Below are 535,983 nucleotides of genomic sequence, written 5' to 3' on the forward strand. Positions count from 1 at the left end.
TGTAGGCAGTCACCGAGGATACACATGGTGGTGGTCTGAAAAAGCAGTCTGGACATGGGCTTTTTAAAAAAACTGAAAAGTGGTTTCATAATGTGTCAGTCTGTAAAAGTGATTTTCACTTGCCAAAAAAAAAGAGCAGTAAGTGTGCATTCAAATTGGCAAAGAAATTTCGTTTTGTGAATAATGTGAAAACATGACTCTGTGTGCAAATAGGATTTACAGGCAGAGATTTATTGCGTTTTGCTCTGGTGATTTCACAGTTGCATTAGTAGGAAAAAGGGGGAGCGATTTTTTGGGGGAAGAAGCAGACTCTTAGCACACACCCAGCTCCTTTCCATGTATAATCATGCACAGTATTTACAAGCGAGTGGGGTTTTGAGGTTTCAGTCTGTAATGCAAATACATTCAGCATCACTAAGGCTGGTTGCCCTTGCTGGAGTGTAGGCAGTCACCGAGGATACACATGGTGGTGGTCTGAAAAAGCAGTCTGGACATGGGCTTTTTAAAAAAACTGAAAAGTGGTTTCATAATGTGTCAGTCTGTAAAAGTGATTTTCACTTGCCCAAAAAAAAGAGCAGTAAGTGTGCTTTCAAATTGGCAAAGAAATTTCGTTTTGGGACTAATGTGAAAACATGACTCTGTGTGGAAATAGGAATTACAGGCAGAGATTTATTGCGTTTTGCTCTGGTGATTTCACAGTTGCATTAGTAGGAAAAAGGGGGAGCGATTTTTTGGGGGAAGAAGCAGACTCTTAGCACACACCCAGCTCCTTTCCATGTATAATCATGCACAGTATTTAGAAGCGAGTGGGGTTTTGAGGTTTCAGTCTATAATGCAAATACATTCAGCATCACTAAGGCTGGTTGCCCTTGCTGGAGTGTAGGCAGTCACCGAGGATACACATGGTGGTGGTCTGAAAAAGCAGTCTGGACATGGGCTTTTTAAAAAAACTGAAAAGTGGTTTCATAATGTGTCAGTCTGTAAAAGTGATTTTAACTTGCCAAAAAAAAAGAGCAGTAAGTGTGCATTCAAATTGGCAAAGAAATTACGTTTTGTGACTATTGTGAAAAGAAATGTAGTAATATATTTAAATAAAATAAAGGAATTTTTTTTTAGTTTTTTTCAGGTATTGCTGAAGAGCAGTGGACAAAATTTAAGATGCCTACAAAATCCAGAGTTCAAAAAACGCACAAAAAAAACCTATATTTGAAGACAACTAGAGGACCAAAGTTAGTAGAAGATGCTCATGTTGGGAAAAAGAAAAAATCTTCTGGTAAGCAGAAAAAACAATTTCTAAAAAATATATTCAAAAGAATGAAAAATGTGCAAAATGTCTGTACTCGAAAGGATGTTTTGAAAAAAAAAGGAGAGGAAAAAATTGACAATTTAGTTAATGCAAATATACCTTCAGCAACTGAAAAGATTTATATAAATAGAAAAACAGCGTTTAAAGAGATACGTAGAAAAATGTTTCAGAGAAGAGTTATGTCCAATTTGATGAAGGATGTGAAGAAATATAAGAAAAAGACAAAGTTTTATAAAAGAAAAAAAGAAATAGAAGCCATTGCAGCAAAGGCATTAGAATTAAAAAGGAAACTATTCATTTTAATTTTGAATAGGATGCGTACATTAGACAAAATGGTTAATGTACTGAAATCACATAGCAAAAGGAAAAGAGTAGTGAACAGAACAAACTTTTGTAAAGTGTTTTTAGGAAAGTGGATGCATAGTTCAAGTAGTGAACCTTTTTTTAATGAAGAGAGCTATTTTCAAAGTAATAGTTTGCTGCATGCAGTTGACACCAGAGGTCGTTCTTACGAAGTAAAAAATGGTTGCATAATGGAGAAGGAGATAATGGTTCCAAGAGATGAGGTACAAGTGATGGCAGATGAGGCTATGGGGAGACGTCCTAAAGCCCCAGTGTACACTTGGAATTGTAGTAGTATTTGCACTGTGCGTCAGGAATCTATTGACAAATTTCGAGAGTTTCTAAGAGAATATAGTAAAAAAAGTATAAAACAGAAGATTAAGGTGCTTCAAAGTCTGGATCCATGCAGAGTGAGAGAGAATACTGGTTTGCAGGGTCATTCTCTGGCTTGTCTATCTAGAAAAGTGTGCAATAGTGTTTTCCATCATTTTAGGATGCTGGCTGTTCATCATACTGAAATGAGAAAGTTTGTGAGACGGTTGTATTTTGCCAAAAGTCCAGCAATAAAGTTAAATGAATTGAATAGGGCTCTGTTCCGAGGAACGGTATCAGATGTAGAGAAGGTTGTTGATGAAATTCAGTTTTGTTACTTTGGTCCTGAACAAAACAGTGCAGAGAAGGACACAGTAAATGAGGAAGAAGTGGAAGAGAATGTAGAACCCTCTGTAAGTAACACATTTAATGATCACATAACAAAATTTGCAATAGTCTCTAATGAAAGACCACATTTTACTTGTATTTGTTGCCGCAGAACTCATTATAGAAAACAAACTAGGAATGTTGATCTCTACACAAAGAGTGAAAATGAAGATAATTATAAGTGGAAGGATTTTGCCACATATATATTTCTAGAAAATTGTTTTGATTTGGGTGAAGATCAGCGTATTTGTAAATACTGTTACAACAAGTTAGAGGAAAATAGAATGCCGACCAGAGCTGTACATAATAATTTAGAATTGGATGCTATTCCTGCTGAACTTTCTGAATTAAATACATATGAGTCTATACTCATTCAATGTGTTCATCCGTTCCAGACCATAGTACGTATGGAGCCCAAAACTGGTAAATTACCTCCTTCTGATTTACTGAGAGGTTTAAAAGGAAGAGTGGTGTATTTGCCCTTGGATTTGAAAAAAAATATGGAAACTATTGATGCGGATACTTTGGAAACTGAACCATTAGTTATTCTGGTTAATGGTGTACCTACAAAGAATAAGAAGATTTGGCAGGAGCTGGTAGATGTGCGGAAAGTACAAAGAGCAAATTTGTATTTGAAAAGGAATAACAAATGGTATGAATCAATTTATATAGAAGAAGAAGAAGAAGAAGATTTACAAGAAGACACAGAAACACCAACTGGACAAATTGAAAAAGTGGACAAGTCAAAGGAAGAAGAAATTTATGAACATTTTAGCATACATCCTCTTCATTCAAAAGAAGTTATGGGAGACAATATTGATCTCTTTCAGATGAAGAAAGCAAAAGGAACTCCCGTGAGTGTATGGGAGGAGAGCTTGGAAGCTCGATGTTTTCCCCAGCTGTTTCCTAAAGGAAAAGGAGGACGATACGATGAACGTCCAGAACAGATTCCAGCTTCTGAGTATCGGACTACAAGACTATATGCTGAAGATCCCAGATTTCGACAAAGTATTCCTTATTTGTTCCATCTTTTATTTGAAAGCGACTTGTCTGCACTGTCTTATGCAGTAAATCACATTTTAAAAAGTGGAGTACATTTACAAAATGTGTCTGCTAAGGATTTTATGGAGAAAGTGCAGCACCGAGATGATCATTTGGAAACACAACTGATCAATCTGATGGCTTGTCAGCGTGGGACAAATGAATATTGGTACCGACGCCATGGTGAATTAAAATGCATGTTACGGAATTTAGGAACACCAACATGGTTCGTTACCCTAAGCTGTGCGGAGTACGCTTGGGATGATTTACTGGATTTTCTACGAGAGGCAAATTCAAACATTAAAAACATCGAATACAAGACAGCAGGAGAACTGTGCTCATTGGATCCGGTTAATGTTTGCAGATATTTCAATCATAGATTTGAGGATATGATGTCCTTCATCTGCAATAAAAAAAATCCACCTCTTGGAGAAGTAGTAGATTTCTTTTGGAGAAAAGAGTACCAGGCAAGAGGTGCTCCTCATATTCATATGCTGTTGTGGATCAAGGATGCCCCAAAGTTTGGAACAGATACTGATGAAGCAGTGTTATCTTTCATTGAAGAATATGCAACATGTGCTATACCAAAAAGCACAGAAGAGAAAAAGTTAAAGGAGCAAGTTTTACGTTTCCAAAGTCATCGGTGTGGAAAATACTGTCGACGGAAATACAAGAGCAAAGATAAATACTACACTAAATGTCGATTTGGATTTCCTAGACCTGTTCTTTCAAATGGAAGAGTCAACAGTTTTATGTCAGCTGTGAGACATACTATCACAAGAAAATCACCTAAGAATACCTACAACCTAAAAAGAAAAGAAGAATCAAAAAATATAAATGACTACAACCCAGTCATTTTATCCATGTGGAACGCTAACATGGATATACAGTATGTAGCTGACAATTCCATTGCTGTTGCTCGATATGTAACGTCTTACATTACGAAATCAGAAAAAACAGAATTGAAGGAAATGTGGGAAGAGATTTCTCACGAGAAGACTGTCAGTAAGAAGCTGTACAGTTTCAGTTTGAAGATGTTATCGCATCGAGAAATTGGATCCTACGAATGTTCAGATAGGTTATCTTCTGCAAGTCTCTACTCGAAGTCAAGAAGAATAATTTGGGCAAGTTTAGGCCTTGCAGCAGTGAGAAATCGGGTACTGAAATCTGTTGGAGAAATTGAATATTTGGCCGAGAATGACCCAGAAAGTACAGATATATTGAAATCAAATATGTTGGACACATATTATCCCAAGAGAAGTCAACATCTGGAGAACATGTGTCTCTATGAAGTGCTGCAGAACTACATTTATTCACGGAAAGCCGCAGAAGACATCAACAATGGAAAATATAAAGTCGTTGGTGAGGAAGGATGTTTGGTGAAGCAAACAAAAGGAAGTTTGATAAATCACAGGAAGCTGATTTGCGACACTACTGACAAGAAGGAATTTTACTACTTGGCTCTTTTACAGTTGTTTAAACCATGGCGTACAGAGGATGAACTACTGGGAGAATTTCAAAGCTATGAAGATTCTTTTAATGCTTGCAAAGACAGCATACAATGCAGTACATTCTCAAGTTATCTGCAAATGTTAAATGAAGAAATTGAACAGGAAACTACAATTGCAGCAGAAATAGCTAGAGACAGTTCTCAGGACAGCCAAAGTTCAGGAACACTCAGTCAAGATCCCCTAGGACAACCAATCGTTGAAAATGAAGCATCAATAGCCATGAATGAAGTGGAAACGGCTATGAATCAAGCTCAAGAAGAATTTATAGACTTAGAAAATTTGGAAAGACAACTGAATCAAGAGCAGCAACAAATTTATGAAGAGATCAGAAACAAAATTGATCACGGATTTCTACATGAAAAAAAAGAGTGCTTATGCACATCATTTCATCCAATCAGGATGTATGTAAGCGGACAAGCTGGAACTGGAAAAAGTTTCCTTAGAAAAGTCATCAGAAGCTACCTACAGCAAAAAACTGATTCTACTTTGTCTTGTGTGGTTACTGCTCCAACTGGGTTAGCAGCATATAACATAAAAGGAATCACTTTACATCGTTTGCTAATGTTACCAGTGGAGCATGAGAACAAAATACAATACAACAAGCTAACTGGAGAAGCATCCTTGGAAGTTTCAAGAGTATTGAAGAAGATGCAAGTTCTCATTATTGATGAGGTGAGCATGGTATCAAACTTAATGCTTGCCTTTGTGCATTTAAGAATGCAGCAAATTTTGAAGACAGACTATGACATGTTATTTGGTGGAAAACACGTCATAGTTTTTGGAGATCTTTTGCAACTTACTCCAGTTAAAGGACAACCAGTGTTTAATACTGTCACACATGAAGACACGAAGAAGTCATTGGGAAGCATCGGAAATACAAATATTTGGTCCTTCTTTGAGTACAAGGAACTTACTACTAATATGAGGCAAGCAAGCGATGAAGAATATGGAAGTATTCTGAAAGATATCAGAATTGGACTACTCACTGAAGCTGGCAAAAAAGCATTACAGAGTCGGCTGCTACATAATTTATTTCCAAAGGAAGAAATAGTTGCAGAGAAGATATACAAGAACATTGCAGAAAACAAAAGTGTCATCTGCTTAATGCCAACTCTACGTGAATGCTCAATATTCAATGAGGAGCTTTTGAAATTGGAAAAGGAAGAGATCAGGAAATTGGAAGCAGTTGACAAAATTGAGGATGGAAGAATTACTGTCACAGTAACAGGCACACTGAAAAATAAATTGAATTCACTAGAGAAGAACATTTCCAAAACAGCTGGATTAGAAAAAAATCTATATGTTTGCATGAACTGTAGAGTATTTTTAAGGAGAAATTTGGATGTTGAAAAAGGTTTAGTTAATGGAGCTATGGGAAGAGTTGTGGGTTTTATTAATTATCAGAAAAAAGATGGAATTGAATGTTTAAAAATAAAATTTGATCAGATAGAAGAAGTTAAAGATATTTGTCGTTGTTCAGTTCGTTTCATGCTTGTGAAAGACTTATATGTACGTAGGAAGCAGTTTCCGTTTTCTCTAGCATATGCTGTAACTATTCACAAGTCTCAAGGATTGACTGTAGATTGTGCATTTGTGAACATTGGTTCAACTGTGTTCAAAGAAGGTATGGCATATGTTGCTTTGTCACGAGTGAAAACATTATCAGGTTTATTCATGATAGACTTTGATGATTCAAAAGTTAGTGCTGATACAAACTGTGTAAAGGAGTATAATAGATTAAGAAGAAGCTATGCTCCTCATTTAGGTCAGTATCCTGTGTTGGAGAAACGTGTAGTTTCTCGTAAAAGGAGAAATGAGAATATCTGTAATGAAGATGTAGAGAGGAGGAAAAAAAGAGGAGTGATGTAATTGCAAGCAAAAAGAATAAGGAAAATGAAGAACAGGTTGTAGGATGTCATTTTGAAAATAGCTCTGGTGTCAACTGCTACGCAAATGTAGTGCTGAATGTTGCATTTTATCTGGAAAGTTTGCAAGAGCAGATAATAGTAAATCAGGGAAAAAGATTCTGTTCTGAGCTGAGTCTCCTTTTTCAAAAGCTGAGTAAAGATAAAACTCAAATAGAAAGTGCTACTGAAATTAGAAAACTTTTAGATGTATGTTCAGGACGAACACAGTTTTCTCAAAATGAACAGCAAGATGCACACGAATTTTTGATGTATTTTCTTCAAGTACTGGAAGAAGAAGAAGTTGCAATTGATATTTTATTTGGTCTCTCTTATAAATGGGAACATAGTTGTGAAAACTGTTATAATATATGTGGCTCTAATGTTGATAATGAAAGGTTTATTTATTTGACATTGCCAGAGAGTAAAACAGTCACTTTTGCAAAATTAGTTAAAGATGCTAATCATAGCATGAAATGCGGTGAGTGTCAATCTGACATGTTTTCAACATTAATTTTAAAGGAATACGGACAGTATGTAATTTTAATGATGCAACGATGTAGAGCTGATGGTTCAAAATTGGATACTTTAATAAAGAAGTTTACAGGACAGCAATTATCAATTTCAGGAAAAACTTTTGTAACTGTTGCAATAATTTTCCATGATGGACCTACTGTTACTTCTGGACATTACACAGTTTATCTTAAATGTGAAAAAGGCTGGACACTGTGTAATGATTCCCAATTGATTTTCAAACAACGTTTGCCTTTTGATTTAGCAAATTCCTATCTAATCTTCCTGAAACCTAAATTTTAGAGAGACTTGGCAAGATCTGGACAAAATAATTTTACCATTTTACTGGATTACCATTGGAATTTTCAAAAAAAAAGATTTTTTAAATTATCATTTGGCCTAATGGAAAGATAACCAATTGTAATGTGGACTTTTTTAATTTTTTATGAAACTTTCAAAAACCAATAATTTAGAGAAAATCGGTAACATCTGCACAATTTAAATTTTGGAATGTTATTGGAGTGCCATTGGAAATTTTTTCAAAAAAGATTTTTAAAATTACTATTTGGCCATGCGGAAAAGTAACCAATTCTATTGTGGACTTAATAAATTATTAAAAAAAATTTCGGGAACCAAAATGTTACAGAGAATCGGTGAGATCTGGACAAATTAAACTTTAGAATTTTATTGGATTACCATTGGAAATTTAATCCCAAAAAATGTTTTAAATTACTATTTGGCCTAAAGGAAATGGAATCAGATGTATTGTGGAGTTATTTGAGATATAATATTGTGATTATACTTCTGAAACAAAAATATCAGACGGTATTTTAAAGAAATAAGTATTGTTTTTTGATGATATTTTTTTAGAATATTATGCATTTCTGTAATGTTAAGTTTAAGTGAGAAGAGATTCTGGGCTTTTTTAATACAATCTTTGAGATTGTTATTTTTTTTTTGCCCGCTGTTAAATGATGAATGCAATTGCTTTCACAATTTATAGTGAAATGCAATATATTCTGAACACAGCAAAAATAAGGCAAAAATATTTTTGGGTAAATATGTAAATACGTGTACTGTATTTTAAAATGTTTAAAAAATATTAATACTTTTTTCTTTTTTTTCAGATTGATATAGAAAAATTTCGAAAACTAGAACCATTTTTAAAGCAATTTTTTTTTTAAAAATCAAATGAATAAATATTTTTTTGAGTGGGTATGGTAAGTCAATAATAATAATTGTAGTGTCTCAAAGACCTTGTAATGTGATAATTGATTTTTAGTGTTTTTTAAAAAAAAAAAAAAATTACGCGCACCGTACGCGTACGGTAAAAAAAAAAAAAAAACGTTTTTAAAAACATATATAAAAAAAAGATGAAAGATAAGGTTGGCTCTTAAAAGAGCCGTTGTGTTCATGCAGGGAGAGAGGAAAGAAAGAATGGGAAAATTAGTCTCTGTGACAAGTGTGCTGATCTATTTTGAGGTTCACTAGGGAAACACTGGTCTCCCTATGACAAATTAGATCATGACAAGAGGCACATCGAATATCAACCCTCAGAAATCGAGGGTTAATTTCCAGAGGGCCAGCAAAAGGAGATGCTCCCCCCACAGATGAAGGGCTCACCTGACCTGCAGAAGAAGGAGTCAGCCCTGCAGATGATGGTCCAGGCTGGGCTGCTGTGGATGTGCTTGGTTGACTTTCTGAAGGGTTACCTCCAAAAAGTCGAGCATGTGTCCTTTTGTGTACATCCTTGAGGTGCCTCATCATGGTATGATTCCCAAAGGAATACTTCCTGTCAGGATTACCTCTTGAAAGTACACGCTGACACAGCTTGCAAGTCACTAAGGGTGCATTTACCTTTAGCTGGCCTTCAGGAAAAGTAAAATAATCCCATACATAAGAGGTCTTTTGTTTCCTCGCTCTCTGCCTCAAGGTAGTGCTGCTAGTGCTAGCCTCACTCTCAGAAGGGCTCTGCTGTTCTGCCATCGTATCACAAAGACAACCCAGCTCCTTCTCCTAAGGGATCACAAGCAGAAATGAGGGGAATGGGTGTGGTGTAGGAGAGTTCTAGAACTGAAAGTAGTTTCATCCAATCAAAAGTTGTGTTTCATGATCACATGACCTACCGTACGCTTACGGTACGCTTACGGTGCGCTTACGGCAAAAGTACGCATGCGCGTAAAAAAGACACGCGCTTGCGCGCATGCGCATAACAGTCACTACCCGACACTTCCGCGTAACGTGCGCGTGTAGCGTACACGCGTACGCGTCCCACGCGGAGTACGCGCGGCTACGCAAATTGCGTAACTATACGCAAACAGCGTAGATAAATTACGGGCATTGCGTAAACCGTACGCTTACCGTAAGCTTACGGTACGCGTACTAAAAAAAAAGGAAAAAATGTACTGCAAAAAATTTTAACATGTTTATTTTATGAAATACATTTAAAAAAACATATTAAAGAATTTTAAAAATTTAACCATAGTCTTTATAAAAGGTTAGAACATTAAATTAAAAATATGTTTAAAAAAATAGAAGAAAAAAAAAAAATTAGCATTTAAAAAACCTTGCAAATTCACTGAAAAAACCATGGGTTTCACACACGTTATAGTTAGGAATTAGCATTTAAAAAACCTTGCAAATTCACTGAAAAAACCATGGGTTTCACACACGTTATAGTTAGGAATTAGCATTTAAAAAACCTTAGAAATTCAGTGAAAAAACCATAGGTTTCACACACGTTATAGTTAGGAATTAGCATTTAAAAAACCTTAGAAATTCAATGAAAAAACCAAAGGTTTCACACACGTTATAGTTAGCTGGACATTTTACTCATAAAAAACCATTGAAATTCCCCCGTTATAGTTAGTTAAGCTAACTATAACTCGCGCGCCCGCAATGCACTGCTGATGACGTCACATATTACATCACTCATGACATGGTCAGTGACATCACTCATGACATCACTGATGACATCTCAAATGACATCACTGATGACATCACTGATGACATCATCCAGTCAATGTGTGTTTTTCTGAAAATTAAATATGTTTTATATATGTATATCTCAAGGTCGATGGAAGAATAAATGGGTATATAAGTGTCTAAATGGATGATTTGTTTTTGAAAAATTGATTGTGTAACTGACTGATTAAGTGTATCATAGTGAATACATGGCTTAGTGAGTAATGTTTAAATATGTATATATCTGTATCAGTCTTTCACTTTGTGTATAAGTGGCTGTATGGGTTGGTGAGTACCTACATGAGTGTCTATATAGGTTATTAGTTGGTTTTTTGAGTATCAGTCTGAGTGTCTGCATGGTTCGGTGGGGGGTATTACGTAGTGCATAGGTGCATGAATGAGTGACTCACTGTTTGTATGTGTTGAAGATAGTATGTGTGCAGGACTGCATGGGTGGATGAGTGTGTGTATGGGTGTGTTAGTGAGTGAATGACTGTCTCAACAGTGTCTTTATGAGTAACTACATATGTTTTTAACTAGTATATGTGACTATTGGTGTATATAAGTGAGTATATGTGAGAGTGAGAGATTGAAAGAGTTCCTGTATGAATAAATATGTGTTTCTATAAGTGATTGTTTAAAAGACTAAGTATGAGTAAGTTTTTGTAGAAGTAAGTGTGGTGGTGTGTGTATAACTATATGCAAGTAAACGGATGTTTGATTCTTTATTAGCATGAGTGACTATGTGTGTGAGTAACTCTACGGATGAGTGACATTGTGTAACAGGATGTATAGGTGTATGAGTACATATGATGAGTGAGTACATGTATGAGTGACTGTATAGGACTGTTGGTGAATGAGTGGATGTGTATGTGGATCTTAGAATTACTGAATAGGTTGTTGTAACTGGTATTGGTATGTCCATTGTTTTGAAAAGTTTAGTCTCTATTTTTGAATGTGTGTATCAAAGGTTATATTAGGGTGAGAGGAGGTCTGCCACTCTATCACAAGGATGATGTCATCAGTGATGTCATTTGAGATGTCATCAGTGATGTCATGAGTGATGTCACTGACCATGTCATGAGTGATGTAATATGTGACGTCATCAGCAGTGCATTGCGGGCGCGCGAGTTATAGTTAGCTTAACTAACTATAACGGGGGAATTTCAATGGTTTTTTACGAGTAAAATGTCCAGCTAACTATAACGTGTGTGAAACCTTTGGTTTTTTCATTGAATTTCTAAGGTTTTTTAAATGCTAATTCCTAACTATAACGTGTGTGAAACCTATGGTTTTTTCACTGAATTTCTAAGGGTTTTTAAATGCTAATTCCTAACTATAACGTGTGTGAAACCCATGGTTTTTTCAGTGAATATATATATATAGATATATATATATATTCACTGAAAAAACCATGGGTTTCACACACGTTATAGTTAGGAATTAGCATTAGCATTAGCACTGTTGAGACAGTCATTCACTCACTAACACACCCATACACACACTCATCCACCCATGCAGTCCTGCACACATACTATCTTCAACACATACAAACAGTGAGTCACTCATTCATGCACCTATGCACTACGTAATACCCCCCACCGAACCATGCAGACACTCAGACTGATACTCAAAAAACCAACTAATAACGTATATAGACACTCATGTAGGTACTCACCAACCCATACAGCCACTTATACACAAAGTGAAAGACTGATACAGATATATACATATTTAAACATTACTCACTAAGCCATGTATTCACTATGATACACTTAATCAGTCAGTTACACAATCAATTTTTCAAAAACAAATCATCCATTTAGACACTTATATACCCATTTATTCTTCCATCGACCTTGAGATATACATATATAAAACATATTTAATTTTCAGAAAAACACACATTGACTGGATGATGTCATCAGTGATGTCATCAGTGATGTCATTTGAGATGTCATCAGTGATGTCATGAGTGATGTCACTGACCATGTCATGAGTGATGTAATATGTGACGTCATCAGCAGTGCATTGCGGGCGCGCGAGTTATAGTTAGCTTAACTAACTATAACGGGGGAATTTCAATGGTTTTTTACGAGTAAAATGTCCAGCTAACTATAACGTGTGTGAAACCTTTGGTTTTTTCATTGAATTTCTAAGGTTTTTTAAATGCTAATTCCTAACTATAACGTGTGTGAAACCTATGGTTTTTTCACTGAATTTCTAAGGTTTTTTAAATGCTAATTCCTAACTATAACGTGTGTGAAACCCATGGTTTTTTCAGTGAATTTGCAAGGTTTTTTAAATGCTAATTCCTAACTATAACGTGTGTGAAACCCATGGTTTTTTCAGTGAATTTGCAAGGTTTTTTAAATGCTAATTTTTTTTTTTTCTTCTATTTTTTTAAACATATTTTTAATTTAATGTTCTAACCTTTTATAAAGACTATGGTTAAATTTTTAAAATTCTTTAATATGTTTTTTTAAATGTATTTCATAAAATAAACATGTTAAAATTTTTTGCAGTACATTTTTTCCTTTTTTTTTAGTACGCGTACCGTAAGCTTACGGTAAGCGTACGGTTTACGCAATGCCCGTAATTTATCTACGCTGTTTGCGTATAGTTACGCAATTTGCGTAGCCGCGCGTACTCCGCGTGGGACGCGTACGCGTGTACGCTACACGCGCACGTTACGCGGAAGTGTCGGGTAGTGACTGTTATGCGCATGCGCGCAAGCGCGTGTCTTTTTTACGCGCATGCGTACTTTTGCCGTAAGCGCACCGTAAGCGTACCGTAAGCGTACGGTAGGTCATGTGATCATGAAACACAACTTTTGATTGGATGAAACTACTTTCAGTTCTAGAACTCTCCTACACCACACCCATTCCCCTCATTTCTGCTTGTGATCCCTTAGGAGAAGGAGCTGGGTTGTCTTTGTGATACGATGGCAGAACAGCAGAGCCCTTCTGAGAGTGAGGCTAGCACTAGCAGCACTACCTTGAGGCAGAGAGCGAGGAAACAAAAGACCTCTTATGTATGGGATTATTTTACTTTTCCTGAAGGCCAGCTAAAGGTAAATGCACCCTTAGTGACTTGCAAGCTGTGTCAGCGTGTACTTTCAAGAGGTAATCCTGACAGGAAGTATTCCTTTGGGAATCATACCATGATGAGGCACCTCAAGGATGTACACAAAAGGACACATGCTCGACTTTTTGGAGGTAACCCTTCAGAAAGTCAACCAAGCACATCCACAGCAGCCCAGCCTGGACCATCATCTGCAGGGCTGACTCCTTCTTCTGCAGGTCAGGTGAGCCCTTCATCTGTGGGGGGAGCATCTCCTTTTGCTGGCCCTCTGGAAATTAACCCTCGATTTCTGAGGGTTGATATTCGATGTGCCTCTTGTCATGATCTAATTTGTCATAGGGAGACCAGTGTTTCCCTAGTGAACCTCAAAATAGATCAGCACACTTGTCACAGAGACTAATTTTCCCATTCTTTCTTTCCTCTCTCCCTGCATGAACACAACGGCTCTTTTAAGAGCCAACCTTATCTTTCATCTTTTTTTTATATATGTTTTTAAAAACGTTTTTTTTTTTTTTTTACCGTACGCGTACGGTGCGCGTAATTTTTTTTTTTTTTTTTAAAAAACACTAAAAATCAATTATCACATTACAAGGTCTTTGAGACACTACAATTATTATTATTGACTTACCATACCCACTCAAAAAAATATTTATTCATTTGATTTTTTAAAAAAAATTGCTTTAAAAATGGTTCTAGTTTTCGAAATTTTTCTATATCAATCTGAAAAAAAAGAAAAAAGTATTAATATTTTTTAAACATTTTAAAATACAGTACACGTATTTACATATTTACCCAAAAATATTTTTGCCTTATTTTTGCTGTGTTCAGAATATATTGCATTTCACTATAAATTGTGAAAGCAATTGCATTCATCATTTAACAGCGGGCAAAAAAAAAATAACAATCTCAAAGATTGTATTAAAAAAGCCCAGAATCTCTTCTCACTTAAACTTAACATTACAGAAATGCATAATATTCTAAAAAAATATCATCAAAAAACAATACTTATTTCTTTAAAATACCGTCTGATATTTTTGTTTCAGAAGTATAATCACAATATTATATCTCAAATAACTCCACAATACATCTGATTCCATTTCCTTTAGGCCAAATAGTAATTTAAAACATTTTTTGGGATTAAATTTCCAATGGTAATCCAATAAAATTCTAAAGTTTAATTTGTCCAGATCTCACCGATTCTCTGTAACATTTTGGTTCCCGAAATTTTTTTTAATAATTTATTAAGTCCACAATAGAATTGGTTACTTTTCCGCATGGCCAAATAGTAATTTTAAAAATCTTTTTTGAAAAAATTTCCAATGGCACTCCAATAACATTCCAAAATTTAAATTGTGCAGATGTTACCGATTTTCTCTAAATTATTGGTTTTTGAAAGTTTCATAAAAAATTAAAAAAGTCCACATTACAATTGGTTATCTTTCCATTAGGCCAAATGATAATTTAAAAAATCTTTTTTTTTGAAAATTCCAATGGTAATCCAGTAAAATGGTAAAATTATTTTGTCCAGATCTTGCCAAGTCTCTCTAAAATTTAGGTTTCAGGAAGATTAGATAGGAATTTGCTAAATCAAAAGGCAAACGTTGTTTGAAAATCAATTGGGAATCATTACACAGTGTCCAGCCTTTTTCACATTTAAGATAAACTGTGTAATGTCCAGAAGTAACAGTAGGTCCATCATGGAAAATTATTGCAACAGTTACAAAAGTTTTTCCTGAAATTGATAATTGCTGTCCTGTAAACTTCTTTATTAAAGTATCCAATTTTGAACCATCAGCTCTACATCGTTGCATCATTAAAATTACATACTGTCCGTATTCCTTTAAAATTAATGTTGAAAACATGTCAGATTGACACTCACCGCATTTCATGCTATGATTAGCATCTTTAACTAATTTTGCAAAAGTGACTGTTTTACTCTCTGGCAATGTCAAATAAATAAACCTTTCATTATCAACATTAGAGCCACATATATTATAACAGTTTTCACAACTATGTTCCCATTTATAAGAGAGACCAAATAAAATATCAATTGCAACTTCTTCTTCTTCCAGTACTTGAAGAAAATACATCAAAAATTCGTGTGCATCTTGCTGTTCATTTTGAGAAAACTGTGTTCGTCCTGAACATACATCTAAAAGTTTTCTAATTTCAGTAGCACTTTCTATTTGAGTTTTATCTTTACTCAGCTTTTGAAAAAGGAGACTCAGCTCAGAACAGAATCTTTTTCCCTGATTTACTATTATCTGCTCTTGCAAACTTTCCAGATAAAATGCAACATTCAGCACTACATTTGCGTAGCAGTTGACACCAGAGCTATTTTCAAAATGACATCCTACAACCTGTTCTTCATTTTCCTTATTCTTTTTGCTTGCAATTACATCACTCCTCTTTTTTTCCTCCTCTCTACATCTTCATTACAGATATTCTCATTTCTCCTTTTACGAGAAACTACACGTTTCTCCAACACAGGATACTGACCTAAATGAGGAGCATAGCTTCTTCTTAATCTATTATACTCCTTTACACAGTTTGTATCAGCACTAACTTTTGAATCATCAAAGTCTATCATGAATAAACCTGATAATGTTTTCACTCGTGACAAAGCAACATATGCCATACCTTCTTTGAACACAGTTGAACCAATGTTCACAAATGCACAATCTACAGTCAATCCTTGAGACTTGTGAATAGTTACAGCATATGCTAGAGAAAACGGAAACTGCTTCCTACGTACATATAAGTCTTTCACAAGCATGAAACGAACTGAACAACGACAAATATCTTTAACTTCTTCTATCTGATCAAATTTTATTTTTAAACATTCAATTCCATCTTTTTTCTGATAATTAATAAAACCCACAACTCTTCCCATAGCTCCATTAACTAAACCTTTTTCAACATCCAAATTTCTCCTTAAAAATACTCTACAGTTCATGCAAACATATAGATTTTTTTCTAATCCAGCTGTTTTGGAAATGTTCTTCTCTAGTGAATTCAATTTATTTTTCAGTGTGCCTGTTACTGTGACAGTAATTCTTCCATCCTCAATTTTGTCAACTGCTTCCAATTTCCTGATCTCTTCCTTTTCCAATTTCAAAAGCTCCTCATTGAATATTGAGCATTCACGTAGAGTTGGCATTAAGCAGATGACACTTTTGTTTTCTGCAATGTTCTTGTATATCTTCTCTGCAACTATTTCTTCCTTTGGAAATAAATTATGTAGCAGCCGACTCTGTAATGCTTTTTTGCCAGCTTCAGTGAGTAGTCCAATTCTGATATCTTTCAGAATACTTCCATATTCTTCATCGCTTGCTTGCCTCATATTAGTAGTAAGTTCCTTGTACTCAAAGAAGGACCAAATATTTGTATTTCCGATGCTTCCCAATGACTTCTTCGTGTCTTCATGTGTGACAGTATTAAACACTGGTTGTCCTTTAACTGGAGTAAGTTGCAAAAGATCTCCAAAAACTATGACGTGTTTTCCACCAAATAACATGTCATAGTCTGTCTTCAAAATTTGCTGCATTCTTAAATGCACAAAGGCAAGCATTAAGTTTGATACCATGCTCACCTCATCAATAATGAGAACTTGCATCTTCTTCAATACTCTTGAAACTTCCAAGGATGCTTCTCCAGTTAGCTTGTTGTATTGTATTTTGTTCTCATGCTCCACTGGTAACATTAGCAAACGATGTAAAGTGATTCCTTTTATGTTATATGCTGCTAACCCAATTGGAGCAGTAACCACACAAGACAAAGTAGAATCAGTTTTTTGCTGTAGGTAGCTTCTGATGACTTTTCTAAGGAAACTTTTTCCAGTTCCAGCTTGTCCGCTTACATACATCCTGATTGGATGAAATGATGTGCATAAGCACTCTTTTTTTTCATGTAGAAATCCGTGATCAATTTTGTTTCTGATCTCTTCATAAATTTGTTGCTGCTCTTGATTCAGTTGTCTTTCCAAATTTTCTAAGTCTATAAATTCTTCTTGAGCTTGATTCATAGCCGTTTCCACTTCATTCATGGCTATTGATGCTTCATTTTCAACGATTGGTTGTCCTAGGGGATCTTGACTGAGTGTTCCTGAACTTTGGCTGTCCTGAGAACTGTCTCTAGCTATTTCTGCTGCAATTGTAGTTTCCTGTTCAATTTCTTCATTTAACATTTGCAGATAACTTGAGAATGTACTGCATTGTATGCTGTCTTTGCAAGCATTAAAAGAATCTTCATAGCTTTGAAATTCTCCCAGTAGTTCATCCTCTGTACGCCATGGTTTAAACAACTGTAAAAGAGCCAAGTAGTAAAATTCCTTCTTGTCAGTAGTGTCGCAACTCAGCTTCCTGTGATTTATCAAACTTCCTTTTGTTTGCTTCACCAAACATCCTTCCTCACCAACGACTTTATATTTTCCATTGTTGATGTCTTCTGCGGCTTTCCGTGAATAAATGTAGTTCTGCAGCACTTCATAGAGACACATGTTCTCCAGATGTTGACTTCTCTTGGGATAATATGTGTCCAACATATTTGATTTCAAAATATCTGTACTTTCTGGGTCATTCTCGGCCAAATATTCAATTTCTCCAACAGATTTCAGTACCCGATTTCTCACTGCTGCAAGGCCTAAACTTGCCCAAATTATTCTTCTTGACTTCGAGTAGAGACTTGCAGAAGATAACCTATCTGAACATTCGTAGGATCCAATTTCTCGATGCGATAACATCTTCAAACTGAAACTGTACAGCTTCTTACTGACAGTCTTCTCGTGAGAAATCTCTTCCCACATTTCCTTCAATTCTGTTTTTTCTGATTTCGTAATGTAAGACGTTACATATCGAGCAACAGCAATGGAATTGTCAGCTACATACTGTATATCCATGTTAGCGTTCCACATGGATAAAATGACTGGGTTGTAGTCATTTATATTTTTTGATTCTTCTTTTCTTTTTAGGTTGTAGGTATTCTTAGGTGATTTTCTTGTGATAGTATGTCTCACAGCTGACATAAAACTGTTGACTCTTCCATTTGAAAGAACAGGTCTAGGAAATCCAAATCGACATTTAGTGTAGTATTTATCTTTGCTCTTGTATTTCCGTCGACAGTATTTTCCACACCGATGACTTTGGAAACGTAAAACTTGCTCCTTTAACTTTTTCTCTTCTGTGCTTTTTGGTATAGCACATGTTGCATATTCTTCAATGAAAGATAACACTGCTTCATCAGTATCTGTTCCAAACTTTGGGGCATCCTTGATCCACAACAGCATATGAATATGAGGAGCACCTCTTGCCTGGTACTCTTTTCTCCAAAAGAAATCTACTACTTCTCCAAGAGGTGGATTTTTTTTATTGCAGATGAAGGACATCATAGCCTCAAATCTATGATTGAAATATCTGCAAACATTAACCGGATCCAATGAGCACAGTTCTCCTGCTGTCTTGTATTCGATGTTTTTAATGTTTGAATTTGCCTCTCGTAGAAAATCCAGTAAATCATCCCAAGCGTACTCCGCACAGCTTAGGGTAACGAACCATGTTGGTGTTCCTAAATTCCGTAACATGCATTTTAATTCACCATGGCGTCGGTACCAATATTCATTTGTCCCACGCTGACAAGCCATCAGATTGATCAGTTGTGTTTCCAAATGATCATCTCGGTGCTGCACTTTCTCCATAAAATCCTTAGCAGACACATTTTGTAAATGTACTCCACTTTTTAAAATGTGATTTACTGCATAAGACAGTGCAGACAAGTCGCTTTCAAATAAAAGATGGAACAAATAAGGAATACTTTGTCGAAATCTGGGATCTTCAGCATATAGTCTTGTAGTCCGATACTCAGAAGCTGGAATCTGTTCTGGACGTTCATCGTATCGTCCTCCTTTTCCTTTAGGAAACAGCTGGGGAAAACATCGAGCTTCCAAGCTCTCCTCCCATACACTCACGGGAGTTCCTTTTGCTTTCTTCATCTGAAAGAGATCAATATTGTCTCCCATAACTTCTTTTGAATGAAGAGGATGTATGCTAAAATGTTCATAAATTTCTTCTTCCTTTGACTTGTCCACTTTTTCAATTTGTCCAGTTGGTGTTTCTGTGTCTTCTTGTAAATCTTCTTCTTCTTCTTCTTCTATATAAATTGATTCATACCATTTGTTATTCCTTTTCAAATACAAATTTGCTCTTTGTACTTTCCGCACATCTACCAGCTCCTGCCAAATCTTCTTATTCTTTGTAGGTACACCATTAACCAGAATAACTAATGGTTCAGTTTCCAAAGTATCCGCATCAATAGTTTCCATATTTTTTTTCAAATCCAAGGGCAAATACACCACTCTTCCTTTTAAACCTCTCAGTAAATCAGAAGGAGGTAATTTACCAGTTTTGGGCTCCATACGTACTATGGTCTGGAACGGATGAACACATTGAATGAGTATAGACTCATATGTATTTAATTCAGAAAGTTCAGCAGGAATAGCATCCAATTCTAAATTATTATGTACAGCTCTGGTCGGCATTCTATTTTCCTCTAACTTGTTGTAACAGTATTTACAAATACGCTGATCTTCACCCAAATCAAAACAATTTTCTAGAAATATATATGTGGCAAAATCCTTCCACTTATAATTATCTTCATTTTCACTCTTTGTGTAGAGATCAACATTCCTAGTTTGTTTTCTATAATGAGTTCTGCGGCAACAAATACAAGTAAAATTTGGTCTTTCATTAGAGACTATTGCAAATTTTGTTATGTGATCATTAAATGTGTTACTTACAGAGGGTTCTACATTCTCTTCCACTTCTTCCTCATTTACTGTGTCCTTCTCTGCACTGTTTTGTTCAGGACCAAAGTAACAAAACTGAATTTCATCAACAACCTTCTCTACATCTGATACCGTTCCTCGGAACAGAGCCCTATTCAATTCATTTAACTTTATTGCTGGACTTTTGGCAAAATACAACCGTCTCACAAACTTTCTCATTTCAGTATGATGAACAGCCAGCATCCTAAAATGATGGAAAACACTATTGCACACTTTTCTAGATAGACAAGCCAGAGAATGACCCTGCAAACCAGTATTCTCTCTCACTCTGCATGGATCCAGACTTTGAAGCACCTTAATCTTCTGTTTTATACTTTTTTTACTATATTCTCTTAGAAACTCTCGAAATTTGTTAATAGATTCCTGACGCACAGTGCAAATACTACTACAATTCCAAGTGTACACTGGGGCTTTAGGACGTCTCCCCATAGCCTCATCTGCCATCACTTGTACCTCATCTCTTGGAACCATTATCTCCTTCTCCATTATGCAACCATTTTTTACTTCGTAAGAACGACCTCTGGTGTCAACTGCATGCAGCAAACTATTACTTTGAAAATAGCTCTCTTCATTAAAAAAAGGTTCACTACTTGAACTATGCATCCACTTTCCTAAAAACACTTTACAAAAGTTTGTTCTGTTCACTACTCTTTTCCTTTTGCTATGTGATTTCAGTACATTAACCATTTTGTCTAATGTACGCATCCTATTCAAAATTAAAATGAATAGTTTCCTTTTTAATTCTAATGCCTTTGCTGCAATGGCTTCTATTTCTTTTTTTCTTTTATAAAACTTTGTCTTTTTCTTATATTTCTTCACATCCTTCATCAAATTGGACATAACTCTTCTCTGAAACATTTTTCTACGTATCTCTTTAAACGCTGTTTTTCTATTTATATAAATCTTTTCAGTTGCTGAAGGTATATTTGCATTAACTAAATTGTCAATTTTTTCCTCTCCTTTTTTTTTCAAAACATCCTTTCGAGTACAGACATTTTGCACATTTTTCATTCTTTTGAATATATTTTTTAGAAATTGTTTTTTCTGCTTACCAGAAGATTTTTTCTTTTTCCCAACATGAGCATCTTCTACTAACTTTGGTCCTCTAGTTGTCTTCAAATATCGGTTTTTTTTGTGCGTTTTGTGAACTCTGGATTTTGTAGGCATCTTAAATTTTGTCCACTGCTCTTCAGCAATACCTGAAAAAAACTAAAAAAAAATTCCTTTATTTTATTTAAATATATTACTACATTTCTTTTCACAATAGTCACAAAACGTAATTTCTTTGCCAATTTGAATGCACACTTACTGCTCTTTTTTTTTGGCAAGTTAAAATCACTTTTACAGACTGACACATTATGAAACCACTTTTCAGTTTTTTTAAAAAGCCCATGTCCAGACTGCTTTTTCAGACCACCACCATGTGTATCCTCGGTGACTGCCTACACTCCAGCAAGGGCAACCAGCCTTAGTGATGCTGAATGTATTTGCATTATAGACTGAAACCTCAAAACCCCACTCGCTTCTAAATACTGTGCATGATTATACATGGAAAGGAGCTGGGTGTGTGCTAAGAGTCTGCTTCTTCCCCCAAAAAATCGCTCCCCCTTTTTCCTACTAATGCAACTGTGAAATCACCAGAGCAAAACGCAATAAATCTCTGCCTGTAATTCCTATTTCCACACAGAGTCATGTTTTCACATTAGTCCCAAAACGAAATTTCTTTGCCAATTTGAAAGCACACTTACTGCTCTTTTTTTTGGGCAAGTGAAAATCACTTTTACAGACTGACACATTATGAAACCACTTTTCAGTTTTTTTAAAAAGCCCATGTCCAGACTGCTTTTTCAGACCACCACCATGTGTATCCTCGGTGACTGCCTACACTCCAGCAAGGGCAACCAGCCTTAGTGATGCTGAATGTATTTGCATTACAGACTGAAACCTCAAAACCCCACTCGCTTGTAAATACTGTGCATGATTATACATGGAAAGGAGCTGGGTGTGTGCTAAGAGTCTGCTTCTTCCCCCAAAAAATCGCTCCCCCTTTTTCCTACTAATGCAACTGTGAAATCACCAGAGCAAAACGCAATAAATCTCTGCCTGTAAATCCTATTTGCACACAGAGTCATGTTTTCACATTATTCACAAAACGAAATTTCTTTGCCAATTTGAATGCACACTTACTGCTCTTTTTTTTTGGCAAGTGAAAATCACTTTTACAGACTGACACATTATGAAACCACTTTTCAGTTTTTTTAAAAAGCCCATGTCCAGACTGCTTTTTCAGACCACCACCATGTGTATCCTCGGTGACTGCCTACACTCCAGCAAGGGCAACCAGCCTTAGTGATGCTGAATGTATTTGCATTACAGACTGAAACCTCAAAACCCCACTCGCTTCTAAATACTGTGCATAATTATACATGGAAAGGAGCTGGGTGTGTGCTAAGAGTCTGCTTCTGCACCCAAAAAATCGCTCCCCCTTTTTCCTACTAATGCAACTGTGAAATCACCAGAGCAAAACGCAATAAATCTCTGCCTGTAATTCCTATTTGCACACAGAGTCATGTTTTCACATTAGTCCCAAAACGAAATTTCTTTGCCAATTTGAATGCATACTTACTGCTCTTTTTTTTTGGCAAGTGAAAATCACTTTTACAGACTGACACATTATGAAACCACTTTACAGTTTTTTTAAAAAGCCCATGTCCAGACTGCTTTTTCAGACCACCACCATGTGTATCCTCGGTGACTGCCGACACTCCAGCAAGGGCAACCAGCCTTAGTGATGCTGAATGTATTTGCATTACAGACTGAAACCTCAAAACCCCACTCGCTTCTAAATACTGTGCATGATTCCACATGGTAAGCAGCTGGGTGTGTGCTAAGAGTCTGCTTCTTCCCCCAAAAAATCGCTCCCCCTTTTTCCTACTAATGCAACTGTGAAATCACCAGAGCAAAACGCAATAAATCTCTGCCTGTAATTCCTATTTGCACACAGAGTCATGTTTTCACATTAGTCCCAAAACGAAATTTCTTTGCCAATTTGAATGCACACTTACTGCTCTTTTTTTTTGGCAAGTGAAAATCACTTTTACAGACTGACACATTATGAAACCACTTTTCAGATTTTTTAAAAAAAGCCCATGTCCAGACTGCTTTTTCAGACCACCACCATGTGTATCCTCGGTGACTGCCTACACTCCAGCAAGGGCAACCAGCCTTAGTGATGCTGAATGTATTTGCATTACAGACTGAAACCTCAAAACCCCACTCGCTTCTAAATACTGTGCATGATTATACATAGAAAGGAGCTGGGTGTGTGCTAAGAGTCTGCTTCTTCCCCCAAAAAATCGCTCCCCCTTTTTCCTACTAATGCAACTGTGAAATCACCAGAGCAAAACGCAATAAATCTCTGCCTGTAATTCCTATTTGCACACAGAGTCATGTTTTCACATTAGTCCCAAAACGAAATTTCTTTGCCAATTTGAATGCACACTTACTGCTCTTTTTTTTTGGCAAGTGAAAATCACTTTTACAGACTGACACATTATGAAACCACTTTTCAGATTTTTTTAAAAGCCCATGTCCAGACTGCTTTTTCAGACCACCACCATGTGTATCCTCGGTGACTGCCTACACTCCAGCAAGGGCAACCAGCCTTAGTGATGCTGAATGTATTTGCATTACAGACTGAAACCTCAAAACCCCACTCGCTTCTAAATACTGTGCATAATTATACATGGAAAGGAGCTGGGTGTGTGCTAAGAGTCTGCTTCTGCACCAAAAAAATCGCTCCCCCTTTTTCCTACTAATGCAACTGTGAAATCACCAGAGCAAAACGCAATAAATCTCTGCCTGTAATTCCTATTTGCACACAGAGTCATGTTTTCACATTAGTCCCAAAACGAAATTTCTTTGCCAATTTGAATGCATACTTACTGCTCTTTTTTTTTGGCAAGTGAAAATCACTTTTACAGACTGACACATTATGAAACCACTTTACAGTTTTTTTAAAAAGTCCATGTCCAGACTGCTTTTTCAGACCACCACCATGTGTATCCTCGGTGACTGCCGACACTCCAGCAAGGGCAACCAGCCTTAGTGATGCTGAATGTATTTGCATTACAGACTGAAACCTCAAAACCCCACTCGCTTCTAAATACTGTGCATGATTCCACATGGTAAGCAGCTGGGTGTGTGCTAAGAGTCTGCTTCTTCCCCCAAAAAATCGCTCCCCCTTTTTCCTACTAATGCAACTGTGAAATCACCAGAGCAAAACGCAATAAATCTCTGCCTGTAATTCCTATTTGCACACAGAGTCATGTTTTCACATTAGTCCCAAAACGAAATTTCTTTGCCAATTTGAATGCACACTTACTGCTCTTTTTTTTTGGCAAGTGAAAATCACTTTTACAGACTGACACATTATGAAACCACTTTTCAGATTTTTTAAAAAAAGCCCATGTCCAGACTGCTTTTTCAGACCACCACCATGTGTATCCTCGGTGACTGCCTACACTCCAGCAAGGGCAACCAGCCTTAGTGATGCTGAATGTATTTGCATTACAGACTGAAACCTCAAAACCCCACTCGCTTCTAAATACTGTGCATGATTATACATAGAAAGGAGCTGGGTGTGTGCTAAGAGTCTGCTTCTTCCCCCAAAAAATCGCTCCCCCTTTTTCCTACTAATGCAACTGTGAAATCACCAGAGCAAAACGCAATAAATCTCTGCCTGTAATTCCTATTTGCACACAGAGTCATGTTTTCACATTAGTCCCAAAACGAAATTTCTTTGCCAATTTAAATGCACACTTTCTGCTCTTTTTTTTTGGCAAGTGAAAATCACTTTTACAGACTGACACATTATGAATCCACTTTTTAGATTTTTTTAAATGCACATGTCCAAACTGCTTTTTCAGACCACCACCATGTGTATCCTCGGTGACTGCCTACACTCCAGCAAGGGCAACCAGCCTTAGTGATGCTGAATGTATTTGCATTACAGACTGAAACCTCAAAACCCCACTCGCTTCTAAATACTGTGCATGATTATACATGGAAAGGAGCTGGGTGTGTGCTAAGAGTCTGCTTCTTCCCCCAAAAAATCGCTCCCCCTTTTTCCTACTAATGCAACTGTGAAATCACCAGAGCAAAACGCAATAAATCTCTGCCTGTAATTCCTATTTGCACACAGAGTCATGTTTTCACATTAGTCCCAAAACGAAATTTCTTTGCCAATTTAAATGCACACTTACTGCTCTTTTTTTTTGGCAAGTGAAAATCACTTTTACAGACTGACACATTATGAATCCACTTTTTAGATTTTTTTAAATGCACATGTCCAAACTGCTTTTTCAGACCACCACCATGTGTATCCTCGGTGACTGCCTACACTCCAGCAAGGGCAACCAGCCTTAGTGATGCTGAATGTATTTGCATTACTGACTGCAACCTCAAACCCTTAAAGTATTCCTTATTTTTACCAGTACACCTTAATTTATCATGAAAAAATAGTCCATATTATTTTACATGTTCCTCACATTTAAATTTCTCCCAAAACAGAAAATAATAAACACAACTTCTACAAAAGGAATTCCAATTCTATTATTCATTTCTTAATTTACCATATACATCCCCTCTCAAACTCATAACTCACCTTTAAAATTAGTTAGTTGTGAAAGAAATGTGGCACTCAAACAGCAGATTATCAGAGCCAGGATCTCTGTTCTCTACACCTCTCTCCTCTCAGCAGAACCAGAAAATGGCAAAGTTTCCCTCTATTTTTCCACACATATACATGTAAGTTTCAAATCTGTGTGGAGTTAGGTCAGAAGTTCGCCAAACAATGTTTCAATTCCACAGAGCAAGAGTGCTTGACTTTTCAAACCTTACAGCAAATCCATAGTACTGTTCTTTGGTAACACATTTTTCTGTACCAATACAAAACATGCTTCTATAAATTTACACATACAGCCTAGTTTTTAGTGTAGAATGGTATGAAACAGCCAATCAGTTCTTTTTTTTTTATTTAAAAATATGTATGCCTCCATTGCCAAACTGTTTTTCATTTCTTTTTCCCATTCTACTGAATTACACCTCCTGAGTGCATCCAGATCTCCTTTGAAGATGTTCACAGTGTGGATTGTAGGGCACAGGTATGTCTTCTGGAGTGAAAAGTTTGCAGAGAAAACAGATATGGTGAGAGACCTTGCCTTACCAAATGTAGACATTAAATGGATTGGTCAGAGAGGGTTAAAGTGGCACCAATTGATGCCATTGGTGAAATCCTTCATGCAAAACCAACACCCTGACCTCATAATAGTGCACTGTGGTGGCAATGACCTAGGCACTTTGACTGGGGTAGGTCTGGAAATGCTTATGAAGGACACCTTTGCACAACTGTTTTCTCTTTTCCCTAAAACTGCCTTTGTGTTTTCCAACATATGCCAAAGGCAAAAATGGAACTGGTCCAATCATTTCTGTCCGCAAATTGACAAAGCAAGAAAGCACGTCAACAAATCTGTTTCTGCTTTCCTCCGTGACTATGGTATGGGTGCCATTTACCACAACAACTTGCGTTATGACATGCAAGACATTTATAGAGGAGATGGTGTGCACTTCAATGATGAAGGGAACAGAGTCTTACTCTTGAACCTTAGACTCTGCATCGGTACTTACTTGTAGGTACCAATAAAAAATCACTTCATAAACACAACGGCTCTTTTTAGAGCCCCCTAATATCTAAACACTTAAATCTGTATTTCATTTCTTTTTTTTTTTTTTTTTTACCGTACGCGTACAGTGAGCTTACCGTACGCGTACCCCGTGATTTTTTTAAAAATCAATAAATGTTTTCTTTGTACTTTTCTGTCCTTCTTTGACCCCCTCACAAATGTAAGGGGGTCTGTAACTCTCCTCCTTGCCCCCTTTTCTTGTTTTCACTCTTTTTTTTCTGAGTGAAACACACAAAATGGTGGCCGCCGCTTCCTGGTTTCGGCCGATTCGAATGTTTACTAAGATCTAAGAGCCAATCAGAATCGCGCTCGCGCACGCCACCGTACGCGTACGGTAAGCTTACGGTAAGCGTACCGTAAGCTGGCTCAGATATATATATTGATTTAAAGGCTATTTTCTCAGAATCTACTGAACAGATTTACACCAAACCTACAAAAGGCACTTCCTTGACCTAGGGACTACCTCTCTGCCAAATTTCTAGTACTTCTGTTCAGCCGTTCGGGCTGTAGCCCTGTCTAAAGGTCCTATGGAAAAATGCATGGGAAAAACGCGTTTTGGGACCCCCCTTTTATCTCAGTCCCCGCTTGACAAATCCCCCCGAGACTTTCAGGGTAGGAGCGGAGCATAGCGCCCCACCTATTTTGAGAAATTCGCGAGGATTGATCAACCGGCGCCAAAGTTATTCAAAATAGAATGTTGCGGATTTCCTATGGAAAAGGGGTCCTAACTATAACTACCTACTGGCGACCGCCAGTAGGTAATATATATTTATATATATATTACCTACTGGCAGTTGCCAGTAGGTAGTTATAGTTAGGACCTCGTTTCTATTCAAAAAGCGTTTTTGTTTTCCCAATAACTTTCGCGTCGTTTGACAAATCTTCGCGATATTTTCAAAACTAGTGGGGTGCTCCGGTCAGCCCCTGTCTCGAAAGTTTCTGGGTGATTCGTCAATGGGGGGCAAGAAAAAAGGGGGGTCCCAAAACGCGTTTTCCCCATGTAATTTTCCATAGGAAACTTTAGACAAAGCTACAGCCTGAACTGCTGAACGGAATTACACCAAATTTGGCAATAAGGTAGGTCTTGGTTCAGAAATAGCGCTTTTTGTTAAATGGTGTAAATCCTTTCAGTAGTTCTTGAGATATTAGAAAAAAGAAAAATATTGATATCCCGGGAACGAGCTTCACTCTGATTGGCTGCCAACATTCCAAACCAGGAAGTGTTGGCAGCCATCTTGTGACTCAGTAGAACCGAGTCACAAGAAAACTGAAACAGACGTTAAAAAACAAGAAAAGGGGACAGGGTAGAAACCCCCTGACCCCCTAGGCCTGCTCAGGGGGTCCCCCAGGGCCAAAAAAAGCATTTTTTTTTTTAAACGCCAGAATTCGCATTGGGGTCGCAAATCCTTCCATGAAAATTTTAGAAAAACGAAGCGCGGGCTCCCGCGCTTCATTTTAATGAGGCCCCCGGGTGGGCCAAATACCGGGACAATATCAAAAACAAATTGCAGGGGCCCACGGGGGCCCCCTCAGCCTCTGGGACCACCACCTCCCCAGGGCTATGGTAATTATGTGTGGGGGACACGCGGCTCCCCCGTAGCCCCGGGAACCGCCACCTGCCCGGGGCTTCTTTTTAAATGAATGCGTGTGGGGGTCCCAACCCCCCCACGTAGCCCCGGGGACCACCACCTCCACAGGGCTTCTTGAATTGGATGCGGGGTGCCACGCGGCCCCGCCCCACCACCCCCTGGTGCTCTGTTTAAAAAAATAGAGATGTGTGGGGGGGCAAGAGCCCCCCATATGTCCCAGGGCCCACCACTTCCCCGGGGCACTCTTTATTTAAATTCAGGGATCCGTTACAGACCCCCAGCCCCGGGGACCACCACCTCCCCGGTGCTTTCAAAACAAAGGGAGGGGGCTGCGCGGTGCCCCTCCATGAGCCCTTGATGGCCCTGGGGACCGCCACCCCCCAGGGCCGGCTCCTGCAATGTCCTGGGATGCTCACCCCTGGGACATTGCTGTTTGCTATGGCAGGGCGGGAGCACGGCTCCCGTCCTGTCATAGCAAACGCTGCTTTGCTTGATGGAAGCGAGAGCAGGAAAACCTGCTCTCGCTTCAATGAAGCAAAGCAGGATTGCTTTTGGGCAAGGGGAGCTGCATGTTAGCTCCCCATGCTTGAAAGCAATGCCGGCTCTCGCAGGAGGCGGGGAGGCGGCAGGACCGTGGGGGCATTGGGGCTCCCCTCATGGTCCCCAACGGGGAGGCCAGGTCCCAGGAGATGGGGTCCCTGGGGCCAGAAGTGGCCTAGGAGGGGGCCACGCAGGCTTCCTCCCCAATAATTGAGATATTTTTTTTTAAAAAACAAGGAAAGGCTGGCCCCAGGGGATGGGGTCCCCGGGCCAAAAGTGGCCCAGGGGAGGGGGACTCCCAAAAATACATTTTTTTAAAGAAAAACAAGGCTGACAGGCTCCGGTGCCACGCAGCCCCCTCCCATAAAATAAGAAGAAAAAAATGGCAACTCGCTGGAGGCCCCGCCCCCTCCCTGCAGCACTCTGCAAACACGCCCCCTGGGGCATTCTAAGTTGGGGAAGTTTATCCCCTTGAATACTGAGGGTCCCTTGGGGCCAACTAGCCCACCAGGTGTCTCCAATAAGTGTCACACAGCTGGATTGCAGAGAGGTGGTCCGAGGCCATGCCCCTTTTTACAACACTCTGCAAACACACCTCTTGGTGCACTGGTGGTAAGGCGATGAGGTCATCTTGTATCCTGAGGACCTCAGAACACAAGTGGACTTCATCCCCTGAGCAGCAGTGCACCAAGAGGTGCGTTTGCAGAGTGGTGTAAAAAGGGGCGTGGTCTGTGTCCACCTCTCTGCAATCCAGCTGAGTGGCGCTTACTGGAAGTACCTGGTGGGCTAGTTAGCCCCCAGGGACCCTCACTATTCACGGGGACTTAATCCCCCAACATAGAATGCGCCAGGCGGCACCTTTGCAGAGTGGTGGAGATAGGGGGCGTGGCCTGTGTCCACCTCTCTGCAATTATGCTCTGTGTCTCTTAGTGGAGGTACCTGGTGGACAAATTGGCCTCCAGGGACCCTCAGTATTCAAGGGGAATTAATCCCCTAACTCAGAACGCACTAGGGGGCGCGTTTGCAGAGTGGTGGAGAAAGGGGGAGTGGCCTGTGTCCACCTCTCTACAATCCAGCTCTGTGGCGCTTACTGGAGGTACCAGGCAGGCAAGTTGGCCCCCAGGGACCCTCAGTATTCAAGGGGAATTAATCCCCCAACTTAGAACGCGCTAGGGGGCGCGTTTGCAGAGTGGTGGAGAAAGGGGGCGTGGCCTAGTATGAGAAGTTAGCAATCCTGCTTTGTGAGCCTTACTGGAGTGAATAGAAGGGGTAGTTGGCACCCAAGGTTGACGTTGGTGGCTAACTACCCCTCCTGTTACCTCCAGTAAATCTCACACAGTGGGATTGCTAAGAGGTGTTCGGAGGCCACGCTCACCTTTCTCCACCACTCTGCAAACGGGACTGCTATGTTATAGTTAGTAATGAGCATTTAAAAAACCTTGAAAATTCACTGAAAAAACCAAAGGTTTCAGGGACGTTATAGATAGAAATTAGCATTTAAAAAACCTTAGAAATTCACTGAAAAAAACCACAGGTTTCAGGGACGTTATAGTTAGTTGGACATTTTACTCGTACAAAACCAGAGAAATCCGGCCGTTTTAGTTAGTAGAGATAACTAGAACTCGCACCCCCGCAGTGCACTGCTGATGACGTCACATATTACATCACTCATGACATGGTCAGTGACATCACTGATGACATCACTCATCACATCTCAAATGACATCACTGATGACATCCTCCATGTGATAATCTGATGCACCTCCTCACACCCTAATAAAACCTTTTATACACCCACTCTAAAATTCAGACTACCAATATCGAAACCATAGACAGACCAATAGCAGTTATTACATACCCGCTCAGTGATTCCTAGTTCCTAGGTCTACACACACACATCCACTCATTCACCCATACAGTAACTCATACATGCAGTCACTCATCAATACAGCACTATCATATGCACTCATACACCTATACATACACTCACACACCGCCACTCATCCATAGACTTACTCACACACCTACTCAGTCATGCAAAGAATCAATCACACCCATTTACTCACCTATACAGTTATACACAGACCACCTCACTTTTTATACAAATACTAATACATACTTACTCTCTTAAACAATCACTGATACAAGCACACTCTCATCCATTCAGCCACTCTAACAATCACTCACTCTCACGTATAGTAATTTATATACTCCAACACTAATAAATATATATAATGAAAACTGTGAGTCAAATACTATGTATAACCTTAACGCTACTACAAAATAAGTGCTCAATCGAGTCAGGCTGCTAGCGTATATATATCAGTGTGTATATATATATATATATGCATATAAAGAAAAGGATTCCCATCACCCACACAAGGTGGCTCGCTTCATCATCTGGGAACCCGGAACTTAACAGAGAACCGTCCTCTACTTGAATTATGTAGATATTGGTTCAATGTGTGTCCCAGATGCATATAACAATATGTTATTCTTGTAATGAAGGAGACAAACATAAGTAATGGTTCATGGTGATGTTTGCAGTGCAAGTGATAAGTGCTGTTTAAAATTGACTGACAAGGCACAAAAGTAGTTTATTAGAGCGCTGCCTTGATGCCAAAAGATAAAAAACAGTGCTTTAACAGTTTGAACAAATAACTGTAATGGAAAACTGGTCTACATGTTTCAGCCAGCGGATATTTCTATCCAGGCTTTCGTCAGGACCAAAAGGAAGCTACTGCAAAAATTAGTGTTATTGTGCAAATCTAACAAAGAAAAATCGGTAACTATACAACCTGAACCCTGCTGTTGGTCCAGGAAGATCTATAGAGAGTGGTTCTGGATGGTTTACCTAGAAAAATGGAGGAAGCAGAACAAACTCATAGGAAAAGCAGAGCCAATAGTGTAGCGTCATAATTAGGTCAAACCACGCATATAAATAAAATGTATCAATTATGCGAATACTTTGTATGTATCTTGACACCTCAAAGTCTGTCATATCAAATAGTATAAAGGTTTTGGGCACTTACCCGATTCGTTGTGGGTGTGCACCTCGCCTCACCTGGCAACTGCTCAGGTTAGGAGGCACCGCTCTAGAATATAGTACAAGTGTAAAACATTACACAACCTCGAAAAGGGTTCGTTCAATGTCAACCACTTGATTTATATAGCGCATATTAAAAACCACGGAAGGTAGATTCACAGGAGCCCTTGTAATGATGAATAATGCTATGCGAGCTATCTGTATGTTGATCTCACGATCTAATAGCGAGATCAATGAATGCCGCAATATCAGGAAAAAGTTAATAAAAGACCTATAGTAATTAAGGCCAAAATCGTGATAGTCATACCCCTGAACAAGCACAAGAGGAAAGTCTTAAAAAACGGTTACTAACAGCATAGATGCAAAAAGCATATATAAGGTACAGGGTATAAGCTTATAAGCATGGAAAATGCTGCCATGGGCGTTTTAGTTAGACCACCTCATCAATCGAGTGATTTAGCCTAAAATATGGAGCCACTCTCACCTCTCCGTCGGTACCCCTCTCTGATGCTGAGCTAGAAGGGGAGGTAACCGGCGTCGGTGGGAATCCGTAGTTAAGTAAACTCCAAAAGCGTTATGCTCACCGCGTCTTGTGAGCGGTTTGCGTCAATGGCGGGACGCATATAAATGACGTCATAGCGTTGTAACGTGAATAGACAGTTTTATCTGGGAATTGTAGTCTTTAACTGTGGCGCGCATGATCGATGCGAACAAATTGAGTCCAGGAACGTCCTGTAATCTAACAACTAGATTGTAAAAGAAGGCGCCATGAGTATAACTAGAGCCAGTTAGGCAATACCCTCGTATTTGTCTATATAATAAACTCACTCATCCACAATGTGTTCAAAGTTGGTCACGATCAAGGTCGCAAAACAATGCAAAATGCACCCGGAGAATGACACACTACGGATATGGTAGTCAGAGATAACTTCATTCTCTGTTCAATACTGCCCAGGTGAGACCGTACTGCAAAATCACCTTAACAACAACCCCGATCTAAATAGATGTTATAAGAGCAGGGTTTGCTCCGTGTTAATTAGTGGTACAGTTGCGCAATAGACTTCTGGAAACTGATTAGATGGTAAGTGACCTGATCTATCATAACAATGTCCATGGTATTTCATAATTCAACCCTTGGCAATCACTCTGAAGTTTGAATACCCATTTCTGTTCTTTTATGAATAGAAATTTGGTGATATCTGTGACATGCGATTGAATAAAGGGTTGTTCCAAAATAAGCCATCTGAGATCTTCTGGTTTGTGATTAGATGTCAGGAAATGGTTGGTTAATCTGGTGGCTTGTTTGTTTCGCCTAATGGTACTTTTGTGTTCACTGATACGGACTTTGATCTTGCGTGTTGTCATTCCTACGTATCTAAGTGAACAGGGACATGTAATAAGATAGATGACTTTCTCTGAGTTACAATTTGTGTGTTTCCGTAGAATCCACGGTTTCTCAGACCCAATGTCGACTGATTTTATTGGTTGCGTCTGAGGGCATACCGAACACGAGCCACATGGATAGTGGCCTTGTATGGGTGGTAAATCCCATAATGTCGATGTTCTCGTGCCTAGTTTGGCTTTGGGTCTCGTATGTACAAGATTATCCCGCAAGCTGGTGCCTCATTTAAAAGAAAAAAAAGGAAGTGGGATGTTCTCATTGCCCACATTGAGAATGCGCCAATGTTTGCGAACTGATTTTTGTACGCTATTAGATAGTGTACTAAAGGTGTTAACAAAGGTTAGTCTGGTAAGCGGTGTTCTAGATGTGGGAGGTTCAAGAAGGGCGTCCCTGTTGTTATTGGACGCCCTTTTACAGGCTTGTCTAACCAGATGTGTCGGATATCTCTTGGCTTTTAGTTGTTTTGAAAGTTCTCCAGCGTGAAAATCAAAACTCTCCTTGGTGGAACAGTTCCTGCGTATAAGTGTAGGGTAGATCAGGATGTCCAAAAAGGGTAATCTGGCTTTATCATGTGTTACTGTAAATCTCAGAAATCTATTTTGAGAATTAAGCCAAGAGTGGAAATCTAGCAGTGTAGCAACAGTCCCATGCCAGACCACAAAAATATCATCGATATATCTCTTCCAAATAGCAATTTTATCTTGAAAAGGGTTAGCATCATTTAACACACTATTTTGTTCAAAAAGATGAACATAGAGGTTGGCCAGACTGGGCGCAAAAATGCTGCCCATCGATGTTCCGGAGATTTGGAGATAAATAGTTTCCTCAAATTTGAAGAAATTCTCCATCATTGCCAGCCTGGCACATTCCATAATAAAATTTGTAGGTGTTATAGTGTCAAGATCTCTACTGTCCAAAAGACCCCTTATCGCTTCCAATGTCTCTTCTTGAGGAATACAGGTGTAGAGTGATTCCACATCAAAGCTGACCAGAAGGTCAGTCTCGGTATTGAAAGCAATCTCTGGTAATAATCTCAGGACATCTTTGGTGTCCTGGAGAAAAGTGGGCATTTCTTTAACCAAAGGTCGTAGGAAGAAGTCAACGAAAGTAGATAAAGGTTCCAAAAGAGAACCGATGCCTGATATGATAGGGCGACCAGGCGGCGGTCTTGTTACTTTATGTTTTTTTGGAAGAATATAGAAATATGGCATGACAGGATGTTTGGTAGTTAGAAACTCAGATTCTTGCAATGTGATCCAACCTGATTCTTTGGCTTCATTGACGAGATCATGGATCTCCATAGATAATCTCGCAGTAGGGTCTTCTGAAAGAACACAATATGATTTAGTGCCGTTCAGTTGTCTCAGACATTCCTCGCGATAGATCGCTGTGTCCATAATGACAATGGCTCCGCCTTTGTCGGCGGGCTTGATGGTAATGGTTTCGTCATTTGACAATGTTTTCAAGGCCTGTTTTTTAATTTCAGGTAAATTCTGGTAAACGCCAATACTCTTTGAATTGAGTAAAGTAACGTCATGAATTACAGCTCGTTCAAAAACTTTAACCTGGTCTGGTATTAAGTGAGCAGGGGGGTTGAAAGTAGAGGGTGGCTTCAAGCCTGTATTCAGGGAATACATAAGGTCAGATGAATTGGTGACCACTGCCTCTTTGTTTTTAAAAAAGAAATGCAATCATATCTTTCTAAAAAACAATCCAATTTCACATCTGAGCTGAAAAGGATCACCTACATTAGTCGGGACAAAGCCCAGACCTTTATTCAGGACATTAAGTTCATCTGTTGTGAGCGGTCTTTGACTTAAATTGACAACTGTCTGTGTTCAGCCCTGCTGATTGTTGACCCTTCATGTTGCGAGTGTTCTGTGGGAATTGGTTTGTTTGCCAATGTACCTGAGCTTGTGTTCCTCCTCTTCTCCTGCCTCTGCTGCGTCCTCGGCCCTGTCCTAAAAAAGGTGGCTGGCCAAAGAAAGGAGGGGGCTGACATGGAAAAGGAGGCATGGGTTGTGCAAATGGCGAAGGCTGATAGCCCCATGGAGCTGGAGGCCACCAGGAGCTATATTGTTCATAATGGTTTTGTGCACCATGTCTGCGACTGGAACGGGAACGCTGACTATTATTTCTATTGAGTGGTACTGATGTACTTGAATCATCTGAATCAGTCGAGTAAGTGTCTGACCTTTTTGTTAAACTCTGGAGGCTAAATCACTCGATTGATGAGGTGGTCTAACTAAAACGCCCATGGCAGCATTTTCCATGCTTATAAGTTTATACCCTGTACCTTATATATGCTCTTTGCATCTATGCTGTTAGCAACCGTTTTTTAAGACTTTCCTCTTGTGCTTGTTCAGGGGTATGACTATCACGATTTTGGCCTTAATTACTATAGGTCTTTTATTAAGTTTTTCCTGATATTGCGGCATTCATTGATCTCGCTATTAGATCGTGAGATCAACATACAGATAGCTCGCATAGCATTATTCATCATTACAAGGGCTCCTGTGAATCTACCTTCCGTGGTTTTTAATATGCCCTATATAAATCAAGTGGTTGACATTGAACGAACCATTTTCGAGGTTGTGTAATGTTTTACACTTGTATTATATTCTAGAGCGGTGCCTCCTAACCTGAGCAGTTGCCAGGTGAGGCGAGGTGCACACCCACAACGAATCGGGTAAGTGCCCAAAACCTTTATACTATTTGATATGACAGACTTTGAGGTGTCAAGATACATACAAAGTATTTGCATAATTGATACATTTTATTTATATGCGTGGTTTGACCTAATTATGACGCTACACTATCGGCTCTGCTTTTCCTATGAGTTTGTTCTGCTTCCATTTTTCTAGGTAAACCATCCAGAACCACTCTCTATAGATCTTCCTGGACCAACAGCAGGGTTCAGGTTGTATAGTTACCGATTTTTCTTTGTTAGATTTGCACAATAACACTAATTTTTGCAGTAGCTTCCTTTTGGTCCTGACAAAAGCCTGGATAGAAATATCCGCTGGCTGAAACATGTAGACAGGGATTTCCATTACAGTTATTTGTTCAAACTATTAAAGCACTGTTTTTTATCTTTTGGCATCAAGGCAGTGCTCTAATAAACTACCTTTGTGCCTTGTTAGTCAATTTTAAACAGCACTTATCACTTGCACTGCAAACATCACCATGAACCATTACTTATGTTTGTCTCCTTCATTACAAGAATAACATATTGTTATATGCATCTGGGACACACATTGAACCAATATCTACATAATTCAAGTAGAGGACGGTTCCCTGTTAAGTTCCGGGTTCCCAGATGATGAAGCGAGCCACCTTGTGTGGGTGATGGGAATCCTTTTCTTTATATGTGTATATATATATATATATATATATATATATATATATATATATATATATATATATATATATATATATATATATATATATATATATATATATATATATACACACTGATATATAAACGCTAGCAGCCTGACTCGATTGAGCACTTATTTTGTAGTAGTGTTAAGGTTATACATAGTATTTGACTCACAGTTTTCATTATATATATTATACGGTGATTTGGGGATTTTAAACTGTTTGAGTCCTTAGACTATATCCCTTAGACCCTCACTCTTTTTTGAGATATCTTATTACTGTATACTCCAACACTCACATATACTGCCTTTCACATATGTAGTTACTCACACATATACCACTGAGACATCCATTCACTCACCAACACACCCATACACACACTCACCCATCCATACAGACCTTCACAGATGCACTCTTGAACCCATACACCCAGTGAATCACACACTCACACATCTATGCACAGAGTCACCCACCCCCAACCCACTCACACAGACACTCGGGCACCCATAGAGATACTCAGACAACCAATCCATAACCCATATAGACAGTCATGTAGCTACTCACCAACCTATGCAGCCACTTATACATCAACTGACAGACTGATACAGACATTTACACAGTTTACTCACTAACCCATGCATTCTGTAAGATACGCTTAATCAGTCACTTATACAATCAGTCACGCACCTACTAAATCAGGCACTTATACACTCACTCATTCTTCAATACACCATGGCATATATATGTATAAAAACATATTTAAACTTTAAAGGAGAGGTGTGGCTCACTAGTTAGAGGCGGCTGACCTGTAAGCAGAGAATCGGCCAGGGACCAGGGTTCAATTCCCGACGCGGCAGGGTCGTGGACCAGGGTCAAAACGGACTCGATAATTCTCGCCTTGGTACCTACTCTAACCAGGAACACACTCGGCAACTCTGGGCATTAAGCTTGCCTCATCTCTACAACGGCCCCCCACAGACGCTGGGGATGCCTGGTTTCACCTTGGAGATACCCAGAAAGGGACCATCTCACAGGGATAGCCAGGACGGGTTCCCCAGCGGTCTACAGCGCCGGGACGCCCCGTTGCTGGGGTAGCTGTGCGCTTTACAAGTCTACAACATTACATTACATTACATTCACTGGATGATGTCATCAGTGATGTCATTTGAGATGTCATGAGTGATATCACCAGTGATGTCACTGATCATGTCATGAGTGATGTAATATGTGATGTCATCAGCAGTGCATTGCGGGGGTGCAAGTTATAGTTATCTCTACTAACTATAACGGCCGAATTTCTCTGGTTTTGTACGAGTGAAATGTCCAATTAACTATAACGTCTCTGAAACCTGTGGTTTTTTCAGTGAATATATATATATATATATATATATATTTTTCAACAACTCGCAATGGAAGCTCCCTGAAAGGGAATCACGGGCGCAGACCTCTTAGAGTGCCAAACAGTTTATTCAGTCATTAACCCCAGCAAAGATGTCAGGACGCGTTTCGGCCGTCACAGCGGCCTTGATCACCTGACCCGTGTCGCTTGCACGTGATATATATATATATATATATATATATCACATGCAAGCGACAAGCACATATGGAGTGCTCTCTTGGCAACCCCCCAATTTAGTTCAACCCCATAATCCACCTTTCACTGGCGATTTTTGGATGTAAAGTCGAAACGGCCAGTATTTTGCCTATTGACTACATCCATCTCTTTTAGATGTTGACTTCCTTGAGCAAATTAAGCAGCAAACAATTTTGTCTGCCAAACAATTTGTGAAGGAGCATGGAGGCACTCTCAGGCCTCATTCTAGGGCACACAAGTGGACTCCCACTTCATTGGAGAAGTTGAAATTATTTTTGGGCCTTACACTGAAAATGGGGTTAGTGCTGAAACCAACCTTGCAGTTCTACTGATCTACCCGCACGGTTTGGGTAACCCCCAACCGTACATGATCAGAGATCATTTTTTGCTTTTCCAGCACATGCTTCAGTTCAGTGACAATTCTGCTGCAGTGCCCAGGGACCATGCAAACCATGACCGGTTGTTCAAAATTTGTCTTGTCATGGAACATTTCTCTCACAGGTTTCAAGAGATGTATACTCCTGGAAAGAATATAGCCATTGATGAGTTCTTGATCCTGTACAAAGGGCAGCTGCTGTTCAGGCAATATATTGAGAGCAAAAGAGCTTGCTGTGGCATCAAGCTGCACATGCTGTGTGAGAGCTCCACCGGCTATGTGTGCAGCTTGAACGTGTATTCAGGGAAGGACTCCACTCCAAACCCTGTAGTCTGCCCTCCCATGCTACGAGTCAGAGAAAGGAATGTATGGCAGCTTGTCCAGCCACTCCTTCACAAAGGTTATAACCTTTATGTGAACAATTTCTATACAGGAGTAGAGTTGTTCAGTGAGCTATACAAAGCTGGCATTGTGGACTGCGATACAGTTTGTTTTGCCGCAAACGATTCCCACAGGATCTTGTTTGTAAGAAGCTCCAGAAATCCCAGATCACTGTGTTGCATTTCAACAAACTGCTCACAGTCAGGTTCTCGGATAGGCGTGATGTGTACATGCTCACTACAATTCATGATGGGAGCAATTCCCCCATCATGGTTTGGGGTCAGATGGTCAAACTTCACAAGCCCACCTGTATACTTGATTACAACAAGTACATGGGTGGAGTGGATAAGAACGACCAGGTTCTTTAGCCATACAATGCAAATTGTAAAACTTGCACTTGCTACAAGAAACTGTTGGCCCACCTGATTGAGATGGCAACACACAATGCGTGTGTCAATTGTTCCTGTCTTCCCTTCTCTTTCTGTTGCCCGACATTGAAAGTCTTACTGCTACAGAAGCAGCAGCCACCACTTCATATGTGTGGCAAAGCTGCAGGAACAACAACTTTGCTGATCGCAGTCCTTCAACAGCTAAAAAGACTCAAACATGTTGTGGTTGTAAAGTCTGCTTTAAGCATGGAAAGAGTCAGGAGAGTCATATTTACTGTCCCTGGTTCTCATCTCACCCAGCCCTGTGTTTTCCTGATTGCTTTATATTGTACAGTAAAACAGGTAAGTATTGGGCAATGACTGAGGTGGAGCTGTCGTTATGTAAACCTTTCAATGGCTGTGCATTGATATCTACCTTCCATAGGCCACTACTTCACTAGGCAAGCTGCTGTTGAATTGTTGTGTCTCTACTTAAGTAAATCGTGGACTTGCTTATGGTCCTCTCGACATCTTTATCCACCGTCAGAACGTAGATGGTGTTCTGTTTGCCGTTTGACAGGTGCATTATAGTCCCCATACTGAACATAATGGTGGATGGAACATAAGCCCCGTTGTCACAGAGTAAGGGAACTTATGTATACAACACAAGGACCACCCAGATTGCCCATGAGAACCAGAGTAAGTGTAGTAAGTATAACATGTCCCGTGGGGCTTTTTTACCACCACTTCTACTTGCTTTGAAAGTGTACAAACTCAATTAGTAACTTCTATCAAAACCAATGCTATTGAAAAAGGGTACAGAAGACAATATTGTGTATGATGATTTTTTTCACATCTTTAGTATTGGTTATGATACAAGTTAGTAATTGAGTTTCCACACTTTCAAAGCAAAAGTAGAAGTGGCATTTGTTTGGCTTATTATTTTAGGGAACTTAGGCAGTATTCCCCAGCAAGTTTGCCTTAGTTTCAACTGTAGATAAGCTCGCTCAGATTGAGGAATGAGCCCTCAGAAGGCATACACGGACACCCTCAACGTGCATCCACAAACTGGAAGGAGTTTGATTTAGCACAATAAGTGCGCTGAAGGTGCATGAAAAACATGTTTTCTTGAGCTTCAAGTAGCTAGGGATGGAAGGTATTAGTATAGGTTCACTTGGCAAGAATACTGGATAAGTCATGACTCTGATGAGGAAAGAGACATGAACGGGTAAGAAAAGCTTAGGCTAGGTGTGTTTTCTCACAGAGATATTGCATAGGTAGTTGGGAGATAGTAAAGGTAGTACAGATACACATGCCATCACTTCATCTTCACCTGCGGATTCAAACCCATTGGCACTGCACTCTCCCTGATACAGAATTACTCCCTCACTCAACTAAGCAGATCACTCCAAACTATATAGGCACCTAGGCAAACCTGCACAATTTTTAAAACTAAACAATCAGGAGAGTCCAGGGGTGCATGGCTTGTGTGGTTCTCACCAGGTACTATTAATTAGAAGCCCTTGCAAATGTCACATTTTTGTAAGAGAAACACATTTTCATCACATTTCTGTGACGGAAAGACATGAAATGTGCGTGGAGCCACAGATTTCCTACTATGCTGAGTTCACACACATCTCCCGATAAGAACAGACTCCCACTTGTGTGGGTGGCCCAAGAGAAAACAACACAAAAGACCCTAAATCGCTATGTTGACAGATAAGCAATAGTGAGGGGTAGGTGCGGTATTTTGGGCCATGCTGTGGCACCACCTATGCAAATCTACGAACCACAGACGTTTGTGAAAACTAGACAAACAAGGTAGTCCAGGTTGGTGTGCCTTGTGATGCAGCATAAGCGTGAAAACAAAATTATTTTATTAGCTTATTCTCATTTACTCCTTCAATCTACTGGGCCCTTTAGAATTAGTCAACTAAGTCAAGCTCATTTACCACAGAGGCAATGATCCTCTGATGAATCTTTCTCCGCTAATAGGAAGGGTGAAAATTAGGGTGACCAAACTCCATGTTAGCTGTTCGATGAAGACCATTAATTGACAGCCAACTCACAGGTTAGAAATCAGATTTAGGTTCACCACTCTTAAGTCAATACTATAGAAATAAAGAACAGGAAGTCTCAGTCTCCTAAAGAGGTTATGACGCGTAAGGATTATGCAGACCAATAGCTCTGCGATTTCCATGTAGATCAGAAAAAGTAACACATTTTGGCGGGAGATTTACTAAGATTTTGCGCTGTGTTTGCATCACAAAAGTGCCGGATTTCAGCGCAAAATCCTTTTTCCCAATTTACTTTCCAGCGCTAAACTTGTTCAGCGCTGGAAATAACGGAAAAGTAATGCGAAGCTGAGCATAGTGCTGCTTTGCATTACTTTGCGCCATGGGGGCGTACCAAGGGTGGTGCATGGGCATTCCCATACAACAACCCAAGATTTCTCATGCTAAATCCAATTTACTAAATAAAGTAGATTGGTTGTAGCGTGAGAAACCTGTGCCCTTTTCAAGTAGGTGCAAGGAAGGAGAAATGCTTGTTATTTCTCCTTCCTTTTCCGACTTGGACTGTGTGCTGCACTTTACAGCACACATAAAAAGCGGGAAAATGTTTTAAGTGAGTCTGTGCATAGTATTTTGTACTGGAAGGGTTCCTTCCAGTACATAACCTATGCTAGACTCATGGAGACACCCTTGAACCATGGCGTAAAGGTGTCTCCGTGGCGCACGGCAGCTGATTTGAGCGCCGGCGCTAGTGAGAGGGGAGGAGAGTCCCTTATTTTATTAAATAGGGCGCTCTCTTCCTCTCTCCTTTTCACGTAGCACAGCGCAGCATTTTTGGCTGCTGCAGTGCGCTACGTCAAAAAATAGTAAATCTGCCCCCAAGAGTTCTGTCAGAGCTTGCTGATTCTCCCTTCAACATATTTAAATCATCTATCGCAGTCACGTGGAAGAATCAACAGGACTCAATATTAGACTCAGACACTAAGTTGAATAATTTGGTTATTGTATTAGAGATGAAAAATTCATCATAACTAGCAATTGCTTAAGAATTTCAGTCAAAAATATAACAGTTTTTATAACAGTGCCAAGCATTTAAACAGTCTTCCAAATCAACAATAGCCACAAAAATTACAGAGTCCTACCACCATATGGGTGAGAGGGTAGCTCGTCGTCGAACAGCTCAGATTTCTAGGAGGATGGGAAGTGTTCAGTTTAGAGTCCAATAAGGCAGAGTCCATTTGCATAACCAGAAATAAAAGAAATGGGAAAATGGTTGGCAAAGAAGGCTCAATCCATCTGCTACTGACTGTAGCATAGAACCAGGCATTACAAAGTTAGTAAAGTTCAAAAATCAAACAGCATAACATCCGGGTCTCAAGTAGGGCAAATCAGAATAGTGGTCATCAAGAGACAAAAATCAATGGCGCTGCCCTTCCTTTGGAATTTCTTCTTGTACAAGTTCTTTGGTAAAGTGCAGTGGCGTGGCATCACACCACCACTGGAAGACCATAACATGGCTATGGTCTCATCATGTAACCTGAGATGGTCGAAACATGGAGATGGTTTCCCATGCTAGTAATGAAAAATGAAACTTTGCAAGTCCACACGACCTAACATTGGTAGAGAAGAAATACAAAGTCGCAAATTATGGCTATAGCTAAAATTCTATTCCCACAGGAATATTTCTCTGTGAACACTGAAAAAAGTATTGAAAATATGTCAGGGGGTACAAGTGTACAGGACAAACAAGTTACATTTCATTTGCAAAGAAACAATCCATTGTATTAAACCAGATGAAAGGTCGACACCAGACAAAAAGCATTTTTAAAAAGGCCTTTAAGCTAGCATCACGCATTTAAATGAACTAAGCTTTGACTTTACTTCAATTATAATGAAATGAAATCAATTCACATAAAGAATATATAAACTTTCACAAAATATTATGACAAGAAAATAACTAATGTTAGAAATACCCTACTTACACAAAATTTCACGTTATTCATATCAGTGCATGTTTTTCATAAAACATATTTCCAATATCGTTTGAGGATTTTCATAAACTATAATGTCTTTTGTATCATTCTATAGAATATCAAGCTTGTACTTCATTGCTTACATATTTTTGCACTGACTTTTCTATCTGGCACTCATTAGCAAAGAGCATCAAAACACTAAGCCACTTCACTTAATATAAAACCTTGGCTATATAAGTTAATAAGCAACATATCCATAAGTAAATCATTAGCGCAACTCCGTTTATGTGTATTAATATTACCTTATGTGTGTGTTTTCTTCATCTCACATTTTAAAGCACGCTTTTACGGTGCTTCTACTACACTTGTCTCTATTTCTTGTATTACTGTGTCTATTGTGTGCATGTACTTTCAACCTTTCGTTTTTTGTATGAATAAATGTATTGTATATTATGATTTTGTAAATCTCACTGGATCACTTGCGTGGATCACACAAGGTTTTCTTACCCACAATATCTACAAACCTCAAACTATGACTGAAATCACACATTTTCTTTCCATTTCTGTGATGGAAACTTCAGGAATCCACAAAATTCCTACAACTCTGCATTACCCTATCTGTGCCGATAAAAATGCTGCCCCACTTGTGGGACTGGGCCTAGTACCCACTACAGGAACGTCTCAAACCAAGGTCAACGGGAGCCCCCGCCGGGAGGCTCCCATTGACCTTGGTTTGATCCGTTTCTGTCATGGGCACTAGGCCTAGGTTTCCCTAGGTGTAGGCTGAGCTACTTCGCAAAACTTAGAGCTACCCACATTGGAAAAAAGTTTTAGGCTGTTTCCTGTCGCGAGCACTACGCCAACCCACAGAAGTGAGGTACCATTTTCTATCAGGAAACTTGTGGGAATGCCAGGTGGGTGGAAGTTTGTGACTCCTCGGAGATTCCAGAACTTTTCGTCACGGAAATGGGGGGGAAATGTATTTTGTAGTTAACATTTGAGGTTTTTCAAGAGATTCTGGGCCATAAACCCTGGTGAGATCCACACAAGCCAGCCCACCCTGGCTAGGTGTCTAGTTTTAAATAATGTACAGTTTGTCTAGGTTTCCCTAGGTGCTGGCTGAGCTACGGTCAAAAATCTAGCACTACCCAATTAGAAAAAAAGGGTCAGTTTTCGGTGGAAAAATGCAATGCGTCCATGTTGTATTCTGTCGCGGGCACGAGGCCTACCCTCACAAGTGAGGTACCATTTGTATTGGGGGACTTGGGGGAATGCTGGGTGGCAAGAAGTCTGTTGTTCTCCTCAGATTCCAGAACTTTCCATCACAGAAATGTGAGGAAAATGTGCTATTTTAGTCAAAGTTTGAGGCTTGAAAGTCACCCCACCCTGGATACCCCGAAGTATCTAGTTTTAAAAAATGTGCAGGATTGCTAGGTTTCCCTTGGTGCACGGAGCTAGGATCCAAAATCTACAGCTATCCACTTTGGAAAAAAGGGTCAGTTTTCAGGGAAAAAATGTGATGTGTTCATGTTGTGTTTTGGCCCATTTCCTGTCGCAGGCACCACGCTTACCCACACAAGTGAAATACCATTTTTATAGGAAGAGTTGTGGGAGCACAGAATAGTAGAACATTTGTTATTACCAATTGGATTTTGCTGCATTTGTGCCTTTCAAATGTAAGCCAGCCTATAAGAATGAAGAGATTTTGAAACATACACTCTGGATCATTCACTAGTAAAGAAACCCACAAATGCAGAGATGTACAAATAAACCACTGCTCCTAAACTCCATAGCTTGTGTCCATTTCAGAAATACATAGGTTTCCTTGAGACCCATTTTTCACTACACCTATTTCACTATATGAATTGGTCTATACTCGGTACTCAGTGTAAAACCATTGCACAATGCAGCTCAGATGTTGACTCTGGTTACCTTGGGTTCTTGGAGAACCAATAAACCCTATATATCCCCATAACCAGAAGGGTCTCTCGTGATGGTATATTGCTTTTGTAAATCACCCATTGTGACAAAAGTTACATGGGAAAATTTTGTAAAATGAACGTTTTATTTCAACTCTTTTTCAATATTTCTTTATTTCAACAATTATTTTCTTTGGGAAAACCTTGAAGGATCTACACATATGACCACTTGCTGAAATTGGAATTTTGTGTACTTTTCAGAAATTCATTGCTTTTCTGGATCACCTATAGGTTCACACTGGTTTCCACCACGAACTTGGAAGTAGGTTGAGAACACAAAAAATAGGACAAATGGCCTACTTCTTTGAAAAATGTATAACTGTGGTACAAAATTATGTTTTTGATTTAGCTCTGCATGTTCCTGAAAGCTGGGAAGATGGTGACTTTAGTACAGCAAACTGTTTGTTGATGCCATTTTTAGGGGGAAAAAACAGACACTTTTATCTGGAACACTTTTTCTCTATTTTCCTCAAAAAACTCAAAATGTTGCTATATTTTGCCAATTTTGTCAGTCCCATCCATTGGAATCCACAAACCCTGAGTAGCTTTAGAATACCTAGCATGTTGGAAAAAAGGGATGCAAGTGTGGCGTGGATACCTTATTTGGTAAAAAAAAGTTATGGAGCCCTAAGTGCGAACACCCCAAATAGCCAAAAAAGGGGTCAGCAGCTAAGGTGTTAAATGCTATAGGTAAACAATGCCAAATAACATTTTTATTTCATATCCCCTTACCCATGCGGTGATGAAGCACAGAGGAAAGCTCAAAAGCCTGGTCATTGGCTCAGGGTCTTTCCATATGCTGGTTTCCTTCTTTACATCATGTTGTGCTGCATGAACCAGGTAGGAAAGCACAACATAGCATCCTTAAAGGCAATTAACCTCTGCCTCTGCTGTGACATAACAAGAGTGGGCCAGTTGAAATGTGAGCTCTCACAAAAATTTAACCAAAGTACGCCCTCACCCACCATTCTCTCCAAAACCAGGACACATTTAATTTAGTGAAAAGGGTCAGTAGCATGTTGACATTAAATGTGCTAATACCCTCGTGGTTCCCTTTACAATGCAGTCATTACATCGCACTACCTTTACAGAGCAGTCATTACATCGCAACATCCTTTACATCGCATGTCATTACAATGAAGGCATTACATTGCATGTCATTACAACGCATGTCATTACAACGCATGTCACTACAACGCAGGCATTACATCGCAAGTCATTACAATGCATACCATTACAACGCATAATACCATTACACTATCCAACACTTACCCTACTGTTGCACTCACTGGAGTTAGAATAGTAATTTTTACCCCTACACTATCCAACACGTACCCTACTGTTGCACTCACTGGAGTTAGAATAGTAATTTTTACCCTTACACTATCCGACACTTACCCTACTGTTGCACTCACTGGAGTTAGATTAGTAATTATAACCCCTATACTATCCAATACTTACCTTAAACGCGATGTAATGGTATGCATTGTAATGGTATGCGTTGTAAAGGTATAATGCAATGTAGTTTCTGAAAATGTGATGTAATGGCATGCAAAGTAAAAGAATGCGTTGTAAACTTTAAACCGGTGAATTGGAAAATCGCTGCCCACCTGCCCACCTGCTGGTTTGGACTGCCGCGGAACTGCTCCCTCGTTGTTGGCGGCTCTGTCGCGCCCTGGGCTCTTGTGCTGCTGTGTGTCTCCTGCCTCCGCCATCGCTGCCCTTGCGGCTGGGGACTCCATTACCCACACTGCCTAGCGCCGCACACGCGCACGAGCGCGTATAAAGCTCCGGCGCTCACCTTGCAGAGCGGGAACTTTAAACCGGTGAATTGGAAAATCGCTGCCCACCTGCCCACCTGCTGGTTTGGACTGCCGCGGAACTGCTCCCTCGTTGTTGGCGGCTCTGTCGCGCCCTGGGCTCTTGTGCTGCTGTGTGTCTCCTGCCTCCGCCATCGCTGCCCTTGCGGCTGGGGACTCCATTACCCACACTGCCTAGCGCCGCACACGCGCACGAGCGCGTATAAAGCTCCGGCGCTCACCTTGCAGAGCGGGAACTTTAAACCGGTGAATTGGAAAATCGCTGCCCACCTGCCCACCTGCTGGTTTGGACTGCCGCGGAACTGCTCCCTCGTTGTTGGCGGCTCTGTCGCGCCCTGGGCTCTTGTGCTGCTGTGTGTCTCCTGCCTCCGCCATCGCTGCCCTTGCGGCTGGGGACTCCATTACCCACACTGCCTAGCGCCGCACACGCGCACGAGCGCGTATAAAGCTCCGGCGCTCACCTTGCAGAGCGGGAACTTTAAACCGGTGAATTGGAAAATCGCTGCCCACCTGCCCACCTGCTGGTTTGGACTGCCGCGGAACTGCTCCCTCGTTGTTGGCGGCTCTGTCGCGCCCTGGGCTCTTGTGCTGCTGTGTGTCTCCTGCCTCCGCCATCGCTGCCCTTGCGGCTGGGGACTCCATTACCCACACTGCCTAGCGCCGCACACGTGCACGAGCGCGTATAAAGCTCCGGCGCTCACCTTGCAGAGCGGGAACTTTAAACCGGTGAATTGGAAAATCGCTGCCCACCTGCCCACCTGCTGGTTTGGACTGCCGCGGAACTGCTCCCTCGTTGTTGGCGGCTCTGTCGCGCCCTGGGCTCTTGTGCTGCTGTGTGTCTCCTGCCTCCGCCATCGCTGCCCTTGCGGCTGGGGACTCCATTACCCACACTGCCTAGCGCCGCACATGCGCACGAGCGCGTATAAAGCTCCGGCGCTTCTCCCGCGTCGCAGGACGCGCGCGGGCGGCGCCGGGCAAAGCCCGGGCAAAGGGCGGGCCCTCTTAGGCCCTCAGAGGCCGATAGAGGGTGGGTTGGGGCTGCCCCTTGTAAAGTGACTGTTGGAGTGTTCCTTTTCCTGCAAACAATTCAGGTGATCACTAGTCGGTTTGTTCGTGCTTTGTGCAGCTCGGTGGAAGAATGTCGAAAGGGTCATCTAAGGCATGCTCAAGGGTTGCGGGTATGGGGACCTTGGATAGTTATTTAAAACAGGCAGAATCTGCCATTGTAAAAGAGATCGCCTCGGTCGAACGTAGACTATCACTGGACCCCATTAGATTACCTGTACCTTTATCACCCGCTGTAGTTTGTTTATCAAATAACACTCTTGAGGATGATGTGCATATACTTGAGAATAGGAATGGCTCTTGCATTAATGTTAGTCCTACAATTATGACACCTCCTTCTACCTTAGTGAGTCCTGCTCAAACCTCTCCTGTAGTTCGTACTAGACAATTAAGAGTCAGGTCTAATCTGACTGTTGGTGGGGGTAAAACTGTCACGGGGAAAAGGAAGGCGAAGGACAACCCACAGGGTAATAGAAAACCGGCAAAACTATCTAAGGCTAACAATCCCGCTCCCGGTTTGAATAAAACCACTACCGAGGTTCCTCCCTCGGTTAGTAAGAACCTGGGAGCGGCAGGGAATGATAGCACTAAATCAGCTTTGGGTAGTTTTGCCGATAGAAACAGCGAAAAATCTATGCTAGGGCTCATAAACATTCTCGATGAGCACCTTAAATCATTTACTGCCCCGTTACTGGTCACCCTAAGGCGCATTGAGGAGCGGCTGAATATAATTGAGTCACACTGTACTCCTAAGGTTTCTCTTCCTGGTCCTAGTACCGGAGCAATTAACTCTCTTAACTCTGTTACTGCCACGGTTAATAATCTGCTGGATACCATAATCACTGTACCCCAACAACCAGTACATCATGGTTCGTCCTTGGTTTCTGGCGCAAACCCACTACCTTTAGTTTTAAATCCTATGAGTACAACTCAAACGCTGGTCTCAGGCCCTCAGAATATTGAAAGGGGCTCCGGCTCTTTAGCTAACTATGACAAGAGGGACTCCCTGCATTTACCCGTTGAGGCCTGTCCATACACCATTATTTTAGCTAATGTCCCAAAACTGGAAGGGGATACAAGAGAACATTGGACTTCCCTTAAAAACAAGGCCATCCACTTCTTATCCAGAAAAACTGTTTTGGGACAACATCTTGCTAACAATTTTATGATGATCAGAAGGGTTCCTTGGGTGGGTAGAACAAATAAGAGTCTGACAGGCGATTGTATTGTTATAAGTTTCAGATCTCCGAAGCTGGTTGAGGATATACTGAAACAGGCGGGGTCAGTGAGAATCCAGACGGATTTTGTTAATGTTCTTCCTTTGGGCTTCTTTTATCCTCCTTCTCAAGCTGGACCGCCACTGTGTGACCCCTCTAGAGGTACAAGCTTAAACAACTATGCTGTCCCTATTTCTAATAGATTTGATGCTCTCTCAAATCTAAATGATAACGAATGACTAGGGACATTGGCTGAGTGTAATACCCTAGTTAGTGGGGCAACTGGCTGTGATGAAAATATATTGCAGCCAACAGATGATAGTCTTGACGTATCTACTTTTGGTTCATTGGGCAATTTATTTAGATTGGTCAGTTGGAACATAGCCGGGCTGAAAAATAAAATTGATGACCCAGCTTGGCGGGCACTTATAGGTTCAGGACATATCATTAGTCTACAAGAAACCTGGGATACAGAGAACACTTTGTTCGTTGATGGCTACAGGAGTTTTTTTGTTCCAGCTGTACCCTCAAATGCTGGGAGGGCAAAGGGTGGGCTGGTTACTCTAATCTCCGCTAGTATATCAGGTCAACAGATCCAAATAGACACAGGTTCACGGAACAGTTTGGCTGTAGAAATTTCCTTGTCTGAGGGAGGCGTTCTTTTAATCGTAAACTTTTATAATTCTTTTGAAAGAGTCACCACAACGGATCATCTCTTAGCTTTAACACGCTTTTTGGCGGCCTACAAAGACGCTAACCATAATGACTGTTTTATTATAATTTCGGGTGACTTTAATATCCACGGCTGTCCTGACACTTGTCAGACTTTTGATCCATTAGGCTCATCTGTACAAGGTGATGCTCATTTTGAGCACTCTGTTCAGGGAGAATGTCTTGAGTCATTGTTAGCAGACTTCGGCCTTATACTCCCTTCTTTGACGTCGGAGGAAATTCCCACTTTTAAAGGGATTGGTAAACACTCTGTCATCGATTACATTTTTATTAGCTTTGCACTTGGTAACATGATTCACGGTTACAAGGTGATGTGGTCACACTTCAGTGACCATAACCCTGTGGTCCTTAGCATCTCAGAAACTCTTATCATCCCCACTAAAACTTCGGGCAGGACGGATAAATTCAATATCCGCCCCTCTGACCAGAATCGCAGGATTAGATGGAACAAAATCATTCCGGAGGATTTCCATTCTAATTTAAAAAGGAAGGTGGGTTCCGAGATAAATACTTGTTTGAACCCGGATGCCGGCAATAATGAAGTATTAGAGGCTTACTCTGTAATTTGTTCACAAATCTCTGCTGATCTCAGCTGCCCAGCTAAGGGTAATGATAATATCGACCTGGGATGGTTTGATAGTAACTGCTCTCTGGCAAACAGAAGGCTGAAGGCTGCTTTACGTTGTAAACCTATCAACAGGCCGATCATTGCTATGCTGAGGAAAGATTATGATAAAGCCTTGAAAACTAGAAAGCGAGAGATTAGAGAGGAGGCTTGGGTGGAACTAGCTTCCGTGGATGTTCTTAGAAATAGTGCAAAGTTCTGGTCTGTGGTGAACAAACCCTATTTTAGCGACGCTTGCAACGGCCAATTAGATTGCGGCATAGGGGAAGATTTGTGGTGTACCCATTTTAAGTCAGTCTATGAAGGGGTTAGAAATGGGGCACAGTCCCCGTCCTCCTCCGTTGTAAATCAATATACTTTATCGGTTACTAAGACCGAGGTAGTCGAGGCCATTGAAAAGATGACAAGCAACAAAGCCCCGGGCCCGGATGGTGTTCCGGTTGATCTTTATAAAACTGACCTTGAGACTTGGTCTGTGGTTTTAATGAATGTTTTTAATAGGATTTGTGTTTCAGGCATCCCGGATACTTGGTCTGAATCCGTGATTATACCTATTTTTAAAAAAGGTTGCAGGGGGGATCCCAGTTGTTACCGCCCTATCTCCCTCATCGATTCTGCAGTCAAAGTCCTAGGGCGTGTAGTTTTGGGGAAACTAACTGCGTGGTTGGAGGATAATGAGACCCTATCTTGCCTACAATATGGGTTCAGAGCAGGCCGAGGTACTATAGATCAAAGTCTGAACCTATATTTACTAATAGGCAAATACACTATTGCCAAAAAAGGGAAATTATATCTTGCCTTCATGGACCTGTCCTCAGCCTTTGACCGAGTAAACCGGTCAAAGCTATGGGATCTGCTTCTTAAGTGTGGCATTGATGAAAACATTGTATTTTTCCTGGCTGATTTACATAGGGATCTCACCGCCACCGTTAGATATGACCGCCTGGGCAACTGTACTAGTAGGATTGGAATTTCGAATGGTGTTAGACAGGGCTGTATTTTAGCCCCCCTGCTTTTTACTTTATATATCAATGATCTAGGTGCTGTTTTGACCAAATCGTGCAAGGACATTCCTAGAGCTGGCAAATTTTCCATTCCGGCATTATTATATGCCGATGATGCCGCCTTGCTAGCACGTACTCCTGTGGGTCTGCAACGTTTGCTGGACTCATTTGCAAATTTTATGAAAGCACTTGATCTCAGCGTGAATTTTTCCAAATCTCATGTTATGATTATGGGGTGTAAAGTAAAAAAAGCTAAGAGCTTGTATTGCGAAGGGCATGTTTTATCCCGCGTTAGCAGATTTCCCTATTTGGGGGTTATCTTTGATGATAGTCTTAACTGGTCTCCGCAATTGGCAGCTAAGCGTAATATTTTTGTTAGGTCCACCTTAGCTGTATTGGACTTTGCCCGCAAATTGGGGGTGAAGCCCATGCAGGCCATTTTGAACATTTATGTTGCTAAATGTCTTTCTATAGCAACGTATGGGGCTGATTTATGGGGAATTAAAGATGTAAAAATTCTCCAAATAGTTGAGGACAAATTTTTAAAATCTATTTTATCTTTACCTCAGTCAACCCCTGCCTTTATTGTTCAACAGAAATGCGGGTTAGACCACCTCGTGGACCGTATTGCTCTAGCTCCCATGTTAAAATGGATTACAACCTGGCTAAACCCTGATTTGGAATTAAACCACGCGATTTTAAAGGATTGTTTATCTCTTGAGTATGGCACCTCCATCCCCTGGATAAACTATGTCAAGAATTTATCCAGAGAACTAGGTCGTCCAGATCTATTTGATGCACCTGGCAGTCTAACTAAGGGGGATTTAAAATGGGTGAAAGCTGAACATAAAAAACGGATAACTTTAGAAAGAGAAGATAAGGAGCTACTTAAACCTTCAGTCAGGGCTCATCAGTTATTAATCACCTCAAACAGTATTGAACCCTACCTGGTCATTGTTAACAACATGAATCATCGTTTTTTACTTACCAGGTTCAGACTGAACAAATTTCATCTTTTGCTCACCGATTCCCCAGGGTGGTCAAGGGAGAAGGACTTGGGAATCTGTTCTTGTGACGGTTTTTCCCTTAAAGATACAGTGCACTTTATCTTCTTTTGTAAACACTTGTCTCCCATTCGTAAAAAACATATTATCCCCCTTATTAAGGAGAAAGGTTTTAGGCAAGTTAAACCTGCCCTTTTATATTTACAATTGCTGGGATCAACGTGGGAGATCTTTAATATTGCCAAATTTTTAGCAATCTCAATGAGATTAAGGAAGAAAATTTCTTGGACATAATCATTATTTGGGTAATTCATGAATTGTAACCACTACCTTGTATGCCTTTTTAATTCATTTGTAGTGTTTAATGCTAAATGTTATTTATATTGTATATATTTATATGCTTTTATGGTTTTTGTTATGAAACCGAATAAAGTAATTTTGACTGACTGACTGCGTTGTAAAGGATGTTGCGATGTAAAAACTATGTTGTAAAGGCATGCATTGTAAATGTATGCGTTGTAACGTCATACATTCCGTGGTTCTGGGTGGACTCTGAACAGGAACTACATAATATACTAAGGGGTGTTAGGGTGTGGTTAATGTGAATTATTATGTAGTGTGTGAGTGTATGCTAAAGAATAAAGTAATGTTTGAACGCAGCTCCCGTGTGGCGTGATTCATCAGAACGGTACAGAAAAACACTTGTGCATACCACGTGTGCCCAGAATCAATGCAAAGCAGTCAGCGACAGGCACATGTGGAGTCAGAGCCCTGCTCCAGCCCATACACGGTCACTGAAGAAGTAGAAGGCCCTACAGAGGAGCGCATCCAAAACGCCCACCAAAACCCCGCTGATGAGATTGCCAGCATAGACGCTGCACTGCATCCGAACAATAGAGCAATTATTCAGAAGAAGCAAAAAGATAACGACAGCAATGAAAAGGTATGAGAAACAAAGAGCTTACTCACTGTAAAGGGTGATTGTAGAGTTCTGCCACCCAAGTTCAAGCACAAGGCTGGTGCTTGTAGAAATTGTTTGTGCCGCTCTGCACGGCGAACGCCGTCTGAACAGCATCTGCTCTCAATGGTGGCAGAAGGGAGTGCGAAGTACACTGACTACATTCCCTGAACCACCACCATCAGCTCGTCACAGCGAGGAATGAGAAAATTGGTACCAGGTGGCCTGCCTAGATTGAAACATTCAATGACTTCATAGTTAGGCTAGAAGAAGAAGATGACAAGTTCAATTCAATGTCGAATGTCAACTCTGAAAGTTATGACTTCAACCAAGCCTGGCAGCAGGTTGGTGAGTGTTAGAACTGGGGTCACCAATTCCGACGTGGTAGCTTGGCGCGAGGTAGGAAGGCACCCGAAGGCAATGTGTAAAGCGGTTGTGCAGCACTCACCCACATGGACACATCAATGCGCACACAATGAAGGACACCACACCAAGTTGTTTGGTAAAAACAAGATTCTTTATCTATTTCAAATCCAGGTGGGCCAATTCATTTCAGGAATAATGCAGGTAACTTCAAGGCCACAATAAATTCATTCAGGTCAATAGATCAGTGTATCTCAAGGTAACAATCAATTCATTCAGGGAAGTAGAGCAGTAAATCTCAGGGCAACTTGGAATTCATTTTTGCGCAAAACAGGCGTAAATTCATTTGAGCAGTTCAGCAGATAATCGCAGGCAACAATTGATTCATTCAAGTCAGAACCGGTGTGAATTCCTTCAAGGGTATAGCACCACTAATCTCAGGGTAATGGTTAATTTAAGCAGGTAACCAGTGCAGATAACTTTCAGGGCAACACCTAATGCATTCACGTAAATTGGGCATACCAAGAACTTCAATTCACTCTCCTGGCGGAGACACAACCAAGCATCTCTTCTCAGGGGGTATTCGCTCAGTTGTTAGCTTTGGGCCCCTAAGGTCAGAGTCTCCTGTGAGCGTGGCCCCACCCCTCTCTCTCAGTGCACCCGGGGCAGTCTTACGCTCACTCTAACCCCCATCGGCTTGGCAGTAATGCTTAACTGGGGGCCTTCCAGGTTTGGTTGTAGTTCCCGGAGGGGAGGGGCGAACGCGGGGCTGCCTCGCCGGACGAGGGAATCTTCTGGGCAGCCCCCGCGATTCCTGCAGTCACTCCACCCTCCCCCAGGGGGTTTTACCTCTCACCGGGAGCTCCAGTCCAGGCGGGAGCCCGTGCAGGCAAAGCGGGCTCCCCGTGGCTCTTGCTCATGGCAGGGGCGAGGCCGGGGGTTTCGGAGCCGGTCTAGACCCTGCGGCGTCTTCTTTGTCCCGGGATCACCCCGGGTGCAGGCCTCGACGGCCGCACCCGCAGCGGCCAATCCCTGCGCGGCTCGCTGGGGGAGCGGCAGCCTCACCCAATGGCTACGCTGCACTGGCGGGGGCGTGGCTGGTGACGCGGCCGGTGCCCCATCACGTGATACGGGCCACGCTGGCTTCACCGACCTGCTGCAGGCTTCCCCAATACTGCGGCGGCACTCTCCAGGCTTCGGGGGCCGCGGCGGTGAGGTCAACAGCATGCGATCGTGGTAGCGGCAGGCACCCGGGCCGCGGCACTGAGTTGGGGGCGTGTAGCGCTTAGATGGTACAGCGCTCAGCAGTTACCGCTTGGAAGGAGCACAGCGGTAGCTCCGCCGAATCCTGGGCTGTGGCGGTGACAGTTGGCTGCCCTTCGGAGCCTTAGCGCTTGGGAGCCACGGCAGTGGCGGGAGAGGCACGGCGGCAGTTCAGTGAAGTCAGGGCAAGTAGCGCTTAGAGGCCACACAGCGCTTGGGACCAGCAGGAGTGAACCATTCCTCGGGGGAGCACAGTTCTGGCAGGGCAGCGCTAGATGGGCATGGCGCTTTACCCGTAGTTCCTGTAGGGCTCACAACACAGTCCAAGTTTCCAGGGCAGCACTTATCTAAGTGGGGAAGGAAGATGGCAGGCCTCCGTGGCAGGCTTTTGAGGGGGAGAAGGGGGTTGAGTTGGCAGGCATCAGAGGCTGGGTGGGTCCCTGCAGCACACTGGAGATGGTCCCCTGGGTTTCCCCCTCACCAGGCAAGATCAGCAGGCAGGCAGAGTCCCTCATCTAACTTGGGTACAGCAGGGCCTAGACTCAGTCTGTCCCAGTAGTGTAGGTGTCTCCCCTAGGCCCAACCGCCTACGCTCCGGCAGAGGTTCCCCCAGGTCCAGTGGTGCCCCAACTGACTAGTTCAGTTTCCCTCCTTTCCTCTTGTACCCCTATTATTATTATTATATTTAAGTTTGTAAAGCGCTCAGCTACCCGTAGGTTTCCCGGCGCTAAAAACCAAATGAGAGGGGGAGAATCGGAAAGGAAGGCTGTTACATATTGAATAACCAATTTTTTACCTGTCTGCGAAACTTAAGGTAGCAGGGTTCAGTTCGCAACCGGAGAGGAAGGGAATTCCAGAGTGAGGGGGCCAGCCAGGTGAAGGAGCGGCCACCCATTCTGGGTCTTTTGATTCTAGGAACCGAGAACAAATGCTGATTAGATGATCGCAGAGTGCGGGGGGGACAGTAGTGCTGTACCAAGGAGTTAATATAGGGTGGGGCCAGGCCAGCATTTATTCTGTACATGAAGCAAAGGGCCTTAAATTTTGTACGGCTTTCAATGCGGAGCCAGTGCAGAGTGCGTAGAGAGTTGGAGGTAGGGGATGTATTGGGGAGTTTACAGAGCAGTCGCGCTGCCATATTCTGGACTGTCTGTAATTTACGAATCACCTCTTTGCAAGCTCCCAGGAGAAGAATGTTCCCGTAGTCCAGTCTAGAGGTGATTAAGGCCTGGACCACGGTTTTCTGAGTATCCTGGGGGAGCATCCAGATGATCTTACGCAACCACTTAATGATAGTGATGCAAGTGGAGGAAGTCTTAACCACGTGGTTTTTCATAGATAACTGGTTGTCAAAAATGACGCCGAGGTTGCGTGCTGTTTTAGATGGAATAGGTAGAGTGCCCATTTGAGAGGGCCAGTGTTGGGGTCCCCATAAGGTGGTATTATGGCCAAACAGAAGAAGCTCTGTTTTCCCCCCGTTCAGTTTCAGTTTGTTATCATACATCCAAGCTGCGATGTTACTGAGTCCTGTGCAGAGGGAAGAGGGGGAGGAGTGAGAACCCGTAGAAAGAGAGTAGATGACCTGGGTATCATCGGCGTACGAGTAAATAGAGAGCCCAGCTTGCTCAGCAATTGTAGCCAAAGGTCTGACATACAAATTAAAGAGCAAGGGGCTCAAGATGAAACCTTGCGGAACACCGTACGCCGATTTATAGGTTTGGGAAGCTGATGAGGAAGAGAAGACTTGGAAGGTACGGTCTGATAAAAAACTAACAAACCAGTTGAGGGCTGAGCCGGTAATGCCAGATGATCTAAGGGCATTGATAAGAATGGGGTGGGAAACCTTGTCAAATGCGGCACTCAAATCAAGCAAAATGAGTGCCACGGTTTCCCCCTTATCCACTCGGCATCGTATGTTTTCAGAGACCCCCAATAGAGTAGATTCCGTCGAGAAGCCTGACCTAAAACCGGATTGGGATGGATGTAAAATTCCCCTGGATTCAACATGGGAAGAGAGTTGAGAGTTGATGTGCTTTTCCATAATTTTTTAGAAAACTGGGAGAAGTGAAATAGGACGGAAGTTAGATGGAATGCTAGGGTCAGCATTGGCCTTTTTTAGCAGAAGCACTATCATCGCATGTTTCCATGCAGAGGGTACTGTAGCTTCTCTAAGGGAGGAGTTAAGAAGATCCATAATGAGTTCAAGGGACGAATTGTCCAGCATTTTTAATATTTGAGGGGGAAAAGGATCCAATGGGGAGCCGGATTTGATTTTACTGATAATATCAGAGAGAGTATTGATGTTAAGAGGATCCCATGTGTCGATCAACTGTGAAGCAGGAGGACAGGTATCCCGTGGGTCCCCTGTATCACAGGAGGTCGTAAGGTTAGATACTGTGGGGGGGGTCTGCTGTGCAGGGGTAAGGGACCTATCCTCTAAAGTCACTCGATCAGAAGATGTGATTGGGGCTGGTAGGTGAGACAGAGAAGGAGGAGGGGCAAGTTTTTCAAAATCAGAATAAATGGTATCAATTTTGACGATAAAAAAATGAGCCAGAGAGTTGCACTGTGCAGTATCTAGACAAGGTGGTTTGGGCTGACACAGTGCACCCGAGAGTTTTTGTACTACCTTAAAAAGTGCTTTAGGACGATTTTGTGCCTCAAGGATAGTTAGGTTGACATGTTCAACTTTTGCAGTTTTGCATAGAGAACGATATTTAGTTAAGGCAGCTTTGTAAATTTGCTTGGAACACAGATCATATTTTATGCGCCATTTGCGCTCGAGGTTTTTGCAGATGTTTTTTTCTTTTTTTAAAGCAGCTGTAAACCAGGGCGCAGGCGGGTGGTGAAGGTTGTGTTTTTGCATGCGCTGCGGTATGCAGACATCGGCAGCATGTGCAAGCCAGGCATTAACAGCATCAGCTGCGTCAATACTAGTGACTTCCGTGAAAGGTCTAGAATTCTCAAGACAGGAGTTGAGTTTCTTAAAGTCCAATTTGTTCCAATTTCTGGATAGTCTAGATTCTGTAGCATTAGAGAGGGTGTTCGGTGGACAGCCAATGGTAACAGAGAAAGTCACCATATAGTGGTCAGACCATACAATAGGTAAAGGAACCTCACATATATTCGTTTCTAAATTAGAAAGAATGGGGTCCAGCAGGTTCCCTGCTTTATGGGTAGGACCAGAATTATGTAAAATAATATTTAGCGCAGCCAAGTCCTGTAAAAGATTGCTGCTGGTGGAGCAGGAACGATCATTCAAGTGCATGTTCAGATCACCAATAATTGAAAAGTTTGTCGAATACTGAATTAAAAGTGCTACGTACTCAGGAAAGGTGGCGGCCCAGGAACTCGCTGGGCCAGGGGGGCGATAAATGAGCATCCCGGAGAGAGTAAAGTTGGGAGATAGCGAAAGTTTGAAAAGACCGGCTTCGCTGTTAGGTAGTTCAAAGTCTTCCCATTTGCAGGAGTACAGTCTATTATAAATTATGGCTATCCCTCCACCATCCTTCATTAATCTGTTTTTACCAACATAAGTGTAATTGTCAGGGAGAGCAGCAGCAATATCCGGGCCAGAGTAGTCTTTTAGCCATGTCTCAGTGAGGAATAAGGCTACGGGTTCCATCGAGACGAGTAGATCAAAGATCTCTCTCTTATTTTTGACTAATGATCTACAGTTTAAGCTGATCAGCGTCCGAGTCTGAGGCAGGTCTATAGATGTAGGTTTTGGGAGTGATGGCGGAAAATCAGATGAGGCTATGTTGGTTAGGGAGGGGAAGGATGTAAGGGGGAGAAAGCAAACCGGGCAGGTTAAAGGAACACAATAAGGATTCATAGTAGTACAGTGAGAACACTGTAATGGCCTTAGGCTAAGGAGAGCCTCCCTAGAGTAAGTATGAGGTAGACCAAAGAGTGTAATACCAGGGGTCGTAGCCCCTAGTCCCGGCCCGTCACGGACGGGCGCAGACGGGCTTGCCTTAGGCGCGCCCGCTGCGCTCGTCCGCTGCACTTCCTGAAGTTGCACATTTTTATATGTGACGGAGGACGGTAAGGGGGGGCGTGGCCTCGAAAGGGGCATGGCTAGCGGCCTCGCCGGTGATGGCGGCGGGGTGTTCTGTGTAAGCGCAAGGTCCCGTGTCAGCGCTAGATCCGCTGCACGGTGACAGTAGGAGCGTGTGACCCCAAGCGAGTCAAGATCCAATCAGGTAGGTTTCTTAAAATAAACACACACTAATTTTAAAAATGATTGCAAGCTCAGCCTACTCCCGGCTTTCCGCCTCAGGAGAAATGGTTTCTGATGGCGCTCGTATTCAGCGTCGATTAAATACCATGGGCGGAGGGCGTGGCCTCGAAATGGGCGTGGCCAGCGGCCTCGCCGGTGATGGCGGCGGGGTGTTCTGTGTAAGCGCAAGGTCCAGTGTCAGCGCTAGATCCGCTGCACGGTGACAGTAGGAGCGTGTGACCCCAAGCGAGTCAAGATCCAATCAGGTAGGTTTCTTAAAATAAACACACACTAATTTTAAAAATGATTGCAAGCTCAGCCTACTCCCGGCTTTCCGCCTCAGGTCAGGTAACCCTCCTGTAAAGGTGGCAAAGCAGAACCCCTCCCTGGGCTGGAAGGTTCCACATAACTGTCTATGAGACAAAAAGGCGGGATGGTAAAGATACTGTATCAAGATGTCCCAGCCTGGTCCTAACCACTAGTGCGTGTATGCAATGGCCACTCCGCAGTAGCAGTGGCCTGTGGCGGCCATGTTATTAGGAGAGAGCACCTGCACATCAGCACTGCTTGGCAGTGGTAAGGCGCCCAGAGACCCAGGGCCAACAAAAAGATGGTGGCAAAAATTAGGCGACAAGGGCAAAAAAATGGGGTAAGACCAGCCTAGGGCTGACAGGTCTAACAGTGAGACAATGGACAAGTTTGTTGAAAGACTTCATGCACTGATTAAGCATTTCAAGTTCCGTGATTTCACCAATGAGGAAGCCATGTGCCTCAGAGTTATCGAAGGCTGCCTTTCAGATTTGTTTAGAAGACGTGTGCTGAGAGAAACACACAGTCTATAGAAAATGCTGATGGCTGCGAGAGCAGAAGAACAAGCAGACCGGCAAGCTGCTGACATGGAAGTGGGAACAGCACACAATGAATCAGTGCTGGCCATGAAAAACAAGCACAATCACAAAACAAATGCACATAAGTAGACGTGTTCAAAGAAAACAAAGTTATGCTTCCAGTGTGTATTTTTGTATCCCCATGAAGGTAAATGTCCAGCCATAGGACAAAACAAAAAAGGAACCCTTTCATAACTGTGTGCTGAGCTAAAAAAAATCAAGTGTGTCACAACGGCAAGATGTAATGTAATGTAATGTAATTCGGTTTTGTATAGCGCTGGTTGCACTCCATGGAGCATCTTTGCGCTTCTGAGTACGAGACAGGATCTGATGAAAAGATTCTTATGATGTTTCGGAGATGAAGTGTTATATCAGATTTTTACATTTTGTGTCAGATAACGTATAGATCCAGGTTTTGAGGGTGCTTCTGAAAGAAATTTCTGTGGAAATTTGCCGAAGGGAGGACGGCAGAGAGTTCCAGGCTTTGGATCCCAAAACTGCCAGGGACTTGCCTCCTTTGGTTTTAAGTCTGAACTTAGGGATAGTGAGAAGATTCTCATTTTGAGATCTCAGACATCGTACAGGGGCATAGTGTTGGAACATGTTTTCAATGTATTTAGGTCCTGTTTTGTTAAATGCTCTATAGGTAATTAGCAGGATTTTAAACAACACCCTTTTGTGTATTGGCAGCCAATGCAGTATGTTCAGAGCTGTTGAAGCTGAGGTCCTTCTTTTCCAGCCCAACACTAATCTGGCCGCTGCATGTTGTACAATTTGCAGTTTATGGCATACTGTCCTATTTGTTCCCGCATATATACTATTACAGTAGTCAATGCGGGACGTGATAAGGGCAACCGCCACCGTCTTCCTTGCTGCAAAAGGGATCAGATCGAAAAATGTCCTAAGTCCCTTTATTATGCCGAAGCAGATCCCTGCCACGGCATTTGCTTGTTGTTTAAAGCTCAGAGAAGGGTCAAATTTTATTCCCAGATTACGGACTGCATTTGCTGTATTGGGAGGGACGGTGGCGTCTTCTGGCCACCATAGAGTTGGATTGAAGGAGTTGTTTTTTCCAACAGGTAGGATCTCAGTTTTCCCTGAATTGCATTTAAGATGATTTGTGCTCATCCAGTGGAAAGTAGCCTTCAAACAGTTCTGGAGTCTGGCTTCTGCTTGGCTGGATTCATCCTCCATCACTAGGATGAGTTGTGTATCATCTGCAGATAAGATGGACACCAGAAAATTCCAGAAACAATCTCTCCACGCAACATCAGCTACGACAAGTGGAAACCAGGCAAAATCGATCGTCATCAAGCTCATCGTACAAAGGTTCTTCAATGTCTCTATCGAGTACTAGCGAAGAAGATGGGGATGCACTGATGACATCTACCAAAGGACAGCATGCACATGTGGCATTGGCTGCCTGTAAAGAAGATCACAGTTCAAGAAAAACTCACCAAACAAAGTGGAAAACCTCATTTGGACACTGTTCCAAGATCACATTGAAAGTGGACGACCACCCAATACCTTTCATCATAGACAGTGGTGAATTGATTAATCTGATGCCAGTGGAAAAATTTAACAGCCTATCCCCTATGACCATCTCACTCCATCAGGCATGAATGTCTATAATTGGGCCACTTCTGAGCCATTGCAAAGCCAAGGGCCATTCACAGCAACAGAAAAAGATGTTGGTACAAGCTACCATTCATGTTCTACAGGGAACTACGTCCAGTGCCTGTCTGCTCAGTTTTGCCACCGCTGCTGACATGGGATTGATATCCCTAAACTACAACCTCTGGGCTCATTCTGAGATTATGAGCCAATTCCCATCATTGTTCCATGGCCTGGGAAAACTCAAAGAAATGTAAGTACAACTTCATATCAATGAAGACATTCACACTGTTGCTCAGCGGCACAGTAGAGTTGCTTTTCACCTACAAGAAGCTGTAGAGAAAGAATTGGAAGCACTTTTAAAACATGACGTCATTGAATGCTGTACAGGTCCCACGCCATGGGTTTTGCCCATAGTAGTAGTGCAGAAAAAGCACAGTAGCAGAGCAGTGCACATGTGCGTGGATATGAGCCAAGCAAACAAAGCAATTGAGAGGGAGAGACAGCATGGACCACACATAGTGGACATGATCATGCAAGTGAACAGAGCCAAAGTCTTTTCCCGTCTTGACCTGAATAAGGGATACAAGCAACTCAAGTTGGAGGAGAACTGTAGGTATATTCCCACCTTTTCAACTCATATTGGCTTATTTAGATATAAGAGACTGTGTTTTGGAGTATCTTTGGTTGTTGAGGTATTGCAGGATGTTATTTGCCGAGTAATACAACCTGTTACACATGATTTCAATTACAGTGATGACGTGCTGCTTTTTAGGAAAACGCAGAGAGAACACAACAAAGCCCTTCCCCAAGTGTGCCAATTACTTGCTGGTGCAGGTCTTATTCTGAACGTAGTAAAGTGTGAGTTTCACAAAACCAAAATCAAGTTTTTGGGCACATATTCTCTGACGGGGGAATGACTCCAGACCCAGACAAGGTGCAATCAATGTCATCCACTTGCCCCCACCAAGATGTTACCATGCTGCAGTCCTTTCTAGGCATGGCCAGGTACTGCTCAAGATACATTTGCAACTTTGCTACAGTGAGTGCTGCATTGAGAGACTTGACAAAGCAAAATGTACCATTTCAGTGGTCTTCTGAGTGTGACCAGCGTTTCAAAGGCATTAAACATGTGTTTGAAAATCAACTGAAATGGCCTACTTCGACCTCAAGTTACATACTGGAATAATGGTTGATGCGAGTCCGGAAGGACTAGGGACAATTCTTACTCAAAATAAAGGGTATATGAATACTCAGGGACAGATTGTGGACTATGCCAGTTGAAGCCTGTCTGAAACAGAACATGTCTATTCTCAGCCAGAGAAAGAGAGTCTGGCTGTAGTGTGGGCCTGCAAACGTTTTTATGTATTCCTTTACGGAAAACGATTCACTGTCATTACAGATCACCCAGCGTTGCTCACAATTTTTGGAAACCCAAAGGCTAAGATGCCACCTTGCATCTAGAGGTGGGGGCTAAAACTGCAAGAGTATGACTATGAGATTGTGCACAAACCGAGGAGGGATCAAAACCCAGCAGATTACTCTTCACGAGTGCCGCTACATAGTCACAATTCGACATCCAAGACAGCTGAAGTATATCTCAACTTTATCGTGTGATCCAGCACACCAGTGGCTCTGTTGGTGGAAATCATTGCTGTCACCAATACTGATAAAGACCTGATCATCACCAAAGAACCTATTGCTATGTATTCATGTAGAAGAAGAACCCAGCCCCTTGCCGATGAGGTTGAATTCCAAAAGTTTAAAAATGTACAGGATGAGCTATCAGTCACCCAAGAAGGAGTAATACTGAGAGCCTTGAGAATCATTGTACCTGAAAGCCCACGACAGCGTGTCATCGAGTTTGCCCATGAAGGGCACTGTGGTATTGTAGCCACCAAAAGAGCCTTGCGAGATCGAGTGGGGTTCCCTCAGCTAGATAAACGAGTCAAGAAGGAGCTGAAGGCGTGCCACACTTACAATTGTTTGTCCCCCAAGGTGATGCAGCACTCAGTGACAATGCCTGACCTTCTTGCCTATGTCTGAGAGAGAGTTGCAGTTGACTTCTTTGGGCCTTTAGGAAATTGTTAGTAATTGATGAATATTTGTGGTTTCCTTTGGTGGAAGACCTATCTTTGACAACCCATGATGACATCAATGCAACATGGGGTATCCCCAAAATCCTCAGATCTGAAAATGGCCTCCCTTCAATAGCAAAGAGTTCAAAGAATTTCTTATCCGACTCAATGCCAAATACAAAGAGTACACCCCTCTGGCCCCAAGTCAATGGTGTAGTTGAACGATTCATGGGCACCTCAAGAAGGTCATTCAGTGAGCATTCACAATGAGAATTGACCTGAACCAAGCCACGTGCCAGGCCCTTTGGGCCTATTGATCAACTCTTCACTCCACAACTGGCGAGAGTCCACCACCTTGCTGTTTTAGAAAGCCATCAGAACAACACTATCTCAATAAACCAGTAAATACTGACCAAATTCGAGACACCAAAGTGACTCGAAAAAGGAAAATGTACATCAGCGTCGCCATGCCCAGGAGACAGTCTATGACAAAGGAGACTGGATTCTTGTTAAACAGATGAAAACGGAAACGGAAACTCTTTTTGCCCTTGATCCTTTACCGGTTTTGGCATGTAAAGGACACATGGTGACAGAACATCGTCCTGGACAATCCATCACTCGGGGGACATCACATTTTAAACACCTACCGCTAGATTTGTCGAGTGCTGAAGCAGCGTGTGAGGAGACCCCCCCAGCAGGTGCAGCTCAAGCGCCTGAGCCTATGTCGCGGTTGCCTGATCAGGATGGACCTCAATCACCTCGGATCACCTGAGCCAGCAAACAAGTGCGAGTGCCTCGCCAACTAATCAAGTAAATGTGATTTTGGGATGTTTTCCACTTTCTATTTAACAAAGGGGGAGATGTAGCATATTGACGTTATATTGGCTAGGACCCTCTTCATTCATGGCAGACTCTGAACAGAAACTACAAAATATGTTGAGAAGTGTTATGGTGTGCTTAATGTGAAGTATGATGTAATGCACAGTGTGTGAGTGTATGCTCAAAAATAAAGCAATGCTTGAATGCAGCTCCCGAGTGGCGTGATTCATCTGCAAGCTCCAGGTCTGGGGATGACGCTACAGGGTTGAGATGGTGGGATAGGAAGTGGAAAACCTGGACCATCCCAATAAATCAGGAAAGCTTTCTCACACTAGGTACACCAGAAAAGATAAAGAAAGAGGAAGATGGATGGAAACAGGAAGAGAAACAGCAGGAAAGAGAGAAACCTAATGGAGTTCAATCAATTCAGAAATATAAGGATACGGTGAACTGATGCTATCCCAATCTGAACCCCTTCATTCACAGAATAACTATGTGGGCTATTTGGCGGTAAATTGGAGACACCTCCACCGGCCTTGCTGGTGCATGAATCCCAATCTATTCTTGTTTATCTATACATTCAAGAGGAAACTAGTTTGAAACACTCAGACTGATAGGGGTTGGGTAGAGTCAGTAGGGTGACATGTGACTGCCTCCACTACTGGCCTATCAGGGGCATCAACCTGTCATAGAATGTCCATAGTTAGGTCAGTCTGCTTTTGCCTCCTTCTCATGCGCCCTCCCAGTATGATCGAGTGGGTATGGCTCATGGTTTGGTCTTTGGAGCCAAGTCAGACCCCTTTCATTCAGCTCTGGGCACACTCTTCATATACATTCTCTGGCTTTCCCACCTCTAAGTACATCCTTCAGCAGTAGCAGTGAATTAGTATTAGATTAAAAATAGGTAGTAAAGATACACAACCAACAGAAAACATTGTGTGCACTTCACAAGTGATTCTCTTGTAATACTCTCACTTGGCCAACCGTCACTTCGGATAGACACTACCAAATTACTTTTGTTGACTGACTGTTGGCTGAAGAGATAGCAAAGTTTATTGCCAGCATACCAATCAAAGAGAGCTACCAGAAGAGTAAAACACAAATCTTACAACCCATAAATCCACTGACTCCAAGACACAGCACAAGATGGTGTAACTAAGATTGGACTGCAAAGATGAGAAGATCATCCACCATGTGGAACACAAACTTCTTGAGTCTACAGAGGACCAACAGACCAAATGATGACTCCAGCAGCAAACTGCAAGTTTAAACACAAGTCCCCTGAGAGTGTGTATAGCTAGTTAAACATTAAAACATCACCCTGCACACCTACTGTAGTGGACAACATTGTGCCCTCTCCTTTAGAACTTGAAGGTAGGTGAGACTGTGGGGGGGATAGGAGTTCCCTCATTGCCAAATGGTAAAATAGAAGCCAGCAATAGTTACCAGTAGATTTGTCTAACTCACCAAGGCACAACTCAACAGGCGAAGATGCGGCGGTAAGTGACGACAAAGAACATCAGTTTTCAACCCAATATTTATGTATAAGGTGAAAACATCACATGGATAGCATTGTGGCATGAAATCGTGTCAAGAATATTTCTTTTATTCGTAAGCCTGTTTTCGTTAATGCCCTGGAAACTGTCACACTCAAGATCTAAAACCATTCTATCTTTCAATTCCCTTAAACCCCTAGGAGTGTCCCCATCAGCGGCATAAGTGTTGTGTTTTGTTGTAAATATATCATGTATAAATCTTGTAAAGCCACGCTTTGTTGCCACATTTTCTTGGCTCTTCCAGTCTCTTGCACACAACATTTTATGTCTTGAAAATTCAGTATGATCGTTATAAAAAGAAAACATGAACCTTCAGTTGCATCAAATTCTACAACAGGGCTAAGAATGTGGGCCCAGATGTACGACCCTTCCATTTTGAGAGTCGCAAATTGCTTTGTACTATGGTTGCAATTTGCCAGCATTTTTTTTTTTACTGCACCCCGTTTTCCTTAATGGGAAATGGGATGCATTTGAATAAGAAAAATGAAGCGTTTCCATGGGACCACTGCCTGCTCTTAAAAAATATTTTCGCTGCAATTCACAAAGGGGAAGGGGTCCCATGGAGCCCCCTTCACGTTTGTGAGTGGCTGCCCACCTTTTTAAAATAGATGGTAAACTGCGATTGCGGTCGCAAAACAATCCCACATAGAAGTGTGACTCGATTTTAGGAAGGGACGCCCTTGGCATGCCCCTTCCTAATAGCAGGGGTGGATCCTCCATTAGGGCAGAGGAGCGCTGCCCCACTGCTTTCTCACAGTGTGAGAAGCAGAAAATAAAATGGTATTTTAAATACCATTTTATTTTCTGCTTCTCGCACTGCGAGAAAGCAGAAGGTAGGGGTATGCCTGGTTGTGGGCGGGCGGGAGGGTATGCTTGGTTGGGGGCGGGCTGGTTCGAGGAGGAGTGGCTTGCACCACTCTGAGTACCCTGACTGCTTTGGCCGGCCCTGGGGACGACCAAAGCAGTCAAGCACACTCTACATTTTCTCTATGTAGGCTGCATGCAGCTTACAAAGAGAAAATGTCCTCCCTACAGGAGCCCGGCTGGGCGCTGTCCGGGACGCCGTACCAATCACAACGCTGCCGTTGCAGCATTGTGATTGGCTTACAGGAGGGGAGGGAGCATGCCTGTTCCTGTTCCTGTTCAGGAGCCTGAGGCAGCGCGGGACCCGGCCCAGGACTCGAAAGAAGAGAACTTCACCTTCCACAGCAGTAATCCTGTGCGAGTCTCTCCTGTAATGACTCCAAAAAGAAAGACATTGGTGGCCCCTGGTCTGCCGTGTGTTTCTGGCAAATTGTTTGGTGTGAACAGAAGCGAGTTACTGACACCATAATGCCTGAAACAGTGGTGAGATTGGAGGAAGCTGGCAGGCCCAGCAGAAATTTTTCTGGGCCAGGCCGGCTTGGCAAGTGGTGAGCCAACCTGTGTTTGAGGAGCTGTGATGTTGGTGGGTGCAGCAGAGTGGCCTGAGGGTCCCGTTCACGCATCCCAGAGGTAGCCAGAGGTGAAGAGGAGGCCAACACATATGGGGAAATCAGAGCGGTGACGCTGCAGGGGCATGTAATCCCATAGGACTGGCGTGAGCTGGACTCCAGGAGTGATAGCCATTTGAGATAAGAGGAGGTCTGTGGAGGGGTGGGGCACTGAGACACCCATACCTGGCTGAGATTCTTGTTTGGGGCCTTGGTGGAGAATGAAAGAGACAAATACCACCTGTGGGGATCCGGCGCTTATGCGGTGGAGGTTGCGGGGAGACAGGTTGGACCCAGAAACTTTCGGCTCTGAGCCTGCCTGCTGCAGTGACTGAGCCTAGCTGGCTGCTCGACTGGGCCACCACTCAGGCCTGGAAGATGGCTGTGAGATTCCTGAGATGTCGATGGACTGCTCCTGGCCTACTCTGTGATGGACGCTGTGCTACCTGAGGACGCTGTGGAGCTGGGGGTGAAGAGGAGACTGGCTATGGAGGTTGTGCACCCCAAATGTTGATGTCTGCACCACTGAGACGGAGGACCTGTACTGACTGGCCTGAGGGAGTCTGTAGCAGATTGGAGGTGCACTGGAACTACGCGGATGGATGAGGCAAACCGCTGGACAGCAGGGCCTGTGATTAGATGTGGTGCTGGGGCTGGTGCTGGGGTGCGCCTCGGGGGTGGCTCCCTGACACCCAGAAACAACAGAATATATCACCAGAGGCGGCGCGACCCGGTCCGGTAAGCCTTATTTTTCTCTTGAACCCCCCGCGTGATAACTCCCAAGCGACACAAACCCCCCACCCCCCCCCGCGCGAGTATTGCGAGCCGCGACTGTCTAATAGCGAGTCGCAAACCCTATTTTGCGAGTTGGAAATAGGTCACTGAGTCGCAAAATAGGGATTGTACATTGTACAGAGCTATTTTGCTGTCGCAAACGGAAATTTCCCCATTTGCGACCACATAAACGGTTGTACATCTAGCCCATAATGCTCAGGCTCGCCCTGAAAAGAGATCCTCTTGTACTATTATTGCATCACCAGCTGTGTTACAAATCTAGTTGCTGTGTTTTTTGCGTGATAACTCTATTAGAAAATCCCTCCCTTGCGTTAGTAAACTTGCTTCTGGACACCGTCTCCTCTAAGCCTATGTTAGCATTTCTTATCATTTCTTATCATTTTATATCACCACTACTTTTCCCAAGCTCCCATTATCTTTGCTTGTGCCATCCGCTCACTATTGCTTTAATAAATTGTCTCACATTCTCTTCTTTTCAATCACCACCTCCTCCAAAGCTCATGTTCTTCAGTATGTAAGTCACAATTGTAGCTCTTGAATAGGGCTTGGTTTGGAAAGTAAAGCTGTTGAAAAGGGCACTGATTGCATTACATTGTGAACATTTATCCAAACTGCTCAATTTCAACAGCTCTGACTCTTTTCACCTTCTTTTGTATCTTCACTGTCCTATAATAAACGTGGAATGGATATCTGAGCTTCTTTTTCTACCATCTCAAGCCATTAAGGTTTTGTGATCCTGAAGAAGTCTCAGTGACTTCACCAGTGTGATATACAAGGTTCCCTCTAAAAATCTCCTAACATGTAGGGATTGTTACCAAGTATAACTGCAATCCTTAGCACGCACACGCATCAACAAAACATTACATTTAGTAATAGTTGCACAAAAAGGAATGATTCGCTATTTTCAGTTCTTTGTCTTTAATACTCTACGCCCAGCCAACACATGTTTTGTGGGAAGGGGATTACCCCGCAACTTCTTCAGGGCTAAAAGATCATGATAATACTAGTTTCAAAATCCAGTCATATATAGAACATTGTGTACTGCGTTTCACCACTGTGCAGTATCCTATTCGGATGTTGCATGCATACAGAGGAGAAATCACAACCTACTCCGTATGGTGGAAACCCATGCATCAAGTAATATGATGTATGACAATGTAAAATCTTATGCTAATATCTCCCATCAGTGCTGTGTTGGATATGCCACTGAGGACTAGTAACTCGTTCCATGGTGCCCAATACTTCAATCTTTTCAAATCCACCATGACTACTACCATGACTATCTAGAACCAATCTGAACATGTGACGTAAAATATGTCCCTACTCCTCGCTGTCAATTTCACAGTTCCTACCTGTCTGGCTCGCCAATTCAATCAATCTCTCTCACCTGTAACGGAGAGTGAAACATAACCAATTCTCTTGAAGTGTTTTGTAGATCACACCAATTCTTCAAGTGTTACAATCCTTCAGTTATATGCCCCCAAATGATACCTCACGCCCCTTACCTCTCCACCGGTTCTACTTCCGACCCAGCTGGTCATGTATTTTTATGTCTTCCTTCAAGTAAGATTCCCTGTTAATCACAATCCAAAGCTACTTGTTACTCCAATCCATAATTAGCCTCATTATGCTAATCCGTATTGTGCGAAATGATTTGCATTTTACCCAATATATGGATTATAATCCCAAGGACTTCCGTCCAGTCTGGTTTAAAACACTACGTATTTCCAGTTTTCCCTGTGATTTCATGCAAGTTAAAGTATCCAAAATGACAACGTTTTAGTATTAATGCAGTACTCAAAGCATACCCCTAGCTTCAATCAAGGCATAAAATCAGCTAATAGCACATACTTTGAAGCGAGTACGCTTCTGTGTTTGTTTTCTCCTGCGACCGCGTCGTCTTCTGTTCAGGGCCGGACTGGGAACCAAAACCGGCCCAGGCAAAGTGCTCGACTGCCCCCCCTCCCCCCACGGGGGGGTTGGGGGTGCCGCCGAGCTCTTTGCCAGGGCCGGTTTTCGGCCAATTTTGTTACAGGGACGATTTTGCAGCTATGCTGCAAAAACGGCCCTGTAACAAAAACGGCTCCCAGGGGCCCAAAACCGGCCCCCACCTGTGCGGCGCACCGGGGGATTGCCTGGTGCCCGCTACGTCCAGTCCGGCCCTGCTTCTGTTACCCGGAAGCAGGAGTGTGACCTTAAACCCCACTATTTAGCTTTTTTCTTTTTCATTGACTAGACTGCTCACCATCATAGCTGTGCATGACAGACTATATCGTAAAACCCTCTCTGAATCTCTTCTATGTCCATTTCTCCTACATACCCTTGTATCCAACACTAAATATATCTTAATTATTTATAGAGATAGTACGCTTACTCTGTGTTTCAGTGGCTACGTGTTACCCAGTCACGCGTTTCACTCCATATTAGATTGTCCACCCTACTAGTGACTTTATGTTTAGTGTAACTGCTGATTTGCAGTATTCTATTTGTGACACCCGTGAGACCAACAAAATAAACATGGAATTATTGTATATCATATTATTCCATATTACAACCAAAATATCTTAATTATTTATAGCGATAGTACGCTTAGTCCATCCTTCAGTGGCGACGTGTTACCCAGTCACGTGTTTCACTCCATATTGGTTTGTCCACCCCTACTAGTGAGTTTATGTTTAGTGTAACTGCTGATTTGCAGTATTCCATTTGTGACACCCGTGAGAACAACAAAATGCACATATATTTACTGTATACCAAATGATTCCACATTACATGACTATTATGGCAAGAAGCCCCCATTCCCGGCCATCAAGGTTTGTTTAAATGAGTACATTGGGATGCAGTATTAAGTCAATGCAGTCATTATGATACATTTCAGATTTGTTATAATGAGTGCATTGCGTGCAGTATTAAATCAATACATTTCAGACACATTATTTATCAGATTCATTTACAGTTTCATGCGCCTCCTGTCTGTTTCCCAAAACCAGTCCCCTAATCTCTCAGGAAAGCCTATCCCCTAGTCTCCTAGGAAATATTGCAGTTCGTGGTCCGTATCAAGACTCTGTTCTACAGATTTCAGACGCATTATCCACAGTGCCTCTCTGCGTCTTAACTTTAGTTCTCTATTGCCACCTCTAGGGTTTTGCACTAGTGTATCGATTCCATAGAGCAAATTGTTTATGTTGTCCCTGTGCCTCATACTCCATGGCATGTATTGCCATGAGATATCTTACATCCTGTTTTAAGGCTCTTTTGTGTGCATAGTAACTTATGGAACTCTATGTAATATTTAAGTAAATATACCCCCCTCTTAATCCTAGCTCTCAATTTGAGGGGCAAAAGTTCCATGTAACAAGGGTCTTCTCTCAGTAGATAAAGTTGTGAACGAACACGTAAATGACTGGTGAATTCTTAAACGATAGGACAAACATCATATATGTTCTGAGTTCAGGTGGCCTCCCCAAGATTAGAGGGTAAACCACAGATGGGAAAGGAACTTTAATAAACAGGCTGGTGTTCTTCAGAACATCGTCACCGGCACAAGGCAGATCCTGCTGAGGATCAGTAAGCAACAGATACGCTGATTCTGAACCAATTGACAGTCTTCCAAGTTAAAACTCCATAATCTGCGCATACTGGTAGTCCATATTGCTAATTTGAAGACAAGGCTACCATTTGGTTATAGAAGCCACTGTACCTTATTTTAATATAAAACTTGAACCAGGGACTTAATAGGGAGTTATTGATCACAGTAAGCTTGGGTGCGTATAAGCCACACATGACTGAGGAGGTTAAGCCTTTTGTTCATATAGATCAGTTGATACTAGACAATTGCTAAACAGCAACACTGTGTACACTATGATGCTTTCTTATTGACACCGTAATATAACCAAGGATCAAACCAGGAATTTACAGACCGACACAGATGCCACTCAGGGTGTAGAAGTGGACCTCAGCTAGGCCTACCAGTGCAAGGGGTTCGCCCTTCTCTGCACAAAGCGCTCAGACCAATAGGAAGAAGTTGGCACAGAAACTGGAATGGAAAATACAAAGTTTAATAAACCTCATGAGGTGGAACTACATTCAAACAGCACCCTTCGGTATTGAGTGAAGTAGCACACTGAACAGAAAGAGCATGGTCCTTTTATACCCACACAGGGGCTGAAAAAAGGCGGTACAAGTATACATGAGAAGAGTTATGCACATAGATGGTCATACAGAAATGCACAGTCAACAGTAAAGGAGGAGCTAGCAATTGCTGACTCTGGTAGAAACAACCTGACAGCTACAGACTAAAAACAGATGCATGGACAGTTAGACTCTTCTGCGCATGTGCAGAGTAGCAGAGTCTAAGTATAGCCAGTCCTTTAAACAGAGCACAAGGGAAAACAACAGTGAAGAAGGAAACAGCTCTTGGTGAGCACATGGCAGGCAAAATGGCTGCCAGAAATACAAATGGATTCCTCAAAATGGACAAGATAGCCTCTAAATACGAGATGGATTCCGCTAATGCTAATCAAATTGCAGCCAATTTACAACAGATGACCCTTTTAGCATTAGCTGAAGACATCTGTTCCTCTGGGGTAATCTAAATATTCATCCCGTACATCTATTAGCATTATTTCGGCCACTTCTTTATTCAACATTTGTTGGGCCTTTGTCTCTGCAATATTCCTTTTGACAGGTATACAGACAGAAATGCAAATAGAGCAAAGCATTGGACCACATTGGATACATACACAGCATGTAAAAAGTATCGAAATAATTATACACAGGATAGTTGGTAACTTCCAGCCCCAAGCAGAAACGAGAGTCCAAAACCATCCAGCCAGAGTCCAAGTACCAGTCTCTGGATGAATTTCTGCAGCAATCTTATGCAGCTTTGATATTGTGTCATATACTGAAGGCGAGTGATCCGTTATGAATACACAACAGCTGCTACCGATGATGCGACATGCACCACCTCGATCAGCCAGAACCACATCTAGGACCATTTGGTTCTGGAGAGCTACAATCCTTGCAATTTGCAGCTCCTCCGTAATGTTCCCGAGTGCCATAGCTGTCTGATTGGTAACAGCTTCCACAACTCTAGTTAATCGTCTGACTTTCCTACTGTTTAATGCAGCACCCACAAAGGAGAACAAACCTAAATTAAAATCGACATATTGTTGCAGAGTGGTATCAGTTTGGTCTACTTCGTCAACACTTATTGTCCTTTTGTATCTATTCCTAGAGATATCGTCGAACAATTTAAGGTCCCGGTGGTAGGATGCAGGTGCCAGAAACACAGGGGGCAATAGAAAGGACACATAGCACACGCCTGACCACCCAGCAGGTAGTTGATAATATCCGTGGCTACCACAGATAAAATAAGTATTGTGTGAGGCTATGAAAGTGCTATTGTTTATACCTTCAATAGACAGAATTACAGTACATTCACTTTTCCCCACTGGAATTCTTCCAATACTGCTTACACATAAATCTGCTTTAGCTCTAGTAACAGAAATCACAAATTGTTTATTACTGGTAAAAGTTCTCATATTTGTGAAGATATATGGCATTGAAATATTGTCCGGTTGATACTCTTCCCATTCCCATTTGGTCCCTTTGGCTTGAGGATAACCATCTTTATCTTGATAGCATACATTATTGAGGCAAAAAAGAAGCCCGCCTACTGTGCGTCTTCCAGATGCAAACAAAAGCGCATACCAAGCTTGACAAGAACCATTATGAGAAAAGGGAAGAGGAATAGAAGGTGTTCCTCCTTTCTTTTGATGTGCAGGTATCATCCCACACACCCAACAGTTGGTAGTATTTGTGGCATTATGAGTATGATGCAACATCTGGATAAAGGTATTATTTAAGTAGGATTGTCGATGCTTCTGCTCATGGTAGGGAAGCGTAAAGTAGTGGTGTTCAACTGATACTGGAGTAGTAGCGATAAAAAGTTCTCGAGCAGGAGCCACTTTCTCAACGAACCAGGTTATTACTGCTACAGCCACCATAGCAATAACAAACCCTATAGCACAAATGATCTTTCTCTTAGCAACAGTTGATCTCATTGTGGACATGATCAGCTTATTGTTGAAAACAATCGTTGGAGCTCTTATCCCTGGGCAGCCGTTGATTTCTTCACCGAGGGTCAAGACGGGTGTCGCTACACTATACAGAACTGATCCTCCCCCTTGCCACATCGGCATTCCGTTTCACTAACCCAGGGAGGTTGCTCAACCAGTCTATTTCAGCAATGCAGGCTCTTTCCGTTGTCTCAGTTGGTATCGGGATAGTCCAGGAATTGTGTGGTCCGGGAAGACTTCCTCAGGTTCGTCAGGTGATATGGCTTGGCCTTTCTCTGTATCCAGGATGTCCCGATGGTTGATCAAAGCAACAGGATCCAACAAGGTAGACGGCACTTTCTTGCAGTGGGTGGAGTGCACCCAGTTCCTCCTGTTCGTCACTCGAACCGCAGTTCTCGTTGAAAGGAGCACCTGCTCCGGGCCGCACCACCTCGGTTCCAAGCTGCTCGACCTCTGGAACGATCGGATCATCATCTGGTCTCCAGTCCGAAGTCCATGGCCTTCACCTGCAGACCTATCAGGAAGAGCTTCTCGAACCTGTTGATGAATAGAGACCAAACTGTCAGTCAATTGTGATAGGTAGTCACTCATGTATGGGACGTGGTTTAGGAATTCCCCAAATGTTCATAGGCCTCCCAAATACCACCTCATAAGGTGTAAGACCAGACCGCGAATGTGGCACTGATCTAATGGACAACAGTGCCAAAGGTAATGCGTCTGGCCAATTCAAGGATGTGGAGGCTAGTATTTTCGCCAGTTTTAATTTAAGTGTGGCGTTATACCTCTCCACTAACCCTGCTGATTGTGGCTGAAAAGCAGCGTGAAACTTCTGCTTTATCCCTAATCCCTTCAGGACATATTCGACAACTTGCCCAATAAAATGGGGTCCGTTATCACTCCATAAAAGTTTACAAACACCAAATCTAGGGAAAAATTCCTTCAAAAGCACCTTTGCTGTAGTGAGAGCTGTATTGTCCTTCGTAGGGTATGCCTCTATCCATTTACTAAAGGCACATACCATTACCAAAACATACTTTAAGTTATTACAGCGCTCAAGCTGGATGTAATCCATTTACAAAACTTCATAAGGTGCGGTTGGCGTAGCAAACCCTCCTGTAGGAGTTCGTGTCCCTTTACCAGGATTATGCTGAAGACAAATCAGACAAGACTGCACCATCTTTTTAGCTGTACCGGCAATTTCTCAACTACCATCTGAAGTGTTGTAATTGCATATGCAGCTGACGTTGTACCATCTGGTAACTTCAAACAGGACCCATCAACCCATAGTTCCCCATCAACACTTGAAAGGGGCGTGTCTTGCAAATCGACACGACCCTTTGTCTGTTCCTCAGTAAGGAATATACAATCATGAGACTCCTGTGACTGAGACTGAGTCGCCGGGTATGGCAACAAAGTGGCTGGGTTTAGTATCGCACATCTCTTTAGTGTGATGTGAGCGGCCAACAATGTCAATTTATATCCTGTCAGACGAGCACTAGTTAAATGCTGCGTCTTTGTCTGATTTAAAAGGGCATCAACCGCATGGGGTACTAGCACCAACAGCTTATGTGACAAAACTATCCCTTCACTCTGACGTATTGACACAGCTGTTGCTGCAACTGAACGGAAGCATCCAGGTAACGCACGAGCAACAGGATCAAGTACTGCTGAAAAATATGCTCAGGGACGCTGTTTGTCACCGTGTGTCTGTCCTAAAACTGACAATGCACATCCATCTTTCTCGTGTACATATAATGTAAAAGGCTTCGTATAATCTGGAGTACCTAACACTGGTGCTGAACAATGAGCTTGTCGCAACTGTCGGAAAGCAGTCTCACATTCACCTGTCCATGGGAGGGGCATTGGAGTATCTTTGGTCAAAAGTGCTAGCAAGGGTTTAACAATGTGTGAAAATCCTAATATCCATTGCCTACAAAAAGAAGTAAGACCAATGAATGCACGGACATCTTTCTGAGTACGGGGCACTGGTGTGTCTAAAATAGCTTGAATGCGATCTGCTGTGAGTGCACGGCCCTCCTTAGACAGAAGGTGACCTAAGTAGGTCACCTTAGGTCTACAATATTGCAATTTCTTTCGTGATACTTTGTGATGATGGGAAGCAAGAAAAGACAGCAAGGACAAAGTACATTTTTCACACTGCTCAGGGGTGTCGGCTGCCAACAAGATGTCATCGACATATTGTATGAGAGCCACTCCTTCAGGCAAAATGAAAGAATCAAGTTGTCTTTTTAATGCTTGACTGTAAATACTAGAACTCTCAGTATAGCCTTGAGGAACTCTACAGAATCTATACGATCGATTATTCAAAGTGAAACCGAACAAATATCAGCTATCAGAATGAATAGGGATCGAAAAGAAAGCATTCTTCAAGTCTATCACAGAAAATGTAGTCGCTGTCGGGGGAACCAAAGTAAGAAGTGTCGTTATGCCAGAAACCACAGGGTATTGTGGTACTACAATCTTATTAACTTCTCGCAAATCAATAATAAATCTGTAAACCCTAGTGTCAGTATCTTTTTTCAGAATAGGAAGAATCGGACTATTACAAACATTGTAAGGAACTTCCTCAACAACCCCCACTTCAATGAGATCATGGACAATACGTATGAGTGCTTCTTCACCTTCCTGTGAAATTTTATATTGAGGCAAACGTGGCAGCACAGCGCCCTCCTTGACACTAATGTGTACTGGTGGAATAACCATTTGCCCTACATCAGTGTCTGAAGTAGCCCACAAAGTACTAGGGAGTGAAGCTAATGCAATATCCTCTTTAACAAGACAAGCTCTCTCCATCACAGGATGGTTGTCTCAAGATAACACGTACACCTTCTGGAGAACATCGTATCGTAGCCCTGAAATACTTAAGCATATCAAGACCTACAATATTGTCTGGTGTATTTGGGGAAAGCAAAAATGGACATGGAGCAGTAAATTTATCCACATGGAATGCAAGTGGTTGTGACAATGGGCTAAGGGAAGGGGTTCCATCGAAGCCTATCGATGTAATGGTTAAGCCAGACAGGGGAGCCCTTGGAACCAATTGTTTAGACAAGGCGCTACGAGTAGCTCCTGTATCAACCAGAAACTGATCAGTGGAGCCCAAAACATTTGCTGTGACATAGGGACCCCTCTGATCTACTGGAACTTCAACTGATTCCTTACCCCATCCTAGGCAATCCTATGCATAAGTAGAATCTTGAGAATCAGATGGCACATAGTCAGACATTTGATATTGGTTCCTTCTATCAAAAGTGTTGAACCCATCCTGCCCACGTATATTAACATCAAACCTAGCACGATCACCTGTGCTTCCTCTAGGCCCTGAATATCCTGGACGATTTCTCATTTGTCCCCTACCACGTGTACACTGCTGAGCACGCCGTGCTGGACAATCGGAAACCCAGTGCCTGAATTTCTTACAGTACGCGCACTGGTCAGCAGACAAATTCGAACGAGTATAAGAAGGGAAAGACGAACCATAAGATCCACGTCCACCTCTATCACTACCTCTAAAAGGCGGACCATAAGCCTGATCCAACATAACCTTCGTTTTTAATTCTTTAGTCTGCTTATCCTCAATACCCTTTGCTTCTTATTCCTGGCGTTCATAAAACTGAGCCATAGTCAAGAGAGAAACCGGGGAAGAGGTAGTCCATGAACTCTCACTGGCCTTTAGGCGACTAGCTATTCCTGGCAACAGGTTTGCGACATATTTATCGACAAACATATGTCTGGCTGTGTCATCTGTCAATGACTGGCCACTAAAATCGTGGAATGCTTCTTCAAAGCGTGTAAAGAAATCCGAGACCGATTCATCTGCCTGTTGCTTACAAGATGCTAAAACAGTCCAATCTATCTTTTTAGGGGGAATAATCGTTTTTAACGTAACTAATATAGCTGCGGGAAGATGTAAAATTAACTGACATGGCTTCTGTGTGGGTTCCCTTTCTACATCCATTTGTTCTAAGTCTCTCCATAACGCCCCAAAAGCTGTACGATCATCAATTTTACGAACAGTTCTCCACATATCAGGTGGTAATATCAATCCGAAAAATAAATCAATATCAGGCAAAGTCATAGGACAAGAGCTAGTAGCACCCTCAACTTCCTCATAAAAAGCGGCTGGATTTTTCTGCGGATCAGGCAATGCAGTTTTAAGTGCCATAACATCCATCCTATTCCAAGGAGTGTAAACCCAATTATAAATAAAATAACCCTTCGCATCGATAGAGGCCTTATCATCACTTGTACCCTGTCCTTTAGGAGGAACATACAAAGGCGCGGCCTCCCGCATAGGTTTCGCATGAACTATCATAGTCTTATCTGTTCCGGAGGTAAAAGCTTGTGCCATGCCAGTCTGAGATGTCTGTGCAGCTACGTCTGCAGCCTTTTTTCTCCTCTCGCAAACGGACTGCATCAACACGCGGTTTAACCAAACGCCTGATTGTATCAGCCACCTGGGAGAAAACAAAAGACCATAACGCATTTGTTTATAATTATCTGCTATATCGTCAGGCTCTAACTCCTCAGAATATTTCCTAAACAGCTCAAGGACCTCTGCGGCAAACACCTCAGTAAAATACAGCTGTTCCCTTTCATACCACCCTCTCATACTATCTAGAAGTTCAGAGGCGGGGGCAGTGCTATGAACTGCTTTACGAGCAGCAGATCGGAGCTGGGACGAACACGCAGCAGTCAACATAGAACAAGTTTCTCGTGCCTTATCTTCCTCCGAACTAGAGTCCTCATCTGACTCATGAGGGGCAGACGGAACAGTATACGGAGGTGGAGGGCGATCTAATAATAAGGAATCATCTTGTGGTTTATTAAGTATAGGATAAAGGGGCCGCCGAACAACGTATTGGCCAGTTACCTGTAAATTGAGCTCCCTATCTTCTCTCTCTTTTAACTCTTTTATTTCTTTGTTCTTCAGCTCTAATGCTTTCACATAAATGTTCTTTTGCTGTTCTTTTTCAATCAAAGCTTGCTCAAGCTTCATTCGTTCACGCACTTCTTTCTCCCACATTCGTACACAATCAAACATATCTTGCCTAGTCTTTCGCTCACACAGACATTGTTCCACATACTCAATCTTTCGTAAATCAAATGACCCATACATAGGCCAACGCAACTCAGGATCCTTACGAGTGTATTTATTCCATAATGTGCTGTACATTATAGAAGAAAGACCATGCTTAATATACATATCCCTATTAGGCGTCCCCTCCGGGGGGGCCGGTTGTGCTGCATCGAGTCTCAAATTAGTACCACTACAAAAGCAACACATCCTACGAAGTGTGCTAAAAACAGGCATGCCAAAAATAGTGCAGAATATGCAGTATTATAATCAAAGTAGCACTTAAGGTACCTTTAGTACGATGTGCCGTTCAAATCAATTCAGATAGAGAAAATTCTCCTCATTACCTGCCTATATAGGTTGCAACTTATATATATATATATATATCATAACAAACCAAGTTGGCCAACACAAAATGCGCAATCCAAAAGCCACAGTAAGTGTTACTAAACTACCTTACCAATCCCAGGCGTCAAAACCAACAGCAAGCACCGCAAAAGGACACTTACCAAACACTTGGTGTCCAGGTTCCAACTGCCAAGTTCTAAAATCGACCAAATGGTCACTGCACGGCGGGTCAACAGAAGAGATCTCAGTCGAGGACCGGCACCACCTGGATGGTCAGATCAGAAAGAAAGGAAAAACGCCGTGGTTGCCAAGACTCGGGTCTCATCGGGCAGCGATCGCATCCAGAGCGAGATTCCAATCCTTCGTCGCGACCAATCCTTTGGGCATCCGAGTCGCCGATGAGCCCCACTGGTTGGGCGCCAATTTGTAGAAGTGGACCTCAGCTAGGCCTACCAGTGCAAGGGGTTCGCCCTTCTCTGCACAGAGTCCTCAGACCAATAGGAAGAAGTTGGCACAGAAACTGGAATAGAAAATACAAAGTTTAATAAACCTCATGAGGTGGAACTACATTCAAACAGCACCCTTCGGTATTGAGTGAAGTAGCACACTGAACAGAAAGAGCATGTTTCTTTTATACCCACACAGGGGCTGAAAAAATGTGGTACAAGTATACATGAGAAGAGTTATGCACATAGATGGTCATACAGAAATGCACAGTCAACAGTAAAGGAGGAGCTAGCAATTGCTGACTCTGGTAGAAACAACCTGACAGCTACAGACTAAAAACAGATGCATGGACAGTTAGACTCTTCTGCGCATGTGCAGAGTAGCAGAGTCTAAGTATAGCCAGTCCTTTAAACAGAGCACAAGGGAAAACAACAGTGAAGAAGGAAACAGCTCTTGGTGAGCACATGGCAGGCAAAATGGCTGCCAGAAATACAAATGGATTCCATAAAATGGACAAGATAGCCTCTAAATACGAGATGGATTCCGCTAATGCTAATCCAATTGCAGCCAATTTACAACAAGGGCTACCCACGATCAGGCCTGGCCACAAGCCTCCCAGCAGAGGAAGCCGCCAAGATCTGAGCAACCCTGTGGTAGAAGAAGAGCATAAGGACCCCCAACAGCAGCCTTCCCTCAAGTCAGCCCCAAACCGACGTCCAAGCTAATTTTCCAACAGTTTATTGAGCAACGTTGCATAATCCACAGAGATCAATTCAACACAATGCACAGTGAAAGCCATCATCGCCTGCCATGGTCACTCTAAGAAGAATATTCACAAAGATGCAAGCAAGACTGGAAGCAGTAAGTGTTGTGGATCCAGAGTGGCATCCAAGTGGAAAGTGGCCCTCTGTAGTCCTGTTCAAAGAGCCTCACTTTTCTTTCACCCACCTTGCTCGAGCCACTCACTAAAAATTCTCACGAGGATTCAGTTCATAACGCTCCAGTTGGGTCCCATATATTGTACTGGTCGCTATATGTCAGATTATCATTAGGCAACTTATTGTCTGACAGAAATATCGTATCCTAAATATCGTTTATAAAAATATTGCCCCATTCTGTGTAGATTTTCTATTATGAAATCTAACAGGGCGATGTTTTTGTAAACAATATTTAGGGCACAATATTTGTGTCAGATTATTTTTGGTTACAATAGTCTCGTACTATACCGCACTGATGGGCTTTGTCATGGAGTCTGCTGACAGTCTACACCATAATCATACAATCAAGCCTTACAGTAAAAAAAGTGGCAGTCTGCTTTCCAACCAAACCTGAGACACACCACCATTTCTCTCCAGTGCTGCGGGGGGAGGACAATCAACCTGGATTGCCACAAACAGAAGACATATGCTGGAGCGTCTTGAAAAAAATATTACACATACACTAACCCAATTTTTCTCAAGAGGAAGAGCCCTGTTAAGAAATGTGTGACTTTCTCCTTGATAGCAGCCTGCTCTTCACACATAGCTCACAACAGCACTGCTCTTTAACAGGAAGAACAGCTTTTGTGTGGGAAGATGAGAGAGAGGGAAGTGGTCAGTTTGGTAGCAGGGTTCAGAAACTGACCATAAAACAACAAACACTTGCTCTTTTTAACCTAAACCAGCTACCCGCATGCCTGTTGTAATTTATTTATTGTAGCTTACATGCTTTCAATTTTCTGAAAGTGGTTCCCTGCAATTTAAGTTTTTGTCTGCATTAAGCTTAAGGCAACAAATCAGTTCTTCATTAAGGGACCACAGCTCACTTTAAATCGACCAAAAATGTTTTTCAGTTAATGCGGCATCCAGCACTGGGGCAGTTCTCAGTACCTGTGCATGTAAGGTTTCTGCGAACCCTGATGTCTTTATGTGTGTGCTGTCGCATGGAGAACGTTCTATCATTGTGTTAAGGCAGAGATATAGGTATCAATGATGCAGCAGGTGTAGTGGCACTAGAGGTCTGAGGGGCCCATTAGACCCTGACTATTGCTGTATTTTACTACCCTTCCGGCAGTCTGAAAGCCAGTGTTCAGTGTCTGCGCTAGGGCCCATGGCTCCCTCACCACTCTGCAGTCTTAAGGGATAGACATAGTCTAGCTGCTTCGTTTGCACCATCAACAGTTTGAGCATGTTTTTCTAGTAGATTCCTGAGTAGATTACTATGCAATAGTAGGGCCACAATTGGAACAGTGCTTCCTTATTTAAAGAGGCGTTCAGCCAGCTTTTTTAATCCGTTGGTTTGTTATTGTGCCATCCACATGTTGCTCCTACTCTCTGCAGCATACAACATAGGGGAACGGGTCAATCTACTTCAACCACTGGCTAACTTTACTTTCAGTGACTGTGTTTTGCTCTTTCTTAAGGAGTACATTCAACACAACGTATATCCCTTCAGTGGTGTTTTTGTTTTACTTTATTATTACTTTAGAGTTCCTTTTGAGTTAAGAGCCTGATGTGATAGCAGGACTCTTTCTACCCGCTCTGTCTTTTGCTTTTGATGTGAGCACATGGCACAATCCAGCTTTATCAATTCCTGTCCTGCTTATGCTGTTGTAATTTCCTTTTAGAGTAGCCTTTGTTTATCTGACCTCTGGTATTTCACACAATATCCAATTGTGTCCATTTGAAACTGTACTTTTTAAAGTTATCCTCTTTTTAGTAGGCATGCATTAACGTGCATTTAAAACTGCACTCCTGTATGTATATACTGCCTGTATGGTTTTCTAGTTTGCTTTCAGTGCTTTTATATGTCATGCTTTTATAGAAATGTAACTATGATTTTACTCATTAAAGCTGTCTCATCTATCTATCTATCTATCTATCTATCTATCTATCTATCTATCTATCTATCTATCTATCTATCTATCTATCTTTGCAAGCCTCTCTATTTATCTATCTATTCAACCCTCTCTATCGATTTGTAAAATACATATATAAAAACAATGCAAAAATAAATTAGCAAAGGCAAGAGGCTAGCAGCCAATGTCAGACCAATTGACTTTTTTAGGTCTGCTTTTAGCCAAAACCTTTTGAATTTACTAAATGTATGTGTAAAACATAGTTACTTATAGGGTTTTTCACCCAGATTACATCCATTAGACTGTTGCTGTGCCATTCACATTTTTCTTCCACCGACTCCAGAGTGCATTATCGAGCAATGGTACAGCCCACTTCAGCTGACCCCACTGTGAGTTGTAGCATGCGCCCTTCCACAAAGAGCACATCGCCACACAAAGTATTTTGCTTCAGTGCCAGGAACAACTATAGTAATGTGAGGTTTTCTGAGACCAAAAAGAAGTTTGCCCTTAGCAAATGTGTTTTTTTCGGTTGATTAGGGCTCAGCAGCTTTCCCAACAATAAAACGTTGCAAAAACAATGAGAGAACACAATAATACTTCCCAAAAGCAAAAAGCTGGTGGCATACACCATCTATTGCCTTTGCCAATACTTGTTTATAACTCTTACAATCTGGTGTACAGAAGAATGAGCTTTATCAAGCCAGACCCCACGATTTTTGGCTGGGGTTGAAACCACTCCTAGTAAATTTGAATTGTAGGATGAACTCAGTACATGATAATATGGCAGGGGCAGTTCCTGCCTTATGGCGTTGGGGCAGTGCCCCACTCATATTTGCCCCACCTCCCCATTATGTGTGAATAAAATATCAATAAACTGCTTGAGTCAAATTTTATATTTAAATTTTGCCCGCGTGCATGCGGCAGTAAGATTTCAGCCGAGGGCGGTTTCTCTCGGCGGCGGCTTTGAAGGGGTGGAGGCGGGGCTTCAATTTGATATACATGGTGGCAGGCTGGCAGCAGCTCACGGCATCTAGGCCCACAAATTGCCAGTGTGCACGTCAGGTTGGAAGGCTACCTTTCTCCAGCAAGTTCAACATGTGCACTAGAGGCGTCTTTCCACCTGCACATTAGGATAGTAGGGGTTGATCAAAGCCGCAATCCCTGGTCTCCTAATGAGCAGTGAGTTTGCCTGCTCAAGCCAATCCTGGCGCTGCTCTCTTCCTGTGTAACAGCATGGGAGCAGCATCTGGATTGGCTGGGAGACCGTGATGCTGCTAGGCCAGTCACTGTGGTGTTTAATTTTTTACCACAGTTTTTGCATTGGCTAATTTGAACTACTTTAAACTTTAGCTTGTTATAAGGTAATGCTTCTGAAGCTGGATATTAGGCCAGTGTATTTTATCTTAAAACTTGCTATTAAGTAACCCAGTTACATGATCACCCAAAAGTCCAGAGCACTAATTTACAATTCGAATTTGCGTGCCTATGTGCATGGGACGGTACAAAAGGGGGTGGTGATGGACGGAGCATCAGAACCAATCAAACACTCACACCCAGTCAACAGATCTGGGTTTGATCCATCACCGTTCTTTAGCCCACTCTGCCACCCCAGTTCAGACATGGCCATATGCAAATCAGTCTGACCCTGTGCCTCATGGGAACAGTCCACCCCAAACTGCCAAGCCATGCCTTTCCTGGACCAGAAACAAGCTTCCTAGGACCGGTTTCTGGCATTTCAGCCGTCTTCAGCCAGGCTTGCTTGAATCCAGTGGCAAAGTGAGCAAGGGACTCACGTCTGAGCATACCCTGCCAACTTACGGCGAACAAAGCGGTACAAAAGGGGGTGGTGATGGACGGAGCATCAGAACCAATCAAACACTCACACCCAGTCAACAGATCTGGGTTTGATCCATCACCGTTCTTTAGCCCACTCTGCCACCCCAGTTCAGACATGGCCTAATGCAAATCAGTCTGACCCTGTGCCTCATGGGAACAGTCCAGCCCGAACTGCCAAGCCATGCCTTCCCTGGACCGGAAACAAGCTTCCTAGGACCGGTTTCTGGCATTTCAGACGTCTTCAGCCAGGCTTGCTTGAATCCAGTGGCAAAGTGAGCAAGGGACTCACATCTGAGCATACCCTGCCAACTTATGGCGAACAAAGCGGTACAAAAGGGGGTGGTGATGGACGGAGCATCAGAACCAATCAAACACTCACACCCAGTCAACAGATCTGGGTTTGATCCATCACCGTTCTTTAGCCCACTCTGCCACCCCAGTTCAGACATGGCCATATGCAAATCAGTCTGACCCTGTGCCTCATAGGAACAGTCCAGCCCGAACTGCCATGCCTTGGCAGTTCGTGCTGGACTGTTCCCATGAGGCACAGGGTCAGTCCGTCCATCACCACCCCCTTTTGTACCGCTTTGTTCGCCATAAGTTGGCAGGGTATGCTCAGACGTGAGTCCCTTGCTCACTTTGCCACTGGATTCAAGCAAGCCTGGCTGCAGACGGCTGAAATGGCAGAAACCGGTCCTAGGAAGCTTGTTTCCGGTCCAGGGAAGGCATGGCTTGGCAGTTCGGGCTGGACTGTTCCCATGAGGCACAGGGTCAGACTGATTTGCATATGGCCATGTCTGAACTGGGGTGGCAGAGTGGGCTAAAGAACGGTGATGGATCAAACCCAGATCTGTTGACTGGGAATGAACCCATCTTCCTAACACATCTTGTCAGTGTTTACAAACAGGAGGATGGTCCTTTCCTCATGGGTAACCACATCATCAAGTTTAGTCCTACACTACTTGAGAGAGATGGAGAACACACTGTTGTTAGAAGTTATGTAAGTCGATTTCCCTGCATAGTTCTTGTGCGCATGACTGGATTCTTTAACCCACTCAGAGCTCCTCCTAATGCCAAGCGACTGCTTAGGCAGTGAACGTTGCGCTTTAAAAAGACCGCAACTTAGAACATATTGTACAATAAGTTGCTTAGCACAAGCTATAGGTAAAGTGACTTAAAAGGACTAATAAAGAGATAAAGTGTCAAATACTTTACAAGCTATAGGCTTTAGGAGGGGTTCTCTAGCAAGACAACTGTACAGACATTAATTGCATATTATGTTGCCTTTTTATTACTTTTTACTTTTTACTTGTTAGGTAGCCGGTCTGCCACTTCTATTTCTTTTATTGTCCATGGTTCCCAGGCAATGACTAGTTGGCAAGACTTGAGCTTCTGTGGGGCTAGCCTGCTGTCTGGAATGTGAAGTTAGAAGCAGTATGGGGCAAATTTACAAGCCCCTTACGCCAGATTTGCGCCGCCATTGCGTCACTTTTGTGACGCAGCGGTGGCGCAAAGCCAGCGCCATGCTGCGGGCTATTTACAACGTGACGCATCTAGGGAGATGCGTCATGTTGTAAAGCCCTGCGCCACATGTTGGCGTTCCTACACGGGGGCGTTCCGGCGCAGGAACGCCTCCGAAAAGTGGCTGAGTGAAATCTACAAGATTATACTCAGTCATTATTACGGCCATGCTGCGTCAAAACCCTGCGCCTGCTTGAAGCAGGCGTAAGGATTGACGCAGCATGTTAGGGATAGGGGCACCCCGAGCCTTGCTGGAGCTGCGACGCGCTTGCGAAGAAACTCCAGCAATGCGCCGCCTTTCCACGGGGGGGGGGATGCGACACGCATCTGCCCATCTGTGCGCCACGGTGCGCCGCATTGTAAATGCGGTGCATCAGTGCTGGCGCACGGGTGGGCAGATGCGTCGCAACTCTTCTGGCGCATCCGTGCTGATTAGCAGAGATGCGCTAAATGTAGTAAATCTGCCCCTTTTTATTTCAGAATCGCAATTTCTACTGTTCAGAATAAATCCGTAGAACAATTTTCTAAATGGATCAAATGGGAACCACATTAAACAAAAAAAACTAAAAAAAAGGATTTCAAGTTGAGTGGTGCAAGAAGAGCTTCCATCTCCGTTGTCTTTTATGTAATTATTCCACATCATTCCTAGCGTCGAGTGTCATCTGTATTAAACATGTTTTCTTCAGATAAGAGTTTGAATGCAAAATACGCTTCTTAAAAGCAAATTACTTTTCCACAACTCATGTTCTTCTTAGACTGTTTACGAAAAAAGCAATGGTGGACTCTTTTACGCCTCACCACTGTAATATGGCGGTATATTCATTCAACATCACTTGCAAGGCTTTGATGAATGAGGCGGGACGGTGCAGAGCACGAGGTTAGGGGCACTATGGCGAGTGTTCACCGCAGTAATCAGCTGAGAGCGGTGGGGGCGGAGGGGGGCAGATGAAAAACATGCATCGACTCGGGCCCGAATTGTCAGCCTCTCTGCAACAGACCAGTCTTAATCTGGAGCCTCTCTGAGGGGCTCTCAAGAGCACGAAAACTAATTTACCATTATAATATAAAAGAAATATATATTTAAAAAGGTCATATGCAAATCTGACATTTCACTTTAAAACGGGCTGCTGCAGGATGGTATAAATACGTTTGTTTAATCACTTTGCACAGTGATGGATGTACACATCCATGTATTGACTTCATTTTGTTCCTGCTAGATTCAGCCTTTTCTTTTCTTATTGAGCTTGGAGAAACCAATTCATTTCAGGCTTCAGAATAATGAGGTGCTATTTCTTACCTCCCAAAAAATTAAGAGCAGACAAACATCTGGTGGAGCTGTACCAGTCCTCAAACTGTCTCTCAAGTTCATCCTTTCGCATTTAGCTTTTTTGCAAACAACTGCAGCAAGTCTTCTGCATGTCTGCTGCCTTCTTTTCTGGGAACTCAATCTGCAAAAGGTCCACGTATTAAGGTGCAACGCCTGATACAGGAAACCCAAAGTCACAAAAAGGCCCAGCAGACACTGTCCTCTTTTGTCTTCCCACCACCTATAGATTAAACAAATAAAGGGGCATATTATCAAGGACGACGGTAAAAATTATCGCCGGTTTAGCGGCAGAAAACGCTAAAGTGGCGATAATGGGCTTGATAATATGCCCTTGAGAATTCCAATAGAAGCCCATGTTATGGTGTGAACATGGGCTTCTATTGGAATTCTCAAGGGCATATTATCAAGCCCATTATCGCCACTTTAGCGACAGTTTTCTGCCGCTAAACCGGCGATAATTTTAACGCCGTCCTTGATAATATGCCTCGAAATTCTTATAGGGATCTTCCATGGGTTCAGAATTCATACCAACAGGACAATAATTAAGGGTCGGAGTCATAAAGTATTTTTCCAATCTGTACAGATGTATAGTGGGGGAAAAACACAAGCAACCTTGGGACTTTTCACGCCTTAAAATAGTACGATGAGGTGCCTAAAAGAAAGTTCTTGGAGCTCGGGATTCATCAAGAGCATCCATTCAATTTCAGAGCGTGACACCAGTAGGGTAGCCAGTGTGTCATTGTCAAAGAAGTGCAAGGAATGAAATGCCTTCAACAGGTTCCTCTGGCCCCGGTGCCACTGCTCCTGCTGCACTAGTGTAAGCTATGCCCTAGGTTGACACCTTGGCCGAACCACAGATCTGTAAGATGCTGGGGGGCAGATTTACAAGAAAGTGACGCATCTGTAGAGAAGCGTCACTTTCCCTGCGCCAACATGACAAATCCTTGCGTCACCATGGATGCGCCGTATTGACAGATAAGTCCGAAATTCTGACGCATCTGTTGACCCAAAAGTCACGCATTGCTGGAGTCGTGTCGCAAGCACGACACAACTCCAGCAATGCTCAGGACCGCCCTATGTCTAACATGCTACGTCAATTCTTACGCCTGCTTCAAGCAGGCGCAGGGTTTTGACGCAGCATGGACGTAAAAGTGACTCAGTGAAATCTTGTAGATTTCACTGCGTCACTTTTACGGGGCTTCCTGCGACGGAACGCCCACCCTGCATACATTAAACCTGGTGCAGGTTTAATGTGGCGCAGGGCTTCACAACGTCTTCTGCATGTCTGCTGCCTTCCTTTCTGGGATCTCAATCTGCAAAAGGTCCACGTATTAAGGTGTAACGCCTGATACAGGAAACCCAAAGTCACAAAAAGGCCCAGCAGACACTGTCCTCTTTTGTCTTCCCACTACCTATAGATTAAACAAATGAAGGGTCATATTATCAAGGATGGCGTTAAAAATTATCGCCGGTTTAGTTCTAGTGTGAACATGGGCTTCTATTGGAATTCTCCAGGGCATATTATCAAGCCCATTATCGCCGTTTTAGCTGCAGTTTTCTGCCGCTAAACCGGCGATAATTTTAACGCCGTCCTTGATAATCTGCCCCGAATTTCTTATAGGGATCTTACATGGGTACCAGAATGCATACCAACAGGACAATAATTAAGGGTCGGCGTCATAAAGTATTTTTCCAATCTGTACAGATGTATAGTGGGGGAAAAACACAAGCACCCTTGGGACTTTTCACGACTTAAAATAGTATGATGGGGTGCCTAAAAGAAAGTTCCTGGAGCTCGGGATTCATCAAGAGCATCCATTCAATTTCAGAGCGTGACACCAGTAGGGTAGACAGTGTGTCATTGTCAAAGAAGTGCAAGGAATGAAATGCCTTCAACAGGTTCCTCTGGCCCCTGCCACTGCTCCTGCTGCACTAGTGTAAGCTATGCCCTAGGTTGACACCTTGGCCGAACCATGGATCTGTAAGATGCTGGGGGGCAGATTTACAAAAAAGTGACGCATCTGTAGAGATACGTCACTTTCCCTGCGCCAACATGCCAAATCCTTGCGTCACCATGGATGCGCCGTATTTACAGATAAGTCAGAAATTCTGACGCATCTGTTGACCCAAAAGTCACGCATTGCTGGAGTCGTGTCGCAAGCACGACACAACTCCAGCAATGCTCAGGACCGCCCTATGTCTAACATGCTACGTCAATTCTTACGCCTGCTTCAAGCAGGCGCAGGGTTTTGACGCAGCATGGACGTAAAAGTGACTCAGTGAAATCTTGTAGATTTCACTGCGTCACTTTTACGGGTCTTCCTGCGACGGAACGCCCACCCTGCATATATTAAACATGACGCAGGTTTAATGTGGCGCAGGGCTTCACAACGTGACGCATCTCCCTAGATGCGTCACGTTGTAAATGGGCCGCAACTTTTACGCTGCCGCTGCGTTACAAAAGTGACACAAAGACCTTGCAAAAGTGACGCAAGGGGCTTGTAAATCTGCCCCTGGGTCTTTTACTTATAATGGCAAACGGGAAAGGGGCTGTGGAACCCTCATAGACGAAACTAAATTGGACCAGATGAAGTGCAAATGCTGTTAAATAGTTTTATGACAATAAACACGGGATGCGACAGCAAAACCACACACGATAACAAGTGTGCACCTTGTACGCGTTAAGTGTATTTTATTTCAATGATACAGAGTGAAGACAAGAATACAAGCACTGTAAAAGAGTGCTTTGAGCTGTAGCAAGAGAAATAGTTCTTATATTGTGTTTACCATGTCTAATAATCATGTTCATTGATGGCTAAACAACGTTGAAATGAAAATTCATATAATATGCACTGATTATATGCAAACTTATGTAAACTAAACTGGATAAGCCATATACATATACTTACATGAGTATTATGCAATGTGTATAACAAATGCAAAAGCCATCTTTATATGCTTCCAATGTAATGCACCATAGCGATCAAAAAGCTGGTGCAAAAGTGTCATAATACAGCTTACATGAATGAAAAGTTCAATGCAGCTGGTTTACACTTATAAGAACCTAGATTTATTGAAATGACAATGATTTTACGTTTTATAGAATTATGTTACATATAGGTACTTTGTGACGTAGTAATAGGCCATACTTAGGATTGAACATTTCTCTGCAAGCACTGATGATGACTTATAATACTTGCTTATTTAGATATAAATACTGAATTTAATTTATCTTGCTTAGATCTAATTGCACATTCATTTATTAATAAGAAATGCATTACTTTATCTGCATTAATGATTTTTCTTTTAGGTTTGCATTTTACTTCATGGACCGATGTGAAAGTACTCTGTCTGCCTATTCATGTATCTTTCTTCCTTTTTTATTTCACATTCCTAATGCTTGAAAGGATGCTTTTTCAACTCTTCAACATGGTTTTTCGTGTGAGAACCTGAACTCTTGACACCAGTACATAGAATGCAACATATTCAATTGTTCTTTGTGGACTGGCCTGTGTGCCTGGAACAAACAATCGATTCCCATGGATGGTATGGGAAATTTCTCTAAAGTACCTTATTTGCACCTTTTGAGTGGATGATAGTCACATCGATGACAGACCATTGTGGGGTGAAGATTGATGTCACCTCCGTGTGCAGCAAGTGATATATTATTGAAAGGGCCCTTGGCAGAGGGGGCATTCCATTTTGACAGATGCGAATTTTGGACACCAGCAGATGCTGCTCTCAGAGACATGCTGTCAGATTCTTGGACTGAGACATCCTTTCCTTGGAAGTCCTTATTTTCCTGATGCTGAGGTTGCTGATGCTGCCTTTCCCACTCCCTAGCTATCTTTGGAACTTATGTCAGTGAGACTTGCTGATATTATTGTCTTACTAAGTCTATTGCTACTTTCCCAATCCTAAACTTTGATCGAACTATATGCCTATGCTAAAGAACTGCCCTGAACCATCCGCCTGCCTTTATTGGTAGTAGGAATTTCCCTTTGCTTAGCAACTTTATGGACTCTGTGGTTCAATACTACATTTCAGACTTTCTTGTAAGATTTGCCTTGGATCTATCTATGCTAAATATGTGGTTTTCAAGTACAATTGCAATTGTTTATCTAGACTCATGACTTATTTCCTAAATGCTGATTATTGCTTTGAATTCTAAATGGTTTAATCCAATAACTAAATTCGACCCACGTTGTGTGAGTCTTCTTTAAACGTAACTTGAGATGTTCTTTCCACAGAGACTGTGCATACTATAACTCCGATTCTAATGCATAAGAAGTATAGCCATTAATTATTTTCAGAACACCAGATTCTATTGTTATTCTACACTGCTAAAGTAGAGTTATTGGTTTGTATGATTTTGGCCTGACTGACCTTCTTTAGGAGATTCAAAATTCCTATAGTCATCCTATATATCTATCCTGAGAGTAATATATTAGAATTTGATTTCCAATTTGTGAGTAGGATACCAATTAATTCATCCTCATTGGGTAGCCAACAGGAGACACCCTAGTTCCTCACCCCTAAATGCGATGAGCAAGGTCCATCGAAGGATCAAAGCCTTGTGGGTGTGAATAGAAATAATCGACAAGTTGTACACAAATTTTATGGCATGGGTCCAGTGGATAAAAATGAGTCAGCTTCTGCTGCACCAGACCTTTACAACCCCTGGGGTGAATGGTCAGGACATTGGAGCCGAATTGACAGAAGAGGCCCTTTCAAATCTCCAGGAACACAAGACTTAAGCTCCATCAACTTAACTTCTTAAATCAAACATTGCTTACACCCAAACGGCTGGCCGAAATATACCCAACTCTCACAGCGGAATGTCCCAGACGTAAGGATGTAAAGGTGGACTTCTATCACATGATGTGGATATGTCCCTCAATGATAAAATAATGGAGTCAAGTAGCAATACTACTGGAGGGGGCAGAAAATAAGACAGGGCTACTAGGTGACATGCCTGCAGGGCCTTATGCTTTGTCTGGCGAAAAAGAAATGCAGAAGTAGAATACCATACTTTAAAGGTATAGCCATGATGTAGAGACTGATCAACACCTCACTAATTGTCTAAAGGCTGCAAAGAGCTATATACTGGGCAGAGTTAGAGTGACCAGTTCTTAAGGCCAAACAGCATGCAATGGCACAGCTGTAGCCTATGAATATATCATACAATCCTTCATTAACACTACAAACGTTAAGGGAGTCCTGAACCACCTTCACCAGAACCATGAATACGAATGGCCCAGCCATCTGGCTAGGAAATACAAAACACAGCACATGCAACAGCTCTTGACTGACAATAACAGAGAATCATTAAGGACACCAATGCAAGTAGTATCCGCCCCCCCCCAAAAATATGCTCCACCATTTCTCATAAACAACATATGAACACAAGACTGCCGCACACTGCCTGTTTGATACAGAACAGACAGGACCTTAACCTAGTTGTTGATCAGTTATCAGTTCTTTAACAGTTATGTCTTAGGAACATTGAAAGCACAACAAGGGTGGTCACAACAAACAAAATAGTTGCTTTAGACAGGCACATTCTATCTGGTCCTAGCCAAGATAACATGGATAAATTAACATAATATCAAATAATGCTTTGATTGACTCTATAATGTTTTATATGGTATAAAGTACCTCTTGCTGTACATTAGAAGGATAATGTAAGTCACCAAGGAGTTCTGTGACCATATAGAGGAGTGAGGCCGAAGGCTGAGCCCCTGTATAAGGTCATCAAATTCCGAAGTGTATGACATGGGGTACTTTATGCATTATAATACATGGCTACACCTAAATTCTTTCCCAAAAACATTTAAATCCTTGAAGTGGTGCTCTTTCATATGAAAGAGATGGGATGTTTGAAAACATGTATGCACAATAGAAGCTACCCTGAAATAATGGTCACTTACATAATGTAACCATACCCCTACAAAGAACTAAATAGGTTGAGTGCTGGACATCTCAAAATATGTTAAGGACTGTCCTCACACACCAACACAACCTAGGATGTGGGGATTAGGGGATCTATTACCCCATCACCACTCTTGTCATCAACATGTTTCTTCCGTGGCTCGAATGAGTCCGCGGCATTCATCAGGACGGGATTCGGGCTCCTATCTTACTAGATTAGTTCCAGATATTGCAGCTATGTTAGGGTGACCTGTGTCATCCTCTAACTAAAACTGGTGTTCTCATATACCCCAATATAGGGTCCTAATTGCCCCATGGGAGGAGGGTAAAGGGACCCCTGTAGTCACACTTGCCTCAAGGTGCGTCCCTTGCCGTACACCTAAAGATATCCTCTCCTCTTCCCTGACGATTCTAGTTGTTAACACCAAGTAATACCCTACAATTAAATGCAATTTGGGGTAATACATTGGTTTTTAAGTCACTATTACACGGGCCCCCACTTATATTATTAGGAGTGCCTTCCTGTCTCCAGGTGTAGGCCCGCTCTCCATCAAACCCGGTTTTTAGAGAGCAAGGACTGCCTATGATGAAGCATGACACCTGATGGTGTGTGAGGACAATTGAAAGAGCCTAAACCTGTGCTTTCTTTACTAATGGAAACCCTGCCTTTGCTTCAGAAATAAAGAACTGCATTTGAAAGGTGACACGCACATTTCTGTGCCACAGAGTGAAAACATGAGCTCTTGAAATTCACAGACTTCAGCCAGACACTTTAATTTAGCAATTTATGTAACCCATGCGCAAATAATTCATAGTTTGATTTAAATGTGTTTAGCTAGATGTTGTTCTCATTATGAAAATGTGACTCTAACTTGTGAAAACTGTTAAATGTGCATTAGTAGAAAATAACTTGCATTTGAATTAGCACAACATTTTATAGTGTAGAATACAGAACCAGCACCTGATTCAGCTTGGTCTGTTAGTTTTTGTCAACCTTAAAGATAAGCAAAGGAATGTTTTTCTCTCCATGCAAAGAGAACAGTGGCATGATTTGCAGCTGTGACCTCGGTCTCAGCTTTATCTCTGTGTTGCTGGAAATGTTGAACAAAGCCTCATTTAATTCTTTGCTTTAGTGAGAACAGAAAATCAGGTATTTCAAAAGTGCATTACCAAGTTTAATGTTTCTTGCTTAGTTTAAAAAGGTTATTTTGCAGTTCATGTTATGTGTGTAATTAGAAATAAAATGTCTCTTTTAAAAGGAAGGTTAGGAGATGAAATTGTATTAAATAAGATGCAAAATGTACCATGGGAAGGATCTTTGCCTGTCTGAGAGATGATGTATGAAATTTGCAGATGGGTGGAGGCATCCTTTTGGAGAATGCTGGATTACAGTTGGAGGAAGAGAAAGTCACGCCACATGCTTTGTAACATTATTATTTGATAAACGCGTTCCTAGTTAGGAGTTTGAGACAGCAGAGGGGAGAGAGGAGAGAGAAGAAGAGGAGACAGGACACCTTCCAGAACACAGGCAGGAAGACTTTCAGAGCCCTTTGAGAGGGAGTGAGAGAGAGAGAGAGAGACAGAGATTTAGAGACGCAAAGCTGCAGAAGAGTTTCAGACTACGACGCAGAAATGAAGGAGAGGGCAGAAGTGATTTATAGATGCAGTGAAGCAGAGGGAAGACCTTTGATGGAGAGCAGAACGTAGGCAGATTAGATGTAGGTTTAGTTCCATTCTGATTTGTGCTTTGACTCATTGGCCAAGGTTTATTTGCTCTATTCTTTGTTTCCCTTCATGGGAGATTCTGCAATTATTAATTATTGATTGGCTTATGCTAACTCACTCTTGCTTCTGGAACTTTTCAGGAGTTCTGACTGACATCCTTTGAGCCCCATTGTCTTAGAATAGGGATTATTTCCGTTATGGAACGCGCTGTTTGCAAATTATGATGCTTTGTGCTAACCTAATCTTTCTGTTATCAATTCTGTAACCTGATTGCCACCTGGCTATTGAATGAAGAGTCAGAGATTCTTAAATTTTGATTGGAAAATAAATCCCTTTAAAACTGCTCATAACTCTCATTATTGGCTAAATGTTTATTTGCATTTTATGAATTGCTCATGCTTATGTAGAAGCTCCCTGGTCATAAACGGTGGCAAAGATCCGTTGACCTTTAGCGGCAATCAGGGTAACGGTAATCAGAAGTAATGGTGTCACATTTCCTAGATTTTCCAAAGTGAGATTACCATGGGAACACAGTCCTTAACATTTTTTTAGGTGCCCATCACTCAACCTATTTAGTGCTTTGTAGGGATACAGTTACATTATGTAAGTGACCATTATTTCAGGGTAGATTCTATTGAGTGTACATTTGATAGGTTTGGAGGCCAGCTCACCCTGAAAACCCCACAGTCCTAGTTCCCTCCCTCAGATAATTCCAAGGGTTTTGTGTTTAGGTAGGATGTTTGAAAACATGGCTAATAAAATTAGAATATTTAATGGAAAATTAAACACATTAAAAAGCAGTTAGATAAGGTATTAGAATCAGTTTACAAGTCAGATTTAAAAAACTGTAGGTCAAAATGCTTAGAAATATGCAGAGATTCTATCTTCTCTATAATTACCTAAAGGGTGGAAAAAATGAACATGTTGCCATGCCTATTACTGTTCATCTAGAAAAAAATAAGCAAAAGATGGAAAAGCCGTGTTTAATTTTCATTTGGTAAGTGTAGTTTTAATTATGTTTTTTGGTGTGCCTTTCACCCTGGCATTTTGATGTCAGAGCTCAACTGTAATAACTTCTTACAGTTGAGCGACTTTGTAATTTCTTTATTACAAGCAATTAGATACTTCACAAAGTGTCTGTATTAAAAGAGTTAGAGATAGACGTGTATACAAGGATTGCAGGCTCTGATGTATTATAAGTTTATTGAAATCTAATTTTAAAAAAATTTGAAAAAATGTATACTGAGGAAAATGCAGTTTGCACACATGCAAATTTACAATAGGAGTTTAAATATAAGCAAATTGAGGTTTTTTTTGCAAATTTAACTATGCACTTATATCTATCACATGCATAAAGTTTGTGTGTGGGTGTGTAAGTTGGTGGCAAAGCTGATCTGAGCTCATTTATCATTTATAGAACGAGGTGCAGCTGTTCAAGAGCTCCTTCCCCTGTGTGATACGAGTCTTGCTCAGGCCTTAAGCTGGGAAAAGCGCAATGAAGATAGTAGACAAATATGTGCCATGAATGCTTGCACATGAAAACTCATGCAAGGCATGATAGCTTGATAGCTGATGGTAGTATTTCTTTTCTACCTGTTGCTGCCCTTTTATGTCCAAATAAAGAAATGTGATCCCAGAACCATGTGGGTGGATCCAGCAGGTAGACCATTACCCATCCAAACACGTGGCTCATGGGAATCAATGTATGGTAAAGCAGTGGACATGCACGGAAAAGATTTTTTTAGCAGAAGTGAAGCACTTGGCTGCTGGTTTGGCTCTCATTGGGGTCGGACTTGCCTGTAGGGCAATCAGGCAGTGCCCGATGGGCTGATCTGACAGAACAGTTGTGGGCCAGTGTTTTACCAGTTTGTGGGCCTGTTTTTTGGCCAGGTGGGCCGGCTTTTACAGTAGAGTTCCCTGATATTACCACACGCATTCCCTGCAGGAATCACAAAAGCATGCAATCTCCCATGCCTTGAAAAATATCCATGCAGTATGTTTTTACAAGTTCAAAACTGGCCTGCCTGGTAAATGTGGCCACCTTTTTTTAGCGATCTGGTTCGCTAATAGGGGCCACTTTTAGTTCAGTGCTCAAGGTCTATTTTTTTGTCCCAGTCGAGCCTTGGCTCTCCTCTCCATGTGCATGTCCCATTCTGATTCGTACACACAAAATATAATTGGAGGAATGCTTGCAAATAGTTTAAACCACTGGTAACCGCTGCCGGTAGCTAGCGGCAGAACGCAGGCCTCTGCAGCTCCTGCAGCATGGAGGGGCCCAACCCTCCAGGGAATCCCCAATCCTTCAGTGGGGGGGGCTCTTTTAGCCCAAGACCAATCAATATCTGTGAGACAGGTGAGGCTCGGGCCCCTTACCCCATTCTGCAAGAGGGCCCCATCATTTTGCGTTACGCCACTGCCGGTACCATTCCAACCCATTGTTTTTCGTCCACTGTGCCACTCTGGACAGAGGTCAGCTTTAAGCAAATTAGCATTCAACCTGCTCCTCATTGAAATACCCCATTCCAAATTGCCACGTGAGGCCCACTTCTTTTTGAATCGGGACTAGCAATTAGAGAAAATACACTTGCACAGTAGTGACTCCATTTAGGAAGAGGGCCCATATGGACTAACTACCTGGAGCTACTGTTTACTTACAGAAATTGCCAACACAATATTCAAAACAGCTGAGGAGATGAACATTCTTCTGAGTCCCTTAAGTCAGTACTATACCTTACTGGGTAGTGTACCTTCAAATAATCACAGCATATATTCACAGGGATTAACATAGCTTCGTTTGTTAGCACATGCAACCATCAATGGGGTTTCTGACAGTTTCAATTCTGTTCATTCATCAGGAAAATCGGGCACGGCCCAATTCAACTTCTGACAAGCAGCTCCCAAACACAGACTGTACGTCTTCTAGGCGCTCCACTCGCCGGTTAGGGACACAAGTAGCAGAAGTTTTATTATAAGAATAATCATTCATACAAAAGACACACAATGTGTTTGTGTATGAATAAAGAACGTCCACACTTTCCCATTCCTATCAGAACTTGCAACTATTTTCACAAAGAAACTCCTACTAATATGTTCCTGTTTAATGTTGTTGTCAGTACATATTTTGGGGCACCAGATATAGAAAACCCTAAAATCTTACAAAAGTACTTGCACTCTGCTGAGTATCTTACCAGAAAAAAAAAACTATTCGATGCATGTCTTCCTGTCAAATTGCAAAATAGATTTTTTTTTGTACTAGTGTACGATGTCGAGGTGAAAATCTGGCCACAATTCATTTTGAAATAACTATTCGTGTAGAAATCAGCAGATAGTTCAAAGGGAAGAACAACATCTTAAAAACAACAGATGGTGATCTCTCGGTATTTCAAATGTTAGGAAACCGCTGAAAAAAACAGACCACTGGAAAATGAAAGTCATGGATGCAAATATGGTTTCCATGAGAACCAGGAGTATAATCCCTGTTTATTTATAGCAAAATAAATAAACAAAATCCCACAATTTCAGGAAATGAAAAAATCAGAAAGCAATTAAACAGGAAGCTCTTTTATGGCTTTATAAAATAAAATAAATAATTTACAGTTGGGAGTTCTGACTATGAAAAAATAAAAAATGTTAGCAAAGTATATTTCAGGTGCACGATATTTAAATAAAAAATCACTACCTTCCTATCACTGTGTAGATTCTTCTGTTTAGAAACCAACTAAAAATTTTTATTTTGTTAATATTTTGGTGTGTGGGCGATGCTGTTATATTAATAATGTCCCCATCCTTCATTGCATGTATTTTTAATGGTCTCGAATCTTGCACTGTGCACAACTACCCCACGGGTCTTGTTTGTGCTTGGTAAAAAGTATGACCAAACAGTAGATAAAAACAGTCTTTGGCAAATCCAATACAGGGACCATTAGTACACGCATGCAGACACAGCAATCATGTATGTACACGATCAAATAATGATTGTATATACATGCACATATGTAGACAGAACAACCCATTTGCAGAAATCCATGAATGCAAAGATCAACAGCTACAGAAGGATCAAACCAGCAGACACACAGGCACCTAAGCACTTAGATCAACAGACACCCATACACACAAACCTACTTGCAGGAACCCATGGAAATAGACGACAGACGTGCAGCCACCCTTTACATCTGCCTACAAACATAAAAGGTCCATTGAAAACTGACAAGCACACAGAGGCAACATAAGTAGTCAAACCTATACACTAATACAATACACACACAAGACAACTACAGTCACGTGTCACACTATATCAGACAGGTGCACATAAAAGGACAGGTTTAAAGGCAAGTGGATGCTGGAAGGGTGGAGAGAGACTTCTTGTTCACATAATCTTTTCCCCTCTACAGAGGAAATCCAATTAACGTGAGGGAAAGAGCGTCGTATGGTGCCCAATATACATTTAGCAATCTGACAAACCCAGTTTCAATACAATTTAATTCAGCTTTATTGTTGTCAGCTGAAAGCCATAACAAAACGCATTATAACATCATTCACTAAAAAGATGTAACCATAAAATGTTCAAAAATGGTTGTGGGCAGACCTTGTCCATTGTCAAGATGGCCGCTCTCTAATGGGGTCCCGAACCAGACTCCCATTTTCCAGCCCTTTTCACTGCTCCAGAGTCCAATGGGTCAACGGCTCTTGAGAATAGATCTAAAGCCATCTGCTGCCTACATTGGGCACGTGATTTAAGACACACTGCAATGAACAGGGCACTTTATAAGGCTAACCCTGCTTTCTCGGTGAGACCTACTGTGACACAGCAGCTGCACATACATCCATGAGACTGCGGTCAGATCCCATAGACAAGTCAGACCTCTGAGTGAAAGGGAGGGGATCGGTTCAGGGGGTGCCAGCGGCGGATTACTTAAGGCTCAGCTGTATGGAATGTCATTGGAGAAGTCGCAGTGGCACCACAGATGCAATATTGGAGTTCTGGATGAGGGAGAGGCGCAGACTGGCCTGGAGACAAGCCTCAGAGAGAACAATTTACCCAGCAGCAGGGTGTTCCATCACTAAGTTGGTCTGCAACACAGCTCATTGATGGACATTATAGCTTATTTCTGGCTGCCCTGTGCGGGTATAGACATGCGGTCCCTGCTGCTCCTTTGACCTACTGAGCAGTCATAAGAAGCTCTCTAGTCAAGCTCCCTTGCGAAAGTGGTGAGACTCTGTAAACACCTGACCCATTCCACTGGAGTCTCACCCATCACCAGAGATAGCGGGTAGAAGGTGGGCCTCAGGAGCCGAACCCCAATAATTTTCTGAACTCCTCCAATATCATATGCACCCCATTTTTACCTTAAGCAGTTCAGCTCTGAGAACTCTACCTGATCTAGCGGCAAGACACTACCATCCCCATCAATTACTACATTTATTAATCAGAGTAGATTTCAAACTAGAAACTGAAAAATTTGTAATAACTGAGTTGTAGATCAAAATAAAGTTTCAATTATTTATTACAGTATTGTTAAGATAATACAGAAAAAAAGCATTGCTTGCATAGAAGGCTCAGATACAGAACACAGAATCATGAAATCGTAATGAAAATCCCTATTTAGGCCATTTAAAGCTCTCCAGATTCTGTCAAACCCATAAGGAGCTCTGACTGCATCCAAAGGGAGAAAGAGAAAGTCTCACAATAATCGGACAGAGTCTCAGGATGAAAATTAGAAGTCACGCTCAAACCTTCAAAACCAGGGTTTTTTATACACAATGTATGCATAACAATTAGCAAACTTGCAGATTCAGCATGGTATGATCATGGTTAGGTCGCACTGGCAAATCAAAACCACCCTTGCAATATTTAAAACTTCTTAACACTAACCCATTTCTTAAGTTAAAAGAAATCTTCTGCTTGCTTCGTCAGCATCTATGCTCTGGAGATGTACAATATCATATGAAACATTTCTCAAAATTGAATTATGTGCTTCTGCATGCCTGCGTCCTAGCTTTCAGCAGAAATCCTTTAAAATGATACATCAGGTACACGATAAAAAGTTTAATTCACAGTACATGCTTTCTAATACAATCACCCTTTACGTCATGGCAAAGAATGCTCCTCAGAAACTGTCAAGAGAGAAGACTCGCAGCAAGTCTCTGATTGAGAGGGGAGAATGAACAGGAGCAAGATGAGCAGACCATCAGAAATGTCATCCATTCTATTAAAATGGAGACTTGCACAAAAATGTGGCTTAACTATATTACATTATTAATCACACGTCTAACCAACCTTATGAAATAGTTTCAAGTGCATCTGCATTATTTTATCTGTTACGGCCATATGCATCATTAAAATCCCTAATTTGTCACCCAAATTAGCGCATATAAAAACACTTTATTAGGGGCAGAGAGGAATTCTTTGAACCTCGAAGGGTGTCTATAAAAATGTTAGCGAGAAGGCATCCTCTAAGTCTGGGTGGAAAGGAGCTGTCACAGAGTGGGAAAACACTGCTAAACTCTGTAAATGTCCTACATAGGAATCTGAAAGAAGAAACATGCAGATTTTAATCAATCTTGACAGAGGTGGAAAAGAAATAGAAAGACCTGTTGAGCAGAGTCCTAGCACTGCAGCATAGGAAAACAAGTGCTAACACCAACCTGCAGCCACAAAAAAGAATTGGGCATGCGTCTAACTAAAGGCAAAACCTTTGAGGCTATTGCTTTGGACTACCTGGTCACCCTAAAGGAAAACATTGCGGTCTTAAATAACCTGAATTGGGCTCCCACATCAGCACCTTGGACGTTCCATCTGGGACTTGTGCACAGACTCTTGGAAACGAGCTCCAGAAGATATTTTCTGGAGCTACTTTGATGGCCATGGTCAAATCAATGAAGATTTTGGATCTGATTTTTTGAATGGCAAAATATGTGCCTCGAGGGTCTGAAAAATGTTTGTTATTTCCAAATTTAAGCCCACAGACTTTAGCTAGGAAAAAGCTGCTCATGGACACCAGACAGGAACTGACAAATAAGGAGCTGGGTGCAATTATGGGCTCTACTAGTGACCAGCAGGGAAAGAAATGTGAGTTTTCCCACATAGACTCTGCCAAGGCATTTTTGCTCTCCCTAGAGTGTACGCTAGGCTGAGTTCTTTGGAACACCCATTGGGAGATGGTTGAGATGTCTGTTTGCATATGGCTGGAGGTTGTTTTCGCTCTGAACTAGTTTAGGCTGTGGTGACATCTCCGAAACCCTACTCAAGCAGAAACCACAATCCCTGTCAGGGTGAAACACAAACAAACTACAAATTAGCCTACGCTTAACCCTCTGGCAGCTTGGCACATAAGCAGTCTGGCTTAACTTAGAGGCAATGTGTCAAGTATTTAGGCAGCACTTAAAACATTAAGAAAAGGAAAACACAGGTAAAACTCCATTCTCATTTAGAAAAATATAGTAAAATGTAATAACTTATTTTACACCAAAATGACAAAAATCCAACTAGTAGAAGCAGAGATATTCAATTTTAAGATTTGAGTGAAAATAGTGCCTAAAAGCAAAAAGCGCCAACTGTGGTTTCTGGTTGCCAAGGGCAAAGACCAAGTCACATGTTCAGCCTGACCCGGGCTGGATACAGGGACCAAGTTCAGCCCGCTGAATAAGAGTACCTTACATCCTGGTTGCAGAGCATTGAGTGCGTTGATGAAGCATTGCACAGTAGTGGTTACGAGGAGCTGCAAGACTGTGATGCGAGGTCCTGTACTGTTGTTGAGGAAGCTGTTGACGAGGGGCTTGTGATGCAAAGTCCTGCTCTGAAAACTGCATAGCGTGCCGGCGGTTCCACAGAAGCTGAGTCGCTGTGATGCAGAGCCCTGTGTCCTCTTGGAGGATGCTGTCCCCAAGGGGCTTGTGATGTGAAGGCCTGCGTCGAGGATGCATCGCACAGCGGCATTTCCGAGGAGACTGTGGGCTGTGATGCGAAATCCTGTGTCGGGGATGCATCGCCTAGCGGAAGTTCCAAAGCGAAGCTGCGAGGAAATGCGTTGCGCTGCATCAGTTCTGCCCACAGGACCACAGCTGGGCTATCAGAGCACCCTTCCAAGGGTCTAGGACTGGGGTGGTACCACTTTGAGGACACGACTCACAGCAGACTGAGTCCAGGTGCTGTGTTCAGGGTAGTTGGAGCCTGTTGTGTCCCTTAGGATTCTGATTAGGATGCCAGGCCACTGGCCATTGGAGCCACTTTGGTGGTCCTGGGAACAAGATGCAAATCCAGTCCTTCTTACTCAGGCAGCAGGGCAACAGAGCAACAGTCTTTCTGGCAGATCAGCACAGCAGTCATTCTGAGTATTCCACAGGTCCAGACGTGTACTGAAAAGTTAGGTCTGAGGGCCAAACATTTATACCTTGTGCTCATTTTGAAGTAGGAGAAGGGTTTGGAGGGTTCCGCCCCAGAGATGCTAGGAATTTCCAGCTTCCCTGCCCTGCCACACATGGTGTGGGGTCACAAGAGACTAGTGTCAAACCCTTTTTTGAGTGTGCTCAGGTAAAGCCTTTGTGATGTGAAAGTGTAGTAGGTGACAGCTCCTCCCCCTCATCAAGTCCGAGATGGCGCATCCTGCCAATACCTATGGCCTTTTGTTACACTGTCTGGGAAAAATACACAAAGACCAACCTAATGCTACATTAGGGGAGAGGTAGGCCTTGCAGGAGTGAAAAACAAATGTAAACGTTTTTCACTATCAGGGCATGTAACCTTTTAAATACACTGTGCCCTGCACTATGGGCTGTTTAGGGCCTACTGTAAGGGAGACTTATATGTATTAAATGGAAGGTTTTGGCCTGGCAAAAGATTTTTTTTGCCAGTTAAAAATGGCAGTTTTAACTGCACACACATTCTGCAATGGCAGGCCTGGGACATGTTTAAAAGGCTACTTAAGTGTGTGGCATAATAATTGCTGCAGGCCCACTAGTGTCTGGAAATACAAGAGCGACCCAAATGTCCATGTGAACATGGGTATCAAGTATAAACTTGGAACATGCATACACATGGAACACATTTTTAAAAAAACAGTATAATACAACAAGAATTTCCTATCTCGAATCAATCAAAATTGAAGAATTTTGTCAAGAATCAATGTACGCACAACACATGAAAGTCAACCAGTATGTCACTGTCATATTCAATTTGTCCGAATTTAATTTTATTCAGATAGACATAAAATTGTTCAAGAACAGAATTATGTGATCAGGCAAGTGGTGAGATAGATTTTCAAGAAGCCCACAGTTTAAGAAAACAAACAAAGAGGAAACACCATGGATGCAAGGATGGGACCCAGGTAGTAACCTGTATGGAGATACATGCGGTGTTTTAGATAATGTAAAAGGGCACTGATACCGCGTAGTTATATAAGTGTGGGTCAAAGGCTGCTTACCATGGGATGTAATAAGTAGTGGATGCATTTAAATGCCAAGGTCACCTATGTACAAGATGAAGAACATTTTTAATACTGATGGGCTCTACCTACAGAAGTGTGTAAAAGAAAAAAGAAATCAAAGACGGGAGGCTGGGATTCAAAACATAATGCTTGTCTCTTAATTGAAATATCAAGCATAGATTATAGCGGTTTCATTTGTATTAAGGCCTAGGACATTCCAGGTTCAACTTTCAACCACCCAGAAGAGAGAGACCGTCACAAAGCATACCATATGTCATATTAGAAAAAGTGAATTGGAAGTGAAATTGCGAAATGTTACAATTTATATTCCTTGTTTTAGATGTCAATGCTTTTGTAGTGTTGGTTGTGCCCAGAAGCCAAAACAGGCAGATTGAAGATATCCAGTGTCTGTTTCTCTCTCTTGCTCCATCCCATTTCCCTGGGTCGACTGCTGATCCTTTGCATAAGTGTCAGTGGGTTTAGGGATGTGAGGAGATTAGCATCACTCCTGTTGGATTCAGTTTGCCAGGTTAGTGCAAACATGACAATAGGTAATCTCATTACTCCGAATGGGCCTACCTCAACCCATCCCTCAGTTTTGAGTGGGCCCTTCGTAGAATACAGGTACATGACTGCTCCTAAACAAATTTGACTCCACTTCTACTCGGGTGAGTAGTCATGCAAGAAATCCAGGTTGCTAAACCTCAATGCAGTTAGGATTACTAAACTCCAATTCTGCCAAGGGGAGTCTTTCACATTTGATCCCCCGGAGGCCCTGTAATGTGGTATCTCAAACTGAGAGCCAAGTACCTTCGGAGCACATGATTCTCTGACTTTGACATACTTTCAATAGCAAATAGTCCAGAAAACCAAGACCTGGAAATGCCATGGGTGGACACACTCAGAGGACACACCAACAGATCAGCCCTGAGCAAGCTTCTGATGAACCTATGATAGACTCTCTAATTCTACACCCCAGGTGACTTGGGGTGCCATTATTTTCATAAATGTGGGCAAACTGTTGGGGGGTCTGCATCATCCTGTCAGCACCTTGATAGCAGTAGAATGTTGTGGTGCTCCTGCTTCTTCTTAGACACCACAGAAAATATTTAATTGGAGGCCAAGTGCACTGTGGTGCGCTGCTTTAGTCTCTGGGTTCCCTATCCATCATTTGATTATCCCACAGTTTCTGCTGCAACATTTTTACTCTTCTTCCCCTTATTTTTTTTTTTACACTTTTTGTTTTTGTGGGGTTTCTCGGCCTTTGAATTTTAGTTTGGAGATACTTTTCCACAGTCTTTAGGCACTGTTGATTCCTTGTTTTTGGCAGCAGCTGGACTGGAAGAGTCTGGACCTGCCCTCCTTTCCAGTCCTGATCATAGATGGGTCTTTCAACAGCACATCAAGGTCCTTACAGCAAACCATTATCCTTGTGTGCAATGCCCAAGCACCCAAGTCCTTCTGCCACTTGCGTGGTGCTTCTCTGCCCATCAGGGACTTGGGTCACCCACACCCGGAACCAGCCACAACATTCCATAGGAGAACCCCATTTGTAAAGTCCTCATCAAGGCCTGCAATGGAGATGGGGAGCAAGTGCACTAGCTCTGGATACAGAGTTCAACAAAAGTCCAATACCTATAAGGTAAGAGCCCTTCTACTCAAGACTGTGACGTGTCTACAGTGTGTTGGTCCATCCTTCTGTTGCTTCTCTTCTGCTCAAAGGTTCTTCCATGTCTAAGGGTTTAATAATGGAGACAGGATATTCTTACAGATCAGGAACTGCTTCCATGCAGACCATGAATGCCATACTCTCTCCAGTCATTTCCTATAACAAGTTCAAAGATGAATCACTACTATATCTGACAGTACAGGTTAAAAGAGAAGATACAATGATTTGGATAAGGTAGACTCAATCAGAGTAATGGGACTAGTGATAAGTAATCAACATATTACCACTTCCTGGTGTTTCCTTTGTCTCAGACTTCTTTCTTGAGGAGAGGATATATTGAACCTAATTAGTGAATACAAGGTCTTTTGTATGCAAAGAGACCTAATCAGACGTTAGTAGCAACTTCGCACATGCACGTTATTTGATCAGAATTAAATAATCCATAATGAAGACCACATATACCACCTATGCCCACATAACAAACTCTAGAGGCAACACAAAAGAGAATATCATACTTACTTTTTATTATGTATGTAGTGTGTTGGTATATCACTACAGAGCATGAACGGGGCCTCGAAACAATAAAATGACGTTTTTACAACATGAAGTTGTAAATGCAAATAAAGCCTTCTTCTCAGAATTTTTGATTGGAGTGTTGTACCTTAGTTACTTCAGATATTGAAGTAACTACCCCCTCCAAGTAATCAGAGCAGCGCCAGGTTTGAATACTACTCCAACATATGCAAATACACTTATGCATTATTATGAATAGAACATGATCCAGAAACTAGAAGAAGTGAATTAATTTGGTGAATAAGATATAAAGATGATGTGATCATACTATGGAAAAGTTAGAGCACAGTTTTAAAGAATGTCACCAATTTAGGTAAACCAAAACGTGAACTTTTTGGATGGATTAGAACAAACGAAAGGGTCAACATTAAATACAACAATATACAGCAAACAAACAAATAACAAACCACACCTTATAGGTATGTGTCCATCCCAGAAACTTGATTCCAAGATTACGCAAAGGATTCTTTCAGACACACAAATCTATGTGCATAAAGAAGAGCAATTTCTGGCTAAATGTAAGCCACGAAGATATAGGGAAGACACTTTACAACTGGCAAGAGATAGATTTGGAGTGAATCAGTACTCAGCAGTATCCAGAAATATAAAATGAATCGTCATGGGACATTGGGAAATGATCCAACTAGAGAGATAATTACAGAGTATTTTCCCACAAGACCCTTTGTTTGTATATAAAACGTTATACCACTTGAAGGGCATACCAATAAGAGCAGAAAGGGCATCTTAGAAAGAAAAGCAATAAGCCATCAGAACAAAACAAGCTGGACTACTACAGTGCTTAGCACGTTATAATTCAAGAGTGATGTTAAATAACACCCACACAAGGAAAAACAATGTAAGACAAATACGTGACATTTGTGATAGTACATACATGATATAGAGCGTTTTGATGAGATGAAACAAATAGTGTCACATATAAAAATTCAAATACTGGAACAAGCAGCTCCATATATAAGAGGAAGTGGAAGAAATCTGAAATTAAGCCTGTGTTAAACTTGTTGGACCAATTTGCAAGACACTCCTGTACCAATCGTATTACATGGGTATGAGAAGCAATCGTGTTATATCACACCAGTTACATCTCGCCTTTGGTAGAAATCCCATCCAAAGTGGCAGACGGATAATGACATGATAACGTATGAAGGTAAATAACAAGGTAACAACAATGGTGTTAGATAAGCGTGGCTTGGCGCATGGAGATAAAGTACTCAGCAGAGCATGAGTGTAAGCCGGAAATAAGGAGAAGATCTATTGCCCAGAGGTGTTAGGTATAATTATAGGGAGCTTTTGTTGAAGATCTCATACCCAAATAGTCTTGTTTATTAAATGTATTTGCATATTAACTGCCAGAGGACCCAATAAAAAGCTATGCTCATGTTAATGGGAGATACTAAAAGTAATTTCAAGCATGTACATTATGTAATGAGTTAAGTGAGTGGAAATTGACAGTTGTTATGTAATTTATGTCCTGTATTTTTTCTGTGAAAAGATATCATTCGAAGGTAACATGTATCTTACCTTTTAGCTTGTTAATGTCAGTTTCTTTCTTTGTGTGCCAACAGTTGCTGATCTGGAGAGCTACATCGGTTCTTTTTTGACCAGCTTTTTCTCGACTTTTGTCAAGCCATTTTTCAAACACTGTTCCAGTGACAAAGGACATGCCCCCCTCCAAAACCAATGGGTTTTAAACCATGCGGTGGTTGTCACAGGCAGATGTATGTGACTGATCCCCACTTGGTCTGGCTTTAGTGCTCGGGGTGGTCACTGCTTGAAATCCTGTCAGGATTGTCAGTTGATGCAGTCAAAGGCAATTTGGGAGAGGTCATTGAAGCTCATCGCGGTAGGGATGGTTTCTGCTCCACTGCTCCTCCGACTGCTTGTTTTCTAAAATGAAGCTGTTGTCGGGTAAGTCCAAGAAAAAGAAGTCAAGCCACTGTGCCCTTTTCACATGTGAGGAAGGTTACTGTATGGAAGACATCCTGTTGCTCTTAGGCTAATCAGTGAAAGGCTAGCCTCACTCTGACTGACCCTTCAATCAGCAACCCTCTGACTCTTCTACCGTAGGAGGTATCTGGTTACTCTGATGACCAAACAGGTATTGCTTGTTATTGGGGGCAACTTTCAGCCAGGAAATATTATCACTGGATGCATACCCAGGTCTCCCAAGATGGTCTCAGATTCCAATCTTTTCTCATTGCCACAACTAACATCGGGGGGAGAATGATGATCTTAGAATCAAGGAAGAGCACTTACCCTTTTTTCTTCACCCTGCACAACAGTAAGCATAGGCTGATTCACACTCTAACTGCACTAACAGCCCCCGCGTAATTATTGTGCAGGCTCCATTATGAGTTTGTGTTATATATGTGCCAAGATGTAGGAAAGTGCCTCTTTTGACATGGTTAATCCCCATTTTTTGCCTGGTGTATGATCTGATTTCGAATTGAAAGTGCACTGGGTCTCTGTCAACCAGGTTCCCAGTACCAGGTTTCTTTCATAAAACTGTACCACGATTGACACAACTTCAGCAACCCTTATCAGCCCCTTGTAAATGGAACCCCTGGTACGTAGGTCATTGTACTGAAGAGGGTCCTCTGGGGCTGCAACACCAATTGTGTCACCCCAGAGACCTCTCACCAAAACCATGCAAACTGCCATTGCAGGCTGTGTGTCTTGGTGCAGAGAAAACCGAAGAGGCGACATGGCCCACAGGGCCACATACACTGCACGAGGTATAGGCAAGTCAACCCTACTGCAGGCCTTATAGCCCTAATGCAGGGTGCCCTATATCCCAGGTGTGGACATATCTGCATGAGCAGATATGACCCTGCAATATCTGGACAATTCTTGGATATTGTAAGTGCATAGGGAAGCCATGGTGAGTGCATGGGCTGGATACTTGTTTCCTAGCTCCATGATGGCTTCACTGTTGCCTAAGATGTGCTTGGTACCAAACATCTCATCTTAATAAATTCCCACTGATGCCGGTGTTGGATTTATTAATAAAGACACACAGGAGACCGTTAGAGGGTCCCCTGAAAACCTACCAAGCGCTGGTGTTGTGTCTGACTAGTCATAACCAGCCTGCTACCACCAGACATGTTTCTGACCTAATGGGGTGACCGCCAGCGCTCTCATAAGCCAAGAACAAACCGTGCTCTGGGCAGAGGTGCTTCACACCTCCTCCAGGCCAGGATGGCCTTCCAGAGCCGGAAGCTTCAAAGGCGATGCCGCCTTTGAAATGCGACCCAGGCATCTCCAGCTAGTGGAGCATGCCAACCCCCGTTTCCTGCTCCACATTTGGTGGAAGGACAGGCGGGAAAATTAGTTAAATTAGGAGGTGGGTCCCCGTTCAGCCAGCACCACCCCTAAGGTGGGACAGCTGATGTGGAGCCCAATTTTCATTTCCCTCCATCTTGGTTTGAGAGGGAATTAGACATTTAGGGTCAGGGTAGTTCCCTTTCAAACAGGAAGTGGTCACTTAGAGGGTGAAAACACCCTAAAGGTCGGGATCCCATTGGCTACTACCTTTCACCCCCTTTAACGCCCCTAAATTTAGTATTTAGGTGGCATCCCTGGACCCTGAACATAGGGGCTCATTACGGTGGCGGGAGGACTTGGCCCGCCCGCCACCATAGCGGTGATTGGGTCCGAACGCCATGCGTGCGCCAGTCCCGCATATACAATTATGATGGGACCGCCACCGCTGCAGTCAGATTCTGCGCCTTTAACATTGCGGCGGTGGCTTCTGACTCCACACCGCCTCCATGTTAAAAAGGGCATATTGTGCATTTCACTGCACTACGTGGCAGGCACTACACTGTGCCTGCCACTTGGTGCAGTGAAATGTAGGGGGGTACCATGGGTACCCACCCCAAGTGCACCCACACCTCCCCCCAACACAAGGGGGGCCTGCAACTGGCCCCTGAAGACATTCTCCGCCAGCCTTTCAATGCCGGTTCAACCGCCACGTAAAGGCTGGCTTCTGCCGGCATCATAATTGTGAGCATGCTGACCGCTCTGCCAGGCAATCGTGACGATTGCTACCGGAGGAACAGCAGCGGGCGGACTTTCCGTCCACCGCGATACCCGCCGCCATCATAATGTGATGGGAGGGTAAATGTCATGATGATGGCGGAACGATCGCCACCGCCGGCCCGACGGTGGTTATTGTTCCGCCATCGTAATGAGCACCTTAGACTCGACAGACACAGGGAAGAAAAGGACAAAGAAGAGCTACTGAAGCCTTGCTGCAAAAAATTGGCGCCAATCCCTGCCTGCTGCCTTAAGGACTCGACAATTGTGGTGTGCTATCTGTGAGGCCTCCAAGAACCCCGGAGCCCCTCCAGCCTTCGACAAATTGCCAAAGAACTCCCATGGAGTGGAGGTACCGCTCCCCTGCACCCGCAGGCACTAAACCGCACAATCTGGTTTTACCGACTTGCTGCTCCCCGGCGACGCCGACGCAGTGCCCAAACCAAAAGTAGTACACCAGCTTAAGAGGATCAAATCTGTCTCCTCTCCAGGTATGGTGACACCAGCATCTTCCGGAGCTGTGCCGCACCAATACCCAGGGTACCGAACCCTTTGCAGCATTCACTGAGATGAAGAGTGACCCCAACAGCCCAAGAAGCAAGCACCTGTCGAGGTATGTCGAGACTCCTGAGACCTACTTCTCATCCCTATTACTTCATGAGTTTGGTGCTTGCCGTTCTCATCATTCATTCTCTGCATTGTCAATAAAGACTGTTCACATTACCAAGAGGCTTTTCCCCCTTGTTGTGTTTTCCTTTAATTGTAGCCCTCTTAACGAGACACATGTCATCTTTCACATGTACTATTTTGCTCAAGGTGGCACCATGGCTACTGGGAGGAGTAGCCCTAGCAAATCTAGAAGGGGACTGAGCAGACAGTCTGGGCGTCCAGTTCTTGAAAGTTTGATGTGATCATACACTATATTAAACACCTCCCAGACCCTACTGCTCCTCAGTCAGATTTACAAATATTTTTTTAATCAATGATTTTTATCTGTGATGGGTTACTTAAAAAGATTAATGATTGATTATAACAAATAGTTGCCACACACCTCAATTTCTATGCTAGTAGGATACTTTTTTATTTGAAATGGACAAGCGGATCTGTGGGCCCAGGCTAGTGAAATAAACGCTCTGAGAAAGAAACACAGCTTTAAAAAATATCGAAGTATTTGCGCAAATGTTTTATTAGAGTGACCAATTTTACGGCCTCCTTATTAGCATGTATACATTCAACAGCTATGCTTGTACCATCTATTGTGCAGCTGTAGTGTCCTTTACAAGCCACTTCGAAATGTTTCCTGTCACAAGATAAAAAGGCACCTATAGCATGGGAAAATATTGACTAGAAACAAGTATTGGCAGATCAATAGGTCTAGCTTTTTATTAGGGGGAAGTCTTTGATAACAGTTGGGTGACTTTTGTTTGTGTTACCCTAAATTAATTTGACAAAAGTAACGCATAAAGAAACTACAGAGGAGGCATTTGAATTAGTTTTAATTTTGAAGCAGCTTTTTGATTGCTCTTGTAGTGAAGGCGACAGCCGAGCAGTATTTCATTTGTAGGCGTCTGTCTGTAATTTGTTTTGCTCTGAGTAGTAATTAGTGGTCACTTATCTTGCAGGAAATTCCCCTGGCATTCAGTTCTACACACAAATCAAAGCCACTAGTCAAATGAGTCTTTCGGGGCAAATCTTCACAGGCAAAGAAAGGCAGACATCGATCGTGCAGAAGATAAAAACAGGGACCTTCCACGGGATTCAGTAATTATAAACCGTCAACGTGTGGTGTGGAGTAAATGCTACTAAATAAACAGTGTCTTATTTAATACACTATTCTTGGTAACCATCTTTGAAATAAGTAAATATATTTGCTATCAATCCAGAACTTGGACAAAGTCTTGGCGCTGTTTTCGTTTGCAGTAAATACACCTCTAATTCCTGTATTTTTACGCCTGTGAATTTTATAAAAACGGATGCATATTCTATTTCCCAGCGCGTGAAAAACCTGGGCCCGTGACGTCATTTTGCAGACGTTGATGCCGCATTCTTACGTTATTCACGAGGCTGCTTTACGACGGTGCTTTCTCGTAGAAATTGAAAGCTGCGTCATGAACACCTGAACGTGTACTTCATTCTTCACGTCGTGACTCACAGCTGCCTGCACGCTTCCATGCTACCCCTCGTCAATGCTCAGATGAATATGGAGCGCGACAACCTTTTTTGCAATCCTAAACAATGTCTATTGATGTGCATGCTTATTTATTGTTTGTTTATAACACACTCATGCAGCTGTCACATTGCTTCATAGTGCGGGGGAAACGAGGAGAAAAAGGTTGCGAGAAAGGAGGGGAAATACAAGAATGTAAGTGTTTAAAGCTGTTAATATTCTGAAGGAAATGGTTGGTGCTCAGACTTCGAGATTTGAAAATTTGCTTTGTAGATTTTGGTGAAAAATGCTTGTTTCTTCCTAGGTGTACACCACAAATAGGGCCAGATGTTCTAATACCCAGTTGCTTCTTGCAACCAGTATTTGTGCAACATTCAAGAATTTTACAAACTATGTTGCAATAGGTTGTTCATAAAATTTTGATTCCGAATCAGACATAATCCTACCTACCTTATGAATATTAAAGAGGTAGGTTGCATCACATGGATGGTGGCCAACTAGGGTCAGCAGACTACCATGTCTGTGATCGCCTTTCAATAAAGATTTATTTTTCTTTCAATTAAGCCTCTTTCCCTAAAAGGTAATGGGGTTGCATTAAAAAAAACGAACTTTGTTTAAGTTTGTTTGAGAGTTGGAATTGATCACCTGGACCTCTGACTGATCCCAAACAGTTTTTTAAGATTCTCAAAAGGGTTTTTGCGAACATGTTGCCACTCCAACTGGGGAGTCTGTAACTTTTCAATGTTTTGCGACCAAATTTTAATCTCAAACCATAGATACATTGCATACCGAATTAGTATTTGGAAGTGACACCTAAAACATGCCCTTTCAAAACAGTAATTCGTTATGGGGTCAGAATTCCAGTATATGAGTCAGTAAAGGTTTACCAACCCCAAAAATTGGATTCATAAGTTCTGAATAGTATTTTTGTGGTTGTAAACCCCAAATCAGAGTGTTTCCGACCATAAAATGCTTCATATAGCAGGCCCATAGGTCCAGAGGATGACAACTCACACAGTGAAACAGGCCACAAAACCTCTTTTCTGGAACAAGCATTGGTTTCAAATGCCTATATTTGGGTTGCCCAAGCAGTGACATCTTAAGAATTTGAGACACCCTGGGCAAGATATACTTTGGGGCCCCCTGTTTGGAGCAGCTTTGAATTTATTATCCATAATCAACTCATTCAAGTCTTTGTGATGCCAAACAACATTGAATTATAAGTTAAACTTCCAGAAATCCAGTAAGCAAAAAGAGCTTTAAACTCAACCTGGTGGTGTCCTCTAACCAAATAGTAACAAACACTGGTGAAACTGCTGGAGCAGGAATCAATTTAAATAAAGCAGTTTATCATCACTATCCAACTCAAACAGGGTGGATCCCTGCTCGGTGGGACATGCTCCCTTCTCTCTATGCCACAGACCTTTGCCGGCGTGTATGAGAAGATCAGGAGCTAAAAATCACGTGAATTGTAATCACGAAAATGATCTTAAGTTCAGTAAATAATGAGAGTTATGTGTGCGTTTTAGAGTTTTATTTTCTTTAAAAGTTTAGTAGAGTTTCTTTATTCAGTTAGTTCAATTATCACTGATAATTGATCAGTCAGTTAACAGAATTGATAATAAAAAATATGGTTATAACAAATCATATTCAACAATGGATCAAGCGCGTTTCATAAAGGAGAGAATCCCTATTCTAAGAATGGGGCGGAAATGGTCTTAGCGGGAACCCATAAAGAGTTCAAGATTTGAGGGGAAAGAATGAGCTAGAGCATGAAGCTCAAATTCCATCAATCAATATCTGCAGAACATCCCATTAATAGAGGTTCATCAAACGCAGAAGAGTCTCAAAGAATAAGGCAAAATAATCATGCAGTAGCAAACTGCAATCGGCAACACGGTCGGAAAGGATAGCAAATCAGCGTTCAGCCTTCAGCAGTAAGTCATTAGCATCCAGCGTAAGGGAAATGAGAAGTGTATGGAGCAAGGGTCTGGAAAAAAAGACATTAACCTACTCTAGGAACACGCACCAATATAAACAGTTGAAGGAAATGTTGCAGTGCCCATTGTATCTTCTTCTCCTCCTCTCTACCAATCAGCTTTCTCACTTTAGGTACAATGGGCTACAGAAAGTTATTATGAAATATGAATGAATGAATACATACTTATATAGCGCATGGCTACCCGAGGGCATCCCAGCACTTCCTGTGACCTCTTCTCACTAACTACTACTTATGGGAAGAGAAAAGTTCTCAGCTGTCTCCTAAAACCAAGATAGTCCTGCTCCAGACGAATATGGTGTGGGAGCTGGTTCCACAACATTGCAGCATGGAAAGGAAACCGGCGCCCCCCCATCCTTGCCCGTTTAATCAGAGGGACCACAAGACGTCGTTTGTTACTGGATCTAAGAGTTCTATCAGTCCAATATAGCTGTACCATGGGCTCAATCAAAGGGGGGCCGGCACCTCCAAGTGACTTGTGGACACTACACATGGCCTTGAACCTAATTCTCTCTAGAACTGGGAGCCAGTGCAACTGCCTAATGGCTAACCTAGCCGAGCTGCGTTTAGGGACATTCATTAGGAGGCGAGCTGCACAATTTTGAACGGTCTGAAGAATCTGTATAGTTTTTAAAGGCGCTCCCAGATAGATTGCATTTGCGTAGTCCAGCCGTGAAAGAACCAAAGCTTGGACCAGTAGCCGCCTCGCCTCGAACGGGAGAAGGGGAAGAATCTTCCTCACCGACCTAAGGAGGCCATAGCAAGTGTCCGCCACTTTCCGTGCCTGGGCTGTAAAATTTAGGTTGCAGTCAAACCATACACCCAGACTTTTGATCTGAATCTTGGGGGCCGGAGGGGGGCCAAGACAGATAGGCCACATCGCGTCCAAGTTGGCAGGAGGAGCATGGCCTAAGATCAGAATTTCCGTCTTGGTCCCATTCAGTTTAAGGAAGGATAACTCCATCCACTGAGAGGCCTTCTCCAGACAGGCAGTAAAAGTAGACTTACCTCTATCTTGATGACTGAGAGAGACGACCAACTGGGTGTCGTCGGCATACATAACCGTGTGGATTCCCCACGGGGCTACCACCTCCGCGAGGGGCCTCATGTAGATATTAAACAAGGTAGGGCTAAGAGAGGAGCCCTGGGGAACCCCACAGCGCAGAGGAATCTGACTGGAGAGAGCGTCCTCCTCAAAAACCACGAATGACCGATCAACCAAAAAGGACTGCAACCACTTAAGGGCAGTCCCCGCTACTCCTATCTCCCCAAGCCTCTGAATCATAATTTGACGATTCACCGTGTCGAAGGCTGCGCTGAGATCCAATAAAATGATCGCAGCACAGCCTCCATTGTCCAGGATCTTTCGAGACTCTTCGACCACCGCAAGCAAGGCCGTCTCCGTGCCCTGATGACGCCTAAAACCTGTCTGAGTGGGGTGGAGGCGATTATTCTCCTCCAGGAAACCTGCAAGTATTGAGTTGGCATATTTTTCAGCTATCTTACCGATCCCCGCAGCAAAGAAATGGGACGATAATTTGCCCAGTCTTCAGGATCTAAATGTGTTTTTTTAAGAAGGGCTTTAACTCTGGCCTGCTTCCAGAGCAACGGCACCTGCCCAGTTCTAAGCGAGGACATCTGGAATCCTTTCTTCAAGGAGTAGATATATTTCGCAGGAGTGCTTAGGTAGGGAGCGACAATTGAGAAGAAGCAAGGAGAGGAACTTGTCCTTGCACTCCTCAGTTCCCTCCAGGGTAGTGGGGTGCCAGACGCTAAACCTAAAGTCACAGAATGAGCAGGAGGTAATCCCCTCATCTACATGCACGGTATGCGCACACTTACTACTCAAATTGTGTCTGCATTCCAGCAGCTGCTCCCTAGTGTAGCGAAGATCCATAATACCATGAGGATCAGGGGTTACAGCCCCCAATCCCGTCTAGGCGCGGACGGGCGCAGACGGGCTTGCCTTGTGCGCGCCACGTCATCGGCCGATTATATGCGTGAGGAAGCGGAAGTGCGGAAATATGAAACATTATTATGAGAGTGTCTACGTATGGGACTTTTCGATGTACAAACCTCCTTTTCTCATGAGCATGTCTACATTCTTAACCTTCTAATAAAATTAATTGTATGTTAACCAGACAATAGACTATGTGAAATAGAAACATCAACGGCAATGAAATATTAATCAGCACCACATCTTTTCATTATAAAACGAGGAAAATATGTTCAAAAAAGGGTCAAAATTTCTGTTCATGCATTCGATTTTGTGTGAATTAGTTTATTCAATGATAAAGCTTTTTTGGCAAATATTTTCAAAACATTATTAATCAGAAACATTCTGCAATGTTATGTGAAGATTTCATTTTAAAGCATGCCATGGTAAGGTCAATCTTATAACATTTATGCATGTCTGAGCACATTTGGTTAAGTCACTAATAAAGTAAAGCTGCTTGGGGAGACGTGGCCTGACCGGCGACCCGTCTGAGTTCCCCTGGGTCCATAACGCATCTAAATGCCACTTCTGGGGCGGAGCCAAGATGGCGGAGTGTACAGACGTCCTGCTCGTAGGCTCACGCTTCGGATCCGCAAAGCACCGGCCGGCAGGCCGTCTAAAGCACCGACGACACCTCGGCGACAGCTGCCAGAGCCTCGGAGACGGGAGAGTCCGCGGTGGGGGCTGAAACGGCGGCCGAGGCCCTTTATCTGCACGCACGTGGGCTGATCGGAGAGAGGTGGCGCCTGGGCCGCACCGGAGTGTCCGGAGCCTGGGGTCGCGGAGCGGCCCGCCGGGCTGGGGTTTGGCCCTCTGTCCCCAGAAACCACGGTGGCTGCGGGAAGATGCTCTCGGGGGTAGCGGCGCCGACAGTACCAGCACGACGTGGCGGCGGAGCCCGAGGCGACGCTGGGGAAGGACCTAGCCCGCCATCTTGGTGAGTACGAGGAGCGCCGTCGGGGCTGCCTCGGAGGTGCCTGGAGCCCAGTGGAGTTCGCGAGGATCGCCAGGGGCCCGAGAGGAAGAGGTGTCGGGGTCGGACTTGCGGCAGGGCGGTGCGGTGACGGTGCATGGAGGTCTGAGGTGCGGAGGGGGAGCCCGGATTGGAGCTGCGACGGAGGGCGGCCTGCCGAGCCTGAGGAGTGGCGCACTGGCCGGGACGCACGCTCCTGCCTTGTTGGAAGCTGCTGGTGAGACTCGCCGCTGCCGAAGTGACTGCACAGTGGAGGAGGTGGTAGAGTCTGCCGTGTGGATGCACCTTGGTTGGCGGTGAGAGGTTGTGGAGCCTGGGGCCCAGATTACTTCCGGGCGAATGAGCGGGGAGGAGCGGGGTCGGAGGCTGGAATAGCCCGCTGTCTCTGCGGCCGGTGCGACGGCTGTGGGCTTGCGCACTCTCCTTCCCCCCCCACCGGTGGTTGGGCAACTGTTTGAAGACTGGGCGCCATTGGTTGTGGTCTCTGCTGCTGAGAGATCGGTGGTCCGCTGGGGGGGGGAGCGCTGTGGCCGCGCTCCGGCATTGCTGTGTCTGGAGGAGGCGTCCTGGTTGGCCTGGAGGTCGGTGGCAGCAATGATTGGCAGTGCACCCGCAACGACTTGCCTGGAATGACGAGGAGGCACCCTCCCGGATCTATGTCACTGGGGCTGTAGGAGGGCCACGGTTCTGCCCCTAGGAGAGTGGGTGGCCGATCCGAGCAGGGCGGCTGAGGTGCAGGAGTCTGGGGACACCGAGCCTCGAGTGCGAGCGGCCCGTCAGAGAGGCTTGCGGGGAGGCTAGAGAGCTGAAGTTTTGCGGCCCCGGCTAAGTGGCTCCTCGGGGACGTGCCGCCCGGCTGAGTGCTGGTGGGAGAGGACAGCAAGTTTGCGCGCACCTCCTCAGGCCCATTGAGAGGTACCATGTCCCACCACAAGAAGCGTCAAGATAAGACCCTCAAAGACCTGTTCTCTAAGACGGCAACGGGGCCGACGGCCTCTAATATGGAGACGGATGCCTCTGGAAAGGGCTCGCAAGGAGCTGGGGGTATGGAGCCCATCACCAAGGACTTCCTGGAGTCAATGTTCTCCGTGCTGCGAGATGACATCCACACGCTTCAGCAGGAGTTCACGTCGGAACTTAAGGAGATGCGTGGTGACATAGATGGTATCGGAGAGCGGGTTGCTGACCTGGAGGGTAAGAGTGATGGGAAGGACGCAGAGATAGCGACCCTCCAGCAGGAGATCATTAGACTACATGATCAACAGGTTGATCTCCATACGCACCTGGAAGACCTGGAAAATCGTTCCCGTCGCCATAACATCCGGATCAGGGGGGTTACTATGGACGTCACCTCGAAGGACCTTTTTACCTATACGAGGGAACTCTTCCATCATATCCTAGGGCGCCCCCCAGAGACAGACCTGTGCATAGATCGGGCGCATAGCGTGGGCCCTCCCAGGGCGCTGTCGGCTCCCCCGTCGGACATTCTGGTATGCGTGCAAGACTTCCGCACCAAGGAACTGATAATGCAAAAAGCTCGTCAAGTGCACCCCCTTCAGTTCCGTGATCAGCGACCGGTGCTGTACCAAGATCTGTCTGCTCTCACGCTGCAGAAGAGGCGCCTCTTCCGGCCTATCACTGCGCGCCTGCGGCAGCTCAGCATTCCATATAGCTGGGGACACCCCTTTCGCCTAGTATTCCGCAAGGATGATAAACTGTATCAGCTGCGTTCTCTGTCTGAAGCCAGCAAGTTATTAGGGGCTGAACTCCCGGAGGAGGAGGGGGACTCCAGGCCTGGACCGGAGGACACTGGGCCCCGCTGGCGGCAACAGGGTTGTAAGCGCCGCCTCAGGAAACCACAGATGGCGGAGATCGCAAAGGGCCGACAGGCGGCATTGGAGGCGGTGACCGCGGACCTCTCTGGCTCGCCTCATGGCTAACCTTGAACGCTGTGCTGTCGCGGGTGTTTTCGTCTCCGAGATTGAGTTCCTTAGCGGAGGCAGGGCTCCCTTTCACTATTGGTGAATTACCCCAATGACTTTTCACCGATCACCGACGAGTGATGGACTACATGTTCTTAATTCTTCTATTCGACAGTTCTATTGTTTGGGGATGTTTGGGGAGGGCTGGGGAGGGTTTGTAGTGCTCCACGTGCGCCTTCCTTTTGAGGTTTGTCCGTCCCCCGGCGACCTCGCTCATTTAGGCTGTTCACACACCAGACACTCCGAAACTGCGCCATCTGACCCGCCCCTACTGCAGGATTCCTCATCCACTACATGTCATGCCCCCTACCTCACTTAAGATTCTGACCCTGAATGTACGGGGTCTTAACAACCCAGTAAAGCGTAGGGAGATTCTTTCATGCTTGGAGAACTCGCAAGCAGATTTATGCCTCCTACAGGAAACTCACCTATTGGCACGCGACTGTCATCGGATGAGATCGCGCAAGTTCCCCACCCAGTTCTTCTCTTCTGGGCCCACGAAAACGGTGGGGGTGGCAATCCTAGTGGCTCAGAGGTTCCGGGGTGAAGTTTTGCACAAGGTGACGGAGATTAAGGGGCGGCTGCTGACATACCGCTTCGCAATGGGGGGAATGACGGTTACTATTAGTTCCCTGTATGCTCCTAACGAGGGTCCGGAACGATTCTTACATACCGCCATCACAGAAGCCACGGCTACACACGACCGCGATATCATCATAGGGGGCGACCTTAACCTAGTTTTTGATAACGTGCAGGATAGATCTGCTCAACGCACTCACCAGGCTGGGGCCTGGTCCACGGAGGGACGGGCGAGGTTGCGGGACCTGGGACTGTGCGATCTTTGGCGCAGCCTCCACCCCCAAGAACGGGAATACTCATTTTACTCCAACGCACACAAGACATATGCCCGATTAGATCACTTCCTGGTAACTGCTCCGATACGGGAGCTCACGACTGCGATTGACATCAGGGTGGCCTCCCTGTCAGACCATGCGCCGGTGCTGGCAACTTTTGCCCTCCCACCCACGGCACAACGGAATAGAGTGTGGCGTCTTAGAGAGGCCCTCCTATACCGAGAGGACGTGGTTAAACGCATTCAACACGTTATTCGCGATTATCTTGCCCATAATGTGAATTCAGACACCACGCTCGCCACACAGTGGGCTGCCTTAAAGGCGGTTATTCGGGGAGAGTTCATCTCAATTGCGGCGGCAGACAATAGGGAACGAGGGATCAAAAGGGAAGAGCTTACGCAGCAGGTCCGCGAGTTGGAACAGATGCACCGGCGGACGGGAGCCCCAAGAGTGTGGCAGCGACTTAAAGCCGCTCGTCAACAGATATTGGCGTTAGATCAAGATAGGGCAGAATATGCGGCATTGAGACTGCGGCATGCCTACTATGCGGGGGAAGACAGGTTTGGACGCCTCCTGGCACAGAGAGGTTCGCCAGCGTAACGGGGTCAAGGCGGTCGAGCGAGAGGACAGCACTAGCGCTACGGAGGATGGAGCTATATCAGAGACGTTCTGGGATTTTTATGCCGCTCTCTATGCAGGGGCCCCGTTGGAGCGCGCAGATGGAGCGGCTTTTTTGGACTCGGTCACCCTGCCGGTCCTGACCGGAGAACAGGCCGAGCGCCTTGATGGCGCTATCCAGTTAGATGAGGTTGTAACCGCCATTTCTCGTTCAAAGCTTGGGAAGGCCCCCGGCCAGGACGGCTTTCCCGCAACGTTTTATAAGAAGTTTTGCTCTCTGCTTGCCCCGCTCCTTGCCCGGTTGTTCAATTCCTTCGATGTCCAGGGGGCGCTTCCGAGCGACCTCCTGGAGGCCTCTGTAGCAGTCATCCCCAAACCCGGGAAAGATAGCACGCGCTGCGAAGCCTACCGTCCAATTTCCTTACTTAACATAGACTTTAAACTCTATACAGGTATACTGGCAGCTCGTCTCAGCCCCCACATGCCATGCCTCATTGACCCGGATCAGGCGGGTTTCATCCCTGACCTCCAAACGTCAGATAACACGAAACGGGTCCTACACCTTATTGAAAAGGCCACCCGGGTCCCCGGGGAATTTATGATGCTGGCCATTGATGCTGAAAAGGCGTTTGATCGAGTGCATCGGCCTTACCTGGAACATGTGCTCGAGAGAGCAGGGATGGGTGAGCGGTTCCGCACGTTCATCCTCAATTGCTATCAGTACCCTACGGCTACAGTCTTGGTGAATGGCCATACGTCCTCTCGCTTCCGTATTGAACGCGGCACGAGGCAGGGGTGTCCGCTATCCCCCCTCCTCTTTGCCCTCTATATGGAGCCTTTGGCTCAGAAGCTGCGACAGAACCCGGGAATCACAGGAATAAAATTTGGGGGCTTTGTCCACACGATCAGCCTCTACGCAGACGATGTGTTAATCGCATTGGCGGACCCGGCATCTGCTCTTCCGGCTTGCTGGGCGGATATGGAGGCCTTCGCTCGCACGGCCGGATTCAAAGTGAATGCAGGGAAATCCCTAGCGCTAGACCTCTCGTTGTCACGCCCCACCCGGGAATATTTGCAGAATCTGCTCCCCATTCGTTGGGCGACAGACACCGTACCGTATCTAGGGATTCAACTAGCCCCCTCTCTCCCCCAGGTGGTTCATACTAATTATTCATTGCTGCGCGACAGAGTCTGACGCGAGCTCGATCGGTGGCGGCACTATCCCCTCTCTTGGTTAGGTAGGGTGGCGGCAGTCAAGATGACCATTCTCCCGCAGATCCTCTATCTTTTCCGCACTATACCTCTCCGACCGCCTGTCGGATGGATCTCGAAAATGCAGGCTGATCTAGCCCGGTTTATATGGAACGGCCGGAAACCGCGGATGCGTCGAGCACTGGTGTCGTTGGTGCCGGAGGGTGGAGGTCTCGGGGTTCCTGATCTCAGACTCTACTTTCAGGCTGCTCAATTGCGCTACCTAGTAGAGTGGAGCAGATGGGAATCGGAGAAGCACTGGTTGTTTCAGGACCAAGCAGTGGCGGCGAGGCCCCTGCAAGAGATTCCCTTCCTGCGCAAACCTCATAGGCCCCCTAACCTGTACGCCTCTTATATTACACGAGTTCCCCTGGAAGTGTGGGATGCCACTAATCTTACCCATGACTTCAAGACTTTCCCGTCTCCGCTCACACCGTTGATTGGCAATCCTGACTTTACTCCGGGGATGGAGGACACCGCTTACGCGGGCTGGAAGATGGCCGGTTGTCGATCCCTGTTTCATGTTTATGGGGCAGAGGGGGTAAATTCCTTCACTCAGATGCAAAGAGACTTTGGGCTCCTGGAGACAGAGAGGTTACGGTATCTGCAAGTGAGGCACTGGGCGCTTCAGCCGCAAGTACGCTCTGGGGCTAATAGGCGACTCTCCACATTTGAACGGTGGCTCATCACCCGTACCTCAGACAAAAATCTAATTTCTGACCTCTATAAGCAGCTACAGCTCACACACAAGTACTCACACAATCCTAGCAGGGACAGGTGGGAACGGGAATTGGGCAGAACATTGAGCCATAAAGAGTGGGAGGGTATTTATTATAGGGCCAGACATTCTGCATATCATATGGGGCTCACGGAGACGCTTACTAAGATTGTCACATATTGGTATTACACTCCGGAGCGCCTGCATGCGATGGACAGTTCTCGTGAGGCGGAATGCTGGAAGGGTTGCGGCCAGGTGGGTAACCTGGTTCACCTGCTCTGGGAATGTCCGCGCATTCGGTCCTATTGGACCCAGGTGCTAGATGAAGTGGACAAGTGCTTTGAGACTGAAATACCACGCTTCCCAGCCTATGTACTACTGGGTCTTCCCAACCCCCTGTCGTATCCGCTACGGTCTCGTAGGGGCAGACTGATGGCCATTGCTATTGGGTCAGCGACGCAAAACATTCTTGCACATTGGCCCACGCCGCAGAGTCCCGCCTTCACCGGCTGGCTACACCGCTTGTGGTATGTTCTGGGTATGGAGAAACTGGCACTGACTATGGTCGGGGAGGGGGATAGGTATGGTGAATTGTGGCAGCTCTTCTTGACACTCTTGGCTACTGAGTTTACGGAGATCACGTGCCCTCGATATCTTCGGCTGCTGCGCATCATAGAGGTCCCGGGGGAGGGTAGCCGATAGGAACACAAGGGTTTCAACAAGACTTTGAGAAGGACGTGGAGCACAGGGAGGGGGAGGGATGAGGGTAAGGGAATGGCCCCCGTTTTGGGTTTTTTTTGGGTATGGGGGGTTTTGGTTTTCCCCTGATTTATTTACTTTCGACAGTTATCTCCCCTTTTTTGTTACGGTCATTCTTTGAATAAGCGCGCGCTGCTTGGATGGTGCTTTATGTAATTCCCCCATGGATATATCACGGCAGTGACTGATGATCTTTATGAGCATGTCCGTTTGTTAGAAATATGTGAATTAATATTAATAAAAACATTTAAACCATAAATGCCACTTCTGCAGGGCCGGTCAACACCTAGTGATGCCTACAGAGGCACAGAGTCAGGCTCGATGGTAAATGGCCATTTGGAAAGCCAAAGACACCGACGGAAGCTCACCTGCTCTTCAGTGCTGCCCACTCCAGAGGGGAGGCACCATTTTGTCCCCTTGCTGCAGCGCTGCTAACTGGACAGCCAGGTAGCAAGGCCTCTCTAGAGGCATCAGCGACCTTGAAGGCAGCCGCAAACAGGGCAGAGCAGCCCATATGAAGAACCACTAGCACCGGTTGGCCTTTGCAGGAGCCCCATTGGAGGGCAGCTCCTACCTTCTCCTGACCTGCAGGGGCCCGCCCGCTCCCACCATGTGCATTGCGGTCACTTCCTGACCCCCCCAGGCACCTGGTATCACCCCTGCGGCCACCCAAACCTGTGGGCATTTAACGATTACATACTGGCCCACATGGTGGGGGACTGAAGAGGCCTGCAGCACTGGTGGGCGGACGCAGCCTACTGCTCTACCTGAGAGGTTTGCCTGTGGCCCCGGCGCTGACCTACCCACTTGAGGGCCTCAAACTGGTGAGCACTGCAGTGCTCAACCCCTGCTGATTCCATTGCACCGGGCCCCCAAGTGCCCATATCTGCGCAGGAGAGCTGCCTAGCGAGGAGGATCCCAGCAGCATACACGGGCCCGTTGCCTTCTGGGCCTGTGGGGAGAAATTTGCAGAGCTGGCACAACAGCATGGCGAAGTGGTAAGCACCTGCCATTGTCTTTGAGGGGCCCAGGGAAAGTGCAGGGGCCTTGGTGACACACAGAGTGTCACAATGGTCCCCCTTGCTCCCAGAGACAGAAGGGCAAATGACTTGCCCGCCCCGATAGCCCACTTTCTGCGACTTGGTAGACACAGTCTTAAGATCCCTGCCACCTAATCTGCGGCAGAATGCCCCAATTTACTGGCCTCAGTCCAAAGTCCATCCCAGGCACGGTGGACTATCCTGCCTGCTCCACACTCACTTGTTACAGCAGCCATACACGGCAGTGAGCTCTGGTTGGACATTAAGACGCAAACCTGAAGTGGCTTTGCGCACAGCGCAGAGGGGGCCCACCTCCACTGCCCATACCTGGGAGCTGCTCCCCCTTGACTTTTGGGGCATATAGGGGTCCAGTGCGCCCCAGTGGCGCAATCCGCCGGAGAATATCTTGGACCTTCCCTGAATACAATGATTCTCAACACGAAGCCCTAGACTGACTTCTCCAAGCAAGATTCTCCTCTCTCTGGTGACTATATCCATACCGAACTTTGGCCCGCCCGCTGCAGAGACATCTCTGTTTCTCCCTGACCCGGATTAACCAAACTGATCATGGTAGACTGCCTCCCCACTCTGCCCCGGGGCAAAACCACCAAAGATAGCTTGATAATTTCTCTCTGGTCCAAACCCACTGCAACCATGAGCGAAAAACCAGAACCACCTCCGCAGGCTGCCTTACCATCACTCTGCCCTACTTTACTCAGGACTACATGGAGTGATTCCTAGGTGAAATCCGCCAAGAAAGTAGCTCACTGAAAACGGATTTCAAAAGCTGTCTCCACGACCTGCGTAGGAACATCATGGAGGTGGGTGACAGAGTGGATGATCTCGAACACACCATGAACTCCCGAGCAGAAGATCAGGAAACACTGTGGAGACATGTGAATGCTCTAGAGGAATAACACATAGACCTCCAGGTGAAACAGGAGGAGTTAGAAAATCGTGGACCCCCAATAACATTCATATAAGGGCACCCTGCACGGCGCAGAGGGTGAGGACATTTTGACATTTACTGGAGACCCCCTCACCGCCATCGGGGGGATGACGAAAGCCAACCTTTAATCCTAGACAAAGCACACAGGGTAGCACCTTCAGCCACCCCCCCCCAGACCCCCCCTGACATAGTGACCCAAGTTCACTTCTTTCAGGAAAAAGAGGCAATCCTCAAGGCTGCGAGGGGTAAGGCAGACCTAGTCTTCTGAGGACACACAATGCAAGTGTACCAGGACCTCTCCCCATTGACACTCAAAAAGCAACGAGATTTCAAATTAATTACTGAAAAACTGAGAGAACAAGACATCAAATATCAGTGGACTCATCCCTTTGGCCTACTCTTCCAGTGGAATGGCAGAAAACTGAAAAATTTCTCCTGACGAAGGCCTTCCTCCCTCTTAATCCATGACTCTGGCAATTGGAGGCCCACTTGGAAGTCTGTCCGGAGGAAATCCTCAAACCATGGCACTGCAGCAGCAGCTTCCCGCTCTACCAAAGAAGAACCCATCTCCACAACATGAAACAGGACCCTTCCAACCTGACTGAGAACTAATATATCCACTGCTTCCCATTAGAGACCCGGCACAGCTACGCTAACAAGCCATTTAACCTACATAAAGGACCCTCAACTTCACGGCTGGGTTCACGGACTGGAGCCAGACCCATTTAAGTCTTGAGTATTGTTTGCTCTCGCTAACCATTTTTTTTTCTTGCAGATTGTTTGTTGGTGGCAGATTGATCCGCTCACTCCCCTCCTTATTGGATCATTCACTTTTGCTTGTTACACCGCAGACGAGATAGGGTTGGCTTTTCCCACTCCTATCTGGATGGAGTGCTCCCCATGGTTGGGCCCTGGCAGCTCTTAGTTTTTCAGACAACTCTCCCCTCCCTAAAAAGTCTTCCTGTCCTAGGAGGCCACCCAATGTGGGGTTTAGATTAATTGGCTGGAGAACCAGAATTCCGGTGGACGTTCACCCTGAAACAGCATTGCTCTACCCCCAAATACACTCATGGACACCACACCGCCACTTAAACTTTTATCCTAAACGTTCTGGGGCTTAACTCTCCCAATAAACACTGCCAGGCATGGAGATACCTTTTACATCAGGATTCCAACGTAATCTATTTGAAGGAGGCTCATCTCCTCTGAGAAGACTGCCGCCATATGCTTCACCCTAAATACTCCTGGCAACACAGGGATTTCAAAAACACAAAGACATTGGGGGTTGCAATCCTCTTGAAACGGGGCTTCTACTTCAGGGTAGTGACACTCACCAGGGACCCAGGTGGGCGATACCTAGCATTAACAGTTGAGAAGATACACTGACATTCCTAAATATATACGCCCCTAACCAGGTGCAAGATACCTTCCTCTGACAAGTACTCAAGAGTCAGTTGAACCGTGTGGAAGGAAACCTCGTGGTGAGGGGCTACTTTAATCTGGTGTGTGATGCTGACCTCGATAGAAGCACAACACATTTCCCAGGCGCAGGGGTCATGCCATGATTGCTCAAGAGGGAATTATCGAAAGCAAGGCTTGTGGACGCTTGGCGCTATGTCCACCCAGACTTTGGAGACTACTTCTTTCACTTCCATATACACTTCTCTTTTTCCCACATCGACTATCTCTTCATTTCCTAGTCACTTCTAAAAGGCCTGGAGTCCACCCGAATAACTGACATCTCAGTATCAGACCACGCACAAGCTGAACTTACTTGGGTATGACACTCTGACAACCCCGTGCTCCCCCGCACTGGCACTTCCCTCCACATCTTCTTGGGGAATCCCATGAGGGCCTCTATTAAGGAGGCCATTGACAAATACTTCACACTCAACACACTCCCTGACATTCCTATTCACACCCTATGGTATGGCTTCAAAGACACCATTCGCGGAGTCATATTCTCCATCTCTATAGCCAGGGCTTGCGAATCCCCCATCTACTAGAGACTAACCTCACAAAGGAGATCATCTCTCTCAAACATACAGACAATCAACTCCCCACTAAATGCACTAAGCAGCAATTAGCCATCATGAGGGGTCAACTCTGGGTCCTATGCACCAACAGGGCCAAAAAGTCATTTCTGGCACTCAAAACAAATGTTTTACGAAGGGGGGGACAAGGTGGGCACTCTCTTAGCACACAAATTGCATTACAACAAGCCTGATTACACATCTCTAGGATTCGAGTGGCGAACTCGGGCTGGGCTGTGAAGGAATCTGACAAGCAGAAAGCCTTCCAAACATTCCATCAAAACTTATACACAGATGGGGGAAGATCAAACCGCCATTGACTCGTACTTGGCAGACTGCCCGTGGCCCCCTTTGCCTCCGCGGTCACTTGTGACTCAGAGAAACCCTTCTCATTGTACAAACTCAGGAGAGCTCCCAAAAGGGAAAACACAAGGCCCAGATGGCATAACCCCTGCTTTTTATGGAATCATTTCCCCCCAGCTGCGAGACTATCTTCTTAAGCTTTACAACTCTTTCTCCGAAACCACCGGTCTCATGGCTACAATGTCTGACGCTGAGATTGTTCTCACCCCAAAACCTGGTAGCGACCATACTCTTTTTTCCTCCTTACGTCCAATAGCCCTCCTCAACTCGGGTGCCAAAATCTACTCAAAAATGTTAGCCAACTTCCTCAAAACACTTCTACCCAGCCTGATGGACCAAGACCAGGAGGGCTTCATCAAACATAGACAGGGCCCAGATAACAAATGCCGGCTAGCACACTTAGTTGAGAAGGAACATAGACACAATATTTAAGCTCTCCTGTTGTCTCTATATGCAGAGAAGGCCTTTGACAGGGTGAGTTGGATGTTCCTCCGAGTTGTCCTGCATAACCTAGGACTAGGCTACACATTGATGAATAAGAAAATGGCCTCCTATACAACTGCAACAGCGACCATCAGGCTCAATGGCCAATTGACACAGCCCTTCCCTATTGCTTGAGGCACTCGGCAGGGTTTACCCCAGCCCCTTTACTTTTTGCCCTGGCCGTGGAGCCACTAGCCATCCACCTCTGTCAAAATGGCAATATAGCGGGCATCCCATTTTGCGTACAAGACCAAAAAGTCCTATTATTCACTGACAATTTACTCCTCACCTTGTCCAAGCCTGAATCCTCCCTCCCTGCAGTGGCACGGGCCCTACAGGCCTTTGAATCGATGTCGGGTTATAAAATCAACATGTCCAAATCCCAGACGCTCAATCCAGACCCTCGCTCCCTTCTAATGGGCCGCATACTCTATCCAATACCTAGGCCTTACTGTTACAAACACCTTTAACACGTGGATGAAGGGCAACTGGGCCCGCTGCCGCAGAGCAATCCTGGAAGAAATTCGACTGTGATGCCCTTTCTACATTTCCTGGTTAGGTCGCCTTAATGTGGTTATGATGAATATTCTTCCCCGGCTCTTATATTTATTTCAACCACTACCCACATCCATTCCAACAGATGATATTAAGACACTGCAAGGGGACTTGCACGCCTTTATTTGAAAGGGGAAGCAGTCTTGCATCTCAGGTACCCTTCTTATGCTCCCCAGACACCGGGGAGGCTTAGCATGCCCAAATCTCCAAAACTATTTCTGGGCTGCCCATCTCTGCTTTATTTCGGAATGGGTGGTGAGGGAGAGTGAAAAACATTGGGTACATATGGACAGATCAGCAGCGTGTAGACCACTATGGGACTTGGCCTGGCTCCCAAAACACTTGGCCCGTGGAGTGCGCACATCGTTACCCCAACACGAACGGTCTTACAGGTGTGGGATAGACTTGGGCTTCAAAGGAAAATCACCACTTTTCCCTCTCCAAATACCACAATCACTTGCAATCCAGATTTTACACCTGCGCTGAGACTCCTTTCCAACATGGCTTAAGGGTGAGTGCAGAATACTGCAAGACCTCTTCCAAGGCGAATTCATAAAATCTTTTGAGCAATGCAAGACCAAGTTCCAACTCCCAGATGCCGCTAGACATCAATACTTACAGCTACGCCACTGGGCCCTAAACCCTTCCAATGCTTTAGCCGCTACACACCCCCTCACCCCTTTCAAATCCCTTTTCGGCAACTTCGAGGGCACGCGGGGACTAGTGTCCAAGACCTATGCAGAATGCGTTTACGACATTACAGATAAACAGTGGGAAACCTTAGGGCGCGACATCCCAAAGGTTTATAGGAGTATTCCCCAGCAAGAAATGGCCTATAAGATCATGGTCCAGTGGTACTATACCCTGGCCCACTTACATTCTATCTACCCGAAGGCGTCGCCAATCTGCTCACGGTGTGGGGACCAAACGGGAGACTTTCAACACATATGGTGGACATGACCGCCCATTGCACTTTTCTGCAAGGAAATCCTAAGTCACATCAAAAACACTTTGGGCCATCCAATCCCGTCTGACTATTGCACTGTTATCTTAGTGCTGCATCCCTAGCACTTAAAGCAATGACCAACTCAGACTGATCCCCGACTCAACATATGATGGGAGCAGCCAACAACTGATTATGCTGGCCTGGAAGTCCTTTAGCGCTCCTCCAGTAGCCTGCTGGTGCACAAAGCTTTGGCACACCTTAGCATTGGACAGCTGACTCACAAACTAGCTAACTCTCACAAGAAATTTGACGCCTTTGGCAGCGCCTTATTGATTACATGTCTAGGCTTGAACATTTATGCTTCCAATCACCCGACTTCATGCTCTCCACTGTTTCATTCAGTGGATGAGCGGAAGGAGGCGATACTCTAGCCTTCCTCATAGGTTTCGGTGATGGGAGATGCCCATGCGTCTGGGGTAGACCACTCCTTTTGGTGCCCCCTTTCCTTCCCCACTGAGCTCCTTCCTCCAAATTCTCGTTCCATGACTTGGATCTGCAAATCATCTCCCTGCCCTTTGCTCCCCCTATAGATTTCAATGTTGGAATTGTTTCCCTCCCCCCCTCCCTCACCCCCTAAAAGTAGAAGCTCGTTATCCTCGCCCCCTTTCACCCCAGTGCCCTCTTCCCTCTTGGGTTTAATTGCTTTCCTCATAAGCCCGAGATAGCCTCAGAGACATCCTCATCCCTTTCCTTGAGAGGGGAATCCTCTTTTTTTTTTTATTGGTTTTGTTATGCTCCACCAACAAGTGTACAATTCAGCATCTGGCCTACATCCCCGTCAGGGCCGGCTATGCGACAATACGAATGTGTAGTTCACATAATGCAAAGGGTAAGGGGAATACACGGCATGCCGCCTAAAACCCCTTCGGGCCGGCCGCGTCGGGAGGAGCTTTAAACTATCATCATACAATTAGCGTTGTACACACGGAGCATTTAACAATTTCCAACTACGTCACAGCTCACATTCGGCTCCACTGATTCACCCCCCCACCAATGTATAAGGCGTCTGAGAGGATGTTATGACCTATTAAACGCGTATCCATGTATTGTTATGGGTAGTGTCATCCATTCGGCAGCGTGCATGGCCCCGCTAAGTGGCTGCGTCCTGAGAAATTACTCCTTTTCGAGGGGTGTCCGTGGTACTCTCAGTGTTATCAGCATGCTCTAGTAAGTATGTCTGCAGAGGGCTCCAAATATCTTTTGGGCGGGATGACGGGGGATGAAGATCTGCATTTAGGTGTGATTGCTCTTGACTGTAAGTGAGGTCCCAGATCCAGTCCTTAAATTTCGGCGCTCTTCCCCTTCCCCATTTGCACGCAATTCTTCTTTTGGCAAGCAGTAGGGCCAATGATGCATACTTGCGCATTTTGGGAGCTATGCATTCTGTGTACCCCACCAGGGCAGTAAGGGGATCTGCAGGTATGTGTAATCCTGTCATACTGTCCAAAGCCGGAAGTACTTCCGGCCAAAATCGCTGTATTAAAGAGCAGTCCCATGCCAAGTGTCGGAAGTCGACCTCTGCTCTGCCGCATCGGGCACAATGGTCATTGTCACGTATTTTGAGTCTGTACATCCGTGCCGGCGTACAATATAAACGATGGAGATATTTGTAATGCATAATACGAAGCCTGCTGCTGGCCGAAATCTCCCCTGTCTGTTTGCAACAGTATGCCCACTGTTTATCGGTAATAGCGTGGCCCAGTTCATTTTCCCATTTGGACCGGGCTAAGGGTAGAGCATAATCCCTGTTAGCTTGGACAGTGCGGTATAGGAGTGAGAGCATGTGTGCGGGGTGTCTTGGTGTAGCAGAGCATGCAACGCCGGCATTATAGGTGGTTCTTTAGGGAACTCGGGTGTGGCCGCTTTCACATTTTACCGGAGTCTAATGGGGTGGGATTCCCTATTATAGAATACGTCACTAGTACAGAATGTCCCATTAGCATATAATTGTCCCCAGGTGCGAAGGGAGAGCTTTCTCAAAAGACGACCGCATCCCCTCTCCTGTGTAACCGGGAGATCCTGACGCCCAGCAAGGGGCAGAAGAGGAGAATACAGTAAGGGCATTGGGTAATCTTAGCCAGATCTCCCCATGCGCTGACAGTGCATTGGACTGTGGTGTGTGCAAGGTGGCGAGGGACTCCAGGAACACTTAGATAAGCAGTGCTGGGCGTGGGACCCATGTAGTCGTCTTCTATCGCCAGGTGAGGCATGAAAGGGGGAGGTTTCGTCCAGTAGGCAGCGAATTGGGCCTGAGCGCAGCTATAATATAACTCAATATCCGGCACTGAGAACCCTCCCGCCCAAAAGGGTTGCATGAGTGTTTCCCATCGTAGTCTGGCCTGTTTTCCCCCCCAGATGAGTCGGATACATTGGGACTTAATAGCCGAAAAGAAGTGTCGGCTGGGGGCAAAGGGGATATTAACAAATAGGTAAAGGAGTTTAGGCAGAATGATCATCTTGACAATTGCTGCTCTTCCGGCCATGGATCGGGGCATTGCAACCCATCCCGTCACCTTATCCGTGATGTATTCCAACACCCGTCCATAGTTTGCTCTCATAAGCTCCTCCCGGTTGCGGGAGCCGGTGATTCCAAGATATTTGATCAAATCTGCACACCATGTAAGGGGATACTCTGGTACAAATCGCGTGATGGAGTCTGTGAGGGGAAAGATGTGCAACTTAGCCCAGTTGAGCTTGATCCCTGACAATTGACCAAACAGGAGAAAGAGGCGTAATATGGGATTCAGGCTACTGCTTGGGTGCCGCAAGTAGAGGGTCAGGTCATCAGCATATAATGAAACGAGTATCTGTCGCTCTGGATAGATAATAGCATGGGTGCGATAGTGCTGTCTGAGTTTCGCAGCAAGGGGCTCAACTGCCAAGGTGAATAGGAGAGGGGAAAGGGGACAGCCCTGTCGAGTACTGCACGCCAGGGGGAAGGAGGTAGAGCGTAGGCCATTAACCAGTACGGAGGCTCGGATCCCCGTATATAATAGGTTGATCCAGGCCAAGAAAGGGGGAGGGAACCCCATGCGCACCAAGAAAAAGGACAGGTAGTCCCATTCCAGGGAATCAAATGCCTTGGTGGCATCTAGGAAGATGGCTGCCGCATCCTCCGCCGGATCGATATCGTGCAGCAGTGCGAACAGAGTGCGCAGGTTATGGGCAGTACTTCTGTGTGGAACAAAGCCCGATTGATCGGGAAGTACCAGTACAGGCATAAGGGGGCTAATACGATTTGCAACAAGTTTGGCCAGGATTTTTGCGTCCTCATTTATAAGGGAAAGGGGCCGATACGCCTCAAGATGTGCGGGGTCTTTCCCAGGTTTGGGTAGGGAAATAATGAGCGCCGAGCGCATTGTGCGGGGTAGAATCCCGGTCTCTCGAGCCTCCTCAAACACATGCCTAAGCACGGGATGAGTAAGTGCCTATACATTTTATTGAATTCGGCTGGCAGACCATCTGGCCCCGGAGCTTTGCCTGAGCACAGCTGCATAATCGCAGAGATTATTTCCTCATCCTCGTGATGCGCAAGGAGGAACTCCCGTTGCCCATCTCCCAGCCAGGCTATAGCGGTGTCTTCGAAAAATGAGTCAAAGTCTACTGGGGCATGACGCTGAGTAGCATATAACTGCTTGTAGAACTTTTTAAACGCTGCAAGTATAGCCGGGGAATCCCTAAGCGTCTGCCCGTCTTCATCCTCTATTTCCAAGACAGTATTTGCATGTCGTGGGGGCCGTATAGAGGAGGCAAGGGCCCGCCCCGGCCTTTCACCCTCTCCATACCTCCGAGCTACATGGTACTTCACTCTGAATTTGCATTCCCGCTCAGCAGCATCCTGATATTCCGTGAGCAGCGTCCGCAGACGTGCCAATGCCACTGGGGATGGCGCGGTTTGCATATCAGCCTCGATTTGTTTAATAGCTAATTCAGTCTTGCTGAGCGTATTTCGAATATCTTTTAATACCCCTCCAGTCTTGGCCATGCAAATGCCGCGTATGGTAGCTTTAAAAGCGTCCCATATTGTGGAATATTGAGGGACAGACCCGATATTGTGCCGGAAGTATTCCGATATTTCCTGCTCCAACTCAATCTTCAACGCCTGGTCCAGCAACAAAAATGGATTGAGCCGCCATGATAAATAAGGGGATCCTCCCTGAGGTGGGGTAAGGGCCAGCAGCACAGGAGAATGATCCGAGTATGTGCGGGGTAGATAGGATATATGCGATGCCCACGCTGCCAGACCCCGGTCAAGCAGCCAATAATCAATGCGCGACCAGGAGGCATGCGCGGAGGAGTAGCATGATCTCTGACATGTCTGAGGGTAGCGTAGTCTCCACGGGTCTACTAGGTCACCCTCCGCCATTAAATTATTAAGGGCCAGTTGCGCTGTTGTATAATGGTGTGACTGCGGGTGCGACCTATCCAAGCCGGGATTGAGAACCTCATTGAAATCTCCTCCCCATAATAAATGTGTGGTGCCCACGTCTTGTATTTTCCCCCAAAGCACCCGGAAGAACTCCAGGTCGTCCGAGTTAGGCCCATAGCATGACACCATAGTAATGGATTACGCCGCGAGCCTACCCCACATTATATTGAACCGGCCCTGTGGATCTGCATAAGCCCCCATGGGGGTGTACGGGAACGTGCTTTTCAACAGGATGGAGGTGCCCCGTGCGTTTGTATAGTAGCACGAAAACCCTCTATGGTTGGCCCACCGGGAGGCAAACGTCGGGGGTGCACTAGGGGATAGGTGAGTTTCCTGCAGCATCGCACAGTGGACATTATGTCGATCTAGGTATGCCAGGAAATGTCGGCGCTTTTGGGGGTTGCCTAGCCTTCTCACGTTCCAAGTTAAAAAGTTAAACTGGTGTGTCTTATGGTCCGATTCTACCATTCGTAGTAAAGATTATTTGAGCCTAGGTCATCGTGAGCGTGTCGGTGTGGTAGGGTGTTCGCCAGTGGAGCCATGACATTAACCCCTTCAGTGCCCGCCCCTTTCCCCGCCCTGTGCCGGCCGTTTCATTAGCGGGTGGGGTTTATGACGAGCTGGTCTCGTCATGGGCACAGCGCCACCGCGGCCCATGACGAGACCAGCTCGTCATGGGCATTGAAGAGGTTAATATGCAAGTAAACATCAAAACACCCTTCCCCCCTTTCCCTCCCCCTCCCACAACAGCATCCCCAACCAGCTGTGCTATCTCCCTCCCCCTTCACTAACAATTCCCCATAGCCCTGTCCCATCCAGGGACACTAAACGGACAGTTCTACTTTGATATTTCAGATTCAAACAACAGGGATCACCTAATGAGCAGCGGCCAGGGGGCGACCAAGTGCTCCTCGCAGGTGCGAGGGTGCTCGGGCATAGTATCAAATAACCATTGTGGCATTGGAATTGACTCATTTCGGAGTTCTGGTCACTTCAGTTCAAAAGGTTTGGATCAGGGTGCAGTTGACAGCTGGGTCTTACAGGGCCATCCGCAGGGCGCTGACTAGCGTCTCTTGCCTATAGTTCCTATCACTCAATCTCTGAAGCGCCTCCCTCATTTCCTTTTTGTTGCACTGGAGACCGGCGGTGCTCAGGCAACTTAGGCAAAGTCTTGATGAAGTCTTGTGCATGTTGCGGATTGGTGAAGAAGTGCATCTTACCCTGTGATGCCACCCTCAGGCGCGCCGGGATAAGCATGGCGTACGGGATGTTAAGCTGCTGCAGCTTCTTCTTGACCTGCAGAAACTTGCGCCTCTGCTCTTGCACGGCCATTGTGAAGTCCGGATAAATGGAGATTTCAGCTCCCTCGTGCGTGAGACGGCCTTTTTCTCTGGACAGTCGGAGGACTATATCGCGATCCCGGTAATTCAACACTTTAGCTATTATGGGCCGTGGGGGTGCCCCGGGTGGAGGGCGCCCTGCCAACGACTGATGCGCTCTCTCCACCACGAATACCTCCGAAAATTTCTCTCTGCCAAACAAAGCGATGAGCAGGCGTTCCACATACTCCTCCATCTTCCCGGTAGCCGTGGACTCCGGCACACCCAAAATGCGGAGGTTATTCCTCCGGGAGCGCAATTCCAACTCCTCGTTTTTGGCAGCTACCACCTTCAACACATTGTCGATTTCGAGGGCGCGAGCGGAGGCGGCATTGGATGCATCTTCGAGGTCGGATATTCTCCTCTCTGCCTCAGTAAGGCGATCCTCGTGCTTATCCACCCTGCACTTCAGCCCCTCCATTCTGGCCGACATGGTGTCCATCTTGGAGGCAATCGCCGTCAAACTCTCTTGCATGACAAAAGCAAGTCTTTCAATTCCGCCGTGGACGGGGCGGGGGTCTCAACAGGCGCTTCATCCGGGCCTGGTTGAGAACGAGACATCTTGCGGGAATCAAAGGAAAGCTTCGCCTGCCTACCCTCCGATTTCCCCATTGTGGCCTTTCAGGAAGGTGGAAGAATGAGCAGAGCGTAGGAAGAAAGTAGCGGATGGACACAGCGGCGGGGGGGGCCCCCTATGTAGCTATTAATGCAGTCGATCACTCCCCTCCGAGGCAGCACAGGGTGATCAGCGTACTCTTCAGCCCCCACCACTCATCAACCCATCCTCACCCTCCTCGCGCTGAGTAGCCTCTCCTGGCCTGGGTCTCCTTAATGGGTATCTGGGCTGAGGATGGGCGCTATCTTATGCAGGCGGTCCCTACGAGGTCCGTATCCCAGGCATATGGCAGCGTTGCAGGCAACTCACCCCCGTGCTTCACTGGCCGCCCCCGTCACTCCGCACTGGATGCACAGCTTACTTTCAGGCCTATTAATTTTCCCCACTTGTTGGGGGCCAATCCAGTAATCTCAGCAGCTTCGGGGCCCCACCGGCAGTGCCTCCCTGCAGCCTAGATGCCAGTGCTTCTTCTTCAGTGCGGCGGGCGGCCACAGCTCCCTCCTCCCGCCGCCGCCTCGCTCGCGGCGCTCTCGCCGAGCTAGAGTGCCGCCTCAGCCTTCAGCGAGGAGCAGGCAGCACGGACAGGGCCTCGCGTCCCAGCCCACGCCGCCCGCCTCCTCCTGCTCACTCGACCCGAGCACGCCTCCGCCTGTACCCAGCGCTATTACCGCGGGATTCTCTTCACAGCACTCACAGGACAGCGCTCTGCAGCTCACGCGTCCCGCGGCCGCCAGCTCATCAGGTACTCTTCGCGGCGGGTCCAGGCCCAGTGGACGCCGCTCACGAGCCGCGGCAGGGGGGGAAAAGGAGACAGCCCCTCCGCTGTGCACCTTCAGAGGCTCCTCTCTTCCGCCAGCAGCTCAGCCCAGAAATGACTGCCTCTCCTGGCCGCCTCGGTTGGCTCACTCCGTCCGCCTAGCCGCCATGATGTTCCGTAGGGCCGCGCCTCCGCCTCCCAGAAAAGAACACTCCGGGGTGAGCAGTGCACATTTTCTGTACACCAGTCTGCTGCCTCGCGTCTCCTGCACTCATATGCCCACTTGTGCCATGGTATATTGCCAGGATGGCTAGGATTAACAGCGGATTAAGGTCAGAGCTACAAGAGCCGCACTCGCATGCGGCCATCTTGTTTGGCGCCCCCTAGCACCCCCGAGGGGAATCCTCTTTATAGGACAACATCTCAACATCCTCTTCTTAGTCTTTCAGGCAGTTGCACAATATGTTTTTTTTTTTGTTGCTTATACGACCACTACTGTTGCTTCAGTATAATGTTGTTGAATCTTATGCTGAATATTTCATTGTACAGCTATTCATGCTCTGGGTTTTCTATTCCACCTGCTTTGACTGCTATGTGAACCCTTGAAATTTCCTTTTCGTGTATATTGTAATATTTTATGGAAACTCAATAAAACAGATTTTTAGTAAAAAAATAAAGTTTCTTTAGGCATTTTGAGGCCTAGTACTAAGTATAGCTACATACTGCATTTTGCACATTTTAAATGTTGTGTCAGTTCAAAGTAAATTGCACGTTAGCATATCACATATGATTTTAACTATATTATTTTTGCATTTTAATAAAACTTTCTTTCAAGACTATTTCCTTATGAGTGTGGATCTAGATTCTTTTTACTTCCAACACATTTTTGTGAAATTCAGTGTTTAACCAGATTGTACTCACATTTTAGTACAAGCTAGTTAAGGGTGACTTGTTAGTGGTTTAGTCGCATTAAATGAACGGGAATAACAGAGTGCATTCTACAGAAATTCATATCCTTAACCCCTTGAGTGCTCATGACGAAGTGGTTCCGTTACGAGCCACTGTGGGCGTGTGCTCATGACGGAGTCGCTCAGTCATTGCACCCACCCATGGGGGAAGCTCTGGCGCTCCCCCCATGGGCAGCCCATCTAGCCCCTACAAAGGGGGGTGGCAGCGGAAGAGTTTCCGCTGCCACCCCCGACTCCACCCCCGCAATCCCATGATGTCAGCGCGCACAGCGAGCGCCAACATCATCGTGAGCAGCCAGACGCACTGGAAGCCATTTGCTTACAGTGCGTCTAAAGGAAACAGGTAAGTTTCCTTGCTCCGGTGGGGAGGGGGGGGGGAATAGAGATGCATTGAGACATCGGGGGAGAGGAAAGAGCACGAACGCGCATGGCGTCGCGTTCGTGTAGCAGGAATGCCCCCACTAGGCACCAGGGATTTCTTTTTAATGTAAAGGAAGCAGCCCCTTGGGCAAGGGTCGCTTCCTTAAGGGGCACATTTATTTTAAGACTTTTCTGCCACCCCTGGGGACAGATTGCCTGGATTTCTGTTGTTTCTGGCCCCAGGGGGGCAGAAAAGCCCACTAGAGCCAGGGATTTTTACAAATTCGAAAATGGGAGCGTCACCTTGGGCAAGGGTCGCTTCCAGGGGGCCAAATATTTTTGTTTGTGTATTCTGCCCCCCCTGGGGGCAGATCACCCTGTTTTTTGGCCTTTCTGTCTCCGGGGGCGGCAGAAAAACCCACTAGACACCAGGGATGTTTTTTTAAATTAAAATGGAAGTGACCCCTTGGGCAAGGGTCGCTTCCTCAAGGGGCACCATCTTTTTAAGACTTTTCTGCCCCTCCTGGGGACAGATCGGGGGGCAGAAAAGCCCACTAGAGCCAGGGTTTTTAAATAAATTAAAAATGGAAGCGACCCCTTGGGTCACTTCCAGGGGGCATATATTTTTTATATGTGTATTCTGCCCCCCTGGGGGCAGATTGGCCCTTTTTTCTGCCTTTCTGTCCCCGGGGGGGGGGGGAGCAGAAAACCCCACTAGACACCAGGGATGTTTTTTAAAATTAAAATGGAAGCGACCCCTTGGGCAAGATTTGTTTTGTATGTTTATTCTGCCCCCCCCCCCCAGATCGGCCCATTTTTTTCACCTTTCTGCCCCCAGGGGGTGGGCAGAAAACCCCACTAGACACCAGGGACTTTTTTTTAATTGTAATGGAAGCGACCCCTTGGGCAAAGGTTGCTTCCAGGGGGCAAATATTTTTTATATGTGTATTCTGCCCCCCCCCGGGGGCCGATCAGCCAGTTATTTTGGCCTTTCTGCCTTTCTGCCTTGGGGGGGGGAGGTGGCAGAAAACCCCACTAGGCACCAGGGATTTTGTTTTCGTGTGTAATGGAAGCGACTTGGTTGCGTCCAAAGGGGTCAAATTTGGTTAATGCTTTTTCTGCCCTCCTGGGGACGGTTCTGCCCCTTTTTTGGCCTTTCTGGCCTAGGCGGGAGGAGCGGGAGGCAGAAAGCCCTACTAGGCACCAGGGATTTATTTCTTTTGCAAGGGGGGCATATATCTGCCAGATCGGCCTGGCAGACAACCTTACCCAATACCTTGGGCAAGATCACACCCCATTTTTCTCAGCCTTATTTGAAGGCACATCTGGCAGATTGACCATTTGGGTAGTTACACAGCGTGTTATAATTCTAATTGTTTTATTTCTTGTGAATTGCAATTGTAGTGCTTTAGTTCTACCTTTTTGTTCTAGTTCAAGGCTTTTGCTCTTTAGACTATTCCAGGTTGCGGTTTCGTTACTGGTGGTTCTGCTGTTTGTGTATGTGTTTGGTAAGAGGCATTTTTCTGTACAATGTAAATGAGTTTCAGTTCCCTGCATGAATGTGTTTTTTGTAAATGGTGTAATAATAGCAGTATGTTTGGCTTCTGTTTTTTGAGTGTTAAAATCTTTTTGCATTTGTGCTTGATGTGTATTTTGTTGTCTTGCGAGTAATTGGTTTTGTTTTTTTCTTTCTCTGTGGGATTTTGTTGTTTGTATCTGTCTCAGCAGAGTAGGTGCTGGTGAGTGTAGCTGTCTCTTGCAAGTGAATCATATAGTTTTTGAGTATATAGATCTTTGTGATAAAGGCACACATTTTTTTTAACTTACTTATTTTGCACAGTGTTGGTTGTTGTTGACTTGTTTGTGCAGTCTCCTTTCTTAGTAAGGATAATGGCAAGCCGCAGGATTACTGCTCAGCAGGTTGTTAGTTTGCTTTTTGAGTCTTCCTCTGACCATGGTTCAGAGACTGACTCTGCATCTGAGGCAGAGGAGGGAGTGGAAGATTCAGGCAGTGAGTTTTCTCTCCACATGGGATCATCGGATGATGAAGCTACTCTCAGTGCGGATGAAGCTACTCTTAATGCGGATGAAGTACCTGTTTTAGAGGAAGACATTGATGTGCTGATAGTGCAGCAAGAGGCATCTGGGCTGCAGCCGGGGGCTGCAAGGCTTCCCGTTGGAAGTGATGACCTCTGGGTTGCCCCAGGCATGGTGCAGCCGGCATTGCCAGACTTTTCTGGTGTTCCAGGGTGTAGAGTGAATACTGAAAACATTTTGCTGATACATTTTTTCAGTTGTTTATGGACGATGTATTTTTGGCAGAGATTGTTGAGCAGACTAGTTTGTCTGCCGAACAGTTTTTGAGGGACAACAGTGCCAGCCTTAGGCCCCACTCTAGAGCTACCTGGTGGACTCCCACAAATCTGGAAGAGATGATAAAGTTCTTGGGTTTAACTTTTTTGATGGGCTTGCTAAGGAAGCCATCAATGTCTTCATATTGGTCTACTAGTCCCTTGATGGCAATGGCTATATTTCCGGCAGTCATGAGTCGTGATAGGTATTTGCTTCTGCTTCTGATGCTGCATTTTGTCGATAATGGTTTAGCGTTGCCACAAGATCACCCTAATGGTGACCGTCTTTTTAAGATTCGGCCTGTCATTGATCACTTTGTACATCGATTTTCTGAGATCTATGCTCCAGGGAAAGAAATAGCAGTGGATGAGTCTTTGGTCTTGTTCAAGGGCCGCTTGGTTTTTAGGCAATACATTCCTAGTAAGAGGGCACGCTATGGAATTAAGCTGTATATGCTGTGTGACAGTAGGACTGGATATGTCTCTAATTTCAGGGTGTACACCGTTAAGGAATCCAGGATTAACCCCCCTGGTTGTCCGTCCTCTTTTGGAGTGACTGAGAAAATTGTGTGGGAACTTGGTAGAGGACTTTTTCACAAAGGTCACCATTTATATGTAGATAACTTCTACACTGGTGTGCGGTTGTTCAGGGAATTGGCCAAAGTGGACAATGGTGCTTGTGGCACAATCCGCTCTAACCGTAAAGGTTTCCCAAAATAACTTGTTTGTCAAAAGCTTGTGCGGGTACAGTGCATTGTGTTGCGAGGAACTTCTAGCTGTGAAGTTTTCAGACAGGAGAGATGTCTACATGCTGACTACCATCCATGATAAAAGCACTTCACCTGTGACTGTTTGGGGTCAGGTTGCTGAAGCGCGCAAACCTGTGTGCATTTTAGATTATAATAGGCACATGGGTGGTGTTGATAGAGTAGATCAGAGGTTGGAACCTTACACTGCTCTTCGTAAGGCTTACATTTGGTATAAGAAGTTGGCTATCCATCTTTTCCACTTGACAACCTTTAATTCTTTTGTTGTATTTAAGGATTGTTGTCCTGAGTCAAAGATGACTTTTGCTAAGTTTCAGGAGTCTGTAATAGGCAGCCTTGTTGTAGTGGTACAGGCAAGTGTTCCTAGAGATGGAGTGGTGGAGGATGTGGCTAGATTGAAAGATCGCCACTTTCCTGATCACATTCCTCCCACACCCTCCAAAGACTTTCCCAGTAGGAGATGTAGAGTCTGTTGGCGAAGAGGTACGCGGAAGGAGACTCGTATGTACTGCCCCGAGTGTCCTTCTAACCCTGCGCTGTGTGTGCCTGCTTGTTTTAGAATGTACCACACGCAAAATAGTGTTGGGAGCATCCATGAGTGGTAAAGTGAACTGACTGGTCTCTATTGTTTTATATTTTTTGTTCAGTTTCAAGGTTGGCTTTTGTACAATGTATTTAGTTTCAGATTTTGTGTTAGTAGATTTGTATCTATTTGCAATTTGTTTGTGTTTTCTGTTTTGTATAAAAAAATCCTAAATGTGATGGCGGTGTGTGTAGGCTGACGCTTGGCTGGTGGTGTGCATGGACTGGCGCTTGGCTGGCAGTGTGCGTGGACTGGCGCTTGGTTGACAGTGTGCGTGGACTGGCGCTTGGCTGGCAGTGTGCGTGGACTGGCGCTTGGCTGGCAGTGTGCGTGAACTGACGCTTGGCTGGCAGTGTGCGTGGACTGGCGCTTGGCTGGCAGTGTGCGTGGACTGGCACTTGGCTGGCAGTGTGCGTGGACTGGCACTTGGCTGGCAGTGTGCGTGGACTAGGGCTTGGCTGGCAGTGTGCGTGGACTAGGGCTTGGCTGGTGGTGTGTGAGTAGTGACTTGCTGCTGGTCACTACACACACTGCTAGCCAAACACCACTCCACACAATCCATGAGCTGGTGTGGTTGCTGTGTCAGGAATGTGGGCGTGTGAAAGGGATGGGCCCTTGATTGGCGCTGTCTGCTGGTGTGAGTGTTGTAGTGTGCTGGGCCCGCGGCTGGCGGTGTGAATGGTTTTGTATGTGTCACACGAATGAAAGGGGTATGAATGGCCTGTAAAGAGGTTGGTGCCTTGTCGTGGCTTTACAGCTCACGAGCTGTGAGTCAATGGTTCAGTTTCTCGTCCTTTCAATTATTAACAGTGCATTTCATTTTTGTGAAATCTCTGGTTAGTACAACTGTATATACTGAACCATCACTTCCCCTCGTGCCAAATCCAACCAGTATGTATGTGTGCTTGAGGAATAGGTGGTTGTGCAGAAATATTTGTCTTTTCTGTCTTTCTCAAGCAGGGTGTACCTTGTCCCTTTTTGTGAATGTTGTAATGTGTTTGTTTCCTGCCTGGTGGTGTGAATGGTCTTATGTGTATCACGTATGAAAGGTGTGTGAATGGCTTGTAAAGCGGTTGGGGCCTTGATGTGGCTTTACAGCTCACGAGCTGCGAGTCACTGGTTTTGTTTTTTGTCCTTTCAATTATTGACATTGCATTTCATTTTTGTGAAATCTCTTGTTAATAACATTTTATATACTGAGCCATCACTCCCCCTTGTGCCAAATCCAACCAGTATGTGTGTGAGCTTGAGGAAGAGATGGCTGTGCAGTAATCTTTGTCTTTTTTGTTTCTCTGCCAAGGTGTACATTCCATCTAAGAAAAACCTACCATTTGCAGATATTGTCGTAAACTAAACACCCATGGGAGTACATGGTGATGTCTCTCTTGTGGATCCAAACAAGTAATCTTACCCAGAATGTCCTGCAAACCTCAAAACGTTACTGTCACATTTTCCTTGCATTATTGTGCCAAAACTTTCACGCTGCAGAAAGAAACAACAGATTTCCTCCCACCCACCATTTTTCCAAGTATCCCAATAGAAATGGTACCTCACTCGCGTTGGTGGGTCAAGGACCCACGACAGGCAAGGGCCCAAAACCTAGTGAGGCAACATCAACATTTCCTATCACACACTAACCTGGTTTTGCAAGGGGGGGTTTCATGACTTTTTGGCCCCGGGCTCGGCGGCCATCTAGGGAAACCTACCAACCTCACATTTCTGAAAACTAGACACCCGGGGGAGTCCAGCGAGGTATGGCTTGCATGGGTCTCCCAACATTCTCCTACCTAGAATCCCCTGCAAACCTCAAATTTAGTTGAAAAAAAACACTTTTTTCTCAAATTTACTGTGTGGGAAATTTCTGGAATCTGGGTGGATCCACAAATTTCCTCCCACCCAGCGTTCCCCAGGTCTCCGATAAAAATGGTACCTCACTTGTGTGGGTAGGCATAGTGGCTGCAACAGGAAATGGCCCAAATCGTACTGTGGAGACTTCAAAGTTACCTATATAAAACTAACTGGTTTTGGGGGGGGTCACCTGGGGTTTTGGCCCCGGGCTCGGAGGCAATCTTAGGAAACTACCAAACCCAAACATTTCTGAAAACTAGACACCCGGGGAAGCCCAATGAGGTATGGCTTGCGTGGATCCCCCAACGTTTTCCTACCCAGAATGCCCTGCAAACCTCAAATTTAGCTGAAAAAAGCACATTTTCCACATTTTGTGTGGAATCATCGTGCCGGCACAAATGCCGCCACAGCGTTCTCCTTAGTGTCCCGACTAAAATGATACCTCACTTGTGTGGGTGTCCAAGGCAGAATTGGCTAAAAACTTATTCTCTGTGCTATACCCTTAATCCCTATGTTTTGGGGTCTTCCCAGTCACAGGCCCTTTGCCCCACCCACACAAGTGGGTGGGGCAAGGTTTGCAGGGGATTCTGGGTAGGAGAATGTTGGGGGACCCACGCAAGCTATGCCTCGCTGGGCTCCCCCGGGTGTCTAGTTTTCAGAAATGTGTGGGTTTGGTGGGTTTCCCTAGATGGCCGCCGAGCCCAGGGCCAAAAACTCATGGGACCCCCCTTGCCAAACAGGTTGGTTTGCGATTGGTAATTTTGATGTTGCCTCAATAGGTTTTGGGTCCTTGCCTGTCGCAGGTCCTTGACCCACCCATGCGAGTGAGGTACCATTTTTATCGGGAGACCTGTGGGAACGCTGGGTGGGAGGAAATTTGTGGTTCCAGCAGATTCCAGAACTTTCCCACACAGAAATGTGAGAAAAAGTGATTTTTTTTCAGCAAAATTTGAGGTTTGCAGGGGATTCTGGGTAGGAGAATTTTGGGGGACCCACGCAAGCCATACCTCTCTGGACTTGGCAGGGTGTCTAGTTTTAAGAAATGTGTGGGTTTGGTAGGTTTCCCTAGATGGCCGCTGAGCCCCAGGCCAAAAACAAATGGGATCCCCCTTGCAAAACCAGGTTGGTTTGCGATAGGTAATTTTGATGTCGCCTCAATATGTTTTGGGCCCTTGCCTGTCACGGGTACTTGACCAACCCATGCAAGTGAGGTACCATTTTTCTTGGAAGACTTTGGGGAATGCGGGGTCGGTGGAATTTTGTGGATCCACGCAGATTCCAGAACTTTCCACCACAGAAAGGTGAGGAAAATGTGTTTTTTGACCAAACTTTAGGTTTGCAAGGGATTCTGGGTAACAGAACCTGGTGAGAGCCAGTCAAGTCACCCCATCCTGGATTCCCCTGGGTGTCTAGTTTTAAAAAATTGATAGGTTTGCTAGGTTTCCCTAAGTGCCGGCAGAGCTAGGGTACAAAAACTACAGCTAGGCACTTTGCAAAAAAGGGTCCGTTTTCACTGTGAAAATGTGGTGTGTCCACGTTGCGTTTTGTGTTTTTTCCTGCGTCGGGCATTAGGCCTACCCACACAAGTGAGGTACCATTTATCTCAAACGACTTTGGGGGACACGGGGTGGGTGAAAGTTTGTGGATCCACACAGATTCCAGAACTTTCCACCACAGAAATGTGAGGAAAATTTGTTTTTTTTTTTTACAAATGTTTAGGTTTGCAAGGGATTCTGGATAACAGACCCTGGTGAAAGCCAGTCAAGTCACCCCATCCTGGATTCCCCTGGGTGTCTTGTTTTAAAAAATGTATAGGTTTGCAAGGTTTCCCTAGGTGCCAGCAGAGCTAGGGTTACAAAACTACAGCTAGTCTCCGGGACCAGTGGCAGGCGGACATAGGGCCTCTAACCGAGGAAGACTGGCAGACGGCACTGATGTCCCCCAGAGAAACGGGGATAAACCATTGCTTTCGTCTCATTCAATTGAGAATCCTACATCGCTCTTACCTCTCAGGAATACTCCTCGCTAAAATAGGCTGTAGGACGGCACACTATGTCTCAGAGGCTGTGGTCAGGATGGTACTTTTTACCATGTTCTCTGGATGTGCCCCATGATACGCCCCATATGGGACAAGGCAACCCAAAAAATGAAAGACACGTTAGGAAAACAAATTAACCTGACACCAGGGTTGGGGATCCTAAACATCTGGGAGGCCACAGATGTGACTGTAATAGAACAACAATGGGCGGCATTGGGGTACTTATTGGTGAAAAGAGCTATTGCAATGTCCTGGGGCTCCGCAAAGCTACCTCTAATAGTTGGCTGGGTGGCAGAGTTAGATCACTGCATGATAGCAGAGAAAGAAGTCTATAAATTGCGGGGATGCCCTAAGAAATGGGTTCGGAAATGAAAACACTGGAATTCCTATAGGGGTGAGATTTGCACATCACCAACGGAAGATATGGCAATGCATAGAAGAACAGAACAATGAAGCCCTTATTGCATGTGATAAGTGACAATTACATGTTAATGTACTGTACCCTCGAGTTTATATGTACTTGATCTGCACTGATGACTCTGTGATTTGACTTAATAAAAAGTTTATATAAAAAAAACTACAACAAGTCAATTTGCAAAAAAAGGGTCCGTTTTCACCATGAAAATGTGGTGTGTCCACGTTGCGTTTTGGGCCGTTTCCTGTCGCGGGCACTAGGCCTACCCACACAAGTGAGGTACCATTTTTCTCAGAAGACTTTGGGGAATGTGGGATGGGTGGAATTTTGTAGATCCACGCAGATTCCAGAACTTTCCACCACAGAAATGTGAGGAAAATGTGTTTTTTTGGACAAATATTTAGGTTTGCAAGGGATTCTGGGTAACAGAACCTGGTGAGAGCCAGTCAAGTCACTCCATCCTGGATTCCCCTGGGTGTCTAGTTTTTACAAATGTGTAGGTTTGCTAGGTTTCCCTAGGTACGGGCAGAGCTAGGGTTCAAAAACTACAGCTAGTCACTTTGCAAAAAAAGGGTCAGTTTTCACTGTAAAAAATAAAGTGTGTCCACGTTGCATTCTGAGCCTTTTCCTGTTGTGGGCAGGGCCGACTCTAGGGTGGTGTGACCGTGCCACCGCACCGGGTTCTGGCTTCTTGGGGGTGCCCTGTTTGCAAGTTTATTATTTTTAAAGCTCCTGCTGCCACATTCCTTTCCTCCAGCAATTACCAGGCCTCACAAAAATGTCAAGTTAACTCCTGTGATTAATGTTCTTCCTGGAGAGAGATTGGAGTTTTGTATAGTTGATGTTTTGACTTATGTGAAGGTAGTGCAGAGGGTTAATATGCCTGCTGCAAAGAACGTGTACCATGTAGATTACAGAGTACATATAATGTAAATAGATCAGCAGGTTACTGCTATTCAATTCAATATTTATTAAAGATTTGGAACTCAAATGAGGTCCACATAAAAGGATACATACAACTTACTACAATAAACATACGGAAGCACATTAACCCTTTCGATGCGCATGACGGAACGGTTCCGTCATGCGCATCGGTTGCGCTGTGCGCATGACGGAACCGCTCCGTCATGGCCCCGCCCGCGCACAGAACCTTCAGCACAGTGCGGAAATACGCGCCGGGCGGAAGGGGTTAATGGCAGCAACTACATATACAAATTTTTCAACGCATAGCAGCTTCGATAAATAAAGTTTGGGATTAGCAGCAATAGGATTGAAGTAACAAAGCATACCCCTAATTGTGCAAAGAGCATTTAAGTAGCAGCCGGTTCATGTGCAAAATACGATTAAAAGTCCAGCTTCAGCAGAAAGTTGAGTTAAAAATTAGCAGCAAGAGAATAGGATTACCAAAGCATATCCTAACATGTATAAAAAAAAGCAGTTGAGTTACAGCAGATTCATATGCATAATATAGTTCAAAATCCAGCATCAGTAGAAAATCGGGTTTTAAAATTAGCAACAGGAAAGTGGACGAATAGCAAAACATATCCCAGTTGTGCAAAGAGCAATTAAGTAGTAGCCAAAGCATGTGCAAAATACAATCAGAAAAGGGAGAGAATATTAATACTCTATGATAGGGCGACAGGCACAGGGGTAACAGCCCAGTTAGAGAAATGGATAAAAGATTAAAATATATACATAAACTCCTTTAAAAAGTTGAATAATTTTACACAGACAGCTTCGTTTTTCGGACTAAAGAAAAAGTTGTGGCCTGAAGCTACATCTTTAACACCATTTTGTAAAAACATCGGCCAAAGCCAACGGCGATGACTCGAAACCAATGCTGGACAGACAAACAAGACATGATCCAGGTTCTGAATGCTCAACTCACAAAAATTACATATTTTTCCATTTTTCATGTTCTGGGACCAGCTTACTGTTAAATCGTTTAAAGGTAAAAGATTCATACGACATAGGGTGAGCCAACATCAAATTCCGTGTTCTAAATCCCAAGATAAATATTTCTGGGAGATTCTCGGGGAGCAGGTTATTGCTTTTAAAAGAGACATCCTTTTGTTACTTGCAATTTATAACTTAACGTTCTAATATAGAACAGTGAAGTATTAACTTTCATCATAGAGCTGCATACACATTGCAAAGTATACATTAGAGCATAGATCAATGTTGCAAAAAGGGTTAATTTGGGTAGAAATCGATTCTTATTATTAATGAAAACTCTCAACTATGCTGTTTCCTTTTCGAATCTGAGTTTGTGCTTCTCCACACCAAGCACTCCTAAAGTAGACGGCCTACCAGTATGGATGACATGCGACTCCTACACCTTTAGTCCTTTGGCTTATGCAACATTTCCTATAAGCAGATTTACACACGTATGTTTGATTGTCTCTGTGTAATGTGTGTGTGATGCAAAGTGCTCTGACATCCTTTACTGATATGAGTGGTGCTATATAACTAATTCAATGCATCTGAGAAAGAGTGTTTATGGAGACTTGGTGACTGTTAAAGGGTGCTAGTGAGAGAATCTGTGGTGGATGTGGTCATTGGGGGGGCGCCATCTAACATTGTCACACTGGGCGCCACCAGTAGGCACTAGGCCTACCCACACAAGTGAGATACCATTTTTATTGGCAGACTTAGGGTAACTGAATTGTAGAGCAACTGTTATTACCTATTGACTTTCGATGCATTTCTGCCTTCCAAATGAAAGACAATGTGTAAAAAAGAAGACATTTTGAAAAATGACCTATAATTCTCAGGCTAGTATGGGTACTCCCAATTTCAGAAATGTGAAAATATCTACTGTTCCTAAACTCTATATTTTGTTTCCATTTCAGAAATACATAGGTGTCTTACATACCAATTTTTCCATGTATTCATTTCCCCCAAATAATTGCTATATACCCGGTACATAATAAAAAACCATTACAAGATGCTGCTCAGTTATAGGCTCTGGGTTCGTCGGGTTCTTGGTGAACCTACAAGTCCCATGTAACCCCACAACCAGAAAGGTCCAGCAGATGTAACGGTATATTGCTTTCAAACAGCTGTCATAATTAGAAGAAGTTACAGGTGTAAACGTTGACACAAATGTCTGTTTTTTTCAACTAATTTTCAATTTGTCTATATTTAACTGTTAGTTTCTATAAAGAGACCTTGAAGGATGTACACAAATGACCCCTTGCTAAATTCTGAATTTTGTCTACTTTTCTAAAATGTATAGCTTTCCAGGATCCAATATTGCTTTCATATCCATTTCTACCATTAACTGGAAGGAGGTTGAAAGCACAAATAATAGCAAAGATAGGCTGTGTCCCGGAAAAATGCCAAAACTGTGTAAAATATTTTGGTTTTCTGACAAAAGTCTGCTTCTCCCTGAAAGCTGGGAAGATGGCGATTTCAGCACCACAACCCCTCTTTTGATACCATTTGCAGGGGAAAAAACAGACGCTTTCATCTGTAGCCCTTTTTTCACAAAAATAAAAAATAAATTGCTGTATTTTGGCTAATTCCTGGGTCCCCTCCAGGGGAATCCACAAACCCTGGGTACCTATAGAATCCCCATGATGTTGGAAAAAAGGTTGCAAATTTGGCATGGATACCTTATGTGGTCAAAAAGCTACAGGGGACTAAGTGTGAACTAACCCAAATAGCCAAAAAAAGGCTTAGCGCAGGGGGGGAGGGGGGAGGGGGGGAGGGGGGGAGGCCTAGCAGCAAAGGGGTTAAAAATCAGAATGAGTTGGCAATCTGTCTAGCCGATGATGTAGACAATGACACCTTGGTACCAGTTTTTGTGCAGACTCCTTACTGGGCTGGTCCGCAAAAAAAAGGTCCAACAGGTAAACAGGGTTGGTTTGATTATGCATGAACTCAGGCTTCCAAATCACTGAGATCTGCTTTATATCAGGTACCAAGAGCTCAATCTCTGATGAAACACCTCTGGAAACAGTATAACAAGACCATAATAGCCAGGAAAAGGGAAATGAGGGAAAAACATGGTTACATTTGCTCTATGCCTTGGAAAGCAATGATATTTCACTGTTTTGGAGCACTGTAAATACTCCTTTCCTGAAGGATGAGGCGAGCCAAGTGCTTACCTCCCTGATACCCTCAGAGGCCTGGGTGGACCATTTTGAGATTAATTTTTGATCCTGCTTTGAATAATGACTTAAGGCCCGCATCTTGAATGGTTTGCATAGTTGTGTAAGTGGGAAGGCCCCTGCATCCGACACGGTTTAAGTTGATGCATTTCTGGAGAAAGTAGAATTGTGGGCACAAATATTGACCCGTATCTTTAATTCAGCTGTACGGGTATCTTCGCTTCTTCTTGTGCCAAGTTTGTCATAGTTCCAATATATAAGAAAGGCGATAAAGCAGATCCTAAATGCTACAGTCCCATTTCCCTCCTGGAAAGGGTAGTTCTAAAGAAGACTGGAAGAATGGGCAATGGACAATTCTTTAAGAATTCAGGAAGGGACCTGGGATGGTGGATTAATGCTTAAACTTGGAACTTTTGATGAGGAAGTACACTAAAGCAAAGATGGCTCGCTACATATGTGCTTTGTGGACCTTACCAGCGCATTTGACTCAGTTGACCACGGGATTTTGTGGACCACTCTGCTTTCATACAGATCCCGAGGGAAGTTGTCGATCTCCTTGCATAGCTTTATGAAAATCCGTCAGCCACAGTAAGGTTCGGACCCAATAGTGAACTGTCGTCCTCATTTAGAATTAGGTGGGGTTTCCGCCAGGGTTGCGAATTGGCACCCTTCTTATTCTCCGTGTTCATAAATGAGGTTGATGTTATGTTGAGATCCCTGCAGACCGATGCACGAATTGTTGTTGGCCGCCTGGTGCTTGTCCTCTTCTATGCCGACGACACAGTACTTTTATCAAGGACCGTGGTTGGGGTTCAAAGACTGATGGAATCCACTGTAGACCTCATGTTTCAAAACAAATTATAGTCAAAAACCTTCATAATGACCTGTGGGAAAACCTATAGAAAATGATGTTCATTTTATTTAGCGGGTACCCAGATTGCAGGGGTCAAGTCCATTTGTTACCTAGGCATGTCATTCTCAGCAAACGGTTCGTTGGTTGAACATATTCATAGAACAAAGCTCAAGATGAAAAAAGTGTACGAGGGGTATTTACATTTTCTTCTAAATTAGGAAGTTGATCTATTAAAGGGATGGTCACCATTTGTAAACCCATGGGTCTATCGACTGCAACCTATGGTGGCGGTGTGTGGGGCCGCACAAATACCAACCCCTTACAGGTTGAGGAAAACAATATTTTAAGGAGTTTGCTGTGCATCCTTCCCCCTTGGTTCCAACTACCATTCTGCACAGGGAAGTAGGGCTGAACAATCTGGATGACATTTTTTTTTCTAAACCATTCATCTTACCATAGTCTATCTGGGCCAAACCTGAAACCGAACTAACTAAGGCTATTATATCAGACTGCCTAACTCTGGATTATGCTCTTAAAATACTATGGCTATCCTATATTAATAGTATCCTTCACAATGTGTTCAGCTTCTCTGTTTAAGGTGACTCGGTTAAGATTTCAAAATTACAGAAGTCCGCAGTAAAGGCTGCCACATTAGATATAAGGGCAATAAATAGGGCTTCTGCTGAAAGGGAGAAACACACAATAACAACATAGATGTCTTATAACTTTCCAATAGGACCATATTTACCTGGGTACTAAATCATCAGCATTGTTATGCCATGATCAGGCTACGCCTGAAAATGGTGGCCCCACCACCTAGTCTCCTTCCCCATAAACAAACAATGGGACTTGACATCTATTCCATGTCAATGTGATGCTAATGTTAAATAATGTACATTACATTTTATGCTTTTAAGTCGTTTTTAGGACAATTTAAGGAAGCAATTTATAAAACCCTAATTTATTGCGTGCAATATAATGGACTCTAAAGCTATGCGCTTTTTATGTGCGTTGGTATCCTCCGGGGGATTGATTATTTGGGCTAGACAGCAGGCAGGTTATCAGGTAGAAGAGCTAGCGATTGACAACCCTGATAGAGACCCTCTGGGGGATTGATTATTTGGGCTAGACAGCAGGCAGGTTATCAGGTAGAAGAGCGAACGATTGACAACCCTGATATCTTGTCTATTAAAATTCGTTCTGAATATGAGCCAGAGCTTATATTGATTAATGTTTATGCAAGAGGGATGGTGGGAGGGAAAGCCTCACCAACCATTTCTAGACTGGACTCCTTTATTAAATTTTAATGGAATTTTTATCCAACCCTAATCTCTATGATACTGTTCTTTTAAAACATTTTATGTCATTTTACTATATTGTATGTATTTTATATGTGTCTTTTATGATTGAAAATTATCGAATAAAGACTAATTTGACAATTTGGCTTTGGGATCCCCAACTATATGTTTTAGCGTAGCGTCATACATCTGCAATGCAATTCGCATTAGGAAGAGTTTGTGCCAAGACTGCTCTGGGGTGTGCTTCCAAATGTTAATTGCTATGTGACGTGTGTTGTTTACTGTTTATTCAATATTGGAGAGAACGCATATTTAATTGTATTGGGCGTGGGCTGATTGCATTTTTTAAACGCTGTTTTTTAATTGAATGTTTTTATATTTATTATATGCACTTTTATGGCCTATAACAATAGTGTCGACATAAAGTTTCTTTGACTTGACTAGTTGTTTAGTTGACTAGTGCATAATGTTAGAGTAAGACGTGCACATACTGCTTGAAATTGTAGCCTGGTTGCTGAATATATGTAATCACAAATATATCTCCCTTCACTGCTGACAGTCTTGCTGCAACATTGAAAATCAAAGCCTTGCCCCACCTCTCCTCATATGTGTTCACGTCTCTTGCTGACAGTTACCTGTGACCCTGCTGAGTAAGACCAAGCATTTGCAATGCAATAGGTCTCGCATTTACGCGAGTTTAAGCTATTGGCATTGTAAATGACAATGCCTTTTATTTATGTTTTAAAAACCAAAACCTTGTCTGGCTTGCTGTGGGCCTGCTTTACGGCCTGCTGGGCCTGTTTATGCTGTTGATATCCCCGTAATCACAAACATCTGCGGCAGCAAGCTCAAAATCATGACGTCTCCCCTACCTCGCAAACCACCTACACAGCGTCTTTTTACATGTTCAAAGCTGCTCAATTTAGCAAAAATAGTCCCTTTTTTTAACTATCCAATTCACAAATGGGGGCCACTTTCATTCTGGTGCCCGGGCCTACAGTCTGTCCCAGCCGGACCCTGTAAATAGGTAGGCATATGTTGGTGCCATTATTGAAGGCAAAAGAAATTTTAAAATCAAAAAAATGTTCCAGCTTCACCTACAAGAATTTCAACGACACAATGTACACATCAGCGATGCGCTGTAGAATGGATCTCATTAGTGCTGCCAAAAGACAGCCAGGCATTGGAAAAGCCAACATGTCTGAGTTACATTGCTCTGAATACACACAGCAGACACCATTACTTCATGCATGTGAAATTGTGTCCATTTCACCGACGACGTGATAAGCCAATAGGACTATGTATCCATCCAAAATATGTCACAGTCCAGTACATAGCTTATTACTGCTTGCACCCAACAGCTAAAGACACCTGTAGCCAGCCAAATGGAGAAGGAGAGGGGCCCACCATGGAACGCTCCACCATTGATGACTCAATGAGAGAGCGCCTCAAGTTAAATTATTCTCTGGAAGGGAATCAGTGCAAACTGGATAAGAGATTAGTGGCAATATTCTCTCCCTAACGACTTTTAAAAGTAAAGACATTCTTCACCTGAAAGAATTGTTACCAACTTGCTCCTTGAAAATTAAGACTGCATTCAAAAACACAAAAAAAAGTCTAAAAAATAGGATATAAAAGACATTTATTCCCAAAGGCCTCAAATAACAGATCAGTACTGCTCAAACATCACCTTCAGTGATCATCACCAACCATCCCTGGAGGTAATCATGGTATTTGTTGCTTCTGGTAGAGCAGAAGCCTACCAGAGAGGTGTTCAACGGGTCCCATAGTGTTTGTATTTTTTTCCCAAGTTTTGGCTGAACAGCACTAGGGCAAACTCTTCTACATCGATTGTATGATTGGGGCCAAGTTTAACAACGAGCTTTACTTTTTACTTAGGCCTTATAGGATGCACGCATGGGTAGGGCATGTCACTGTGAGGATGGTACACTGATCTAACTCCAGGAACGCTATTGCTGGGCTGAGTCTATTGGTTCTACAGAGTGCAGCCTTGGATGTGGTCAGTGTAGTTGATCCTCAGTGATGCTGGAACAGTTTTCAGGCTAGGGGTGCTGACATCAATATTATATCATTGAGCTCATAAGGAGTCTGAAAAATCCGAGCATCACAAAGAACATGCGTGGCAAATGAGCCACGCCCAATCAGCAAGAGTGGTAAGGGAGCATTTTGGAGCACATGTCACAAATCTATTACTAAATCATGTTGTGGTAATGCACTGCCATCAATTTCTTTGGATCCCATCATAATCTGTGTATCCATCACACTTCAGAATTATAAAGAAAGCGCTTCATGTGTGCTTTCCTAACTGCTTATTTTGAAATGTTTGTAGAGTTCGTTTATAGGTATTTAAATGTTGTTTTGGGTTACAAACAAAAACGGCATCCTGCAGTCTTTTTACACCAGCAAGATTGTCACAGTTCACTTCCCAAAATCCTCTTGCTTTGCAGTCAGAGAAAGAAAATTAAACACCAATCTCCATATAAAAAGAATCAGCAGTAATAAATAAGAAGACTGGGCTGACATTGGACCCCTGTCTCTAAATACACACAGCACATTTGACTAGACAAAAACAAAATGTAAAGTCATGTTTAATGCGCCTTCTCCTTCGGTACTCCAGCGTGGTTATTTTGGGGGTGCTACTGCACCCCAGCACCACTCCTTACAGCGCCTGTGTTAACCACCCTTGCCAAAATGCAAGGCACCTCAACGCACAGTCGCGCACGCCCTTCAATTCCTCCCCTAGCCCTTTGGCTCATAGGGGTGTTGGGGCAGCTTTTCCCAGGGGCCGTGAGGTGGCGCTGCAGAGACTTGGAACTCGAGTGGCTATTCAGCCAAGGCTGGCTGTAGTGTCTGCTAGTTCCTTCTTGCTCATTGGTACTTGTCTGAGCTCCTCTGAGGCGGTATAGTAGGCCTTCCTGTCAGCCTCCTGCTTTTGCACAGGTCAACTTGGCATGAACATAGCCTGCACATACAGAGTGGCGGCACGTGGCAGGCTGCGGGCTTTTACAGCTAAGAAGCTACTTGGAACTAGGGTGACCAACCGTCCGTAAATTACACGGACCGTCCATTAGTTGGAAATCACGTCCATTGTCCGTGACGATCCCTCTTGCGGACGCCTTTTGGCCGTAATTTGGGGGGTTACAGTGACCTACACTGCTCGCCTTTGGGAAGCCTCCCTGCTGGGGCCGCCTCGCACTCAATGCTCAAGAGCAGCCCCTCCCCAGCGTCTCACAGGCTGTGATAGCTCCATTGTCCTTCTGTCTGCCAGCTGATTGTGGTGAACAGAATGACAATGGGCCAGTCTGGGCATTTAAGGCATGTCGTGGGCCTGAAGGCAAGGAAAAAAAATGTAACATGTTAGGAGTAAGTAACATTGTCCAGTTACTTTTAAAAAACAAGCATACGTATTTGTACAAGTTAAAGCTTTTGGCGTTGAAAATAACAATGTTTACCTAATACCTAATATAAACTTATTTTGACTTGCACTTATGTTGGTTGTCTATTTACTTATATATTATTGTGCGTTCTCCTCTGATGTGTCTGTAAAACTAACCTTTTTCCCCAAAGTTCTGTCCTGAATTTTGACCTTTTGTCCTGAATTTTTACACTGACAGTCCTGAATTTGCACCCATGCCATGTGGTCACCCTACTCGCAAAAAACCGTGACAAGAGACCAAGCATTGGTGGCACGCGCCAAAGAGCTGCGCCTAGAATCTGACCCTACAGGGTTTTAAGGATAAATTACTGTATCCCACCTGGCCCTGAAATCAGCTTCCCGCCTCCACAACACAGCGGAAATGCCCATGTCACCGGCTGACCAGCCCAGCCATGGAGGGTCTGTGACGTGTTTTTAAACAGTCCACCCAGTGCATGATGTCACAAGAGATCTCAAAACCCTAGCAGGTATCAAACAAAGGAATATTCATGAAGGACTATTGGCAGTTATTAGCGACACCGGACTGGGTAAAGAGAAAGAACATGCTGTTCCTTGCAGAAGGGGTGACATGTTTCAGCAAAGTGGAAACACGAGTGGGAGCAGATTGGGCCACAACAGACAGACAGTGAATCATGCCACAATGTGACAGGGAGGTTTGCATGTTCTATGAGTGGACGACGTTCTTGAACTGTCTTCTCATAGTAACCTGGAACACAATAGCCATCCGTTTATAAGAGAATGCAACAATATAAATGTAGAATGTCAAGAAAGGAAGACTAGAGATTAATTTGCCACAATGATTTTGAGGTATTTCACAACCATTTTTTTAGGTTTTACTTGCACACTGCACTCAGGGGGTAAATGGTTAGAGCAGTCCAGACCTCTGACACCAGGGCACCATCTGCCCACACAAGATGCACATCAGTATACTCTGTGGAGCGCAATGGCATCACAACAAAACAGACTACAACTTCTAGAATACAAAGCCCTGTAAAAAGGACAGGCCAAGCCTAGTATTTTATGGCTTACGGTCCCTTTAACACCACAAGAACTGGGAAGACTGAACAGGTACGCTTTCCTGGCTTTCACTCAAAAAAATGCATTCCAAAGGGCTAGAGTACACTCGTTTGGGAAGGAAAGCTCAGGATGTGGTCCTAGGTGTCCAGTGACAACGAAGCATGCAGTAATCCTAATCCCTGAAATTTTGCATCATAATATATATGTAAATATATAAGTAAATGTCCCTGCAAGGGGTTGTGCTGCTTTGTATCACTTTTTACGACTTTGTCCTGGTGCAAACCAGTCGTAAATCTGGACCTTAGTTTCTGTTCAACATGCTCAACTGTCAAATTAGAAAACGAAAGTTTTTTCTGAGCAACATTGTTGTGGCAGGAATTTCAATGGTGCCAATCCCTTTGTCAGGGGCCCCTTGGAAGGTCGGGAATCTGGGCAGTTGCCTACTTTGCTCATGCCTTAAAAGTTTTCTGTGCCTAAGTACCACGTGACCACATGCCAAAAATATCGATCACTCAGAAAACATAATACTAGATCCTGCTTTCTCTCTGCTTAACGATAGCTTGTTTAGTTCCTTTGTTCCATTAGATACCTTAATAACACTTCCATACTCAAGGGAAGTTTCTGTGTTATGCTACCAGATCTTGCACTGCTTCTGGGTTTTTTCTTCTGTGCTTCACCCTGCTTCAGATCCCCACGCGCCCTTCGTCCTGGATTCATCATGGCACTTTCTACAAACTATTTCTATCCTGGACTCCACTTCAACAGTCATTACCTGCACCATTCAATTTTTCGCATTTTTCTGTACAGGCTACCTTGCCAGGCATTGAGGTATTCCAGCTCTTAGTGAGGAATATCTGGCAGCAGTAAGGGCCTGATGTACAAAACATTGGTAAAAAGAATGTGGTGAGTGGTGTGGAATTTTGGGAATTGACCTATATGCAAATAGGTGGGTTCACAAAATTCCAAATCATTGTGGGTCGCAATCTGACCTACCTCATCAATATTCATGAGGTAGGTTGCAAATTGCAACACACTATGATTGATGGTCATCAGCGGGGTGATGGCCTGATTGGGTAAGTAGAACACCTTGTCTGTGATTGCTATTTCAATAATTTTTTGTAATGCAATCCATTTTCCTTAGGGGAATGGGGCTGCCTTGAATAAAAAGTTTAAAAGATTTTAGACAGTGGTCCCCCGGATCACTGCCTCTTCCCCAGCAAATTTGTTTTCAATTTGTGTTCAAAGAGGATCCCTTCTCTTTCGCGAGTGGGTTACCACCTGTACTTGGGGGTCTGTAAATTCAGTGGTATATGACCACTACTTCGATCTTATACCAATGAATATGAATTGCTATTTGGAAGAGATACCTGCAACACGCCTCTTACAAATAGTGATTCCCTAGTCATTGTTAAGGCCATCTCAAGAGCCATAATAGAGTTCTGAATTCCTAAAATGGGTGTAGTATATTGCAATAAGCATTTTTGTAGTCTATACTTCGAATCAGAGTGTTTATGACCACAAAAATGCTTCTTACATCTGGCCCATAATCCTTTTGCATGCAATATGTTTACTCATACCGGCATACCCACAATCTGTTTTCGACCTTCAATTTTTATACTACTCGGCCTAAAGTAGCATTCCAGAGTCAGGTAGCCTCGAGTTGATCAGATAGAAGCTCTGAATGCACTTATGTAGACTACTGCACAGTCATGAGTACATCAACCAACTAAGCTGACAAACGAAGAATAGCAGGAGTGTCTGAGATCCCTGGTTGAGGGCATTTGTTAATGTGTGAAGTGAGACATAAGGGGTTCTTTCTAGGAATGGCCCTGTGAGTAACAAAGATTGTTTTGAACTTCACACGTCTTGACATTTATAGCCAAGGATACTTTAGAGACAGGAAATAATGCTTGTGAGGGCTTATGTTGATGATTAACCTGGCTGCCATTTTCTGGATAATTTTGCCCGCTAGGTTTGGGGATGCTCATGGATTGAGCCTTCCATCAGTAGTTGGACAGGTGCCATTAGTCAATCCACTGTGTTAGGGTTCCCTGTTAACTCCCCCTGAAGTCACGAGGGATCACAACATTAAAACATGTACCACTCTCTCATTGGTTCGGTAGACTAGAGTATGGCCTTTTGAGAGAATCCCTAGATCAGAAGGTACATACTTTAGAGACGCTCCCTAACTCCTTTAAACCGAAGGAGTTTCCACGAATCAGTGCTTGGCTTACTGATCCGTCGTGTGAATGGTGACCACGCCCCCAACTTTCCAGCTCCTCGCTGTGTATCGCTTCGCCGCCTGAATTTCCTCAACCTTCTCTGTTCCTGTGTTGCCTTTGGACTAGCTGAGTTCCCCGTTACGAGATTTCAGAGAGAAATACCCCCTCGCTCTTTCTCCCGAGTTGGTCACGCTACACCAACTCGCTGTGGCCAAAAAACTCAGCGTCTTACCCCATTGGGAGCGTCCGCCCTTGCGTCCGATTAGTCCCGGCCGGTGCCAGCCAGAGAGGTGCACCAGCTTCCCAGGTAAGCGCGTATGTCGGCTGCTCCGCTCGCAGTTTAGTTTTGAGCCGGTCAGCGCAGCGCGTCCACTGGGAAGCGAGGGAACCTCGGCTGCTCCGCTCCCGCCCAGACATTTGTGAGCAGGGTTTATGCTTGTGGTTGCTCCGCTCCTGAAGACTCTGGACAGGAGCCGGTCAACGCAGCATTTTATTAGACAGATCTCGGCTGCTCCGCTCTTCGGCTGACGGTATAGAGCCGGTCAGCAAGATTGTCTGTGCCTGTAAGAAAAAAGGGTAGCTGTAAGAGAGAACCCTAAATTCCTCCCCGCCTAGGACTCTCATGCTACTCACTTCCCTTCACCTATACCTGATATTCTAGCAACGATTCTTGAACATACTATCTCTATTTTTACCGTTACCCCTGTGTGTGTGGGAGTGTGTAAGTGTCCTCTTGTGGACTAACCCCTTCTAAGACCTACGTCATCCTAGAGAGAGATACTCAGTCCTACCTCAGCTCTCCGTGGATTCCAGAGACACTCCTGTTTTGGGGTATACTAAGAACTCACCATGAGTAAGTAGACCATATGAGAAGAGTGGACTTGTATTAATGCGATAATGTGCATAGTATCTTAAATTCTCCTTGTATCGTCCTTGATCAACTTCCCTCTTTACCTGGCACGCACACCCAAAACTCAGGGGAAGAGTGGTGGTCACTCATTGGTTGAGCGCAACACACTGTGGAGGTTGGAAGCCTGTACCATGTGGTTTTGGCCAGGCTACTGCATCTGCCCGCATTTTCCCAGCATCTGTTGAATCCCCAAAAGATACAAAGCTAGTGAGGTCAACTGACCGGAAGTGGTCACAAGTGTGGGATAGAAAGGCCATGGGGTTTATAGGGCCCGATTCACAGAACTAACTTAAGACAAAATCCTAAACTTACTACCATTTTGGTATTCACAGAAGGCACTTACTCATTTTGGTATTCACAGAAGGCACTTACTCATTTCGGTATTCACAGAAGTTAGGAGTCCTAACTTTAGGACTCCTAAATGCCTTCTGTGAATACCGAAAGTCTTAAAATTAGGATTTTTCTCAGTTTAGTAGTAGTATAGTTAGGACTCCTAACTTTAGGACTCCTAAATGCCTTCTGTGAATACCGAAAGTCTTAAAATTAGGATTTTTCTCAATTTAGTAGTCCTAAGTCTAAACTTAGGACTACTAAATTGAGAAAAATCCTAATTTTAAGACTTTCGGTATTCAGAGAAGGCATTTAGGAGTCCTAAAGTTAGGAGTCCTAACTATACTACTACTAAACTGAGAAAAATCCTAATTTTAAGGCTTTCGGTATTCACAGAAGGCATTTAGGAGTCCTAAAGTTAGGAGTCCTAAACTTAGGACTACTAAATTGAGAAAAATCCTAATTTTAAGACTTTCGGTATTCACAGAAGGCATTTAGGAGCCCTAAAGTTAGGAGTCCTAACTATACTACTACTAAACTGAGAAAAATCCTAATTTTAAGACTTTCGGTATTCACAGAAGGCATTTAGGAGTACTAAAGTTAGGACTCCTAACTTCTGTGAATACCGAAATGAGTAAGTGCCTTCTGTGAATACCAAAATGAGTAAGTGCCTTCTGTGAATACCAAAATGGTAGTAAGTTTAGGATTTTGTCTTAAGTTAGTTCTGTGAATCGGGCCCTCAAGGTTGGGTTGTCAAAAGGGAACTCTCTTTGTCCTTCAGAGTCTGGCGATGCACAGTGTAGGAAAATGCCCCATTTTGTGTGGTCAACCCCATTTTTTGCAGAATTTTATTGCTGTTTTTTAGAATCTGCACAGTGGGTCACTGAAGTCCAATGCCCAGCGTAGGTGCTCTGATACCTAAAACATAAAAAAGCACATCTCTGATTGAAATATTTAACTTTTCCTTCTGGCCAGTGTATATGATGTGGAAATACACCCATAGCATGAAAAGTTAAATGTCACCTGTGGACTGCAGTACTTACTGTGCCATCCATTAGTGTGACAAAGTAAAACACTTTAGACTTTAGGCCTACCATGTAGCTTGGCTGCTGCAGTGTAAAATCTGTAGTGCTATCTGTTAAAATTACCCTTTTTGACATGAAAAAACCTCCAGTTTAAATATTATTGTGTCAACCTTATGTAGGACACTTGCCCACAAGATTAGGTGAATGGAATTTAAAAGTGGGACATGTAGAAAATTAAAATTCATGTTACCATGTTTCAACAGTGACAGGTGCTTAAAACTATTTTTACTGTAGCAGGCCTAGCTATCCTGCATAGTACAGATTAAAACACTATTTCAGGAATGTGACTAGCTACAAAAATATGTAAACCACTTTTTATTAATACCTATTAAAAATGCAATTCAATGGTAAAGTCAGAATTTTTAAAATATTAAGGAAATGTAACTTTAAAAAGTAACCTGTACCCTGCCTGAGGTTCTTTGAGCTAATTTGCTCCAGCTTCTCCCAGCTGGTACATGGCCTCAATAAAGTGTGAATGAAGTGTGAAGTTCCCCACAGTCCTATTGCTCAAGGACACTGTTTTTGTCTCTCCAGACGTCTGTCTCCTGGTTTGTTGTCGGAAAAGGGCTGCCTCAAACTGGATTGTAGTGTTAGATGTGGAAGGACACTGTTGATTACCATAGTATATTACCTTTCACACCAAAATCTCTCTGAACCCACGTTAAGGGTGGCAAAGGCTTTCGCCACCTTGAAAATGGCACATGGCATTTTGGGCCTTTCTATAATACAGCAAACAGGAACTATGGAAAAATGGGTAGGGTTGTCCAAGGAACTCTTAGCTCATTGGTTAGGGAGTACCCAGGAGTCACCTCCAGCCACTAGCGAGTGCCAGGCACCCCAAGTCAACACCTGAGAACACTTTCTGAACCGTTGGAAGATTAGAGGAAGGACTGCACTTGCTGTTTGAGACCTTTAAGGAGACCTGCAGTACTAGGCCTGCTCCCACTTGTACCCAGGACACAGAAGTGGTCTCTAAGGACCAGTTGGCTACCCTCCTGTTTGAGTCACAGAAAGTTGCAACAAACCTTCTTCCTAAAGTGCCTAGCTGACCAGAAGCAACTGGACCTGGACTGTACCCTACTGTTTGCCTCTGCCTGATAACCTGTGAGTCCCTATCACCCTCCCTGAGGTTCTGTGGGCCTTAGAAGCACACTTGTATGGTTGTTTGGGCACAAATGTTGCTCACTCGCTCAGGATACTGCCTCGCAGTGGCTCCGTTGAATGGGAGTCGGTGTTTGGAACCCGGTTAAGTATGGTGAAACTTCCGCATTTACATGCGTAAAGTGTATGCCAGAAAAAGACTAGAGCGGTAACCTACCAAAAATGGTCACTTCTGCCGGGACTATTTTTGCCTCAAAAAAGATCCTCTTTCGTCCTAGTTCCACCCGTATATTCTTTTTAATACAAAAGGAAAGGTGCAGGGGTCAATGTTGTTTGCAACTAAATGTAACTCTCATTCTACTTTCGTACGGACAATAAGCCAAAAGAGATCACCCTCCATCCTGGCTCCACTCATATATATTTTACGAAAGGTACTGAGGTTGATGTGAATTATAACTAACTATGACTTTCATTCTACTTTCATACGGACGGTTAGCCTGTCAGTGTGGAGGGCTGTTCCGCAGGTCTCAGTGCTCGCGGTCCGCTCAGTGGGGTCTGAAGAATTATCGTACTTGGATTGGAAAAAGCTAAAGCCATCATTTATTCATCCTGCTGTAACCAGATGTAATTATCACCTTAAAGTCTAAAGTAACCACTGACTCAGCCCGTATTTCTATAGTACAACATAATAGGTAAACCATAACAAGGGGTTCTCTAGAGCGGCGGTTGTAATTCTAAAGCCATCATTCCACATCTTTCTACGCCCTGGTGTAGTTACTATGGAGTCCATTAAAGGTTTATTTACATAGGATGTTGTGGTCACGTGCATGGCCTACTGTACTAGATTATTCTTTAATCCAATCAGGTGGCAGGTGGCCTTAGGTGTGACTAACGTGGCCCGTGTGTGTTGATCGGGTGCACTCATACCACTCAGGCCAGGTATTGTCAGGTTTTTATGCAAATGTACAGGGATGAAGGGGTCTCATTTAAGTTGTCCCCAGGTTATGTCATCATTTAAACCTGTGGTGTGTGTTCCTAGAAGGAACACCCAGCGTTGCTCCTTTTCGAAAAGAAAAGCCTCTTTATTCACTTGTTCGATGACTGTCCAGTTTAAGTCCTCTGTGGTATGATTTAACTCAAGATAGTGGGAGGCCATTTTTGTGTTGCTTTTTTGCATCGCATGTTACTCTTCTGTTCAACTATGCGTGTTCTGACTTGGCGTATTGTCATCCCTATGTACTCCATTGCGCATGGACAAGTTATCATGTATACACCGTTCTTGCTGTTGCAATTAGTAAAACAGCGTTGTTCCCACCCTGTACGATTACTAAATTTGATGTTTTTGCTTTTCTTAGTTAGGTGACATATGCTGCAGTTGCCACAAGGGTAATGACCCTTGACGGGCAGTAACATGGTGTTAGTCAACTCAGTTTGTGGAGTATTGCGTGGTCTCGTATGAACAACCATGTCACGTAGACTCTTGCCTCTCTTGTGGGAAAACATTGGTTTGGTAGGACCAGTTGACCGCAGTTCAGTAGCCGCCAATATTTAGTTACAATTTTCGTGACTTGGTTGGAGCCCGTGTTGAAGGTGGTGACGCATATAGGTCTTTCCTCTTGTTGTTTCTGTGCTGTAGGTTCCAGCAATGTATCCCTATTGTTGTTTTTTGCCTGTTTAAAGGCTTTGGCCACTATCTGAGGTGGGTACTTCCTTGTCTTCAATTTTTTTTGTAAATCTGCCGCTTGTGATTTGAAGTCACTAATCTCTCTGCAATTCCTCCTCAGGCGGAGGAATTGTCCATATGGGAGGTTATCACACAGGTGACGCGAATGGAAGCTGTCCGAGTAAGAGGCAGTTTTAGGAAGTTGCTTTAAAGTGTGTCGTTGCTTTTAGTGTGCCGTCTTCTGGGTAGATATTCAAGTCTAAAAAGACCAGCTCCCTCTTCGAGATGGTACTCGTGAATTTCAGGTAGTCGTTTTGGCAATTCAGCCAGGTCATAAATCTTGTAGCAGTTGCTTCATCACCCTCTCATATGACCAGCACATAATCTATGTACTGTTTCCATTTCTTGATGTGTGTCAGGAAAGGGTTACTGATGTGTAAGATTTTTTGTGTTTCAAGGTGGTGGACATACAGACCAGCTATACTAGGGTCGAAACTACTCCCCATACTGGTCCCATGTTTCTGGAGGTACAATGTTTCTTTGTATGCGAAGAAGTTTCTTTTTAGTGCTAGGTTACAGCACTCCATGACGATGTTGTGAGGTGTTTAGTAACCCCAGTCTATACCGAAAAGGACGTCTTCTATGATGGTTATGGTCTCGTCATGGTGAAGGCTTGTGTAGAGGCTTTCCACATCTAATCCCATCAATAATTCTGTAGTTGGTTAAAATTCGACTTCGTGCAAAAGCCGTAGGATGTCTTTGGTGTCCTTGAGATATGTGTCGGTCTTCTGTACTAGTGGGCGAAGAAAAGCGTCCACAAATTTAGACAAGGGTTCTAGTATGGATCATATGCCCGATACTATCGGGTGACCTGTGGTTTTTCCAGATTCTTGTGAATCTTGGGGATGGTGTAAAAGTATGGAGTCTGTGAAGAATTGTTGGTGAGAAATTCTCCTTCCTTTTTCGAGATCCAGTCATGCATGAGGGCTTCCTCTACCATGTTGGCAATCTGGATTCTGAGTGATTCTGTTGAGTCCTGTTGTAATACCTCATAATTACTTTGGTCCTGTAGAAGGCGTCGACATTCTTGGTCGTATGCGTCTGTTGTCTGGATCACGATTACTCCTCCTTTATCTGCTGGTTTGATCTTTAAGTCGGTGTTGGCCGCCAGTTCTTTAATGGCCTGCTTCTCTTCCCTTATTGTGTTGTGAAAGACCCGGTTGGCGCCTGGATTGATATTCTCGATTTCCTTCATAACCGCTTTCTCGAAAGTGCATTGTTTGATAGGTAGCATGGTATCAGGTGGTGCGAAAGGTTGATTTAACCCTCATGTTTGTGTCTCCCTGGTGTCTGTCGGATTTTTTCTTTTTCTTTTTCACTGAAGAAAACTCTAAGTTTGAGTTTTCTCATGAACTCTTTCATTTCTTTGCAGAGTTTGAATTTGTCCAGGTTCTCTGTTGTTAAGAAACCTAAACCCTTCTCCAAGATGCTTGTTTGTGCTGATGTTAGTATGTGCTCCGTAAGATTCACCACTAGGTTGTCTTTTTGCTGGTTGATGGTGGGTTGTTCAGGGCGTCTGTCATGCTCCTGGTTGAGACTCCTGCTGTGTCGTCTTCTTTCGTTGACCAATGTACCTGGTTCCCTCTCCGGCTAGGGCGTGACCCTAAAAAAAGGGGTTGTTCATTGTAGGTGTAATCCGGTTGTGGGATATTCCAATGGTGATAGGGTCCTGGCATTGGCTGGGTTGGTGGTGGACCGTATGGGTATGGTGGGTATATCCGTGGTCCTTGGTAGTTACCCCATCCTCGTTGTCCTCTGTAATTTGCTCATCGGCCTTGGCCTCTTCTCCCTTGGTATCTTGGACCGCTGTTCCGGCTTGAGCCAGAGCTGTTGGACCCCGTGTCGGATGATTCTCCATCTGTATTCAAGTCCTGGCGAGTTGATGTAGACACGTAATCGTCATGTGTCTAAGGATATACTTTTTCGTTGCTGAATCGCCCTGTGTCTTTTTAAAGTTTATTTTATTTGCTTTGTTTTAACGTTGTCTCGAACTAGTTCATTGTCTGAGTCAATACCTCCAGGTGTTTTTTGAAAACACTGAGTGGTTTGTAGCTTTTGAAGCGCACCTCAATGGATTGGATCTCCGTGTTCAGTTCTTATGCAACACGGGTGGCAGTTTTTATTATTAGTATTAGCCAATCCCGGGTGCAGTGCCACGAAATTAGCGACCAATCTTTTTTGAAGGTCTTGTCCTGCTGGAAGATAAATAGCTCGTTTCTGACGATCAGACCTTGAGGGGCCGCATTTGCCCTTAAATATTCTGTCATAAGAAGGCCATGCAAGGCTGCCTTAATCTGTGTCATTCAGAGCATTGTCAGTTCGTCCCAGTCATTATTATCAGGGCCAGGTTCTAAGGTGTTGAGTCCCCCGAAAGGGTAAATGGTGGCTAGAATCCTCTCAACTTCTTCTTCAGAAAAAGTGAGGCCTGTTATTTCTGCCATGGTCAAGAGTGTGTGTTGATCTCACAGCTGTGAGATCTAGAGTGAATGTGACTGTCTAGGGACAAAACATACCCGATTTGGTGTCGGTTTTGCCCAAAAAGTATTTTTAGAGTAACTCCCACAGCTGCACTCTGTCTTACTATACTCTAAAACAAAGGATGGAGTGAAGAGGTAAAGAAAATTAGAGGTGGACTCGTCCTCCTCAATAAGCCATACAGAAACCAAAAGGAGTCCACCTCGGATAGAGCGAAATGAAGATATCCTTCCAAAGTGTTTTATCACTGTTTGTGAATTGTGTGTTCTTACTGACGTGAAGGGGAGCACAATGCTGTCTTAAAATAACCCTCACCTAGTAAAAGGACCCTTGGGGGCATGCTTCATCATCGGGTTCTTCCCGCCCCGCTGCGGGGCGGGCGTGCTTCGACCTACGAAGAAGTGGGAGCACTTAGTAGTGAATATACTATGCATAATGCAGGAGTGAGAGTGGAAGGGTCAAACGTGTAGATAGTGGAGTGGGTTAAAAAATACCTGGCTATGTGGAAAAATAAATTTTAATGTTCCTTCTAGCTGGTATTATTGAAAGTGGGGAGTGGAGGTACTGTGCTTCAATGAGCTACCACCTCCTTAGTCGACATGTTTCGAAGCCATCCCCATGGCTTCTCATCAGGACCCAAAAAAAAGATCCCTATACCACTCTTATGAGAGAACAACAATGTGATCTGCTACTCAATTAAGCAGAAATAATGCATATAAAAAATGACATGCACTTGATACTATACCCTGATAGGTATGGTTCCTTTAATAAGTCTGAAAGGATAAAAAAAAACATCATTATATCACAATAAATAAGAACAGTCTCTGGATCACACCACCCCTTTTGTGGAAATCTGTAAGAGAAGGGATATATTTTTCTTTATATGCACCGCAGTTATTATGTCAAGTGGGTGCTGTGCTGCCCATAAAGAACAAATAAAACAATACCAGACGTCACAACAAAAAACATAAAACACACACTCTATTGCGATCTAGCGTGATAATTGATCAGACTCCCTGAAAATAGGGAGATGTTGCCATGGCCATATGTATGTGGCGTGATGTATCATGATGCCTGCACGAATAATAAGTAACAGAATTTAACGAACATTTACAATACCAAGCTATTGCCCCATGAGCATTTTCACGGGAGGGGAGGAGCGCTTGTAGTCACCCACTGTTGAAAATAAGAGGTAGTTAATGTAATACCCGGGATACATACCATGCCTTTTGTTCCGTTCCCAGTGATGTCTGCTCAGCTCATCAGCGCAGGCATTTAGAGAGATGCTAGAGGTTTTGCTACCAGAAACAAGCTCTGCTGGTCCAGCCTCATCAAGAAATGTTGGGCCTCCTGCCACACAGTCCAGGTCACCACTCCACCCTGGTTGTTGCAATAACACATGACGGGCGGTCACCTGTAAAGATCTACACCAGCTTCCCCTTGATGGTTGTGCCAAAGGAGGCCAGGACCAGGTGGATCAGCAGAAGCACCATAAGGTTGATGTGGAGGTCACTAGTGGCCCCCTTTAGGTGACCGCCAATCCGGCAGTGATGCATCGATCACAACCATGAATTCCGGTTGAGGAAGTGAAAGTGGTTGGATGCAGGTCAGTTTGCCGCTTGTCAGTCATCTCAGAAGATCCTAAGCTGTGTCCTCTGAGACTGAGATCTGGATGGAGCCACTGCACAGCCCACATATGCAGCCTGGTGTTCAGGACAAGGACGATGTGCAAGGGTATGTGCCTAAGAAGACTCACTGAGACCAAGGACTGAGCTGAAAACATCAGGATCATATCTTGAATGTCCTAAACCCACTGCAGTAAGGCCTTCAATGCTACTGTGCAAGGGGCACAAGAGGGACTTGGGCTCCTTGATGAAGGACCCCAAAGTTGTTAAGAGTTCAGTCATCCTTTTGAGGTGATCCACAACTGACTGCGGTGAGCCCGCTTCGAGCAGCAGGTAATAAAGATATGGGAACACATGTATCCTTGTCCTCCAAAGGTGGGCAAGGACCACCGCTATTAAGTTTGTGAACAAATGAGGGGCCAAGGGAAGCACAGCAAACTGGAATTGTTCAGACTCCACTGTGAACTGCAGATAACACCTGTGAAAGTACACATCCTGCAAATCCAGGGACACCATGCACTCTACACAATCCAGATAAGAAGGAATTTGAGATGGGGGGCATCCTGAATTTGTCTTTCTGCAGAAAAGCATTCAAAGGATGAAGGTCCATTTTAAGCCAGAGGCCTCATTGTTTCTTTGGGATGTGAAATTACCATGAATGGCACCACTCGCCTCTCTACGATGCAGCAACCCACTCAGCGGCACACTTGACCAACAAAAGGTGGACTTCTCACAGAAGAGATCCACTGAAAACCTGGTTGATTGAATCAACGTGCACGTTATAAGCAATATGCTGGTGCCAATAGCTATTGCCACACAGTCTGTGATGTCCAAACCAGCACTTTTCCGTGTCCTGGCCATCATGTATAATTTTAGTCAGAGAGGCCCTGGGGTCTTCCAGATGCCCAGCAATATCTTGCTGACCCTGTCTCATAAATCATGGGTGTACCTGCCAAGAAGGCCCACGACGTTCAAAGATCTTACCCCTAAACTAGCAAATAGAATAATTTCTTTTTGAAGGCATCAAGACGTTTCGACTCTCTATAGAAGGGCTGGTCAGAAAGGCATTTGGAATCAGTGCACTTGTCGATAGCTGTACCACTAGGTTTTCTGGTGTAGGGTGTCTTGTCAGAAAGTCAAGAAGGCCTGGAGCCAGCCTATGTCACCTGCCAACAGTTCAATTGACCTGAGAGCATGAGCATGGTTGGGACCAAGTGGCCATAGGAAGAGCCTTGTTGAGTATCAAAAGTGTCTCACAAGAAGCTGGACCTGATGGAAGGGTCTCAGTTAGTATGTTTGCTTTGGTTCCAACAGTATGCAACTGTAAACCATGTATTTTAGCTGCCCTTCACATAGCTACTGCAAAGGAGGCAATTTCATTTATTGTTAGCCTAAGCGGTGATTCTAGCTCAGTCTCTAGGGATGTATCCAGCCCACTGGAATTATGTAAATCTAGGTATAGTAAATCATCAGGGTAGTGAGGCGGTCAGATTGTCTGCCTCCTTGTCAGTGTCAACTGTAACATCTTGCAAAATCTGAATTGCGACAGTCTGAGGCAAATAAGATTTTAGCCTCGGATAGTATTGCACCGAGACAAAATTCAAGGATTAGAGTCCAGCTTCATATTAGCCTTTGTGATTTGATAGCGCAACATAGGCCTGGAGCAAGCTAACAATTGTTTGAGATCAGAGATTGGCATATGAAGCCTCAAAATGGACCCAGGAAAGGATCCCATGGGGTCAGTTAGCATCAAAGGCACCAAAGGAGGTGTGCTAGCAGAAGTCCAACTGGAGCTCCTTGTGGGTTCATGGTACCCAAAAGTGCACCAGAGGGTACTTGAAGCATCTAAAAGAGCTGCAGCATGGCCTCTTTAAAGGCGGGCATTTGCTGTGCGGTAGTCAATGACCCAGAGAACACAGGTGTGCTGGGATCGATTGCAGGACTTGATCAGTGTCAGAAGACTCTTTTGGCGTACAATGCATTTGCACATTCTTGTCGAATTCAAGTGGCGGGATTGTGTCATGTCTTACTTGGCCTTCTTGTGCTTTCAGCACTTATTTAACTTATACCTACTGGAAGACTTTAAACAGAAATAGAACTTCACACAGGACAGACTCCTGAATGGGATTGTGAATCACTTTGAGGCTTTGAGCAGGAATGACATCCATGTTTTGACCATTACCTCTTTGTATGTTTCTCGACATAGAGCAGTGGTTCTTCACCTTTTGGCTTCTGTGGACCCCCACTTAATAATTACTGGAACCCAGGGACCCCCAATGAATTCTTACTAGAAGTCGGGAACTCTTGCCTAAGCGTTTTTGATGATTTGACCCACAAATAATACACAAAAAATACAGAAACAAGCATTCATCAAACAAGTAAAATATTTCATCTTTTGTGAAATTTACAAACAAATAGAACCAAATGTAAATGTCAATAGGAAGATTGGTGCTTTTCTCAATTTAATTGAGGCCATTTATATATTCTGTTCAATGTACTTGCACTGCTCCCACAAATCAGTCAGAGGAAACTAACTCTACGGCTCCAATTTCAAAATCCTTCACATTTGCAGAACGTTTTAAAATTTTCTGTTGTATGTGTATTGCTTCTTTATTTACAAACACTTTGTTTATCTGTTCATAATATTTTATTTTCTAAGCATTTGTGGACCTCCTGAGAAAGCTTCACAGACACCCAGGGGTCTCCAGAGCACAGGTTAAGAACCACTGATGTAAAGGTTCGCCCTACTCCCACATCATCTTCAATGAATGAAGGTGCTTTTATCGCAAGATTTCAAGATACAACTGGAGCCCAAGCACCAAAGGCCCAAGTCATGCAGGTCCATGACCACCATCTGCTTCCTGCAGTCTCAGCATGGCTTGAATCCTGTCTTTTTCAGGAGAGATATAATCGCTGTCACACTGTTTCACATAAGTTTGAAGTTGTCAGAAAACTGACAAAGTTGAAAGCGGAGTTCCAGATCCATGTCAAAAGGAGCAGAAAGAAAGGAACTGATGTCAGCGCGCAGGCTGGAGTCATTGTGAAGCCACATATCACCACATTTCGGCGCATAATATCATTGCTGAAAATGTTCTCTGAAACTAGTCTGGCGCCTGGGAATATTCTTAAGGTGAGGAATCTGCAGTTAGAAGTATACATCATATTATGGGTTTTTTCTAGGTAAAATACAAACTATTTCTTAGTGAAGAGTTTGCCAAAGAGTACCTAAGTAACAATCAGTAGCGACTGTCCAACATTATTGAGAGTTGTTTCCTTATAGTGTGGCACCCAGGCGAATGTGTTAAACCTCGATGGCCCCCCACCAGAAGGAGAATGGGAGCACACGCCAAGTTTCAAACAGATGTCTAAGATGCTGTAATTTATGAAGCTGTAGAAAGAAGCACAATGGGAGAGCATGGATTGGGTTTTTAAAAGAGTCCCTGAATACCTTATATTTCCAGGAAAGACCAGCAGTAAGAGAGCAAAAATCACACCAGGTCACTTCAGGTAGTTCTACCCAATAGTGCAGAATAGGTTCTGCTTATCTTAATCTATGGATGCCAGAGCCAAACCGTGAGAGTGAGTTAGTAGTATCACCCAGCCAGGGTAGGAGAAACAACCTTGCAGAATGTATTGCAGCTCCTCTTTGCGGAATGGCAACAATAACATCAATATGGGGCTGCTAGGTCAACAGATGGTAGTCATAGCCTTGACTCATCAGGGGTAGAGGGTCCATGGAAACTGTGAATGACCTTCAAAAGCTCAAGGCCAATCATCGTCAGCCATGCTGCCAGTATTTCAGGGTCTAATTATACCCACCAGTGGTATATCACACAATTTGGGGGATTCTAATCAGCTATAGCTCCAAGGCAACAAGAGATATTAAGTGGGTCCATGTAAACTGTGAATGACCTTCAAAAGCTCAAGGCCAAGCATCGTCAGCCATGCTGCCAGTATTTCAGGGTCTAATTATACCCACCAGTGGTATATCACACAATTTGGGGGATTCTAATCAGCTATAGCTCCAAGGCAACAAGAGATATTAAGTGGGTCCATGGAAACTGTGAATGACCTTCAAAAGCTCAAGGCCAAGCATCGTCAGCCATGCTGCCAGTATTTCAGGGTCTAATTATACCCACCAGTGGTATATCACACAATTTGGGGGATTCTAATCAGCTATAGCTCCAAGGCAACAAGAGATATTAAGTGGGTCTACTTCAGTTGTTAGGGGGCTTAGCCCAGGTTTGGTGGGCCACAGTGGCAGTGTTCATCAACCTTGTCAGGTCATGCGCATGTCTCATTCTTAACCTGAAACACTGGGCGTCAGGTCTCCCAACTATTCCTCAAAAAGTTCCCCATGTAACGGCACAATAGGGGTGGTTGTAGCAAATTCAATAGAGCAGTCTGAAGGCACAGGCATAACCAGTCTGGTAGTCACCTCACAAGCTGCATTAAAGGTTTCAACCCGGGGGATTCTCTCTTCTTCCATCGCTTAGTGTACACCTGCCCCAGCTATGATATTTAAAAGCAAAACTGAAATAGTGTGGCCTTTGGGTTGATTTGCCTGCCATGTACCAAAAGACATGATGGAAAAGACTGAGGAAGGGTACTTGTGATGTGTTTGATCTCATCACCGCAGGGGTGATGCCTGAGAAAGAAAATGTGAGGAAAGATTGAAAGTTGCAACCTAGGAATATCTGGGAAGACAGATCCTTCAAGAATCGGGTCATGAGCCTTACAATCTACACAGCAATCCTGACAGCACAATACCCCACCTGAGTTTATTTTGCTAATAGGTAGCACTACATTGCAGTTTTGACATACAGCTCGGATGCAATATGCCAAAATTCAGGCAGATGACGGCCCATAGACCAAAAATTGCCTAGGTTAAGAGGGAAATAAATGTCTGGCAAGTAGAGTTGGATGTGGCCCCTAATGTATCTAAATTCAACCATTTTAGTGTGGTCCAGTAAAACAGACGTAGAATAAGAGGTGTGCATGCTGTCAGCTCACAGGAAAGAATGCTTTAAAGGGACAACCTGTAAATTCAGGCTCAACTGCTCCTTCTGTGGCATCTAGAGACACCACAAAACTAAATGCTTTACGAAACACACAAATACATGAATTGAGTCAGATCTCAGTAGATTTCCTGGGTAAGAGGGTATTTCTTTGAGGGCAACAGTTCCTTTAGTCCATTGTCAAGATTCACTGGTGGACTAATGAGTAATTCAACAAAAAGGGCTAAGATCAATGTAGAGTCTAAAGGAACTAGGATCGCTCGTCTAAGCGTGCACACTTCAGCCGAATGGGGATACTTCCGACTGAATTCATTTATGTTTTCCAGTCTAGCCAACCGCAGGCATCCTTAGTCCTGATGAGACCCTATTATCCTTAAAGGGTAGAAACGCCATCGACACAATTACAGAGACAGACAATGTTTCCTCCTTTTGTTGATTCAATAATTGAATTTATGTTTCCATGAGTGTGTTTTACTGAAACTGATGCCTCTTATTTGTATCAACCAACTACTTCCTCTTGTTTATACTTAATTTCACTTTGTCTTATTATTTCTTTGGTTGTGGTTTGTTAACACACCTGGGGTCTCTTGCTACTTTATTCTCCACCTATACACTTCCAAAAATAATTGTGTGAATTCTGTGATTACTGTGAATAAAACTCGGTTCGGGTGAACCGTTTTATATACTGGCTTAATTATCATTGCTTCTTCCAATGTTTTTGACTTAACATTGGTATGTTTTGGATTTAGTCCGCACAGAAATTTCTGTGATATTTATAATTTGTTTTTTAATGGACTGTATCCACCATGCCCCAAATTTAGGAGGCCTAACAGTGTCAAACTTACTGTATGCGGACGACTTACTACTGATCAGTCGAACTCCAGTTGGCCTTCAACATCTTATAAGCACTACAAGCAGCTTTTCAGACAGAAACGGGCTAGAGATAAATTTGGAGAAGTCGAAAGTGAGGATTTTGAATCAAAAACAAACACGGCAATCTCGATGGGAACTTCGGGGCAAATTGCTGGAGGTGGTCGATGAGTACAAATATCTGGGTATTATTTTTGATAGAAAGGAATCTTTTGGACAACACAAAGAAACGATCAGAGCAAGAGGGACCGCACTGGCCATAGCACCAAAAAGTATTAAACAAAAAATAACAGGCCCAGATCTAATGCCTCTGTAAGAAATCCTTCGAGCAAAATTGCTTCATACCATCACTTACGGAAGTGAATGCATGAGAGGAAGGGACGAGACAGTTCTGGACAAAGTAGTGTTGAGATCAATTCAAGTAATTTTCAACCTCCCTCAGTATATTTCTCCAGCGCAGCTAAGGCTAGAATTTGGCCTCCAAAAACAGCAAGTAGCACGTAAGGGTGCTTACGTTAAGTGCTGGTATAAAATAAAGGGAGCAGAGAGTTGTTCTATGAATTCATTCTTATGGAAAGAACTGAACAAGAATAAAGGCAGTCCAGCTTCGGTCTATCTACAAGTGGCAATAAACTATCTAGCCCTACAAGATCTCTGTGAGGTCAATGGGCCGAAAAAAACTTTTAAACAATTAGTAAATAAAACAGTAAAGTCATTATCTTTGGAAGAAGATAAATCTGCCCTGACCAAGAGGGCACACGGGTGGTTTGTTATTCAGAGTTATATAAGGCCCGTGCCACAAGTCTATTTGGGAACAGGATTCTCAAAGATGGTGAAGGAATCATATTTGAAATTGAGGATGGGTGTTTTACCAGTAAACCAGCACCTCCCTCCTTGGCAAAGGTCAGAAACAACCATGAACTGCAGAATTTGTGGCGATTCCAAAGATGATATCCTCCACTTGTTGTTTAGCTGCAGAGGCCTAGACAAAGAGCGTAAACTACTATTGAAACCATACTGGAACCAGATTGGGATCCGAACTAGCAGGCAAACATTAAAAGCCTGTTTTGATGGAAGAGACATTCAGTTAGCATGCAGACTAGTTACATTTATAAACATTGCAAAAGCTATGTCAAGTTTAACTGTTATATAACAGACTAAATATAGAGGGCCATTTTCAAAAGGCAGAAGCTGCAAAATCGTTGTATTTGTTATATACTGCTTCTAATTTGATATCATAATTCGATATTACCCCCCCTATTGTTACACCTGAATAAAATGCAGAGCATCGCACACTGGATATATAGACTAAGATCATAACAGTTAAATCAGGAGCTTTCTTAGTTTTTTTGTCCCATTCAATTTTCCTAATAATATGACATTTTTAATCAAATGTTCTTAAAATAACGCCTATTGTATTGTACGTAGAGGTTTCTTTTATTTAATGTATTTGTAAATGCGGCCTCATTTAAATGCGTTTTTTTTGCAAAGATTTTAATTAATCATGCAATAAAGTTTTTAAAAATAGAATGGACATAAGGGTTGCTCTTGTTGTTCTGTTTATTATGCTTTTGAAAAGGCTAGGCGTATTTAAGAGGTGTGCTTCCTAGAGGGTTAGCAAGGAGGCCCTTTTTTGTCCTGGGAACAGTTTAACATTTCTTTGTAGACTTTGTGCAGTGGGCAAGTCCTTGGCATAGTAAATTGTCGGTTGTCAGCTATTATTGTTTTAGTAGGCCCAAAAGATGCTGTGGCCCTGGCAAAGGACTTGTGCATTAAGAAAGCCATCAGGGGGGTGTAAGCGCACCTGACCATCCATGTAGGACCACAATAGGCCAACTGACCTCACCATGTTGGCAGAATGTTAGAGGATTTACCAATGCAATGCTCATCCTCTTTTGAGGTCCTACTATCAAGTTTAGCCTTCTCGTTGTATTTTTTGGGTATTCAGGATTTCAGAGCAGGTGGCTGGCCTGACTTGAGGGCAGTATAAAGCGTGAGGATGCCGTGCCTGTTCTCCATTCCCGAAATATATGGGTTAAAAGGTCAAAATAGGACATGGACAGAAGGAAGGTGTAGATACACCTACCAGAGGCACCTAGGGAGTGCTATTACCCATCTCCCTCGCAAGCTCCTACCCTAGGATCAGACCATTAAGAGGGGTAGATTTACAATGGTTATATGTCAGCAGGCACGGGTGTGCCTAGGAGTTCCCCCCAGTGGATTTAAATCCTTTTCCTAGTATTAGACAGCCACCACTGCAGGAGCCATTGACATTCCAAGAAAAGCCATTACGGATGTTGAGAGGAGGGTATTCAACTATTTTGAGCATTACGTCAGATCACATGTAGCACATGAGCTTTCATGCTCCTACTGCACACTTCTTCTCCCTCTTTTTTGCTAGCAGTGTGTTCTTACAGTTGATTTCCTTTTTCAACAGTGGATTCACTGAGGAGCTGGTGCAGACACTCATTTATTGTTGCGGGGCAGCAGAGAGTTCCCATCCAGCAATACCAGAGGGCATATACTTGAAAAACTGCAGGTGCACCTCTCACCTGCACTTAAGGCAGTTGGAATTCTCATACAAGATATTTTCATAATTCATGATGGGGCCACAACATGGTTTGCTGGGGGTGAAAGGAGGGAGGTGGTTCCACAAGATGCTTAAATTGATGTTTGCTACAGTGTGACAATGAATGTCAGGTTAACTTATTCTGTAGTCAGAGGTCAGACCTTGCTTATTATAGCCCAACAATGCTTGCCACAGCCACTTGAATTAGACATTTGATCACTCTATACAGTGGCAACTGGTACAACTTACTACCCTTATGTTGGGCGCTGAAGCACTTGTCTACATGGGTAGCACTTGAACAACACAGGAGTCCGCGGGTCTGCAGCAGTCTACTTAAAACGCAAGAACAGCGCGCCAGCTACATTCAGATATGCAAAAGTCCTTTTAAAAGGGACCAAGTCCCATCACCCACCGAAGTGGCATGCTTCATCATCTGAGACCTCCCTTAACCGCATCTGGTGCGGTTAAAGAGCTACAACTCCTTTAATTACTGTAAAGAGGAGGAGCTCAAGGATGTTTTTGATTGATGGAACTTGGAGGATATAAATCTCCTAATGAAGAAAGCTACCAAAAGTGTAGTGAGACTAAGTGCAGTGTGTGAAAAGTGGTTTAAAATTGATTACCAATAGAAAAATATTTTTATTCGCTATCCAGTGGTATCAAAAATAAAAAGCAGAAATATTGGAGGAAAACGTGTGCACAAATAATGTAGGAACACGTCCTCTTAGGTCTACATGTTTCAGCCACCTAGTGTCTCAACAAAATGACAGTGGCTTTCTTCAGGACCATAACCTAACACTACTGCAATGTGAAAAACTGTGAAAAGTGAGTACGAAAGAAACGATACAACCTACACAAGTACCTGCTTATCTGGGGATATGCGGCACCGTAGGGAAGTACAATTGTCGCCTGTTGAAAACAAAGGGTAATTTTACCAGGGAAAGATTTTAAGAGGGAAAGACATGCATAATTGATCAGAGCTGGTCAAGATTACAAGTGTAGGTAGACTAATGCAGACATATCAAAAGTAAACGTATGCCATGAAGGGATCTGAAATGCCTTCTTACCCGTCAAGGATCGGGGAACGTCCTACACTCCTGGTAACAACTCAGGGCGTGAGGCAACGCTCTAAAAGACAAAAGGAGCAGACTAGTACTAAATCGGCATAGTATTGTCTATTCACTAAAGTCAACACAAACAAGATTAGCTATACACACAAAACATAACAGGGCGGTAGATTGGCTAACTAAAAAATGAATGTTACGGTGGACCCCACGCTGGGAATCCTGACATTCACCCAAGTATCAGCTGATAAAATACAAGGATTCTGAATAAAAAACACTGGAGCAGCGCAACAACAAGCGTGCTCCTCTCCAGTATGACCGGGTTAATTCCAAATGCTGAAAGTGCAAGGACATCAGCGGAGCACTGGATTAAGTGACGCTTCTCTGTGCCCTTATTACAGCCCACAAAAACGCCAAACAAACGGAGCGTCAAGGGGGGCGATGTCCCAGCGCTGTGACCAATTGAATCTAGTATCAAATAGTTGCAAAGGGTGAAAGCCCAGCGCTGGCCGAAAGGATCTAAATAACAATCATGAAGAGAAGTATCCGGAGTGTGGATACAACCTCAAGTATGTAGACTGCAACCTACAATCTGAGGTATGCTTACCTGTCCGTCGTTACCCCGGACCTTCTTCCTGGTTGTTCCGAGTGGTAACCTGAACAGTGTAAGCATACCGAACTTGAAACCTCACAGTGTCTCGTCCACATCGCTGAACCAATCCTGTGCGTGACCCTCGTCACATGGCTAGGGAGACCACGCATCGTACGCGATGTGGAGCATGCCGATAGGGGAGCATGCCGGGTAATGTAGTTTATCAGCAAACCCTTAATGTCATACGGGCGCGTCAGATTCATGGATCTTAAAGCACATAGGACCTATCAAGGGTGAGAGTATGCCATAAACTATCTTGTTAGCTCAATGTGCAAAACTAGCCATCGCTCATTCCGAGTAAAAACTGGAAGGGTGCTTAAAAGGAGCGTATTGTCTCAAACATCATGGGGTGTCTTTCCCTGTTAAAATCTTTCCCTGGTAAAATTACCCTTTGTTTTCAACAGGCGACAATTGTACTTCCCTACGGTGCCGCATATCCCCAGATAAGCAGGTACTTGTGTAGGTTGTATCGTTCCTTTCGTACTCACTTTTCACATTGCAGTAGTGTTATGTTATGGTCCTGAAGAAAGCCACTGTCATTTTGTTGAGACACTAGTTGGCTGAAACATGTAGACCTAAGAGGATGTGTTCCTACATTATTTGTGCACACGTTTTCCTCCAATATTTCTGCTTTTTTATTTTTGATACTACTGGATATCGAATAAAAATATTTTTCTATTGGTAATCAATTTTAAACCACTTTTCACACACTGCACTTAGTCTCACTACACTTTTGGTAGCTTTCTTCATTAGGAGATTTATATCCTCCAAGTTACATCAATCAAAAACATCCTTGAGCTCCTCCTCTTTACAGTAATTAAAGGAGTTGTAGCTCTTTAACCGCACCAGGTGCGGTTAAGGGAGGTCCCAGATGATGAAGCATGCCACTTCGGTGGGTGATGGGACTTGGCCCCTTTTAAAAGGACTTTTGCATATCTGAATGTAGCTGGCGCGCTGTTCTTGCGTTTTAAGTAGACTGCTGTAGACCCGCGGACTCCTGTGTTGTTCAAGTTTCAGTTATTTGTGGATTTGTCCGCGCAGGTCAACTCCCTTAGACCCTCTAACTAATTGTGTTTTTCGTTACATGGGTAGCACGCTATACCCTGTAGTTGGAAAGATGTTCTCTTTGTTTGATCCTGTGTAGGAAGGGTCTCCATGTCGTGCATGATGACCACAGAGGTGCGATTATTGTGTTATGGGACGCAGCGCTTAGTAGTGTGTGTATGAAGAAGTGTTCGAGAGAGGAGCACAGTATGTACTTTTCAGTATGCTGGCAGCTTTGAGCAGCTCCCAGCTCCCTTTTTGATATTTCTTACTTCATAGTCCACTTAGCTGGTTACTGCACTGGGTTGTCCATTCTGAGATATCTTGTTTAAGGAGCTGCCATAGGTTAGAGGAAGACATGGATCAGAGATCTGCTGGGATGGACTTTCTCACCATCATTCCAGATCTGTGAGATGTCAAAAGCGGTCATAGTATATCGCTAGTTGGGGACCTACAGTGGTGGACTAAATTAAAGTCCTCCATAGACTAGCAACATCACAGCAACATCAGCATTGATTACCTGGATGTGACAGTTAGGACTCTGGAGAACAAGCTGTACACCACTCTGTTTCGGAAGCCCACTAAGAGAAACACTTTACTACAATATTCCAGTTCACACCCACGAGCACTGAGAAACAGCCTTTTATATGGCCAGTTCTTGCACATCAGTTGCAACTGTAAATTTAAAGAAAACTTCTTCAAAGAGTCTGAGGTTCTTTCAAACAAACTCATAAAAAGAGGGTACCCAAGAAGACTAGCAAAACGTTCCCTCAAACAAACATGGTACACACATAGAGAAGTACTTCTAGAACCAAAAGACAGAACCCCATTCAATAAAATGTCATGACCTCTTTCTGTCCTATCACCAATAAACTAAAAAAAAGTATCAAAAAACATTAGAATGTCTTCTCTACGGCCAATTTGGCATTAGCCATACCTCTTTTTGCTCTCGAGAGAGGAAGCAATATTAAAGATCACTTAGTCAGGGCATACAAATCAACAAACAAAGACAATACCTACTAGGTCTCCTACCCATACGAGAACACTACAAATGCGGCAATTGCCTGGTCAGTAATCCAACGTTGAATGTAAAAACATTTGATTACAACAATGTTCATCAGAATTTTATTTTTTTCTCAAATTGTAACAATAATAATGTCATTTATTGCATAGAGTGCACCTGCAATCTGTTGTACATTGGAAAAAAGACCCTAAAAGATAAATCTAAGATCTTCCAACATAAAAGTAAGATTCCCTGCAAGGGATGATGGTGCATCTGGATGAGCATTTCGTCCAAAGGGGCTACACTAAAAATAGTTTCATGTGGCAAATCATTGACTTACTGAGACTCCAACCAAGAGGGGCAAACATCCAAGCGTGCTAAAGAGTCTTGAATACAAATGGATTTTTTAAGTGTGGCTCAATAACAAAAGGTCTCAACACACCGAAAAAAATCGGAACAATATTCTGTAACCAGATTGTTCCAATGTGTTATAATACTGCTGGTCCAAGCATCCCCACAAGCTTTGTAAGCTCCCTATTGTAATTGTTTAATATATTTTTTATGTGTAATGGTTCTCAACAAGGAATTTGTCTATTGGTATTATTCCAATCGTGAGTATCATGCCTAGATTCTGTCTTCCTTATCTTCTACAAATTTCTCTCTCCAATTTACGCTGCTCACGTTCAGCCGAAATTCCCCCCAGAATGTGACACTTTAGATACACTTTAGCCTCCATCATTCTGTTTTCTCTTCTCACTTTCTCCCATGTGCTGTGTACGTCACGCAGTACCTCACTTTCTGCCATGATACTCTAAACACGCTTCTGCCTTCAGCGGTCTAGTTTTTTCTGAGGATGAGCGATCCAGCCTTTGGGCAAGCCGACTAGGTATATCTTCCCCGGCCTCACTTGCTCCCATGGCTGTCTGGGCTCACACCAACTCCCATATGCAAGTCTGAGGATTTCTGCCTTGTTGCCGCGTCCCCATGGACAGGTCCAAAGGCTCCCCCAAGTCGAGGTGAGTGGTTGACCTCCCGACGCTGACCCATGAATCATTGGGGTTACATATAGGGTTAAGTATATCACGGAGCACTGTAAAACAATACAATGATAATAACAGAAGTTATATCTGTTATTATTCTTTTTGGGGGGGGCCAGGTTGGCAGGGCTGGGATTCCCGTGACATCTGGGAGGAGGAGAGCAAAGTGCGCAAGACTGCTTGACCGGCCCGACACCAGGCTGCATAACACAGCCTGGTGAGGAACAAGCAAAGCATCCATTCCCTGTCTGAGCACCGATCCACAGCACTCAAACTAATCACAACACAACAGTGCAGCGTTGTGATTGGCTTAGGTGAGAGAGCCTGTGTGCCTGTGTGATTCCTGGTTCCGGCGGAGAGACGACGAGGGAGGATGCAGGAGAGATGGCTTAGGACTCAAGACGTGGCCGGGAGGTGTTTTTTTTATTTTATTTTGGAATTCTGTCCCTCATCCGCGAACCCCACCTGCCCTCCACTCCCGTTCCCTACCAGCTGCTACTACAAGCTGGGCATACTCACAACTGTGGAAACCAGGACGTTTGCCGGCTCCCTACTGCTCGCTTGACCCTGTGGATGCGGTCCAAATCACTGGATCCCAGAGACATCTTAAGGATTTTGGGGTCCCCTGTCCTTGACAGCTTTGAATTTATGATTCAATGTCAGCTCTTTTATGGCCTCTTTGGCCAAGTCACTGGTAGTGCACAGGCACTCTCTCATGCGTGTTTTTAATATTGTAACTCAGCAGCCGCTTACTAATATTACTGTAAATAATTTCTGTAACACTCCTATTTCTCATTTGTGAGGTCCTGCTTTGATCTAAAAACAACTTTTTTATGGCTGCTGCATGAAACATAAACACACTTTCGCTGCAAAATGTCTGTAATAGACTCTAACACATCATCCACATTAAAAATAAATTAAAGTAAACCGGTATTTAAGACAGTCTATTTAGAGATTATTAAAGGTCATCAGGGCAAGACTGATCTGGCTCTATCAGGGGGCCCCATGAAAGGCTGGGGCCCTGGGCCAGAGCCCACTTAGCCCATGCCTTAAAACGTCTCTGCTGGATCCCACACCTGACATGAGCCAACTGATCATCTAGTGCCTGTTTAGGTTCTTTGAGTCTCAGAGCCTCCCCAATTAATTGGGTTCTTTAGTGACCCGTGGGGAGTCCGGTAATTCAGCATCATTGATTCTTCAGTGTTGATAACTTTTCATTGTTTTATCTGCATGATTCATAGCATATTATTATCAATTCCAGATTCTAATCAAGTGACCTGTGGGGAGACTTGTAATCTGAAATCATTGATATTTTAGTGTTAATAGCTATTGTTTTGGCTGCAGGATTGTTAGACCTGGCATCCTTGGCGTGGTTTTCTCTGTCTTTTGCCTCTGTCACCTGTATTTTTGGTGTGTGCTGGATTTTGTTTTTGCTGGTCTAGATGCTATGGGCAAGAGCTCCCTATGTAAATGATGTTTATGGATTGGTGTTTCCATGATTGGATTATTTGATTTACCTTTAAGTCCCCAGTACAGTGCACTCTGTGTCCCCAGAAACTGCTAGTGGGCCCGCAGCCCTGATTGTGCCACCCACACAAGCAGCCTTTTAAAAGGGGTCTCAGACCTGCCACTGTAGTCTCTTCTGCCATGTCGTCCTGGCATGTGCACCCACTTGCTAGGCCCTAACCTTCCCTTTTATTACATGTGAGTTACCCTAAAAGGTAGGCCTAAGGTATCCCTCTAGACAGGGTGCAGAGTATGTGAAGGGTCGGGCATGTACTAATGTGTTTGACATGTCCTGATAGTAAAATACAGTGAATTTAGTTTTTCACTATGGAAAGGCTATCTGTCCCCCAGGATAGAATTGGAGTTTATTTATAACATCTTATAGATATAACTTCCAATTGGGACAAGATAGAAAGATGGAGTTTAGTATGCCTGAACTCAGAATATAAAAATGCATCTTTTAGTAAAGATGATTTTTATACGGTGTGTTTGAAAATACCACTTTTAGAAAGTGGGTATTTTCTTGCTTAGCCATCCTGTGTGCCTCTGCTGGTTTGTGGATTGACTGTCTGGCTTTGGAGTGACAGGGGCTGGGGATGTGCATTCACTGTAGACTGCCACTGGGGGATGATGGGGGTCCTGCTTTCCCTGGATGAGTCAGGGCTGGGCTGAATAGACTTGGGTTGCATTTAGAGTAGTGGGAGATTTCCTACACCTGAATGGGCCTAGTCTGCCTTACACAATGCTATCTCCACCTCCTGTCAGGAAGCTGGACCAGGAACGACAGAACAAGAGAACAAAGAGAATATTTATATAAATATTGGGGCCCAGAACTTTAGAATACTTCTGGACTCAAGTGGAACCTCTGCCAAGGAGAAGAGCTGGGTAAGCTAAAGGAGAAGTACTGCCCCTTTGATGTGTGCTGTCTGGGGTTCGCCTGCAGGGGCTGTTTCTGCCAAGGAGAGGACAAAGATTTTGCTGTGTATCATGCTTGAAGAAGATCTCCAACTGGTTGAAGTAGAGCTTGCCTCCTGTTCTGAAGCCTCAGGGTCACAACAACTTCACCACCAGCTCCCCTGAACTCTCTTGCTGGGAGTTCTGACCTGCTGAAAGGTGCCTGTTCCTGTGTTGGGCCTCTGGAGGTTGTTCCTTCTGCCAGGATGCTTGTTTCTAGTCCAGGGAAGACCTGGCCTGGCTGTTTGGGCTGGACTGTTCCCATTGGGCACAGGGCCAAGACTGATTTGCATATGGCTAAGTTCAAACTGGAATGGCATGGGGAGCAAATAATGGATTTAGGCCCCGATCTTTGTACTGGGGTGAATGTATGACATTGTGCTGCATTCTGTCCATCAATTGTTGTTTTTGCATTTGTCACCCCCAGTGGGATGGGTATACCCAGACGTGGGTCCCATGCTCTCCATGCCACTGGAGTCAAGCTATCCTAGCTGATATGGGGTGAAACCCTGAAACCGGTCCTAGGATGCTTGTTTCCAGTCCAGGGAGGACCTGGCCTGGCAGTTCAGGCTGAACTGTTCCCATTAGGTGCAGGGTCAAGACTGATTTGTGTATGACTGGGTTCAAATTGCATGGGGAAACACAAAATGATGGGTTTAGGCCCAGATCTCTGTACTGGGGTGAATGTATGACATTGTTCTGCATTCTGTCGATCAATTGTTCTTTTTGCATTTGTAACCGCGAGTGGGACGGGTACGCCCAGGCGTGGGTCAAGCTATCATGGCTGATGAGAGGTGAAACCCCGAAACCTGTCCTAGGATGCTTGTTTGCAGTCCAGGGAGGACCTGGCCTGGCAGGTCGGGCTGGACTGTTCCATTGGGCGCAGGGTCAAGACTGATTTGCATATGGCTGGGTTCAAACTGGAATGGCCTGGGGAGCAAAAAAACAATGGATTTAGGCCCAGATCTCTGAATTGGGGTGAATGTATGACACTGTTCTGCAATTGTCCGTCAATTGTTCTTTTTGTATTTGAGCTGACCCATTGGCAGCAGAATGGGGGTCCCTCCAGGAAGGAATTCTGCTAGGAGCAGAAAGAATACCATTTTCTTGTTGGTTTGCGGTAGCAGGCTGCCAACCAGGCAGCAGGTTATAGGTTCGGATCACATTGGATTTATTGGGAGAATGGTCTCCTGTATAGCGAGCCTAAGGTTGATGAGCCTGGGTCAGCCTGTGTGCTGGTGGTACCCCAGCTTCTGAGCCTTCCTACTGGGTCTAGCTCATGATGTGCCTTTGGCAGGGCATTTGGGGCAGGACAAGACCTTTGAAAGGCTTGTCACCCACTTCTACTAGCCCCAAATGTGCAAGAACCCTGACACGCATTGTGGGTCTTGTAAGACTTGCCAGGCAAGTGGTAAGAGTGTGAGGAAGTGCAAGGTTCCTCTCCAACCTTTTTCTGTGGTCAACACCCCCTTTGAGAGGGTGAGTATTGACATAGTGGGGCCACTGGACCCCAAGACAGCCATGGGCAACATATTCATACTGGTCTTGGTATGGAGGCTATCCCTCTCCAGACCATGACGGCCCCCATGGTAGGCCAGGCATTGATAGGGATATTTTCCTGTGTGGTGTTCCTCAGAGAGGTGGTATCCAAACGGGATACAAACTTCATATTCAAGTATATGAAGTCTTGGTGGCAGGAGTGTGGAGTTACCTATAAGTTCACAACTCTTTACCACTCCAAGGTAATGGGCTGGTTGAGAGATTCAACCGGACCCTAAAAGGCATGATTTTGGGTCATGCAGAACCCATGAGGCATAAGTGGGATGTGCTCTTACCATGCCTGCTGTTTGCTTACAGAGAGGTACCACAGAAGTCCTTAGGGTTCAGTCCCTTTGAACTCCTGTATGGGCATCCTGTAAGAGGACCTCTGAGTCTCGTTAAAGAAGGCTGGGAGAAAGCTCCCAGTAAACCTCCCCAGGATGTATATAGCTACATGATGGCCTTCAGGAACCAGACTAAGCGTTTCAGGCAACTGGCTCCGGCAAATCTGGAAGCCAGCCAGGAGGAGATGAAACGCTGGTATGATCAGAATGCCACTCTGATCGAGTTTCAGCCTGGCCAAAAAGTGTGGGTCATGGCCCCAGTGGAGCCTTGTGCTCTCCAGGATAAGTGGACTGGGCCCTTTGAGGTGGTGGAGCGCAAGAGTAATGTTACCTATCTGGTGGACTTGCAGTCTCCCAGGAACCCTTTTGGGTCCTACACATGAACCGCCTCAAGCCTCACTTGGAGAGGTGCAAAGTGAGCATGCTACTAGCAACAGATTATGCAATGGAGGAGAAGACTGAGACTCTCCCTGACCTCGGTTAATGAGCATGACGGATCAGTGGACGGTGTAAACTTCTCCCCCGCCCTGACCCCTGAACTGCAGAGGGGCTGCCGCCAGCTGTTGGGGCATTTTTTGCACCTGGTGTCACTCAGTGGTGTGTCCATGATGTGGACACTGGGGACAGTCTTCCTGTTAAACACAAAATGTACAGGTTGACTGACAGGGTCAAAGCCAGCATCAAGGAGGAAGTCTCCAAGATGTTGGCGCTAGGGGTGATTGAGCCCTCAAACAGTCCTTGGGCCAGCCAGTGGTCTTGGTTCCACAGGCTGCTGCACCCAATGCCACGCCAGAACTCCGGTTCTGTGTGGACTACCGAGGGCACAATTCTGTCAACAGGACTGACACACACCCCATCCCCAGAGCTGATGAGCTCATAGATCGGCTGGGAGCTGCAAATCACTTCAGTACATTTGACTTAACGCCTGGGTACTGGCAGATTGCTCTAACTGATGGGGCCAAGGAGAGGTATGCATTTTCAACCCCAGAGGGGCACTAACAGTTCTGAGTGATGCCCTTTGGGTTGAAGAATGCCCCTGCCACCTTTCAGAGTTTGGTTAACGAGGTGTTGGCTGGACTGGAAGATTTCAGCGCTGCCCACCTGGTTGACATCACTGTGCTCAATGCCACTTGGGAGGAACATATGCAGCACCTCTAGAAAGTGTTAAAGGCCCTGCAGAAGACAGGCCTCACGATCAAGGCCAGCAAGTGGCAGATCGGGCAGGGATCAGTGTTGTTCTTAGGGCACCAGGTAGGATGTGGCCAGATGGCGCCCCGACAGCCTAAGATTGACACAGTTCTGGCTTGGGAATCCACCCAAGACCCAGATAGAGGGGAGAGCCTTCTTAGGCGTCGCAGGTTATTACAGGAGGATTGTCAAGGGGTATGGCACCATTGTTGCCCCTTGACTGAGCTGACTTCCAGGAAGCAGCACAGGAAAGTGAACTGGACTGACTCCTGTCAGAAAACTTTTGATGCCCTGAAATCTGCCATGTGCAGGGCTTACGTGCTCAAGGTGCCCAACTTCTTAAAGGAATTTGTGGTGCAGACAGATGCTTCAGAGCATGGTGTGGGGGGCGTTCTCTCACAACTAAATGATGAGGGCCTAGACCAACCCATAGACTTCATTAGTAGGAGGTTACTTCCCCAGTAATAGAGGTGGAATACGATTGAGCACTTGGCTTTTGCTGTGGTCTGGGAGCTGAAGAAGCTGACACCCTACTTGTCTGGGACTCACTTCCAGATTCAGACCAAACACAGGCCCCTCAGACGGTTGATGCAGATGAGGGATGAGAACCCAAAGCTGTTGAGGTGGTCCATTTCCCAACAGGGAATGTACTTTACCTTGGAACACTGCCCTGGTACAGAACACGCCAATGCTGATTGTCTGTCCAGATTTTTCCACCTTAGTAAAGAGAACTCCCAGGAGGGTGGGTAGTTCTCCCCACTTTTCAGCTGGAGGGAACACGTGTTAGACCTGGCATCCTTGGCGTGGTCTTCCCCTGTCATTGTTCCTCTGCCTCCATTGTTTTTGCTGTGTGCAGGATTTCGTTTTTACTTGTCTAGATGCTTTGGGCACCTTGCCACTGCTGATCAGTGCCAAAGTGCAAGTGCTCCCTATGTATTGGTGTTTCCATGATTTGGTTATTTGATTTACCTTTAGGTCCCTACTACAGCGCACTGTGAGTGCCCAGGGCCTGTAAATCAAATGTGGCTAGTGAGTCACCCCTAAGGTAGGCCCAAGGAACCCCTGTGGGCAGGGTCCAGTGTATGTGAAAGGTTGGACATGCACATTATTAGAAGAAGACGTAATGTGTGTGGCATGTGCTGATAATGAAATACAGTGAATTTTGTTTTTCACTTTGGAAAGGCTGTCTGTCCCATAGGATAGAATGGGAGTATATTTATGACATATTATAGATATCATTTCCCATTGGGACATCATAGAAAGATGGAGTTTAGTATGCCTGAACTCAGAATATAAAAATGCATCTTTTGGTAAAGATGATTTGTGTACTGTGTGTTTGAAAATACCGCTTTTAGTGGATATTTTCTTGCTTACCCATCCTGTGTTCCTCTGCTGGTTTGTGGATTGACTGTCTGGACAAATTTGAAATGATAGGGGCTGGGGATTTGCACTCACTGTAGACAGCCACTGGGGGTTGAGCTGTGTCCTGCTTTTCCTAGATGAGCCAGGGCTGGGCTGAATAGTGGGAGGAGATTTCCTTGCACCAGAATGGGCCTGGTCTGCCTTACCCAATACCTCTTCACTTCCTGCCGGGAAGCTGAACTAGGGAGGACAAAACAAAGAAATTGAGTATAAATATTGGGGCCCAGACTCCAGAACTTTAGAATACTTTTGCACTCAAGGGGAACCTCTGCCAAGGAGAAGAGCTGAGAAAGCTGAAGGAGAAATACTGCCCCTTTGCTGTATGCTGTCTGGGGTTCACCTGCAGTGGCTGTTTCTGCCAAGGAGAGGACAAAGACTTTGCTGTGTGCTGTGTATCCTGCTTGAAGATCTCCAAGGGCTAGAAGTAGAGCTTGCCTCCTGTTCTGAAATCTCAGGGACACAAGGACTTCACCACCAGCTCCCCTGAACTCTCTTGCTGGAAGTTCTGGCCTACTAAGAGGTGCCTGGTCCTTTCTTGGGACTCTGGAGGTTGTTCCTGCTGCTGGGAGCTTGGAAAAGAGAAGCAACTAAAGAAGCGTAACGCATCTGCAACCATTTCTGCGCAACACCGCCGTGCGGGAAGAATTCCCATGCATCGCCATCGTGCAGCTGAAGAAACCGGCACATTGAGAACCAACGCATCTCTGAATCCCCACACATCGCACCGGGGCACCAAGTCTACATCAACGCCGGTGCCACGGTAAGAAACCGATGCATCACCTCCCCGTACGTTAAGAAACCGACGCATCACCTCCTCCGATAGGAACCGACGCCCCACCTCCCGTGTGTGGCAGTAAGGCACCGACCCATCACCTCCCCTGGAGTAAGGAACAGACGCATCACCTTCCCTGGGCATAAGGAACCAATGCATCACCTTCCCTGCGGCTGTTTTTGTTTATGATTTTGACGCATCCAAGGTACTTTCAGTTGAAAGTGTTGCATCTATAGTTTGCTATGGACACAAGTCTTTTTACCTTATAAAAAACATCTTTTCATTATTATATGTTGGATTTTTGTCGTTTGATCTTGTTTGGTTTAGATGAAGAATACTTATTTTTCTAAACTGGTGTGGTGTCCATTCACAGCATTTTCACTGCTTTACTGTATGTGTGCACAAATGTTTTACACACTGCCCCTGAGATAAGCCTGTCTGCTCGTGCCAATCTACCAAAGGGGTGAGCAGGGGTTATTTTAGAAGTGTATCCCCCTTACCCTGACTATGATGAAGGGTCCCTACTTGGACAAAGGTGCAAATCATTGCCAACTAGAGACTCTCATTTCTAACAATGATTCACAGCATGTTATTTTCACTTCCAAATTTTAATCAGCCCCCTCTTCACAGGATCTCCAGTTCATCACCCAATTGAGGACTTGCTAGCGGCTGCTACAGTTCTATTCTGCTGACCGGCTGGCCATGCAGCACTATAATACTATAGCATAATTTGCTCTGTGTTCAAATAGGTGGAAACTACTGTGCATTCCAGAGATTTCCACAGGTGATTATTCCACCAGCCTTGTTATACAAAATCATTCACTACTTTTCTCTTTTCCACCCTTCATAACTATGTTTCTTTATGCTTATTGTCAGCCCTGAATGTGGTTCCAATTTATTGATGAACCCCCAGACTTGATTTAGTCATCACCTTATCAGGTAATCACAGTATTTTATCCATTTAATACAGGGCTATTGTTTGTAAGCTTTTCCTTATACAGACCCTCTTCTTTAAATTGTCAGATACTGGGTGCTCTAGCTCCAGTCCTGATGATGACGTCCCAGTCATGGAGGTCGAAATGCTGTCGACACCAGACTTCTACAGACTCCCTTGACAGTGGAATATTTGTATAGATAGCAGTCTAATGTCGTTTTAGTAGTAATACTCCTGGTTCTGTTTCGTCAAGCACTCTGCACCTCTTTTTCTATTCACAGCATGAGCACCAGATTTTTTTCTTAGATAAGAAATATAAGTTTTACATGATGCAATAAATAGATTTAATTGCAAAAGATTTTTTCACTGTTTCGGCCTGTTGTTTTAAGTATTTTGGTGACAAGATTATTTCTGTTGGTTGTCTTCATATGTTAAAAGACTTTGTTTAAAAATGTATTTAGCAGTTAACCATTGTTTCTTTTAAAGCCTCCATAGGATAGCAGCACATGGCAAATTTCTTTGGTTATTCCATAGCTGCTCAGTTGGTGATGGGTGATTTATTGCTGTGGACTGGCACAGTACTATGTGATTAATATGATCCATATCGGTTTTGTCTAATTTGAGCATGAGAGTGCCATGCAGTGTAAGGAAATTATTATGTCGGCTGCATGAACTACAGTCAATTGCCCGACCGCTGAGTGTTATGCAATTAGTATTAATATGAGGCAGAAAGGTTATATATTGTTTTTTATTGTAATTGCATTTATAGAGCACTTACTACCCTTGATGAGGTATTGTAGCAATTTTCACCAGGCATCAAGCTGCTCTGGAATACAGGGTTAGTCGTTTTATTTATATATGTATAAATATATATATATATATATATATTTTCGGAGGGGTTATTATTGGTTATTGCTATTACTCTTGCACTCTTAAGGAAACAATGCCATGCATTTACTGCAGTTTCTATCGGGTAGACTAAATTAATAGGAGGGAGGTGTGAACGTTAATGGGAGGGAGGATATGTGAATTCTTGCATTGGTTGAAGGTATTAATAGATGAACTATAGGAGATTAGGTATTGTTAGGTTGCAGGATATGACTTTTAAAGGAGAAGTTGTGATCATTGAAATGAGGGGCAGGTCTGGAAAATGTCCCTCTTATGCAGGGTCACCACCAAACTTTTTTCTTTCCGCTCCTCTTTTTGCTGAGCTCGCTTTTGTTGGCTTTAGGATTCTGGGCACTTTACCACTGCTGAACAGTGCTAAAGTGCATGTGTTCTCTACTTTAAACATGGTAACATTGTCTTCTCCATAATTGGCCTATTTAATTTACTTATAAGTCTCTAGTAAAGTGCACTAATTGTGCCATCCACTTAAGCAGCCCTCAACATGTCTCAGGCCTGCCATTGCAGAGCCTGTGTGTGTAGTTTTAAACTGCCATGCTGACCTGGCAAGTTAACCCTCTTTCCTGCCCCAAACCTTTCTTTTTCATACATAGACGTCACCCCTAAGGTAGGTCCTCGACAGCCCAAGGGCAGGGTGCAGTCTACTTAAAAAAAGTAGGACATGTACTTTTAAGTTTTACATGTCCTGGTAGTATAAAACTCTTCAATTTGTTTTTCACTAGTGCAAGGCCTATCTCTCCCATAGGAAAACATTGGGATTACCTAATTACGTTTATAAGTGTAATTTCCAACTGTTAAGAGATTGGACCCCTAAGTTTGGTGTCTCTGGAATCACAATTTAAAAGCTAAACTTATAGTGAAGTTGAATTTTAAATTGCAATTCTGAAAATGCCACTTTTAGAAAGTCTTAATTTAGCCATTTGATGCATTTTGCCTGTCTCTGATTACACGTCTGGGGTGGGTGACAGCTGGACTTTGTACATTCCCTCCAGACAGCCACATACAAAATGGAGCTTAGGTGTGACTGATGGGCCATCCACATCCTGATGGGCTATCCTGGGCAGGATGGGAGGGAGGAGCCGACAATTATACTTGAATGGGCTGGGGTCTGTCCCCACATAGAGGGCTGCATATCCCCCTGTAGTGAGTCTGGAGATTGGGCAGAAACTCTGTGCACTTAAAATGTCTCCCTTTGAAGTCTCCCCCACTTCAAAGGCACAGCTGGGTAGAAGTACTTGATCTCTGACGCCACCAGCTCTGTACACTTCTGGACCTGTGGACAATCTGCCAGGAAGAAGGACTGCTGTGCTGTTAAAAGGACTGCCACTCTGCTGGACTGCTACTCTGCTGAACTCCTGCTCTGCTGTGTTGACCTGCTGCCCTCTTGCCTGGGAGTGAGAAGGACTGGACCTGCATCTCTCCAACCCAGAACCAGAGTGACTCAAAGGGCTTGTCTGCTTGCCTCCTGTTGGAAGTCTCAGGGAAATCAAAGACTTAATTTCCACTCATCAACAGCACCTGGACTCTGCCAGCTGAGAGTCTTGCCCTACCAAGTGGTGCCAATCCAGTCCTGGGCACTTGGAAGGGGTTTAAGGTGCTACAACTTCAAAAACTCACACATTACCGTTGTTGTGCGGCTTGGAACCGGCACACCTCCTTTGACACTGACGTATCGCCGCTGCTACCAGGATCGAGGACATCGCATCGCCAGCTGCGCGGATTGCGAAGGATGCATCCCCTACATCAGATGGGTTCGACGGCGATGCATCCCAGATTTGCATGGCTCGGAACCAACGCATTGCCTACATCCCCAGTATCGACTCTCCTTTGCTCCTTGCATCTCATCCTCAAAGTCAACGCAACCCCGAATCAATGTACTGTTTCAGCGGGCCAAGGTTGGTCCTGTTTGCTTTTTTTCACAAAACGGAGAGTGAGAGAAAAAGCAGCACAGTTGCAATCTCCCAGAAGACTTTATTTTCACTACAGGCAACTGTTGTTTAACTGTTATCCCCTGTGGGTATACAGTTATACTAGGAAACCGGATATCATATCAGGAGACCCCTGGACTTATCATATATTGTTTTTGTCACTTAGTATGGTGGAATATCCAAGATATTGGAGAAGATGCCTCACTCACTAATAGTGACATGCTTCATCATAGGCGTTTTTTCCACACCCAGATAAGATAGTACTATCTGGGCGGACTCAACCAAAGATGTTTTGGGAGTTCTTATATAAGATAACAGCTGGTTAAGCAGGGAACCAGATACGTGATATATTAAAAGTACCTACAGGTATACCCAACTTAGATACTTTATTCTTAGGGTACCTGTGGTATAGTTAAAATCGTGTAGTGGGGTTCTTTTGAAAACAATTTTTTCAACTATACCCTCTTTATATTGCCAACATGTTTCGGCCCTCGGTGCTAGCCCTATCGGGTCTGGGGCCTTCGTCAGGGCTGTAATGTTCTATTCCTTACTTGAAGGTCCCTGCCTTATGTTAAGCATTTATTCCATGCACAACAATCATGAGGCCTATTGCACTCACCTAGATTTTCGAGATCAATAACCAGTAGATTTTCTACTAGTTGATGCTCTTGGGCATCATGCAGGTCTTGTGTGTCACGGTGGCGTCCTGTAGTCACACATTCATCAAGGATCAACCACCGCGTCTGTACCTAGTATTCACACCGCCTGGTCCTGTTTCCTACCCACGCCCGCGCTCAGCCTAAACTTTGGAATTTGTCCCGGTCTAGCGCAACCTGATGGCCACTGATGGCGCTTTATGCTTTTAAGCACTATATTTCAAGATATTCTTTAAAAATTCATAACTCCGGTTCTAGTTATTGTATTTTTGTAATTTTGGTCTAGTTTTATCCAATAAATTAAGATCAAGTTTTGCATCCAGCTGTGGTGTCTGTTTTTTGTGCGGTGTTTTCACTGTCTTACTGTATTAAATATTGCACAAATACTTTACACATTACCTCTTAAGTTAAGCCTGACTGTCTGTCCAAGCTACCAGAGGGTGAGCACAGTTTAATCTAGGGTGTGTATCTGACTTATCCTGATCAGGACTGTGGTTCCAGTTTGGACAGGGTGCATTCCTCTGACAAACAGAAACTCAATTTTTAACAGCTGGTAACTTGCAGAGAGACACTTATAGAGATTAAGGCAAACATTAATTTAAAATAGGCTGTACCCGGAGAGAAGAGGCCTGTAGAGGATGGAAAGGAAGGAGATAGTCAATCAATAGAAAAAGGGGATTTGAGAACTCAAAGTTTTAGGCTACAGCGAGTTTTCATGCAGGGATTTTATTAATTTTGTGATGGCTTTTGAGCATGCAAACCTGTAGAAAGAAATAACATTATTTGCATCTGTTGCAATAACATTGTGGGCCATGAGAATACCAGTGCGCACACACAACACCATCGCCTATGGGTAAATAGAATTAAAATAAATATGGTTTCAATTTCCCATAAAATCCAATGAAAGGAAAACATAAAACCTAAAACAGGAATTCTGTATTTTAAATGTCCGAGCTAGAGATGCACCTCCCTTTTCCCTCTGATGATCAGGGCAGGATAAAGGAGAACAGGGGATGCTTTAGTAAATTTGTGTAAAGTAATGCTTCTCAGGGCATGAAGACCCAGGGATGTATTTAATCTTGATCACTCAAAGGGAGGGCGAAGCTTGCCAGGCACCATGATGGCCGCAGCCTAAGCCATCTCCATGTACCGTCTGAATTATCCTCAAGGAATTCGCTTCATCCGAGGGCTTAGCCCCCTTTAAAATACTGCGAGTTGCGGAGTAGCCTATCCACTACATAAAGCTAGGTTTATTGCTGCCGGAGGAGCTTCCAGAGCGTGACAACTTACTTGTGACTGTCGCGGCCTGGTCGGCTGGTTCAATGCTGTAAAGCGCGACCTCGCTCTAGAAGGAAATCACCCGCAGCTGTGATCTACCAGACTCTGCTGTGGATCGGCTCGCACCAGAGGAGCAGCGGTCCCTTGCTGGCCAGGGCCAGTGAGGCACTCACAGGCTGATGGGCCACAGCGCTGTGCAGCCTTGTGCTGAGGGCCTAACCCCCTCTGGGGCTGCGGTGAGGGCCGGCTGTGCTTGTCTGCTGGGGTTGCCGATTTCTACGTGACTGGTGGGCGGTGGCCCACTCGAGCGAAGAGCTCCCCTCCAGGAGTCCAGCGGCTGCTTTGCTGTAAGCACCAGTGACAGCGGAGCGGGTGTGAGGCGGCTCCCCTTAACAACACGAGCACCTTGGAGGTCATCATCATTGCCGGTGAGTGCGAGGCGTGACGGTGAGGCTCCCTGTCACATTTGAGGAAGGAAATTACTTGATTGCGCTCCGGAGTGGGGCGTCTACACTAGCTCAATCCTCCTGACGTACTCTGGTGGCAGAGTACATGGCAATATCTCTCTCCTCTGCAGCAGTCCCTGCCTGCACTGCGATCGTCAGACATAGTTGAACACTGCTTGCTTGCATAAATATATGGAAAGGTGGTGGTGTGGCAAATCGACCTCTTGAGCCTCCGGCGGCGGCAGTGAGCAAGGTTTGTGCATTAACTACTTTCCTAACGCATTGCGAGAGCGGCCTGATCAATGATTAAGTTTGGTGCAGGCGGTGGACACGACTAAATTGTAACTTCGCCACAAGACGGGGATAAAGCGTTCCATTGCACCCTTGCGGGGAATTTTTGGGCCCCGCAAGGCTATTGTCACCGGAGGATCATGGGCGGACAGAGTCATGGGAAAACTGGACAAAAAGCAATCGAAACTGCAATTTGAGCAACGAAAAACACTGAGGAACAGGGAGGAGGGGGCGGAATCTGCCACTTCGGACCAGGGGACATGCCGGATGACACAGGGGAAGACAGCCGTCAAATTCTGTCGGCCATTCAGAAAAGCCTCTCCACGATAGACTGGAAAATCGATTCCTTGTCCTACTGCATGGATCGCATGTCTGAGCGTATTGACAAGCATGCGGAACGTCTTGACATGGCCGAACGAAGAGAGTCAGAAGTGGAAGACGCCCTATCAAAGACAGTTGCCTCTCAGAAACAAATGGGGAAGCTGCTAACAAAACTGCAAGACAAAGCTGAGGACTTGGAAGCGAGATCCAGGTGCAATAACACACTTATAATAGGGCTACCTGAATCCATGGCTACTGGTAACATGGAACTTTTCGCTAAACAGTTACTGGTGACTCTGTTGGGCCGACACACGTTCTCCCCTGAGTTCATGGTAGAATGGGCTCATTGATCATCAGCCCCTAAACCATCACTTGGCGCTCCTTCCCGCCCTGTGATAGCGCGGTTGTTAAATTACAGGGATTGAGATGCTGCACTGTGCAAGGCGAGGGAAGTACGCAAACTCAAATATGAAGGCACCATGCTGTCGCTTTTCCCCGACTTCACCCCCGTGGTGCAGGAAGCAAGACGGCAGTTTGCTCCCAAGAAACGCAAACTCCGGGAGCTCAATCTGGATTATGCGATGCTTTACCCAGCCAGACTCAAGGTCACGATGGATGGCAAGCCCAAGATCTATACAGACCCCAAGGTTCTGCAGAAAACCCTCAAGGGTTACGGCTCATCCGCTGCTAGACAGCGATGTTCAGACACTGAGGAGCAGGACAGTACCCCCCCCCGCGGATCACTTGATAAACAAGATTAACTCTCCCTTAATTTAAGAGACGCATACTCTACACGGAAGATACATTTTACGAAATGTTCTCCTATGCAAGATCACTCTGTGCGCTATGACCAACTTGCAATGGGGTGTGGGAGGGCATTGGTGGTGGCAGCGATCTGCATAGCACACACCAGAACATGTACTGGGCTAGAATGTTATCGCTTTGTATTGTTGTGGTTCCATTGGTGTGCCTGCCGCACAGGATGCACATACGTTTTTTTTTTGCTCATCTCACTTGTGAATTAACTATTGGGGCATAGTATCTAGATGGTAAATATGAGGGGTGGACGGTTGGGTATCACAGGAGGAAGGAAGGGGTATAGAAGGACTCGGTCTAGTAACATCCGCCCCTGTGTTTTACTCACTTTGTGACAAATAAGTAGAAAAGAGCTTTTTGTTGTTTGTTGTGTTGAATTTAATCGGGATAATGTGTTGTAGTGGGAGGTACGGTGATGTTTCGCCTGTGCCTAATTGGGGTTGGCATACCGTAGGTGGGGTGCATGATGCCTTGGGCGAAGGGAGGGGGGATTATTGTTTCTGTTTTGGTATTGCAGTACACACTCGCCAGGTAGAGACAGATGCAGATATGGCAACAACTAGAGGGATGGCAGGACACGGTTACATGAAGTACCAAATGGCATCTCGGGGATTAATTCATGACACACATAACAAAATTCGACTTGGAATGTTAGGGTTCTTAATGACCACAGGAAGGTGAGAAAGGTGGTTGCCTATCTAAAACTTAATGAAATCGATATTGCACTGATCCAAGAAACTCATCTGCCTTATAGTAGTAATATGCTTTCCTCCAGGCCACCTCAGGGTCAATTCACCTCAGCGGGCTTTACTACACATAATAGGGGTGTTCTCAATTTGGTGAATTTGAAGTCTGGCATCACATTAGAGGAAGCAATGGGGGACCCCAATGGCAGATATGTAATTGTCAGGTGTAAAGGGCAGGGCATTGATGTATACGTTGTAAATGTCTATGGTCCAAACTACGACGACCTGCATTTTTATCACTCATTATCCACTTGTATGCTGAAAAAATCCGACATTCTGCAACTTTGGGGTTGCAATCTCAACTGCAGTCTGGACCCTTCCCTAGATCGCTCCAAGGGATCCTCCAGAGGCCCTTCAACCGCAGCCAGAGCGATTAAAGATATAGCATTACAGTTGGGACTGCTAGATGTATGGCGCGCAAGATCCCCGGACATACGGAGCTTTACCCACTACTCACATGATACCCACAACAGAATTGATTACTGGTTAATCTCTAGAACACTGCTCACCCGCTTGCTAAATTGTACTCCACTCCCTCGCTCCTTTTCCGATCACTCCCCTGTACTGCTAGACATGGATTTTCCTCCAAAAAAGAGCTCTCCTTTCACATGGAGATTCCCTTCATATTCGCTGTTAGATACAGTCTTTAAAGCAGAGATGGCATTCTCAATCTCTGAATTTTTCAGCAATAATCTGGGATCAGTTGATTGCTTTACCGCGGTCTGGGAGGCGTTTAAAGTATTCATTAGAGGGGTGGCTATCTCTGAGAAATACGGGAGTGCTGCGATTATTGAGGAGCAGATTGTCTACGCTTGAGGGGCAGTTAGCTAGTCTGGAACGTTTCTTGCTGCATGGGGGAGAAGATGGCATTCTGGAGAAATTGGAAAAACGCTAGAGGAATACAATGAAGAGGCGGATAGGGAGGTAAAGCATTTGGGAAAATACGCCACTGCAAAAAGATATGGTGAGGGGGGGAATGCCCCAGCTCGGTTTTGGCATCACTGCAACAGCGTAAAAGAGAATCTGACAAGATTGAGGAGCTGCGGGACGAAAGGGGTGACCTAATATGTAATCCTTTAGAGCTAGCAGATAGATTCCGTAGATACTATATGGAACATATTCGAATCCTCTGGCTTACTAATGTGCACAGAGAATACCTGCATGTTTTAACTTTACTGCTCTTGTTCTTTTGGCCAATAATATATGCAGTTGTGTATTATTGTAAAAATGACTAAATAAAACAATTTAAAAAAAATCTTGATCACTCAACATAGGCACAATTAGGTGTGAGAATTTACATCTTGTTTTCATTCAGACTACCTGTAGCAGTAATCAGACATGATCAACTCCGTCGAATAATCAACCACTCCCTGGTGGCCAGGGCCTGAACACTGCACTTTCGACCCACATTTAAAGGTCATCTTCTGTTTCACTGTCAGTGAGATAGGCAGCACCAAGGAGGAGATGGGGTGCTCTTCTCAGTTACTACCAACCAAGCAAGGGAACAACAGCATTCAAACAAAAGAGCAAGTTCCAGCCTGGCCTTACTTACGTGTTAAAAAAGAGAAGAAAACACAATTGATTATCTGATTTACATTTGGCACACCTTTTAACAGGACAACTTTTGCTACTGTATGTGTTGTTCTTATTACCTGCAACAAAAGCAAAATTAATAGATCACTGATATAACTGCGCTATAATAGCTACAAAGAATGAAAATATTACGATTATGATTAAAGGGTTAGAGTACTAACTTTACCCAATAAATAACATCGCCACAATGAGGCCATCACACTTTTCAATCACTTTTGATATTTATATAAAAAATGTATTGTAAAAACAAAACGGTCAAATCAACAAAGTTAGGAATTTGGCTGATATGTCTTATTTAGTCATTACCAATGAAGAAAAATATCGTTCAGCATGTTCTTCGGGACTAAAATAACAATAAGAAGTTCAAATATTTGGCCTTTTACCGTGATGCTACTTACCAAACAACACTGATATTTGTGTCAAAGGGAGACACCCAACCATAAAATATTTTACAAAGAAATAATCCCTCCCATGCCCACGTTTTCTCCTGAGACATTTTGTTAGAAGGCCCAAGGTCCCAGGTAGAGAAGAAAAGAAAAAAAGACTCAGAGTGGGCCCCAGAACCAGTTCCAGATATCTACCATGAGTGTGAAGTAGCAGTACTGACAATTGGATTTGAAGGCGGGTTCCCTGCCCGATAAGGCTGGCTGCTGGGGATACGTTAACCAGAAACCTCTGAACCACCCTCTCCTTCTCGCCCAGGTCTCCAGTGGGTATCAGGGATTTCCACCTGACTGGTGGGTGGGCATTAGGGGTATAGTATTCTACTTAAAAATGTTTTTAATATCATTCAAATATATTGTAGGTCAATTTAAAAACGCAAAAGCATTTATCAAGGGCTTTTTAGATGAGTTTATACCTCTTCTTTAAAATGGCTGCCAAAAAAGGATCCACGTTCTCTCAGGAAGGCCTGACTGGTGGGTGGGCATAAGCGGTACAGTATTCTAGTTAAAAACATGTTTTTATTTCGTTCAAGTATGATGTATCTCAATTTTAAAAAAGCATTTACTAGGGCTTTTTGGTTGTGTATATACGGCTTGCACAAGATGGCTGCCAAAAGAGTAACTACACTGTCAACTGTGATCCACACAACTATTAAAGCATGTGCCACACAGGTCCACACGCATACACAATGCTTCAACCAAAGCAGAAGGAGCCATTACATTTCAGTATAAATGAAATGTTAGCCTGCATGACAGCCAATGAGAAAGACTCGTCAATGTCATGATCCCGCGCTAGCTGCCTGCAATTTATAAAACAGCAGCACATGAGTGACATGAATGTAGTGTGCAAGTGCATGTTCCATATTATGGACGTCTTTTACTGTCACAGCTAACTGCCTAGAGAATGTCCCACTTGACAGGTGGCTTATTAAAAACAGAAACAAAACATGAGTTTTCTTTAAAAAAAAAAAAAATACATCGAAAGTGTGGATGCCATTCAGAAAGCACAATGTACAGCTAAAGCTCACACCCCCAGAGCACCGTAGGAGAGGTGGTTTCTACATGGAGTTAAATTGCAATAGGTCAAATTCTATTTACATTACTTTCAAAGTGGCGCTTTGGTAATACAAAAACATTTCAGTGCTACAAAATATTTTAACTAGATCATGGTCAGCTTCCATCCTCCAGAGGACAAAAGTAATCGATGTGCTGGAATTTGAGAACCTCATTGCCCCAACTGGTCCAGCCGGCCTGCAGGTTGCGCGCAAACAGCTCCAAGCACTCTGCTCCCGGCTTGATGTAATCTGTCAGGACCTCTGCAAAACACAAGCAACGCAAAGATGACGAAGAGGAGGAAGGCGAGCACACACAAAAAATCAATCTCTTCTCAGCTGCTGGAAGATGAAAAAAAGGGATGTGTCATTAGAAAAAGAAGACAGCAAATTAATTTCAAGGATTTCATCAACAGGCCTTGCTATTTATAGGGAGAAAATCGTTCAAAATAAGCGCCCTTGAGACCGCGAACCACACCGACAGAACCTTCAATAGGTGTGATTTATCAGTTTTCATTTAGAGACGGGGACTCGGGATTTCACAGCTATGCGGGTGACTTTTCAATTTTTCAATATAGTCATCTTAGCACATGTCTCCTGGGTGCAGACTTAATGTTCCAAATGTTAGGCACGTCTAAGTGGAGGAGTGAACCCAACGAGGACAGGATCTGAGCATTTAACAAATGTTAGCCCTCTAAAGCCCTCCAACAAAAAACGTCACTTCGGGAAAAATGTAATATATGCTGCAGCTATGAGTTATGGTCAGGCACCCATTCTGTTGACTATTCCTTTTGTAATAATATATACATATTCTGCTCAACACATCTTATTCTGTATAATGTGGTTTGTTTATTTGTATACTTCTTTTGTGTCGTGCTTTTCCCAAAAAGTCGTATGCAAATTCATATCAGTAAAACTCAGGGACAAATTACATTGGTTCTGAACTGGAAACAAGCAGGAGAATTTCCAGCTACAAGTGAAAGGCACAGGACACATTAGGAAGGAATCACAGGGCATTTCTGAAATGGAGGTTTCTGTGAGGAAGGCTCTTGATGGGTAGAGTTAATCACTAAAGAATTGCCTGACACATTGCAATGGTCACTAAAAAGAACATCTCAAAAGGAAAGCGCTTCAGAGAAGCCTTGTCAGGTGGCAAAAATGGTAGCAAATACAAGCAGATAAAATGGGAAGGTCTATACTAGAGGCCAGAGAACCAAATCAGCACTATGGGGGTGATTACGATACCACCGACCACTAACGCGGCACTCAGGAGACTGCCCGACAAGCAGTCGGCGGTTCGACCGCGGAATTAGGATGCGACCACCGGGCTGGCGGTCGTAAAGTGCTCTTTTTCACAGCGGCTTATGCTGCGGCCTAGGGAAAGGGCCGCAGCACAAGTCGCAGTGGAAACGAACACTTCCTACACGTTCATGGACCATGTGCCAAGCACTATGTGGTGCATGGCACATAGTGCATGGAGATGAGTGGGGGAACTATATGTTCCCCCAGGGCCACTTTGCAGTGGCCCATGTTTGGGGACCACAATATCCCTTTCCGACAACCTATACATTGCGGTGTTCCTCCCATGAACACGCTGCTGGAAAGGGATATCCAAATTTCAATGGCAGAGCCTGGATTGGCACTACCGCCATTCTGGGCCGCGACTCCAACCCCCACCCCGTCAGGATCGGAGATCTTGTCGGAGGCAGTAGTCTGGACTCTGCCCGCTGTGGGCCTGATCACCAGTATTAAAATGCAATGATCGAACAAAAGGGCTGTCAGCAGTCGGACCCCACCGACTGCCTGTCGGTGTGCGGTCCGACCGACATCATAATCAGCCCCCATACTCTGGAAAATATAGCCAGCTTTCAACGACCCATAGGGATCTTGAGAATGCTAAATCTTTGAGGTCATTGGCTCACAGACTAATGATTAGCACCACTACATGAGCATTTAAATTAACAGCCGATTGCATTTAGGTGTTATTAAAAAGTCTGACTCATGGCTTGGATTCCAGAAACTTTGGGTTTGTTTTAGTCTTGTTAACTTTAACCTTCCTATTCTCTTGTTTGTAAATAACGTTTTATTCGTTCTTTAAAAAAGTAAGACTGACAAGATACAGATTTTTTCTGTTTGTGATTGCTGTGGCATACTGTATTTAGCCCCACACATTCCACCTGCTATAATAAACCTAGACTGTTTGACTAATAAAAAAAAAGAGTCTTGGCTCACAATTTGCAGATAACAGAATCCAATGACCCGAGTTTACAGTGACCACAAACTGCCACTTGACTTAGAATGCAATTCGTGATGGTTTGCAAGAACTCTGAGGAGTCAGATGTAGCTGCTGAGATATTGGTGTCTCTCAACAATTCACAAGGTGTATCAAGTAACTTTTCTTCTATATCTAGTTGTTTGGATTGAATTTCAATCTTGAAATATATTTCACACTTACTGTGTCTACTCTTTTACTCCAGAAAGTAGAAAAATGTGCTCAACACATCCTCTCCATTTTTATTGATTCATGTCTGGATAGGCGAGCTCACACAAAAGTGACTGAGTTATTTCAAGAGTTTTGGCCCTTGATAGAGTGAAGTAGCTCGTTTAGCTACTTATTTGAGTCTCACGAGGTACGAATATAGAATGCTGACATGCTGCTGTACTGTAGGTTGCATTATTGTAAAGAAGTAAGCGAACATAAGACAAGAAGTCTGTTGAAGCAGGTCGAAGGCTAAAGTTGCTGCAGCAGGGGTTGCACAGATTGATCACATAATCATATATATGAGATCAGGTGCTACAGTCAGTGGTAGCCTTATCTGTATAGCTGGCTTTTCTGGAGCGGTGAACCTGTTTAAAGATGCAGGTTTTTAGTAGACTAAAGAATGGGAGCAAAAATTAAATAAATAGTAATAAAAGAGAAACTGAGTAGGTTGGTGGTTCTGATGTGTGCACACAATGTGTTAGAAAGGCATAGGTTGTTGCTATACAGGAGCTACCACAGCAGAGAGCTTGCTTATCCTTTGGGATTTCTTAAGTAACATTATGGCCTGTGTTTGGTAAGTGGAGTGTGGAGCGAATTACATGGAATGCAGAAATGTAGAAGTTTGAAGCACGTCATGGCGAGCTAATGAAATATTTGTACTTCAGTTGTTTTATATCTTGATAGCCCAAGGTATCTTGCAACCATTTTTTAAATAAAATATAGTGGGATGATTCACAAAAAGTATGTGTGAATCGTGAAAGTGAGAAACAGTCTACAATTTCTGGAGATTTAGTGATACTAAGCTACCTATGAACCAAAAGAAAGAAGTAACTTTAGATATTTGGGAAAGTTACTACTTTTTGGAAATTGACAAATCCCCATAGGTAAGCCTGAACATTTATAAATTAGTAGCTTGCATTTCGTGGAATGATTATTTGATGAAGACGATTACAGTTGCAACATGACATTTCTTTTTTCATAGGGCGCATATTTTTTCTAACAGATCACAGGTAAATTTTGAGTGTGAAAAACCATTGAAAAGTTTTGTGAGCAGTGGCTGCTGCTTGGGATCCAAGTGCTGTACTAAGAAGGTAAAATCCACATACCTGCAAGCCGCCTCTTCTCTTCCGTCCGATGCAGGAAACGAGAAGCCCACAGGCTCCCAGACTCCCCTAGCCAATCACGACACTGCTGTCACCAGCATTTCAGCAGCATTGTGATTGGTCAGACAGGAATTGGGGGCCTGTGCATATTCTCCACCCAGGCTATGTAATACAGCCGAGTGGAGAACATGCTAAGGGCGCATTACTGTTTGGACGTCTCAAGACAGCCGGCCAAAATGTCATGCGTACTTAAGAAGGGCTCACATCTCCTCCCCCTGCTGTGTGCACAGCCTAGCCCTGCCTCGCACCTAAAGCCAGGACGGAAAAATAAAATGACAATAACATGGTGTTATTATCATTTTATTTTTCCTGTGGAGTGACGCTCCTCCACCTTAGCGGAGGAGCCGCCGCTGGCCCCATGATGTTTCCTCTGGTGTCTTCAATCTGAGCATGATCCAAAGTCAAGCAATAAATTCCCTGTGATACACCAGAAGGCCATCAGGCAGCATAAGGCACAGCTGTATGTCACAAAGCACAAGAAACGAGGCCAGTCGCGATCCAAGTCTCCGGCTTTGTAGTACCCATGCTGCATGTGATTGTGCCTATAAGTAGAAATAGTTTGTTCAGTATTGGACCCCTGGCACAGGACATTCTCCCTCCTCCATCAGCTTGCGCTCCAGTTGCGTCTCTCAGTTCCAGAGCTCTGCTCTACTGATCCCTAACCTTAAACATAACATTTTAAGCTCAAAGGCTTCAAACTGTGGGGTGAACTACCCTGGGGTTGCCATAACATTATCTGAAGGACGCGCATCCACATTAAATCACTCTCCTTACAGCGTGGACGCAAACTGCCTGTGGAACAAAGACAAATGAAAGCTTAACCCACACAATAATGGTGATATGTGCCGGAACATCATTGTGAGGGTTAGAGTTAATTTGAACTTCTTTTCACAGGCAGTTGTGTTCTGTGAAAACGTCGGTGTTAAGTGTTGAGAGATGGCCTGATGAGTCACTGGAGCCCAGAAAGAGGATGCACTGCAAGGAGGGGGCACTATAGTCACCTCCAGGTAGACTGAAGGGAGGGGGCTCTCCAGGAGCCAGTGGTGATGAGGTAATAATCAAAGTGAATTATTTTAATGATGGTAATTTTAGATTCTAGTGTGTTAACGAAATGTACATTCTATAAGCAGGTATCCTTGCTGCGGGTAGTTGTGTTGCCCCACTTCAGCACATTGTTCAAGCAATTGTAGCATCCCTTGCCCACCTCCACCTTGGGGACTCTCTCTATTGCACCTTTGGCCAGAAACGAATGAACCTCCTTAGCAAGGATGGTGACATGGACAGCAAAAGTCTGAAAAAAAACTGGGGGAACAAAAGGGGGAAGTAGATATGAAAGGGAGGGCATAACCACGCTGAACAACCTGTATGACCCATTGTTCCTAGTTGACTGCATGCCTGCCGGGGAGATAAAACATATTCTGCCCCTACAAGCCACACATCCCTCATTACTATTGTAGGGAGTATCAGAGAAACTTGGCAGTGGCCATGGCAGATGATGAGGAAGACGAGACTGACCTTGCTGGTGGCTGCTGCTTGTGCCCCCATTCTCTTGAGCTCCGAAAAGGCCTGGTGGGCTGTCTCTGGTGGTAAGCAAGGCCCCGGTTGTTGCCTTGAAACTTCAGATATTGTTGATGAAACTGGTAGGCCAGAGTTAGCCAAGTAGCGAGCCATAGCATGGCTATCTTTGAACCGTTTGATCCTTGTCACCAAGCATCTTGGACCCATCAAACAGCATGTATATTAAGGACATCTGCATGTTCCCGGAATAGCCCATAGTGCACATCTATGCAGGACGCCAAATCACCACACTGGTGCCTATAGCGCAGCCAACACAGTCTGTGGTGTCCAACTCAGCCCATAAAACATATTTTGCTGCATCTTGCTCATCGTGGACTGCCTTCAATCAATCAATCAGTATTTGTAGAGCACGCGAATCACCCGGAGGGGTATCCAGGCGTTGTGTCTGTGCCCAGAGGTAGTTCAAAGGGTCTTCGCCCAGTGGGGCTTGCCTTAGTTAGATCTGTTTGCTATGCCAAAATCACTCAATGTTGCGTCCTTCAACACGCTGGAATTTACATCTCAAGGCTCCTTGGAAGACGTGTTTCACCTTTAATGGCATTCCGGGCTCCTTTATGCATTTGCATCTCTACCTCTGCTATCACATGTTCTGAAGAAGGTCAGGAAAGACTGGGGATACCAAATGAACATCCCAGGCTGTCTCCAGAACTATAAGTACTACAAAGCTTTATCTGAGTGTAAATTTGACCTATGTCTGGGAAATTCTTAATTAAACAGGTAGGTATATAAGTTACACATCCTTAATGGATGCTAAGTGTGTAGGTAATGTGCACAAGTGAGGAAACATGGAGGAGAAGGAGGAACGTTCTAAGGGTATTTTATATGCGATATGTCATACTGTGATGGTAGTGTTTGACCTTAGCAGTGGTAAGGAACCATGAAGTGGTACATCCCAGACTATGAGGGCTGTCTCTGCCTTAAGAATTGTCCTTGTACATTGAATGGTGGCACCCCCTTCCACAGAGTAAGGTCAACACCATTCGGCTGAAACAATCCACACTGTACAATGCTCTGAACAATAACGCCCAGGACTTGGGACACGCCCCACGTTTCAAGTTTAAGTATTACCCTAATTAACATGCCTTAACAGTACAAGGGCTCCCACATTGTGATGGTAGAGTCCGTCCTGCAATATCCACCAGGATCTTTTTGTGAGATGTCCCACACTGATAGTAATGTGGGCCTCCAGTGTTTGTGCTACATATTCCACACTGGAAAGGCACTGCTTTTCTTAAGCCATGGCCACTGGGATTTTGTTTAAAGATGCTTATTCCACACTGTGAGACTCCGGTATTCCTTCAGTCATGGCCGCTTGGCGCTGGCCATGAGCATTCCATAGCATAAGGACACCGTATGCAACAAACAATGGTGCAAGACAGCCGATTCTACACCGCAAGGATAATGACTGCCCTGAAAAATGGATGCAGGCTTTGCTGCGAGACATTCCACGCTGTGAAGAGACTGTCTTCATCATTTGGTACCAGGCTTGGCTATGAAACATCCCAGGTCACAATGTGGCAATTTCTCACACATTGTAAGCGAAAACCTTAACCCAGGAAACAGCCCAGTCCTTCCACACACAAGGTGTTCCACACTTTGTGGGCAGCGTCTGCCTTGACCATAGCTGCTAGGCCTAGGCATAGGGCACTGCATCAGGGCAGTTTCTATCCCGAAAAATGGCTGCCGGGCTGCTGACCCTGGGCATAAGACACAGCATCAGGACAGTTTCTTACGCAAGCAATGGCTGCCGGCTATGTGGAGTGTCCTGACCGCCCTGGTTTTGGTACAGGTACTCTCTGATCTTACAGGATACTTGGTTACCTGTTTGTACAGGGGTGTCAAAGGCTGCAATTTTCTCTCATGTTTCCCTCTAATTTTTTATTTAATGCGGGATAAGCTGAGATTAGCAGGAAAATACCTGCCAGGACTTCAGTTGGAGCAGTCGCCTTTCTTTTCCTCCTCTCCCTAGCCCGGTCCTATTCCAGGCTTGTAGAGTCTCAGGTTTTCTCATGCTACCTTGAAGATCGCAATGCACCAAGTCTTTCTTTTGAAGAGGGAATGCTCCCTGACAGCCCACTGTGAAACATCCCGTGCTGATTCATTTGTTTCTAAAGTGCAGATCGCTGCACTCTCAGTAAGAGCAGCTATGACATTTTGCGTACAATAGCCCTCAATACAATAACTCCTATTCACTTACAAATTATTAAATGTGATGTATCTAAATAATTACAAGTAATGTACTTATGTTGAATAAATATTAATGTTACATGAATTTCTAAATTTAAAAAAGGTCAATAGTTGTTAAAAAGTACAATAATTCTGTGTTATTGTTGTAACATTATATATCTTTTTTTAATAGTTGAAATAATTTATTTAAGAATTATTTAAGAATTAGTTCCTATGGTTTTTTTAAAATCCCTACCCCTATTATTTTCTCTGGGAGGGTGTTGTAGTACTTGTGGATGGCCATCGGTGGTGCTGAACATACTCCACCTGGGAGCTGGATTATATTTTCGGCTGTTTTGTATCCTATGTGACTGTAGGAAGTATAAAAGTGCCATTTGTGAATAGGAAAGGCCTTTCTATTTTGTGGGTGGATGTATGCCCCTCCCTATACTCCTCTCTACTCCTCCCTTAACCGCTCCTTAATCTCTCCTAAACCCTTCCCCTTTAGTAGTATTATCCTTTTTCCAGCCACTCCCTCTTCCCTCCCACATTTACTACTAAAATGTAGGCATAAGTGTATGGAAATATCTGCAAATAAAAAATTGGAGAGGATAGATCTCAGCACGTAGGTTAGTGAATAGCATTTTGTAGTATATTAGTAGTACTACTGTAGTACTACTAAATGCAGTTTGCTAATAGACCCATTGATATTTGTATTGCATTTAATTATTGCACTTACTGAGCAGACTAACAGCTTCTCTAAAAGAATCAGAAGTGTTCAACAAATGTGGATCCACTGATGTTTATTGTAAAGAAATAACACAGGTCATGCTTTGATTTTTTCATGACCCAATAACTAGTGGCATCATTCTACACAGCTAGGGCTATTTTGGTAAAGGAGACAAGCCATAAAGAGGTTGGAAGCCGTGGGCGCCCGGCACATAGGTGTCTTGCTAAGGGCGACTGTTATTATATATCAAATGGTACTCTGTAAAAAAGTTTATCTAGGACACCCCAAGCACCATCACAACACTGGAAGCGGGGGTTCTGCTTCACTACCGCCATTCTGATGATTGGCCTTCTGCCAAGGTAGCATGAATGCTTGCCCACTGTCATTCTACTTATTATTCTTCTGTTGGCAGCATTTACAAACAAATGGCACAAAGTAGGAGATAGCATGTGAGGTCAGTGGTATCAGCACCACAATAGGATGCCCTCCAAAGGAAGGGGTGATCACCAAGATAGAGTAAGACCTCTGTTGGAATTGGCCCTTTTTGCAGGGTTAGCCCCAAACGTTATGCTTCTTCCTCCTACTTTTTTCCTGACCTGTGGTTGTTGGCATTAGGATTATGGGCACTTTACTACTGCTGATCAGTGCTAAAGTGCATATGCTCTATGTGTAAATTGTTATTGTGATTGGCTATCCATGATTGGCATATTTGTATTACCAGTAGGGCCCTAGTAAAGTGCACTGAGTGTGCCAGGGCTGGTAATTCAAATGTTGCTAGTGGGCTTGCAGCACTGATTGTGCCACCCACATGAGTAGCCTAAAATTATGTCTCCGGCCTGCCACCGCAGTGCCTGTGCGCAGTTTGTTAACTGCCATGTTGTCCTGGCCAGTGTACACACTTGGCAGGCCTTACCCATCCCTTTTCTCACACATTGGACACCCCTATGGTAGGCCCAAGGAACCCCCCTGGGCAGGGTGCAGTGTATGTGAAAGGTAGGACATGTACTAGTGTGGGTAGCATGTACTGATAGTGAAATGCTGCCAATTTCGTTTTTCACGATTGAAAGGCTATCTTGCCCATAGGACAGAATGGGGAATGCTGTGAAACATGTTTACCTGCTTATCTTCCCATAGGAGCAAGATAGAAATTTGGAATCTGGTATCCTTGAACTCAGAATTTAATAACACATCTTTTAGGAAGGATGGTTTTTAAAGTCAGTGTTTGAAAATAGCACTTTTAGAAAGTGCCTTTTTTCTTGCTCAACCTTTCTGTGTGCCTCTGCTTGTTTGTGGATTGACTGCCTGGTTTGAGAGTGACAGGGGCTGGGGTGGCTCCAGGAGGCTGGGTGAGTCAGCACTAGGCTGAATAGACCTATCTGCATTTGGAGTGGTGGAAGGAGTAGCACCTGGGCCTGAATAGGGCTGTGCCTGCCTTCCACAATGCTGGCTCCACCTCCTGCGTGTGTTTGATGACCCTGGCCCACACTAACAAAGGAAGAAGTTGTACACTGGCAGAGTGCACCCAGAACTGGTTTGGACTGGGTCCAGGACCCCGCACACATAGAGAACAAATAGTTTTGGGGTATAAATATGAGAGGTGAAACCCCTGAAAGTTAGACTACTTCATGATCATGAGGAATCCCTGCCAAAGAAGATTAGCTGAAGAGACTGAGGAGAAGTACTGCCCTTGCTGTGTGTCTGGGGTTGGCCTGCAGTTTGCTGTTTTTACTGAGGAGAGGACTAAAGGACTATGCTGTGTGCTGTGCCCCCTGCTTGAAGAAGGACTGTGCTGTGTGCTGTGTCCATCTGAAGAAAAGTCTCCAAGGGCCTGAGTAGAGCTGGCCTCCTGTTTCTGAAGTCCCAGGCACAAAAGTACTTCACCCAAGCTTCCTTGAACTTCCTTGCTGGGAGTTCTGACCTGCCAGGATGTGCCTGTAGCTGTGTGTGTGGCCCTGGAGGTTGCTACTGCTGTTGGGAGTTTAAAGAAACTAAAAAGAAGCAAGAAAATCTATCTCCGAAGCCATCCATGCAGCCGCTGCAATGCCGCAACCTGCATCGAGGCCCGGGGAACCGCTCGTGAAGTGACGACGCAGTGCCCGGCCTGTTCCGCAGCTCCGACCCCCTACGACACCCGCCGACAGTGATCAGCCGTGACCGACGCCAGCACCTCGCATCAACCCCGTGTCTTCGCCAAGTGCCAGTATCCCGTTATTGCGGCACCGATAACCGCCGAGGGTGGCGCAAGAAACTCGCCGACGTCGCATCGTCACCGACATCATTTTTCAAGTTACTGTTGTTCGGGGGTCTGTGTGACTCCGCACCCGACACTGCGATCCTCGCGGGCGGCGCCGTACTTTGGATTTTGCCCTGTCCTGATGTCGTGATAGCCCCAGTTGGTGCTATTTGATTTCTACAAGATTCTTTTTGCAACAACCTTTTAAAAGACATTTTATTGAGTAGCTGTATGTTGGATTTCTGTCGTTTTGGTCTTGTGTAGTTTAGATAAAGATATTTTATTTTTCTAAACTGGGGTGGTGTCCATTTGTGATGTTTTTACTGTGTTACTGTGAGTGTTGGTACAAATACTTTACACATTGCCTTTGGGGTAAGCCTGTCTGCTCGTGCCAAGCTACCAAGGGGGTGAGCCGGGGTTATCCAAAGTGTGTATCCCCCTAACCCTGACTAGAAGCAAGGGTCCCTATTTGGCCAACTAGAGACCCCCATTTCTAACAACCTCCTACAAGAACTCCTCACCTTGCTAGCCCCTCTCACACAGCCCTTAACATTTTCCCATTTCACCCGCAGATTTCGCCCTCTTATTTTTCTCTCCAACATACTTGATCTCCAGTGTATATTTTGTAGAAGAATAAGTGCTGGTGCCCTGGCCCTGCTCAGAAGCCCTCAGCGGGTACCGGTACACGAATACTAAGGCTATGTCGTCTGGAATCTACCTTGTGCCTCTTTAATCGACTACCAAGGACCCCTCGCCACTTTATCTCACTCTAGCAGGTTCCTGATTTCCATTTTTTCGAAGTTTTTTCTGGCTTGATCTATCTCCTTTTTTCTCCTTTGTGCGTTTTCCCTCTCTTGCTCTCAGGAAATGTCTGATAACAAAAAATAAGTGCTGGTCCTCAACACTGAGGGCCGATGGGCCCCACTGGCAACCACCGGCTCAAATTAAGTACTGCTGATCTCTCTCACTGCACCTCTTTCCTTTCAAACCTTACACCCCACTACCTCCACCATCCAAGAAATATCCAAGTTCACCTTTAAATCAGAAAGGAAGTAAAGACCTCCCAAAGAGATGTTGCAGGATCACACCGTCCAATAACGGGAACCAATCCTAAGACACAAGGAGAGTATGGACATTAATTGGCTCAGGCCCATACCCACCTAAGAACAAAAAGGTGTTGCCTCCGAAGGGATGGTAGGCAAGATCACATGCACAACTATGTATCACTCTATTTATTCTACTCCAGGCAAAAGCTTAGATAAACGATCGCAATTACCGGGGAAGTATTAACCACCCATCAAAATATTTATCACAGGGGACAAACTTACAACCCTTTTCAAACAGGCAGAACAACAGTTTTGAAATCAAATATTCCAACATTTATTTTTGACTCCACTACATGTTTTAATGCTGTGACATATGACAAGATAAAGAGCACCACTCTGGTTCCCCACACAACACCAAATCGGACAAAGGCTCCCACACTACTAGCCAGCAGCATCCTTCCAATCAAGCACAACCTATGGCATGGCTTGCTACCTCTTCACTAATGAATGATGCACCTCATTAGATATGAAGGGCTACACAAAAGCCAGCCACAGTACTATTAACAGTCTATATATGCTTTGCTTCTTGATTGAATCTGTTCCAGTCCTTCCGCAAATCTTTTCTCCTTCACATACTGTTTCCTGACTGCTTTTAGTTTTCCTTAACCATAGCAACAAAAAATCTCCGTGCTCCCATACGTCAGTCAAGTGCATTTGTGCCGTTTTTGCATGTTTGCTACTTTTTGTTAAGCGAGCAAGAACTATATATACTAATTAAATAAAGCAGGCACTGCCATGAAGATAATGCACTGAAATGGACACATCTGTGCCTATTGCTGCAGGATGTGTGTAGGAAAGAGTGGCAATGCATACCTACTAGCATGTATAACTAATTAATTTTGATGGTGATAAATGTTCTTAGGTAATATTATCATGAATGTGTAAATTTATGTTACCCTAGAAATTCATGCTGTATGTAAATGGGAAGATTTATGTATGGCAAAAAGCCATAAATCTCTTCTCTTTATAAACAGTATTGAGTTACGCATGCAGACATATAATTTGCGCACTGGTCTAACAGAAATGTTTGAATACCCAAACATTGCAAATTAGACACACACAACATTCTTGGTTTTTAACGTGTGGCTCTATTCTCTATGGGATTGGACAGACACATTTGAATAGCGCTTGCCTCCTGCACTGTAGCTGCCATATAATGAAGACCATGGAGGACGCCATGCTGTTTCACAGGTGCCCATTCATAAACCTCAGAGGACAAACTCCACTCTCCATCTCTCCTGTAGACACCTCCTGTAGGGAAGCTGTTCTTCCATCAACAGGTAACCCGCCTTGACAGGCATGCTACTATAAGACAACAATATGCACAGGAACTCTACTAAAATAATTGGGACTGGAAAACTGATATTGTTTTCCCATGACAATAAATTAGCAACTAGTCTGCAAGAGTGAAATAAATTAAAATAATGAGAAATATGAAAACAATCCTTCCTTGTTTCCTCAAGGATTTACTGATTTGCTAATTGGATTTACCCAAATGCACGGGTGTCACTTCCACACCCCTGAAATTACAACACTGGGGGGGGGGGTCCTCTTAAATCTGGAAATGCGAAATTAATTGAGGCTAGGGTTAAACCACGAGAATCCCTAGAAGAATGAGAAATTATATGTGGAATCGATAATTCCAGGACTGACTATAGTAGCCGAAATCTGAAGGAGAAATATGACGGATCCGCTGTAACTTTACAGACCTTACAATTCCCTATAGGGCCAGTATCAGAGTTCCCCGCACCTTTGGGAATGGCAGGCCTCACAATATCAGGGTCACAATGCGCGAAATTGTCAAAGTTCTGCGTGCTAATTCTCAATACACATTTCCAATTTGCTTATTTATAAGGCGATAATTGCTTTACACTTCTGTGTCGATTTTTGCTACTTAAATATGTCGGACTATCACTGTAAACAAAAATTCTATTTGTCTGCTGTTTAAGAAGACTGTCAGCCTGTTACTACAAGGGACGCCTTCTGAGAAAGTAATACCTCAAGAGGTTTTTAAAGCATTGTCTCTGCTTGGCACCGATGCCAGTGCCACACACTATTTATTTGCCTCTTTTCTGAAGCTGTTTGAAAGAAGAAATCCGATTTACAAGTCCAAATAGCGTTCTTTATAAGGGAAAAACCACTTCTTAAATTCAGAAAACTTGTTTTTGCACTCCTAAATGGATTTACTCATACCAGGGGTACCTTATGAAGTCATTACTTCTGTAGTTGAGGAGTAGGGCGCCCCAGGGTGAGAATGTCCCAGAGGTTTGTGCACAACCACATGTGGGTATTCACAAACCATTTTCAGTCATATTCCCATCCTCGAAATGGTCTGATATTTAATCCTCTCAATTACAACAGTAAAACCTTTCCAAAGTGGGAATGGAACACCAACGAAGTGTTTCCGGAAAGGGAAAAATATTTTCTCGATGGTGAAAAAACAGAAATACGTTTTTTTGCATCTGAAAATATAAATGTCTGTGTTCTTACATGTAAAAATGAATTAAAACATTGTTCCATGAGTATAGCTTAAATACTGATATTGGCACAAGTTTCCAGGTATAACCAAGAAACGTTTTACCATTGGTTGTACACTCACTTCAATGGCATATCCCGTTAGGATATTATACGTTTTGCTCAAGTGCATTTGATAATCTTTTTTCTACAAATGCAGATGTGTGGATTGCTCAGCAGGTCGTTGAAACTACAAGCAAAAATCGCAGTTTATATTTTTTCATCGGACCTATTTAATAAAGAAAGCTCGCAATTTGCGCCCCTTGTGTTACTTCTACTTTTTTAACAAATGTTCAACTGTCTTGGAATTCACAAAGAATTCTAGGAGTACTTCTGGGAAACTGAGCCTCTCGCAGAAATCCAGGAGGGTTGAGATATGTAGACATATGCACTTGCTAACATGTTTTCTATTTGGAAAAAGTACTTTCTATACACTTCCACTAATTTGGGAAGGGCGGATCTTGCAACTCCTTTTCCAACCCTAAAACAAGAATTACTCCTGCTCAAAGCAGGAGTAAATATGCAAGTATTTCAAGGTGATTATTGAAAAAGTTTTAAGAATATCCACACATTTTCAAACGTGTAGCTATCCACCACCAAAGTGGGACACCCACAAAGAATAGCTATGAACAGATATACCCACATCACACTGATGTCATTGTGCATGTCTGTTAATTAACTCAAAAAGTCCAAATTTACTGTTTGTGAATCACAAAGATTAATATACTGCACATGTAAGGGTCACACAGAAGCATAGATACATTTGTGAATCAGGGCAGAAGCATATTTCAAGTTTCTTTTTTTCTATTTCAAAGAAGTTTTCATTAGAGTTTTGTACGAACAGGATATTACAGAGAAAATGCAATCCATGGGATGGTACCAACATATCGTATGGAGGCAACAGTATATTATATGCTGAGAGAATCTCATATAACAACGGAGGGTAGGTGTAATTGTATATGTGTGGGATAATGAAGTGAAATGAACTGTTGTTTATATAGCGAGGGAGTGAAATTGTTTAGTGAGAGAAGAGTGTGTGGTACCCTGGTTAGTAGCGAGATGGGCGCAGAGAGAGAAAAATAAAGAGAAGAGAAAGAAGACACAGGAAGAGAAGAGATGGGCCAGATTTACAGTAGGGAAAGTGTGTGCAGAGGAGCAAATTGGGAGGGAGCCATGTTTGGTGAGATGGGGTGAGGTTAAAGGGGGAAAGGGAGAGTTGTAGTGACAACTCCTCCTACTTTAGGGACATAGTTGAGATAAAAACTCTCCGATTTGAGCCAGATTTTACTACTTTTCATTGATGGTGTCCTTAAGTATGTGTATACTGAGTTTATTCCACCTCTACTGGACTAAACCCATTCCCACCAGGTATGGGAGGAGAGTTTGGATATGTCCTTCCACTCAGAGAGGATGACTTTGAGGCCGACTGAGATCAGGATGTCCCATAAAAAGTGGTCTTCTTTGTTCAGGGCATATTTTAAGTTTGGGGAAGGATTCCTAATATAATGGAGACTAGATAAGGAGTTTAATTTATGTGAAGAATTTGTGAAATGGTATTACTAACATCTAACCAGAATTGCTTAGCGAAAGTACACTCCAGTAACATATGCCTTAAGTCACCTGTATCCCTCTCACAGCTCAAGCAGGTGTCAGAGGATAGAAGACAGAGTTCACCTAGTTTCGCCAGGGCCCAGTGGTCCATATAAGCAATTCAGCACTGAACTGCACTAGTGATGGCGTGGTTTAGAGGTAAGGCTCTCTCATATGGACAGTCAGTCTAGCATCTCCTCCTAGGAGCAGTTTGAGTCAGAGAGAAAGGATTCCCATTTATTCTGTACTGATTTGGTTAGAGTGGTTTTTGAAGGGAAGAGGAGAGAGAGCATAGTTTGGAAGCTAGATGTCCACCTTTGCCATGTGATTGTAGTGTTCCGCCATCCTAATGACCCCCTAGGTCATTGAAGTCGAAATTAGCTTTGAGTTGGGAGAAGGGCAAAGGCTTGAAGAGAGTGAGCACCGAGATCTCCTACCAATAGTATGCCTTTTTGTGCCCATTCCTCTATAAACAGTTTTTCCTTCCAATTTCAGACTTTTGTTGTGCCATAGGGAGGCTAAGTGTCAATATCGCTTTTTATTAGAGACTTTGTTATCGACTTTACACAGGTCTTGTACTGTGCTTGATAGGAGGTTTGCAGAGTCGTAAGTTGTTCTTTTCTTATTAGTTATAAGAGATATAAGCAAGAGTGGTTTAACAGGTTTTTTTCAATAGAGATCCAGGAAGGGGAAGAGTTGATAGAAGGTAGGAACCAGCTGCTTCCCTGTTTCGCTAGGAAAGCCTTAGTTTCTTCAGAGCAATTCTAGTTGTTTTGGAACACCATAAGGACTACCGAAGGATAGCATCTATTTTCCCAAAGATGTCTGAAAGGTGTATTGAGGACATACTGATTAAAAATGAATTTGATATTATTGTTTTGATCTGTATTCTTTTATCGTGATTTTATCTACCGAATAAAGATTTATATTGATTAATTGATATTGATAAAAAGTTAACAAGGGGTATGATCATCATTATGATGGATTCTATTCTTCCCCACCAAGTGCTGAATCTGGAGGACCACTTTTCTAAACTGTCTTTAATAATTTCTAGTGTAATTTCTTTCGTTGAGGTCAATGGAATCTTTGAGGTTTTGGTGAACCAGATTCCCAGATATTTTATCTTCTCAGGGGCCCATTTGAGGCAATGATCGCTAAAAAGAGAGCTGTTACAATGCACAATGACTGTGAGGACCTCTGTTTTATCTTTGTCAGTATCCTGATACTTTAGAGAACTCATTGATGGTGGATATAATGTGAGGGAGCGCGGATTCTGCATGGGTGGTGAAGAGGAGTATGTCATATAGGCAGCCAGTTTCTGCAGACCTGCATAAAAGGGAATGCTGGCTATAAGGGAATTTTCTCTAAATAATATAAGCAGTATTAGCATTAGGAAGAATCAAAGGGGAGAAAAAGGGCATCCTTGGCAGGTTCCTTGTTGGAGGTTAAATTAATTGGATAAGGCGCCTTTGACGATTAGTCTAGCTCGTGGTTCTTTATATAAAGTGAGAATCATCCCGGATAAGGAGAGGCCTAGGTTGAAGGAGGCGATAGTGGCGTGGAGGAAGGTTCACAAAACCTTATCGAAGACCTTCTCCGCGTCCAGTGCTATCGCACTGGCAGGGTGATCGAGTTGGTGGGCTTTTTCAATAGGATGACTGAATAATCTGATGTTATCCGCACTGAACCTTCCTTTGCATTTTTTTGAGGATAGGATCCAGTCTGAGTGCCAGTATTTTTGCATAGATTTTGCAATCAATATTTATTAGGGAGATGGGGCGGTAGTTTTTGGGGTTGGATGGGTCTTTCCCTTCTTTGGGTATAACTATTATAGTTGCCTCTGCGACAGTACCCTTGATTGCAACTGTGGAGAAGTGGGCAAATAGGTCTTTCAGGGGGTGATTAGAGACACTCCCTAAGTTTGGTAGAAGGAGACTGGGAGGCCATCCAGGCCCGGTGCCTTCCTGCATTTCATGTTTTTAATTGCTTTTATGATCTTATTGATAGATAGGGTTTTCTAATGAAATTTTGTAGTTTCATCTATTTTGCTGATTTTCATTTTCTTGAGGTATTCAAAGCAGGTTTCATATGGAGTAGTGTTGTTTTTGGAGTACAGGGTATGATAAAATTGTTCAAAGGTGGAGAGAATATCTTTCTCAGTCGTGGAGGGGCTGCTGTGTTGGTTAGTGATGGAGGTTATTCTCGTTTTCTGATGATTCTGTTTTAGATAAGGAGGCGAGAATTCTACTGTTTTTGTTTGTTAAGCAGACGTTGATGCCTTTATATTTTTGAACTAATAGGCTTTGTTACTCAAAATTTGATTGTATTCATATTTTAACTTGGTTACTGAGTCTAATGATGCTCTGTCTCTGCATTGTTTGGGGTCTTCTTCCAACTTTTTTATTCTGAGTTCTAGTTGGTTGACAGCTTTGTTATCTTGTTTATTTTTCCTTGCCGTAAGTTTAATAATATGTCCCTGGGTGGTGCTTTTTAGAGCGTCCCACACGATTTGGGGATTAGGGCCAGAGGATCTGTTGAATTCTATATATTGGTCAATTGCTTTCCTAAATATTTCTTTGAAAGTAGGGTCCTCAGTAAGGAGGTCGTTTATTCTCCATGTTTTGGTTTTTGATGTGGTAAAAGATATGTTGTATTGGAGGGAGATAAAGGTGTGATCTGAGACTAGGGTTAGTTCAATAGTAGGTGAAGATGTGGCTGGGACTTGGGATTTGTCAATTAGGATATAATGTATTCAGGAGAATGAATTATGAGGGTGGGAAAAGAACGAGTAATCCGTGACAGTGGGGCTGAAAAATCTCCAAATAGAGAACTGCACAAATTTAGGAATTTTTTATGTGACTTGTTGGGTCAGAAAAGGCAGGCAGAGTTCTATACAGGATGGCATCCCACGGAAGGTTAAACTTCTCCCCCAAGATGATTTTGCATTAAGGAGACAGGAGAGACAATTTTTGGTTGAGGTACACCCAAAAGGTCGGACTTTCGTTATTAGGGGTGTAAATGTTCACCGCTATAATTTCAGTGTTGTCTTATATTTCAAGATTCTATGGTCATTCCTGTATCTATTCCAGACAGGAGATATTTCCAAAATATTGCTTATAAGCTCGGGGATAAAATGCATTTCTTTTGACGGTCCTGTGCTTCCTTTCAACAAAATAATAAAGGTTAAGCATATTTTGCTAGCAGCACTATATTGAATACCTTTGGGTCGAATGTTGCCCGAGTTCTAGCCATATTGAGTTTATTTATACGAGGACTTTTCATATGAAATCATAAAGAATGTTACTAGAGTTTACAATATGTTACTCGGAAAGCAAATTTGAGTAGTGGTAAATATGGAATTTATGTACAATAGCTCTTAATAATGTCTGCATGTGACTGTCTACTGTTACTTAGCTTTAACAGGCAGGGAGAATCAAAGGGGGATAGAAAAACGCTGCGCCTGATTCTCAAAAAAGAGAAATTTCAAGAGATTTACTCCTGTTGGCTTACTCATACTAAGTGTCCAAATGTGGGAGTACTCTAGTATCCCTGGGAATCTTCGACAATCTTCGTTTCCAGGAAAAGTTCAGGAATAATTTTTTCCAATCCTGGAATATTCCTATTAAAAACCATTTCTGCTTATGTAAACGGAGCACATGTGCATGCAACCTTGCATAAGTGGACCGCTTGAGGACTATCGCTCTTGCTAACTATTTTAGCAAATGGAAGGAATTTGTCTCTGTGGAGAAACCAGTTCTCTTACTCTCCAATCAATTTTGAGGGTCGCTTCCACTCCCATTCCCACTTTGGATATGAATTGATTCCTACTCTGCAATTCGCAACCATAAAAGTCCAACCATATCCAGTGAGCCTGCCAAATGCTGAGAGTTTATTCACTCAGGCAGACAGCACCACTTAGAACACCTATAACACAACCCTGGGCCCAAATGAGGTCACACCTACTATTACCTCCTCAACCCACTTTTCTCTCACCACTACTTACTAAATTAGGTGTCTAACCTCTACTAAGGCACTACGTGACCTAGCTAGACCACTCATAATGAAAGACAAAGAACCACTCCTGCCCCTCTTACAAGCCCCTTCTACCAACATGTCAATAAAAGAGGGCCAGAATGCATAGACATCACAGTCCTATGGAGCCTGGGCAAGTTTCTCTAAGGCACGCACTCGGGGCAGGGCCTCTTGGAGTAAGGAAATTCCAGGCATCTCGTTTAAATTCTTGGTAAATAGGATGCTGAGCAGGACACTGTGCCAAGAGTTTAAGGGCCGATTCTGCTTGGGGTAGCTTTTTTATATATACTTTGGGCCTCATTTACAATGAATTGGTATAGTTCAGAACCGCAAACCTTCTTGGTGTGCTGCAATGCGCCAATTTAAAAGAGCAGGAATGTACCTAATTTACAAGATACAGTGCATTTCTTTCCTTTCTGCCTGTACCAGTGCACAATTTGGTGCCCAGCGCCAAATGCAGGCAACCTTTATTGTTTGCAAGATTGTTTTCATGCAGGAAGGTACACCTTCCTGCACAAAAACAATACACCAAGCCTTTTTTCTCTTTTTATGTGAGCTGCAGAAAGCAGCAGACATAGAAAGAGGAGATAACGAGGAGAAATACAAATATGTCTCCTCCTTATGCCTCCAATGGGGAGACAGTTTTGATGCATCTCCCAGGGTGACAGATCCTTGTAAATCTGGGAATGCGCCAAAAGCCATGGGTATTACGCGGGAAACGCCCATGGAACGCCTCCCCGATGCAGTCTAAGGCAACGCAGCGACATGTGCTGTGTTGCCTTACACCATATCTACGAGGCCATGAAAAGCCATGCAAAGTGGCTTTGCGTGGGCTCGCAGATATGGGTCTGTACTCTGCGCCGCCAAAGTGTCATAAAAAGTGACGCACCGTCAGAGCAAGGGGCTTGTAAATAAGCCACAATTTGTATATATTGCTTCCTTTTTGATGTTAGTTTTTTATGGAAGTTGGACTTCTATTAACTATTGCCAGTTGGTAACATATTCAGATGTCTGGCATGGGGAGAGCGTGATCAAAGTGTGTGCTGGGTCCTGATTTCATGTGTGTTCCTAACAGGCGCAGCCCGTGCAGGTAAGAGCGGTGAGGCCCAGTGGTGGAGATTTCGATGGACGATGACAAGGGAAAATTAATTCTTTATTTAATTTTCCCTCGTCATCGTCTGTCGAAATCCCCCACCCCACCGGTCCCCACCGCTCTTACCTGCACGGTCCGCGGCTGGTTCCTAACTTCATGTGGCATCTAACCTGTGCACTTTATTGGGGCCAGTCTCCCCAGACCATGGTGGTGCCACTGCCTATCTGTAGGATTAATCTGGGATTTTCCTGATTATGCGTTTGTTTTTCTGGCTAAGTGTCAGCCGACCTGTGATCTGTCAATCTGTTGCCTCAAGCCTAGATCGTAGGACCTGCCTGACCATGTATTTCTGACTCTGGGTTGATGGAGAGGTCATATTGGTTGATTTCGACAACAGTGACTTGATTACCTTTTTATGCACACATGTATCACTGCGTACATCAACATCAATTTTAACAGAAGCACAGCTATCAAAAATTGAGTGGCTGGAACATGTAGAAAAGCAAAACATTGACATCATATATATATGTGTGCATGACCAAACACTGTTGTTACGTGTTAAGTTACACGAAATAAGCCTCATTGTATGAGTAATGTCAAACATGATTGTACCCGAACTCCGAAGTGATGACTGTACTACCACTAGGAGTACATCCAATTCCCTATGCACCAAACAACTTTGTAAATCAGGACATCGTAAATAGAAACATTGTCTGAAAGAAATAAGGAGTCCTAAATATCATTGATAAAGTCATTGTCCCATTGGGTGTATATTTTCTCAGTAGCGCCCCACAATATTTTCAACAGGTGAAGCACTGTGGTTGAGTTTGCACAGCACCTTCTGCAAGCACATTCAAACTTTTTCGAAGCAGCTGGCACGTGTTCCTGCCTACAGCTTAGTTAATTATGCTGTGTGGCTGTGCTGCTCCAAATAACAGTGACCCTCTAGGTCATGGCTGTTTCTTAATACATGGGAAACCAATAAATCAACACATAACGCAGGTCTCCAAGTGACAGCAGCAGGAACTTGAAGATGCTGGCGTGAATATCACCCAAGTGAGAATTGTGTTAGATCATGCATATTTACGAACTCATCCACCTCTGCATTGCTCGTATTGAGTAAAGTACCTGCTCCAGTTATCTGTCTGTGACCTACATGTCACTCATGCCTTAACTGTACATGTTCTGTGAGCAATGAAAGTTTGCACTAGTCTGCCCTGCTGAATCTTCTATTGTGCCGTTAGGCAGGAGCGGCACTATGTGCGCAAACTATATTTAGCACACAATCAGGCACATGCATCAAAGGAAAAACCGGTCACAAACGGGCAGATTCTCAGAATCTGACCCTTTGCGACCGGTATTTTTGCATTTGGGATGCATCCTCCCAAATGCAAAAATCGCAATTTAAGGAATCTCTAAATTGCGATTACTTAAATTGCGATTGCATTTAAGGAATCCCAAATTGAGATTCCTTAAATGCAATGCATTAAAGTAAAAAAATTGCGATTTTGCTAATAGGGGGAGCAAATTACCATGAAGTTGAACTTCATGGTAATTTGCAAAAACTTTGAAAAATGCACTTTTGTGCATTTTTCAAAGTTTCATGTTGTGCACACACATGCCCTTAAGGCATTTGTGTGTGCAACATATGTGCACAGATCAATTTCAAGGCTGCAATAGGGTGTCATTTTGATACCCTTGCACCCTTGAAATTGCATGAGCAATTTGCGAGTACCTACTGGTACTCGCAAATTGCTCATGCAATCTCCAGTTCATTCCTATGGGCCTGGAGGCCCATAGGAATGAATGGGACGGCAATTCCTTAATTGCGACCCGCAATTTGCGAGTCGCAATTAAGGAATGTGTAGGAATCGCTATTTTTATAGCGATTCCTACATGCATAGGCTTTTGCAATTCCTTAATTGCGATTCCTTAATAATCGCAATTAAGGAATCGCAAAAGCCTACGTTGATGCATGTGCCAGAATATCTATGTCATACAATATTCTGACTATGATATTCTGGTGCCCCACCCCAAACAACAGCGGGCAGAAGAATCACCCTGCCAGGAGATATTCCAATGGTCCTGCAGCAGTCATCAGTCCACAGGAGGACTTATCGGGAAATCATCATATTGATTTAGACGAAGAATTAACAAAATTGGCACGCCCCAAACCAGGACTTTAAAATGCTCAATTCTTCTACGTGCATGCCCTGATTTTAATCTCTTCAGTCATGGGCTATAAAAGGTTCGAAGACAACTCCAGTACTGCTTGTGCCAGTAACCCAGGACACCAATGAAGACTCATTTGTGGTGGTGATGTTGCGCAGACGCTGTTACCACTCCGTAAGTGAGTCTGCATGCACTATGGCAGACTCCAGGCACACACCTACTGCACAGCCCTGTGCCAATTTAGAGATCCTGACCTACACAATGCTAATAGAGAACCCCGTGATAGCCAACTGGCCCAAGGATGCATGGACAGAGCTGCCCTGCAACAGCAGCACCTTTACTAGAGGCAGGCTATGAGAGAGCTTTACCTCTCAATGCAGCAGACTGCTGAGACTTTGATAGGGGTACTGCTGAGGGTTGTGGACAATATACAATTGAACACAGATGAACAAGAAACTGCATCTATGGAGCTATGCTCAAAGTTAAAGGCTTGCCACCTGGACCGCATACAATTGAAGTCACTATGCAGCTGGCTGGTATTATTACTGTGTCCTTTCAAGTTACTGCAACTAGGTAAAACACCCCATACACACTGTCTACACCTGCAGAATCACTCATAGCAGTGGTCCCAGTATGGCTACAACCCCAGACTCATCAGGCTTTGAGGGAGCTACTTCTGCAACATCACACATATGTGACACTACTTCATAGCACTGTGTAATATACCAAGCACATAAACACTAAAGTATTCAACACCCCTCAAAATGGAAACCACTATACAAGTACTCACCTCTGCACACAGGACACGCATTGCCCATGAGTCCCAGTGCACTCCACTCATCTCAAACTACCATCTCCAACAATCACTGCCGTTCACTTACCATGTAGTGCAAATAGATTTCATCTGGGGCAGTGTACCCTCTACGGGTGCAATCTATCATGCACACACACAACATGAATTTCAGAACTATTAATATATAAATGAGTACGATTCAACTACACAGATTCAGTTAAAAAAAGAGGACAAACAAAATGTAATGGAGAGGTATGATAAATGTAGGAATCAGCATAGACAGTAGATCTCAACATAGTATAAGGGGTAAGTGTTGGACCTGGCCCTCTTTGCAGGGCCATCCCCAAACTTTCTGCCTTCACCCTCCTATTCTCTGAAACCATTTTTGTTGGCTTCTTAGGACTCCGTGCACTTTACCACTGTTAACCAGTGTTAAAGTGCTTGTGCTCCTTCCTTTAAACATAGTAAAATTGGCTTACACCAATTAGTGCATTTAATTTACTTGTATGTCCCTAGTAAAGCGGTACTACATGTACCCAGAGCTTGTAAATTAAATGCTTTTGGTAGGGCTACAGCGCTTCTTGGGCCACCCACTTAAGTAGCCCTGTAAAACATGTCTCAGGCCTGCCATTGTAGCCTGTGTGTGCAGTTTAAACTGCCATTTCGACCTAGCAAAATAAACCTTTTGCCAGGCCTAATCTTTCCTTTTTAATACAAGTCACCCCTAGGGTAGGCTCTACACAGCCCAGAGGGCAGGATGCAGTGTATTTAAAAAGTTGGACATGTACTTTTAAATTTTACACGTCCTGGTAATAAAAAAACTCACATTTGTTTTTTCACTATTGCAAGGCCTACTTCTCCCATAGGATAACATCAGTTACTGTATTACATTTAATAAGTGATAACTTTCAAGTGGGAGCAAATAAAAATGTTGTGCTTGGTGTCTAAAGATTTGTGATTTTAAATCCTCTTTAATGGTAAAGGTGGATTTTTACAGAGAAATGCAAAGTTCCACTTGATCTGAATTGCTTCCTGAATGCCTATCAAGTGCTACATCATTCTGTACCCCCAAACAGAATTATACTCAATGTGTAAGTTCATTTATCAAACATAATTTATTCCTATATCTTATTTGTTCCTTAATTGATATTACCATCGAACATATGCAAAACTAATCCATAATTGATTTTGCATACTTTTGACAAATTTGTTCCATAAATTACTTTTTGTTAAAAGCGATTATAATCAAAATATTGGAAACATTACATGCATAAACTTAAAATAAAAGACTGCTTTGAAGATTGATCCCAGCTTACAACAGCCAAAAAATCAAAACTTTTTTTCGGTTGTATCTCATGCTGTGTATGTGTAGAGTGGCTGGATCTGGGTGTAGATGTAGAGTATGATAGGTGGTGATTCTGGATGTCTGTGTAGGAGTGAGAGGATTGATTTGTGGGGCCATCTTTTATTTTAATTGTATGCATGTAATGTGTCCGATATTTTGATTGCAATAGCTTGGGGGGATAGAACCATATATCACTTGATACGCATATAGGAAGCAATACAGATCAAGTTGGACTTTGTATTTTTCTGTTGGCGTTTTCTCCCGCCCCTGTCCTAGACCTAAAAGAACATTTATAGGGGGCACCTTTTTACTTTGCAGAAGGTGGATTTTAAGTCACAATTCTGGTTGGTGCCTTCCCTGGTGACTGCTTCCTTCTACAACAGGGGTTGTACTCCATTTACCCCTTTCTCATTGGCTGCTCCTGGCAGTACACCCAGTGGTCGACTTTTTGACTGTGGCCTAAGCCTGGCCCCTGCTGGTCTTCAAGAGAGTATTGCACCTGCTTCATGAACGCCGGACTGTGAGACTTTTTGTCCGTATAAACTGAGCCCCCTCCCTTCTTTCTTTTATGCCATAAGGTCACATGCTGGTGCACCCCAAATACGCCAGAGCTTCTTGGCTGAGAGCAGTGGGAGCAAGGGATGGTAGCTGTCGACACACCCTTGTCCTGGGGTTTGTTCAGTGGATCCATCACAATGCAAGGAATATGAAAGATTCTAGCATAAAAGATATGCTGACAAGAGCAGGATTCCATCATGCAGATCCACAACCACAATCACCAGGAGGTGGGCGTGAGAAGCCTCCAACAATGCTGGCAGAGCTGAGGCAGTGTTGCGGTCTGAACGTCGTGTGCCTGACGTATTGTGTTTCTTTTTGTTTGGGTGTCGCGGGCGGGAATTGCGGACGGGATCTCGGGGCAGGTTCATGAGGGCAGGACTTCGGTTCACGGAGCAGGATGGCGGGCGGATTTCCTCCTTTCCGTGTCCTGTGATTTTTCTTCTTTATTGCAGCCATGGGTGGGGGTGGGGCTTTGGGAGGTAATTAAAGGCCGTCTGCCCCTCTTTCCTTGCTTGGGTTCTCTTCCGTGTTTCATCCTGCAGTGCGTGCTACCTTTTCCAAGGGACATCAGAGGATGAGCATTGGATCTATTGTGGATTCCAGGAGTTAGGTGGTCCATTTAGGATTGTGTTTTTTCTTCACTTCAGTGCACTGGGAACACTTTTTTTGAAAGATTATATGGTACCATCCAGTTTCTAGTTTTCCCTTTTCCTAGTTTCCTATTTTGACCTAGACAAGCGGGTTTTTGTCACACGCTAAGTTGTGTTCTTTTTTCCCGCATATACCGGAGAACTTTGTGTTACGGGACATTCCAGGAAGCCTACAGCAGAATAATCCCTACGTTGTTTAGATCTGTTTCTGGAGATATTCTGGACTACGCAATAAGCTGCTGGGAGGCACTACATGCTTTCTGGGTATGTTTAAAAGATTGGACGGATCTCTTTTGGTATAGCTATCTCTATAGCGTTACTTTCTGTGGGTGTATCCTGTGCTTATTGTTTTTTGTTGTTTTTCCTATTTTACTGCAGCATGTTCCGGTTATGGAGAATTGGTATGTCTGCAGCCCAGAGGGTGACCGTATGAATGCCCGTACACTTTTCCATCTGTTACCTCTTCCGATTTCCCCCCTTGTGCGTTGCCTGCTCATGTGATTTTTGTTATCCTCGCTTGAGGGGCCAAGGCATTGGGAAAGGGGTGGATCGGGCTATGTTCACTGTGGTTCAGGTGAGTGGGGCTGGAACAGGCAGATTACATCACACCTGCGATCCAAAGGTGACAAACATTGCTGGGGCCACCGGTTCAGGCTCATTTTGCAATGGGAAGGACACCAGCACCAGATGCACTCCCCTACTGAGGTTAGGGAGATTCTTGGGCTGGCTCTGTGTTGGAGAACACAAGTCATCAAGGAACATGCCGCTTTTAGATAGTTGCCATTTTCTCACCTCAACCATTTGGTGTCTGCAGACTGTATCCTGGGACACATGACTGGGTGTTGCTGGCAGTTCGTCTTTGTGTATTACACTCAGACGGTGAGACAAAGGGGCATTGGATATTTACAGGATGGGCCATATCTGACTTGATGAGTGGGCAGAGCGGGCACCTACCACACTTGCACATCACAAAGGCTCTGCCTCAGCACACTCATAAAGATACTCGTCTTTTGCACCCCAGACAAGCTGTGGCCAGGGCAGGGAGGCAGGAAATTCCAGACACCTCTTGAGGTGGGGGATAGATTGGATAAATAGTCGACCCTCAGAACCACCTCTCCAGTACTCCTCTGGACCTGTGGAATATTCAGAAGGACTGCTGTGCTGCTTCACTGCAAAGAGGACTGCTACTCGGTTGCCCTGTACTCTGCTGTGTTGCCCTGCTGCCTGAGTGAAAATGACTGGACTTGCATCTTGATCTCAGGACCAACAGAGTGAAATCAAGGACTAGATGGCTGGCCTCTTGATCCGAGCCTCCGGATCAGAATAGCCTCCAACTACCTTGAATCCAGCACCTAGGCTCTGTCTGCTGTGAGTCTTGTTCTCAGATGTTTTTAGTCACTGTGCACCACTCAAAGTGTGGGAGGCTTTTGCTCTTTAGATTTCCTAGATATCAGTCTACGGACTGCTGGTCTTCAGAAAACAATTACATGATCAGCCCTGGACCAAGTAGCGTTAAAGACTGTGGGCAATCCTTTTTAGGTACTTTTTCATACAACTTAAAAAAAAATACCGATACATATACTTGATTAAACCCAGACTTGCTCGAATAAATGTTGCACTAAAGGAACATTTATAAACTTCAGATCCTAGGTCCCCGTCTTCACATCTTGGGCACTTTGGATCAGCTTCAAGGAGCTATTCAGGAATGAATGTTGGATTATAAATAAGTCTGAAAAGTTAAAAAAAAAGAGAGAACGTGGATTGTTAATTACTCAAAAAGAGTATGCATTTTCTGGAAAAATGGAAAAATTCTGATGTGGTTCATTCTATGCCAGCTTTAGTCAATTTCTCTTGAATATCTGAAAATAAGTTGTCCCCAGTATAGTTAAAAAATAAACTGGCATATCAGACTGAATAACTTGCTTGCAGAGACAGATCAAACGGGAGTGTGCCGTGTCAGGTTCAAAAGAATCCATAATAGATGAAAGCCAACAATAGAGTTGATGGTATTAACAAAAGACACCTCTATTGGGATACCGTATTTCACCTGAATATCAGAAAAGGGTTTGATTGAACCACCCTGCGCTGGATCACCAATAGGCTTAATTCCTTTTTTCCTGCCATATTATCATCAGATAGTGCTGAGGGAGTCATAATTTCCCCAGTGTGGTGTGAGTTCAAGAATTTGAGGGGTCTTAATATTAATTTGCGAATGGCACAGAATATATTATGGTAAGTAGTCAGGGTACAAAATGTGATTTATTTTTTAATTTGAGATGGTTAAATTTAAAACTATAACCTTTCATTCCTCTTTGATCTGACATGGACCACTTCAAACTGTGGTACAAATTAAATACTTTAACATAAATGATACATTTTGATGATTTTTTTTTTCTGAAACATATTTATTATCCATACATATTAGGGGTAAAACATTTATACCATGAGGAATTGTGGGGTCTTACTTTACAGGAACTGTGTGTAAATATGTATTTTTAAGTGTTGAGCATTCGCTCCTCTTTAAATGTTGTAGATATTTTGAAACCAATATTTCTTTACTTCAATGTTGACTGAAGAGGACAGTTGTCCAATGTTGGTTTTGAATGAAGTCTTTATTAATGTCCTAAAATATGGTTCTTATGATGGTACAGTAACCAAACAGCCGACACGTGTTTCGCCCTCTGGTCAGTGCGACCTGGGATTTCTCAAGGCTTTCTTAGTAGAGCTTAAACTCAATTGAAAATCTTGTGCATTACAGCATAGAATTCTTCAAAGCATTTAATAACAGATACATGTCGTTTTTTGGTCGGAAGAAAAATCCTGGGTTAAATTCCTCACAAAGTCATTTTCGAGTGTAAATATGTCACAGGTTATCCGTATTGTTTCTTGATTAGGTTGTTCATATGTACACTTTTACATACAGACCCAAAATGTGAAGGTTTTTCTATTAGTTATAAAAACAAATAAGAATTCAACCTAGTATGTTGTGCTCCACTTACATTTAGTTTTGCTGAGCCGCTGCCAGGGGGACAGCTACTTGAAGATGCATTCCCATGGCAACAGGGATACCTTGGTTCTGTTGAATGTGGCATGGGATGGGTTTGGATATTTAACCCTCAAAAGAACATGTAGAGTATTGTCTGCAATGGATCTGTCAGTGGACAGCATTCTAAATGAGGCGGACGGAGTAGAGCTTCTTTTGCTGGTCTATCCACAAGTTTTCTTCCAAACAAACATTGACAGAGGAGCAGGAGTGTGCGGAAAGAGGCGGACAAATACAGATGTTGCAACGAAAATGCTCCAGACGCTCAGTATGGTTGACTGTTCCTCTGCATCCACCAAACGCTAAGGCTGAAAGTCAGTAGCGGCCGCTATAAACAAAGGGTGGTGAGACTGGTGGGGTAAGTGGGACTGGTGGGGCGGGTGGCGTCGCACGGGAGGCGTCGCACCGGGCGAGGGAATGCAATACAAAAAAAATGTACTTACCTTTTGCAGCCGGCCGCCTCCAGTGTTGCGTCTTGTCGCGCCACCTCTCCACTTCATGCTTGTCCCAGCAGCCCCTGGGGCAGACTCCCTGTCCAATCCCCACGTGGGGATTTGTCTGAGCAGGCAGGAAAGACACCCTGCTCAAACCAAGGAGCCTGTGGGGTTTCTCCAGCCCGGCAGCTCAATGCATCTGAGCTGGAGAAAACCTAAGTGCGCATGTGTGTTTTGGCCGGCTTGAGACGGCCCGTCAAACACAAATGAGCCCTTAGGGAGTGGAGTGCACCTAGCACTCCTCCTCCCCCCTCCCATGCTTCAGGCCCTGCCCCTCCCAACACCGCTGGCTAAGAGCCGGCAAATGTAGAATAAAACGATGCAAGAACACTGTTTTATTTTACATATGCTGGCTCTGAGCCAGGCAGTGGGGCGAGGCTCTTCCGCCATTGCAGAGGAGCCACCACTGCGTAAAGTATTGTTGTAGATGGACCCATAGTACCTACCATCAGCAAAGAAGGTGGAGTAAACGACTGTGTTTCTAACACGAGAAGAGTGTAAACCAGTAAAGCCTTTAAAATTATAATGATGTCTTTAGTTCTGGAATGGTGAGGCAAAGGCCGTTCTGAGGCGTCCAACCGGCGATCACCTTTTTTATTTCCAACAATTGTTCCAAAGCATTCATTTTTACCAAATTAATGGTATTTCTTGATGTTTTCGTATCTGTTATTCCTCGGAAAACATGGGCTTTTGTATTACAATTTTTAGAAACGACATCAACATTCATAAAGTAAACAGCATACTCCCCATTTGTATCTTTGACGAGATCTAAGCTCGTCAATTCATTGATTTGTATGGTAAGCCTTTTTTCAGTATCAGATCCACGAAACGATATTTCAATTTTTAAAACGTTTATTTCATTTCTATGTTCTACATGTGATGGAGCAGGTAGTACAAAATGTTGTATACCCCCTATTCTGCATGTTTTTACTAATTAGAATAATCTATTAATTTTAATATTATTAATGTATTTGCATAAAGTTTAATCAACATTACTAATGTATGAAATACACGTGGGATTTGCATTTTGCATGGCTAAATAATTTGTAATTAACATATGTACGCATGTTAACACTAGAAAAATAGAATATCGCATGATATATGTTGCTTTTGTGACGTTTTCGTAATGTTGCACCAGATGATATCAATGGGTGAATATGAACGCTTTAAATGACGCTATACGCTAGATAATTACAAGCACATAGGGGAATTAGTGAGGGTTTAACATTTTATTCATTATTTCGATGTATTAATTACTCTTTTGTGTTTGTTTCGCTTAAGTTGTCCTTTGGGCCTTAAGTAAAGATGGCCGCCGACGTAGTCTGACGTGATGGCCACAATTCCATGAGGTTTCGGGCGAAGTGCGCCTGCGCTACAACACGTTTCTATGGCCTCAACATGACCCTACTCTTGTTGTACCCAAGCAAGGTCACGATGGGAAGCCCGCCAAGTACACTAACAATGGACAGACACAAGGAACAGGATGGATCATGTATAATGACATAACCTCCTGAACTGTGTGAAACCTCACCGGACGATCCCAACCGACCAATGGGATAAGCCCAAATATTGTAAAATGTATCATCTTGACATTACTTTTATTATAAAAATGACGGTAGAATAGAGAGGAAAAAACTTCTACTACTTCTCCTACTACTTTGCGTGCTTTTCCTTTTGCTGACGGAGACGACGGTGACGCTACGTGACGGCTGCGTTCCTGAATCTGACAGACTGAATTGCTGCCCATTTCTTTGATGAATTGAGGACTTCCTAAAATCTATGGGCACTGATAGATGCTTGCACGTCTCTGGTCCTTGTCTGTTTTTGGGACTGTAGCGTGCTGTATGAAGAACTTTCAAAATTCAACTGATTGATGACTAAATTTGATGACTTAGAGGACGACAAATAGCCAGATTAGGTAAATATGGTGTTTTGTGATTTGCGTACAGTCTAATAAATTTACTAGATGGAACTAAATTCTTGCGATAATTAGATAAACAAATATTGATTAACAAGAAAATGCGTTTTGTCATTTATTGAGGGAGGTAAAGATCAAGATATTAAAAGTGTTTTTAGCTGGTCTAAATCACCTTACTAATCCAACTAAATGATCCATTGATCACGTGGGAGGAGTATCTTGATGTTTAGGATTGAGATCGGTAGGAGTAAGGATATTAGTGTATAAATGTGTAAATAAATTTCTCTCTATAGGTTATAAGGTATTCCTCTCATGTCAGCGCTTGGAACATTCATCTCTCCTGTAATTGCAGGCCAGTGAGAAGTGAAGTGTGAATGTTGGTGTTATGGGCCCCACCAATGATTGCAGGAGTGAATGTGTTAATGTGATATTTGGTCTGTGACGAAGAGAGGATATTTGGTACAGGGTTTTGTTCTGATTCCGGTTACCCAGGTTCCGCGCTGCAACAGTTTTTCTGGTAGCAGGATGATGGTTTTTATTGTTTTGGTTTGGTGATTATTGCTTGTGAATAGCTTATTGATTATTGGAAAGTATTGGTTTATGTATTAACACTATGTTGAGTCGCGTCAGGTTCTATGTTGTTTGTACGGCTTCTGGAATGTAGGAAGTCAGAAGTTTGTAACGGTTCCGTAGTAGAGCAGAGGTAAGCGCTGCTCTCGGGAAAGACGGAATTGTTGTTGCCCTGTAGGTACACAGGGGAAACATGTAACGAGTGAAGTTGCACGACGCATTGTCTGGGTTCGATTCGGTAACATCATCTTGTGTTGCCATTAGAAATATCTCCTGTATGAAAGAAGTGTATGGTAGCGAAGGTCACCTGTGAAATTTTGGTCTTAGGTACCAGGAGCCCAGAAGGAGCTCTGATAACGCTTATCACTGGAAAGGTAATAGGTGTTCCCTAAGCTTGCTAGAAGGATAAAGTAGAGGGAAGTGCTACTTTGTTAACAAATGTCATAATTCTGGAATAGGACAGACTGTTCGCTGTTCTCGGGAAAGACAGAATTCTGTGTGAATGAACTACATTTTTCCGTGTGAAAGTGCGTGAATGAGAAGGCATTCGGGTTAATTTCTAAACTCTGGTTTTATTTCTCAGGAGCATTGGGTCTCCAACTAGGTGTCTTACTTCCGGAGAAACAGTTAGCTAATGCTTGTTAGAAGGGTAAGGTAGAGGTATGTGCTACTTTATCAACGGAAGTAACGATTCCGTAGAAGGGGAGAGGTAAGCGCTGCTCTCTGGAAAGACTGAATTCTTGTGAGAAAGGTCATTAACTATTCTTTGGTTAGCGAAGAAGACAATGGTGGCGTTTTTATGTTGTTACTAACAGATTTGTGAATTTGAAGAATGTAAAAAGCTTACCGAGGGAATTTTGTAAAGGAGGGGTCGGCAGGAGCAGGAGCTGCGACAGCGAGAAAAGCGGACGTCAGAAAAGCCGCGCTGGGATTGGCTAGCCAGTGAGAAACGTAGACGCCCCTGATTAATGTGCTAGTGTATGTCGCGCTAGGAGTGGAGAAGTACAGGGTGACGTAGACGCTGCTGATTGGTGTGCAAGTGTGAGACGCGCTGGGATTGGAGAATTGCAGAAGTGACGTAGACGCTCCGGATTGGTGCGTTAGTGTGAGTCGCACTACGATTGGTTAAAATAACAGAACAGTCGTAAGGAAAAGACTAGCGATACACAAAAGACAAAATTATGTATTACGATCCACCTGAAAAGGAGAAAAACTCTTGGTTTGGAAAAATCAAGAAGTGGTTTAAAAAGGACAAACCAATTGTGACTAGGGAAGGCCAATTGCTTTCCCCACCGAAAATCCTCGCGTCCATTATGGTTGTGAAATACGGATATCATACTTGTATTTGGTTAGACAATTGGGTAAAATACACCAAGAACGACGGAGTCTTAGCATTTCCAGAGCATGGTTCATTTAATTTAGCGGTTTTGAGAAATTTGAGAGAGAAAATGATGAATCTAGAACCAAGACCTAGACCGACACAGTTTGAAGCACTGACAGAATGGGAAGATGAGATGCATGACAGAGAAAGACACAGGAGTGGCGGAAGGTATAAGTACAAGTTTGGTAGATATGGGCATGACACTCACGATGAGAGAATGAGAAGGTGGCAGAATGCAAGTATGACTGAAGGTCTGTTTCCTGTGAGAACTGCTGAAGAAATTGGAGGTAAAAAATGTACGGAAAAGAGACATAATCTAGAATCAAGAGGGTATGGAGTGCATGAATCGGAGGATGATGTTCTTGATGACATGTTTTATAAAAATCCACCTCCATATCAACCAGAATCTGAAATGTTGACACCAAGTGCCCCAATGATAGAAACTTAGTGAATCATTAAGACTGAACCAGTATCCCAAGAATTAGCGAAAAATAATTCCATCAGAGAGATAGAGAGAAAATCAGATAATAAAATGAGTGGCGAAAATTCAGCAAAATTAGCAAAAACAACTTTGGAATTAACTGAAAAGATAAGAGAATTGACTAAAAATTTAGAAGCTGTGACTGTTCCAGTGACTGTAGGGCCTGTGATGCCTATTTTTGATAAACAGAAAGATAGTGAACATTGTTTAACAGTTCCTTATAATAGCAATAAACAGACTGAAAAGCCAAAGCAGAGCCTAAACGAAAATCCATGGAGACAGACAATGAGTATAATCGAGCCAAATGTTTTGAATAACCCATTTATAGGTCCAAATATAGCAGAATGATATACAATGACAATGGAATCAGTATTAGAGACTCAAAAAGACTTAGAACAAAGTAATGTAGAGAAACCAGTAGGCCCATCTTCAGAGGAATTGAGCGAATGGTTGAGAAGTTTGCAGAGAAAAGACAAAGAATCCCAATCAATAGATGTGGCCAAATTACGAATGGTACTAGAAGAATAAATAGTAGGAACTATCCCCACAGAGAAGTTAAAAACTTATCAGGACAAGGAATTACTGTTTCTGTGCAAAAGCGTAATATGGAGAGCAAAAAATCTGCATGAATGATTAGAAGAAGTAGCAAATGAAATGGGTATAGACATTGAAAAGGTGAAGGCTTTACAAAAACCATATTGAATAGATTTTACTGAAAAAGATATTGAAAATTTGAATACCACAGGATGAATAAGTCAGATTAAGGAGATAATTATTTTGTTGAGAAAATGGGGAGATGTGGATAAATGGAGAAGCAGGTGGTACCGAAAACGAGATGATGCCTCAGATGAAACATTTGCAGCGTTCCCTGTTAGAGAAAAGGAAAAGGTAATAACAGAATGCCCCATGAGAGAAATTCCAGGAGGAGGATATGTACATGTTCCATGGACTAGAAAAGATATTTTGTCATTTACAAATGATTTCCCTCGACTACGCGAAAAGCCCGTCGAGTGGTATAGGCAAGTCGACAGATTTGTGAAATTATCTAAAGTATTATGGATTGATCTGAATAGTTTATTTGACATAATAGTACCAGCAGATTTATGGACAGAGTGTAAATTGATGATACATTTGCCTACACAGGAATACCCTAGGGATCCAAAGACAGGAGCCCCTGACCCCGAGGTAATGAAGAAATATGAACTGTGAATTTGTTAGGTAGGGATTTGCTGTGCAAAATGAATTGCACTATTTTCTGTACCCCTCGTGGTATAGCATTTGAGACCCCTGATGAAGATGTGCTGTGTAAGATGACTATGGCAAACAGGGAAACTGAAGTTACTGAAGCCTATGCTGTATTTAACCCTGATGAGTTACCCAAAGAACTGAAACAGACTGTAAAGGCAGAAGTCTGGGATTTCACGGGAGAAGATGTGGGACTAATGAGAAATGTGGACCCAGTAAAAATAACAGTGAAGGAAGGAGTAAGCTATCCAAATGTCCCACAATATAAACTGACACCTGAGATAGTCGAAGGAGTTACTCCAATAATTGAGAAAATGATAAAACAAGGCATTGTGAGAGAAATAAGGAGTAGTCCATGTAATTCCCCGATTATGGGACTGAAAAAGCCTAATAGAATGTTCAGGATAGTGCAAGATTTGAGAAAGATGAACAAAATTGTTGTGTCGTGTTGTCCCATTGTACCAAATTGTTGGACCCGGCCTCGTAGCATGGCTCTACTTGTCCCCGCACCACCTAACCTGGTACCTGCAGCCCCGAGCCCACGGCCTAGCCGATCCTATTCACCAGAACACACGCACCCGACCCGGACATCCTCATCCATGGCCTCTCCCCCTTCGGCCACCCCGGGCCCGCGTGCCCACTCATGCACCAAGATGGCCGCCCGGCCCCAGCGCGACCCGGGCCTAGCGGCGCCACTCCGGCTGGAGGACACCCCGCTTGCCAGGGGATGAGAGAGGGAGGAGCAGTTCTATCGCACCTCTGAACTCCCCTGGGACGATGAGTTTCGATCGGCCCTCCGGCCTCCCTGAGAGCTGGCTCCACGCCTGCTGGGTGTCTGGGACTCCTCCCGACCCGGCCCTGAAAGGATCAAAAGACAATGGCAGGAAACCCCGACAAGCGACCCCCAGGTGACAAGACCCCTGCCTGCACAGACTCCGGACATCAAAGAGGGGTCGACCTATAACAAGGGGTGCTCTGAGACTGTCCGAGAGATTCGACGCTGGAACAACGAGAGCCTGCTGACGCGGTCGCGGCTCCTGGAACTTAGAACCACCTGAGCCCTGCTGAGTGACTCGCGGCTCCCTGAAGATCGTAAGACCTCCGAACTTGTACCTGAGCCCTGCTGAGTGACTCGCGGCTCCCCGAAGATCGTAAGACCTCCGAACTTGTACCTGAGCCCTGCTGAGTGACTCGCGGCTCCCCGAAGATCGTAAGACCTCCGAACTTGTACCTGAGCCCTGCTGAGTGACTCGCGGCTCCCCGAAGATCGTAAGACCTCCGAACTTGTACTCGAGCCCTTCTGAGTGACTCGCGGCTCCCTGAAGATCGTAAGACCTCCGAACTGTACCTGAGCCCGCGTGACTCGCGGCTTCCACCGACTCCACTGGTCCCGCCGGACCCCAACAACAACAAGCCTACCCCCCAGCTCGAGGATTGTGAGCTGTGCGCCGGGTACGTCCTCGCCTTGAACCTTTACCAGAGACTGTCCCGCTACCCCCTATCCCTTTCGAGACTCATTGAGCCCGCGCTCTCCCTGTACATATTTGCAGTGCTAACCTGTTTGATAAAGAGTGATTCCTAAGAACGCACGGTGTGGTGTTTCTGTGTCGTGTGGTGCCAGAAGTACGATCCTCGATACGGGATTCCTCCTCCTGAGGAGTCTCCCGCCAGTGCCCGGCTACGATACTTTGAGGGTGGATCTCAGGGTAGCCAGGACCCCCTTTCCGGGCTCCTCTGAGGTCGCCGTCTAACATTGGTGGCAAGCGACGGGATTCGGGCCCATCACCTGAAGATCGTACCGTGAACGACGGACGCACTACCGACAAAGATGGCATAAGGAAACGTCATGATCCCCGCAGAAACCAACGCCAACAGGGTGTTCCAGGTGGAACAACTAGAAGAATACACGCACAAAGAACTAAAGTAATTCTGCAAAGAACTTAAAATCGCTACCACCGGTCTCAACACCAAAGAGGATTTACAGAAAGCACTGAAAGCTTGGGTGGATGCCGGGGCCTCCCGCCCGGAAGGCACGGGGGAGCGCCCCGACGAAGCCGAACCCCCCCAAGGCGAAAGCAGCAGCAATCAGGTGCGAGGCATCGTACCAGACGGGGGCCTATCCCCGGAAGAACTCGCGGACAGAGAGAGAAGCCGCAATCACGAACTCGAGTTAGCCAAACTCAAAATCGAAGGCGAATTAAAGTTAGCGGAAAAAAAGCTAGCAGTAGAGCAAATGCGCGTGCAAGGCGAGCTAGAAGAGAAGAAGCTCCAACGGGAACACGAAGGAAGGAAGCTCCAACTAGAGCACGAACGCAGCTTGAAGGAAATCGAGCTCAAGGCCAGAAGCGAGGAAGGGAGGCCCCCGGGAAACCGAGAGGCAGCCTCCCCAGCGGAGCAGAAGGTCCACATCCCCAAGGACGTGGTCAAAGAATATTATAAAAACGATGACATTCAACAATGGTTCAGGGCCTACGAGGTCGCCATGACCTCCCATCGGGTCCCGCAGAAGGACTGGGGGGCGGGGTTGTGGGGACGGTTTCTGAGTGAAGGAAGAGACACCCTGCTCGACCTACCCCTCTCTCTGCAGACCTCCTACAGCCACATGAAAGAGGCTCTACTCACGAGGTACGGTCTCACCCCCGAGATGTACCGTCAGCGATTCCGGGACTGCAGGAAAATCCCGGGCACCACCTGGGTGGAATATGTAAACTTTTTCAGTCGGTCCTTCGATGGGTGGATCAAGGGCAGCAAAGTCACCACCCTTGAGGAACTCACCAACCTCATGTTGTGGGAACACCTGGCTGAGAACTGCTTTGTGGAACTACGCCAGCATCTGCTTGACAGCAAACTCACCGATCCCAGGAAGCTGGCGGTGGAAGCAGACCGCTGGACCAACACCCGGGTCCCCCGGGGCATGGTAGGAGAATACCCCCGAGCCAGTCAGGGACCACCCCGCCAGAGAGGAGGAGGGAACCAGGGAGGGCAGCGAGAGTCCCAGCCTAGCCCCCCGAAGACCCAACCTCCACCTTTTCCAGCGCCCCCCCCCACCAGTAACGAGACCCCCCGGGAGACGGGGACACCGGGTAACAGTCACTTGCTTTCGTTGCCAGAAGCCCGGGCACTACGCCAATGACCCAGAGTGCCCCATGGCCACCCAAATCACCCCTGCAAGACAGATAGCCAACATAGCTCTGGGGGAGGAGGTTGAGGAAACCGGGGAGTGGGAACCCGCAGCTATGGCCCTAGTATCCCTGGGAGATAGAGAGATGGTCCCTGGTAGCCTCCTGCCCTCCAACACGAAGAAATACGGGCAGCTCGTCAAGATCAATGGCCACCAAATAGAGGCCCTGCGGGACACCGGGGCCAGCATCACCGGTGTCCTCAGGCACTTAGTCCCCGAGGAGCAGATCCTCCCCAACGTCTTTTGCCCGGTAATTTCCGCCGATAATAGAGAGAGTATGTGTCAGGTAGCCCTGGTGCCGTTTGAGTGGGGTGGGGTGACAGGTAAACTGAGGGTTGCCGTAAGAGCCTCCCAGCCGGTCGACTGCCTCTTAGGGAACGACCTGGAGAGTTCTCCCTGGAAGCACGTCGAGCGCAAGGCCCACCTAGGAATGATGGGGCTCCCCGAGTGGGTGTGCGCCACCACCCGATCTATGTCAGCTCGACTTCCCCCCCTGGGAGAAGTCGAAGACGCCCCGACCAAGGAAGTCAGAACAGTGACCCCCGAGGGTCCTCCCGTCCCCCCATCGGAAGGGCCAGTCGCCAGCGACGAACCCTCGCCGTCCGACACCGCCCCAGTCCCCGAGTTAGGCGATCTACCCGAATTGGCCCCATGGCGCCACGAGGGCGGGCCCACCCGGGAGGAATTTTGCCGGGAGCAAGCCACTTGTCCCTCCCTGGTCGGACTGCGGCGCCAGGCCGAGGGCCAAGCCGCAGGCGACCAAACTGGAACGCACCGAATTTATTGGGAAAATAACATTTTGTACAGTGAGCAGAAGTCGGTGGAGCTGGGATCCGGACGGGTGCTGGTGGTACCCCTCCGCTTCCGAGACTTCCTCCTGGGCTTAGCCCACGACGTCCCCCTCGCCGTCCACCTGGGTCAAGACAAGACCTACAGCCGTCTCGTGACCCATTTTTACTGGCCTAGAATGAGAGCAGCTGTAGAAGCCCACTGCAAGTCCTGTCCCACGTGCCAAGCTAGTGGGAAGAGTGGGGGGAAGCGCAAGGCTCCCCTCCGACCCTTCCCGGTCGTCAGTACCCCCTTCAAACGAGTCGGGATCGACATCGTGGGGCCCCTGGACCCCCCCACCTCCCAAGGTGACCGTTTCATCCTGGTCCTAGTGGATCACGCCACCCGATACCCGGAGGCTATCCCCCTACGCACCGTCACGGCCCCCGTGGTGGGCCGGGTCCTGATGGGGATCTTTTCCCGGGTGGGTTTTCCCCGCGAGGTCGTGAGCGATCGCGGCACTAATTTTATCTCGGAGTACATGACGTCCCTGTGGCAACAATGTGGAGTGTCCTATAAGTTCACCACCCCGTACCATCCCCAAGGGAACGGCCTAGTAGAGAGGTTTAACAGGACTCTGAAAGGGATGATCACCGGCCTAGAAGAGCCCCTCCGGCGTAAGTGGGACGTCCTGCTCCCCTGCCTCTTGTTCGCTTACCGAGAAGTCCCCCAGAAGTCCCTAGGGTTCAGCCCGTTTGAGTTGCTCTATGGACACCCCGTCCGAGGTCCCCTCAGTTTGGTTAAGGAAGGGTGGAAGGCGGAACCCCAGACCACCCCACGAGATGTGTTCCAATATGTTCTGACCCTCCGGAATCAGACCAGGAAGTTCCGAGCACTGGCCGAGGCCAACCTAGAGGCAAGCCAAGAAGAGATGAAGCGCTGGTACGACCAGAATGCCACTCTGGTCGAGTTCCAGCCGGGCCAACAAGTATGGGTCATGGCCCCCGTGAAGCCAGGCGCCCTCCAGGACAGGTGGACCGGGCCCTACAAAGTGATTGAGCGGAAGAGTCAAGTCACATACTTGGTGGACGTCCAGTCGCCTCGGGATCCCCTTCGGGTCCTTCACGTGAACCGCCTCAAGCCTCACTTCGTGCGGACAGAACTGAGCCTCCTGATGGCCACCGATGACGGGGCCGAAGATGAGTCCGATCCCCTCCCGGACCTCCTGTGTGTCAAGGAGCAGGATGGCTCCGTGGAAGGAGTGAACCTCTCCCCAGCTCTCACTGCCCAGCAACAAGAGGACTGCCGCCAGCTCCTAGGACAATTTGCCGACCTCTTCTCCCTGATCCCCCGAGTCACCGACTGGTGTGTCCATGACGTGGACACCGGGGACAGCCCGCCGGTGCGACACCGAGCATACCGGGTCCCTGACCGGGTCCGGTCCTGCATTCAAGCTGAAGTCTCGAAGATGTTGACCATGGGGGTAATCGAGCCATCTGACAGTCCCTGGGCCAGCCCCGTGGTCCTGGTCCCGAAGGCAGCGGCCCCCGGTGTCGCCCCCGAGCTCCGATTCTGTGTGGACTACCGGGGGCTCAATGACGTCACCCGAGCCGATGCCCACCCCATTCCACGGGCCGACGAGCTCATTGACCGACTCGGGGCAGCCCGGTTCCTCAGCACATTCGACCTCACCTGCGGATACTGGCAGATTGCGCTCACCGAGGGAGCCAAGGAGCGGTCCGCCTTCTCCACCCCAGATGGGCATTACCGCTTCCGCGTAATGCCCTTCGGAATGAAAAATGCCCCGGCCACCTTCCAGCGACTGGTGAATAGAGTCCTGGCCGGGCTGGAACAGTTCAGCGCGGCCTATCTAGACGACATCGCCGTTTTCAGTTCCGAATGGAGTGAGCACCTCCAGCACCTCCGGAGGGTGCTAACCGCCCTGCGCCAGGCAGGCCTCACAGTAAAAGCCAGCAAGTGCCAAATTGGGCAAGGATCAGTAGTCTACCTGGGGCACCAGGTCGGGAGTGGCCAGGTCGCCCCTCTACAGCCGAAGATCGACGCCATCTTGGCCTGGGAACCCCCACCACCCAAACGGAGGTCCGAGCCTTTCTGGGCCTCACTGGCTACTACCGAAGATTCATCCGGGGGTATGGCAGTCTTGTCGGCCCTCTCACAGAACTCACATCCAAAAAACAGCCAAAGAAGGTGCAGTGGACGACTGCCTGCCAGGAGGCGTTCGATGCCCTAAAGAAGGCCATGTGTACTGCCCCCGTCCTCCAGGCTCCCGACTACTCCAAGGAGTTTGTGGTCCAAACCGATGCCTCCGAGCATGGCATTGGGGCCGTCCTGTCCCAGGTGAATGACCAAGGCCTAGACCAGCCCATCGCCTTCCTCAGCCGGCGGCTGTTGCCCAGAGAACAGAGATGGAGCACCATTGAGCGCGAAGCCTTTGCCGTGGTCTGGGCACTCAAGAAACTACGCCCCTACCTGTTCGGCACCCATTTCAAAGTCCAAACCGACCATCGGCCCTTGCGATGGCTCATGCAGATGCGAGGAGAAAACCCCAAGCTACTGCGGTGGTCAATCTCCCTCCAGGGGATGGATTTCACCGTAGAACATCGCCCTGGTACGGACCACGCCAACGCTGACGGCCTCTCCCGGTTCTTCCGCCTCAGCGAAGAGAACCCCCCAAGATGATGGGCAGTTCTCTCCGGCTTTCAGCTGGGGGGGACGCGTGTTGGACCCGGCCTCGTAGCATGGCTCTACTTGTCCCCGCACCACCTAACCTGGTACCTGCAGCCCCGAGCCCACGGCCTAGCCGATCCTTTTCACCAGAACACACGCACCCGACCCGGACATCCTCGTCCATGGCCTCTCCCCCTTCGGCCACCCCGGGCCCGCGTGCCCACTCATGCACCAAGATGGCCCCCCGGCCCCAGCGCGACCCGGGCCTAGCGGCGCCACTCCGGCTGGAGGACACCCCGCTTGCCAGGGGATGAGAGAGGGAGGAGCAGATCTATCGCACCTCTGAACTCCCCTGGGACGATGAGTTTCGATCGGCCCTCCGGCCTCCCTGAGAGCTGGCTCCACGCCTGCTGGGTGTCTGGGACTCCTCCCGACCCGGCCCTGAAAGGATCAAAAGACAATGGCAGGAAACCCCGACAAGCGACCCCCAGGTGACAAGACCCCTGCCTGCACAGACTCCGGACATCAAAGAGGGGTCGACCTATAACAAGGGGTGCTCTGAGACTGTCCGAGAGATTCGACGCTGGAACAACGAGAGCCTGCTGACGCGGTCGCGGCTCCTGGAACTTAGAACCACCTGAGCCCTGCTGAGTGACTCGCGGCTCCCTGAAGATCGTAAGACCTCCGAACTTGTACCTGAGCCCTGCTGAGTGACTCGCGGCTCCCCGAAGATCGTAAGACCTCCGAACTTGTACCTGAGCCCTGCTGAGTGACTCGCGGCTCCCCGAAGATCGTAAGACCTCCGAACTTGTACCTGAGCCCTGCTGAGTGACTCGCGGCTCCCCGAAGATCGTAAGACCTCCGAACTTGTACTCGAGCCCTGCTGAGTGACTCGTGGCTCCCTGAAGATCGTAAGACCTCCGAACTGTACCTGAGCCCGCTGAGTGACTCGCAGCTTCCACCGACTCCACTGGTCCCGCCGGACCCCAACAACAACAAGCCTACCCCCCAGCTCAAGGATTGTGAGCTGTGCGCCGGGTACGTCCTCGCCTTGAACCTTTACCAGAGACTGTCCCGCTACCCCCTATCCCTTCCGAGACTCATTGAGCCCACGCTCTCCCTGTACATATTTGCAGTGCTAACCTGTTTGATAAAGAGTGATTCCTAAGAACGCACGGTGTGGTGTTTCTGTGTCGTGTGGTGCCAGAAGTACGATCCTCGATACGGGATTCCTCCTCCTCAGGAGTCTCCCGCCAGTGCCCGGCTACGATACTTTGAGGGTGGATCTCAGGGTAGCCAGGACCCCCTTTCCGGGCTCCTCTGGGGTCGCCGTCTAACACAAATCCATCTGTGATTTTGTATCAGATTCCCCATGATGCAGAATGGTATACTGTGATTGATTTATGCCATGCTTTCTTTTCCATTCCATTGCACCATGACAGCCAGCAAATGTTTGCGTTTCGTTTCGGCGAGCGTATTTTGGCTTGTTGCAGAATTCCACAAGGGTATACAGAAAGCCCATCAATATTTAATCAGATATTGAAGAAATCCTTAGAAAGTCTAGAGATGCCCGAAAATTCAGTGTTAGTACAATATGTCGATGACCTTCTTGTGGCGTCGAAGACTCGTGAAGCTTGCTGAATCGTCTGGCTGATGGAGGACTTAAAGTGTCACCATCAAAGTTACAATTTTGCCAAAAGGAAGTACATTATTTAGGCCACAATATCGAAAAGGGACTGAGAAAGATAACAATAGACAGAATCAGGATCATAAAAGGAATGAGAACTCCCATGACGCAAAGAGAGGTGAGAATGTTTCTTGGAATGGTTGGATACTGTCGCCAGTGGATAACCAATTTCTTCCTGATTGCAAAGCACTTGGTACGCTTGACAAGAAGTGATGTGAGAGATCCCATTGATTTGAACAAAGAGGAATTGGCAGCATTTAAACGACTGAGAGATGGTTTGAGTGAAGCGCCAGCATTAGGAATGCCTGATTATGAGAAGGAGTTTCGAGTTGTATTGCAGTGAAAGGAATGGATGTGCACTTTCTGTATTAATACAGAAACATGGAAAGCTGAGGAGACCAATTGCATACTTTTCATCAATGCTAGACCCAGAAGCTGTAGCCTTACCTGGGTGCTTGAAAGCAGTGGCTGCTACCTGTCGGAGTTTGGAACAGAGTGAAGGAATTGTGATGGGATATCCTGTGAAAGTGTTTGTACCTCATGATGTGGCAATCCTTTTAACAAGGAGTCGCACTCAGTACATGACACATAGTCGGCTGACTAAGTATGAGAAAGTCATATTAGGTGCAACGAATGTGAGTCTTGTGAGATGCTTGAATGTGAATCCTTCAACGTTGTTGCCTGATGCTGAGAATGTGGAAGTCAGAGATGAAGCGGATCATGATTGTCTGGATGTACTTGATTTCTGTACCAAACCACGTCCTGACATAAAAGATGTACCATTGCCAGAAAGTAATTTTGTGATGTTTGTAGATGGTTCTTGCCTGAGAACAGATGATGGAATGTTGAGTGCAGCATATGCAGTATGCACAGTTGCAGCAGTAATGGAAGCATCCTACCTGAAAGGAGTAAGATCAGCCCAAGTAGCTGAACTTGCTGCTTCGACTAGAGCATGCAAGATTGGGAAAAGTGTGAGAGTGACTGTGATAACTGACAGTCAGTATGGATTTGGTGTGGTGCATGACTTTGGCCAAATATGGCTACAGAGAGGATTTTTGACATCAAGTGGAACTCCCATTAAGAATGCTGAAGTGGTTGGAAAATTGCTTGAGGCGATACATCTGCCTAAGCAATTGGCTGTTGTGAAGTGTGCTGCACATAGTCAGTCTGGCGACTATATCGCCATCGGCAACAAGTACGCCAATGATATGGCCCAATACTGTGCACGTAATCAGAATTCCATTAATCGGAGAAAGAAGTGACTTCTTGCACCTTAATGTTTACTAACATTGTGGGTACCTGGGAGGAAGTAGGCAATTGCAGGAAGAAGCAGGAGATGAGGAAATGGAGCAGTGGGTAAAAGCAGGATGTGCACCAAGGGAAAAGGACCATGTGTGGGTCTATCGGGATGCAAGACCAGTTATGCCTGATAGCATGATTGTGCCATGGCAAGGATGTATCATGGTCAGGGACACATAGGGAGAGATGCTATGATCAGGTCATTTCAGCAGACCTGGTAAAATGCAAAATTTAGCCTTGTAGCAGAAAGTCTTTGTCAGAGATGCCTTATATGTCAGCAATACAACCCTGGAAGAAAGACAGTAGTGAGTCTGGGAACAATAGGTCGAGAAGGAGGGCCTTTTACCAGAATGCAAGTAGATTTCATTGAAATGCCTCCCTGTAACAGGTTGAGGTATGTTCTAGTTATGGTCTGTTTGTTTTCTAGGTGGGTAGAAGCATTCCCAACAAGAAGAAATGATGGAATCACAGTGGCAAAATTGCTTTTGAGGGAATTTATTCCCAGATTTGGGTTCCCAGTAACAATTGAATCAGATCGAGGAAGACATTTCCATAATGAGATCATAAAATTGATTTGTGAAGCATTGAATGTGCGACAAGAACCACATTGTGCCTATCGCCCAGAGGCTTCTGGTGTGGTGGAACAAATGAATGGTACTATCAAAAACAGAATAGGGAAAATGTGTTTAGCCAGGGGTATGAAATGGCCTGATGTCTTGCCTCTAGTACTCATGACTATTAGATCAATTCCAGACAGAACTACAGGGTTGAGCCCCCATGAAATTATCATGGGAAGAGCAATGCGTCATGTGTTCATACCAGTCAACAAGCTGTTGCCTATAACTGATGACATGGTGTTGGATTACTGTAAAAGCCTGGCTGATGCAGTTCATTCTGTGTTTCATCAGGTTGGAACGGATGCCACCACCCTTGAAAAGAAGCAAGCTCATGATCTGAGCCCAGGGGACTGGGTAAGAATCAAAGTACACAGAAGAAGAAACTGTTTGGTTCCAAGGTGGGGGAAACCATGACAAGTGATTTTGACTACAACAACAGCTGTGAAGTGTGCTGGAATCAAGAACTGGATTCATGCAAGTCACACATTGAGAAGTACAAGTCGCCGGAATGGACGTATGTGGCCCTGCCTGAAATAAAAGAAGAGGCGGATAGCCAAGGAAACCCAGAGGTGACTGTACCGGAAGTGGTTGAGGAAGACGAGGAAGCGGAAATCCTGAGAGTTATCTTGTCCAATATTGGAGAAGAAGCAGATGTTCAGGACATTCTGTATTCAGATCACAAAGGAAAGGTGAAAGATGATGAGATGCCAAACTGAATGAGACAAGAAAGCTGCTAATGGAAAGACAATAAAATATGGGAAAAAGATAAAACTGGTGCTTAGAGCCTTGGGTGAGACAAACTAGTTGTGAAGTAGAAGAGGCTAAGTCAAAAGACACTGTTCATTTTTACAAAAATGGCAAACACAGATAGTAGAAAAGGTAGATGTATATTTTTGAAGCGATGGTGTTAAATGTGTTGTTGTTGTACAGGATTACTAATGCTTCTGTGGAGTATACTAGCTCTGATGATCTCATTTAAGGTTACCATAGACACAATAGAAGGACATAGTGAAAACAAGCCTAATATAGAAAAGATTCAGAAGGTAGTTCCAACTAGAATAGATAGAAACTATTTGCATAAAGACAGGTCTATAACTGATTTTTCTAACAACGTATTCTCAAAATTATTGTATGAATATGTAAAGACAATGGATGTAAGGGACTGCTCTGTTTGTATGCAGTTACCTGCATCTGTATCGGAGGGTGTGGCCTATCACCACCTTCCAGTAACCAATGGAATAACATGTAGTGTAATAGCTAGTTTATTTTATCAAACAGGGAAGTTAGAGTATTATTTTTCAGATGTCGATAACATATTTTCACAAGTACCATCAATTGACAAGGTAAAACCTGCAAAGGTATTAGGTGATTTTTTCTTAGAGACTAAAGAACTAACATTAGAGTATATATTTAAAATTAATTTGACTTGCAGTTTAAAGAAAGAATACAATACATTTTGGGATATGGTTGAAGAAAGAAGATAAAAAATGCAAAGGAAAGCTTCTGAGGGAAAAGTGGATAAGACAGTCTGGGATGTTGAAATGGAAAAACACTTGAAGGGAGAAGCTAGTCCAACTATGGCTTTAGATTGGCCTCAGAAAGGGAAATTGTGTATTAGAAGGAATAAAACTGGATATGATAATTACTTTGTAGGTAATAGTGAGTGCCATGATACATACCGAATCATGGGTGGAAGGGGATTTAAAGGAGGAAGAGATCCAGTTTTTCCTGGGTTATACTTTATCTGCGGGAACAAGGCGTATAATCTGTTATGTAGGCCTGGTTTTCCCAAAGATTTTTCACATGGGAAGAGGAGAAGAGGGTGTACATAAGTTAGGTAGTTATTTAGCACATAGTAAGAGAGAATCTTGGTCAGAAATTGTAGGGGATATCTTTGGAGCATTGATACCAGCAGTGGGAATATCTCTGAATGCAAACAAAATTAGAAGGCTATCAACAGTAGTGGATCGCTTGTCAACAAGCACCGCTGGAGGATTTTTATTAGTAAACAATGAAATGGTTGCCATGCGTGCCATGGTAATGCAAAATCGACTTGCCCTTGATATATTATTGGCAAAAGAGGGTGGAGTCTGTGGAATGCTGAAAGTTCAACATTGTTGTACTTACATTCCAGACGAAAGTAAAGATTTGAAAATTTATATTAAAAATACAACTGATCTGCATGATGAAATTGCACCACTGGAGGTTAAAGGTGTTTGGGAAAAGATTGGAAAGAATATATCTGCTATTAAGAATTTCTTAGTAAACCTAGGTAGTACATTTTTAGGTAAAATTTTATTTTCATTAACATGTGTCATTTTCTTAGTATTAATATTAAGATTAGGATGCCTTTGTCATAAAAAGAAGAAAAGTCAGAAAAAGTTAAAAAGAGAAAATTTAAGAAGAAAAGATAAGAAACAAGAGAGAATTTGAAGAAATAGAATTAGAAGAAGTAAAGGAAAGTATGTATAAGACAGCCAAAAGAGAAAATATTGGGGAGACTGAGATGCGAATAAAAGCAAGAACTCATTTCAACTCCATGAAAAGTGATACAAAATTTTAATGGTGTAGTGATAAAATCACCAAAGGGGGGATTGATGGAGCGGGTAGTACAAAATTTTGTATACCCCCCCCCCTCTATTCTGCATGTTTTTACTAATTAGAATAATCTATTAATTTTAATATTATTAATGTGTTTGCATTAAGTTTAATCAACATTACTAATGTATGAAATACACGCGGGATTTGCATTTTGCATGGCTAAATAATTTGTAATTAACATATGTACGCAAACTAACAATAGAAAATAGAATATCGCATGATATATGTTGCTTTTGTGACGTTTTCGTAATGTTGCACCAGATGACATCAATGGGTGAATATGAACGCTTTAAATATCGCTATACGCTAGATAATTACAAGCACATAGGGGAATTAGTGAGGGGTTAACATTTTATTCATTATTTCTATGTATTAATTACTCTTTTGTGTTTGTTTAGCTTAAGTTGTCCTTTGGGCCTAAAGTAAAGATGGCCGCCGACAGAGTCTGACGTGATGGCCACCATTCCACGAGGTTTCGGGCGAAGTGCGCCTGCGCTACAACACGTTTCTGTGGCCTCAACATGACCCTACTCTTGTTGTACCCAAGCAGGGTCACGATGGGAAGCCCGCCAAGTACACTAACAATGGACAACACAAGGAACCGGATGGATCATGTCTAATGACATAACCTCCTGAACTGTGTGAAACCTCACCGGACGATCCCAACCGACCAATGGGATAAGCCCAAATTTTGTAAAATGTATCATCTTGACATTACTTTTATTATAAAAATGACGGTAGAATAGAGAGGAAAAAACTTCTACTACTTCTCCTACTACTTTGCGTGCTTTTCCTTTTGCTGACGGAGACGACGGTGACGCTACGTGACGGCTGCGTTCCTGAATCTTTGACAGACTGAATTGCTGGCCATTTCTTTGATGAATTGAGGACTTCCTAAAATCTATGGGCACTGATAGATGCTTGCACGTCTCTGGTCCTTGTCCGTTTTTGGGACTGTAGCGTGCTGCATGAAGAACTTTCAAAATCCGACTAATTGACGACTAAATTTGATGACTTAGAGGACGACAAATAGCCAGATTAGGTAAATATGGTGTTTTGTGATTTGCATAAAGTCTAATAAATTTACTAGATGGAACTAAATTCTTGTGATAATTAGATAAACAAATATCGATTAACTTAACAAGAAAATGCGTTTTGTCATTTATTGAGGGAGGTAAAGATCAAGATATTAAAAGTGTTTTTAGCTGGTCTAAATCACCTTACTAATCCAACTAAATGATCCATTGATCACGTGGGAGGAGTATCTTGATGTTTAGGATTGAGATCTGTAGGGGTAAGGATATTAGTGTAAAAATGTGTAAATACATTTCTCTCTATAGGTTATAAGGTATTCCTCTCATGTTAGCGCTTGGAACATTCATCTCTCCTGTAAGTGCAGGCCAGTGAGAAGTGAAGTGTGAATGTTGATGTTATGGGCCCCCTCAATGATTGTAGGAGTGAATGTGTTAATGCGATATTTGGTCTGTGACGAAGAGAGGATATTTGGTACGGGGTTTTGTTCTGATTCCCGTTACCCAGGTTCTGAGCTGCAACACATGTTTTGTGCATTACTCTTAGTTGCACTGTAATACATGATTTACAGTCAACTTTTTGAATGATTCCAGCCAATGAAACTAAGTATGATTCATAACTGCATGAGAGGCAAAAAAAACGATGTCTTAATATTTGCTAAACTAAAAAGGTCCAAAATGGCGGAGCTGGATATTGTAAATCAGAGCAGACTCGACGCCTGCTGGTGCTGGTGTCTGAGTCAAACCTATGACATATTAAATTTAATTTCGAACCATTTGCATGAAGTAGTTTAAATACATTTCCTGTGACATGAGAAAGCTGCGAGCACGGGATGCGGGACATGCATCACCACGAACGGAGCCCCGCAGCCATGATTTCATAGTTAGGAGCTCGGCAGGATGCTGGTGTCTCCCTGTGATGATGGCTTACTTTAATTTGCATCCGATCCCTCTTTGTGAGCCAGAGGAATAAATTGATGCCATCCTTCACTAAAGAGGATCCGGGTTTGTGTACCGGAGTGCATGCTCAGAAACAGTGGCGCGGGACAAAGTGACAGACAATAGCAATAAATGCCAACATTTGTGCCCAAAACAAAACGTAAAAAACTCGAATGAGTCATCGAGGTCTTATACCGCTCTCACTCCTCGCCAAAGTCAAAAACTTTTCTTCGCATTGTTCAGAAAAGTTCACCCGTGTGGTTATGCTGCTCTCTGGTGGCACAGATAAGTAATGCATCTTCCTCAAAGTGTCTGCTATTCATTGGTTCTATTAGTTTTATGTAGTAGATCTGAACAAGAGGCAACCAAGAAGGTAATATGACTGTGTTTTAGTAACTTTAAAAAAGCCGCCTCTTCATTGGGCAAATGAAAATGCATAGATGCGTCCTTTAAAAAAAAAGTAAAAGTTCAATTACAAATATTATGGTCAAAAATTAATTTTATCACTGGGCGGGGAACATATTTGGACCTAAAAAATTAGATTTTCAGGCCACACGTTTCCAAGAAATGACAAAATAGGTTTAGGTTTTATTTTTTAAATATAAATCATGACAATGATAGCCAATATGACGGTGCAACGTGTTAAATGTGAGGGTTAAGACTTTGGGAGGAAATACATCATTCAATCTTTGTGACTTAGTAAACTCAAATGAAGATGTTTTTATGAGTATTGGAAACTGGGAAAAAGTGTGCTTTGCTATTGTTATTTACAGTGGCGTCCGCCGCCTATCTTGAGTGGTAGGGCGGCTGCAGGAGGAGGACAGTGGTTTGGCCGGGGGAGAGGGATTAAAAAGATTTTTTTTTAAAAGAACACTTACCTGCCTGCCTAGCTGCTCCTCTCGTCGCCGTCAGGTCGGATGGGGATGAGCCCTCAGGGCACAGGCTCCACACCCAATCAAAATGCTGCTGCCACATGAGAGCAGCACCAGGATTGGTCTGAGTGACTTTGTTTGACGCTAAGGCAGTGCATTGAAGCCTGTGCCTTTTCTCCAACCCTGCTGTGTAACAGCCTGGTTGGAGAAACATAAGTGCGCATGTGTGCTTGGCCGGCCTAGGACGGCCGGCCAGCCAAGCACGTATGCGCACTTATGAGTGCACTGTACACCTTCCTGATATGCCTGGCCCCGCTCTATAGTCATTGCGGGGCTCAGATAGACAGCATAAATAGAATGACAATAACCATACCATACTAATACCATCTGCTGGCGCGGGCTGTGGGGCGACGCTCCTCCACCATCATAAAAGCGAGGATGGAATGCTTGAATCAATCTCTCCCACTGTTAACTATTTCTGGGCTGCATTCCAGCCAATTGTAGTGTTAGCTTATCTGTGCCCTTGTGAAAGGGACCAATCATATGCAAATCAGCCCTTGTTTCTCCCAGAAGGGTCAATCCAGAAGCAACTACTAGGCCAAGTCCCAACTGAACAGAAACAAAAGCAACCCCTGATCACTTTTAGGTCTTCTGGGTACCATCAATGAGGTGCAGCTTGAGTCCTAAGGCACCACAAGCAAAAACCCACATTCGGGTATACTTATTCAACTTAGGGAGACTCACCACAAAAACTGATGGATGGAATGCTTCAATTAATCGCAGTCAATGTTAATCTGGACTGTAGTCCAGCCAATCCTAGCTTTATCGTATATGCATCAATACAGTCATGGGACGGTCATGGACAAATTAGTCTTTGCCTTTCCTCAGAAGGGATAATACAAATAGAACTGGCCAGGTTCCATCTGAAGAGAAATATTAGCAACCCTTAGTGGTTTAACCTTACTTGGCTTCATCAGTGAGTAGCAGCTTGAGTTCTAAGGCACATTGACCTTGAGACCAATGCTTGGGCATATCCCACTACTTGGGAAGGCTTACTTGGGTAGCAGAAAAATGCTAACTTGCCAAAATAAAGAGCAGGTTGAGGGCAGGGGCTGACGGCCATGTGCAGCAGGGGTCAGCCACCCACGGCGTTGGGTGCATGGCCAGGCCAAAGTCCCATTTTTGGGATTTGAGGAACCTTGACACCCAATGTGGAGGCCAGGGTTTGCAGTATCAAACCTTCTTTGAGTCTCTACCATGGTCTGCGGTCTATGAAACTTGTGGGGCTGCTTTAGGCTCTCTTCCATAGTCCAAGGTCTCTATACCAAGATCACAGGATGCAGCGCCAGGATTTTGAGTCTGCAGCATTGAAAGAAAGTCTGCGGACTATGAACACATTCGGACACAGTTCTAAATTTCAAACTAAATCATCCCATCAGAAAATTGCCCACTTAGGTGTAGAATAGCATCAGATTCAACTTTAAATAGGGGACCTCAAAGGGAAGTCAGCTTTCTGAGAATGGAACTTGTCACATCTAGCATTCAGGGCAGAACTTCCTTTATAGTTTGTACACTTCTGGTCGAGTCCACAGATTTCTTTGCAAGTCTGAAGAGCATTCTGAGTTTGGGAAACAAATGGACAAACCTCAAGATGGATAATTTATTGCTAAGCCAGAAAAAGACCTAGTATTATGCCGTGGAGAGAGTGAAAAGGTGAAAAGGACAGAAAAGATTCAGATGAGGGGGGTTCTTCACACATCAACCAGTGGGGAAAGAAACTTAATTCAAGGAGGGTCGCCTCTGAGCTATGGGACCCTAGGCCAGATGTACAAAGGATTATTCCGGTTACACGTTTGCGACTGGAAACATTGTTTTTCTGAAGCACAAATGCAAAAGGCTGTCATACGGCTTGTACCTCATCCTTAAAACTGTGTGTTTGTTGGACAAGATAAACGCAGGATTGTGCCAGACTGATTCTATGCACACACTCAGGATATGTTGTTCTGTATCCCTGCTAGCCCACATTGCACCATCTGTACCCCTAACCTGACAGGATAACAAATGTGTGTGCAACCTCAGAACATGATAACCGAGATCCCCAAGGAATTCGTGGTAACAGACCTAGAAACCTTTCGCTTGGCCTGTCATGCATACCCAAAGAAATACACCAGAAATACTCAGCAAGACGTTTCAATATTTATTGAAACATTGTGATTCTTGTATAAAATATGTGTGCTGCGATAATCAATAGAATGAAACAGATTAATTAGCATTACAAGAAAAGTGAAAATAATGAACATTTCCACCAGTGTGCTAAGACAGTGAATATATGCAGGCATACAAGTACTGTGCACAGTTGTTCTCCTACCCAGCGCTCCGTAGCCTAGTCTTGCCTAGGATGGGTGATCTGCCAATTCCCTGCCCGGGTGGTCTAACTCCCCATTACCTGTGGGTAAATGTCATCAGGCTCTCTATCTTGGTGTAGAGCTGGACATCCCTCGTGTTGGTATGCAGGAATCAGCAGAGCTGGAATTCTGGCATGTAGTGAACTCACAGTGTCAGCTTAATGCTCCTCTCCCTACACAAGGAAGTGGTTCAGTATTTATAATAACAGCACCCATGTGATTGTCACAACCCCCGTCAGGCCGCAAATGTTTATTCTAGTTGGATAGCGCCAGTTCCAACTGGACAATAACATTAATACCATTTGAGCAGTGAACTTTATCCTTTGTACTGAATGTTCAAGGTGTCGCGAGAGTGTGACTACGAAGTGGATGTAAGCAGTGCAGATTCAGCGAATGTTATCCTGCATGGTTATACATGCAAAAGTATGTCAAAAGTCACTGTGTGTAAAAGAAATGTGAGCATGTAAATGGTAGTGTTTCTAACCGGGGCTATCCTGACCACATGTGCGATTCGGTAACTTGTTACCGAATCACATTTTGTAATTGTGATTCGGTATTGGGAAGGGGCGTGTTTAAGACGTCCCTTACAAATACAAAATTGGTATGGCATGTAATACTGTTTTCCGACCAAATGCTGGTCGCATAACAGTAAACCTTTGCCACCAGTTTAAAACTGTGCTAACCCATTCTCAAAGAGGAAGGGGTCTGCAAGGGACCCCTTCCCATTTGAGAATGTAAAAATTTACTTTTTTAAAGAGCAGGCAGTGGTCCCAGGGCCACTGCCTATTCTTAAAAAATGAAACTGCAAAGTTTATTTTTTATATTTAAACGCATCCCATTTTTCTTTAAGGAAAACAGGCTGCATTAAAAAAAAAAAAGGTGCCTTATTAAAATGCAATTACAGGCATGGTGGTCTGCTGACCTCAGCAGGCCACATCCCTGTGATAGCTGTTATTCCTAGTGTGTCGCAAATTGCTACCTACCTCATTATTATGCATGAGGTAGGACTATTTGCGACCCATTAGGAATCCCTAATGAAACTCAAAAGAGTTTCATACATTAGGAATACCTATTTCCAAATTGCGATTCGGAGAGAACCACAATTAGGAAATCACTATTTCTTATGTTAGTACATCTGGCCCCAAATGCCTAGCAGGAAGCAAAGAGGAGTCTACTCCTTCACAGCATTAACAATGTAACAATACTCAAAAGTGGAAGCAATGAGAAGGAGTACAGGGAGTTTCTGCAGGAGCAGAAGAAAAAAATACCAAGAATCGGAAAGACCACACAATATTCTGCAAGTAATGCTACAGTAAGCAGAACAAAACAATCACCAATAAAGCTTCTCTGCACTCTACTGCACAAGGGTCAAACACAACATCTGGTGTGGGAAGAAGGAAAAAAACAAAAAAGTTAATCAGTACTAGTTCACTACCAAAGTTGCAGAAAAACAGTAAAAACCCGAAAAAGAACAAAAACTTTAAATTACAAAAAAGAAACAGTTCTTTGGAGAACTACCAAAAAATAAATGACTAGTGTCCAACAATTACACCTGCAGTGGGTTGCTTGCAGGGCTTTACTGTAGGCCGGGACATGCACTCAACCACCTCTGCTCTACCACTGAGGCACTAGCCAAAGACTATGCATGTATGCAGGGGGCGTTGGCCTCCAACAGTGAGGCGGGCGCAAGGCAAGGTCCAGGCTCTGCAGCCAGCCCCCACTGCGCATAGTCAAAGGCTATCCACTGTGGGGAAGGGAATCATTTCATAAACGCTGCATGCAGCATAAAACTACAGTTTAAGTGAAGTTATGGTTAGGATTGCTTAACGCACCTTAACAATTTTTTTTTTAATAACTACTGAAATTCAATTAAAAACAATAAAAGTTTTGAAATGCTGTTTTTCAACTCTGAGAAAAGATACTTTTTCCTCACCTCTTTTTCGTTACCCTCTCCTCACCACCCTTAACTGCTGTTCCTTATCCTCTTTACGTTGTACCTAATTAGAGGTATGCCCCTTAACACCCCAAGCCCTTTTCCCTACTTCCCCTTCAACATACTAGTGCCCCCCCCTCAGTACCCCTTCAATGCACGACTCTTTACCCCAACATCACCCTTTAATATATTTGAAAGTAAGTTGCCTCCCTCTTTTTTTCCCCATAGCTTTAATCCATCTCGCTCTCCTTATCCCTTTTTCTAACTTTCCCTATAATATCATATCCTGAAGCCTTTAAAACAAGCCCTAGAATACAAACTAGCCACACTGACAAACTAAACTTGGACTCCAGAAACCTTTTTTCTTTTAGTGCTCTAGGTCAGTAGACATAACCAGCGTGCACTACTACCAGAAAGAGTGCCAGAGGTGAGGACACCACAGGATCCATCTGGCACCATGCCTCTTGTGCACCCTCCTCCACAAACACTTCCCTCCACAGTAAAATGGCGAAATGGGCTAGGGGGCCAATCTATTAAGGAAATACACGATCCATCCACACCATCTCCACCAAAACTTAGACAACTCTTCCACTGGATATTACTTGAAATTGCTAATCCTTAGAAACAGTCCCACAACAATGAAGGTTAATGTAGGGCGTGACTCTTGAACATGCCAAGACCCAAAGTTATATGCCAGTAAAAATGTGTCCAAACAACCATCTAATAAAAAGAGAAAATGTCACACCATAAAAGGCAAAACATCAGTGTGTGTGCGGGAGTCATGCAAAGCACACAAAGTAGCCATTTTACTATTCCCCTTCACTGTCAAGCCTCTGAGGGGACAAATCTGTAACTGCCCCGCTTCTGGTGTGATGAGCAAGATCACCATCTTATAGGGATGTCTGCAACCTCACAAAATACAACACAAGAAATAATGCTGAGAGGTGTCGTCTGTTTTAAAGGCACCATTCAACTTCAGTAGCATATACATCTATTCATGAAGTATTTGTCAGTTGCTGAATTGATATAATAGGCACCCTTCCGGTGGTCCAGAGCTTACGATTGGTCATGAAATTGGAAGAGTGCGATATCAGGAGAGGATAATACTTGAATCGTGTGATTGACTGGAAATTCTGAGACAACCCTGGGCATAAAAGAATATTTACCATTTTAGAAAACAGCATAAGCAGATCAGTCGACATCAGCTGCAATCAAACGAATCTTCTGACAAAGGGGAACTATCAGAAAACTGTTTTGAGGAACGGCATTTTGAAAATACACAGTTTTAGTTGATATCTGCAACTAGGGGAGTCAAACAAGGACCATCCAATGCTTTTCCCAAAAAATGTAAGGGTCTGCAATGTAACCCCGAATAACTGAGAGATAAAATCTTATTCTTACGTTAAAGGTGGAAATCTTGCAGAGGTTGACCAACGTCTTGCATGAGGCAGAGGGCGCCCAGGAGGAAATGGTGTTGGCCTCCACTGATATCGAGAAGGCATTCAACATGGTGAACTGGGAGTACCTCCTGGGAGTCATGCAGGCCTTGGGATTCGGTCTTCGGTTTGGCCCTGTATATGAGTGTTGCATACTAACCCGGTTGCGCGGGTCCGGGTAGACCAGTACTGTTTGGCTCGATGGAACATTGAGCGCAGTACCAGACAGAAATGACCCTTATCGCCCCTCCTGTTCACCTTGGCGGTTGAGCCACTGGCTATTCAGGTCTGGCGTGTGATGCACAATTTGGGGAGTGAACTTGGGCATAGTAGACATGTGGTGTCTTTGTATTACCTTGTTCTATCTGCGCGCTCCGAGGGAGTCGTTGCCGATGTTGTTGCTGATTTTGAAGGATTTTGGTGGGGTGTTTGGTCTCAGACTTAATAGAGCAAAGTAATTGTTATTCCCCTTAGTGGCATTGTAGGGAGCACCCTGGGGGCAGGGGTGGTGTTGGGGTCACTGCCAGACCTGGGGTTGAGGTGGGAGCTAGTTCATTTTCGGTACCTGGGAGTGATGGTGGCACACACTAAGGAAATGGAATTGTGTTCAAATGTTGAGAGGGTGTTGGACTTCCTGCAGAGTCCAGTACAGTTTTGCAAAACATTGTCTCTATTTCTCATGGGGAGAATCGCGGTGTCAAAGATGATGCTGTTGCCGCAATGTTTACATACCATCCAGCATTCGATGTGCCCCTTGCAGGCTGGAGTCTTTCTACGCCTCAATGCGCTCCTCACTCCTCTCATATGGGCTGGGAAGAGGTGCTGGGTAGCTCGGACAACACTGATGAGGGGGTGTCCAGATTGGGGGCTGGGTGCCCCGAATCTGGAATTTTAATTTTTATGCATCCCATCTGCAGCACACAGCACATTCGATGCCTGAGGGGGACAACTGGGAAAAAAAATCTGTTGGCGGGGTTGGTGGAGGATGGCAAGCTTCCAGAGATGGTGATAGCGGACTCAAGCATGCTTATTGAGGCTCCTTATATAGTGTGACAGGCCACTGCTATCTGGCAGAGGGTGGTTACAGTTGTAATAACGAGGGCTCCCTTTCATAGGGAATTACCACTTCAGGTATTGGCCCCATTCCACCCAGTATAGAGGGCCATGTCGTTTCAGGCATGACATGACAGAGTTTGCGAAATAGGTGGGGATTTGTATACCAGTGCCACTTTTCACTACTCGACGAGTCTCACTTTGGCCTGGGTGCTTGTCAATTTTTACACTATGCAGGGGTGACCGAGATACCTAAGCAGATGTGGGTGCCTTTCCTGTTCATTGTCAGATTCGGTGCGCTGTTGACGTCGGGCTCGGGACATCATCTTATCTCCCATTTGTACAAAACGCTGCAGGTGGACAGCGTTCGCAGGCAACTGTAGGTGAGGCAGACCTGAGAGGAGGATGTAAACGTTCACATATCAGAAGTAGAGTGGGCCAGGGTCTGTGAGCTACTTAAATCAATGTCTAGCAAGGCTCACTTCTGGCTGATACATTTCAATTTTTTACATTGCACTTATGTGACCGCAGTACGTATGCATAGATACGATACTGGGCGTTCTCCAGCTTGCCCTTGCTGCGGATATGCAACTGCAGATGTTATGCACCTGGCATGGAGATGCGCAGAGGTGTGGGTCTTCTGGCCAAATGTGGTGGGCAGACTGCAAAGAACCGCCGCTCTGATATGTGAGCTGGTCCAGCTGCATTGGTTGTTAGGGAATACTGAAAGCTCAAAAAGCAAAAGGTGGCTTACTGATTCTTATAGTTTGCTCTGGGGTTGGTCTGTAGGTGGGTCGCCATTGCCTGGTTGGGTGGTAGGGCTTTAGCGATGAACCAGTGGGTTTGCGATGTCTCTGAATGGTCACTGGTTGAGGAGCTGCATCTCGGCGACGTGCGGATGGACGAAAAATTGAAGGCTGATATGGAGGTGTGGGGAAACACTAGGTGACATTTCTAGGGGACGCGGGGAGAACCTCCGATGTTGACTATCTTGAGAGTGGTACTTCTTTATCAGATGGGGAGGGACCGGTACACACTGAGTAAAGTATGTTGGTGTTTTTGAGGCACTCAGCATACTGTTACGCCGGTACTATCATTATGTACTGCATTGTGCTGGTTATACATTGCTGATGGACTTCCACCTGAATTGTTATTAATACTCTTGCGACATGTCATTGATTATGATCATCTGTTGTGTGTTTTTGATAAAATTAAAAATAAAGGTTGTGTTTTTAAAAAAAGTGGAAATCTAAGAATGGAAAGCAAAGTTTGTTTTAACCGAAATCTAAAAGAAATCAAAGCCCAAAAAGGGGAAATAGTGAGGATACTTATAGTCTTTAAGATCCCCAGTGTTCTGCGACTGAGCTGGTATCTGTATATCTGATACTTCTGCTAAGAGCTTTATTGCCACAAGTCTTCAGAAATTAAATGTTCAGTCATAGATTGTTCATGTTGGGGAGAAAAGTCCTGCCTCTCTCCTTGAATGCCATGGTGCAGAACATCTGCAGTCTCCTACGTCGCTACTTTCTCCGAGACAGAAGGTTAATTTACTAAAACCTCCTAGTCTAGTTGATTGCAACAGGATCCCATGTCTTGAAATAGCTTTTGACACCATATGATCACTGGAGTGACAGGTATTGGAGAGAAGAGATAAACCAAGTTGAAATACCATTGGTTTACTGAAGCATTCTCAAATGAACTTTTATCTAGAATTTCACTGAGCAAAACAGATATCACATTCTTGTGATGTGTTTTGTGAACATATGGAAAAATATGTTGTGAATTTCTACCGATATACTAGATGTTCTTTGTGAGTTAATCAAAGCACCCACTGTGAGGATGCAGTGATAAGGAGAAAATGCTGTCATGAGGGTGAGGATGCGATGATAATGAAGAAGAGGAGGAGGAGGAGGAAGTGGAGGATGAAAAGGAAGGCGAGACGGGGAGATGGCGGATGCTCGGATGGTGATGGTCTGATGAGGAGGATGGTGAGGATAAAAAGGCTCGGATAAGGATGCTTTGATAAGAAGGAAGTTAAAGACGAGGAAACTCGGCATGGAATGTTCAGATGAGGATTCTTTTAGGATGAGGAGGAGGACGATGCTGCTTAGATGAAGACTAGGAGGATGTTGATCCTCTTTTGAGGATGAGATACGGCTAAGGGTACTTGGAAAAGGAGGTAGATAAGTAGGAGTGTGTTTAGATGAGGAGGATGAAATTACTCTAGGAAAAAGGCGAGCTATGTTCTGAGTTGGGGGAGATGCTCTGATTAGGAGGATGTCTTGATTAAGGGGAGGAAGAAAATGAGGATGATGACGCTACAAGGAGGAGGTGAATACTCTGATGAGAAGGAAGGAGAGGCTCTGATGAAAAAGAGGAGAAGGAAAATGCTCTGACAAGTAAATGTAAATGTGGTTGTATTTGTAAAGCGCACTGCTACCCAATTAGGGTCTCCTGGCGCTGTAACTCATACCGCTGTGGAACCCTTCCTAGTTTTTCCCTGTGAAATGTCCACTCCTGGGCACCCCCAAGGTGAAGCCAGGCATCCCAGCGCTGTTGGGGCCATTGTGGAGATTAAGCAAGCTATTGCCCAGAGTTGCAGAGTGGGACCCATGATTAGAATAGGCACCGAGGCGAGAATTAACAGGTCCGAGGAATGGAGCCCAAGACCCGCCGAGGTGGGAATTGAACCCTGGTCCCGGGCCAGACCTCTGCATCAGGGTCTGCCGCTCTAACCATTGAGCCACACTTCTCCAGAAGAATGATGCTATGGTGGTTGCTCTAATTCGGATGAGAAAAAAATGCTCTGATGATCAGAAAGGGCACGCACTTACGAGGGAGTGGAGGAAAATGTTCTGTAAAGGAAAGGAAGTCCTGCTAGAGCCCAGTTGGAGGTTCTGATGATGAGCACAAGGACTCTAAGGATGATGTTAATGCTAATGGTAATGTTCTTGTAAAGTGCAAATGCCATGAGGCGTCTTGGTGCTGCGGAGTCATAGAGCTTACAGTGCTGTGGGAAAAAAGGTATTAGCAGAATTGGTGTTGGGGTTAGTTTAAAAAAAAACACTTTTGTAGGTCTTTGCTAAACCTTAGCAGGGTGGCGTATGATTTTAAATACAGTGAAAGGCCGTTCCATAGCTCAGCGATACCGCCAATAAAACTCTTGCCTCCTCATTTGGCCAGTTTAAAATGGAAGTCCTGACAGTCTTAGATGAGGCAGAACAAAGAGTCCTGGCAGGGGTATACCATTGAACGGTCTTTCTGAAATATTTAGGGCCTGGGTCATGTAGGGCCTTTTGGGCGATGCAGAGGGCTTTGAAAATATTTCGTTTTTTGGTGGTGCGCCAATGAAGTTTATCTAAGGTTTGGAAGGCTGACTGAAATTTTAGGATCCCTAATAGCATAAAAGCAGCTGCATTCTGCACGGTGTGAAGCTTGTTCAGCAGTCTTTGTTGCAAGTTAAGATGCAGGGCGTTGTAGTAATCAATTTTTGACAGGACCAGGGTAACGATCATTATTTCTGGAGTTCGTGGCGAATAAGCAGAATTCTTTTTTTAATTATCCGTACGGTGTTGAAGGAGGATGAGTTGAGCACGTTCACCTGGGCTCTAAACATCAGTCTGTCGTCAAATAAGACGCCCAGGTTCCCAACCTTCTTGACTGGATAGGAAGTATCTCCAGATTCTGTGGCCATAAATAAGGGACCAGAAGGAAAGGTTGTTACCAAAAAGGTGAACCTCGGTCTTCCCAATATTAGTTTCAAACAGTTTTGCTTCATCCGTCCCCTCACTTCTTCCATGCAGTCGTGGAATCTGACAGCCGATGATGATCAAATGATGACCTAATGAGGAGATGGATACTCTAATGCGGAGGAGGACATGAGGAGTCTGAAGTGGGGGAGGCTCTGATGAGGGCAGTTAGGAGTTTCTAATAAGGAGGAATAGAAGGTCCTGAAAAGGAGGTTCTGATGATGAGGAGGAGTGGGAGGTGGAGGGGCTCTGAGACGAGGAAGGAAAAGAAGCTGAGAGGAGGTGGTTGATCTTCTGATTGGGGGTGCGTGTTGTGAACGGGGGGATGCTCTCATGAAGCAAAATAAGCTCTGAAGTGGAGGAGGCATCGCTGATGAGAGTTGTCTTTTAAGGAGCAGGAAGATAAGGAGAAGGATGCTCAAATGAGGTGTGGCTGTAGGAGGAGGAGGACCAATCCATGAACTGTTTAAGAACTCATCCTGAAGTGGAATTTCTGGGACTGCCTCTAATTAGCTTAGAAGAGCATCACAGCGTGGGTTATCAGGTTCAATTCACAGCTAATCTCCTGTGCTGTTTCTTCCTGCAGCATTCAGTCACTACTGTTGTCTCTTACCTGCTGGAGCAGATATGATAGGATCTTGCCAGTTCAAGTGAAAGTAGCCATGAGCTGGCTGTGTGCCTGCTGCGATACTGGCCCGCGTCCTAGGTGGGTACACTACTGACCGCTGAGCAGGGAAGACTTTGCATATCTTCAATCCAAGTTAAAATGGCATTAGTGAACTCAATGTAGCTGCTGAAACAGGAAAGGAAGGTATGGGGAAAATGCTTCTGACCCACGCAGGGTCCATATCATTGGTAAAATCCAGGAATGTTGGGTCCCAGTCACCAGGAAGCAGATTCTACTCCACAGTGAAAACTGAACTGTAGTGGCTGTGCAAGATACACACAGCATAAGGTGGGACAGTCACTCACAACAGGTGAGGGAGAGGTGTGGTGCAGTGGCCAGAGTGGCTGACTCCGGAACGCGGGGCTCACGGTTCGATCCCCAGCTCGGTTGGGAGCCACTCTGGCCGCTGCACCACACCTCTCCCTCACCTATTGTGAGTGACATGATGCTTAGCTCAGCTAAGCATCATGTGACTCTGGGCAATAGTTCACTTAATTGCGCCATTGGCCCTCCAGCGCCTGGATACCCTTAGGGGTGATAAGTTTGCGCTTTACAAATGTGGAAATATTATTATGTGCAGCAGAAATACTTTCTGAAGGACAATCTCGTGGGAGACTCCAAGGTGACCCAACAGGTACAGATAAAAGAGAGTTAGATTCAAGACTATGTTTACTAGAATCTATTAGACAGCTCTTCCAACGGTACACCCCTTCCAGACCTTTAAGATCTTCTTCTCTGGCTAATTTGGTCGTGCCCAAAGTCAAGAAAGCCTCCTGGGGAGGCAAGAGCCTCGGGGTGGCAACGGCCAAATTATGGAATTCAATGCCTCTTAGACTAAAAAACACAACCAATCGACTAACCTTTCGTAAGGCCCTTAATACGTGGCTGTTTAATAAATAGCTAGGCCTGCACTGTCTCTTCATGGTTTCTGCTTCCCCTGGTTCGGTTACATTTTTCTGTCTTTTTTTTCATCTGCCAGAATTTTTCAGCGCCTAGACACCCAGCGAGCTTTCTTGAGGCTTTGATAATAACTCACAACTGTTTCCTTCTTTCTGTATTTTCAACAAAAAAAAAATGCATGCAACGCCACCGAATATATAAATGGACGGCAATACTACTATGAAAACGTGCTGGACAAATTTACTAATACATTATCGCAAGGTTGTGCCAAGTATCAGTCTGCAAGGGAAGATAGTCAGTGACAGCTGTTGGCGAATCTGCATAGCTCTTACTTGGCGTGCATAATGAGTGGTTTAGAAACCAGAAGGCGGCCTGTTTACGTGAAATGTACACATGACAGGTACACTCCTGTGTGATCAACTCCCAAAACAGAGGCTGTTTCCACACCTGCAGAAGTGATGAGCTGATAACCGTGCAGATGTGAGCCTTAGATACATTCTGGTACCTGGCACGAGCGTGATGACGCAGTCATTAAAAACCTACGCATTTGTTGCGATTTAACCACTTGCTCAGCAGACACATTAACCTGATCTCGCTAAACTCGTGAGTGGTACATCAGCCCCGTCGGTGAATGGGCTTATGTGACCTGACTTTATTTCCCACCGGGAGGAAGAGCATTTCATTAAACAGATCACAAGTAATTTGGCGCATCCCAGAAGCTGAGCTTCGTGAAATGCCAAAAGCAGAAGAGCAAATAAATGAGTTGAAAAAACGCAGGCATGTCTCTGATCTGATTTTTCTCTCTGTGTTTGTCCTTAGCATCAGCAGAAGGCATGCCTTGCCTTGCAAATAAATCATGACAAAAGAGAGCAGGGGACAAGTCGAGGGTACACCAGTGTGATGGCGTCTACCCACTATTTTCACAGGGTGGACACCGTCTACCCTGCCAAGAGGTTGGGCCCCGCAAAAATATGCTAAACTTGTCCTGGTGTAATTTTCAGACAGGGGGTCACTTTCAGCTGCACCTGCTTCTTGTCTGCTTATGCTCCGAGCAGCAAGGGGCAGGCAGGTAGGGGTCTGATCAGATTCCAGCTGCGCCCATAACAAAGGCTGAAGTTAAGGGACCATCAGCCCTCCTTTTGTTGGAATATCCTGGTTAGAAGTTATGGGAGCCTCACACCCAGATGCAATGGAGGGGAAACAAAGGCACACAGCTTGTGATCTCTTCACAGGTAGTTAAGAGAGGCATGCTTTTTACTTTGTTCACTCCCTGTATATAAGAGCTATGTATCCACTATAAGAATGTCAGATGTGTTGGTCTGTCCCAGTATTTACACAAATACCAATTTAAATACCACTATTTTCTTTAATTTCTTTTATAGCGCTTTAGCACTAATCATCCCATTGCAGGGTGTCAGAGTGCTTTATATCACACTTAAACATTATACATTGACAATAAATCCTGTGTGTGTGAATCAATGTACAGGGTGTGTTACATAAGACAGTGAGGGTTACAAGGTGTAGAAGCCCCATGTCCTTCATAACTCACTGTACTATATTGGAAGGATTACAATTTATGAACTGCAAGTAACAGAAGGATCTCTGTGTTAAAAGCAGTAACCCACTTACCCATTTACATAAAATAAAAATCTGTCATCTACATGTTACATAACGTACTTTACAGGAGACAATTAACCCCCTATGCTACTTTGATTCAAAACTAAGGCTAGACAAAAAACAGATCTCTCAAGCAAAGATGTTATCCTCCAGAGTTGTCCTACCATTATTATTCCCTAAGATTTAGCAGACACACAAATCTCTGCAGCAGGTGCCTTAACCCCATTAGATATTTCAAAATAGAGATTTTGCAACCAATTAAGCAGAACAGATTTACTACCATGGTTCTCCTTGTTGTCAATTTCTTTGTGGCAGGGTTTTAAAAAACAAATTAATAAGTTAAGGCCCAGATTTAGCATTGGGGTTGCGTCAATTTTTTTTTACACAACCCAAGCGCAAAATATCATTTGTTAAATATTGCAATGCGCTCAAATGTACTTATGATAGACCTACTAAACATACGAGGTATTAAGATTGGATGTCACTTTCTGTGAGGTCATGGGTTGTAATGCCACTTCCTGTGATGCCATGTGCGATGTCACGCACCGTAATGTCACGCACTGTGATGTTACGTGCCATGATGTCACTTGCATACTGCCTAACTTGGTTGAGTCCCCCACTTTTTTAGGACGTGTGCCCTGAAAGAGGACATTGGTAACATTATAAAATAATGTTCACGACTCTGCAGAGCAATCTGAACACCACACAAACCCGGTGTTGAAAAAGGCAGGGACGGACGCCAGGATTCTCAAAAACTTCAGACGCATTTCCAGACTCCCCTTCCTGGCAAAAGTCCTTGAACAACGCGTACTCAAGAGTCCTCTCGTCCTTTGTTGAACAACATTGGCTGTTACACACTCGGCAAGCCGGTTTCAGGGCACACAACAGCACTGAGTTGGTGATGCTCTCGGTGCTGGATGACTTGCGGCAAGCAGCCGATAAGAAGATCCCCTCAGCCCTTATCCTATTGGACCTCTCAGCCGCATTTGATACGGTGAATCACGTGCAGCTGTTAGCCCATGTCTGGCGGCTGGGAGTCACTGGGACAGTCCTCCAATGGATTACTTCCTTTCTGGAGGACCGGTCTCAAAGAGACCAATTAGGAGATCATACGTCTAAGCGAGGCAATTTACAATGGGGGGGTCCCACAGGGGTCCGTATTGTCCCCTTTACTTTTTAATATTTACGTTCAGCCCCTGATAGATGCATTGGCCAGAACAGATTGTCAGGTGTTTAACTATGCTGACGATACGCAGCTAATTGTGTGAATCGACAACTCTCCTGATTCACAGCGTAACGCCCAGAACATCCTCCGGTTTACTATGAACTGGATGACCTCTAATTTGCTGAAGGTTAATCCAGATAAAACAGAAGTGCTTGCCCTCACTTCAGTGGGCTCGCCCTGATCCAATCTTTTCTGGCCCCAAAGCTGGGTACCACCCTAATGCCAGTGCCAGCAGTAAGGAGTCTGGGTATAAAGCTGGACACTGGACTAACCCTAAATAACCAGGTATCTGCTGTCATGGGCAGCTGCGTTGGCCTGATGCGGCAACTTCGGAAATTGGCGACCATGCTGTCTTCTTCCACCTTACATACGGTTGTGACCGCATTAATCCTGTCATGCCTAGACTATGGTAATGTAGTCTACACTGGGCTTCTCGGAAAACTCCTGGGGAAGCTCCAAGTGGTTATAAATGACGCAGCAAGGCTGATCTATAAACTGCCAAGAAGAGCCCATGCCACCCCCCTGCTGCAACAGCTACACTGACTCCCCATCAAGCAAAGGGTTAAATTCAAGGGGTTGTGCATTGCACACAAGTCCCAGTTCGGAGAGGTACCCAAATACATCAAAGACCGCTTGAGGCCTTATGTGCCTGGACGCTCCCTTCGGTCATCAGAGTCCAGCCTGTTAGTTTGTCCACATTTTAACAGAATGACTTTAGGGGCCCGGGCATTTTCAGATACCGTCCCCCAGAGCTGGAACAAACTACCAGACGGTATGCGTAAGGAAACTAGGTTACTACCATTCTGGAGGAGACTTAAAACCCTCCTGTCCAGGGAGGCGTTTGGACAAGCTGTATGTGGAGTATAGTAGCGCGAAAAGGATTCTGGACCTTCTATTCATGTTACAGCGCTTAGAGACCTCTCGGTGATTGGCGCTCTATAAATAAAATATAACATAACATAACAAACACACACAACCACACAACCTACCAGCCAGAGGAGGCTTGTGGGAATGAAGGCTGCAGGGGACGCTGACAATTAGCTTGTGATCCGGAATTGGGGTCTCGTCCGCGTCCGACTGCCTTTGTGGTACAACAGAAGAACAAAGAAAGTTTAACGTTACAGAGTAAGGAGTAAAGCAGACTGCTAGCTCACTGAAGACAGTGTTGTGAATTATCCACCTGCAGCAGTGGATATGAAATGGCAGAGAGCCAGTGTGAATGTATTGTATTATCAGGCACTGCAGAAGGCCTACCTGGATGGTGACTTTGCTGCTGCGCGGAGCCTGCCAAGTACAAGGACTTCGTAGGGTTTCTTATGGGTGGATTCCAAGGGAAATACGAATTCCCCAGATCTGGTAATCTGCCAACAAGAAGCGAGATAGAATGAAAATATATGTGGGTGTTCGGTGCTCATCTATCTACAGCAGCTGTGTCTTCGCAGGCTTTGTATAAATATTTTTTCTCAGAGTTTGCTTTTATTAGTTTCTATTTCTCTCTCTAAGGGTGATTAGTCATTTCGTTACAGTTTATGCAAGATTTTATTAGAAAGTAACAATGTGCTTAAAGGTGATTCCGGATCTCTGTGGCAGTGTGCGTCAGACTCGAGTTCAGGTCACCCTCAGGGCAAGGGCGGGAGCCTGCTAGTCACGTCACGAGACAGGCCTTTCCGGGAAGACATGCTGGACAAACACAGAAGGGAAGCAGAGAGGAATGTAGGGAATGGGTTTAGGGTAGAAAGGAGATGAGGTAAAGAGGTGAATGACAGAGACGGAGGAGAAGTAAAGAAAGAGTGATTAGGTTGATACAGTGGTAGTGGGTGAAGAAAAGAGAGTAGTGTGATAAGAGTGGTAAGATGTGGTATGTGAGGTGGAGAGAAATATTAGGAAATCTAAGTAGAAAGAGAGGTGAGGTAAAAATGACGAGTTGAAAACAGAAGGAAGAGTGTGGGATGTTTTTACCGAGGGTAAGGTGTTTCCAAATAATGCTACTTGGGCTGCTCGAAGGTCTGTTAAAGACTCTTTCGGACTGCCATTTGCACATCTAGTCTGCTTTTTCCCGCTAGAGCCGCCATTTTGGTGAGGCTGCGCTCTTTTCTTTTTCATCCTCAGCGGTTATTTAAATTGGCCGATGCACGGGACGTGCAGCGGTGAGATCCAACTACTCTGTATTACTTGGTTAGCTGTTTTTTTATAAACTCTGCTGCTTTTGTGTATTTTCTTTTCTGGTCCCGGACAAATCTGTGTTTGTTGTGTTAGCAGGTCACTTACCGCAGTTTTTGCGAGTGGGGTATAGTAGACCCTCTTTCAACCTTTAACCTGGCCTGAGCGTTTGTATTCAATAGCACTTGGGCGTTTTACTCTGTGTGGGAGGTTTTTACCGAGGTCAGGTGTTTGTCAAATAACGCTACTTGGGCTGCTCGACGGTCTGTTAAAGACTCTTTCAAATTGCCATTTGCACATTGGCACGTTCATTTTCATTTTGTCCCGCTAGAGCCGCCATTTTGGTATGGTTGCACTCTAGTCTTTTTTTATCCTCAGTGGTTATGTAAGGCTGCCTTGTTTGGCTGGACCTGGGAGAAGCCCGGTACCGGTATGCTGTAGGTATAAAGGCCTACCGGGAGCCATGCGCAGTGGCGCAGAGCAAAGAGGTCTTGGCTTCATCAGGCATGGTCTTATACACGCCAAGTCCACAGGGTGCCTGGAGGGAGATGAAGTGCACCTTTCTAGTTTAGGTATGGATGTTTTCCGACTGGACCTAGGGGAAGCTTTGGCTGCAGCAGGTTGTAAGTACATAGGTCTACCTTGGTGGGGGGCCCTGGTAGTGACGGTGGCCACTCCCAAGGCTGTGGAGGAGTTACAGGGCGATCCAGGGTCTGCACATACCAAGGGGTATAGCATGCAGCAGCACCGCGTGGTGCTAAGCCAGGATACCCAGGGATGTTTAGCGTGTCCACTGGAAGACCGACGGCGCCCCGCTATCCGACAGGCGGTTGTGGGTCTGAGCAACCGGGGGCTGCCATGTATGCTCCGCCCACCCATCACGGGGGGGCGTGTGTAGCAAGTGGACTGGTGGTCCACGGATGGGAGGGGGGGACCCTCCCAACATTTGGTATACACCAATTGGCGTTGCCATGGTGACTCTAGGCTTATCAGACGGGCAGGCGGCATAGGGGCTGGCCTGCCCTGGGATCGCCCGTAAGATAACCCACCATGTTTGCATATTGCTTATGCTAATAAACCTGCAGCAATATTTCTCCACTTACATTCAGTGTCGTGTGTTTTATTTATGTACTTATGTGTTTTGTGATAACTGTTGCCGATATTGGCACTATTCCAATCCACCGGAAGCCCATCGGATGTGCCTGGTGGGCATGCCACTGGTGCACCTAAGGCAAGCCCATCTGTGCCCCTCCTCGTCCTGATTGCGGCCAGCGCCAGCCATGCTGCCTGTGACATGTCTCATTCGGCAACTTCTCCTTCCTTTACAGATACCAATAGGGAGCTGTATGCACTGCACACTGCGCCCTGCATTCATCTAGGACCCCCTTATGATGTCATTTCTGATACAGGCTTTACCAAGTTGTGGTTTTACTTTCCTATGGTTTGACCAAGCCTCCCTTGCCTTCTATAATCCCTCCAGATCTTTACATTCTGGCGACTCTTTGGGAGCTTCCTCAGGCTCAAAAAAAAAGAAATCATTTAAGGCTGGCCTGCTGAATTGCCGTTCTCTATCGAGACATGGCCTGGACATTTTTAACTTGTTAGCTGATAATTATTGGGATGCCTTGTTCCTTACGGAAACGTGGCATAAGGACAGTTCGGCACCTAGCCATCCCACAAGATTTCTCCATCAAACATCTTGCACGTGATAATTAAATTGGTGGTGGGACTGCAATGATACATCGTGCATCAACTCCGTGCTCTATGTCTGAGCTTAACAACAATGTCATAATGGAGGGTGTGCTGTTCATCATTACCTTTCTGCCACCTTTTCTGTCTCTGGTGCAATTATTTACTTTCCCATGGCTGGGTCAGCTACTTCTTTACAATCTCTTTCTGAAGCACCAGGCCAACTCTATTCACTGCATACTAATTGTATGGTTCTTGGAAACTTTAATCTCCGCATAGATGACATGAACAACAGATTGGCACAACCATTTTTGGGCACTCTGGAAGGTTTTAATTTGGTACAACTTGTTAAGGGACCTACTCATACAGCTGGTCATACCCTGGATCTTATTTTGGCTGGCCCTCCCCTGATCAAAGTACTCCAGGCCGTTAATCTTATGTGGTCGGATCATGTCTTAGTTCCTGTTGAGATTTTAAGTCTCCCCGTGTGTCCTACCCTGCACAATCAGAAAAATTTCCAGTCCTTGGCACAAAGTTAATGACCTCCTTTTGGCTGACATAACACAAGTTGTCATTGTTGATCAGACCAGTAGTGTAACAAAACTTGAGGCCCTCCCTCCCCCCCCTGCAAAGTACATGAAGGGGCCCCCCTCCAACTCACTCAGGAGCTCTCAGGCTAGGGTACTATGCTGAGGGGACCACCTGGAGCTCGCCTCCCCCCGCACTACGGGGGCTTTTGTTACACCAATGGAGCAGACCAGAGTGCTAGGCGCAAGATGCCGTGCTTTTTAATTTTTGGGTAGAGAAAGCTATTGACACTTTTGCCCCCAAGAAAGTGTATTCTGCTAAGAGACTTAAGTCTTCAGCCCCTTGGTTCTCAGAAGAGACAATGGAGAACTAATTATGATGTAGAGGCCAAGTCAATTTATCGGAGGCTCTTAAGAAATATCATAAAGCCATATACATGGCTAGTAAAACTTTCATTGCCCTGTCAATCTCCAAAGCAGATAACTCCCTCCAAAAATTGTTTAAGGTGGTTAACGGCTTTCTTTCTCCACTGGCGACTAAAAATACGCCTATTCCTCAATGGAACTCTGTGCAGAACTCTGGTTTTTTCATAATACAATTCAAGTTATTTACAATTCCTTTACTCATCCTTCCACGGCCTATTCAGGCTTTTTCGCTCTTTCTTCTGCTCCACTTTTGTCTTGTTTTTCTCCCATCTCCCTTGAAACATCTGCTACTGATCTTGTCAATTGTAAATCAGGATTTCCACTTGATCCATATCCCCAAACTATTCTTAAAAAGGCAGTATCAGGAATTAACCCCTGGGTGAACATCTTGCTCAATGAATCTCTTGCTCAGACAATGGTCTCCTCTGGATGGAAGCAGGCCCGCTACTCCCCTTACTTTAGAAGGCTTCCGCTGACCCTAAGATTTTGAGCAACTTCAGGCCCATCTCTCTCCTGCTTACTATGGCAAAGTTGATTGAAAAAAACGTGAGCAGACAGCTCACTCTTTTCTTGGAGGAAAACCTTCTGCTACATGACTCGCAATCAGGTTTTCGGCATCGTTATACTACTGAGACCTCTCTACTTGAGGTTTCTGAGCATATTAAAAGCAATCTTGACCGAAATTCCCCAGTTATGTTAATGTTGCTGGATCTCTTGGCGGCATTTGATATGGTTTCTCATGCTATTTTGCTTGAGAGGCTGGAAGGCATGGGTATTACTGATTGTGCCTTGTCTTGGTTTAAGTCCTTTATCTGCAACCATACACAGGCGGTCTTTCGCCCTCCTTTTAGGTCTGCAACAAAGCCTTTAAATGGTGGTGCTCCACAGGGGTCCGCACTAATCCCTACCCTTTTTAATGTATATATGTCATCCTTTGGCAATATTGTGGAGTCTTTCGGAGATAGAGTGGTTTCGTATGCTGACGATACTCAGCTGTTTTAGGCCTTTGACGAAAATGCTCCTTCATCATTAAACTCTTTTAAATCTGGTCTCAGATCAGTCCTAGAATGGATGAATACCAATTTTTTTAAAGTTGAACTCCGACGAGACCGGGATTCTATTCTTCGGTTCTAAATCTATACTGACACCAACCTCTGGTGGCCATCTGAGATGGGTAATCCTCCTTGTTCGTCCCCTGTGGTCAGAAACGTGAGGGTTAAATTAGATGCTGAGCTCACCGTTGAATCTCAGATAAAATCGATGTCTAGTTCTTGTTTACTGACTCTCAGATCTGTTAGACCTATGATGTATTTTATTCCTGTGGAACAGCAGAAGACTTTTGTACATACCTTGATCACTTCTAAACTGGACTATTCCAAAAGTCTGTATCTCGGGCTCTCTTCCTTTCTTATTCAGCATCTTCGGATTATTCAAAACGCTGCTGCCCGATCGATCCTGAAACTTTCTCCCTGGTGCTCTATCTCTAATCATTTACATCGCTTTCACTGGTTGCCGATCAACAAAAGTAACCAGTTTAAGGCCCTCACTTCTGCTTCCAAGATTTTTATCTTCAGGGGTTCTCTATATCTTAGGCACTGGTTCAAACTTTGTTCCAAGGTGTGATCCCTTCGTTTTAATAATCTTTGTTTCAAACCCCTCATATTGTTAAATCCAGACTGTGGAATGCCTTACCGTTGGCCTTGAGAGCTGATCATCTGAAACGGTTTTAGGAAAAATGCCTAAAATGCTTCTTTTTGACACTGTAATAACTTCCTCCTATGCCTCTTTTGCCTTTTAACTTACTGGATACTCCTATTGCTAGCGTCAGGACACCTTTTTAGGTAGCAGTGCACTTTACAAATGTATTGTATTTTATAAGTAAAGAGCGAGAGAGAGAGAGAGAAGGTAACGATAGAGAAGAAGCAGTATAGGAAGTAAGAAGGGCAGGTGAGTAGAGGGAACAGAGGCAGAAAAAGAGCAGAGTTAGAGACGAGAGATAGTGAATGACTGGTAAGGGAAATGGAGATTTAAGTAGTAAGAGAAAGGTAGAGGGAAATAAAGTAGTGTGACAAATGTGAGTAGAGAGAGGGGTCCAGCAGAAAATGGTGAGGTAAAGGGCGAGGTATAGAAATGTGAGGTATAGAGAGATGGAGAGAGCTAAAGGGTGAGGTAAAGTGTGATGAGGGTGCGAGTGAGGTGAAGTAGAAGCCATCTCACTTCCCTGTCTCTATCCAAAGAAGTGAGACGGCAACAACAGTGATGTGCAAAGAGATGGGCAGAGGCAGCTGTGGTAGTGTTTCTCATAAGAGGACAAAAGTTCAACAAAAATCCAACTACATAAAGTGCATTTATTTGTTATTTCTGGAAAAAATTAGTTTTGAAAAAGTACCCCAAATAGACCCTTGGTGCCAAGGGGGTTGTTTCACAACTTACTTTCACCCAATGCCATTCAGCAAGAGGTTCCACCGACCAGTCCGGGTACAGTTCGTCTTTGACGAAGCGAAGGTGCTTCTGTCTATTTGTTACCCAGGTAATCACCAGGCAACCTGGCACAGCCAATGCTGGGACAGGCAACTGTCGGATGTGCCACGAAGGTAAGAAGCCATATCTAAATAAATTCAGAAAATATATCAGTTAGGGCGTAGTTTCAGGGGGAGGGGTGTTAAACTATCCTAATAAATGTATTTTCTGATTAATAGTTGCTTGCAGGTGCTTTCAGTCGGGTATGGTGAGGGGTCTGTCGGATTTCACCTGAGATTTTTGCATGCCCATCACTGACAAAAACACACACACTCTCTCTCTCATCTCTGTTTTGAAAGTCCTCAAAAATGTTGGTTATTTTACAATATTTTTTTTTCTCATTTAGTACTCCTACCAATCCGCATTCCTCTCCCTTTCCGCTGCCCCTTAAGCCCCTCCCATGCGCCCTGCTTGTCGTATAATGTATTTTACCATTATATACCATCGTGATTGCTGGCAAATCTGAAACCTTCACCCCCCCTACCCAATCTTACTGACCAAGCTTCGCCCCTGTGTATCAGCGAACATAGAATTGGACAAGCAGACGGGAGCGGTGCTCTCGCTAATGCAAAAAGACTGAAGCTCAACAAACATTGTAAGCAGCAATTTCAAATGTGAGACAACAGTGACATCAAATGGACAAATCTGTTTCTGCAGTTTGAGAGAATGACTTTTTCATTTACTTTTCATCATTGATCTCGAGCCTAGCTCCAGTGGTCCCCTAATTACTTGTTGGAAGTCATGTTTGACAATTGTGACGAGCAATGATTTTGCTCAATGAAAACAGACATCGAGATCTAAACGCGATTTACTGCCACACAGATCTTCACCCCCTTCCCTCGTGTAGTATCACTGCCGCAGATATCAGCAATTAAATGCAGCTTTGCAGCGCTCCATGAAGATGGCAGAATACTGTGGAATCATAATTATCAGCACATAATCACACCCTTTGTAGGGCACGGAACCTTGGTACAGTTGTATCAAGGCAGCCGGCCCTTAGAGGGGCGGAGTGAGAAGCCCCTCCCTCACACGATAGTGAACCTTGACACCGTGGGACACGTGACCATCGACTATGGGGGCCACGGCCACTGACTGGCTCGGCCCGCATTGTGGTAAGGGGAAGAGAAGATTATACGCGCACACACCTGGTGCACACAGTAGCGCTAGTATTGGCTCATTCAGGTGGTGGGGGTAGTAATGCACAGATTGTTACATATACCCCACGTTTCAGGTTGCTGAGTTCGGATGTTAAATGTCTTGCTTATGGAGATCGATCCTTCTTAGAAGGAGGTGTAGGGTGGGTGGAGTTGGGGAGATGAGGGATGTTGTGGTCACTTTACAGTTTTGTTTGGTGTTTGTCATTCACTACACGTGCAAAGTGTTACAGGTCAAACAGACGTTCACTCCTCTCACGCTTTTAGCACCCCATAAGTCACAGTGGCCGGTGCAAAGATGGAGTTGCAGAGAGGACCACCAATTACATTTTCGGTGTGCCAGGGTGGTGTGGTGTAACCTGGGTCCAAGCTCAATGGGGCTGTGGAGGTACATGGGGCATTATCACGCCTCATGCGTGACAAGACTCCAGGCCAGTACCGTATTATGTCCTGGACTGTGAACGTGTTGAATAAAGAGTCAAACAGGGATCAGTCATGCTCTATGCCTAGAAGCATGCCCCTGATGCCCTTTTGCTCCAAGAGACACATTTGTTGGGCACTAAATGCGACTTGCTAGTTCGAATATTTCACTCAGGTTTCACCCAGGGTTTCCAGAGGGAAACTATTGTATCGTAAACATTAAACAGAAGCCTTGAGTTGTTTGAGAGGATATTTATTTGAATCCGAGTGCAAGGATTAAAACCCACAAGTAACAGGAACACTCCGTCGAGTCACCAAGCAGGAATCCTGCAGGAATCTAAGACAGGACAACAGGGATACAACAGAAACCTTCCTTTTTAGGTCTCGCCTGACCCAGCGCATGCGCTGGTCTGGCGAGACTTATTGAGAGGGCTCCAAAAAGTGCTACCAGGCCAGCCTAGGGCTTCAGTGCATGTGCGCGGGCGCGCGCGCCACTTTTACCGCGATTACTTTCACTTTTACCGCGATTACTTTCACCGCGATTACTTTCACTTTAGCGACCGCACGGCCGCTTTGATGTTTGATCGCGATCACTTTAACTTTTGATCGCGATCGCCATCACTTTCACTTTTGCGGCCGCACGGCCCCTTGGCATAGCCAATAGGTCTCGCTTTTGGGACCTTATAAGTGTTTAGTTATGCAACTGTTGCATGGCTAAACACTTATAAGGTCCCAAAGGCGAGACCTATTGGCTATGCCAATGCTTGTTATAGTTTGCAGCACAGCCAGACCCCCTGGACCAATGTGTCATTGTTAGGGGACACCTGTGGCTGCTCGAGAGTATATACTTACCTCTGGGTCTTCAATACAGTACACTCAAGCACGCCTCCAGCTCCCTGCTGAGTGCTCCGCCAGGGCCGAAAATTCTTGGGGAACTTAGCCATGAGCTCTACACCAGATGTGCACAGTACGAATTCCTCAAGCAGATGATCGGCCCTGCGTAAATAGGCAGGTCTTCAAAAGACCATTTACTCGTTAATGAGGCTTTTGTTGTGTTTTCACCCCTTTTTACAGCCACTCTGCCTATGGCTGGAAGACTTAGCCCCCCCGAAATCTTCTTCAGCCCCCCCCCCCCGAAATTTGGCTCTCGTTGCCCGCCTGCCACTGGGTCTTATGAGTGCCTGAAGGTGTCTTGTAAAGCACATACAGGGCTACTGACACACTGCAGCGATCTCACAGAGAGGAAAGGCAGTACACTCTTTCTAGGACACATCACTCTCTTTCACGCATTGATTACAGTTTCCTACCTGCTGTGGAGTTGGCTGTGGAAACCCCCAAGAGGACTCTCCGATCACTCCCCCAGTTGATAAGGAGCAGGCAGAGGTCCGATAGGGATACGGAGGCAGAATGGCTGGTGGCTGCACGATGAGCAGATGGCCGACCTACTCACAGACACCTGCCAACTCACACGGTGCTATGGTGTGTCACACAATATCAGCTACCATCACACTGTCTCCCGGTGAGGAGCTGATATCACACGGTGGCAGGGAAAACAAGCTGCAAAACACAGTTAACAGAGGATTTCCAGTTCGTTTTCTCAGGCTTTGAACTGCTGACGTCCATTAAGGGGTGTGAAAACATCCTAGGACATCGGCACCAGCCAGCTTTTTTGGTTTGTTTTTGCAGGAGGGGTGATGGGATTAGCATCAGTGCTTAAAATGGAAAAATAAAAGTGCAGGTACTCCGTACCAGAGTACCTGCTTGTTTCTGAGAAGTGCAAGTACTCTACAATTAAAAATTATTACGTTTTTCTTGAGAAGTGCAGGTACTCTCCCTCTCAAAATAAAAAAGTGCTGGTATTCAGTACCGGCCCATTTAAAGCAATGGGTAGCATGGGAGCAAAAGTGCCTCGTAGGTACTTCTCGGCAGGAAGCCCTGCCTCCTCCTAGGCTGCACGGAGATTTTTTTTCAAGTTGGCAGGTATGCAGAGATGTAGTCGCTGAAAACTTTGAACACAGCGAGAGTTCGGTCTCCTCACAGGCATCCCTGTCGGAAGCACTCAAAAATGTTATCAGAGGGCAGGCCATGGCCTATTGCAGGGGATAAGACAGGGAAAGGGAGCCTGGGATGGAGGAACTAGAAGAGCAGTTTAGAAAACCGGAGGCGCGACTAGCTACCAGGCAAACAAAGGACTCGGAGAGACAGCTTGAGGCATTGAAAGGCGCCCTGAGGGAGAAAAGGTTGGACTCTGACTGATATGTATGGCTACATCCCCAACACAGAATATACGAGTGGGGGGGGGGCAAAGCAGGCAAATTGTTCTATTGGCTTACCAACAGGGACACACAGAAATGACCTGTCCCTTCTCTACTAGGTAATACAAGGCAGTTATTTACTGATGCTCTTGGAATCGCTCTCTAGCCTAGGCAGACCCCTCCCCACAAATTGAACTGGAGCACCCATTAGCAGAAGGCCTTGTCTTATGCACCCTTTCAGAGGCCCAGTTACAGCTAGCAAGATACAACAGGCTATTACTGACATGCCCTTGTTGTGTTTGGCTTAGCGCCCTCGAGGCACATGCTTTCTGAACCGCTTACGTATGCCCAAGGCTCTGTGATGCCATTCCATTCCATTTGGAACCTTGTGCATAGGTAACAGTCAACTGAGTCAGTTGACATGAGACCTGCTCGGAGGACGACACTGCTCTCGGTGTCAGGGCATTACTTCATTAAGGATACTAACTTCTCACCTTGTTGTTCCTGCTCATCTTTACAGCCCTCTGGCAAGGTTCTGGGTCCAAATGGATTTCCGCTGGAATTCCTCAAGAAGCACGCTTCTCTGCTACTGCCACACCTACAGGCACTATTTGAAGAAGGGCTCTGCACGATCTACGGAGGGCCCTGATATTGGTAATCCTGAATCCCGGCAAACCCCTTAATGGGGGTTCCTCTTACCAACCAGTATCACTGAAGCAAAGCTCTTGGCCAAAGTCCTAGCCAGTAGACTGGCTAATATGATATGTAACTTAATTCAGTGAGCAGGATGGCTTCATGCCAGGGAGGGGCACTCGGCAGAGTCTTCGGCACCTGTAGGTGGAACTGGTGCACGCAAATGAACTCTGGAGTCAGGCAGCTCTACGGTCGGTGGACTTCAAATAAGCATTTGATATGGTCCATTGGTCTTTCATGCATGAGGTACTTGAGAGGATGGTCTTTGGCCCCTTTACTTAAGATAGGTAGTCGTACTATACACAGCACCCTAAACCCCAATGAAAATAAGTGGGGTATTACCTGCACCCTTTCCTATTGGGAGAGGCACACGCCAAGGCTGCCCACTCTCACCACTTCTATTTGCACTGGTGATTGAGCACCTTGCGGAGTAGTTGTGCCATAATGAACAATTGTCAGGCTTCCAGTAGAATGGAGGTTTTTTGTATGAATTTTATAAAGCACAAACTCGACCTGAAGGTATCAGAGCACTTTACATGAGCACCAGTTGCCTTACAGAGGGGCACATTCATTTTAGTAGGCACAGAGGGGGCATTAAGTGATTTGCCCAGAATCACAGGATGTTGTGTGTCCATGCAGAGACTCAAACCTGGTTCCCCAGCTTCGAGGTCGACCAATCTAGCCATTAGGCCACATCCTCTCCCCAAAGACTTGAGGACAGGGTGTTGCTTCACGCGGATAACCTGCTCCCTCATGTCCAGCAGTCTAACAGCTCCATTCCCTATGCATTTCTATTAATTCAAATTTATCTCTAGCCTTAGGGTGAATTGGGAAAAGTCTGTATATATATGCCAGTAGGGGATGTACCACCAACAGGGGTTGGAAGGCGTCTATCAATGTGTAGCAGAGGTAGGGAGAGGTGTGGCACAGCAGCCAGAGCGAGCGACTGACTCTGAAGCAGGGGGTTCATGGTTCAAACTCCGGCGGCAGCTCAGCATCATGTGACTCTGGGCAATAGCTCACTTAATCTACCCGACGGACCTCAGCGCCTTGAAACTTTAAGAGGTGATATGTTCACGCTTTCCAAATATGGATTACTTACTTACTATAGCAGAAGGTCCTTTTAAGTACCTGGGTATGATGGTATCAAGAGACAAGAAGAGGTGTTTGGGCCAGAACCTAACCCCACTGCAGCAAATCAAAAACTTTTCAAATTGATCCCACTATCCCACTTTCTGTACATCATTCAAAACTACCCGTCCCACTGACGACACAGTTCTTTCAACCCTTACAATCACTACTTTGTAACTTCCTGTGGGCGCGTGGCAGCCCCAGGTTTACTTTGCATACAGGCGGGCTAAGAATGTCAATATCCAGTTGTAATATTGGACCCCCCCAACTAGTTCCAAACAATAATTGGTTCTTTTGTGACAGGAATGAGTCAATTGTGATGCTAAAACTAGATTTTCTAGAGACATCCAACTGTATACCATGCTATATGGAGCATCGGTCCTCCGCGCCCTACAGCAAGCTGATTAATGAAACGCCCTAATGGTACGGGACGTGGCTCCCCCTTAGGGAGCCAGTTAAAAGGGATTCCAATCTTGAGACCTTATTGCTATTTTTAAAACTCAGGGGACACCTGGGCATCGAGCCACATGAAATAATTTGAGCAACTGGCAGGCGATTATGCTCTTTATAAAACCCAATTCTTTAGATATCTGCAGCTCCGCCACGTCCTGGGACTCTACATAGAGATGCGATCAGTAGTACCTACCTACATCTAATCAACAAGAGGCCAAGATAAGAGTGGAACAGCTGAGAAAAATGGGAGCTGGACATTTGCTTCAGTTGGACCAATTATAGGTGTATTATTTATTTATTTAGCAACTTTCTATAGCACATAGTCACCCAAGATAGAGACTTGCTTTACATGGTAAACAATAACAGTGGCACAAGGTCTTAAATAGAACAAATGACGTTTCTATGGATGAAAAGATGCTAATCCTTTGGTACTGGGTCAGGAGAAGAGAAGGGAGGAATTTAGGCAGATGAGGGTGGGTAGAGGAGTTGGGGTAGGTGAAGGGATTGAGGTAAAACTGGGTGGATGAAGGGAGGGTAGGATGATGAGACTGACGGAGGTGTAGGTTAAGGAGGAAGGATAGGGATTATGCCGAAAGTACGGTTGAGCAAAATAACATATACAGTTTTCGAAGTGGGTATCAGATAGTCTTGTAAGAGCAAGGGTTACCAAGCCAAGTAAGGTTTGAACAGGTGGGTTTTTAGTAGATTACAGGAGAGGAGGAGGGATTCTGTATTTCTAATATCTGAAGGCTAGGAGTTCCAGAAGGAGGAGGTCGCTACTGAGAAGCACCGCTGCAGCGCAAGGGAGGTTCGAATAAGAGTGTTTCCAGGAGGAGGCTTTCTTTATATCTTAGAGATCTTGAGTCGCCAGATGTTTTGAGAAGGCTAGATAAATAGGATGGGGCTTTTGCCTGAATTGCTTGGGAGTTTAATCATCCCAACTTGAATTTGATTCTAGCTTCAGTTGGGTATCGGTGTAGGTCAGTGAGCATCAGAGAGATGTGGTCAAATTTCTTGGCCGATGAAAGTAGTCTGCTGCTGCATGTAGTACTGCCTTTAAGTGAGTAAGGGCAGTCTGTGAGGTACCAACTAGGACCGTAATGCCAAAGTCTGATCTCGATAATATCAAGGTATGGGAGGCTGCTTCTGGGTGGATTGGTTGCAGGATAGGTTTCAGTTTCTTCAGCATATTTAACTAGAAATTCACACTTTTGGTGATTTTGCCAATGTGTTGGGCGATGATTAGGGAGGAGTCTAATATTATTTCTAACACACATGCTGACTGTGCCAGAGTGGGGGTGAAGTCAGGCAGATTAAGGTGATGAAATTCAGGGTTGAACACTTTTTTTCATTTAGGTGAGGGTAGGATGAATTCAGTCTTTTTAAGATTGAGAAGGTTTTTAGCCAACATCTGATGTTCAGCAGATTTGCTCTGAAGGCAAGAATATCATTTATGGTAGATGCCTTTAGGTAAATTTGAGCGATGTATGCATATTGGGGAATGGTGACAGAAGAATCTTTTTAGATTTCAGCGTGCAGCTCGACATAAAGATTGAAGAGCATAGGAGATAAGATAGCTCCATAACCCGCAGATGATCGGGGAAGGATCAGAGATGCAATTATCAACTTTTACTAACTGTGATCTCTTAGAGAGGAAGGATGTAAACCATTTCATGACAATGCAATTGAATTCAAAGCAAAGTTTGAGATTGTTAAGCAGTCTAGAGTGATGATTGTGTTGAATATTGCTGTAAAGTCGAGTAAAACAAGCTGATAGGAATCTCCATCATCCAGAACATGGCGAACATTATACAGGATTTTTTAGGGAGGCTGTTTCAATATAGTGTCCAGCTCTGAATCCAGATTGATGGGGGGGCTAGTGGGTTTTCTGTATTGATGAATTCACTGATGGAGTTGTAAGGAAACATTTTTCTATGGTCTTCCCCAGCCTGGGGAAGTTGGAAATTGGTCTGTAGTTTTCAGGAAGGGTGGGGTCAAGGTTGAGCTTTTTTAAGTAGAGGAGATATTTGGTTGCATGTGAGTGTGTTGGGGAAGGTCCTTTGAGAGAGGGGAAGCATTGATAATTTCCCCCCAAGCTTCCAAGAATAAGGAGAAATTCTCTTTGATGATGGCTGTCGGAATGTGGTCATTGTTTAAGTGGTGAAATTGAGCTTTTCACAATGCTGATGAGGTCAGATTTTGAGATACTTTTGAAAGTACTACAGTGGGCGTATTACAGAACCAGCCCTGGGGGCGCAACAGGCGCCTGCGCATGCTTTATGCACCCCAGCACCAGATATCCACATGCAGTCGGACGCAGTCACTCACTGCTCCCACCGGCAAGCGGATCTATCATCCCTCTTGAAAGTGCAGGCGGGTTGAGTCTGCACTGAAAAACATGGGGCAGCTTTTAAAAAGCTGCTCCATATTTCACTTGAATATGCTGCCCCAGGTCGCGAGCTCGCAGCTGCCCTAAGGGCAGGGCATTTATCACAACAGGATGCATTTTAGCTGTTTGCGGCACAGGGAAAATGCCTCTTTTAAGTAATAGGGGCCCAGATGTTTGCTGTTTTGGCTTTGATTGTAGATTGTGGAAGAAGGAAGTTGTATTGAGCGTGCTGGATGTGTTGTTTGTAGAGATTTTAACTTTCTGTAGATTATTGGAGTTAGAACATCTCCAGTAATTTTGTAGTACCTGTATTTCTTTTCTTAGGTGTTTACTTCAGTGGTAAACCACAAAAATGTGAGGGTAGGAGACGTAAACGTTTTGGTATCAAGGGGGCTAGACTGTGCACTGCTTGAGAGACAGTCTGGTTGCATCTGGAAAGAAGAGAGAGGATGTCCATGTTGCCAGGGAGTTTGAGCAGGTTAGCTGACATCCCATCAATCTGGTTAGGAGATAGATTTTTTAAGGATTTTTCAGATGGTGCGTGGTCAAACCTTGTTGAGGGTTGGTGGGTTAGGGAGAAAGAGGGAGAAAAGGATGGGGAAGTGGTTAGATCAGTAGAATGTGATTGGGTGTTGGTAGTGCATTCTGTTTTTCTGGATATCATGAGTTTGAAAGTCTGGCCTTCACAGTGAGTCTGCAGGGTATTGAGTTATTTTAGATCATGTGTTTGGATGACAGAGTTTAGGGAATTATAGAGGCTGCGTCTGATGTCACCCCAGTCAATGTTGAGGTCTCTGAGATGGATGAAATTTTGAAGCAATTAATTGTTTGCCACTAATATAGCCGGCTACTTGTTGTAGAAAGCCTACTTTCAGGCTAGGTGGGTGGAATGTAACATGAAGGTAGTGAAAGTAGGGTGATGCTTTCAGAGCGATTTGAGACTTTTGAAAGTTATTGTGTTAGTTGTTGGTAGTTGAGTGCACAAAGGAGTTTTGTGAATGATAGCTAGCCCTCCATCATGTTTGAAGTGTCTGTCTTTGCAAATTATTTCGTAATTAAGGGCCATATGTATCAATGTCAGGTTTTGCGATTCTCAAATTGCAAATTTTTGAGAATCGCTATTTGAGAATCACAAAACGCGATGTATGTAGGATTTGCAATAAATTTTGCGAATCATACATATTCCTTAATTGCGAATTGCAAATTGCGATTCGCAATTAAGGAATACCTCCCCATTCATTCCTATGGGCCTAGAGGCCCATAGGAATGAATGGGAAGACTATGGGCCATATGTATGAAAATGCCCATTTGCGATTCTCAAATAGCGATTTTTTGCGAATTGCTATTTAAGAATCGCAAAAGGCTATGTATGTAGGATTTGAACATTTTTTTGCGAATCCTACATATTCCTTAATTGCGAATCGCAAATTGTGATTCGCAATTAAGGAATACCTCACCATTCATTCCTAAGGGCCTAGAGGAATGAATGGGAAGACATTCTCAATTTGCGAATCGCAATTAGAGAATCGCAAATTGAAAATGCAATTTCAAGGGTGCCAGGGTGTCAAAAGATTTGGGAAAAAGGGGTGGTGATGGACAGAGTTTCTGAATGATGCAGAATACTCTTACCAAGTCAAGAGATCATGGTTTTAATCCATCACCGTTTTTTAGCTCACTGCACCATCCCAGCTCAGAACCTGGCTACATGCAAATTAGTCTGTACCTGTCCCAGTGCATGATGGGAACAGGGCAAACCAAACTACCAAGCCAATTCTTATACTGGGAAGGAAACAAGCTTCCGGGGACCGGTTTCTGGCATCACAGCCTTCGTCGGCCCGGCTTGCCTGAATCCTGATGGTGCAATGAGCAAGGGACTCACGTCTGAGCATACCCTCCCACACTGAGTGTGGATAAAATCGATTTGGGAAAAAGGGGTGGTGATGGACAGAGTTTCTGAATGATGCAGAATACTCTTACCAAGTCAAGAGATCATGGTTTTAATCCATCACCGTTTTTTAGCTCACTGCACCATCCCAGCTCAGAACCTGGCTACATGCAAATTAGTCTGTACCTGTCCCAGTGCATGATGGGAACAGGGCAAACCAAACTACCAAGCCAATTCTTATACTGGGAAGGAAACAAGCTTCCGGGGACCGGTTTCTGGCATCACAGCCTTCGTCGGCCCGGCTTGCCTGAATCCTGATGGTGCAATGAGCAAGGGACTCACGTCTGAGCATACCCTCCCACACTGAGTGTGGATAAAATCGATTTGGGAAAAAGGGGTGGTGATGGACAGAGTTTCTGAATGATGCAGAATACTCTTACCAAGTCAAGAGATCATGGTTTTAATCCATCACCGTTTTTTAGCTCACTGCACCATCCCAGCTCAGAACCTGGCTACATGCAAATTAGTCTGTACCTGTCCCAGTGCATGATGGGAACAGGGCAAACCAAACTACCAAGCCAATTCTTATACTGGGAAGGAAACAAGCTTCCGGGGACCGGTTTCTGGCATCACAGCCTTCGTCGGCCCGGCTTGCCTGAATCCTGATGGTGCAATGAGCAAGGGACTCACGTCTGAGCATACCCTCCCACACTGAGTGTGGATAAAATCGATTTGGGAAAAAGGGGTGGTGATGGACAGAGTTTCTGAATGATGCAGAATACTCTTACCAAGTCAAGAGATCATGGTTTTAATCCATCACCGTTTTTTAGCTCACTGCACCATCCCAGCTCAGAACCTGGCTACATGCAAATTAGTCTGTACCTGTCCCAGTGCATGATGGGAACAGGGCAAACAAGCTTCCGGGGACCGGTTTCTGGCATCACAGCCTTCGTCGGCCCGGCTTGCCTGAATCCTGATTGCTCATTGCACCATCAGGATTCAGGCAAGCCGGGCCGACGAAGGCTGTGATGCCAGAAACCGGTCCCCGGAAGCTTGTTTCCTTCCCAGTATAAGAATTGGCTTGGTAGTTTGGTTTGCCCTGTTCCTATCATGCACTGGGACAGGTACAGACTAATTTGCATGTAGCCAGGTTCTGAGCTGGGGTGGTGCAGTGAGCTAAAAAACGGTGATGGATTAAAACCATGATCTCTTGACTTGGTAAGAGTATTCTGCATCATTCAGAAACTCTGTCCATCACCACCCCCTTTTTCCCAAATCGTTTTTAACCACACTCAGTGTGGGAGGGTATGCTCAGACGTGAGTCCCTTGCTCATTGCACCATCAGGATTCAGGCAAGCCGGGCCGACGAAGGCTGTGATGCCAGAAACCGGTCCCCGGAAGCTTGTTTCCTTCCCAGTATAAGAATTGGCTTGGTAGTTTGGTTTGCCCTGTTCCTATCATGCACTGGGACAGGTACAGACTAATTTGCATGTAGCCAGGTTCTGAGCTGGGGTGGTGCAGTGAGCTAAAAAACGGTGATGGATTAAAACCATGATCTCTTGACTTGGTAAGAGTATTCTGCATCATTCAGAAACTCTGTCCATCACCACCCCCTTTTTCCCAAATCGTTTTTAACCACACTCAGTGTGGGAGGGTATGCTCAGACGTGAGTCCCTTGCTCATTGCACCATCTGGATTCAGGCAAGCCGGGCCGACGAAGGCTGTGATGCCAGAAACCGGTCCCCGGAAGCTTGTTTCCTTCCCAGTATAAGAATTGGCTTGGTAGTTTGGTTTGCCCTGTTCCTATCATGCACTGGGACAGGTACAGACTAATTTGCATGTAGCCAGGTTCTGAGCTGGGGTGGTGCAGTGAGCTAAAAAACGGTGATGGATTAAAACCATGATCTCTTGACTTGGTAAGAGTATTCTGCATCATTCAGAAACTCTGTCCATCACCACCCCCTTTTTCCCAAATCGTTTTTAACCACACTCAGTGTGGGAGGGTATGCTCAGACGTGAGTCCCTTGCTCATTGCACCATCAGGATTCAGGCAAGCCGGGCCGACGAAGGCTGTGATGCCAGAAACCGGTCCCCGGAAGCTTGTTTCCTTCCCAGTATAAGAATTGGCTTGGTAGTTTGGTTTGCCCTGTTCCTATCATGCACTGGGACAGGTACAGACTAATTTGCATGTAGCCAGGTTCTGAGCTGGGGTGGTGCAGTGAGCTAAAAAACGGTGATGGATTAAAACCATGATCTCTTGACTTGGTAAGAGTATTCTGCATCATTCAGAAACTCTGTCCATCACCACCCCCTTTTTCCCAAATCGTTTTTAACCACACTCAGTGTGGGAGGGTATGCTCAGACGTGAGTCCCTTGCTCATTGCACCATCAGGATTCAGGCAAGCCGGGCCGACGAAGGCTGTGATGCCAGAAACCGGTCCCCGGAAGCTTGTTTCCTTCCCAGTATAAGAATTGGCTTGGTAGTTTGGTTTGCCCTGTTCCTATCATGCACTGGGACAGGTACAGACTAATTTGCATGTAGCCAGGTTCTGAGCTGGGGTGGTGCAGTGAGCTAAAAAACGGTGATGGATTAAAACCATGATCTCTTGACTTGGTAAGAGTATTCTGCATCATTCAGAAACTCTGTCCATCACCACCCCCTTTTTCCCAAATCGTTTTTAACCATACTCAGTGTGGGAGGGTATGCTCAGACGTGAGTCCCTTGCTCATTGCACCATCAGGATTCAGGCAAGCCGGGCCGACAAAGGCTGTGATGCCAGAAACCGGTCCCCGGAAGCTTGTTTCCTTCCCAGTATAAGAATTGGCTTGGTAGTTTGGTTTGCCCTGTTCCTATCATGCACTGGGACAGGTACAGACTAATTTGCATGTAGCCAGGTTCTGAGCTGGGGTGGTGCAGTGAGCTAAAAAACGGTGATGGATTAAAACCATGATCTCTTGACTTGGTAAGAGTATTCTGCATCATTCAGAAACTCTGTCCATCACCACCCCCTTTTTCCCAAATCGTTTTTAACCACACTCAGTGTGGGAGGGTATGCTCAGACGTGAGTCCCTTGCTCATTGCACCATCAGGATTCAGGCAAGCCGGGCCGACGAAGGCTGTGATGCCAGAAACCGGTCCCCGGAAGCTTGTTTCCTTCCCAGTATAAGAATTGGCTTGGTAGTGTGGTTTGCCCTGTTCCTATCATGCACTGGGACAGGTACAGACTAATTTGCATGTAGCCAGGTTCTGAGCTGGGGTGGTGCAGTGAGCTAAAAAACGGTGATGGATTAAAACCATGATCTCTTGACTTGGTAAGAGTATTCTGCATCATTCAGAAACTCTGTCCATCACCACCCCCTTTTTCCCAAATCGTTTTTAACCACACTCAGTGTGGGAGGGTATGCTCAGACGTGAGTCCCTTGCTCATTGCACCATCAGGATTCAGGCAAGCCGGGCCGACGAAGGCTGTGATGCCAGAAACCGGTCCCCGGAAGCTTGTTTCCTTCCCAGTATAAGAATTGGCTTGGTAGTTTGGTTTGCCCTGTTCCTATCATGCACTGGGACAGGTACAGACTAATTTGCATGTAGCCAGGTTCTGAGCTGGGGTGGTGCAGTGAGCTAAAAAACGGTGATGGATTAAAACCATGATCTCTTGACTTGGTAAGAGTATTCTGCATCATTCAGAAACTCTGTCCATCACCACCCCCTTTTTCCCAAATCGTTTTTAACCACACTCAGTGTGGGAGGGTATGCTCAGACGTGAGTCCCTTGCTCATTGCACCATCAGGATTCAGGCAAGCCGGGCCGACGAAGGCTGTGATGCCAGAAACCGGTCCCCGGAAGCTTGTTTCCTTCCCAGTATAAGAATTGGCTTGGTAGTTTGGTTTGCCCTGTTCCTATCATGCACTGGGACAGGTACAGACTAATTTGCATGTAGCCAGGTTCTGAGCTGGGGTGGTGCAGTGAGCTAAAAAACGGTGATGGATTAAAACCATGATCTCTTGACTTGGTAAGAGTATTCTGCATCATTCAGAAACTCTGTCCATCACCACCCCCTTTTTCCCAAAGGGTGTCAAAAGGACACCCTGTTGCTCCCCCCCTGAAATGTGCATGTGTGCACATGTGGCACACATACATGCCCTAAGGACATGTATGTGAGTCACATGGCACTTTGAAAAATGCTAAAAAGTGCATTTTTCAAAGGAATCGCAAATTACCCCCAACTTGAAGTTGGTGGTAAATTGCGATTCTTTACGGCCAAATCGCACTTTTATTGTGCTTCTTACATTGCATTTAAGGAATCACAATATGAGATTCCTTAAATGCAATCGCAAAATAGGAAATCGCAAAATTTGCGATTCCTTATTTTGCGAGGGGTGTTTTGTGTCATACATTGGACACTGCTGAATTGCGATCACAAACGCTGAAATTCTGCGAATTTCGGCTTTTGCGATCGCAAAATTGCCTTCATACATATGGCCCATTCTGAATTTGCGATTCCCAACTAGAGAATCGCAAATCGAGAATGCAATTTCAAGTGTGCCAGGGTGTCAAAAGGACACCCTGTTGCACCCCTGAAATGAGCATGGGTGCACATGTGTCGCACATACATGCCCTAAGAGAATGTGTGTGCAGCACATACGGCTTTGAAAAATGCAAAAATGTGCATTTTTGAAAGAAATCGCAAATTACCACCAACCTGTAGTTGGTGGTAATTTGCTATTCCTTATGCCATATTCGCACAACTTGGGTGCCTCATACATTGCATTTAAGGAATCGCAATTTGCGATTCCTTAAATGCATTTGCAAAATAAGGAATCGCAAATTTTGCGATTCCTTTTATTTGCGAGACAGTTGTGCTTTCATACATAGCACTAGGCCAAATTGCGATCGGAAACGCTGAAATTCTGCGAATTTCAGCGTTTGAGATTGCATTTCGCCTTAATACATATGGCCCCAAGTGACATACTAGAATGAGACTAGAGAACTCATTTAGCAATGTTTCTGTGATTCAAAAGATATCTAGGTTGTAAGTGGTGATGAGATCTGCTATATAGGCATGATGAGGATTTGCAGAATGCCATACATAACATATAAAAATTATATTATGCCATCTAGACGATGCTCTGAAACTTGAATTCAAAGCATAGCATTTGATCAAAGATTACAGCCTGGTTTCGAACTGTCGTTGAAAATTATTGACCCATGGTAGTCAGCCAACCCAAAGGAAGGGGATCTTAAGAATTTTGTAGCTGAAAGGCAAGACTTTGTAACTCTGCTTTTTCATCCAGGCTTGATGGCTGACAAGCAGTTCGCCAACTTGGCTACATCTCTCGAATCGAAATGTAAGTGCAAAAGTTTCTAGTTAGTACCATGTTTCCATAGTTAATGGATTGTTTGGTTAGGTAGTAACTTTGGCACCGTTTGACAAATTATTAAGAACCTTTACAATGAAAATAAAAATCTTATCCACCTCAACTCCTCCCAGGAATATTTCGGCGAGATCCGTCAAGTGGGCCGGGAAAAAGGGGGAGGTCCCAAAATGCATTTTCCCCGTGTCATTTTTCATAGGAAAACTGAACAGTGATACAGCAAAAACGACTGAATGGAATTACATCAAATTTAAGATCTTAATCCAGAAAGTGTGCTTTTTGTTTTTTGGTGTAAACCACAAAAAGCACCCTCGCCATGCACTGCTAATTACTTCCCAAATTATATTGCTCATAACATGCTCTATGACATTATTGATAACATCAATGCAACATCTGAAATGACATCATTCATAGCAACACTGTGCATTACAGGGTCGCAAGTTATACTTACTTCAGGGCACACGTCATACTTATTGAAACAGATAGATAGGTAGGTAGGTAGGTAGGTAGGTAGATAGATAGATAGATAGATAGATAGATAGACAGACAGACAGACAGACAGACAGACAGACAGACAGACAGACAGACAGACAGACAGACAGACAGATAGATAGATAGATAGATAGATAGATAGATAGATAGATAGATAGACAGTCAAGGCACAGATATGTGAAGATAAATATAGTAAATCCGTACTTACCTATATTTAGTTACCTTCACAACATTATGGTAGTCAACTTTTTGATCATGTTATTCTGGCAAGGTGATATTGTAAATTCAATTCTGTGGTCGAGAAGGAATCTCCTGTTGTTCTAAGCCATTTGCGGGTGTGAATTCTATTGCAAGTATATTTATTTGGGATTACATTTATATTTTTCAGTTGGGTCACAGTATATTTGTTAGATTAGAAAAAATAAAAAAGCAGCACTTGTGCTGCTTTGCCCCTGGTTTTGGTCTTTAAGCGAGGGTTAATTGACCTCTCCTAAGAGAGGAACATAAAATGCACTGTAAATGAACGTGGCCTTTTCTTAGGTTTTAACTAATCAATGCTTTATTGATTAGTGGGTCATGTGGTTTTTGTGTTACAACAAAAAATTAAGTGCATCAATATCTTATTGCTAAATTACCATGTATGAGATACTCTGGGGAGAGAATCGATTCACTAGTCAGATATGTATTCACAATGGAGTAGCATATGCTGGAATATGCTTGTGATTAACAGAAAATCAAGGCGGTAGGTTCCATTAGTGTGCACCCAAAAATATTCTCACTCATCTGAAATTAGTTTTCCAACTTTTGTGTTTTCTCTGTTAAATTCTTTTCTTTAACTTTAGCTGTTCCAGCCTAAGAAATTAGGATCACAATAAAATTAAAACTATTTTAATAATTACCTGTTGCTCCGTTTCACTGATTTGTTCTCCCATGGTGGATCAATAACAATGACGTCATACTTTTTGCCATCTATAAAAGAAACATGGGTAGAGGTCTATGTAATTTCCAAGCTACTGCTACATAGTCAGGTCCAAACAATATATGTACATTAAGCAGAAACGACAGCCTGATTGCGCAGAAAATATCACAAACTGGAAATAACAAATGGAAAAACAGTTGAATTATGCATCAATAGAATGCACACTCATTTCCCACCATCTAGCTCAATAAGAAGGCATCTCATGACTTTCCAACATTGATCTCGACAGGAAGTGATATCACTGCATTTTCCAGCATCGATCTGTATGTATATGGTACAGGAAATAACACTGGTTTCCCTCCAACACCATCTTTGAAACAAGAAATCAGGCAAGCAGGCTCATTTCCCACGGTTGTGTGATGGAACAACGAGTTCTGCAACAACGCCTACCTTAACAATGCGGTCTCTAGAAGGACCACGTCTTAACCACAAATTGCTTTACCACGCATTCATTTACCACGATTTTTCATGGTAAAAGCATGCATGGTAAACGCCTATCCGTGGCTAAGTTTACCACCCCCTCCCTCTCGCCTCTCAGTCCTAAGTACACCCCAACCTCATAGAAACTACCCCGAACCCCTCCCACCCCCTAAAAACTAACACAAACCTCTCCTACCCCAAAAAACTAACACAAACCCCTCCCACCCCCAAAGAACTAACATGAGCCCCCATTCCCTAAAAACTAACGCAAACCCCTTCCACCCCCTAAAAACTGCCCCGAACCCCTCCCACCCTCTAAAAACTCACCCGAACCCTCCCACCCCTAAAAACTAACACGAACCCATCCCACCCCCTAAAAAGTAACCCAAACCCCTCCCACCCCCTAAAAACTAACACGAACCCCCACCCCCTAAAAGCTAAACAAACTCCCCCACCCCTTAAAAACTATCTCGAACCCCTCCCACTCCCTAAAAACTAACACAAACCCTCCCACCACGAACCCCTCTTACCAGTCCTGTTCCTGTGCGACGCTCCTCTCAACTCTGCCCATCCCGAATACTAGACCGACTTAGCCTAAACCACGCACCTGCGTGGTTAAGGCCAAGTCGTTGTTCGGGCAAGTTGTTGTTTGACTTGCATGACTCCGGAACTCGTTGTTCAGGATGTTTCCCATTTCCCACCATCCTTCTGAACACAATGATATTTCCAAATCTCCAAAAATCCATCTCAATAGGAAATGGCATTATTACTTTACTCCAACCTCCACAGCTGTCAAAGACCTGCCACCCAGTACGTCCTTCGACCAGCATCCCAAGCTAAGGGCAGCTAAGACAAGGGCATCACCTGTTTTAAACGGGTCAGACCAGAAGACCTAGAGCTAGAATCCACGTTGACACAGTAAGTCATCCATCATTATGCATTTTTACCCCTACAGCCACCATTCCCACTCTCACATCAAGAACACACAAATCTCCACACCATACTCCCACATCTATCATAAACAGCCTCATCCAAATACCACCCACATCACACCATCTTCAAATCATGCTCATCAATGCACAATCTGAAATAAGTTATGCCCCCAACATCGTCAAAATCATCACGCACCACAACCTACATGCTCTTTTCATTACAGAAACCTATATCACAGACTCCTCCATGCACAATCTTAATGTCCTTCTCCCCTTTGGGTAGAGCATACAATATAAGGAATGCACCTGCAAAACTGGAGGGCAACTCGCAGTCATACACAAATCGAAAATGCCTGGTACTTTCTTCAAGATGACCACACCTGAGTCTTTTGAGCTCTTCTACCGCTTTCCTCCCACAGCCTGCAAAGCAGCATCCTTTCCTCTCATCTACACACCACCCACAAACCATAAGGACATCATAGATGAAATATCAGAACTTATCACCTCTCTCTCCAATCAACACTCCCACCACACCTTCCACAGAGAGTTCAATTTGGCCAGCGAATCCAGCCTTAAAACCATGAAGGAAGCCCTCACTACTCAACACCCTACAATTAAAACACCAAATCACCAACTCCAAAGTTTACACAAGGGACCACACCTTCTCTGCATTCCCCAACATTCAGTGCCTGCCCCCAGATTCCTGGACTGATCATCGTGCCGGCCCCCCACCACCACATATGCCAACACCAAACATGACACATACAAAAAGTGATGGAGGGAAGGCTTGATCAGCCACTGATTATTACTCGGGTCACCCAGTACGTCGTTATTTTGCACATCATGCTGTCTCAGTTTGGACAAGGCCCTAATACAAATCACTTTTGACCGTACCCCAATGGGAACATTCCAGCCTGAACGGTAAGACCAGGTCATCATTGAACTGGAACACAAGCAAAACCAGGACTAGTTTCGCACTGATTAGGGGTAATCCACAAGGTATAGCTTGGTTCCAGTGACAGTGTGCATAGGATCCATGTCTTTGGATGCGGCCCGAGTGATTGCCAGTGGCTAAGATTAATTCAAGTATTCCATCCATCACTTTGTTTTTGACTCTCCTACATGAAGGCAGCACAAAAGGAGACAATTAACTTCTGCTGCTTTAACAACATCCATCAAGAAGAACTAATCTACCTATCTAAATACTTCTAGCCCTCACCTAATGTCAACATCATTCTCAACATCTACAACACCACTCTAAAGAATCAAGGATATCTCCATCCTCCTCAGAAAACTCACACTTCCAGGCTTAAACCTTCAGCACACATCCAGGTACATCCAAGAACTTACAGAGAACAAGCCCACCATTGTAAAGACAGGAGAGGAAATGGAGAAGATCATAATGCCAGGAGGACCTTACTCTTTTGAAATCACTGTGCTCCAATTGTCATTATATCATCACCACACCTACAATCCCCTTCAACAGCCAAATCAACAGAAGCACAGCTCTCTTTAGCTCTCTTTAAGGGAGTCAAACAGTGTGCCAAGCCCATCCCGAAACCTGCTATCACACCATGAGTTGACAGATGCAATGCAATGAACTGCTTCTTTACAGAGAAAACCAACAAAATCAGATATAACCTCACTAATTTCTCACTGTTATCCACACAGTCACCTATGCTCAACTGCCACATCACTAAATGGTCATCCTTCCTCAATAACTCTCACACAGACTTTTCCAACAACCTGAACTCACTCAAAGCCTCTTGCTACAAAGAAGATGGAGTACCCTCCTCAGTCATTAAGTCACTTCTAGAAGAAGCCCGCACACCCCTTCGTCACACTGACAACGCCTGGCTAACCTAGGGCACCTTCCTGGACAGATCCTCTTCAGGCTGAAAAATCCTGCATAAGATCCAACCAACCGCAGTACTAGCGGCGGGTACCATCAAGACAGTCACGTGTTTACATCGGCGGATGACGCAAGAGAGACTCACTCCACTGGTGGAGCTGAAGCAGAAATGGGAGGAGGACTTGGGCAGAGAGATCCCTGAGAAGGTGTGGGCTGAATTGATCGAACGACCTTGGAAATGCACTAGAAATGCTCGATTCCAGCTGGTTCAATTTTTTTTTTTTTTAGATAGGGCGTACCTGACTCCAGCAAAAATGAACAAATACTTTAATGTGATCACAGCGCTCTGCCCGAGATTCAGCAAGGAAGGGGCGGTTCTCCGCCACATGCTCTGGGATTGTCCCAAGCTGACGACTTATAGGGGAGAAGTGTTGGAGCTGGTATGTGATCTCACTGAGAGAAATGTTGAACTAGCGCCAGGCCCCTGTTTACTCCACTGGTTTCCTCACACCTCCAAAACCAAGATCACTAGCACGTTTTGGGATTTGGGCCTTTTGTTACCCAAACGGGACATTACAGCACACTGGAAATCTAAGCGGGGTCCGAGTTTCCGGAGGTGGAGGACTGTCTTTCTCAGATGGGCGGAGTGCGAGGGTACTGCTAGGCTACAGGCGGCTAGTTGCGCGCATAGCGAAAAAGCCTTCGAAGCTGCAAGGGCTTGGAAAGCGCCAACACTATTGTTGAAGACGTCAGAGACGGACTCAGATGTGGACTCCACCACTAGCGATCCGAACTACCTAAATTGATAACTGCTTGGTTAATACACACATGGGGGAACAGATGTCCCCCGTAGTCACTCATTGTTTTGCTATAGGCCTTTACTGCCATCCAGTGGAAAGTATGACTATTATGCAGTAGAATGGTGCGCTGTGTCCAATTGCTGTTGTTCTTAGATTTATCTGCCCTATGTGCCACGCTGGGGGGGAGGGAAGGGGGGGGGCTCCGCGCGTAGGGGGGATTTTGGATGGTTGTTTTTTCAAATATGTACCTCAATCGTTATTATTGCGGTCTTTATCGCATTTGGACTGATATACCTGACCATTTATCACACCGGAGCGGGTGTGGGGCATCATGTGCTGATTGATTGAACTGATATCTACAACTGCAGCCCACGACTATGTAACTTACTAGAGACTTTGGACTTGCTTAAATGCCAAAATGGTGTCTGAGGAAGCTTACATTCTGTATCGGTCAGATGGTTTAGTTTTAAAATGAATAAATATATTTACAAAAAAAAAATAAGATCCAACCAACCGTGTCAACTTTAGTCCTATAACTTATCTCCCATTTGCTGAAAAAAATTATTGAGGCTGCAATCACCACCCAGTTACAAGAGCACATCAGCAAGAATAACATACAAGATTATCATTCGAGGTTCAAACTACAATGCGGTATTGCAATAGCCACCCTCCAAATCGCTGACAACGCCCTCTTCCTCAATGACAAAAACTGCACTTTGCTCTTGGTCCTGCTTGATCTCGCCGCAGCTCTCGACAAGTACTATCATTCTGTATTGATCCAACTGGAAAATTTACATGAGATTCACTGGCACAATCATACAATGGTTCACATCCTACCTCATCAACCAACTGCAACTCGTTCCGACAGGAGCTTCCAGATCTCGGACTCTCCACGTCATCTGCTGAGTCCCTTAAGGCTCTATCCTGTCACCGATCATTTTCAGACTTTATTGGGAACCCTTGGAGCTATCCATGCAGAAAGCAAAATCAAGATCCACTAGTATGCTGTTGGCACACGACTCTTCTTCAAATTCTCCTCAAGAAACAATATAGAGACTCAAAGTCTGTCTCAAGTGATCGAAAACTAGATATGAAAAACTATCTGATGCCAGAGGCAGCTCGCCTATAGGGGGTGCCAGGGCACTTATCGCCCAGCTCCCTAAATATCTGCTCATCCTCATCTTTCATCTTTTACATAAAACAAATATTATTTTGAAATGTGAAGGTGCAACATCAGTCTCCATTAAGTAGTGGCTTCACGACAAGGCCGGAGCATAGACTGTGATAGCGATACCTTTATAGGCTCATAAATATTTGGAATGTGAGACTTCCACGCCGATGAACCCACCACCCACAGTGCTCATGGTAACAAATAGATAACAAAAGATGATTATGAAACACCACTGGAAAGTACTTAGTTACATGGTTTCCCAGGGAAGGGGACAGTTTTGTTGTGCAGGAAACCAATTGGTTTTATTGGGTGTAAACAACTGCAGCGCCTCATATCAGGGGATGTTGTATCAAGACAGAAATGACTGAATGAATAGCAGTATAGCATAAAAGTGTTATAGGAGTAATCAACCACGGATGGAATTGTAAGCACTTGCAGAGCTGCTATAGGAGGGTTGCTGTAATTGTAAACCTGGATGATGTATCCTATACTGTGATGTAAGTCTATCGATGCCTATATGTATGTAATTATGAATAACTTTAAGAAAAATGCTAATAAAGACATAGCTAAAAAAAAAAAGTAGGAGCTTCACTGTGGTTTATTTGGTACTGCACAAGTGTCAGGGGGTGGCATTTGAGTCCGTCTTCACAGATCTGACACGCTGCACAAGCCTCAGTCAGTACAGTATGCCGGGTAATGAAGCTTCAGAGCTAATCCATCATGCACCCGCATGACCTATCAGAGTCTGATTAGAGCAGGAGGGTTAACCACCAGCCCTAACCCGGCTTCTGATTAGGGAAAAGCTCAAGGAGATGCCTGAATAAGTAATAGTTTTCCATCAAGACAAAAATACTCTTCTTGTGGCATGAGGTTTTTAGAGCCAGGTAGACGTTAGGGAAGCTTTGAGCCCAAGTCATGCAGAGAAGGTCTGTGTCATGTCAAGGTAAGCCTCCCCTTTAGCTGCTACAGCTCCATAGACTCCCTACCTACACTCACTCCTTCCACCTGTGTCCAAGCCCTAGACAAGTTTACCCACCACAGCCCACCGCTGACATATTCATCTGATCAACGCTTGGTTTATTATGCACATCACCGAGAGCCATGCAGTGTGAAATCTCCTATTACTGCTTATTTCATGGTGATATACATCCAGTGCCAGGAAATGGAAAAACAAATGGCTCTGGGATGATGCATCTTGTAAATTGTGTGACAAGATGTACCAGCAGAAAGGAGGTGGAGTGAATAGGAGTGGGGTCATGAAAAAAGGAGTTTGCCAATCAACATATACATTTATTTTTAAAACCTCAGTCATGAAGAAATTGACATGAAGGACAAATGTGACACCGTACCTGTTCTGGCTTACGTAATTGGTCACAAACAGGCTACATTAAAAAATATTTTTAAGGCACCTGCTGCTCAGAGATCTGTGAATGCCCAGCCATGTCCTGCCTTTAATAATGGTCAGATAACTCTGGTGGTTAATGCACTTGCTAGAGAGAGCTGTGTTTGCCCAGCCACCATTCTGACACATCATAAAGTAGAGCAGAGTAGTTGTGCCTGCAGCAAAGTCCAATGTGTGACATGCTGATCATGGATTTAGGCTGTATGTAGTTAGTTAAGTCAGTTACTGCTTTGGTCACAGAGAGCGTTTGGAGAGCAATTTATAAGTTACAATCCTTCTAATAAAGCACAGTGAGCTATGAACCAGCATCAAGGAGCTGCATACACATCGCAAGGCAAAGGGTTAGAATTGTATTGTTTTTTTTTTTCAATCTTTTGTTATTCAAAGGTTGCTAAAAAGGTTCCTTTTGGTAGTAATAAAGTCTTATTAGTACAAACGATCCCAATCACTGGATTACATTTTAAATTCTGACTTTGTGTTTCTCCAGACCAAGCTCTCTTAACATGTAATGACTTCAAGTCTGGATGATATTCACTGGCACTGTATAACATCTGTTTGCCTCTGGGCAAAACTGGCAGAATGGGGCCTTCCAGATAGACAGTTAAACTCAATCATTCCCCTGTATAGCGATACAGGGGTATGGTTAAAGTTGGTAATGGTAGTAGGGTCACGTCAAAGATTCAAACTACTACCAGCCTTAAGCAGGGCTGTGTTCTAGCTCCTGCCTCTACAACTTGTATTTGGCCGATCTTGATCAACCCTTGGCACAAGTGGACAGCTTTCCACCAAGACCGGCAACAGACACAATAGTTCACCTGCAATATATTGATGACTTAGTAGTTTTAGGTCAGACTCCTGGTGGCCTATAGAGGTCAATCAATTGGCTGGGTATATCAAGCAGCAAGGCCTTGTGGTGAATTTAGGAAAAACAAAGGTGATCCATCTCGTTGACCCAAAGAAAAAATCTCCCTATCGGTTTGAGAAATCCGGTCATATAGACGTTGTAACCTCCTACAAATACCTTGTAATTGTGACATCTGATCTTCAACAGCACTTTTCTACGATGCAGGCCAAAGCTCGTACTATAACTTTTGCATTCGGTCAGCTGCACAAGAAGCTAAGCTGCCCATCGCATCAACATCTGCTCACAGTAATTGAAGCACAGCTTCTCTTCTACTGACAGCTTGATATGGCCTGGAAATCACCCAAAGAAAAGAAACCGATTTAGGTGAGGGGTGCTCTTACAATTTGGCAACATAATATGACCATTCCTCGCTGTGTTTTACCTTGAGCAGCTTGGTGTGGATGTGTGTACGCATGTCATGTTTTCTGCTGATACACTACACGACAACGTGACACATAACCTCACTGTCGACGGGTGATCGCAACTTGCGCTTGGCCACTGGTGAAAATGAGGTGCATAAAACGTGGACACCTCATTCTGGGCACCACCCGGTCTTACGAGGTGGCCAGGGGCACCCAGAGTACCCTCATCCTTGCCTATATCTCTGGCACATGAGAAATGGTCTCCTCTTGGAGGCTCCCGTTTTGGCCTTGTACTAACAAGGACTGCCCTGAGCGTTAGCTCCTTTTTTAATCCTACGTCACCCATCAAAATGCCTGCCGCAGTTGCTTCTTCACGCAGGCATTGACAATACCCTACACTCAGCATTAATGTATGTTTTGTGTCTCTCTATATTTATCGTTTTACTTCTAGGTCTTCATTAGGAGTAGATCAACTAAGTAGTTTAAGCGGAACTGTAGTTTTCACAACCCGCGCACACTCCACTTATACTGGGGGCTAATATACCCCTAGCACGTGCACTCTCTAACTACACTATTTCACTATTTATCACTGGTCCTGATGAAGCGCATGGGATCCTTATGACCATCTGAGCGCGAAACATGTTGACCTGACCTTATTTTAGTTACCCAGGGTACATCATTACCCATAGTCGTAACTCACAACCTCCTGGTTTTTTAATATGACAAGGGTGTCTACACTATTAAGGACTATAACCTTTCCGGTATCCCTTAGTCATTTTTATCCTACCACCACCTTCACTGTGCACTTAGGACCCTCTCCACATACCCGCATTTATCACACGGCCGTTCTCTTAAAAAGATCTCCACCAAAGTGACCCTTTGGGGGACCCGTAGGGCATTGCAGCACCGGCCCGACGAGGAGCAACCGCCCGATGATGAAGCATCACATCCCTTGGGGTGTGTGAGGGCAACAAGAGACAAGAAGTGTCTTTCCCCCTTCACAAAGAGGGTACCGGACCTAGTTCTATCCCTCTTACATTTCCCACTCTTTCTCATTACTCTCTCTTCGAGGTGAGCGTGACTCTCTAGCACCCACACCAACGGAACAGTGACCCCCCTCTTTGGATATAGCATTCGACATTGGAGCACGGGCACTGGACCATAAATAGCTCCTGGTCCTCCCTCTTCTTTTTGATACAGACTAAATATCTGTGCCTGGTGCAAAAATTGTTCAGTGACACACTGCATAAAGAGCCACAAGAAATCATCCCTTCATAGGCCAAACGCCTAAGACTGGCTGAGACTCAAAACCTAGTAGTGGTGGCAACCAAGATGATCTCAACACTACTGGCATAGTTAGCATCATATTCACATGCATAAGCACTTTAACACTTTCATAAAATTATTAGGAATCTAATTATGAAGGTTTTAATGCCAAATTGGCAAAAGATACAAGCCTAGACAATTTCAATATTGGTACATACAAACTGACAGGCACAAAGCACTTGCACGTTTTATATAAATGTTGGCTTTTATTGTTACAAATGTTAACTAGTTTGCACAATAATTTTGAATCATGTCTCTGCTGGTTTTATATTGTAATGGTTTCTATTAATCATCAATAAAGTATGATCATTTACGCATTTGTTTGATGGAAAGCACTGTGACACCTTACATTGGTATGAGTAGTGCTACAAAAGAAATTAAATAAAAAATAAATTAGGAAGTGCTGTGTAAATGACTATTCATGTAAATCATAGTTTTAATTCCAAGCATTTGTGAACTGATACCCAGATGAGTGTTTTTCATTCCCTCCATCGCGCTGGTATCTAAGTGCTAGGCTGCAGACAGCTCGCAGCATGGATGAGACTCTAAGGAAAGGGGGGCTGATGGCCCTTTAAGGGAATCCTTTGTGTTGGGCCAAGCTGGAAGTGAAAATAAGAACCCCTTGTAGGATGCTTCTTCAGCCAAAGCAAAGAAGGTGGGTGCTGCTGAATTGGACCCGGGACCAGCAAATCTCACAGAGAAAAGGTCAGCGTGTTTCATGGAGGGAAGCCCGGATCCAGCTAAATAATAGACACTGGATCCGTAATTTGCTGGATTCACCTCATTTCCTGCATTGTGTGCATCATTGCAATGAGAACATCAAAATACATGACTCAGCATGTCCAACTTGAGCAAACATCTGTTTCACCAACCAATGCTTTTGAATATGGGTGATGCCCCTACACTGCATAGTTTAGAAGGTATGAGAGCTATGAGAGATGTTTCAACCCTGTATGTTGTAGACTAATATGCCTACAACTTCAATATAGCAGGGTGATATGTCATTTTCTCATGTTGCACATTTCAAGGTGTATATATGGTGTACCCCCACTGCAAATTTTGGAGCTTTGTGTGTGCATATGTTCTGCAATATGCAGTGTGAGCATACCTACATCTGTTTGAAATATGCAGTGCACCTACCTTGTAAATATCAATCTGCAGGGCTAAGCATCACAGTTAACTGACCACATCATACATATGATCATGAAAGGGGTAGTGTAAGCAAATGACGCACCTTGTCCTAAAAAGGGAGTGGGAGCATATAACACACCTCAGTTCAAAATATGATTGCAGTGGACGTTTCATAAATCTCCTAAAAGCAAGCAGCCACTGAACACCCCTACTAGGACAATGTCTTCCTGAGTTTCTCCTCAGTATAGTGTTTATATGTCAGAGCACAGTTGCAAAGGCAAGTTTGGGAACAATGAACTTAGTACCTGGGCGATCGGTCTCTTAATGGTTGATCATATAGCACTCTCCTATACACAGACTATGACACGCTCTCATTCGCTGACCAAAGCCATTGGTAGTTGGGCTATTTGCAGTCTTGTGCAGTGCCGTGAGACGCAGTGCCGTGGACACATTGTGTTCCTTCTGGCACTGTGTACAAGAACAAATAGCAGCCATGTTATAGTACATTTCAAAAGCCTTATATTTATAGGGGCTCACAGAAGACCATAGAGGGCCTGGCAAGGTACTCTGCAGGGCCATGCTTATGAAAGGCTGGTGGGACAGTGCCAGACCCAATTAGATGTAATGACATTGGAAAAGAACACAATCTATCATTGGATTGGCATCTTAGTGCTTGAATGTAAGTATTTAGTAATGTACTACTGGCTGATGGCCATGTTGGAACTGTAAACTAATATAAAAAAAAATTGGGGGGGGGGGGGGGGGGGGGGACGCCAATACCATCAAGACTGGTAAATCCAACAGGTCAACACTTTCCTTCTAATGACGAGACCTATTGCCTTTGCCAATGCTTGCGAATAATAATTTCTTTTTATCTATGCCATATCCCACAAATGTAGCCTAGGTGAGTTATGTGCTAAAACAGATTCTTAATTTCAGCGCCCGTATTTAAAATTAGTAGAATATGACAATACATTAGTTCACAATTGCAGCAAACAGTGAGGGCCAATAGGAAAGTATATTTGTATATTAAAATCAGGGTTATTTTTCTCTACTTGTGGATCGTTTTGGATTTAAAATTGGCATAATAAATAGCCTTGACTACTTACGGGAGCATCAAAGTTAAGTTTCACATGCCTTTTAATATAATGAAAGGTGTGCAGAGTTTAAATAAAATCCTTTGCTCCAAATGAGAAAATACAGCTAACGGTATGTATGCCAGTAGTCAAATATTCAAAACATTTAATAATTGTTATGGATTCACAAAATTTCCCCTTTGGGTATAGTGCATTTAGGAGGGGTTTGGGCCCCAAATCCTGGATCAAAAAGTGACCACTTTCAATCTAGGAAGAGGAGGTGAAATTTGGGCATTCCATAGGTTTGTGATCAGGTTGGCAAATTCTATTGTTTTTTTGATTGTTTTTCTCTATTTGGACATAAATGTACTTCACCATTTTACCAACAGTTTTCTTGAGAGGGAGAAACTCAATAAGCCTGAGGCGGGTAATACTTTGGAATATTTAATTAGTGCCCCTTCAGGAATTCTGGATTTTTGTCAATTCATGGAAAGTTGTGTTATAAATTGCACCATTTGACCCTGTGTTTTTTCAAACATTTCTTGTGGAGACACCCTCTCACACCCAAACCTTTTTAAAGAAAGCCAGGCTCACTCTGGAAAATTTGAGGAAGTATTTAAGCCGCACTACTTTCAAAGTTCAACTGCAGCCATTGTGTGATGCTAAACCCCATGAAGACTGAATGCCAACAATGGCAAACATTTTCTGATTCGGTCATTGCTCTCCAACTTAAATCTAACAGCTTCATGCCCCCAACTGACAGAATAGGCCGAATCCCTCGGATGCACCATCAACTCAAACCTCTCACTCAAAGAACATATTTCCAAGATCCCAAAACAACCTGGTTCCAACTCTCCTGAAAACAGTGAAATATTATTTCCCAGGAGAAGACATCAGAATAACTCTTTGGGCCCTGGTCCTCTCCCACCTAGATGGAGGCAATGTTGCGCTCAACAGCATCACAGAGACCACTCTTGTTCTCTGAAAGGCATTCTTCATGTAGAACAATGTCTCAAAGGGCTGAAGAAATCCGACCACATAACCTTTGCATTAAAAGATCTACACTGGCTCCTCCTGTCAAGCATGGATCATCTTCAACATCAGCTGCTTCACTTACAAGGGGCTCTATACCTGTTTACATACCTAACATACTAACAATATATGGAGGTCATTGCCACATGAGGAAATCAATAGATTAGAGACTAACTTCTACAAGAAGGAGGAAACAAGCCTTCTCATTCTGTGCCCTAAGGATCAGCCAGTCTTCCAATTCAGGAACAAACTGAAAACTTCATGGAACACTACCACAGATAGGCTGACTCCTCAACCCTTCAACCAGGTCTTTCGCTAGCCATCTAGGTTTGTGCTTCCGAAATACCAAAACATATATTCACCTTATGTACATCCAACATTGATCGCAACTTTATGATGTGTGGACAAATTACTGGACATTACCACAACAATACTTACAATCTAGAAGCGGCTGCATGCAGGAGATATCAGATAAGAGGAAACTGCTTTTTGGTGGCAGCAGATATTTCTGTCCCATCAGTGGTATGATCCTGGCGCAGTCCGCACTATTTTCCATCATGTGTGAAAGCAGGTCCAACTCTGCCTTCGAGAGTGCTTCCTCATTTGGCGCTAGTATGAGGCGTCCATGACATTCGTTCTCCGAAGTTAGTTGCTTTGCCATTTCGCACAGTTCTGTTAACCTGCAGCTCCCAACCTGACCAGCAGGATCCCTTGGCTGATGCTTCTCTGATCCAGGAAGTGCATCAAGGAAACCCTTCTTAAGTCCTTCTTCTATCAATGTTTTCGATCCTTCTGAAATTAGTGCGCTGATCTTTAGTAAGATAGTGGAGCAGGATAAAAAAAAAATAAAGATTTAACTTTTTCAATCAGTCTTTGTAGGCACGACAACATTGTTTAATCCTGAGGTACAAGTTAAATTCAAACTATGTTCAGGCTGTTTTCCTCATCATACTGTGATTCAGATAGGTATTAGATAAGAAAAGTGTGTGCTATATACGTTGCGTTGCATGCTAGGAATATAGGTCATGATTTATATAGTCACTTTAAATAAAAATTCAAAATCTAGTACGTAGTTTGTCTGCCATAGTTTGCGTAGATGTCAGCATTTTAGGAGATTCACTAAATTTCCTGTACTCCTGGAAATCTACAACAGTTGCTTCTCCTCTTCCATACTTAACCAGGCTCCTTGTCCACTACATATACGGTCTCCTGACTAATAATGAATGGTTTGTACTTTAGCATATTTACCAATTTTTTTGCCTTTGGAGAAACCCCTTCCTCTACACAACCCCATTAAATTTGAAAGTATTACTTTTCCTTTCCCACCATTGTTATAGCTGATCAAATACTTTTGGTCATTAACTTTACAAATGTGACCAGAATAGGATTAAAAATGTCACAAACGCAAGCGTTTGTAGGTTTTGCATGCAGTCTGTATAGAAACTCTACTACTTTCATGGCCTATTCCTAACCACCTTTCGATGGAAAATGTACCATATTGGTTGAATTCCGAAGTTGTATATTCACTTTATCATCCCAGAATTCCACTTACCATGAGGAGTCCGTGAGTCAGGATTTTGTTTTAGAGTTCTAAATGCCTTTTTGAGTTCCCAAGGTGAACTTAGCAAGCAACACAACATCGATATTGCATGGAGCTCTACAAGAGAAATGACTTTTGCAAATGGTGTAGTTCAGCATACAGTACATGCATATGCATGTCAAGTGCTCCCTGAATGATTTAGATGAAACATAAAACAATGAGTTGTGAATATTTTTATCAAGCATCAATAATTAATTTTGTTAGGTTCATGGTGCATTCTAAAGGCAAAAAAACTAAAACCACTCCTTTCCATAGAATCTTTACACATACAAAACAATTTCTACATACCTTCGTGGCTGGGAATGTAAAGTTCTGAGTACTGCACCTTAATGATCAATTATGTACAGATTTGTCAACAGGTTAGTTCTTGTTGCTGTTGCAGGGATTCTGCTTATACACAGAACTATGCGTAGAACCCCAGGACCTCAGTGAGTTGTGGTGTACCAGAAACTCACCTCAGAACCCAGAACCCAGTATCCGGCTAGCATAAGTGTCCCATTCGTTATCCGACATTTAGCTCGGAGGTCCCAATGAAAAGACAACCCAGAACACGCGACTCAGTACATACTCAGGAATGGTGGGAATCGGAAATACCTGTTCGTATATTATTCTCACATCAGTCCACAACAAGAATCAACAGAGACACGGTGAAAATAAAAAGAGTTTATTTTTATAGACCACGTGTCCTAATATGCAGTACTTTGGCTAATACAAGCAGACAAATGATTAAAATCAAAACCATCAACATAGTTACAATTCCATAGAATATAAAAGGGGTGATCATGTTATAATGACAGTGGATACTACCACTTTCCCTTTACTAAGAAGCTAATATTATTATTAGTCTAACAGAAGGTCTCTTAGGCTTGAATAGGGGACCCCATACCTCAAAGATCAGCTTAGTGAAATCACATCACAGGAGCATCAGGAGTCTTCTCGCAGGAAGGCTCGTCTTCGGTCTGAATAATAAACATGATGTCCGTGATATTAAAAGCACCAACTTTCAGGTATGTGCAGCTGCTCGTGTGTTATGACTAAATAGTGGGTCGATCAACCTAGAGTGGAAAACATGCATTGTCTAACAACTCAGACTGTTTGTCACATCGTGTGCAGACCAAGGTCGCTTCGCAGAGCACGGGATGGTAACAACAGATTGCTCTCGTGTGAGGCAAAACTCGAGTCAGCAGTTCGTTTAAGCAATAACATGTGAACGCAGTGTCGTGTGCAAAAGCAGCAAGATGGCTTTCTAACTTCTGACGTGGTTATGCTAACTTAACAATGTATGTACGTATTAAGGGAGTCCTTACTACATGCCCCCTTGATCGAAGCACTACTTAGTATGCAAGAAAAGAGAGAACGCAGAGTTCAAGCGCGACAGAGCAGAATAAGGCGTATCCAATTTAAAAAAGAACTGGTCAGTTCAGGCAAAGTTCGAACAGAAAAAAACAAAAAAAAAGGGAGAAAAAACAAAAAACCTCAAACGTGGCGTGGGGGGTGAAAAAAGGAAAAAACGCCTCACCGGGCGGAAGTGCAGACGTACAGGGACAGTTCAAGACACGTGAGGAAAACACAGTGGACGAAAGTTCACTCAATCCATGAAAGTATATGCAGCATACGTGGCCACAGCCTCCAGCAGAAAATCATTGGCACGGCCACTGAAGGTTTCAGCCATCCAGTTAAGTAAAGAAAAGGAACATACGTGTTCTTCTATCAGCGGAGCCTCTAGCACCATCAGAGGGCAACCAGCGTGTACTTCCAAGTAACTCATATTCAAGAAGTCATATGCCGCTCTCACGATGTCCCAATTACCCAGGATACCATGTGCCGCACCGCAGGCCATAATCCAAACACCAGAACAGGCAGACTCGTGAGACACTAAGGGCCTCATCAGTCGATCATAATCCGGGTCCGGAGACACCATGTTGGTTAAACACAAATCCATAGGCCATTCAAAGGGACAATCTAGGCAGTGGAAGACAGGTTGCACGCAGGTGAAGTAGGAATACCGGAAGGATAATCCATATGCCAGGCTCAAAGTCGCCAACGGCAGGACACCATAGTAATCAAGCATCCTGTCACGAAGAAGCTGCAGACGGGACAGGCTGTCATGTGGCACAGAAAGAGCAGCCATTCCGCAAGATGAAAAGTAAAAGTAGCACACCTGCCACTAGAGCCAGAATTAACGGGACACCTCCAAAGACGCTAGAGAAAATAGAATGAAAAAATGCCGGAATCACACCAAAAATAGTTTGGAAAGAGGTCACGAGGCCCGAGCCCACAAGTTTAAAAAAATGAGCCAGGCCAGTCGTGGACGAGGCATTGAAAATTGTTTGGATCAAAGCACCAAAATGCAGGGGGAGGTCAGTATTCAAAAGCGCCTGTACCTCGGTGCGCGTATTTGCTACGTGAAGGACAAATGTTTCCCGGGAGGAAGTCAATGGCACCTCCTTTTGGGACAATAGCGCTCTTATTCTGCTCATCTTGTCGAACTCTGCTTTCAAGGTTGGAATTGAAGGCCAGATAGAAGCATCCAGCCTCCCATGCGGGGTTGGAAACAGGACGTTATTGCAGCAGACAACCCTCTGTGTTACAGTTACTATATACGGGATCCCTACTAACATCCCGCAGCAAGCTTCATTGTTCAAAATTAAATAACTACCGTTTGCAAGCAGCGTGAAAGATGGCGTAATCACTGGTACCGGGATACCTTTGAGGACGCAGGCCAAGTTCGGAGCGTGTACATTACAAGCACCGTGCAATTGAATGTGCCTACACACAACAGAATGATCAGGTGACGTTGTACATTCTTCACCCTTCAGATAAACCTCAGTACCGTCCCTTGTACATCTATACGTAAAGGGGAGGGACCAGACTTCATGTATGAAAGCGGTGCCCAGCTGTTCATATCTACCCAGAGCATAGTGTTTCATACAAGAGGTAAACTTAAAAAGCGCAAACGGTAGACTTATCAATCCGTGTAAGAGCCACACAGCGGAATCGACTTCCGCAACAGAAAAAGGTAACGGCTCCAATTTCTCAATATGGAGCAAGGAATATGTAGCATCCTTCATGGACATGAACTGCTGTTTGTCGGTAAGGTTAAAGGGAAGAAATAACGATGTTGTATTCAGATAGTCCCAAGGGACCTTCCCTGCCTTCAATGTTTGTAATGTCCATGCAAACTGCATAACAGAACGCAACTGGTTTTGACCATGATACAACACAGACATATCATCCTGCACAATATCCACAATTGAAGATACAATATTATCTAATGTATAAATGCGAGAAGAAAGAGTGTTAATGCTGTTATCAATAACTGCTAATACTTTTTCCATATTAGCCTGATCAATAGCTCTCAATCTTGAAGCTGCCTCAATTTGCGACAGTTTCCATACTTCGTTGTAAATAGCATACGCCCATCTCTTGGATCTGCCACCCACAGGACCTTTAACAAAATCATTCAAATCTATTTTGTCATGTAACTTTGATAAATGAACTTTGACAGATGCCAAGGTGGAATGTCGCAGCCAGGACTGACATAATTTCCCCACAGAGTATGTAGTTACTGTATGTGACGACTCAAACCGGGGGTCCACGCGATCTAGAGTATACCCCGGTTTCAGTCCTAGAAAACGACGTTGACAGGTATCAGAACTGCTTTGCCAAATTAACCATCCCTCACTATTAAATTTCGAAATATTGAAAGACGAATTGGAAACCAATAACTGCAAAGCAGGAAGGGACAGATCTGTGTGATTATACCAATTTGGGTAAGCACCCAGATCCGGCATAGAAGGCGAATTTAGTTTTTTAGAAGTGGCCAATCCGAAACAGGTGGTTTGGAAGATGGTTGCATTTAAAAACAACATATGATTTGGTACTAGACAGGCACGGTGTAAAGCTTCAGTTCCCTGAACCTGCCACGGTTTGGAACCCCAAACCGACTTAAGATCAATAGTAGCCTTCCATAGATCATAACCTTTGATTGACAACTCATCCATAAAGGACTTAGAATATAGCAATTTGGTGTGTGTCAGTCTAACCTTGGAGGCAGACTCAGGCCTAACTTTAAAATAAAAGGTTGCCGGGGCTGAAACACTGAAATCAGTAAAATAAGTAAACTTATCAACTAATGTGTGTGAACTGCCAAACGAGGGGGTGGGACAATGTTCCCACTGGGTAAAATTTACAAAATTTCTAAACAAATTCGATTTATGCAGGAAGTGATTGCCATAATGTTGAAAACAATACTGTTCCGCATAATTAGCCGCATTTTCATACAAATCCTCTGCATCAAAGGCGGCATAATATTTCAAATCTGAAAACAGTGCTTCAATGGCGTGTACATCCCAATCATCAGAACGTATGTTCTGTTTAACTACATCACCCATAGAAACACGAAATACATTAGGCACATTAATGACCTCTGTAGGCCCATGAATTTGAAATTTAACTGCATCCCATGCGATTCCATCCATGACGGGCCAGGCAGTAATATTCACAAAAGTCTGGTCCCTTTTCATGATGTGGGATGAGGAGTGGGGGGCCAAAGTTCCATTGATAAGTCTAATTGTCGATCTCTCTTTGAGATAATGGCCATCCACCAAACGGAAGAAAACTACAACAAATCCAATGGACATAAACAAAAAAAGACCAAAAAGCATCAACCAGATGTATGTCCAAGGAGCTATCAAAAAATGTTTCTTAAACCAGCTCACAAAAACAGCAATGTTTGATAGGGGAGTTGAGGGCAAAGAGTTAGTGTCAAAGGAAAAACGGGACTGGCCAAGTGCTGTAGATTGTAAAACAGGCGAAGGTCCACGTGTAGGATAAGCATACTCAGTCTCATCGGACAAACCACCAGCCGGTGGTATCAGCAAGGGATCAGTAACTGAATGCATCTCGATTGCAACATCAGACAAGGTGGTAGAAGCAGGAACCATCATTGAATTTCTTTGCATTGTCTGGCATGAAACTGCCGGAGTCATACTAAGAAGTATCGGCCACTCGCTGAAGTTTGACATTGTCAATAGAGATGTACCTGTTTTCTTTGCGACCAGGAAGTGGAGGTAAAATGACTGTTCTTGTACCCTGCACTCCAAGCACTGGAACTGGTGCACGATAAGAGGGGCCGAACTCCTTCTTGTTCTCCACCTTCTCACGGACCAGATCACCAACTCGGGGTAGCCAGCCGACTACCGGAATCTGAACCTCAGCTTCAGACGTGGAGGGCAAATGTTCTTTCGAAAGAGAGTCTCTGGCTTCTTGTAGAGTCTGCAAAACAGCACAGTGATCATCTACGTCAAAGGGTGCGGTCGACGCCGCAATGTCTAGACCATCAAGGTCTGGAACAAACATTCTGATTCCGAAGAGCATCATGTACGGGGTCCGCCCACCCAGAGACCTTCTAGGGAGATTATTTAGTGCACGTTGGACGTTATACAAATGGGCTAGCCAGTTCCGGCCTGTGCCTAAAACACGTGCTGTCAATGATTGCTTTAAGTCACGGTTCATTCGCTCCACCACACTATTACCCTCAGGTCGGTAGGGAGAAGAAAATTTGACTAGGACCCCCAAATTTTTCATAGCCTCCTTGTAAGCCTTAGAGGCGAACGCAGGGCCCTGATCAGAATGGAAGGTACCACACGCAAAAGTTCCCACAAAGACACGCAAATCCCTGATGACAGTCCGCGAGTCAGCACTCCTTTGTGGCCATACCCATAGAAAACGTGTGCACGAATCCACTGCAACCAAGATGTACTTGTACGCAGTATCAGAAGAAAAAGGACCGCAGTGATCTAAATAAACACAACCAAATGGCTTATTAGAGATGTACAGCTGTGTCTGTGGTGGGCGCGCAACAGTAGAAGGTTTAATCTGTTGGCAAATGTCACAATCAAGAACATAAGCGCGCGCTTGTTTATATAAACCAAACCACCAGTAACGTTGTTGTAGCAGAGATATTGTAGCTGACACACTGGCGTGGGCTGACGCCAACCCCTCGTGCGCAGCCAAGATCAGTGCTGGTCTGCAGTCCGCGTTGGGAATTATTCTATCACCAACGTCGTTAATCCTCACTAATGGGACGTTATCAGGACTTAAATGATAAATATACCGAGAGGGAAAACCCTTCGGGTAATCTCCTCCCTTCTCTGTAGCAGCAATAGCTGCCAAGATGTCATCATCAATCTTACTTTTGGATCTTGTAACTGCTGCCACTAAGTATGTAGCCACTGCTGTTTTCGCTGCCTCGTCAGCTAAGCTGTTGCCGACAGCATGAACACCAAGCCGCTGGTGACCAAGAGTGTGAATAACACTTACGAGAGGGAGACGTTCTTTAAAGTCCGCCACTCGAACCCAAAGCGTTTTATGCTTAATTGTGCTACCTTTAGTGTCGCGGTAATCATTCTGAGACCAGAAGTGTAAATTGTCATTGTAGGACTGGACACAGTAGAAGGAGTCACTCACTATAAGAGTAGTGACTCGGGGATCAGCAAACTCCAGTGCAAGCACCAGGGCCCGGAGCTCCGCCAATTGCGCGGTACAATCACCCAATGACTGCGTATGCACTGCATCAGATTGAAATTCACCATTTACGAATGTACCTACGACAATTGCGCAAGCCGCAGAATAAGCGTGCTTCGATCCAATTGCGGGTTGCGCAGACCCGTCAGTGTATATGACACAATGGTATTCTTCGAGCGGGCGCAAAGACAGAGGTGCCGGATGAACGAATTCATACTGCAAGTACTCTTGAGTCTGTAATGAGGCATCAAAGATGTAAGTGACGTCTGGCGACGTCAGTGTTGTAGCCCATTGTATCCACCGTGGATGCAAAGCTTTAGAATTGGGTACACTTGCTTTAGTCACTGCCTCTAAAGCAGGATATGGAGTTACAACCAGAATCTGTTTCCCATGCGACAGTGCGCGTTCCTTGAGGATCGCCATCTGCACAGCAGTCAGAACTTTTTCGACCGTGGAAAAACGTAATTCAGCAGAGGTGTACAAGTGGGATTTGTACGCAATGGGGACTGTGTCGCCCTCATTAAACGTCAAATACGTGAACCCCACGGCGCCTGGTACTATTCTTATTGCCAGGTTAGTGCGGTTATCACGTGTCAGCAAGTATTGTGAAGCAAGAAGGTCAGCCTGTAAAGACTGTAAAATAGTAGAGTGTTCTAGCTGCCAGCTAGATTTCGAAAACGAAGGCTGTACCAAGGCGTAAAGCGGCTTGATACGCTGGGCATAATCAGGAATGTACGTACGGCCGAAATTCAGAAAACCCAGCAGAGATTGTAATTTCTTCAGTGTCGTAGGAGCACTTAAGCGTGCACACTTTTCCAGAAAGTGGGGGGCTAACCCCTTACCTTCATTGTTGAGCTCGTAGCCCAAAAACAACACCGTATATTCTGCGATGTGTGACTTCGCAAAATTGAATTTGTAGCCATAGTCAGCAAAACTCACGATAATATTGTCAACCCGAGACAGATGCGGCATCAGCTCATCATCCGTAAGATAGATATCGTCAACATATGAGTATGCTTCGGGGTCTATTCTTTCTAAAAGAGAAACCACGCGAGCAGAAAAGACGCCAGGGCTATTTTTGTAACCCATGGCTAATCTTGTAAACTGTTTTTGTTTTCCGCCTGAAGTAAACGCTGTCCACTGGCTACTCAGTGTGGACAGGTTGTGGCTAAAAAAGCCATTGGAAATGTCAAGTGTCGTTTTAAATCTCTTACGCACGAGACTGTCGACCAAAGCCGAGCTATGTGTATTTTGTACCGCGCAGGTCCGGCAGTGGGAGTTTAGGTGCCGGTAATCCAAAACTAAACGGTACGAGCCGTCAGGCTTCGTTACAGTGAATAAAGGGTTATTCATAGGGGACACACATGTTTCAATAACACCCTGATATTCCAATTGCTCAAGGATTGCCGCGACGTGGGGTCTCGCTTCACGACGCATAGGATATTGAGGTTGAGGCTGGGGCATAGACCGCAATGGAATCTCATGGCAGGGGGACAATCTGTCCCATCCCACCTGAGTACGATACACCGCCGGCGCAAGCGCAAGCGCCCTCTCCTCAGCATACACTTCAGCTTGGTCCTTAGGCACTGTGTGCGCAAAGGACGGGAGGATTACTTCCTCCCCTCTAGGAGCCTCTAAAATGAAAGCTGGGGGCCAATCTGCCTCCGCTAGGAGGATATCATAGGTGGTGGTCAGATTATCCCAAAAAATCCCTTTTATTGTACGTTGTATGTCACCCTCTATTAATAAGACTATTTCATAAAGTCTGTCAGGGGGAGCCACTCTGGTGTCAGCTGTTTCCACAGTAACCGATATATCAGTTGCTGTCACCGCCAGAAATGGACGCAGAGCTTGACGGACTATGGTAATTTCCGCTGCGCTGTCCAGGAGCGTCAGCGCCCATGTCCGGTTCCGAAGCTGTGTCCGCACTATCTGAGGCATACCTTGCCGTCAGAGCCGCCACTTTCTTCTTCTGAAACGGGGGTCTTTGTCGTGCAAATTCGTCCTGCTTGCCTTTACCCTCAGTCTGTCGGAGTTGGTCACGCTGTTGTGGAGCACCCCGACCTTTGCCACCGCCTCCGCCACCGGACTGTGTAGCCGATGTTTCCTGTGAAGAACGAGGAGAGCGCTGTTCAGAAACCTGAAACCTATCAGGAGACTTTATAGCAGCACGATCGCGCAGATCATAAGTGCGTTCGCTACTTGACTGTACGGGAGAGGCAGGCCGAGAGCCCTGTTTCTGTTGCTGCTGCTTTCCCTGTTGTTTAACCTGCCATTTTTGTTTAGGAAAAAAGGGCCGGTCGTCCTTACCAGACGTTTCTGCCTTACCCTGCTGTTTTAGATCGGGATTCTTTATTACAGGCTTAACTCCTAAAGAGCTACGACCCAAATCCCGATATGCCTCTGCGATTATTTTCGCAAATTCCTGCGGTTTGTCCTCCTCAGGAACTCGTTTCAGCTCATTACGAACCTGGAAATGCAAAGCATCACCCTTCAGGTTACCAATTATCATGGTAGCCACCAGGTCAAATTGCCCGAGGAGCCGCATCCCTAACTCTATCGCAGACTCCGCACCATGGTTCTCTTGAACTCTTTTGATAACGGAGGGCAGCTGCAACATAGACTGAGTGCCAAAGCACTGCGCGTACGTCGCTGCAAAGACCTTGCCCCAATTTGCACAATCATCAATGTGGGGGACCAAGTCCTTAGGCAAACTAATGGTGAGGATCCTGTGTTTCTCCACAGGAGTAGTATTCGGGTAAACCGCTTCTATTTGGTCAAATTTTTCAGCAAGCCAAAAGGGGAAATCATCCCTAGTTTGGGGGCGCTTGCCCATAACAGAATTAACCATAACAGGACTAATGACCACCGCGTGATGATCAGTAGGCTGTCCCGCAACAGCAGGTGCCCCCGCCTGCATATTGCGCGACACATACTGCACTAACGCCCTATATACCGTAATGAGGGCAGTGTGTAGTACACGCAACTCAGCCACCGTCACCGTGAGGTAACGGGGATGAGGCGTAAATCCGGCTAGTACCGGCCAAGTGGCCCCTGCAATTGATAAAGGGCCCATTCTCGGCGGTATAACCACATGGGGAAGGGCGCCATTAAACCAAATATGGTGCTGCCAAGCAGATATTGGTATTTCCTGTGTCCTATACGGCGTATAGTTCGCTGGCACTGCAGCGGCAGTGTAAGAATGAAAGGTGTCATCATCCCCCACCGCTGGAATCGTCACCCAAGAGTAGAACAACTCATAGGGATGAGCCGCATCGGCTCCCACTACAAAGATGACGTTCATACCAGTGTCCGGTACCCCATACTGCGTCAAATGACGTTTCAGAGCTGCACGGCTATGCGCCGCAATATCCACCGACATTAGGACAACACACACTTGAAACTATCAGTAGCACAAGGGTTCAATAACCTTTTTAATTATCAAGCTTGAAAGAACCTATATCAATAGACCTAGGTAGATTTAAATCCGTCAGACTTGTTATCCGGAAACAAGAATGAGGGTGTTGTGGACAAACGCGAGCACTACTAAGGCGTTTCAACTCATAGACCAAACGTTAGGTGCGCCATGTTGCAGGGATTCTGCTTATACACAGAACTATGCGTAGAACCCCAGGACCTCAGTGAGTTGTGGTGTACCAGAAACTCACCTCAAAACCCAGAACCCAGTATCCGGCTAGCATAAGTGTCCCATTCGTTATCCGAGATTTAGCTCGGAGGTCCCAATGAAAAGACAACCCAGAACACGCGACTCAGTACATACTCAGGAATGGTGGGAATCGGAAATACCTGTTCGTATATTATTCTCACATCAGTCCACAACAAGAATCAACAGAGACACGGTGAAAATAAAAAGAGTTTATTTTTATAGACCACGTGTCCTAATATGCAGTACTTTGGCTAATACAAGCAGACAAATGATTAAAATCAAAACCATCAACATAGTTACAATTCCATAGAGTATAAAAGGGGTGATCATGTTATAATGACAGTGGATACTACCACTTTCCCTTTACTAAGAAGCTAATATTATTATTAGTCTAACAGAAGGTCTCTTAGGCTTGAATAGGGGACCCCATACCTCAAAGATCAGCTTAGTGAAATCACATCACAGGAGCATCAGGAGTCTTCTCGCAGGAAGGCTCGTCTTCGGTCTGAATAATAAACATGATGTCCGTGATATTAAAAGCACCAACTTTCAGGTATGTGCAGCTGCTCGTGTGTTATGACTAAATAGTGGGTCGATCAACCTAGAGTGGAAAACATGCATTGTCTAACAACTCAGACTGTTTGTCACATCGTGTGCAGACCAAGGTCGCTTTGCAGAGCTCGGGATGGTAACAACAGATTGCTCTCGTGTGAGGCAAAACTCGAGTCAGCAGTTCGTTTAAGCAATAACATGTGAACGCAGTGTCGTGTGCAAAAGCAGCAAGATGGCTTTCTAACTTCTGACGTGGTTATGCTAACTTAACAATGTATGTACGTATTAAGGGAGTCCTTACTACATTGCCTCACTGCGTAAGAAATTTGCAGTATGCTGTCCTCGCGCGCTGTCTGCGCGTGGACATTCCATTATGTGATTTCTCGCCCTGCCCGTGGGCCCATGCCTAGCTCTGGCTATTGGTTGGGGACAGTTGGAAGCCTTAGCGCTGTGCTTGCACGCATGGCTGAGGGCTGTCTGTGGGTTTTCAGAGTACATACGGAATAAAGACTGTTTACCTCATCATACGTATTCTGTCTTCACTACATGGTTCATGGCGACGAGCTGGACAACAAGCTGATCCCAAACAGAATCCACGCAGAGCAGCTCACCCTCATTCGGAAGTACAAGGTGGATGTACTTGATTTATAAGGTTCTCGCAGTACCTACAACGCTATACGATGTGGTCCGCTAATACGGAATTCAGACGAGAGGTCGGAAGCAGTTTTTCACCACCCACACCCGACACACGAAGACACCAGTACGAAAACCTGGATTGCTTAATGGATCCGTGGTGTGGAGAAAGAGGTGGAGTCCTGCAATGCATAAGTTCCCTGAATGCCCGTTCCTCCCTGAATGCCTGACTTGGCTCTGCCTGGTAGAGGCGGAACAGGAGGCGGACAAGACTGAAGCTTTTCATAACAAGCATTGGCATAGCCAATAGGTCTCGCTTTTGGAACCTTATAAGTATTTAGTTATGCAGCATAATATATCCTTGGGGCAACAACAACTGCTGCATGGCAAAACACTTATAAGGTCCCAAAGGCGAGACCTATTGGCTATGCCAATGCTTGTTGCTGTTTTTGTGGTACTGCAATATATAGGGATGTTATTTGTCACAGTTTACAGTTTGGATTAGATCACTTATGACACTATTGTTCATAGGATCACAATATCTCTAGTGACAACTTCTTGCTGCCCAGGTCGTGCCGAGGGGTTCCTTTTCCGGTGGTTCTGCTGTCCTGATCGAGCCAAAGGTCCTGCTGCAGTTGTCTCCTCCCTTTGTGTGTGTGGTTGTGGTTGTGTGTGTGGTTGTGTGTGTGTGTGTGGTTGTAAGTGTGGTTGTGGGTGTAAGTGTGGTTGTGGGTGTGTGTGTGGTTGTGTGTGTGGTTGTGGCTGTGTGGCTGTGTGTGTGTGGCTGTGTGTGTGTGTGTGTGTGGGTTTGTGTTACTATCCTTGTGGGGACTTGGGTGTGATAACACACTCACGCTGTGGGGACTTGATTGCACTGTGGGGACCTGAACCCAGGTCCCCACAAGGCAATGTCTTCTAAATGATAAAAAATGACTTCAGGAACATCTGTGCCAATTTTTATAACTTTTTAAAAAATTACCTTGTGGGGACCTGTGTTTCATCAAGTGTGTTTATATTTCTGCTCAGCTCTGCCCCCGTAGACAGGAGGCGGTACTGCAGTCTTAAACACACTTTGCATTTAAACACACTTTGCTGACCAGAAACACCCAGTAGCAGCAGAAAGGACAGATATTTCAAAGGAAAAGCTCCATAAGTTGTGTTTATCCAAATATTTTTCATCCATATTAAACGTTTCTCTATTTATTAAAAATAAAACTTTATTTACATGAAGCTATTGATGTTAGACTTTTTTGTATGTAAAAATTATTAGTGGTTTTATGAACATTGCTAAAAGTAATATGGGTCAGTTTCAAATCCCAATATTCTTTGCTCTTTCCATTTGATCCTTATTTGTAACTAAACAATGATGGTGCACTGCGATTCAGTTTAAACTGAATTGATAATTTTTGTGCACATAACCTACAGGCATCAATGCCTATTGTTACATTTTAATGTCTGTACCAGGAATTCAGAATTTTATATTGCTTTTCCTCAGTTTACATATATATATGCACACTGTAATATGTTCTTTTAGATGTTGGCTAGATAAGCGAGTGACTAAGCTTCCACTTTGCTATGGGTTACGTTCTTGCAGACAGAGAACTGAAGTATGTTCTTATAAAATTAATGAACTTCTTAGAAGATATATTCGAATATTATCATATTATGCAATTACATTTAAATTGTTTCAATTGCTTAATTTAAAAACTATTCCTAAAGCTTTACAAATAAGCATTGGCAAATCCAATAAGTCTCACCTATGCGATTGCTATTGGCTTTGGCAATGTGTTTTAGCCGTGTTGTACACCACTGCGGCTGCTGTTCAGCAAGGCTAAAAGTTCAAGGGGTGGGGTAGGATAGACTGGAGAGGGGTAGATTGGGGTATAGTGGAATAGGCCAGATTGGGGTAGAGTGGAGCATGGTAGACTGCCGTACATTGGAGTGGGGTAGAGTGGGTAGAATGGAGTGGGGTGGATTAGGGTAGATTGTAGTGGGGTGATTGTAGTGGGGTAATTTAGAGTGGTGTAGTTGGGTAGATTAGCGTTGTAGATTGGAGTTGGGGCAGATTGAAGTGGGGTAGGTTGGGGTGGAGTGGGGTAGATTTGAGTGGAGTGTGGTGGATTGGGCGGAATATTGTAGACTGGGGTGGAGTGTGGTTGATTGGAGTGGGGTAGATTGGAGTTGAGTAGATAGGAGTGGGGCAGAATGGAGTAGGGTAGATGTGGTAGATAGGGTGAATTGGAGTGGGTAGATTGGACTGGAGTTGGGTAGACTGGAGTGGCATGTGGTAGTATGGAGTGAAGTAGAGTGGGGTAGATTGGCTAGAGTAGAATAGAATGTGGTATATTGGGGTAGAGTGGTGTCAAGTAAATTGGGTTGATTGGAGTGGGTAGATTGGACTGAAATGGGGTAGATTACAGTGGCATTTGGTAATCTGGAGTGAAGTGAAGTATGGTAAACTGGGTAGAGTAGAATTGAGTTTGGTTGGTTAGGGTAGAGTGGACTGCAGTGGGGCAGATTGGATTGGACTACATTGGACTGGTGTGGGGTATATTTGAGTGGCATGTGGTGGTATGGTGTGAGGTTGAGTGGGGTAGAGTAAACTTGAGTGTGGTTATTGGGGAAGAGTAGAGTGGGGTGGATTGAGGTAGATTGGAGTGGAGTTGGCATGTGGTAATATGGAGTGTGGTAGATTGGGGTAGAGTTGAGTGGAATAGATTGAGTGGATTGGGGTGAGTAGATAGGATTGGAGTGGGGTAGATTTGAGCGGCATGTGGTATTGTGTAGTGGAGTTTAGTAGATTGGGTGGATTGGAGTGGGTTACATTGGACTAAAATTCAGTAGATTTGAGTGGCATGTGGTAGTATGGAGTGAAGTGGAGTGGGGTAGCTTGAGTAGAGTGGACTGGAGTGTGGTAGATTGTGGTAGAGTGGAGTGAGGCAAATTGGATGGATTGGAGTGGGGAAGACTGGACTGGGGTAGAGTGGAGTGGGGTAGAGTGGAGTGGGGTAGAGTGGAGTGGTATAGATTACAGTGGGGTGGAGTGGAGTTGGATATATTACAGTGGAGAGAGATAGGTTGGGGAAGAGAGGAGTAGAGTAGGATAGATGGGAGTGGAGTGGGGTGGGGCAGATTGGGTGGATCAGAGTAGGGCAAATTGGAATGTAGTAGGGTAGATTAGAGATTGCCAGACCTTCACTTGACCAAGACTGGTCCTACCCATGCAGTGGGACACACACTGGACCTCATTTTCTCTACTCTCCACTCTCTTCAAGCTAACACCCCAATTTCCCTAATCTGGACCGACCATTTCCTGATAATTTTTCAGATTCCTACCAGGATCAACTCACAGGACATAAACGCAGCTTTAGCCCTATTTCATGACACCTTTTCAGGAGGCACTTGATATCGTTGCCACTTATAAGTAACTTCCCGAAATAATGTCTAGGCCTAACGCTTCGTGGTACACAGCTGATCTGAAAAATGACAAAAAAATGCACGTAAATGGAGAGCTACTAAAACAAATACAGACAAACAAACATATAAATCTGACCTTCAAACCTACCACTGTTAAAGATCAGCCTGAAGGCATTTCCTTGTCAACCAAATAGAACAAGCAGGCAATTCCTCCAAAGAATTATTTAAAATCTTAAACAACTTTGCTAAACCTCAAGCCTGCTTCGCGGCCATCCCTGCTTCTCAACTACCCTGTGACACCTTGCAAGACATTTTCACACTAAAATGGGCAATATTCACAATAGTTTTAATTTACTGATGAATGCACCAGACCTTTCTCTAACCAATGGGTCACCTCAAATGACTGCATCAGTAATATTGGAAAGATTTAACCCTATCTCTAATACACAGACGCATGACCTGCTGCATAATGCAAAATTTGATTCTCCTTCTGACCTCTGTCCCCCTTATATCATTGCCACTCTCTCTTCTCTTCTCTTCTCGCTCCAGTTATCACAGTCCTATGCAACCAGTCCCTGACTCAAGCCTCTATTCTGCGACATTGGGAAGCAGCCCAGGTTACATAAATTCTGAAAAAAATAAATGCAGACCCGAGCAATCCAGCCAACTATTGCCCGAAATCCTTCCTCCCTCTATTGGGTAAAGTTCTGGAGACCCACGTCAACAAACAACTGTCCTCGTATTTGGAGACTTATGGGCTGTTGGATGCTTCTCAAACAGATCACAGACCTTCCCACAGCAGGGAGACAACCCTTCTTGCCGCAGCAGATACTATCAGGCTATCCCTTAATGCTGGAAATCCAACCATGTTGGTTTTGCTTGATCTGTTGGCGGCATCCAATACCCTCTCACATTCCATGCTAACACAAAGGTTTTGAACAGATTGGCATCAAGGGCGCCGCACTCAACTGGCTGAAGGACTTTCTTAACACAGGGTCTAGACTGTCTCTATTGGCCCTTATAACTCTAAACCACCTGCTTGGACAAGGGGTCCATCAGGACTCCTCCTTGAGCCCCTCACTTTTTCACATCTATGTGGTCCCATTAGCAAATTTGGTAAATTCCTGTGGGTTTGAAATACTCTCTTTTGCTGATGACACCCATCTAGTTATCTGATTTGGGTATGACATCAAGAATGTCAAACAGCAATTTGTTACTTGTATGAGGAAAATAGCAATTTGGATGTCCCATAATTGTCTCCAACTGAATAGAGGCAAAACTGAGATTCTTTTGTTTAGTAAAGCCCAACTTTATTAGTCGAATGAATGGTGTTCGGCTGAACATGGTATGCCCCCTGTGCCCAGCAGAACAGCTAGGAATTTGGGTATACTTTTGGATGACACTTTTTCCATGAAAGACCAGATCATCTCCATCTACAGTACCTGCTTTGGTACACTGCTCCTTCTTAGAAAAGTCTTCCAATGGCTTCCTATGAATTCTCAGAAGGCACTCGTCAGGCATTAATCATCAGTCACCTAGATTACGGCAATTTGTTCCTTTGCATAAACGAATCTCTGGTAGCTAAAATGCAGGTGGTTCAAAAAATCACTGTCTGAATGGTTAACAACCTGCCTCCACACACTCCGTCAGCCCTCACACTTAGAGCACTCCACTGGCTAACCATAAAAAAGAGCACTGTTCAACCTCCTTTCCCTCACCTATAAATCTAGGTCAGGATTAGGCCTAAAATATCTCCAGGATAGACTTACCCCATACCTCCCTGACAGTAAACTAAGATAACAAAATCAGCTTCTGCTACACCCTCGATGCATTCACACGTAAAATATGAAGACCAGGCATTTTCCGCTTCACTGGAATAAACACCCGCTGTTTATTTGTAAGTTTTAAAAAACATCTTAAATGTGGGTGTTCTATCAAACTGATCTTACAACACCCTCTCATTTCCTGCCGGTTAAAGGGCTGAGATGTCCCTTCTCGGACAAGTTGCACACTATATCAAAACCCAATCAACATAACATAACATAGATTGAAGAGGGATGACTGGAGCGTGGTAGTTTGCAGTGGGGTTGATTGGAGTGGAATAGATTGTAGTGGAGAGGATTAGAGTGGGGTGGGGTTGGGTGCGATGGAGTGAGGTTGGGTAGATAGCAGTAGGATGGGCTGCAGTGGGATAAAGTCGGGTAGAGTGGGGTAGATTAGAGTGGAGTGGATAACAGCTCTACTGTCCCGTACTTGCTACAGCATGTCCACTTGGGAGGCCCTGCCCCTTGCAGTGGCTAGCACAACAAGATGATGGAAAGAGTGCTGAAACTTTTCTAACACCCACTCCCAGTCATGAGCTCTGGGTTGAATCCATCGTTCTTTTTCTCACCATGCCATCCCAGTTTGGACACAGCCATATGCAAATCAGTCTTGATCCTGCTCCCGATGGGAACAGTTCATTCTGAACTGACAGGCCAGGTCCTCCCTAACCGGAATCAAGCATCCTGGGACCGGTTTTGGAGTATTACCCCTCATCAGCCAGGCTAGCTTGAATCCAGTGGCACAGCAAGCAAGGGATCCACATCTGGGCATACCCATGGGCCATCTGTGCATTTCAACACCTTGCTGCCACATATGCCATGCATAGAATACATATCTATCAATGCTTGCTGTTGTGTCACGCCCTCAAAACACACCTAGTGCAACAGCACACCTTACCTGATTACAATCCTATAGAGGCACGCATCACTATGGAAACACACAACAAGAAGGGGATTTTTTAACTGTTCTCCATTTTGATCAATAACACTATTGACTGCATGCTAATGTTTGTGAGCCTTTTTATAAGCCGGTTCTTTACATTATAATGGTCTTCATTTTCTTATAATTCTCGTTCCCTTTATAAGATCACCTCATGAGCAGCGTTTGATTTAGTTAAAAAAATTTCAGTGGACTGGTCTTTCCATATCTCATGGTGAACTTCTCCCAAGTCAGTGACATATAATTGTACATTAATAGGCAGTTTATCTGTAAAAAGTGGTGCATAGCAAAGAGTGCCTGCCTATATCCCACTTGTGACTACGGACCAGATGAAATCTTATCTATATTTTCCTCTGCAGCACTCACAGCACTCACAGAGAATTAATTAATTACGGTCCAGATTTAATATAGTGCACTTCCTGGTCTCATATCCTAGCAAAACTTTTCATGAATCTGAGCTTGTGTCCTTGTGACTCAAGCTCTCCCCATAACACACTTAATGTATTTTTCTTTTGTTAGCAAGGTTTTTACTCCCACTCTTGAGCGCCCAAAATGTCAGATTATGTCGACCCGCTCTGCACCAACTGCAGATGCTATCATCCCAATACACCTGTTTGATGGTGTATAAATTCCTCTCTGCAGCTTTTAGACTATGAAAAATGATGGGTAATTAACTGCCTAGTATACTCTGGTGCTATGTGTGTGGGGGGATGTGGATTGGTTACCAGTGAAACGCGATCAAATTGCAACTTTTTGTATAATAATTGTGGTATTTTTAACATTTGCACAAGCATGTTTTAATGGAAATTTCTTTTAGGTTGTATACTGTATCGTATTCCGTATTTTAAACCTGAATCATGGCTTTCGGTGTCTTTGCTTTTATGCTCATATGTTGTTTTTTTTCTATCAATCTCTTATTATGACTATGAAGAAGTGACACACTTCTGCTCTTTCCCTGCACTGGCACAATTTCAGCAGGTATGCACCAATGCAGACAACCTAACAGTGCAAGGGTGTCTGCGTTGTGGTCAGCATAGTTTTTTGTGCAGGAAGGGGTCCCTTTCTGCAGAAAAAATATGCCTTAAGGCAATTTTCTCTTTGTATGTGTGCTGCAGAAATATTTCAAGAGACAGTAACTCATTATATTCTTTTTTTTACAAAAAGGGCACATCGTTTCATTTATAAGATCATTTTGTGCTAACAGCGCACACCAGGTACTTAACAGAAAATAGTAACGTTCTGTATGTGTTGCTCTCTAAGGATGGCACTAGTTGAGAAGGATAGAGTAACATTACCCACAGTTAACTGAGTTGGGATTAACAACGAGCAGTTTTCTTTTATTGTGAATATGTGAATAGAAAATATAAATAAATACACTGATCCTACCTACAAAAATGTAATGTGCACTTAAGGATATTCTCCAATATCATTATTTTCATACAAATATATATGCACGCTCTCTTTCTCGGGTGCCGTCTAAACGTTTGCACTCATTTTCTTGTTTCGTGTCAATCACTTTGCCTTGTGAAAACTTCATAGAACTTCGACACATAAAATTGGGTTATCCATACTTTGAAATCAGGTTGGCGTTATGGGTAACAACCAAACAGGCATAGATAAGGAGGTGCAGAGCCTGTGTGGGCTTGGGAAGGCTCTCACTGTCTGACATCTTTATGAATGGCATTCATGGTAGGTAATGAAGGCACTGCAATGCAGAGACGGGGAAGCTGCCATGCCTCTCACCAGCAGCAAAGAAGAAGCTGTGTCAGACACAATACTGAGCGGTTCTTGTTTGATAACAGTAAAACAAGCTGCCATGCAGTGCATCCTGCATGTTCTCCAATACAGCAGTGCATGCATCAGTCTGCTGCTTTGTTGCTTTCTGTTCACTACAGGCCGAAGCAACAGGGCGAGGCTTAGTCGAGTGCTGGATAGGTTTATTAGCACTCTGCTGTAGTTGTCTAGGATGCTATCTTACCTTTTATGCCTGCTTAATGCCTCAACTTTAGAACGCGGCCACCCAATGAGAATGAGATAGAAATTTTAACTAAAGCAAAAACAGCAGTTCTGTACAGTTCAGTACAGCTGAATATGCAGGCCAGACCGATTTGCTTTGCCAATGCTTGTTGCATTCTAAGGCTTATTGTTCTGCATTTAAAATTGGAAAAGCTAAACTACAACTTACAAAACTTTAAGGATAATACCAGAAATGTATAGGAGACTCTATGAAAGCCCAGCGTGTATGCACTCAGCTTTCCAATTCAAAGGGAGACTTGCTACAACCCAGTGCTGAATCACACAGACAGCACAGAATAAAAGCCAAATATTATCGGAGAGAAAATTCAAGCCAGAGAAAAATTGTAAGCTCATCCAAAGTGTGTTGTAACCTCTTGCAATAATGCATGGGTACAGATTGTCTTTTAAAAAAAAAATATCTACAGATTTGAGATGAGACATTTTGTATTTCGCCCGAAATGTAACATTTTGACACAGATGGACTGCAGTCGTTGTTAAAAAATCATTTCTAAGAATGTGGTGAAATGACGCTTTTCAGAGACCTGAGACGGGGGTCCCCTTTCTCCATCTCTGCATACAGGAAAGTATTGTACTTCCAACAGTGGTCGAAGTGGGGAAAAAAAAGTAGGGGAACTGTGGGTGGAGACTAAGAGGGCGGGACTAACCAGAGGATGGAATCAGTTGGCGGAGTCAGAGGTGTGACCAGAAAGCACAAAACATATCAATTTTTAGTATTTGTTTAGCATTTCACTGCTCAGTTACAGCTTATTATGTTATTTAATTCAACCAATGGATACACATGCTACATAATCTGACAATTTTATCTAATAAACTATTTGTAGCTCAAACGGATCAAAAGTTTCTAAAACATGTGCCATTTGTTGCTGTGAAGTGGAGGGCTCTTTGCAAAGGTTGACTGATCGCTTTTCTCACTGCTGCATTTGTATGTTACACTGGTACTAATGAGGCAAAATCTTTCCAGAGACTGCCCCACAAAACTGGCCAACACAAAAAAATAAAATGATAATAACATTGTGTTATTATCATTTAAATTTTCCTTTTTTGCCGTGTTGAAAGGCAGTGGGGCGACGCTCCTCCCCCTTAGCAGAGGAGCCGCCACACAATGCATTGAGGCAATCAATTATACATGTGTAAATCACTATTAGGAAAGGTTACATAAGACTAAGGGCTACAGGGTGTAGGAGTCACATGACAACTAGTAGGCAGTATAGTTTAATAGTGACTGATCTGGAGAAACACAAACTCAGAATTTAAAACATAATACCATGGTTGGGGGTTCTCTTTAATAATCAGAATTGATTTCTTTCCAAATTAACACTTTTTGCAACATTAGGATAATCTAAGACTGGGGAAAAAAACACAACGCTCTAATTTATACCTTGCAGTTTGCGTGCAACTCTAAAATGACAGTTAATAGCTCACTGTGCTATGTTAGGATTTTGAATTATAAACTGCAAGAAACAAAAGGATCTCTCTTACAAAAGCAGTAACCCACAGACCTATTTACAATATGTGCACTTTGTGATTGGCATCGTAGATGTTCTTTGCAGCAGGCACATCAACCCTCTGCGCTACTTTTCTATGAACCAAAACTTCCACTAGACAAAACTTAGATCTTTCTCTAGGAAGAACATTAATCACTGGAGTTATTTTGACATTTTTATTGTTGCTGGTGCCCCCACCCAAAGTCAGCACCCAGTGCAGTCACAATGATCGCACTGCCCTAAAGCCGGCCCTTCTCAAGGGTCTTGTCACCTCAGTGACAGAGTCACTGTCACTCTAGGGTGTGCTGGTTCATAGGCCTTCCCGCAAGAATGGAGGTGAACTTCAGTATGGATTTGTGGTGGACAGGCCTTCAAGGTTATCCCATACTTGCCCCCACTAGGGTCCACCTCCTGGTGCTAATATACCAGGGCTTCTAAGGTGTTGAGGGGCGTTCTAAGGTCTAGCATGGGAATATGCTCCCTCAGGAGAGTGGTCTGGGGGACTGGTCATGAAGGCTGAACCCAGTTCCCCAGTTCCAAATTCGGTAGCTCTGACCATAGTGCCACATACTCTCCCCCACTGAACACCATACTGCTCCACTAAGAGAAACAAACTTGCACTGCCTTCAACTACAACCCAATTGTGCCCCATTATAAACACTTGGATGCGACTCAATTCAAATTACGCATTAGACGAGAGTAAAATGCTGCGTAAAACAAAAAGTAACAACATCCTGGAAATACCGAACACCCATAGGGAATTATGTAAAGCATGTAAATGTATGCTGGAACAACATGGCTACCTTAACGCTTTTACACTCACTATTCTGAAATCAGTGTAAGGTTTTGCCTGAAAAGTTAAGGACATAACTACAGGGCCCTGAAGGGACCCATTTCAATGTCCAGTCCAGTGCTTATATTGTGACAAAACCATACATGCCGACATTTCAGAAGAGCAAAGTGGGAGATTCTTTAAAAGAAATCGGGAGAAAGGGGCCTTGATTCGGGTTACTGTCATGTATGGGCTTTGGAAGTGTCCTGCTGCAGGATCTGACATTTGAAACGCAAATGCACGTTTTTCTCTTACCTTTCAGAAGCATGGAGCGCAATGGCAGGCAGAGAGAGGGTGAAGCAAGTGTTCTGCACTCACTGGCCTGGCAGGTTGCTGGCAGTTCATATACCCCCCCCCCCCCCACCCGTGCGGCAGCCCAGGCACACACACAGCCGCCCGAGTACTTCACAGGTCTTTAATAGACCATTTGCTTGTTAATGGGGCTTTTTTGGTTTTTCACCCCTTCTAGAGCCCCTGAATCGCCACTCTGCCTATTGCTGGAAGAATTAGGAATCGGGTTTTTGCTTGTAGGAATCGGGAGGCGGGAGACTAGCCTTGAAATCGGTAGTCTCCCGCCTGAATCGGGAGGGTTGGCATGTCTGCAAAACCAGTGCTTTAAATGGGAAAAAATAAGTGCAGGTACTCATTAAAATGAGCTAGCGGTGTAGTGAGTGGGCGGGGCTAAGGGCAAGAAATGATGATACTTAACGACTTCTTTAATAGTTGCAGCGCACACCAAAACACATGATAAATGTGTTTATATAAACAAAGCAAGTTAACTCATTACACAAAATGAAAGAGAAATGCGAAAATATGGTAACATTTCCTTTATTTGCAATAGTTGCACCTTCTTAATGCCATACTGTTAATTGCTGTTGTTTGGCACAATACTATATATTTTTGAGCATGTGAGTAGGAAGAGACTGAAAATACCCCCACTTCGAACCAAAGCTCTTATGGCACCAAGCAGATGAAGCAAATCATCATGACCCTCCCCAGAAGATATCTCTTGTCTCTTCCATCAATCTATCCATTCGCCCTTTCATCCTACCATTTACCTGCTAATGTCTACCATTTGCATTCTGTTGTCTATTCAGTTTTTCATCCATCATTCAGTTTTTCACCGTTCCATCTGTCCACCCTTCATATTCAAACATATCCATCTGTCCATCTTTAAACCTATCCATTCATCCTTTCACTCATCCATCTCTTTATCCTCCCTTTCACTCATCCATCAATCCTTTTGCCCATCTATCCGTCAACCCTTTCACTCCTTTATACCATCCACCCTTCATTCCATCCACCCTTTCACTCAATCCCTCCTTTCACTCATCCATCATCCACCTTTTCATCCATCCTCCCTCCCATTCATTCATCCATCCATCCAATCTTTCACATATCCACCCATCATCCACCCTTTTATCCAATCATCCACTCTTTCACCCATCCATTCACTCATCCATCCATCCACTCATCCATACATTCATCCATCTATACATCCACCCTTGCTCACTCATCCAGCCACTCACTCACCCACCCACCAACCAACCCTCCCTACTATGTTATTTATGAACCTGTGTCACCGAGCAAACATGTACACAACAAGTGCCACCCATTTTCTTTAAAATACCTCCTGAGAGTGTCTTGATTCTCTCTCTCTCTCTTTTTTCATACAAAAAACAGGCATACAAATGCAGGCAAACACACAAACATAAGCAGACACACAAAAGCCTCCAGTATGTTAAAAGCCATGTTATACTCTTCACCTTGGCTTTTTTAATTGCCACTGCAAGGGGACTGCCATGATTCCTGTGTTTGCGCAAATGCAGAGGATAGTGTGAATGTGGTTGACATCACAGGGCCTGAATGGACCCTGCTCTGTCAAGCACAGCGTGATGGTGAGCACCTGGACAATATTCAAATGAGCCCTGCTAACTAGCTCAGCTGGGGCTCAGATCGGGATACAAAAGCGGCGCCTTCGCTGCCAGACACGCTCCACTCCTGCTCATTAGCAGTCTCAGCCTTTGAGCCTACCTTTTCGTGAGTACCGGTACTCTCCTGGGAAGTAGAGAAGTGCCGGTACTCAGAGTGATGAATTTAAGAAGTGCCGGTACTCAGTACCGGTGAGTACCGGCCCATTTAAAGCACTGTGCAAAACGTAAGCACTATGGTTGAAAAACACCACATCCGTGAACACAAAGCCGCGGTACACATTTTGTTTTCCGATCCGCCCATCAATTAGGTGCTTCACTGGCAAACTCTGTGAAGTGGCGCAAATGTGATTAGGAGAAAAGAAAACAAATCTGGACATTTTGCAACCACTCTTTCTTGCGTTATTTAGTTATTTATTTTCCATATTTTGAACTTTGTATTCTCTAGGCTGCTGTTTGGAATAGAAAAATATCAAAAAAGACGACATTTCCAGCACAAGTGTTTTTTTCATTTTATGGATCCATTTCACAAGGGAACAAATAAAAAAGAAAGGAGAACAGAGAGGATGAGAACCGTTTCTTGAAGTCACGGTTTTCAGAAAGTGAGGAGGAGCGAGGCAGAAAGAGAGGGAATAAGAGCAGGAAAGAGAAGAGGGGGCAGCTGAAGGTACACTGTCCTGGTCCTTTCTGGGCAAAGAAAAGACAGAGTCCTTTTCCTTCTCTGCCCGTCTGGCCGTCACCTAACAGTCACAAACGCCGAGCCATATCTGTAGGCCTTGGCTATTCATGCTGTCCTGGAATGCATGTTGAATATAAAAAAAAAACTAGGGGAACGGTATCTTTGGATCTAAAGAAGTAGGGGCACGCCGTGCCCTGCCGATCCCACCAACTTCGATCAATGACTTCCAAAGAGAAGAGCTGTATCAGTACTTCATTCTCTGAAGCAGCCCCTTCCCCCTCCTGTTGACGTCCGACTGCCGGGCTTCTTTTGTCATGCTTAAAGCAGAGGAAGAGGTGTGAATGCGCGCCGTCCCAGGCAGCTCTGAATGCCAAAGGGCCTAGACCTTGACACTCCCAGCTCCAGCCGAGGCACGTTCACCCACTGGCACCGGTGTATGTGCATTTCTATTGAGCAGCAGCACTTCTCAACAATCTGGAGTCACTGTCTTCGATGTCAGCACAGCGCACAAGCTTAGAGCAAGCCATTCTGTGTGAAAATCATTTTAGAAAATGCTAACATTTATCATCCTTTAATTTATGTGAAAAGGCTGCCACACCTGCTACAAAGACAAATATCCTACAAAAGAAAAGTATATTTTAATACGATGTGGTGATTTTGTTCCAGATTCAGTGGCAAAGCTAACAGTCCTGTCTTCAACATGCATTCATGCGCCGATGCTAGCTGCATGCCAATGTTTGTGCTATTTCGAAGCAAGTACTTCATGGTTTAATGTTCTTGTTCTTCATTAAAACACACCCTTACAAGATCCTTAAATATGCATTTATTTTAGTGACGGATTTTTTAGTTGAACTTTTCATAGCTCATGGTGTTCTGTCTAAAGTAAATGAGTATGATTTCACAGTAGTAGACAGAGGAATGCAGTCTTTACCCCGCAGGACGGCTTTACACAGTTAAGTACTATGCAAGACATTTTTGGAAACTTTCCCACACAATAGTTGATCACGAAGATAATTATTTTTTAAATGTCACCAATATTAGGAGATTAAAAAAGGGGGATTTTAGGGAAATGGAATGGGTAAGTGTTCAGGGTGATAAAAGTCTTAAAGGGGCTTTTAGGGTCCCAGGGTGGGTTAAAGTACAGGATAGTAAGTATAGTAAAAGGGTTTTTAGGGTTCAGGGTTGGGTAAGAAAACAGGGAAATAAGTTTTAAAGTTTTTTTGGGGTTCTATGGCGGGTAGAAGAAAGGGGATAGGTAGAGGAAATGAGAGGTAAGGGTTTTTAGGGTTCAGGGGCAAGTAAAAATACATTGAGGTAAGTGTTAGGGTTCATGGGCGGTAAGAAGTAAAGGGAGGTAAAGGGCTTAAAAAAAGAAGGGGTAAGGGATTACCCCAAAAAAGAAAACATAAAAAAAGTAACAAAAAAGAAGATGTCGGGGGAGTAACCCCCAATATAAAAAATCTTTACATATTTTCCCCAATGGAAAAACAAGTGTGTGTGTGTGTGAGTGTGTGTGGCTGTGTGTGTGTGTGGTTGAGTGTGTGTGGTTGTGTGTGTGGTTGTGTGTGTTCATGTGTGTGTGGTTATGTGTGTGTGTGTGGTTGTGGTTGTGTGTGTGTGTGGTTGTGTGTGTGTGGTTGTGTGTGTGTGTGTGTGTGTGTGTGTGGTTGTGTGTGTGTTTGTGTGTGGTTGTGTGTGGTTGTGTGTGTGTGTGTGGTTGTGGTCATATGTGTGGTTGTGGGTGTGGTTTTGTGTGGTTGTGTGTGTGGTTTTGTGTGGTTGTGTGTGTGGTTTTGTGTGGTTGTGTGTGTGTGTGTGTGTGTGTGTGTGGTTGCGTGTGTGGTTGCGTGTGTGGCTGTGATTGTGTGTGTGGTTGTGTGTGTGTGTGTGTGTGGTTGTGTGTGTGTTTGTGTGTGGTTGTGTGTGTGTGTGGTTGTGGTCATATGTGTGGTTGTGTGTGTGTGTGTGTGGTAGCGTGTGTGGTTGTGTGTGTGGCTGTGATTGTGTGTGTGGTTGTGTGTGTGGTTGTGTGTGTGTGTGGTTGGATGGTTGTGTGTGGTTGTGTGTGTGTATGTGGTTGTGTGTGTGTGGTTGTGTGTGTGGTTGTGGTTGGTTGTGTGTGTGTGGTTGTGTGTGTGGGTGTGGGTGTGTGTGTGTGAGGTCACTACGGGCAAGAGAAAACAGAAGAATACCTCTTGCAGTGGTTTTAATGGCCGAGGGTCTTCTCTGATATCAGGAAGTACTGTACAGCCTGCCCTCGGTGTCAGCTCCTCAACCCTTCGCATGTGCCTAAGGCACCCTTATATCCCCTTCCAATAATCATGTGTGACACGGTGGGGTCAACAAGGATGGACAGAGAGAACGATACAGACTGGTGGACTGCAACGCCACTCTCTCCCCTCTTGTTTCCCATCAACAGGACGACTGGAGCATTCCGGCCTTCCCCTTGTTGGACAATACGGAGAATCCAAGAGATGGTGCCTTTAACTGGGGATTCCCTGATGACGAGACTCCACCCCCGGATGACGTCACCACGTTCTGCACAATAGGGAGCAGAGACTCAAGGAAGTGGGTGTGCGTTGACACCGGAGCGGAAGAAGGAAACCAGTAGCTCGCGGTCGTTCCCGCTTGCACCCTACCCTGAGCACCTTCACGTTTGCTTTTCTTAGTGTGTCAAGGGTTGCGGTGCCCCCTCACTTCCCCTACCCCATACAACGTTATTGACGGAGCCCTGATATCCGTTCTCCTTTTGTTTTCTCCTCGCTACCACCACAGAGAGTGCCACACACCCACGACCTGGGTCCCGGGAGGAGGAGCGAATCGGCCTGGGAAGAACATGGAATGCTGGCCGCAAGACGAATCCCGCCCCTTATTCCCCCGAAAGACTGACGTCTAGGCAAAAACATGTATTTGGAAAAATAAATCCATCTTTAAGCAGACCTAGCCTCTGACACTTTACTGCGACCCCGCGACATCAAGGTCCCTTTGTCTAGGGTAAGGATGGACTTAGTGGACCCTCTAGTTGCCTCGGCAAGGGGGTATTAATATATCCTGGTTTTGGTAGACTACGCAACAAGATACCCTGAAGGCATACCACTTACCAGCATGACCACTAGCAGCATGGTACAAACCATGATAGGGTTCTTCAGTAGGGTGGGGTTCCCTTGAGAGCTGCTGACAGATCAAGGCACACCCTTCATGTTACGGTTTATGGCTCAGATCTGCAAACTCTTGGGGGTATGGCAGATACATACCTCTGTTTACCACCCCAAGACAGATGGCTTAGTACAGAGGTACAACCATACCATCAAAAACATTCTCAAGAAAACGGTGTCGGACACAGGGAGGGGCTGGGACAGACAGCTACAGCTAACCTTGTTTGTGATCCAAACACATACCCGATCCTCCAAAAGGTACAGCCCGTTTGAGCTGGTTTTCGGGAGGAAACCCCGTACCCTACTAAACATGGGCGCAGAGAGGTGGGAGGAGGAGGAGGACAAAGGAAAGGCCTTGCTTGACTACGCAGCCCTGCTCAAGGACAGACTAACTACCTTGTGGGAGGAGGTCAGACGGAATTTGGACTCAGCCCAGCAAAAACAAAAGAGGGGGTATGACCAGCAAACAACCCTGAGGCACTTTTCTGTTGGGGACCGGGTCCTCCTCCTGCTCCCTTCCACCGACAACAAGCTCCTGGCCAAATGGTAGGGCCCCTTTGTGATACTGGCTCAGGCTACACCTGTCACCTATAGAGTAGCCGTCCCACATACAGGGAGGGCGGGGCAGCTATATCACCTCAACCTACTAAAAAAATGGGTCAACAAACCAGATGCAACTGTCCAACCCATCACCACTAACCTACTGATATCTAATAGCCAGCTCTTAACCATCCCTTCCCCACAGGAAGACATGATCCTAGACCTCAACGCTATCCCCAGGGGCTCCCAGTTACTGGCTGAGCAGAGGAAAGACCGTCTGTCCGTAGTAAGCGACTTTCGGGATGTCTTTTCACCTAAACCCAGAAGGACCCCCCTGGTACAACACAACTTCAAAACCGATGGGGCTAAACCAGTCAGGCAAAGGACTGATCGGATACCGGAAGCCAGCAGGAGGGTGGTGGAAAAAGAGGTCGAGGACATGTTACAAAGTGACATCATAGAACCATCCCGCAGCCCATGGTGTTCCCCGATTGTACTAGTAACCAAACCAAATGGTACAGTGAGGTTCTGTGTGGACTACAGAAGACTTAACGAGCTTTCCCGCTTCGATTCCTATCCAATGCCAAGAGTAGACAAGATCATAGAGAGGCTAGGCAGAGCCCAGTACTCGACAACGCTCGATCTGACAAAGGGGTATTGGCAGATAACGCTAACTGCCACTGCCTGAGAAAGCTTTGACCCCTTTGTGCTTGTACCAATTTAAAGTCCTGTCTTTTGGCCTACACAGAGCCCCAGCCACCTTCCAGCGTCTCATGGATGTAGTGTTAAGGCCCCACCAGGCCTACGTAGCCGATTACCTGGACGATATTGTGGTATACAGCCATACTTGGGATCAACACCTCCTACACCTAAAAGCCACACTAACCAGTCATGCCGGACTGACAGCTAACCCGGAAAAATGCATGTTGGCCACGAACGCCATACGATATTTGGGGTACCAGCAAGGCCGGATACGCCCACAGGTGGACAAAGTGGACGCTATCAGGTCATTAACAACCCCCACCACAAAGAAGTGCATCAGGGCCTTCTTGGGTCTGGTCGGTTACTACTGGCGGCTCATACCCAGATTCTCGGAAGAGGCCGCCTCACTGACGGACATGCTGAACAAGTCATGTCCTAACACCGTCACTGAGTGGTCTCCCTCTCAGCTGCGGAGCTTTCACCATCTCAAAGACCTGTTGTGCCACGACCCTGTCTTTCTCTGCCCAGACTTCGATAATGGCTTCACCCTACAGACCGATGCAACAGACAGGGGCTTTGGGGCAGTGTTGTTTCAGGATGATGGTTCGGGAGGGCTACACCCTGTGGTCTATCTTAGTCGCAAGCTGCTACCCCGGGAGACCCGATACTCCAGTATTGAGAATGAGTGTTTGGCTATCAAATGGGCCATTCAGGCCCTCCAGTTATTCTTGTTGGGTCGTCCTTTCCTTCTCTTGACTGACCATGCTCCACTGGTTTAGCTGGAGCGGCCTAAGGATTCAAATGCCAGTGTTCTTTGCTGGTTTTAGGCCTTACAAACCTTTTTGTTTCAGGTGGCCCATCATCCTGGTTCCCTCCAGGCAAACGTGGATTTCCTCTTCCGGTCTGCAGCTCTCGCATGGCCCGATCAACCATGCCTGGTGGGTAGTCTCTGTGACGGGGTCTCCTCAGGGGTCGACCCTGTGTGCCCTGGGGGCAACAGAGGAATCCATGCTCAGCCGTCTCTGGCAACTTCAGGGGAGCGGAGCCCGGATGTGGACATAACCCCGAAAGAGGTTCCAGACGTAGAGAGGAAGGACGAGAAGGAGAACTGCGGAGAGAGCAAGAACGAGGAGAGAAGCGGAGCAGCGCGAGAAATGAAGGGGTGGATTCGGGAGACGGAGACCGGATGAGCGAGAAGGAGGAGAAGACGAAGAAGATGGGAGGCCCAGAGTAAGAGGGAATGGACAGCCATCAAAAGGAGGAGGCATCCCCGGAGGAAGGCTCTAAGGACGAGGCGGCTGCGACCCTCTTAATGGGTCACGGCTACAGGCAAGTGCTGCGAGGGACAGGGCGCCTGGTGGGAAGGTGGTTGTGGTCTCAAGCAGTGTTCACGGGGATGTGAAGAGGGACAGAGGATATACACAGGGAAGGGAACAGCCTTTCTTGTCTTGCACAATTGGGGGTCACTTCTAGTACACTACAGCGTTTATTCAAGCACTGGGCACATAAGGATTCTAAACAGGCTGAAGGCTCAAAACTCGCATTAAGGGCACACAAGGGAGGGGGGTCACCTAAGGCTAAGGTCCCCTTTGAAGCTGTACTCCCCTAACGGTATGAAAGAAAACACCAAGACCCCTCTCTTTGCCAGGAAAGCAGGACAAGGGATAAAAAGGGGAGGTATTACTCTACTGTCAACAGGGACTGAGGGAAAAGTTCACGGCACTGACAGCCTCTCCTTACTTTCTCTTTTCCCGAGGGGACGAGTCACGGAAAAGGGGCCAGGAGTGGACGGAGGCGCAGGGCAAGAGAAGAACGCAATCTGGGAAGACGAGGAGTATGGAGAGATAAAGAGCAGGGACTGTCATACCTGGGCTGCAATTCTCGACCTTAGTGGATGCAATAAAGCCTTTCTACAAGTACATCAGTCGTGTGTGATACTTGGGTTGGTGACACACACATTCATCCAGTGCAGCGTCACTAGTCCTGTATTGTGCAGCACTCTACAACTAAACTACCTGGGGTAGGCCAAGGGTGAGTTAAGCACACAGCAGTGGAACTTTTAAAAAGGTGCGTGAGCCTGAAGGTCCCACTTCAGTGGAACAAGGCAAAAAGGACCTGTTCACTACTACTATTCACTAGACGGTATCCAGCCACCACTGCATTCGTACTGTTGAACTCCTTGTGACGGTGGTAGCCTTTTACCACTATGAGGGTAGTGCTTTGGGTGCTCTTCCCGGTCCATGAGGCAAGCCTATGCCATGCTGCACATGAATGATCTGTGTTTACCTGTGACAAAAGCGGTAGGGATCCAAACAACAGTACGGTAGGGCACTCAGGGCAGGGGTACATGTCTTTAACCATACAGAGGACTTTTCCTTCCCAACAGGGTCCCAATTATGCTCCAACTGCAGTGGTAGCTGACAAATATAAGGCTGTGATTCAGCATTTAAAAAAACGGCTTTCTGAAAAGGATATAAATTGATTGAACATTTTAAGAATTTCACAAGAGTTGAAAGAGTCAGTGCATGCCTTTTACGAAAGGCTTATGCAGATTTTCAAGAAGCATAGTGGAGTCGATGATCCAGAGAAAGATGGTGTCAGTTAATTTGTGTCTGCTTTCATGATGGATTGAGACATGAGATTAGTAGTCATATTCTTTTCAATGAATTGTGTTGGCTCACAGAGAGCACAGATAAAATCTTTAAGTTGGCAAAATACAATAGTGATTATTTTGATGTGAAGCAGAAAAAAATGAAAGAGAAGTTTATGATTACTCAGAAAAAAGCATTTGAGAAAGGGTCCTGAAACAAAATGGGTTCAAATATGAATTTGGACTCAGCCTAGTGCGGATGGGATGAATCAAATGTAAGGTGTGCAAAAGGGAAATGGAGCGATGCAGATGCAAGGTGTTCGAAGAGGAATGATGAGCAATATGAGTGTTGAAATTATGAAGAACTCAGCTTGTCAGTTCTGTGGGAAGATACGACATTGAAGAGGGAGTGTCATCAGAATCCAAATAGGATTCAGGGGTAAATAGTTCCACGAATGCAAAGAAATGTGCCTAATATGCAAACGTTTGATCAGAGTGTACAGAATCAGTGTGAGAAGTTGGCCTGATGTATGATGTCACTAGTTCTAGTGTACACCTTATATCAGTCCAAAGACCCTTATGGTGATTGGTTGTAAAGTCAACCTTATAGACCAGCTATCCTAGTGGTAGCATGGACAAGAGCAGTCTTAGGCTAAACTCTGAATGGCATGTGAAGCCAGCTGTGATACCATATATAATCCCTTGAATACCAAATGAAAGGACACCACAACAGATATATATATAAAATAAAGTGTATTTATTCTAGTCAAACCCTCAGCACTCTTTATGAGATTAGAGGTAAGTACAACACAGTCTTATTTAAGCATACATTAAGTCACACAGGTAAGTAATACAGTTAGGCCCTAGGGGCCACGCAAACCATATACTAAGTAAGTGGTATAAGGACCACTGTCACGGAAATAGAATAGGCCTAGGCCTAGGGAATCGCTGGGGCTACACTACACTAGCGTTAGTTAGGAAGTGGGAGGCCCACGGGATTCGTGTGCAGAGTGGAAACACTCACGCGTGATGCGTAAAAGTCAATAGCAATAGTACAGTTTAGAAAACGGTAGATTTAGGACACTTCCGGAGTAGCTAGGAAGTTGAGACTTGAAAACTAGACACTAGGATAGTCACTATCCTGATGAGCACCGGAGTACCCAAGTTACCTAGCCCACAGGCTGCGGGTGCATAGGGGTGAAGATGCGTCGTTTTCGTCGTCGACTCCTATGGATGCCTGAAGAAAGATGCTGACAGGCAGTCAGTGAAGAGTGTCCGGTGGATCCCAAGGCTGGGATCAAGAAGAGAGGAAACCTGCAAGCAGAAGGGACAGAGTCAAGGTCACTAGCCAGTGACCACGTGGAACCAGGAAGGAACCAGGCGATGTCGTGAAGATTGCAGGTGAAGGTGAAGCTTGTCGCTGCAGCCAGGAGGACCAGGAAGCGTCGAGGACGACCAGGACCAGGAGGCGAGCTGTCCCACAAAGGCTCTTGCTGTCGGCGGCGTCGAAGTTGGACTAGGACTCACCAAGCCTTGGCAAGCGGAACCCACGAAGAACGAAGGACTTGCTTCTGGTGCAGACCAGGAAGGTCTGGGGTGCTTCTTCTTTGCAGAGAAGTGGGAGCCAGTCTGGAGGAGCCAAACCAGCGCAGAAGATTTCAGGGAGCGTCGTCACAAAGGCCACTAGCCACCGGGCAAGCAACCGGACAGACGCGGCAAGTAGGAAAATGCTGAAGGGCCCCACGCAGGACTCGTGGAGTGTGGGGGGCTGATCTTCGGTGCAGATGGTGCTTGAGGTTGGGGCTTCTCAATCCCCGGTGCACAACTTCGAGGGTACCTCAGAAGCTGCGCTTTAAGTTACTAGCCACTTTTCCCAGGTAGCCGGTCCCACGTCGCTCGTCGCCTCCACGGATCTCAGCTCGGCTGGAGATGTGGATCAGGGTCGGAGAAGTCTGGAAGTCAAGGCTCTGGTCAGGCTCTGCAGTCGGTTCCTCGTAGAACGTGGGCAAAGCAAAGGGTAGTCTCTTGATGGTGCCTGTTTGCACAGGGTAGCCACTCCTTGGCTACAAGGGAGATTCTTCAGTCTTCTTCTTTCGTCGAATGTCGAAGGTCCAGAGTTTCTGTTCAGTTTTGCAGGTTCAGGATAATCTAAAGTCTTGAGGCCCAACTCCCACTCTTATACTAATCTGGGGGGCTGGGATACCTGCTAGGTCACGCCTTATGGGTGGGACCTGGGAGGGGGTGGTTACACCCACTTCCCTTTGTCCAGTTTCGCGCCAGAGCTGGGGCTGGAGTGCCCCAGCGCCGGTTTGAACTGGACTATGCAAGGAACACCTTGTGTGCCCCAGGCATGTCTCATTCCTTTCAGCCCACCCTGCCCCAATACACTAAAGGCTGTCTGGGGAGGTGCTAGCACCTCCCCAAGCAGGAAACCTATTGTCCAGGCCTCCCTGGCTGGGATCACTCCCAGCAGCAGGAGGTCAGACTTGTGTCTGTGGCAGCAGCATCCATTTTGTGATGCTGAGGCTTTGGTCAGAGTTAAACAGCAAAGTAGGATTTTAACATGTCTCTCCCTCTAGAAGGGAGGAATAATATCCTCATCACCAGAAATGGTATGGGGGTATTATTCCAAAGTGTTAGACACCTTACACGACATGTTTTGATAAAGCCAAACCATAGTTACCATAACCGTTTAAGATTATAAGGCACTTTAAGAGTATATGGTAGGCTATATCATAGAACAGCTATAAGGACATGGTTCCGAAAGCTGCAGACAGGCTCAGCTCATGCTAGAGCACCATCTCACATGTTACCAAGCACTCTGCCTCCAGGATTGTTAAGGCCTGCCATAGGAGTGACTGATAGGTACACATGTGTCTATATATAAGGGTAGATATAGGCATACTATATCTAAGCAAGGGGTGATTACACGACCTTGCCCCAGCTGAGTGATCAGCCAGTTGTGTCTGATTGGAAGGCCAGACCAGGGGTGGCATAATACATGCTGCAGCCCCTGGGAGGCCTAGGGTACACCTATGCCCTGGGTACCTAGGGTACACTGTACAGGGTCCAATAAGGTGATCCTTACCAATTGGGAATGTACCTAGGGTACATGGAGTCCATTTTAAAGAGAGAGCAGACAGCCTGAGACCCTGAATGGCAGGATCTCAGGCCAACTAAGTCGAAAAACCAGCTAGACACTAGGCAAAAGGTTGGGGGTAACCATAGTCAGATATCCACCTTCCTACACAACCCCCCCCAAACGAAAGGAGATAAGGCTGGCCTTTACAAGGTAAGCCTCTATTGCCTAAGTGGCCATATAAGGAAGAACCAGCACTGGCATGGTTACCCCCTGTCTCATGGTCCACTAAGCAATCCCTCATCCTAAAGTTATCATAGGGTCTCCACCATAGGGAATCTCTACCTTGGGTGTGTCTTTGCAAAGTAAAAGGCTGGTGTTGAGATGGAGTACTGAAGTGAGTGTCCTCAAAGTGAGGCCTCAGCTTCCTCCAATCATCCTCCACCATGGATGCCTTTCTTTCTTTCACTGAGTTGCCCTGTGCTCTCAGGGTCAGCCTCTGGCTACCTAAAGCTGGAGGCTGGGTCCCTTTTGTGGGCTTACTGGAGGGACAGGTCAGGTTTGGGGCCCTAAGGTCCCAGGTTTGCCTGTGCCCAACAGAATCCCTCTGGGGGAGGTCCCTAACTACCTGTAAAGGGGATCCCTCAGGAATGTTTTACCCATCACCTGGCTAGGGCTACTAGCCAGGCAATCCTCATTCTTTTGATGGGGGGGTTCTTGTGGACAGGGGCCCTCTTGGGGTCCACTGGCCTCCCTGACCTCTGCAGCCCTGGGCTGACTGAGGCAGGGTAGAGAGAGGCAGGCTACCTGCACCAGACTGGGTCCCACCTTGGAAGGGGCCACTGACATCAGAGGCTCTGCCAGGCCAGGCCTGGCTACCTCTGGGGCAGTTCCTTCACAAGGGGTGAGGTCAGATCCCTGAGGAGGCTGACCTTTTCCTAATGTCTGGGGAGAGGGAGACTTTTCTTCCTCCCCACTACTCTCTGTTTGTGTGGAGTGATCCATAGTTTCAGGCTTCACTACACCTATGTCAGTCTGAGTATAGGCTGAGACCATTACAGCCTTGCCAACCTTTTCAGGGAGGCACTCAGTTTGGGTTTGAGCTGTGACTGTCACAGCTCTGCCAGTCTCTACAGGGAAGTCTGTCTTTGCCTGGGCTGTGGCTACCACTGCCCTTCCAACCTTTTCAGGGAGGAAATCTACTTGGACAGGGGCTGTGGCTGGCACAACCCCACTACCCTTTTGTGAAAGGCCTACCATTTTGGAATGGGTGTCTTGTTCAACTCCAGCCCAAGCTGAGAGTTCTAAGTCATTCCCCAGTAAGCAGTCCACAGGCAAGGTTGGAGACACTGCCACCCTTTTAGGGCCAGTGACACCTCCCCAGCTGAGACATACCTCTGCCATGGGATGACTGTTCTGGTTGCCATCAATGTTAGTTACCTGGTATGAGAAACCAGGCAAAAGCTGCTCAGAGGGAACTAGCCTATGGGCCACCATAGTGATGCTAGCTCCAGTGTCTCTGTAGGCCTCAGCTTTTCTACCATTGATGTAGGGTTCCTGTCTGTACCTACCCAAAGTGTTGGGACAGGCAGTGAAGTTGGCAAACCCCATGCCACCATCACAGACAAGAGTAGCTGCTGTAGGGGAATTGGCTAAGCCAGAGTCCCCCTGTGTTCCCCAAGAAAACCCCACCAAATTTTTGGGGGCACTCCCACCACCTGGGGGATTACTGCTGACAGTAATAGGTGGTGTGACAGGAGTAGTTGGAGGAACAGTTTTGTTTTTAGCCTGTGGGCAACTGCTGTCAGTTTTCCAATGCCCAGGTGTTTTACACACATGGCAGTAAGGCTTTTTAACTGTGGTAGAGGAGGGAGCTTGGGACCCACCACCCTGTGTGGAGTTTTGGGGCCCTGAGGAAGATTTCTCTTTTGTTTTATCCCCACCCTTCTCTTGAGGCTTGGTGGTATCTTTCTTTTGGTCACCACCCTGATTTTTAGGCCTAATCCTGGTCCTGACCCATTTATCTGCCCTCTTTCCCAATTCTTGGGGAGAGGTCAAATCTGAGTCTACCAGGTGTTGATGGAGAAGCTGGTTCTGACAATTACTAAGGATCTGCTCCCTCATAATCAAGTTGTACAATCCTGTATAGTCCTGTACCTTGCTGCCAGTTAACCAACCTTCCAAAGCCTTAGTGGCACAATCCACAAAATCAGACCAGTCCTGTGTCTGTGTCTTCTGGGTGTCTCTGAACAACAACCTATATTGCTCAGTGGTTAAGCCAAACCCATCTATCAGAGCACTCTTCAGGACTTTGTAATTGTTAGCATCCTCATCACTGACTGTGAGGAGCTTGTCTCTACCTTTGTCAGAAAAGGAGAGCCACAAGATAGCTGCCCACTGACTCTGGGGAACCTGCTGTACTTTGCAGGCCCTCTCCAAAGCAGTCATCCACTTGTGGATGTCATCCCCATTCTGATATGGGGGGACTATCTTGCTTAGGTTTCTATGGTCATAAGACCTATCCCTATCTCTAGGAATGTCGCTGCCACCAGTGGGTTCTAACCCACTTAACTTTTGTTCTCTAGCCAGAGCAAGCTTCTCTTTGGCAAGGGCAAGTTCTTCCCTCTGAATCCTCAGATTAGCTTCCCTCATTCTGGCTTCATGCTCCTTTCTCTCAGGGGAAGTCATTCCCCTGTGAGAGGAAGCATTAGAGATGTTAGAGACATGGGAGTGGATGGATTCCCTTGAAGGGGATCTGTCCCTCCTGCTTCTCTGTGTAAGCCTACTTGGGGGTCTGTAAGGGGGGACCCCATGCAAACTCCCATGTAAGCTTAGGTTAGCCTGGCTAAGTCTTCCTACTTGGCCCTGGCTGTCTACCTCTTCATCTGAAGTCTCCTCCGACTCCTCTGTGGTGGGTAGACCCTCCTCTGTACCTAGGGTACCTGCCTGAGATGCCCTAATAATGTCATACTCCTCTAGGAGTTGTCTTAACTGAAGGAGGGTAGGGTTTGCACCCTGTTTTATTCCTCTGGAGGTACACAAGTGTCTCATCTCCTGGAATGTTAAGGTATCATATCTAGAGGGGGTCTTTTGCAGACCTGATCCTCCTGAGGGAGCATCTACTTGATCTCCTCTCAGAGACATGATCTAGTGAGGGTGTGGTGTGTGCACCTACCTACACTAGTTGTATCTACTAAACCTCTCTAGTAGTTGTAGTCAGGGTGTGTTACTCCCTTCAACCTACAACTACAAAGTCCAGTAGGACTTAAGTATTATAATCTATGTTATATGTACCTAGACAATATCTGTGTGATCTTTCAATTTAGTATCTCAAGATTACAATGGTATTACAACAGCAAGCTCAGATCCCAACCGCTGCTCACCAATGTGAGAAGTTGGCCTGATGTATGATGTCACTAGTTCTAGTGTACACCTTATATCAGTCCAAAGACCCTTATGGTGATTGGTTGTAAAGTCAACCTTATAGACCAGCTATCCTAGTGGTAGCATGGACAAGAGCAGTCTTAGGCTAAACTCTGAATGGCATGTGAAGCCAGCTGTGATACCATATATAATCCCTTGAATACCAAATGAAAGGACACCACAACAGATATATATATAAAATAAAGTGTATTTATTCTAGTCAAACCCTCAGCACTCTTTATGAGATTAGAGGTAAGTACAACACAGTCTTATTTAAGCATACATTAAGTCACACAGGTAAGTAATACAGTTAGGCCCTAGGGGCCACGCAAACCATATACTAAGTAAGTGGTATAAGGACCACTGTCACGGAAATAGAATAGGCCTAGGCCTAGGGAATCGCTGGGGCTACACTACACTAGCGTTAGTTAGGAAGTGGGAGGCCCACGGGATTCGTGTGCAGAGTGGAAACACTCACGCGTGATGCGTAAAAGTCAATAGCAATAGTACAGTTTAGAAAACGGTAGATTTAGGACACTTCCGGAGTAGCTAGGAAGTTGAGACTTGAAAACTAGACACTAGGATAGTCACTATCCTGATGAGCACCGGAGTACCCAAGTTACCTAGCCCACAGGCTGCGGGTGCATAGGGGTGAAGATGCGTCGTTTTCGTCGTCGACTCCTATGGATGCCTGAAGAAAGATGCTGACAGGCAGTCAGTGAAGAGTGTCCGGTGGATCCCAAGGCTGGGATCAAGAAGAGAGGAAACCTGCAAGCAGAAGGGACAGAGTCAAGGTCACTAGCCAGTGACCACGTGGAACCAGGAAGGAACCAGGCGATGTCGTGAAGATTGCAGGTGAAGGTGAAGCTTGTCGCTGCAGCCAGGAGGACCAGGAAGCGTCGAGGACGACCAGGACCAGGAGGCGAGCTGTCCCACGAAGGCTCTTGCTGTCGGCGGCGTCGAAGTTGGACTAGGACTCACCAAGCCTTGGCAAGCGGAACCCACGAAGAACGAAGGACTTGCTTCTGGTGCAGACCAGGAAGGTCTGGGGTGCTTCTTCTTTGCAGAGAAGCGGGAGCCAGTCTGGAGGAGCCAAACCAGCGCAGAAGATTTCAGGGAGCGTCGTCACAAAGGCCACTAGCCAGCGGGCAAGCAACCGGACAGACGCGGCAAGCAGGAAAATGCTGAAGGGCCCCACGCAGGACTCGTGGAGTGTGGGGGGCTGATCTTCGGTGCAGATGGTGCTTGGGGTTGGGGCTTCTCAATCCCCGGTGCACAACTTCGAGGGTACCTCAGAAGCTGCGCTTTAAGTTACTAGCCACTTTTCCCAGGTAGCCGGTCCCACGTCGCTCGTCGCCTCCACGGATCTCAGCTCGGCTGGAGATGTGGATCAGGGTCGGAGAAGTCTGGAAGTCAAGGCTCTGGTCAGGCTCTGCAGTCGGTTCCTCCTAGAACGTGGGCAAAGCAAAGGGTAGTCTCTTGATGGTGCCTGTTTGCACAGGGTAGCCACTCCTTGGCTACAAGGGAGATTCTTCAGTCTTCTTCTTTCGTCGAATGTCGAAGGTCCAGAGTTTCTGTTCAGTTTTGCAGGTTCAGGATAATCTAAAGTCTTGAGGCCCAACTCCCACTCTTATACTAATCTGGGGGGCTGGGATACCTGCTAGGTCACGCCTTATGGGTGGGACCTGGGAGGGGGTGGTTACACCCACTTCCCTTTGTCCAGTTTCGCGCCAGAGCTGGGGCTGGAGTGCCCCAGCGCCGGTTTGAACTGGACTATGCAAGGAACACCTTGTGTGCCCCAGGCATGTCTCATTCCTTTCAGCCCACCCTGCCCCAATACACTAAAGGCTGTCTGGGGAGGTGCTAGCACCTCCCCAAGCAGGAAACTTATTGTCCAGGTCTCCCTGGCTGGGATCACTCCCAGCAGCAGGAGGTCAGACTTGTGTCTGTGGCAGCAGCATCCATTTTGTGATGCTGAGGCTTTGGTCAGAGTTAAACAGCAAAGTAGGATTTTAACATGTCTCTCCCTCTAGAAGGGAGGAATAATATCCTCATCACCAGAAATGGTATGGGGGTATTATTCCAAAGTGTTAGACACCTTACACGACATGTTTTGATAAAGCCAAACCATAGTTACCATAACCGTTTAAGATTATAAGGCACTTTAAGAGTATATGGTAGGCTATATCATAGAACAGCTATAAGGACATGGTTCCGAAAGCTGCAGACAGGCTCAGCTCATGCTAGAGCACCATCTCACATGTTACCAAGCACTCTGCCTCCAGGATTGTTAAGGCCTGCCATAGGAGTGACTGATAGGTACACATGTGTCTATATATAAGGGTAGATATAGGCATACTATATCTAAGCAAGGGGTGATTACACGACCTTGCCCCAGCTGAGTGATCAGCCAGTTGTGTCTGATTGGAAGGCCAGACCAGGGGTGGCATAATACATGCTGCAGCCCCTGGGAGGCCTAGGGTACACCTATGCCCTGGGTACCTAGGGTACACTGTACAGGGTCCAATAAGGTGATCCTTACCAATTGGGAATGTACCTAGGGTACATGGAGTCCATTTTAAAGAGAGAGCAGACAGCCTGAGACCCTGAATGGCAGGATCTCAGGCCAACTAAGTCGAAAAACCAGCTAGACACTAGGCAAAAAGTTGGGGGTAACCATAGTCAGATATCCACCTTCCTACAATCAGAAATAATTTAGAATGCGGATACCTTCAGTACCAATGATGCTGAAAAACAAAATGCCCTTTAGTGGAGGGTATCAGCAGAATCCATTGATTCTGCATGGAGAAATGGCACAGAGTAGTTCATAATGATGGTGCCTGAGCAAGGGGAGGAGGTTTGCATACTTGGAGCAGTCTTAGAGGTTGACTAAAGCAGCCCATAAGTTGACGGAGAAGTCAATGGCCTTCTCATTCAATTTTTGATGTATACCAGGGATACCTGTTCTACAGTCCGTTCTGTGGAAGTCCCAAGCCTACCCCTCTCAGAAACAGAAGTCCAAGTCATAAACAAATTTGCTAATCAGATCTCAGCAGATGTCCCAGTTAAATTGGGTACAATGGAGAATAGACCAGTTTATTTTGTGACACTCAAGTCCTGTGAACTTATAGGGAAGGGACTTGCTCTGCAAAATCAATTGTGTGATTTATTGCACACCGGATGGTGTTGCAACTGAAAACACAAGATAAGGACTCTAAGTTAAAAATAAACTTGCAAGAGTTCAGTTGTTCCTAGCTTTAACAAACGAAGACCTGCCTCTGGATTTAAGACATACTGTCAAAGATGAGGTATGTGATTTCAAAGGAAAAGATATTTGATTAATTAAAAGAGCAAAGTCAGTTAAGATAAAAGTCAAACCTGATAAACAATTTCCTAGAACTAGACAGTACAGACTCAACGTAAGCAGAAGTGGGAACGAAGTCAGTGACTAAAAAGATGATTGAGTAGGGAATCCTCCGGAAGGTACTTGTAACTCTCCTGTGATCAGAATGAAAAAAACTGAATGGAAAATGGCGCATCGTACAAGATTTGCACAAGATCAATAAGATAGTGGTTTTATGTTGTACTGTGGTACCGAATCCAGTAGGAATTATGTTTCAATTTCCATGAGATGCAGAATGGTAAACAGTTATCAACTTATGTCAAGAGTTCTAATCCATTGCATGAGGAATCGCAGTTTCTGTTTGCATTCCAATTTTTCGATAAAGTTCTTGTGTGGTGGAGAATCCCACAAGGGTACACAGAAAGTAGTTCGATTTTTGCCAAATCTTGAAGAAAGAGCTAGAAAATTTGAGGTTACCTTGCAATTCAGTATGGTTCAGTACGCCGATGACCTGCTGGTTGCATCAAAAAAAGGAAAAAGGACTGCAAGTTTTATATAAATGGTCTGTTGAATCATTTAGCTGAAAATGAATGTAAGGTTTCTCCAACTGAAATGTAGTACCGTAAAAATGTATCTAGTACATCACATTGAAAACGGTGTGATGAAAGATTTAAAAGGAACATTTCTGCAAATCCAAGGAAAAGCTCACTAACTACCCAGAGGAATTGTTGGCTATTGTCGTCAGTGGATTACAAACATTCCCTTGATTGCAAAATCTTTAGTAAGGTTGACATGTAGTGACAGTGTGTCGTGCACCCGTACTTTGGATGGCCGATTACAATTTCCCATTCTTTTTGTTTTGTCAAGAAAATGGTGGATGTGCACGTTCAATTCTTACATAGAAACATGGAAATCTCATGTCGCCAGTGGCTTACTTATTAGCTATGTTGGATCCAGTAGCTGTAAGTCTTCCAAGTGGTTTGAAATTGGTTGCAGCTGTTTGCATTGCCATTGAACAAAGTAAAAGGATTGTGATAGGCCATACTTTAATTGTATATGTCCCGCATTCAGTTGAAAGTTTTCTGATTATAACAAGGACACTACATCTTCATAACAGCAGGCAGACTCGCTACAAGGAAATCATACTTACAGCTGAGAACATCTCTATTAAGAGGTGTAACTCACTAAATCTAGCAACACTGCTTCCTATTTCAGACAAAGATTGTGAAGACAAGAAACATTATGAAGTTGATCATGAACCTGATTATGACTACATACAAGTGACACAAAACCAAGACCACATATAAAAGAAAAACCTATTGAAATGGCTGATCTTTCATTACTTGTTGAGGGTTCTTGTTTAAGAGACCAATATGAAGCGCTGAGAGCTGCCAATCTAGAATGTTCAATTTCTGAGGCTTCGGAAGCATATTCTCTACTTGATGTAACTTCAGCATAAGTGACAGAGTTGGTTACATTAACAAGAGCTTGTTGCATGTCAGAAATCTGAATGTGACCATTTACACAATCAGCCAGTATGGATTTGGAGTTGTGCATGATTTTGGTCAACAGTGGTCACAAAGGGGCTTTATGACATCTTCAGGAGCTGCAATTAAGAATAGTATTTATATCTTGGACCTACTGAAAGCAATACAGAAGCCAAAAGAAATTGCGGAGGATTTAGTCACACTTGGCACTAAGTATGCAGGCCAAGAGGCAAAATGTGTGCATTACAGGATGAGACAGTTTGATGGAGAGTGAGGATGATGAGTTGAGAAAAAATACATTTCAAAATGCAGAACATTTGAATTGTTTCTCTAGGAATTCTATCAAACCTTCATTGAGTGAACTGAGAGATCCCCAAGAAGATGCCTCGGATGATGAGAAAAAGAAATAAGAGAAATTAGGTTACAAGAAGAATTATCAGCATATGTAAGTTAAGAAATAACGAGAAAATAAAAAATTCAGAAATGTTTCTGAGGCTGTTCATTCAAGGTGTTATGACCTGCCAATTGAATAACCATAGTAAAAAGACTTAAGTGTTGATGGACCATATTGGTAAATCAGAAGGCCCATTTACAAGGCGTCAACGGACTTTATAGAGATCCCAAATTACAATGGATTGAAATATATCCGAGCAACTGTCTGCTTGTTCTCTAATTGGATTGAAGCATATCTCGCCCAAAGATCAGAAAGCTTTACAGGTGCCAAATAGTTGTTGAGAAGAGTTAATACCCTGATTTGGCCTGCCATCATCTATTGAGACAGATCGTGGAACACACTTTAGAAATGAAGTTTTGCAAATCATCTGTGAAGCATATGAAATCAAAATCTGTTTATTACTTTAAAAAAAAAAACCTTCCAGTATAATTGCAGTTGAAAAATAACCCTCCTTAGACAATTGCATAGTAGTAGCAGTACATTCAGGACTACATACAAGTATTACAATACAACTGACGAAGGATCCTGGGAGGGAGCAAATCCGAGGTGTACAATCGTGCTCCTATTGAGTAGCCCAGTAGAAACTTAGCAAGGGCCTGTGCAGTGTAGTCTCCTGTTTTGCTCGAGGTATGTTTATTAAATGTTCAAAAAAAACATTACGGGGCAATAAAGCTGCATTTGAAAAATAACCTCAAGTAGACATTTGCATAGTAGTAGTGAAACATTTAGGACTATGTATAAGTAAAACCAACTGTGGCCCCCTAGGGAGCGCGCCTATCAAGTACGTGTTTACTTCTCTTGGGAAACCTGGAAGATCCCTGGTGCTGTGAAGCATTAGAAATAAAGGTTTCACTGTAGTTATCGTCGACAATCTTCTTTAGTGGTGGAATGGGCCAATGGGACTCTTAAGAATAAACAGGCAAAAATGTGAGCTTCAACTGGTTTAAAGTGGCCTAATGCCCTTCATTTTGTTTTGATGAGAAGAATACCTGACAGGAAGACAAGTTTATCGTCTCATGAAGTGATCATGGGTGGAGCAATGAAGCTTGCATATATAAAGTCAGCTGCACTAGCTTCAATAACTGATTACATCATTTTAGATTCCTGCAAGGGTCTGGCTGATATGGTGAAATCTGTCTCTCAGCAGGTAAATGTGTCAACAGAGGAAATGAAGGACATTACTTTTGATGACTTAAGCCGAGGTGATTGGATTACAGTTCAAAACTATGTGAGCAACAGCTGCTTGGTTGAAAGGTGGAAAGGACCTTTCCTGGTGATTTTAACGACAAACACTGCAGTGAAGTGTGCAAGAGTGGATCCACATTGCTCACACAGAGAAAGTAAGAGCAGTTGAAGCAGTGGCTAAATCTGCTGAAGAGATGAAGACATGTTGACAGAGTCAGAATCAAGTACAAATTCAAGTACAAAGTCAAACTCGAGTTCACAGCACTATTCAGAGGGGGGATGAAACTTTTTAAATTGGTGAAGATACAAACAATGGAGTGAGAAAATTAGAATTTCAGGTTAGTGAAAGCTCTGATAAAGAACCGGGAAATTCTAAAGTCAAGTTTCAAAGCAGAGTGAAGAACTGTTGCAGTGCAAAAGCGGGAAGGAGTAGTCTCTGATCCAATCAATGAGAAATTGCCGTTGAAAATCAAAGTTACAAAGACCCCCAGGGCAAGAAAGAAATTTACAGTGAACAGAACATACATAGATAAAGCGGTTACTTCTGGATGTTTATATAGCTCAAGCTGTTGCTTGCTTACTGGCCTGGTCACTTCTTCGAGGCTGCGGAAGACATTTGACACAGGATTAGGACCAGCTTGATTTGTTATATAGAATGAACTTTACCTTGTGTATGAGCCTCTTTTGTTTAAATCGTTTTTATTAACCTTTGTTTGTTTTTGCACATTTATCAATAAAACATACAGTCAGAGCAGCACTCATGTAACAGATGGAAAAAGGTAGAGAATTAATTGCCAGTGGCAAGATACACTTTGACGAATAACAACGTGACAATGAAAATTCAGGGTGCATTAATTACATCAAAGCTTGTGGCAATATCCCAAGAAGGACAGAGTGGTGCTGCCAAATCTCGGCATCAGGTAGTATGCGAGTAGTGTAGGAGCAGTGCAGTTCAAACATAACCGGGGACATAGGGCACAAGAAAATAAGGACAACGAAAGCGAAGGAAGGGTAGGGAACAGTCGCGCAAGACCTGCCGCCATATCTAAATTCGCTGGCGGACCTCAAACACCTCCAAGACTTAGTGGCAGCGGGGTTCTGTGGCAGAGGGGCAGGGACTGTCCGGGTGTCGGTGTTAGTCTGCATTCACGTCAGTGGGGGAGGTACCCTGAGTGATAATCCTCTGTGATGCAGTTGGGGAACCCGTGTCTGTGTCCGCCCCCGAAAGTTTGGAAACGATTGCATCCCATTGAGGTGCCAGGGGGAACATACGAATGCCAAGCAGGTCCTCTTTGCGTAGTACCGCACCCTCCGCCCTGGCCCAGTTGAGTAGGGATCTGCGCCAAGCAAGAGGGTGGGGTGACAGGGGGGGAATTTCCACCGCTTGGTGATCAAGTGCTTGGCCGTTAATAGACCTAGGTCTAGAAACCGTGTGGCAGCTTTGTATTTCTTGTTTCTGCTGAAGAGGTGCAATACATGGGCTTCCCAGATCAGGGGAATGGTGTGGGAGGTGCAGCTTATGAGAGTAGTTGTCACTGTGTTCCAATAGTCAGTCAGGACTGAGCAACCCAAAAGCATATGTATTAAGTCAGCATCTAATAGCCGGCAGCGGGGACAAGCCGCATCTGTGCGGAGAAAAAGTACCTGTTGATTTGGGCTGGGGTAAGATAGGCCTGATGCAGTATGAAAAATTGTATCTGTCGGAATCGTTGATTCCGGGGGATGCAGGTCGGGCCGCAACGGGCAGCCATCCATTACCTATCTGTAAACGCCCTACCCAGGGCCTCCTCCCAGTGAAGTCAAAGTCGGGTGAGATCTGCTTCCATGTGTTGGCGAAGTGAAGACGCGTACCAGCGCGTGAGATTCTCCCTCTACCCATCACGTGAAGGTACTGCAGAGTGTGGTGTATGGGAGGTTCCTGGGCAAGCGCACCCCATTTGGACGCTAACGTAGCTATGAGCATTCTGCGTAGTAAGAACTGTCCAGGATTCACCTTTAGTATGCCCTCTTAATGAGTGTCTGTTATTCTGTTTGGCCAGTTGGTCCTGAACTTTATTGTGATCCGCTGATTTCTCAAGTTATTTGATAAGATTTTAATAAGCATTTACCGCTCTGGCTCTGAACAGTTTTGATGTTACTTATTTTCCTATTTAGCACAATATGTTTAGTCTGTTTTTAATTATGTTTCACCCAGGAGTGATCCGTTAACTGTATCTTAATGTAATGGATTCAAGCGTATCTTGTTGTTTTGCGGAATTGTAGAGAGGGTCTTATTCAGTATGTTCTTTTCTGACCCTGAACTACTTGTATGGTTTTTGTATTTGATTAAATTTGCACAATATGTTTATACAGTTTTTAACTAGGTATAGGTCAGGAATGTAGTGGTGACCCAACAAGTGAAAGAATTAACTTATATTCTGTCTTTTTATTGATTATTTTATGTATTTGGATCTTTTCGGTTTCATTGATTGTTTATGTAATGACATTACTGTGCAGATTTATGGGTTATTTAGACCAAATCAAGTTATTTTGAAGATAAAGCTGTTCAAAGTTCCAAGTTCAAGATTGAATTTGAATATTATGGAAAATGAAGAGATTCTGACAAAGACTGTTGCCAAAAAGACAAGAACTGAAGACGATAGCCCAAGGAAGAGAGCTTGCAAAAGAAAGCACTAGGAGCCCGTTGAAACCCTTGAGACACAAATAGACTGAAACTAGTGGCCAAAAGATCAACAAGAAGAAGAGTCCCAAATAGGAAGTATGCTACACCTGAATGTGTGTATCTAGCTACAGTATCCGAAGAAGAGGAATAAGCAATAGAGTTAGAAAATGTTGACCCAGTAGTTGAAAAACAGTGAAATAAATAAATGACAAGAGGCTTTGAGCAAGTTCAAAAATGTACCAAATACAGACTGATGAACCTTTTAAAGAATTCTTTTAACTGTTGAGAAGACAATTTTTTTTATTTTGAATATTGTTTTAATAAAATAAGAAGAAATAAATTACTGTTTTGAGGAAATTTTGTGTTGCTTTTCCTTTTTTTAATTTTCTTATTCAATATTAGATTTTTCTGTCTCAGTTAGAAGATGGGATATAGCGAATGTAAAATGGTAGGAATTACATTGCTAATAACAATATTAGTAATTTTAGTTGGGCTGTTGGTGTGCTTACTATCTCAAGTGGGACATATATCCATGACAGATGAAATAACACCTGCTAGCAATATGTTTGACCAAGATAATTTAGAACGTAGAGAGAGGTTTTTTTTGTTTTTTTGTTTTTTTTTTAGTCCTCATCTCACCAGTAAACATTTGTGGGTCTTATGAAGCCGCTTAAACGATCTGTGGGGGAGGAGGCGCACGGCTTACCACATATGTTTCCATTGGTCGACCAGTCCCTTATTTTGTGTGGGTAACTGGTGTAATCATTGGACAAAGGTGTTTAGTCGTAGATTGTGGCCCCAGTTCATAAAGGGATGCCAAAGATTGGTAGACGCATCCCCTGCTCCATCATATTCCAGATGAGCCATGGCAAAGGAGACCATGAGCCAGTCTTCTCTATTGGGTGGTTGAGGGTCCTTCCATCTCTTACATATTTCCCTTCGTGCAAGCAGAACCAAGTATAACAATAGACCTCGTTGCTGTTGTGACGCCTTAATACAGAATAGGCCATCGTCCCCAAAGAAAATCAGTGACATGTTGACCTCAATAATAGAGTTAAACACATCTTTAAGAATGTCTCCGATTTCCTTCCAGAAGGTCTTAATTTCTGAGCACTCAAAGAATATATGTAGATCATTTGCTAGGGGAAGCTTGCACCTATAGCATTTCGGAGTTGGTGCCGGAGCAAATTTCGCAATTCTAGCTGGAGTGTAGTAAAGTCTATTGATAACAAAAAAGTGGTTCTTTTTTAAAGCTGCAGGTTTGATAAATTTATACAGCAGCTTCAGTGATGGCTCAAACAGTGCTTCTATTGTTGGCTCAAAGGGCGACTGCTCCCATATTTTAATCGATGAGGGTGTTTCCGGGTCAACGGCTTCAAGGGCTAAGTTGTACCACACTGATACTTCTGTTTTTTAAGACCTGAGCAGAGTGGCACAACTTTTCTACCTCCCAGTTTCCTTTTACTTGCTCTTTCTCTGCCTCATACCACGAGGCAAGCTGTAAGTATTTAAACCTGGAGAAACCTGTGCCTATCCTGGCCCTCAAAACCTCCCATGGAAGGATCCCCTCAGTGTCTACCAGCTCCGACCAGATTGTAATTCCAGCCCTCTTTATTGGTAAGGCCAGCCCGTCCTTTAGACAATGAGGTGTCCCCGGGGAGTCCCAAATGGGAGCGTGGTGTGAATAATACCCTATCCCCCATGTGGTTCTTACTTTAAGCCAAAGAACTAAAGCTGCCCTTAGAACCTTCAAGCGTACTTTTTTGAAGTACTTTGTAGCACCAAACTTATGCAGAAATGCCTCTACTCTTCCTCCCTCTTCTACCGTTCCTGTCATTTCATACAGCAGTTTCCCCCACGCCGAATCTTCAGGTCTCATCAGTAGCGAACGGATAGCTTTAAACTGGAAGGCCACTGCGTACCAGCATATATCCGGGAGTGCCAAACCCCCCTTAGCAAGTCTTCGCCTAAGCTTTTTCCACGATAATCTGGTACCCTTATCTCCCCAAATAAAACTCCCAATCTTACTCTGAACTTTACTTATTAAGTTTGAGGGAAAAGAGAGAGGGATAGCAGAGAAGACATAGGAGAGCTTGGGGAGAATGATCATCTTCACCAGATTAACTTTCCCATATATGGTCAAAGGGAGGTTCCTCCATCTAGAGAAGAGGCGATCGATTTCCTTGGTTACTCTGGACAGATTTACAGAGGGGACTCTAGCTAAATCTTTAACTATGTAGATACCCAAGTATCTTAGTTCTAATGAGTCAACTCCTCCCCATTGTTCGACATTCCAGCTCATCACTTCCGTCTTAGATTTGTTTACCAGGTAGCCAGACAAAGCCCCAAATTCCTCAGTAATGGACTCTAAACGGGAAAGAGCAACACCAGGATTGTTCGTAAATACAGTCAGGTCATCAGCATACAGTGCTAGTTTGCAACTGTAAGATTGAGATTTGAAGGGATGAATATCGTTATCTAGCCTGATGGCTTGGGCTAATGGTTCAATGTAGAAATTGAACAAAAGTGGAGAGATCGGGCAACCCTGCCGAGTCCCTCTCTGAATGCTAAAACCTGGTGTGAGTATCCCGTTCAGTAGGATACGGGCAGATGAGCCTTGGTAGCAATTTCTCAGGGTTTGGATGAAAATTGGACAAAACCCTAGTGTTGCCAATACCTCCCATAAGTAGACCCAGCAAACTCTGTCAAATGCTTTGGCCGCATCCAAGGCTATTATAGCCAAAGGATCAGATCTTGTAGTGGCCAAATAAATATTACCTATCATTAACTGAGTTTGCTCTTGAATCTGCCTGCCTTCCACGAATCCCTTTTGGTCTGGGTGGACCAACTTAGGAACCAACTTCGCCAATCTCCCTGCCAACCTGCCCATAAAGATCTTATAATCGGCGTTAAGCAGGGAGATAGGACGATAAGAATCAGCACTCAATGGGTCTTTACCAGGTTTAAGGATCAAGACTATAGTTGCCTCTTTCCAGGACTCTGGGACCCTACCAGCAGAGCTATAACCCGAATTAAACAGGGAGCACAAAGCAGGGGTCAGTTCTTCCGCCAGAAGTTTATAAACTTCATTTGGGAGTGAGTCTGTACCAGCAGCTTTTTTATTCTTGCTTTTATTGATTTGCCCACTTATCTCTTCCATCCTAATGGGGGCCTCTAATTCCTTTATACATTCCTCTGTTATGGAGGGAAGAGATTTAGTGCTTAACCAGGCTTGAACTAAGCGTGGGGAGGGCTCCAAATCCTCTTTATACAGATCTGAAAAGAGGGAAAGTAAGCAGGATTGGAGATCTTCAAATCTACTTGAAGTCACCCCCGTGGTGTTTATTGTCAGTCTATTGATGTTATTTTTCGCTCTATCTGTTTTAGCCTTCCAAGCAAGTAGAGCCCCTGCTTTTTCCCCATACTCAAAGTTCTGCATATTCCTTGCATGCCATTGGGCCCTGCACTTTGATTCTAACTTCCCTCTGTATTCCCGTCTTACATCTTCCAGATCATTTAAGACTTGTGGTAGTTTCTCCAAGTCTCCCGGGGGTAGTCTGTTCCTATCCCTCTCCAACTGACTTATTTTCGCCTCAGCAGATTTTAGGGCACTAGCTTCGATTCTGTTTTTAAAACAGATGAAACTATGAAAATTACCTCTCAAGTTAGCCTTGTATGCGTCCCAAATAAAATCCCATGACGTTGATTCCCTATTTGACTTAAAAAAGTCAATAGAGGAAAGCTTAACAGCCTTAATAATCTCGAGATCGGACAGCATCGCTCTATTTAGAGTCCATCTTGGCTGTAATGCCGTCCCCTTGGTTCTGTAGACAATCTGAATTGGCGCATGATCAGAAAGGTGACTAGGTTCAACTAAAATATCCTCGATGTTATTGAGGGATGGTGAATCTGCCAGGACATAATCAATTCGGGAGGAATGACCATACTTTTTGCTATAGAACGTAAATTCTTGTAGATCACCTTTCTTTGCCCTCCAGACGTCTACCAAATCTAAATCCTTTAACAAGTTAATAAAGGCTCGACGGGATTTTGGGGCACCGATGTAATAGCTCAGGTTGGATCTATCCCTAACTGTGTCGAGGAGAAGGTTAAAGTCGCCACCGATAACAAAAGGAGGTGTTGCCAGAGTTAAAATCGACTGAAGTTTACCAATGTAAGAAGGGTCGTCAGTGTTTGGTCCATAGTATGACACACAGATTAAATTGGTATCGTCAACGGACAGGTTAGCCACTAGCCGCCTAGAGCAGTGTAGGCCCTTTTTGACCAAAATTGCCACCCCTCTATTGTGGGATGACTTCTGAGAGGTACAAAAACAATCTATCCAGGGGGACCTGGAGAAGAGGAGGGAGCTTTCTATTTGACTCAGGTTAGTCTCCTGTAAGATGCAGACCTGGGCTGAAGAAAGCTCAAGATATTTTAAAATCAACCTTTGCCTACGGGGGCACCTTAACCCATTGACATTCCAGGAAGTGAAGATGACCCTTCTCCCCCCGTATTACGATTTAAAGCCATTACATCGGATCCAACCTACCAACCAACAGTTCCCAAGACCAATATTTAATGTGAGATGAGGTTCATTTTTTTTATTTTTTACCCACTGCTCCCCACCCGTGCCCACCCCACCACCCTTTTCCCAACCCCCCCTGTGCCTCCCTCCACCTTGAGGAACCCTCCCTTCCAATAGGCGAGCCTATTCGACCCCTGCCCCCCCCCCCACTGGACTGAGAAAAAAATATATATATATATCTGCTTAATGGACCTAACTTAGGCCACCTTAAGTCACATTAAAGATTATTATTTTTAACCCTCATACTCTACTTCTTCCTGAAGTTACTTACAGAAGACCTACTTTCCTATCCTACTTTTAATCCTCTCTATTAAAGCATCCGCTTCTTCTCCGGTTTTGATTTGGTGCATCTGGTTATTCCACATTACACGGAGAAGAGCGGGAAACTTCAGTTGAACCTTGTCTCCAATGCCTTTCAGCTCCTCCATTCTTTTCCCCAACTCCCACTGCCTTGAAGCCGTCACATGAGATATGTCAGATCTTATTTGGAAAGAAAAAGGAGTAGACCCCCTAAAGTTAATGGAGCCCTCTTTAAGAGCGGAGGACAAAATCAATTCCTTTACTGAGTAAGTCAAAAAATTAATCAATATTTTCCTCGGCTTTGACTTGGCTGGGTTCCTCCTAAAGGGGTCTCTGTGTATTCTCTGAATGTCGTAAACGAGATCAATCTCTGGGGCACCTATCAGGACCGTTCCTTTTAAGAGAGAAATGATAAATCCCTTTAAGTCAGCGCCCTCCAGAGCTTCCGGGACATTCAGGATTCTTAAATTATTCTGCCGGGAATAATTTTCCAAGCGTTCTAAGTCCTCTCTGAGGACCTTATTCTGAGCTGAAATTTTAGCCAGCTCCCCAGCTGTTGAATTAATAGAGTCCTTAATTTTCGGGATCTCCATCTCTATTGCGTCAGTTCTTAATGAGACCTCATCCAATCTGTTGGAGAGGACCTCGCAGGAAGCTTGAATGGCTGCCTGATTAGTCTCAGAGATAGTAAATCTTTTGGATAGCTCTGCTTGGTTCATCTCAGACACCTTGAACCTATTCGACATTTCCTCTTTAATGCCAAATAGAATGTCGGCAAGGGAGTGCGGCTCTGTTCCTGTGATAGCTAAGCATGAAGCTGAATCTACATTTACTGTTACAGGGCCCAAGGCCATAGCTGTACCTAGCCTATCAAGGTTATCTGGTAGAGTCTTCTTGTCTGACGAGGCAGAGACAGCAGAGCTAGGGTCCCCATTTTGAGAAGTCTCTCCCCCTCCTGTCTGGGCTCCTTGTAAAACCAAGGGGGAGTATCTATTAGTGAGAGGTATGCCGGAGCACGCCTCCGCTACGACCAACTCATGAGTAGTAGGACCCCCCCTTTCCACGGGAGACCCAGCGAACGAAGCCAAACCAGGTTCAATCGTTTTCAGGCGGGTATTAACTAAGGCAGTGGGGGCAGAGGACGTGGAGGCAGGGGCAATGGTACTCATACTTGAAGACATAACCTTATAGTATGTTTTGAGTGAGGGGGTTATTTTAACCCTTGAAGGAGAGCGTTTTTTAGCTTTCGCGCCTCTCCTACAGCTGTCTGGCCCTTTGCCTTTGGTCTCCACGCCCCCCCCCTACAGCTCCCTTCTCCGTTGTGCCCCGCTGTTTTATTTCAGAAATTACTGGGGGAGGGCGAAAAGGATAGCCAAACTTATCGGTACTTGAGGCACAAATCACTCTTGTCCGGAGAGTGTACCTGTTTACCTAGGGTATATCACCCTTTCTTGCCTCCTGCTTCCTAGTCCCGCCTGAGCCGACCCCCGGCTCCGAGCCTACATCCATGCCATCATCGAACAGGTGTGGGGTTGCTTTTAAGGAAGCTGATTTACATGAGTTGTAGTCAAGAAGATTAGATTCCACTTTATCAAAGAATCCCCCAAGCTTGGCACATACCTTACCTCGGAGAGTAAAGAATGAAAGGCGCCGACTCTCTACCTGCGGGAAGCTTCTCAGATTATCTTGACCTCCACCAGCTTGAAAATCGGAGGTAGCCCGCTGGAGAATGGAGACGGAGACGCCGCTGATCTGATTGTAGCTGCTTCTGTCCCTGCCTCCAGCGATCCGGAACTGGAAGCTGACGAGGTCCCTTCTCCGACAGGATGAAGCCGCCTCCTCCCAGCGCCAACTCCGCCGTACTCGGATGTTCGCCGACTCCAGTGCCTGTGCTCGCTCTGATGGGGACTCCGGACGCACACTCGGCGCGAGCGTGTAACGAAGGTCCCCCGCACATCCAAATCGAGCAGGAACCGGGGGCATTACTCCGAAAGTTTAGTAAGGTATAGTACAGATTTATTTATTAATTTATTAAGGGGAAGAACTAAACAAGCATAGTTACATCGAATGTAATCGTCCTACGCTGTCCAGGGGGGAGAGAGGAGCCGCGGCCGTTTACCTAGCGGCCGCCATGTTCCTCCGCCGTAGAGAGAGTTTTAATAAGCGGTTCCAGGGCAACATATTTACTAGGATGATTAATGAACATAGAAGAATAATGCTTGTTTACAGATGGTATATCTGAAGTCTTCTTTTTCCTTTACCTGTTCATCCACAATCCTTCATTCTTCCAAATTCCTCCAATCTTAACTCCTCCCTCATAGTATCCACTAATACACTCTTTTTGAAGATTGAACATGAAAGAAAGGGTGAGTTATGCATGGTTCCAAGAAGAATTTCAAATGAAGTGAAGGTTGAAAATGTGGGATAGAATCAGTGTGAGAAAAGCTATAATGGGAGTGGATTGAGGATATGGACTGGTGGCACTGAATTGAAGTTAGGCGTACTGCGTCTGTACTGGGCTGCTTCTATAAGCCACATGTTGTTTATTCTGCAGAATGCATCATTAAACATAATATTGCATGCTTTGCAGTATTTGTCTGCTCATCAATGCTGCATAATGATTCTGGTGTTGTAATGCAGCTGTCACTGATATATGTACTAGCTAAAGGAATTAAAATGTTCAATAAACAGATTTAAACATGGAGGTGAGCAAAATATTTGCATGGTGGACAACCAATTTTGAGAGGAATTTATTATGACTGTGGGAAGAGAGCTTATATTAATTTGCCAAGAAATTGATTTGGTTATTGTTATATGGCTTTAGTGTTTCCTATAATATACTGTATGAATGGAATTGATGAAGTAATGAATTTGAAAATGAGCATTGGTATAGTAATTTTAGATATATTAGGTGCTATGATTCCTTCTATAGCCTTTGCAATGAATAATGTGAAAATTAGAGGTTTGTATATCTTAGTGGATAGAATGGCAGTTGAAACAGTCAGAGCATTGAAGCAGAATATTGAGGAGAGTATTGCTGTTACAGCGATAATTATGCAGAATAAATTGGCATTATCTATTCTGTTGGCAAAGAAAATAGGAGACTTTAAGGGAATTATAGCATAGAGTTGCTGTACCTATGTGCCTTATAATAGTAGAATTATAGAATCTTATATTACTAATCTTACTAATCTGTTGCATACTATTCAATCTTTTGAACAGCCGGACTATGAAAGGGCTTTAATAAGATTCGACAGTGGTAGGGTGATTTGTGAGGAAATACTTTAAAAATAATATTGACACCTGTATTAATAATAATGATTTGAGCAACTGTTATGTTTCTTTTGCTAAATGTTTCTGAATACATATTTGGAAGATGTAAAGGTAATAATAGGTTGAAGAAAAAAGTACGTCCATGGCAATGGAAATGGCAAAGATAAACAAGCATTTGCAATGCAATAGGTCTCGCATTTACACGAGTTTAAGCTATTGGCATTGTAAATGACACTGCCTTTTATTTAAGTTTTAAAAAAGAAAACAAAAATAAAAGGCATTGTTATTTGTAATGTGAATAGCTCAAACTTGCGTAAATGCGAGACCTATTGCATTGCAAATGCTTGTTCTGCAAATGTAGAGGGGAGTAGAATTACGTGGTGTCAAGTAGAGTGGAAATATGCAGAGTGAAATTATGATGTGTGGGGTGAAATTATGTGGCATGAAAGTATGTTGAGTGGCTTGGAACTGTGTGGCATGGAGCTGAATTGTGAGATGTGGAATTGATTGGCGTGGTGTGGCATAGACTGCAATTGTATGGAAATGAATTATGTTACCTGGAGTTAAATTATGTGGCATGGTGTGGAATTAAGGGATGTGGTGTGGAATTAGTTGGCATGGCGTGGAGTAGGATTATATGGTGTGGTGTGGAATTGTGTGGAGTGGAATTGTGTGGCATGGAATTGTGTGGCATGGAATTGTGTTGAGAGGAATGGAAGCATGTGTCATGGAATGGAGTGGAAATATGTGGCATGGAATGAAATTATGTGGTGGAGTTGAATTATGTGCCGCTTAGTGGAATTATGTTATTGAGTGGATTCATTAATAGTGGAGTGGAATTTTGTGGCATGGAATTACGTGCCATGGAGAGTAATTATGTGGTATGGCATGGAATTAATTGGTGTGGATTTGTGTGGTGTGGCCTAGAATTGTGGGGTGTTGAGGGAAATTGTGAAGCATGGAATTGTGTGGCGTGGTATGCAATTGTGTGACATGGAGTGCAATTCTGCGGAGAGGAAGTATGGGGGTTGAGTGGAATTATGTGATGTGGTGTGGAATTATGGGGTGTGGTATGGAATTATGTGGCATGGAATTGTGTGCCATGGAATGGAATTATGTGGTGTGGATTTATGAGAAGTGGAGAGCACTTTATGTGGCATGGAATTATGTGGAGTGGAATTATTTTGCATTCACTGAGATAGACATGTTACTGTGTGGCGTGAACTACAATTATGTGACGTGGTGTGCAATTGTGTGGAGAGGAATTCAGTGGCGTGAAGTGGAATTATGTGACATGGTGTGAAATCAAGTGGTGTGGCATAGAATTAGGTGGCAAGGAGTGGAATTATGCTCCGTGGAGTAGAATTATGAGATGTGACATGGAATGGTCTGGCATGGAATTGTGTGGTGTGGAATTGTGTGGTGTGAAATTATGTTGGTTTGGGGAGATTAAATTTAGGTGGTACAGTGTGGTACAATGTGGAATTATGTGGTATGGAGTGGAATTATGTCTCATGGAGTGGAATTATGTAGCATGATGTGGAGTCATGTGATGTTGCATGGAGTGAAATTATGTGGCATGGAGTTGAATTGTGTGGCATGGAATTGTGGGGTGTTGACTAGTGGAATTATGTGGTGTAAGTAGAATTAGGGGGCGTGAAATTATGTGGAGAAGAATTGTGTTGCATGGAATTGTTTGGCATGGTATTGTGCGGCATTGAGAGGATTGGAATTATGCGACATGGAGTGGAATTATGTGGCTTGGATTGGAAATATGAGGGTGGAGTGCACTTAGGTGGCATGGAGTTGAATTGTGTGGTGCAGAATTGTGTTGCATGGAGTGTAATTGTGTTGACTGGAGTGGAATTGTGCAACGTGTAATTGTGTGGCGTGAAATGCAATTGTGTGATGTGTAGTGCAATTGGGTGACATGGAGTGTCACTGAGTGGAGTGGAAATCATATAGCATGGAGTGGAATTATGTGACATGGTAATGAATTGTGTGGTGTTGAGTGGAATTATGTGCCGTGGAATTGTGTGGCATGGAACCGAATTATGTTGATTTGAATTGTGTGGCATGGCATTACATGCCATGGATTGGATTTAAGTGGCGCAGAATTATTTGGCATGGAATTGTGTGGCATGGAATTGTGTGGTGTGAAATTGTATGGCGTGCAATTGTGTGCCATGGAGTGAAATTTTGAGACATGGAATTGTGAGGAGTGCCACTGTGTGACATGGAGTGCAATTGTGTGGAGTGGGATTAAGTGATGTGGAGTGGAATTATATGACGTGGTGTGGAATTATGTGGTGTGGAGTGAAAGTGTGTGGCATATAGTAGAATGATGTGGCATGGATTTATGTGATGTGCAATTGTGTCGCATGGCAAGGAATTGAGTTGAGTGGAAATATGTTGAGCTGAATTATGTGGCACAAAAGGGAAGAGGCATTATGTGACACAGAGTGGAATTATGTTGTAGGGAGTGAAATTATGTGGCATAGTATGTGGCATGATGTGGAATTATATGTTGTGCACTGAAGTGGAATTATGTGGTATGGAGTAGAATTATGTGGCACGGAATTGTGTGAGTGGAAATTTGTGGCATGAGTGGAATTATGAGATGTGGAATTGTGTGGCATGGAACTGTGAGGCCTTGAGTGGTGTGGAATTATGTGGCATGGGGTGAAATGATGTGGTATGGAGTGGATTGAAAATAGGTGGAGTGGAATTATGTGACTTGGGGGGTAATATATGGCATGAAAGTATGTGGTGTGGAGTTGAATTACGTTGCGTGGAACTTGGTTGCGTGGGATTCTGTGGCGTGGAGTCGAATTGTGAGACATGGAATTGTGCAGCATGGAGAGCAATTGTGTGGCATGAAGGGCAGATGTGTAACTTGGAGTGCAATTGTGTGATGTGGAATGCCATTGTGTGGAGTGGAGTCATGTAGAGAGGAGTGGAATTATGTTACACTTTGTTGAATTATGTGGTGTTCTGTCAAATTATGTGGCATGATGTGGAGTGGCATTATGTGATGTGGAGTAGAATTATGTGACATAGAATTGTGTAGCATGGCGTGGAATTGTGTTGCATTGAGTGGTGTAAAATTATGTGGCATATAATAAAGCATAATTATGTATAGAGGATTTGAGCTCACTGATGGATTGTTATTCAGCTGCTCACTGCATACATCTATTGTAATCAATTGCTCTTAAATGCACATCGGAGGTCAGCGAAATTAATTTAAACCGCCTTCCTTTTCTTAAGTCATGGAAACAGCTGTATTTGTGTTCATATTTTTCAAAAATGTCTGTAATTCATTTCAAACAAACAACGTTTTCGGCAAAACTCACACACGCTGGCGACTGTTTTTTCAGAAACATATATTTCCCGAGAGATATTTACCAACGCGTGTAAAAGCGTGAAACTGAGGGTTTCAGAATATTGCTGGTACGGATTACTCGAAACATGCATTTCAAACTCAAACTACAGCAGCAATTTGTCAGAATTACTCTCTTCCCCGTGCCTCCAGACAAGATGCGTCATCGTGCATCTTACATCTCAATGTGCATGGGGCAGTTCTCTGGTTCACACGCCACCAGTTTATCAACTGAAGCAGCAACCAGTGCCTGTGCGCTTATCCCCAACGCCATTTCAGGAACAAGGCACTTGCGGGATCCGTAGATGTGCTTAATGAAAGAAACGCTAACAAGCAAACATTGGCATAGGTACTGAAGATAGCCCCAACCCCTCCCACCTAGTTTAAAATAGCCCCCCCTTAAAGTGTGTATGTAATAGCGCCCCTGACAGCAGATGCAGTGTTTTAAACTTTGATTGGAGAGCTCTGGGGCCAGCATGCATTGGCACGGTGTGATGGTCACTCGTAAAGAAGAACCCACGCATGCCGGCAGGAACGCCAGTGCAATTAGTGTTGTCAGAGGGAGAACACGTGGAAAGTATGCGGCCAGGAAAGTGTGAGAATGAGCCGGTTAAAGCAGGGCGAGAGGCAGAGAGGAGTAGGTGTTTTTAGCGAGATGGAGAGGGAAGGAACACGGAGAGCTGTGAATGCAAAGAAAGATGTAGCGGTGAGAAAAGGAAGGGTGTAAAAGAGGAAGGTATTTCACGGGTTGCTGATAGCAGGGAGAATGGATAAAGGCAGAGGAGGAGTGAAAGAGGTGAAGCTGGCGAAAGATGAGGAGGGAGCGGGGTGTATGCTCAGAGCTTTGTCATAATGTGTGCTATTAAACGATGCAGGGTGGCACGACTTGATGGGCAGTGCTCACGAGAGCACGCCGACACCCAAACACATGGCATGTGACTCGTGTCGGTTTGTACAGATTTCTATCTGATTTTCGTAGTGTTTAGCATTATTGGGGCCCCATAGGTCATTTAAGTGCCTGCTGCTTGTTTCCTCTGACAGACGGGCACTTGAGAGCAATGTATCGGAGTTCGGAGCTGATCAATAACGTGTCCACAGGACCCGATGTGTTCTCGGCTCAGAGGGGAAACAGCAATTAAGGAGGATGTCTCTGTCTCCCTTCATGCCCAGGGAGGAAGGAGATGCGAGCAGAGCATCAAAGGGCTGGGTGAGAAGGGAGGGGGGAATGCAAGGGTCAAAGCGGCGAAAGTGAAAGTAATCGAGCAGAGCATCAAAGGGCTGGGTGAGAAGGGAGGGGGGAATGCAAGGGTCAAAGCGGCGAAAGTGAAAGTAATCGAGCAGAGCATCAAAGGGCTGGGTGAGAAGGGAGGGGGGAATGCAAGGGTCAAAGCGGCGAAAGTGAAAGTAATCGAGCAGAGCATCAAAGGACTGGGTGAGAAGGGAGGGGGGAATGCAATTAGCAGAGGAGCAGCTGTGCACGTGCATGTGATCTCGTGCACTCAAGGTTTAGGCCAGCCAAAAGACTGTGGGTAGCACTTTGAAAATCCCACATATAAAATGTCTCTTCGAGCCTTTGGCTCGCGAGACCTAAAAATGATGTCTACAACCAGATAAAGATGGCAGAGGCGAACTCACAAAAGCAACTGAACGCAGTGGCTATGCCAACTAATACTGATTAATAAAGTGTTATTAATGTGTTTTAGTGATTATTAAATAATCAGATAGGGTTTGTCAAAGATTTAGATATGTACAAATTTTGGCTAACAATTAACTTTGAGTATTTCTATGATGAATTTTAAATGTAAATGATTAAGTAACATTGCACTTGAAATATATATATATATGACACTTTGAAGTGTGTTTATTAATAGGATTTAGTTGTGCCACATTTTCACATAGTCATTATATTTGTTAACATGGATGCTACTCTGTTCATCTTGCTCTTGCTCATTACTTCGGCCGTGAAGTCCCCCTGCATGTCTTCTCTCCCCACAGTCTCCGCCGAGCACAGAACACTGTGAAATAAGTGGTTATTTTCCTTAAAGTGCATGCATTGTGAATACAACTTCCTTGCGATTTTAAAGAAACAAATGCCCAGGGACTTTCCCTGTGTAGTTATGTAAGGCCTAACATTATACATTGGGGTATTATTTAAATAAGGTTTCATATTCTGTTATGCATATATGGACAGCAACAGCGCAGAAGTTACTGGATGCTATCTTAACAGTGGGTTTGTGTTACATACTTAGGGGCTTATTTACAAGCCCCTTGCGCCACCCGTACGTCACTTTCCCCATGTTAAAAATGACGCAAAAGTGGTGCAAGGGGTTTGTAAATAAGCCCCATTATTCTTACAGGTCGTGTCTGAATTGCTTAAAATGTGTTATCACTAGGTATGGCATGCCGAATTTGCAGTTTTTGCAAATTTTGTATTCCGAAAATGTGCATAAAAATCTCTTGGTTCTGTGGTGAGCCATATTATTTTCCTGTTTTACTGGGGGCTCTGTCCATTTGAATTTTAGATGACTTTCCTTTTCTACCAGAGATTCTGCTCAATTTATTACAATTTTTAGACTTTCCTCTAGGAATGCTGTCCTTTTTTTATGATTTTGTTGTTCATTTTGGACTTAGAATAATGCTGATTTCTAATTATGTGCTCTGCAATTATGTCTCCATGGCATTTAACAATTATTCTGTGCCACTTGATTTTTTTAGATTTTGTAATTAAAACCATTTAACTCTTCCATGATTTAGAACTCAGTTATTGAGTGGCCCCAGTTACTTAATTTTTGTTACTCTGCTAACTAATGTTGTACCTAATGTTGAGGAGGGTGTTCTTTATCGCACGATTAGGGGCGAGGAGCAGAACTGCCAGAGGTAATTTTGAGGTGATCTAAATTTTGGGGTGTCTGAATTTTGAGGTTCGAGGTTTTGCTCCCACAGAAGCAATCTTGAAAAAGTCACGACTAAGTCCAGAAGGGTGCTGACATCATTAGTGCCAGAGGGAGGGCATTTCCGCCAACGGGGAAAAATACTCAAATGAAAAAAAAGCTTTGGTCACAAACTGCTATTTTTTTACCATGCGTAAGATTGAGCACGGGACAGCCATTTAAAAAGTACTATGAAATGTACCCCACAAAATCGACAAGAAAAGAGCACAGTATGCATGGACCTCAGCTTTGTGACTGAAAAGATAAAAGGAAAGGGAAGGCAAAAGGAATGTTTTTTTGCCTCTTCAAATACAAACCAAAGCATCACATTGCTGACCACTCATTCCCTGTGCCCAAGGGCTGGGACAAATCGACCAAACCATCTCTCAACTGAAAGGAAAGTCTGACATTAATGTATTGAAATAAAGTAACTCCATGCTCAGTAAAGAACTATAAGAGTGGGGAACCTGCTGCCTTCTTGGTTTATGGTTTGGGTTTGTGGAATCTTGAAAAGTAGTCATCACTCAATCTGTGGGTCCTAGCTATTGGCCAGCTCTGTGCGCCCACCAAGTGAGCAGCCACATGTAGGCTAAGGCACAGACCCAGAAAGCACCCACCGGGTTCCCACTGCCAGCTATGAAGTGAGTGCATGTTGAAACATGGAGGGAAAAAATGTACGGTATGACAAGTGTGGTTACAATTACATCTCAATTTTGATAGATTCAGGAACTGTTTCAGGGGACATAGACATACAACAGGAAACACTAGGTGGATGATCTATCCATCTTATTACCTGGAGGGTGTGGAGAAATGAGAAAAATAGAAACTGAGAAGGAAATAAGGCTATATCTTATTTGGATTTTGATTCATTATATGCATGAAAATCTTTTAGAGTAGAGGCGGAGCTTGCCAGGCTCCAAAATGGCCCTTTGTTGGATCGGCTCCTCAAGCAGTCTTCTTCAATCCGTCAATATTTGCAACCCCCGGCGACCCGCTGCATGCATTTTGTTAGAGGGGTGCATCAATACCAGTGCTCTGTTCCGCCACTTCCTGGAAGTCTGGCCGTCCCTTCCTTGTGACGTTTACCGCGATAGAGCTGCGGCGGCCTGTGACATGGTGGTCTGTCTGCTGGGGCGGAGCGGTCTTCGACGGACTCCGGAGCTCGATCGTATTGTGTCTGCTGTGAGCCGCTGGGGACTCCTCAACGTCTGTTGACTGTGTCCGCACCTGCTGCTCCTGGCTGGTGGAGAGCTGCGGTGGATCGTCACTGGGAGGGAGCCGGTGCACTTCTTTCCCGCTGCATGTTGAGCAGTGGCGCTTGGACGACCCTCACGCGCACGAGAGGCAGGAGCCACGGCGCGGCTCCCCTGCTGGTATCGTGCTATCACTTGCTCTGCTGCAGCGCGGCGCTGCTGGGGCCTTCCAGCTGGGTGCAGCCTCCTGGCCCTTTTGTTGCTTCCCAGTCCGTAGGAACATTTGGCCCTCCTTTTCTTTGCGCTTTCACGCTGTACCCCTCCGGGGCCAATATTGGGCTTTGTGGCTAGGTGGCCGCACTGGACTTGGAGGGCGCACGTATTGGGACAGTGCCTAGTCCAACGCATCCACTGCCGGACACTTTGAGGCTTCTCTCAGTTGGTGCGGTTGCTTCCAGTGAGTGCATCAGCTCTGCTTTTCCTCCCCGATTGTTCGCGCTGTGCCTCTGGCCTCCTCCTCCTTCTGCTGGATTTTGCCTGGGTCGACTCCCCTACAATGCGTTCTGGAGGCTGTGTGCGCTACCTGGCCCTGGAGCTCCTGTACTGACTGCGTGGTCAAAGTGGCTCAGTCTATTGACTTGGAATCGTGCTTTTGGGGGCAGTGTGCTGTTTCTTTCCACCGTGCCCGATCCACTGTTTGCCTCAGCGCCGTTTAGTCCTGGGCGCTGCATCTACGCTCCTGAGAGTGCTGTGTACCCGTGTGTTGAGTTCATCTTTTGCTGCTGGGTTTTGTTGGCAGGATCTATAGCTCCTAGGAGGTGGCAGCGCTCTCCTTGCCTTGGGAGACATCATGGGCAAGCCGGACAAAGCGTAATCCAAACTGAACTTTGAGCTACGCAAGTCCAGAAGGAGAGACGATGCCTCTGGGACGTCTGCTCCTGCACCTGGTGACGAATCTGAGGTCTCAGGCAGCGACTTTAAGCATATCCTAGCCACCATCCTGAAAAGGCTTTCCGCAATAGATGGTAAGATTGACTCCTTATCTTGCAGAACGGACCATATGTCTGAGCGTCTCGATAAACACACGGAACGTCTCGATTTGTCTGAGCGGCGAATCACTGAGGTTGAGGAAGCACAGATGGAGGTAAGCGGCACGCAAAAGCAAATGGATAAAGCGCTGGCTATTCTTCAGGACAAGGCGGAGGACTTGGAGGCCAGGTCCAGGTGCAGTAACCTGTGCATTACGGGCCTTCCGGAATTGACCACCACTGGAGGTCTTTGTGGAGAAACTCCTTATAGACCTGCTGGGCGCTGAGACTTTTTCTCCTATGTTTATCGTGGAATGTGCACACTGCTCCCTGGGCCCACACCCTCCTCTGGGTGCCCCTCCCTGCCCCATCATTGCCAAGTTGCTCGACTAAAACGACCGGGACGCAGCTCTTAAGAAAGCCAGAGAATTAGGTGAATTACAGTTTGAAGGTTCTGCACTGTCTCTGTTTCCCGATTTCATGCTTAGAGTTCAGGAGGCTATGAGGCTATTCGTCCTGATGAAGCGTAAGCTAAAGGAGCATAATATTGAATATGCTATGCTCTACCCAGTGAGACTCAGGGTTGTAATTAATAGCTCTACGAAGATTTTTACTGAACCGAAGCCCCTTCAAACAGCTCTCAAAGACTGGAAAATGGCAGAGCGGAATAAGTAGTCCTCATGCTCCGGAGATGTTGAGGCTGGCTCAAGTGGTAACCTGGACGATAACGACTAACTTTGTCTGATGGCGCAAGTAACTCAATGGTTTTTATTTCCTTCTTGTCGGTTGTCCATTATTATTCCAGTCGCTATTGCAATGGTGATGTTCTAATTATATTTCTATTATTGCATCTGAGGGCCATCCCACTGATTCTTGCAATGATCCGCAAAATTGAGCCTGAGCAGAGACATGCCCATACAAGCACAATGTACAGCCGATGGGACAAGGTCATGCAAATATGGGTGTGGGTGTCTTCTTCCCGAGGTGGGGTTATATTTCTGTTTAGACTACACTGCTTTTTGTTGTCTGTTGAATACTATGATGTGTGGCCACATCCAACACCATGGGTTACCCCCAAGAAGTGTTATTGGTCTTTTTTTTTTGTTTCACGATTGTTCTTCTTTGTAATTGTGCTATTCTGGATTATGTTGTAGGGTGGGGACATGGTCGTATATGCCTAGTTGGGGGAAGGCATTGCATGGGTGGGTTGGGATTTTGTTTCTGTATCTGCAGTTGGAGTACATGGTCGCAATGTCCGAGGTAATCTCTTTGCAGTCCTATACAACTACCTACAGGGGTCGATATGAGTAGGCAGCGACAGTCCTTAGATGACACTCCTAGACGTATACCAGGGAAAGTTAGGTTCATCACCTGGAATATCCGGGGGCTAAATGATTTTAGGAAATTGCACAAAATACTAGCGTATCTCAAACGTCACGACATAGATATTGCATTACAGCAAGAAACTCATTTAGCCCCTGATAATTGCTTTCTTAACAACAAGAGCCTGCAAGGCACCTTTCATGTTGCGGGGTTTACCTCTTATGCCAGGGGTGTCCTTACCTGGATTAATCCCAAATCAGGCATTTCCATGACAGTGGCTAAAACCGATCCCAATGGCATATACGCTGTTTCGAGGGGTCATGGCTCTGGGTTAGATATCCAAGTTGTTAACATATATGGCCTAAACTATGATGACCCTTCCTTTTATCAATCATGGTTAGCCCACGCCTCTAGCGGCCCGACTATGCAACAGATATGGGGCGGTGACTTTCATTGTATTCTGAATCCCATCCGAGACAAGTCGGGTGACTAGGACGCCGCACTTCCACTGCAGCCAAAGCCATCACTGATATAGCACTGCAGTTAGACCTGGTAGATGTCTGGAGGGCTAGGGACCCGGAGGCAGGCAGAGTCACTCATTACTCAGCCCCTCATGACACACATACTAGGATTGATTACATACTATTGGACAGGTCGTTGCTCCCCAGTGTACGTACCTGCGAAGTCATGCCCCGCACTTCTTCAGACCACTCTCCCGTTATTTTAGAGGTTGAGACACCGCCGCAGGTTGTGGTTCCATTTACATGGAGATTTTCCCCTTACTTGACACTGCGTTCAAAGGTGAGCTAGCCACTGCTATCACTGATTTTTTTGCAATTAACATAGACTCCGTTAGGCTATTCACCACAGTCTGGGAGGCCTTTAAAGTATACATAAGGGGGTTACCATTAGCAAGCATGCGGGGTGTTGAGCTCAATCAGGGGTAGACTTTCCACTTTAGAGAAAAAGCTTGCGAAGCTGGAATCGGCTCCTCAGGGGTGCAATGATCCCCAGATAGCAAAGACTATGAATAAACCGCTTGAAGAATACAGCGCAGAGGCTGATGCAGAGGTTAGGCATATGGGGGAAGTACTCTATCGCTATGGAGAGAGTACTCTATCGCTATGGAGAGAGGGACAGGCCGGGCACCGTGCTGGCTGCACTGGCCCGCCGACAGAGGGACACAAGGGGAGTTACCAATCTAGATAGGGGAGATGGCACCATCCTGACAGATCCTTCGGAAGTAGTGCTGGCATTTCGTCAATACTATAGCGAGCTGTATAGTTTACGTATCATGGTTGATGAGTCCGCGGTTTTTTTATTGATGAACAAAACAGATTTGCCGACATCAGACATTAGTAACAATCTCACATTGTACAATTGACAAGGCAATATTACACTGAATATTGAAAACAAGGTTGCAATGTGTACCCCTCTTTGTGGCATCAAAGTAGCACATATCAAATCCATGCCTCCATGCGCACCCATAGTATGTCGGAGAGGTTAGTCACTTAGTTCAGGGTCGGAGGCCTCCGCTGGAGGGGAGCATATGTTGCCTCGGAATGTGTTCCATCTGCCCCACACACGTGTCCATTTACGGGGGCAACCCCTGTGGATAAATACAATTTTTCCCGCTACCATTGCCCTATCTAAGTCTTGACACCAGTGATGGTGTAGAGGGGCAGTGGACGCCCCCCAGTGTTGTGCAATATTCAATTTTGCCAGAGTAATCCCCAGGGTTGCCACTGTTCCTGCTGCGTGGTTAAGATCGGTAGGTTCCCATATATTGAGGAGGCACCGCCGGGGTTCTGGGAGAACTTCTACTCTGCCGACCTTGGCGATAGTAGCCATGACTTGTCCCCAGTATCTCATAATGACGGGACAGTCCCATAGCGTATGAAAAAACGTACCCAGTTGCCCACAACCCCTTAGGCATAAAGGTGTCTCGGCCCGCCCGATCTTGTGAATCATTGTCCTGGTGTAGTATGTTCTATGTAGTATTTTCAGTTGCACAAGTTGCAGTCTGGATGGGATCGCTACCTCACGGGGGAATGCCAGGGCCTCCTGCCAGTCCTGATCGTCCATTTCTCCCACGTCCATTCTCCACTTCTCTCTCAGGGCATGCGTAGGATCTTTCTGGTTATTCACCAGCTTACGGTACGTAAGGGAGATCGCCTTTTTGGTAAGGTGGTCCGTTAGGAGGCGATCTTCTAGTGGTGATGATTCGGGGAGCTCGTCACCTTTTGAAATGGCTTTGGTGAGTGTGCGTTTGATTTGTAGGTATCGGAACTGTTCCGAATCAGCCATCTGGTATGTTGTACGTAGATGAGCAAATGTCACTACTTCCCCCTTTTTCCACAGATCTCCTACTTTGGAGATCCCTATAAGGTCCCAACGGGCGAAACCCTTACTATTACGGAGCATACCCAATTTAGGGGAGTCCCAGAGTGGTGTGTGTTGGGTAATCCTACCTTCCCAGCCCAGCGCTTTCTGTGCTTTAAACCATGTGAGCGTTGTGTGAGCAGTGGGGCCGGTCAATGTGCATGTTTGGGCCTTGTTGTATAGTGGTCCCAAGAGTCTTTCTGTGCCTAGGGCGTGTCTGTCCATACGCAGTGCTGGTTCCTCGTGTGGGGCGTGGAGCCACTGGTTCACTATTATAAGTTGGGAGGCCCAGTAGTACAGCCGCACATTGGGCAGAGCGATCCCACCGTCATACCAGCTCCTCGTTAGTTTGTTCATTGCAATGCAGGGGGGGGTTTCCCATCCCATAGGAGGTCGCTTACTGCTGCCTCGACGGCTTTAAAGTAGGAATCAGGGACTGGGGTTGGTGTGTTTTGGAGGACGTACAAAAACCTGGGGAGGGCCATCATTTTGAAAAGGGCCGTACGGCCCAGCAGGGTCAGAGGAAGGGAGTGCCAATGTTTCACATCGCTTTTAAGTCTCTTAAGCGGGGGTGCAAGGTTGTGTTCATAGAACTGAGCACTGTCTGGGGTAATGTTAATGCCTAGATATTTAAACTCTCCGTCACCAATTTGTATTGTCACGCCCCTGGGCAGCCGCGGCGGGGGACCGTGGAGAATGTATATGACCGATTTTGTCCAATTGATCGTGTATCCCGAGAATCTGCCATAGGATGTACATACATCTAGGAGGCAATTAATTGAACGGCTGGGGGAGGCCATGTATAACAGTATGTCATCTGCATAGAGGGAAATACGGTCCTCCCATCCCTCAGACCAACACAGTCCCCTTATCACTGGGTCTTCTCTAATCCAGGCCATGAGTGGTTCAAGCACAAGGACAAACAATAACAGGGATAGGGGGCAGCCCTGTCTGGTCCCTCGTCCCAGGGGGAAGTCCTCAGACACCCTCCCATTAATCACCACGTGTGCTAGAGGTTGCGTGTATAGAAGCCGGACCCAGGCCAGAAATTGAGGCCCGAAACAAAAGTTCTGCATCACCGCAAAAAGGAAGGGCAATTCCACCCGATCAAATGCCATGCTGGCGTCTAAGGATAGTATAACTGCCTCTTCATGTATCGTCAGCATGCGGGCCAATACTCCATGTAGTCACCTCAGATTCATTGCTGTGTTTCGACCTGGCATGAAGCCCGATTGGTCGGGGTGGACAAGGGACGCAAGGTGGGGTTGGAGCAGAGTCGCCAGTGCCTTTGCCAATATTTTGGCCTCCACATTGAGAAGTGAAATAGGATGGTAGGAGGTGCATTCTTCAGGGGGTTTACCTGGCTTTGGAATCGCCACCAGAGTGGCAACTCTTTGGTCCTTTGGCAATAGTCTCGCTTCAAGGCTGTCTACGTACATCTGTAGCAAATGGGGCCCTAGTATGTCTGCTTCTTTCTTATAGAGCTCCACGGGAATGCCATTCGGACCTAGTGCTTTACCCGGTTGGAGTCCTCTGATAGCTGCTGTAATTTCATCAGCCGTGAGGGGTGCTTCTAGTGTTTGTGTCTCGAGGGTGGTCAACTTTGGCAAGCGTATATCTTTCAGGAAGGCCATGCCTTCTTGCATGGTGGTGTGTGAGGCTGGCGTGTAAACTGTCTGGTAGTGACGTGCGAAAGCTGTGACTATGTCCTGTGGATCCGTGACTTCCTCCCCAGATAGTGTGTGTATCCGGGCCACCCAGCGATCTGCCCATTCCTTTATTGTCCAGCCAGGCAAGGAGTTTGCCTGCTTTGTCCCCTACTTCGTAAATTGTGCGTTGTGTTTGTCGTACTCTGGCCTTGGCTTCCTCCCACGTGTGGTCCCTGAGGGCCTGTGTGGCAAGGGCTAGTTTGTGGGTCGTCTCTTCGGTCGGAATACCTCGTGCGATCAGCTTCCGCAAGGCTAACCGCCCTCTCTAGCTCCTGTACCTGCTGGGCTTTGTTTCGCTTGTGTGTAGTGATGAGGGAAATGGCCTGTCCGCGTATGACTGTCTTGTATGCCTCCCAGAGAATGGTGGGAGAGGATACCAAGTGCATGTTGTCTTGGAAATAGTGTTTTGTGGTCTTGTGTAGTTGTTTACCTATGGTCGGGTCTTTCACATATCCCGGGTATATGGGGTATATGCACTGTCTCCCAGTACATTGTAAGGTGTATATGAGTAAAATCGGAGAATGGTCGGATATCCCTCTGGGGAGGTGCTTAACGTCTAGAATACGGTCAAGACTCGGCGGAGACAAGAGGATATAGTCAATTCTGGACATACTGTTGTGAGCCCCTGAGTGGTGCGTTTATTGGAGCTCCGTGGGGTGGTGCGCGTGCCAGATATCTACCAGGCCAAGTGCTTCCGTGAACTCTTGAAGGGGCGTGCCCTTGACTACGCCGAGGAAGTCTATCTAGGGCAGAATTGAGTATGGCGTTAAAGTCGCCTCCTACAATAAGTTCTTCAATGGGCAGCGTGAGCAGGAATTTCCCTAATGCAGGGAGGGGGAGACTGTGAAGCGCGGGGGGCGCATAGATGGAAACAAAATTGTAGGCCCGCCCCTCCCACTAACAGGAAAGCGCTGCGAAGCGGCCCTGGTCATCTGTTTGGGTGCTCTGGATTACTAGTGGGCAGCCCCTTCAGACAAGTATACCTGTCTCTATGGAACCGGAGGTGAATGCTGAGTGTGTTACCATCTTGAAGCCCCACCTATCAAGTGCCTTGGTAGCAGTTCCCACTAAGTGAGTTTCTTGCAAAAGGATCACAGAGGGCGCATGCCTCTTGAGATATTGTAGTATTAACCCTCTCTTTATTTTGTCGCCTAGACCGTTGACATTCCAGGAGATCATAGTAAGAGGTGGACTAGGTTTATGGGTGTCTCTTGACGATGGCTGTGCGAGGTCAGGAATTACCTCCCTCGCGGCAGTAATGTGATCGGTAGGCATTGGATGAATGTGTGGTGGTCGTTGGGTCGCGCGTGTGCAAACCTGAGATTGTATAGCATAAGCAGTGGGCAGCAAAACATCAGCAAACGAAAAAATTCAAATGTGAACATAAACTTCGGTCTCTGTCTTCCGACCATGAATCTGAAACAAACGAGACATAACACCAATAACTGTCCCATATTTTCCTCCCCCCTCCCTGCCTCCCTGCCCGGCGGTCCCCAAACTACCCGCCTCCCCAACTGAGCAGAGTGCTTTTGCGCCAGAACTGGTACTTGCGTGGGGGTGAATGAGTGTCCGTGTCCATGGAAGTCCTCCCTGACGGCGTCACCATCAACGGCTAACAGTCCTCATAGAGGCGGAACAGCCGCCACTGGGGGTGTGGCGCTCCCGGCGTCCAGGTCATTAAGTGAAGCAAATGTGTTGTGGGACAGTGCGCGCCAAGAGAGGAATATGTCTTTGGGCTAGTCCAGTGTTCATTATTCTTGCCCTCCAGGTCGTGTGCCCCTAGTCCCCTTTGTCGCTGGATTCCGGTGAATTCGATCTTTGCGACTCGCCGAGTCGGTGGTGCTGCTGGGTACTTGGTTTGCGGGATCTTGCTGCTGGACGCCATCCCTCCAACCAGTCTCTGGCCTCCGCAGGCGTGACGAAGAACCAGGTTTTTCCTTCTGCTTCCGCCCTGAGTTTCGCTGGGAAGAGCATGGAGTACTTAAGTTCTCTGGCCCTCAGTTCCTTCTTGACGTCCAGAAAACTCCGACGTTGTTTAGTGAATGACGCTGTATAATCCAGGAAGAGCGTGACCGTGGAGTTCTCGATGCGGATCGGCGGGGCTGTCCTGGCTGCCTGCAGAATGACGTCTTGATCTCGGAAATTGAAAAGGCGGGCCAGAATTGGCCTGGGGGGGGGGGCACCAGGGCGAGGTCTCCCACCCGGCACTCGGTGAGCCCTTTCGACGGAGAAGAAGCTGGAAAGTCCCCTTGGTCGCAGCTGATTTTTCAGGAGATCTTCCACAAAGAGGTCCAGAGCCGGCCCGCCCATCTTCTCCGGAACACCAATAATTTGCACGTTGTTACGGCGTGAGCGCCCTTCCTGATCGTCAAGTTTGGCGAGGATAAATTTGTTGTCTTCCTCCAGGCTGCGCACCGGTCGTTGCAGCCTGGCCGTGTTTGTGGATAGTGTCTCTGTTGTAGATTCCACCTCTGTTAGTCTCTGCAATAACTTGGAGAAATCTGCCCGGATCAGGGAAATGTCTGTAGAAATCGTGCCAATAGTGGACTGCAGTTGTTGGAGGGCGCTCATTACGTCCACTAGCGTGATCGTGTCAGGCCCTTTTGGAGCAGGAACTTCAGATTGCGCCAGATTCATCTGTGGTTTGTCCGGTGGGTCTTTGGTGTATGCAAATTTGTCCAATTTGCCAGTGGGTGCGCCCCGTGGGCCACGGCCTCCCATCTCTGCCACCGCGATCGGGGTTGTGCCAGGTACCAGGGGGACAGGGCAGTAGTCACCGCTGCCTGCCGCGTTATAGAATAGTATGCGCGGCCTTTCGGGTTTCCTACCCAGTAGCCTGTGGAGATACTCGGTCGGGTCGCAAGTCGCATCGCCGCTCACCACTTTGCCGTGGGGCGTGGAGTATAGCAAGCGAAAGTCTGTGCTGTAGCATAATTGGCGAGCTCCCCAGCAGACTGGCCGGCGCTGTGGATCCGCTGCCCGCCCTGTATGCCCAAGCAGTGCCTCCTCCGCCCTAAACACACACCTTGCCTGAATTGTGGGGGAACGCAGTCGTCAGACACATGGAGGTTCTGGTAGCCAGCAATGTCACTGGAGCGCTGTGTGTGGAGGCAAGCTGCGTAGAGACCGACCCCAGTATTTTCACGCCCGGTCTCCTACCTTCGTGGCTGATTGATATGTCCGATAGGGCCTGTGGCTGCTGTCTGTGGCAATGGTGATCACCGTATGCAGGAGCACTGCCACGCTCTGGTGAAATTGGTAGTAGTGCGGGGAGGGGCCCTGGAGGGAAATGGCAGTCACTGTTGTTGCCCTGCGCGTCCCCGCTCCTGTCACCTTAATGCCAGCCGAGGCCGCAGTTCCAGGCGAGGCCTCAGTGCCCTGGGAGGAATGGGCCCCAGCGCTTCAGCGAGCACAGCCCCGTGGCCGGCAAAGAGTGTTGGCTCCCCCGGGGGGTCTGGTGCAGCCGGTCTTCTCCGCACCGGTGCTGAGCACATCGTTAGTAGGTCGGGGCATTCAATTAAACAAAGTCCGCTCCCCTGACTCGATGGGGTCCCAGACGCGGAATGTGCGGAGTCCGTGACCGCCCTTTGAGATGTCCCGGGCGGCCGCTTTCAGTCCCTTGATCTTTGCATGTTGCGAGCTCCGCTGCCCCCCGATGGCGCAGGTCTCGGCGCAGCCTCGGGTGGAGGGCCCACGCGAGGTCCCGGCTTCAAAACTGCAGGCAGGCCGCAATCTGTCCCCATCTGGTGTTCGGCTGTCTCTGCCTCCACGGGGGTCCCAATAGGCACAATCAAATGCCCAGACGTTCCGGTCGCGCCGGTGTTGCTCTGCAGCCGCAGATAAATGATCAGATTAGTGTGGAGGGTTCTCTCGGTCACGGAGCTCCACTAGGTTGCAGCCATTTTGCCTGGCTGCTAGCCACGCCCTGAGCCCACAGTTCTTGATTATCTGGAACATGTGCAATTACCATGGCTTACAAACTCCCACAGAGAATATCTTATGAGGCCACTTGACGCAAATGAAATTCGCATTGCCTTGAACTCAATGCGGGACGGCAGTGGTCCGGGTTTGGAAGGACTTACGGTTCCCTTTTATCAAACTTACATAGATCTTTTAAGACCCCATCTTAGTAAATTATTTGAAAAAATTGCAGAATCTGGTGTAATGCCGTAATCAATGAGGGAGGCGCTCATAGTTACTTTTTTTTTTTTTGCTGAGTTTTATATAGCGCAAACTTGACCCGAATTGTGTATCAGAGCGCTTTACATAGCACCAGTTATGTTACATGAGGACACACATTCATTTTTGTAAGGCACGGGGAGATTAAGTGATTTGCCCAGAATCACAGGATGTTCAGCGTCATTGCCGAGACTCGAACCCAGTTCCCCAGAATGGAGGTCGACCGCCCTAGCAGTTAGGCTAACTCCTCTCCCTACTCCTCTACTAAAACCTGAAAATAACCCTCAATTATATGCATCCTATAGACCTCTCTTACTCCTAAATGTGGACACAAATATATTTGCTAAGATTCTCGCCAATAGATGTTTTCCTCTTCTCCATATACTGGTTGGCCCAAAGCAGGCGGGCTTTGTCGCATGCTCACTCAAAATGTAAGGACCGTTTTTGGTGTCATACAACATGTTAAACCCAAGCTTAAGGCTGGTGCCATTTTTTTAGATGCCGAAAAGGATTTTGATTCTGTGGAGTGGACGTTTATGCTGTCAGTGTTACGAAGGATGGGGTTGGGAGAAATTTTAATTGGTTGGATTTCGGTATTATATAATCAGCCGTCAGCAAAGTTTAAAATTAGTAATAGTGCCCCCGCTCTCCCTTATTGTATGCCATAGTTGCAGAGCCCCTAGCGCATGCGTTGAGGGAATATCAGGGGCACCGTGGCATTAGTTTCCCTAATTATAATTTGATCATATCTGCTTATGCGGACGATATGTTACTATACCCTTGGTATCCTGCTATCAACCTCCTCCCTTTAATCCGTGAATTTATCAAATTCAGTGGCCTATCGGTATTAAAAATTAATTGGGATAAATCCATCATATTTCCACTCACCCCCTCGATGGTCCCGTTCAATTTGGACTTCCCTCTCAAATGGACCAATGAGTCGGTCCGATACTTAGGTATACAAGTGCACACTGATTCCAAAGTAGTGTTGCGTGACAACTATGGTAGGGCAATCGCTAAGCTGGAGAGCAATATTGAGAGATGGATCAAGTTACCACTTTCTCTGGTAGGCCGCTTATCTTTGATGAAGATGATAGTCTTGCCTAGACTGCTGTTCCTCTTCACTAACATACCTATGGTGATTCCTCGTCACTTCTTCAAAAACCTCAAGGCTTTGATAGTTAGACTGGTGTGAGCGGGGAAGTCCCCCAGGGTCAAGATGGACACTCTCACACTTCCCTACTCTATGGGGGGCCTGGGTGGCCCAGACCTAGAGCTTTACTACAGAGCTGCCCAGGGCTCGCATGCTTATCACTGGAGTCACGGCCCGCACACTCTCCCGCATCTTCTCATAAAGAGTATTGCCTCTGACCCTTCCCTACTCCCCCGGCAACTCACTCAGCCTCCCAACAGACATTATGACATTCTTGACTCTGTAAACTCAGTTGTTCATGCTTGGGGTGAACTATTAAAAAGGCAAGCAAGCACTCGGCTTTACTCTCCACTACTTCCGTTGGACTGGTATCAGTGGTTTTCCTTGGGCACTGAAACTGCTGTCAAGGTGGCCCTTGAAAGTGTCCGAATTACGAATATGGGTGACTTCTTCTCCGAAGGCAGAGCCCGGACGTGAGATGAGGTCACCGCTGTCGATTAGGGTGCTGGCCCCCTGGTGCAATTTCAATATTTCAGGGTACGGAATGCTTTGAGGACGCTGTTGGGTGATGAATATTAAGAGCCTATGGCTTTTCCATCTTTTACTTACCTTTTACGCGTCAAAAGCCCGTACAAGTTAATTTCTAACATATAAACCCTGTCCCAGGAATACTGCCGAGCCAATTACTCCCCAACGAGAGCACAGTGGCAGTCAGACTTAGAAGTTCCCATTGATGATAGTGTATGGAGGTACTACTGCAAAGTCACTCAATCAGTGTCCTTGAGTGGGAGGTATAGATTGATTCATTTTAAGTTTTTGAGCAGAACGTATTATACACCTTCCCGCCTTTATCGGTATGGCTTATATGATTCCGACATGTGTGAGCACTGCGGGGCCAGCGGTGCAGATTTCTTCCATATGGCATGGGCATGCCCACGTATTGCTGCTTTTTGGGATCAGATATTTGCGGAACTGGGAATATTGTTGGCACTCCACTTTCTCCGGATCCCTTATTAGCCCTGTTGGGACACTAAACCACACCACAAAGAGATCAGGAAGCTTCTAGAATTGGGCCTACTTTTGTCCAAAAGGCAAATTGCTATGCGGTGGGCGCGAGGTCCTCCTCCCTCCAAATTAGAGTAGGAAAAAGATTTGATTTTCTGTAATACGCAGTCTGAAACATACAGTGAGTTAATGCCCCCAGGGAGTCGTGCCAAGAATTTTTGGGAGCTGTATAAACAGTATTTGTTGTCACGGGATGATGCTGGAATAGGCAGTGTATACATTTTCATTATGCAGGAACATGTCTTTTAAATTGTGATATGCCATCGGAAGTGTGAACATAGGATATGTTTATATTTGTTTTTTTATTTTCATTGGATTGATGTTTGGTGCCGGTATGTTCATGTCGGTAGAGTAAGGGTTGCTGTCTTCCCTATATATCGAAGGGATATTTTTTTCTTGCACTGCTAATCCTTATTTATATCTGTCTGACTGCATGATATTCCTCATTGTTATAATGCTACTGACATTGTGTTATGTACACTGCTGTGGATTGTTAAATAAAATCAAAATTAAATTAAAAAACTCTTTTAAAGAGTGACTATCGGCGGGATGATTCACAGAATTGAGGCACAACCAGATGACCGCACACATAGCGGAGCCAAAGGGGAGAGAACGGACACCGATTTATGAGCAGCACAGTTTATTTATAGAGAGATGAGCGGGGTATCGGTTTAAGTGCACTTGCTATATACTGTATGAGCGGACTGTTTGATGCCTCTGTATCCTGACGCAATGGTTGCAACTACAATGTTTACGTGCCTATTTTGTTAAAGCTCTATAATAAAAAAAATGAAAAAGAGTTACTATGTGTTCGCCTCTGGAGTGAGAACTTGGCCTAATTCCAAAAGGGGTGATGAGAACAATGGATAAGAAGATAATTCTATGTCAGGACCCGGAGGCGAGGATTAGGCTTGTCCTTTCTTTGCTTTTCTTACATCAGCCATGTTAACCAGTAAACATCAAACATAAAGAACACTTCATTTCCCATCAACAGCATGGAAGAAATTGAAGTCCATCAAGAACAGTTCAATATCCAATCAGGGAACGCTGCCTAGTATAATCCGTCCTGTCCCCTGTCAGTTGCCCCCTTACTTCGCTGCTCGCAGCCACGCCAGTTGAGTGTGGGACTCCAGTCCCTTTTGCCCCTCTTCCATTTGATCTGCCTCACACGGCTTGTATGTTGCCATTGTTTTTCCCTAACATGTATTTTCCTTGCAGAGAGGTGGGTTTTTCACCTCAGAACAGGCGGCCGCGGGAAGGTCTAATCACTCCTTCACGTCCGCTCCATTTTGTTGAGCGCCCCGAAAGGGGATCACGGGGCCTTGGAGTGCGGTGGCCTCTGGCAGCTGGAGGGCGTGCACCACAGCACGTAGCGGCGCGACACTCTTGATCTCGCTGACCTGCCGCGTAGCAGACAGCGCGTCAATTTTGCATTCCTGAGCTCCTCGGCCTGCGGCAAGCTGTGTCAATTTACCGGCCCCTCCTGCCTGGAACCTGAACACACTGTGGGGTAGGACTCCTTCTCATTGGCAGACAGCACAGGTGGCGATTCCAGTGCCCTTGTCAATTTCAGCAAAAGACACACAATTGATGGACAGAATGCAGAACAAATCAAAACATTCTCCCCCAGTCAAGAGATCTGGGTTAAATCCATCATTCTTTTGCTCACCATGCCACCCCAGTTTAGACCTGCCCATATGCAAATCAGTCTTGACCCTGTGCCTCATGGCAACAGTCCAGCCCGAACTGCCAAGCCAGGTCCTCCCTGGACCGGAAACAAGCATCCTAGGACCGGTTTCGGGGTTTCACCCCTCTTCAGCCAGGATAGCTTGATTCCAGTGGCACAGTGAGCCCGGGACCTACGTCTAGGCATACCCAGCGCACTTAGGGCGAGAAAGCAAAAGACACAAAATTGATGGACAGAATGCAGAACAAATCAAAACATTCTCCCCCAGTCAAGAGATCTGGGTTAATTCCATCATTCTTTTGCTCACCATGCCACCCCAGTTTAGACCTGGCCGTATGCAAATCAGTCTTGACCCTGTGCCTCATGGGAACACTCGAGCTCGAACTGCCAAGCCAGGTCCTCCCTTGACTGGAAACAAGCATCCTAGGACCGGTTTCGGGGTTTCACCCCTCTTCAGACAGGATAGCTTGATTCCAGTGGCACAGTGAGCCCGGGACCTACGTCTAGGCATACCCAGCGCACTTAGGGCGAGAAAGCAAAAGACACAATTGATTGACAGAGGCACAGGGTCAAGACTGATTTGCATATGGCTGAGTTCAAACTGAAATGGCATGATGAGCAAAAAAATGATGGATTTAGGCCCAGATCTCTGTACTGGGGTGAATGTATGACATTGTTCTGCATTATGTCCATCAACTTTTGTTTTTGCATTTGTCACCCGGAGAGGGACGGGTATGCTCAGACGTGAGTCCCGTGCTCTCCCTGCCACTGGAATCAAGCTATCTTGGCTGAAGAGGGGTGAAACCCCAAAACCGGTCCTAGGATGCTTGGTTTCAGTCCAGGGAGGACCTGGCTTGGCAGTTCGGGCTGGACTGTTCCCATGAGGCACAGGGTCAAGACTGAGTTGCATATGGCTGAGTTCAAACTGGAATGGCATGGTGAGCAAAAAAACGATAGATTTAGGCCCAGATCTCTGTACTGGGGTCAATGTATGACATTGTTCTGCATTCTGTCCATTAACTGTTGTTTTTGCATTTGTCACCCCGAGTGGGACGGGTATGCTCAGACGTGAGTCCAGCGCTCTCCATGCCACTGGAATCAAGCTATCCTGGCTGAAGAGGGGTGAAACCCCGAAACCGGTCCTAAGATGCTTGGTTCCAGTCCAGGGAGGACCTGGCTTGGCAGTTCGGGCTGGACTGTTCCCATGAGGCACAGGGTCAAGACTGATTTGCATATGGCTGAGTTCAAACTGGAATGGCATGGTGAGCAAACAAAAGATGGATTTAGGCCCAGATCTTTGTACTGGGGTGAATGTATGACATTGTTCTGCATTCTGTCCATCAACTGTTTTTGCATTTGTCACCCCGAGTGGGACGGGTATGCTCAGACGTGAGTCCCGTGCTCTCCATGCCACTGGAATCAAGCTATCCTGGCTGAAGAGGGGTGAAACCCCGAAACCGGTCCTAGGATGCTTGGTTCCAGTCCAGGGAGGACCTGGCTTGGCAGTTCGGGCTGGACCGTTCCCATGAGGCACAAAGTCAAGACTGATTTGCATATGGCTGAGTTCAAACTGGAATGGCATGGTGAGCAAAAAAAAAATGGATTTAGGCCCAGATCTCTGTACTGGGGTGAATGTATGACATTGTTCTGCATTCTGTCCATCAACTGTTGTTTTTGTACTTGTCATTTTCAGGGCATGAGTCTGCCAAAGCCTCGTCGTAGGGCCTAGGGTGAATCCCTGACCTGGTTTCTATTTTCCCTACAGTTGTTGTCTGGCAGGGGTCTATTGATACCCTCATTATCCCTTACAAAAAGGGGTCTGCTGACACTTATATTAACCCTTGCAGATGTCCTGCAGTGCTCCCCAGGGGCTTCCCCCTTACACATCGTATCCCTCTTACCTAGTGGGTGGCCACCGAGATAACCTCTGGTCCTCCCTATACTTACCTTCACTTACCTGTGGCAACAAGGGTTGCTCCCAACTACTTACCTGTACTTACCTGTGACCACAGGAGTATCGAAGAATAAGGAGAGTACTACGAGGAGGAGGGTGTGGAGTACTACCCGGTCACTGATGATTTGTGTGATGCTGTGGATGCCTCCATTATTCAAGCAGTCTGAAATGCGATAGCCCCTCTGGAGAAGAGACTAATGGAGATGGCACAGCAGTGTCTACAACCCCGTGTTCCGAGGAATACCAACGAGGGCCCTCACCCCTGAACCTTCAGAGCAGGCTTCCACCTCCTCCGCTGAGAACCCGCAAAAGCGTCCTCATGACACAGGAGTGGAACTGGACACCTTTGACAGGCTGAAGGCGTTGCTAGGTTCTGCCGCTGTCCCTCCACCCCTACCCCCGACTTTGCCTCTCCCCAGGACCCGGTAGCCAATGCCTCCCCCACGTCCTCCAATGTCTCCCCTAATGGTTCTGATGGTGATGCAGAGCGGGGCAGGTCCAAGAGGCCTTCTTCGAACCCCTCCTCGGGGTTGCAGTCCACGGACAAGTGCCCTTCGGGATCCCAGTCCGACCTGCTGGACTGATGCAAACCTGCTCCTCGGAGTGGACCCCATGTGACAAGGTGGCCAAGTATGTTGCCAGCAGGCTGAGAAAGACCAGGAGGTCCATAATCGCCTTAGGGCGGAGTATCCTCATCCATCTTTGCACGGCAAAGTGGCCCCGATGCCGGAGATCGATGCGTATATGGCCACTTTTCTGGCCAAATAGATTAAGGAAATCGACCGCTCCTGGCTGTCGTGCCAGGCTAAACTCCTGAATGTCACCGGTCCCCTTTTAAAGATATTCGACATGGCGGAAGAAGCCAAGGCCTCTGGGGCCCTGATTTCCCCGATTTTCTTTCCAGCTGGGCCCAAAGGGCCATTATATTTTTGGGGCATGCCAACTGCGTCATCTCCACGGAGAGAAGCCATCCATTGATGATTAAGATCGAGCCCAAGCTTGGAGAATTGGCTACCTTGGAGGCAGGGCAGGTGGCCAAGGTGGGCTCTTTGGTGACCCTTTCATCAAGGAGATCGGCAAGTTTGTCTCCACCTTTAATTCGTTGGACAAAGCCCAATCCACAGTGAAACGCATTTTTAACGCTCATGTTTTCTCTGGGGCCGGCTGTGGTAGGGGGCGCTCAGCTGGCCACTCCCAATATATTTGCCTCCAGCAGAGGACAGGCTTCCCAACGAGGATAGTGGCAGGATCCCACTCGAGTGCAGTCGCCCCACTGAGGCCAGCGCAATGGACCCGGCGGAGGAGGCTCCAACGCAAATTCCAATGTGAATTTTTCTCTCGTTTCTTGCACTAGTTTAGGGGGTCCTTTGGCAGATTTCTTAGACAATTGGTAGGCGATCACGTCAGACACCTGGGTGCTTCAGACAGTGCAGGGATTCCGAATAGAGTTTTATGGGTCCACCATTCAGCCAACCCCCCCCCCCAACCCACCCCATCCCAATCTTGGGTCAGTCACCCTCACTGATCCAAGAAATCCTGGCGAAGGGGGCAATTTGTCACTCTTGCCCCCAACCGGCAGGTTTTATCAGCAATCTATTTTTAGTGCAGAAACAGGACGGGGGTTAATACCCAGTGATCAATCTCCGGGAATTCAACATGTGGATGGTATATCGCCACTTCAAGAGGGAGAGAATACACCTCCTTCAAGACCTGCTTCGCCCCAACGACTGGATGGTCCGTCTGGACCTCAAAGATGCTTACCTCACAGTACTCATTTTTCCACCACATCGGCGTTTTCTCCAATTCCAGTGGTGGGGTCAAACTTTCGAGTTCACCTCTCTTTCCTTTGGTCTCTCCTCCTCCCCTTGGTGTTTCACCAAGGTTCTGAGGCCAGACGTCGAGACACTGAGATCGGCCGGTATAAGCATGATTGTGTATCTGGACGATATGCTACTGATGGACCAATGCCCAAGGAGGCTATCACAAGACCTCCGGAAGGCGGCGACATGCAATCTTTGGGGTTTATCATAAACCAAGCAAAGTCCTCTTTGACCCCCGCGCGCTCGGTCATCTTTTTGGGGTTCGTGATCAATTTGGTGGTGACCTCCCTGAGTCATCCTTCCAGGAAGGTGGCAAAGATATGACACGAGGTCAGGAGGACGTTAGCGAAACAGTCGGTTTACCGACGCCAGATTTCAAAGGTGGAAGGCCTCGTGTCGGCCTCGATCCAGGCGATTTTCACGGGCCCCCTTCAATTTCGAGCCCTTCAGCGCCTGAAGGCGTCTCACCTTCACCGAGGCCTCACGTACTACCAGTGGGTTCCCCTATCGGAGGAAGCCAAGGAGGAGCTTCAGTGATGGCTTTCCCACATGGAGGCATGGAACGGTTGCGTCATTTTCAGTTCTCACCCAGATCTAGTCGGTGGCCAGCGGTTCTTTATGGGGGGCACGCTGTGGTCGGTTCACTACAGGCGGAGTTTGGTCCGCCGATGAGCAATCCCTTCACATAAATTGCCTGGAACTGATGGCAGTTTCCTCTGCAGTCAAATGTTGGACCAGGGATCGTGTCCAGTCATGTGTCTTGCTGAAGATGGACAACGTGGCAGCAGTTCGTTGCATCACCATCGGGGGGCACGCACTCGAGAGCTCTTTCCAATCTGGCCAAGGACTTTTGGAAATATTGCCTAGAACACCATGTGTCGGTGACAGTAGAGCATCGGCCAGGTTCAGCCAACTAGGTAGCGGACTGGCACTCGCGTCATCTTCGGGATTCCAGCATGTGGCAACTCCTCCCAACGATATTTCAGACCCTATGCTCCAGCTGGGGCCCCTTCACAATCGACTTATTTGCATACCGGCTCGACCACCAGCTTCCCCGGTACTTCAGTTGGAGCCCAGAACCGAGAGCAGTGTCAATATGTTCCTCCAGGATTGGTCTCGGGAGCAGAGTTACGCCTTTCCATCATTTGCCATGATCATGCGCCTGACCGCTCAGGTACGCCGGCAGAAAGCGGAGATGGTGTTGATCACTCCTCTATGGAAGTCGCAAGTGTGGTTTCCAGTTCTGATGGAACTTTCTTGGGCTTCTCTAATCCGTCTATCCCAATCTTCTCACCTTCTCACCGATCCGGCGGGGAACCTTCACCGTCTGGTGACGAACGGCAACCTCCAGCTGATGGCGTGGAGGATTACAGGGCAAAATTGCAAGTCCCCGGCCTTTCGAGATACGCTGCAGACCTCCTTTCGCGAGCTTGGGCTGACAGACCCGTTAAGAGATACCGCTCCACCTGGTCCCGCTGGGTGGGTTGGTGTCTACAACAGATGCTGGATCCCGTGGGGACAGACGTTGTTCACATCCTGAATTTTTTGACCACTTTGGCGTCTGTATGCATGGCCTAAATACGTTTAGATCAGCTAAATCAGCGGGTCATGTAATGATCGCGGGCACCGGTAGGGGAGCATCCCTTGGTACGTAAACTACGTTGTGGAGTTACGCTTTCTCTGCTACCGGAACCCAGATACTCGGTGCTCTGGGACTAAAATTCCTTACCTCATGGCTGAGCAACAAATACCTTTCCCGGAAGCAATTATCGGCTAAGCTAGCGATTCTGCTGTGCCTTATCTCCTGCAGGTGAGTGTCCGATGTCAGGGCCTTAGATCTCATGGGAAGACTCTTTACACCAGAAGAAGTTACCTTTCACGTGTCAAGACGTACTAAATGTAACTTGCGCATGATTTTCTACCCAGCTTTCTCGGAGGTGCCGAAGCTGTGCATAGTCAGATGCATCAAGGCATATAAAAGCATTATGGCAGAGCTTCGTCCCCACAGGGAGAACCAATTATTAATAGCACTGATGAAGCCTTTTTGAGCAGTCTCATCTCCGACCATCGTAAGATGGGTACGTTGGATCATGCACGAGGCAGGTATTGACACCAAAATGTTTGGTGAACACTCTGCTCAAGGGGCTATGGCCTCCAAAGCTTTTGTTCTGGGAGCCCACTTGGAGGATATATTGAATGCAGCGGACTGGTCTTTGGATTCAACATTCTAGAGGTTCTATTTTAAACCAGTCTCCTCCACTGCAGCTCTGGTGTTGGACACGCTTTGAACCAGCATAATCCTCACCTCCGAGTCCCGACATAGAATGAAAAATTTCCTAGCTATCGTAAGGGAAAGTTTCAATTTTATTAAGGACTCGGAGGCGAGAACCAACCCACCTGCATGCATGCGTCAACCCATCCAAGGGTTCGAGACATGTATGAGAGTAAGTAAAGCGTTTCAGATATACTCAGGGTGTTTATGTTGTTGTTGTGATTTTCAGTATCTGAACTTTTTTTATTGTACTAAACTTCGATTGTTTGTGGTCGATAGAGATTGTTCATGGTGTCTTCATCAGTGCTCTCTATATTCCAGGACAAGATGTGTCAAAACTAAGCCTGGGCAAAGCACTACGCTACGCTCGCGTAGTTTGCGAAGTTCGCGCTACTTCGCACTACGCGAATTGCATGTAGCACAGTGCGAACACGCGTAGCGTAGTGTTGCGTAGTGCTGCGGTCATTTTTTGCTTGCTCACGGTCCTCAACGTCAAGTTGGCGACCGCGAGCAAGCAAAATGACATCCCGGCGATACTTTTTCCTTGTTCGCGATGAGCAACATCAAGTTGGCGATCGCAAGTATGGAAAATAAACCTCCCGGCGAGATTCCCAACGCGAGGAGGTCAGGTTTCTCATTGCGAGTGGTCGCGTATGCTCACGACCGCTTGCGATGAGAATCTACCAGTTCACGTTGAGAAAGCTGCCGCTCGAGTAAAAATCTACTCGAGCAGCAGAAAACTACAGCTCGCACTGTGCAAGATGCCATTTTCAATGATTGCACAGTGCCGGTTGCTTGTCCGCTGTGTAATCATTGAAAACCACATCTGGCACAGTGCGAACAAGGTACTACGCAGTTCGCGAAGTGCTACGCGTAGCTCGCGTAGTGCGAAGTGCACTTTGCGTAGCTTCGCGAAGTGCTACTTCGCGAACTACGCCCAGGGTTAGTCAAAACAGGACGGAGTAGCTTTCGAGGGTGGCCTGATCGCAGGAAGAAAGAGGGCAACTGACAGGGGACAGGACGGATTATACTAGGCAGTGATCCCGGATTGGATATTGGACTGTTCTTGATGGACTTCAATTTCTTCCCTACTGTTCATGGGAAATGAAGTGTTGTTTGTGGTTTGATGTTTACTAGTTAACATGGCTGCTGTAATAAAAATGAAGAAAGGACAAGCATAATCCTTGCCTTCGAGTCCTTAATGGAATTGAAACTTTGCGTTACGATAGGTAGGACATTTTTCATTCTTTTTTTAGACATTTAATAATATGTTTTTCGGGAAACACCCATTACAATGATGGCAATTAGACGCGGTGCCATTGCAACGCAACTTTTACATCGCAGGGTACTTTAGTTCGCATTCCTTCACAGCGCATGCTATAACTGCGCACTGACAATTCCATCGCATGCAATTACAACGCATGCTCACGCTGTAAAAATGATAGCTGGCATGGACGGAAAAATCGCGGAACGGAAGGTGACCTGGACGGAAGGCATGGACAGAAGGTGGCATGATGAACGGAAGGTAACGTTATTATTTATAGTCAAAGGTTGCATGGACAAGAACGTTATTACGGAAGGTGGCATGGACGGAAGGTAACGTTATTATTTATAGTTGGTTATTATTTATAGTTGGGTCACGTTAAGGTGCAATAACGTTATTACGGAAGGTGGCACTGTGAAGGTGGCATGGACGGAAAGAACGCGGAACGGAAGGTGGCATGGATGGAAGGCATGGGCAGAAGGTGGCATGATGGACGGATGGTAACGTTATTATTTATAGTCAAAGGTTGCATGGACAATTACGTTATTACGGAAGGTGGCATGGACGGAAGGTAACGTTATTATTTATAGTTGGTTATTATTTATAGTTGGGTCACGTTAAGGTAACACATTTATAATATGTTGGTGGCAGGGACGGAAGGCATGGACAGGAGTTGCTAATGTTTGCTATACCTGTGGGGTTGTCAGGGAATTCAGTAATGTTTTCCACTGGCACAGTTTATCGATGGCATACTGCAATGCGTTCAAATCCTGGCATCGTCCCAAGAGGTTAAATCTGCATCCTGGAAGCAAAAATTAGATGTGTCCCATTCATATGTGGGTGGTATGGGAGGAGGCACTGGCGTTTCGTCTGTGATCAGGTTCTTGGCGTGCTGCGCATAAGCGCAGTGTATCAAAGTACCTTGTTCATTTAAGCTTTTTCGCTTCAAAGGTAACACAGCTTCCGGATACTGTCCGGTATATATTGCTGTAAATTCGTCTTGGTGTAGCCTGCCCTCAACTAAATTGTTTAACAGTGCTGGACATTTTGAGCAATCACTTTTCAAAAATTCTCTGTGGTACTGTGGAGCTGGATGGATTGCTGGTCTTAGAACCAAGGTGAGTTATGGGAATGGATAAACTATTCCTCCGGCTTCCCTGTTGCTGTGTGTCCGTTACATGCCTGCTCTACAGTTGCTGTATTGTGTACTGTATGGTGCAAATATCCCAAATTAATGTGCACAGATTGGGACCCGGGGGGACCTTGGCGCGAGCCGGGTGTCCCCCTGGGACGATTCGCGCGATGGTACAGACCACGCAGCGAGATACGTAGTTAGGCAGGGGGCGGGGCTTATGAAAGTTGGCACGTTAGGAAGGCGGTTGGGCGGGAAACTAGTGGCTAAGGAAACGAGGCGGTTGTTTTTTGTGACGTTTTGCCTCATTTGAGTTATATAGTCTGTTTTTCACTGGAGAAGTTTGTCATGGCTGACAGCCCAGCTGTCCAGAATGCGCTCCGTGTTCTGTATGAGGCAGGCCGTGTGGACTTACTGGCCCCGGGTGTTCCCGCCTTAATGTCATCAGCTGTGAGGCGCCCGAAGAGAGTGGCGGCGAAGGGTGTTAGCTTGTCTTCCTGTCAAGGGCCGTGTGCAGGAGATTGCCACCAGCAATGAACTCGCTCCTTTTTCGAATAAGGAACAACGCGGCAGGTCTGCTCGTCGGAGTGCCCATTCCCGGCTCCTGACAGCGCGCTGCGCCTCTGCACCATCAGTCACGGTGAGGAAGTCGGGAGCGGTCTCAGTGACTCGTGTGGGACGAGCTCGTCGTCGCGTCAGCGCCAGGGGCGGCGCCGTTTCAAGAAGCTTGCCTACATCATCACTCAGAGGTAAAGGTGGGAAGGGGAGGGGAATGTCTAGTGAGGGTGCCGATGTTATGTTTATTGAGTCCCCTTCTCCTGCAAAACGGTCGTCTTTGATGGACACAGAGTTCTGCTTGAACAGACCCGGTAACATTTCTGGCTAGAATATTGACATTGCTCCCCCTGTTTTGCCATTTGGACGCTCTGCAGCTTTGGTGGACTATCCTAGCGATAGTGGGGGGGGAGAGGAGGTTTTACAAGAAAGGTCTTCTTTTTCCATCCCTGCTGAGGCTTATGGGGAGCGCCTAGTGAAGGGAGCCTATTTTGGTAAGCGGTTATCAGTTTCTGGGGTGTCCCCTTTACCTAGAGGCCCCCCTGGGGCTAAAGGTGGTTTCGCTCATACATCAACAGTTGACTTGGGGCAGGTTACTCCTTCTTGTTTCCCTTTGGGTGAGGATGTTTCAGAGGCCATGGCTGTAGTTGAACAGAGGTCATTAGAAGATGCTGGGCCTTTGCAAGAAGATACTGTTATTAACCCTTCAGACATTGTCTCCATTTTCCCGGCATCTCGCCCCCCTCCTTGTCACCCGCAGATGGATTTTGATTCTCCGTTTGGTCCTCAACGTGGTCAATGGGTTTGGGTTGAGCATGCTGTTCCTAACTCGTCGGAGGTGGATGGTTCTAATCATGTCTCTGGTCATGGTAAGTTATCTCATTCTGGCACGAGCGGCGAGGAGGCGGTAAGTTATACAGGCCAGCAGGCAGCTCAAGTTTTTCCTTGTAAAGCATTTCAGAAGCAGGTTTCGGCTTTTGGTAACGTGTCATCTTCATTAAGCGGATCAGGTGCGGATCTTGGTCTAGCGGAGGCCTGTGACCAATTGGGAGTTTTACGATGGTGGGGCGGGTGATGGCGAAATGCCAAGTACAAGCAGGGATGTATTGGAATTTTCAGAGGTGCATGGTATTCGAGGTCTGGGTTATGATGATGGTACTGAAGATGGGATTCAAGAAAAGGATCTTGAGGGTAATGGTTTTTGTTCCGAACATGTTCCTTTCGTGCCTCCAAAGGGTGCGGGGGCAATAAATTCTTCTAGTGTCTTACAGAAGTCAAGTGCGGATTTCACGTTGGATCAAGAGCGGAATCGCGATTATCGGCGTCGTGATGATCCTCAGGAATTCCAGAAGCGTGCTGCACAACTAACGTCAGGTAAGCCTCATTGGTGGGCTGCTTGGTCACAACCTTTGGTAGGCAAACTTACGCCGGGCTCGGTGGGGGTGGACGAGTCAAATGCGTCTAATGTGTTGGGTGTTGGTTTTGGTGGGGATACAAGGGACAAGGCTTTTCGAACAGCTATTTCTGGTAATGCGGATAGTTCCAGCAAATTGTCTTTTTTGGGTAGTGGGGTTGCTGAGGTTAGTCCGACTGGTTCAGGACAGGTGAAGGTTACTGCTAAGACTCGGCAGAAGCTTCCCTATATGGGTCTTGCCATGCCATTAGGTATACAGATGTCAGTTACCACCAAGAACAGGATTTGGCTGCATGAATTTGTCGACGTTTTTAAACTCCTTCATAGGGACATCCAAGCCAGAGAAGGGTCCAAGGAAGAGGAATGGGAGCTTTCTAGGCGGCCCAGGGTCCCAAAGTCTATAGAAAATTGGACTGCGGCCTTTTTGATATATGCTAGCGTGTATTGTGAGAGGTATCCGGACAGGGCTATTTCCTTGTTTAAATATATGGACACCATTCGTAAGGCACACTTGCAATTTGGGGGCTATGCATGGCTTAATTACGATGAAGAATTTAGAGCTAGGATCAGTATGTTTAAAGATAAACCGTGGGGTGAGGTAGATCAAGAGCTTTGGTTGCAGTAGATGTCCTCTGCTCAGCCGCTTGTGTCGATGCATACTGCAAGTGGTCTGCCAATTATATATCGGCCCTTTCTGCCTCGCCCCGCTCCAGTTGGGGTGGGGGTTGCAGGTAGGGGACACTTGCCGACGCCAGGTGCCTGCTGGAATTTTAATCGGGGCTCATGCATCAGGCAATTCTGTAGGTTTAAGCACAATGTGGCAGTAGACATGCCATCACCCACTGCTTCGCTAAACAGCCTCAAGGGGGTTCAGGGAGTTTTCCAAGGGGTGGCGGGGGATTCCCTCAACTTATGTCAAAGGGCTCATACCCCAATTAAACTGATGCGTTTGATGCCTTGGTTGGAAGTTTATCCTGACTATGAAGCTGCGTCCAAATTGTTTTGGGGTTTTAAAGAAGGTTTTCGGATTGGCTACCAAGGGCCTCGTTATCACCGTTGGGACGATTCGCGCGATGGTACAGACCACGCAGCGAGATACGTAGTTAGGCAGGGGGCGGGGCTTATGAAAGTTCGCACGTTAGGAAGGCGGTTGGGCGGGAAACTAGTGGCTGAGGAAACGAGGCGGTTGTTTTTTGTGACCCTCCCTCCCACCCCCTTTTTTCTGCTAATGTATATAAAAAATAAAAAGATAAAAAAAAAAAAAAAAAAATTTGATCTTAAGTCACGATAGGACAGGTGACAGTTTGTTTCATTTCATGTGTGTGTTTTTAGGCGTTTTTTTGAGGGTTCGGATAGTCTGGAGCGGGCTTATCCTTCCCTCTGAGGCGGGGGGAGGGTGGAAGAAAAGCTGGACAGGTAAACCAAAATGGTCAAAAAGGAAATGATGCCATTGGGCAGTACATGGGGTATTTTATAGTAAATTTTGGTTGGGGTATTTTTGGACTTGTTTAAGGCAAAAATGTTGGGAAGCATTTTGATGTTATGTATATTGTCTCAATAAGTGTGTTCTTGGCTACCTGTCGTAATAAAGTGACCTTTTTTGCTAAGTCAAATTTGTGTGGTCTGTCTTATTGCGCAAGATCACAATCTTCTGTGTGGTCCATACTGTCATCGCCATCCTCTTGTCTCCATACAGGGTTAATTAGTAGTGGCAGTGTAATTCCTTTGGTTCACATGTTTTCTGCATTCGGGGATGCCGTTCATTAATTTTGTGGGCAGCGCGTTTTACTTCTTCCCTTTTTATTCATCATTTACGAAACGCAGCGCCACATCCCTGTTTTCCGCCTCCTCAGCCGCAGATGGCCTTGTCGGTTGTGTGCCTGAGAGCTCACGCACACAACCGCTGTTTGAAAGCACAGCCATCAGTGGGCTCCCCATTATATTGATTGGCTTTACTAAAATGCTAATCCTCAATAATATTCGTAAACAATTAAAACATATACTCTTTTTGAAAATAAACGATTTTTACAAATATATGCTATCTAATACAGAAATACTGCTCGAAATTCACTATTGATTGCCACTATTGATTTCCATAGGCTACAGAACACATAAATAATGCTGTTCGTAAAAGTGCAGGAAAGATAACATTTTTGCAAATATATGCTACTGATTCACACAGTAAATAAAAAAAAATACTGCTCGCAATTCACTATTGATTGCCATATGCTATCAAATACATAACTAATGCTATTCGTAAAAGTGCAGAAAAGATACACCCTAAAACCCCAGGTTTACAAACATCCCGTCCCAAGGAGTTAATTGACTTAAAAAAAGACGTTGTAACGGGAGACGATTTAACCAACTGCGTTGCAATGGCAAAACACAGCCGAGACACTACAATCGCGTGGGAACAGCATGCGCAGTAAATGCGTGCGAAGTAATGCCTTTTGCGATGTAAAAACAGCGGGGAGATAGCATGCGTTCCGGTTTGCGAGGCATCATCATACAACCTGTTTTTCCTTTGGCAATTAGCTTTTGACACATTCATACATCATTCTTTGCAGAGCTGCACCTTAAGCTCCAGTCTGCAAACGTACCTATCAAAACAAACTCTTGAAATTAAACTTTTCCAAAGAGAATACATGTAAGAGGAATAGAAATGCCTTTGCAATGACAAAGAAAGCATAATACATTATAGGAGTATGAAATATAAATTGAATTAAGGGAGTAAAAACGTAATTTATTAAATTCTTGTTGGAACTTACTTTTAAGTGGTACTCAAGTGCATCCATTTCACCCTGATTTAGAGCACAGCACCGTCGTTTCCGTTTCTTTAAAGGGAAATTAATAAGGAACAAGTTAGCATTAAAGAGAAACTAATCTTAGTGCAACCTGCACAAATATTAACAATATTCCCAAAAGAAAATGCATTTAAAGCTGTTAGTCTGTGCCACTTTCCTCCATAACACCATAACATCCCATAGAGAAAGGAATTGTGAATATTTGAATTTCAGCTCCATCCTCCAAAGTGCTGTGGAAGACAGCAACTTTCCTTGTTTTTTTCCAGAGTTCAAAGTTGCTCAGTTTGTTGCACGATACAAACTGGGAAGCTTAATATAAGCAGAAATTTGAGATCATGAAGATCAGTAATAAAGGCAATACAGTCAAATGCCCTTTAAAAACAAAAATATTGAACTGGGAGTCCCTTGAGAGATGTGAGTGATATTTGTACAAACACGATACAGTAGAAATGTCTGTACATATTGTATTATATGCCAAAAAGGTTGCATGCAATGGGCAAAGGTAGGCCACCACTCTCTTCTTATGTTTTTTACACTAAATCTAGATTGTTTATCATTTGGTTTAGGAGTGGTTCAATTTATATGTTCTTGGGTTGACATCTATTTCAAGATCTCGTAACTGGATGATGGCACCTGATCCAAAAATACCTTTGTGAATCTACTCAGAAATGGAGGCCATCAGATACCCCAAGCATCAATAACCTGCACATTTTGATCAAAGGAGACATTAGGCTTAAACATAGAGCTGTTGGGCTTCCATCCATAAACAAACTAATGAGACAATGAACCAGTGTATCCAACTTAATAGAAATATTTACCAGAACAAAGAGCGGCCACAAAGATTTGGGGGGGAAATCGATGGGAAGCTACATGGTCTAGAAGGGGAAAATCAGTGATTGAGATGGATAGTTGATGGCTGGATAGTTGATGGCTGGATACTCACTAACTACCTCTTAGTGGAAGTGCCAACATAAGAAAGGCTTTTCTCACTGAACAAATGTTCACTCAGGTTTAGCTGCATGAATGCATGGGGCTCAAGGTGGAGTTGTGTGTCTAATAGATATCGGGCACTTATGCCGCCCCAGAGTAAAGTAGACCTGCTAGGAAGTCTCCCCTCAACCTCTTTTGAGACCTACAGCCATTTTAAAAATATGGTGTGAAAACTGGATTACATTTTTATAGACTGTCTTCAAATGGAGTTACATCTTTTTACTGATCCTCCCTCTGGTTGGGATAACTTGAAAAGACCAACCAGAGGGAGGGAAACAGGCTTAAAGTCACAGAAAGCGCCTCCCTTATATTTTGTACTGTCTACACTCTACACAAAGAACTGACCTAGCTTGTAATAAAGGTCAATTAAAGGGAAATGCATAGTTTTCAAATGCACATAACATGTTAAATTCTTCATTGTGTGGACAGATTCTGGGCTAGACTTTGTGTCTTTAGTAATTTTCCTGTCATAAAACATATGCTCAGCCACAATTATGGCTTTGTGGAAAATGGAAAATGCATTTCTAGAGTATTTTGTCTATAGCACCCTATTTTTCTCTTTCTTTATTTAAGGCCTCGCTGTTTGCTCTCATGTCAATCTTTGAGAAACATGTTATAGCAGCAGTTCTTAACCTGGGTTTCACAACACCTACTCAGGGGGTAAGCCACTGCTTTGGCAATGAAGTAATATGAGCAGATTAGTAAAGTATATGCACATTAACAAATATCTAAATTACAAACATAATAGTTTAAAATGCTCTGTAAATGTGAAGGAATTTTACACTGGAGGTAAAAAATTTAGTTGGTACACTTATCTTGATTTAGTGGACCAGTGCAAGTACAGAACATGGAATCTAGCATGGATTATTGGAGGCCTCAACTGAAGCACTGGTATTCACTGACACAAAGATAGCAAAAAGAAAGTGAAATGCTAGAATCTAGCATATCACGTCATCTTTTAAAACTAAATTTTTAAAAACACCAACCTTACAGTTAAAATTAAAGTGACATTTTTTGCATAATTTTTAATTAGATAAAATATTTTTTTTAATTGTGCATCTATTGGACGTATGCTAGGCTCGGTATTTGTTGGCTTTGTTTTGAAGTTCTAATTGCTTAGGTAGGGGACCCTGTCATCCAGTAGTGATTCAAGTTTAGTTTATTGTTTGGTTTGAGGCACACGAACATCACTTAAGTAGTACGAATACTTTATTAAACGTTTTATCTCTAAGTTAATCAATTTGCTAATACATAGTCTTAAAAATCTCATACAAAAAATCTTCAAACAATTATCCTCCACTATACTTCCCAATGGATATAGATAAGTAGAATTAGAGACATCATGGTAATCTAGAACAATATATAAAATAACTACAATCCAGTAGCCTCTTAACAGGAAAGTAACATGGTAGAAACACAAACCCCCCATAAGTTATTATACATGTGTGCAACAGATTCAAATCCAAACCCCTAGCCCATATTCTTATTATAACCGTCAAGGATCTGATGAATTTCTAGCATAACAGTGAGCACTCAACAAACTTTTATATATATTATTAAGACAAAGTTTCAAGGCCGTTACAAGAAACTGACAATTTGGTCTCATCATCAACAGAGAACCTATGATTATAGTCCAGGGTTACATGAAGCGCTACATGCCCATATTGCAACAGGAACATTTAGCACAGATTTTAGATTGTCACTTTCAGAATAGTTCATTTTTAAACAGCATTGATTCTAGATCACTTGCCCCATAGTTCGATCAAACAAGGTCAAAGATTCATTTGTGCTTCATTTTTTTTTTTTTTTCTTTTAAACTTGTTTTTATTGGCATTTGTTAGTACTTTCGTTACATATCAGCGTTGGATGGCAATATCGTTAAGTACATGTTTTCCAATCAGGTGAAATCAATCGTAACATTTATAATAACCTTCACTGCAGTTATGCGCAATGTAACAGGTGTTTACCATACTATAAAAAACAAACCAGGGAGGGGGGGGGGAGGAAACTAGGGGGCAGTCATGGACTATCAGAGAAGGGTCAGCCAGACTACATCACATGTGGTCCGTAAGGTAACTGGTGACGCAGCGCATTGGGAACCCCTGGCCGGGGTACGACTATGCGGGTGGACATACGGCATAGGTGCAGGCCCCGGAGCAGCGGGGATAGGAACCTAGTCACTCCAGGGTGAGTGTGAAGTATTAGAGGGGAGCGTCATCCGGGTGGGTTTGTGTAAGATTCATTTGTGCTTCATATCAAGTTGTGTAGCATACCATTGCACGTTATGAGGCCATCGGGACAAGAGAACTCAGACACATAATAGCAATCTCCTTTTTTATTCAAAGGCACTGCAGCAAGAAAATCAACAATGTGACCGTGTGTATTATGTACAAGACAATAAATACACACAATATAAAGTTATAGTGACCGAAAGTGCAATGTGTGTATTAAAAGGGATTTGTTTGGCAACATGATCATTAAAACTACATTAACATACCAGTTCTGCCTGTTAGGCTAAGCTATTCTTCATTGCTTACAAGAATGTGCCAATTCAATAACCTAATCTTACCTTACTGAATGCTATTATGGTTAATAGTAAGCCCCGGGGGAATTGTATCTGGAGCTCTCTAAAGACCGTCAATAAACTTGTCTTCTTTCTTGTTCAAATAGACGACACAAAAACAAGTTATATTGTTTACGCAAGGGATAAGTATCCTCAGTCTAGCACTTCTTTACATGCTCCATGATATTAAATCCCCATTTGATAAAAGCAAGCACTTGACCTAATCTTAGCTTCAGCCTCCAATTTCTAGTGTTTTGCTTTTATATCTTTTAAGTATGGTTGTAAAGTACCCTTATAAAACATCATAGCATCTTTGACCAAGAACATGAAAGCAGTCTGTCACAAAAGGAGCGACTCCAAAACTGATAGCCCCACAACACGAGCCATGGGAGTGAACAGAGTGCAAAGCTGGATGTCAGCCATAGTGATATGCGTATCAAATGGTTAGCCCAGGGCCCCCAACCCTTTATGACTCTCTTATCTCCTTCCTGGGATGTGCCTGGGCCCCTTTCTCATGACCTCTCTCTGAATAAAAAGAGCACCCTATGAAGTGTACAGGGGAAGCCTGGCTCTCCCTTCTCCTGTATATCCCACCCCCTTACAGGAATGCAGCAATACACAAATCTGTCTGTCCTCATGTTTCACCATGCAGCCCTGGGTCTCCCGAAATGGAACCCATAGTCTGCCATGTATTGTACCATTTGTAGGCACACATGCACACACAGCACATACATTTAACATAGATACACTGCACAGCACTGTATCCTTCATGTACTGTACCACTCATAGACACACATACACCCAGTACATGCATTTAACACGCACGCACTGCAAAGCACTATATACTTCATGTACAATGTCGCTCACAGGCACACATACACCCAGCACATGCAGTCAAAATGTATGCACTTCCAAGTACTGAATTATCACTATATTGTACCCTTCCCAGGCATACATACACCCAGCGCAGACAGACACACAACTCATGCGCTGCGGAGCACTCCACATCAAACCGATGTAGGCCATGCGGTGAGTTAAGCACACAGCAGGGGGAACTTTGAGGCTGTAGGCCTCACTACAGTCGCAGAGGTTAAAGAGGACCTGTTCACTCCTTCTGATCACTACACAGTATGCTGCCACCATGGTGCTCGTGGGGTTAATTCCTGGTAAAGGCTTAATTCGCCATTATGAAGGTAGCGTTTTGGGCGCCCCTCCTGGGCCAACAAGACAAACAATCTATGAAACAGGCATATGTCATGGCACATACGCATGATCAGTACTTGCCTATGACAACAGAAATTAGCATTAGGGATCCAGACATGAGTGGAGTTGATGCACTTAGGGCAGGGGTGCACATCGGTTACCATGCAGAGGAATTTTCTGTCCTAACAGCTAGGACAATGATGATCCTAGCACAGCAAGCCTTTCGTTAATGCCATTTTTAGAAGGAAAAAAACATGCTTTCTTGCACAACATTTTTCCCCTCCAAAAAACAAAAATGAAGTATATTTTGATGATGTTCTCAATTTCCTCCAACAGAATCTACAAACCCCAGAAACATTTAGAATCCCCAAGATGTTGGGGAAAAAAAATCAGACTTGGCGTGGATATCTGTTGTGGAAATAACGTTATGAAGGTTTAAACGTAATCTATCCTAACATCCAAAAAAGGGCCTAGCAGTGTGTGTGTGTGAGTGGGGGGAGAAACCCTTGTAGTCAAAAGGTTAACAAAGAATGAGGATGGGAATTTGAGGTGGAACAGGGAGACAGTGCATATGATCACTGTGGGAATCATCTTGCTGTGGGTGTCTAGGCGGCTGAGAGGGGGTCATGTGGAGGTCTTCTTTTTAATCCTACTTTCTGGTTTACGCTAGTGCCAGTTCCTATTTGAATTGAAAATAGGTCTCCTAAGTAATTTGTGAGGGTCATCATTTGAAATTGCAGCTACTGAAGAGGTGTTTTAAGCAAAGATTTGATGGGTGGGGGGAATTTCTGCTTCAGCACAGTGATTAAAGTGTTCCTCCAGCCTGCTAGATGGAGAGGCCTCAGGGCGTTAAAATGGATTGTGATAGTTTCCTTAGCTAGTAGTGGATCAAGCTAATAAATCTCGACCCCACTTTGTCCCATTTAGGGTGAAGCAATAACCCCAGTAAGCAGCCCTGTACATGATAAAGACCTAATCAAGATCTAAGCGGCCGGTGATCTTAGTAATATCTGGTGTCACACCGTTCCAGAACTTATCCAACTCCAGACAATCCCATATTAAATGGTTAATCCCTACTCGTTCACAGTGGCTCTGAAGGCAGTCTGAGGCTGCTCCTGTGTATATTTCACCTATCCTAAGTGATGTTAGGTAAGCCCTGTGCAACATGTTCTATTGTGTGTATTTAAAACAAGGGTTACAGGAATTGTTATGTGGGTAAATCAGTACATTTCCCATATCTTGTAACTGAACCCTCCTATCTCTGTCTCCCATATGTCTCCAAGTACATTTGAGGATGGTCCGGTGTGTTCCAACTGCCCTTTATAGAACCAACTGACTAGTTTATTCCTAATTACAATGGTATGGAGAGTTTGCATAACAATGAGTTGGCAGCTAGCTTAAGTTGGCATTCCACTTTTTTTAAATTGCATTAAACTATTTTCTTGTGAAAAATAAAAAGTGTCCCCCGTGCAGGCTATTTTCCTCTTTTAGCGTCTGGAACTCCACCGACATGTTGTCTCTGAACAGTTTTCCCACCACTGTAATCCTACTTCCTCCCAATTAATATTTTACGTTGCCAGTAGTCATTGGTCCATCTTGTGCAGGGATACCTTTAAGCAGTATTGCTGGTGCAGATAGTGTGACTTTGTCAGGGAGAACCAGGTCTTTAAACAGTCCAAACTGGTTCATATTAGATTTCCCTAGTTTGCCAGGTCCCAGACAAGATTGTTGTTTGCAATTGGTATTCCTGTAATAAAGGCGGAAAACCCTTTTCAGAGTTATGCAGTCCAGACAACTAGCAAGCAACCCATGGCAATAAAGGCCCTAGCAAATTGCACTCAGAAACAGGAGTCCAAACCCTTTTCTAACCGTTTGCAACTTTAACTTTGCTAGTGTTATGTTTCAACTGCTACAGACCCATACCAAGTCTCCCAATAGGGTATCCAATTTCCTAAAGAATTTCTCTGGTATCAATAGGGGTAAATTAACAAAATAATAGAGCAATCGGTGTAGTACAATCATTGCAGCCAATGTGATCTGGCTGATTGTTGATAACAGCAGTGTTATTTAAAAATCAATTTGTGAAGCTAGGAAGTACTTGGCTGGGTCCGAGTTGTCCTCCAGCCGATCATTCTCTTTGTGATAAATGTTGATGCCTAGGAAAGTGTAGCTCACCTCCACAAATGTCTACTCTGCTGTGGCACTGTTGGGTTTAATGGAAAAGCACTTGCTCTTCCAGTTAACTCCCCGCACCTTTCTACATTTCCTGAAAGGTGTCCAGAGTGTGCAATTGAGCTCAGATCTGCATTGATGTTTTTCACATATAACAAGTTGTCTGCATATAGGGATATAAAGTGAGCTTGCCCCCACTCCACCCCCATATGTCGCATCCGAACCACTAAAGGCTCAACTGAATAGACAGGAGGATGTCGGCAGCCCTGCCTAATACACCTACAGACAAAGTATGAAGCAGATATGCAGCTCACCGTTTCGACTCTGGTTCTTGGTCGATCATAAAGTAGCTCAACTCACAAATTATTTGTCTTCCAATCAATCAATCAATCAATCAATCAAGGAATTTGTAAAGCGCACTACTTACCCGTGAGGGTCTCAAGGCACTGAAGGGAGGGGGGAACCGCTACTGCTCGCAGAGCCAGGTCTCGAGATGTCTTCTGAAGGTGAGCAGGTCCTGGGTCTGCCGTAGGTGGGTGGGGAGGGTGTTCCAGGTCTTGGCGGCGAGGTAGGAGAATGATCTGCCGCCGGTGGTCTTTCGTTGGATGCGGGGGACGGCCGGGAGGGCGAGGTTTGCGGAGCGGAGCTGGCGGGTGGGGGTGTAGAAGTGGAGTCTGTCGTTCAGGTAGGCTGGTCCGGTGTTGTGGAGTGTTTTGTGTGCGTGGGTGAGGAGTTTGAAGGTGATCCTCTTGTCGACGGGGAGCCAGTGCAGGTTTTTCAGGTGGGGGGTGATGTGGCTGCGTCGCGGGTACGTCGAGGATCAGACGTGCGGAGGAATTTTGGATGCGTTGTAGTCGATGCAGGTGTCTGGCTGGGATTCCTGCGTAGAGTGCGTTGCCGTAGTCCAGCCTGCTGCTGACGAGGGCCTGTGTAACAGTTCTCCTTGTTTCGGACGGGATCCACTTGTAGATCCTGCGGAGCATGCGGAGGGTGTTGTAGCAGGAGGAGGAGATGGCGTTGATCTGCTTCGACATGGAGAGGGAGGAGTCGAGGACGAATCCGAGGTTGCGTACGTGGTCGTAGGTGTGGGTGCCGTTCCCAGCATTGTAGGCCACCACGAGTCGTCCCAGGCCGAGGGGGTGGATCCGAGGATGAGGACCTCCGTCTTGTCCAAGTTCAGTTTCAGACGGCTGCTCTGCATCCATTCGGCGACGGCCTTCCTTCCCTCGTGGAGGTTCGGTTTGGCGGTGTGCGGGTCCTTGGTGAGGGAGAGGATGAGCTGGGTGTCGTCGGCGTAGGAAAGGATGTTGAGGTTGTGCTGACAGGCTACTTGTGCGAGGCGGGCCATGTAGATGTTGAACAGCATCGGGCTGAGTGATGATCCCTCAGGTACGCCGCAGATGAGGTCGGTGGCTTCGGATAGGAAGGGTGGGAGTCGGACTCTCTGGGTTCTGCCGGAGAGGAAGGATGTGGTCCAGTTGAGGGCTTTCTCATGGATCCTGGCTTCTTGAAGGCGTGTTTTTAGGGTGCGATGGCAGACCATGTCGAAGGCGGCCGAAAGGTCCAGGAGGATGAGGGCTGAAGTTACGCCGTTGTCGAGTTGTCGCCTGATGTCATCTGTGGCGGCGATGAGGGCTGTTTCAGTGCTGTGGTTTCGTCTGAACCCGGACTGGGACGGGTCCAGGATGTTGTTGTCTTCGAGGTGGCGGGTTAGTTGCGCGTTGACGATTTTCTCGATGACCTTCGTCGGGAACGGGAGGAGGGAGATGGGTCGGAAGTTCTTGAGGTCCTTGGGGTCCGCCTTGGACTTCTTGAGGAGGGCGTTGATTTCGGCGTGCTTCCAGTTGTCTGGGAATGTGGCTGTCTCGAAGGAGGCGTTGATGACCTTCCGTAGTTGGGGTGCGATGGTTGCGTCGGCTTTGTTGAACACGTGGTGAGGGCAAGTGTCTGACGGTGTTCCAGAGTGGATGGAGTTCATGACCTTGCGTGTTTCTTCGTTGTTGATGTTGGTCCAGGAGGTCAGGTGGTTGGTCCAGGTGGTGTTCGCGGGGGAGGAGTCTGGCGCGGTCGGGTTCATCGGTATGTTGAAGCTGTTGTGGATGTCTGCTATCTTCTGGTGGAAGAAGGTTGCCAGAGCGTTGCACAGTTCTTGTGAAGGCGGGACGTCGTTGGCATTGGCGTTGGGGTTGGAGAGTTCCTTCATGATGCTGAAGAGCTCTTTGCTGTCATGTGCGTTGTTGTCCAGTCTGTTTTTGAAGGAGGATCTTTTGGCCATTCTGATGAGGTGGTGGTGTCTACGAGTGGCGTCCTTGTGGGCTGCGTGGCTGTCAGGTGTGCGATCGTCAATATTTTCTAGTGCTTTTAACATATTACACCAATGTAACAGTATCAAAGGCTTTTCTAGGTCTAACAACAATCAGGTCTACTGCCACCATTAATTGAGAGTGTTGTCTAGTATATTAAACAGACCCCCCCCAATGTTCAGCGATGTACTCTGACCTGGGATGAACCCTCTTTGGGCTGTGTGTATTATTGCTGGCAAGTTGGGGTGGAATTTTTGCACCAATATTTTACTGGGGAACTTGTAATATATTTTAAAGATATACAGAGGTTGATTAGAGGCTATATGTAAGGAGTCTCGCCCACGCTTGGGGATAAGAAGGTAGCCGCTTTCCAGCACTGTTTCAAATACCTTCATCAACCTGGGGGGGTCAGACGCACTACGTACATAGTGCATAAATCCACAGGAAGCGAGTAAGAGCCAGAAGTCTTACCCGCAGTTAATTCCTGATCAGATAGCATGGACTCCATTGTATCTAGTTGTGTTGGGGGCAACCGTGGTAATAATGTTATTTCCTCCAAGAATTGCTCTATTGCTTGGGAATATAGTGCTCATATGGAATTTTTTATAATATTTGTGGAAAGCTCGCTTCATTGCCCCTGCTTTATTTTTAATGGCTAATATGGGAGTATCAGAATGCGGGTTATACCAGCAAGAAGAATAACCTACTTTCTTTGACCACCTTCCGAGTTAGTTTTATTGCGCAAGGCATGTGGTCTATATCTCTCAACCTTTCCACCAACAATGAATGCTTTTCTCTAGCCTGGATTCATGGTTCTGATTTTCCATCATTCATGACTGTCATTTGTTCTAATCTCAAGAGAGAGAACATTTAACCCCCTTAAGCTCCTGTTCAATGTTTTTATGAGCCCCCACTACTTCTTGAACACAAGATCCAAGATCGTAAACTTTAAAGGCTTCCCTCTTCACTAAAGATGATGGGGCAATTTTCATCATTCTCCTTAAATAAGCAGTCTATCATTTCCTTTATCTTTTATCTCAACAGGACATCCTCAAGAACTGCAAGTTGTCATATCCACGTAGGTATGGGAGTTGACGATCTGCACCAGGTGAGACTCAGCTCCGGTGGGTTATGGTCAGAGATTCTTTTAACTATATAAGTAGCATGAATTACTTAGGAGAAAGCTCGATATAAGACGTGTATATTCGGCCACGTTATTGAGTGTGTATCTTCACAGATGTTGCCCAATTTCTTGGATGTGTTGAATGAAGTGGAGATACTTATAAAGAGAGATGGTATGGAGTTATAGACTGAAACCACTATGAGAAACTGAACCAGTCACAGTACGTCATCACTTCTTGGGACATTTAAACCGGGGCTTGTAGACCTTTCCGTCTTTGGGACAATGCCACATAATAAGAGCACTGCAGTAGGTGGGTGACTGGTACAGGGAAGAAAACACTACAGAAAGGAGGCATCACAAAAGTGGCAGATGCCAGCACCTAACGCGTCACAAGTATAGCATTTTATGAGTCAATGAGCCAAGGTCCACAAGGAATGGCTGCCGTGGGATGGGAGAATCAAGAAGCACTCACAATATCTGTGCCTTTCACTATTTTCCCACCTCTCACCCATATTGAATATCTCAACGTGTCCAATGAAATGACATTCCATCCCAACAATACAGCCATCATTCCCCAGCATGGTAAGCTGATGACCGCTGAATGGATACAAAGAACAAACTGGGTCCACCCTGTGGTACCCAAAGAGAAAGGCCATACAGCTTCCCTGGAAATGAGAAGCCGACCAAGGGGAAATTACAACAGCAAGAATTAAAGGATACAGTATCATTAGCAGCATAACTATGCATCAAATTCGAATCATCTGAAACGAGCTAAGAAAATTATCCAGGCAAGATTAAGATTTCATCACTGTACTGCCATGTCAGTTTTTGTAGTAGGCAGTGTAACTCGGAACAGTTCAGACGAGGATCAGGTAACTCAGTCAGAGAAGCATTTTAGGATCCTGTGTATTAGGCTGTTTGAGGACCTTAGTGACAAGGATTGTAAGGTCAGTCGCCTTTTTCATTATTGCTTATTTGCGTCTCAGGGCAGTCATCCACTCCTATCACCTGAGCAGGATGTCCAGTCACACATACTTTTTTTTTAAACCTTGCATCCAACTAGGTTTTAGAGAAGACAAGTGATTTTTTGTTCACTGTTACTTGAATTCTGGCCGGGTATGTGCGTTTTGGAAGTCTTATATTTGAAGCTCTCTTCTGATTGGGAGAAAGGAATTCCCGTCTAGTCTTGTGGACCGCTACAGTACAATACAAGCAGATGGAGATTGGGTTCCCACCATATAACTAATCTATGTTAGTCTGTAGTATGTCTTAGCACTGTGTCTTGGTCTTTGAAATTTAGAAGGCAAACTATTATTGGCAGTGCCAGTATACCAGGGTGCAGCCTCCGTTCTATTCACCGAGAATATGAGGGTGAACGCCGATTAATCAAAGAGGTTCTTGAGCATTTATTCAATGTCATGATCCATCTTTTTCTTATATGTGGCCTCTTGCATCCCCAGGATGTGCAGAATATTCCTGCCGGAGTGGGCTTCGGAGTATAACTTTTTAGACTAATGAGCTCAAGCACTTCTTCCATATGCAGTAATATTTCGTTTTGCTCTTTGGTGTCATTTTCAGCATCTGAGATAAGCTGTTTCGGGGTATCTATGTATGTGTGTATGTCTTTGGTATTTCTATAGCATAACCCTAGTCAAAACAGAGTGCTTCACAGGGTCAAAAACAAGCATAAAGCCAACGAGTGATAGGAGAGGTAGCTGGGTTGAGAACAATTAATACATTGTGATGTAGTGTTCTTTAAAGTGAGGCTTAAACTCCTTCCTCAATTGGAGAAGCTTTGGGGCATTCCTGATGATACAGGGGTGTTGTTCGGTGCATAAAATAAAAGGTCTGCAGTCTTGTTTTTTAGTTTTCACACTGCTTAGTCTATAGCCTGAAAAAGTCTTGACTGCGAGTGTGCTGAGACCCACCAGAGATGGAAAGCATGTCTGCAAGATAAGCGATGGTGCTGGTCGTGAAGGCTTTGTAAATGATGCAGATGATTTTAAAGATGGTGCAGGCCTGCAAGAGGAGCCAATGGAGATAACGTGATCATGTTTACTCAGGCCCTAGAAGAGATGTGTTGCAGCATGTGGGGTGCCCTTTTTGTGATGCTGATGTGCAAAGAATAGCAGAAGCATTGAAATTAAATACCTGGCAATACAGGTACCAGCATGTAGTGTTCCCTTAAGGTGTACTAGTGTGGAGTCTGGAAGGCCATGCGGTAGGGTGAGACCGCCATGGAGATGCAAGATTAGGAGGTGTTGTACAGCACTTCAGAAGTCACTTTCTGGCAGAAGGACACTTCAGAAGCTGCTTTCTGGCAGTTCACTCATTTTAGAAGAGAGAGTTGGTACAAGGTGTTTATGCGGTCACAGTATTTGTCCAATAATTCCTTCATTTGGTCTAACCTGTTAGTCAATGAGTTAATTGTATCAAGGGGGCGTAGTTACGGCAGGGCTGGAGCAACATGTCTCTCTGCTGAGCTCCAGACTTTGGATCCCGGAGGAGCTTACAATGCAGCAGAGTCAGTGCTACCCAGTGTGGACATGAATGAGAGGACCCCACTCCCTCGATCCACCCTTGATACCGGCCTAGAAAGCCCTGAGGTGGTCGGTTATTTAAGAATCCCACTGCTTCCCCATTTAAGAAAAACACAGGTCATCCTGATCCAATCCCTGGCCCTCTGCTTGTAAAGGAGTTGGACCTGAGATACGAGGGCTCCGTCGGTGGCTCGAGACGTAACGAGCCCAGAGTAAGAAGCAGACGGGCACCATGGAAGGACTTAACGAGCTATGACCACTGTGTGGGGAGTCGCCGTGGAAGGCCCCGCTGGTTGTGGGGGCCCCAGATGAGTAACAGCCTGAGCTTTACCTGATACTACGCAACCCAGAGCAAGGCAATACATCTGTATACTTCCCACCATTGGAGGACTTTGTGTGGAGGGTGAGGACCACAGATTGGGCTTACCTCAACCTTACAGATAGCGCTGTTGAGGGAAATGCTCCAGGCCCACTTAGTCAGCTTCCATGTAGGGTTCACTCCTTTACATAGCTCCATATTAAGTGCATACTGACAACATTATGCTAGTAACACTTTGGGAGACTCTTCCGGCCGCCTATCTCTAAGATACAACACCATTCTATAAAAAAAAAAAATTTCATGAGGCCATCCACTCGACAATCAAATAACAGCTGCCACTATGGCATCTGACAAATCCAACGCCTGGAAAACAGCATCCATGAAGGAGATACTGCACCAATAAGCTAGAGGAGATAAGGATCAGACCCCAGCTTCAGAGTCATCTTCGTCTCGCCAGGAGGCCCCTGCACTGGCCCACAGGACCTGAAACTGCTTTCAACAAAAGCCGATATTCAGCTCCTTCTCTCCAAATTTAAAAAAGAAAAATCCTACTGTCGTCAAGACTTCCAAAAAGCAATTTCTGACCTCGCCCACTCTATATACAATGCTGAAAACATACTGGACCAACTTGAAATCTCCCTGGCCGAACAGGTTCCAAACAACGATGACAGATCTTCGACGACTCGACAAGATGGAAGCTCAACGAACTTGGCTTTAAGAGAAAATGGAGGATTACACAAACAGGTCATGGCAGAATAACATTTACACCAGTGGTCTAGATAAAAACGTCTTCAACGCTGCTCTGGAAGCACATGCTCAGGACTGGTTTTATCAACTCGGAAATTAAACTTGACCGCACACACAGAGTCTATTCTACATTCCAGCAAAAACGGAACCTGGTCCCAGATGTTCTGACACAAGTTAATTTCTTCAAAGTCAAGGAATCCATTATGGCGGCAACCAGATCCCAAGAACCAATACAGTTCAGAGGGAGATCAACTCTCAATCTTTCAGGACATCTCCTCAGTGATCTTAGCCCATCACAGCAACTTCAAGGATGTAACAATGCATTTGAGACAGAAGAACCCTTACTGATGTGGCTTTCAACTCTGTTTCACGAAGGACAGTAAACAGAACTCGACCAATACCTCACAAAAGTCTTGTGAACTTCTTCGCCTACAACAAGCCACTGACAGCCGAGAATCGACACCTGATCCCTCCTCAGCAGTGCAAAGGAGGAATGGATAATGCCACAGAACAATAAAACAAAGCATCGGTCACGCAGATGACACCTGACAGACAAGATCCGAGTGGCCTCTTCAAGAAATACTGGTGCCGCCCACACATTTGGACCAGAAGTCACCTACGCCTTCACTGGGACTCAACAATTACCTCTCTTCCTTCCCTTTCTTTCCTCTCTTCCTTCCTTCATGCCATTTGGGGGCTGGGGGGAGGGGGACATGAAGAGAGGTAGTACATACTCATTCATGTATCCCGATTTGATTCATGATTACACATAACCGACCCCTTTGAGCATCAAAACCTTAGCCTGCAGGGATGCTACAGGCTTTTCTGGATTCTGCCCCACCACCTTTTTTCCGCCTCCTTCCTTTTAGACCTGTATCCGCCATGTTTGAAACTGCTTTTTGTTCACTGTTCAACAGTCTTTTACAGTTTATTTTGCACTTCTCTTTGTTTGCAAAATAATTCCACAGTTGCTTCATTCTTCACTCGACACTATGCATACTGTATCGCCATTTCCCCTCCACCACATGTAGACCTATGTCGTCTGTTGATTCTGATGAAGAGAATAGCCAATTTTGAACCATCTACAACTGACCAGCTGCTATCAGCATGTTCTTATCAGTCTGTAAAATTATCACATTATCTATTTTTACTCTTAATATTCAAGGTATGATCTTTCTCATGAAACATGGGGCCCTAACTAAACACCTGTGACATAAATAAGTAGATGTATTGCTCCTGCAAGAGACACATCTCTTAGCCAAATGCACACTCAGGTTGAGGTCCTATTGGTACCCTACACAGTACCACGTGTTTTGCATTGCATGGCAGCGTTGTGATTGGCTGTGGGGAGTCTGGGTGCTTCCTAGAAGAGACACAACGTGGAGGAGACAGAGAGAAGCGGCAAGATCAGGTAAGTGAATTTTTTTAAAAAATTCAACTCCTCCCTCCCCAATCCCTCACCACCCCCATACCGTACTGGCTGCCACTAGTATATAAATGGCAGGATAACTTGGTTACACACAGCATGACAACTAGTATAAGTAATGCACAAAATGGTATAAAGAGAGAGAGGGACCCCTCTCTTTACACGGCAAGTGCCGAGAGGAACTCTCAAGAAGGAGTACACCCTCCCGTATGTTAACGGTAAACCACAAATAATACAAATGGACTAGTTTCCTTTCCCCACCGTCCAGTGGGTTACCAACTCTAGCTTCACATAGGGACTTCCCATTTATGTTGTATCATGGTTCATCGATTATGAATCACTGATACAATTCATGTACCAGAGGGGTACTTTTCTGTGGTCTGCCATGCTGGCTGCACCGTCACTATTACCAGACACAAATATTAACCAGAGTCTTAACCAAGCACAGAACTGGGACGAGTTAAAAGAACTTAAACCTAACCAGATGAAAATCCTGCTCCATGGAGCGATAATGACGGAGTACCTGCGGGGGAACGCAGCACCTACGGGCCTCTTGGTTACTAATGCTCCCAGGTTATTCCTGGATGATCCGCTTTTCAAAAAAGAATGGTCACTAATCGTGTGGCGATGCTCGCGCGATTGGTTAATCCTTATTATAAACACCGCTAAACGTCTGTCTAAGGCTCTCTTAAATAAGATCAAAACCAGTGAGGACGCACTCATGACCGAAATAAAAATCACCATCTTCAAGAAAAAACTAGAGGAGGTTAATAAAGAGATTGGGGGACACAAAGACTATCTGATGCAGAGCAAAATCAATAAATTACAAAAAGACTTGAAAAAAGGTGCTAATGAGAAAGTCTACCCCTATATCAAAGAAGATTATAAAGGCCAAGAAAATTCAGATTCAGGATCATCGTACCGTGAAGAGTCTAATGATTCTGACTCAGAACAGGACAGGTGGTCCAGTGATGGCTCTAACAAAAGCTGGAGGGGCAGATCGAGAAGATCAAGAAGAGGGAACTTCAATCAAGGTTACCCACCCCCACAATTATACCCATGGCCAGGTCCATTCGGCTCAGTACCTTTCCAAGGACCCCCTCACTACCAAGGGGGACCCTTCTTCCAACCAAATTACAATCAAAATCGTTTTTTAGGACAGAGCGGTAGAAGAGGAAAACGAGGAAGAGGCAACAACATGAACAAGAAGGTACAATGGGACGACGAGAGGCCATCTGTGAGTAGCCGCAGCCAAACCAGAGGCAATATCCCAGCACCAGTGCGACACGGGACTAAGGAGGACATTTCTATCTTGGATAAAGGCCTTGGGTTTGTACCCACTAGATATCTGGACAAATTCCAGTTACATTGTGAATTGAGCAAATTTTTCCACAAAATTTGGATAAAAACCTTCTTTATGGACAAAGACAAACCTGAGGAAGATAACACCCACACTACGCATGAAATTTTTTTCCTCCAACATCCTTGATGCCACCGGAGGTCATTGCCTTCGAGGAGGGCGTCTCAAAAGAAATAGAACTATTACAACCTAAAGGGAATACTTACAACAATCTCAGCAAAAAAGAGAGAGAGGCCCTAAAAAAAACCTTAGTATGAGATCGGACATCATCATTAAGCCAGCGGACAAGGGTGGCGTAACAGTAATCCAGAGCGTTACGGCATATAGAACAGCCTATACAAATTTGTTGGCAGACACCAAATACTACAAGAAAATTAACAGAGACCCTACAGCTAGGCTCAAAAAGACGATCAGCGCAATAACTAGCGATGCCTTAGACCACAACTGGATCACAAAGAAGGAACATGAATTCCTTAACCCCAATGACACCCGGACACCACTTGTCTACACAATACACAAAAACAAACAACCACCTCCAGCCAGACCCATCGTGTCGGGTATAGGGTCTCTTTTAGAACCCCTAAGCAAGTACACCGATTGGTTTTTGCATCCCCTAATCACACGGATTAGGTCATATGTACAAGATACTAAACATCTGCTCAACCTCTTGTCTGATGGAGGAACATGGCGGTAACAGGCTAGCTGCCGCGGTACTCTGCTCTGAGCTCCCTGCCAGGCGTCGCTACAGCTGCAGCTGCAGCTCTTTTCTTCGTGCTTTTTTTTCTCTTTGAAAAAGATGCTGAATATTACCAGTGCAGGCATGTAATCGGCGACTTTTCGAGTAAGAACTAATGATCCTGCCTTTGTTTTCCCGGTAAAGTGATTCTTTTTGCTTATACCGACGGGTAGGTTACTGTGTTGGTGCAGTCTTTTTTCTATCCTTATGTGCCTGAAGTCGGAAGCAATACAGCCGTCCCCTGTGGTTTCGGACCCTGCTGCATCATCGTCGTTTGGAAATCGGTGTGGCCTGTGGCCCTGGTTCCGGGCCGCCCTGGAGCTCCGTCGGGGGAGGAGGAGGCAGTGGAGTCGCCGGCGCGACCACCAGGATTGCGTCCATCAGAGCGGCGATAATTTCAGGGTACAAGGAGAAAGCAGCGCGGAGCACACAGCGGGTACAGCCAAAGCAGCTGATCAGGTGACGGGCAAGACTGTTAAAGAGGGGGCTATCTCTGGTCAAGAAGATCTTTTTTACTTTGCGGGGAAGTTAGAGAAATCCCCCTTACTAGACTCAGGTGAAACTTCTCCTAGAGCTTGGGTGGCGGGGATCAGCAACCCTGCGAGGATTGCAACGAGAGCCTCGTCGAGAGCCAACACGCGCGTTGCCCTTAGCCTGCTGTTGGGTAAACCACACATTCAAGAGCCAGTTATACCCTTGATTCTTAGTACTAAGGAGCCCCTTACAGACAAACACGTGGGTAAAAAAGTTAAGCATAGCACAAAAGGGAGACGCTTATGCAGAAGCAGAAGCAAAGCGAGTAGGAAGTTTTCAGCTGAGGTTGCGGCTGGGGTTGGTACTAAGTTTGCTACAAGGCTGGATTGCGGGAGCGCTCCCCAGGGTGGTACAGAAGGGTGGTGGGAATCGGCTGAGTTCCTCTCTAAATCTTCTGAATCCCAGATGCCCCCAAAAACTTCTTCCTATTTGCATGCTGAAGTTAAGGCTAAACGTACGAAGAGGTCCGACAAATCAGCTAGGTCTAATAAACCCACTAAGTTAAGCAAACCGCTTCTAGACTCTACCTCAAGAATTACGCCTTCATTACGATCATATTTCAAGGTTGTTCCTCAAGTACTTGACCTGGCTCAATCCCAGCTCCAGGCTTCCTCTGTTTCCATCTCCCCGTTAACAATTTCCAACATGTTGGCACCTCCGGATCTTTCGGTCGCGGGGACCCTTCCTGTATCGTCTCCTCAATTAGTAGCTCCAGGGCCTGTTGCCTCATCTACTAAGTTCTCGGTATGCTCTCCTTCTAAAGTTCTACCTTCAACCCTAATCCCGGTGGATGAGAAGGATCTATCCAAGGAAACTGGAGAATGCTCTAAGCAAATTAATCCAGGCTTAACTCCTACAATCCCCTCACTTCCGTCAGGGCTTCCAGTTGCTCTATCTGTTGCCACTAGTGCTAAAGTCAAAGCGATTCAGGCACGGATATTACCCGATAGTGAAACCGGGGGTAAGACAGTGCATCACGACCCCCTGGATAGTAGCTGCAAGGTCCTAAGCAATCTTGATAGTCCGAGGGTTGAGGGTGTACCTAGTGGAGGGGGTCTCGGGCAGGGTTTGGATCCCGAACTCGTATGCTTGGGGAGTGCTGTTCAGAAGGAGCTCCCGTCTGCCACTGATGCGGTACATTTGAACCTTAATATAGGCAATACTATTGGCTTTAACAGTGGCTCAGGGTCAGACTCTATTGCCTTAGATCTCCCAGTCTCTGCCTTGCAGCTTATGTTTTCTACTTTGTCGGCAGATATTAAAGGGGGGTTTGAGGAGTCTGCACTAAATCAGCGGGAGATAAGAAGCTATTGTGAATCCTTAGATACAAAGATTGATGGACTCCTTTCAAGAACAGGAGTCTTAGAAGAGTCTGTGGCCAGCATGTCGATACATCTTGATAAAGCTAAGGAGGAAATTGATAGGCTTAAGAGAGCTGATACCGCTATGGCTGAAAGAATGGAAACCCTTGAAAGCAATGCTAGACGGAGTAACATCCGCATCTTGAATGTGCCTGAGGGCAGTGAAGGAGCTGATATTAAGCGCTATATTATCACCCTTCTGAAACACTCTCTGAAACTGGATCAATCTGAGGAGGAATTAGCTTCTGAGATACAGCGAATACATAGAGAACCATTTAGGCAGAATCCACAACGGACAAAGCCAAGGAAGATTCTCTTAAACTTCCATACATACTCGGGTGGAAAGATAAGCAAAATTGTTCCGCATCTTTTTTATGGCTGCTGGCATATTCTGTTTCACTGATATTGGATAATTTAGTCAAGAATTGTAAGTTTTTTCATAGATTCTTCAGACAGGAGTAATCTTAAGATTCTCTCCTGGAATGTTAATGGCCTGCGCACCAAGCCAAGGGCAAATAGGATCCTACAATATCTTCGCGATTCCGATGCTCAGGTCCTTATACTCCAGGAGACACATTTAGTGGAGAATGAGGTATGAGTTGGTTAAAAAGAACAGGTGGATAGACTTATCAGTTTCTACCTCTCAGTCGTGTAACGTGAGAGGTGTATCTATCTTTTTCAAGAAAACTATCACTACCAGATTAGTTAGTCAGTTGGTAGATTCGGCTGGGAGATGGGCAATTGCCACAGTAGAGATAGGAGGTTTTCAAATAACATTGATAGGTTATTATGGGCCTAACAGAGATGACCCCTAGGCACTAGAATCTCTATTCTCACAGCTTTTGCACTTTCCTGAACCCTCTATTATCGCAGGGGATTTTAACATCGTGCTTGATTACGCTCTAGATAAAATGCCATCGAGTCGACAACAAGTTCATTCTAAGTCTAGAGCGTTTCTACTTAACTGTATGCAGCAATATGGGTATATTGATATCTGGCGGATAAGGGCAGGTCAACAACCTGGATTTTCTTTTCGAAATTTTACCGCCACCAGTCCAGGATTGACTTTTTTTTGATTAGTCGCAATTTGCAGGGCTTTACAAATAATGTTAGCCATTTGCCTTCTCATTTGTCGGATCATTCCGCAGTAATTTTAGATCTCGCAGGTATCGTGCAGCTCCCTAATAGATCATGGTCTTTTGATCGTATCTTTCTTTCTCTACCTGATGATGTGGCTTATCTCAAGCTGGAGGCACGTGAATTTATGCAAGTTAATATAGCCGCAGCAGGGACCAACACTGTATGGGATGCTTTCAAGTGCTTCCTGCGTTGAGTCATTAAAAATAAGGCCACATTTCGCAGGAGGCAGTATACTCAGGTAGTGGCGTCTATTGAAGCCAATCTTTTATTAGCTCAGGCGGATCTTGATTCCTGTAGTAGTACACCCAACCTTATATCAACTAAACAAGAGAAACTGCTTGAGCTTAAAATGCAATTGGCTTCTGTTCTAAATCAACGCCTGCTCCGTAGATGGGAAGTTAGTAAACTTGCCCACTTTGAATTTGGCGAAGGGGCTGGCAAATTGCTTGCTTGGAAATCCAGAACTGACCAGGTGCGGAATACTATCAATTCAATTACTTCTAGTTCTGGGACTTCAAAGTCTGATGCAGAAATTAGAACGGCATTTAAAGATTTCTTTCAGGAGATCTATCAAGAGGACAAAGACATCTCCCCTGAATGCATTAGTGAGTGGCTAAATAATATATCTTTACCTTCGCTCTCGTCAGATCAAAGAGCTTTTTTAGATATGGCAGTTACGGAGGAAGAAGTGGTGGCCGCAATATGCGGAAGTAAGTGTAGTAAGGCGGCAGGGCCCGATGGCCTACCAGCCGAAATATACAAGAAGTTGGTGAAAGAGATCTCCCCTTTTCTTGTTCTGCTCTTTAATCAAATATTGCAGGAAGGGGCACTCCCCCCTAGCTTCTGGGACAATGCGTCCATCACATTGCTACTTAAGCCTGGCAAGGCTCCCACAGATTGTGGGTCTTATCGTCCTATTTCCATTCTTAACGCCGACTATAAGATTTTTGCCTCGCTTTTGGCTAAGAGATTGGGCAAGGTTGCCCCAGACATTTTACATCCTAACCAGAAGGGCTTTGTAAGGGTTAGCCACCTCTTTGAATTAACCTACGATCTAGTGGGAGCTATAGATATGGCCACCACCAACTCTTTGCCACTTGCTATCCTCACGTTGGACGCCACCAAGGCATTCGACAGGGTCAATTGGTTGTACCGGTCGGGTGCCTTGGCTAAGTTCAACGTGGGTGAGGGCTTCCGTAGAGCTGTGCGACTTTTATATCACAGTCCATCAGCATCCGTTCTGGTTAATGGGGGCCTATCCGAGTCTTTTAATATCACAAGAGGTACACGGCAGGGCTGCCCTCTATCTCCCTTGCTTTTTGATCTTTACATTGAGCCTTTTGCTCAGGCATTACGGGATAACAATATCATCAAGCCCTTTAAGTACAAAGCGTGGGAGAGGAGGGTGGCCCTGTATGCGGACGATGTTATGATATTAACATCAGAGATTAGTACCGCCTTCCCCACTGCCATTAATCTAGCCCTCGAATTTGGAAATGTTTCGGGGTATGAGGTAAATGCCTCAAAAACCGAAATAATGGTTTGGAACACTGATCTAACAGGGTTTAATGAACCACTCAGCACAAGCCTGAGATATTTGGGGCTAAGAATTGTTAAGGATATAAATTTAATCATATCCACCAATTTATCCGCACTAGCTAAAGAGTGTCGGAAATTAATGGATACTTGGGGGCATCTCCCCTTGTCGGTTCTGGGACGTGCAAATCTGGTCAAAATGTCTATCTTGCCAAAATTCTCCTTTTTATTTAATACAATCCCACTTTATTTTGCTAAACTTTCTTTGACTAGATTACAAGCCGATATTAGTCCATTTATTTGGAAAAAAAAGAATGCTAGGATTGCATGGAAAAAAATTAGGCGGCGAGTGAGAAGGGCGGTCTGGTAGGGCCTGACTTACAGATTTACGCTTGGGCATTCCAATTATCTCACGCCCGCATGTTGCTAAAAATGCCATTTGATCAGGGGGTAGGGACGATGTTTTCGGCCATGTTGGAGGGCGAAGGACTTGGGCAGTCTGGCTTTTTATTTAAGTTAGGCGATCCCAAATACTTCAAGAAGGTTAAACTCAAAGTATTACAGAGTTTGGTCAAAACTTGGTCGAGTATCAGATCATCGATTAAACTGGGATATTATTCCTACAGGGCTCCCATTTGGGATCTACCAGTACCCCCAGACTGGACAAGGGACACGTTATCAGCTCCTTTGAAGGAGGCGGGTATTTTAGTATGGGGGGACCTATTCGCTGAAGGGGTGTTGCTTCCATGGGAACTCTTAAGTAATAAAATACGTACCAATTTCTCCAGATTTAAATTCCTCCAAATGTCAAGTTGGGCACAGGCTCTTTCCACTCAAAATCCACGTCGTAAGAACCCTCCGTTGGGTGGCAGTAGTCAACTGGTATCTCTTTTGTTGGACAAACCACCTGCCTCAAAAGAAATTTCCTTGTGGTATAACCTAATACTTGAAGAGATCGACGGGGAATTTAATCTACCCGAACAACTTTGGGGCCCCTTGATACCCAGCTGTAATGTGAATGATCTTTGGACAAAATCCTGCACAGTTATGTGGGACAAAGTCAAGCCAGCTTGGCTCCGAAGAAACCACTTATTTACTATACACAGGGCATACTACTCTCCACAGAGGCTGTCCACGTTTTCTACAGGCGACCTGGTGGTTTGTCCTCGTTGTGGTTCGATAACAGCCTCAGACGCCCATATGTTTTTTGAATGCCTTCATTTGTCATCTTACTGGGTCGCCATCAGCAAGAAACTTTCATCTTCCCTGGGTTTTTCAGTGGTCATTGATCTTAGGTTGGTAGTCTTCGGAGTCTTCGATCTGGTTCGGAGCCCAGTTAATAACCTTCTCTTTTATTGTATGCTGGCAGCTCGCAGGGAAATTTGTAAACGTTGGAAAGAACCTGATCCCCCTACTCTATTCAACTGGTGTTTATCAATCTCTCAAATTTCAAAGTTGGACCTAGCCAGGAGTGGCAACCCAAAGAAGAGAGCTTTCTGGTTGTTGCTAGATTGGATTGTTTAGCAGCTTGGGGTTTTTTTTTTTTTCCCCAGCCCGATGATTATCTAGCCATGATACAATCTCCCTGCTACTCCATGTAGCTCTTTTCTGGCAAGTGGTCAGCACTGGTGTCACTGGCACATGGGTAGCAGCTGCCGACTTAATAACTGGGCATCGGGCTGTGTATGATACTGGCTGTCGCTGTAGGGTTGGGTCTTTCCCGTTCAGCCGGCAACCCTTACCAGCTTATGACTGAGACAGCGCGCCTGTACCTAAAAAGCCTTTGCAGCCTCGTTTGTAAAGTTTGGCTAATGCAGCCATGATAGAGATGAGGACAACAAAAAAAGAAAGAAAAAAAAAACCTTTTGTCTGATGTAACACATGACCCGGAAAAGAACATCATGGTGTGCCTAGACGTGAAAGTGCTATATACTAGCATCCCGCAGGAGGAAAGCATCCGTGTGGTAGAAGATCTCCTGAAACAGGAAGATTGGAATTGGGATGCACCCGTCAGTTGGGTGATCACTTTGATGCGTCTAGCACTGACTGAAAATTTCTTCAGCTTGGAGGACCAGCTATATCTTCAAGTCCATGGAACATCGATGGGCAGCACATTTGCGCCTAGTACAGCGTGTTTGTCTGTGGGCCAACTTGAAGACCAACACATCTGGCCCACAAACCCTTACTCTAACAACATCTGTAAGTGGTTCAGATACATTGATGATATTTTGGTAATTTGGAAAGGAGATCAAACTAAGCTGGGGAGTTTCATCGTGTGGATGAACCAGTTGACCTCTATCTATGGTTCACGATGAATTCTAATAAAGATCAGGTCTCATTTCTGGATGTGAAACTCAAGGCAAAAAGGCGGTAAACTGGTTAGTTCTCTCTACACGAAACAGACTGACAAGAATAGTCTGTTATACTTTAACAGCGCCCACCCTCACGCGCTCAGAGAAAATTTACCCATGGGCCAGTTTCTCCGCATACGCAGAAACTGTGCTGACCTAAGAGATTACAAAGACGAAGCAGAAACACTGTCAAAAAAGTTATAACAGAGAGCCTACACGACAAAGATTATTGAGAAAACCAAAAAAGAGCATGAAATACACCACGAGAGGCATTGCTGGAATTCCACCAGAAAGAAGAAAAAGATACACTGATATATATCACAACGTTCAACTCTTCGTCTAATGAGATCAAAAATATCATCAATAAAAAGTGGGCTGTGTTAACATCTAATAAACTCACCTTCGAGAAGCCCAGTTCTTATTTAGAAGGAACAAAAGCATAAGGGACACATTAATACATACCAACTCATTGAGGTCCAAAACCACTCACCAACTAACACTTTGGAACAATCCTCTAGTTATAGGTCATTATCCATGTGGATCTTGCGTGGCTTGTCCCCTCACTGAACACACCAAAGCAATTGATTTAGGTATGCATCACACTTGGTAACAACGATCGCATACTAATTGTAACAGCGACAACGTTATATATATGATCAAATGTCCATGTTAACTTATGTACATAGGCATGACTGGGAGAAAAGTCAAGGTACGCATTTGGGAACATAGAAGCACAGTCAGAAGAGCTATTGCTGCCACCAAATTGACGGCTCATTACCTGGAGAAGAAACACTCTGAAAATGATATAAAATGGACAGTCATTGAAAAGATTCAGGGGGTTGGTGACCTCACTAAAAGACAACTAGAACGAGAACAGCGTTGGGTGTACCGATTAAAAACCAACGTCACCGGGCTGAATGATTCTATACCATGGCACCAACTGAACAGAAAATGATCACTACTTTGGGTGTGCTTTTTCCAAACTCTTTCATATCAAACTATAATCCCCGACTTTCTCAGCTATCTACAACACATGTTGGGGTCTAGAAGAAGCTGTCAAATCAGGTTTTTCATATTGTTGGTTTGTGATTACTATTAAAAGTTTCACAATCCTCCATTGTTTCTATACAAAGGTGTGCGTGGTCCACATTAATAACATATTATGGACCATCAACATTGGAAAACATGTTCAGTTGTACATGCTTCCAATAAAAGCTTGTTTCATTTGAGAATCGCTTTTTTCTAGTCTTCTCTTCTATATTAACTTTATCTGACAATGTGTATCAGATCAAACTTTCGAGAATGGGTGGCTGCTCCTTCTCTTACGTCGCCCCCAGACTGTGGAACTCTCTTCCGGTCACATTGAAACTTGAACCATCTCTTCTGAAATTCCGCAAAGACCTTAAAACCTGGCTCTTCTCGCTTTAACAACTGCGATGGGTAATCATTGAATCTATTGGCGCCGGGAGACCCCTTGTGGGTAGCTGCGCGCCCTACAAATTCAATTACAAATACAAATACAAATACAGTAAGGGAACTACAATTCCCAGCGCACTTAGCATGGGGTTGACGTGGGCCGGATTTGCACAAGATCCTTCACTTGCATTTCCAGTGATGCACACAACTAAAAGCCTACTATTGTTATCTTTGTCCGAAATCTCATATGGACTAAGGGATCCAATACAATAGCCACATTACCCTCTCCATTTACGACATTGTCAAATCGGCTATTTTGTGTACGCGCATGCCCGTGAACTGCAGTTCCCAGCATCCTTGGTTCACGCATGACGCTCTACACGGGGACCGCACATTGCAATGATGATGGTTCTCCCACAGGGGTGGTTCCCACCCTTTAGGAGTTCCTTTGGGTCTTTATAAACACCCGAACCTCATCTCCTACTTGCAAAAAGCCCGGGGACCCACGCGGAACAGGTATTGAGCGGGGCAGGACCCTTGACGTCGTAAGTAGATCTCATACTCCCACTTGACTACAGGTACGTGCGAGCTTCGCTACACTACTGGGCTGAGTTTTACTGGACAATAATCTGGCTATTGGTTCTTCCTGTTTGTGTTGCTTTTTACATATATTTTCGCCAACGTGCTGGAACATGCTGTATGGCTACCTAACAGTGTGTGACTACAGGGCTACCCCATTATACGTGAGGTCCCTTGAGAAATATGTCTTCTCCGACATTGGGGTAAGAATTGCAGGGTGAATGTACTGTATGTTTGTATTACACGGCGAGTGTTAGCAGCGTTGGCTGTTTTGTGTGAGTGACACAGGTGTTTCACAGGGATTGTACACGCACATTTATGAGGATATTGACAGTATGCGGACAATTCGCCCACCACACTTGCTTTAATTACCTATGTGAGTGTGATAATGTTAAAAGGTAATCGCCTACACACACCAAATAGGTATGTTGAATGATGTTATCTTCACCTGACAGCTAAAAGCACACAGGTACATTGACGAGCATGTCTCACAAGGGAAGTAACAGTGTTTCCAGTGTTGATACACTATGTTTGGGTTTATTTTCTCCTTTGTATTACAGATGGAGTACCAGACAGGATAAAATTATTGTGTTCTGAAAAGGAGCAGCTATCTGCCCTTTTATAATTAATAGTATAGCGAAATCTCCTTTCTTGTTCCAGGGAGGTTCCCTATCGCCCTGAAGAAAGTCCAGCGCCCTGCTGGGGCATAAGTGGACTGAAACATGTTAGCATTAGGGTCTTAGGACCAGAATAATCTGACTGACCCTTCCTTTCTCTATTTTTTAATATCCCTGTCAGATCCAATAATAAAGGGAAACTGGGATCTGCCAGCGGAATTTTAATCTGTTAACTCTGCCTGGCCAATTATCTTAGGAAGAGCTCCCTGGTGGAATATGGTCGAGCCCACCCTGAATTTTAGGCATCAGGGTGACGTGATGATGAAGCATGACACCACTAGGGTGTGTGAGGGTAAATAATACAAAAGGACTGGTTTCCTTTCCACACTGTCCAGTGGGTTACCAACTCTAGCTTCACATAGGGACTTCCCATTTCTGTTGTATCATGGTTCATTGATTATGAATCACTGATACAATTCATGTACCAGAGGGGTACTTTTTTGTGGTTCATCAACTTGTACAAGTATGCATGACAATGTTACTAAAAGTGAAGCAGACTATTAACTCGAGTACATGAAATGAACACCCATATATAGAAAAGGGAAACATTTGACACAACATTCATATTAGAGAAAATACTACAAATTGCATGAAACTGAATCGAAACAGGTCTAACTTTATCAATTACACTTGATTAAATCACTAATCCCAGGGGATTTCATGGAGTAGTAAGCTACCCATTCATTCACACTACGTATGAACGCCTTGTCAGAGGTAGTAAGTGCTATATAAATGCCAATATCAGTAAATTGGGTGGCCACTTGACTCATTGTCATCACTGATGTGGTTTGCAGTCCTGGGCTATCATTGATAGGCGATCCATTACTTTAAACAGTTCACTGGAAGAAAACAATGACTACATCAACTTGAATGCATGACAGTCAGATAACTGGAAACAGAATCACTGATGACATGAAGTCAAATGACTGCCCTAAACATACAGACCTGAGAAGTGTGACTTGCTTGGATGGAGTTGGTTGATGAAGAGCCCTGAAATTTCTCAATTCTATGTGAATAGCTCATTCAGTCCTGATTATTTTCTTTGGTCATCTTTACCAATTGGCAACTATTGGATACAATAGTTTTCACAAACTCATAGGTGCCGATTAGGATCCTGGAAAAAATTTCCCCGTACGACTCGTATCCGGTCTTTTTACCGTACGAATCGTACAAGTGCCGTACAAACTGCCAAGTACGATTTGCATGGGAAAAAGTCCATACGAATCGCATTGGGAATAATTCCCCACACGTCCTCGGGTCGGAAAATGTGTCCGACACGTCCCCGGACGATTTAGCATACAAATGTGAAAAGTGAAGTCCGACCGCGCAAGTACGATCCATCCCGTGTGTCCGATGTTACAACCGTATGGAAAATGCACCGTACGGACCGAACTCCCATAGCAACCATGGAGACATGTGCCCGCATACGCGCCGAATACCCCCCCCAGCCCCCGTGAGTACGCACCGTACCCCCCCAGCCCTCGTGAGTACGCGCCGAACCCCCACCCGTGTACGTACGAGTCGTACCCCCACCCGTGTATACGGTGCGTACCCCGGTACGCACCGTACATACACGGGTGGGGGTACGACTCGTACGTACACGGGTGTACATACATGGGTGGGGGTTCGACTCGTACGTACACGGGTGTACATACACGGGTGGGGGTTCGACTCGTACGTACACAGGTGTACATACACGGGGGTTCGGCGCGTACTCACGGAGGCTGGGGGGGGGGGCTACGGCGCGTACCGGGCCCCCTAATCTGGTCGTTTCACGGCGTACTTCGCTTTTCCGGCACTTTTTGGGTGCTGTAAAAATATTGCCGTCCGGACTTCTGTCGGTTCGATTCGTACTTCCTGGGTCGTGAAACGCTGCCTGAAAGCGTCCCGACGTCACGTCGGAGCATTCCCGGATCACATTCGTATGTATATTTTCGTCGGTCGGTGTTTTGTACGACTCGTACGGAAATGGTGTTTCCGTGCGAATCGTACTTCCATGTTTGTAATGTTTTTGTCCCGGGTACGAGTCGGACGGAGAAAACGCTCCAACCGACGGTTCGTACCCGGTTTTTCCAGGATCCTAATCGGCACCATAGTGTTTGCATTGGAAAGGATGTGTTTCACCCATGGACTTACCCACTGACCCAAAGTAGCAGTGAGGTGTTCAGTATTTATCAGATGCAACAATTATTCCTGAGTATCACTTGTTCTTGGCAAATTAACATACATCTTTTGGTGCTTACTGCTAAAAAATCCCTATGTTCCTGTTTTTACCAATCATTTTCTCCATAATAAATATTGGCAAGTTTGATCTGCCAATATTTATCACAAAACGTGTAACAGGAGTTACCTCAAATAACAGAATTTAGCAGCACACTCATAGTGAGGCTTGTATTTTGGTACTTGCAATCTTGGATTTACATCTGATGAACAGTACTAAAAGTCCTATTGGCATGCAAAAAAATGGACTAGACGTGCTACTCGCACACTGAAGTTTGGAGCTCTTTTGATGGATGTGTATAGGTACATCTACTTTCAATACAGAGTACAACCTTTAAACTCACCCAACTTTGATGGCTGTCACACACCTTGGAGGAAGAGTCTCCAATCCACACCCTGCATGTGCTACAATTTTCTTCAGGTTGCCCTTGCAATTCTGAGGCTCTGGCATTAAACAGAAAGCTCTGGCCAGCCAGCCTACTAATAATTTTACAGCCAGTAATGAAAACAGCAGTGGCTTTCCTCAAGCACTGCTCCTTTACAAAACATGACCTTGCTAGAATTCATATTTATTTCTGCTTCAAGTGACCACAATGAATAACTCTGCAGCATCTGTTGAATAAACAATATATTTCAGTTTAAAAAAAAAAAAGAAAGAAAACAGAAGTCTTTCGCTAAAATGAGTGTTGGCATGCACGGGCCCACATCCTAAATATCACCGTCAAGCAGCTGCAAAACGTTGAAAGATATGAGAGCTGTAAAATGCCCCATCCACCTAAATTATCAGCAAACCCTCTCTCCGAAAACTAAAGGACTACAGGCGAGCAAAGGCAACTGGACTAAAAGGGCTGTTGCACTTAACCCCCCCCCCCTTCGCCCCTCATCTTTCATGCCACCTAACGCCCCATCCACCCGTCATGTGCCTGTGTACAGTTGTTAGTAGATAGGGATTTGCGTCAAAGCCTGTAGTGGTTGCATGGGATCACCCTTGTACCGGAACACACACAAAGATGCAAAGGCCTCTGAGATTGATGCTGAATCCCACAGGAATATTTTTTCTTAATAATTTAATATTCCTGTAGGATTTAGCACTAAATATACACAGGCCTAAATCTCACATGCCTTTGCATTCTTTGTGTGTTTTCTGTAACATTGGGAGGGTGTGCAAGGGCCAAATTACCTCTCACTCTCTTTTGGTTGTGTTTAAGTAACACCCATGCACCGCCTAGGGAATGCCCCATTGACTCAAAGTAGCGCATAGCACTACTTTGTTTTACTTTGACCAACTTTTCAATGCAAATCCTGATATTCTTTGGAAAATAAAAGATCACCTCAATGCTTTGTGCAAAGTTAGCATTACAAAAGTATTACAAACCTGGTGCAAAGTGTTAGTAAATCTGGCCCTTAGCATTTAAGATTTAAAAAAACGGTGTTAAAAATACATAGTTGTGGTAAAATTGCTGTGGCGAAAGGCTGCACCATGGCACAAACCCCTTCCGTAACCACTAGTGGACCTCAGAAAAGGTACTGCTAGCCAACACAGCTCCCTGCACACTTTTACCATCTGCTAAGACCCCAGGGAAAAAGGAATACCATGTTGAATACTGCCTGGTAAATCTAGATCTGCACAGTAATTCCTCATTTCATAGGGTATAACTTGGAATTGCATCATACTGGTGAGTTGTTATTGCACGGAACTGGTATGGCGTTTGCACCCACCAGTACTGTGTAACTTGTAATTGGGGAATTGTGGACTACATATAGTCCCTGGGGATAGATTAAGAGGAGTGAAGGGCCCAGTTATCAGATCCCACCACGTCCACAAACAGACAAATACACGGCAGGGATATTTCACTTTAACATCAAGAAAAGTCAGAGAATGTAAGATTCAATCAGTATTTAATGCAGAGACATAGTGATGATAATGTATTATCATTTGTAAAGCCCTGTGCTAACCCTTATGAGGCTAAAAGAGCAGATATAGCAAAAAAAAATTCTTCATGCTTTACATCCATTTATAACATCAGGCACCATTTAAACAGAAACTGAATGAAAAAATTATACATTATTTCATAATCTCAATGATTCTCAATAATGCCCCAGCCCTTCAAAGCTTGCCTACTTCCTTCGTCCCACGTAAATGTTGCCATAAGCTAAGTAGACCCGTTGTGCGGATTATATGTCTTGGCTTCCACAGAGGCTAGTTTGTGGTTGATTAGATGATCTCACTGGTTTCATAACTGTGATTCTCTGGAGTCCTCACCCCCGCAGAATGAAACTTAACATGTAGAATCAGTTGTTTACCTCCAAGCGACTGTAAGTTTCCTTTGATCCTTCCCACAGGTCGCAAAGGGATATGAGGACTTTTGGTTCTGATCCTCAGTACCATCAGAGGACACCTATCCGTGGCCACTGCACCGTCGCAAGTGATACTCATCAAAGGCTGCCACTGCAGCCTCCGAGTCGATGGCGGTAGGACCCGTACCCACGCTCTCAAGGCATGGGTACGGGCCGTACCGCCATTGTTGGGGTGACGTAGGGGTACGGCCCGTACCCACGCCTTAAGAGCGTGGGTACGGGTCGTACCACGACCACCCCCTACGGCACCCCAACAATGGCGGTGCGGCCCGTACCCACGCTCTCAAGGCATGGGTACGGGTCGTACCACGCCCACCCCTACGTCACCCCAACAATGGCGGTACGGCCCGTACCCATGCCTTGAGAGCGTGGGTACGGGTCGTACCACGCCCACCCCTACGTCACCCCTACAATGGCGGTACGTCTCGTACCCACGTCCCAAAGGCATGGGTACGGGTCGTACCACGCCCACCCCTACGTCACCCCAACAATGGCGGTACGGCCCGTACCCACGTCCCAAAGGCATGGGTACGGGCCGTACCGCCATTGTTGGGGTGACGTAGGGGGTGGGCGTGGTACGACCCATACCCACGCTCTTAAGGCGTGGGTACGGTGCGTACCACAATTGTTGTGTTGCCGGTTCGCGTCCATGCCGACTTCCGTTGTGGCGGACGCAGGCCTTGGTGGAGACGCCCCCGCCCCCCGAAGTGACCAGGCCCTGGGGGTCAGGTATGTACAGGGCATGTATGATTTGTAACTTGGGTGGGGGTTATGTTTCCTCCCCCTGCCCCCTCCCCTTTGCCCCTGGGTGTTGTTCTGACCTTCTGCGGCGTCTGCGTCGGTTCCTGTACACCAGGTGGACAGCTATGAGGGCCGGGATGACATGTAGGTTGGGGTCCATGGCTGTCTGTCGCGTACAGGTGCTCCTTCTGCGCGTCGTCCTGATTTCCCAGCAATTTTTGGCTGCCGTAAAATATTATCCGTGCGGAGTGACGTGGGGACGGATCGTACTTGCTGGTTCGTGTAACACTGCCTGACTCCGTCCGGACGTCACGTCCGTGGTGTCCCGGATCGGAATTGTGGGTATGTGTGTTGTCGGTCGGTGTTTTTTGCGATTCGTACGGCAATGGTGTTTCCGTACGAATCGTACTTGCATGTTTGTAAGGTATTTTTCCCGGGTACGAGTCGGACGGAGAAAACGCTCCGTCCGACGATTCGTACCCGGGTTTTACAGGATCGGAATCGGCACCATAATGTTTGCATTGGAATGGATGTGTACCGCCCATGGACTTACCCACTGACCCAAAGTAGCAGTGAGGTGTTCAGTATTTATCTGATGCAACAATTATTCCTGAGTATCACTTGTTCTTGGCAAATTAACATACATCTTTTGGTGCTTACTGCTACAAAATCCCTATGTTCCTGTTTTTACCAATCATTTTCTCCATAATAAATATTGGCAAGTTTTATCATAAAACGTGTAACAGGAGTTACCTCACATAACGGAATTTAGCGGCACACTCATAGTGAGGCTTGTATTTTGGTACTTGCAATCTTGGATTTACTTCTGATGAACAGCACTACAAGTCCTATTGGCATGCAAAAAAATGGACTAGACGTGCTACTCGCACAATGAAGTTTGGAGCTCTTTTGATGGATGTGTATAGGTACATTTACTTTCAATACACAGTACAACCTTTAAACTCACCCAACTTTGATGGCTGTCACACACCTTGGAGGAGAGTCTCCAATCCACCCCCTGCATGTGCTACAATTTTCTTCAGGTTGCCCTTGCAATTCTGAGGCTCTGGCATTAAACAGAAAGCTCTGTCCAGCCAGCCTATTAATAATGTTACAGCCAGTAATGAAAACAGCAGTGGCTTTCCTCAAGCACTGCTCCTTTACAAAACATGACCTTGCTAGAATTCATATTGACCACAATGAATAACTCTGCAGCATCTGTTGAATAAACAATATCATATTTCAGTTTTAAAAAAAGAAGGAAGAAAACAGAAGTCTTTCGGCAAAATGAGTGTTGGCATGCACGGGCCCACATCCTAAATATCACCGTCAAGCAGCTGCAAAACGTTGAAAGATATGAGAGCTGTAAAATGCCCCATCCACCTAAATTATCAGCAAACCCTCTCTCCGAAAACTAAAGGACTACAGGCGAGCAAAGGCAACTGGACTAAAAGGGCTGTTGCACTTAACCCCCCCTCCGCCCCTCATCTTCCATGCCACCTATCGCCCCATCCACCCGTCATGTACCTGTGTACAGTTGTTAGTAGATAGGGATTTGCGTCAAAGCCTGTAGTGGTTGCATGGGATCACCCTTGTACCGGAACACACACAAAGATGCAAAGGCCTCTGAGATTTATGCTGAATCCCACAGGAATATTTTTTCTTAATAATTTAATATTCCTGTAGGATTTAGCACTAAATATACACAGGCCTAAATCTCACATGCCTTTGCATTCTTTGTGTGTTTTCTGTAACATTGGGAGGGTGTGCAAGGGCCAAATTACCTCTCACTCTCTTTTGGTTGTGTTTAAGTAACACCCATGCACCGCCTAGGGAATGCCCCATTGACTCAAAGTAGCGCATAGCACCACTTTGTTTTACTTTGACCAACTTTTCAAAGCAAATCCTGATATTCTTTGGAAAATAAAAGATCACCTCAATGCTTTGTGCAAAGTTAGCATTACAAAAGTATTACAAACCTGGTGCAAAGTGTTAGTAAATCTGGCCCTTAGCATTTAAGATTTTAAAAAACGGTGTTAAAAATACATATTTGTGGTAAAATTGCTGTGGCGAAAGGCTGCACCATGGCACAAACCCCTTCCGTAACCACTAGTGGACCTCAGAAAAGGCACTGCTAGCCAACACAGCTCCCTGCACACTTTTACCATCTGCTAAGACCCCAGGGAAAAAGGAATACCATGTTGAATACTGCCTGGTAAATCTAGATCTGCACAGTAATTCCTCATTTCATAGGGTATAACTTGGAATTGCATCATACTGGTGAGTTGTTATTGCACGGAACTGGTATGGCGTTTGCACCCACCAGTACTGTGTAACTTGTAATCGGGGATTTGTGGGCTACATATAGTCCCTGGGGATAGATTAAGAGGAGTGAAGGGCCCAGTTATCAGATCCCACCACGTCCACAAACAGACAAATACACAGCAGGGATATTTCACTTTAACATCAAGAAAAGTCAGAGAATGTAAGATTCAATCAGTATTTAATGCAGAGACATAGTGATGATAATGTATTATCATTTGTAAAGCCCTGTGCTAACCCTTATGAGGCTAAAAGAGCAGATATAGCAAAAAAAAATTCTTCATGCTTTACATCCATTTATAACATCAGGCACCATTTAAACAGAAACTGAATGAAAAAATGATACATTATTTCATAATCTCAATGATTCTCAATAATGCCCCAGCCCTTCAAAGCTTGCCTACTTCCTTCGTCCCACGTAAATGTTGCCATAAGCTAAGTGCATTTTGGATGCTGTAGACCCGTTGTACTGTGAGGATTATATGTCTTGGCTTCCACAGAGGCTAGTTTGTGGTTGATTAGATGATCTCACTGGTTTCATAACTGTAATTATCTGGAGTCCTCACCCCCGCAGGATGAAACTTAACATGTAGAATCAGTTGTTTACCTCCAAGCGACTGTAAGTTTCCTTTGATCCTTCCCACAGGTCGCAAAGGGATATGAGGACTTTTGGTTCTGATCCTCAGTACCATCAGAGGACACCTATCCGCGGCCACTGCACCGTCGCAAGTGATACCCACAGAAGGCTGCCACTGCAGCCTCCGCGCCAGTGAGTGGGACACTCTCGGAGATTCCAGTCATGCAATCCTTCTCCCTATATGGATAGCATCATGACAGAAGCACAAAGACTGATTTGGAGACTAAGGTCACAATTCCAAGTTAGAATTCAGGTTAATTTTTTTTTTTTATAAACAAGTTTTCATTGTTTTGATTGAAGAAACATATCCCACAACCGCCATTTCTGGCCACCACCATAAGAACAGTAGGAACGTTTCTATGTACATCCCACTGCATGAAATCAACATCAGTAATAACAAAGCACGTCCAGGCCTTTATAGTTAGATACCAAGTCTGAAATGGTCTCACCATTTGCTCCAAATCCTAGCATGTTTTATAGTTGTATAGGGAAGTCCCGGGCCTGGTACACAGCTTCTCCGGTTGCGCACACCAATCTACCCCCCTACGCCATTGAGACAGTGAGGGCGGAGTAGGTGACTTCCACTTGCAGGCTATGTCCCGTTTCGCAATCATAGTGGCCAGTCCAATCAATGCCTGGTCGGCCCAGGTACTTCCCATGCCCTCAAACATCCCCAAGAGAACAATTTTTGGTGACAGTTCCACCTCTAACCCCAGCACCTACGATAATTTCCAGATCACCTCACCCCAGGAACTGCTAATAAGGGAACATGTCCACACAATATGATAGAAATCAGCTGGGGCGTGAGGACACTAGAAGCATGTGGGACCAGGGAGGAGACACCCACTGTGTAGATGGCTGGGAGTGAGATATGCATCATGGAGGTAGTACGACTGCACAAGTCGCAACCTAGAGGAGATTGCTCCTGCGTCTCAGCAGTCATCATCCTCCAGGGTCCTACCTATTCCTCCCATTGGGCTTGTAGCGATGCAAATGCGCCAGGTGCATTCATGGTTAAGGAGCTGTATATTTTGGGAGATTCCTCCTTTCAACAACACACCCATCAGGAGTTTTGCTTCTAGCGCGCTGTGTTCAGGGAGTTCCGTGTTTGGGGAGACAAGCATCCTCAAAGTGTGTCGCAGTTGAAGGTATTTGTGAAATTGTGTTGATGATATGGCGCAGGTCGATTGGAGCTCTTGAAAGGAATGTATATGGGTACCAGACCAGACATTACCACAACAGGGAGATGCCTAACCTGACCCACTGGGTAAATCCCCCCCAGGCTGGCTGTTTCACGCAGCCAAGTCAGTCTCCATAAGGGGGTCTGCTATATTAGTTTGGAGTCCCAAGCTGTGTAGCACAGGGCTGCCCACCAGTTGAGAAGAGCCACTATGGTTACCTCGGAGAGTGACCAAGGATCCGGGGCACCATAGAGCATCCCAATCACAGCATCGAAACCCATCGAGGTCATCACCACCCTGTATACTGTATCTGACCAGCCCCCACTACCCAATAATTCATATCAAGGGTTTTGAGATGCCAGATAGCACAGCTTGAGGTTAGCCAAGCTCAGTACCTCGTCATATGGTGTCTGCGAACATTTGGCTAATGCTAATCGTGTACTGGATTTGTGCCAGAGAAACGACGTTGCTGTGAGTCCATCTCTATGAACCATTGGCAGAACACCACTTGTGGAAAGATTTGAAAAAAGTAAAGAAAACGCAGCAGAATCATAATTTTATAGAGTGCTATTCTACCCATTACATTGAGTGTCAGGACCTCCAATCTCTTTAGATTTGCTTTCACTCTTAGGGGTAGAAGGGTGAAGTTGAGGTTCCAATCCATCTCTGGAAGGAGTGCAACATGGATCCCCAAGTAGCGGCTGCACAAGCATCGCGCGGGAATGGAAGTCTGCCATTCGACACACTCCCAAGAGGGATGGAGCTGGAACAGCACCGATTTAACGAGATTGACCTGCAAGCCAGATGGCTCTTCTTGGAGCTGGAGAATTCAAAGACAAAGTGGGCCGTCTCTGAAGGGTTGGACAGAAAAAGGAGAATATTGTCCGCATATAAAGCGATATGGGTGCCATGGCATTATGGCCCATATCCCACATCCAGCCCAGAACCTGCGCGCCGCAGCAAACAAGTTGTGCCAGTGGTTCTATAGCCAGGTCAAAGAGGAGGGGGTAGAGGGGACCGCCCTGTTTTGTACCCCTACGAATAGGGATTGGGTAAGATACCACTCCATTAATTTGTACAAGGGCAGTCGGATTTGAGTAAAGCAGTCTGACATATCAGCAGAAGCGGAGGCACAGTCCCAACCTCTGCAAAACTTGAAACAGGAAGCACCAGTCCATTGTGTCAAAAGCTTTTTCTAAATCTATCAGTAATAGGACAATGGGTGGCGTCAGGAGGTTCCAGTGTCCCAGTGCAACATAAAGTGGCTAAAAGCAGAGCCTCGTGCTCCTTCCAGACAAAGCCGCACTGGTCAGGGTGGATAAGGGAGGTCAAGGCTGCTTTCAGTTGAGTGGATAGTATCTTGGAGAAAAGTTACATTTCCCCATAGATCAGTGAGATGGGCCAGTAGGCCGCACAGGCATTGGACGGCAGGTTTGACTTTGGAAGCACCACAATGGTGGTCATGTCCAGTTCCTGCAGGAAGTGGCCTTTTTTAGCAGCTTCTTCGTAAAGCGCAAGCAGGTGTGGAGAAAGGATGTCTATATGTTCCATAAAACTCTGTGGGGTAGCCGTCAGGGCCAAGTATCTTCCTAGTCGGTGAGTCAGAGATGAAAGCGACTATCTCCTCATTTGTGATTGTTTGTCTAGGTTGAGCCACTGGGCCTGTGATACCTTAGGCAGAGGAATGCTGCCCAATAATGGGATGTTCAGCCTCTGGTCTCAGGACCACTGGGTAAAACTGTCAGTAGTATTCCGCAAACGTCTGGACTGTGGCTGGGGTAGATTAGTGAGATATGCCCTAAGCATGCAACACCTCGGGGAAAATACAGGACATCAGGGGTCTGGTGGCCAGCCAATATAACAGCTTGCCATTTTTGTCTCCTCATTCATACATTCTTGCTGTGGAAGCCGGCCTCTTCCAGCAATAGATGAAGAATCTCGGAGTGGACAAGTGATAGCTGGCAAGAAATCTCGCCATGGGGGTCGTGTCTCTAATCTCATGGGATCACTGACAAAATATCGAGAAGGAGAATATCGACCTACAAAAATATCGAGGAAAAAATATAGAATGTCAAAATATCGAATCCCTATCTCCAAACAGGTAAGTACAAAAATATAGAATCCAAAATATCGTTGTAAAAAATATAGTTGGTCAAAATATCGAATTTTTTAAATGTCTTAAAAGTAATGTAAAATTAATGAAATAATACATATAATTAAATAAAACATACTTAAAAATACTTAAATAACTTTAAAATTAATAAATAATTAATTTAAGTAATAAAAAAAACAATTATACATATATATTAACGTAATATTAATTAAAAATATTCAATATTTTTGCGTAGGATAGCGGGCGTGTAAAATTTACTATTACCACTCCAGTAAGTGCAATAGTAGGGAAAGCGTTGGATAGCAGGAGGGTAAAAATTACTATTCCCACTCCAGAGAGTGCAATAATAGGGAAAGCATTGGATAGTGTAGGGGTAAAAATTACTATTCCCACTCCAGAGAGTGCAACAGTAGGGAAAGCGTTGGATAGCGGGAGGGTAAAATTTACTATTTCCACTCCAGTGAGTGCAACAGTAGGGAAAGCGTTGGATAGCGTAGGGGTAAAAATTACTATTTCCACTCCAAAGAGTGCAACAGTAGGGAAAGCATTGGATAGAGTAGGGGTAAAAATTACTATTCCCACTCCAGAGAGTGCAACAGTAGGGAAAGCGTTGGATAGCGTAGGGGTAAAAATTACTATTCCCACTCCAGAGAGTGCAACAGTAGGGAAAGCATTGGATAGCGTAGGGGTAAAAATTACTATTCCCACTCCAGAGAGTGCAACAGTAGGGAAAGCGTTGGATAGCGGGAGGGCAAAATTTACTATTCCCACTCCAGTGAGTGCAACAGTAGGGAAAACGTCAGATGCCGTAGGGGTAAAAATTACTATTCCCACTCCAGAGAGTGCAACAGTAGGGAAAGCGTTGGATAGTGGGAGGGTAAAATTTACTATTCCCACTCCAGTGAGTGCAACTGTAGGGAAAGCGTTGGATAGCATAGGGGTAAAAATTACTATTCCCACTCCAAAGAGTGCAACAGTAGGGAAAGCGTTGGATAGCGTAGGGGTAAAAATTATTATTCCCACTCCAGTGAGTGTAATAGTAGGGAAAGCGTTGGATAGCGTAGGGGTAAAATTTACTATTCCCACTCCAGTGAGTGCAATAGTAGGGAAAATAATAATTTAATATTTTATTAAAAATAAATTAATTGGGGAGGAGCCTAGCGCGCAACCAAGATGGCCGCGTAGGTGCGAGGCTCCCGAGGACCTCCGCGACCTCCTGCATAAATCCTGACAGAATCCTGTCCCAGATGAGGGGACTGTATTTGTGAGCCCGAGCAGAGGTGACACCCGTTTTCCGTTTTTAAATCGGACCTCGGACACCGGCAGGAGCATCGATCGAGGTTTGCGGCCTTCTCCACGCCGACCCCCCGTACTGGAGTTGTGGGGCGATCCGGACACAAAGTGAACAACAGCGGCGGGCAAGGCTGGGTGGCTCGCGTACCCCGCGCTTTCACTTTCGCTTTTGCGCCCTCCTTGCTGCCAGGCGAGGTTGGGTTGCGGGGCGGTGTGCGGTGCTGTGGCCTCGTTGGGCTGCCCTGCCGGCCCGCCGGCTGCGATCCGTCCTGAGGAGAGGTGGTCGCCCCCCCCGGAGCCCTTGCACGGGATTGTCTGCCCCCTTTCTGAAGAGATTGGCTCGATTTGGGGATTGCGACCATGGCCACAAAACAAGATGGCGACCGGGCCAAGGTGAAGTCGACCCGTCGTGGCACGGCCCAACAATCCAATAACATGGACCGCTACACCCTCCAGAAGGGATCTCCAGAGGTGCTGCGTAGGTCCCCCACGGGCCCGACTGATGCTCCTGTTCCGCCCACGGACCTGACCCTCCGGGACGTCATGGGCGCCATCGCCGAGATGAAGGCCTCGGTGGACCAGCGCTTTGACACTCTGGCGCAGAAGATCGACTCGGTCCTCGTGGACGTGGGCCTCGTGAGAGCCGATCTGTCTAAAACAAACGACCGGGTCGATTCTTTGGCCCACTCTACCTCGGGCCTCACAACTGACGTGGCGGCCCTCCAACAGGAGGTGCGCAGGCTTGGCCAGGCGAGCGCCCTGATGAATCGTCGTCTGGAGGATTCCGAGGGTCGGGCCCGGAGAAACAACGTCCGCATTATCGGGGTGCCGGAGGGACGAGAGGCGGAGGCAGCGGATCTGTTCGTGGAGGACCTGGTCCTCACCCACCTACAGCCTCGGGGGCTGAGCAAATTCTTTGCGGTGGAACGGGCCCATAGGGTCCCCGGGGGTAGGCCTAAGATCGGCGCCCCTCCGAGGCCTCTCATCGCCCGGATCTTCAATTTTAGGGACAGAGACGCTATCCTGCAGACTTCTAGGCTCCAAGGGCCAGTCAGACTTGACAACATGGATATTAATTTCTATCCTGACTTTACCCCGGCGGTCCAAAAGCAGAGACTGAGCTTTCTGGGTGTCAAACGTCGCCTACGAGACCTGAATCTCAAATATTCGATGCTTTTTCCAGCTAAGCTGAGGGTGGAGGTAGATGGCCGCACGCACTTTTTTGATCGTCCCGAGGCGGCCGGGGACTGGCTGGACACTTTGCCCGGAGATCGGGGCCGGGGGGGCGGGGGGGGAGCGGTTGGTGGGGAGGGCCCGCCGGATCAGGACTAAGGGACTAATGGTAGGCCTTGCTCCGGGCTGTGTTATTGTCACCATTGACTGTTAGGGTAAGTTCCCCTCCTGTGGAGGTCGTGCGGGGTCTCTTGGGGGATCTCCCTCCTCCTCTGGGGGACTAGTTAGTTTTCTTTCTATGGGGCGACAGGCACACTGCACTTTGGGGGGGCTGTTTGGGCTCATGCAGGGGTGCAGGGTGGGGGGAGTTCTGTTGGGATGGGTGGGTTGGGGTGGGGTGTGGTTCGTTTCTACCGCAAGGCAAACCCTTTATTGTACTGGTGTTTTTGAGTTGCTCTCGGGGGGACAAATGATGGCTTCTGTATGTGATGGGGGGTAGGGACCTGACTTTGTTGTCCTGGAACGTTAACGGGCTGGGGGATAGGATTAAGCGGGGTGTGGTCCTGCAGTATCTGAAACGGATTTCGCCTGATGTGGTCTTTCTGCAGGAGACACACCTTATTGGTAACTCCTTTTGTGCCATGAATCGACGTGGTTATCGTTTGGTGGCCCACTCGGGCTTTACGTCAGGCTCACGAGGGGTGGGCATTATGGTCAAGACCTCGCTCCCGCTAGAAATAGACGAGGTGCGCCATGATGAGAGGGGACGCTACACTGTTTTGGTGGGGAGAATGGAGGGCAAAGTAGTCGTCTTTGTCTCAGTGTACGTCCCACCGGGGTTACAGTCCACCACCTTTGCGGACCTGGGACGCCTCCTTCTTGACCTTCCGGGGGGGCTTCTGGTGGTTGGGGGGGGACTTCAACGCGGTGGTTTCTGGGACTCTGGATCGTTATCCCCCTAGGGACCTCCCCCGGGCACAGGCGTGGCTGTCGGGCCTTTTGGACACACTGGGATTGGTGGACTGCTGGCGTTTAAAGCATCCCACTCAGCTGCAGTACACCTTCCATTCGGGTGCCCATGGTAGCCTTTCGCGGCTTGATCATATCCTTGTCCCTGCGGCCTATGCCGGGAGGGTGGGGGAGGTGCGCCATTTGGCGAGGGGCATTTCAGATCACTCCCCGCTCCTGTTGCACTTTGATGTCTTCCCGAGGGGGGAGGGCAGGGTAGCTCCAATCAACGCTTGGTACCTGCGCGACCCCACTATTCGCGCTGACTTGATTAAATCCTTGCAACGGTATTTCGAGGAGAATGTGGGGTCAGTCCTGTCGGCTATCTCCCTGTGGGAGGCTTTCAAGACAGTGCTGAGAGGGGAGGCCCTCTCCTTTATTTCCCATGCCCGGAGGCGCGCACAGGAGGAGGTGACCCGGGTGGAGGCCGAAATTACTGAATTGGAGGGTGATTTGGGGAGTGGGGTGACTGACGCTGCGCTCCACGTTCTGCACCTTAAGCAGGCGGCCTATAGGGCCCTCGTCACGGAGGCGGCCAGGGGCCTCAGCAGAGAGCAACAGGGACGATTGTATGATGTGGGTGATAAGGCGGGCAAGTTGATTGCGTGGTTGGATAAGAAGGAGAGAGCGAGTCGTGTGGTCCCGCTGATTGAGAGGACGGATGGCGTGCGTGTCATTGAGCCGGAAGGCATTGTTTCTTGCTTCGCGGATTATTTCCGCGAGGTATATTCCCCGGTTTCTCCCTGCTCGGAGGAGGATTCCCATGCCCTGCTGCGTGACATCGCGCTCCCCTCCCTTTCTGTGGAGGACAGGGAGTTGCTGGATGCCGCCCCCACCTCGGACGAAATCGCCCTCGCCATCCGCTCGGTCGCTTCTGGCAAGGCCATGGGCCCGAACGGCATTCCTATCGAGTTATACAAGCTGCGACCGGATGTACTGGCACCCCACCTCCGCGCAATGTTCCTTGCGGCCCACTCGCGGGGCTCCCTCCCGCCGGACCAGCGTCTGGCTACCATCGTGGTCATCCACAAGGAGGGGAGACCTCGAGATCGGGTCACATCCTATCGGCCTATCTCGCTCTTGAATGCGGAACCTAAAATCCTCGCCAAGGTGCTCGCCAACCGGCTGGTCGGCGTGGTGGGCGACCTGGTCCACCAAGACCAGTCCGGCTTTATCCCCCATCGCAATACGGCTCTTAATCTGCGACGCCTGCACGGCGTGCTAGCGCGTGTTCCGTTCGTGCGGGAGCCGGCCATCTTGGCGTCTTTGGACGCCACTATGGCGTTCGACACACTCGAGTGGCCGTACATCTGGGCGATGCTGGCGAAATTTGGCTTTGGGCCGGGTTTCATCAGCTGGGTCAAATTGTTGTACTCGGACCCACTTGCGCAGGTGGTGGTGAATGGTCGAGTCTCGGCCCCATTCGTGCTGGGACGGGGCACGCGACAGGGTTGCCCCCTGTCGCCGCTCCTGTTCGCACTGGCCTTGGAACCCCTGGCAGAGTGGCTGCGGTGGCACCCTTCTATCCGAGGTCTCCGTTGGACCCCTGAGTATGAGGACCGCGTGTCTCTCTATGCAGACGACATCCTTTTGTACTTAGCCTCCCCGCGCAAATCACTGATTGTCCTGGTCGATGTTCTGAACTCTTTTGGCCGCAATTCAGGCCTTGTCATCAACTGGGCCAAATCCTGTGTCTATGTGCTTTCCGGGGAGGCTCCTGTCCTCCCGCGGGGCTGTCCGATCCAGATTGCCTCGGAGGGATTTCGATACTTGGGTGTCTACATTACGCTGGACCCAGTGGCCCGCTACGAGCGAAATTTGCTTCCCCCCCTCCAGCGCTTGAAGGAGGATGTCGCGCGCTGGAGGCGCTTGCCACTTTCGCCGCTCGGCCGGGCGGCGTTGTTCAAGATGATGTCACTGCCGCGCTTCCTGTACGCTCTCCAGAACACTATGGACTTGGTCCCAGCGCGCTACTTCCGTGAAGTGGAAGGTTTACAGCGCCGCCTGTTCTGGGATGGGAGGCCGCGTATAGCCTTGGCAAAGTTGACGCTCCCGTGGTACGACGGAGGGATTGCCCTCCCGGATATTAAACGGTATTACTGGGCCTCCCAGTTAGCTGCAATTAATCAGGGCCTTTATGGGCCCGCCCTAAACCCGGCATTTGCAATGGACAAGATGCTCCTGCCCGGTGGCGACTACAATCGAGCGCTTTACGCTAGTGTGCCCGATTCCCGCTTGACGGGACCCACGCGTGTCATGGTGCGAGTATGGCACGCGGCTAATGCAGCTATGGGCTGGAAGGACCGTTTGACCCGGGCGTCACCGCTGTATGCGTCCGAGAGGTTGGGCTCTCTGTGGACCTCGAAGGGCTTTGAGCAGTGGGACACTATAGGCATCAGTACAGTGGGGGATCTCTGGACGAGGGGAGGATTTAAAACATTCGAGACGTTGCAGGCGGAGTTTCAGCTGCGGGGCAGTGAATACTTTCGGTACCTGCAGGTCCGTCACGCGCTGGGCTCCGTCTTCCCAGACGTGGCCTCCATCCCGGAGTCCTCCCCCCTGGAGGATCGAGTGCTAGATGGCCATGTTCCGGACAGCACGATCTCCCTCATTTACAAGAAATTGATAAATGATCGCTCGGGCTTACTGACTGGCCTCCGCGAGGCCTGGGTTGCCGATGGGCTGGAGTTGGACGACGAGGACTGGATTTCCGCGGTGGCCTCTCCGAAGGAGGTGGCCATCCCGGCTCGCCTTCGTTTCGTCCAGCTTAAGATACTCCACCGGGTGTAAATGACGGGGCCAAGGCTTCTGCGTATGGGCTATGCCGAGGACGGATTGTGTAAGCGTGGGTGTGGTGCTTCAGCGACCTTTTTGCACATTTTGTGGGAATGCCCGAGGGTGGAGCGATTCTGGCGTGGTGTGCATGAGGTCCTGCGAGCGGTTACGCATGTCGCGCTGTTGCCTGAAGCGAGGAGATGTTTGCTGAATGTGTGGGAACCGACCGATTACTCGGTTCCGCAGACGCGATGGGCGACTCTGGGCTATATGGTGGCTAAACGGGACGTTGCACAGCTGTGGGGATCCCAGAGGTCCCCGGCGGTGTCGGCCTGGAAAGAACACATGGATTGGTGCATGTTCCGAGAAAAGGTGGTGTATGTGGCGCGGGGTAAGCCTGGGGCATGGGTGAAGATATGGGGCCCCTGGAACGCCTACCGCGGGGATATCTGCGAGCCGCCGTTGTTGCCTCCCGCTTCACCAGCTCCATCCCCCTAGTTTACTCCCTCCCTCAGTTCCGAGCACAGTATTCTCCCAGTCCCGGACCTGTTTCCCTTCCCCTCTCGGGGGTTTTCAGTGGATGGTTTGGGGTCCCCCATTTGAGGAGCACGTGCTGCCACTTTCGATCGTGGGTTGCCTTGCGGGTGTGTGTTTATTTATGTTGTTGTGTTGTATAAAATGAAACCGTATTGTGGGCTCAGAGCCATATGGCCCGCGTCGTGGATACCTCCTGCCTTAGTGTCTATGTAAAGCTAAGTGCCTTATTGTATGTATGTCATTTGTTATCGTCACTTTAGCGGCCGGCCGGAAGGTTGTAGGCCCATACCTGTATATATTTGAGATTGCAATAAACGGTTTCAAAAAAAAAAAAAAAAAAAAAAAAATTAATTATTATTACCCCCAAAAAAGTATGTAAATTAATTACCAATAACACAATATTTAATAATTAATTAATTATAAATACAAATATTTTTTTTAATTAATTACCTATAATTAACAACCAATTAATTTTCAATACCAAAAATTAATAAATACAAATAATACCAATTAATAATTAATTATAAATATACAAAAATTATTTCAATAATTAATTATTTACAATTAAATTACTTCCCACCATATTCCCCAATAAACCCACAACCCACTACAAATAAATTAATACAATTAACATAATTATCAATTAAACAATTAATACAAATTAATTACCAAATACAAATTATTTACCAATTAATAATTAAACAACCAATTAATTTTCAATACCAATTAATAATTACCTAATAACAATTAAATTACTTCCCACCCTATTCCCCTATAAACCCACAACCCACTACAGAAGTAAAACGTAAAATTAAATAAAAAATAATTCATAATTCCTAAAAATTATTATTTAATGTACTATAATTAAATTACTTCCCACCCTAATCCCCTATAAACCCACAACCCGCTACGGAATTAAATGACACAAAAATTAAATAACATAAAATTCATTACTTTAAAAATATTCAAACATACATTCCTAAATTAACCCATACTTTTAACACATATACTAACACTTAAAACACTACAAAAAAAATCGATATTTTTAACAACTATATTATGACTGTCGATATTACTTACTTCTATATTATTTAAATCGATATTTCTTACCTGATTTTCGATATTCTTCACCACTATATTTTGGCAATTCGATATTCTGTCCATTCTATATTAAAAACTCGATATTCTGTCCAGTCGATATTTTTTTTTCGATATTATGTCTGTTTACCATCTCATGGATTGCACCTACAGTCAGGTCACGCGCTGGAGCCTATCGCGTTCCTTTTCCGGGTAATGCTTCTGGCGTACCATCTAATGGTAGCCTTACAGGCAACCACAGGGTGCCTGCCAACTCTACTGTATCCCGATTAATTTGAAGTAGGCCGTCAGGTCCTTGTCAAGAGCACATGAGCAGTATTTATCTTTTAGGTGGCAGGCATTAAGGTACCACATGGGTCGTTTATGGGAGGCCCTCGCTCCGTCACAGAGAAGCACAGGGGAATGGTCAGAGATCCCTCTGAGGAGAATGTATCTGTGAAACATGCAAGCAGTCACTGGCCGGCATGAATATAAGGTTTATGCCGGCATGAGAGGTGTGGGAAACTGAAGTATGCATGTACTGTCGCTGTTGGGGATGCCACAGCCTCCACACATCGCACAGTCCCAGGTTGTCCACCCACCGAGATAACAGATGGAATGCCCTGTCATACCCATGATGGAGCAGAAAGGGGCAATGGCCACCTATTAAGTATCACTTGAAGCATAAGGACGGCACAAAGGAAGGTGTGGGCATAGTGTATGACTGCGGAATTTTTGATACAGTCCAACAACCCGTTCACATTCCAGGACAGTTCGTGAAAGTCTGATAGGGTCGGCATGGTGGAGGAAGCAAAGCCAGGAGGCTGGGCACCTCATGTGCGGTGCCGTTGGCTGGGCCTATCGCTGTAGTCACTGCGCAGGCTAGTTTGGGCGGGTTGCTGTGTACATTGGTGTGTTGTAGTGGCAAACAAAGAACAGCATCTGCAAACAAAACATTGTCAACAGGAAACAAAACAATCCCCCTACCGCATACTTCTACCCAGAAAACATCTGTCACCCGCTGAACAGCAACATAAGTGGGACGTGGAGTGGTGGACCCACCCCTTTTAGACGGATCACATACTAGCTAATGTTTAGTCCAAAGACATAATAATTGTCAGTCCAAGCTGGACCTCCCACCTTTATCCAGTAGCCAGGTGGCCCCCACCAGGGCCGCAAGGTATCAGCCAGCACCTACGTCGGTATTATTAGGTCGAAAAGTGGGTGGGTCCCCAACAGCTGCAGCAGGCTGTGCAGGCTTTCGGGACACAGAGTCCACTTGCAATACCTGAAGCAGAGTCTTCTGCCGCGGTTCACAAGTGTCTGAGTCTGTAGAGGGAGAGCCGGCAACCGACTGATCATGACCTTTGCAGGATACGGTCTGGATTTCCTGCCTCAGCTGAGCAGTTCTAGGTTCCTTTCCTGGGCCCGCTCCCCTGGAGACCGGGCAGGATCATTTCGGATGTGATAGCTGCATCTCCTGGCTTTTTATGTACCACACCAAAATGAGGTACACTACGTAGAAAGTCCAAACAACCCTTATTGGTTTAGAGGGTTTAAATTAACAATTCCAAATGCTCTCTTTGTGGTAGCGTGGGCGAGCAGTTTAGGCTTATCAGATGGTAGTGTTAAGCATTTGTTGTGCACACCGAGTCAATAAATGAAACACACACTCAAGAAGAAACTTGAGACCAATTTAGAAAAATAATACAGATTTTATATAATTTTAGACACCAAGATTATCGGAATCAGGTAAGTACTTTAGACATTATCGAGTTCTACAGTAATAACAGAAGAAAATGACAGCTGTCAGATCTGAGGCATGAGCCTGGAACACTGTAATATCATCCTATGGGTGAAATATTCACTGTATAGATACACTTACAGGACTGTTCTTCTGAACTTAAGGTAAGTAGAGGCTAAGGTCCAAGAAAGCACCAACAGTTAAAGTTTACCTGCCCTGGGGTGTCCGGGTGCAGAGTCAATGAAAAAAGTACCTTTGAGAAAAAGGCTGCAAGTGGGGACTGTGGGTCCAAGCCGGCAGAACCGAAGCAGGGGCTTGGCTCTTGAGGGTCCCAGGACCACAGAGACACTGTTGGTTTATGTAAACCCGAGCTGGGGAGCTCGGGTGAGGAGGTGTTTTGTCCAGCGGGTCAGGAAGCTATAGACTCACATGCTTCTCGGTGTACCTGCAAAAGAGGGAAAATAAGCACAGCAGGGCCACACTCGGTGCGGAGCTGGCCTTTCTCGAAGTCTCTCGATGTGCAGGTAAGTTTTGGTGGCAGTGGTGTTTCAATGAACACAAACAAGATTTGGGGCTTGCAGCTAGCTCTGGTACTCCAAGTATTGGTGCAGGGGGCTCCTGGAGGGTCCAGCGGCTCAGTACTCACTGGGGAGCTGGGGCTGACCTCTGGGAGCCTCAAAGTTTTTCTTCTGTGCTGCTGCTCCCTCAGTGTTCCTTGGGGTTGACAGAACGCTGTACCAGATAGCTGCGGTCAGTGCCTGCTGGTGCATGGAGGAGGCTCCTCCACTACAAGGGAGATGTTGCTGGGTCGATAAAGTGCTGGGCAGACCTCCAAGGTTTTGGGGAGGCTGTCCCACTTCTGGACGAGTCGGTCTCTGTGATTGTCAGGACAACAGCGTCCAGGCAGGGTTTTGAGCCAAGATAGGAGCGGGTCCACACTTCTCACGTCTTCGGCTCTTTGTTCTTCTTCTTTCGGGCAGATGAATCTGAGTTCCTGGTACCAGGAGGGCACCTAAATACTACATTGAGAGGTGTTAAGGGGAGTGAAGGGTAGTAGCCAATGGGCTACTTACCCTTGGGGTCACTACACCCCTTTATGACCACTTAATGTGGGGAGTGGGCATAATCCTATCCCAGAATTCCTAATTCCACTAACAACAAGATGGTGGAGCCCTTCTTTCATGGAGCACATCAGGTAGCCCACCTTAGGGGTGTGACTATCCTGGGGGTGCAACACGCCTACTGCATAGCTAATTTCCCGCATGCCCTGGTGCCAAATGGGCCTCAGTGCATGGGGTGGCATTCTCCAGGTCTGGAGGAAGCCGGGGTTGCAAATCAGAGGGCAGCAGAGGCTTTGCAACATCTGGCCTTGGTATTCATATTCACTAGCCATTCTGCTGGAAGAGGTGAGAAAACCCCTCTCCGGAGCAGGCATTGTTTGCTGATCTCAGAGAGCGCTGGCTCACACCTACAGGGGGTCAGAAACTAGTCTGTGGGGGCAGGCTGGGCGATAATAGTCGGCCAGCACACTAGAAGATTAGTAGGCTTTAGGGGGGGCCCTATAAGGGGCCCTCTGGGTGCCTGTCATAATAAAGCCAATACTGGAATCAGTATGGATCTCCACTTGCCTGCTGGCTTTCGCGTAGTCCAGGAACACTATTGTTTTAGTGTGATCATATTGTAGGTCTTTGAGTCAGCGGGCCTCTTGAAGAATGGAGTCTCTGTCTCTAAAATTGAAAAGGCTGGAAATCATGGGTCTATGCAGGGCTCCGGGAGGCAGCCTGGGCGTCAGTGCTCTGTGCACCCATTTAACCGCAAACCAGGTTGATAATATGTCGGCCGCCATGCAGGACCTAAAGCATGCTTCTAAGAATGCAACTGGCTTCAGCATCTCCAAGCCCTTTGGGAAGCCCACCAACCTGATGTTATCATGACAAGATTGGTTTTCGGCATCCTCTGCTCGCTCCCACAGCTCTGAAGTTTGGGTTAGAGTTGTGAAACTTTCATTTTCAAGTTAGTGGCATCGTCTTCTACCGTTGATATTCGGCCCTCGGCCTCGCTAAGTCTGCCAGCGATGATACGCAGGTCCTGCAGCAGCAGTGCAAAATAAACATGGACCTCAGCCATCTTTAACTGCGGCCTGCGATGTGTGAATGACTTGCATGATCGTAGAAAGGTCTCTGACATCGGAAGACACACAGGTCCCCAAAGACTCCCCTGAGGCTGGGTTCCCCCAGCCAGACCAGTGGTGAATTTGTTGATGCATGTTTGAGAGAAGTGGGTTTTATGCGTCTTGTCCTTCCCCATCTTTGCGGTGAAGGCGAGACTGGAGAGCTTAACCACGTGACATCTGGCCCGCTTGTCCCAGGAGTAGGGCAGCACGAGCAGCCAGGGAGACCAGTAGAAAGCCTGATGGGTTTGCGTGCTGGGTCTGGCACATAGTGAAGGGTTTGTGCTCACGGTCGGAATAGCCCATGCCGGCTGTCCAAGTGCCACACCTCAGGCTCTGTATGGGGATTGATGTATGGCAAGGCAGACAATTTTAGGAGATCAATGTGGGGTGGGGTAATCAAGGAGCTTTACGCTCTTATTTGTGTCTCTACCCCACGTGTCCTCATTGATGCAGTATGATCACAGGGGGTGGAGACAGCATTGTGAAAGGGAGAGAGGCCCTATTCAGTTGCAAGGAAATCTCCTCCCACTACTCTAAACTCAGTCATGGTTTATTCAATTCAGCTCAGAGTCATCCAGGAAGGGCCAGGCATACCTCAACCCCCAGTGGCTGTCTACAGTGAATGGACATCCCCAGCCCCTGTCACTCCAAAACCAGACAGACAATCAATCCACAAACAGGCAGAGGCACACAGAATGGATTAAAAAAAAGAAAATACCTACTATATAATAGTGACATTTTAAAACACACAATTTAAAAACCATTTTTTACTAAAAAGATGTGTTATTAGATACCTAGTTCAGAGCCTAAACTTTACTTCTCTATCTTGTCCCAATGGGAAGTTATACTTGTAAGATGTTACAAAGTATTTCCCATTCTATCCTATGAGACAGAAAGCCACTCAATAGTGAAAAACGAAATTGGCAGTATTTCACTATCAGGACATGCCACACACACTAGTACATGTCCTACCTTTCACATACACTGCACCCTATCCAGGAGGGTACCTTGGGCCTGCCATAGGGGTGCCTTACCTGTAAGAAAAGGGAAGGTTAGGGCCTAGCAAGTGGGTGCACTTGTCAGGTCGACATGGCAGTTAAACTGAGCAAAGACACTGCAGTGGCAGGTCTGAGATACCTTTTCAGGGCTACTCATGTGGATGGCACAATCACTGCTAAAGGCCCACTAGTGGTACAAAAGGGGGTGGTGATGGACGGAGCATCAGAACCAATCAAACACTCACACCCCGTCAACAGATCTGGGTTTGATCCATCACCGTTCTTTAGCCCACTCTGCCACCCCAGTTCAGACATGGCCATATGCAAATCAGTCTGACCCTGTGCCTCATGGGAACAGTCCAGCCCGAACTGCCAAGCCATGCCTTCCCTGGACCGGAAACAAGCTTCCTAGGACCGGTTTCTGGCAATTCAGCCTTCTTCAGCCAGGCTTGCTTGAATCCAGTGGCAAAGTGAGCAAGGGACTCACATCTGAGCATACCCTGCCAACTTATGGCGAACAAAGCGGTACAAAAGGGGGTGGTGATGGACGGAGCATCAGAACCAATCAAACACTCACACCCAGTCAACAGATCTGGGTTTGATCCATCACCGTTCTTTAGCCCACTCTGCCACCCCAGTTCAGACATGGCCATATGCAAATCAGTCTGACCCTGTGCCTTGGCAGTTCGGGCTGGACTGTTCCCATGAGGCATAGGGTCAGACTGATTTGCATATGGCCATGTCTGAACTGGGGTGGCAGAGTGGGCTAAAGAACGGTGATGGATCAAACCCAGATCTGTTGACTGGGTGTGAGTGTTTGATTGGTTCTGATGCTCCGTCCATCACCACCCCCTTTTGTACTGCTTTGTTCGCCATAAGTTGGCAGGGTATGCTCAGACGTGAGTCCCTTGCTCACTTTGCCACTGGATTCAAGCAAGCCTGGATGAAGAAGGCTGAATTGCCAGAAACCGGTCCTAGGAAGCTTGTTTCCGGTCCAGGGAAGGCATGGCTTGGCAGTTCGGGCTGGACTGTTCCCATGAGGCACAGGGTCAGACTGATTTGCATATGGCCATGTCTGAACTGGGGTGGCAGAGTGGGCTAAAGAACGGTGATGGATCAAACCCAGATCTGTTGACTGGGTGGGAGTGTTTGATTGGTTCTGATGCTCCGTCCATCACCACCCCCTTTTGTACCGCTTTGTTCGCCATAAGTTGGCAGGGTATGCTCAGACGTGAGTCCCTTGCTCACTTTGCCACTGGATTCAAGCAAGCTTGGCTGAAGATGGCTGAAATGCCAGAAACCGGTCCTAGGAAGCTTGTTTCCGGTAAAAAAAAAAAAAAGCTTGGCAGTTCGGGCTGGACTGTTCCCATGAGGCACAGGGTCAGACTGATTTGCATATGGCCATGTCTGAACTGGGGTGGCAGAGTGGACTAAAGAACTGTGATGGATCAAACCCAGATCTGTTGACTGGGTGTGAGTGTTTGATTGGTTCTGATGCTCCGTCCATCACCACCCCCTTTTGTACCACAGGCCCACTAGTAGCATTTGATTTCCAGGCCCTGGCACACTCAGTGTACTTTACTAGGGGCTTACCAGTAAATCAAATCGGCCAATCAGGGAGAACCAATTGTAATCACATTTTACACAGGGAGCACTTGTAATTTGACACTGATTAGCAGTGGCAAAGTGCCCAAAGCATCTAAGCCAGCAAAAACTAAATTCAGCACTGCATCAAAAATACAGGAGTTAGAGGTAAAAAGTCTGGGGAAACCACGCCAAAGATGCTAAGTCTAACAGATACAAATACAAAAGCACTGCACCCTGAAAACACTACTTTGTGTACTACTTGTTCCAGTGTTACAATGACAAACTGGTAACCATGTTATCTGCCTGGTGTGTTTCTTATACCCCATTCAAGGTTGTTCATTTCTCTTCCCAGGCCAGAATAATTGCGATCATTTTTATAGATATTTAGGAACAGTCATTGTAGAGAATATGTTCACTCTTCCCAAAGGACTTGTGGAAGATTGGTAAGAAATGTTGCATTTTATAACGCACATTGATCCTGCTGGACTTAAAAGTAACACTGACATTTTAGTGGATTTTACACTTTGTGTGGTGGGGCTTCGTACAGAACTAAAAGTGTGGTTGTTACTATAACATATGTTGTTATTAATCACTATTTCTGTTGAGATTACCGCTTTGCAGGACATTGCCCATCGGCCACACATTCTGTGTGTTCTGGAGCTTAAAGGAATACTTATCCAGCAATTAGAAGCTGATTACGCTAGGGTTCCTTCAGAAGATACGCTTCACCGTCTCACACTTAAACAAGAGGAATATAAGATAAAAACTAGGGAACAAACAATGGCCAAACTACTCCACATCCAACATAGAATATATGAGCTGGGAGACAGGGCTTGGAAAACCTTGGCCTGGCTAGAGAGGCGGGACCAAGGTGAGAGATGGTTGCCCCAGCTGACCCTAGCTGATGGCACACAGGTCACACATCCAAGGGACATTGCTGATGCCTTTACAGGACACTTAGAGCGTATCTATTCCCCATCCACTAATTATACTGCAGAGGACTCACGTCAGCTCCTCTCCGACAGTGACATTCAGACACTATCCGACACAGAGAGAGACACACTTGATGCAGACCTGACAGATGAAGAAATCCAAAAGGCCATGAAAAATTCAGTCAGGGAAGGCGATGGGGCCAAATGGGACCCCCATCGAGTTTTTAAAATTGGTCGCTTCCCAGACAGCCCCTCACCTACGGGCCATGTATAACGAAAGCTACGAAAAAGGAATACTTCCGGAAGATCAACGTCTAGCCTCCATAGTGATGCTTCGCAAGCCAGGGAAACCAGTAGATAACTGCGGGTCCTATAGGCCGATCTCCTTAATTAATGTAGAAGCCAAAGTCCTTGCAAAAGTACTTGCCTCGCGACTGGTTACGGTCATTTCCTCCCTGGTCCACCCGGACTAATCTGGCTTTATGCCAGGAAGGAATACGGCACTTAATATCCGACGACTTCATAATGTACTCGCACGTCGGGAATACATGGAAGAGGATGCAGTGGTGTTGTCACTGGATGCCTCCATGGCATTTGACTCTATAGAGTGGCCATATCTATTTGAAGTCCTTAAAAAAATGGGCTACGGTCTGAAGTTCTTGGGCTGGGTGAAATTGCTTTACACTGGTCTAAAGGGTCAGGTGCGAGTGAACAACTATACATCTCGCACATTCAAACTAAAAAGAGGCACCCGATAAAGATGCCCTCTGTCCCTTTGATTCTCTCTCTTATGCTGGAACCCCTGGCGGCCTGGGTGCGGAGAGATGTCATGGTAAGGGGCCTGAGATGGACGGAGGGTCATGACGACCGAATATCCTTCTATGCAGATGATATCCTGCTTTATCTTGCCTCTCCATATAGATCTATTCACGGGGTTTTGAGTATATTCACAAATTTTGGGAAATACTCCGGGTATGCCATAAATTGGAGCAAATCGGTGCTGTTCATCCTCCGGGGTCCGGTTCCTCGGCTCCCGGCGGATTGTTGTGTGGAGGTGGTCACGGAGGGATTCCGATACTTGGGAATATACATAACTTCGAACCCCACTATTTTCTACGACCGCAATCTGGCACCCCCATTGTCCCGCCTACGTGCGGATGTGAAACACTGGCGATCCCTGCCGCTTTCGCTGGTAGGCCCAGCTGCTCTTTTTAAAATGTTGGCTCTCCCGCGCTTTCTTTATGTCCTCCAAAACCGCCCACATCGGCCCTAGATGCATACTTTTCAGAAATAGAGAGTGCAATTCGGACGCTGCTATGGGACGGTGGGTCTCCTCGCATTGCATTAAAAAAATTGACGAAAGGGTGGTATGATGGAGGCATCGCCGTCCCGGACCTAAGACTCTATTACTGGGCGTCTCAATTAGTCGTAGTGAATGACTGGATCTATCGTTCCCCTTTGGATCCAGCCTATCTTTTAGATGGATACCAAATGGGACAAGAAGGATATTTAGGGGCATTCTTCAGCCAGGCTTGCTTGAATCCAGTGGCAAAGTGAGCAAGGGACTCACGTCTGAGCATACCCTGCCAACTTATGGCGAACAAAGCGGTACAAAAGGGGGTGGTAATGGACGGAGCATCAGAACCAATCAAACACTCACACCCAGTCAACAGATCTGGGTTTGATCCATCACCGTTCTTTAGCCCACTCTGCCACCCCAGTTCAGACATGGCCATATGCAAATCAGTCCGGGGTCCGGTTCCTCGGCTCCCGGCGGATTGTTGTGTAGAGGTGGTCACTGAGGGATTCCGATACTTGGGAATATACATAACTTCGAACCCCACTATTTTCTACAACCGCAATCTGGCACCCCCATTGTCCCGCCTACGTGCGGATGTGAAACACTGGCGATCCCTGCCACTTTCGCTGGTAGGCCCAGCTGCTCTTTTTAAAATGTTGGCTCCCCCGCGCTTTCTTTATGTCCTCCAAAACTGCCCACATCGGGTCCTAGATGCATACTTTTCAGAAATAGAGAGTGCAATTTGGACGCTGCTATGGGACGGTGGGTCTCCTCGCATTGCATTCAAAAAATTTACGAAAGGGTGGTATGATGGAGGCATCGCCGTCCCGGACCTAAGACTCTATTACTGGGCGTCTCAATTAGTCGTAGTGAATCACTGGATCTATCGTTCCCCTTTGGATCCAGGCTATCTTTTAGATGGATACCAAATGGGACGAGAAGGATATTTAGGGGCATTATAAAAAAAATTAAAAAGGAATACTTATATCTTTGCATGCTAGAACACCATTTGTTGCAATGTTATTTAAGGAACTTACCCTTTTTGCCAGTTCGTTAGGCATGGTGGATTCCCTGCATTGATGTTACTGAGTCACCTCATATGAGAGCTGCTCAACGTGAAATGCAATGAACAAATATATTGATTTAGGATAGCATAGATTCCCACCACTGTAATTAACAGGTGGTGGGTAATATTGCATATTGGCACTCACGTATTCAATGTCAGGAGGAAAAGAAGATGCATTAGGATTCAATCACACATTCTGAAATCAGGTGTGTTAATCCATCAAGCTCAATATTTTGAGACCTGTAAATGCGTGCAGCATCAATCAAGCATATTCAGACATGCTAACCCTCCCGATTCAGGCGGGAGACTACTGATTTGAAGGCTAGTCTCCCACCTCCCGATTCAAGTATCCAGAAACCCGATTCCACATGATGCAGCACGAATTACAGAATGACCTGCTTCAGCTGCTTAACATAACTTAAAGTTGAGCTAAACTCAGAGCTCAAAATGACGTTGGCTCTCCAGCTTTTGTTTTCCTCCCCACCTCCCGTAGTTGTGCATATATTATTGCCTGAGCCAGCCCAAAAGCTATTGGTTTAGAAGTGAGCTTGGGCGGGCCCAGGGTTCAGGACTCCGGAAACAAATGTATTTTCCTGCCTCCGAGTCCTATGCCCTGCGTAATAGTATTTCTGGGCCGGCTTAAGCACTGCAGGCATCTCTCATGAGGCTGAGAGTGAGGCTCGAAGCACTGCACTGCCGGTAACCTGTTCCTGCAGGCCAGTGCACAAAATTATTGTCAAGTTCCCACTGCCTGCTATAGCGTGCTCCTGACACAGGTTAAAGAAAGGTAAAGAAAAAAAACATATAGTAAAACCGAGAAATAGCCCTGGGAGAAAAAATGTGTTTTAAACTCTGTTTTTGCTTGAGCACTTTGTAAAGCTACCAACATTAAAATGTTGAAGCCAGTCTTCATTCACAATCCCCATCTCCAAGAATTACCTCAGACACCAAAGCTTAATGCTTTGGCCTCAATTTTTGGAGAGGGAGATAGGAGCATGTGACAGGAATCGTCATTTTTGGCAGTTTTACATATTATTAGTGCACCTAATAACAGAGTCTAAAATTCTTTTTTTGTTAGTGCCAAAAATGAAATACTGATTTTCCCTATACTCATGATGTGGTGTTAGGGCCAGAGTTGCAGACTTAGAACTGGGAAACCAGTTTCAAGTCCTGGAGTTGGCTCATTATCCTGTGATTCTGGGTAAATAACTTGGGGCCAGATGTAGGTGGCTAAATACAGGTCGCTAACGCAGAAAATCTGCGAATTTCTGCGTTACCGACCGGTATTTAGCCATGTACAATGTAGGTAACACCAAACGCCATCGCAAATAAGGAATCGGTAAAAATAAGGAAAACCAGTTAGCTATTCCTTAATTTGCGATTAGCAGACACCGAAACCCCCAAATACCGATTCGCTAAAAAAGAAATCCTTAAAAACTCGCAAATCGATGTACCAAAAATCAGTAATACCGATTTTTCAATTTTTCGGTATTTAGGAGTCGCTAATTACCACTGACTCAAAGCAGGTGGTAATCAGGTGCACTGCATTTAAACAGCCCCAAAATGCAAAAGTGTGAACACAATGGCGGCCCTCTACGTCATTGCAAGGCGGCTACGTATGCAAGCAGGAGGACTGAGGATCTGGAGACGGGAGGAGCGCGTGTACCAACTGCGCGTTACACTGTTCCAACTGACTGAGGCTGAAATCCATGAGCGGTACAGGCTAGACCCCCTCAAACCATCCTAGACCTGATACGGGACCTGCACCCACTCCTGGAGCATCAGACACCAAGGGCGCACGCTATACCAACACATGTTCAGGTGCTCTGTAGCCTGCACCTACTTGCATCGGGCAGTTACCAGGGGGTGATAGCTGTGGCAGGTGGTGTTTTACAGAGTTGCCTGTCCCGTTTCTTCAACACTTTCCTGGATGCCATGAAGCAAAGAATGCATCACTACATACGCTTCCCCAGCACACAGGCGGGACTGCAGAAAACAAGGATGGATTTTTACTAAAAGGCACAGTTCTCACATGTAATAGGGTGCATTGATGGGACACACATACCAATCTGCCCACCTGCAGCTACACATATCGGAACCGCAAATCTACACATTCCATCAACGTGCAGGTAATATGCGATGCAGACCACATCATCACTGACATTGTAGCCAAATTTCCAGGGAGTACCCATGACTCCTACATATTCAGGAACAGTGGGATCTACACACGTCTGGCTGGGGGCGAATTTGGAGAAGGATACCTGCTAGGTAAATCAATGTGACACACCCTGATGTATACCTTGGATGAATGTGTTGGTGACTGCTATTATTGGCTCTTCCTTTCTCCCTCAGGTGATAGCGCATATGCCGTGCGGGCATTTATCCTGACTCCATACCTCAACCCATCCACCCCAAGTGAGAGAAGATTCATTGTGGCACACAGAACTAGGCGCAACGTTGTGGAGCGCACATTTGGACTCTTAAAAAGCAGGTTCCGCTGCCTCCACAAAACTGGAGGTGCACGTCAGTACCGCCCCATCATCTGCTGTAAAATAATAGCAACATATGCCATGATGCATAACCTTGCCACAAAGAAAGGAACAGCAGTGGAACTAACTGACTCCGAGGACGAGGGTGAGGATTGTCCACAACCAGAGCACAGCGCAGCAGGTGTGGCAGCAGCACCAGATAGGAGACACAGACGGGCTGAGATCACACGCAATTATTTCTGAGTAAGTAAGGAGACACAGCCAGTTACTGTAATTGTGTGACTGTGTTTTAGCATAGCACACCGCCACAACATTAAGGGCTTAACATGCCAGGCCAATATGCAATGCAGATTACAAAGACGAAATGGGTTACATCACCCATTTCGCTATACCATGTGATGGCTGGCATTACTTCCTGCGCCAACGTGCAGCACTGCTGCGTTCCCTGGGCACACTGTCCTCACTGGCAGTCTGTCCTGTGGCAGCACTGTGCCGTTCGCTGCGCCTCCTGGACTCGGTTATAGGGGGCGTGATGCTACTGCGGCTAGTTGCCTCTTCACTATCCCCCCCATCACCTGCACCTGTAGTGGCTATCTGGTTTTTCTGTAGCACTTCCAGTGCACTGGTCATTGTGACCAGCCCCCTTGCCACGTCACGGCTGCAGTGGGCCATCTCCTCCTGCATGGCCACCGAGCGCCTGCAGGGCAGAGAGGTGGCAGTGGAGAGGCGGTTCACCGCCTTAGTGTAGTTGTCAAGTTTCTGCCTCTCCCTGCGCCTCGGCAAACGGTCCTCATCCATTTTGCAGCACAGCAGCCTCACTGCCTCGGACATGTCTCTCATACCCTCAGCCACAGTATTGTTCCTGCTGCTGATGCCCTTCTCGATTTGCAGCATGTGCCTATTCATGTGTACCGTTACAACAAACAAATGATGGACGGAATGCTGACAATGCAGACATTCTCCCCAGTCAAGAGATCTGGGTTAAATCCATCGTTCTTTTGCCCACTACGCCACCCCAGTTTAGACATGACCATATGCAAATCAGTCTTGACCCTGTGCCTCATGGGAACAGTCCAGCCCGAACTGCCAAGCCATGTCTTCCCTGGACCGGAATCAAGCATCCTAGGACCGGTTTCTGGCTATCAGCCGTCATCAGCCAGGATAGCTTGACTCCAGTGGCGTAGTGAGCACGGGTCCCACGTCTGGGAATACCCATCCCACTTAGGGCGAAAAGCGTTACAACAAACAAATGATGGACGGAATGCTGACAATGCAGACATTCTCCCCCAGTCAAGAGATCTGGGTTAAATCCATCGTTCTTTTGCCCACTACGCCACCCCAGTTTAGACATGACCATATGCAAATCAGTCTTGACCCTGTGCCTCATGGGAACAGTCCAGCCCGAACTGCCAAGCCATGTCTTCCCTGGACCGGAATCAAGCATCCTAGGACCGGTTTCTGGCTATCAGCCGTCATCAGCCAGGATAGCTTGACTCCAGTGGCGTAGTGAGCACGGGTCCCACATCTGGGAATACCCATCCCACTTAGGGCGAAAAGCGTTACAACAAACAAATGATGGACGGAATGCTGACAATGCAGACATTCTCCCCCAGTCAAGACATCTGGGTTAAATCCATCGTTCTTTTGCCCACTACGCCACCCCAGTTTAGACATGACCATATGCAAATCAGTCTTGACCCTGTGCCTCATGGGAACAGTCCAGCCCGAACTGCCAAGCCATGTCTTCCCTGGACCGGAATCAAGCATCCTAGGACCGGTTTCTGGCTATCAGCCGTCATCAGCCAGGATAGCTTGACTCCAGTGGCGTAGTGAGCACGGGTCCCACGTCTGGGAATACCCATCCCACTTAGGGCGAAAAGCGTTACAACAAACAAATGATGGACGGAATGCTGACAATGCAGACATTCTCCCCCAGTCAAGAGATCTGGGTTAAATCCATCGTTCTTTTGCCCACTACGCCACCCCAGTTTAGACATGACCATATGCAAATCAGTCTTGACCCTGTGCCTCATGGGAACAGTCCAGCCCGAACTGCCAAGCCATGTCTTCCCTGGACCGGAATCAAGCATCCTAGGACCGGTTTCTGGCTATCAGCCGTCATCAGCCAGGATAGCTTGACTCCAGTGGCGTAGGGAGCACGGGTCCCACGTCTGGGAATACCCATCCCACTTAGGGCGAAAAGCGTTACAACAAACAAAAGATGGACGGAATGCTGACAATGCAGACATTCTCCCCCAGTCAAGAGATCTGGGTTAAATCCATCGTTCTTTTGCCCACTACGCCACCCCAGTTTAGACATGACCATATGCAAATCTTGACCCTGTGCCTGGGGGAGAATGTCTGCATTGTCAGTATTCCGTCCATCATTTGTTTGTTGTAACGCTTTTCGCCCTAAGTGGGATGGGTATTCCCAGACGTGGGACCCGTGCTCACTACGCCACTGGAGTCAAGCTATCCTGGCTGATGACGGCTGATAGCCAGAAACCGGTCCTAGGATGCTTGATTCCGGTCCAGGGAAGACATGGCTTGGCAGTTCGGGCTGGACTGTTCCCATGAGGCACAGGGTCAAGACTGATTTGCATATGGCCATGTCTAAACTGGGGTGGCGTAGTGGGCAAAAGAACGATGGATTTAACCCAGATCTCTTGACTGGGGGAGAATGTCTGCATTGTCAGTATTCCGTCCATCATTTGTTTGTTGTAACGCTTTTCGCCCTAAGTGGGATGGGTATTCCCAGACGTGGGACCCGTGCTCACTACGCCACTGGAGTCAAGCTATCCTGGCTGATGACGGTTGATAGCCAGAAACCGGTCCTAGGATGCTTGATTCCGGTCCAGGGAAGACATGGCTTGGCAGTTCGGGCTGGACTGTTCCCATGAGGCACAGGGTCAAGACTGATTTGCATATGGCCATGTCTAAACTGGGGTGGTGTAGTGGGCAAAAGAACGATGGATTTAACCCAGATCTCTTGACTGGGGGAGAATGTCTGCATTGTCAGTATTCCGTCCATCATTTGTTTGTTGTAACGCTTTTCGCCCTAAGTGGGATGGGTATTCCCAGACGTGGGACCCGTGCTCACTAAGCCACTGGAGTCAAGCTATCCTGGCTGATGACGGCTGATAGCCAGAAACCGGTCCTAGGATGCTTGATTCCGGTCCAGGGAAGACATGGCTTGGCAGTTCGGGCTGGACTGTTCCCATGAGGCACAGGGTCAAGACTGATTTGCATATGGCCATGTCTAAACTGGGGTGGTGTAGTGGGCAAAAGAACGATGGATTTAACCCAGATCTCTTGACTGGGGGAGAATGTCTGCATTGTCAGTATTCCGTCCATCATTTGTTTGTTGTAACGCTTTTCGCCCTAAGTGGGATGGGTATTCCCAGACGTGGGACCCGTGCTCACTACGCCACTGGAGTCAAGCTATCCTGGCTGATGACGGCTGATAGCCAGAAACCGGTCCTAGGATGCTTGATTCCGGTCCGGGGAAGACATGGCTTGGCAGTTCGGGCTGGACTGTTCCCATGAGGCACAGGGTCAAGACTGATTTGCATATGGCCATGTCTAAACTGGGGTGGTGTAGTGGGCAAAAGAACGATGGATTTAACCCAGATCTCTTGACTGGGGGAGAATGTCTGCATTGTCAGTATTCCGTCCATCATTTGTTTGTTGTAACGCTATTCATGTGTACCATCTGACATTGGACTGATCTTATCGCTTTGCCTTGCAGGCGCTGCACCTTGAGCATGTTCCCCTCAAGACTGGCAAATACACTTTGATCCTCGCCCTGTGAAACTGGGCTGGCTGCCCATGATCTGCGGCGTCTGGCACCTATGCGGGCACGCTCGGTGGAGGACTGTGTGCCTGCACTGTTGGCATCCTCTGCCACGCTGGACTGTTGGCCTTCCATGCTGTCCTCCTTGGACACCTCCATCTGCTGGAGGCTAGCCACAGTATGCCTCCTGGCTCTCGGTGGTGGTGGCGGTGGTGATGCTGGTGATGGTGGTGTTGGTGATGGTGATGGTGGTGTGGTGTGTTCTGCATGCGACACCAACTCCTCCTCCTGTGTTCTCTCTCCCTTGGGTGCCTTTCCCGTGTCCCCTGCTGCAACCCTGCACGATGGCTCGCCTGTAGAGACACAATGTACATTTGCTCACTTGTCTGGCAGCATTTGCGTAATAATAAATTTCATGACTGCCAATCAAACTGACTGTCCTCTGCTTGCTAATTCCTGATGTGTGTCACATGCCTTTGGGTTCAGTGGACTGACTTATGATATGTGTTACTTCTGACTACATCTCCTATAATGCATTGCAGGTTTGTAGTAAAACATGTACTGCAGTGGGATTCATACTGCCTCATCGCGGATTGGGGTTAGGGAGTGGGGGGGCACAGCATGCTGTGCATGCATCTTACCTTGCCTGTTGCCAGCTCTGGCTGAGCTGTCTGCATCCCCAATTCCACTCACACTCTCCGGCTGGAGGGTGGACACCACCAGGAGATCCAGGGCAGTTGGTGCAGGTGTTGTGTTTCTCCCTCCATCTGTCTGGTTGGCCTGCTTCCTTCTCTCTGCCAGCCTCTCCTTTGCACGCTTCCTGAGGTCATACCAGCGTTTTTTAAGTTCTTCAATGGAGCGCTGGGTTACTCTGATGGCATTAATCCTTTCCTGGATGACCAGCCATATCTGCCTCTTCTGAGATTCAGGCACGTGCAAGGAATTCTTTCCAAACAGTTTGTCATGGTCCTTAGTAACCTCCTCAATAAGGACCTTCAGCTCCCTCTCACTAAATTTGTGTTTCCTCTTGCGTTCAGCTGCCTCCTTTTCCCTCTCCTGTTTGTCCATATCTTGGCTGTGATGTCAGCAAAAACTTGGAAGAGTTGCTCCTGGGTTGTTTGCTGTGCTCCCTGCCTCTCCCACAGCTTCAGGATCAGTGCAGGTGCATGGGTGTGGCCATTTCCTGGTTGTGAGGTCATAAGGAGGCACAGGATTGGCTGATTCAACAATTTCCGATTTTTTAAAATACCGATTCGCTAATTACCGAATCTGTATTAAGGAATCGGTGATACCGATTCGGTAATGTGGAATCAATACTTTTTTTGCGATTTTTACGAAATCGCTAAATATTACCGATTTTTAGCGATTCGGTAATTTTTAGCGATTTATTGCCTACATCGGAAATACCGACTTCTTAATAGCGAATTGGTAAAATTCGCTATTAAGGACTCGGTATTTTGGAATTACCTACATCTGGCCCTTAATCTCCCTATAAACAATGAGCGGTGACATTGTCTAATGTAATTGGTGCTCATGTAAAGCACTCCAGTACCTTCAGGTCGGTTCTGCTATATGAAAAATAAACAACAAGGTAAAAACAAAGCATTATTATAAGTAAAGACAAACAGATACCTGTTTAGTGCCTGATGTGTAAATGGCTTGTCCGCTTAAATTCTGATCTTGGACAAATACTTTATTTCACCCAGACTTCTTGTGAGAGGCTGGCCTGGTATATGATGTCCACTTTTTTTTATTTTTAATTAGTTTTTGTTCTTCCAAATATATAGACCATATTCATATACAATTACACATCGGATATACAACAGCTGACTCAATGAACATTCCAATAATCGACTCAGGAATTTAGACATAGACTCTCCTCCGCGGAAGTTTTCCAATCTGACCTGTTTAGTTCTGTTATTTTGTTACTGTAACTAGGCCTACCCTCAAACCCCCCACCCCAACTACGCATATGATGTCCACTTATGTAAGTGGGCACCTTGCACCAGTCCAGACAACCACATACGGTGGTGTGAGGAGGCCCCGAACATAACACGTCAATTACCAGAGTCGGCCCGGCAAACCAGCCGACATAGCTTACCCGTGGTAAAGAGCCTCGCCACATCCCGAAGCATGTCAGTAGCTCCCACGATGACCCCTCCCCCTTGCTCTCTGCCTGGGCCAGGTCTTGACGCACCCGTAACGGAGGCGGAAGTAGGAGGGACTAACCTCGGATATGGTACCACACAGCAGGTGAAAGGGACCACAGAGACGGGTAATGGGCACATACGTGCCGGAGTGGAGAAGGAGTGGAGAGAGAGCGATGACGCAAGCGGAGAGGACGTGGTGGAGCGGAGAGGACGTGGTGAAGCGGAGCGGAAAGGATGTGGAGAAGCAGAGTATCGAAGACGAAACCCGCGACGAGACGTGGTGCGAGGACTGGTGGTCCCCACAGGAGGAGGCTGGAGAGCGGCCGCAACTCTGGAGAGTTGCGGCAGAGCCGGTGAGTGGCCGGAACTAGGGGGAAACGGGCACAGGGTAGCGGGAGGTCTGAAGGGGTATAACGGGGTGGCGGGAGGTCAGGGGAGCACCACGAAGTTTTGAGTGTGTATTGTCCCTTCCTCACTGAACAAACCTCCTGAACGATTGCACCCTCGTGCCTAAAAGGAAAGTTCTGGCACTTTCATATCTGATTAGATTATCATTGTGCACGTTAGTGCCCAAACGATCCCTACACAAACCTCCTTCCCTCAGGAAAACCACTTGCACTGACCAGTTGATACATTCCCTAATACTACACCACACCAACCGGGTGTGGTGGCGGAACCAAGATTGCCTGCGGGCAAGATATCTCAGAGTCACTGACGGTTCCTTGTTTCTCTTCTCTCGTATGAGCCTCCCTGGGAGAACCACTCAGCCCATCGAAGATCCAACATTCCCCGAACGCAACCAGGACCCACAGGAACAGGAGGAGACCTGGAAAACCTACCAAGAATCCCCAAGGGCAATACCTAAGGACCTTTATCCCACCTTGTTAATAAAAAAACACCGACTGACTCATTACATACAGTCTCCGCGTCTGTTTGTCCGGCCTGCACTCCCACAGGTGGTTTTAGAGGTCTTAGCCAACCTTAGAAAGCTCTCTAGGTGGTAGCTGCGGCGAGCAGCGTTAAGGCTAAGGGCCAGATTTACGACGATTTTATTTTGCGCCACGCAATTTGCGACTAATTGTGAGTCGCAAATTGTGAGGCGCAAAATAAAAGATACAACAGTGTTAAAAACACGGTTGTGAGTCCCAATGGGGTCGCAAATTGCGAGGCTCATGAATATTAATGAGCCTCTCGCAATTTGCGAGCCCAATGGGAATGACAGGCCCTCCCAGAAATGGTGGCCTGCAGGGCTCAGCAGACCACAATGTCTGGGACTGCTTTTAAATAAAGCAGTTTTTTGGTTTAAATGCAGCCCGTTTTCCTTAAAGGAAAACGGGATGCATTTTTTTTAAAAAAATTAAACGTTTTCATTTCATTTTTTAAGGGCAGGCAGTGGGAATGCATTAAACTGCTTGAAGTAGTCGGTAATTGCGAGTGTTTTGCGTCCGCATGCAAAAACGGGTTGTACATCTGGCCCTTAGTCCAGAAGGAGTGTAAAGCAGCTTGTTTTACCAGTAAGCAATCTTATAGGTATAGATTGGTTAAAAAGAACTACACAATGTACTTATAAAAATATGTATTTATTATACAGTACTCTCTAATACACACAGATTAACTCCTACCCGGAGATAAATACAATGCACACAGCACTTAGCGAAGAAATGATGTAAGTAGCACAGAATGCACAGTGGGCCCCAGGACGGGACCAAACCATATATTAAGAAAGTGGTATAAGAATCACGACTTGAGGGGAGCGCTAGGTGGCGCACCGCAAGATGGCCGCACTTACGTGAGGCTCCCGATGCTCGACCCCTCGCATCCGGACTGATCCGTGCTCCGCTGGCCTAGCAGCGCCCCAGAGGTCCCTATCTGCTGCGGGACTGGGGCACTACACTCGGTGTCATTTTGGGCCGTTTCTTTGCTCCCTGGCCCGAGTTCTGCCGACGGTCGCTGAGCGGCCGCAGGGGACGCAGCTGGCTGTGTCTGCGGCCGGCGCTGGGGACTACGCGAGGCCGCGGCGCCCAAGGGAGGCATGGGCCGTGTGGCTGGCGGCGACCGATCCTACAGTGCGGGACCCGCGGAGGAAGGTCCCGGTCCCACCTGGAGCTGCCGAATCCTGATCCCGGACTGGAGGGGTGCATGCGGTGCCCGCGGGACACCTGAGACCTGCGGGGACCCAGAGACACTGCTGATCTGCGAAGAAAGGCGCGCACTGGCGCGAGCGGCCTCGTGGGGCCAGGCCTGGATTCCTTCCTTGTGGCGGCCGTGAACTGGCACAGACTGCGCCCAGGCGGAGACCTTGAGGAGGGCCCACGACAGGTACCGGCATAGGTGGTTGGCGGCGGGGCCCATCGCCACACGAGGATCCCTGCGCTCCCTTCCCCCGTCGCCACCTGTGGGAGTCGGCCTCTGCGGGGCGGAGAGGGCCCCTATTTCCTTCCCCCTCCTTGGGGGGGTTTGGCTGAATCTCGTGAGGGGGAGCGCCGCCGGAGTGAGCCTGGGGGCCCGCTGTGGGGGCTTGATTGGACACGGGCCCTGCATCTGAGACACCACCCCTGCCCCTCGAATCCGCACCGGCCGGCTGTTGGGACATTGAGACGGTGAACCACGCAGCGCCTGGGTGCCGACTCGCGCGCCCCGAGGGCAGTCATGGGCAAGGACAGGGGTGCCAAGTCGGCAGCCGCGCCCCACCAGACCAGGATTGATCGCTTCACGACCTCTGAGCCCCCGGGGGCTGGAGGGGAGGCGGCGCCGACTCCCGGCACGGACCTTGCCGCCATTTTGCAGGCCATCACCGCCTCCCGCACGTCCTTGGAGGGGATGGTCGGGGAGGTGAAGGTGGACGTGGCGCTCCTCCGACAGGATCTTCGCAATGCCACGGCCCGCATCACCGAGACGGAGTCCCGCATTTCGACCGCGGAGGACGACATCCGGCAGCTCCAGGATCAGGTCCGGGAGCTCACGACCCACTCCAAGGAACTGCATCGGCGGGCAGAGGATGCCGAAAACCGGGCCCGCCGCAACAACCTCCGCCTGGTGGGCTTTCCGGAGGGAGTGGAATCTGGCCGCACCGATGACTTTCTTGAGAAATGGTTTAAGTCCTGGATGCCAGCGGCCAGCCTGTCCACCTGGTTCGTGGTGGAAAGAGCGCACCGGTCGCTGGCCGCCAAGCCTCCGGTGGGGGCCCCACCGCGCCCCTTCATCCTGCGGATCCTCAACTTCAGGGACAGGGATGCTATCCTGAAGGAGGCGCGGGCACAGTCTCCTTTGTCCTTTAATAACCATACCATCATGGTTTTCCCCGACTACACCCGGGAGGTTCAAGAGCAACGCCGATCATACCTGGAGGTGAAACGTAAGATGCGCTCCTTGGGTCTTCGATACCAACTTCAATTCCCGGCCCGCCTCCGTGTGGTCTTCCAGGATAAAACCTTGTTTTTCGATACTCCTCGAGCGGCCTGGACTTGGCTCACTGAGGAGCGACCCCTGCGCCAATCCGGGCGAGCGTCCCCGGCCCGGAGGCCTACGGACCTGGACACAACCAGGCCTCCTCGCCCACGCCGTGGAAGACGCACACAGTCCCGGCGGCCCAGGGGGGGGTTGTCGGCGGGGCATCGGTCCATGAGCGGGTCGGGCAGGATGCCGAGGGACTCGTCTGCCTCATCCGGGACATCTTCTCAGGCGGCTGGGGGCCTCCGGAGCCGGTCGCCGCGCCCGCCGGACCCGTCCCCGACCCCCCTCATCGCGCCTGTGGACCTTTCTGATCTCTCCCGCAGCCCGGTCATTTGACTTGGGGTGGTCTTCTATCTTGGCAGCAGCTCTGGTGGCCCGGTCCCGCGGCTGGGGCCGCCGCCATGGTCCTGGACTCAGCGGACTTCCGCTCATGCATAGTAGTCTGGGCCGGAACACTTGCATCCGTACTTCTGGAGGGGTCCACCACGCTCTTGACACCCGAGCGTTCGCTTGGGGCTTTTGTAATAGTTGTTGAAGTTAGGGCGACAGATGCTTCAGTTCTCGAAGTGTAGGGTGGGGGGTTGGGGGTTATGGGGTGGGTTTTGTTGGCTGTTTTGTTGGATATTCCTCCGAGGGGGGGTGGTCCTTTTCGTTCATGTCTGGTCTTCCCTGGGTGCGCCGCATCGCAGCTTCCCGCAAGCGTTACTGCAAAGCCCCGCGCTTGCCCACACACACGGCCTGTTGCTGCCCGCTCCCGTCCTGGCGCCCCTTGGCTTCCTCCCACGGGCGTCATTGCAGCGCTCCGCGCTGGCTCCTGCCCACGGTCTACTGCCGCTCGCTCCCGGCCGGGCACCCCTGGTTCCCTGTTGCCTGCCCCCAGCCTTCCCCGCGGGTCCTGGGCGATCCTCCTTTCCTCCCTGCGCGTCAATGCGACATGATGTCCTCCCGAGGCCCCTGGGGTGGCTCCGTCCCTGCAGTGTCCCGATGCACCCGTTGTATCCATGGCTGACGTAACCCCTAGGGCACAGCTGCACGTCCTGTCCTGGAATGTGAACGGCCTGCTGGATAGGCTTAAGCGCACGGCGGTCCTTAAGTATGCTCAGCGCGTTGGGGCCGACGTCCTCCTCCTTCAAGAGACCCATCTCCTCGGGGAAAAATGTCCTTTTTTGGCGCGCTATGGCTACGACCGGGTGTGGCACTCGGGGTTCTCCCGTGGTTCCCGCGGGGTGGCGGTCCTGCTGCGCCGTTCCTTCCCCTTTGTCCTTCAGAGGGTGGCCCGCGCGCCCCTGGGTATCGGGATTGCCATTTGTGGTACGCTGGAGGGTCGCCCGGTCAGCTTCCTTTCACTCTATGTGCCTCCCTCGGGACTGTCGCAGGCTTTATCCCACGCCGCCTCGTTGTTAGAATCTCTCCCCGTGGGCGCTGTCGTGCTTGGGGGCGACTTCAATGCGGTCTTGGCCCCACAGCTGGATTCGTCGGGACCGATTTCGGACTCCCGCGCTGCGCGAGCGAGACAGCTGGCGGGTTGGGCGGAGGCCCAGGGCCTTTGCGACGCCTGGAGGCTTTGGCATCCTCACGACCGTCAATACACCCACACTTCAGCCGCTCACCACTCTCACGCTCGTATTGATATGATTTTTGTCCCCCCCACCGAGTGCGGAAGCGTCCAGGATGTCCGCATCCTTCCCAGGGGCATCTCGGACCACTCACCAGTCCTCCTGGGTCTGGGCCCCCCGCCTCACATGGCCAGGCCGGTGTGGAGGTTCAACGCCTGGTTCCTCCAGGACAAGACAGTGCGCGAGGCGGTTGGCACTGAACTCGCTCATTACTATGGTGCCAATGAGGGTTCTGTCTCGTCGGCAGGCACCCTTTGGGAGGCCTGCAAGGCAACCATCAGGGGGGCGGCCAAGGCACAGGTGGTGCGGCACCGCCAGACACAGCTGCAGCAGCTCACTGCTTGCGAGGCCCGGGCGTTGCGGCTGGAGCGGTCGCTCTCCGAGCATGACGACCCGGCGGTGGACCGACAGTTGCGGCTCCTTCGTCAGGAGATTTGTCAGCGGTCCCTTGAGGCGGCCAAGCTTCTTTGGCAGTCCTCGGTGGCGAGGGTGTACGGCTGGGGTGACAAGAACGGCGCACTGTTGCACCGCCTGGCCACTTACCCCAGGGCATCGCGCATCATTCCGGCGATTGCCGACTCTTCGGGGGTGCTCCAGTCCTCCGCCGTGGCGATGTCAGAGGCATTTGCCCAATTCTATTCCCAGCTCTACCGAGCGCGTGCGCCGGACCTTTCTCTGGACGCCCTGCTCGCGGCCGGGAGCACCTGCCTGGCCAGGCTTCGGCCGGACGAAATGGAGGGCCTGGAGGCGCCCATCTCCGTCGAGGAGATCGGGGAGGCTATCGGGCGTACGTCAACGGGGAAGACGCCGGGACCGGACGGTTTTCCCCAGGAATTCTTTGCGGCCTACAGGGACACCCTGGTCCCGCGGCTGAGAGCTCACTATGCGGAGGCGCTGGAGAAGGGTTCTTTCCCCTTGGAATCCGACCTGGCCACGATTGTGGTTTTGCCCAAATCCACGCCGCCGCCCACTGATAGAGCGGCCTACCGCCCAATTTCACTCATCAACACTGATGTGAAACTCTACGCGGCGGTCCTGGCCCAACGCCTTAAGCCCCTGTTGTCCACCTTGGTCCACCCGGATCAATGTGGCTTCATGCCCGCTCGGGGCACGCGCCACTGTCTGCGCCGTCTCCATGTGGCTCTGGCCCATCACCATCGACTGACCCCGTACCTCGCTCTACTCCTCGTTGACTTCGAAAAGGCTTTCGATTCGGTGGGGTGGACCTATCTCTTCGACGTCCTGTCCCACATGGGCTTTGGCCCCCGGTTCATGGGGATGGTGCGAGTCCTCTATGCCCGGCCCCGTGCCAGGGTGCTGGTCAATGGTGCGTTGTCAAGGCCCTTCCGGATTGGCCGGGGGACGAGGCAGGGTTGCCCATTGTCGCCCCTTCTCTTCGCTCTGGCGATGGAGCCTCTGGCTGCCTTGATTAGATCTGATCCCCTCCTTCGGGGGTGGGAATGGCCCGGCCTGGCAGCCGACAAAATCGCCCTCTATGCGGACGATGTCCTACTCTACCTGGGGGACCCGGCGCGCTCCGGACCACGCGCACTATCCATTCTGCGCCGCTTCGGCCAGGCGTCGGGTCTCTCCCTCAACCCGCGGAAGTCGGTTCTGGTGCCGTTGCACCCCTCCAGGGAATGCTTTGACTGGCAGGAGACCATCCCTCTGCGTCGCTTATCATTTCAGTACCTGGGCATCTGGGTCTCCCTCCTCCCGGAGCTAAGTTGGGCGCTCAACGTCTCCCCCCTGGTCAAGAGAGCCAAGGTCGATCTGGCGCGGTGGCAGCGGCTGCCCCTCAACCCGCTGGGAAGGGTCGCTCTCTACAAAATGATGATCCTTCCCCGGTTTCTGTATGTTTTGCAAAACACCCCCCTCTCCTTTCCGCGCCCGTGGTTCCGCGAGCTCGACGGGATGGTGACGAGATTTCTCTGGGGCGAGGGGAGGCGACGGCTGGCTCTGTCGACGTGCCGCATTCCCACCTTTGACGGGGGCCTGGGCATGTCTGATCTCTACCTCTACTACATGGCCACCCGCCTCCTGGTCATTCACGACTGGTTTGGAGGGGGTTGGTCCGATCCGGCCTACAGGGTGGAACTTAACGGCTTGGGCTTCTCCGACATCCAAGACCGCCTGTACGGCGCCCCCATCCCTGCTTCTTGCCCGGACATCACCAGGGCTGTGTTCCTGTCCTGGAGAGCGGCGCTCCGCCTCACCCGATGGACGGGACGGTTGACACGGGTCACTCCCCTGTGGCACGGGACGTGGCTGCGGGAGGTCACAAAGCTGGAAGGCTTCAAATCATGGGATCTTATCGGCATTTCCCAGCTGGGGGACGTCTGGCGGGGAGGGCGGATGTGTTCCTTTTCGGAGCTGCAAGCGCGTTTTTCCCTTCACTCCTCCCAATTTTACCGGTACCTCCAGCTGCGCCACGCCATACGCACCTACACACCATTGGACGTCCGGCTGCCGGATCACAGCCCTCCGGAGGCTCAGGTCCTGCTGGGCAACCTGGGGAGGGGGGGCATTTCCAGGATCTACCGCTCCCTCATTAACTGCACCCCTACATCCCTCGCGGGTCTTAAGGAGCGCTGGGAGGGATGGGTGGGTCCCCTGGACGAGGCCGACTGGCGGGACGCCCTTATGGCCCCCCGCTTGGTGACGGCCTCCGCTAAGCTACGACTCATCCAAATTTACTATCTCCACGCGGCATACCTCACACCGGCTCGCCTTCACCGTGCGGGCCTCTCCGGGGATGCGGCCTGCTCCCGCTGTGGTTCCGACCCGGCAGACTTCCTGCATATGGTGTGGTCCTGCCCGGCCCTGGAGGGGTTCTGGAGAGGTATTGAGACCGAACTTACGGAGGTCCTGGGGTGGGAGGTGCCACATGATCCGAGACACTCGCTGCTGGGCATCACAGATGGCTTAGATGGCACGCGCTCAGAGCAGCTGTTTCTCATGACGGCCTTGATGGTGGCCAAGCGCGACATCGCTGCGGCGTGGAAGCAGCCGCTGCCGCCAAGTGTGGACAAGTGGGGCGCTGGGGTGGACTGGTGCGCGGCGCAGGAACGGACTCTCTATCGGGCACGAGGATGCCCCAAGAAATACCGAAAGGTTTGGGGGAAATGGCTAGGCAACATACCTTAATGGGGCGGTTCAGGGGCTGGGGGGAGGACTCTGGGGGCGGGGGGGAGCGGGGGGTGCTTCCTAATGTAGTGCTGTGTAGTACTGATTCGGAATACCAGACTGTTTTTGTTATTGTGCTGTTTAAAACAATAAAACTTGTTTATCAAAAAAAAGAATCACGACTTGAGTTGACACACATTCAAGAGGCAGTGAATTTCTGGGGACCCAAGGAACCACCCAAGGTGAGTAGATAGGCATCCCACGGAGAGCGTGTGCAGTGTGCGAACACAACCGCGGTCTCCGTACAATTCAATGTGTAAGTCGCGGTTACAATTTTAAAGAAAAAGGACCGTTCCCAGTAGACCCTGAAGTAACCCTGTGGAAGACAGAAGGTTCAAGAGCCACCCCACCCGTGGATACCCTAGTACCCACGTTACCTACACCAGGGATGCCGGGTGCATAGGGGTGAAGTGGTGTCGGAAACCACAGTCAAACACAATGGAGGACTTCAGGAAAGTGCTGCTGCTGGAAGAGGAGAAAGTTTCCATTGGAATCCAAAGGTGGATTCTGGATGTGAAGAACCTGCAAGCAGAGGAGACAGAGTCTATGTCACTCAGGGGTGACCCGGAGTCTTGCAAGACGAATGCCCACTGATGTCGTGCGTTGTAGGAGAGTCGATGGTGACCATGACTCTACAGCAGTGGGAACCAGGTGATGCTGAAGAGGACCAGGAGCCATGCACAAGCTGTCGGATGCCGGAAGCTATGGGGTCGGTGTCCGCCAGGAGCACCAACAAGCCTTGGCAGCCGCAAGGGACGTGGAGATGGATGAAGGTGCAGTGTCGAGACCAGCAAGGTCTGGGGGAGTCAGGGTACGTCCAGAGCAACCAGGGGAGCCCAAAGAAATTACAGTTGACCCTCAACAGGACCCACAGGCCGGAGACACTGGAGTCGCAAGAGGACCTCAAGCAGCTCACCAAAAGATGCCGGTCACAGTGCAAGCAATGCGATGTGGACGAGGATTTCTGGTCACTTGAGGTGTTGGAGGTTGGGGCTACTCTGAGCCCGAAGAACTTGGAGGAAGAACGCAACAAGCCTTTGCAACTGCAAGTTGATGTGGTGCACAGGGTTTCGGTTCCTGCAGCCCCCACGAGGGTTACTTGTCTCTAACTCAGTCAGAGAGCACTTGGCGCCGGTTTGTATCACTTTTGTGAGGCAAAGCTGGTGCAAAGTGTTGGTAAATTTGGCCCCTTACTTTATCACTTCTCTTGATAGAAAAGCCTCATTTTTAATACATTACACTTATTCTGTGGTAAATGTTGTACATGCAATACAAAGTTGTGAGAAAGTACCCTCTTTCTGCATGGTTGCCCCCACTTTTTGATTAATTGCTGATGTGCTTTGACTGAGTGTGCCCCGGGCTCCTGCTGATCAGGTACCCAGGGCCTATGTTCTTTCCCTAAAACTGCACTGAAGCCTAAACTCAACTGGCATCTCTGGCCACAGGTACCCAAGGCACTGTAACCAGAGAAGGCCTCTAAGGACTGAAGCACTTATTGTGCCACCCTTAGAGGTCCTGTACCCCGACATTCACACACTGCCTTTGCAGGATGCGTGTCTTGGTGCAGAACAAAGTGAAGAGTCGACATGGCACACATCCCTGTGTTCCATGCCTACAACCCACTGCCCTGGCATAGATCAGTCACCCCTCTCGCTGGGTGTACTATACCAGTGGTGAGGGTACAGGTGCATGAGCCCTGTACCCATGAAGTGTCTAAGTCTATTCTTAGACATTGTAAGTGCAGTTCTGCCATTAAGAGAATATGGTGCTGGGAGTTTGTCATTACGAACTCCACAGCACCATAATGGCTACACTGAAAACCGAGAAGTTTGGTATCAAACTTCTCAGCGCATTAAACACACACTGATGCCAGTGTGGGATTTAATGAAAAATGTACACAGAGGGCATCTTAGAGATGCCCCCTGAAAACTAACCTACCACTAGTGTCCAGGCTGAGTGGCTGCTCTCAGGTGCCACCACCAGACATGTTTCTGGACCCCTGGGTCGAGAGCCTGCTGCTCTCTGGGGCCTGAAACAATGCACATCCTGGGACGAGGTGCCAAGCCTCCTCCCCCAGGATGGGCAAGGTTCACAAAGGGGAATCTTCAAAGGCTTGCCGCCTTTGTGAGCTTCCCCAGGCCACTTGCTGCTCTCAGCAACTGGTCCCCACTGGTTCTGACCCCCACTTTGAGCGGGAGAATCGGCGAGAAAAACAAGTGAGGAAGAGAGGTGTGCACACCTCTGCCAACTCCACCCCTCAGGTGGGGGAGGCGAGGTGAAGCACAACTCTCAGTCCACGCCATCTTGAAGATGGGGGGACTCAGCCAACCAGGGACAGGCTCATGCCCCCTCCCACAGGAGGGTGGCATAATAGGGGGTGTACCCACCCCAGGGAAGGGACCCATTTGTTCCTGCCTTTTACCTACCTGTAACGCCCCAAAATCTAGGATTTAGGGAAACCCTGAACCTTGCTTCCTCAGACAAGAACCTGCAAGAAGAAGAAGAAGAAGAAGGAGGACCAAACAGCCGTGCAGCAGCTAACAAGAGGAAGACGCCCACTGACATGGCCCCACCCCTACAAGCCTGTCTCCCCCTCGAACCTGCTCCTGTGAAATCCCGGCGTGTCCTGCAGCCAGCAACCTCGAAAACCCTGGAGGACCTGCCTGCCTTCAAGCACAAAGACTCGATTTCCTGTGAACACCGGATTTGTTCATCTACAACCTCTGTCTTCGGCCGGACCCTCTGCCCCACTCTGCACCCGCCCGAGCTCGAGTGGGTGAACACCACGAGGAGGTCACCCCGGCGATTCTGACCCGAGATCTGGCGACCCCTGACCTGCCTCAAGCCTCTAGCCGACGCCTGCAGCGTAAATCCAGAAGCAAAAAGGACAATTGATGGACAGAATGCAGATCAATGTCATACATTCACCCCAGTACAGAGATCTGGGCCTAAATCAATTGTTTTTTTGCTCACCATGCCATTCCAGTTTGGACCCGGCCATATGCAAACCAGTCTTGACCCTGCGCCTAATGGGAACAGTCCAGCCTGAACTGCCGGGCCAGGTCCGGCCTGCTGGTTTCCGGTCCAGGGAGGACCTAGCTTGGCAGTTCGGTCTGGACTGTTCCCATGACGCACAGGGTCAAGACTGATTTGCATATGGCTAGGTCTAAACTGGGGTGGCATGGTAAGCAAAAGAACGATGGATTTAACCCAGATCTCTTGACTAGGGGTGAATGTATCATTTATTCAGCTTTCTGTCCATCATTTGTTTGCGTAGCACTTTTCACCCTAAGTGGGATGGGTATGCCCAGACGTGGGTCCCTTTCTCACTGTGCCACTGGATTCAAGCTAGCCTGGCTGATGAAGGGTAATACCCAGAAACCGGTCCCAAGATGCTTGTTTTTTTTTTTTAAACATATTTTATTACATTTTCAATTTTCAACCCGTCAATCACCACATATTACAGTCAAACACAATGTTGTGATACATTGAGGTCATCATACGGTGTACATGCATTATCATCAACAATAAGTGTATGACACAGTATTACAACTATCCCATCCCTCCCTCCCTCCCCTTACTTAATCTGGCGCCAACCTCTCCTAGCGTATATGTCAAGGTGTTCCCACAGCTACTCCCAACTGCATGCAAATATTCAAATGGGTATGTGTGCACCCCATAGTGCAGGAGTCACAAACAATGGAATCCCCTAAACGCGGAAACTGGAAAACAGGGGCTAGGTAATAAAACAGTTATTATGTCCGAGCTATCGGCACAGGTGGCGGGGCCAAGGCCCTGAAAGCTTCCAGGATACTGTCCCAGTCCAAAGAGATAACCCTTTTGCGCAACCCCCGAGCCTCCTCCCAACGGATGGCCACACTCTCCGCACCACCCCATCTCACTACTTCCCCATGCCAGCCGGAAAGTTGGGGGGGGTGTGGTCGACTTCCACCGCATCGTAATAGAGCGTTTAGCCAGAAGCAAAGACAGGTCCACAAAGCGAAGTTGCACTTTCTGTGCCCTAGGGCGTCTTATCAGCCCCAAAAGGCATACTGCAGGTGTGTCTGGGACTGGGATCCCAACCGCAGTTGTGAGCAAGGACAGTACCTCGGACCAATAAGGGATAAGCACAGGGCACTGCCATAGCATGTGTAGTAAATCAGCACCCTCTAATTTGCATCTCGGACAGCAGTGGTGTGTGGCCGGAAAAATACGTTGTAAGCGGTGTGGGGTAAGATACGCCCTGTGCAAGACCATGTATTGTATGAATTTGAATTTGTAGTTCCGTGGAATTTTCCTAGGGTATGCTAAGGCTTTGTCCCAGTCCCTATCTGACATGCCTGTCCCCAGGTCTGCAGCCCATTTATGGTGTAGACCCATCAGTGAGATTCTGGTGTGGGTGGTAATGCCTTTGTAGAGCCATTTGGTAAGGTGGCGGCCGTTTCCCATCAGGTAGGTCATAATGACCATTTCGTGGCGTGGGGGCTCCTCCCTGTGTGGGGCCCAATGTTTCTTCACATACTGCATGAGTGTGGCATGCAATAGGTACAATGCAGCCGTGACCCCATGATGCTGTGCAAAATTACCATGGCCCATTAATGTGCCGTCATCAAATAGGTCACCCACTGTGGTCACCCCACCCTCCGCCCAAGGAAGCAATTGTCGTGTAGTGAGCAGTCCAGTGGGGGTAGGGATCCCAAGGAGTGGAGTAGTGTCGGAATAGGGAAGGCAACTACGTGTGTAATTCCCAAGATGCTTGTTTCCGGTCCAGGGAAGACCTGGCTTGGCAGTGGAGTCTGGACTGTTCCCATGAGGCACAGTGTCAAGACTGATTTGCATATGGCTGGGTCTAAAATGGGGCGGCATGGTGAGCAAAAGAACGACCTAGTGCCGCTGAGGATGCACCTTTGGTGCTACTTTGTTTCCCCATTTGCCCTGAGCTAAAGTCCAGGACCTTTGCTCCCACAACCCAGTGGCCTGCTTGCCAGCAGCCACCATCCGGAGGCCCCCTATCCATCATTGGATAACATTGGGCCTCAGCACTCTGCACCCGGCCGGCCTAGTGCCGCTGAGGGTGTAATGAAAGTGCATCCTTGACCCTGGGGGAACCCTTGTTCTAACCCCAGAAGCTCAACTCCAAAGACAGATTACTTACCTGGTAACTATTAACTTCATTTCTCTACATAGGAACCTATTGACTGTTTTTCTCCGAAAAATGTTCTAATTGTGGAGTTGGTTTGTATGGAAACCTGAAAAATAACAATTGTGCAAAACTGACTTTACTTACCTGTTCTCTAGGAAATGTCCCAGTGTGACATCTAGGCATATCACAATGTGTAGAAAAAGTAATCTCAAAAGTAACGTAAAAGTAACTTACCTGTAATTCTTATTGCAAAATCGATACAAAGTATATGTACAGCATTTCACAGTATTGCATTACCAGTAATTCAAACTGTAACCACTTCAAAGTACATTTACAATTGCATTTCAAACTGTGTATTTAATGCAAAGTATTTATCAACTTACATGTGTCAGCTTGCTTGGTTCTAGAAAAATAAAATAACTAAAAGAATATATTTATACAAAACCAATTGGTCTGAAGTTCAGTCTTTGAGTGTGTGAAATCATTTGCTGATTGAGTGGGTACAACAAATGCTTAACACTGTCCTCTGATACTGCCTTACTGCCCGACCACATTACCACAAATAGAGAGCGAGGTGCTATCTGACTTTACCTCTGCCTACCTTTAGGGTTCCACTGGACTTTGTGCACAATATACCTCACTTTGGTACAGTATATTGCAGAGCCAGCTTCCTACAAAAGTCATTTGCTTTCTTTATTAGGAACTGGGATTTGAAGTGGAGCCAGACTGATAAAATATGCTTGTTAAACAAAGGCGTTGCATAGGCGGAGCTTTCACACAAGATTATACTGCATATTGTTATCCTTTCCCTTTACATGGATAACCTGGGTAACATAGATATGTTGTGATTGGATATAGCAGGTACTCTCTTATTGGTATTGATTTCATACAGGTTGAACTTGTAAATTGTTGCCAGACTACGGCTAGTACAAGCCTGCAACTACAACGAGTCACTGCTTTGATACAAGTTAGGCCATCAGCCCCTGTTCAGGTCAGGTGTTTTTTATACACCTTATTTTGATTGGATAATACAGGAATAGTGTTTGAGCACAAGCTGAAAGCGATCAGATCACACACCTCCAAGTGGAGAAAAAAAAAAGAAGTACGATTGTACATTCAAAGAGACATGGCAAAAAGAATTTCCATTCATTTTGAAATCTAGAAATGGGCCAGGCAGTGCATTTGGTGAAATTTGTGCATCAGATTTCAGCATTACTCATGGTGGCAGGAATGATGTATTAAAGCATGTCAATACACCAAAACACAAAAATTGTGAACTGTCACAGACTCAGACTAGAAAAATTAACAATTGGGTTGGAGGTCGGGCAGCAGAGGATATTGATGAAAAGGTGATAAAAGCTGAAGTTTTATTTATTGGCTTCCTAATAGAACATAATATACCCCTAGCAGTCTCTGATCATGCAGGTTCACTATTCAAATTAATATTTCCTGATCCAAAAATAGCTGGAACATTCTCCTGTGGAAGGACAAAAGCCAGTCATATAATTAATGGGGCTATTGTCCCATACAGTATTGATGAGGTAAAAAAGGCTCTGGAGAAGAAAGTGTGGTTTACGCTGAACTAATGGGAACAAGAAACACCTTAGTTGGAATCCTAGCCTCAAAACTGAATGTCTTCAAGTCACAAAAAGCTGTCTGTTATCAGTGGCAGCCACCAAAACCTCTCTTGCATGCAGCAAAAAAGCCACATGCACAGGCCTCACTAGTAGGTCTTAGAACTCTATCAAAATAGTTCCTGTCTAAGGAAGTGTATATTACGTAAGATGTTGTTCCAACGATATGATACACTGATGAATATCTCTCTGCTCAGTGCTCTAAGAGTTTGAAACACATCGTTGCTTGAATATGAGCATTTCTGAAACCTTAATAAAATGTTATTGCAAACAAATTGTTGCTTTCATGTCCTTGATTTTGATGACAGAAAAAGAAACAGAGCCAGAAGTGTAGTACACCTACTCTTTATTAAATAGATCCCTCTTCATCCCATTTGTTCTTCTATATTTGGGTGAGCCTGTTATCACCCAAGCTGTCCTGTGTTTATCCTGCTGTGGAATTCCCTTTGTTACCCATGCTACCAGTCTTTCCCCATCCCCCCAAATGTATAGTGTCCAATGTCCTGTCTGTGGACTTGAGAGAACTCTGTCCTGCAGGGTCTTAATGTCCCTGGACCATAACACTTTCTTTCCGTTCATATTCCTGTCACTAAAGCTAAAACCAGTGACATAAATAACACATCTCCTTTGTAAGAACCATATTGTCTCTGCTTCAATTTATTATACCACTCTCGTCTTTACCACCCTCTATCTTTGTTACCAGCTCACCTTCCAAGTGTTCATACAGACTAGAACATTTTGTGCCCCCATATTTTCACAAACTTTTAACTCAAATATATTAGTGCAGTGTGCAAACAGGAGTATCTGCTCCAATGTGCTCTCTCCACCTCATCTTCAGCACCATCTCATCTTCCAGGTATACAGATTTGTACTTTAGTGCTACAGACTGTCACATGTATTGACTCAGATTATAACAAGAACACAACTAGTGTACTGTGGGCAAAAGCACCTCTTTGTAATTTGATGCCTTCTTCATTACTCCCTTGTATTTGTCACGGTCTTTTTTTCCAGGTGTATTGGCTTATACAGTTTCTCCCATTATGTTGACTTGTCATGCATTGATGAAATTAATACATATGACTCTCTTCCTGAAAGTGAGCATGCTACATTCTACTTGCAGGTGTATATATGACCTATTTCTATAAAGCAGAAGTTATTTCTTGAAGATGGCAAAAAAAATCTCTCCTAGTTACTTGTAGTGTCGCGATAGTCTACCTGACGTGACACGCGATGGCGTGCGCGTCAGGTCACGTAACCTGCCCCCCAATAAATATGACGTCACGCCTGCGCGTCGGCAGAAAGGCCACGGCAGCGGAGACGGCAACACCAGCAACACCTGTGTCCCGAGTCTTGATTTGACCACGTGGGTCTGGCCTGCATAACGAGCGTGTGTGACACAAGCCTCACGACACCACAAAGTGGCGACGAGGGCGGGCGTGCCCTCGCTCCTGCTCCGTGCGCTTGGTTGGTGTGGCGGCCGGAGAGCGATCCTCGCTCGCGGTGCTCGTGCCCCGCCAGATCGCGCGCTGCTGCCCCCGCGTCACGGGCCTGCGGTGGACGCGTGCGGAAGCGCCGGAGCGCTCCTGTTCAGCTGCTGGCTCACAGTGGTTGCCCCTGCCTGCATGAGAAGCCCTCAGGACACAGTACTGCCGGGTCTCCATAGCCCTGCCTCCCAGGAGGTCCCTCAGGGAGTCCCACACAGCGCATAGGGGACAGTCCTACCACCCACGGGGGAGCCACATCGGAGAACCCCATTGTCAAGGGGTGGAGGAGGTCTCGCCCAGCGCGAGGGCACACGTGAGCGGAAGGTCCCGCCAAGCGCAAGCCGCGCACGTGCAACATGGCGACCATCCCGCCAATAGAGCCATTCTCTGTCGAGGGGTCCCCGTCAACGGTAGCGGCCCGATGGAGAGACTGGGAGGACAGGGTGCGCATCTTCTTCGAGGCCACGAAGGTCCACAGAGATCAGAAACGCGCAATGATAATCCACCTAGGTGGGAAGGAGATTCACAACATCGTAAAGACGCTTGCGGAGGCCACCCCCAAGACGCACACGACGCTAATAGCTGCGCTCAATGAATACTTCGAGCCAATGGCAAACCGCGACTATGAACGCTTCATATTTCGCCAAGCGCGCCAGCTGCCAGAGGAGTCGCTCGACAAGTTCTACGCCCGCCTAAAGAACCTAGCGGCCACCTGCGGGTTTCGGGATGAGACGGAGGAGATAAGAGGCCAGATAATACAGGGCTGTGCGTCCGTTAAGCTGAGGGAGAGGATCCTGGAGGAGTCCGGTAAGCCCCTGGCTGACATCCTGACGATGGGCCGAACGAAGGAACTGTCTAAAGCGCGCGCCGCGCACATGGAAGCGGCCCTACAGGTGCCAGTAAAGACCGAGCCGGTCAACGCCGTAGCAGTCAAACCCAAACAGAGGTGGCCCCGACGAGGACCAGGCCCGGCCACTCAAGAACAACCAAAGTCCTGTGGGTACTGCGGTGGCTCGCCTCACACCCCGTCCGAGTGTCCAGCGCGAGGGACCAAGTGCAGGGGGTGTGGACGCTTCAACCACTTTGAGAAAGTGTGCCGGTCGAAGAGATTCCGAAAACCCCGCCAAGCCGTCAACACGGTTGAGGAAGGAGGCCAGGGGGCTAGCGACATGGACGATGATGAAGAGGAAGAAAAGGTCATACACCGGGTACACATGATAGGCACGGCGGCCCGCCGGACTAGGAGACTGCCGCAATGCAACATCCGAGTAGGATCACAGGAAGTCATGACGGTGGTAGACACAGGAGCCAGCATCAACATCATGGCCGCTGCCATGCACAAGTCCATGCGCCCACAGCCCGCACTCCAGCCCTCGACGATCACGGTGTTCGCCTATGGCCAGGAGGAGCCGTTAAAGGTACGAGGAAAGTTCAGGACGGTGATATCCCATGGGACGCGGTCCATCACGTCGAATGTATACGTTACTGAAGACGGGCAAGGCATGCTCTTGGGCTGTCGGGCGGCAGAAGACCTGGGAGTGGTAACGTTCGCGTTCGGGGTACACCAAGAGTCAGTACACCACACCCTGGAGGAGTTCGAGGAAATCTTCCACGGGATAGGCAAATTCCGGGGCAAAGAAGTCCACCTACACATTGATCCCACCGTCCAGCCAATAGCCCTCCAGCATCGCCGCATAGCGTTCCATCTCAGGCCGCTCGTGGAAGCTGAATTGAAGAAGCTTGAGGCGGCGGGGATCATCGAGAAGGTGTCCGGGCCGACCCCGTGGGTGTCACCGATCGTCGTGGCGAAGAAACCCAAGCAGCCAGGCGCTGTCAGAATATGCGTGGACATGAGGCTCCCCAATGCCGCCATCAAAAGGGAGCGACACATCACCCCAACCATCGATGATATTGTCGGAGAGATGGCAGGCGCCAAGTGGTTCTCAAAGCTGGACTTACGCTTGGGGTATCACCAACTAGTGCTGGACGAGGAGTCCCGGAACATAACCACCTTCTCCACGCATGTAGGTCTGAGGCGGTATACGAGGCTGAGCTTCGGGGTGTCGAGCGCTGCGGAAGTATTCCAGAATGTGATACAAGAGCTCATCGCAGGAATTCCCGGAGCGATTAACGTCAGCGATGACATCATGGTACATGCCACCACCGTGGCGGAGCACAATGAGAGGCTGGTGCAGGTGCTACGACGCATAAGGGACGCAGGTCTCACCCGACATAGGGAGAAGTGCGAGTTCCTGTGCCGGAAGATCCAGTTCTTCGGCTACACCTTCTCGGCAGATGGTGTCAACCCGGACCCGGGCAAGGTCAAAGATATCAAGGAAGCGGCCGCCCCTGCCAACGTCACGGAAGTAAGGAGCTTCCTGGGAATGGTGAACTATTGTGGCCGGTTCATCAAGGATCTGGCGAACCTCACGGCGCCACTGAGGGAGCTCACAAAAGAGTCCACTCCCTGGACATGGAACAGTGACCAGGATCGAGCGTTCGAGGAAGTCAAACAGGCACTCTCAGAAGCCACGACGTTGGCCTTCTTCGACCCAGCCAAGCTGACGCAAATCGCCGTCGACGCAGGTCCAGTCGGGTTGGGCGCGGTCCTGCTACAACGGAGGACAAGTGCCGAGGAATGGGCCCCGGTGGCATTCGCCAGCCGGTCGCTCACGGAAACGGAGCAGAGATACTCCCAGATAGAAAAAGAGGCGATCGCCATTCACTGGGGATGTCGTCACTTTCACCTGTACGTCTACGGAAAACCCTTTGTTGTGACCACAGACCACAAACCACTGGTATCCCTGTTCGCGGGCACGTCCACTAAGCCGCCGCCAAGAATCGAGAAGTGGATGTTGCAACTTCAGGACTATAACTGCAAGATTGAGTACCAGCCGGGCGCCCGAAACCCGGCAGACTACCTATCTCGCCACCCTCGCACAGCGACTCCAAAAGAAATGAAGGGGCGGCAGAAACGGAGGAATACGTCCGCTGCATCACGGCGCGGTCATGTCCCCGGCCAGTGTCCATGGCCAGCCTGTCTCAGGCCACTAGCGAAGACGAGTGCCTCCAAAGAGCGAGAGTGGCAGTCCGAGACAACAGCTGGACTCGCACCCGAGAGGAGTGGAAAAGTCTGACGCCCCGGGCGAAGCAAATAATGGAGAGCCTGTACCATGTGAGAACGGAGCTGACGGAAGACGATACAGGATGCTTGCTGAGAGGCCACCGGCTAGTCATCCCGACGTCCCTCACCCAGAGAGTGGTGGATCTAGCCCACATTGGTCACCAGGGCATGGTCAAGACTAAGTCCCGGCTCAGAACCAAAGTATGGTTCCCTCTCATGGACGAAATAGTGGAGGCTACGGTTCGAGAATGTCCAGCGTGCCAGGTCACCGGAGAGGTGCCCCGGCCCGCCCCTGTGGTGATGGAGCCTCGCCCTCGGAGGCCATGGTCGAGGATCAGCGTCGATTTTGGCAGTTTGCCAGATGGACGGCACACTTTGGTGGCCATAGACGATCACTCCAAGTATCCAGAGGTGGAAATACTGACTGTTCTGAGTGCTCAGGAAGTAATCCCGAAGCTTGAGAAAATCATGGCAACGCACGGCATAGTCAAAGAGATCAGAACCGATAATGGGTCACCGTTCCAGAGCCAGGACTTCGCGGCATACCTACAGACCCTTGGAATCCATCACCGGCGGATCACTCCCCGATGGCCTCAAGCGAACGGAGAAGCTGAACGCTTTATGAGGACACTCAATAAGGTGATACGGATTGCCCACGAAAAGAGCCACCCTGTGGAACTTGCAATCTTCACATTTCTCCGCAGCTATCGCCAAACGCCCCACTCTGTTACGGGAGTGGCACCGGCGCATCTACTGATGGGGCGGGTTGTCACCGACTCCATACCGCATCACCCAGAGTGGAGGCCCGAAACCCCCAATGACAGTGCCATTGATGAACATCGACGCGGAGCCTTTGCTCAAGCCGATGCCCGCCGGCGGGCTGTGTCCTCACACCTAGTCCCAGGTGACATTGTATTGATCCGTAATCGGATGCCAGGGGGCAAGTTTCGTTTGAACTTTGAACCACAGCCATGGACAGTGGAGAAAGTTCGAGGCACGTGTGTGACAGCCCGGAAAGGCGCCGACCAGATCACGAGGAATGTGTCATTCTTCAAGAAAATTCCAGGGCCCCCTGGGGTGGGTGAACGACACCATGACAATTCCACGATGGACATGCTGCGGGAAGAGCGATTCCGAGAACTCGCGGACCAGGCGAGTGGAGGAGCAGAATCCCCAGGTCATGAACTTGACCCGCTGCCGGGCCAGCCAGAGCACACTTCACCCGAAGCGGCTGATGTACCAGAGGCGAGAGAGAGCGACGCCGATGGTGACCCCGGGGGTAGAGACCGTGGGGGAGTGCGATATGACCTGAGACCACACCCCGCGCCCTCCTGTCGGTTACGGGACTATGTCAAGTAAGATTGTTTCAGTTTGTTCTCCTTGTTTTATTTTCAGACTGCCAATAGTGTGTGCAGGATTGCGGGACACTGAGAGACTGTTTTCCATGCTACAGCGTGCAGTCACCTACCTTAGGTTGTTGTTTGGTTTTTGTGTGTTGGGGAGGAATGTAGTGTCGCGATAGTCTACCTGACGTGACACGCGATGGCGTGCGCGTCAGGTCACGTAACCTGCCCCCCAATAAATATGACGTCACGCCTGCGCGTCGGCAGAAAGGCCACGGCAGCGGAGACGGCAACACCAGCAACACCTGTGTCCCGAGTCTTGATTTGACCACGTGGGTCTGGCCTGCATAACGAGCGTGTGTGACACAAGCCTCACGACACCACAGTTACTCCTGCGACCCGTTTTGTGTTATGCGTTATTCAGGTCTTTGCACCCACGCATATTTCTCCCTCTTATCGAAGTTGAAATGTTGGCATGTATGCATATATCGTAAGGTTGTGCTGAGCAGGATGAAATCATACCTTTTGTCAGCAGTCAGGCAGGAGCAATGTCCTGAAGATTAAATTAAATATATTTCACGAATTCACTGTCTTTTTTTCAGACTGAATTCTAAATAAATGAGTAGGTGTCTTGAAACAGCTTTGTGAGAAAAGGTTCTAAAGTGCTTTGTTTTGAAATCTGCAGAAACTGGTTTGTAGCTGTGAGATCATCCTTTCCCATTTCAAATACCTGTCAGTAGCCTATAAACCCTGGCATATGAACGTCAAACATATTTGTTGTAATCGTATCCGTTTTGACGAGTATTTTAATTGGCAGTCGCTCTCCTCAATCACCGACAAAAAGCTTACCCATACAAGGAGCGGCCGAAAACGCAAGAACATTTGAGGAAGTCACTTTCAGACATCTCAGACTTACATGATTTGCATACAAAGTTGTAACTATTCATCTGTTTAAAACGTCAATAATTCACAAAATTAACCGGAACAGACACGTCTATATTTACAAAATGTAGGATCTGGAAGAGTCATAAAGAGTGATACTGTTTGATAATGGTCTGAGGAGGCAAGATTGGGTTTCCCCGGGAGGTACTATTTCTTAACCTATACAAGGAGCTACCATTCAAATATGGCCACTACGTTTGCAAAGCCCATGAGGCAGTTTCGCTGCGCACAGAGAATGGCCCCGCCCTCGGAGGAGGGGGTGAATGAACGACAGCAGAACGTCAATTTTTGTTTCCAAAGATCACTTACTCTTTTGCGGCTATGAGGCAACTCCTTGCAGTTCTCGGTTTCCAGCGCAGGCACTGTGGCGTCAACGGAAATTGGTACGGGGATGTGAGGACGCAGAAGTTGAAAGTATTCGTCTCGAAAGCACAGGCGCGGGTCATGATTATACTGGTTGTTCACAAAACGCAGATGGTCAACTAGCCACCCGGCCGGGCTTTGCAGCAAGACGGACATGGCGAGTCTGAGGCAATCTTTAGCCCCGCCACTGGCAGTCCGTTGTGCCTCCTTTAACCTCCCACTTGCGAAGTACGCCGATTTGCGCCCCCTACCGAAAGCTTCCTCCTACTCAATGATCAGCCCTTTGCTAACGGCAGAAATGTTTCGGGGAAGTGGGAACTGAGTAAAATATATTCTCTTTTGTAGGCCAGCTGCTCTAGTTCTATTTGTGCTGCATCTTCCATCATCCGAACGGCCCATTAACACGTTTTCTCTAACACGCTTAAAAAATTCTTGGTTTCCAATTTTCTGTTTGCCGAGAGCTGATTTATTACAGAAAACGTAAGAACGTGCTTGAAGTTTAGCCGCCAACATTTGTTTTAATTTGAATGCAAAGTGAAGACTAGAAGTCATACAGGCATGCTTCTGCAGACCGCACTAGTGTTTAAATGATGTTAAAAGGACTGTGATTAATGGAATGTGCTGTATAGACATACGCCCACACGTATCTACCTCTGAAAGACTTACCATATGTAATGCATACATGTTCGCTGCTCAATGGATGCGTGCCAACCTTCTGCCGCCCACACACTCGAAATGGACTCGCACTGTGCACCAGCCACTAGCCCCGATCACCACTATTCAGCTGCGCCAGGGTACCTGAACTGCAAAGATTATCACCCGCCGGTCCCTAGTAGCGCAGGCAGCCTCCTAGTCAAGCATACTAAAGCTAACTGTGGAGGAGTCTCCGGGGGAAGACCAGCTGAAAATGCTTTACTGCTAGCATGTGCTGTAGAATAAAAAAACAATTTTACTTGCCTGAGGCAAACTCCATCTGTCGGTGATTCAGCCGTGTGCATGGAATTCACTTTTACGACGGCAGGTGCAGCAGGGGAAAAAAGCTGCAGCACACGTCCGAGTGTTTCTGCCTCTCCAGGGAAATTGCTGTGTGGTTACAGTGCTGCAGGTGCCTTGCGAGAAAACAAGAAAAGCGTGGCCAGTTCCATGTGGGGCACTAAGACTCAGTGCTGGGTCTGCAATTATTACTGTTTATGTCCACCACGCGCCAGTCACAGAAGACACGTGGTGGTTGTTGCCAGGCTTGGTTTATAAGGTGAAGTGATTAATAGTCTGTGCAGCGCCCAGAGTTCATTTTATGGTATGTACATGTCTGAACACACATAGCCACTCACTGGCAGTACGCTTGCTATTGATAAATGCAGCATGGCAGAGCATGCCTCAGCGTAGTCGGAGAAGGGGATTCTAATGGTTTACTATTGCAATTTAGTGCAGTGATTCCGCTGTCAGAACTAAAATGCGTTTGTCTAAGCCCAGATGCATGGTACTTGGCAGAGCTGTAGATAAAGCACATATCGATAGTAGTATGCACACATAGGTCAGCATAGCGCAACATTTTTGTTGCGTGACTTAGAAGTCTTTGAAAATGTAGCACAACATGTCCACAGCTGCCAAGTTTTCAGACTGCTTACTGTTATTTCCATTGTTTCACTGTACTTATGAGTGACATTCAACGACCAAATGTGTGACAAGAGTGACACTCTGTCGTGTACAACCAAGCAATGAAATATACGGAAAGAGTTGAATGACCGAAATGACACCCTTTTATAGAATGAAAAACTCTAAAACGACCTTAAAACTGCTGCAAAGCACCTGAAATTTCAAGCCACTAACGTACTTCTCCTAAACTAGGACTGACCCAGGCTATTCTTTCTTCCTGCTTCGAGCTCCAGCATTCCTCCCTTCTCACAAACTGTTAGACCTGGCATCTTTTGGTGTGTTTCCTGTCTTTTTTTGCTTTCTGACCTCCCGGTTATGATTCTGTTTTTGCTGGTCTAGTGTCTTTGTCACTGCTGTTCAGTGTTAAAGTGCGAGTGCTCCTGTTGTAAATTGTGTAATGAATTGGTGTTTCCATGATTGGCATATTTGCTTTACTGGTACGTCCCTAGCACAGTGCACCGAGAGTGCCAAGGCATGTATATCAAATGCTACTAGTGGGCCTGCAGCCCTGATTGTTCCACCCACAGAAGTAGCCCGGTAAATTTAACTCCGACCTGCCATTGCAGAGTCTGTACGCAGTTTGTAAACTGCCATACCGACCTGGCAAGTGCACCCACTTGCCAGACCCTAATCTTCCTTTTTCTTTCCTGTAAGTCACCCCTAAGGTAGGCCCAAGGTACCCCTGTGGGGAGGGTGCTGTGTACGTTAAAGGTGGGACATGTACTGGTAGTGAATTAGTGTATTTCGTTTTTCACCACTGCAAGGTTATCTGTCCCATAGGAAAGAATGGGAGTTTTACTTATACCGTCTTATAAGCATAACTTACCATTGGGACAAGATAGGGAATTGGAGTTTAGTATGCCAGGACTCAGAATGTAAAAATGCTTCTTTTAGTAAAGATGATTTTTATGTCTTGTGTTTGAAAATACCACTTTTAGAAAGCAAGTATTTTCTTGCTTAGCCGTTCCTTATACCTCTGCTGGGTTTGTGGATTGACTATCTGGGTTTGGAGTGACAGGGGCTGGAGATGTGCACTCTCTTCAGACAGGCACTGGGGCGGCGGGGGGTGGGGTCCTGCCTTTCCTGGATGAGTCAGGGCTGGGCTGAATGTGCCAGTTTGTATTTGCTACTTCATCATGTCTTAATCAAGAGCATCATCTGTTGCATCCTTGGAAGTGGCCTTTGAGGAGGATAGGTTGGAATCCTACAACGTGAAAGAGTTGAAGGCTATTTGCAAAAACCTAAAGGTCCAAGTCAGAGGCCTCACCAGGAAGGAGGAGCTACAAAAGGCACTGAGGGCCTGGGTAGCAGCCATACACGCCAGTGGGCAGTCTGGAGATCTCAGTGGGGAGGTGGAGGAGCCTATTCCTAGGGTGGATGTGTTTTTGGGAGGGGGAACTTTCCAGACCAGGCAGCAGTGGCTTATCCCCGGAAGAGCTGGAGGACAGGCGGGAAGCAAGGACGTTTGAATTGGAAAAATGCTGGATAGAGAATGAAAGGTAAGACAAAAGAATAGCTATGGAGGGAAGAAAGATGATCTTATATCATGAACGTAGTCTTAAGGAGCTGGAGCTAAGGAGTAGGCCCAGCACAGATGGTGGCAGCAATTCATCAGTGCTGGCAGATAGAATTGTGCACTTCCCCAAGAATGTAGGCAAGGAATTCAAGATGGGGGGATGCCATACAAAGGTGGCTTCATGGTTATGGGGCATCTATCCAAATTAATAGGGTCCCTGAGAAGAATTGGGGGACAGAATTGTGGCTTCTTTTCCCAGAAGAAGCAAGGGACACTTTAGTGGCTTTGGGTAAGGGGTGTCACCTCACCTATGCTGACATGAAGGAGGCCCTTCTCACCAGATATGGTCTCACTCCTGAAAAGTACAGGGATCAGTTTAGGTCCAGTAGGAAAACTGATGCAAACACTTTGTTTAAATGTGCGGATTCGTTTTCCAGGTCACTGGATGGCTGGTTGAAGGGCAGTAGTGTGACATTTTCAGGGGCTCTACAATTTGATTCCATGGGAGCAGTTGTCTGGTCTGTTTTGCAGAGCTGCGCCAGCACTTGGTTGATAGTAAGCAGACTGACCCCAGGAAGATTGCTATGGAAGCAGACCGCTTGGTGAGTACCACGGTCCAAAAGAAAGCGTTTGGGGGAGACTCAGCCAAAGGTGGGCAGGGTCCCCAGCAGAAGAGTGGGGGGGACAAGGATAAAGGACAGGAGTTCTCGAAAGGGCCCCAAATCAACACCGAGGGTAAAGGTTCCCATCCCACAGGAGACGAGAAAGAAGTGGTCTCTTCAGGAAAGTCTGCAGAGACCGGCCCGGCAAGTGCTATGCCTGTGATCAGGTGGGTCACTTGAAGGGGGACCCCAAGTGTCCCAAGAGGGCAAAGCCACCCACCGGTGGGCAGACCAAGGTGTTGGCTAGTGCAGCGCTTGGCAAAGAGGGGTGCCCACAGGAGGGTGGGGATCACGCAGAAATGACCCTTATCTCACTAGGGGACAGTGAGATGGTTCCAGGAAGCCAGGTACCTGCTAACCCTAAAAAATACAGCGCCTGGGTGACCATCAATGGGAAAAGTGTAGAGGCTCTCAGAGATACTGGAGCCAGTGTGACCTCAGTCCGATGTCACCTGGTCTCTGAGGAGCAAGTAGTCCACGGGGCATTCCACCAAGTAGTTGCTGTGGACAACTCAGTGCGCCAGTGTATGGTGGCGCTGGTTACCTTTGAATGGGGAGGGTCTCGGGTCCCTTGAGGGTGGCTGTGAGCCCTACCATGCATGTAGATTATCTGCTAGGAAACGACCTGGAGCAGTCCTTGTGGAAGGATGTTGAGCTCAGGTCTCACTTGGAGATACTTGGGTTGCCAGAGTGGGCATGTGTGACCACTCAGTCAATGGTGGAAAGAAAGGGTGATCAGAAGGACCTGGAGCCTGAAACAGTGACCCAGGTTCCTGCCAAGAGAAAGGGCAGGAGGTGCGGGAAACCCGCCGCTGAGGTTCCCGTGGTCCGTGAGGAGGCTGACCTTGAGGTGGGCGCCCTGTACCTAAAGGGGAGCAGGTAGCTGAACTGGGGGACTTATCCGAGCTGACACATTGGCAGCAAGAAGGAGGTCCCACCAGGGAAGAATTCTGCAGGAAGTAGAAAGAATGCTTTTCTCTAGAGGGTTTGCGGCAGCAGGTTGCAAACCAGGCAGCTTATGATCAATCTCGATCTACTGGGAGAATTGTCTTCTGTACAGCGAGCCTAAGGTTGCTGAGCCTGGGTTATCCCGTGTGCTGGTGGTAACCCAGCGCTTCAGGACCATTCTGCTGGGTCTGACTAATGACGTGCCTTTTGGCAGGACATTTGGAGCGGGAAAAGACCTTTGACGGGCTTGTCAGACACTTATTTTGGCCCCAAATGCGAAAGCAGTCAGATGGACATTGCAGGTCTTGCCAGGCAAGTGGTAAGAGTGAAAGGAAGTACAAGGCTCCTCTCCAACCTTTTCCAGTTGTTGGAACCCCTTTTGAAAGGGTTGGAATGGACATCGTGGGGCCACTGGATCCCAAGACAGCCATGGGCAATAGGTACAGCCTGGTCTTGGTGGACCATGCCACCTGGTACCCAGAGGCAATCCCTCTCAGAACAACGACAGTGCCCGTGTTGGGCCGGGTGTTAATGGGGATCTATTCCCACGTGGGTTTCTCGAGAGAGGTGGTTTCTGACTGTGGGATATCAAATCCAAGTATATGACATCCCTGTGGAAGAAGTGTGGTGTAACCTACAAGTTTACCACTCCTTACCACCCACGAGGTAACAGTTTGGCGTAGAGATTCAACCAAACATTGAAGGGCATGGTCAAGGGTCTAACAGAATCCATGAGGCGTAAGTAGGACGTCCTCTTGCCATGCCTTCTCTTTGCATACAGGGAGGTACCACAGAGGTCTCTATGGTTCAGTCCCTTTGAGCTTCTGTATGGGCGCCCTTTGAGAGGACCTCTTAGTTTGATCAAGGAAGGCTGAGAGGTAGCTCCCAGGAAAACACCCCAGGATGTATTTAGCTACATGCTTGCCCTCGGGAACCAATCTGCCCACTTCAGGAAACTTGCTCAGGCAAACCTGGAAGCAAAGCAGGAGGAGATGAAATGCTGGTACAACCAGAATGCCACTCTGGTAGAGTTTCAGCCTGGCCAGAAAGTGTGGGCCATGGCCCCAGTGGAACCTTGTACCTTGCAGGACAAGTGGACTGGGCCTTTTGAGATGGAGCGCAAACGTCATGTCACTTACCTGGTGAATTTGAAGACTCCAGGAACCCTTTGAGGGTCCTCCATGTGACCCACCTCAAGCCTCGCTTTGAGAGGGCCGAAGTGAGCATGCTCTTGGCGACAGATGATGGGGTGCAAGAGGACAGTGAACCTCTCCCTAACCTCCTGTCTAACACGGAACATGATGGGTCGGTGGAAGACGTGATCCTCTCGCCTACACTGACCCCAGAGCAGCAGGGTGACTGTCACTAGTTGTCGGGACAGTTTGCCACACTGTTCTCGCTGACCCCTGCTGTTACTCACTGGTGTACCCATGACTTGGAGACTGGTGACAGCCCTCTTGTAAAGCACAAGATTTACAGGTTGACTGACCGGGTCAGGGCCAGCATCAAAGAGGAGGTCTCTAAGATGTTGGTGTTGGGGGTGATGGAGCCTTCCAACAGTCCATGGGCCAGCCCAGTGGTCCTGGTCCCAAAGGCTTCTGCACCCAGTGCCACACCAGAACTGCGGTTCTGTGTGGACTACCGTGGGCTCAGTGCCATCACCAAGACTGACGCGCACCCCATCACCAGAGCTGATGAGCTCATTTATCGGTTGGGAGCTGCCATGTTTCTAAGCACTTTTGATTTGACTTCTGGGTACTGGCAGATTGCCTTAACCGAGGGAAGCAGAGGTCAGCATTTTCAACCCCAGATGGGCACCACCAGTTCGGATGATGCCCTTTGGGTTAAAGAATGCCCCTGCCACCTTTCAGAGGTTGGTCAACCAGGTGTTGGCTGGACTGGAGGATTTCAGTGCTGCCTATCTGAACAACATTGCAGCGTTCCGTTCCAGCTGGGAAGAACACTTGCAGCACCTCTGGTAAGTGTTGAAGGCTCTGCAGAGGGCAGGCCTCATGGTCAAGGCCAGTAAGTGACAGATCGGGCAGGGCTCTGTGGTGTACTTAGGACACTAGGTAGGAAGCGGCCAGGTGTCGCCCCTACAGCCCAAGATTGACACCATTCTGGCTTGGGAGCCCCCCAAGACCCAGACAGAGGTGAGAGCCTTTTTAAGTCTCACCAGGTAATACAGGAGATTTGTTAAAGGCTATGGCACCATTGTTGCCCCCCTTAACAGAGCTTACTTCCAGGAAGGTGATCTGGGCTGATGCCTGCCAGAAAGCTTTTGATGCCCTGAAGGCAGCCATGTGCACGACACCCCTGCTCAAGGCACCCGACTTCTCGAAGGAATTCGTAGTGCAGACTGATGCTTCAGAGCATGGTTTGGGAGCGGTGCTCTCACAACTGAATGAAGAGGGCCTAGACCAGCCTGTATTCTTCTTTAGCAGGAGACTATTCCCTAGGGAACAGAGGTGGAATGCCATAGAAAGGGAAGCTTTTGCTGTGGTCTGGGCACTGAAGAATCTAAGACCCTACCTCTTTGTGACTCACTTCCGAGTTTAGACAGACCACAGGCCCCTCTGATTGTTGATACAAATGAGTGGTGAGAACCCAAAACTGTTTAGGTGGTCCATCTCTCTACAGGGAATGGACTTTACCCTGGAACACCGCCCTGGCACAGAACACGCTAATGCTGATGGTCTTTCCAAGTTCTTCTTCCTTAGTGAAGTGAAGTCCCAGGAGGTTGGGTAGTTCTCCCTACTTTCAGCTTGAGGGGACATGTGTTAGACCTGGCATCTTTTGGCGTGTTTCCCTTGTCTTTTTTTTGCTTTCTGACCTCCCGGTTTTGACTCTGTTTTTGCTGGTCTAGCGTCTGCGCACTTTCTCACTGCCTTTCAGTGTTAAAGTGCAAGTGCTCCACTTCTAAATTGTGTTATGGATTGGTGTTTTCATGATTGGCATATTTGATTTACTGGTAACTCCCTAGTACAGTGCACAGAGAGTGCCAGGGCCTGTAAATCAAATACTACTAGTGGGCCTGCAGCACTGATTGTTCCACCCACAGAAGTAGCCCGGTAAATGTAACTCAGACCTGCCACTGCAGAGTCTGCGCACAGTTTGTAAATTGCCATACAGACCTGGCAAGTGCACCCACTTGCCAGACCCTAATCTACCGTTTTTCTTTCATGTAAGTCACCCCTAAGGTATGCCAAAGGCACCCTTGTGCAATCAATATTTATAACAAATAAGAGCGACCCATATGTCCCTGTGAACTGGGTATTACTGTTAAGTAAGAAATGTCCACAAGGAACTTATTCAAAATAATCCATTTGCAATATGGAGTAGAAATTATACTCCCAACTGATTTAATCAAAAAGCCAAAAAAAACGTACTTAGTTAGCCTGGAGAGCTTATTTACTTCAGCCGAAGTAAATGCAATTTATTACACACATCACAATTGTATCACAAACATTTTAAATTTTTCAGGCACATAAGAAAGATGGTGAAAAAAGTGAAAATAGAACCCAGTGAGATGATCATAGCCTACAAAGTGAACATGGTGTTTAAGAGGTCTTTAAAAAACAATGAGAGGCATGTAAGAGTGTAACGAATCTTTTTTGCTCTCCCTTTGTTGGTGTCGACGACGTTTCAACCCACTCTGGGTAAGGGGTCTCTTCAGGACAATTATCTGGGGACTAATAGTATTCAAAACTCGAATTGAAGGATCAGAAGTTGATAACATATAGCCGTGTCTGACGCAGCTTGGGGCATCTAATGTCTCCGCTGTATCAGTGAATAGGGCAATACTTGTAGAGCAAGGCGACCAAATGTGAAGTCTGTATAACTTGTAGGACAGCCGTGAGGAAACGAGGTGTCCGTAGTCCAAGTCAAAAGGGAGGACCTTGAATAATGTTCCCGTTATGACTATGATACTTTTCCAGGAAACGAACGAGTGAAGCATCCGATCCAGCCCTTTTGACTTGGACTACGGACACCTCGTTTCCTCACGGCTGTCCTACAAGTTATACAGACTTCACATTTGGTCGCCTTGCTCTACAAGTATTGCCCTATTCACTGATACAGCGGAGACATTAGATGCCCCAAGCTGCGTCAGACACGGCTATATGTTATCAACTGCTGATCCTTCAATTCGAGTTTTGAACACTATTAGTCCCCAGATAATTGTCCTGAAGAGACCCCTTACCCAGAGTGGGTTGAAACGTCGTCGACACCAACAAAGGGAGAGCAAAAAAGATTCGTTACACTCTTACATGCCTCTCATTGTCTTTTAAAGACCTCTTAAACACCATGTTCACTTTGTAGGCTATGATCATCTCACTGGGTTCTATTTTCACTTTTTTCACCATCTTTCTTATGTGCCTGAAAAATTTAAAATGTTTGTGATACAATTGTGATTTGTGTAATAAATTGCATTTACTTCGGCTGAAGTAAATAAGCTCTCCAGGCTAACTAAGTACGTTTTCTTTGGCTTTTTGATTAAATCAGTTGGGAGTATAATTTCTACTCCATATTGCAAATGGATTATTTTGAATAAGTTCCTTGTGGACATTTCTTACTTAAAGGTACGCTTGTGGGCAGGGTGCTGTGTATTTTAAAGGTGGGACATGTACTGGTGGTCAATTACAGTGTATTTCGTTTTTCACCACTGCAAGGCTATCTGTGCCATAGGAAAGAATGAGAGTTTTACTTGTACAATCTTATAAACAGAATTTCCCATTGGGACAAGATAGGGAAATGGAGTTTAGTATGCCTGGACTCAGAATGTAAAAATGCATCTTTTAGTAAAGATGATTTTTATGTCCTGTGTTTGAAAAAATACCACTTTTAGAAAGCAGGTATTTTTGTACTTGGCCATCCTGTGTGCCTCCGCTGAGTTTAGATTGACTGTCTGGCTTTGGAGTGACTGAGGCTGGGCATGTGCATTCTCTTCAGACAGCCACTGAGGGAGGTGGAGGTGTGTCCTGCCTTTCCTGGATGAGTCGGGGCTGGGCTGAATAGACCTGGGCTGCATTTATAGGAGTGGGAGGAGATTTCCTTGCACCTGAATGGGCCTGCACTGCTTTAGACAATGCTGTCTCCACCTCCTGCTGGAAGCTGGACCAGAGAGGACCAAACTGGTTTGGACTAAGCACAGCCACTCTCTGCCTAAGAGAACAAGGGGATTTTGAGTAGAACTATTGGGGCCCAGACCCCGGAACTTTAGAACTCACTGGAATCCAGGAACCTGCCCAGAAGAGGTGCCAGGAAAAGTACTGCCCCTTTGTTGTGTTGTTGCTTTGTTAGGTTAGCCTGCAGATGCTGCTTCTGCCTTGGGCAGTGAAAGGACTGGACTGAACTTTCTTTACTTGCGCTGAGTATCTTCAAGGGTTTGAAGTAGAGCTTGGTTCCTGTTCTGAAGTGCCAGGGACTGCAAAGACTTCACCAACCTTTGGGTACTGCTTCTGGAACCGCTGTTTCAGTTGCCACAGAGAAGGGAAAAGCAACCGACTCAGTCGCTGGCTCCATGTCCTGAAGGCACTGCACAGGGCATCGGCCCATCTCGCAACGCAACCCTGGTCTCACCGACGACGACCACCTCCATCGACGAGCCGCTGCTTGCCCCGTGACCAGTAGGAATGTTCAATTTGCTGCCCTGGTCTCACCGACGCAGTCACTGCCTGCTTATTTCCACACTTGTGACCACATCATGGCTTGGGGCGCCTCTTGTAAGTCTTACGACGCACCGCCTTATCTCACACCGCAGTCTGGGCTGACCGACACCAGCTCCAACTAACTGGACCCTGTCACCTGCACCATGACCTGCCAGCACAGCAACGAGCACCGCCTCGCTCTGCATCGCAGCCCTGGTCTCACCGACGCCGCTGGACGACCATCACCGAGCCGCTGCCTGCACCACGCCTTGAGGGCATCACACAGTGCACTGCTTCACTTCACATCGCAACCACGATCGTTGACACGACCGGCTCTCACAAATGTGTCGGCTGCAACACAAAAGGTGCTGTTTACGAGTCTGCCGACTAACACGGTCAGACGGAACTGTTGGATTCTGTTGTTTTCAGCACGGCGGTAGCCTCCGACGTAGCTACCGACTCGGAAGAACTGTTTTTTTTAGATATTTCTGCAATTTTAAAGGGTATCTTGCAAATTATATATTTTTAAGTACTGTTTGTTGGATTCTTATCGTTTTTTGTCTGTTTTGGATATATAAAAATATTGGATATTTTTCTAAACTGGTGTGGTGTCCTTTTGTAGTGTTTTCACTGTATTACTGCTGGTTATGTGCAAATGCTTTACTCACTGCCTCTGAGGTAAGCCTGACTGCTCATGCCAAGCTACCAAGGGGGTAATTAGCAGTTATTTTAGGAGTGTATCCCCCTTACCAGGGAGAAGGGTCCCTACTTGGACAAATGTGCAAACCATTGCCAACTAGAGACCCCATTTCTAACACCAACCCATCGCACATCATCAAAGTCACGTGTGCTCTGCAACTCCTCAAACTCACAGTAGTGGAGTGAGGAAGCAGCCCACTATGTCCTTCAGTAAAGAATGTTCCTGGACATGAATCACTAGTACTTTTTTATTTTTTAACCTATGTCTATTTTGCGTGCTAGGATTTGTATAATGCCCATACAATATGATAAGAAAAACCTATAAGTCTAAGCATGCATAGTGTTCGGGTTTAAAAAGTGAATCCCAGGAAGTATCACATAAAGCAATTGGTCATCTGGGAGTGATGGATCGCCAACAGTACAATTCTGGGTGCCACTTGACAGAGCCCAGCCACCCTCTGCTACTTGCATCTCATGATGACTCTGGCCTCCTCCCCACCTCTGGCTACTTAGCAGTCTCACTGAGCTAGAATCAAATGCTGCAGGAAAGGTCAACTCTCTACACTACTACTATCAAAATCAAAGACCGCTTTATTTGATTGCTATTTCATACAATCATAAAAGCACATATATAAAAACTTACATGTTGGTTATAGGGAGTTATAACAAAAGAACATGTTATAGATAGATCACCATTCAATTGGTTGTTCATACAATGATAAAATCACTAAAACTAGTCAGATTATTGCACAAAATAACAATAAAAGCATATTGCATATGAATTATAAATTCAATGTTAATTCAAATATGCCCTTTGCGTCTATGTGACCTTTAGACTTAAATTACAATACTTATCCTGTGGATAAGTACTTTCTTTAAAAACATTCCTATCTTCCATATGCTATGTACATTGTCCAAAAATTCTAATGCGATGAGTGCTGGACGGGATTGTCGAATCCCCAGAGATTTTAGGATTGGAACAATCCACACATTCCTTAATTCGCTATAAAATGTACAAAATAAAACCACATGTATGGTGGATTGAACTGAATGATTGTCGCATGGACACAATTGCATTGCTCGAGCCCAGTCATTCATTTTCGGAAAGCTAACAAATCTGTGAAAGACCCCCAACCTAAATCTTGTCAATAAAAACCTGTCATGACCAACAGGAACAATTGTTAAATATAGCTGAATATTAAAAGTAGTTAAAATCAACTGATTCTGCTCGACGCTGGGCTTTATAATCTCAGCTGACAGTCTTATCGCGTCCAAATGTTGAAGGCCCTATTTAAAAAAAAAAATCCTTTCTCCTTACCATTTGCAAGGTGCTCGAGTCTGTAAAATATTCTCTATGTCCAAGATCACCCATAAAATCACGGACATACCTTACCCAAAGAATCTTTAAGACCCCTTCCAATTTTAAACTATCCGTTAAGATGTCTCTATTTAGCTGGGTCTCTATTTTTGTCCAGATTCTATGCCAAAAAAGGATGGGCTCTATTTTTATCAGATCAGAAAGGTGTGGCAAGCCCAACTCCGCATGACAGACATTCGAGGATGTACTGGTCGGCACAGACAGAATGTATCTCAAGAATATATTTTCTACCGTTTGCAACGGATACGTATCAGCAAAACCCCAGATCCCTGCTCCATACATAGCTGTGGAAACGCTTTTGGCTTTGTAAATCTACTACTATCACGGCCATGCCACCAACATAAAAACAACCTTAGAACCTCTTGAACTACTGGCCACCACTTACCACCCCTAGACAGCCTTTCAAATGCTGCAGCCACTTACATATCTATCAATCTGCACTTATCACTGTCAGTTCACTGCCATAAACTGCTGCTGAGGGTGCTTCACACTGCTGGTGTACCACATTGTCTCACTGGGTAGGCTCAGACTCCCTCAGGAATGTCTACTGCCTCTAGTGTGTTATTCTTCAATCTCTCGCCAACTGAATTGAGGAAACTTCCCTCGCAGATCTGAGAGGTCATGTCAGTCGACAGGGCTGCTCGCAGTGAGTGCCTCAGGCTGGGCTGGTCACAGCACTTTTAAATAGTTGTGCACCCCGGGCACCCCAACAAACACACTGAGCCAGAGCAGATGAGAAGTTGTTGGCTTCTCATCTGGGACCCCACCCCCCCAGGCAGAGGCCTGCTGTAGGAAACTGGGTATGTCTGGCCAGGTGATTGGGGGTTGAGGAGGCGTGTGGCCTGGCCGTTCGGTCTGGGCACTTGCTGCAGACTGAGCTTGATCTGCTGCTGCCAGGCCAAGAAAAACAACATCCTGCTGCAAGTACCACCTTCCTCAACTGAGTACTGTGAAAGAGAATGGTAGCATGAGTTGCAGGAAAGGGGCCATGATTGGCAGCAGATGCGGCATGGTTAAAACAAAGCTGCCACCACCTAATAATTCGAAATCATTATCTCCTGCATGAGGTCACCAGGAAACTCACCATGAAGAACCAGATCAATGCAGTCTCCTCTGCCTGCTCCCTCATGTTTCTCATACACAGAAAAATCTTCAGATGTCTCCCAGTCTCCAGCAGACGCACCGTCATTCAAGCCCTCGTCACCAGCCACTTGGATTACAGCAATGCACTCTACGCAGGAATTACTACACCTCTCCTGAAGAGACTGCAGACCATTCAGAACGCAGTGGCCAGACTCGTCCTCACCAGATTGACACACATCACCCCTCACTTAAAGAAGCTCCACTGGCTCCCTGCCACATTAGATGGCAATTCGAAATTCTGACTCATGCCTACAAAGCCCTGCACAACCAGGACCAGCATATATCAACCACCACCTGAGCTTCCATCAACTCCCTAGACCCCTGCAATCCGCCTCTCTCCTGTGCCCAAACACCCCCATCTGCTGAAGCAACAATGGAGGATGTGCCTACTCTTACCTCGCAGCAAAGTCCTGGAACAGCCTCTTCCTCCATCTCCCGACCTCCACCTCTTCTGGAGTTCAGAAGTGCACTCAAGACCTGGCTGGCTATTCTGATGATGGCACTCTAGCAGCTTGGATCTCAGCGCCTGGATACCTTTTGAGGGTGATTAGCCTCGCTTTACATATCCTGCTTGTATGATCGATCTGGTGGTTGTGTATTGCTTCTCACTTCCCCTGTGTTGATGACTGAGATGATGTGGTCTCTGAAATCCAGAGGCCCAGGCACCTGGCATGAAGCCCAGGGGCAGCCCACACGCAGACGTAAATTATTCATTTAAGACATACAGAGTAGAGAGTGACAAATGTCAGAGGCATCCGGCAGATCAAGCCAATTTAGCGCTCTGGCAGGCTGATTGGTTTTATTATGCAGCTGAGCTCTGGTGTTAGTGCACCCCATCGGGAGTAATCCCCTGGTGCGCTATAATAATGACAAATGCATGTTAGTGCAGTGATGTGCATCGCAGCACTAAAATGCATTAGTCTAACCCCTGATGCGTGGCATTTGGCAAGGCTGTGTATCCTTTTCATGGGGGAAGCTCTTTTAAAACAGTAGGTTGCTGAATACCAAATAACACGTGTCGGAACCTATTTCAGAGGCCACGGGCCGAGCAGGAGCAGCTGGGTCCAACTGTGGAGTTGAGGCCTTTCACTCCTGATATCCTGGGGCCCAACTTACTACGGATCCTGAGCAACTGCGCCAAGTACCCCTTCAGCACTTGACTCTCAGTGGTAGCATGTGTCGACCAGTCCAAGGCTTCTCAGTTGTGAGGAGAGGTGGCAGGGGTTGGGGTTCAATGCTCTCCTGTAGCAGAAATAAATTATTGTCCAGTCAAATACTGTTTGTTATAAGTAGTAGTCAGTCAGTCAGTCATGAAAGCTTTATTCGATTTTCAGCGTAAAATCATAAAAGCATACATACATATGAAGAAAAATACATTACATGTTAAAAACAGATAAGAACAATTAAAAAAAGATAAAAAGACATAACATGATTTTTAGGATGGTTGCATTGAGTTCCGAAATTTGATAATCAGTTTTAAAAAACTAGTTACTGCAGAGGTAATACATTCATCTTCTAATTGTAGGAGCCTAGTCATGGCAGATCTGCAGGTACGGATTCCCCAGGCTTTTAAAATCGGTTTTAGGAAGGCTCCTCTGGGCAGCTGATAAAATTTACAAAATAGAATACAATGTATGTTTGATTGGACAGAGATATTGTCACAGGGACACAGTAAAATTTCATTAGACCAAAGGTTACAAACAGGAAATGTAATCATGCGGAAAAAATTGCCAAATCTAAGACGGGTCAATAGCGTTCGTGCATAGCAATTTGGCTGCGTTATGAGGTACCTTTGAAGGCCTTCATTGGTAGTTACTTTTTGGAAATCAGTGACTGTAGTTTTAGATTTTTCTAAATTCCATCTCTTAGAGATTAGATGGTTAAGAGCCAACTTTCTTAAGGTTTTTCTGGGTACCATTTCCATACTTGATGGCCTCACAAAAAACTCCAAATGGCCAAGATCGATCAACATATTTTTTACATATGCAAGCCATTTAATGTTTGTCAGACCATCAAGGCTAAAGCAGTCAGTAATTAGATCTCTATTTAGTGAGGTCTCAGGAGTAACCCAGATTTTATGCCACAAGAGTATGGGCGCAATTTTAATAACATCCGAGATGTATAGCATGCCCAGCTCAATGTGTATAAAATAAGTTGATGTTGATTTGGGGACTCCAAGTAAGTAGCGTAAAAACTGATTTTCTGTTTGTTGTATCAAGGATGGATTTTCAATCCCCCAAAGGCCTGCTCCATAGGTGGCGGTGGAAACGCATTTAGCTTTGTAGATTTCAATTAGCTCTTTCACTGGCCTGCCACCTATTTTTGTGGAGAACTTTTTTTAGGGCGCCTAATTCTCGAGTGAAGGCTAAGTTTCTGGCATTAATTGCTGCTAGCCAGTTTCCTTTCCTATCAAAATTTATACCTAGATAGGAAAATTGGTCTATGGTCTCTATCCTCTTATTATCTAAGAAGATTGGGCAGGGCGTTTTCTTTGTGCCAGGTCCACAGGCCATCGTAAAGGTTTTTGAGATATTAATTTTTAGCCCTCGTTCTTTCATATAGTTCGAGAATTTCTGGACAGCCCTCTGGAGGCCGATGTTAGTTCGAGACATGATGGCAGCGTCATCAGCGTAAAGAAATATTGGGGCAGGAGTGCCCAGAATTGTTGGGTAGTCGTACTGAGATTCCATTAAGTGTTATAAGTAGTAATTATATACAACCACAACGTGTATGCCAAGCTTCAGAGGCAGGTGGTCTTGGATCTACCCGGGTATTGTTCCTTCACCCAGCTGGGAGACTGGCAGGCCTTAGCCTCCAGCCCTGGTCACAGGCAGAAGTCTTGCAGATGTTTCCCTCCTCACACAGCCTGTCTGGCTGCTTCAGAGTTGACAATTCTGGGGGCCTCAAGCTCCCCTTCTTGTAGTCCATTTCCAGATAATTGTGAGAGTATTTCTCCAACAGGTGCCCTGGCGTCCCGTTTGATTAGGTATTGTGGTTGTACTTGCAGACTGAACCATATGGGTATTCTATGATAAGAAGATTTCTTATCCCAGCCTACATGATTGTGGTATAGTATCAGGGCTTGTGCAAGAGACCGTTCAGATGCGTAGGCTTGTTTGACAAGCCCACAAAATGACGGTATGATTACTTCCTCACCCTGTGTAGATGTGCATACAAACTCTGGGGGTCAATTGCCCTCCGCCAAGAGAATGTCATATGATAATGTTACATTTTTCGAGAATATTAGTCGTATGGTGCACTGTATGTCACCCTCAATTTGTATATCCAAATCATATAATCTATCTGAAGGGCATACACACCGATCTAGGGTTTCAAACTGTAATATATTTATTAGTTACTTTCACTACCAGAAACTCATGGAGATTATGGCGCACTATAGTGAACTCTGCCGCACTGTCAAGGAGAGTCACTGCCCACCTACTGTCAGGAGAAGGTTTCTCAGTGTTAGTGGCATATATTGCGGTAAAGGCTGCAACTTTCTTTTCATGAAATTGGGGTTTAAACTGAGGAAGAAACTCTTCCTTCTTAATCTTCACATCAGATGAGCTGTGTGAGTCCTTTTTTCATTTTCACATACTCTTCCTGTCTGTGTTCAGAACGTCCAACTTTTGTATTGTTTTCTGTCGAGCCCTGAAAGGAACGAGAAGGACGTGTATCAGAATACCGATACCAATCAGGTGGCTTCAATTATGTGCGTTGAAGTAAATTATAGCGTCTTTCAGAGGTCTCTTGTTGAGGAGAACCACCTAGAGAACTACTTTTTTCCTTAGATTTGATTTTGTCTCGTCGTTTTTAACAACCTCCGGGGTCTGCTTGGCAGTGTCCTTGTCGGAACAAGTTTTGACAAGATGTGATTTATTTGGTCTGACTTCCAAATGATGGCATCCTTTAGAGGTGTATACCTCAGCTATAATTCTAGGTAGCTCACGTTCCTTCTCAACTGGTGCGACTAGCGCAAGTTGTTGGCATAAAGCCAAAAATGCTGCTTTGCCCTTAATGTTTGCTAAAATTATTACGGAGACAACTGGAACGTTTCCCATTAATTTCATCCCCAAATCCAGGGCAGAAGCTGCCAACTGTTAATTTTGTATCTGCTTCAACACCTCCAGAAAGACTGCCATAGATGGAGTACCTTGCTTAAGGTTATAGACTGCAGCAAAGACTATGCCCCCCGGGGCATAGTCACCTATTCCGGGAACCATCCCAAAGGGAAGGGACTTAGTTAATATCCTTTGTTCATCTTGTGGTCCCATAAGGGGAAACATGGCTTCAGTCTGATTTATTAGTTGAGCTAGTCAAAATGGAATTTCATGACGTTTAGTGTGAATTTTCCACATACTTGCAGTAATAATGACAGGGCTGAGGGGCGTGGCTTGGCAAGCCAAGATGGCGATCGCACTCTAGGAGGGCTCCAGACCCCTCTACAATCCGCCGACACCCTGATCCTCTGGCGGGCATTGCTCAGGGCGGCGATCCCAACACCAAAACGAGAGCTCAACGCGATACTAAGTGCGCCTAACAAACACCTGAGGTTTTCCCGAGCTCAGGACAAAATGGCACCTACCTGGAGCTGAAGGGCCGAGTCGCGAAAGACGGTGGCACTCCTGGGACTCCCCACCACTCGACGGAACCTAGTGGCGGAGAAACTCATCCTGTGCCAATGAGCGAGAGGGCGCCAGTCTCGCCTGATATCTGGGGACACCTGTGGTGTCATGAACGAACAGGGAGGCCCCTGGCAGAGTCAGAAGGTAAGGGAGAGGCACGGTGGTTGGTGCAGAGGCTGCTGCGCCATCTCCTTTGTCTGCAGCTATTCTTGCGGACGACCCGGGACTGACTGCGGGAATCTCATGAGGGGGCTCGGCCTGCGGTTGGCAGGACGCACATCCCCACAGAGGCCTGGTGAAGCTGCGGCAGGGGACTGAGGCGTGAGGTCTCTGGCGGCAGAGACTTCCCCTGGTGGGAGGTGAGCCCCGCCTCTTAGACCCCGGGCGGCAGTGAAAGTGTTTTCGGAGGCGTGCAAAAAACAAAGACTTGGCCCATGGAAGCAGTGAGATCCTCCGCCCCGGAGAAGAGAGAATCGGTCTGCCCTGTTCACCGGCTGAGTGACGGCAGCAGCATTCCTGAGGCTCCCCGCCGCCTGACTGAGGCCGCAAAAGCAGAGCGAGGCCCACCCGTGGACTTTTCAGGTGAGGAGAGGGATGCGGTGCTTAATGGTAAGACCGCCTCGGTGCTCTCTTTAACAGTAATAGGCCTTAATGAGCAGATTGACACTGTTGGTGGGGCACAGGCGAGGGCGCTCAGCCTGCAGCTGACAGGACACCCCTGTGGAGGCCTTGTAGGGCAGCGACTCAGAATCTAAGCACACGGCTTTCCATGATCGGGGCCCAGCCTGGAGATGAGTGGGGCCCGCCTTCTGGGCCCTATGACACAAGACCACAATTCAGAGGGCCTAGGTGGTAGAACATCCCGCCACTGATGATGAATGACGACAGCCTGCCCCTTAGAGCAGCGAAATCATCCCCCGTAGAGGGAAAGACCTTTTTGTGCCAGTGAGTCCCGGGGGAGCAATCTGGAGGGAACTGAAATAACGAATGGCCTGTTATGGCTAATAGATCTCACTGGAGGTCACCGGGTCCTGGGTCTGTGGTGCGGTGAGATCCATTAAATTTGTGCCTGAATGACTGACTGGTAATGGCGGATGCGCTCCTGGGGTTCCCTGCCGCACGGTGGTCACCAGCTCTGACAGACCCAGATCCCAAGCCTCTGGGTGAAGGCCACTGAAGCCACCAGCGGTCCTGCGACTCCTGCAATGTCAAACGGAGTGATCCTTACTGGTGCTCAGGATGAGATGGGGGGAAGCGCGATCAGTGACAGGGCCGTTGTTTAATCTTCTGTGGCGACCTTGACGGGCTACTGACTGATGAAGAGGGTGCACGAGTTGTGACCCACGAGGCATATCCTGAGGATCCGTGGACTGTGGGATCGCCTGCACAAACTCCAGACCTTGGTCCTTGAGATTGTGTTGGAGTGTGCGGGCCTCCTCGCCGTTCGATTGAGCTGAATCCATCAGTGCTCCGCCATTCTATACGGAAGAGTGAGATGTGCAATTGAGTGGTTAATTCTCTGGAGCATTCTTCCCATCAGGGGGAAGGACAAAGGGGCAAAGGCCCGCCCGACTCAAACTCGAATGGAACAATATACTCTTACGGGGTCTCCCCAAGATGGAGTGGTGCCCTCTACGACCGGCCGACTCGAAGGAGACCTGGCCACCATACTACAAACCATAAAGACATGTTAGGAATCAATGGAAACCAAAATAGGGGAAGTCCGCGTCGATATGGCAAGCATCCGCCAGGACCTTCGCAACTTGACAGCCCGTGTGACAGTGGCAGAGTCCTGTTTGTCAGAGGTGGAGAACGATGTCCCTACACTTAAAAAACAAGTGAAGCAGCTTTTATCCCGCACATCCGATCTCCATAAACGGGCGGGGGATGCCAAAAACGTTTCCTGACGGAATAACCTCTGCCTGGTCGGCCTTCCTGATGGCACGGAACCCATCCAAGTCAACACCTTTGTCGAAAACTGGTTCAGATCATGGATGCCTGCAGACACCTTGTCTCCTTGGTCCGTGGTGGAGAAAGCCCACTGCTCCGTTGCCGGGGGCACCGCACCGACCAATAATCGCGAGGATCCTCAACTTCAGAGACCGCAACGCCATTTTGCAGGAAGCCAGCTCTCGACCAGAACTCGGCTATAAGGGATACAAAATCATGACCTTCCCTGATTACACTAAGGAAGTGCAGGCTCATAGAAGATCCTACGTCCAGGTTAAACAAAAGCTGTGGGCCCTAAACCTGTCTACAGGCTCCTCTTCCCAGCCCTCCTCAGAGTGTTATTTAAAAATAAATCTTACTTCTTTGACACACCAGAAGCTGCTTGAACCTGGGCTACCGAGGAATGCCCACTCCGCCCACAGAAAAATGCACTAGCAGCGATCCCCCAAAAAGGACCACCTGGGAAAGACTGTGATTCCCCGTGGGCGGCGTGTGGGATCCTGTAGAAGCCACGGGACCCAAGGGGTGAAGTCCGTATCACCGGTTGGCTCCATCCAGGACAGAGATGAATCCCCGGAAACCAGAGAGATCGCAAATAGCCTTGTCCAGCTGGAAGAAACAAATCCTGGGGGCTCTCCCAGACCCAGCTCAGATGACACTGATCTATCGCGCAGTCCCCACATATGAATTTAAGTACTACTACTGCAAAAGTCTGTACCAGAGGAACAAATATCCTTGAGCTCAGATGGGCTCAACATGCAGTTAACTTGTTTACACTCTAAGCCTTTATTGATTGGGCGACAGATGCTTCATTTGGGGAAGTATGGGGTGGGAGATTCGTTGGGGTTTTCTACTGGGACTGTTTTCCCAGACATTGTTCATGTTGTTTTGTTCCACCGTAACACTGTGCACCGCACCCAAGATCCTCCCTCAAGCAGCCCAAATAGCATCTTTGAGTACACGCAGCTTCCTTCAGAGCCCAAGTACCTGACCCATTGGAGACCTCCAAACCGTCGGTCCCAAACATCGCCACTCTGCTACAATGTCATGTCCGTTTAATGGGGGTGAGCCCATGAAAATCCTCTCATGGAATGTTAATGGCCTCTTAGATAAAATCAAACAAACTGAAATTTTAGAGTTTGCTCTAAGGAATAACCCAGATTTCTTATTACTACAAGAGACACACCTAGTTGGGAACCGCTGCCCTTTTTTGGCGCGTCAGGGATTTGACAGTGTGGCATTCTGTATTCTCCAGAGGAGCTCGGGGAACAGCAATGCTCTTACGTCGCTCCCTTCCCCTCACGATGACCCATGTGTTTAATGACCCTTTAGGCCAATTCACAGCCCTCTCTGGTACCCAAGGAGACTCCACCATTAATCTAATATCACTATATGCTCCTCCAGCAAATTTAGAACCCACGCTTCAAGTTGCACTGAAAATAATATCCACTCTTCCTCAGGGCCGGATGATAATTGGGGGTGATTTTAATGCTGTCCCTGAGCCCACGGAGGATGCTACGGTCCCATATCCTCTCATAGGAAACTGGGGGCCAGGCAACTTGGGACCTGGACCGCTACACTGGGTCTCTGTGATGTCTGGCGCACCTGGCACGCTAAAACACAACAGTATACACACACCTCTGCGGCGCACCACAACCATTCCTGTATAGCTCTCATGTTCATGCCCGCTCCAGATTGCTGCCCCGTTCCTTTTACAAGTGGTGGGCCCCATGAAGGCTTTCAGACCCATATGGCGATTAAATGCTTGGTTCCTCCAAGACCAAGAATACAAAGAAAGCGTTGGGGAGGAATTAAATTGCTACTTTCATACTAACGACGGCACAGTGCAGCGTGAGGGTACACTTTGGGAAGCGAGCAAAGCCACAATTCGGAGGTATGCTAAAGGATTCCTTAAGCGCAGGCATCAGACCCTTGACCACCAGCGAGCTCAACTTGAAGCCAGGGCACTCCGTATGGAAATGGCGGTACTACTGACTCAAGTGGAAGCAGAACGAAGACAATTACAATTAGTACGGGAAGAAATCAAGAGTATCTCCATTGAGTCAGCCAAAATGATTTGGAGATCCTCAGTTGCCAGAGTCTACGGATGGGGAGACAAAAATGGCAAGTTGCTCCATTGGCTTGCTACTCATCCCATGGCCAATAGAATAGTCCCCGAAATTGGAGACACACAGGGACAGATCTCCCGTACACTCGCAACAATTGTGCAGGACTTCACAAATTACTACAAGACACTGTACTCAGTGGATCCCCCACACACACACCATATGATAGTTCTGCCTTCTTGCTAAATATCCCTCTCCCAAGGCTTTCGGAGATAGAACAGAAAACCATGGATGAGCCTATCACAGTTGAGGAAGTGAGTGCAGCAATCTCCATGCTTGCCACTCACAAAACCCCGAACCCAGATAGACTCCCTGCAGAGTATTATGCAACGTTCCGCAAAACTCTGTTCCCACTACTCCTTACCCTATTTAAAGAAGCTATAGAGGACGGGTCGTTCTCCTCTATTACAGACACAGCCACCATTGTGGTCATACCTAAGACACACCCTCCCCCGCTTTCCTGCGCACAATACCACCCGATCTGCCTCATCAATACCGAAGTCAAAATATATGCAATGATTCTGGCCACCCGTATGAAAAGAGTGCTCCACACCCTCATAAACCCTGACCAATGTGGCTTCATGCCACACCGCAGCACCCGTCTTTGACTTCGATGCCTGCATGTGGCCCTTGCCTACCGTGACCTCCTTTCACCGTACCTGGCCTTAGTTTTACTTGATTTTGAGAAGGCTTTTGGTACAGTTGACTGGCGCTACATGCAAGACATGCTAGAGAGTGCAGGCTTTGGCCCCCATTACAAAAGATGGTGGAGTTCTTTACTCTAACCCATCAGGCAGGGTCCTTATAAATGGGACGTTATCCGAGGTCTTCCCGATCGCAAGGGGGACCCCGCAGGGATGTCCGCTCTCCCCTCTCTTCTTCGCCCTCGCAATCGAACCTTTGGCCTGTCGCATCCGGACGGATGACCAGGTGCAGGGCTGGCTGTAGCAGAATTCTCATGAGGACCGAATCACATTGTACGCTGATGATGTCCTGTTGTACCTGGCTTACCCAGCCCGATCCGGACTGAGATGCCTGCAGATCCTTCATTCCTTCAGGCGAGCGTCTGGCCTACGCCTTAACCCAATCAAGTCCACGGTGGTGCCTCTTCATGCCTTTAGAGAATGTTTTGATGGGCAGACAACCATGCCCATACGAAGATTATCCTTTAAATACCTTGGTATCCGGGTGGCGCTTCTCCCAGACCTGACCTTGTCCCTTAATGTCAGTCCACTTCTCAGACGCACAAAAGACGACTTGGGTCAGTGGCAAAAACTCCCTCTGAATCCTCTCGGGAGAGTTGCCCTCTTCAAAATGATGGTTCTCCCCCGCTTCTTATATGTCCTCCAAAACCTCCCGATCCATCTCCCTCGCAGCTGGTTTCACGATCTAGATAGAGTGATTACCAACTTCCTTTGGGGAGGCTCAAGAGCGCGTCTGGCTCTCACGACTTGCCGACAAACCACATATGAGGGAGGAATGGGAATGACAAATCCCTTCTTATATTAGCTCACCACTCGCCTCTTGATATTCCATGATTGGTTTAACGGGGGTGGTCGGACGCAGCATATCGGCTCGAACTGGGACGCCTCGGATTCTCTCAGGCCCAAGCTATGCTGTACGGAGCCCCAATCCCTCAAGCCCTGCCAGTAGTCACCCGTACAGCGTTCCTGGCATGGCAATCTGCATTGCGACACATCCACTGGGACAACAGACTTGCACTACAAACGCCACTATGGCACAGCACTTGGCTATGAGAAGTTGGGACCCTGACGGGCTTTCAAACGTGGGATCTAATAGGCATCACCTGCCTGGGAGATGTCTGGAAGGGAGAACACTTGTCCTCCTTTCAGAACTTACAGCATGCATACTCCTTACACTCTAAACAGTTCTTTAGGTATCTCCACGCCCTAGCCATTCACATTCCTAACCAGGAGTGTAAAATTCCTCTTCTTAAAGATACCAGGAAACAGGCAGGTTGATGGTAATAAGTTTAATCCATAGAAAAGATCCCATCCATCCAGAAGCTGGGACCAACGACCACTGAACCAGTTTACATATGAAACTTACCACATAGAGTTCTGTGACATCACAGATGACACAGCAAACATTCTTAACCTGTCAACCAATAGAGGAATGAGAGATTGAAAGAGTATGTCATGATCTTGACATACTACACACCTCCCTTCGTTACACAAAATTAACTTACAATTGTATTACATTTCTATGCATACAAAGCAATACAATAAATTATTAAACATAGTCTGATAAATAAGATGGTTTCTTACAAACTCTAGATGAAACACGATTCCTACCACTTATAGATGTTTTCGAGTGTGTATTACCATCACCTTCACTACGACAACTTTCCACTCTTCCTTTCACTACTACCACTCTGTTTAAATTCCAGATTCTGTGGTCCTGAGTTTTTACAGCATTCCTAAATACCTTAATCACTTTCATGGGTTTCATAAACTTGGAGACCGAATTCCCCACCAAACCAGGACGTTTGATCATTACCAAGTCACCCACCACAACTTTAGTTGTTTTAACAGTTTTTTTTTTCATCAAAGTAAGACTTCCTCAATTTACCTTTTTCTTCATCTTTCCTTTTAATCAAATCATTGTCACACTTACTTTCTTTACCTTTCCCCAACTCATACCTATTAACCCAAGTAGGTTCTACACTGGAATTAGGGATTCTTCCTCTAAACAAAAGAAAAGGTATTTTACCAGTGGTGGAATGAGGAGTCAATCTATACTTTTCAATTTTTTTGATCACCTCATCTTTCCAATTTAAAGACAAAGATTTAGCTAGTGCAATCGTTTCTTTAATCACCCTATTAAATCTCTCCACCATTCCATTTGCCTCTGGATGATAAAGAGAGCATGTTTTATGTGTTATGCCTTTAGATGCCAGAAAACTCTTCATCTCATCTGATACTAATTGCACTCCATTGTCCGTCAATATAGATTCAGGTATTCCCTCTTTAGAGAATAGATTCCTCAAACATTTGATAATGTGAGATGAATCAATGGTTGAAAGAAAGAAAACATCAGGCCACCGTGAGAACATATCAATTACCACCAACACAAAAGTCTGAGACCCACTTGAATGAATTGGACCTAGAATATCTAAAGCAATGTCTTGCCAAGGATTTGCAGGACGTCTCCTTAAGACCATAGGCTGGACACGTGTGCTTTTGGATTTATCACTCAACGTACATGGCATGCAATCACGAATTGCACGTTCTACTTCTATGTCCATGCCTGGCCACCAATATGACATTCTCAACCGTTCTTTGCATTTTGTAATACCTGCATGAGAGGAGTGCACAAGATCTATGAGTTCCTTCCTAAGACTCACAGGAGGAAGTAGTCTTGTGCCCCGAAATAAGAGGTCATTCTCTATCGACAATTCATTACGCACCCCCCAAAACTTTTTTGAGTCAACCGATCCTTGCTTGTTACTGTTCCAACCTTTCTTTACAAGATCTATGATTTCATTTAAACCGGTATCTATGGCCATTTCATCACACCACCTCTTCTCACAAATAATCTTTTGCTCAATGGCACAAACTAGTTCATCAGAATCCTCACAATCATCTTCCTTGGAAATAGATATGGGAGTGAGCCGTGACAGGACATCCGCCACATTATTCTCAACCCCTGGTATGTACTTGATTGCAAAATTGTACTCTTGTAACCCTATTATCCATTTAGTAATCCTGCTAGATATTGAATCCAGACCCTTTTTAGTGAATATCTCCACTAAAGGCTTGTGATCTGTCCTCACCTCAAAATTTACTCCCCAAAGGAACTTTTTCAATTTTTTAATCGCCCAATAAACCGCGAGCGACTCCTGTTCCACAACTGAATATCTAGTTTCAGGGTCCTTGAGGCTGCGTGATAAGCACATTATAGTCTGCATGCCTTCTACACCTTGCTGTTGTAGGACAGCCCCCAATCCCTTTTCACTAGCATCAGTAATAAGTATAGGTTTAATCTCAGGATTAAAACTAGCAAGTGAAGGAGCCGCCTTGAGTTTACCTTTAATGTCCTTAAATTCCTGCTCACAACTTTCAGATCAAATGAAGTCTACACCCTTCTTTAACAGATGTCTCATATTCACTGCACCATTTGCAAAATTCTTCACAAACTTTGAGTAATACTCTACTACTCCTAAAAACTTCATTAGTTCACTTTTGTTAGACGGCGAACTCATTTCTTGAATTGTATTAATCAATTCGACTTTGGGTTTTACACCATCACAGGTTATATTATGCCCTAGATAGTCAATAGAGTCCGTTCTAAACTTGCACTTTTCAGCTTTAATTGTTAAATTGTAGTCTGAAAGCCTTCCCAAGACCGACCTCAAGCGTACGTCATGTTGACAAGTGTCTTGCCCGAAGAACAAGATATCATCTTGATAGACATGCGTACCAGGTAAACCATGCAGAATCTTTTCCATTACCCTTTGAAATACTGAAGAGGCCGATACTAGCCCAAAGGGCATTCGTTTAAATCTAAATGTACCAAAAGGTGTTATGAAAGAGGTGTAATCTCTACATGACTCCTCTAACTCTATTTGGTTATATGCCGAAGTCAAATCGATTGAGCTAAAGACTTTGGCACCACCCAGAAGAGACAGCAACTCATTTATGTTTGGAAGGGGATATTTATCAATCACTACACATTTATTTAATTGTCTTAAGTCAATGCAGAGCCTCAGGTCCCCATTGGGCTTGCGTGCTGCCACCACCGGAGCCAACCATTCGGTCCCTTCAACCTCCTCTATGATGCCTCCCTCTTTCAGTTTTACAATTTCTTTCTGCATGTCATCCTTTACTGAAATTGGAACATTTCTTACTTTGCAACATACCGGAGTAGCATCCTTCTTAAGTACAATCTTGTGCTTGTAGCCTTTGAGACATCCTAATTTTTTTCAAACACCTTAGAATAATCTCTCCTGAGATCATCAACTAAGTTATCCTACACGGAGTTCAGCCCACTGGCCAAGATTCTCATGGGAGACCTAGGGAAGGGAGGGAAAAACCAAATATATAGATCCTTGATGAACAATACCCCATCCACACTAGACCCTCTTAGAACCTGATGGGAACGATGGGTTTCCTTCTGGAAAACGAAGACTGGCGAGCTGCTCTTATGGCCCCCAGAACACTCACTATATCGGCCAGACTTCGCCTCATGCAGATATACTATCTCCACTGCGCATATCTTACACCGGCGCAACTGCTCAAAGCTAGATTTCTCCCAACCCCGCAATGTCCACGCTGTGAAGGCAAACCAGCCGACTTCTTCCATATGATCTGGTCCTGCACTCTCATAACTAAATACTGGGCATCAATCACATCTGAATTGAGTGGCATATTTGGGTGGGGGGGTCCCTCTTAATCCTCTTGCTCTTCTCCTGGGGGTGATGGAGTGGATGGATGGCGCCCGAGCGGACAAGTTGTTTCTAGGAACAGCCATGTTGATTGCTAAGAGACATTGCATGGGCTGGAAAGACTCAAAATCTCCTTCTATTTCTAAATGGCATAGGGGAGTTGACTGGTGTGCTGTCCAGGGAAAAGCGGATTATGAGGCAAGAGGGTGTCTGAACAAACATAAACAAATTTGGGGCAAATGGACAGGTCCATTGGACTGATTACTCATGGCGCTAAGGGCGGGCCCTTTCCTTTTATCTTTTTACACCAACTAGATGGGGGGATAATACTTGTAATGAACTGCTTTACATGTCACAGTGATACAAATGTTACTTTGGTTATTTTGTTATACAAAATGCCAATAAAATTGGATATCAAAAATAATGACAGGGCTAATTTGAGGTATAGCAGGCAACCGTGGTTGTCCTGCTAAAGCTGTCCGTGCCGGGACAGCCATCAAGGTGGGGGGAAAAATTCAAGTATCTATATAGCCTCACTAGACTGATGTATAGTGGCACTACCATTGATATTTTGTACATTTGGGCATGGTGTATAGCCAGGCAACGAGGGCCAAGTGGCCCCTTCATTACTAAGTGGCTCTGTGTGGACATGAGCCAGATTGTGTACTAGGTTGCCTCCAAACCAATTTAATGTTCTCAAACAGTGGTATTTCTAGCCACTGATATGCTCTGTATTAAGGAGGGGGTGCAACGTTAGTATATGTATGAAATGTTTGTGTTAGCATCCACAGCTCCAAAATTGACCCAAGAATAAAAGACATCCAATCTATAGGCATAGTGGGCTTCAACCATGAAGGTTACATCTCCACCAACATTGGCAAGTCCATATAAAGCGAGAAGAGCATGAACTGCAGGTCTGCAATTATCAGCAATAGGGATAGGCTGTGGCGCCGCCATTCCTAAGTGAGTAAAGGAGACAGAAGAAACACTAATATGGGTATCTTTTTAAAGGTTCAAGCTTGAACAACCAACATACAAAATGTAGGTGCTCTCTAAATAAGCAGTGGAAGACATATCCCTAACACCTTGGATGTCTCCGAAAGAGGCATATAGGGTACTAAGGCCACACAAAAGTACTACTCAGGAGACAGTACCTGACCAAAGTTGGTAGTGCCATGCTACACTGATTCTGCTGGTTATGCAGAACTGTGTGTTAGGATGACAGGACATCAGAGTGTAGGGACTGAGTCTCTCTACTCACGGCATCATTACCTGTAAGCCCAATCCTGGCTAGCTCACAGTGCCTCACCTGAACTCCTAACCATACCAGAATAACAGGTAATTTCATCAAACTCGACCATGACCCCTAGTCCCCAAGGGAACTGTGGAAACAGATTCTCCCCTTTCGTTACTCACTTGCTCATGCATGTCCATAGTAAACATAAGAAAGACCCGAAGAAAGATTACAATACATTTATTGAAACTATTGTAGTCTTTTATGAAGTAAATGTGCTGGAGACCATTAGGCAGATGCAACTAAGCAAAGTAATTAGCATTACTAACAGACTGTATAGGACAAATATCCCAACCATGGCAAATTATATATATCGGTCTAGGTCTACTCTTACTATATGAGCATGGGGATATATTTACGATCGCTGGGATTGCCCTAGGACTTCAAACCTGGTGTATGCAGTTAGGTGGTCCGATTCATGTGTGTAAGCTTAGTTTATGCAGGTCTGCATGTCGGGCACTGCTGTTGTTCCAGAACAGTTGTCTCTGCTGGAATTCTCCTCTCTGGTCCCCAAGGGGAGGGGACACAGTTTATGTGATACAACTATTGTGCTGGAGATGCAGACTGTGTTATGTTTAAACATTAGGAAATGTTGCTGAACGGGCAAAGTAAACAGTACACTATGTTTTATGTATTTCCAGTAACCTTGTACAAAAATGTGTAAATAAAATCCCTAGAAGAGTTCTTGAATAACAAACAACATGTACAGCGTATACTCAAAATAATGTTGCAAAAATAAATGTGTTAAATGTGGCAATGCAGAACGAGCAGAGGCAGCCTAAGTCATCTAAAATGAAAAATTAAGGGAGAATCAAAGTGTGCCCAAAAGGGAAATCACTACACCGGCATCCTTTCTGCCAGACATTATGATCTAACGGTCTGTTGCTAGAAGCATCTAGAAGAGTGAGCCCTAACTTGGAGATAAAGAGTTAAGGGACAAAAGAAGACAACCTTCCTTATCTGTTCACACTTCTGTGGAAGATGGGAAGCAAGAAGTGGGCTTGCACCTATCTTCCATATCAAAAGACCAGTTGATTTCTACCACGTATTTAGTGGAGGGAGCTTAGTTGAGCACTTTCAGTTGCAAATGTAATTTCTGTCATATTATTTATCCTAGTAAACACTGTGCCAAGTACACAAGCACTTGTCATCCATGTCTTGTATTGATACAGCAAAGAGCTTGTGTCAAAAGTCACTGGCAGATCAATATGCAGTATCCTACCGAAGGTAACAATAATAAGTGGCCTGCTCTTACACTTATGGTCATAACTGCTGCCACTGCTACCAGTCATTATCTTTTTTGCAGAAGTTAAAGTAGAGAATGGTGCATTTTCATGTACAGAAATCGCGCAACTTGAACCATCAATGGAAAACAGCTCTTGAAACATAAACAATATTGTTATTACACGCATGGTGAAACTTAAGCTAAAAACAAGAAGGGAGTGTTTAGGAGGGAGAATCTTAGACTGCATATCTTTAATAGAATTGAAACCTCATCTCCAAGTAAATAATGCTTTTGGTGCCCTCATGGCTGACAATAGATTGATCTATCCTTGCCTTCCCCTTGTGATGACTGGTTTCCTGGGTCCCCCATCTGTCGTACCTCGTGCAGTGTCATGTCTCTGTCGTTTAAAAAAATGGGTAATCACAGGCCTGGGGTGGGGGGCCACCGGTGGCTTCACAGTAAGTGCTCGGTTGGCTTTTTCTATAATGAAACAGTTGGAAAACTTCTCTGAGGGTATGGAGGCCCTCAACCAGGTCTCAAAAAGGGCTCCCATATTCAGTCCTTCAACACCCTCAGGGAAACCCACAAAGCATAGATTGTTCCATCTTGCGCATTTTTCAGCATCGTCCATCCTTCAGAGCATATCTTTCATTGTGGCCTGTATTTCAGTGACATAGCCACGGATGGCGTGTGTGGTGTCCTCCACCTCTGATATGTGTGTCTTGTCCACTGTCACCCTCTCAGGTACTTTACACCAGTCCTGCCTTAGCAGCGTTACTTCAGAGCAAACTTCGACAATTCTATTCTCCAACGAGTCTCTGGAAGACTGAATAACCTGCATGAGCGCAGCGTTATCCGGCATTACAGAGGGTTCACTTGGGGTCTCTGTCTGTGTGGGCATCATGGTGGCCCATCTTACCCTGCCTGGGCTGATTGGGATCCTTGTCTCTCACCACTGTAGATGGTGTGGGGGGGCACCAGTTTCCCTCCAGTCACCCTGAGGCCAGTCCACCCCAGACACAATTATGGTACCTCCCTGTGGGCGTCCTTGTGCACCATGCAGGTGCTACCTCTAAAGAAAAGCCATGCCCAGAGTCTTTCCGTTGCAGTAGGGGAGACCATCAGCGGTGCCATCCTCCAGATGGTTTGAGGTGCTTGCAACCTGTAGGTCTGAGAAGGGGTTAAGACGCCTTAATATATCTGGCGACCAGCAGGCCACGCAGTCTTGCACTGTTACAGATGGGGGCAATTCCACAACACCTGTCGGCCGTCAACCACATGCCTCAATCATTGTCAATGATCCTGTGCTCCCCCATTTGGGCCATCAAGGAGCGTGACAAATCTCCACCTGGTGGTAGGGCTTACACAAGAGTGCGCCTTGCCCCCCCAATCCACTCAGCGGTTTCTCACTTGCTCGTATGGGCCCCAGGCAGGTGCAAAGTCAATGTGAGGAGGCAAGTAGACACTGTCACCAGCGCTGCTCTCCTACCGCACTCCAGCAGTCTCTCCTCTGTCGCCCCATGGCCCATCCAATGCATCAATTCAATACTTCCGGACGCTGCCTCATCTCCAGCTGCTGGGTAGGCCAGGGGCCATGTGCGGGCCACAGCACCCTCTGATGTCTGCGCTCCGTGGACAGAGGACGAGTTGGTGCTCCAGACGACAGGTCACCCCAGGCTCCCACAGGATCCTAACGCCTCCTCCACAAACAGCTCCGGTGCTTCCGTACCCGGAGCACCCGAAGCACCGCCCGGGGCACCTCCACAGTGCCTCAGGCTCGGCCATGGAGTATCGTCAACACACGGCAAATGCAGTGACTGAAACTGGCGTAAAACCCCAATGGCCAATGCACAATGACCACCAGCCTTGTGCAGGTGGGCCAGGGTCTATCAGCGTCAATCACACCCCAGCATCTGGGCTCCGGTGGTCGAAAGCCCCACTCTCTGCAGTCTCCCAGGCAGTGGACGCCACTTTCCTCTGTCGATAGGGCGCACAGGACCTACAGTTCAAACACCATCAGTTGCCATATTGATTGGTGTGGTCGCGACAGGTTCCCTGGGGAATGTCTGCATCTGGACACGTCTGGGGCACTTCAAAGCTTGTGGCAGGCACAACACTCAGTCTCCCTGGGGCAGAGTGCAGACGTCAGATGGCAGATAGTGACCATGATTAGGGCAGGATTCAGTTGAGTTGGCAGAGCCAGCAGGAAAAATGGCTTGTCGGCCAACTTGCAGCAAAGTTAGGCAGTCTTAAGCAGGACCCAGGGTGGAAGGGAGAGTGCCACTCTCTCCACCTGGGGATAGTTGGGAAGAGGAGACAGACATAGTGAGGTAGCCGCCGCAATTGCATCCCCATGTCATGCCCACACCAGGGCAATTCTGTGTAAGGACCGGAGGTGAGGTATATGCCTTAACTTTCTTCTTGTTATTTTCCAGCAGCCATTTTCAAAACTACATAACAGGACTTCATTCCCATGAAACCTTAGGACAAAGATAAACAGTAAACTGTCCAATCAATAACTAAGGACCCATTCACAGTCGATTGTCTCTTTTGCTGCCACTCCTTCTTCGCTGCTCCAGCACGACCTTGGAAACACTTGTTGCTCATCCGCGACCGCTGCTTGTTTTAATTTGGCGCTGCGGCACAAATAACATGCAGTGTAGTCCTCCAACCACAAGAGGGCACTGCATCTTTGAAGAACCTCATCTTGTGCATTGCTTCTCCCAACCGGCGTGCTCAAAACTTCATTATGGAGCTGAGCAAAGCTGGGCGGGAGCCTGGTATTTGAGTACCCTCACTCCTGGAGCCTTGACACCCCCGGGGGGGGGGGGGGGGTTCACACCTCTAACATTACAGCATTTAGTGCGATTGCGCTAGATAAAAAGAAAAATGACTGATCATCCCTTTGGACACCGGCCCAGGTATCCCCTGCTCCCTGCAGATCCTTGGGTGTGGTGTGAGTGTTGTCCCTGGGTGCCTAACACTTTGTCTCCATGGCCTCACAGGCCTTACAACCAGCTTGGGAGACCCTCAAGTGAGCATATTACCCTCACATATAGCCTAGTCAACCCAGAACCCTATAATTACATTGGGTCACTCCCAATAAGACAATCCCCTTACTACTACTCATTGGGCACCATGAGCTATATTGAGGAATCATATATGGAGGAGGATAGCATGACCTATCTCCTCATAGATAATCATTTTTGAGGTGATGGATGCCTTTAATTTAAATGAGGTGACTCAGGCGGTAGCACCCCTAGAGTAGAAACTATTAAGTAAGGCAGAACACTACTTTAAACCCCTCCCTTTGAGAGAAAACACTTTGGGAATTTCGATCCTGTTGCCTCTGGGGCCACGTAGCTGTCCAGCACTGGATACAGAGTGCAAACAGAACCATGCTCCCTCCATAGATCTGGACGCATTTGCACGAATAAAACAGGCCATTATGGACCATTCCCAGGTTCTGCCTACTGACCCTATTCTGATGCCTATGCCCGGTCCTTCAAACCCCGACCCACTGATACAGACCCCCCTCCTAGATCACCTACACCCCTAGATGGGATTGACTTTCCCTCTAGTTACGATGAGGACCCTGATACAACTTCTCGGCCATGGTGCCCCATGCCTACCCCTAGACCACCCACTGGTGAGGTGCCGGGGAACGCTTCTCCCAGAAGACATCATCAGATAGGCTGGACCTTGATGAATTGCTGCACCCCCGCTCCGCGGAGTGGTTCCCAGCTGACAAGGCTGTGGCCTATGAATCAGGTTGATTACGTAAACCCTTAAACAAGGAGGTCCGAAGCTGCCTAAGAGCGGAATGCCCCCACCCATCTCTGGGTGACAAGGTGGCACAGACACATGAAATCGATGCCCGTATGCCCACCTTTCTGGCTAAGTATATTAAAGAACTAAAGAAAGGCATCGATCGGTACTGGTGGTCATGCCAGAATAAACTCCTGGACCTTGTCGGCCCACTGACACAAATACTGGATATGGTGGAGGACGCCAAGGCATTCAGTACCCTAATATCTCCGAGGTGCTATCAGGATGGGCCCAAAGGCCCATTATTTTCTTGGGCAATACAAAGTGCACCCTCTCGGCCGAGAGGCACAGATCACTGCTTATAAAAATTGACCCCAAGCTGGGGGAACTTGCAACCTTGGAGGCGGGCCCAATTGCTCAGGGGTGACTCTTTGGAGACTCATTTATCCGTACAGTCAGTACATTTGTGGAAACCTTAAACTCCCTGGACAAAGCTCAGGCCTCTATTAAGAGGCTCTTTACGCCCGGGTTTTCTCCGTGGCTGGTCGAGGCAGGGGGCGCTCGGCCAGCCATACCCAGACACAGGCTCCTGGCAGAAGCTATGGTGGTGGTAGAGGAAAATGGCCAGACTCCTCCCGGTTCAGTAGTTTCTACCCCACCAGAGGATACCTCAGAGATAGGGGTTCCAGTGGCGGCCACAGAGGCGGTGACAACCATAGATCATCTCAAGGTGAGTGTCAATGTATTTCTCTGTCAACGCTTGGAGGGCAGATTCAAAACATTTCTACACAACTGGGAAATTTTCACCACGGACTCATGGGTACTTCAAACCGTGCACAGTTTCCATATGGAATGCTACAACTCACCTTCCCAACATGCTCTCCCTACCCCACTGGTATTCTTGGCAGCATATGCCTCGCTGGTGGACTCAGAGGTGACAGATCTGATCACCAAAGGGGCAATTGTGGAAACGTCGTCTCACCCCTCCGATTTCTTAACCAGTCTATTTCTGGTAGAAAAGAGGAACGCAGGCAACGCCCTGCAATCAACTTAAAGGAGTTCAACAAGTGGCTGATGTTCAGGCACCTCAAACAGAAGGGCATCCACCTCGTCAGAGTTCTCCTTCAACTGGATGGTACGTCTCGATCTCAAAGACTCACCGTCCCTATTTTTCAGACACATTGCCGTTTCCTTCAAATCCAGTGGTGGGTGCGGACCTTCGAGTTCTCGACCCTCCCCTTTGGATTGTCGTCTGCCCCCTCGTGTTTCACCAAGGTGATGTGCCCTGTGGTTCAGTACCTCAGAACCCGGGGCATACAGCTTATTGTATACCTGGATCACATCCTCCTCCTAGACCAGTATACACAGACCCTTGCAATACATCTCCAGATGGTGCTTCCCTTTTGGAGTCCCTTGGTTTCATTATCAACCCAACAAAGTCGGTCCTGGTCCCCACACAAATTATGGTATTGCTGGAATTTGTGGTGGACTCGGTTCAAGCTACTCTCTGTACGCCTTCCTAGAAGGTCAACAAGATCAGGCATGGGCTACAACGGATGGTATCCAAACGTCCACCTCTCTCAGCCAAATTGCCCGGATGGTGGGACTACTATCAACTTAAATCCAGGCCGTATTCCTCGGGCCCCTTCACTAGGGGGCACTCCAACGACCCAAAGCATTCCACCTTAGGAGGGGACTTACTTACTCTCAGGTAGTACCTCTGTCAGATAACGCCAGGGAAGAACTTCAGTGATGGTTAGCCCACATGGAGGCATGAAACGGTTGAGCGATATTCGGCTCCCTTCTAGACATAGTGATAGAGTCCGATGCCACCAGCATGGGTTGGGGCGCAAGGTGTTGGGAAATCTCCTCATGGGGGCAAAGATCATCTCCCGAAAAGTCCCTTTACATCAACGGTCTAGAGTTTTTGGCTGGCTCGTTCACGGTCAGATGTTGGACCAAGGATTGGGTGCAATGCTGCATCCTACTGAAAATGGACAACGTATCGGTGGTGTACTATATCAACCATTTGGGGGGCATGAGATCAAAAGTTCTCTTGGATGTGGCCAGGAACTTAGGAGACTATTGTCTTCAGCACCAAATTTCCGTTATGGCAGAACACCTGTGGATATCCAACCAAGTAGTGGCACTTCTGTCATTTTTGGGAACATGGAAACTTAACACATCAGTCCTCCCGGCTCTTCAGGCTAGATGAGGCCCGTTCTCAGTGGAACTCATCGCGTCCCGTCTGGATCATCAGCTACCCAGGTACTTCAGCTGGAGACCAACCCTGGTTCGACAGCGACCAATGCGTTTCTCCAGGATTGGCTTCAGGAGACGGGGTGCACAGTTGCCATAATCAAGCGTTTTTCCACCTAGGTGCATAGACAACAGGCTTACCTGGTGGTGGTGACCCCAGTTTAGAGATCACAAGTCTGGTATTGGTTCTCCTGGGACTTCCTTGGGATATTCCAATCCGTCTATCCCTAGTTCCAGATCTCCTCCGCGATTCGGAGGGGAATTGCCATCATATGATCCTGTAAGGGTCTCTACATGTTATGGCGTAGAAGATTTCCGGAAATGCTGGAAAGTCCCAGGACTTTCGCTACAGGCTGCGTCCCTCCACTTGAAAGCATGAGCTGACAGTACCATTACAAGTTATTGATCGGCTTGATCTCGATGGTTGGGCTGGGGTCAACAGAGACGCTTGGTTCCAGTGGGGGCTGTTGTTGTCCATGTCTTGAATTTTCTTGCTTCATTAGCCTCTGAAGGCCTAGCTTACCTGTCGATCAATTCATTTAGATCAGCGATCTTGGCTGGTCATGCCCATGTTGGTGATCATCCCATAGAGGAACATCCCTTGGTTTGGAAACTGCTACAGGGCATTAGGTTGTCCCTTCCTCCAGAGCCAAGATACATGGCCCTTTGGAGTGTAAATAGGGTTCTGAACTTATTCCTGTCCTGGCAATCCAACAAATACCTCTCAAGGAAATAATTATTGGGCAAGTGGACCACTCTGCTATGCTTACTGTCATGTAGACGAGTTTCGGATGTGAGAGCGATGAAGTTACTTTTCATAGCCCACAAAGGACGAAATGCAATTCACATGTGGTGTTTTATCCTTCCTTTGCAGATTCCCCAGAGTTATGTGTGGTCAAGTGTATCAAAGCATATGTATCTTTGACAGCGGAGCTCCACCCAAATAGGGAACAACAATTGTTCATTTCTCTCAAAAAGCTGTATATGCAGTCTCATCTCTACCATTGCTAGATGGGTTAAATGGGCCTTGCAGGAGGCTGGCATTGATACCAGGATAGTTGGCGCTTACTCAATACGAGGAGCTATGGTATCGAAAGCTTTTGTCTTGGGGGCACTGTTGTAAATATCCTTAATGCCGCAGTAAGATCTTTGGATTCTACTTTTCAAAGATTTTACTTTAACCAATCCCTAATATTCAGTTCACTAAATTGGGTGTAAGAGTTGATAGGCGCTAATATAGCAATCACACAAATTAGTATTCTTGTAGCCAACAAAAATAATATCTTGCGGTGCATTTAAAAGGGGAAGATACACCCAAGAAAACAATTTACAATTTTTCGAAGCACATGATTTCTAGGTAAAGTCCAAATACAGTACAATTAGGAAACAAAAAAAGTAATAATGAAGGCTTTGTTTCTTTTATTATTTCTTCCACTCCCTTCAGCCAACACGTTTCCTCGTTTGGGGGGTACAACCCTACGACTTCCTCAGGGCTGGAAGTAATACAAATACCACATTTGTAATACACATAAAATATACATAATTTTCTAACAATGAACACAAGCCCGATTTCTCGCCCTGTGCAAAAAAGGTCTAAATAATTCAAAAAAAGTGGGTGCCCATTTTGTGTATCGTTTAGAAAGACACCAAGAATTCACAGTCTTTATAAGAAAGAGACACACATTATGTGCCTAGTTACTTCCGTGACTCGATCATCACATGCTCATATTTAGACTTAGTAGTGACATGTCCTTGAGATGAGAACAGATTAGATCAATTGTTGTCGTGATGCCCTTATAGTATAAGTGAAAATTGCAAATCCTCCAAAACGTTTGTGCTTAACTATAATTAATATCCACACCTGAAACACACGCTCCCAAGCAAAAAGAACCTTGGAGAAGTGCTGTACCTTAGGGTATTGGGTATATTCCAGAGCAAGACCTGTAAAGATCAACAAAGAAGGAAGTATATGACATATAAAATATGAGGCACAAGTTTCTCAGTACGTTGTCATCGATCCTGAATTGCAACATTTAATAAATACTCGACAAAGTTGAGTCTTACCTCCTGACTCAAATTCAGTTTAGGAGATCATGTGTCCAATATATAGTATCCCGATAAAAAATGTAAAGTAATCCAGTTGATATGAATGTACACCCATTTCTACAAGAAATCATAACCATCGAGTGAATTGTAGTCCCAAAATACGTCTAAACTGTCTCCATAAATCTAAAAGTCAATAGTTGCTTACTGCAATATATTATGCACAGAAATCACTAGGGAGACAAGATACTCCCTGTTGTCAATAATAAGGTCCCTGAAGTACGGGGAAACCTGTTAATCAGAAAAGTTTTGTTATACACTATTTAGTCATTAAAATCTCGTAATCCCGAAATACTTGATTGATTGCCCAATACATTACAGTGTACCTGAAATGAACGGCGACCGTGTCCAAATTACTCCCTGGGAGACTATATGCTCCTATTGTGTAGATCAGGTCCCTGAAGTACGGGGAAAACCTGTAGATCATAAAGCTAAAATAGGAATCTCAATGTCATGTACTTGACCTATTTATTCAGAATGTCCAAACAACAGTGTCCAAAAACATACCTGAGGACAATGGTGCCGTACTCGATTACAAGTAAAATGGCTGATTCCCGCGTGTCCTTTGGATTTGAAACCAAAATGCAAGAAATGGGATTAGGGACTTGTCATTTACGTGAGAAACGTGAGCCTCATCTTGAAAGAGTAAATAGTACTTAAAACCATAAATTCAGCGTTACCAGAATGACCTCAATATCTGTAGGCGCCATTGCAACAAAGTGCATATGCCACATAATACGTTCCATACGCAAGCGTTTATTTAACTTATATGTGGTCCCGTGCCTCAAAAAAGGAAAGAAAATATTAATTAATTGTCACGTATTATTTAGCCATGTGAATATACATAATCGCTTGAGGATGCCAGTAATTCCAACTGTGTAAACAAACAAAAATTACGTAGACGTTTCTAACACTAAAATTAGGCTATCTCACTGTCGCATTCTGTAAATATACCAATAATTACTCCTACAAGTCTGCAGTGGTGATGATTCCACACAGGATTATATATTTAAAAAGGGAAAGATAAATTCCATATAAAGGAGGCATCATAACTATTAATAGCAGGTGATGAGCCATATGTAGAAACCAACACTTAATAACTCAGTTTTAGGGTGTGCAAACTGATAAAATATAAGCTCCACCCAGAAAATCGTTAAGAATATCATATAGGCAGACATAACAAAGTGGCCATAATTATTGACCACTAGGAAATCCATCTATGTCAGTAGGACCGGTCATGACAATTTAGCGACCCAAAAAATATTTCTTTATCGAAATTAAGGCCCCCACCGTAAGGGAGTGGAAGAAATAATAAACATCAAAGAAGAAACAAAGCCTTCATTATTACTTTTTTGTTTCCTAAGTGTACTGTATTTGGACTTTACCTAGAATGCGTGTGCTTCCAAAAATTGTAAACAATCCCTAATATTGCCTCATTGCTGATTGATGAGCTTTAAACTAGCATAATCCTCGCCTCCGGACCTGACATGGAATGAAAAATTTCTCAGCTAACGTAACAGAAAGTTTTAATTCTATTAAGGACATGGGAGCGACGATTAGCCCTCCTGAGAAGCTAGAACATATTCCACCCAAGACAAACAAACATTCCTTCGTAAGAGCGGGTATACAGATATTTCAGTCCTAATTAATGTGCCATGATGATGCTATGATTATATTTACTGTATGGCTTATGAATTCTATGTTATCATAAATTATGGGCAGAAGAATTTACCGGACATCGATCTGTGTCTTTAGGAAATGACTTGTCTAAACAAGACTGAGGACATGGTCAACGGCTTGTGTCACAGGAAGAAAGAGGAGGCAGTAAAAGGGACAATGGACTATTAATTGGTCCCTGATTATTGATTGGACAGTTTTTTGTTTTATTTTTTCCCAAGGTTTCATGGGAAATGAAGTCCTGTTATGTGGTTTTGAAATAGCTGCTGAAAAAGAAAGTGAAGAAAGTTAAGGCTAAATTCTCACCTGTGTGTCCTAAATAGAATTGAAACTTTCCGTTATGTTAGCTAGGACATTTTTCCTTACTCTGTGAAACACAGAGAGCATGGACGTATTCAGTGTGTCATCTGAAAAGGAGCTACAGGCGCTGCCCTGCATCCCTGACAGCACTGTATAACACACAAAGTACACTTGGCTAAGTGTGGGAAAGGCAATAGAGGTAGTGTAATGTCAAAGAAAGCATAAAGGGAGAAATCCTTTCAGTACGAGAGCCCTCACTCACCGTTTGGTGACATGCTTCATCATATGGGTTCCTTCCTCACACCAAGGTGTGGGCTACAACTCCCCGAGGGGAGAAGTTGAGGTGTTTTCTCAAGATGAGCGGTGAAGAGAGGTGAATGAGAGGCAGAGTGCCCACAAATGTAATAAATGTAGTGACTTAAAATTGTCTCCGTAGATACACTGAATCGTTATTAAGTGGTCTCCGGGACAAAATTAAAAAAGTGGACCCGGGATTAAACCAAATAAATCCCTAACATTGATCAACATATTTCTGCCATAAGTCGGTTACCTATAGGGATCCAGTGGCATTCGTCAGGAACTTCATTTCAAATAGTCACTTTGCATAAGTCAGTAAAACGTAAATATACTGGCCACTACAGGATCAGTGCGGTCAGACAGTCAACGACCCATGTAATTTCGAGGGGTTCGTCTTCCTGCAATTCAAAAAATATAATCATAATTTTACTATTAATCATGCTCTGACAATACGAAGGAAAAGTGTCTGTGTCTGTCCTCAGTTTCTCTTACCTACTATTGGATGTGAGAAACCAGCTCTCCAAGCTCTAGGTACGTCTCTTTGTGCCCAACTAAAAAAAAAAAATTACAACAATGTGTCTCTACTATGTTTACTAATATCCATACACACTGTGTAATACTCATGTATGTCATCAAGAGACTTAAGGTATAAAAATCTGTGTAGGTCATCTCTAACCGAGAAATCCCCAAGTGGTCAAAAGAATGCAAACTTGAGGTGGCTATAAGTAGTCACACACACAAGTCTTTCCGGTGATGTTTTTATGCATTCTCGAGCAGGGCATCCCTATTGTTATTCCTCGCTCTTTTTCGTTTTATTTTATTAGATTTGTAGGGTAGGCTCTCTGTGTTAAACAGCTACTCAGTGTGGTTGTGTGGTAGCATGATCTTTGAATTTTTCTAATTCTACTATTATATTAGAGGAGTGAATTCCATGCCATGGGTTTCTTCTCATAAAGCTCAGAACATAACCCTCCATCTTTGAGGTAGAGTAGAAGATCTAGGAATGGTAATGATGTCTTGCTGTATTCACAGGTAGATCTAAGATTCATATCTCTTGTGTTCAACCATCCGAAGAAACTCAGGAGGGAATCCAAGTCACCTTCCCAGATGACCAGAAAATCATCTATATACCTCTTCCACGTTCTTAAATTCCTGCTGTGTGGATTCTCAGGGGTGTAGATATGCTTGGATGCAAATTCATGCATGTAAAGATTTGCCATGCTTGGTGCGAAGGTGCTTCCCATGGAAGTCCCTGATGTTTACCAAAAAAGAGACTCCTGGTATTGAAAAAAATTGTTCTTCATCGCTATAGTCACACAATCTATAATGAAAGATGTAGGTGTCATATCTCCCTCCGTACTCTGTTCCAAAAGTGGGATTTCTTGGTCTAACCTAGCTAGATAACCTGACTGACCCAAGCTCTTTACATTGAGAGGTTCTCCTAGCAATAGGACATAGACATCCAACGCTTAGTCATATACCTCATGGTCAGAATGCAACACAGCAAGAGGCATTTGCACCACATGTTGATTTTAATCACCCTTTCTGATTTACACGCAACCTATTATGTACATGGATGACAATAGTAATGAGTACACTGTGGTCTAAGGATTTTAGCACTTTCTATGCTTTATCTTGAAATTGCCTTCATCCATGATCTCACATAATGGTAGTGATAACGAGATTCTAACAACCAGTAGTCAGGTCTAGAGGATTTTGAGATCTGTAGTTGAAAACTAGGTATTTTATAATTTGATTGTTACTGGTAGTAGCTGAGCAACATAAAAAACACAATTCCAATGTATCCGGGCCACCTTGTGTTTCTATTAAGGTCATTTTTTTTATAAAGGTTACATTTCCATTTGATCTTTTTTGTATATACCCCCTTTTGCCTAACAACCAAGGTTTTCGTTTTTAGAACATTGATTCTAAACTGAATCGATATCTGTTCATTAAATTGATCATTACAATAATCCTCCTTGAAAATTGGGACTACGTGTCCCAGATACCTATGCGAGTTTAATAGCACATGTGAAATGCGTAGCACTTCACTGATGCGCATAATGCAGTTTTGGAACTTCCTAAATAATGCCCCGGCAGCTTGAGTTTCACTCTCGTCGGGACGTCCATGTAGAGGTGCACCATGCTAACGGAGGTAAGCAGTTCTGCGTGTTGCCGCGTTTCACTCTGCTTGGTTTTATTCTGGGATGTGAGGTATTGGAGGCATGCCTTGGAGTCTCTCTGTATAACCGGGATCTCTGTAATCTAATACACCTTTCTCTAAACAGTTGATTTAAGAGAGAATTATCCGCTGATGTTAATGAGAGATGGTCATGCCGACCTGGATCTTTCAATAGCTGGGTCGGCTTACAGTTAGTTGCCGAAGTGATAACTCTCAATCCTTTGACATACATATTTTAGAGAGATTGTTGAATTAGTTTGCATACCTTTGACCACTTGGGGATTTCTCGGTTAGAGATGCCCTACACAGATTTATATATCTTAAGTCTCTTGATGACATACACGAGTATTACACAGTGTGTATGAATATTAGCATACATAGTAGAGGCACATTGTTGTCATTTTTTTCTTTTAGTTGGGCACACAAAGACGTACCTAGAGTTTGGAGAGTTGGTTTCTCACATCCAATAGTGGGTAAGAGAAACTAAGGACATACACAGACACTTTTCATTCATATTGTCAGAGCATGATTAATAGTAAAATTATGATTATATTTTTTGATTTGCAGGAAGATGAACCGCTAGAAGTTACATGGGTCGTTGACTATCTGACTCCCCTGATCCTGTGGTGGCCAGTATATGTACGTTTTACTCACTTATGCAGAGTGACTATTTGAAATTAAGGTCCTGACGAATGCCTCTGGATCCCTATAGGGGACTGACTTATGGTAGAAACATGTTGACCAATGTTAGGGATATATATTGGTTTAATCCCTAGTCCTCTTTTTTAATTGTGTCTCAGAGACCACTCAATAAAGATTCAGTGGATCTACGGAGACAATTTTAAGTCACCACATTGATTACATTTTTTTGCACTCTGCTCCTCATTCACCTCCCTTCACTGGTCATCTTGAGAAAACACCTCAGCTCCTCCCCTCGAGGAGTTGTAGCCCACACCTTGGTGTGAGGAGGGAACCCATATGATGAAGAATGTCACCAAACGGTGAGTTAGGGTTCTCGTCCTGAAAGGATTTCACCCCTTTATGCTTTCTTTGACATTACACTACCACTATTCCCTTTCCCACACTTAGCCAGGTGTACTTTGTGTGTTATATAGTAATTCGTAGGGATCAGTACTCTTCTGGCCTTTTTAGATCCCTGTTGATCCTTTAAGTGTAAAGTAGCAGATGGATTGATGCCAGAAACCTTTTTGCCTAATCATAAAAGCCAGTTAGTTCGGCATAGGAAAGTGTCCTTGGTTGGGGTTTCAGCAGCAGTCTTAGTTTGTTGAACACCCCAAGAAGGTCCGAAACACGGGTCATTGCCAGGCAACCCCCCCCATCCTCCCAGCACCCTTCTCATTTGTGGGGACAACAGTTCAGAGCCGGGCCCACCGCAAAGGATTTGGAAGGCTCCTGGACTAGAACCACCAGAGGTGGGGAGGCGGATGTGCCACCCAGGTGGCTACTTTCCAGGGAAAGTTTCAGAAAAGACAGACTTAACGCATCCACTAGCACAGAGGACACCCCCCACCGGGCAAGAAGGTGGACAAGGGCTACCATGCGTGGCCAGTAAAGTGGGTATGGTGGACAGGCCACCAGCATTTGCTGGTTCTAAGGAAGATACCCATGACCTAGCAGGACGACTCACAGTGCAGGGCTACTGCAGACAGCCCACGGGGCCCTATAGGGCAGGCAGAGATACGGTTGTCGAAGGAGCTGATCGGGAAATGGTTTTAAGTGCATGCCCACTACAGAGGGTTTTGGGAAGTTGGCGGTTAGCTAGAGCCACAGAGAAGATGAAAATATGTGTGGCTGGACCAAGATACACCCCAGGTGCAACCCTGGACAGTGGGAGTGGCCAGCCTGTTCAACAGTCAAGCATTCTAGTATGAAGGGGGAGAAGTTCAGGTGCGAGCACCCCCCAATCATGGACTGAAGATTGCCAGCACAGAGCGGCTGGCTGGCAAGAGCAAGAAAGACCGGAGAAAGATAGGGTGCACCCCACTTCAAGAAGATCACCGCAACCAGAGACGCGGGTGCGGAACTCTTATGCACATTGTAAGGGCAATGAGGAGTAAAAATGGGTGGTGGAGAGAGAAGAGAGATACAGTAGGCAGTAGGCAGTAGTGTAGTGCATATGCAAGGTAAGAGGAACAAAAAGAGGTTGGGCAGCATCAGGGCCAGGAGGCAGCAAGTCAAAGGGACAGGTTGTGGGCATGGCCAGAAATCATAGGAATTTAAAGGGAGTCCATGGAGTCATAGAAATTGAATTGGAGTCCATGGAGGAAGGAGAAGGCGGGTTGACAGACAAAGTGATGTAGGAACAAAGAGAGAGAGAGAAATGGCATCAATGTCAGAAAAAGAAGAACAAGATAGGAGAGGATGGGCAACGAATAGAAGGGTGAAGAGAAACGTGTATCCAGACAGAAGAGTGGACATTAACGGAACGTAGAGAGAGAACAGCTCCAAGAAACAAGACAGGATGATACCTTGAGATATCTAGGGACCCTACCTCAAATGTCGAATTTTCAGTCTCTGAGGGGGCTGTGTAATGGAGGGGACCCGGAAGGATGACTTGGATTGAGGAGACTAACAGGCTCACAATCCTGGCAATAGTCTCCAATAATGCAGTCTGGCTGCACAATGCAGACCTCAATTCTCTCTTGAAGCTGCAAATCTTCTATGAGGGAAGGATCAGATGGGTCCAGGCTGAATCTATCTGGAATCCCACAAATTCCATCTGTGGAGCAGGAGACAACACTGACTTCTGCAAGTTGATTATGAAACTCAAACTCTGCAGAATTTGAGTGGTCCATGAAAGATGAGTCCTTGCCATTTAAGGATCCTGTGCCATCAAGAGAAAGTCGTCTACATACACTATTAGACAGACTCCCAGAGTTCTCAGTGACTCTACCACGGGTCTTATCAGTTTGATGAAACACCAGAGGGACTGATGAGAGACCGAAAGGAAGGGATGTGAATTCCAGACATTGACTCTGCCATCGGAATTGTAGAAATCTTCCGTGGGGTGGGTAAATGTGATTAAAAAGGTAGACGTCCTTCAGGTCCAGCCAGATCATCCAATCACCTTCTTGAAGAATATCTCTTGGTAAATCAATGCCCCCCATTTTGAAATGTCTCTATAAAATCCAGACATTTGAATCTTTCAAATTTAGGGCAAAACGGTAGCCACCTTCCCTCTTTTCAACAAGGAAAATGGGACTAATGCATCCCTTGGGATGTGGTACCAAAAAACATACTGCCCCTTTGTCCTGCAACGTTTGAATTTCTGAGTCTATAAAATAATTTTCTTTCTGGGAAACAAACATTTGTTTTGGTGGCCATGATTGGACAGGCGTGCACAAAACTCTAGATTGAAGCCTAGGATGGTCTGCAGGATGCAGAGGGTCCTGGGTAATCTGCCTCCAATTGTCTGAGAACAATCCCACTCTTTCCCACAAGGTTACCTCTGAAAAAGGGATCAGTCCCACCATTATAACTGGTATCTGGAATCGCTCCCTGTGCTCCTCTGAGATTGCCCTAGCAGACGCGGGGCCTTCCTCCATGTGGTTTAGAAAGTGGGCTCAAATTGTTTTCCATACCAGCCGCCCTGCCTCAGGGATACTATCCTTGCTGAGAGCCTTGAAAGGATCCTTACACTAATGCATGTCCTTCACAGCACCCACCCCAGCCAAAATGGTTTCTTCTAAATACTTTTTCAAACGACATTTGGGCTTTATCCAGGTAGAATACATGGAGGAAAGCCTGGTGAGCCCTTTAACAAATGAACCCCCAAACAACAGTCCCTCTGCCACTGGGCCTGTTTCAGATGTTGCTAAATCATAAAACTTCAGGTCTGTTCTCATGAGAATAGATCTCCATCGTTCTGTGAAAATAGCACAGTTGGTGTTTCCCAGTTGACAAATCGCTCTCTGCGCCCAACCCATTAGGACTTCTGGATTGACTGGGGAGTCAGATTCTTTGGCATGGTATGCTAACTCTAATATCTTTGTTAATGGGCCAGACATGTCCAGGAGCTTGTCCTGGCGATTACGCCATGCCCGGTCTACACCCTCCTTGGGGTCCCTTGCCTACTTTCTCATAAAGGTGACCATGGTATGGTCCACCTCCGGGGTATCTGCAACCTTACCTATCAGATCTGGGCAAGGGCATTTTGCTTTAAGATGAGCATGGACATCTTTATATAAGCCCTCTTGAAGGTACAATTGTACATATTCCGCGAACTCTTGAGGCGTAGCTGAATTTGAAGCTCTGGGATGTATAATCTATGTGGGCTCAAAGGTAAGAGCTCGAGGGATCTTGGAGGAAGAAGAGACTTTCTTCTTGCTAGGCCCAGGTCTATCTTATTCTTCACTGTCCTCAGAATGAGAGGGTGCAGAGTCTGACTCATGGGGTTCGGCAAAAGAGGAGCTGCATGAATGTGAGGTCTCTCCCTGAGGGGAGGCGCTATAGTCATGATCATTGTCCATTTTGTGTCACAGTTTCTCAAATGCTTTAGCATGTACCTCAACCTGGGTATTTGCTTTGCTCTTGCCCTTTTTTGAAGGGGCGTCATCGCTTCTAGCCGCATAATCATGTGAATGATAAGTAAAGGGCCCTAAAGCCTGGACTAGTGCCTTATTAACTGATTGCTATACACTGCAGTCTAGTGCGTCCACCATATCCAGCTGTAACTGGTCATTATTCTCGTCAGGGAAAATCTCCATCTCATCCACAGAAGAATCTCAGTGTGCCATTCTCCTAATATCTTGGTTAGTCATATCGTACTTCAAGCGAGAGAGAGGGAGTGTGAACCCCAGCCAGGCAATGATACATTCTCAATTAAAATGTGGAGGCAGCAGCCTGGAAACATTTTAGGCCAAGCCTGCATCAATTGTTAACAACCCAGTGCTATTTTCAGCCGGCATGGTGTAAGGGGAACAAGGTTTTGGGCCACAACACAACCAGAAAGGAACATGCTGCAGGCAGAACGAATACAAACGCTCTTTTGTGCTTAACTTAGTGTTGTGAAGATAAAAGGGAGTGTTGAAAATGAAGTTGATTAAAGTGATTCAGGATTCCTTTAAAAAGGATAAAACGATTGTCATTAGAGAAGGAATTCCTGTACCTCCTCCAAGATCGCCTGCTACTTTTATGGTGTTAGAGCGTGGGTATCATAAATGTACATGGTTAGAGAACTGGTAAAATATACAGAGGATGATGGAGTGTTAGCTTTCCCAGAGCATGGTACATTTAATGTGAGAATTTTGGAAAATTTGAGGAGACAAATGAATTCCTTGAAACCAAAACCTAGACCTATGCAGTATGAGGCGCTTGAGGAATAGGAGCATGAAGGGTATAGAAGAGAGAGACAGGAATGGATTGAAATACAAGAATACGATGAGATGGTTTTCAGAGGCTAAGTGGGATGCTCAAATGATGAGATGTATTTCTAGATTGGGGTTGTTCTTGGAGCATTGATACCTTCAGTTGGAGTTATTCTGAATTTGCACAAAATTAGAAAAAGGTCCACAGTGGTTAATCGTTTATCAACAGACACTGCTGGTGGGTTCTTAGCCTCTTCAGTGCCCATGACGAGATAGTCTCGTCATGGAGCACGGTCGCGCTGTGCCCATGACGAGACTATCTCGTCATGAACCCCACCCACTAATGTAACGCCCGGCACAGGAGGGGGAAAGGGCGTGGCACAGAAGGGGTTAATGGTTGATACCGAAATGGTTGCAATTAGGTCTATGGCTTTACAACATCGAATTGCTCTTGATGTAATATTGGCAAAAGAGGGTGGAGTCTGCAATATATTGAAAATACAACAATGTTGCACTTATATCCCAGACAAGAGTAAGAGTCTTGAGGAGCATATCAAGAATATTACAAATCTTCATCAAGATTAGTCTGAATTGAAGGTTGATGGTGCTTGAGAGAAACTTGGTAAGAGTTTATCTTTTCTGGGTAATTGGTTTTCTACTTTTGGATATAGTGTACTAGGGAGAAAACAAACACCCATTATTGCAGTGGCTACAGCAATACTAATGATATTTCTGATATATAAGTGTTGTAGATGTAAAAGAGATTCATCTGATAATAAACGAAAAGCAAGAAAGAGAAAAAGAGAACAAATAGAATTAGAGGATATGAAAGGAAATTGTTATGAAGTTATGAAGGATTTAGATGGAATAATGATAAAATGAGAGAGAACATCTGCTTTCTGATAATTGACAATTAGTATTGGTGGATATTTTGGTGATGGCCTAAAACGCCATAAAAGGGGGGATTGATGGAGCAGTGTTTTGGCGAAAATAAAACCTGCTCGGATTGAACCCTCCATAACATATACTAACCGTGTGCAGTGAAAATTATGCGGGAAAAGGCCTAACATGAAGGAAAATGCTACTGCGTAAGCGCCTACCAAGGTACTAAAAGTAGGCCGCATATGCTTTTTAACTAACGAAAATAAAATGAATAATGCTGCTTTTGTTCACGTTATTTATGTCTGCTGGGAATAGGTAATAACTAATATGGGTTGCGCAGGAATAAAGGTAGGGTTGGTGCGTAGAGAAAAAGCATTATAAGTGAATAATAAATGCTTGTATTTGTCTTATAGAAGTGTGGTTTTCTAATCTGCATGGCAAATAATGGGTCAAGGAGTTGCCAAAAAATAAAACCGTTTAAAAGATTAAAATTCAAGAGTGAAGAAGAAGGTGGAACATTATTCTGTCCTTCGAATCCTGAGTGCCAGCCAAGACTTGTATGAAAGAACAATGCGACAAACTGAGGGAAGCTTCCTCTTCAGAGAGGCACTCAGCGAAGAAAAATATACAAAACTTGTTACAATTGCTTGAGTAGAGGAAGAGAAAAGTCATGATAGCTCGAATTTATTTGCCAAATGTAATCAACTATATAAAGATTGCATCGCCAATTTTGGTTTATTAGAGATGTGAGTACAATATTGGAGATTGGTAAGTTTGGTTTAGTTTTTTGGAAATACACTAACCCAGCGTGGAGGTACTTTGTTGGGTAATGGAAATTGGGCATCGTCTTTGGATATGCTGGATCACAGCAATGACGAAATAACGATCGGCGAAGATCGCAATCAGCCTCAAAGCGTTAAAACAGAGCAACGTTCAGCATAGCAATAATATGATGGTCAATAACACTAATGCAATATTTAAATATGAACAAAACTTATAAATGTACTTCTCTGCCTGCAAAGCAGCAAAAACAGAGGATACAAAATGGAGTTGTCTGTATTTATTTGGGTTGTTCTATAGTGATTAGGGCGTGTGATATTTGACGTGTATGGGTTACATCGGTAATGTAGTTTCTGTTTATTTAAAAGTGATTGGTTGCTGAAATTTTACAGTAAAGAAAAAAGAAACATAATTTGAGCCTCCAGTACTGACATAGAATTCATGCCAAGTGAATCTCCTGTCTCGACGGCAGTGCTACATGCACAACAATCCCAGCATTCGTTATTGTCCCGGAATATTCTTTTGCATGTTTGATGTGTGTGACATCTAAGGTAAGAAGCCATATTTGTTTGCCCACCTGTTTGATGCTAGCGCACTAACTTTCATTGAGTACCACCATCTTACTCATAAACATCAAGGAGCCCTCAGTCTCTGAAAAGTACTCTGCCACAGTGCATGTAGCACTGTTTATAGGTTATAATTTCATTCAAGGAAACTTGTTTTGAGAAACTTGATGCCTGCACCAAAAGTGATTTGAGAAGAAATAACTTAAGGTGGGCTCAACCAGTGATTGTATTTACTTTTCTTTATTATATTAACTGTTTACCACGGTTTCAAACTAATATATAGTACAACCACCTCCATTTCTTCAACAAGAAGGTAAACTACAAATAAAGGCGAAACCTATGCATTTTTTAGAATAATTTTACATCTACATCTGTAGATGCGGCTAAATATGACACTTCTTAAAGCATAAACAAAATAGTGGGGAGTTGATCCAGCGGATTATCTGCTTGGGGTTACACACACTATATACTCACCTGGGCCCATAACCATTCATGCAATAAGCTAGTAATACCGCCGGAGTCAATTTTGTTTTACCTGCAAGATTTTGTTATCTTTACCCGAATCTTACCATTCCAATCTCCTAAAAATAATTTCCTCTGGTCAATAAATCTAGTAGCTA

General features: G+C 45.5%; 1 protein-coding gene across 2 annotated transcripts; it reads right to left on the reverse strand.

Annotated features, from left to right (window-relative positions):
- Nucleotides 1-201,310: 201,310 nt before the first annotated feature.
- METTL4 (methyltransferase 4, N6-adenosine) lies at nt 201,311-485,752 on the reverse strand. Of its 2 annotated transcripts, none has more exons than XM_085605820.1 (8): nt 484,892-485,223; nt 397,879-397,944; nt 306,206-306,578; nt 293,280-293,349; nt 276,049-276,223; nt 270,068-270,174; nt 269,803-269,894; nt 201,311-203,072 (listed from the first exon to the last, which is right to left on the reverse strand). In XM_085605820.1, exons 1-8 carry the CDS (start codon nt 485,099-485,101, stop codon nt 202,927-202,929), a joined length of 1,239 nt encoding a protein of 412 aa, XP_085461946.1. In that variant the 5' UTR covers nt 485,102-485,223; the 3' UTR covers nt 201,311-202,926. The 2 variants fall into 2 exon arrangements, with proteins under 2 accessions (XP_085461946.1, XP_085461947.1); XM_085605821.1 differs by lacking the exon at nt 484,892-485,223 and adding an exon at nt 485,612-485,752 and having other exon boundaries at nt 201,523-203,072.
- Between the last annotated feature and the right edge of the window lie 50,231 nt (nt 485,753-535,983).

This window comes from Triturus cristatus, chromosome 5_1, assembly GCF_964204655.1.
Source record: "Triturus cristatus chromosome 5_1, aTriCri1.1, whole genome shotgun sequence".
Classification (NCBI taxonomy): Eukaryota; Metazoa; Chordata; class Amphibia; order Caudata; family Salamandridae; genus Triturus; species Triturus cristatus.

Coding starts and splice junctions, on each gene's coding strand:
- METTL4 (XM_085605820.1), bottom strand. CDS start 485,101: ATGTCCGTCTTGCTGCAAAGCCCGGCCGGGTGGCTAGTTGACCATCTG. Junction 276,224..293,279: donor TCAGTGAAACGGAGCAACAG/GTAATTATTAAA, acceptor GAATTTATTTAG/ATATGGCTTCTTACCTTCGT. Junction 203,073..269,802: donor CCACAAGCCTCCTCTGGCTG/GTAGGTTGTGTG, acceptor TGTGTTTTGCAG/AGGTCCTGACAGATTACATC.